The 574,230-nt window shown below is 42.8% G+C and overlaps 4 protein-coding genes across 13 annotated transcripts; 3 read left to right on the plus strand and 1 right to left on the minus strand.

The window, feature by feature from the left end:
• Window positions 1-25,983: 25,983 nt before the first annotated feature.
• On the plus strand, window positions 25,984-62,168 carry NTPCR (nucleoside-triphosphatase, cancer-related). 2 transcript variants are annotated; one of them, XM_057737514.1, is made up of 5 exons: window positions 25,987-26,189; window positions 31,842-32,004; window positions 32,497-32,593; window positions 51,592-51,801; window positions 61,535-62,168. In XM_057737514.1, exons 1-5 carry the CDS (start codon window positions 26,156-26,158, stop codon window positions 61,601-61,603), a joined length of 573 nt encoding a protein of 190 aa, XP_057593497.1. In that variant the 5' UTR covers window positions 25,987-26,155; the 3' UTR covers window positions 61,604-62,168. The 2 variants fall into 2 exon arrangements, with proteins under 2 accessions (XP_057593496.1, XP_057593497.1); XM_057737513.1 differs by lacking the exon at window positions 31,842-32,004 and having other exon boundaries at window positions 25,984-26,189.
• Window positions 62,169-66,927: 4,759 nt separating this feature from the next.
• On the minus strand, window positions 66,928-355,181 carry PCNX2 (pecanex 2). Of its 9 annotated transcripts, XM_057737502.1 has the most exons (35): window positions 354,810-355,181; window positions 324,850-325,055; window positions 321,912-322,038; window positions 321,242-321,278; window positions 318,971-320,254; window positions 311,398-311,545; window positions 311,126-311,271; window positions 308,669-308,762; window positions 296,018-296,153; window positions 287,814-287,959; window positions 279,813-279,966; window positions 279,694-279,726; window positions 271,362-271,533; window positions 263,507-263,617; window positions 262,052-262,143; window positions 228,597-228,706; window positions 225,848-225,944; window positions 213,727-213,819; window positions 212,791-212,941; window positions 191,091-191,232; window positions 189,368-189,490; window positions 186,851-187,028; window positions 160,926-161,034; window positions 155,150-155,279; window positions 135,575-135,633; window positions 131,388-131,603; window positions 108,789-109,042; window positions 100,345-100,581; window positions 97,877-97,989; window positions 82,805-82,949; window positions 82,123-82,353; window positions 81,043-81,317; window positions 80,028-80,215; window positions 69,464-69,912; window positions 66,928-67,916 (listed from the first exon to the last, which is right to left on the minus strand). In XM_057737502.1, the coding sequence occupies exons 1-35, from the start codon at window positions 354,960-354,962 to the stop codon at window positions 67,755-67,757; spliced, it is 6,501 nt and encodes a 2,166-aa protein (XP_057593485.1). In that variant the 5' UTR covers window positions 354,963-355,181; the 3' UTR covers window positions 66,928-67,754. The 9 variants fall into 9 exon arrangements, with proteins under 9 accessions (XP_057593485.1, XP_057593493.1, XP_057593486.1 ...); XM_057737510.1 differs by lacking the exon at window positions 318,971-320,254; XM_057737503.1 differs by lacking the exon at window positions 189,368-189,490.
• LOC130854561 (N6-adenosine-methyltransferase catalytic subunit-like) lies at window positions 241,934-243,899 on the plus strand. Its single transcript, XM_057737512.1, is given in 3 exon segments — window positions 241,934-242,032; window positions 242,194-243,436; window positions 243,439-243,899. Coding segments are annotated over 3 exon segments (1,743 nt in total). The 3' UTR covers window positions 243,840-243,899.
• Window positions 355,182-373,866: 18,685 nt separating the features above from the next.
• Window positions 373,867-425,088, plus strand: MAP3K21 (mitogen-activated protein kinase kinase kinase 21). Its single transcript, XM_057735883.1, has 10 exons — window positions 373,867-374,982; window positions 390,729-390,909; window positions 396,964-397,112; window positions 397,916-398,091; window positions 406,220-406,460; window positions 415,184-415,306; window positions 417,057-417,207; window positions 417,561-417,658; window positions 419,718-420,503; window positions 421,801-425,088. The coding sequence occupies exons 1-10, from the start codon at window positions 374,151-374,153 to the stop codon at window positions 422,226-422,228; spliced, it is 3,165 nt and encodes a 1,054-aa protein (XP_057591866.1). The 5' UTR covers window positions 373,867-374,150; the 3' UTR covers window positions 422,229-425,088.
• Window positions 425,089-574,230: the final 149,142 nt, after the last annotated feature.

A 574,230-nucleotide genomic window follows, 5' to 3' on the forward strand; every position in this document is an offset into this window, starting at 1 on the left:
GTCTCTGCCGGTGTCTTTCTTGCTACAGCTTCTCCTGTAAGACTACAGCAAAGTAGACTTCCCCAGCAGTCTCTCCGGGCTGGCACAGCCGTGGACACTTTTGTGTATCCTCCTCCAGAGGTAAATAAATGACTTACCTAAGTGCAATATAGTGCCTAGCTGCTTCTACCCAGCTGTTTGGTCTTTATAGGTTATAGGCTCCTGGTTTAGAAGGTCGAATAGTTCTGTTACCTAATCAGGTCTGGCTGCTCCCTGCTCAAAAATCAACACGAGAGAGAGAGAGAGAGAGAGAGAGAGAGAGAGAGAGAGAATGTTGGTAGAAAGGAAAGTTGCTTTTAATTAGAATGCGAGCAATCTGGGGAAACGGCGGACTCAGTGTCCCCTAAAAACCACCTCCGAAGACGCTGCTTGGCCCTGAAAGTTTTTAAAGGGAAACTGGGAAATACTCTCAGTGAATCATTGAGATGGGGGTCAGAGCCCGTGCCACCCCCCACTGTGTGCAGGCTTGGTGACTTGTGATTTTTCTTTAGATGCTGTCGTGTTCGCACAGTTTCTTCATGAGATTACTGAAGGGGAAGCTAGGGAAGAAATCTGGTTATCTGTTCATTACTTATTCTTCTTTTCTACTTCTTTGTTCTACGGAAAGAACCAACAGGTTAGGCAAGGTATTGTGTGGTCAAAAGATCTGAAAGATGTGCTAGGGCCGGAGAGGAGTAGAGCATGGGGGCGCCTGGTTTAAGGCTAGTGACAAGACCAAAGGGAGCCCCCCTGTAGAGGGCTCTTTCCTGGCAAAAGATGCTCACAGTTCTTTAAAAGAAAATCAGCTGTCTTCTACTGTGCTCCTCCCTGCTCCCAGTTTTCACCTCCTCCATGCAACCATTGTAACCCTTCAGCTGTTTTTTACTGCCATTTCTTGATATTTTAATAGCTTAGAAATTATTGTCATTTGCTATTTCATCATTGCTATTTCTTTGGCTGTGCCACACAGCATGTGGGATCTTAGTTCCTTGACCAGGGATCAAACCTGCACCCCTTGCATTGGAAGTGCAGAGTCTTAACCACTGGACCACCAGGGAAGTCCCCCTACTTGCCATTTTAAAAATGAGGGTTTCACTCTCTTACTTCCCACACCACTCACAGCTTTTCCCTCCAACACTCATATTTTCGTCCACTCAATTTAGGTACATAATAATTTTTAGATTTGGTATTTTCATTATGACCCTGTAAATAGCAGCTTAGCTATTTATTAAACTCAGAGTCTGTTTCCTTTCTTGAACAAATTACGTTTTCCCTGGAGTTAGTAAATGACTCTGCTGGAGGTATACACCTGCCTCCATACTGTAACAGAGGTGGTCTATCCGTTTCATTCTTTTTCATGGAGCCCTTCCTCCTGGACCCCTCGTCCCTCCTGCCACATCCGCAGATCATCTCATGGCCTCTCTTCAGCATCTCCTGGGGACTGTTTCCCTTCTCTCTTGGTGGATCCCTGGTATCTGGAGTCAATATCTTTCTCTCTCTAGATGTATTCCTTTGTTTTCAAAGAGTACATATGTACACGTAGTTTCATAAGAAAGCATGCATGAGAGGCTTTTCTGTTTTGTTTTTTGTTTTCATCTTTGTTTTTTTGAGATCTTGCATGCCTAAAAATGTCTTGACTACTGCAGCTGGACCTCGGGGTCTGCGGCATCGTGGAGACCCTCCGCCCACACTGGACCCACTCAGAGTTGTGGGAAGATGAGCTGGAGTCAGAGGAGGCTTATGAAACTGGAGGAGCCCTGAGGGGTGCAGGACTTGGGGAAGGGGGCCCACGGCACTTCCCTTCCCTCCCCTCCAAAGGTAGAGGAAATTCTGACTGCTAACACCAAGTTCAATTTTGCCTACTTTTGAACTTTATGTAAATGGAGTCATAATGTATGAAGACTTTTGTTTCCGGCTTTTTTCACTCAACATTAAGATTATGGGGCTTCCCTGGTGGTGCAGTGGTTAAGAATCTGCCTGACAATGCAGGGGACACAGGTTCGAGCCCTGGTCCAGGAAGATCCCACATGCTGCGGAGCAACTAAGCCAATGTGCCACAACTACTGAAGCCCACACGCCCAGAGCCTGTGCTGCACAACAAGAGAAGCCACCACACCGAAAAGCCTGCACGCCACAATGAAGAGTAGCCCCCACTCTCCACAACTAGAGAAAGCCTGAGCGCAGCAACAAAGACCCAACACAGACAATAAATAAATAAATTTATTAAAAAAACATTAATATTGTGGAATTCTTCCACGTAGTTGCATATAGTGGCGAATGTTTATTTAAATTGCTTTAGAGTATTTTGTTATATCTATTCTGTTGACAGATGTTTAGGTTGTTTTTAGTTTGGGGCCATTATTAATAATAGCATTGCTATGAGGATTCTTATACAAGTCTTACACACACACACACACACACACACACACACTCGCGCATGTATATAAAATTGCTATCCTAGGTCATGAGTTTATCAAACATTAGTAGACAATGCTAAACCATTTTCCAAGGGTTATGCTAACTTAGTCTCCCGCTGACAGTGGATGAGAGTTTTATTTGCTCTGTGTCTTTGCTAATACTTGGCATTATCTGTCTTTTTGATTTTAAAATGTCTAAATGGCAGTGGGTGGAGGTTTTTTACTATGGTTTTAATTTGCAGATTCCTCATTACTGATGAGGTTGGACAGCTTTTTGTGTATTTATTAGCCATTTGGAGACCTCTTATTAAATGCCTGTTCAAATCTCTTACCTATTTTTCTGCTTGGTTCTCTGTCTTTTTTCTTAATGACTCAGTATCTTCTGGAAAGGAGCCCATTGTTGTTCTATGCTTGTGGTTGCATTTCTCACTCTGTGGCTGGCCTTTTCCTGTTTTTAATGGTATCTTCGATACATAAAATTTCTCCATTTTAATGTAATCATTGCGGTTTTCTTTATGATCAGTGGGTTTTGTTTCTGTTTTTGTATCCCACTGAACAAATCTTTTTCTCTCCCAAGATCCTGATAATATTTTCCACTGTTAACTTGTTGACATTTAATTGTTCCGACTTTCACATTTAGTTCTGAAATCCTCTTGGAGTTGATTTTTGTGCGCAGGGTGAGATGGCAATCAAGTTTCACCTTTTTCCATATGGTATGCATTTGGCCTCTCACCATGTATTGAAAGACCACCCTCTCCCCAGTGCTCTGCGATGACGTCTGGGTCATAAAGCAAGTGCCCAAGCGTGAGCGGGTCTGATTTCGGATTCCCTCCCTGGTCCGTCAGTGTATTTGTCTCTTCTTGCCCAAATACCTATCTGTTAACTTACTGTAGTTCTTAAGAAACTCAAAAGCTGGCAGTGAAAATCCCTCCACTTGGCTCTTCTCCGAGATTGCCTTTGACTGTTATTGGCCATCTGATTTTCACACAAATTTTTGAATGAGCTTGTGAAATTTCACAAAATTCTATTGGGATGTTGATCCAGATTGCATCTAGATGTTGCTGTGAAGGTATTTTTTTCAGATGAGATTATCATTTAAATCAGAGGGCAAAGCCAATTCATGTGGGTGGGTCTCATCCAATCAGTTGAAGGTTTAAAGAGAAAAGACTGGGGGAAGAAGGAATTCTGCCTCCAGACTGTCTTTGGACTCAGGCTGCAACATCAACTCTTCCCTGGGTCTCCAGCCTTCTAGGCTTGCCAGTCACCACAATCTCGTGAGCCAGTTCTCATGTACAGACACATATGCACACACATATATCTTCTATTGGTTCTTTTTCCCTGGAGAGCCTTGACTGACACATAGATCATGTCCGTGGTTCTCTCTGCTGTCCATGAATAAGGCTGGGCCTATAATTGGTTATTTTCCTTTTTTGCTGTGGTTGGTAACACTAATTCTACTCTCATTTATTCTGTAAATAACTTTGAAAACCTACTAAGTGCTGGGCAATCGACTAGAAGTTGCAGGACTTTTGCCCAGACAAAAACAGCTGCCTATGTTTTTGAGCCTCAATTTCATCTATTAGTGAAAATAACATCTTAGTATAAGGGTTTAATGAAATATTTTAAAGATAAGCTATAAAATCTATTCATTTCCATTACTAGAAAGAGTTTTACATACACATATAGGGGAGGGATGGCAAAGAGACTTGAACTCATAATCCAACCCGGGTAAAGCAATGGTGCTGCCTGGAGCCCTCCTGTGTGGGAAGGGGTCTGAGAAGCACTTGGGTTCCGAGGCAAAGGGACCCGTTTGCAATGTCTTTCTTGGCATCCAGGTATAACAAGCATCCTAGGTGCCCTGTGTTTGTCATCTCCGGGATTCTGCTTGTCATCTTAAGCACTCAGTGAGCTTGATCTTGAAAGCCAGTGCCTTGGCCACATTAGTGCTTTCAGCTGGAGGTGTTGTAACTTTCTATAAATTATATACGGAGAAACCGGTCATGGCCATTTGTGCTGCTCCAACATCATCTCAGCATAAATTAAATGAAGGATTGGATATTGTGTACCGCAGTTATTCACAGTTGTTCCTATGACTTATGTTAGCAGTTGGCCTCCTTACATCTTACTGTGAATGGCTGAGACTGCAAGCAATGTTGTTCCATTAGAGGAGAAAAAAAAGAGAGAAAAATACTCATTATAAAGCATAACACGATGACTCATGTTCTTGTGCCCTAAAGGGCTGCCTGACATGAGGAAAGGGAGGGGAGGTCTGTTTCTGGTCACAATGCTTTTATTCCATTATTAAAGCTATTCATCTTTTGATAAAAAAGGATTTATAATGTTTCTAATGAAAGTGCCAATTAGACTATGAAACAATTCTGCAAATTAAAGGCATAAGTAACTAGCAAAGAGAGCTGTTATGTGCTCACAAGGTTGACAGAAAAGAGTGGTAAAAATCTGACATCATTTGCCACTTAATAAACTTGTTTACGAATGTCACTTTTCTTACAATAAAACCCAGACTATCTTTTAGTCTCTTCCTGCATATAGAATATTGCAGTAAAATCTTGGGATCAAGCATCTAACTTTTCAGGAAGTTAAAAGCATTTTAAGACAACTTAAAGCGTACCTCACACTGTCAGAAGATGTAGAGATTAAAAATTAAGCAACATAGATGGACTCTGAGTTCAAGAATTTCGAATGTTACTAGAGATATGGAGGTACGAGGTATCAAATTCTCAGAGGAATCTTGAATGTGTCTTCTCAGGAATAGTAGTTTGATTGTTTTGAATAAATACACCTGATGACTTGGCCAGGTAAATAGTTTTAACTAATTTTTTTTAATTTCCCGACTTGATTGGTTGTGGACTTACCTGCCCACGTGAATTTGTATTTTGGCATAATGGTGGCAAGTTTTGCCAACTCAGTGATGGATCTCATATTCCACTTAAGCAAGGTGGATAGTACACCAAGAGTATTGGCTTTCCTTTCTTGAAAAATTGGTGTCTTCCTCAGTATTACGTGGACTCTACTTATTTTTTAAACATATTATGTGAAAGCACTTGACAAATCTTGAGTCAGACTTCCACAGTATGGAAACCTGAGTTAGGAAGCAGAGTCAAGCAATGGCAGGTGCCCGTTGACTCTTCCATTGATTCTCTGGTCCCATCTGCTAAATTGCTATGTGGGTCCCCAGGGTCCCTTGGGGAGACCCTGACTTAGCTTTGATCATCTGTCCGCTGAGAGTGGGCAGCAGGCTTGGAGAAAGCGCAAGTGCAGACATGCCACCACTGCAGTGACAAAGGGAAACTTCCAGCCCTCTTCCCCCACCCAAGGGCTCCTAGGCGGTGCTAGGCTGGTGCCTCTTCCTCTGTTGTGGCCGTGAAGACAGGGAAGGTGACGTCTGCAGTGAGGTAAAAGTAAAGGTGGAGGAATACTCTTCCAAAAGCGGGGCGGCTCCTGACGACAGGATCAGATTTCATGACACTGATGGTGGTCGCTTAAGTCAGGCACAGACATGGTGTTAGGGACGGATGAGTCCCTAGAGACTGGCCCAAAGTTCTGTCATCTTGCTTTCTTTTCTTCTCCTTTGTGGACTGGGCTACAGCTACCATCCCAGCTTCTGGAAGCTGGTGGTGGTAACAAAAAACCATCCTTCATTCCTAAGCCATTTGCTACATCAAAACACACTTCAGAAAGGAGGGAAGAGCTGGGAGTTGTTTGGGCAGTTCCTCCTTGGCTGCCTGACTCCACTCACAGCAGCAAAGAAAACTTTGACCTTGATGTGACCTTGAGGTCCCAAAGACTTTTCACAGGTGTCTATAAATGCAGACACTGTAGTTAGATCTCCCAAAGCAACAACATTGGGCTGGACCTTGGATTTTGTTGTAACAGAGTGAAAAATGACCACAGACCACCGTCTTCCATTTCAATAGGGGATGGCATTGCTTGGGCCATTAAAGGGCCCCACTGGGATTAGGAAGAGGTTGAGATTTCAAACATTATCCCCCTTGGTTCAGGACAAGACAATGTGAATATGCATTTACCCCAGTGGCATGGCTACCAAGAGTATCCAGGGTGGGAGGTCACAGAGTCGCCTCGCTGGCTGGTCTGAATGAGCAAGGGATATAGGATGGATGGGTCTGCATTCTTCTGCTTCATCATTTCTGTGTTTCTGGGTTGCACCTCATGCACGGTTGCAAAGGCAAACTGCAATGAGTCTGAATGACCTGACATTTCTACGACATCGGTTTTTGTTGCACCTGACTTCTCCCAGAGACCGCACCACACAAGGGAAATGCACATGGAAAATATCTCACGCATGTCTCTAAGACAGACAATAGAAACGGACTACTCAGGGCTAGCAGAGATCCCCTATGGAGCCTGAAGAACCCTCTTTGCCAATTTATGATGAACTAATAAAATTTTGCAACTAATTGTTACCTGCCTACGTTACCTCTCGATGGACAGATGCCACGTCAGGGTGCTGTGAGTGAGAGTGAATTTGCTAACAATTCTCTAGCCCAGAGACGCGCTTAGGAGGGAAATGCCAGATGTTAGAGCAGGAAGGGGCCACAGAGACTGCTGGGTCCCACCGTTGATTTTTCCAGATGCAAAATCACATGCAGTTGGGGTAATGACCTACCCAGGACTACACAGCTAAATGTGGCAATGCGGGCACTGCAGCCCAGGTGTGAATAACCCGCTCTGTGCTTTATTTAAAGACTGTGCTGTCCCTCTAGGAACGGTAGGTCTGCGTACGCACAGAGGGGGCAGACACATGATACTCTACTAACCACCCGAGATAGACCAGCATGTCCTTCATCAGCCGGGAAGCCAGAAGGGCAAGGAAAGGATTTGGCCTTACAGGGTGGAGACGAAACGGCTTCTTTCAATAGATCGCCAAGTTCACCCCTTAACAGCAGCCAAAGAACAAGTCCAGAGCCCAAGCAGCTTACATACAAAATTCTTGCTTCGCCCAGACATCTGTGCTCCCTCACTGGAGGCTGTGGACCATTAGGGCCATGTCACTGTGCGGGCCATGAAGACTTCCCTGTGATGTGGTTATTGTTTCGTTCTCCTGTAAGGAGAGGTTCACTCAGATGCAACAGGACGGCTTAAATTCAAACCAGGGTGCAGCCCCCGCTGTGCATGGGTTACGGTGGCACATCAAAGCTCTGAGAAAAGGGGCTGGGGGTTTCCTTGCACCCCGCCGAGGCCCGGGAATCACTGCATGGTGGCGAGTGGGGGAGTCTGTCTCTCATCCTACGGCGCAGTTATGTTCAGGGATGCGGCCGGGTCCTCCTGCCTGGCTTGTGGTGGCTTTTGTTCAAAAGGCTTAACCTGGTTTTGACCTGAGCGGGCAAATCCAAGGAGGCAGGACCCACGGCCGGAGTCTGGGAAGAGGGTAGAAAAAGCTGAATCCTTCAGGCCTGACCCGGTTTCCCTACTTCACACAAGCAAACGGACTTATTTCAAGAAAGGGCTGTTAAGAAGCCAAGGAGGAGATGAGAAAGGAGCCATGTGGGCTGAGACTGAGGGATGGAGGGAATGCGATCAGTTATGTTTACTGAGCACCTTCCTCAGGCAGGAAGCCAAGGGCTGGGCAAGGTCTGCTCTCAGGGGTGACCTTCATTTTCCGCCCACTCCCTTATCACCTGGGTGACTCATTCAAACATGAACCTGTTAGCCAGGAAAGAATGAAGGCTGCAACGTTTTTTAGGAAGAGATCATCCAGGACAGTGATTCACTACGTGACAGAGTGTATTTGCTGTGGGTCTGGAGAGGGAGAAGAGACGTGTCGGACTGGGAGCAGCTCTCCCAGTGGAGGCATTTGGCTTGGCCTTTACTGGGTGGTATTAGTTTCTACGTAGCATCCTCTCTTGTGAACAAGTAAGGCTGGATTAGTCTTCTTAAGAAGTTAAGAGCCACGTGACTGTCGCAGAGAGCAATCCCTTTGTGAAAGCATCCGGTACAAACAAAAGAAAACACAGGATGAACAGTGGGCTGGCCTTGCTCTTGGGTGGCAGCGGGGCCAACAGCCTTTCAGGTTCACGTCTGCGATTGCTAACAATCCCTGCCACACAGCAAAGCCTGGACTGTGGATCTCAGCCCACTCCGCCCTTGGCTCAGAAGAACGCCCACGCGATTCCTGGGTTTTACTCCCAGGCACTCTGATTCAGATCCTCCCAGCTACTGCCCTGACCCTCCTCCTTGTCTCCCAGATAATTCTCCAGGTTCACAGAAATGGATGTGTACGGAGCTCTTGTCCTACATAGACATTTATGGAGCTCTCGTCTTTTTCGCTCTTGGGAGAAGTGGCAATAACCCACCTCCTCCAAACTTACCTTCATCCATTTATTCTTTCTTTCCTTCAATACTATTGACTGAGCACCAGCCATGTGTAATTAACAAACACTGGAATCTACAGTCGGGTGGACGGGTCAGGGGATGCCCACAGAGGCTGGGCAGGTGGGCGCATGGCAACGCTCCAATGTGCTTTCCAGGAGAGGGAAGGATGAGGCCCCAGGGGTGGGCAGGGGTCGGAGGCTGAAGGCTTGTGATGATGCCAAGGGTCCCTCCTCTTCATCAGGGCGACTTGCAGGTTCACACTCCTGGGGCACGTTCATTTCTCTCACCGTTTTAAAGAAATGCCCGCGTCCCAGGGATGCCTTAGCAGACGAGCAGAGGGTTTTCTCATTTTACAGGTGAGGAAACTGGAGATCCATAGAGGTGACAGGGCCGGCCAAGGTCATACAGGAGCCCAAAGTAGAAGTTGAATAGTCTGCGAGTTCCATGACAGGAGAGGAAATGTGAATCTATTGCCCAAGGAGAACTCAGCTAATACACAGTATAAATTCTTTACACGACTTTTTAAAAATCCAGACTCCCTGGTTGAAACTTAATCAGGAATGTATTGTGCAAGTTGGGACACTGAAGGTCAAGGCTGTGGAATTGCACTCCATACATCTGTCATCCTGCCTCCTAAAATACAGCCAGACCAAGAACCGTGTCACCAGGCATGGCCCCTGCCTTGGGGAAGGAATGGGCTTCACTAACTTTCTATAGAATCAGTCATGGACCAACAGTAGACTAAGTGGTTTTAGTTCAAGAGGGGAAACATAAAACAAGTGATCTTTGATATGTGGAAATGCAGAAGGAAGAGCCCAGGATCAATCATTCAAGACCACAGGTAGATAGTGACCTATTTTCTCTGTTTTAAGAGAAGCTGACGATGGCACCCAGCCCTAGGCCTTTGGTATGAGGACAGCATGTTAACAGACATCAAAGCACGTAGGGCAGTGCCGGGCATATGGTGAGCGCTTAATTTGTCAGCTGTCCTTGCCCCTAGGTTCCCTTAAAGATATGGGCACCCAGTTTGAGAAGCATGGTGGTAGAAAAGTCTTCCCAAAGCACAAGGCTCCCCCAAGATCCAGCAGTGCCATGATTGTATCTGTAGGGGAATGGGATCAAGCTAGACACCGGACGTCTTCCTATAACTCCCAGAACTTCATCGCATAAGCAACATTTAGCATGCAGCAGAAGAGGTGAGAATAATTCATGGTGTTCACAGAAAACAGCACAGTGCTTGTTGCTAGTGTGTATGGTCAAGAACAGGTGAGACCAATATAAATGGACAGAACAGGGACTTCCCTGGTGGCACAGTGGTTAAGCCTCTGTGCTCCCAATGCAGGGGGCCTGGGTTCGATCCCTGGTTAGGGAACTAGATCCCACATGCATGCTGCAACTAAAAGTTCGCATGCCACACCTAAGGAGCCCACAAGCCACAACTAAGGAGCACGCCTGCTGCAACTAAGATCTGGAACAAGCAAATAAATAAGTAAATAAGTATATAAAAATAGTCATTGTCTGGAGTAAATAAGTTAGTGCATCCAACACCTTAAAAAGTAAAATAAAATAAATGGACAGAACACATCCCATGGGAAGAGTGATGTAGCTAAAAGTGTGGTATTGTGAAATGATCTCAGGTTTTTAATTTTATTTGTAACAATGTTACATTTAATTAAGTATATAGATTATAAAAATCACTGGGAGGCCAGATCTGAGCGATGCATAAAAAAGAAGGGAAAACACACTGTTTTCTACTTAAAAGTCCACCCTTTTCAATTCCTTAAGTAAGGTCCACGCTCGCTGTCCTCCATTTTCTGGCGGATCTTTCATGCCAATCTCTGGACCAGAGATTCAACGAAGAATGAAGAAATTCCATCCTCTTGTAAAAGCCCATAACCCTTAAAGTCACAGTGTAAGGAGATAAATCTGCATAGTCAAATATTCCCTAAAAATCCCTTTAGTCTTTTGCGCAAACAAGTGAGCTACAGGCGGCCAGGGGAGGTTCAGCAACAATTTAAAGACAATTCTTTTTTTAAAAAAAGGCATCTAATCATTGGTCAATGGCTTCTAGAATAGAAGAATGGGTAGTGCCTGCGTCTTTAAATTTTTTCTCCACCACATTTAAGATTCAGTCATTTTAGTATTATTTTATAATTTTTTCTGAATGACTCGCTTGTTGGTTCCCCATTGGTTATACGTACATGCGAGGTTGCTATGTGCACACACGAGGTTGTATGTGTACACAAGGATGTTATATGCACACACAGGGTTATCCCACTGTACCTTTGTTTCATCTGAGGATCTCTCTCAGCTTAGTCTCTGAAGGGTACAGATAGAAACTACCTACTTTCTTTGTATGCTTTCCGATATAACTACCTGCTTTGACCTCCTGGAGGCAGCTTTTCCCCCTGCTCTAGAGTTAACCAGAATGTATTTGCATAATAATCTTGCTCATCTAACTTGCATATGGCCACAGCGGGAGTCAGTACCTTTCATCTGAGCAGCAGTGGGCCCTGCCTGTGACCTCTTGTCTACTGAAAGCACACAAGCAGTCTGAGTTGGTAAATCTCACTGCTGTCTTATTCTCCTCCCAGCTGCAGTGTATAATCTTTGGTCTGTAAATATTTAAGTGATGCTGATTTCAACATTTCCAATATGTCTATTTAGCGGTCTGTTTAAATTCTAGCAGAGCTAAGCGCCAGTGCCAACACTGACTAGTTATCTGACAAAGGATTTGTATCCAGAGTACATAAAGTACTAAAACCCAGTTACAGAAAGACAAGCGATCCAATAAAAAAGGGGGGAACATTAGACATTTCTCAGAAGAAGATATATGAATGGGCAATTATCATGTGAAAAATGCTGAACATCAATAGTCACCAGGGAATGCACAATAAAAACACAAGATTTCATTTAATGGATAATATTTTTTTAAAAAAGACCTGACAATACCAAGTGTTGGCAAGAATGTGGAGCAATTAGAAATTGCGCACATTTCCAGTAGCAATGCAAAATTTTACAACCGCATTGCTTATTTGGCAGTTTCTTATAAAGTTAACATACACTATCATAGGACCCAGCCATGCCACTGCTGGGTATATTTACCCAAGAGCAATGAAAATATATAGCCACATGAAGATGGGTGCGTAAATGTTTATCACAGCTTTTTTTTCTTTTTGGTGACAGCTTTAAATTGGCAACAACTCAAATGTTCACCAACAGATGAACAAACCCCAGTCTGCCCACACAATAGAACGCTACACAGCAATAAAGAGGCATGAAAAAAGAATGAATAAAAAGCTCCTGGAAATAAATTCATTGAGCCTGTGTGATGTCAGCCAGTGTTCCTTCTTCCTCTTTTTGTTTTCTCTAGCTGTGCTGCTGAGTTTATACAGATGGGCCTATATACAGTTTATATAGGTTGTAACTCGTGGAACCAACAATATGGATATTTTAAGTGAATAAAACTAAATACACACAAAAATATATACTAAATGACATTCTAAGTACGAAAAACTAAGCTGTTTGCTAAAAGTTAGTGTATGTATGTTTTTTGGGGTTTTTTTGTTTGTTTGTTTTCTGTTTTTTGTTTGTTTGTTTTTTGTCCCAAGGGGTAGTGTTATTGATATCTGAAAAGACTAGAAAAGATGAAATTCTTTATACTATGAAAACCTTTTATATGTATGTATATTATGTGAAAAGAATAGTGAAGCTCTTTGAAGGCTTTGGGACAACACAAAAGAAAGAAAACAGCCTAATGTTTTTCTCCCCTCTGTAAAAGGTTCTGTCTTTGTAGAAACACGTAGGAGTATCAAATATATTAGCACATTAAGCTTCTAATCAATACTCGGGTTTCAGGACCCCACCATTTAAGATTAGAAAATACAGGAAGAAAATACATGTAAAATAGTCAATAATGGTACCATTCAAGTTGATCTCATAGAAGAACTGATCCAATTTTCAATGAGCAGAAGAACTCTAAGTAGATCAGTGTGTGTATGTATGGCAGTGGGATTGCCTGGGATAGGGCACAAGAGAACTTTCTCAGGTGATGAAAATGCCCTCTCACGCATTTGTCAAAACTGATCAAAATGTGTGTATCCTTAATTTTTAAAAAAAAAATTTATTTATTTATTTTGGCTGCACTGGGTCTTAGTTGCGGCATGCAGACTTCTCAGCTGTGGCAGGTGAACTCTTTAGTTGCGGCATGCATGCGGGATCTACTTCCCTGACCAGTGATCAAACCAGGGCTCCCTGCATTGGGAGCGCAGAGTCCCATCCACTGGACCACCAGGGAAGTCCCTCTCCTTTATTTTTTAACGGTGGCCATCTCAGTATTGTTGTTACGTGGATTAAATGAGATGATGCCTATAGAACATTAAGCATAGAGCCCAAAGCATAATTGGTCTAATTTCTGAAGTAGTATTAGAAACTTCCGGTTTCAAAGTGAAAACTGTAATGAGCTAGAGAAAAACATGTAGTATAAGAGTTATCTGTCTATTTAAAACTTCTCCCCAAATCCCAAAGACTTGGTATATTATGAAAGCAAGTCTAAGAGCTTCAAGGGAAATGAATTAAGGGGAAGAAGAAGGAAAATAGCTTCTCTTAAAGAGATAAGAAGAAAAGAAAGATTAATTTTTTTTCCAACTTAAAAGTGTCTTTGTAGAATTACACTACCATTTATTTGTAAGACCTAGTAGACAGACAAAACGTGAAAATTCTAAGCTTGCAATTTAACAAAATATGTTTTAAATAAAGCGAGAGAAGCATTAATTAAAAGCTTGTTTGCTTAAGTTATAATAGGAAACCATGAGGTAGTTTAGTAAAATTTAGTTTTGAAAAAAGACTCCAGGCTTAAAGTTCATGAATAGCTTCAAAGTAATTTATATCCAAATAAACCTGCATAGATGCTTCGATACTCTGAAAATCAGAGACAAATGGAACAAATCAAACCAGGCCAAGAGGAGAACTAAGTGAGCCTTTATGAGGTGAAAAGGTGAATTTGCGAGTGATTATCTCGTCCAAAAAGAACCCAGAGATTTAGAGCAAAAGTGCAGATTTTTGCCACATTCCTTGGTATAATAATGGTTCTGAAAAGTTCTTTGAAATAAGTTCATAGACTTATTGATTTCTGAACCCTGAGCTCCTTCCTCCTCTTTGTTTTCTCTAGATTTTGTAGCTGGATTTATACAAATGCACCCCCCAAGATGCACCCAAGACCACTCCAAGGTCTGAGCCAACCAGACCTTGGTATTTGTTGTCTTGTCAACCAGTTCTGGGACAAAGCATGCTGGGGATGAGCCCTGGATGCCAACAAGGGCAGTTGGTGTCCCCTAATCCAGCCAAGTATTGACCTAAAACAAATACACTGCCAGTTCTTTCTCTGGCAAAGTTGGGTTTATTGGAGAATTGCAAAGATTTGCAACTGGGAGTCTACAATCATGGTGAGCCCTATGCAAACCCCCCACGAAAATGGAGGGGAAAACTCTTTTACAGAGGGGAAAAGGAAGTTGGGGGGGGTGGAGTAAACAAAGAGTCCATGACTTATCATTGGCTGAACGTTAATAGTCTCTCATTGGCTGAGTTCTTGTCATGAAAGAGGAGGTCTTTCTTCTTCCTGCTGGGCTCTGCTATCAGCGTAGGGCATGAGAGCGCCCCCTTCTGGTCTCCCACCTTTATTTAATCGAGGTTTCTATGTATTAATGTTTACATAAGCCTGGCCTACTCGGAAAAGCTGAGCTCTTGCAAAGCAGAGCAATACTTGTTGGCAATGAGACAGTGCTATTCGTGTCAAGGGTCAATATGGCAATACCGCTGAGCTGCAAACTTAATATATTGTGTGTGCCACAAAGCAAAGACTCATCTTTCCACTTACACAACATGCAATGGTTTGTAGATCAGGCATCGGTACCATTTTGGACTTTTCCTGCAGTAAGCTTATGAAATCACTATTTCTCGGTGCTTGATTGTTAGAGAGAATATAGTGGTGAAATTATCTTTAGGCCAGAAGTGGCAGTGGGAACTGTTGTTGTTGAATTGGATTCCCTGCAGTCACTGGGGATTTCAGGGTCCTGGGGTGTTGGGGTTAAGCCGAAGCTTTGAATTGCAGATGAGGGCACATGGTAACGGACAGCAGAGCCAAAGCTATTCAGTCATCAGATGTGAAAAACATAATTCAACCAAGTAAATTTCAAAGATCTAATTGGCTTTATTGAATGATTGATGAATCTGACAGCATGGCATCTAGGAAGCAGAGGGGAGCTCCAGGGGCCACAGAAAAGGAAAGGTTTTTAAAGGCAGGGCAAGGAAGTCCAAACCAGAAAAAAAGGATTAGTTCAGATTGAGTCATTTCCCTATGGGGACAAAAGGGTCTTTTAGGTGGCTTATCTCATTTTCCTCTGGGGGATAAAAAGGGCCCATGTGACAGATGACCTCATTGGTACTGACCAGAAAATTCCTGACTGTCTGGTTAAGACTATGTTTCTGGGGGAGGTTGAAACTTCAATTAGGTTCGGTATTAAGCCCTGGTTCGGAGGTGCGGCCTGGCATAAGTGGCTCTATTTGAGGCCTGTGGTTTTTGTTTTAACACAGACCATTCACTAATTAGAATAGTCTGACCTGCAGTGTCTTTGGTGTTGGTCATGGTGCCCCAGAAGTGAAAGAGTTGGAAACTTCCTAAAGTCTTAATTCGTGTAAGTGGAAAAGCTCTACATCTTCTGAACAGAAGTGTGAGCGGAGTCACCATGATAGACTGTTACAGCCTCTCATCTAGTTCCCAGACTTGAGTCCTTGAAGTCCAGCCCAGAGCTGGGCCTCGAGGGAGACAAGAAAGACCCCCAGGGTGTAAAATCAGAGGAGGCGCTCCCTTCCAGGTGATGCAAATGCAGGGTCAGCCCCACAGGACCTGAGAGCCATCCTCTCCTCTAATTCTTTGCAGGAGCCCCTGTCTTGCCTCCCCCTGGCCCCAACCAACAGAGGTCCTTGCCTGAAGGGGAGGCCAAGCCCCCCAGAGGAAGGATCATGCTACCTAGCAAACGTTTATACTGTAAATCTTCCTCTAAAAGGCCCTGTGGCCATTTACCAGAGTGACTGTATTGAGGAAAGGTAAATAATCAGACTTTTCTGGGATTACAGAACACTGGCTCTAAACTGAAACAAATTTCTGGAGCCAAAACGCCACTGTGCTCCACTTACTAGGCAGAATGGGGGCTTATGGAGGGCAGGTGAGTACATTTTGATAGAAATCCATTTCAGAGTGCTCTCAGTGGGTCCCGAACCGCCCGCCCGCCCGCCCCGTGGTGATGTCCCCCGTTTGGAATGCACACTTGAAACACGCCCTGAGGCAGGGTGGGCTCCGGGTGAGGGTGACTCACAGGCTCCTTACAAGGAATGGGTTCCTGGTGTCTCTGCTGCGGCATCTGCAAAGCAGCTTCTTCCCAGGCCCCACGAGCTTATGGGGGATCTCACGGGAGGGTGGACTCCGCAGGGATGACCCAGAGGAATCTCGCAGGAGCCCTGGCCTGAGGCTGCAGCAGGGTGCTCTGCCAGGCCCAAGGCTGCAGTCACCACGGCCTCCGACTCCATGTGTCTTTGCGTCAGTAGCACCTAATTCAGGCCAAGGACAGGAGTGTCTGATTGGTGCAACCTTGGCCACTGGCATTTTCCTTTCCTTAACTGCAAAGGAGGATGGATACGACGTATCTGGTGTGGAAAGAGGTAAACCATTCCCCAAACACAAGAAAGGATTTAGATGCTGGGCAGCTAGAATGAATGTCAAGGTGAATTATGCTGTTTCATAATATTGCTGTGAAAAACAGTGAGATAATGTGTGTAAGAGCTTAGCAAGTGCCTGGCACATAGGAAGTGAGCTGAATAAATTTTATGTTTCATGAGGAGGAGGAAGAGGAGAAGGAGAAGTTTCTACCCGTGGAAGACTGAACTCTACAAATCTGACATATTTAGACCCTTCCAGAGGCATCCCAGGGGCTGGCCATAGGATCAGGTCTCCTGATGGAATAGCGGAACAGGAGAAACACAGGCCACAGAAGGGCGGGCTGCACGATAACCACGGGAAGGGGACACCTCGGCAAATCCCAGACTGTGAACACCTGGATAGGACAAACCAGCAGTTTCTTTACCAAAGAAATCACCAAAGAGACACAGAGCGGGAGAGAGAGATAGAAGAGGTCCTTTAAATTAAAAGGATGCAAGAAGTTTCAAGTAATTACAGTGTATAAACCTTATGTAAATCCTATTCAAACAAAGTAAAAAATATCAATGAGCTGGGACTTCTGGGTGGTGCAGTGGTTGGAACTCTGTGCTTCCACTGCAGGGGGTGCGGTTTGGATCCCTCCTTGGGGAACTAAGATCCCACATGTGAGGCCAAAAAAAAAAAAAAAAAAAACCACCCAAAAAAGCAGAAAACAAACAAATAAAAAAATCAATGAGCTAATTAGGGAAATTTGAACACTGAGTTGGCATTTCATGATATCAAGAAATAGTATTTGAGGTGTGGCAATGGTTTTATGGTTACATTTTTAAAGTATCCTAATATTTCAGAAAGGCATATTAAAATAGCTATCAATGAAATGATATGATGTCTGATATTTTGCTTGAAAAAAACTCAGTGTGGGTTTAGGAGGGGGAGGGATGAGGGAGGGTAGATGAAACAAGATCCGCTGGGAGTTGGTAATTGCTGAAGCTGACTCGGGGTGCAAGGGGCTTTATTATCCTAGTCTCTCCACATTTGTACATAATAAAAATTTAGAAAAAGAAGAAAAAGGAAAAAGCAAAACCCCTGGAGTAGAAAACAAGTCTAAGAAATGCTTCTAACAGAAACGCAGGAGCTCAGAGAAGCTGCAGTTACACATCTGGTAGGTTCACCTTCCAGGCTCACAGGAGCTCCGGGAGACAGTAATACCAGCTGACGAACTTAATACCGTTTAAAAGCTTCTCCATAAATAATCTCACTTCATACTTGCAGCGCACCTGAGGGTCCCACAGGGCAAGAATTTCATTTTTATTTTTCAGCTGTGGACACTTGGGCCTAAAGAAGTTGCATGACTTGCCTAGGGTAACATCCCAAGCTGGTCTCAGCGCAGTGACTTGAAGTCCCACTTTAATGCTCCTTTCATGGTTCCACAAATTTATTTCTACCCAAAACGACCACGCTCAGCTGTCACTTGCACTCCTGTGGATGGAAGCCAGGCTGAAAGGCCCTGGTTTTGCTCATGTAGGTGTGACGTGTCACACCCTCTTGGGTAAAGATGGGCAGTGCCCCACTGCTAAGCCTCAGGTCTGCGGGATGGTAGGGGCGCTGCTTATCTGGAGTGGGCTGGTGGGCTGTGTGTGTGCTGTGTGTGTGTGTGTAATTACATGAAACAGACCTGAAATTCGCACAGCCCAATTTTTCTTCCACCAACAAGCTCAGGAACCATCACACTGTTTGGTCCTTTTCTTTCCCACGTTCCCTTCCATCTTTGCTCCCTTGCCTCTCCAAGTCTACATAATTGGGAGAGTGGGCCTCCAAGGTCACCTGTCAGCCATCTAGACAGAATCTGACTTGAGGCAGCTGCAAGAAAGGAGCACACAGGGCTCAGGACAATCCTGGGTCTCCCAGCTATCAGTGCTGAAGTTTCTAGTTGGGGCTGTTTCCTAGGGACAGAGAGGGGACAAGCATCACTTTTTCTTAACCAGGCCTATGGTGCCATGTTAGGAGCCCCAGAAGCATCCCTCTCAAGGATCTTCACCAGCCTCCAATTGCAGACATTGGTGTGCGAGGCTTACAGCTCCAATGAAAGCCCTTGCTGGATGAGATCTGCCCTGGGACATCGGAGTCATTCTGCAACAGCGAGGGTCGCCTCATCCTCACCCAGTCAAGCATCGCATCCTCCACGGCCCAGCTCAAGACGTACCTTCTCCAAAACCCCTTCTCTGACCACGCCAACCTTTTCTGATCTCTCTCCTTCAGCCTGACTTTCCATATTGTTTTTTAAGTTTTTAATTGGGGTAAAATAGGCATCACACAAAATGTACATCTTCACCATTTTTACGTGTATGGTTTGGGGGTGTTAAGCACATTCACAACGCTATGCAGCCATTCCCGCCATCCGTCTCCAGAGCTCTTTGCATCTTGCAAGACTGAAACTCTGTCCCCAGTAAATAATAACGCCCACGTCCTCCTCTCTCCAGGCCCTGCCAATCACCGTTCTGCTTTCTGTCTCTCTGAATTTGACTATTCTAGGTCCCTCATATAAGTGGAATCACAGTATTTGTCTTCTTGTGTCTGGCTTACTTCATATAGCATAACGTCCTCAAGGTCCATCCATGTTGTGGCCTATATCAGAATTCCCCTGTTTTTTTTGTTTGTTTGGTTTTTGATTTTTTTTTTTTTGGCGCACGGGCTTCGTTGCTCCGTGGCATGCAGGATCTTCCCAGAGCAGGGATCGAACCCGTGTCCTCTGCATTGGCAGGCGGATTCTTAACCACTGCGCCACCTAGAAAGCCCTCCCTTGTTTCTTAAGGCTAGATAATATTCCATCTTGTGGATATGCCACATTTTGTGTATCCATTCACTTACTGACGAACGCTTGTGTTGCTTCTACCTTTTGGCTATTGGGAATAATGCTGCTATGAACGTGAGTGTATAAATATCTCTTTGAGTCTCTGCTTTCAATTCTTTCGGGAATTACCCAGAAGTGGAATTATTGGTTTATATTGTGATTCTAATTTTTGGAGGAACCGCCATACCGTTTTCTGCAGCAACTGCGCCATTTTACATCCCCATCGAGAGCACACAAGGGTTTCAATTTCTCCGTATCCTCATCAGCAGTTGTTATTTTCTGTTTTTTTTTTTTAAATAGTAGTCATCCTGGTGGATATGGGTTATTCATAGCTTTGATTTTTGTACAGGGTTTACTTGTATCACTATCTACTTGTGTTGTGTATTGGTGGTAGTTTCCAGATTAGATTGCATGTATTTTTAGGGCAAAGATCCTGTTGGATGCATCTTTCGTTACCCCAGAATGCCTAGTAAGCCCTCTGTGAGCAGTGGAAGTGACAAACATGATTAATGACACTGAAGTTATATGTCTTTGGGAGGCTGATGTGTGCAGTACGGCACTGCTATTCCTTTGTATTTCTTTCCAAAAAATCTTTATCAAAGAGAAAGGTTTTCAAGAGTGTCCCACTTAATATAAACTATTGAGTTAGAAATTCATTTATTAAGCAAGCATAACTGAACCCCTAAATGCTGCAGTTATAGTGGTGAAACAGCCTGATCTAGTTCCTCTCTCATGAAGCTTTCATTTTAGCAGAGGAGAAAGTCATTATATAAATGTAAGTAACTAAATTATTCAATTACACCTATGTTTTGTGAAATGAACTACAAGTTTAGAAAGCTAAGGGAACATATATCAGGGATACCTGGCATGTACTGGGGCCAGGAATGATGAATAATTGTTAGCTAGGGGAATATGATAGCATAGAGAGCCTTCGAAGCAGAAGAAATAGTACGTGCAAGGGCCCTGTGGTAGAGAGCACGTGAGCCCTTTGGGCATGTGAGGACATTTTGCATCTCCTCCATATGAAGCAGGAGTGCTAAGAAACTCAAGGTTGGCCTAACCTTCCTATCCAATGCCATCATTTCTACTCTTCAAAACCAAGCAAGCATGGGGGCATTCCTAGTATCTTGCTAGGCTACTTCTGGGCAGGGCATCCCAGGGGCCAACTACCCTCTCAGCTCTTCAAATATAAGGGTCTATGGAGAAATGACCAGGACCAGGCACTGAGTCACTTCTTTTCTCAACAACTCTTTCTTTTTTTGGCTGTGGTGTGGCATGTGGGATCTTAGTTCCCTGACCAAGGATGGAACCCATGCCCCCTGCAGTGGAAGTATGGATTCTTAACCACTGGACTGCCAGGGAATTCCCTCTCAAAACGCTTGACCCTCCTTGTGACTCAGCTTAGAGCACTGTTCTGAAATAAGGGCTGACGGTGGGGTCTTCAGGTGGGATGGGTTCTGAATGTCCACATCCCTATGAAAATGTACTCTCACACTGAGGTGACTGAAATGAAAAATCCAGGATCTTTGTTTCACTGGCCAGTGTGGGCTTGTTCAGGAGAGCAGGAGGGAATAGAACCTGCCTTAAAAGGCCCCCAACTATTTATTAGCTGGCCATAGACTAACGTTTCATATATCCAGCACCGGCTTTCAGATCTCATATGGCATTAGGAGAGGATGATGTAGTTTGACCTGGGAAAGAAATTGATGCACGTTGCTCCACTGGGAAGGCTAAAGATATACAAAAGTGGAAAACGAATTGTTCCTTAAGTTTCCTCTTAGTTTTCAGCCAGCAGAACCTTTATCAACCTGTTGGCAGATGGAGCTGAAACCATGCCCTTAACTAGGAATGGACCAGAGGGTATGGGGGACAGGGAGGAGAGACCACGCTCCCATGAGGATGAAGGTGGATAATTAAAACCCACAGCCTACTTTGCCTGGGCTCATGGTGCAAACAATTCTGGGGATGATGTATTTCGACCAAATTAAAAACCAATTAGTTTTCCGTGCAGGTGATTTATAAGGAGAGACAATGAACCCTGAATAAACATTGCTGAGCTCCTACCTAAGTCAAAAGAGAGACACTGCATGATGTAGCTGTGCTGGGGGTGGGAGGGAGGTGGCATCCAACTGGGCCCATCAGGAGGACAGTGGCAGTGTCCCTCCCAGGAGCTGCCATCTCACACCCAAAGGCACTTGGGGGTGAGACAGGGGGCCTGCTTGGCTCACTCTATTACCCATTGACCCAGGGATCTCCAAGTTAGCTGGTCCACACAGACGGATGTGATACGAATTATCATCCTGGAAAGCCCTGGAGGAGAATGAGATTAGAATCAGAGAGAACCCTCCTGTTAGAGCTCTTATCACACTGTAATATGATTCTTGTTTTCCTAGAAGAGGGAGGAGCAAGTAATGAATCAGGTCTGAAGTCCTCGTGTGACCTTCTCTTTATGCTATTGTGTAGGATCTATTTTCAGGACAAAAGTTAAAAGTCTGCATCAGATTGGTGCCCATATACCCGAGTTTGAATCATATATATATATACACGTGTACATACACATACAGATATACACATACACACATACTCATTTGTATATGCATGTGTGTGTGTGCATGGTGGCCTTGGGCAGGTCCCTTCGCCCCTCCGTACCTTGGTTTATCCACAGGTAAAATGAAGTTTTTGTGAGGATTAAAGGAGTTACTAAAATTTTTAGTGCTCTCAGAGGAGAAAGCACATAGTAAACACTAAGAAAATGTTAGCTATTATCTTTTGTTAAATATGTCCAAGTGTTACAAGGTTGGTGGCCAAAAGGCAATGCCAGCTCTCTCAGTGGCAACTGTTACTCAATAAAGTAGGTAATCTAAAGGGGGGGGGAAAGGAATTCCTCCCCCAGGAGCTCCGAGAAAGCTATTTTCATTTTGAATGAAAAAAAAAAAAGTAGTAGCTCAAGGATATTTAATATTTTTTAAGATTTGGACCTTAGCTATAAGAGTCTGCTCGCCAGACTGCCTTCGTCTTTTCAGGACAGAAGCTATTTGAAATGTATCTTTGATCCTTACCATGTACCACAGTGTACAGTGTGTGCAGTAAAAGAGAGAAAGGAAGGAAGGAAGGAGGGAGGGAAGGAGGGAAGGAAGGAGGGGGCGAATATATTAAATAACCAGCTCTATTTATATCAGGTGTTGAATATTCACTAGATACAGCTTTTTTTTTTTTTTTAGTTCCTACACATCAGAGGCCGATTCAAACCAGAACAATTGCCACATTATTCTGCAAACAATAGATTCTCCACTGATGGGATCCGAGTGAAACGACTGAAAATGAACCTGAACAAAACAAAGCTGTGCAGTGCTAGCGTTCCTGAGGAAACAACAAAGCCAAACAGAAGCCCTGCCCATCCTCCCTGTGCCTCTCAGCTTGTCCTTGGCGGTTCTCTCTTACAACCTTCCTCGTTTACTCCCATCATTTGCTACGAGGTTAAACGCCCTGTTTCTGCTGGTTCACCATTCTTCCTGGAATCTTGTGGTGCCCCAACCCTCATCTGCTTGGTTTTCCGCATTTACTCTGATCATAGCCACACTTTTTAAGGGCACAGAGCACAGCCAAGGCCTGTGCCAAGAGTGCAGCCCAGAGCCTGGGACACCGACCACAGAGAGTCAGAAAGCTGTCCCCCACACCCAGCTCTCCCACGGCACCTTACTATGAGCCAGAGCTTCTGCGAAGCTCCATTTCCCCCCACTCCTGCACCAGGACATGGTGCCCACAAATGTACAGCAACTGGCCAAACGAGATGGGATGTATACAAATATTCCCCAAACCCATACACCTATACACATGTATTGTTACTCCTAAGTGTATTTGTACAGTGATTTAAACTTGGGCTAGATCCTGAGTACCAGAAAACAGAACCAAGAATATGGTTACTGGGGATGTGAAAATATGCAAGACAGGGAAAAGACAAATGCGAACGTGTTTTGCCAGCCTGGCATTCATTCCCCCCGCTGTGGAAATAGAGCCTCAATCCTTCCTTGGGGAACATCACCACCTCAGGCAGGCTCCCTGGCATTGAAAGGGGTGAATCACCCCTTTCTCTAGGGGAGCACATGACCCAAGCTTAACCAATGAGATCATTCCATCTCCCAGGCTCAGTGATTGGCTCTAGAAGGCACATGACCCAAGTCTGACCAATGAGATCATTCCATCGCCCTGGCTCAGCGCTCCAGACAGCTCAGCGCTCCAGACAGCTCAGCGCTCCAGACAGCTCAGCGCTCCAGACAGCTCAGCGCTCCAGACAGCTCAGCGCTCCAGACAGCTCAGCGCTCCAGACAGCTCAGCGCTCCAGACAGCTCAGCGCTCCAGACAGCTCAGCGCTCCAGACGAGACAGCTCAGCGCTCGTGTGCTCCACGAAGCACATGGCCCAAAGTGGGTCAGCCCTCCCCCCGCCCAGGAACCGAAGGCTTTTATTTGACCTCTATCTCCTAATCATGTCTCTCCCTGCAACTCAGGATTGAGGACAGCCACCAGCCAGCGTGGTAACTGGAGCAGAGGCACAAGGGGAGGGGTTACCTAAGAGGTGTCCCCTCTTGCTCTCTGCAGTCGCCTCTTACTCATCCTCCAAGACAGGCTCACTGTCACTGCACTGAGAAGGCCTTTCTCATTCTCTCGGCCTCTCACGAGTGCTCCCCCAGCCTTGGTTTCAGCAGCCCCACGATTGTGACAGCCTGAGGATCTTCTTCCCCCACCTAATTATAAATTCCTCAAAAGGCAAGGATCTAAAGGATCTCTTCTTATTCATCTCTTTGTCCACCACAGGTAGCACAGTCCTTATAGCACATGCATCCACCCACTGTTTGCCAGGAACTGTTTTAGGCGCTTGGGTGCAGCAATAGGGAAAACAGTCTCTGGAACTGTAGAGACTTCAGACATGTGCTTACAAACTGTTTTAATAAACAGCTGTACTGCATTCTAACAAAAAGGAGCCTGAACCCAGGTGCTGCAGGAAGAATTGGAATCACCTGTTTCCTAGGTAATTATACCCTGGTAGGATAGTAAGCAAAAGTTTGATTCAGCACGGTTCTTTAATAACCTATTTATTTTAAAATGTGTTCCTAATGATGTTTGTCTCTCTTTTGTTGTTAATCTCATATAAAGTATTTCATCTGTTATTATTGATGTATCTAACACACAAAGGAAACTGTGCAAATCAAAGACTCGGATCAATGAATTATTATAAAGTGAAGAAAACCATGTAATCACCACCCAAGGAAACAGATTTAATGGAAAAAGAACATCCAACTTTGGAAGGATTTTCTTTTTGTTCTGAAACACCAGTTCTCCACATCTGGAGTCTAGATGTTCCTTGAGCTATCTAAACTGATGCCTGCTGGTAGCTACCAGAATTCCAGGTGTAACATCAAAATAAAATAATCCAATCTCTGGTGAACCTTGCAAATGCAAACAGCTTCAGTGATGGAAAATGTTACAATATTAGCATTTTAAAATAAATGTTTTTTTTTTAAATAAAAAGAGTATGCATATGACCGTGTACATGTTTCTTTCTTTTGGAAACTACTTCTGTGGGTTTACCTAGCTATATCAGCTGTTCTTGATTCCAGTTTGCATGGAAGTGAAAGAAATCCGGGTGGAAGGCCCTACCTTACCAGTGATGCAACGTTATACATGTTGCAGAAATGATGGTAACAAGTCGACTGAACAAATCTGACTTTTAGATGATTCCTTTTCAAGCAGCAAGAAACGGAGGCCATCTGACTTGTGTATATCCAGGCTAAAGGGAGCCCTGGAGGTCCTGTGTGGGCACACACCAATTAAGCTGAGCACTCACTGAAATTGCTTTCTCAGACAGGATGGAGAATGATCGATCACGAGACCAACTGTACACATATTAGACTGAAAGAGTTCACAGGTAACTCTGGCCCAAGGCCATTGCCACTTCATTTCGCGGGCTGAAACACCTCAAGTGGTTAATTGAGGGGGGAAAGCCACTTAATGCTTTGCACAGGGAGATCTTCCAGCTGGGTCTCACGTTGCTTTACATTTATGGAATGGTGGCAGGAGGGGGAAATTGGCCTGCAGGTGCATGGTTGAAGATGGGACTTTAGAAACTGCCAGAGAGTTTAACAATAGCAATAACGACAAAAAAAGATCAAGATGCTCAGGGTTCGCCCAAGATCAATCTCTTCGAATCTCTGGAGGTTGGAGCCCAGGCATCAGGCACGTTTAACCAGCTAACTCTGCTCTGCAGCCACGGCTGACAACACTGGGTAAATAGTTCCAATCGGTAGCAAAGCCTCCTCCCTTGCGGAAGGCTTCCAGGGCCCAAATCTCCCCTTCAGGAGAGCTGTCCCCGCAGCAGCCCGGGGGGAATTTCAGCTTGCAGGTCCGGTCCCAGGGGCAGAGCTCGGGCAACGGCGCCCACCTGGGGTAGGCCTGGTTTAGTAACACGCTTTCACGCACATCTCGCAAACACCCCAAGGAAGTCCGACACAGAGGTTGAAGCACAGGGACCCACAGTGCACCTGACCGACACCCTCCCAACCTAAACAGGCGGATGCCGCTAGCGGGGCACCAGGGCTGAGAACGGACGGCGCACGCGCGGACCCAGGCTGCGCGCGCAGGGCGCATGCGCGGCCGTGAGGGCGGTGCTTCCGGCCGGCGGAGGTGGGGACTGCGGCGCTGGGGGTGGGCGGATCCTGGGTGGCGACCCCGACCCCTGCCCGGCTCGGAGACTTCGCCCCCCCGACCCGCGACCCCCACCAGGGCCGTGGCCCCCACCCCGGCCCACGCGTATGGCCCGGCACGTGTTCCTGACGGGGCCCCCAGGTAACCCCGCCAGGGTCTGCGCCTCCGCGAGGCCGAGGGGTGGGCGTGGGGGGCGCCCGGAGTGGGGGCGGGGGCGGTCGGGTGCTCTGGGCGAGGGGCTCCGGCCGGTGGCCTCTGCAATTCCCCGTGTAAGGTGCAGGCTTGGTGGTCTCAAGCCTGCGTATCGTTTCGAAACGTGCGTATCGAAAACGTGATGGTGAGTCCATCAGGTGAACGAAGTGAAGCCAGAACCCCCTTGCGATGAGGTCGCACCCGGGCTTGGATGTTAACTAAGCAGGGCTGGCGGCAGCAGGAATGACGACCGCAGTTTTGAAGCTGTGATGCACACGAACGATACTTCAGGGTCTCAGCCACCACCGCGATGGAATCGAAGGTGTTTGATGTCTGTCGCTAGTCATACGTGCTTCTGGCCTGCATGTATCATCAAAGAAAGGGCGGAGTTTCAGCTGCAGGGTAGTGAAACCAAACACGCAACCCTGTGCCTCATCCACGTTCACTGACCCCCTGAATTCCCTCCATCAGTGAGGTCGCAGGTTGAGAGTCCTGGTACCTACAGGACACCCCCATCCCCTCTCCAGATCCTGCCTCTGTGCGGGTCTCTCCTAGTGCACATCCCACAACCCTTGGGCTGTGAAGTTTTCACCTTTGAAGGGAGATAGTATGCGTTCCAGTGAGAGACTGGAGGAGGAGATAGATGCCTTTTAAGCCAAGATGCTGCACGTGGATAAGATGTTACTAAAAGAAGAGGCAGGAAGGTGGTGGCAGCATCAGATAGATTAAGGACCCCCGGCCCCCCCCCCACAAAAAAATGAGTTGGGCTTGGAGCGCAGAAAGTGATTTCTTCAGCATCCTTGCAGTTTTCAAGTTACCTGTGAGTTCAGGTATCAACCATTGTAACCCTGGGCCTGAAATTCTCTTTCACTTTATTAATTATCTTTAGCCTTAAGGAGCAAAGGCTAACTTAATATTGCAGATTCTGGAATTTTATTTTTACCAGGCAGTGGGGGAATGGTGAGGAGGAGAGTGTTTTGAGAAATTTCTAATATCCAGAGGTACTCCCTCGTATTGTAAAGGACTGTCTTCTGAAAGTTGGTTTGTCAGTCCTTTATTTGCAACTTGGAATGCAGTTTTCTCAGCAGGCTGGCCCCAGGACATCTATGTGTTTCATAGGAGAGGTGGCTGGTTATCGTGATCCGACCTGCCTGAGTCCTGGAGGTGGGTGGGGACAGAGGCTGGCCTGGCCAATACTGGTTCTTCTTTCTCTTTCCTTCTTTAGAAGTTTTATGTACATACACATAATTGGAAGACTCATTCCTACAGTATAACGCTCTTAAGCCTGTCCTCAAACCCACAGACCTTCTCTTCCTCCCAGTCTTCCTAACACAGTTATGCTGTAATTTTAATTATTTCAGTGGTCAGTGTTTACAGTATTATGACTGTAAAAGCTAATCACAGAAGAGCCTTGGAGTAATCTATAGTTTCTTTTCCCTTTATGCACAGATTTTTCCCCTTTGGAATTGTCGTCTAATGTTTATTTTTCATTGACTGAGTTTCTTTGTCACCAGCTCAATCCCAAACTCTGCCTGCTGTCTAAATCTCTACACGTTCAGACCATAGGTATCTTCTCAAAGAGGTCACTTTTTGTTGTACACACTGCCAGGGCTCCGCCCATGTGTCCTCGGCACTTAGCATTTTTTCCAGCTTCCAACTGTGTAGCCTGTGACCCATCCTGGAGAGCTTTCTCTGGTCCCTGGAGCCCACTCTGCCTGTCCACAGGGCACACAGGGCAGGCCTGAAGGGCCGGGGAATTCCTTCCCCCAGGAACAGCCTTGACACATGATAGGTGGAAGTGAGCAGGTAAACTCCTTACTTTCTCACCCATCAGACAGGAGAACTCAGAGCCTTGAGTCCAGAACTGTCTCCTGGGATTAAGTGGGATTAAGCTTCCCACTGGTAATTTATTTGATAATGCAGTTATCTTCCTACCAGCGTGTCATGTTGGGGTGTTGCTTCCCAAATTAAACTGCCTGCACTTGAGTCTTAATTTCAGGGTTAACTTTATGGGAGAACCAGAACCAAAATAATTCTGAAGCTTTCTGACCTCTTCCTGTCTGTGCATGCTGTGGGGCTTTCCTTTTGGGATCTGCTTCACACAGGTCACTTCTGGGTAGCACAGACAGCTCTAAGGTAGCAGCTTAATTAACGGAGGTGAAAAGTTAACTGGGGATTTCCCTGGCGGTCCAGTGGTGAAGACTCAGCCTTCCAGTGCAGGGGTGTTCGATCCCTGATTGGGGAGCTAAGATCCCACATGCTTCACGGCCAAAAAACTGAAGCATAAAAAAAAGAAGCAATAGTGTAACAAATTCAATAAAGACTTTAAAAATGGTCCACATCAAAAAAACCCAAAAATCTTAAAAAAAAATAACAATTAAAAAGAACTTCCCTCGTGGTCCAGTGGTTAAGACTCCGTGCTCCCAGTGCAGGGGGCGTGGGTTCGATCCCTTGTCAGGGAGCTAGATCCTGTATGCCACAACTAAAAAGATGTCACATGCCACAATTAAGACTTGGTGCAGCCAAATAAATAATTTTTTTTTTAATTAAGAGGTTTCTAGAGCTGAAGAGGAAAAAAGGAACTTGAGCCAAAGCCTCCTTTTGCTTTAAATAGTCTACCTAACAGATAGGACCCACAATGTCCCGTTTTATTACAGCTGTTCCATTTTGTCTTTTGCATAATGTAAATAGCTTTGTTTTTTCTTAAATTAAGAGTAATACCTACTCACTATAAGACCAAAAAAGACCAAAAAAAATCAAGAAAATTTTAAAGAAAAAAAGTGAAGATCACATGAGTTTCCAACATATGGAAATAAATGCTGTAAACTTTTCTGTGTCCTTCTTGACATTTTCTCCTATGGATACATACATACTTCACTTTTTTTTAAATTGAGGTGTAGTTGATTTACAATATTTTATAAGTTTCAGGTGTACAACATAGTTATTTGCAGTTTTTAAAGATTATACTCCATTTACAGTTATAAAATATTGGCTATATTCTCTGTGCTGTAAAATATATCCTTGTAGGTTATTTATTTTATGCATAGTAGTTTATACCTGTTCTCTGACTTATTTCAGTAAGCATAATACCCTCTGGGTCCATCCATGTTGTTGCAAATGGCAAAATTTCATTCTTTTTTATGACTGAGTAGTATTACATTGTATATGTGTGCCACATCTTCTTTATCCATTCCTCTGTTGATGGACATTTAGGTTGCTGCCATATCTTGGCTATTGTAAATAATTCTGTTATGAACATTGGGGTACATTTATCTTTTCAAATTAGTGTTTTCATTTTGGGGGGGTATATACCCAGGAGTGGAATTGCTGGATCATATGGTAGTTCTATTTTTAGTTTTTTGAGGAACCTCCATACTGTTTTCTTCAGTGGCCGCACCAATTTACATCCCCACCAACAGTGTACAAGGGTTCCCTTTTCTCTACATCCTCACCAACATTTTTTATTTGTGGTCTTCAAAAAATATAATGGAATACTACCATGTGTGTCTGCTGTTTCTTAACCTGTTTTTTCTCCATATTTTATTTTCATACATTGTGGTCTGTTTTCCATGCTAAACAATAAACTGTTACCATAGGTAAACAGCATTCTCTTTAATGGCTGCACGCGATTCCTGTGTGTTTATGTCATTACACATGATACCACAATTTAACATTCCCTCACAGATCAACATTAAGTTGTTTCTGTGTGTCGAACAATTGTAAAGAATGCTGAAGTGAACACCCGGTTTCATTTATCTCTGTACTGCTGTCAGATTCGTTACTGGGGATGAATTCCTAACTGTGGCATTGCTGTGTGCTATGGCAGGCATGTTGAAAAGGCCCTTCACCGAAGTCCCAGCTTACACGTCCGTCAAGGCCACTTGCCTGTGTGAAGCAGATTCTCAGTGACTGTCCTAAAGCAGCAGTTACTGAGGGACAGGGCTGGGGTTACAACCCTACATAGTTCTTTCCTAGTCACGTGAGCATGGGTTGCTGTTCATGTTCCAAAAGACCAGATGCCACTGTTTGCTGTTGAGAATTTTGGAGGAGAGATGCTTTAAATGAGAATAACAGATCATGTTTTATTTCAAGAAAACTTAAAAGGCTTCTTAGGGAACCCTGATGACTGTGTGGGCAGCCATAGGAAAAATATGACTTGCAACCCTGTCGTATCTCAAAATAGCTTAGTTGCAGACCTTTTTTTCCCCAATTTTTGGGTAATCATGATGCCATTGACTTTATAGGGGAAGGAGGCTCATATAAATGAAGTCATGGTGGCAGATGAAGGCCTCTGTTAAAATGTGTGGTCCTTCCTAGTTTTGTAATCATGGATAAGTTACCTAACCTCTGTGTGCCTCAGTTTCTTCATCTGTAAAATAGGGACAGGGATGGTAACTGCTTCAGAGGATGGTTGTGAGGATTTCAGCAACAAAATGCTGTGAGGCATGCGAGACCAGGGCCTGGCTCCACAGTGTCAGTGACTAGTATTGTTATGTTACTTGTAAACACACAAGCGTTAATCAGAGTAGTCCAGGGGCCAGGCTGGGAGGAAAGGAAGGGGTCCTGGCTGGGGAGGTTGAGGGGGTGGAGGTGCTACAAGTTATAATTTGGGAAGGGTTTGGGGGCAAGCCAAAGGAATCCTTGGGAACACTCTAGGAAGTGATGGAAGGGGTGGCCACCCTGATGGGATTGTTCTCGTGGGAAAAGTTGAAAAACTGCCATTTCTAGTGGTTTCGTGGTATTTAAGGGTCCCCTTTTCTTTTTTTTTTAATATTCATTCAATAAATATTTATTGAGCACCTATATTATACCAGGCACGATTTGGGGCACTGGAGTACATCAGTGTACCAAAAGAGAAAACCTCTGATGTCATAGTAGAGGGAGACACACAGTGAATGAATTAATACGTTTATACAGTATCAGGTGATGATACATGATTTGAGGTAAAATAAAGCAGATGAAGGTAATAGAGACCAACAGTGTAATACAATAACTATATATACACATATACCATTTTTTCCTGATGCACATAAAATCAACACATAACTGTTAGGATGAAAATGTTGGTTCAGGTACCATCTGGAAGAGTCCCATTTTCGAGAGACACACAATGTGAGTTTATGGAGGCATGAAGGTATGTTCCCACTGTTAAACGTAGGTCCAGAGTGTCTTGAAATCCTAACTTAAGGCATCCAGCCTTTGACGGAAGCTTGACCAGCTTTACTTTCTAGGTGAAAAAATTTGCTCCCTCAACAAGAGTAAACCTAGGAGGAAATAGAAGCTTGTCTCGTAGGATGTAAATTGCACTTGAGATTGTCATCAGAAAACCACTCAGCTGGTTCTCAGATCCTGTATATGACAAAACTAATAATGCTTCAAAATTTAACAATAAAGTTCAAGACACCATCCATAGTTCTATTAATGCTTGTTTCTACTTGAAATTAAAAAGTTTTAACACCTGGAGCAATCAAAATTAAGTGAAGTTAATATTCATAAAAGCCATTTGCAGCCCGTTTCTCTCCTCCTGGTGACTGCTGTGCTCCAGTAAGACAGTGGTTCCTAATGGGCTTTTTTTTTTTCTTTTCTTTTCTTTTTTTTCAGGGGTTGGAAAGACAACACTGATCCAGAAAGCCAGTGAAGTTTTAAAGTCCTCTGGTGTGCCTGTCGACGGGTTTTATACAGAAGAAGTCAGACAGGGAGGAAGAAGGATAGGGTTCGATGTTGTCACGTTGGCCGGCATCCGGGGACCTTTATCCAGGATTGGGTACTGCAGCTTCATTTCTGTGGTGTTTTATTCTCCCTTGGCCCAGGGCTGAGCCAGGTGACCTCTTCTATTTTGAAGAATCTTGAGCCTTTACAGCTTTCTTGGAAAAAGAAAACAGAGGTTGCAATCATCATATGAAAAACAAAGTTGAAAACATCGTATTCCACTTAGAACGTATTCCACTGAGTAGTAAGCTCTTCTTACTTGGTACTTTGTAGCCCTGTCTTGCCTGTCACTCTTCTAAGATAGGTGATGCGCTAGCTCCCTGGAGGTAACTGCCAGGCCATGGGTGGTGGTGTGCACACCGGTGTTAGCCCTGCTCTCAGGAGAGGACGTGGAATCAGATCAGCTTTGCTCACTGCCACTTTCTGTGTAGGTGATTTTTAAGGATGGTTTAGCACACGCAGAAGGCCAGCAGCTCAGTGGAGCAGCTAAAAATCAGAAATCAATAGAGAGATCTTTCAACAAAGGATGTTCTGTCTTTTCTTTCAGGTCAGAGCCTCCATCTGGAAAGCGTGAGTGCCGCGTTGGGCAGTATGTGGTGAATCTGACTTCCTTCGAGCAGCTGGCGCTCCCGGTCTTGAGGAATGTGAGTGTTGTGTTCCTACCTCTGGAGCCCGTATGTTCTTGGTGGGAATTGCTTGCCATGGGAACAGAGTGGCTTTCGCGCTTATAGAGAGGCCAGTTTTGCATTTACAGCTTAAAAGTCTTCAACTGATTGAGCCTCAGTAAGGATATGCCACATAGTTTACTGTCACTCTGAACTACAAGTAAATTCCTTGTTACAGAAATTCAGCACATGTAAATATTTTATATTGGGAGGGCTCTGATGCCTAGCTACCATGGTCCCCGAAGATAAGTGTTTCCTCTGCCTCCCCCTTGTTTGTATCTTAACCCTGTTTTCACAGCATAACAAATAAACATTTAGGAAGGTAAAATGTCATATGAACATAATGGTAAGCACCTAACACAGTTAATCCCTGTATTACCTGTTATTTTTTTAAACAGCTTTATTGAGATATAATTCACATACCATACAACTCCCCATTTAAAATATACAGTTCATTTTTTCCTCGTGTATTCAGAGGATTGTACAACCAATTATCACAGCCTCATTTTAGAACATTTTTGTCATCCCCAAAAGAAATCCCATACCCATTAAGCTGTCTCCATGCCTCCACTACCCTGCTTTTTTGCCTGTAGATTTGACTATTCTGAATATTTCCAAAAAAGGGAAAAGTACAATCTGTGGTCTTTTGTGACTAGCTTATTTCACTTGGCATAATATTTACAGAGTTCATCCATATCACAGTACATATGAGTACTTCATTCCTTTCCCTGGCTGTGTAATATTCCATTATATGGCTATACCGTATTTTATTTATCTAGTCTTCAGCTGAGGAACATTTGGATAAGTTTCCATGTTTTGGCTATTGGAAATTATGCTGCCCTGAACAATTGTGTACAGGTTTTTAGGTAGACATCTGATTTTAGTTCTCGACTATATACCTACAAGTGGAAATGCTGGGTCATGAGGTCATTCTATATGTAACTTTTGGGGAAATTACTAAAGTGTTTCCCAAACCAGCTGTGCCATTTTACATTCTCACCAGCACTGGATGAAGGTTTCAATTTCTCCACATCCTAGCTAATTGTTATTGTCTGTCTTTGTAATTGTATCGATTAGTCTAGTAGGTGTGAAGCAGTATCACATTGCGGTTTTGTTTTGCATTTGCCTATTGACCTGTTGATACTGAGCATCTTTTCATGTACTCACTGGCCATTTGTATATCTTCTTTGCAGAAATGTCTGTTTCTTTTGCCCATTTTTTAATTTGTTTAGTTGTCTTTTTATTACTAAGTAGTAACATTTCTTTATAAGTTTCCGATACCAGTCTGTTATCAGCTATATGATTTGCAGGTATGCAGTTGGTTCTCCGTATCCATGGTTCCACATCTGTGGATATGAAGGACCAATTACTGTGCCATTTTATGTGAGGGACTTGAGCATCCTTGGATTTGGTGTGTGGGAGAAGGTCCTGGAATAAGTCCCCCATGGATACCAAGGGACAACTGTATTCATCTACTTTGTAGTTGTCTTTACTTTCTTGATGTGATGACACAAATGTTTTTATTTATTTATTTATTTGGCCACACCGAGTGGCGTGTGGAACTTCCTCAACAAGGGATCAAACCTGTGCCCCCTGCAGTAGAAAGGCAGAGTCTTAACCACTGGACCACCAGGGAAGTCCACAAATGTTTTTAAAAGTCCAGTTTATCTATTTTCCTTTTGTCGTTTGTGCTTTTGGTGTTTTACCAAAAAAACTTTGCCTAACACAATTTCAGGAAGATTTACTCCCGTGCATTCTTCCAAGAGTTTTATAGTTTTCTCATGTATTTAGACCTGTGGTCTGCTTTGAATTGATTTTTGTCTATGACATAAGGTGTAGATTGAAAGTCATTCTTTTGTGTATAAATATCCAGTTGTTTCAGAACCATTTGTTGAAAAGACTGTTCTTTCTCCATTTCATTGTCTTGGCACTCTTAGAAATCAATTGACCATGAGTATAAGGATTTATTTTGGACTTTCAATTCTCTTCTGTTTATCCTTATGTCAGTTCTATCTATTCTTATATCAGAACCACACTGTTTGATTACTGAAACTAGAATTTTGATAGAGAATGTATTGAATCTATAAATCAATTTGGGGAGCATTGCCATCTTAACAATATTAAATCTTTCGATCTATGAACATGACATCTTTCTATTTACTTAGACTGCCTTTAATTTTGTTCAATCATGTTGTTTTGTAGTTTGCAGCATATGTCTTATGCTTCTTTTTTAAAATTTATACCTTACTATTTTATACTTTTTGATGCTATTGTAAATGGAATTAGTTTCCTAATTTTAGTTTTGGAATGTTCATGACTAATGTATACAAATACTGTTGATTTTTCTTTATAGGTCTTGTATCCTGCAGCCTTGTCACACTAATAGTTCTTTAGTAAATTCCTTAGACTTTTCTATTTACAAAATGATATCACCTGCAAATAGGGCTAATTTTACTTCTTCCTGTCCATTTCGGGATGCCTTTTATTTTGTTTTCTTTCCTAATTACCTCAGCCAGAAGCTCAGTTCACTGATGAATAGAAGTGTCAAAAGTGGACCTCCTGGTCTTATTCCTTGTCTGGGGAAGAAAGCATTCCGTCTCCCACCATCATGTATGATGTTAGGTGTAGGTCATTTGTGGGTGGCCAACACCAGGTTGAGGAAGTTCCTTTCTGTTTCTAGTTTATGGTTTAACATTTGTTTTTTAAAGTGAAGAAGTATTTGGTTTTGTCAGATCCTTTTTCTGCATCTATAGTGGTGATTATGTCATTTTTATCCTATATTTTATTAATACCGTATATTACATAATTCATATTTGGATGTTAAACCAACTTTGTTTCTTGAAATAAATCCCTCTTGGTCCTGGTGTATGTGTATTTCTTTTATATGTTGCTGGATTCTGTTTGCTAGTATTTTGTTGAGGATTTCTGCATCTATATTCATAAGGGATATTGGCTGTAGCTTTCTTTTCTTGTAATGTATTTGTCTAATTTTGATATCGGGTAAGTCTGGTCTTGTAGAATGAGTTAGGCAGTATTCCTTCTCTTCTAATTTTTGGAAGAGTTTGTAAAAGATCGGTGTTAATTTTTCTTGGAATGTTTGGTGGAATTCACCAGTGAAACCATGTGGTCCTAGGTTTTTCTTCATGGGAAGCTTTTTAATTTTGAATTCAATTTCTTTGTTATAGGTCTGCTGATTTTTTATTTCATGTTGAATCAGTTGTGCTAATATGTGTCTTTAAGTAATTTATTTGTCCATGTCATTAGATAGTAAGTTATCTAATTTGTTGACATATGGTTGTTCATATATTCCCCTATAATCCTTTTTATTTTGTAAGATCTGTAGTATTTTCCCTTCTTTCATGCATTTTAATTATTTAAGTCCTCAATTTTTGGACTTAAATAATAGCTAGAGGTTTGTCAATTTAGTTGATCTTTTCAAAGAATCAACTTTCGGTTCTGTTGATTATATATTACTTGTTTTTTGCATTCATGCATCAAATATTTGTCAAAAACTGGATATACAGTCATGAACAAAACACATTTTCTACTGTCTCAAAACTCTCATTCTAGTGGGAAATGTGGACGTTAAACAAATAAATATATAATTGTCGTAAGTGCTGCCAAGAGAAAAATCGGGTGCTATGAGAGAGGAAAGAGGAGCTGACTTTAGATCTGGCGACCAGGAAGGAGCTCTGAGGAGGTGATATTTGGGCTGAAATGGAAAGATGAGAGGGCATCGTCACTTCCGGGAAGGAATACTAGGGTGTTGTATGGGGAGTCTGGGAACGGGGCCCTGGGCAGGAGCAGGTGGAGAAGGAGGAATGGCTCGTCAGCTGGGTAGAGTCACGTGATGCAGGCTTTTTGTGGAACATGTTAAGGAATATGGGTTTTATGTCATCTATTACAGCTTCGATTAATTTTGTGAAAATTGAATAGTATGGCCCTGTCTCAAGAGGCAATTCTTTATAAACTTTCTGGCGGTCTCCATCATACCAGCAGTCAAGTCCAAGGTCCTCCCAGTGGCCTCCTGCCTCCGTCCTCCTCCCCATCCTCCCACACGCCGGCTCAGCCTGCTCCCCTCGTGCCAGGCCGCCAGCCTTCTGCCCTTGGCACTTGCCATTTCTGTGGTTGGCAGCCTCCTCATATCTTGGCCCCTCTGCTCTTTTTTGACATTCAGGACTCAGCTAAAATGGGCAGTGGGGGGCTTTGGTAGGTGCCCAGGGCTGCTAGAAAGGTTAGGTGTGCCTGCTGAGGGCAGCTTCTGACTCCGAGGGCCGGCGGGATGTTGCACTGGGTTTGGTAGCGGCTGCGGTTCCTCCGAGCCCACCTGCTCCTTGGCTTCGTCCCTGCTGCCTGCTCCCCTAAACTTTTTTCCTAATTTCTTCCTCCTGGAACTTTCTCTCGTTCCTGTGCTGGGGGCTCTCGTGCCTGTTGTACTGCATGGAGGCAGTCGAGAAACATGGTGTTTTTCTCTCTAGTTCTTTTCCCATCAAATACCTACCTCTCTACTTAAATGTTCAAGAGGCAAGTGAAATACTTCAAATGAAATTCCAGATGATGTCTCTGGCTTTGAGTACTGGATCAATATAAGGAATTGATTTTTACTTACCTTGCTTAGAGCAGAAATCCTAGGAGAGCAGTGTGCACATACGGGCTTGATGTCTATCTGCAGGGTTATATAAGAACTCATGTACTGACTGGAATAAGAACTTGAATCTCTTTTTTGTTTTTCAAATTAAAAAAGAAAGAAAAGCAGACTTTTCCAATATTTTATACTTTGATTACAAAACCCAGGCTTTCACATTCTAGGTAGGAAAAGTTCCCAGGCTGCAGGTTCTTACCCAGTCAAGGTCATGAGTTTCTTTTCTGAAGCAGAAATTTTTTCTCCCATCTCATGATTTTACTGGGGACAAAGAAAGGAAAAGGAATTCATGTTTTGCCTTTATACGAAAGGAAGGAAGGAAGGGAGGGAGGGAGGGAGGAAGGAAGGGAGAAAGGAAGGAAGGGAGAAAAGAAGGAAGGAAAGAAGGAAAGAAAAAACAGAGAAAGAAAAGAAACAAAGTTGGTTCCTTGGTGGTGCATTGGTTAAGAGTCTGCCTGCCAGTGCAGGGGACATGGGTTCACTCCCTGCTCTGGGAAGATCCCACATGCTGTGGAACAACTAAGCCCTTGTGCCACAGCTACTGAGCTCATGTGCTGCAACTACTGAAGCCCAAGTGCCTAGAGCCTGTGCTCTGCAACAAAGAGAAGCCACCGCATTGAGAAGCCCACACACTGCAACGAAGAGTAGCCCTTACTCACGGCAACTGGAGAAAGCCCGTGGGCAGCAAGGAAGACCCAACGCAGCCAAAAAAATAAAATGACCAACTAAAGTAAACCAAAAGCTGTAGAAACCATATTTAGGCAGGTGAGAGCCTTTATTTTTTTTTAATTTTTAAAATTTTTTATTGAAATATAGTTGACTTACAGTGTTGTGTTAATTTCTGCTGTACAGCAAAGGGACTCCATTATACACATATATACATTATTTTTTATATTCTTTTCCATTATGGTTTATCACAGGATATTGAATGTAGTTCCCTGTGCTGTACAGTAGGACCTTGTTGTTTATTCATTCTATGTATAATAGTTTGCATCTGCTAACCCCAAACTCCCAGTCCATCTCTCCTGCACTCTTCCTCCTCTGTGGTAACCACAAGTCTATTCTCTGTGCTGTGAGTCTGTTTTTGTTGTGTAGCTAAGTTCTTTTGTGTCATATTTTAGATTCCATATATAAGTGATATCATATGGTATTTGTCTTTCTCTTTCTGATTTACTTCACTTAGTATGATAATCTCTAGGTCCATCCATGTTTCTGCAAATGACATTATTTTGTTCTTTTTTATGGCTGAGTAGTATTCCATTGTATATATGTACCACATCTTCTTTATCCATTCCTCTCTCAATGGACACTTTGGTTGTTTCCATGTTTTGGTTATTGTGAACAGTGCTAGTATGAACATAGGGGTGCATGTATCTTTTTGAATTGTAGTTTTGTCCAGATACATGCCCAGGAGTGGGACTCCTGGATCATATGGTAATTCTATTTTTAGTTTTCTGAGGAACCTCCATACTGTTTTCCATAGTGGCGGCACCAACTTATATCCCCACCAACAGTGTAGGAGGGTTTTTTTTTCCCTCCACACCTTGAACAGCATTTATTATTTGTAGATTTTTTAATGATGGCCGTTCTGACTGGTGTGAGGTAGTACTTTATTGTAGTTTTGGTTTGCATTTCTCTAAAAATTAGCAATGTTGAACATCTTTTCCTGTGCTTTTTGGCCATCTGTATGTCTTCTTTGGAGAAATGTCTATTTAGGTCTTCTGCCCATTTTTCGATTGAGTTGTTTGTTTTTTTGTTGTTGAGTTATATGAGCTGTTTGTATATTTTGGAAATTAAGCCCTTGTTGGTCACATTGTTTGCAAATATTTTCTCCCATTCTGTAGGTTGTCTTTTTGTTTTGTTTATGGCTTCCTTTGCTGTGCAAAAGCTTTTAAGTTTCATTAGGTCCCATTTGTTTATTTTTGTTTTTATTTCTATTGCCTTGGGAAACTGACCTAAGAAAACATTGGTACCATTTATGTCAGAGAATGTTTTGCCTGTGTTCTCTTCAAAGAGTTTTATGGTGTCTTGTTTTATATTTAAGTCTTTAAGCCATTTTGAGTTTATTTTTGTGTATGGTGTGAAGGTGTGTTCTGACTTCACTGATTTACATGCAGCTGTCCAGCTTTCCCAGCACCACTTGCTGAAGAAACTGTCTTTTTCCCATTTTATATTTTTGCATCCTTTGTCAAAGATTAACTGACCATAAGTGTGTAGGGTTTTTATTTGTTTGTTTGTTTGTTTTTTGGCAGTGGCTTATGGGATCTTAGTTCCCTGACCAGAGATTGAACCTGGGCTCCTGGCAGTGGAAGCATGGAGTCCTAACCACTCACTCACTACCACTCACACTATTGAGTAAGTGTGTGGGTTTGTTTCTGGGCTCTGTTCTATTCCATTGATCCGTATGTCTGTTTTTGTGCCAACACGACGCTGTTTTGATGACTGTAGCTTTGTAGTATTGTCTGAAATCCAAGAGGGTTATGCCTCCAGGCAGGTGAGAGCCTTTAAACAGATGGACAGTGGGTTAGTTTCTAGTGCCCAGGATGTGTGAAAACACAAACTCTGACAGTAAGTTAAGGAATATCTATTAAGTGCTTCCTACGTGTGAGAAATTCCACTATGATTGAAAAATATTTTGAGTTGTTTTTTTAAAAACTGTGAAAAACGTAAGAAAAGTGATTCTTTGATTATTGCCAGCAGGGCTGTGCCTTTAGGTTGGGGAGTAAGGATGTCTGGGAGCTGAAAAGCAGCAGCTTGAGGCCAGGGAGAGGCCTGGATGGGGAGACCAGCCTGCTGTGGGGCCCTTGCTGCTTTTCCTCAGGCAGGTGTGGAGGCCAGTCCACCATCGTGGGCACATGGGAAATAAACATAGAGTAGGGACTTCCCTGGTGGCACAGTGGTTAAGAATCCACTTGCCAATGCAGGGGACACAGGTTTGAGCCCTGGTCCAGGAAAATCCCACATGCCACGGAGCAGCTAAACCCCATGCACCATAACTACTGAGCCTGTGCTCTAGAGCCCGTGAGCCACAACTACTGAAGCCCATGTGCCACAACCACTGAAGCTCACATGCCTAAAGCTCATGCTCTGCAATGAGAAGCCACTGCAATGAGAAGTTCACGCACAGCAATGAAGAGTAGTCCCCACTGCCTGCAAGTAGAGAAAGCCCACGCGCAGCAACAAAGACCCAATGCAGCCAAAAATAGATAAATAAGTAAATTTATTAAAAAAAAGAGTACTTTGTAAACATTCTAGACTCAGTAAACATTCTATACCTAGTTTCTTTATTATAGTCATCCAAAATTGGGGAAAATGCCAAATATAGTTGTATAGGTTTGGGCTTTTTCATTTAATACGATTGAGTGACATGGGAATGGTCTCACAACATGATAATCTTCAAAACTGTCGTACTTTGGGAATTCCCTGGAGGTCCAGTGGTTAGGACTCCATGCTTCCACTGCAGGGAGCACGGGTTTGATCCCTGGCTGGGGAACTAAGATCCTGCAAGCGGCGTGATACAGCCAAAAAGAAAAAAAAGAAAAGAAAACGGTGATACTTTAATAATTGCATAATATATCATGGTATGGGTTTTCACCTCTGATTTAACTATTACTCCCTCAGGGTCAGACATTGAGGTTCTTTATCACTGTTGCAGGTAGCTTTGCAGGGAACCCTCTGTGTCTCAGTCTTTATCCAGCCACGATTGTTTCCCTGTGGAGGACCTACAGGTGGAGTACTGGGTGGAAGGGTGTAACTTTCCAGGGTGTTGCTGTGTGTGTGACAGTTGTGTCACTTTGCACCCCCTGCCATGTACAGGAGTGTTTCTCTTGCTGCACTTCTGCCAACATTGAACACTGTACTGACTTTTGATACTAAAACACATTGCTTTGCTCTGATTTGCATTTTTAAGGTACTAATGAGGTTAAAAGTTTTTCAGTTTTATTGGGTATTTTTAAAAATCTAAGTTGTTTGTTCACTTCCCCATTTTTTTCTTTGAACTTAAAGAGATCTTTTATAAGGTAAATAAATGTTTTTATTTGTATTGATTCTATTTTTCTCAGTTTGTTGCTTTGGTGATTTCCTTCTTTTTTTTCCTTTTTTAATGTTGAGAAAGTCTGTCCTTATTCCAAGTTAATATAAAATTTTACCTAGATATTTCTTCTTCTGTGTGCTTTTTTTTTTTTGACATTTTCTTAATCCATCTGGATTTATCTTGAATGTAACATTCAATGAAACTCTCAATTGATTTTCTTCCAAATACTTAGCTGGTTTTCCAAAACCATCTGTTAATAACTCATTTCTCATTAGTTTATTATGCTGCATTTATTATATTAAAAAAAATACATGTGTGTGTGTAATGTCTTAGGGTTGTCTGTTCTCTTTTCATTGATCTATTTGATGCTTGCATCAGTACTCTGGTAATTACTTGTATTATTCTTCTTCAAAACAATGTCTCATCCATTCTTGTTTGCTTATTCTTACAGATTGTGGCGATATTGGTGGTAATGGTACTGGTGGTAGTAAATAGTTACTGAGTGTAAATTATGTGTCAGGCACTAGCTCATTTAATCCTCAGGACAACACTGTCGCTGTTTTCCTGTTTTACAGATGAGGAAACTGAGGCATAGAAAAGAAAGTAATTTGCCCAACGACGAACAGCTTTTAAGCAGCAGAACTGGTATGAATTGTAATCCATTGAAAAATCTTGTCTGGAGTGACTGGAATTATACAAATATATAATTATTTTGATATACAGAACATCCTAATCTTCCAGACAATCTTCATTCTCTACAGCCAAAAACAAAGTCTCTCTCTTAACGTTTCTTTTTAAAAAAATTTTTTGTAGGGTTATTCATAGCTCGTCTGTATTTTCTGCTGCTGCTGCTATAATTAGGATTGCTTTTTCAGTTTTCTGATGATCAAGGCTGTTAGAATAACGCTGGCCTTTTGCATAATGGTCTTTTTGACAGCCACCCTGAGTGCTTTATCAGGATTGGATGCAATGTAGGAGTTAACATTTTGTTGGTTCCTGGTGTATCTCCCACTCACGCGAAACAATAACGATAGATTGTAAGATTTTGAGAACAAGAGACATCTACTCAAAGTCTTATTTTTCAGGCTGCACGGTGTCATGTTTTATAAAGATCCATGGAAGGAATAATAAGCTAGAACCACAATACCCAATGAAAACCCTCATGGTTTGAACATTGCATTTTCCTGTTTTGTTCAAAATATGGCTTCCAATGTATATTTCTTTTTGAGAGCCGGATCTGCTTTTGATTCTGAAATAAAAATCTGCTTCAAATCTTTGAAACATTACTTGAAGGTGAGAGATGAACTGTCCAGGGAGAGGTTCTTGTTTTTAATCACTTAACCTGGAAAGGCCACTATTTCAGGCCAATGAGCTTTAGAAAAAAATTTAGAAAAAAATCAAGTTCTAGTCAGGATCCATTCTGGAAAGGTTGACAAGAGCCCAAGCACTGCTTTAGAATTTTCTTCACTGCTAGCAAGCATGGCATTTGTTTCTTGGTTCCCCTCACTTTCTATTTCTGGACCCCATGATCGCACATAGATATGACAAGATCAGCAAGGGGAATTAGAAGCTATCTGTTGCTGACATGAAAAGTTGACAGTTTTCCCTAAAAAACATTCCTGCAGCAAGAGGAACTGAAAACCTCGTATGAGCTTGGCGCCACAGTCCACTGTGCAGGCTTTGTCATGGCAGCCCTTCTGGTGACCTCCCTGGTTCCACGGGGCGGATGGGCTGCTCCTCACTTCCCACTACCAGCCGTGGTGTGGGTCTGCAGAGTTAGATGCCAAGCGGGCTGCTGCCTCGGGCTTCCTCGCTTTCCTGTGACTCTTCCTGCAGCCCCTCCCAAGAAGCATGGAACCTGCAGAAGGATGTGTGTAACTGGCCTTTCTCCCTCTGACCACCTGCTCTGTCCTTCCTCCTGGCCCTCCTCCGGTGCATATCAGTGTAAAGCCCTGCAATCCACCAGAAGGAAGCTCACACGCCAGGAGCTGGTTTTCTTGAATCTGATACTGAGAAAGTATGCATGTGAGTGTTTTCATTTTTCGTATTGAGTCTAACTTTTAAAAACTTTATTTGGATATAATTTTACTCTGAGAGAAAATTGTAAGACTAAGGATAGTGCAAGACCCTCTGTGGACTTGGTATCCAGGGTCACCTGCTTTTAACGTTTGCCCTGTTTATTCCCGCTCTCTCCTGGTGTGTGTGTGGCTGTGTGTTGTCTTATGTTTGTGTAAACATATAAATTGGGAGGGGGGCATTTGAGAGTAATTTGTAATCATCAGAGTACTTTAGGTCCTAAATGTGCAGTATTTTTTCCTAAGAATAGAGATGTGCTCTTACGTAATTGGCAGTTATCAACCTCAGTCAGTTTTACGCTGAAGAAATACTTTGATCCAATCTACCATTCATATGCCGGTTTTGTCAGTTGACTTAACAGTGTTCTTTGTAACATTTCTTTTCCTTCAATCTGGAGTCAGGTATTACCTTTAGTTGTCATATCTTCATAGCCTCCTTCAATCTGGAACATTTCCACAATCATTTTTCTGTCTTTTGCGATGCTGACATTTTTGAAGAATACAGTTCCATTTTAATGGGATGTTCCTCTTTTGGGGTTTTCTCTTGTTTCCTCGTGATTAAGTTCAGCTGGAATTCTATAGTATATGGTGGTGCTTCCTTCTTGGTGTCTCATCTGGAGGCATGTGATGGTTGGTGATGTTAATTTGATGACCCGATCAAGAAATTGTCCCATTTCTCCCTTGTACGTTTACTCTTTTTGCCTTTGAAACTAATAGCCGTGAGCAGGGAGCTACTTTATGACGATGCACATCCTCCTCATCAGAATTTCTCCCAGTTAATTTTCCTAATTTTCTATAAACTTTATTAGGTTATCTTAAGATAATAACTTTCCCTTGAGGCTTTAACTGGAAAGCAAATTTAGCTCCTGCCTTTTGAAATACTTTCTATAAACGTAAAATCATAAGCTTAAAATCACTGTACATTCAACAAACTGAACTAACAAACATAAAATCACTTTACATTCAAAAACTGAAGTAAACAAACCCGTAATAGTTTATTTTCCCTAATCTAAGCTGTACTCCACTCTTTGTGTCCATTTACCTTGTTAGTTAGAAAAAAAGTCTTCACTATTTCACTGTAGCAAAAATAATCAACTTTATCTCTTTCAGGCAATTTCTAAGAGAAGGTTATTAGAACCATCAAAAATACCAAACTTTTATCAAAAGCTTAAATAGTGATTAAAGTTTTTATTAAGCAGTTGAAACTAAAAAAAAAATAATGTAAATACTGTCAGCTGATAAGGAAGATGTAGGAATTAGTACAGGTAGACCTCGTCTTGTGACTGTGTTTTTTACAGATTGAAGGTTTGTGGCCTCTAAGTGTTCAAGTGGAAGGAAGAGTCGCACATCTTTTTACTTTTCAAAAGCTAGAGATGATTAAGGTCAGCAAGGAAAGCATGTTGAAAGCCAGGACAGGCAGAAAGCTAGACCTCCTTCACCAGTCAGCCAAGTTGTGAATGCAAAGGAAAAGTTCTTGAAGGAAATTAAAAGTGTTTCCCCAGTGAACACGCAAATGATAAAGTGAAAGAGCCTTATTGCTGATAGGAGGAAAGCTGTAGTGGTCTGGATAGAAGATCTGAACAGCAACAGCATTCCCTTAAGCCAGAGCCTAATCCAGAGCAAGGCCCTGACTCTCTCCAATTCTCTGAGGGTTGAGAGACGTAAGGAAGCTACAGAAGAGAAGTTCGAAGCCAGCAGAGATTGGTTCATGAGGTTTAAAGAAAGAAGCCGTCTCCATAACATGAAAATACAAGGTAAAGCAGCAGGTGCTGATATAGAAGCTGCAGCAAGTTATCTAGAAGGTCTAGCTAAGATGTTCATGAAGGAGGCTACACTGAACAACAGAACTGCAACGTAGAAGAAACAGCCTTCTATTGGAAGAAGAGGCCCTCTAGGAGTTTCATAGCTAGAGAGGAGAAGTCAACGCCTGGCTTCAAAGCTTCAAAGGACAGGCTAACTCTCTTGTTAGGGGCTCATGCAGCTGGTAACTTGAAGTTGAAGCCAGTGCTCATTTACCATTCCTCAGATCCTACGGGCCTTATGAATTATGCAAAATCTACTCTGCCTGTGCTCTCTACATGGAACAACAAAGCCCTAGGTGGCAGCACATCTGTTTACAACAGGGATTACTGAATATACGAAGCCCACTGATGAGACCTACTGCTCAGAAAGAAAGATTCCATTCAGAATTGACAGTGCACCTGGTCACCCAAGAGCTCTGATGCAGATGCAGGAGTTTCATGTTGTTTTCATGCCTGCTAAGAAAACATCCATTCCACAGCCCATGGATCAAAGAGTAATTTCAACTTTTAAGTCTTATTATTTAACGAATATATTTTGTAAGGCCATAGCTGCCAGTGAGTGTGATTCCTCCAGTGGATCTGGCAAAGTCAATTGAAAACCTTCTGGAAAGGAGTCACCATTCTAGATGCCATGAAGAACATTCATGAGTCATGGGAAGAGGTCAAAATAGCAACATCAACAGGACTTTGAAAGAAGTTGCTTCCAACCCGCATCGATGACTTTGAGGGGATCAAGACCCCAGTGGAGGAAGTAAGTGCAAATGTGGTGGAAACAGCAAAAGAACCAGAAGTAGAGCCTGAAGATGTGACGAAATTGGTGCATCTCAGGATAAGACTTTAATGGATGAGGAGTTACTTTTTATGGATGAACAAAGAAAGTGGTTTCTTGAGATGGAATCTACTCCTGGTGAAGATGCTGTGAAGACTGTTGGCATGACAACAAAGATTTAGACTATTCCATAAACTTAGTCGATAAAGTAGGAGCAGGATTTGAGAGGACTGACTCCAATTTTGAAAGAAGTTCCGTGGGTAAAATGCTGTCAAACAGCATCGCCTGCTACAAAGAGATCATTCATGAAAGTAGGAGTCAGTCGATGTGGCAAACTCCATTGTAGTCTTATTTTAAGAAATTATTGCAGCCACCCCAGCCTTCAGCAACGACTGCCCACATGAGTCAGCAGCCGTGAACATTGAGGCAAGAGTGTCCACCGGCAAAACGATTATGACTCACTAAACGTTCGGGTGATGATTAGCAATTTTTAGTGATAGAGTACTTTTTAATTAAGGTATGTACAGCATTGTTTTTAGACATAATGAGATTGCACACTTTTAAGATGCACCAAGAAACCAAAAAATTCATGTGACTCACTTTAGTGCGATACTCGCTTTATTTTGGGGGTCTGGAAACAAACTCACCATCTCGCCGAGGTAAGCCTGTGCATGTTGGGATACCTGGTCCTGTCTTCGCTGCTGTGCGCAAAGAGGTGAGCTCCTGGCAGAGGGTAGAGGCCCCTTCACCTGCAGGGCACATCTGCCTACTCAAGAGGGCCATTCTCTACATGATAAAATGAGGTCGGTGATATTATTGTTGTGGGACCCCAATTATGTAGGGTTTTTTTTTTTCTTTTTGAGGAATTGAAAATAATATGCTTAATCCAAAAAAAAAATTAGGGGTTTTTGTGGCTATGCCTCTGTAGGGCCCTAGAAACTAAAGCACTCTTCCTTCTCATTGGCAAGAAAAGTGTTTTCTCTTCTTCATGGTTAGATGACTTTGTCACGCTCAGTTCTTCCCTTATTTCACGTGGACACTGTGCAGGTGGAATTGCCCGCCGGGGTGTGACAGAGGCCGTGGAGTCGGGTGAGCCTGGGTCAGCCGCCCAGCCCCGTCCCTTGGGAGCTCAGGGACTGGATAAGGCACTTAATTGCTGGCTCCCCTTCCTTCGTTGTAGAGCAGAGATGTCAATACCTGCTGTGGGAAGTTATCAGGACGGAAGGTGATCCTGCTTGTAAAGTGTGTTAGTCCCTGGCCGCTAGGAGGTACAGAGCGTAGGGATAGTTATGGTTATTTTTCTCAAGAAGTTGAGTGAAGTCATGGGCGTGGTACCTTGGGAGGATGTCGCATCAACAGTCTGATGTGTGTTTACCAGGAACCAGGGGCCAGAGCCAGCAGTGAATCCGGCATGGGACGCATGAGTCCAAACATCTAATCTGGTCCCAAGGCGCCAGGATCACGAGGAAGGCGGGGTTCTTTAATCCCTCTGGGCTGGCAGCCAGCAGATGCCGTTTCAGCCCCAGGACCATTCTGGTAGCTTGGACAATACCAAGGGTGCCATCCTGGCGTTCTGTGGTCAGGCGCTTTGTGGGGGAGCCCAGGGAGGCCCGTGGGGACACCCAGGAAGAGCCCCAGCACCAGCCTCTGGCGTGTGGGTGGGGGTGGCTCTAGGCCAGACCTTGCTCAGTGCTGCAGGGTGTGTCGGACCGTCTAGACGTCTTGTCCTGGCCGCCAGCCTGGGATTTTACCTCCAGGGGACATGACATGCCACCAGACTGCGGAGGGAGCCAGAAACTTTAAAGCTGGGAATAGACACACATAAAAGTCTAATTAGAGCCCTGTCTTTTAGCGAATATATAACTTAAGAGGGTCGAGGAATCTTGGGCTTGCTCGGCTGTGGCTACTGTTTCCACCATTTGCCTTTCCGGCTTCCCCAGAACTTGTGGCTGTTTGAGGGGGCAGGGCTCCAGTTCTGCTGTCTACCTTCTGGCCAGCAGCCCCCTGGTTCCCTCCCATCACTTTTGAGACTTGCTGTCCCAGACAGGTGAGCTCAGAAGCCAGTCTGTGTCTGATGTTTTTAAAAAAAGAAAAAAAAAAAGGCAACCTTAATAGCACCGGAAATAGGTATTATTTACATAATTCAGAATAAGGCAGAGGCAACTTTAATTGGCTTTTTCTGGCTTCAGTATTTTAGTTGAAGGAAATTGCTTATTTTATGTTTACATTTACTTTGTATCCTTAAAAGTATGCGTAAGGATTAAACAAAGGACCAAAATAATCACACTATTTTCAGCTCTCTGGCAAAGCTGGTACAAAGATATTTCGTTGTTGCTCTAAATTGATTTAATCTTTCTGGAAAGCAAGCTAGCTGAGTGTAACCAAAGCTATGAAATTATTCATAACCTCTCTTACCCCTGGCTGGTCAATTTTAGGACTCTATCCCAGGGAAATATCTTCTCCCTCAGAACCAACAGAGGGACTAAAATATGCTTTGCACAAAGGTCTTCCCACTCTTTGTGACAGTGAGAACATATAATGAGCTGAAATGTAAGCAGAGCGTGGGGGGGACACAGAAGACCGCAGTGATGCCGCCTGAGTGGTCCTCTGGAGGGAGGGGAACAGTTGCTCCCCACGGGGTGTGCGCAGTGCTTTTAAGCACATGGCCCAAAGCCACCCAGAGTCCTCCACGGGCTCCTTATTGTGCACCCACGGCTGGAACCTGCGGGCGGAAACGGGAAGCCTGGGCCAGGCTCCTGATGGTTTTCAAACCTGGGCTCTCGTGCTGTACACTTGTGTCTTTATCAGCTCAGAAGCGCATTTGGAATGATGGAAACAGGGTGAAGGTTCACTGGCTTATTTTTTTGTTTCCTTTTAAAGTTGCTTGAATTTATATAGAAATAAAACAGTTCTGAACATAATAGTAGCTCTTTTATTAGGCTCATGAATATGTGTTCGTGTGTTATTTAGAAAAACAGACTGACTGTTTACAGGCTTCTGAGTGGCTTAGCCTCTGACATCTGTCTCTCAACTGAGTGTGAATAACTCAACTTTTCATTAATAACCCCAGATTCGGGGGGATTCCTATAATTCCTGCATAATGTAAGTCCCTAATTCTGGACAGAATGGGGATTTTATATAAGCTAAGGGTTTAAAATGAGCATTTCCAGTTGGTAGAAGATAACGTCTGCACGTCTAGATATCTTTGTGCAGAAGTTTCAGTGATGTAGGTGGGTGCTCACCGGTGAACGTTGTAGAGAGAGGCAGGAAGGGTGTCTGCGGTGCCCCTGCTCATGTGTATTCATGTATATGCCCACGTGCATTTGACCCCCACATACATGCACCCACTGAACACAGAGACACGGGTGTTCACACATCCTTTCATGTTGTTTCTCTCTGAACTGACTGCTTTCAAAACTGTCGTTCTGATTGCCGGAATGGAGTTCTGTTTGGTGTTCAGATCGTAGCCTCCGCAAGGACAGCATCCACAGGTATTCCTAGCCTCTGGGGACAGCAAAGTGCCCCAGACCCTCCTTACTCAGAGGCGGGTCGGTTGGGGTGGCTTCCTGTTGCGGGAGTGTGTGTTTTTATGCTGACACACAGGTGGCCAATAGCTGTTTTCTTTCTCCCCGGTTTGGCATTCATTTCTGAAGAAAATGTTGAAATAGCGACTTCCTCCGCGCTCTCCCTCCCTCCATCGCCCCACCAGGGCAGGGCACCATCAGCTGCCTCAGCTCAGCTTTGTATCACTCAGCTCCACGGAAAGAAAAGGATGACTACGGCCTGGTCCTTGCCCCTAGGAGGGGAGACAGGGTAGCTCTGTGTATATAAACACACGCAGATAAACTCAGCGGAGAGGTAAACATGAAGTGCACTAGCAACACAGACGTTTGAGTGATTGTTTAGATCTCGCTCACGTGGTTACAGTGGACCCTTCCTGGTCTTTCTGCCAGTAAAAGGGATGGGAAAATGTGTTATGTGTACTTGATAGCAAGCAGGAACGTTAAAAGAGTACGGCTCACAGAAGAGTTTGCAAAGCACTGCTCTAAGGCGTCCCTCCAATCTCATACCGTCTGTTCCAAAAGAAGTCCCCCGTGTCTTCCTGGCTCCACACAGCGCGACCTGTGATCCTCCCAGACTTAGAGTCTCAGCCGCTGGACAGCATCCCACCCCCTCTGTGTATCGTACAAGGCTCCACGATCTGCCCGCAGCCCCATCTGTCACGGGTCACCACTCCCCCGACCCCCCTCCGCCCCCCCACCCTCACACCCCCACCCCACCGCAGCCACACTGTGTAAGAGCTTTAGCATTTAGAATTTGAACAAAATCTGGCTTAACTAAGCCGTACGTTCTGAGAATGCATTGATATTATTTAAGAGGTTTAAGAACTTATTGTGAAAAGTACTTTGTAAATCAGCTTTACATACTGTTTTCAAAATAATGATTTACACAAAGATATAGAAATGTATTTGTCACTCAACATTCACTGTAGGTTCTGTTGTGTCCCTGCTGTGGAAAAACTACTCAAAGTCCTATCAGCTTCCTCTGGGAAGGCTTCCTTGAGAGGACATGTGTATTAGTTACCCGTTGCTGTGTAACAAATTACCCCAAGATCTAGCAGCTTAAAACAAACATTTATTATCACATACAGTTTCCTTCCATTAGGAATCCAGGAATGGCTTTGCTGGGTGATTCAGGCTCAGGGTCTCTCATGAGGTTGCAGTGCCTTGAGGCTTCCAAGCTCATGGTCATGGTTGCTGGGAGGCCTCAGATCCTCCCTGGCTGTTGGCGTGAGGCCTGTTTCTTGTCACCTGCCTGTGTGTCCTCACAACATGGCAGGCATCTTCCCTGAGAGCAGGTGATCCAGGATGGATGGATGGGTGGCTGGATGGAGATTGAGACCAAGACAGAAACAGCAGTCTTTTCTCCCTTCTGTCATTCTCTGGTGACCACACAGACCTGCCCTGGTACTGCGGGGGAGGGGTCTACACAGGGTGTGAATCCCAGGGGCTGGGAATCATTGGGAGTCTAGGAGCTGGCTGCCGCACCTGTTCCTAGAGGGGTCTTCAAGGACGTAGTGGAAGTGCATTGGTATAAAGTCATTAGAAGGGGAAGCTGAGGTTAAAGGGCACACAGCCTGCTCACTTTTTTTTTTTTAACCAGGACTCCTTTTCTTTTCATTTTCATTTCCTTCCACTGTCCCTCACAGCACAGATTATGAAATACACAGGCATCTGCCCGCAGTGGTTACCTCCTCCCAGCAGACAGGGAATCATACAACTCAAAATTGAAAAAAAGAGGCCAGTGTTATTGATAAGGGCTCCCAGGCTTGCTGTCTCATTTCTTTTAAACCTGAGGCTGGGGTCCTGCTTATTGCCTGGTTATTATCAGGACCATCTAGAAGAGTGAAAATTGCCTGGGAAACTGGGTGCTCAGGGAATTGAGTTTTCTGGGTGCTGGGGTCTCCAAGGGGGCTCTCCTGGATTCTTCTGCCAATGGGTTGTTCTAATTGGATGGAGAGACTGTCTCCTGCCTCCTGAAGCGGGGCTGCATCCCCTGCTCTGACTGTTAGTTGGTGAGTGATGGGGGAGAGGGACCCCTGGGCCCTTTGCCTAATGTGACCCTGTGTCCCAGTTAGTGTGTCTGTCATCCTCAGGCAGGTCCCAGCGGTGGCCCGGGGCCGAGCGTGTGTGTCATCGACGAGGTGGGGAAGATGGAGCTCTTCAGTCAGCCGTTCATCCAGGCCGTTCGCCAGGTGCTGTCCACCCCAGGGACTGTTGTCCTTGGCACCATCCCCATACCCAAAGGAAAACCGCTGGCTCTCGTGGAAGAAATAAGAACCCGAAACGACGTCAAGGTGTTCAGTGTGAGTATCCCTGGGCCTCTACACCCACAGATGCCCCGAAACAGCACGTAACAGCTCTAAATACACTTTTGGCTTTGAGTTACCGTTGTTTTTCCTCTTATGGTAGAATATGGGTGAGTGCGACTTCCTGCTAATTTATAGAACTGCGATTATACCTCTGCTCGGTGACAAAGCAGACGTGCCGATGGGGAGCCGCCCGAGGGTCCCGCGCCTCCTGCCGTTGTCCCTCCCCACCGCCCGCCAGGCGCCAGGCCTCACCAGCATCAGTGCCCCGCAGGCAGCCGTGCGCTGGGGCTGAGTGCGTCTCTTCCCAGCCTGATGGGGAGACAGAGGCAAATAAGTGCCATTTTATTTTAAAGATTTCCCTTTGGAACGGACCCCCTTCTGCTTGTGGGGAGAAGCTGTGGGTACAGTTTGAAGCACCGTTTCCAGATGCTGTAGCGTGGCACTGGCCAGAGAGCTTTCCACTGGGGTGGAAGTGCGCTGTCTGCACCGTGCAGTGCCGTAGCCGTCAGCCACATGTGACTGTTTACATTTAAACTAAACTAAACTAAATGAGAGAAATCTTTTCCTCCGTCACACTGGCCACATGTCAGGTACCCAGCTGGTAAGACCACCCCCCCGTCCTCCCCACCTGGAACTGATGAACCCGGCTCTGGGCGTGACCCAGGAACCTGTCTTCACAAGCTCTCCGGGTGGGAGGAGCCCTGGGGTGGAGCGTGTGGAGGGCGAGTGGGTCAGGGGCAGCTGCAGGGACTCTGGTGGTGCTGCCGGCACTTTGTCCCCGTACGTGCTTTTCTCTCCCATCGTCAGTCTGTTTCCTTCTTCGTCAGTTACTGTCCTCCCTGTGCCGCCTCAGTTTGTTTGCAGCAGTGACAGCCACCTCATCTGCCCATCCCCCCCGATGTCCCACCTCCCTGCAGGCGCCCAGTGAACCAGTGGGGCTGGCAGGCTGCTCCTGTGGGGGAGTCGGATGTGTGCTCTAGCTGCGGAGAACTGTGAGGACCTCATATCGCTGGTTCTTGTCCCCATGGCCGGCTGGCCCTATTGGGACATCCGCGTGTTATCGCCAAAGTGTCTGGGGGTACTTTCAGGGCAGTGGACGGCCGTTAGGGTTAGACCAGCCAGGCTTGGAGAAATCTGTCCGTGCGTTGCTTCATCCATTTATTCTCTCACTTAGTTGGTAAATGTGGGCTGAGCACCTCCTGTGTGCTTGGCCTCACTCTGAGTCTTGGTGATGAATGAGACGGACCAGGTCCTTGTCCTCATGGAGCTGACACTCTAATGGAGGGGCTTGCAAGCAGAAATGTAAGCAGGCAGTTAGGCAGTTTCAGGTATGGGTAAATGCACAGAAGGTAAAGGCAGCACCAGGGCGCTGTGGGCCTCGGGGCTGGCGGTGGGGGAGGGAGGTGGTGATCAGGGCAGGTCTCTGGTCTCTCCAAGGAGCTGACACGTGAGCCGTGCAGGAGAGCCACGCAGGCTCACTTCCTCAGTGGACCTGGGCCTTGTCTTCAGAGTTTTATGTCACCTTCTCTATCTCTTACTTTGCATGGCCTCTAGTTTTTGGTTGTGATTGTAGAGTTTCTGTGAAAATAGAGTCAATGAAAAGTGAAAGATCATGAAAGATAGTCTTCAGGTCAGAGAGCTTCCAGGCTGGAGGGCTGGGGAGCCGCTGATGCTGAACTCCAGGGACTGGCTGTCTCTGCAAATGGATCCGATAGCCCGACCGTGGGATTGGGGGATGACTGCTACACCCAGAAACAAGTGCTGTATCTTAAGACAATGCCACGTTTTCTCCTCTCTAAGCTAGGAATTTATTCTCTAGGCAAGGTAATCACTGATCTTAATGATGTATAATAAAGTGATTAGCTTTTGGTTAATTGTGTAAGAGACCCCATTATGCTTGTCTTTCTTGTGTTCCTTTGGGGCACGTGTGAACTTGCTGTGCATATTTTATAAATGAAGAATCTCACTTTCCTTATCTGCACATTTAGGGGTTGGATTAGATATTTCTTTGGTCCTTTCCCTTTCTAATAAGCAGCAAAGTTACCTGAATTCATTTTTGAGGCCATCCTTTGCATCTAACACTTAGTCCATGGTACAAGCACATGAGAGGCATGTGCCCTTCCCTCAGGAAAAACAGTCCAGGGCTTCCCTGGTGGCGCAGTGGTTGAGAATCCGCCTGCCAATGCAGGGGACACGGGTTCGATCCCTGATCCAGGAAGATCCCACATGCTGCGGAGCAGCTAAGCCCATGTGCCACAACTATTGAGCCTGCGCTTTAGAGCCCATGAGCCACAACTGTTGAGTGCATGTGCTGCAACTACAGAAGCCTGTGCGCCTAGAGCCCGTGCTCTGCAACAAGAGAAGCCACGGCAATGAGGAGCCCGTGCACCACAACGAAGAGTAGCCCCCACTCACCGCAACTAAAAGAAAGCCCACGTAGAGCAAAAAAGACCCAACACAGCCAATAAAATAAATAAACAAACAAACAAACAAATAACTTTATAAAAAAAAGAAAGAAAGAAAAACAGTCCAAGGGACAGTTAAAATCTGGAGGTGAGGAGAGAGATTTGTGTGAACAGAAGGAGTGGGGAGAGGTGTCCGGGAGGAAGGGCTTCTTGGGTGGGTTTTTGAAGGAGGAAGTGGAGAAACGAAGGGAGAACATTCCAGATAAAGATTAAATTATGTAAAATGTGGAGGGCAGCTTCCCCGTGCTGACAGATGATGTAGAGATGGGACTGAGGTCATGATATTGGGAAAGTATTCACAATACCTCAAAGTTATTCATATTATCTAGGCTGTTCTTTATAGGGTCAGGTAAACAGAGCCTTTCTTTTCAGAAAAACACCTGAGGACACTTCCAGTTCTAGACAAAGTGGAATAGACACACTGCTCCCTGTTCCTCCTCCTACGGCCAACAAGTTTGGACGTTGTACATAAAATAGACGTTAAGAAGACCTGAATGGTAGAGGGTGGAAGGCACGTTAGCTAGGGACCTCAGGACCCCAGGAACGGCATGAGAGACGCAATTGGAAATCACTTGTCCTGCCAAGAACCAGGAAAATCAGCCTGAGAGCAACAGCCAACACGCCAACAGCAAGACAGCATAGATATTGGAATTGTAGGGCAGAGATTTTCAAACAGCTGTCATAGAAATGCATCAGTTGATCGATTACAAACCCACTTGAAACAAATGAAAAATGGAAGTTCTTGGCCAGGAAATTGAATGTTTCAACAAAGATATGGAAGCTGTAAGGAAGAATCAAATGAACATTTTAGAATGTAAAGCACAATAACTAGATGAAAAAAGTCCGTGGGTAGACCCACCAGCAGCATGGAGATGACAGAGGACTGAATGAGCGAACGTGAGGGTGGAACAGTAGAAACTGCCCAAGAAAGAGCAGACGGAAAAAATGAAAGTCCAGGGCCGCAGGGACCTGGGGACCCCGTAATGAAGAAACTTCCGTCCTAGTGCAGGTTCAGGCATTGAAGTTTCCCTTCCCGAAAGTTGCTTCCCTCTCAGAAGTTTGGTTAAATGTTTTCTTCATTTCTTCTAGAGTGTACTGCCAAGTACAGCCACTGAAAAATGTTTTAAATTTATTTGAATATTAGGTTATTGGAGATCAAACATCAGAAAACATTTAATGATGATGTCAGTGCTGTGGAGGCAAGAGGTAAAGACCTTCACGGGTCCAGGTTACGAGCAGGAGCTCTTACACTCCTTTCATCCTTCTCGGACTCACGGCGTGAAAAAATATTTTTATCCCTGCCAGTCACTTCTAACAAAAAAATACAAGTTTGGTCATGTTGGTGGCATTTCCAAAGCATATTTCACTTGGTTTCCTGTGAAATACCTCCTTGATGGAGATGCTGGAGAGTGTTGCCTGCTGAGGGTAGGAGAGATGCTGGGGTCTGAGGAGTGGGGATTGAGATGCCAGGGCGGCCACCAGTCCTGGGGCACCTGGAGGCAGTGCCGAGGTCCATCCGTACATGGGGATGTCACGGCAGCCTGGTCACCAGTGGCAGCTGGCGTGCCTTGTCCAGGGTTGTTCGGTTAATGGGGGCACAGCCAGGATTCAGACCTCGGTCTGTCGACCCCAAAGCCTGAGCGTTAGCGTAGCCCTGCCGTGTGTCTCGCCATCCTGGGTAGGGGTGGTTCAGATGACTTTAAAATCTAAGATTCCTAGAAAGTATTTGGTTTTTCTACTTTGTGAAAATGTTACTGTCACTGAAATATGTTCTACTATTCTGAATTCAGAGCTATTTAAACTTGTGTTTGTCCGTAAAGCAGTTTTTCTTCTTTTGGTTTTTGCCCAGGGATTGCAAGATCACAAGGAAAATGGGAACTAGGTCCTAGCTTCCCTCCAATTTGGAAATTTTTAGACCTCCTCTTACTCTTCCTGGCCATGGGTTTTGTAACCAAGCAGGGTATAAACCATTTTAATCTCACCAGGAATTTGATGCTGTTTCTGGGTCACAGACTCCTGTGTGCAGCAGTGAGCGTACATCTGCAGCCTCTAGGTCAGAAGTCAGTAGGCAGGGTTTTTTGTAGAAATTAACAAGCTAATCCTAAAATTCATGTGGAAATTCAAAGGACCCAGCTCAGACAGTCATAAAAAGGAAGAACAATGTTGGAAGACTCATACCTCCTGATTTCAAAACTTTCTGCAAATCTACAGTAATCAAGACAGTGTGGTGCTGGCATAGGGACAGACACATAGATCGTCGGCATAGAGTTGACAGTCCAGAAATAAACCCTTACATCTGCGATCAACTGATTGTCAACAGGATTGCCAGGACAAGTTAATGAAGGAAGAAGAGTTTCTCAGCAAATGGTACTGGAAAACTGGACATCCACATCCGAAAGAATGAAATTGGACCCTTACCTCACGTCGGACACAAAAATTAACTCAAAGTAGATCGTAAATCTACATGTAAGAATAAAACTACACAACTCTCAGAAGAAAATATAGAGTAAATCTCTGTAAACTTGGGTTGGGCAGTCTTCTTTGATATGGCATCCAAAGCACAAGTAACAAGAAAAAAGTAGATACATTGAACTTAACCAACATTTAAAATTTTTGTGCTTCAAAGGACACTGTCAAGAAAGTCAAATGACAACACACAGGATGGGAAAAAATATTTAAGAATCATATATCTGATAAGGGACTTCCTTCGTGTGTCCCAGAATACATAGAGAACTCTAACAACTCAATAATTAAAAACAAATAAACCAATTAAAAAAGGAGCAAAGAATCTGACAAGACATTTCTCCAAAGATAGACAAATAGTCAATAAGCACATGAAAATATGTGTAACACCATTAGTTTTTAGGGCAGTACAAACCAAAATCACAGTGAGACAGCACTTCACATGACTGGCATGGCTATAATGAAATTGAAGGAAAGAAATGGAAAATAATAAGTGTTGGTGAGGATGTGAAGAAATTGGAGCCCTCATACCCTGCTGCTGGCACTATAAAAATGCAACAGTTCCTCAGAAAGGTCAACATGGGATTACCCTATAACCCAGCAATTCCACTTCTAGGCGTGTACCCAAAAGAATTGAAAACATATTCACACAAAAACTTGTTCACCGGTGTTCACAGCAGCCCTGTTCGCAATAGCCAAAAAGTGACAACCCACATGTCTATCAGCTGATGAGTGGACAGACAGGGTGTGGTGTACACACACACGATGGGGTGCGGCTGGGCAGTAAGAGGGAATGACGTGGTGACACGTGCTCCGCGTGGAGGAGTTTATATCACGTGGTGCCAAGGGAAGGGAGCCTGTCCCAAAGGATTCCATACTGTACAATTCCATCTACATGAAGTGTCCGGAGTAGGTAAATCTGTAGACAAAGGAAGGTGGATTAGTGGTTGCCAGGCCTGGGGGGATAAGTGGGTGTAGTGATTGAGAGTGAGGTTATTTGGTTGGGGTTGGGGTGATGAAAATACTCTAGACAGTGCTGTTGATTGCATGAATGTGAATGTACTAAAAGCCACCGAATTCTACCCTTTAAGAGGCTGAATATTATGCTATAGGAATTATAGCTCAGGAAATCTATTTGTATACTCCACAAAAGTCAGGACACTCAAACAAAGAACCATCGCCCCCTCCTTCCTCCTCTAGAGAGACGTGGCATAGTCCTGGGATATGGAAACGTGGTCCCATCCCTGCCACGGGCACTGGGTTCCCGGAAACCCCATTGGCAAAATAATTCTTGGTTTGTAAACTTCAAGGAAAGGTGGAGTTAGAGCGTTTGAATTCATGAATGAGCCTATTTTCAGGTTCGATAAAGTGAAATGAAGACAAAATATGAAACGGAGACTAGTAATACTTTTGATGTGTGTTAACTTATCATAATGAGCATTGTCAAATTAATTTCTTTTTTTAATCCCCTACTTGTTTAAAACTTGCCAGGTACTCCCCACACAGTTTCTAGGAAAAGTGTGCGGTTTTATTTTGCTCTCTTGCACAGAATGTACACATTGAGGCATTTTTTCCTGCCTGTTCCTCTGTCCATATGTTCACAGCCTGCTGTTATGGCACCCGAGTCATTGACTGGTAGGCCCGTCCCTGGCCCCAGGAGGCTCAGAGCAACCCAGATGCCTAATAGGTCAGAGTCTTCATCCTGCGTTTAACTGCTCAGCTCTATTTCAAAGACCCTTCTCCGCTTAGACTATAACAAACCCTGATTGAGCGCCCACCCTGTGGCAGACCCAGGATGAGTGTGGCACAGCCCCGTCCCCCTGGAACTCGCGGGCTCATCTTCGAGGGGCCAGAGGCTGGGCCCTTCCTGCAGCCCTGGGAGGGGCCCGGTGGGAGGAGAGCGTGAGGACGCCAGGGTCCTTTCTGCAGTCACCCTCACCTCCTTTTCCCTCCCAGCCCCCAGTGCCCTCTTCTCCTTAGCCTCTCAGGAAACGCTTTCTGCAACCAGAGGTCTGGTGGTGGAACAGTCGGCTGGGATTCTCCCAAAAGGGAAGGGCATGACAGACGATGCTAGGCTTGTTCTCACGTTTGAGAGTTTGTCTTCGGTGGACAAGGAGCGTGATAACTGAGCACTAGGAGCAGTTGCATGTAAAGATCTTACTGCATAATTTTCAGAAATCATCTTAGAAAAATCAAAGGGGGTGGCAGAATATTATTGTAGTTTTTGCATTCTGTTCATCAGTTTTGAATGAGAAGTCATGCTCAAAACGTGTCTTTTCTAATTTTTATTGTTTATTCTTTTTCTATCCTACCAAAGCTTGGAGAGGTTCTCTGCGTGTTAGGGGCAGGTGGGCACTGTCCCTGCTGCAGTCCCGAAGCCCCAGCAGCTCCCAGAGGAGGGTGGGCAGGGCTCTGGCAGGACACCTGGGTGACAGCGGAACTGTGGCCACGCATGTGGCTTGTTAGAGCTCTCTGGGGCTCTTTCTTTTAAAATCATCTCTGAACCTCCCACCTGTGAAGTCCTGCTTCTCTGCAGGCCTCAGCTGTTCCACCTGGTCCTGCACCGAGGACCGGGGTCTTGGGTAGTCAGGTTTCCACCTCATCACCCTTCAGTTCCCTTCGTTTGCTGCCCTCCCCCCAACTATTCTATCAAAGGGCTGAGGGATTCAAAGACTAGAAATGCAGCCTTCGTGATGACCCAGCGGAGGAAATCCTACCAGCAGTCCGCCGACCCTGTGTCCTCGCATGTCTCATTGCACCGACTTCCATTAACATTTGAACGACATGAAAACTGTCCAGTACAGACCTGCTGACGTCCGATGCCCGAGATCCACAAGTGGCAGCTCCTCTTAGAGCAGAATGGAGAAGGAAGGGGCCAGCTGAGGGAGCAGGGTGGTACCTGGCCCTCGATTCTCCCCATCTGGACACAGTGCTGTCATCCTGTCCTCATCCCTTCCCCCACCGCACCCAGTACCTCTTCCTCGTCTTCCCTCCTCATTCCCTCCCACTCCTCTCCCAGCTCAGCATCTCATGCTTTCTCTCACGTTTATAAAGGACGTGATGAAATGTTCACAACAGAGGAAGTAGCCCTGATGCCCCTCGTGTCCACATCGTCCTCAGGGACGCTGAAGGCAGAACCTCGTGAGACTCCTCTTGAGGTCGGGCGGAGGGAGGGAGCTGAGGGCCTCACGTGTCTTCCCGTCCTTTCTCCACGCCACTGCCTCCTTCCACGTCAGGGGCTCCCTTGCAGGCTAACCGCAGGAATGGGCTTGGGCTAATTTAAGCAAGAACAGCAACAAGAAGCCTCACGAGGCTGTGCATTCTGTCATCAAGCTGAAGACAAAGCGACTGGTCCTTTCGGTGGAGCCAGAGCTGTCCGGGGGCCAATGGGCGGTGTCTTGGACACCACTGTCGGGGGCCCAGCCTATGCCGCTTGGCTCACTCCTTTCGGGACACAGATTGTCAGGACGTCCTCCGGGGCCCAGCTTGCACGCCGGACCGAGGGCTGCTCTCCCACGGGAGAGGCACCACACTCTTGTAAGAAGGATGCGGGATGCGGGGGGCCAGGCAGCAAGGTCCCCTGTGCGTTTCCTCCTGACGTGTGTTCACCTCCGAGCCAGGCCCCCTGCCGCACGTGGGGGGTGGTGGGCTGCAATGGGACCAGGCCCGTCACCTCTTGGGGACCACGCACCCTGAACCCACTCAGGTTTCCCAGATGCGCGCGCTCCTTCTCACTGTGAGTCTCTGCTTGGCCCTTCTCTCTGCTGGCGTCCACCTGTCAGATGCAGCTGGGGCATAACTGCCTGCGGAAGCCTTTCCCAACCCCCCCCCCAGCTCCCCGTGCCTCCCCACCCTGTGCCAACCCTGCCCTCACTGTTGTCCAGGTCTGCCCCCCACCTCCATCTGGTGTGCGGGCTCTGTGAGGTCAAGGTCTTGGTCTGAGTCACCTCGCCATCCCCGGCACCTCGCCCCGCTGCAGCGCGTGCTGAAGATTGTGTGGGCCGCACAGGAAGGCACTGGTGATGGGAGGAGAGACAGCCTTGCCTGTGCTCGGGGAACAGCCCACCACCCAGCTCCCTGGGGGTGTCTGGATGCTCAAGCTGTACTCAGTGGGCCTGTGGTAGTGAAAGAAAGTAAACTATAACACGGATCACCAGCTAGAGCTTGAATAAACTCCGTTAGTTTTGTTTGTTTTTGTAGCAGTGTTGATTACAGAGCTAGCACAGTAAGGGGTGCGGGCCTGTGGTCTAGTCTGCACTGTGTCCTCCGCTGCCTCCGAGATCTCAGGAAAAGCCCTGCTCTTCTCTGGGCTCCTGCTTCCTCGTCGTTCAGAGGCAGAGTTGACTGGTGTCAGAAGCTTCTTGCAACACTCAGATCTTCTAAGCTTCCAGAGAGATGAGTAGATTACTGACCTTCAGAGCATCCCACAATCCTGGGTGTGACTCAGCGCCAGTGCAGCTGCTCTCGGTGGGCCCACCTGGAGGGCGGGTTCCCCTGGCTTCACTCAGGCATCCTTCTGTCCAGGTCAGGCTGCGCTCAGGGGCCACGTCCCAGCCTGCGTTCCTATCATCCCCCCCAGGGTTCACTTCATAGCTCTTTTCACGGTTAAAATCTATTGGTCATCAAAACCCACTTTTGCTGTCTGAAGACCTGGGCTTCCTCCCTGGGTCATACCTCTCCTGGGTCACACTTTATAAACACACCTCATCTTTCGGGCTCTTCTTTTAGAATATTAACTGGCAGAGTAGGTAATGGAGGAAGGGAAAGGGACTCTGAAGCCCGCTTTCTTCTTCCCACAGGTCACCAAGGAAAACAGAAACCACCTGCTGCCAGAGATTGTGACGTGTGTGCAGAGAGGCCGGAAATGAAGACGGTCTGTCCCTGCTTTTCTGCAGGTGAAGACATTTCTTCGAGGAGAGCCCAAATGCCCTGCTTGTCACGGGTTTTTGCCTTCGTGTTTATGAAACCTTGGAGGCTTTTCCAAAGAAAGCCTGACAGCTGTTTCCCATAAAATGTTTAAAAGATCAAATTAGCCTTAATGCTGGATCGACTCTACAAGATTCACCATCCTCTGTGGCTTATTTATGCTGAGAGATTTCTGTTTATTTCCTCTTGCAGTGGTGCGTATGATTTGGGTAAATTATGAAATGAGAAATGGTTTTTGGCATATTAGATGGAATTTGCCCCCATTGAAGTTTATAAATGTGTTCAGAGAAGGGGGAGAAGAGTTCACTGCCTAATCAGTTTGGCAAGTCAGGAAAAATTAACTCCTGCTCCAGGAGCAGCTGCAGTCTCCTGCAACTTAGCGTGATAACAGTTATTTGATTTAAAAAAATCGGTATTCCAAAAAAAGCCATTTTCGGTCCCCCCATCTCTTACTGTGTATCTGTTTGCTTATTGCTTAATACAATAAAGATGAATGTCATGGTTGCAGACATGTGAGTCCTTGTGTGGGAGGGATGGGCCGTCTGTAGAAATGTCGGCAGTGCGTGGTTCTCAGCGGGGGTTCAGATCCGAGCCCCCCTTTGGCCCCGTTCATTTAGACGTGTTCTTAAAGCTTTCTGGGCCCCGTTTCCCTCCCAGAAAATGGGGACGTGAGTGCCGTCAAAGGCGGTGCCGCCACAGCCTGAAGGAGACCACCCTCGGCCGTCCACGCGATCCCCTGGGCTGGGGCTGTGGGGAAGACGGTATCGAGAGGGAAGGTGCAGCCCGGGAGCCCCGTGTGACAGACCACCGAAACCCCAGAACTCACAGAGGATAAAAACTGCCCTCCCAGGCGTTGATGGGACACAATGACGGTAAACAATTTGGTGTTTTTAGGCCAGTTTTGGTGAAGATCTATGAATTACCAGGATTTTTTTAGCCTTAGCTACAAACCCAGCTGGTGCTAATGCCGAGTGTGCGCTTGAATGTGACCACTGACGGGTCCAGGTGTGTGTGGAGCAAGGTGCCTGGGGACCTGGGCCCGGGTGCAGCGGACAGTGCTGAAAGCACTGGCGTCTCTAAACTGAGACGATGGTTTGCAGCCTGTGATGGGCTCTTAGGACGGTATCTCTGCCCCAGGGTGGCTCTCTGAGGCCTGGTCTGCATTGGCCCAGCCTCTGAGGGATCACAGCTGGTAAGGGTCACCCAGATTAGATCTCAGCCCTGAGAAAGGGTTCCTGGTCTAGGAGGAGGGGCGTCTCCATCCCATTGTCTCTGCCTGGATAAGCAGTCCAGGGAGGCTGTGCTCATGACATCTGACCCCGGGGTGTGACCTGAGCCTCGCTTAGCAGGACTGGAGGGCACTGCCCGCAGGTGTGGCCTGCGAGCTCCACGTGCTGGGGTGGCCTCTGCCCCTGAAGCAGGTAGAAGGCTCAGGAGCCCCACCCCTACGATAAATCTAGTCCCCTCTGACTCCCACAGCCCTGAGTGAGCCCCACGCAGCCCTCAGCACTGAGCAAGAGGGAGATATGGGGAGGCATGGGCCCTCTGCCCCCAGCACCCTGGCCTGGGGAGCTGGGCTGCCCCCGCAGAGGTGGAACCCCATTAGGAGGGAGCTGTCGCCAGCACCCCCAGGAGGGGCTCCGCAGTCACAAGTAGAAAGGGACATTTTCCTTCCGCTGCTTGGCCTTTTGAGCTCAGAGTGTCAGTCATGAATGTGGAGTAGGCTGATGTGGTCTTAGAAGGAAAGGGGCTGTACCCCTGAAATTAACACAACGTTGTAAATCATCTATACTCCAGTAAAATATTTTTTTTTAAATATCATCCAAATTTAAAAAAAAAAGAAGGAAAAGAGCACTTAGAGCTGAGGCCAGACATGCTTGAGGAGGGTGGGTGTTAGGGTCTCCCCACTGTGCCGCATGGCCCCAGGCATTTGTAGCTGCAGGGAGCTCCTGCACGCTTCTGTCTCATGGTGAAGAAATGAGTTTGCTGGCCCGTACAGGATTTGAGCCCAAGTCTGGGTGGCTCTTCTACGACTCCCACTGCATCCCCGTTTCTGTCTTTTTCACTGTCTGATGTGCCCCGAGATCTCATAGTTGACATTTAGCTGTGATTAAACTACAGCTGCTATAAATCAAAAGAGCATTTAGTGTCAGCTATGGCAAGGTCCTTGGATAATTATTGTATTACTTTGCCAGAAAGAATGGTCAGGGAGCATGTATGAAGATGTTAGATGCTATCCCTGTATTTTAAGAACTGAAATTTAATAAAGGGTAATGAAATGGTCTGAAGGTGCCCTGAGAATTCATGTTGGTGGTGTTAGGAGGCGGGGCCTTTGGAGGTGATTAGGTCATGAGGATGGGGCCATCATGAACAGAATTAGTGCCCTTGAAAAAGAGGCCCCAGAGAGTTCCCTCGCCCAGAGACGCTTCTGTCTGCCATGTGAGGAACCGAGTCTCGCCAGACACTGAATCTGCTGACACCTTGATCTTGGACTTCCTAGTCTACAAAACTGTGAGAGATAAACATTTGTTCTTTAAGCCCCCCAGCCTGTGGTATCAGATAACATGAATTCACAAATAACTCTAACTCGGGGTTGAACATGCACAGCCTGTAGAAACAGCGTTCTGCTGAGGTTAGAGACAGAAGAGAGGCTGGGCAGAACACTGAGAGGTGAATGCATTCCCTGAGCACAAGCTGGGGCCTGAGGAGGAACTGAGGGCTGCATCCGCGGGCCCGTGTGGTACCACTGGGATGAGTGGCTCTCGGGGAGGATGGGTGCGGTGGCCAGTTGAGATTGGGAATTCTCTTGTACCTGAGTTTGAAATGCCTGCTGTTCAAACAAATCCAGATGCCTAACGTAGTTGGATGTGAGTTCAGACTCCAAGGAGCCATTCACTCTGAAAAGCACAGAGTAGACGTATGCAGAGCTTGTGTGAGGAACTCAGGCTGGAAGAACATGGTCGGGTGGGACGAGCCGGAGCTGATATGGGGGACGGGTCTGCTCAGTCGTTCTTTCCTCCTCCCCCATAGCAGCTGCTTCACACACAGTATTTAAAAAAAATGGTTTGAGTTTGTTTTGTTTTGGCTGTGCCGCACGGCTTGCGGGATCTTAGTTCCCCGACCAGGGATCGAACCTGGGCGCCAGCAGTGAGAGTGCCAAGTCCTAATCACTGGGCCACCAGGGAAGTCCCCCAAATGGTTTCTTTTTACCTCTGAATAAGCACATGTTAGGAAGATGGCCCTTTAACTTCACAGACTAGGATCTCTCTGACTATGGTGGCTGACAGGAAGAGGACTCCGTAAAGCTGTACGTTTGTTACGTGTGGGGCAGGGGGCAGTGGTAGCCCAGGAAAGTGAGATGGGCCTTGCCCCCTCTTTCTCCTCCCTCTGCCTCTGTGTTCATAGAATGCTGTGTCTGGGAAGATCGTGTGTGTGGGGGGGCGGTGAGGTGCAGCTGATGGCAGGTGCTTGCGACTTGGGACAAAACAGTAGGGAAGTGGAGCAGGTTTGAGAGGAGGGCTCAGGGAACAGGCCTTGTGATGCCCGTTTCTTGGGCCAGGAGAAGCTGTGCATCGAGCAATTTTAGAAAATGTTCATCTGCCAGGCAGATGGTTTTAACACACAGGGCAGTATTTAGAATCAATACTGCCAGATTAGCCACGTGATTTATATAAAACCAAGCACTACATTTTTTATATTATCTTTAGAGGAGAAGCAATTGTGTTCAATATCCAAATGTAGAAAATAAATAAGTCTTTAGCTGTACCCTAGCAGAACACTTGAATAACTCCAGCAAGAAACGTCACCGTTGGAAAATCTCCTCTCAATGGGGGCTAATAATAGAGTATTTTGCAAGGAATACGCTCTGATAAACAGTTGACTGGCTGAAGATCAGGTTAACAAGCTCATGAGTTGTAAATATAAAAGTGGTTTACAACACTTAAAAAAAACCATGTGACTGCACTGTTGACAGTTCATAAGAACCCTGGATGGGGTCCAGCCGTGATCTCACCCGTGGGGCCACGTGCGCACATGCTCAGCGTGTACACTCAGGCGACTTTACTGCCATAGACAGCACAGGGGGTGGCATCCCTATCTGAGGAATCTGGCCCTGATGTGGATAAACGACACCTTTCCTTCTCCCGCTGCCTCCCAAAAGGCTGCCGGAGAAACGGGATAAGCAGTAGATCCAGCAGCTGGAGAAGCAGTTCTCGAATCTCCCGTGGAATGAGATGCAGGAGCACCTGGGGTGCATTTGCCTTCTCATCTGCATTGCTCTGTCCCTGCAGACTGCCTTCCCAGTTCTTTGAGCAGCTCTCACTTTCTAGGGAAGCAATGACTCTGTTTCTTACTCCTGGAGGCCCAGGCCCCAGATGTACCCAGTCTGAATGCTGCTGGGCGTGGGTCATTTCTTACGGAATTCAAGTGGCCACCCTATATGGGGAGGCCATGCTCACAGCTCCAGGCTGCCCTTTAGTCTCAAGAGCTTGGTTGCAATGTTGCCCAAGAGAATTTCAGGAACTGCCAGCCAAGTTTTGTTGGGCCAGCTTAGAGGACTGCAGTAAGGGTACATCAGCTTCTCTTTAGACAGACTTTTGCAAATCCATCAGAAATAAGCAAGAGTGCATCTCCAGGGACTGCTGACCTGAGAATCACGCACTGTATCTCTGATTACAGAGTCTACCTATTGTTATTAATTACTCATTGTTATTTTACCAAAAAAAAAAAAAGAATATTACCATCTACTTCCAAGGGATAAGGAATTCTCTGCAATACCCTCCCCTCTCCCTACACTTCCAAATCCCAGATACCTTTAAGAAATTTGACTGTTTCCAAATTGAGTATCTCTAACTATTGTCTTTCCAAAAGCGATGGTTCACCAGGTCAGTGATTATATTCTCCATGGACTCTGTTCTGTGACCCCTTCTTCCTCCCTCACATCAGCAAGAAGCCAGGTTTCTGTTCTACCTGATGGGAATCTTAAGATGAGAAAGACTGTCTCGGAATTTGCCTACAATATTGTAAATCAACTATACTTCGAGAAAAAAAATGTGAAAAAAAAAAAGAATATACATATATGACTGAGTCACTTTGCTGTACACCTGAAACTAACACAACATTGTAAATCAACTACACTTCAATAAAAAAATAAATTTTTTGTAAAAAAAAAAATTGCCTTAATGTATTCTTATAGTGAAGAGTAGATTTTTTGTTTGTTTTTTTAGAAATGACAACAGTTTCAGCAGAACTCAAACAACTGTAAACATTTTAATTCCAAAAACAAAGGTATGTGCAAGTGTCCTGTGACACAGTAAGGATTGCTTGGCTTGGAAACAAGCGTGCATTCCTGGGAAGCACAGAAAAGCTCTGGGGGAGACGGGACCTGGCTTCTTGCAGGAAGCCACTGTGCCTGCAGCCAGCATCATTCCTAGGTGGCCCTCCATGACCTGCCTCGACTAGACTTCTGCACTCACGTGGCTGGGGATGGTCGGCTCCTCTCACAGGATGCGTTGAACGTGACTGCATGCACTATCACGTTTTCTGCAGTAAAGCTGTCACTGGTTTAGACTTACTTAACATCTGCATAAATAGTATAAAGAAGTGAGATGTTTCTCTATACGTAGATGGAACATCAGCGCACTGGACCAGCTGATGGTGTGATACGCACCGCTGTCTGCTTCTTTTTCACAGTAACAGTGACGTATAAAATGCCAATCGTTTAGCATGCAGCTGTCTTATTTTCATCAGGGCAGGAAGGAGTTATGTGCTCTACTTGAGGTGTCTTAAGATGTTACATGGCTTTTGTTTGAATTTTCGAGTTCTGGAAAGGGTGCCTCCCGCATCCCACCTCTCTGGGGCCTGCAAGCACCAGAGTGGGAGGGAGGCCTGGTGTCAAGTTTTTTTTTTTTCATCACGTGAGATATTTTTCAAGAACCTGAGATCAAGTTATTCTATTTTGTACACAGCTCTCATTTTCCATGGGACGGATGTCCTGGCTTGCATTCTTCGCTCTGTCTAGTTTGGGGATCACAGGGGAGAAGCCGTGGGGGTTCCGTCCCTCCCCAGCGGCGTGGCTCCTAGGCCCGAGCTGGGCTACGGCTCGTCAGAGGCGCTCTGCTGGGAGGCCGTGTCGTCCAGGCCCATGTCCTCCTGGCTCGCTCTTCTGCACATCACCCCCAGGTTCTCGGCCACATAGCGACCTCCGAGCGGCCCCTGCTCCCCGGCCTCCGTGGGTTCGCACGGCTCAGAGAAGTGCTTCCAAAGAGAAGAGAGAAGCAGCAAGTGACGACTCAGCAGAGCTGATTGTCTCCCCAGTGACCACCCCAGCGGGTAGGTACCGGCCGGCAGTGAGGCGGGGCCCTGGGGTCAGAGTCTAAAGTCAGGTCCAGTTACAGAGGACCAAGGCGTGGGGGGGGGGGGGCAGTGGCGCTTTGAGGACAGGACATGCAGCCCAACCGACAGGCGGGCGGGGGGCGGGGGGGAGGAGGGGCCTCTGCAAACAGGGACCTTTTCTCAGGTAACCTGGAAAAAATAGGACCTTGGGTAAAAGGTCATTTGTGAGCCTGGATTTCCTGGGTTTGGGTCAGTGTCACTTCAAATACACTTAACCCTGCACAAATGCTCAGACATGCAGGTTTGATCCCAAACAGTAATACCGAGGCCTTTTTATCCTGGCTGCATGTGGTCCCAAGGACCCGGCCATCCTTGTGGGAGACAGGGAAAGAGAATTTGCCAGAATCCCAGAACTGCATCCACAGATCGTCTTAAACACAGATTGGGGGTGGCAGAAAGGTGTATTTTGTGCTTTGTTATCGAGGAAGTGAAAAAAGGGAAGGAAGTTCGTTTATGTTTAGTTATCTAACTAAACTAAGTTAAACTCCTGAAGTAACCTGGGGCTCCAGGATGTGTACAACCCCGCCCTGAAGGCTGGCACAACATCGCTGCAACCCCAGGGCTCTTCTTCCTAGGGCGGTTCACATTGGCCCTGGTTTCCAGGTGGCTGGGGGCACCACTCTATGACTTCTCCTGGGGGAGGTGGGGGAAGATGCCGGCCTGTAGGGCTTCTGCCTATGGGAGGAGGGGAAGAGCAGAGCCCCCTCCAAATACCCACACCCAGAACCAGGAGGCCAGCATGCTGTGACTCTGCTCCACCGCGGGCAGGACAGCGTGCAAACGTTCAAACGGAGCGCGGACATCTCCAACCTGACACCGGTTTTTGTCTTAACATCTCCTGTCTTCCCCTCCCTACCACGGTGCAGAAGAGAACTGCTGGGTATATATTTACGTACTCTCTGGGGAAGGTGTTCATCTCGTGCCAGCTAGCTTGGGATTCTGGATATGTAACAGTCTATTTGGGCCAAGTCCTCAAAACTCTCTCACATTTAACTACGTGTAAGTAGAAGGGCATCTTGGCAGCTTCACAGTGAAAGCTGGGGGCTCAGAATCAGTGATGATCTACCTGCCATGCGGATGTGTGACCTTTCCTCTCCCTCAGGCCAGAGGAGTGTGGAAAGAGAAGGAAAGACGACATGCTCCTGCTGCCTGGACCCGCGGAGAACGTGCCCCCCACATCCCGGGTTCAGGGCAAAGGGGACTCTGACGTCGGGCTCCCTCCAGCACGCCGGCCTGGGTGTGATTATTATAGGACACGTGCGATGCATCCTGTCCGCTTCCAAGCCGGGCCACCCAGCTCCTGCCTCGTTACGTGTCTGTTACTCTGGGACCCCTAGGGGAGGTGACGGACGCCTGCAGGCAGGGGGACCGGGGTCGTCACCCAGGAGCACCCCCCCCCAGCTCCTCACCCGCGTGGGCTGGCTGACGGCCCTGGCCGAGGGGCCCACGGCGATGTTGACGCTGCTGGAGGACTGGGTGTCACTGGTGTTGCCCCCCTCGGCGGCAGACAGCCCGGAAATGACCAGGGCGCTCGAGAAGCTCCTCTTGCCGAAGAGGAAGCTGAGGGTGGAGCTGGTGGACGAGCCCAGGCTGGACCTGATGAGGGCCTCGGCCCGCTCGCGGACGCTCAGGTGGCCAGTGGCGGGGGCGGGCGGGGGCTGGGAGTGCAGGGATGCGGCCGAGGTGCACAGGGACAGCCGGCTGCCGGACAGCCGCTGGGCCAGCTCGTGCACCGACGTGGACGTCTGCAGGAAGGGCGGGTGGCTGTCCATGATGGGGCCGGACGAGCGCAGGACGGGCGGCGTTTGGCTTAAGGCCCTGTGGGCCTGGACGGACTGACTCCTGCCTTTCCTCCTGCCTTTAAAGGAAAGCGGAGCAAAACAGATGAACCACAAGGGCCTACTGTACAGCACAGGGAACTCTACTCAATACTCTGTAATGCCCTGTATGGGAAAAGAATCTGAAAAAGAATAGATATACGTACATATAACCGAATCGCTTTGCTGTACACCTGAAATTAACATGACATTGTAAATCAACTGTAAATTAATTTTAAAAAATCCATAAGAGCAGGAATTAAAGCGAAAGAAGGGAAACGCACGGGCATTTGAAAGGTCACTTATCTAGTCAACCAAGAGCTTTCTAAAAAGGGGGATTTGAAAAAGGAGGAAAAGAAAGAAGGAAGAGAAAGAGAGAGAGAGAAAGAGAGAGAGAGAGAAAGAAAGAAAGAAAGAAAGAAAGAAAGAAAGAAAGAAAGAAAGAAAGAAAGAAAGAAAAAGAAAAAGAAAGAAAGAAAAAGAAAGAACGAATGAGAAAGAAGGGAGGGAGGGAAAGAGGGAAGGAAGGGAGGAAGGAGGGAAGGAAGGAAGGAAGGAGGCAGGGAGGGAGGGAGGGAAGGAAGGGAGGAAGGGAGGAAGGAACAGCAGACCAGGGTGCCGTGGCAGGCGGTCGCCAACGTGAGTGTCTGCACCGTGAGGTGGGCGGCCTCTGCAGAGCCCAAGGGACCCACGTTGGCCCCCCCCACCGCCTTCTGGGCCGGAACATCGGGCTGGGAGCCCAGCTCCGGGCTCCACTGAAGCCTGAGATCTGAAGGGTGTGGTGGGAGGGTTGGTGTGGGGAGCATTGGCCAGGCGGATGGGCCGGTCCGGCTTGCCCAGGCCTGTCCTGGTTTTCGCACCGAAGTCCTGCGTCCCTGGGAGCCCCCGTCCTAGGCAACCCATAACGTGGCCTCGTCAGCCAATCCCATCTTGTCCCTGCTTCAGGACTGGATTCCCGGGCTCCTCTGAGAAGCAGTGAGGAAGGGAAAACATGCAGGTTGGAATCATCTTGAGTTGCCTTCAGAAAGGGGGAAAACGGGTTGAGCCACAGGCAGTGGCCTTTTTTTTTTTTTTAAGAAAAGGTTCCCTTAAGATCAAGAGCTTTGAGAGACGCCCTCCCCGGCCCCACGGCCCAGGTTCCCACATCTGTGGCGGCTCCCAGTGGACTGGAGGGGCTCCCGGCTCCCTTGTACCGGCCGTCCCTCCCCTCGGGGGTCCCTCCTGGCCCAGCTCTCGCTGAGACTTGCTGAATCAAGGCCGTTTTGGACACGAGGGCCTGGGCTGCCCATGGAGTTGGTCCTGGCACAGCTCTGGAGGAAGGAAGGCTTAGAGTGCCTGCCCTGTGCCTGCCCTACCTCTGCGGCTTTAGAGACTGGACAGGAAGAAGGAGACGTGTGCCTTCTGGAATGCTGAATTCCTTAACTTAAGCCTCAGGAATCACCAGCGTCTAATTTTAAAATATCATTTTAACCACAAGGTCCTACCGTGCCGCACAGAGAGCTCTATTCAGTATCCTGTGATAAACCATAAGGGAAAAAAATATGAAAAAGAATGTACGTATATGTTTAATTGAATCACTTTGCTGTAGAGAAATTAATGCAACACTATAAACCAACTATACTTCAATTAAAAAAATAAAAAAGTAAAAAAGAAAATATTATTTTGAAGGGGGCAGCTGGTGACGTCACAGTGTTCCCAGTTGCCTTGTCAGTGTGTCTCCCAAAGTGGCTACAATTACACTCAATCGGTAAAAATAGAGGGGGCTGCAGGACGGGTGCCCTCAAGGACTGTCACCTCACCCCAAGGGCCCAAATGATGAACTGGGCCTCTGGTGATTCTGAAATATTGATGTTTGTCTGTGGGAGCAGGTGAGAGCGATGCATCTTTTGCGAGGTAACACCTTAGGGAACAGGCGTTACTGTGGACAGTCCCCGGGTCCCCTCCAGCCCTGCTCCTCGCGTGGCAGCAGACTGGCTGGAAGGCCCCCGGCCTCACACGGACCTTAGTGCAGCGTGCCCGCTGTGCTGCTGGGTGCCCGCTTCCAGAGGGCCCTGGGGCTCCCACCTGGCTCCCTCCTGCCTGTCTGCTGAGAAATCAGGGTGCTCGCCCCACAGCGCTGCTCTTGGTGGGGGACTGGGATCAGGCTCCCTGGGTGAGTGCAGGCACCCCCTCTGCACTCCCCCACACGGGGCTCCCACCCCGGGATGGGGCCCATCTGAGCGGTCCCTGCTCAAGAGCTAAGTCCATTACTCTTACAGAGGAAGAAAGAGGGAGAAAGGGACGCGGACGAATCAGAATGAAGAACAGAGACGGTGATTTGTTTATTCAGGGCTTGGCAAGGCCGAGCATCTGTTTGTGATTTATACTGTCATGCTGACGGCCGCCCCCAAATACTCCACATTCATCTGCAAGACAGTGATTTTGATGCTGGTGAGACCACCCGTACTTGGTGGGGGAACTGAGCTCATTCCAGTAAGAAAGGGACAAAGAGCCATCTGTGCGGCAGAGGGGAAGGTCTGCGTTCTATGCAAGACGGGCAACCCTCTCTCCCAATTTCACTGCTTCAGATTTTCCTGGGTTTTTTTTGTCGCTTTCGATTTTTTAAAAATTAATTTAGCAAATGGAACAAGTACGAAACCAAGCCAAATGCATTTATGCGACTTATTATTTTGTAGTTTAACTTAGTTTGCCAATGACTCCATTATCAAATTATGAGTGTTTCTAGGGAAAATCTGCTTAGAACCTGGGTTGAAATTCCATATAAACTACCCTCCCGGGTTCATTATCCCGGCACTCTTCCTGTGTCTTAGATGGTCATCTGAAAGCTGGTGGTTCAAATACTTAGAATAGGATGGAAGAGAGAAATATGTATAAAATGTTAACAATTATTGAATCTAGATGAAATGTATATAGGTATTCATTGCTTATTCTTGAAGGTGTTTTTGTACTTCAAAAAATTTCAAGACTTCCCTGGTGGCGCAGTGCTTCAGAATCCTCCTGCCAATGCAAGGGACACGGGTTCGAGCCCCGGTCCAGGAAAATCCCACATGCCGCAGAGCAACTAAGTCCGTATGCCACAGCTACTGAGCCTGTGCTCTAGAGCCTGCAAGCCACAACTACTGAGCCCATGTGCCACAACTACTGAAGCCCACACACTCGCCTAGAGCCCATGCTCCACAACAAAAGAAGCCACTGCAATGAGAAGCCCCGCGCACTGCAACAAAGAGTAGCCCCTGCTCTCCACAATTAAAGTCCACATGCAGCAATGAAGACCCAATATAGCCAATAAGTAAATTAAGTTTTAAAAATTGTTTTTAAAAATTCAAAATAAAATTCTAGAGTATAAAAAAAAAAAGGATAGAAGAGACAGTCTTCCTGTCCAATTTGGGATTCAGATTAGTTACGAATTCCTAACTGCTCTCAGCAAGCAGGCCACCAGCCTCCACCAGTGGGCCGAGTCCCTTTCCAGCAAGAAGTCTGCAGGGTGTCAGGCCATACTTGGGGTTGCACAGTGAGCTCCTGGCCACTGGGCATGAGGGCCCGTGAGCCGGGCATGAGGTGCTGGGCACCCACCCAGTGTGGCCACCTGGGACCCCAGTCCTCTGAGAGTCAGGGCCAGGATGGGGACACTCAGCTGGGGACTGAGGCAGGGACCTGGGGTGGGGGACCAGTTGGGACCCCAGTTATGGGCATTGAGCCTTGGGCACTGTGAGTAAAACAAGAGCCTGTTCCTGGAATTTGGTTCACGTTCACTGTTGAGAATGGCTCATTCATTGCTGCTTAGCTAGGCTTGTGTCGTGCCCTGCCCAGGGAGTTAGGTCCTCCACCTCCGCCCCGGGGACTCCCTCCTGCAGGACGCAGCACACTGGTCATCACTGGTGGCCCACGCGGCATCATGCGGTACTCTCCACCCTCCGCCTGGCCTCTCTGACTGCATCACGTCTGCAGGCTCCGCACGCAGCACACTGACTGGCAAACGAGGGCCCAACCTGCAGAACTCACCTCGCACTGAAACCCAGAGCTTCTTCAGTACTAGATTGGGAACAGAGCTAGCCCCAGACAGTTTAGACTTCTTAACCTTGACCATGAGAACCATTTGGGAAGTTTCAAGCCCACCCACCTACCCGTGTGCCCCTGCAGACTGGGCCCGGGGCCTCCGCTGTGGCCTGGGGGGTGAGCCCTGGGGCGAGAGCTGGGAGGGTGAGTCCTGTTGTACCAGGTCAAGTACAAAGATCTGGGATCAAGAATATCCTCCCCCTGACCGGAGACCGCCTCTAACTTCCCTGCGCTGCCCCAGCAGGCTCCTGGCTTCCTTGCTGGAAGCTGTGGGCACAGTAGTTTGATTCAACAGGGGGGAGGGTGAGAAGGAGGCCAGAGAAGCCGGAGGCTGGAAGGAAACCTAGTATCTGCACAGCACAGAGTCCCCTCTGGGGATGCCTGCCTGCTGGGAATGGCCAGGGGTGGCTTCCCAGACTGCCCTCCCTCTTCCAGGGACCTTAGGGCATCTCACCACTGGCTTTGTCATCTGGGAAGAATCTGTGGTGGCAGGTACAAGGTACCCCCCATGTGCAGCTCCTTCTCAGGGCCTGTGTCCTTGGCGTTGCAGGGGCTACGGCACTCAGGGCCTCAGTAACTGAACGCTGGGTGCCTGGCCCTGTTAGAAGCCCCCTACTCTCTGCACCCGCTAAGGAGGAGGGAGCTGGTGTGCGGGGGGGCCCTGACAGGCTTCAGAGGCCTGAGCCAGGGGGCAGCTCTCCTCTCGGGTACAGCACGATACTCTGTGAGCACCTGCGTTTATCAGGGGCTAAGGGATGCAGCCTGGGAGCCCACAGGAAGGTCACCTCCTCCTGGGCTTTGTTCTCCAAGTCCCGGGGCTCTTTTGCGGTGCTTACTTTCAGGTGGGGCATGTCTCTAACTGCCAAGGGACGTGGAGAGCAGGGACAGAGGTCCTGGCCTTGAACTTCCCCCAGGGAGTGAGTGAGTGGGTGTAATGCAATGTCCCTGTATGGCCTTAACTACCGTGGTCGTAAAAAGAATGGGACATTTCAGTTTTCCAGGGGCAGGAGGAGGTGTCTGCATCCTGGGTGTGGGGAATCAGGTTGTCCCTTTCCGATATCAACTTTGGGCCTTTCTAGATGTCTCTTGGGGACTGGCTCTGCCCTGGATGTCCTGAGATCCCCCTGCAGCCTTGAGGCGAGACTGTGAGTCCCAGGGGCCAGTTTCAAGCAAACTGGCTCATGTGTTTCATCCTTTTGAAGTTTGGACTCCATCCCTGTCCAGCCCCCCAGAATGGGCGTTTGGCTTATGTCACTGGCTGTGATGTCCCCTGGTCAGTTTTAGGGAAGACGTGCCCTGGGCAGCCACTGAAGCAGAGGATGGTGGGGCTGCAGGGCAGGGTCGGGGAGGGGGGGCAGGAGGAGCCATCTCTAATCGTTCCGCCTCCTGGACTCATGCCCCACCAGCTTCTCTTAGACTCCCCTCAGGAGTCTAAGCCAGATGGTCTGAAAGGTGGCTGCTCCTGCATCCTTCAGGGGACCAGCCGGGCTGCCTATGGAACTGCCTGGATGTTCTCGGGTGGAGGAAGCCTGCGGGGGACCGTGGCATGGTTCTCCTCTGGGGCAGGGAAGACAGGCAGCTGCCGTTGGGGGTCCCCCTTCTCCCCAGGACCAGGCCCACTCAGTGTGGCTAGTGCCCTATCCTCAAGGCATCACCAGGAGAGCAATCAGTCTTAGGTCTGGAGAATCTTCTAAAGATCTAAAGTTGGGGTCCTTTGGGATTCCGGCAGGGGGCTTGGGGCACAAGGACAACCCGATGGGATCAGCAGGTCTCAGCTCCTTGCTCTTGGCTGTGATGGACAGAAGCTGGTGACAGCTGAGTCTCACTTGGGAATTCTGTGACCAGAGGGCCTGATACCCCAGCCCCAGCAAAGCCTTAGTGCGAGTGGCTAAGTGGGGAGTGGGACCCTCTATTCATTCATTCAGCCTGTGTTTGCTGAGCACAGCACCACTTGAGCCCTGAGCAGCCCCCAGCACTTTAGAGCATCCCATTCAACCGCCCTTTCTTCCGAAACATCTCTCCCCACAGGACCAGGAAGCCGTGGAGACAGTCCTCACACCCCCCCACACCGTGTGCCGGGCACCCGGCTCTCCAGATGGCCCCGCCCAAATCCAGAGCCTGCCCGGACCCCCTCCAGGCTCGCCCCGCAGGGTGGGCCTTGGGCCTTCCTGCAGGTGTGTGCACCAAGGCCCGCGGCAGGGCAAGGAGCAGCTGGAAGGTGCGGACGGAGCGTGGACGTGCCGACGAGGGGTCCACACACACACACAGGCCCTCGTCAGGCACGCTGGGGCGGCGGACGGGGCGCTGAGGTCTCCGTGTGTGCTCCTGTCCCCAGCCCTGGGACGTGAGGGCCGCCCAGCAAGCGCCCCCCCCCGCACTGCGCTGCCCCAGTGCAGAGGCAGGCAGCTGCCAGGCCCCGAGCACACCCAGGCTGACACCGGGACGGGGGCGGAGCCTGCGGACGGCTGGCTGGCCGGCGGCCTCTCTGAGGAGACGGCGTTTGGTCGGAGGCTGAGCAAGGGAGTGAGGGACGAAGCGGAGCCCTTCCAGCCTGAGGAAGCAGCAGTGGCAGAGGCCCCGGGGGGCAGGAGCGCCTGGGGTGAGTGAGGGGCAGAGGGGGCTCCCAAGGCCGGGGAATGTGAGCCAGGAGGAGCGCGGGAGGGAGGGTCCGCAGACAGCAGGTCACCGGGAGCTCCGCCCACCCTACTCCCAATTTACACATCCCGGAAGCTCCGGATGTGACCTTATTTGGAAATAGTGCTGTTGCAGGTGTGATCTGTTGAGATGGGGTCGTACTGGAGCAGGGTGGCCTAATCCAATGTGGCTGGTGTCTTTAATAAAGGAGGAATTTGAACACAGACGCACGCACGGGGAGGACGCCACGTGAAGATGAAGGCAGAGGTCAGGAAGAAGCGTCTACAGGGTAAGGAAAGCCAGAGATCACCAGCAAACCACCAGAAACCAGGAGAGTCCGGGGACCCAGTCTCCCTCACAGCCTCATAAGGAAGCAACCCTGCCGTCCCCTTGATCTTGGACTCCCTGCCTCCAGAACTATGAGACATTCTTTTGTTGAAGCCAGTGAGTTTGTGGTGCTTTGTGACAGCTGCCCCAGCAAAGGAATACAGGTTTGTTCTGAGGGATGCGAGAAGCCGTTATTCCACAGAAGAATGTCCTAAGTTAAAATGCCATCACTCTGGCTGGTATGTGGAAAAGAGATTTAAGATTTTGTGCAGTTGTCAGGGCTGCCTGAATGGCCAGAGAGAACAAGAGAGCAAGGGAGTGGTTTTTGCTTTGTTTGGGGTGGGGTGGGGCGTGGTGGGCCCCCTCCCGGCTCTCTGACCCTCTGTGGGGGTCACCCAGTCTCAGGATAACTCCCCAGGAGTGCAGGGCCTTCTTTCCACAGACTGTCAGCTTCTAGATCACAGGGAGGGAGACGTGTCTGCCCCTTTGTCCCCCACCCCTGCCCTGCCCACCGTGGGACCAAGAGGAACCTAGTCTTCCTCCCTGGGGAAGAGCTGGGTGTCAGCTTCGCCTGGGTGAGCCTGAAGGATGACCAGTCGTAAGAGGAGCCCTTCAGCCGGGAACAAAGTCAGGCGGGGCAGGGACACTGCCAGCAGCACAGATGGGGCTCTGGGAGGGAGGAACCCAGGGGAGCGGCTCCATCAGGCTCGGGGACAGAGGCTGTGCTTGATGAGGGGAGACAGTATCCCAGGGGCAGAGTGATGGGGCCGTGCCAGGGGGTTAGCACTGCAGGTGCTGGACCATCTTGCCCAGGTCCCAATCCCAGATCAACTGCTTACTAGCTGGTGACTTTGGGCAATGACTAAACTTCTCTGCTCAGTTTCTTGGAGGACAGGGAGAGTGCCCGTGTCTTAATGTCCCAGGGAGGATGAAGTGAACTTGGCTTGTAAAGCACTCAGGATGGGGTTGGCACACAGTATGCACTGGAAGACGGTTACTTATTATGTTTTATCACTGCAGCGGGAATGCACTTAGTACCACGGGGGGCATGCGAAGGGCAAGAGCGGCCCAGGGTGGGTTTGCTCCAAAGACTTGGATGCTTGGCAGAGGCTTCGAGAGTCTCCCGAGCAGGAGGACAGCTGGGCTCAGAGGCTGAGGTGACCCAGAGGCGATTCTGCTGCAGGTGGGGGCTCACGGTCACGAGGCCCATGAGCGATGTTGCCTGTAGCCCTTGTTACCTTGTAAAGCACGCAAAGCCAAGCCTTGGTAGGCGCGATTTTAAGAAGCAATAATGTAAAATGAACAGCTGGCCTGGGCTGGGAGATCCAGCTCCGACATCTGCCACAAAAGCCTGTGACTGGAGGCTCCCAGTCTCAGGCTCCGGTGGTAAATGGGGGGAACATTCATGACCTATGAGGACAGGAGGGAATGCTGGCTCTCTCCAGGCCATGCCAGTGCCGGCACAGCTTCACTTGTACGAAAGGGAAGAGGTGCCTCTCTGAGTCAGAGCCGGTCCAGCACGCCTGTCTCAGGCTCTTTAAAAGCCTGTGGCCCCTTCAGCCAGACACCCGCCACCCCAGAGTCCAGCCTCCCTCTGGTTCAGACAAGTCACCTGGACAGAAATGCCAAGCGCTCAGACATGTCTCCGTGTGGAACCTACCTTTCATTTTCCCATCTGGAAGATCACTTACGTGATTTTGAAACTTAAAATTCTCCTGCGATAACAACTGTTAACTAAGCAATGAGAAACTCCTGGCCTGAGAGCCAGCCGCAAACCGGAGGCCTCTGGCTGGGCGGCTGCTCTGTTTGGGGTTCATGCAGATGGTATGGGGCGGGGAAGGGGGCCTTCTTTCCCCTAGGCAGCTAATGTCAACTACTTTGCCCACCTACCTACCTATCTACCTCTCCCTCCTTTCCTTTCTTCCCTCCATCTCTCATCTATCTTCTATTATCTAGCTATCACCTAGCTATTTATCTCTATCTGTCTGTCTATCTACTCTATTTATCATTTATCTTATCTCTGTCTTCTACCTATTATTTGTCTCCTTATCTATCTATATATCTATCATCTGTCTTATCTATTATCTATCATCTATCATCTCTATCTCCCTATCTACCTATAATCTATCTTTCTATCTTCTATCTTATCTATTTATCCATCTATCTATCTATCTGCCATCTTGCCCATCTGTATAGAAATCCTCACTATTTATGTTAAATCCTCAGCCTTGCCCTGGACACTTCCAGGAGGTAGGGACTGTTCCTCACTTACTCATTCCGTACAGAGCTGGCAGGAGAACACCCACAAAGAGGCACTTCATGAATGCTTCTGGATGGTAAAAGCACTGAGGCCAAAAGGTGAAGCCAGTAACGGGTTCTGAAGGACAAAGCCGAGTGCCAGTGTGCCAGCAGGAACCAGGGCTGAGCATCTGCCTCTCTTGCATCCACCTGGGCGTGTCCTCTGTGAGCCTTCAGGGTCGCCTTTTCTAACCCAGCCCCTTCCTCCCCGTGGAGTGGGCTTTTGGAACCTCATCCATCTGATTGAGTCTAACTCATTGGGCCCTAGTTTAAACATGATTTTAAACTTTAAATTCAGCCCAACCTTGGACCAAGCCACCTCCTCCATCCCTGTCGGGTGGCACCCTTCTGCCCTCGAATGCTCTGAAATGTCAGGTGTAAGTGGAGGAAGGGGAGAGCTGTAGAGAGCGGGCAACGGAGAACAGGAGGCTGGCTGGCTCGCCGCTGACTTGGAGGGGGGTCAACTCACAGAAGGACAGAGGCACCTTCATGGGTCAAGAGCTACAACACAGCTGCAACACAAAGGCACATGAGCCAATGGTCGCTGAATGAGTGAGAGATGGGGTGGAAGGGAGTGACCACTGGACTGATGGACAGACAGATGGACGGCTGGCTGAGGTGATGGACAGACAGGTGGATAAAGGCTAAATGCTGAATCTGGAAAAAAATTTTTCTGAGTAGAACCTATAAGAGTCAGTATATTTGGAGCATCCTTTGGACCAATACTGATTTTTCCTGCAGGACGGGGTTCTGAGAGGTTAGAATGACAACATAACCCACGGTGTTGGCCGGTGGGACCAAAGGAGGCTTATCAGTAACACTTGGCCCCCGCTGCACCTACCTGTCCTGCGTGGCCCTTCACGGGGTGACCAGTGGCGAGCCCCCTCCTTTCTGGGCTGTTCCGAGCTGCTCTCCCGGCTCTCACCACTGGGGGCACTGCTGCCGCCTCCGGGCGGGGCGCCCCCTCCATCCGCATCTTCAATGTTGCCTGCGCCCGGCTGGCCGGCAACATCGCAGTCCTTCCGCACGCTGTGAGAGGGAGAAACGCTCCAAGGGGTCTCACCAAAATCATTTCTAATTCCCCTAAACGCCCCATCACAATCAGGATGGCAGACCGCACTCCACGGGTGAGCAGCGCACCTGGGACGCAGGTGGACAGAGGGGCTTCCCTTCCCCAAACCTCAGCGTCAGATAAATGAAAACACCGCGCCGGGGTGAAGCAGCCGCAGGCTCCACCATCCACAGGGACCCTCGGCTCTGAGGCCCGACCAGGAGCTCTGCCGGACTCAGGCAAAGCGTCTTAAGAGTTCGTCTCAACCAACCAGGGACACTGTTACAACCGGGTGAGGAGACTTATGGGATGAGAGATGAGTGCTGAGGGAGGGGGCTTCAAGCCCGGTGCTTCGTAACAGACATGCAACAGTCACTCCCAAAGACCCATAACCTCGGCAGTTCTACAGGGACTCAAGCCCAAGTCTCAGCCTGTGGATGGAAGGAGGAGGGAGACGGACTCCTCTGATGACGTTTCCCACTAAGTCTTCATCTGAAATGGCTTGTTGAAACAAAGGATGGGTTGGGGCGCGCACGGGCACGGCAGCGGGTTTTTTAAATTTAATTTTTTTTTAGCTTTGGCACCTTTTTAAAATTAGTTATCTATTTTATACATATTAGTGTGTATATGTCAATCCCAATCTCCCAATTCATCCCCCCCTCCCCGCCCCCACGGCAGTTTTAGCCACAGGAGGAAAGAGTGATGGACAGTGAAATTCCAACCAGAGGCCCTGAAGCTCGTGGCCCTGCCCCCATCCAGCATCCGGGGTAAATAAAAAAAAAAGGCCTTTGTCGTCAAGACCCACCTTAACCACTTGGTCCGGAACCACGCCCTGACGCTGTCCAGGGTGACGGGTCCGCGCCAGACGTTCTTCAGCTGCCTGTGGGTCCCTAGGTAGGATGTGGTGAGCGGGGACACATACATGGGGTAGCCCAAGGGCTGGTCACAGGAGGAATTGATCAGGTTGCGGAGGACTTGCTTGTTGTTCTGGATGCTGCCGCGCTCGGGGTTGCGGTTGCGGAGGAAGATGAGCTCTTGCTGCTGCCCCGCCCAAAGGCCGCGGACACATTCTCTGTTCACCTACGGGGCGCGGAAGACACGCGGAGGAAAGCAGATGGCGGGCGCCTCCAGCCTGTTGGCTCGGGGTCTGAGTACCTGGGACCACAATACTTGGGCTGAAAGCTTTCACAGTCAGTGGCACCCCTGCAAGGTGGATGTGATGGCATTTTCATGGGGCCGCAGAGATCAAATAAAAAGGAAGGCAGGCTTCGTTTCAGCCTGCTGGTTTGAAGCTATATGAAAAAGAGAATCTCTGGGAAGGAAGTTCTCGGGTCCAGGATCAGGGTGTTAGAATAAGGTCTGGAATTTTAGAGAATTAGAAAGACTTTAAGATATGGACACCAAGTGGGGAAGGGGTGGAAGGGGGGTTGGGGGGGGAATGAAATGGGAGACTGGGGATTGCTATATATACATTACTAATTAAAAAAATCATATGGTACACTTTAAATATATGCAGTTTATTGTATGTCAATTGTACCTCAGTAAAAGTTCTTAAAGAAAAAAAAAAAAAAGAAAAGAAAGACTTTAGGAATAAGCTAGATCCTGACCCATGTGTGTCTAGCCTACCAGGACCGGCACCTGCGCGCATCGGCTGTCTGAGTGGGAAGGGCCCTGGAGGGGATGAACCGCCTTCCCCCTCGGGCCACCCTGTGTGCTGGCCAACGCTGCCCCCCACACCCCGCCAGGGACTGTGGGTCTAGACAGAGGATGCTGGCCTGGGGCGTGGGCACTGGTGCCAATCCATACTAATTTTTCTCATACTCCCCCCACCGCCACCCCCACCGACGGCAGGCTCGTGGCAGCCGGGGAAAAACGTCTCCCGTACCTTGATCACCTTGAAGCTCAGGAAGCTTCTGTGGAGCATGATGACCTTGTATTCGTCCGTGCCCTCGTCCACCACGTGCCGCAGGGTCAGTAGCTCCTCCTTGTTGGCCAGCACGGCGCCCCTCCAGGCCGGGTCACCCTCGTGGCAAATGACCACTTTCTTTTCAAAGGACTGGATGGCCTCATAGAGGACCGCGGGGTCTTCGTACTCGTCGGGGCAAGTGAACTGGTCCTGGGGAAGGAAGTCCATTTTCAGGTCAGGAGGACTGGAGAGCTGGCCCCGGGTGGGTGCAAGGCCAAGTCCACCTCCACATCTCACGGTCATCCTGAGTGGATGGAGGACACCTCACCAACCCAGCACCCTTGGCCTTGGGGCTGTGCTAGGCAAAGAGCTTGTGTCTTAGGTGTCTAGGACTTTTTGACACAGTGTGGACACTTCTGATGTCATTTTCTTGGCTGAGTCCCCTCTTCCATCCTGGTGGGAGATCACCACCTCCTAGGGAAACTCAAGGTCACATTGTCACAGGCGCCATCAAGTATATACGATGCGTCAACACTTAGCTACTAAGTCAGAAGCCCACTTACCAGTGTCATGCCAAGGAAAGGCACTGTGTTTTTGAAAGGTCATTTTTTTTCCCCTAATGTTTCAGGCTTATACTTTTTTAAAAAAAAGGGATGTTTACCTGGTGCAGCTTCAGGGACATCCTGAGAGCTGGGGCAACAACTTTGTGTAGCAGGTCCATGTCGGCAAACACCCACTCATCTCGGGCTGTGATTCTGAAGTCACCTTTGAAGAGGGTGTGGAGGCCATACAGGAAAGAATCCAGGCTGTGAAACAAAGGAAACAAAGTCAAGTTCGTTCATTCACGTGGAGTGAAGGTGTTCAGCCTCCTGTCACCCTGAGCTGGCCTGAGTCTCCCCTATGTCACCTCCAGAAGGATTTTATTGTCTTTAGGCTGATCCGGCAGGGGTCCCACCAAACGCCTGACCCTGCAGCCAGTATTCAGACCCTTGTGACAACTGCCGTAATGGCCACCTTCAGGAATAGTCACTCACACTCTGTATCCCTGCGTGTGATGGTGGAGGTCTTACTCAGAGCTGGCTTGCCGCGTCTGTGTGCAGAGTAGGTGCTGAGACGCGGGCCTGCTCTGGTCCAGGAGCCCTGGGGCCTCCACTTCTCGGGAGGAAGGCAGGGAGGCCTGGGGAAGAGCCCAGCCCTTTCCATTTTTCATCTCTGTCTTTCTGGATAGCACTTTTGCACTCTGACACTCATAATAAAAACTGGATTCTCCCACCATATGGAGAGAGAAAATGACACCAAATGGAATCTCAAATTGGCCGTTTTAGATTCTCAAAAAATATACTTCTCCCAGTCTCACCCTTTTTTAAGTGACTAGTGGATGAGGCACAATAGATGGGGCTAAAGTGAACCACTGAAGGATGTCTCAGGTTGTCCAGGTTTTTGTTTTCCAGGCTTTTTCTGCTTTGCCTCCCTTTCCTGCATACAATTGAGCACTGCCTGGGTGGAGAGCTGAGAGCCGCCCAAGGGACATCTTTCATGGCCTGGGTCCTTTCCCATTTGGATCAATGCAGGGAGCGGGTTTGGGAAAGCGACTCACCCTGTATCATGAGGAGGGAAGAAATGTTCTTCCTTAATTCTTTCCCTCTAGTTCCATTAACACATTCGGTCACAGCCGCCTCGAACCACCCTGGCCTCTAACATCCCTGAGCGGGAGTGGGTGGCTGTACCAGAAACAGCATCCCTGATAGGGACGCTGAACTGGGACAGAATGAGCAGGGAAGTGTGTGTGGAAGAGACTCTCGGAGGATGGAGCTGAGAAGGATTTAATGAGCTGGCTCCCCGAGCAAGACTTTGGATTCAACACAGCACATTAGACCCGCATGTCAGGGAAATAGCTCTGCTGATGGTATTGGAGCGCGTCGTTGTGAAACACACCACGATCATTAACTTCCTTCCAGAACTCCCTTGAGAGGGATGCTGAGGCTTGGAGTCACAGCAGATTGTGGGAAATGGAAGCAGTCGGGGTCTAGGCAGGTCTCGAGGAGCCCTAAACCTTCCAGAAAGGGTTCCAGGTGGCAGTGTTCCTAAACAGGCTCCCCTGACACAGAACAAAGACTTCCTGGGGCTGCCTGCCATCCTGGGAGGGGAGGGGTGGATGGCAGGGCCCACCTGCAGCAGGATGGATGCAGCGAAGGAAGCTTTAAAACAGTGCTAACTGCTGTCACTGAAAACGGTCCAGAATGCCCCTGTCATCAGATAGCGTGAAGGACTGAAAAGAGAGTTAAACATGGGTGGCTTTTTCTCTGGAAAGGATTAGAAGCATGCCTTGCTGCTTGCACACAGGTGTAGAGAAATCACTCCTCTAGATGTGGGCCTGGGGACGGTGGCAGAGGGAGATAGAGACCTGCCCAGATGCCCAGAGCAACAGGGGCAGACGGAAGAGAAGAGCCAGGGAGGCAGCCACTCCTTTGCTCAGTGGTGTGTGCAAGGCAACCACAGACCTGATTCCCCAGTCGGGAAAACCCCCTTCCACCGGGCCTCACTAAGTGCTTGTGAGCCCATCCCAGGCCCCCCGCGATGGGTGCTTTACTGGTCATTTCTATTTTCAGAGGAAAATGACACATTGTGACTTTTACTGCTGGTCCATTAAAAGGCGTCTCAATGCATAAATGAACCTATCTACAAAACAGAAACAGAATCACAGACACAGAGAACAGATGGGAGCTTGCCAAGGGGGAGGGGGATGGCAATGGGAAGGACTGGGGGTTTGGGATTAGCAGATGTAAACTATTATACAGAGAGTGGATAAACAACAAGGTCCTACTGTGTAGCACAGGGAACTATATTCAACATCCTGTGATACACCATAAGGGAAAAGAATATAAAAAATGTATATAAACATATGTACATATACATATATGTATAACTGAATCATTTTGCTGTATAGCAGAAATTAACACAATATTGTAAATCAACTATAATTCAATTAAAAAAAATGTTTTTACATGAGTCTCCATGTAGAAAACAAAGCCTGAGGTAGAATTCCACCAGATTAAGGGTAGTACCCGTCGCACCTTAAAGGTACAGGCATCCTAAAAGCCAGGTGTTTCATTACCTGCCTTTTATCCTCAGGAGAACAAAGAGGAGGAAGGCAGAGATGTGATGAGATGGGAGACTTCACAGGGCAGGGAGTTGGGGGGTGCATGGGGTGGTGGGGCGGGGCGGGGGAAGGTGCAGAGGTCTCCGGGTCGCCCGCAGCACATTTCTGACTTGGAGCACCGTCAGGCTTTGTCTTCTTAAGTCGGTACTGAGAGGTGACAGGCTCCCACCCCCAGGTCGACAGCTGGAGCGGGGAAATAGGGTTACATCTGAGTCAATCAAGGCTGGCCTTCGTGGGGACTAGAACAGCCACTGCCTGGCCCCCTAGTGCTGTTTTTATTTACTAAGAGTTTAGCACGTGTGTGTGGTGCCACGTGAGCCCGGGCTCAACTCAGTGCTGCTGTCTGGTTCTCTATGTGTGGACGTGTGTCTCTAACCCAGGATTACACGTGTCAGGTGTCTTCTGGGGTCCGCCCTGCCCCATCCCTTATATAACCCCACACAAATGGACACGGTTGTCCCTGCGCTAAGGATTGCCTGGCGACAAACTCTATGACCGGCCTTCTGCACCTCTTCTGCAGCACTCAAGCCCTGCTCCGTGGAGTTAGGACTTGAATAGTATCTTGCCTTTATAACTGCGTGTGTGTGTGTGTGTGTGTGTGTGTGTGTGTGTGTGTGTGTGAACATGGGTGCAGATCTGTGTGTGTGTGTGTGTAGATGTGCATGGTGTACGTATAGGCATGGGCACACGTGGGTGCAGTGCGTGTGCATGTGTGAGTGGGTGTGGGTGCATGTACACAGGTGCACATTTGTGTGTGTGCACGTGTGTGTCGGGAGGACGACCCAGCCTCTGCCTCAGAGTGCCTCTGCACCCCCAGCAGATACCAACGACCCCCAAGCTGGGTGTGCGTGTTGCTCTGCTCGTACAGACTCCTGTTCTTGTCTTTCTGCTTCCTGAGCCCATTTCCTAGTCTGTGATGACATAACCCGCTGGTGCTGAGTACGGATGAGAGGTTGCAGCCATCCGTCCTTAAGCACAATTGTCCACAACCTTCCCGGAAATGGCCAGTTTCCGGCCTGAAGCTCGAGCTGCGGCTTGCAGTGCCGGTGGAAGCTCTAGCTCCAGGTTTGCCTAAGGCGTATGCTTTAATGAGTCCCACCCATTTCAGCATCCTCACACATCACCTTTCACAGCAATGACAATTTGAGGATGGCCAGTTGAAGCAAAGGTTGTTTTCATGCCTTGTGTCGTATCTTTATCCACAGAGGGATGCTTGGAGCTCTATTCTAGGCAGACGTTGCTTATGCCTCTCGAAGCCCTGCTTTTGTTCAAAATCACTGATCAGCTCAGCCCAGTTTTCACCTGCACCCTCTCTCACTGGTTCTCCGCCCATGGAAATTTTGGCCCCCAGGGGACACTTGGCAATATCTGGAGACACTTTAGATGTCACAGCTGAAGCGGGGGTGGGGGGGGTGCTCCTGGCACCCAGTGGGTAGAGGCCAGGCAGAAATGCCCAGGACAGTCCCCTACAACAAAGAACCACACAGCCTAAAATGGGAATAGTGCCACTGCTGAGAAACCCTCCTCTTTCAGAAAAAAAAATGTAGCATCACACACACAGATTTTAAGTTTCGGATAATGGGTCATTCTCTTGGATCCAGCGTCAATGAATCTTAGGATTCAGATGGAAAGAACTCTAATGCTGGGATAGTTTCTGCAGGACTCCCAGTGGACTCTCCAGAATGATGGATAGGTTCTTTTGAGTGAATTTCCAAGCAGGTCTGTCTACCGTGTGTTTACAGATGGGCCTCGTGAAGAGCCTTCTGCTATAGTACTTCGCCATCCGTGGAGCGCTTGTAGAACATATGCAAACGATTAAGTGCGATGTGCAGGCTGGGTTTCCCATGCTTACTGATTAGTAATGGAGATTGTTAGAGAGCGTGTGCTTGGTTATCTAAGTCAGCATCCTAGCTCAGAGAGCATCTCCTTGGGGATGGCAGCGTGCTTCACGCATGCTTCATTTCCCTGTGGGACCCTGCAACCATGTACTCGCTGCACAGTTAATCCCATCACTCGTAACCACACTTTATGGTTAAAGGAGCTGGAAGTACGAAAAGTAATGCTTGCAAGAGGCGATGGTCCCTGGTATCAGTATCCGACCATTGATGAGGCGCTTATTCATCAGTCTCCAAAGGCAACTCCTGACAACTAGTCTTTGATTTCTTTAAATACAAAGCATATTCTCCTTAGGCAAAAATAAATTATTAAATATATTCTGTATTTTTTCTGTGTTATGAATAAAAGATCCTCTTCGTTGCTCTATTTCTCAGCATTGGTTCAGATTAAGGTTTTTTTTGAGTGTGATTTCAATTGTTTTCCAGCTTTATGGAGGTTTAATTGACACAACTGTAAGATGCGTAAAGTGTACATCATGATGATTTGATATATGTATACATGGTGCAAGGCAGATTAAGGCTTTTGATTTGGAGGTTTAGGCTTCTTTTTAAAAGAACTTTTAAAATATAATTTTAAAAAAATTCGGAGAAATAGAAATTGGTGAACTCCTAAAGGTGTGGCTTTGAAAGATTAATGTTTTATTTGCCTGATAAATGGAAGCTAGAGAAGTCTAATTACGTTAACTATCAGGAAATACAGTAGTTTATATACATGGGAGTATTGTAGAGATCTGGATTATTCAAGGGCAACTCAGAATTTTAAATTACATAAATATTGAACCAAGTATACAAAACATTAACACCTTAATAAACAATTTTTCAGTGAACATATTAAAAACAAAAAACAAACAAACAAAAAAAACACTGGCTCTGAGCAACTAGAAGTGAGGCAGAAAGGACAATACCTTACATTTTTCTGATGGTTTGTGCATTACTAAGAGATTTCCATTCCATCAGCTCAGCTCATCCTCATGGATGCTTGTACAAGACATAGTATTAAAACAGACCAGAAAGAGTTGAAAAAATATTCAGCATCTCATGTGACACTGAAGGAGCATGGCAGCTTCCTGGCCACCTGCCTCTCTAGGAAACACAGAGTTTCTTTAAAAATGTGTAACTGGGGGATATGTGTATGGAAACAGATGATTGAACCTGGTGTACCCCCAAAAAAATAAAAAAAATTATAAAAAAAAAAATGTGTAACTGGAGTCATCTTCTTAAAGACCAGCTCAGAGGTGGTGCTGTAATGGACACATCTCTTCAAAGGCTCCAGTTGCCTGCACAGTAACAATACTATGAGTGTGTAGTTCTTGAACTACCCCCCACCTCACCCTTCTGAGGTCAGTCACCAACAATTTTCCAGCATTTAAGTAGATGTATATACTCAGCTCACGTCCTGAATGGATAGTGTATCAATAATTCTTCCATGCACTCTTTATCCAGGAAGTTACTCCAGTGGCTCTAAAATCAAACCAAGCCCTGGCTTGGATCCCAGCTCTCTCTTACCTGGTAAAGAACACTCAGGAAGAAACCAGTGGTGGCCCTCAAGTAGCTCCAAGGCACTTCACTTGGCTTTAGTGTCCAAGGGTCTCATGGACCAGCATGCAGCAGCAGAGCTGGAGGGATGGGAGCCAGAAGCTCCAATCCTGAATCTTGGCTCTGATACTTGTTGATATCTTGGTAAATCTCTTGTCCTCCTTAGGACTGAGTGTATCCAGGGGTACATGAAGGCTAGAGGAGGGGCTTGCTAAGAATTGTTTTCCAAGGACTTCCCTGGTGGTGCACTGGTTAAGACTCCACACTCCCAATGCACGAGGCCCAGGTTTGATGCCTTGTCAGGGAACTAGATCCCACATGCATGCTGCAACTAAGGAGCCCACCTGTCACAACTAAGGAGCCCACCTGCCACAACTAAGGAGCCCATGTGCCACAACAAAGACCTGGCATAACCAAATAAATATTTTTTTTTAAAAAAGAACCTCTTTCCGTAGGGGGAGCACTGCACAAGTCTGGTTTGAGGATAATGGACACATGTCGGTGTTTGGTGGGGGACAGATACATCCCATGGTCCAACATTCATTGTCCCCTGGGACCCATGTTTGAGTCTGAAAGGCACAGAAGATGTATCCGAGGGGGCTGGGCACTCAGAGTGCAGGATGGCGGCCTCTCCTAGAGGAAAGAGCATTGGGCCTGAAGGAGAGGGCCAGGTCCCACCCCAGACGGTGGAGTGGCCTTGAGCACAGGCCCAACTGAGCTTAGAGAGCCATGATGCCAACGTCAGCAAAACCCAGCCCAGGACAGTCACCAAAGGGAGATGAGGTCAGTGAGGAGGAAACGGCGGGCACCAGGGAGTGGCCGAGCCACGTGGATGGGGGCGACCTGAAGAATTCCCAGGGGGCCCGTGGGACTAATGGTGGCACAGTGTGGCGGCTGGGAGCAGGGCTCTGGAGCCTGGGCAGGGCTCCACCATGTCCAAACATTGCACAGATCACAGCTCTGGGCTTTGTTGACTCCAGCTATACAACAGGAGAGTAATAGCACCTACCTCATCTCCTCTCACAACTTGAGAGAGGATGAAATGCATCTTCTCGCGTCAAGCACTAAGCACTGTCCCCAGTAGCCAGGGAGCCCAGCATCAGTGTTCACTGTGATCATTATTCTTTTGTCACTGAACTGGAATGTCCAGGCAACATAGGCTTCAGATATAAACCAAAGACGTTTATCTTGCAGAATCTCAGATAATCATTAGAGAGCAATCACGTGGCGAAAGGATCTCAGCGATGTGGTTCCAAATAAATGCCAGATAAATTGGGAAACAATAATTCCCAAGCGAGAACAAGTTAAAAGGCAAGATTTGATGAAAAGCTTTTTAAAAATACATTGGGCCTCATGACATTCAAGTGCTTCTGGACTTCCATATCAATGGGATCAACTGCTATTACCTAGTGAAAGATGCTTCCGGAGGCCGGCGGGTAGACTGGGAGCAGGCTGGGCTGCGGAAGAAACCATCTCCTGGCAGCTGTTCAAAATTAAAAATAGATTTGCAGGCCCGGCTCCCAGAGATACAAAGCTGGTGGTTTGTGAGGGGGCCTGGGGTCTACATTCTGACCAAGCTGCCCGGGTGATTCTGAGGTGCAGTGAGGTTTAGGACTCAGGGGACCAGAATGTCCAGACATTTCAGAGAAGCAAGGGGGTGGAAGCTCATCATGGGACCTGTGCCCCAGGCCAGGATAGGAGAAGACTTTCCTACAGCGTGGGATTCTGAATGGTTCTTTTTTGAATTTTCTATGTCTTCACTGAAAATTCTCACTGCATTCTTCCATTCTTCTCCCAAGTTTATGACTATTACCTGAAACTCTTGATCTGGCGAATTAATTATCTCTGTTTCATTTGGTTCTTTTTCTGGGGTTTTGTCTTGTTCTTTCATTTGGAAGGTATTCCTTTGTCTCACAGTTTTGGGGTTCTTTTTAAAGATTTTTTAAATTAAAGTATAGTTAATTTACAACTTGTTAGTTTCAAGTATACAGCAAAGTGGTTCAGTTTTATACATATGTATATATTGATATATACATATATATTCTCTTTCAGATTCTTTTCTATCATATTAAACTCTCTCTGTTAGTTTCTGTGTGTTAGGTATATCAGTTACATCTCCTGGCCTTGAACGTGTGGCCTCACGTAGCAGGTGTCCTGTGGGCCCGGTGGCACAATGCTTCCTGGTCACCAGAGCCACATTCTCCGGGGGTATCCCCTGTGTGGGATCAGTGCACCTTCCATCGTGGTTGGGCCTCGATTGCTGTGGGTGGGGGGTGGGTGGTGCTGGCCCCAGGCCGGCTATCATGGGGCCTGGCTGCGACTGTTGTGGGCACGATGATGTGTGGGGTGGGCCCCCTGGGTGGGGGAGCCGCTTTGAGGGAGCCGTGGCAGCTCGGGCAAGGCTGATCCTCAGGGGACTCCAGGCCAGGGTGCACGGCGTTAGCTAGGTGATGGAGAGTGGCAAATGACACCCCCCCAGCACCCGGCCAGTGACACGGAAGGAGAGGAAAGAAAAGGCACCTTGGGACTTCCCTGGTGGCCCAGTGGGTAAGACTCCACACTCCCAATGCAGGGGGCCTGGGTTTGATCCCTGGTCGGGGAACTAGATCCCATGTGCAGCAACGAAGACCTGGCACAGCCATAATAAATAAATAAATAAATATTAAAAAAGAAAAAAAAAGGCACCTGCCAGCACTTCTGTCCCCTGAGAAAGTCCCACCAGATCCCTGCCCCTCTGGCATATGCCCTAAGATTAATCAGTGAATCTCCTTGTACGATCCAGGTGCTTTTCAAGCTGCTGCCTCTGCGCTGGGACTCAGAGCAGGCGAGTTCCTGCACAGGCCCCTCAGAGCTGAGTCCTGGTTTCCCACAGCCCTTGGGCTCTCCTGGACGGGAACCTTGCTGATTTCAAAGCCAGATTTTTTTTTTTTAATAAATTTATTTATTTATTTATTTATTGGCTGAGTTGGGTCTTTGTTGCTGCACACGGGCTTTCTCTAGTTGTGGCGAGCAGGGGCTACTCTTCGTTGCGGTGTGCGGGCTTCTCATTGCCGTGGCTTCTCTTGTTGAAGAGCACGGGCTCTAGGAGCGTGGGCTTCAGTAGTTGCGGCACATGGGCTCAATAGTTGTGTAAAAGCCAGGTTTTATGCGGTCCCCCAACTAGGGAACCTGATGCAGGGCTCGGACCCCTCACTCCTCAGGGGGGACCCCCATGGTGGTAACTTCCCTCCTGCTTGTGGGTCGTCACACTGGAGGTGCAGGTTCTGAGTGGACCGTGTCTCTGTGCCTCCTACTTGTCTCGATGTGGCCTTTTCTAATATCTTCAGTTGCAGAAAATCTGTCCTTCTAGGCTTCAGGTCATTCGCAGGGATGGTTGTTGTATATGATGTGGTAGGTTTGGTGTGTCCGTGAGGACAGGTGAGCTCAGAAGCTTCCTATTCCACCACCTTGACCTGAGCTAGATGACTTGATTTTAATCTCTGGTTCAGGATCGTGTGTCATGTTTATTTCTCTTCTAGATCCTGATTTCTGAGTTTCCAACCCCAGTCTGTCAGGCAGACCTCAGTCTTGTCTGCAAGATGATCCAGTATGACGTCTGGCCCTAGTTTGGAGCCTCATCTCCAGTAGAAGATCAGGAGAGGAAACGGAGTCTGTCTGGGATTCCTGAAGAATGCGATTTTCCTCAGTCCACTGTGGGTGAGATGGGTGGGGACATGGTAGATGGGACTGCAGACTATGACAGTGGCCTCCTGCCACAAGGTCATCTGTCAGGGCTCTCAGCCTCCAGCACAGAACATCTAGGGCTGAATGTCTGTCTATCGTTTTTCAAGCTTACATTTATCTTGACATGTTCTACTCTCTTAGAAGCCTGCTTACCCCAAGAGTCCGTAGAATGTCTTCTTCAAGCAAACGTGTTGCTGCTGTGAAGTGCAGCCCCCTTCTCACCTTGTATCTTCATAAATGGACCAGCAGCCAGGATCCACTCATCCCCTCTCATGGACTTGAAGACAGTCACCAAGCCATCTTTCAGCCCCTGGAGTCAGTGAAACTATTTTGACTTCCTCCTAAACACGCCTTTATATTTGTATGCTTTTCTTCAGTAGGAGACACAGTTCTATAAAGGAGAGAGCCTGAAACTCCAAATCCAAACCATTATCAGTGTTTACTTGTCACATCCCTATTAATTCATTCTACCTCCATAACATGGACATTTTATTTGAAGACATTTTACGTACGTGTACTCTTTTGCTCACTTGTCTTCAGCGTCTTGTTTAAGATAATTCTCCATTTTCTCATGCTCTCTAATTTTGCACGCACACATCTTTCTTCCTTGAGGATGACCTATCAAAGCTATGTCACTGTTATAAAGTCAAAGTATTTCCCCAAGAAACCCATCAAATGAAGCAGAGCTTGTGACTTACACTAGGCTGCTATATAAGACTTACCTGTGGAGTAAGTGTTCAAAATCATCTGTTAGTCTTTAATACTAAATATGTGAAAGTACACTTAAGGGCATACTCCTGTGTTAAAATTATACAAGGATGAAGTGCACGCACGTGTGTGCACGCTCACACACCCGCACACACACAGAGATCTTGAACCATTCTTACTTTGGACATAAATAAAACCATACTGAATAAAATATTAGCAAAGTGAATCCATCATTGCATAGACAGAATACATCATGACCAAGCAGAGCTGATCTCAGAATTGTAAAGATGTTTTAATGAAGAAATCTATTAATATAACATATGACCTTAATAGATTTAAGAAGAATTTCATCTGAATGTGAGCCCTCAAACGTCAGAAGAATTCAATACCCTTTCCTGATAAAAGCCTTAGCAATCTAGGAAGAGAAGGAAACTCCTAATGATAAAAATGGTCTAATAGAAATCTAAAACGAACCTTATTTTTTAAGGCTAAAACATGACACTTGTTCCCATTAATGTCTGGATTAATGTGAGGATGCCGTGCTAGACCGAATAATGGCCCTCCCCCGCAACATGTCCATGTCCTAACTTCTGGAACCCGTGGATATGTTACCTTACACGGCACAAGGAATTTTGCAGATGTGTTTAAATTGAGGATTTTGAGATTCTCAATGGGGAGATTTTCCTGGATTATCTGGGAGGGCCCAATGTAATCACAAGGATCCCCATACGTTAAAGAAGGAAGTGGGAGAGGTAGACTTTGTCAGAGAGAGATTGGAAGATGCTGCACTGCTGGCTGGGAAGATGGAGGAAGGGACCTCTGGGATGCAGGCGGCCTCTAGAACAAGGGATGGATTCTCCCCTAGAGTCTCCACAAGGAACGCAGCCCGACAGACATCTTGATTTTAGCCCAGTGAAACCCGTTTTGGACTTTTGACCTGCAGAACTGTAAGATAACTAATTTATGTTGCCGTAAGCCACCAAATTTGTGGTAAGTTGTTATAGCGGCAATTGGAAACTAACACAGATGCCCACCTCCAACTGGAGATCACAGCCAGTGGAACAGGGAAAAGAACTGAGGTATAAATACAGGAAAGAAAAAGACAGAATTGTCATCATTGGCAGATAAGTCTTTCCAGCAGAAAATCAAATAGAATTAACTAAAATAATATGTTTATAACAGAATCCAGTAGAGGTACCCAGGATGAAATCGAAATCGATATAAAAAAGCAAATACAGTAAGCCCCCTACATAAGAATGAGTTCCATTCCAAGAGCGCGTTCGTAAGTCCAATTTGTTCATAAGCCCAACAAGTTAACCTAGGTACCCAACTAACACAATCGGCTATATAGTACTCTGCTGTAATAGGTTTATAATACTTTTCACACAATACATAAAACACAAACACACATAGTACAGTTAAGTACACAAAAGCACAACCACTTGTAGAGGATGCACGCCTGTGACAATGTACGACAGACACAAGAACTAACTTACGTGACTGGACGTGCAAAATGCATGTGCACATCTTTGAAAGTTCGCAACTTGAAGATTCCTATGTAGGGGACTTACTGTTAACTTTCCTGTATACCAGCAGTAGCCAATTAGAAGATGTGACAGGAAAAAAAGGATTTTATTATCCATGATCACAATAAAACTATAAAATACCTAGAAACAAATCCATTAAGGATTACAAATCTCCAAAAAATGATAAACTATTACTGAAAGACATTAAAAAAATGGAATGATTACAGAGATACACTGTATTATTGACGGATGTCCATTTTTTCCCCAAATTAATCTGTAAATTTAATACCAACTAAATCAAAATTCCAACCTAGGTTTTTATAAAATGTGAGCCTAAATTTCACCTGAGGAACAGCAGCCCCACCATAAAGACAAGTGCACCTTGATAGAAAATCTTTTTAACACATAATATCTTAATATGAGAACAGCTTCTAAAAATCAGTAAGTACTGCACAAAAATGGATAAAGCATATAAATAGACGGGTACTTCATAGAAAAAAATACATGACCAATAAATAGGTAAAAAAGAGTCTTACCCTCACGATTAATCATGGAAATGCAAATTCAAATAAGAATGAGATGATTTTTCACCCATGAGATTAGAAAAATTAAAAAGATGGACTATCCAGCTTTAGTCAGGGTGTGGCAAAATACTCCTGGTGAGAACAGAAATGGGGACAGTTTGGAAGGCAGTTTGACCATATCTATAAAAATTATGTTTAAATTTCTTTTTGAGCTCTGGAACCATTTTTCACAAGGAGCAACATCTCTTGAACTCTAGCATAGGAAACATATAGCACAGCTGTTTGGTTGGAGCGGAGGTGGGGACCCTGCCAGGCTCCAAGCACCCCCTCACTCTGTCCCTCCCCCCCCCCCCACTACACATCCAAATAAATCAGAACTTCATGGACTTCAGACCCCGAATCTCTGGCCCAGGGCAGCGTGTAAAATAACTCACCTTTAGTAAGTCAAGAACCAAAATGAAAGTGCATTGTAGGATGTTACTACACTATGGGACTGCTCAGTGAAGTGGATCAGCCCCAGATAATCAAATCTCTCCCTGGAATACCATGAATATCACTCCCAGATTTATCTCATCACTATGTCTGCACCAAGCAGAGCTGACATGGAGCAGGAAAAGCTGTTTGCAACAAAGAAAATCCCATCAAAACAAGGCTGACAAAAGCAGCTGCTAGGCATGGTGCTTAATCAAGGAAAAACTAAATAAAGCAGACCAAGCAAGAAACACCTGGATCAGGAAGACTGGAACGCGTTACACAAAGAACAAGAGCGAAGAAGTCTGAAAATACGCTGGATGGGAATGGAAAGAAATCGTTGAAGCATTTTATTTGCAATTTGTAAAGAAAATTTGAAATGTATTAAAAAAACAAAACCTCCCATTGATCCAACAAAAGATCATCTGCTTGGATGCTGTGAATATATGAAGATTCATTTTGGGATGTAGAGTCCAGAATCTTCCAGAGCCCTTCTCAAAGAGTATTCCTTATTTACAGTATTACAGGAGACTGTTTTACAAAGCCCACGAAGGAGCCTTCTGCTAGACTTTCAGTCATCTGATTCAGTCCCAGATGACCACAAAAGCAATTGCCTGAGCCTAGTATGAGGCTGAGTCAGGTAGGAGGGAAGAGAGGGTTTAGAAGCTGATCAGCTCCTCCTTCTAGTATTTCCTTAGAACTTATTACTTTAATCAGTGAGCACTTCTCACCTATGAAGAAAATCATAAAATTCTGGGATGTAGGTGTTGAAAGACTAGCTGTCACGAAGCCTAGCTGTGAGAATTCTCGGTTCTCACCTTTTCCTCTTAGTGACTCAAGGCTACAGCCTCCAGAGAGAGATGAAGGGATTGCCAACCACACCACTTCACCCCTTACCAATGCACACACGTCACGGAGAATGCCTGTCCCCGGCTCGCCACCAGGAATGACTCAGAGCCGTCCCCTGCAGGAAGGGCATTTGGAAACACCATCCACCAGTCTCCCTGGACTTGTTTACCCAACGGCCAGGGGTTGTGAGGGTTGTTAAACAGGCATACAAGTGGGTTTTGCCCTTAAGAAGCTTGTCATCCCACCTAATAACCCCCAAACACACTCAAGTAGAGTATCAAAAGGACCCTTTTGCAAAGGACCGGATCAACAACACAACACAGAAATCTTGAAGAAAGTCCAAGGAAAGGAGAAAGCACTACATAGACAAGCTCTTTCTTTTTAAGTTCCCTTAGTCTGTATGATTCTCAGCCATAGCTACATGTCGGAGCACGTGGGGAGCCACAAAAAGTCCCGAAGCGAGGTCCACCCGCAGGGGTCGTGATGTGATCGCTCTGCCCTGGGGTAGGGCCTGGGCCTCCGAATATTTACAAGCCCCTCAGGAGATTTTCATGTGCACTGGTAAAGATGACTCTAATGGACAAGCAGAATCCAGAACATCTGGTCCACAGGGCTAGTCTGTGAAATGGCCACCGACCAGGGAGAGGAGGAGATGACTGATGAAATTCACAAGAGCTGTTTCCCTGGAGAAGGAGGCGGTGGGGCAAAGAGCCCAGCTTCATTTGTGATGCAAGTTCAAGGGCTTGTTTATGAAGGCAAGACCTCAGGGACTGAGAGTGGAGGAGGGTGAAATGGGCAGAGAGAGAGTTTAAAGGTAAACACAAAATTGTTTTGTTTTTTAAGAAGAGAAACTTGCAGAAAGAGTTTGAAAAAACAGAAGAAGCAACATCCAATCATCAAAACACCACAGAGTCAGGGCAGAGTAGGGTCTGGACTAAAGCACAGAAGTGACGGGTTTTCTTTTGCGAAGAAAAACAAGGGAAGGGAACTAACTTTTTTTGAGCATTAATTCTGTTAATCCCAGGCTAGGCACTTCGTATTTGTGATTTCATTTAATCTTCTCAGAAAATCTGCAAGGACCCTTGTAACATAGAAGGCCCTATACCCAGAATTCTGGGGTTTCGACTGTTCCAGGTTAATGCCATTTCCACATCTAATTCTCCAAAAAAGATCACCGTGGTCAAAAAAGGCTTCTCACAGGCAAAATGTGACTTATTAGGGAAAGAACACTCTAGGAGAAGTGGAAGCAGTCCACCTTTAAAATCAAGAAAATGATGGACAAAAATCTGTCCAACATATAAAATGCCAACGGGTGTCTGTGCCAACTGTGTCCCCAGGTACCTGATGGCCATGTTGTGAGCCGCGGTCCCCAGGGCTCTCCTTCCCAGGATGCAGAGCGCGAAGGACAGAGTCACCAGGGGAGAGTCCTCATCACTGTCCAGGTGCTTCAAGGGCTGGAAAAACAAGGGTGTTAACTCGGCGCTCCCGTGGGTTCAGGCAGCACCAGCACAGAAGCATAAGGGCAGAGGCTTTCCCTGTGTCAGCCACGGGGGGCACTCAGGCCCCACTAAAGCGACCCGAACGATGGGAAACTGCTTCCTGGGGCAGTTTCTCTGGAGGGTGGACGTAGAAAAAAATTTAAATGGGGAAGCTACTTTGGAAAAATAAAAGGGCTAACGTGGTGTGTTGGCCTAATTCCCTGGAATTGTGACTACTGCACTTCGGGGTCAGGAAGATGGTCACAGCTTGCAGTCAAAGGAACCCCCACCTCAACCCTGTCCAATGCCCACCTTAACCCTATTCAACGCCCACCTTAACCCTGTCCAGTGCAGAGGACAGGCACACCAGCAGGGAGAGAAGCACAGGAATCAAGTGCAAATGAGGGTTCCCTGTTCCCTCTACAACAAGAAGCCCACTGACATGAACATGACTCCGACAATTAAAGGAAGGGGTCACCCACAGCTTAAAAAGAGGGGCAGGGGAAGATGCGGAAGGAATTTAAAGTATCTTTTGCCAAAAAAAAAAGTGAAATAATTTCATTGTAATGAGCCAGCTGGGGACAGAGGAGTGCCATCATTGTGGGGATAGCCAGGGAAAATCAATAGATCCTGTGACTATTTCAGCCACCAGCAGAGGCTCAGCGTGGCTTAGGATCTCAGCACACGTTCTCCCGGCTGCATCTGGAGAGAGCAGATTCTGCCCCCTACTCTTTCTCCCACCTGTTTTCAATCACGCACGCAAAGGTCAAGGACCTGGGCTAGCGTTATAATTAGGTTTACCCTCTACAGGTCACACAACACACTTCATCAGCTGCTGAGAAGGCAGTTTTCAACTGGGATCTACCGTCTCCTTCAACAACGCATCGCGAGAAGCTTTCCAAATCCCAAGAAGCAGAGACAACCAACCACGCCGCTCCCCCCCACCTCCCCGCCACTTGCCTCCATTCCCTTTCTCCTCCTTGCCTGCTTCCGTTATCTTCCTTTTCTAACATGTCATCGTCCTTGGTTTCATTTCTAAGAGGCTGCTTTCATCTCCAGAAGTGTCCTCAGCACGGAAGCAATGGTGCAGACACACACACACACACACACACACACACACACACACACACACAAACTACAGAAGCAGCTTGGACCATCTGATTGCTAAACAGAATGTGCTTGTCCACGATTCAACACATTCGGTAAATCCTCTGCATTTCAGCACAGATATACTCCATACAGAAATCTCAAAAAGTAACTGTAAACAAAGAAGTGTCCAGAGTTTTAAAGCCATGATGTAGGCTTAACACTGCACTGACTCTGAGCCCAGTAAAGAGGAAAATGTACCTTCAAGACCCCTTCACTGGAGACGTGGTATATGAAGTCTTCTATTTCATTTTGCTTAATTGTTAAATAAATATTTATCCAAATACTAGTGTCCTTTCTTGCCTCTATTTCACAATAGTCTACCATAGAGTATAAGAAAGAGATGGTCTTTACAAGCCTCCTTGTTTTTTTTTGTTGTTTTTTTACAGTTCAGTAGCATTTAATATATTCACAAGCATTGTGCAACCATCAACATTCTCTAGTTCCAGAGCATCTTCATCACCCCAAAAGGAAACCCACACTCATTAGCAGTCACTCCCTGTTCCCCACAGCCCCTGGCAACCACTAAGCTACTTTCTGTCCCTGTGTATTTACCTATTCTGGACATTTCACATAGATGGAATCACATACAATGTGTGGTCTTTGTGTCTGTCTTCTTTCACTCAGCATAACGTTTCCAAAGTTCGTCCATGTTGTAGCAGGTATTTAGTACTTAATTCCTTTTTATGGCCAAATAATATGCTATCGTGTGGACAGATCGCATTTTATGTATCCATTCAGCTGTCTAGGAGCACTTGGGCTATTTTCACCTTTTGGTGACTGTGAACAGAAGCACATGTACCTTTATGTCTGTGTCTTGCTGTCATCTATGGGCCCCTCTGGGTGCAGCTCTCTGCGAATGTTGGGCTGTGAGCAGGTCTTCCAGCATCTACCCCCAGCTCCCCACCCACCCCAGCCCAGGGAACCTTTGTGTGGTCTGGGGGGGCTTGGACTCATCAGTCACTACCTCAGACAGGGAGGGTCAGCTGGAGTTATTTTGTTTCCTCTCAGGGACTAGGCCTTTACAACGTAGACACCAGAATCTGCTCCTTTTTCTCTGTTTTCTGCTAATACATCCGTAAGGCAGAGGACAAGACTGGTCTGGTTGCTGCCATGATGAAAGGGTGGATGAAGGCTCCTTGTTTTTTAAACTTGCACTCAACCCCTCAGCCCCATCTCCCTTACCTCCTCTTGCCTCTTCCGTGCACAGTACTGAATCCACTCTAGATAAACGTTGCAGTAGCTGGCTCGCGTGATGCCCTGGAGACACGGGACGTAGTCGTCATCGATGTTCATGTGGAACATTGCAAGGTCACGCTCAATGTAATGCCACTTGGCAAAGGGCTGCAGGGACTTCAGAAGTGATTCATTTTTGATCCAGGAGAGCAGTTTGGGGGACGTCATCATATAGTATATTATACTCTGCCAAGAGAAAGCAAGATTTTGAGCCCTTATAGCCATTCTGAAACCTGAAAGACTTTTTAAATTTTATCTCATAAAGTAAATCACCGTCAGGGACGTATGAGACAGGAGATCCCCACATGTGGCATCATTTGTATTTCCTGCTAGATGTAATGCACAGAACCCACTGGAGACATTCTAAAATGTTCTCTCTTGAGGGTCACTGGAGGGACAGGGGAAGTGAGAAGAGCAGAATGCTAGCAGAATGTACCAGAATAGAATCCCTGTGGTGAGAAAGAATGATAGCCAATGCCATCCTTTCTGAGAGACACGCACACAAAAGCACTGTGGTTACTCTGGGTTTCTTGGCTGGGCTGAAGCTGCTGGGAGAGATCGGGGCAGGTCCTCCTCCAGGGCCTCAGACAAAGAGTGTGTCATGAGCAGAAGCAACAAGGTTCTTATGGAAAGTACTTATGATGTAAAACTGTTGACACACACACACGCATACACGCACACACACATATACATAATCCTGGGTACCCAGACAGTGGACATCTGTGATGTCTTCAAAAATAACCCACATTTCCTCTTCCATCAGGCACTCCACTTACGAATCCAACTAGGGAAAATGCCACCCTCGGGCTCTATGATTCTGAGCTACAGATTTATTGAAAGCCATCTTGCAGTTTTTGAATGAGGTTGCCCTTCAAGAAGGTTAGTGTCCAGCCTGGAGAAGTAAAACATATGACAGAGAAAGAGAAAAATCCAAGTCTGCTGCAGGCACATTAGGAATGGACGGGAGTATCTGTGGACGAGTCCCTTCCAACCTCATTCCGCTTTCATTACCACAGGAAAAGGGACGGGGCTGCTGCCACTGGGGCTGAGACGGGTCCAGGAACAGAGCCTGCATCCTATATGCAAATTGAGAGCAATGAGGCGGGGCAAGGGCGATGTTTGATGTAAAGAGGCAGTGACTCACGCTCCCGTAGAATCCAACCGTTCATTGATGGGATTCCCTTGATTATAAAAGGCATTCTTGCCAAGTGAGAAGACAGAAAGTAACGCACATGGGATGAACGTGAACAGAGCTTAGGTGACAGAAGCCTACAGAGGTGAGTAGGCAGAGGGGCTCTTTGCTAGGCAGCCCGCCCGCCACCCCCCCCCCCGCCACTGCCCCCAGCTCTCCTCCTCTTCTTCCCTTTGGCCGGGATGTGAAATCCAGAGCACCAAGGGTGGAGGTTGCCAAGGTGTCTGATTTCAGGTTATGGTAGGAATTTGAATGCTGAGAGGACAAGACACAAGCGGTCTCCGGATTTGGGCAAAACCACGGCAGATGCCTGACTCAGCCTCTCTCTGCTGTTAGGACGGCGGGCAGCCTGCATGTTGGGGGAGGCTCATCTGTGGCTCACGGCACGTGGCCTTCCTTCTTTGGGGCATAATCTCTATTCGGCTCCATCGTCTACCTGATCCCCAAACGGGGGAGCAGGAAGCAACGAAGTCCACAGACCGTGAGCAGAATTCGGTAGTTCGCATGCTTCCCTGACCTCTGCAGTACTGCGTCCAGGCAGCACTGCTGGCCTGAGGAAATCCCTTCTATGGAAGGAGGCAGGGAGAGAAAGGAGGGAAGGAGAAAGGAAAAGAGGAAGGGGCCAGCCGAAGCTGAAAGCAGAGGTGCAAAAGACAGAGGCACTAATCATCGCCACCCTTCATCACTGTTTTGAGGTTTACAATGAGATAATGCATATGAAGAGCACGTAGCCCCTCGCCTGGCACATGGCACGTGTGCAAAAATCATAATAATCATCATATCTTTGGCATCTATGACTTACCTACCCCGCAAGCTTGAGGCCCAGTGTGGGCAGCAGTAGCAGAGCCCAGGAGAGGTTTGGAGCAGGGGATGAGGAAACAGGAGACAGCTGACTCTCCCATGGTCCCCAGAGTGCACATCTAATATTCAAATATGTAAATCAAGAACCTGGAGGGTGTTCTCTTGTCTACCAGGTGGCAGGGTAACTTAAAGCTTCTATGAGGTAGACGGTATAAGCGTTCGGTCCAAAGTCATCAGCCAAAGAGGAAATGTGACCATGACCAAAGGCACGGCTTCTCAGCTGACAATTACAAAAGGAAGAAGGAAATTTGGTCTGTCTAAACATCTGGCTCGAACAAACATCTGGTCTCATTTTCCTCACTATATCCTAATCATGTGTACCAGACAGAAATAACAAACAAAACTGGAAAGCTGAATGTTAACCTTTTCATTCTAAGGAGGAAAGAAAATAACCCCTCCACCAATGAAGTCAGAATAGTTAATGAGGTCTTTGAATCCCAGAGGTTCAAACTCCCTCCAGTTCTGGCAAAATCTTGCAGTGTTGGCTTCCGAGCAGAACCCCGGCCAGACGTTCAGCTTCTCCACGTGTGAGCAGAGGCAGTACCAGCTCCTCTCACTGGGAGCAAACAGAACCACTCGAACTGGCTGCAAACCATACCCATTTCCCCTTTATTCAGGCAGAAATTCTATCAATGAACGGTGTGAAATCCTTCAGAATCTGCCAGGATGAAATGGATCCCACACTAAGTAAAACGGCTAAGGCAGGACGATGACATGAATTGACAGCGTAGAACCTAATCCGCGTTGAAAGCACAGCTTCTTCTGAATTAATTCACCATATCTGGCCCCTCCAGCAGGGATCCTCTTGGCCTCTCATTTTCATTGTAGATCAGCATATTCTCAGACAGCTCAGCCTAGGAAGGGGACCTGGCAGGCAGGCAGGCCCACATGCCCAGGTGTTTCCTCCTCATCCTGCAGGGTAGGTGATAAGCACATCTCCTGCCCGAGAGCTGGGCAGAAACAATGGTGGCAGGGAAACCAGGCTGTCGCAGAAAGCTGATTTCTTGACGGCTAAGAGGGTTTTAAACGCTAATGAATGGAAGAGAGATGGAGGAGGCACCAGGGGGAAACCTCCAGTTGTCAAGAAGGAAATGATTTCAAATATACTCATAGAGGGTGGGGAGAACTGACCCAGTTTATTAGACGATAAAAAAAAAATCCTTTTGTGTAAAGGAATTATTCCAAGCTTTTCTTCTGGTCCAATAAAAATAATAAAAAGAATGAAACCGAACCCTTGAAACTTGAAGCAATTCAGAGCTACAAAGGCAATTTTGTTCACCAAGTAGCCTAGGCCAAAGAAGAGAATATTCTTTTTTTTTTTTTTTTTTTTTTGGAGTATAATTGTTTTACAATGTTGTGTTAGTTTCTGCTGTACAACAAAGTGAATCAGCTATATATATATACATACATCCCCTCCCTCTTGGACCTCCCTCCCACCCCTGCATCCCATCCACCCAGGTCTGCACAGAGCACCAAGCTGAGCCCCCTGTGCTATACAGCAGATTGACATATATTCATTTGTTTTTACCCTAAAGTGCTGTTTCTTCTGTCCTAATAGCCAATCAGCACTCCTGAAATTTCCTTTAACGAATTGTACCAGAGGAATGAGTACAGTTCCTAAGCTGCCCACCCACAAAGGGTAGGAAGGCACTGAGTGTGATGTTTGGAGAAAGTCTCCCGTGGACAGGCCTTACTGGTGCTGATGTGAATTAGCAGGAGGTACCATGAGATCCACCTGCCCCCAAATCTCAGCCTCTGCTTCTATTGAGCCCAAATGTCTGCAGTGGTCCCCAAGCCTAGTCATGCATCAAATTGCCTAGGGAACTTATTTTAAAATATAGGTGTCTGGAACACTCCCCAGGAGCACTGAATGGGAATTTCTGGGTAGGACGTAGCAATCGGTAATGACCTAGTTCCCTGGGGGATCCTGATGCCAAAGTCTGCCCCTGGCTCCTGGAAGCTGCCCTGATGGGTCACACACCGTCACCCTGTGCGCCTCTTCTGCTCGGCCTGAAGCGCGCATGTTGGCATCCCTGCTCGCTCATAGAAAACAGAGTCAAGCGACTGTCCTCCCACAAGCCCGCTATTACTTGGTGGGTTCTGGGGGCCTTCCTCAGCCCTCTGGCATTCGCACATTATCCTGGATTTGCTTATCAGATTGCAAATTGTCATTTTAGAAAACATATAGGGAATCGGGAGGCACATTTCCAGGAGTTAGGAGAGGAGGAAAGTGAAGGGAAGAAGACAGCAAAAGGCAGGTCCCAGGACTTCCCTGGTGGCCCAGTGGTTAAGACTCCATGCTCCCGATGCAGGGGGCACGGGTTCGATCCCTGTTCAGGGAAATAGATCCCACATGCCACAACTAAAGGTCCCACATACTGCAACGAAGATCCTGCGTGCTGCAACTAAGAGCCAGCAAAGCCAAATAAATAAATATTTAAAAAAAAAAAAAAAAAAGGCGGGTCCCGGCATGGTGCCCCTGTTGCAGAAATCGATCCCACGAGAAACCAAGCACCACACTCGGAGGGTCAGAGAATTCAGGTTTATTGAGCAGGCGGCCCCAGACGAGCTAACGCTCCAAAATTCTAGGCCCTGTTCCAGGTGAATTCTCTCCTTATATAGGTTAAGACACATAGCTACAGTTGGCATTAATTGATTGGCTACAGTTGGCATTAATTGATTGGCTGCTCAGTTTTCATAGGTGACAGGTGATTACAGAGCGCAGGAGTTGCTAGGGGTTACATGCAAAGGGTTTTCTAACAAAGGGGAGCAGGAGCAGGAACAGAACATTCCATACTTATCTGATCATCCTTTAGGTTCCAGTTGATTGTTAAAGTATTTTATCCTCACTCTAGTGCAGCAAGCAGGTTTTACAGAAGCAGAGCAGGCATAAAGCTATTTTCCAGCTGTGTATGAACTCCAGATTCTCCCCATCACCCCCAGGCTTCTGCAAAAGCCAAGTGGGTGGACCCAGAGGGGGCATCGCAGCCCTTTGCTCTCCCTTCTCGCCCACTCATGGCGACCTGCTGGCCCCATCACGTGGAGCCTCTCTGTCCACACGTCTGGCCCATGGAAAGGCCGTCTATGGGGAGCTCCAGATTCACAGAGACGTGGCTCAACCTTGAACTCCATCTTCACCACTAATGCCTGGAACAGACCCCTCAGACCTTTGCCTACACCTGGATCTTGTCCGTCCAGACTGGATGGCCCAGATTCCACATTACCTGGAACCTTTGTTCATCCAAAAACTACAGGCACCTCCATAGGTAAGCCATCACACTAAGGTCTGGGGACCCCTGGAGGAAGCAGGTGTGTGTCTCCTGGGCTCAGGGAGTTGCCAGAGGGGAAGGAGAAAGGGTTTCAGAGGAAGAGGAGGTGAATGCCGGCCTGGACCCCAGGGAGGACTGAGAGGAGTAGCTGCCGTGTGAGCTCAGGTTGGATGAGAATTTGTGAGCATTGGGAGAGTGCAGAGAGAGAGGGACGGGATGTAGCCATGCAAGGGTGGGAGTGGGGAGGGCACACATGCATAAGAAAAGGGTGGGGAAGGACTCCCCTGGTGGCGCATTGGTTAAGAATTCACCTGCCAATGCAGGGGACACCGGTTCGATCCCTGCTCCAGGAAGCTCTCACGTGCTGTGGAGCAACTAAGCCCATGAGCCATAATTATTGAGCCCACATGCCACAACTACTGAAGCCTGTGCACCTAGAGCCTGTGCTCTACAACAAGAGAAGCCACAACAATTGAGGAGCCCGTGCACCACAATGAAGAGTACCCCTGCTCTCCACAACTAGAGAAAGCCCGTGTGCAGCAACGAAGAGCCAGCACAGCCAATAGATAAATAAATAAATAAAAATTTAAAAAAAAGACAGAAAGCCCATTAGAAATAACAGCAGAGCGCTCTGGATGGCACACAAACAGTCTTGCCCTATTCTTCCACTCTTTTTTATCGATGGCTATTCAGCAGTTGGTTGTGTTTTTGTGCTCGTGAGAAGAGGTGGTCCTTCCACTCCACCATCCTGAATTGCCCCCTCTGCCTTGTCCTGTTCTTGAGGCACCAAGGAGATACATGACTCCAGGGCTTTTCCATCTGGCCCGTCTAGACTGCTAGCTGCCCCCTTGGAGTAAGCTCCCAGCCCTGGCATGGCTGCAGTCAGCCCCTGGATCTAGCCCCCCTGAAATGACCCTGTCCTGTTGCCCCCTAGAACTAAAGCAGACCCTCAAGGGGACCCTCTCCTTTGGGAAGGAGGCACCAGAGAGAGCTGGTTGCCATTTAACATCTAGTTTCTCCTTCCACGACATGCAATTTCTTTCTGGGTTCACGGTTCACGGTTGCCCAAAATACCCTTTCTAGACCCCCTCGAAGCTGGTATATAACAACCTTCTGGCCCATGGCATACAGCATCAGAGTACTGGAGCAACTTTCAGGAGGCTTCTTTTTTTAAAAAAATTGTTTATTCAATTCATTTATTTTGGCTGCGCTGGGTCTTAGTTGCAGCATGCAGGATCTTCATTGCGGCATGCAGGCTCTCAGTTGCGGCATGCGTGTGGGAGCTAGTTCCCTGACAAGGAATCAGACCCGGGCCCCCTGCATGGGGAGCATGGAGTCTTAACCACTGGACCACCAGGGACGTCCCTCAGGAAACTTCTTAAGGAATAGCTGGTACATGCCCTTGGCCTTCACTTTCTGTGTCCCTTCCTCCATCCATTTAAGCCTTAAGCTGAAGGAGACACTCAGAATGGTGGAGCTAAGAGCTGGAAGGAATCTGGATCCCTGAGGACCTGGAGCAGAGTTTCATTTCTGTGTGAGAGGAATACCCTTCCCGAGCCTGTGTGCCCCTGGGATTTCACTGCCCACCACCAAGTCTAATACCAACCGATAGATCGAGGTTCCCAAGAGTTGACTTTGTATGAAAAACGTCTTGGGTCTCAGATATAACGGCCAAGGGAACACATGGAGTCGTGAGGCAAAAGATCACAACTTCCTGATTCACTTCCCAAATCCTCCCCAATTTGTGTAAGGTTGGGCAAAATACTTATCGTTTTGTGTGAGGTTTGGATGTGAAGTTCTGCATCCCGCTAACTCGCACGAAGGTGGTGAGCGCGAACCACTCAAGCTGTTTTCAATTTGCTGCCACAGAACAGGGTCTCACCAACATTTCCCACTGCAATCACCTTGGGGTATAATCATTAGGAGTTCTTTAACCTTCTGACTTTCATGGTCTGATTTCTATTTCCTGAACAATTTAGCAGCTATTTTTGCCTCAGATGCTGGGGTCCCCACAGGAGTTATTCCCAATTTCTAAACGTCTTCTGTTTTAGTTGATGGAAGTTCCCGAAACTTCAGGTGCCCGGATTATCTTTTGATTTTGCATCTCCTTATTTCTGCTGGACCACTTGTCTCAGCCTCAGCTGGCAGGAAGTCTGGGGTCTCAGATGAGCTTTTTCATTTTGAACGGCATTCAAATGTGGACCTGGGACTGCCCTGGTGGTCCAGTGCTTAAGACTCCGAGGTTCCATTGCAGGGGGCACGGGTTCGATTCCTGGTTGGGGAACTAAGATCCCGCATGCCATGCGGTGTGGCCAAAAAGTTTAAAGAAAATGTGGCCCCCTCTGAGGACCGTCCACCATGCAAAGTACCCCCTCAGAATAGAAGCTATCACAGACACCCTCAGCCACAGCTGCCCTTGCCTGTCCCGCCCCCTTAGAAAACACTTTCACCCCTGTTATCACACTGCATCCTTGGTTAAGTCTCACATGTGTCCTCCAGGAGATGTATTCCAAACCAGGACATGTTCAGAGGCCAAATACAGGTTGGACAGACGCAAGTACCAAGCAAAGGAAAAAGAATGTACTAGTCCCCACACGTGTAAGAAGAAAAGGCCGTCATAGCTAATTCTGATTAGATCATTTAGCTCTATTTTTGCATTTTTATCAGGAGCTTAAAAAATTAATTCTGGTTCTCAAAAGTAGAAATTTGCAGAGCCTCTAACCTGATGCTTAGAACTCGTACAAATGGAGGTTTGGTCATATTTCCAGGACGTTTCCATTTGTCAGCGCCATCATTGCTAGCAACGCATGCTGTGTTCGAAGCGGAGGAAAAGATCTAGGTAAGAAAACAGACTGCCTACTGGTGCCCAGGTTTAGAATACGACTCAGGCCATGAACCTCAAGCCAAGCCAAAGCCCTCGCGGCTTTTTCACGAAACCAGTGTTTCCGAAACCTAGCTAAGCCTCTGCTTCAGAAGCTAAGGAGAAGCTTCTTAAGCTCTTTACAAAGCCTTCCAGCAGCCTCTGCAGCCAGCCTAGCATGGTTACTCAGACGAGGGTCTGGGACCAATACCTTGATGTAGTATCGGATGAGGATCCTCCGGAGGTCAAAAACCTGCAGCATGGTGGCCGCGTTATTGTCCATGATGCTGTAGCCCTCCAGGATGTACTGCGTCCGCGTGATCTCCCAGGTGAGCCAGCGGAGGTTAAAGGCGGCATTGCAGGACAACAGGTGGGGCAGGTGACCCGGTTTGCAGCAGCAGCAGCCCCTGTCGTCCTCATCACCCTCCGTGATGGCTTCCACCTCCCTCTGCTGGCAGTAGGTTCCTGGCAGGGTAACAAACACGATGGAGGTTGTAAAGAGGTCGCAGCATAACCTTTGTTTAGGATGGATTTTCCCCTTGTCCTTATCAAGGGGAAGATGCTGAAGAGAGTCTAGAAATCAAGAGATCTGTGTGGTTCTCAGCTCAAACAAGTACCCGATCAAGCTATAACTCTGCTTTATCTTTTGCAGTTTCTCTAGGAATTATAGAGTGCATTTTTACCCTATCACAACCTTCCATGGGTTGATTGCATACTACTCTTTCTGTAACGTTAGGACTATTACAATAGCATACTTAATCCTTCATGTCCTTTGTGTTACTGTTGTCAAGCATTTTACTTTTAACATATACTAATATTTAAACCCCACCAGAGTCTATTATTATTTTGCTTTAAACAATTAATTTTGTAAAGGCACATAGAAAGAAAAAACTCTTTGCTTACATATTTACCATTTCTGACAATCTTCACTCTTTTATGTAGAATCAAGGGTCATTTTAACAACTGGGAGTTCAACAATGAAATGAGCCGCCCCATGAGGATAAGAGGATAAGCAAAGAATTCGTGGTGGCAGGACAAAGTTAGTAGGTGCTACTAACCATAGGTACAAGCCACTTAAACCAAAGTCACGGTGAAGAGAAGAGAAGAAATGAGAGACGCTAGAAGGACAGCAGACTCAGCTGAGGTAGTTGCTGTTATTGGTGGTGGTTTGTCTGCTTTTCCAAGATAATTGAGTCCTTAGTTATGGACAGAAGGAACAAGGAAGCACAAAAAAAGTAAATTTTTCTCTACGCATTGCTTTAGTTGGACCCCACCAAGTTTTTATATTGGTGTTTAAAATTTTCATTCAAGGAAATTTTTTGTAACTAACCTAGTCAGTTTCTATTCCTCACAGCTCTGGTATTTGGTGTATGCACATTTAGGACTGCTTGTCTTCTCGATGAATTGACTCTTCAGTCATTTTGAAATATCTTTATTTTGGTAATATACCTTGTCTTGCATCTGATACTAATACAGCTATTCTAGCTTTCTCATAATTAATGTTTGTAAGGGATATAACTTTCTTTCATTTGGGGACTTCCCTGGTGGTGCAGTGGGTGCAAGAATCTGCCTGCCAATGCAGGGGACATAGATTCGATCCCTGGTCCGGGAAGATCCCACAGGCCACGGTGCAACTAAGCCTGTGCGCCGCAACTACTGAGCCCATGTGCCACCACTACTGAAGCCCACATGGCTAGAGCCTGTGCTCCACAGCAACAGAAGCCACCACAATGAGAAGCCTGTGCACCACAACAAAGAGTAAGCCCCCACTTGCTGCAACTGGAGAAAGCCCATGTGCAAAAACAAAGATCCAATGCAGCCTAAACATTTTTTTAAAAAGAGAAAAATTTTCTATCATTTTACTTTTTTTTATCAGTTTGATAATCACCACCTTTTAATTATAGTGATTAGTCCATTACATTAATGTGATTAATGACTGGATGTAAATCTACCATCTAGCCATTTGTTCTTATTTGTCCATTTTTTTTCTTTTGCATTCTTTCTGACTTTTTTGGGGGGTGGGGGCACTGAATAGCTTTTAGTAATTTACTTTGCATCAGCTTTTACCTCAGTTACCTATAACTCTGCTTTATCTTTTGCAGTTTCTCTAGGAATTATAAAGTGCATTTTTACCCTATCACAACCTTCCATGGATTGATTGCATACTACTCTTTCGGTAACGTAGGACTATTACAATAGCATATTAATCCTTCATGTCCTTTGTGTTACTGTTGTCAAGCATTTTACTTTTAACATATACTAATATTTAAACCCCGGAAGAGTCTATTACTGTTTTGCTTTAAACGATTAACTTTGTAAAGGCATTTAGAAAGATAAAACTCTTTGCTTACATATTTACCATTTTTGACAATCTTCATTCTTTTATGTAGAATCAATTGTCTGTCTGCTATCATTCTCTTTCAACCTAAAGAATTTCCTTCAATATTTCTTACCGTGCAGGTTATTTGGTGATTATGTTAACTTTTCTTTTATCTGCAAAAATTTAAATTTTACCTTCATTTTCCTAGATGTAGAATTCTGGCTTAGTTTTATTTTCCTTCCAGCACTTAAAAAATATCATGGCATTATTTTCTGGCTTGCATAATTCTTTTAATAATTTTTAAATTTACTTATTTATTTATTATTTGTTTTTGGCTGCGTCGGGTCTTCATTGCTCTGTGCAGGCTTTCTCTAGCTGCAACAAGAGGGGTGCTACTCCTCACTGGGGTATGAGGGCTTCTCTGTGTGATGGATTCTATTGTTGCAGAACACTGGCTCTAGGAGCTCGAGCTTCAGTAGTTGCACCATGTGGGCTCAGCAGCTGAGGCATATGGGCTTAGTTGCTCCGTGGCACATGGGATCTTCCCGGACCAGGGATCAAACCCTTGTCCCCTGCACTGGCAGGCAGACTCTCAACCACTGCACCACCAGGGAAGTCCCTGGCTTGCATTCTTTTTTAATGAGATGTCAGTGATAACTCACATGGTTGTTTCCCAGTATATTGTGTTTTTAAAATTTTCTCAGTCTTGACAAAATGATGATTAAAAATCTCAGATGCTCTTATAATTATTCTTTAATTTTCAGCAATTTGGTGACCATGCACGTAGGTTTGGTTTTCTTTGTGTTTATCCCGCTGGGGGTGTGCTGAGCTCTTGGGATTTATAAATTGATATTTTTAATCAAAAATTTTAAATTTTTGAATAATATTTCTTTGACTTTTTTCTGCCCCTATTTACCACTTCTCCTTTGGGGATTCCACTTATACATGTGTTAGGATGCTTGATATTGTCTCACACATCACTGAGTCTCTATTTTCTTTAATCTTTGCATTATTTGCATCAGTTTGAATGGTTTCTATTGCCTTGTCTTCAACTTCATTGACCCTTTTTTCCCTGTTAAGCCTATCCTCTAAGTTTTTCATTGCAGATGTGTTTTATTCATTTCCAGAATTTCATTTTTTTCTATCTGTTGATAGTCTCAATTAGTTCATTCATGTGATTTTTCCTTTGAATTTCTAAACATATTAATATCTGTTTGAAACTTCTTTTCTGTTAACTCCAACATCTTTAGATGTGTTTCTATTTCGTTTTGTTTTTCTGGTCATAGGTCACTTTTCTTCTGCTTATTTACATATCTAGAAACTTTTATTATATGCTGGGTATTGTTGATGTTATAGCATTGACAATCTGGACTGTTTTTTTTTTCTTCCTTTAGAAAGAGTTATGTTCCATTAATGAGTCAATTTATTTGCACGTCAGCTTGTCAGCCTGATCCTCTTGAAACTTGTTTTTAATCTTTGTTTGGAAATTTCTAGAGTAACCCTTATTGTAGGGTGAGAATATTTTTATTCATAAAGCTTGGTCTTTCTGGGGCTCAGCTGAATCCCTGGGATGTTCAGCAACGTCTCTCCGCTAGCTAATTGGAATTTCTACATCTCTCAGCACGATGTGGCCTCTGTCATCTCTATTTTGCTCAGCTGTCCAGTTACTGGTCTCTACCAGGTCTTGATTATACAGACTCCTGCTCTACAAAAGCAGGTTAATCTTCAGTCAATCACTAAAGGGGATCCCTATACTGATTTCTGCAGCTCCTTGTCTGTGAAACTCAAGCCTGTCTAGTACTCTGACCTACAAAGTCCAGCTACTTAGCAGCCCAGAATTCTGATTCTACCTCCCTAGCTCAGCAAGACCACTGTCTTCTCTTTGGGCTCCACCTCCCTGTTACTGCAGATAAGGAAGTGCCGCTGGGAAGAAAGCAGGGCAATTGCAGGAGCTCACTTTGAATGATCAGAGCCTTGCACTGTTTGTTGTCCAATATCTGAAAAGAGTTGATTAATATATTTTTTCCAGCTTTATCATTGTTTGTGGCAGGAAGGATATTCCAGTACTGGTTACTCAGTCATGGCCAAAAGAGCAAGTCTCTGAGTCCTCTGCCACGTCTTTTGAAACAATGCAAACATGAAACCTGTGCCTACACCCTTTTCCAGGCCATTCATTTCTCCTGGGATCCCATCTCATTATTCACAATGCCTGGTACTTAGTAGGTGAAAACAAAGTGGTTGGCAGAATGATCAGATGAATGGTTGGACTGATGAGGAAATTGAAACTTCCATGTTTGTAATTGCTCACTCTCCTCTATCTTGCAAAGGCCTGCTCGCCACTCTCAGTTAAACAGTAAAATGAATTACTAAGAGTGATCAGATAAGGGAAGAATGTCTCGCTCTCAGGCACCCACCCCAAGCCTTTGTTCCAGACACTTTGCACATAGACTTGTTAAGTGTTCATTAACTTCAACCTGCAACCAATATGAGAATGCCAATTGTGACCTTAGTCCTGATAAGAATGGAATGTCCTGCTCCTACAAGTTCCTGTTAGGACCCCCTACCATGTGTGTAACCCATGGCAACTCGGTGCTCTGCCCCTGACCTATAGTAATTTGTAGCCAATCAGTTTGTAACAATTACAGCTGTATGTTTTAACCTATATAAGGAGAAGACTCCCCTGAAATGGCGCCCAGAATTTTGGAGCGTTAGCTCGTCTGGGTCCACTGGCACAATAAACCCGAGTTCTCCAACTCTCTGAGTGTGGTGCTTGGTTTCTCCTGGGATGGGTTTTCTGCAACAGGATGAACAAATGAAAGAATTCTTATCCAGATCACTATGTTACAGGCAACAGATACCCCACTGAGAAAATGCATAGCAGATGCAACCAACTCTGCTACATTACAGGAGGAAGATAAAGAGAGGCAATGTCTAAACTAAGCCTCCCTATAGAACTCATGCATAAGATGATCCTAATAGATCAGAGATGAAAAACTGCAACCTTCAAATAAAAATGTATGTACAGAACTGTTAGGATAACAGCCTATGAACTAAGAGTCAAGATCAGGAAGGAGAGAGCAAGCAGGTTGTCGTAACATAAAGTGAAAGAGTGAAGGACTGATCCCAGGTCTTAGGATTCCATTCCTCTTTCTCCAAGACCTCATTGCTTTAGGTCTTAGCTGAAAGCACTCTTTTTTAAACATTTCAAGGGTCTCTTTGCTCACTCTGGAGTATAAAACTTTTATTCCCTCTGGAAAAGATGTATAGAAATACACAGGGGAACCATAAGCAGTGAGTAATTCAGACTGAAAGCTCTGGGGCACACAGAGTGAGTAACTACCCCCACGTCCTAACTGAGCCACCCACTGGGACCCCGGGACTACGGGTGCTGGACTCTAGGGGTGGGGGAGGTCTCATCCCACCCCAGTGGCACAATAAACAACACTGGTTTGCTGCTAGTTAATAATATGATTTTGGAAGAAACACTATTCCAAGGAAAGACGTAACAGACCTCACAAAGGAGAAGCATAACGGAGGAGCTTCACCTTAAATAGATTAGCAAAACTGTTTAAATGACATGTCCCGAGGGTTTTTTTTTTTTCCAGTTTTTCCCTCCTTCCTTCTTCTCCATCCAGGTCAAGCATTTTATGATGTTTGCCTAATGTCAGCGTTGTTTGTTTTACATCAAACTGGAAGGAGTGTGTGTGTGTATTTATAAGTATGTGAGACAATGCAGAGTTTGGATTTCTACCATCTGCAGGAAACAAGTCAGCGCCATCCTCTGTGAGAAGCAGGGGCTCATTTCTACAGGGATGAGAGGACGGCTGAGGAAGGGGTTTGCTGTGAAGGACTGCTAGGCTCCATAGAGGTGTCGTAACTGCTGGAGGTTTTTAATAAACACTCAGTTCAGGTAGGTCTTGGTACCTCTTCTTAGGAACAAAAGATTCATAGTCAGGTTCACATTGTAAAAGAATATGAAAATAATAAAACCCAGTCATGTCTGCAAAAGCACTAATTTTGCTGTTCACATGCAAATCGGGCCCATATCCTTCTCAGAAAGACTCGCTGGGTTTAGAGCACATTCCCTCCAAAGGGAAGACCAGAAGTCAGTTGCCCCCACACTGTGACCTTTCCTGGATGGCTGTCTCTGGAGTTTCCATAGAACAGAACTCTTTTCATCTTTTATGTTTTTGTGTGCTCATGGTCTAAGTCAGTGGGACATAGAAAGCATTCAATACATATTTTTTAAATGAATTTTGAGAGTATCTTGGAGTCTTTTCATTCTGATAGATGAGCGTGCCTCATGAAAGCTGTGAAAATTGAGTGTTTGAACTGACAGTGTGTCTAGTAGATCCCAGACATCTTGCACACATGGTATGCATCAATTTCCCAAGTGCAGCCAAAATGCAGGGCAGCACCGTGGCTGCGCCAGGCAGCCCTCTCCTGACCACCTGACCCTTTCCTCTTCCCTTTCCTTGTTTCCAAAGGAGCAAGCACTGCCCCGCTTCAAGTACCACTGGCCATCTTTACCAGTGACAGGCCAGGCCTGGCGTATCTATTCATACTTAATTCCAAAAGGAATGAAGTCAGGCTAAAAAGGCATACAAAATACAAAAGCAAATGACAAAATTTAAGTGATAATGGGGACAGGAAAAACAAAATGAAGCCAGAAGGATGTCAGGAGACCTTCACTTTGTTCTATGACATCCTATATATTTACTAAAGGTGGACCACTGTTTTCACTCAGGTTTTCCAGCAACCAGTGTAGAAAGATAACTTGAGGAGTTTCTCACGTCCTTAAGACAGAAACAAAATAATTGCTTGGAAGGATTATAGTTACTTCCAGCAAAGATCCCAGGGAGATGACATCCCCAGGACCCTCGCAGAGAGAACATTGTACAATATAGTGACTGCCATCCGTATCAGCATTGCACGACAAGGACAATCGTGAGGTTCCAGAGCTGTTCTAATATGGCCAAAGCACAATAAAAAAATTTCCATAGGTGGCCAGAATAATACAGCTTTAGATATGTGGTGCTCCGGAGATCTGGTGTCACCCAAGGGCAGATTATAGAGATGCAGGAGGACTGGGAGAACGTCACACCTTCCAGGGAATCCTAGATATGGGTCATTTCTCTCCACCTCGTTATTTATGTATGTATGTATTTTTTGGCTGTGCTGTGTGGCATGCAGGCTCTTAGTTCCAGACCAGGTATCGAACCTGTGCCCCCTGCAATGGAAGCGTGGAGTCTTAGCCACTGGACCGCCAGGGAGGTCCCCTCTCCATCTGGTTTTGACAATGACTATGTGTTGAGCGGCAGTGAATTTTTTTTTAAGATCTTTTAAAATTAAGTTGGATTAGTATTATCATCACTATTATTATTTTTGGCTGTGTTGGGTCTTCATTGCTGCGCGGGGGCTTTCTCCAGTTGCTGAGAGGGCGGGCTACTTTTCATTGCGGCGTGCAGGCTTCTAAGTGCGGTGGCTTCTCTTGTTGTGGAGCACGGGCTCTAGGTGCACGGGCTTCAGCAGTTGTGGCCCGTGGGCTCTAGAGCTCAGTAGTTGTGGTGCACAGGCGTGTGGGGTCTCCCTGGATCAGGGATCGAACCCTTGTCCCCTGCATTGCCACGCGGATTCTTAACCACTGAGCCATCAGGGAAGTCCCAGAGTGGCAGTGAATCTAATCGTATTCTCTCTGACAAGCACAGGAGTGTAGCTATTCTCTGGTTAGTGTGGGCATGCCTGCTTTAACGGTCTACCAAGCTGGTGGTAGAGGTGACATTCTCCTGGCAAAGCTGGGAAGCCAAAGGAGAAGGCCTGTGAGACGTAAGAAAGGAAGGACTGGCAAACAAAAGTGAGGGAGGTGCCTTCCTGGCCGGGATCCCCAAAGAGGGGAGGGGAGGCTCTGGGCAGCCTGGCTAAAGTGGGAAGTTGACTACTATGGAGACATTTGAACTTCATTCTGTTCGTAACGAGTAGGCGACAGGGATTTTTAAATCCCAAGGAAACAGGAAGAAAGCTGCACTTAAGAAAACTGGGACTGACGAGGAGAGATTGGCGATGGGGCAGTCAGACACCCACAGTCCCATTTCAAGCGAAAAGCGATGGGACTGAAACCAGGGTCCAGGCTGTTTACCAAGAGGTCAGAGGAAATGATGGAGCCGCGGAGCCGTCATGTGACGGGGACTTCAAAGGGACGCGTGAAAAATGGTCCCCTGCAGCAGGAAGGCTGCACTAAAGAATGGCAGCTTGTTTACAACCTTCCAGCAAAAGCAGGCACATTAAAGCCCAAATGCACAACATGTTAAAGACTGGGCCTCTCGGCCCTCCAATTTTCCTCCTTATCAGATGTGAGTTGTCCCAAAGACTCTGGCTAACTGGAGTCCACGGAAAACCCCAACTACCATCAACATTGCTATGTTTAGTATTATCCACTAATAATGGTTTAAAATAACTGTACTAGACATTTATTTGAGCTGAGTTTTGAAATGGTCATGGCCTTCATCAGCCCGATGTGTCGGGGCGGGGGGGGGGGCGGTGTCTTCTGCGGGCCAAGCAATGAGGTTACCAGGAGGGGCTGACAGAGAGAAACTGAGATTATCTTGAAAATACAATCAGTCCCTGCTCAAGGAGTGGACGAGACTTAGGCATAGATGCGGTTGAGCCAATGCTTTTCAAGGTGCAGGTGGGATTTACAGACACGCACTTTGGGATGTGTGTTGGACGAATTATATAAAATGTATTTCCTTCTGAGGTCACAGGTAAGCTAGCTCCTGAATTGCGCGGGGCCACAAAAGGAGGTGGCCATCAGATGCAGTCATGGCTAAGTTCAAAGCAGTTCGTTTCTGCGAACATTTGGACCTCACACAGCTCAGCGCGCGTTACATGTTGGAAACACAAGATGTGAGAGACAGGGCTTAGCCCAGCGAGTGCTTGTTGGAGATGCAGTCTTCTTAGTGGCTCTTCTAATACCGTAATACACATAATACGTCATAATGGGGACTTCCAGAACATTTTTCTTAAAGCTGGAACTCTAAACTATTGTTATTTCTTGCCAACTGGTTAGATCAAGGGCCATTTTGTGACCAGATGAAATAATGGCAGAGAAAGCTTTTTAAAAGTTTTTGAAGGACTGTCATTTCTAGAAGATCACAGTGGAATTTTTTTCCCCAAAATTTCTCCTACAGCTTCAATGTCATGGAGATGTCTTTCTCAGCCCCTCCTCCACCCCACACTAGTTCTCTGGGGTAGAATCTTAGAACATAAGCTTAAAGGAACAAGCAGGTCATCTATCCCCAGCTACCTACCCTGGGAGATGACCCTGTATCTGCTAGACATCACCAGATTAAACTTCTGGAAAGAAATATTTATTATAACAATAGACTGTTTCTAGGTAAAGCTGTCCCATTATACTTCCTATTTCCTAATTGCTAAACATCTATTTGATAATCACCCCCTTTAGATTAATCTAACCTTAAAGATGGAGAAATGGTCACAGAGCAGAATTAAAGCAAGGAACAGGGTTGGCCTGTTGAGACACTAAATGAGTTTAGTCCTTTATTATTATTTTACTGGACAATTTCTCCCCAGTCCCAATTTCCATTCCTTTCCATTCCTTCATTGGACTCGAGTGTCTTTATGTGTCACACTGAGAATCTAGAGTATATTGGCTCAGGGTGCAGTGCAGGAAAAATATGTTGAAATAATTTATAGCATGTTTGATTTTGGGAGATAGCAGAGGCTTTTTATTATAATAATTTTCTCTTCCAAGGAGCCTTGACTTGTTTTCAGATAAGTCCATAAGAATACAATTTTTTTATGACCTTTCGGCAGGCTAGATTCTGAACGTGGTGTAACAGTTTTTCTCAGCGAATTTTTATTTCAATACATCATCTATTCATGCGACACGTACCAACTTAAAAAGTGATTTCTCAGATAGCATCTCATTGATGGCACACATCAACCCAGTTATGCAGCTGTGGTTTTTCCACTAAAAATAAGGACACTGAGTCTTAAAAACAGTTGGTCCAGTAGAAGGGTCTGGTCTTTTGAATTTAAAAATCAGCATTTTCCCCTTATCACAGAGTGTCTCTTGAGCCTTGACCAATTACAAGCTAAAGTTCCCTGAATTTACTTTCTTCTACCAGCCCATAGGAGAAAGTGAAATAAACAAAAACATGCAGTGCCCAGGGAAATTTACATTGGGCAGGTTTGAAGCCTAAGAAAAGTTGAAATACATGTAATAATGATATCTGCAAATGATACGGTTTTCTCCCCACTCCTGCTCCACTTCCAGATGAGAAAACCAATGCACTCAACCTTACTGAGAAGAGTTGGTCACTTTCTAATTAATATTTAACTCAAAGTTGTGCTATCTTGCTTTTCTCCCACAAGCTTTTTTCGAGTGTTGAAAGTTAAGATATGCAGACTCTGTTAATGTCCGCCAGCAAAGCCCTCTCCTTTCCCAGACCTGCTATCTGGACAAGCATGGCTTTGTCTTGCTCACTCATATGCCACATCATTTGAAATGAAGAAAAACACGTGTTGAGGACGTCTGCGTGGAGAACCTATTATTTCATGGGTAAAGTTTGGAACCAAGGGACGTCACAGCTTCCTCAAGCTTCCTAGACAAAAGAGGTAAAGACTTGCTAATGACCTAAATGTCACCACAGTGAAGAGAGAATTCTAGTTCCTTCCAAGATCAGTGGGAGCTATGGCCCTACACGGGTTAGCTAGTTAGGATTAGGGTTTGGGTTGGATTAGCTTTAGATAAGATTAGGTGACACGGATGTTTTTAAAACGTCCCCACAGGCCGCCGGTGATGATGGGGTGTTAGCCAAACTCTGAGATGGCTGATAACATTTCACATAGACAGGAACATAATATCTCTTTTTTTTTATATGTATATGTTCCAGACCCTATGGTAAAATGTGTGGCTATGTCCTGATAACTAACTATGCCTTTGCTTTCCATGTTCATTGTGCAGGAGCCGTCCAGCTTGCACGCTTGTTAAGGCAGTCGGAAATTTAAGAAACCGAGCTCCTAAAAGTGGTGTTGCCACCTAGGAGCATATTCAGGTGAAAGTTTTACTTCTGAATTTCAACACCAAAGAGATTTAAAGAAAATGGCTACTTATTCTTTTTCCCCCCATATTCTCTCCTTATTTATCTTTCTTTCTTTCCTTCCTTCCTTTCTTTTTTTTTTTTTTTTTTAGAACTTTTATTGAGATACAGTTAACATACAATAAACTGCATATATTTAGAGTGTACAATTTGGTATCCCAATCTCCCAATTCATTCCTCCCCAACCCTCCCCGCTTTCCCCACTTGGTATCCATATGTTGGTTCTCTTCATCTGTGTCTCTATCTCTGCCTTGCAAACCGGTTCTTCCTTCCTTTCTTCCTTCCTTAATTCCTTCCTTCTTTCCCTCCTTCTGCCCTCCCTCCCTTCCCCCCCCCACCCCTGTTTCCTTCCCTGCCTCCCTCCCAGGCAGTGGGGTTTACTACAGAGGTCATGGACTTTGGAGTCAGTCACATCTAGGGGTTTACCGCTCCTCCACCGCTGGTGACTTTGAGGCCTTAGGCAACTTACTGAACCTCATTCACGCAATTATCTCATGTCTAAAAGAGGGATAATAATACCTACTTACTTTATAGACTTATTATGAAGACTATTTAGATAATACAAGTAAAGTGCTTATCACCGTCCCTGGCACATAATTGGTGCTCAAGAAACTTCAGACTGTTTCTCCTTCCTCCCAACCAACATTTACTGGGCATCCCACCAGGAGCTCATCAGTGCACTGGGAGAGGGGCAGGAGGCCTGACTTTTGAGGGTCTCACAGTCTGTTAGAACCTGGCTTAGTCAATTTTTCATAGCCTGTCGGAATAAAAAACTGAATATACAAACTGTGCAAGAATACTGAAAGTAAACTGGCTTTGGTTTTCAAATGATTACTTATTGTTTTGTTATCAACAAACATTTATTGACTGCCCACTATGTGTGGCCCCGTGCTCAGCGATCCACACACACAAACACCTAAAGACAAACGTCATTTTCACCGCCCCTTTGTTTTAAATGCAAGGACAGAGAAATCTGTATTGGTTACGTTTTCTTGTTTGAACTAGTATATTAGCAAAAACTGGAAATATTTGCTCACATGGGAATGTCGAAAATATATACAAATGCAGTATCATTCACTGCAAGGAAATACTGAGAAATGAATAAATCAACAGATAAAAATGCGGGTGCATAAATAATAGAAAACATAAATGTCCACTTAGCATAATGCATTTCTGATATCATTTTTCCTGAGCGTTCCAAAAACCCACTTTATCGAATGACTCATACACACACACACATATACACACATACATATATATGGGGACGAGTCAAAAATTATCCGCACGCTGGCTGTAGAATTTATTTTAATTAACTTTTAGAAAAGACAAATGCATCATTTTTCGACATAATCGCCTTGCTTTTCAATACACTTTGTCCATCTGCCAACAAGCTTTCTTAGTCCTCATTAAAAAATGTTTTAGGCTGAGCTGGGAGCCCCAAATGCACTGCTGTCTTCACTTCTTTATCAGAAGTGAATCTTCGGGGCTTCCCTGGTGGCCCAGTGGTTAAGAATCTGCCTCCCAAAGCAGGGGATGTGGGTTCAAGCCCTGGTCCGGGAAGATCCCACATGCTGCGGAGCAACTAAGCCCATGCACCACAACTATTGAGCCTGAGCTCTAGAGCCCATGAGCCACAACTATTGAGCTCATGTGCCACAGCTACTGAAGCCTGCATGCCTAGAGCCCATGCTCTGCAATAAGAGAAGCCACAGCAATGAGAAGCCCATGCACCGCAACAAAGAACAGCCCCTACTCGCTGCAACTAGAGAAAGCCCGTGCACAGCAAGGAAGATCCAACGCAGACAATAAAATTAATTTTTTTAAAAAAAGTGAATCTTTGTCCCCATAGGGCTGCTTTCAGGGGACCAAACAGGTGAAAGTCTGATGGAGCAAGATCAGGACTATAGGGAGGATGCTTTAACACCTCAAAAAGAAGGTTTTTTTTGTTTGTTTAAATTTATTTATTTTTGGCTGCATTAGGTCTTTGTTGCTGTGTGCAGGGTGTCTCTAGTTGTGGTGAGTGGGGACTACTCTTTGTTGCACTGCACGGGCTTCTCATTGCAGTGGCTTCTCTTATTGAGGAGCACAAGCTCTAGGCATGCAGGCTTCAGCAGTTGTGGCTCATGGGCTTAGTTGCTCTGCAGCATGTGGGATCTTCCTGGACCAGGGCTCGAACCTGTGTCCCCTGCATTGGCAGGCCAAATTCTTAACCACTGCGCCACCAGGGAAGTCCCCTCAAAACAAAGTTTTTGCAGAGGGTCAACAGTGTGGGCAGAAGCGTGCAGACGGGCACACCCTCAGACCACAAAAACTGAATCATTGCACACTGCTCTTCTTTCATGTAAATCACAAGTGGGGCATCCATTTTTGCTCGCACCGCAGTTACAAATGAACGGATGTAACACGTTCACATGTGCACAGCAGTGACTGGGGAGACAGTAGCCTTGAACAGAAAGCACTGATAAGACAGTGCAGCCAACAGAATATAACTGGAGTTTATATTTAATATAACTGGAGTGCGGGTAATTTGTGACTAACCCTCCTATTTATTGTATATAATATAATAAATAAGTATGTGATATATATGTATATATACATAATTTTGTAAGATCTCACCTAAGAAGATATTTTGGAAAACAGATCTTACTGTGATAAAAACATGCCAGTCTTATATTAATGCATATCTACATGCATACGTAAATTTCATTTCTGTAGCCTTGAAACTTTCCATGCATGTGACGCAGCTTCAGATGACAGAATCTGCTTCATCATCCCAGGAGAAGATATTGTTGTACTGCAGCTCAAGCCATTTGCCCTGGGGAGCCCAGGACTCCCTGCAGTCGAATTCCCATACTGTTCTAGAAGTTACATTTTCTGACCCTATCTTAACCATTACCTCATCCCTACCCAAGCCACAAACTCTTGAAATTCCTTCTCTGTGTCCCCCAAGGACGCATGATCTATTTCCCAGCTTCTCTGAACGTCCTCCTCTCTCTTCTCAGTGCTCGGCTGGAAGGCTGCCCCCCCACTCCCTCTGCAGTGCTCCCCAGTGGGGCTGGCTGCTTTTACAACTCCTGCCATGAGTACTGCCAACTGATGCTTTCAGGGGACACACTGAACCTGCCCCACTCAATCTTGCTGACATCCTCCACGGCCCCTCTAGGTTACATCCAGTCCTTCTGTGAAGGTGTCGGCTTTGGTTTGCTGTCACTCTGCAACATACCTCCTGCCATCTTGGGACTTCAGTATCCACAGAGATGCTCCTTCCAACATCCTGGCCTGAGCTCCATGCTCCCACGATCTCATCTTCCACTCAACCTCAGCCACTCATTTCCACAGCTGTAACCCTGGACCCAGATTACCCCAAAGTGCTTCCCCTCCACAAATATCCATTCCAAACCGCATCCTCTCCGGAAATCACCTTCTCTCTCTCCAGCTCATTTCCTCTACCCTTTCAACTTCAACAATCCTCGTACCCTCCCCAGATTCAGGAAGTCCTCTCCCCAGGTGATACTTCCACCTCTCTCCCACCCTCCCTCCCCTTCTTTCTCAGCTTACGTTCCATGGCCAGGCATCAAAATCACTCTCACACTCTTGTCCTTGCCTTCATGACCCCAACCCTGATTAACTCCACCTTTGTCCTCCACACCTGCATCCTGCATCCGCAGAGCTGAATGTGGCTTAGAGAAAAACACAAGCAATCTAAACAAGTTTTCTTTTAAAGTCATGATCGCTGATCTCAAGTGCATTCCTCACGCCGGGGGTGGACTCTTTCCCTATCCCATCACCCTCCTACGCTCATGCCTTTTCTTTAATGCCCCACCATGGATTCCATCCTCCCATCCCTTCGGAATCCATCACGTGCCATCAAAGCAAGCCCTCCTCTTCCTTCCACTCAGCTTCACAGTCATGCTTCTGGTAATGCTTCTGATGCCCCATCAGATCCCCCGCTGGTGGACTAACGCTTAAGCGTGTTGCCCTCCCTGTGGCGACCCTGTACCAGCAGGAAGCCAGCAGCTGTTTAACAACCCCCCTTGACACCAGCTGTGGTCCCATGCACTGGGCTATCCACCAACAGCACCTACTCCCTGGGAGGAAATTATATCAAACTCCAGCAGGGAGAAGTTCAACTTTCCCCCAGTGATGATCCGGTGGAAGCATTGTACGTCTCCTGGACTGATGGGCTGTCAGAGCTGGAAGGAACTTATAATCACATCAAGGCTTTGATAAAGAAATCAAGGCTCTGAGAAGCCAAGTCATGTGTGTGCCCTGTTGCACATCCTGACCTACAGTGGAGTTTTCTATGCCACTGGGAAAATGATATGAAACTTTTGGAAGTCTGTACAAGTGATTGAAGGCATTATACCCCAGTTACTTAGTGTTTGGTAAACCACATGAACACTCTGGTACCAATTTCAAACAAATACAGGAAAGGAAGAATGAAAAAAGAGGAAATGGTCAGGTAGAAAGAGAGGTTCTGGTTAAGAGAGTCATGTGGGTTTGCCCAGCTCTGCCACTAAGTAGCTGTGAGCCTCAGGAAAGAATTCCTCTCCGGGGGCCTGGATTTCCCCATTAGTTAAATGGGAGGAAGAGTTGGGATTATGGCCATTCGGAGGGTAGATGTCACCTTCACAGGCGAGAGAGTACTGTGTATGTTGTAAAAGATTCCCTCCAATGCCTTTTTTTTTTTTTTTTTGCTCCTTTCCTTAGTTCTTCTCCTCTTCGTTTATAAAGAGTATTTTCAAGCTGTCTGACTCCTTTTGTTGGCAGCTCTGCTCTCCTCCTTCATGTTTCCCCTCTTTTAGAGAAATAAGCCAGAGCAGCAACTGAGGTCACCTGGGTGACTACTGGAGAACAGACATGGACTGAACAGATAATCAACTCTCACCTTCCCATTCTTCTGTGTCCACTTACTTGGATGATGGTTAAATGGGTCTTGAAACCCAACAGACTCTATTTCTTTTGAAAAGGCTTGAACTTGGTGCCCCTCATGCTGTGGACCTTCTAAAGTGCCTTATCTGTGGTCCTTGACTTAGAGTTAAAGCCAATGATTAATCTGCCAGCTCTGGAATGGTTTCCTTAAAGGCTCCCTGGTTGGGTAGATGCACGGAATACTCATAAGCCCAAGAGCAGCAGTGCAATTCTGTTTCCTTACATGAGCAACAACAAAAATTGTATTTCTGTTCTGGGATGCATGGGCCAAAAGGCAGAATAGAAACACGTGGCTTCTTTATTTGTACTCTTAATTCGAATTCGTATCACTCATTCACTTGAGTACCATCCAATGGAAATAGGATGTGTTGTGAACCTTGATCAGACTTTTGGGCTCCCCAGGATCTAAACCCCTAGTCTATGTTTGGAAATTACCCACAGTGCTGGAGCCTGGCTAACTGTTCCCCAAACCTTTTCACTTTTTATCCTGGGTACTCAGCTAGACAACATTTCTCTTATATTGGGTTGGCCGAAACGTTTGTTCGGGTTTTTCCGTGAGATGTCATAGGAAAACCCAAATGAACTTTTTGGCCAACCCAACAATTATGTCAACTCTGGACAACAGAATTTAAGAGCGAATGATGCATCCCAGGTTCAAAACTGGCCCATAACAATCTTCCATGCAATCCTCCACTTTCTGCCAGCTTAACATTAAAGCCCAGGGTGACCCCCAAAACAATGCTCTGGGAATAGGCAGAGCTTCTATTTGCCAAGATCCCAGGCAGTGTGGAATGAAACTATCCCCTCCCCCACCACCTTCTCTCAATGATTGGATTCTATGTGAATGGAAAATAAACATCTATTGTGTCAGCCACTGAAATCTGGGACTTAACTATCACAGCAACTAATGTGACTTCAACCAATGTACGCATGTTATGAGTCTCGGCGAGAGAGAGGGGGTCGTCACCTCCCACTACAGGAAACACTCTCCGCCTCTCCTTTGCATCTAGAGCACATGCATGTGATCTCAGCATCTTATCCATCAGACACACCCACACCAGATGTGGGTGAATGAGCTAGACACAAAGAAGCAGGGCTTGTGTGGAAAGTATTCTGGAAGAGAGGTGGCGGCAGGGGCCATTCGTCCTGTTTTGGGGACACAAGTGACAGCAGCAGCAGTGCCCAATATCCAGGGTCACGATGTCAAGAATGTGAGGTGTGACTCCTTCACAGGCTCAGCACTGCTGTGTGATTTCAGGTTCTCATGGGATAGCCACCAAAGCCTACTTCCCCAGACATCTCAGCAAGTCTGTGCCCTGTGAAATATCAGTATCTTCCAATAAACCCTTCTCCTGCTTCAGTAAGCCAGAGTTGATTTGTCTTTTGCAGCTAAAAATTGCTATGGGTACAAATGCATCCTTTTCAGTGAGAGAAAGACAGATGGACCTTCTTGCTCCCTGGCTTTGGGGAGGTTGCCTTCCTCTAGGGAGTACTGTTCATTTCCTGAGTGAGAGTCAGCCTGTGCTATGAGCAGCGCACATGTTCCCTGATGGCTTTAGTACGCTTTAGGAGAGAAGTCTAATGCATCTGTATTTTGACTGCCCAAGGTTGTGCCGAAGGAGGTGAAAATGTGATCAAAATAAAGCCTGCTATTTGGGAAAATGGGAAAATGGGAAAATGGTAAGAAAAGTGAAATCCTAAAAATATATCTAAGAAAAGTACCCAAAGAGGATAAAGAAAATAAGATCGTCCCTAGGAATGCAGTACTAGATGTTGCAAAGAGATAGAAAACAACAGGCATTTTAGGTCAACTGGCTTCTTCTTGCAACAAAAGCATAATTTAGATTTTGTCAAGCTCTATGCTCTCTCACTTGCCCTGTGTTCCAAACTCCAGCAGAACTAGGTCAAGGAAAAGGTATTGTATAATAGTGAGGAGTATCAGGGCAGGGTAGCTGGCTTTTTTTTCTCAAGACATCATTCCTGGGCAGTCACCTTACATGACCACTGCCCCTGTCTTGTGCCTGATACATCGATGAGGACTTAAATAGGCATTTCTCCAAAGACGACATACGGATGGCCAAGAGGCACATGAAAAGCTGCTCAACATCACTAATTATTAGAGAAATGCAAATCAAAATGACAATGAGGTATCACCTCATACCAGTTAGAATGGGAATCATCAGAAAATCTGCAAACAATAAATGCTGGAGAGGATGTGGAGAAAAAGGAATGCTCTTGCACTGCTGGTGGGAATGTAAATTGATACAGCCACTATGGAGAACAGTATGGAGGGTCCTTGCAAAACTAAAAATAGAACTACCATATGACCCAGCAATCCCACTGTTGGGCATATACCCAGAGAACACCATAATTCAAAAAGACACATGCACCCCCATGTCCACTGCAGCACTATTTACAATAGACAGGACATGGAAGCAATCTAAATGTCCATCAGCAGAAGAATGGATAAAGAAGATGTGGTACATACATACAATGGAATATTACTCAGCTGTAAAAAGCAATGAAACTGGGACATTTGTAGAGACATGGATGGACCTGGAGTCTGTCATACAGAGTGAAGTGAGTCAGAAAGAGAAAAACAAATACCGTATATTAACACATATATGCGGACTATAGAAAAATGGTACAAATCAACCGGTTTCCAAGGTGGAAATAGAGACACAGATGTAGAGAACAAACATATGGACACCAAGTGGGGAAAGTGGGGAGGGTTGGGAGGGAATGAACTGGGAGATTGGGATACCAAATTGTACACTCTAAATATATGCAGTTTATTGTATGTTAACTGTATCTCAATAAAAGTTCTTAAAAAAAGAAAGCAAGGAGATTATGTCAAAAAATGATGTATTTTTCTTTTCTAAAAGTTAATTAAAATGAATTCTACAGGCAGAGTGTGGATAATTTTGGACTCACCCTCGTATGTTGGTCCCCTGCTTCCTTCCATGTTTCACTCAATGACTTTTCTAGAATCTGGTATGTGATTATAAGGTTGGCCCCCAGTGAATCACGCAATGTGACAGGGCCCCTTTTTTGCCACCTGAATCTGAGCTGTATTTGGGATGGCGGGGGCCGGTGAAGAATGCTATGGTGCCTGTCGTGGAGGCTGGGCCGTAAGAGGCCTTGCCGTGTTCGTGTTTCCCCCTTTGGAGCCCAGAGACTTCCAGCTGTGACAACACCTCATCCAGTTCATTGGAGCCAGCCCCAGACACGGATGGTTAAGCCAAAAAAAAAAAAAAAAATTGATATGAGGTGAGACCAAAACATTCATTGGGGTAGATTAAGAACCGCTCTTTGTGAATCCTCCTACACTGTTGGTGGGAATGTAAGTTGGTGCAGCCACTGTGGAAAACAGCATGGAGGTTCCTCAGAAAACTAAACATAGAGCTACCATATGATCCAGCAATCTCACTCCTGGGCATATATCCAGAGAAAACCATAATTCAAAAAGATACATGCACCCCAATGTTCATAGCAGCTCTATTCACAACAGCCAAGACATGGAAACAACCTAAATGTCCACCAACAGATGAATGGACAAAGAAGATGTGGTACATGGAATACTACTCAGCCATAAAAAAGAACGAAATAATGACATTTGTGGCAACATGGATGGACCTAGAGATTATCATACTATGTGAAGGCAGTCATACAGAGAAAGACAAATATCATACGGTATCACTTATATGTGGAATCTTAAATATAGTACAAATGAACCTATCTATGAAACAGAAACAGACTCACAGACATAGAGAACAGACTTGTGGTTGCCAAGGGGGTGGGAGGTGGGGGCAGATGGATTGGGAGTTTGGGGTTAATGGATGCACACTATTACATATAGAATGGATAAACAACAAGGTCCTATTGTATAGCAGAGGGAACTACATTCAATATCCTGGGATAAACCATAATGGAAAATATTTTAAAAATGTATGTATATGTATAACTGAATGACTTTGCTATACAGTAGAAATTAGCATAACATTGTAAATCACCTATACTTCAATAAAAAATTTTTTAAAAAAGAACCCCTGTTTGTGATGAGGAGCTGGCAGATAAAGTACTGAGAACTCCTAGAATCTAATGAACTCTGAACCCCTTAAATTCAAAGATGGGTTAAGTTTGCTAAAGAAGCTGTAAGCCACATAGAATTTGTGCTATAACCATGACTCATTCAGCTCAGCGAACCTTAAAATTTCTTCCAGGAATTCCAGGAAAAAAGGAAAGTTCTCAAAAATAGGCAATTCTATTGCATTATTGCACCAAAGACACTTAATTTCCACCACCTCCTGTGGCATTTTCTGGCATTTGTGCAAAATATCAGGCAAGCATTGCTTCTCTGTTCTGTAGAATCTGATCATTGCTACCTCAGTCTACTAACCTTTTCCAAAATAAGTTCCCTAAATTAGACTCCCAGAATTTGTAAGGATGCACAAGAATCCTTTTTAGGTAACAGTTTTTAAAATGTGAAGTAATGGCAATTTGGTTTTGGCCGGAAAGTGTCCTTTTGTCACTGTGAGGTTCTGGGTGGCCATGACCTGACTCCTGTTTACCTTTCTAGCATTGTCTGTGACCCCTTCTTCCCAAACCACCTGGACACCACATCTGGCTACTTTGTGGCTCTTTGTCATCACACCAGCTGTTCCCTCTTCTTTCTGTCCCGACGGCAGCCCCTCCTCTGTCGAGCTGACCAGACCCTAGTCTGATTCCAGTGCTCCCTCTCTGGCCCCCAAGCAGCCCAAGCATGGTGCCACCTTAACACTCACTTTGCTGGGCATTAATTGCCCATCACGTGTCTGTCTTCTAGGCAACGCGTCTCCAAACTCCTTCAGGCAGGGCCTTCACTTCTGTACTCAAAGCACCTAACCCAGTGCTTGATATACACTCAGTGCTGAATAAATGTCTCTCAGATGAATATTAGACTCATATGTCAAACTAGCCACATGATACATTCACGTGGATGAATCAAGGGCATTCGAAAACATCCCAAAAGGAGCTCTTGATTGCATCCTCAGAAGTGCTGCTTCTCATCCAGGCTTTCCAGTTTCCGTAAAGGCACCTCTGTCCACCAGGCACTCAACCTAGAAAGCGGGGAGCAGGCTGAGCACCTCATCTTCCCTCACCCCAACACGCAGGCCTGCCCGAGCCTCCCAGCACGCCTGTGCCTCCGCCATCTTCTCCTGGGGGTGACTGCAGGACACTCCTGAGTGGTCCCCCCTTTCCAGCTTTCACCTCCTCTAGTACACTCTCCACACGGCTACCAGAACAAGCTCTTCAAGTGCAAACTAGGTCAGCCACCCCCCTTTCCAGAACCCTCCACGGCTCCCCTCTGTGCACAGAGTAAAATGCAGCCCCTCCCCTGGCTCTGAGGCCCCCATGACCCGGCTCCCCGCCTCTCTAGTCACGTCGTTCCTCCCGGGTGGCTCCTGACTTTCAGCACTTCCCAGCTCCTGGCCTGGAACATTCTTCTCGCTGTTCTCCTCCCCAGGATCCTTCCCTGACGATCCCATCTCATGTACCACCTCCCCACCCTCTGCAGTGATTTCCATCACAGACCCTTATTTACTTCTTATACCCCTTCTCCAGGCTGTGATTGGTTTGCTCATTTGTTTACTTGTTTATTTTCCATGTCACGAGGGTAACACTCAAGGTCACATGCCCACTGCATCCCCAGCATTAGAACATCGCCTGACACAGAGCAGGTGTTGCATGGGAGAAAGGCGTGTGTGAATGAAGGACTAAACAAAGAACCCAGGAGGGTTTCTTTGTTTAGTCCCAAGAGTACATCCATGATGCTGATCTTTGTGTGATCACCACACAACTGTGGCATCTGATTCATGGAAAAACCGGTGCCACACTTTCAGGATTCAGGCCACCGACTTGGTAACCACAGGGCAGTAAGCATTCGTGTAGTACCTGCATATACATGAGCTCATTTAAATCACACAACGACTTTAGGAGGCAGCCGTTCTTCTTCTTCTTATCATTTTACAGATGATAAAAAGGAAAGCTCAGAGACACTAAATGACTCGTGCACGGTAGACCTTGACACTTGTAACCCAAGGAGCCAGGTTCCATTTTAGGTCTGGCTAACTCCACACAGAGCCCATGCATGGTTCACACTCTCTTATTGCTTCTGAGTTTTCCCCAGAAGGAATGAAACCAAAGTCCCGACTTGCTACTTGAAAGGTTTACACCAGACTATACGTTTCACCTTATTATTAACTCAGACGACTGGGGTTTATTTATATCCAAATAACTGGAGAAAAGTGGTTGTAGCAAGGTCCCTGATTCTCATTCTCTGCTAGGAAAGGCATTCCATTCTTCCTTTCTAAGGATGACTTCTTATTAAAGCTTTGCATGATAACTAACTCAAATGACTGACTTCCGACAACTCCCGCAATAAAGAGATTCTTACCTCGGAATTCCAGTCCTCGAAGTTGAAAGGTGACAAGACCATTGCCAATTTCAATCAGGTGAACGAAAGCATTGAGGTAATCTGAGGCCAAGATAAAGCAATCGCCAGAGCTGTAGTTGCCCCATCGGCCAAGGACAAGGTCTCCACAGAGGGACTCCTGGAGGGCCCTCGTCAAGTGCTCGTAGAAGATGGAATTCAGGTTGTTACCGTTGTTCCCTGAAGACAGGATGAGAAATAATAGGCCCAGTGAGTCCTGCTCTAACGAGCTCGACCTGGGAGGCAGGGAGCTCTCACTTGCTTAGGGGTGAATCAGACTCTTCAGACACTTTACCCGCTGTGGGGGATTTTGTGAGACTCTCCTGTTTCTTTCCTGCTGTACTCTTTCTGGTCAATGTCATCTACACAAAATGGATTGAATTCCTGTCTAAATGAGACACCTGACAAATTCCTACCTCCAGCTGAGATCTCTGGCCTGGGCTCTTGTCCCGTCTGCTTCCTTGTCTACCGAACATCTCTTGTATGTTTCAAACGCTTCTCCCGCTGACGTGTCCACGTCAGGCCCCTCTCCTTCTGTTTTCCACCTCGGCCAACGGCATCACCACCCAGTCGTTCACAACCTAGGGATCTTCCTTCCCACTCCTTCCCACCCAAGCCTCTCAATTTTACTTTCTTCAAGTATTTTTTGCATTTTCCTATTTTTCTCCATTCCCGTTACCCCACCCTATTCCAAGCTCCATGACTTCTCAAGTGGGGGACCACACTGGTCATGTGACTCACCTATGCATCTTCACTGGGACCTGTGTGCTCATCGACTCTCTACCCCACAGCCACAACAAGCTTTCCAGGCTGAAAAAGGGAAAGTGCCACCCAGGACCCCCCAGCCCATGACTCAAAGTGGTTTCTCAAGGCTCTTAAGATGGAGATGACTTCATAACATCACCTGTAACAGGGTCCCATAAGTTATCCTTCACAGGAATAAGCTAGGACAGCCCTGACCCAACCCAGCGTGTATGGTCACCCCAGAGGCGCCATGCGGTCTGCTCCCCACTTCACTCTCTGTCCTCGTCTCGCACCAGCCCCTTCCTCATCCTTCACGCTCAGCAACATAGAACTTCTCTCGGTTGAGTGACTCACAGGCCCCTTCCCACCCAGGGCCTTTGCAGAGACTGATCTTTCTGCCTGGGTTTCCCTTCCATTCCTCTCGGGCTTATGACCTTTATTCCATGGCCACGTCAGGGAAGCCTTCACTGCCCACCTCTCCAGGCCAAGGCCCCTGTTACAGGCCATCAGCACTGTGACCCTCTGCTTTGAAGCACTTCTCACAGTGGGAATTTGACTTTTGTTTTTTGTGTATGTGTATATGTGTGTATGGTTATTTGATTAACATCTGATTTCTCCAACGCACCCTACAGTGAAGGAAGAGTGGATTTGCTTATTTTTGCATCCCAATACTGGCAGAATTCCTAACATGTAGTAGGGACTAACTAAATATCTGTTGAATGATAGATAACACCATAGATGATACAGCTTCATTAAGAGAAATTTTGCTTCTGAGAACATACCCATCCAGTAACTCCAGGGTTTCACTGAGATACAATTAACAGACAATAAACTGTGTGTGTATACACACACACACACACACACACACATACATATATTCTACAATATAAATAATTATTGATAGTATTATATATTATATACAGAAAATAGAGTATATATATAAATACACACATATACATATTCTACAATATACATAATTATCCCTAGTATTATATATTATATACAAATATATATTTTATATATTATATACACAGATACAAATTATTATATATCAACATCATTTCTTGTTTTTAAATTATATATGTATATAAAACTCAGATTTATTGAAGAATAATTTCTAGAGTAAACAGTGTCCAATCCTTTGAGTCTTAAAAAATGCTTATAGTCACATAACCATCACTTAGAACGATGCATTTGTGTTTCATCCTTGCTGTGGTATACAGCAGTAGTTTGTTCTGTTTCGTCTGTAGGCAGCTACGACCGTTTGCTTATCCATTCAACGGTTGAAGGCCCTTTGGGTTGTTTCCAGTGTTGGTGATTATGAGTAAATCCACTCACAATATTCACGAACAGAATTTTATGTGAACACGTTTTCATTTCTCTGGAGTCAACCCCTAGGAGTGGCACTGCTGTTCTCCAAAGTGGCTGGACCATTTTGCAATCCTATCGCAGGGACTGAGAAGTCTACTTGTTCAGCATCCTTGCCAGGACATGGTATTGTCAGCTGTTGCCTGTTTGTTTAACCTTAGCCATTCTAATTGGGTGGACCGGGACACCAAGGAAAGAGAGGAGGAAGGATATAGCAAAGGAGATGGAGTGATGGAACACCCTGCTTCCCAGTGGAGGGCTGGTGTGTTTCAGGGCCATGAAACTGGGGGTTTGTGGTGCATTTCCTTTCACCTCCCTGCTGGGCCTAGTCTTTTTACTCCCCCCATTGGATCTCTCATGATGAAGGAGAGAACCGTTTTTGAGAAGACTGGGTAGACTGGGAAGTCCTCCTGGTCTGTGGTCTTGGGTGTGGAAGAAGTACTGGGAGGGACTAGGAGGAAAGTTTGCCATCAGTGCTTGTATTTTAAGAGTATCTTTTCTTTGGGGAGTACAGTCAGAGAAGCATAGGGTTGCCCCAAAGAGAAAAGGCCTAAAGCAAAGCTCAAGGACCCCTTCGAGACCAGCTATTGGAGTGGAGACAGAGATTCAGGGAAGTTCGAGATAAAAGACTATAGATCTGAATGGAGCTTCCCTGCTCTGTACCCTTGGGAGCTAGAACATGACAGGAGGTGCAGGAAGGTGCAGAGTGGCCCCAGTTGCACCCACATAAAGAAGAGCACTGATCTACCACTAAGAAATCTATGACACCATCAAACTATGGATATCATTGCTAAGCATTTATGACAGTTAAAAGCTGAATTAAAATTAGTGCATTTATAACCTAATTATGATTAATGGAAAGAAATGAACTGTTCTGTGGGCTGAGTCACGTGGTATTGTCTAATAAAGTATCAGTACGCTTAATTTTCTATGCAGATGAAGCCTGCCTGACCTGCCATGATATTCATTTTCTATGATGAACCAGCATGCATCCTGAGACACTAATTAGAGATGACTTTTGAGTCTCTAGCACTTTTAAAGGAAAGGCCTGAATGAGAGAATTAACTTCTGCTTAACTGTTCAAACTGTTCAATGTTCAAATAAAACAAAACTATTCAAACCCCTAAAAGTGGAGATCTTAGAACATATTGACCACACAGCTGTATAATTAGATTAAAATGAGACAAAATTATGAACAATTAAAGGCACAATACACTTACGAAACTGTCCATATGCCTAATAACAATGGCCCTGCAAAGCAGAGTCACACGGCTCCACATTAGAGATATTTATACCCCTACACACGCCCCCCTCAAGTTGGGCTGACATAAAGTTAAATAAAACATAAGCCTGTCTCTCCAGGTATTTTCAAGTTTCAAATTATGCTTTCAAATTAATCACGTTTATGCAATTCAAATATAGCTAATAAGCATGATACAGTTCTTCCCAGACAACATTTCTGGCACAAGAGAGAGAGTGAGATGGATAAAAATAGAGAATAGTTGAAATTTGCATGCTGATATGAAGAAAAAAAGAATTCGAGTGGTTAAAAATGAGATAGATTATAGGAAGAAAAAAGTAATTTTCTGCCAAGTAAATCTTTCCACAGCTTAATGTTGTGTAAAGTTTCTGAAGACTTCCAGGTCCTGGATCCTGGAGTGGCTTGCCTTTAAGGACATCACAACACCGACATTTTTCAAAAAAAAATTTTGCCAGAAGACCAATACCAAGGTTATTGTCTACATTTGATGTTTAGCATATACAAACTAAAATGTCTTAACAGAGTCATTCAATACTGACAAGATATCTAATCAGTTCTAAATAATGGAGAAACGCATTTCTAAACCAAATCAGGATAGCTGATCAGTTCTATTTGCAATTTTATTTTTATCATCAGCATATTTACCAAGACATGCGTTGTCTCCACAAAGATTTTTAAAAAGTGAGTACCTCATTCCCCTTTTTGGATTGAAGGACTCTATCTACACAACAAAATAAATAAATAACTTAAAAAAGAGAGAAGGAAGAGATCCTCTTACCTGGATCCTTTTCGATTTGGACCACCAGTCTTGTATTGGAATTATCCATGCGCCTTGTACTAAAAGGGGACCACAAAAGGGTAAGAGGTCCTGATTAGATTCCTACAAATGAGAGTTGGCTCACAGGATCAGCTGTGTGAGTGCGAAATGCAGGGGAGATGGGACTCACATATGAGGTGATTGCACCACCTTGACAAGGCTGTGGGAAGAGAGAGGAGATGGAAGGGAGGGAAAAGTACAGAAAACACATAGAGGGAAGAGATGAATAGCACTTAGGATACAGGAGATTGGCCTTCATCCTTATCAATTTTGAGTACCGGGTCCACAAAATAAAAGCGAGCATTTGAACTGCCAATGGACCATCACTCACCTTCAGAACTGGAGAGCAGTACACACATACCTATCTTTCTTTTCAAATTGATTCCAGAAACTTTGTGATTAGCAGTTTATATCTCCACTACTCGCTTTCAAGAGTTGGGCCCATTCTTATATACCTTTCTTAGGTTGAACCACAAGAATAAAAACAGCTCTCACAAACTTAGGAAAAGGTGGATTGTCTGTAGCCATGGTAACCAGTGGCCACCAGAAGCAGTTTTAAACCTTTTCAATTATGACAACTCACCTCAACGTACAGCTTTGGTAAGCCAGCCATGGTGGCCGCTTGCTTCTGAAAGTCAGCCAGTGAGGGAGAGACTCAGCCCAGGCCTCTCAGGGAAGACCAATCAATAACAGTCTCCCCAAGTGGCTGCCCTGCAGAGGGTTTAACCCCCCTATGTCTCTAAAACTCACCGGTCCTTGAATGTCACATGTCCCCAAAACACTTTATAAGTGCAACAGTCTGCTCCGCTTGGAGGGGCTGTGCCAGACCAGCTTTTTCTTTTCATTTCAGGTATTGAGTAGTGGTCTCGTCATCCTTTGAAGGATGGAATATCAAATTAACATAAACCCCATGAAGCTGATGACAGTCAATTGCATATGACCTACGAAAACAGCACTTTCACACGGCTAAACCTACTCCACTCAGAAAGGGCTTTCACTCGATCGTTGATTGGATGGAGGGTTCCATACAGGCTTGAACATAATGCAGGTCTGATCTTTACCAGGCCTGGGCCCCGCCTTTGTCGTCCCTCTGCCCCCTTGCTTTCTGTGCTCCAGCACGCTGGCTTTCTTTTTCCGCATCTTCAACACACTCTGACCTCCTTCTCCCTCCCTCCCTCCCCTGCATCCTTTACACCTGTTGTGTCCTCTGTTTGGAGGACTTCCTTTCTAGGCCCGCCCACTTTTCCTCATAGACTCCTCTCATCCTTCCCGTTAAGCACCACGTTCTCAAGGAAGCTTTCCTGGCCCCTGATCTAGGTGAGACCCATGTATCATGTGCATGTTTGCATCTCTCCTTTGGAGCATGTGTCATAGTTAATATTACTACTAAAGATGACTGCTAATACTTAGGTAGCACTTATTCGTGTAAGCACTTTACATGCATTAACTCATTATATCCTCAAAGCTACCTTCTTAGGTGCTATTAATACAGCCATTCTCACAGAGCAGGAACTTGAGGCACTGTGGATTAAATGCCCAAAGCCACAGAGCTCATGAGTGGTCTAGCCGGGATTTGGACCCAGGTGGGCTGCCTCCGGAGCCTTCACTCCACATCATACACATCTTTGCGTGTGTCAACTAAAAATATATATATATATATATATTCACAACCTAAAAGTTGAGAGTTATGTTTTATTCAGTGGGAATTTTTAGGACTTCAAGCCAGGAGGCAGCATCTCAAGTAACCCTGAGAAAACTGCTTTGAGAAGGTGAGGGAGGAGCCAGAATATAAAGTTCTGCAACAAAGGGCAGGTAGTCTGAATGTCAAAAGATTACTGTTAATTAAAGGAAAACCAAATATATCAGATTAAGGAATTTAGTGCTTTTCTATGTATGGGCAGATGCAAGAGTCTGGGCTCACTGACATCATTCCTTTGATGTATACCTCAGCTATCTGGGGCCAGGATCCTGTGTTTTCACATTCCAAGTTTCCTCAGGGCTCACCGTGGGGAGAGGCTGCAGTCTGATGGCTGCTAGATGGCAGGTATCCTTTTCCTTCCTGGGTTCCCTCAGGGCTCACCATCAATTGCTGATGACTGTGACATCCTTTGTCTACTGACATGGCAGGAAATATTTCATTTCTTTCTTTTGAAGAATATTGCATTTATTAATTTGAGAAGCAGACCCAAATACTCAGCAATATTCCATTTCTCATGTGATAATTTGATTACTGCCTCTTACATTAGACTCTAAGGTACCATTTTGTTCCCATCTGGCACGCAGCAGTCACTCCAATATTTGTTGACTGAATAAACGAATAGTCAAAGATAATACTGCTTCTGAAGTGTTTTTCTCTGATGATACCTGCTAAGAAAAAGGGAGACTGGGTGCTTCTAGATAACATTTCATTGTGATTGTTGACATACTGAGTGTGATTAACTAAATAATGAGCACTTGCTGGTGCCCAAGAAACCTCAGAATGCAGACTTCTTTCGTGAACTTGTCTCTGAATCAGAGCAGATTAAAAAGGTGCTCAGATACAGCGGTAGCGTAAATAAATAAAAAAAACTTTGTCTTCAGAAAAAAAAAAGTATTCTCATTTCCTCCTATGTCCCAGATATCTGAGAACCATCTAGGCAGGATTGTGTTAGAGTTTTGTAGAACAGCTCCACAGATGGGTTGGAAAGGAGGAATATTCTGTTACAGCTCAAAAAGGCCATTAACCCCAGCACGCTGTTCTATTACTGCTTCAGTTTCCTTGCAAAACCCCTCAGATCAGCTTTGAAAATAAAAGAGCCTAGGGTGGCAGAAAGTAAAGCAAACAACAGAATTCTTTCTAATGAAGGCCAGAATCCCATGTTGGCATAGTTAGTCCCTAAATGGAATTTTAATTTCACCTTAAGACCTAGGACAAATGGAATTTTCAGCAGCAGAATAAACAATTTTTAAAGTGGGATTGAGCCAAAAGAAAGTCATTTACCAAACTCCTTAGGGAATTAAAACACCTTCTAAAACTATGTCCACTGGAAAGCTCTCTTTGCAAAAGGCTTTGGATGCACAGTGCTAAATTCTGCTCCCCAGTAACTAAGCTACACTGCCTGTGTGCCCCAGGGCCTCTGGCTCGCCGCTAGACTCTCTAAGAAGGGCAGCTGCCAACCATACTGGGTATTATTGAGCTTTTCTCCAGTGCTTTCCTCCTGTAAATTTGGTGCTTACCACTCAAAGCTGCTAATTAGCTAAGTAATTGGATTTCTGCCTTCACTGTCCTATTGCAGGAACATCAGCTCTGTTGCTCAAAGAGAAAATGAGGGCTTCCAACTCACTCTCCAATCTCAGGGAGAGTACAAAATGCTGGTGTGGTTAGGTGGGCATCAGTGGTGTGCTCTTTGCACCTGCCTGGCACAGCCAAGGCTCATTGCTGGGACACGCTGTCCTGATAGCCACAGGCCAAGAATCTAGTAATATAATAGGTCTTCCCAGAGAAGGTGACTTACTCAAGGAATCCCTCCCTTATGCTAATATGGAATGCCTATAGCAAAGCTGGTTCCCTTCCTTCAAGCTTTGCCTCCTCTAAATCATCTAAATCAAGCACCTTCTCTCTTACGTGGCTTTATCTGAGGAGCTTAAATAATTTAACAGTAATTTACTTCATTATACTGCTTCAAGTTCTGCTTTGTCAGCACACACAGACTATTGGAGAAGTAGTCTCATTTTTGATGGGGAACTGTCACTGCCTAAAGTAAGAAGTCTGATGAGTGTGTGTTGATATGGCAAAGCCAGGATGGACGGACTGTAGTTCTGTTAGGGGAAACACTGACCAGAACCGCCCAAGCTGGCCAGGCCCCACAGTAACCACTGGCATGAGTTATCTTACAACAGGAGGTCCTGGTAAGGAACACGGAACTAACAAGCTACCACCAACCGGAAGAATTCGGGAAAAGTCAAAAGGAGCGAGGAGACGCCAGTCCACATGTCCTGCCAACCTCCCAGAATCCTCTGCACTGGAATCCATCTTGGCTGAGTGATGCACGCGCCACCAGGAAGGACCCTGGGTCAGACCAAACATGGGCCAAGGAAGATGATTGGCCAGAGACAACCCGGGGACTAAGTCCATCACCATAAACCCGAGACTGAGAGCCATGTGGCAGAACAGTCCTCCTGGGTTCCCTGACCCTCCTGCTCTCCGCCCAGGCGCCCCTTCCCATTAAAGTCTCTTGCTTTGTCAGCACGTGTGTCTCCTCGGACAATTCATTTCTGAGTGTTACACAAGCGCCCACTCTCAGGCCCTGGAAGGGATCCCTCTTCCTGCAACAATTCTTTGCACGAGGCAGGATGGCATTAGAGAAATCTGGACAATGAGAAGGCAGTCAGACACTAAACAGAAGGACACTGTCACCTTTTAAGCTGAATATATCCACAAGTTTCATCCTGGTTAGTATTTTTTGATGATTTTTGCATCATATTCGTAAGTGATATTGATCTAAGGTTTTCTTTTCTTGTGATGTCTTTGCCTGGATCCACAGAATGATTTAGGAATTATTCCTTCCTCCACTCATTTTTGGGAAATTTGAGAAGGACTGACGTTAATTCTTCTTTAAACATTTTACAGCATTCGAGAGTGAAGCCAACTGATTCTGGGCTTTTCTTTGATGGGAGTTTTTTTTTATTACCAATTCATTCCCTTTACTTGTTATAGATCTGTTCAGATTTTCTATTTCTTTTTCAGTCAGTTTTGGTAGTGCATGTGTTTCTATGAATTCCTCCAGTTCGCTAGGTTATCTACTTTGTTGGTGCACAGTAGTTTATAGAATTCTCTTTCAATTATGTAATGATGGTAGTAATGTCCTCACTTTGTGATTTTAGTAATTTGAGGCTTCTCTCTTTTTTTCTTGGACATTCTTGGTAAAGGCCTGTCAACGTTGTTGAAAGAATTGTTTCAAAGAATCAATCTTTGGTGTAATTTATTCTTTCTATTGTTTTTCTGTTCTCTATTTCATTTCGCTCCATTTTAATCTTTATTATTTCCTTCGGTCTGCTTGCTTTGGATTAGTTTGCTCTTCTTTTTCTAGTTCCTTAACATGGAAGACTAGCTTATCAATTTGAGATTTTTCTTATTTTTTAATTTAGGCATTTACAGCTATGAATTTCCCTCTGAGCACTGCTTTTGCTACATACCATATGTTTTAATATATTATGTTTTCATTTTCATTCATCACAAAATATTTTTTATTTTCTCTTGTGATTTCTTTTTTGACCCACTGGTTGTTTAGGATAGCTTTATTTTATACATCTTTGGGAATTTTCCAGATTTCCTCTTGCTGTTAATTTCCAGTTTCATTCCATTGTAGCTTGAGAACATATATGGTATGATTTAAATCCTTTTAAATTCACTGAGGTTTGTTTTATGGCCTAACACATGGTATATTCTAGAGAATTGTCCACATGCTTTTGACAAGAATGCCTTTTTTAAAACTTTTGCTTTGCAAAATACTCTGTTAAAAGGATGAAAAGACCAGACACAGACTGAGAAAATATTTGGAAACTGCATATCCAACAAAGTACTAATATCTAGGATACATAAAGAACTCTCAAAACTCAGCAGTAAAAAAATAAACAAAACAAACAAAATCCCACAAAGATTCCAATTAGAAAATTAGCAAACACATGAACAAACATTTCCCTAGCAAGGACACACTGACAGTGAATAAGCTCAGAAAAGGATGTTCAGTATCATAAGTCACTAGGGAAATGCAGATTAAAACCACATTGAGATATCACTACACACCTGTTAGAATGGCTGAAGTAAAAAATAGAGAAACACCAACATACTGCCAAGGATGTGGAGAAACTGGATCTCTTCGCTTCTCTGAGAAAAGTTTGGCAGTTTCTTTAAAAAACTACCATATGACCCAGCAATTATATTCCTGGGCAATTATGCCAGAGAAGTGAAGATTTAGGTACACCCCAAAATCCGTATATGAATGTCCCTAGCAGCTTTATTCATAAAAGCCCCAAACTGGAAGCAACCCAGATGTCCCTTAGTGGGTGAATTATTAAACACTGTGGTTTCCATACCATAGGGTACTGCTCCACAACTAAAAGGGGCAAACAATTAACATACAATGACCTGGACGAATCTTCACTGAACTACGGTGACTGAAAACAGCCAATCCCATGATATTTAAATACTGTATGATTCCATTCATCTAAAACTCTTGAAATGAAAAAACTACAGAGTTGGAGAACAGATTAATGGTTGACAGTAGTTAAGAAGGGGGGAGGGGCAGAAAGGAAGAGTGTGTCTATAAAAGGGCAGCCAGAGAGATCTCTGTGGGGATAGAGATGGTCTGTATCTTAATTGGACCAACATCGATACCCTGGTGATTGTTTTGCAAGATGTCAACACATGTAAATTGGTAAAGAGTATATGGGGAGATCACTTTTTACTCTTTCTTTCAACTCCCTGTGAATCTATACTTAGCTTAAAAAAATTTAATTAAAAAATATCCATAGCTAATAGCAGGCCTGAATTTCAAGACGATAATACATTCATGTGTGATCTTCATCTCTCACCCTGACTTGCATGTATTGCCAATTAGGATCCTTTCTCCCATTTCAGTGAGAAAAAGCCAAGACTCTCCATTATTTCAAATACAGGATATGAAGTCCAACTATTCATTCACTGGGAAGTCATAAATATTTAGGGGTTGAAAAGTGTTTCTTCTCTTTCTGCCAGTGCAACTAATAAAAACAGTAATAAAAAAAAATTCTAGTTGCATGTGGTTGGGCAAAGAGTCAGCCAAATGGGGAACTGAAAAGATGGAGATGCAGAGGATTATAATGGATTCAGAAGAATTAAATGATCAGGGTGCTGCTGGTTTTCTCCCCCAAGATTAACATGACTGATTTAAGGTTTTGACTTCTGGGTGCTGTAGCCTCCTGGTAAAAAGAGGCCCAACGTTATAGATTTGACAGTGTTTTACTTAGACTTCCAGGTGATACTTCTCCTGGGGATGAAGACACACATTTTTTCATTAGTTACCACTGATATGCACAGAATTTGGATTAAGACATGCACAGAGCAAAAAGAAATGTCAACCCTTGGCAATGGGGCTGCAGGATTTTGCAGTGACGTGCGCAGCCCTGATGAGTGACCTCCCGAGCCTTCTGTTTTCACAGCCACTTGTCTCAGGAGAGAGAGCAACTCGAGAAGACACGTTCTCCGAACACGAAGCCCATTATGACATGGTGCTGTTTTGTCCTCGAGGGATGTGGCACTTAATAAAATCACACTGGCTCTGTTCTCCACTGAGATGGACTTCACTCTTCCTTTGCTATTTTATTCACTCCTAAAGTAGAACACTGTTCCTCACCCACACTTGATCTTCAAATCTGTTACAAAATCAAGTCCAACTAAAATGATGCTCCTAATTCTACAATCACCATAAGGCACCTGGTCACATCAGGTTACACTGACTAAAATTATAAATAAAGGTATTCTATGCAGGTCTGACATCTCATGTTCGCATTTTAATGATGGGGTACCCTATGCAAAACAATTTGGCTTGGAAACATTACACAAACGATAAAGCAGGGGAACCCCAAGAATAAGACTGCAACTTTAAGTTGATAAATCTGATTTCTGTTTCTAACTTGGCTTATAATTTATTAAATTATTTGAGGGATGTAAAAGAGGAAGTCACATAATTCTTCTGATTCTCAGTTTTCTGAGTGCATAAAGTGGCAACTAAATCATAACACTTTTGGTAGAAAATTAAAACACAGAGCCCCTTCTATGACTGTCTACTGCAAAACTAACCAAAGAGTCACTTAATCTTGTAACAGGTCAAGGTCATCATGATTGACAATGGGTGAATCAGGAAATAGTTTTGATATCACCGCATCAGTACATCTGGGTATAGATATCTTTTATGGGGAAAAAGAAATAGTATTTTTTTTATCCTGACAGTGTTTTTCAAATTTGATTTTATGTATTAAAACTGTGTTGAATCTTGGCTCTTGGAGCACAGGGACCACAGTCAACAGAAAATAAGTTCATCTTCCTCCAATTGTCCACCACCTGCCCCAGCTTTTCCCCCAGACAGTGTGACAATGATGAGAAGACCTCAGAAGGCTGCCCAAGTGGCCCTTCTTTATCCATGACAACTTTAGCTAGAAACCTAGTGTTCTATCACTTTTGGACGGCTCTTAAAATTAAGCTTTTTAAACATTTCATTTTCTACGCAGTTTTCGTTAAAAAACCCACTAAGAACAGTCTCTCCTTTCTTTCTCTCATACCTCAAAGTATACCTCTCTCCAAAGCCTTCCGTGTCACTAGGAAATTAACCTCCACACACACAACCTCCAAAACAATTTTTAAAAACGTATCTTAGTAAGACATTACAGAACAGAAAAGGAATATAATACATTAAATTGCCATTTTTCTCATCAGGTAATATGTTTTCTAACTTTTGTGTATGCGATTATTTTTCCATTATTGGTCATTTTTCATTTAAATAAGCTTGATGGGGAACATCCGTCTACTTAATTGTGTTTACAGAGAGAGACAAACACAGCAACCCAGACATGAAAGAGCACTGTAAACCCCATGGAGTGGTGATGAGGGCAGAATGTTTCTAATGCGACAAGAGAAAAAGAGCTTGGCTTCCTATGTTCACATAATACATTCATTTCACTCACCAGCCAATTGCGCTGTGAACCCCGAAACAGCAACCATACGCGAAGCCTGGGTCAGGTCTTGGCTTTCAATAGACAGGGACTGAAGTCAGCCTTGGAAATATGCTCAGGGTATTGTGAATGAAAAATGTCACCTGCCTTATCAGTAAACCAAGGATGTTGCAGCCATCAAGCCATCAAGTTACAGCCACCCCCGAAGATGCATCCTGAGGGGACTCAGGATGGGAAAGAACAGGACACTGGCCCTGGATAGTTAAGGTGTATATCAAAGGAATGATGTCAGTGAGCCCAGGCTCTGGCATCTTTCCATACATAGAAAAGCGCTAAATTCCTTAATTTGAGAGGTCTGGTTTTCTTTAATTAACAGTAATCCTTTGATGTTCCGACCTCCCGGTCTTTGTTGCAAAAACTCCTATATATCCTAGCTCCTCCCTTACCTCTTGGGAGCAGTCCCTCAAGACCATCTGAGAGACTGTCTCCTGGGCTTGACGTCCTCAGAAAGTCCTCGGAATAAAACATAATTCTGAACTTTTTGGTTGTGCATTTTTTTCAGTCGACAGTAACAAGATTAAAAAGCGCCCCCATCCCATCACTGCAATGCTAAGCAGTGAGTTTTAAGCCAGAGCCTCAAATGCAGAAGTCCCCCAGGACTCAGAGTGGCCACCCCATAGCCGACTCGGTCAGCAATGGCAACAGTGTGGCCAGTAACACGCACTTTACGTGTTGGCTGATTGCAGGGAAGACCTTTGAAAGGGCTCAGGGTTCTTGGTGTTGGGGAGTGAACCCTCACTGTGCAGATACCTCCATCTGCTCAGGAAATCTCCTGCACCAGGAACATTTGAGTCCTGCAGTAAAAGGGTTTGAGGCAATGCAGATGTAAAAGATGAAGCCTTTCTGCCTTCCTTTGTTTAGAATCAATCAATCCCATCTCCAGCACATCCCAAAGCTGAAAAAGCTGCCAGGCCTGAGAAGGGCTCGCTCTCCTGCTGTGCTAGGCTGACGCTCCCTGAGACCATCCATCAGCGGGACTCAGCTACACAGCCTCGCTCCTGGGTGACCCTGACTCCTCGGGGACCTTGACACGTCGAGTCAGCAGTACGAGACAGCCGGGGAGCGGGTGGGCAGGCGGAGCCCTTTCGGCAGGTGCCCAGTCAACTTCACTGCTCTGCACTTTCTAGATTCTGTAACTGCTCAGCAGGATGGAACAGGACTCTAAGCAACATTATGTACCTCAGCATAACGAATAATAAGCTCAAACCAGTGCTATTTGAGAAATTCAGCACACTGGAGTTCCTCAAAAGTGGGCATCCTTCTGGAATACATTTGCATAACTGTTCATCACCGCACCTGAAGTGTCAAACCTTACGCCTGGGTATGTGTGTGAGAGCTTTCTCATCTGTCAGCAAAACAGCAGGATGGGGCCACGTTTATCATTTAGTGTCTCACACCATAACAGCATTCAGACACAGACCAGAGATTCCAGTTGAGAAAATCGAAGGCAGAGAAGGGACGTGGAGGGACTAAGACTCAGGGCATATCAGCCACAGAGTGGGGAAGCTCAGACTTCTGTCTGCCACTGCCCGCTTCTCTGGAATTCTAGACTATTTAGAGTCACAGAATTATGCTGCTAAAGGTCTTACCTTTGTGCTGTCATCCCTCCAAATAAAATTATGAAGGAAGACTCCCTTTGATAAAAGCCATCACTTGCTTTTATTATGAGTCTCTCGATTTCAAGTGACAGGAAACCCAACTGGAAACGGCTTAAGCAAAATCTGGAATGCATTGGCTCACACAGCTGAAAGGTCAGTGGAGCCCAGCTGAACTCAGGGGTTAAGGTGGGTGGTGTCATCAGGAATCATTCTCCACGTCCCTTGGCCCTGACTCTTTGCTGTGTTCTGAGGCCAGTTCGCACCTCGTGGGGACAAAAAGGCTGCCAGTAGCCTTAGGCTTGCATCCTACACCACCAAGTCCAGTGGGAAAGAGGATTTTCCTTCCCTGCAGGCCTGCCATATCCCAAAGTCCCCAGAGCTCGTTCAGGCCAGGCACAAACAATCCATCTCCGGGGCTCTGGGCTTCACACCTTGCCTTTCTATTGCCTTTCTGGCCACAGTCTCACCTGCTCATCTGTTTCTTGCTTACCTATGGCCCGAAGTCCAGGAAAGTGTTTACGCAGAGCTCAGTGTTACTAGAGTGGAATGAAAGGTGAGGCAGGCTGCCCGGCTGCACATCCACAGATGTAGCCCCCACGTCCCCAGCCACCTGGCTGAGATTTACTGATACTAAACTCTGAGCCCCTTGCAGCTCCTCAGTTTGTCTGGACACCTCCGTTTCATTATGTGTAACTTCTATCTTCACTTCTATCACTTTTGGAAAGTTTGAGATTCGGTCCAATTTCCCACCCTGGCTGTCCTTGTAAGTCCCAGGAGGAACTGCCCCCCAGACATGGCCTAAACCATGTTAATCCCCAAATATGCCTTATTTATCAATAGACACACATATGGAACCACAAAGTGACTCCCAAGCACTTTTAAATTGCTGAAAACTCCCAGATTTATATCTGCATCAGACTGAGTCCCTCCTGGGGGGAGGATTCCCAAAGACCTATCATTAGCTCCCAGGAAAAGTGAGGGCATTTCCTGATCCATTTCACAGGGATATAAAGTTACTTAACGCTCCAGAAAACCAAGGCCACGTGATGGCCTCAGATAGGAATTTCTCCAATCACCGATTTAAAAAGAAAATTGCATCTGAATGAATTAGTTGCACCCCCTTTCTGGACCTCAGCTTTTATTCAGGACCTCAGGTGGACCCATGAGGGTCCTCGAGGCTTCATTTCTGCTCTGATGTCACATCTACAGACCTGGCAAGATCTGCAACCCGTGCACCCCAGTGCCTCACATCATTGGTGGTCCTGGGTCTCCCAGTGGGAGACGCTCCCGGTTCCAGCTCTGGCAGTGCTGGAGGCAGCAGGCCACACCCCAGGGGAGCACCTCCACCTCCCTGCTCGGGGTCCAGGGCTGCTGAGACCTGGGCAGGGCTGCAGCTCCCAACCAGGGCCACGGGAAGGAGCATCACGAGGCCCCCGCAGGAACAGGGAAAGACAAACGCACCAGCGATGCTCTGTCCAGCCCTGGCCAGCTGGCCCCTCACCACCTCTCATGCAGGCTGCGGGGGGGGGCTCCAAGCCCCTGAGCTGCAAGGCTCCTGTGGTCTAGCCATCAGTGAGATAGCTCAGAGCGTGACCTGGAGAGCAGTCTTGGGCCAGTCGTGTTGGTCCTGACCCGGGTCAGTTCAGACCTGCCCGAGGGCAGAGAGAGGTTTGGGACCAATGTCTGTTTCTGAGGAGGTGACAGGGAACACAGTCACCTGTGCAGCACCTGCCACTGTCCCCCGCTGAGAGGGGCTGCACAGGGCTCCCTTAGGGACCCAGGGAAGGCCCTCCTGGAGTGAGGCACACAGGGATCCCGGCCCTGGGCTTCAGGCCGCCTTCCCTTCCAGACAGGCTCTTGTGACCGCACCTCTCGAGTCCAGAGCAAATGCTTTAACTGGCAGTCACTAGTTTTTTGTTTTGGGGTTTTTTTGTTGTTGTTTGGTTTTTTGTTTGTTTTTCATTTTGGGGTATGTGGGGGGTGGGCATTTCGAGAGGCTTCAGGGCATAACAGAAAGGGTTTGAAATAAGGCCAGACCTGCTTCATATCTTGGCTCAGCCCTTGACTTGTTCTGTGACCTTGGGCAAGTCATTTAACGTCCCTGAGCTTCCTTTTTCTGATGTGTGAAGTGAGAAAAATGAAATTCTTCTTCCAAAGTGGGTGTCAGGACAGGAATGAATATATTTGAGCAGGTGAGCAGGTGCTCCCTAAATACAAAAAGACGGGGATCACTCCCGTTACTGCTACTAGGGCAGCATTGTTCCTACTGCACTTATTATATTTAATAGAAACACATCCAGGACCCAGCACTCTCCTGGGTATAGATCTCAGAGCTCTAACAGCCCTAAGGCATCTGATAAGGGAGCTTCATGACTTTATCTCCACAGTAACTATGTCCAGGTGTGCTGTAAACATATTCAAATAAATTGTGGGGTAGCTTAATCGCAAGTTGAAATATGTAAATCCCTCCCCAGCAGAAGTGCAAATTTGAATTACAGTGCTGCATTGTACTGTTAACCCATAAGCCATATAAGCTTCCTGCTTTATACTTTAAAAAAATGCCTTTTGAGATGTTCAGTGCTTTGCACAAAGATCTTACAAACCACGCTTAAAACAGCTCACAAGGAAGAGAACAGCCAGCGAAACCCTCCCCATTCTGAAAAAGGTAGAAAATAAAGCGTGAAGTTGAGAGCTCCTCTTTTTTTACTGCCTTAACCAAGTCAGACATCCATGGTTCTGTCTGGCTTATTGTCATTAACAAATCGTGAATGAAGCCCCAGATGGTGACAGGCAAGCCCATGTGCGGACGGCACGAGTGAGGGGGCAGGAGAGATGGTGAATGACAGCAGTGACATCAACCTCTATGGACCGGAATGTTGAGTTACAGCCAAGAAGTTGAGAGTTGATATGAAATGTAAATTTCTGCTTTTCAGCAAAACACACACATGTAAGAGTGGGATGATGGACACCTGGCTTGGCAATACTTTAGTAAAATAATTGAGTGAGAGTGTTTTGATTTGGAGGCATAAATGAGAGCAGAACATAGGACTCAGAGGAAGTAACAGGTCCCTCTACTAGGAGCTGAGTAGGTGACACCTGAGGCAGACTAGGGGCACAGTCAGGGTCAACCCAGTAAACATCTGGATGAGGGCAGCTGGGATGCTCAAGGTCTAGACCATTTCACACAAAGAACAGTCCGGGCTGGTTAGCCTGAAGCAGAGGCCTGGGAAGGGAAGGAGAGCTGCCTTCAAACTGGTAAAGGATGGAATGTACAGGAGGCAAAAGGATGCCGGTTGCTCCAGGATCAGGAGGTGTATCCCGGTGATTGGAGTAACCGGGTGATGCCATGAGGAGCAGATTCAGAGCAGTGAGAGCCCATAGCTGTGACTGACAAAGCTCACAAGGGTTGCCCAGTGAGACACAAGTTCTGCTCCACCCGGAGTAGAAAGAGGATTCCCTTCCGTGGATGGTGCAGAGGGGATTCTGTAATTCCAAAGCCCCGCCCTAGTCTCCCTTCTATATTACAAACCCAAGAAGGGACTAGGAAATAACACAGTAAGATCCATGAGAACCCACTGACACTAGTTGAAATATTTTGATCATCTATTTTGTTGTTTCATAAACAACAAAAGAGTGGAACTTTGGAGATCTTGTTTTTTTCCACTAAGGCAGCTGTCATGCTCAAAGAACAGAACCCCAGCTCTGGGACTGGCTGAGACATCAAAAGAAAAAACACAGCACCTGGTGGTGAAGCCTAATATTTATGGGGCATCTCACAGCATGCTGGCTGTGGATGTGATGCTCTCTGGTCTACACATGTGTCCTCTCATGGATTGCTATGGTTGTGTTCTGCCATTTCAGAAACGATTTCAGGTAGGTTGCAAGGTTACATAAAATATGTCTAGATTTAACTGAATTAAAGTTGAATGGGAAACTTCCCTGGTGGCGCAGTGGTTAAGACTCTGCCTGCCAATGCAGGGGACATGAGTTCAATCCCTGGTCTGGGAAGATCTCACATGCTGTGGAGCAACTAAGCCTGTGTGCCACAACTACTGAGCCTGCACTCTAGAGCCCATGAGCCACAACTATTGAGCCCATGTGCCACAACTACTGAAGCCCACGTGCCTAGAGCCTGTGGTCCACAGCAAGAGAAGCCACCACAATGAGAAGATCGTGCACCACAACGAAGAGTAGCCCCCACTTGCCATAACCACAGAAAGCCTGTATGCAGCAACGAAGACCCAATGCAGCCAATAAATAAATAAATTTATTTTAAAAAAATTGAATGACATCAGATAAAAATACACAGAAGGAAAACAAAATGGGGGCAGGATTAATTTGATGTCTGTGATTTCTGGGAGGCACATAGAGACAGTCATCCCATTTTACACATGAGTTAACTGAGACTCACAGGCTGGATAATTTCCTAAAGTCAAACACCCAACCAAACATATGGGCTGGGATTTTAATCAAAGTCTTTCTGATGTACCAGCACCACCTCAGGAAGAGCTGAGGATGAAGTAACACTGATTATCTTCTTACTGACTAGGGCTGGACCAAGGACATGGAATGAAGAGTCGATTTTTTTGCAGACCAGTCACATAGAATGATTCCTATCTTAAAGCCCAGCACAGCAGTCTCACATACATGCTTACCACATACCTGTCAATAAGGATGACTTCCAGAATAATTTAACATTTTAAAACCAATCTGGAGGGACTTCCCTGATGGTGCAGTGGTTAAGAAACCGCCTGCCAATGCAGGGGACATGGGTTTGAACCCTGGTCCAGGAAGATCCCACAGGCCACGGAGCAACTAAGCTCATGAGCCACAACTACTGAGCCTGAATGCTGCAACTATGGAAGCCCATGAGCGTACAGCCCATGTTCCACAACAAGAGAAGCCACAGCACTGAGAAGCCCATGCATCGCAATGAAGAGTAGTTTCCACTTGCCGCAACTAGAGAAAAGCCCGCGCAGCAACAAAGACCCAACACAGCCAAAACAAACAAATAAATAAATAATTAAAAAAATAAAGAATAAATAAAATCAATGTGGAGAATATAATAGAAATGTAACAACCATGAAGCTTTATTTGCCCTTCAGGTAGCTGTTACGTGTGTCTCCTCATAGCTACGGCGTTTTAACATCTTCTAGAAGACTTCTGATGTATGAAAGCAAAATCATTGTGAATGCGACTTTTCCTTCATTAGGACTGAAGACAGTTTGACTCCTTTAGGACGGAGACATTGGCTGAGATAACCAGGGCCGTGAGTCAAATATATACTCTCCAGCCTACACATTTGTTTCACGTTAATGACAAAGTTTGGTTATTTAGTGATTGTTTATATATAAAGAGAAGGGTGATAAATCATAGTATCAAAATGTGCTTCTAAAGCTCTTTAAAAATACTCTGACGTACGGGGATTTATAAACACCAGGCTCTATTATTACAGCGCATTTGCCATCGTTGCCCATAAATTAAATGGAAGCACCAGGCAGAACTCATCAAGACCGATTGTAAAGACCTTCTTCGTTAAGAACAGTTAACTAGTGCATATTCTGATGGCAGCAGATGAAACCCAGGTGATGATTTTCCTTCCCTTTATCGTTGGACTTAATTCATTTAAGAAATCTACATCTACTGTGTGCGTGGCTCCGCAGGGACACAAAGATGAAAAAAAGTCCAGACTTGGAGGGAGAGACAGTCCACACCAATCCTCGGCACAATTTACCGATGGCCACGGAGCAAATTTATTTTCCAAAGGTGACCGCTACAGTACCTCTCATCCTAGAAGTCTTTCCTGAACCTTCCATTCATCCATCAAGAGGTGGAATATGATTCCCCTCCTTTTGAATCTGTGCAGGTGTGGGTGGAAGTGGAGGGGTGAAGGGAAGGAGGGGCATTCGAGGAGAAGAGGGAGAGCTGGGAATGAAAAATCCCCAATATGCGAAGCATGAAACAGTACTGTGGGAGATTAGGACTAAGCGGAGGTGGGTCTATTTTTGCTGTCCAATATGGTAGCCTCTAGTCACATGCGGCTACTTAAATTTAAATTAATTAAATTTCAATAGAATTAAAACTTCAGCCACACTAGCCCTGTTCCAAGTGCTGGGAGGGCCGCCATGTTGGACGAGGCAGGAACAGAGCATCTCCATCAGTGCTGGGCCCTGGGGTACTTCTCCTTTTCGCCCGGGCAGCCGTGAGCCGCTGCAGGCTTCTGGGACAGTGTGACCTGGTGCTGAGGAATCAACCAGAGAGCAGTTTCGTTAGGTGGGCAGAGGACACGTTTGTCACCGGCCCCCAGTGAGGAGCAGGCTTGGGGAACAGAAAGTTTGAGGATTTCAAGACAGCCCAGGCTGGGGAAAACAGACGGGCTAGCGTCACCAGGTAGCTGGTGATTTATTTATCGGTTCCATAGTGTATGAAACGGTTCCATTACAGTACAGGGCTCGCTGGAGACTTGCAAAAACCAAAGGCAGCTTTAGCAGGTCCGGAAGAAAAATCAGAGGACTGGAAAGTGAGGGGGCAGGGGTGGAGAGGGAGAGGAGGCCAGGAGAGGGAGAGGAGGCCAGGAGAGGGGACGGTAAGTACCCCTCACCACACCCCCAGGGTGGGGCCGGCGACCCGGGTGCCCACGGGCGGAAGGTGCTCACTGGCGCTGGGGAGGAGAATCTCTCTTAGTCGGCTTTTTTCAAGTGACGGGTCAGCTAGTAAACACTCAATTACACGAACAACTGCTCCTCTGTATCAGGCTGAAAAGAAAGTAGGAGGAGCAGCTACAGAGACACTCGCAAATAAGAATACGAAAAGTCACTAGTGTCTGAAATAAAAACCAACAGTTTCAGCTGCAGAGAACGAGCTTTCCAGAGGGCTTGCAGGGTCCGGATGAGATTTCCTGCCATGTCCTTTCCTGGTACCCACCACCCTTATGGTCCTGGATTCCATCACGGATCTTTTCAGCAGATGACCACAGGGCTCTGTATTCTGAGGCTTCACACGAGGTGACAAGAGACTTTCAGCTGGCTGCCTTCCGCATCAGCATTTCCCTCCACCCCGCACTGGGACTGAACATTTTCCCCAACTTGGCTCCTTCAGAGAGACCTGGGCAAGCAGGATGTCCTTACACATTCCCACAGATTCTGCTGTCCGCTTCTCACCCTAGGACAGCGACCAAAGCCCCTACACGTAACAGAGTGCTACACTGGGGGAAAGAATGGATCCCAACATCATCACTTCTCTGTGAGACTGAATAAGGAAACACTCTAGCAGCCCATACTTTTAAGGAACCCACATACACCGACCATTCAGACCTCAGTGTACCATGCCGGGCGGGTGGCTGAATATTGGACGTGAGGAAGCTAACTAAGAAAACATCTAACTTGCTTTGCACAGGGGTTAGGATGTCTCCCCTCAATAAAAGCATCTTACAGAGATTTCCCCATTTGCCTTTCCACTGGGGAAGCTTAACACCTCCTTCATCCCAGGGAGATGTGTTTTGCTTATCAAATTCTCTCCCTTCCCCATTCGGGCAAAAAACTGGTTTTTAACTTTTCTGAGAATAGGAGGCAAAAAGAAATCTTTTGTGTTAAAGATTACATTTAACATATCTTGCACTTTCCTGCATAGTTAAAACCACACGAGATCGCCACACCTCTTATTCACAAGCGTTTGCACTTTCCAGAAGTGGGATTTTTAGAGCTCCACAAAGGTCCTCCAAATTGTTTTCTCCTTAAAAACCATAAAGAGGTGCCAGTGCCTGTGGTTTTCTTTTCCTTCCGACTCTGTAAATATGCCAGCATCTCTTTAGACAAATGCAAAAGAGGACTCTTGTTTATGTGTAAATTTCAAGACGGCTTCACTTGTACAGCAAAAAGCCCGCCTCTCTTAAAAGATGAGGAATCTGTGGGACACACAAGGGCCCTTCCCCATCTCTTTGGTGGTCTCCCAGCATTGGGTCACCTTGGGGTGCTCCGGTTTGGTTGGATTTCCCAAAGATCCCTAAATGGGAACTCCTGGGGATGGGATACTGGTTAGCATAGTCAGGTGGGGACAGGGATTCCACGCAGGGCAGTCAGAAGAATCCCATCAGTGCAGGCCAGCTCGATGCTTACTTTGTTCTAGTGTTTTATGTCTATTAACTCACATTCTCCCCACAAGGCTGTGAAGTAGGCCTCATTCCTTTGCCCCTCTCTTACAGAAGAGGAGAGAGGCCTGATGTCACCAGCACCAAGGGTGGCGGTGAGCTGTGAGCCCAGGCAGGCTGGCGGGCCAGCCTGTGTTTTCATCACGATGGACTACCGCCTGCCCCAGAAGGACGCGCAACTGTCATTCACATAAACCATCTAACCTCACAGATCTCCTAACTTAACGCTGGCCTCTGTGAGACGCGATGGGCACAGTGTAACGTGGAAGAGCCGAGGGCAATGTCGACATGTTACAGAAGATGGATTAGGGCTTGGAAGGAACAGCCCAGGTATGGCTAGTAAATCAGGGCAAACGAGCTCTGCAATGGAAGACGTCCCCGGCTGGAGACAGACCAGCTCACCCCGCCTCCTCCTCTGGCTGTTCCCAGGCCCTCCCCCGACAAATCATTAGCAGATCTTGAAAGTTACTCAGGGAACCATGACTCCTCCCTTCCCACCGCTCCTGACAAAAGCACGGCCCTCGCTCCATCACTGTTTGCTTGAGGAAATTTATGACTGACCGGTCTAAACAGTCGAGACGAAGTGCATAAATCATCTTCTACAAGTTCGATGCTGCTCAGAAAAAAAATGGTGTGCTCTCCTATGTTGAGCCGTGATGTGTGTACACTTGTACATGACATGTATATTTCAAAGGCCCACCGAAGAGAGCCGTGCCCCCCAGGGGTGACCTCATTCAGTGACAGGACCACGGCTCCTGAGACAACCTCTCCAAGCGCGACTGCTAAGAGTGGGTAGTGATAACTCGTTTTCCTTCACAACTGGTGAAACCTAGACTAGTACCTGACTGCAAATTTGCCATCAGTCAGGCTTGGTCCAGAGCCGGGAGGCCCCCGTGTTGAGTGGATGACGTGGGGGCGGGGTCTCGCTACGGCTGCCCCATAGGAGGGCAGAGCATGAAGCTTGGACTTTCCATAGACAAAAGTCAAGGGCATCCCATATGCAAATCCTTGCAAAGCAACTCAGCAATGATTTTAGGCTCTTACTTGTAGTTTTTCTCCCAGAATTTCACTGGCCTGACATACGACGTGATAAAAATGACACTCCCGAGAAATGGGCTCAGTGGAGTAGAAAAGATGGACGTGGCAAACGTCTGAAAGAAAAGCATGGCAGAATCTGAGGATGTTGAGTTAAGGCAAAAAAAGTGTTCATGGTTACTTTTCTAAATCGTATTTGCGATTTTGACTAGTTTATACGACAGCCATTTTCTTACCAAGGAAAGAAAGAAGGGCACACCCATGATCTCTCTATGTGCATATTTTGAAATATAAAACTTTCAATAGTATCCTGCTAGGTCTCATGTCACCACCATGAAAACCAAATGAGTCTCATAAAAATCCCAGTGGTCTCAGCAGGATTCATGGCAAAGATTTAATATCTAAGATTTGAAAAGAACAGTTTCTTTTTACTGAGATACCGTTAGCTGAACCAAACATACTGTGTGCTACGTTTACTAAAATATTAAGCAGCTTTATAAATAATTAAAATTAAGTTACACTTTGAAAGTAAATAAATAGCATTATTTGGGAAGATAGCATATCTGTTCCTCAAAGAATCTTTTCCCACTATTCAAAAATATGTATTTTTTTTTATCATACATTGAAAACCAATGGCTCAATTCAACTCATGTCTGGTTTTTAAGCTAAAAAGGTATACACACAAAGTCACAGCATCCTGTAGGCTAAGTCACCTCCCCAGCACTCTGTATGGGTTTCTCACTTGCTGGCATGTCTCACTTTTACACACTCTGATCAGAAATACAACTGTTCAATGTTAAAATTAGTCCGGCTCTAACTTTTGGCTTAAGCCCAACTAATTGATCTCTGGAAATCTGGGGGAGGAGCCAGAAAGTCTGGTCCCTCCCCAGTTTCATGCCATCCTTGGAGAACTTCTCCCAGCTGTCAATCACACCCTCATCACTGCGGTTCAGGGGTGGTGGGGGGGCCTGTGATTGGAAGAGTCAGAAGGAACAGAGTGGGCAGAGGTCAGTGGGGGGCCAGAATGCCCAGGTTTCATACACGCACATGGTCCCTTGTCCTTCAGGGTGAGGGCTGGGAGGGTTCTACCGCAGGTCTGATCGGACCTCTCACAAGGCTGGTTTTCCCACCTGGAAGGGGACATGGGCCTTTTTCTCACCGCTGTACAAACGGAGGTTTTATTTCTTTAGCCCATCTTTAAAAAGTTCCAGCAGAAAGCAAGAAATGCATATATACAATGGAATACTACTCAGCCGTAAAAAGAAATGAAATTGGATCATCTGTAGAGATGTGGATGGACCTGGAGTCTGTCACACAGCGTGAAGTAAGTCAGGAAGAGAAAAACAAATATCGTATATTAACACATACCTGCGGAATCTAGAAAAGTGGTACAGATGAACTCATCTACAGGGCAGGAATAGGGATGCAAATGTAGAAAAAGGATGTGTGAACACAGCTGGGGGAGAGGGGTGGGATGAACTGGGAGATTGGGACTGACATATATACACTACCATGTGTAAAACAGAGAGCTAGTGGGAACCTGCTGTATGGCACAGGGAGTTCAGCTCGGTGCTCTGTGGTGACCTAGAGGGGTGAGGTGGGGGATGGGGTGAGATGGGGGATGGGGTGGGAGGGGGATCCAAGATGGATATATGTACACATATAGCTGATTCACTTCACTGTACAGTGGAAATGGACACAGCATTGTAAAGCAACTATACCCCAATTAGAAAAAGAAAGAAATTAAGAATTGCCTAAATGCCTGTCCCAGATCAGAAGACTCCATGCTTCATTACCTACCAGAACGTAGAAGGGCTTCCCCATATTACCAATGGCAGGGCTTAGTTATGTGGTGGGGACCCTTACAGCCCCACTTATGTGTCAATACAGAGCAGGGAGTGAGCCTTGTCTGTCTACAGGCACCTCCCCCTGCGTTTTTGTAGATTTAAGCTCAGAGCTTTCCTTCAGGAGTAACTGTGTCATTTTTTTTCAACTTGCTACTTATTTCCAAACATCTTCAGAAATGAAATAAGACATCCTCCATGAATAATCAGTGTTGAATTGTTTGGGTACCAAAAAGATCTCGATTGTGCTACAATTTCAACCCAATTCCTCTTATTTTGACCTAGGTTCACACGCAGAACTACAGAACAAAGAGCTACGGTGATGTCTGTTAGCACCCGTCAGTTTCTTGTTCATCTGATAGCTGGAAAGCTCTAAATACCTCTGCCACAAAACATGGCAACTTAACTATGCCCCTTGTCACGGGAAGAAAAAGGAACTTAACGGGAGATGTCATTGAGGAAAGGTACTGAAAAAACCTGAGAAAGCAGAGAGGGGTCACAGGGGAGATTCCTGAGGAGTGGGGTGCTGAGGGGAGGGGAAGAGGAGGCACATCCACTCTGGCAGGTGGCAGGGAGTGCTGTGGGGTTTGCAGAAGAACCAGGACGAAGCTAGGTGGAGCCGGGGCTGGGTAGGAGACTGGGGGGGCGGGCACTGCCATTCTTCTTGATTTGAACATTTCCCCAAAGATTACGATACCATTTTTCAAATGCCAGAAGCAGTTATGCAGAAATTAAGAAATGAGGACAAATTAAGAAATGAGTGCTAGCCTGTAAGTAACGTTCAAATTTGGTAGGAAAGGAAATGAAACTTAACAGATCAGAGGTAAGGCAGAAGTGAATAGAGGGCCTCAAAGGGTATTTTAGGTAGGGAAGATCAGTTAAGAAATACAGCACTCTTGGGGAAATATGCAAGATGGCGATCGTCATGGCTAAGGCAGTCCTAAGAAATATGCAGCCTTCTTTATTTTTTGAGAGTCAGGAGATAGGTCAAAGGGGTAGATGCAGACTCCTTAAAAAGCTTCAGGCTTGGGACTTCCCTGGTGGTGCAGTGGTTAAGCATCTGCCTGCCGATGCAGGGGACACAGGTTAGAGCCCTGGTCCTGGAAGATGCCACATGCCGCGGAGCAAATAAACCCGTGCGCCAAAAAAAAAAAGAAAGAAAGAAAGAAAGAAGGAAAAAAAAAAAAAAAGAAAAAAGAAAAAAACTTCAGGTTTATCTGAGTATATTTAAAATGAAACTATCAACCTTAATACTTGAAAAAATAATTGGAATCTCAAACGGATATAGCAAATAGAAAGCAGCCTTCCAGATACACACATGTAACAGAGCTAATCTGGCTAAGTCTGCCTAATTATTAGAAGCCAATGGCCTTGCATGGTCTCTACACATATTAAAAGGTTGAGCATTCTCATCTTTCCCTGGAGGTTACAAGCTCAGAAACTAACAGAGGCTCCCGAGGGAGAAAACATGCTAGGACTGGAAAAAGCAATTTACTAAACAGTGCCCCACTGGCCTGAAAGTTAATTTAATTCCAAAATGGAGCAAATTAGCCCCTTTTCAGTGCCAGGATGGAGCCCACAGCTTCTTAACAGAGTGATAAAATCATTAACATCTCAAAATTAGTCAAGATCCAGGCTGCCATTTAGGAACCTGATAGCTTTGTCTTTATGGCTTATATATATGGTTTCTTAAATGATCTCATCATATTCTGCACGGGGTGATGTTGGGCTCCAAATAGAAAACAGCGACCTTTAGAACTGGTCCAGGATGGAAAGATGTCTTTGGGTGATGGGTAGGGGCGCTGGAGGCCCTGTATAAGTCATCACACAACTGCAGTGGTCAGGCTCCACGGCCACCTCGCAGGGTCTGTACCTCAGCAGAGGCAGGAGCTGGGTGTCACTGACAGGAACAGTTTTCAGAACAAAGCATGGGTATCGACTGAGTTCTAAAACCAAACGCCCAACAAAATCTGCAACTCAGATGTGTTCAGTTTCTCAAGAGAACGAGTCCATCCATCGTGATGGACTTAGTTTAATGCCCACTGTGTTCAATCTGAGAGGGATGCCTGTGCTGCCTCTATCCTTAGAGGAGATGTTAAGTGCCAGATACCAGGTGCTTGCATGTGACCCCTCAACACACATAAAGGTCAGGTAATTGAAAGTTATGACTCCCAGAACAGTTTTAATTCAGCTATGGAACTACAAGGAGTAATTAGTATTACCGGACTCATCCAACGAGGCACAAGAAGCCACAAGGAATGCTACAGATCTACGTGAGACCAACGTTAGGATAAAACTGGGAACCATCACTTCAAGTTTTAAATTCTTAGTGCAACTCCTCAACTGCAAATTTACAACCATCTCATCATTTTCATTTAATAAACAGGCTTTAAATTCTAGACAGAATACCCAAGACACACACCAGAGATGAAAAAAGAAATCCCCTCACTCTTTCATCTCACTGTCTTTGTCTTAAAGGATTCTGTTTAGAAAAACTAAAATGACTGGCGTTATAGAAAATGACTGCCGTTATAGGAAAGGGGTTGTATGCAAGCTCACGTTTTTGTGACAATTTTTCTTGAGGTTGTTCTGCCAAATAACCGTGAAGCACTTTACAAATACCAGTGCAGGTCTAAGAATAAGAACATGGAACAATGCGCATTGTGAGGACAGCTCTGGGTATGCTTAATAATTTAAAAAATAATAATAAGTTGGAAGGACAGCACTTGAAAAAAAATCTAGACTGCGTTATCACAATGAATATCCCGAGTCTGTTTCTACCCCTGTGCCCAAAGCCGAGATCCCAAGGCTTCCTTAAGAACTGTCTTGAGGATCCTTACATGACCTTCAGGAAAGAAAGCTCAAAGTGGCCATTAAAACCAGCTCACAGTGCCCACAGTGTGCGCCAGCCGAGAGCTGTGCTTTACATGCTTCGGTGGATGAGAATCTCAGGGAGGCTTGTGAAGATGGAGATTCCAGGATCCCCCCGACATGTGATTTTAAAAGTATGTGCTGACCTCAGGAATCTACTTAAATAAACAAGCTCCTCCAGGGATTCTGAAGCAGGGACTCCCTGGACCACATCTTGGGAAACACAAATTCAGAAAGTAAAAATTCAGTGGGAGGGAAAACCTTTGAGGGCAGCTTTTAGGCCTGAGTTAAGAATATTTTTATTTACTCTCTCTCTCTTCAAGAGTATTCTCGATTTTCTCTTTCTCCCTCTCTCCAAACACACACACAGATACACACGGGCACACAATTTAGCTGTGTCAAAGTGATCTTTAGAAGGAGCGTGTCAAATTGTTTTGAAGTAAATTAAAACTAATTATCATTACGGGAACACTTAAAAATAGACAAGGAAACCAATGAAACTACAAATGATAAAACTACGCTTCTTGGCTAATGACAACTATAAAATAAAACCATAAACTTTTTTTTTTCGGTCTTCAAAAACATTTGGGTAATTCTCTTTGTGCCCAATTCTGGGCTTTTGAATATTCTTCAAGTATATGATAATCAAACTATATTATAATATAATGTTACATAATCAATAATAATAATATATCAATCCTATCCACAATGTTTAATAACAGCAAATCAGTTTCCACTATTTTGCACAAGTCAACCAAATCATTTAAGCAGTGACTCTCCATTTAAAAGACATGATATCTTAACGCAGATCTGGCCACAGAAAATGGAAAAATCAGAAAAAAAACCCAAGTCACTCCTGAATATGCATTAAGAAACAGGAAGAGTTCCAAATTAAGAAATATCCTTTAAGGCTAAGGACCTAAAGAGAATCCACAGTTCCTCCCCAGGTCCCCATTAAAATATAATCTTAAAGACTTTAAAACCTTTTTATTGCCAGGGTTCAACGAAAAGCTTGCATCCGTAAAATGTGAATCTCAGCTCGGGGGTGAACACAGAAGCAGAAAGGATACGAGGAATTGCAAAGAGCTGAGCGAACACGTGAAATGACGAACCCCAAGCCATCTGCCAGGGAGCCACATAGGTCATGACGAACTGGAGCTTGTGAAGCAGGTCCCCGAGCTGAAAGCAAAAGAAGACAGAGATGCATCAGTGATGGCAACCACAGTGACAGCTGTGTCACAGTCAAAGCGCCTGCCTTAAAGTTAGGAAGGTGCAGTGAGACTGGTGTTTGTCCTCTTCCTCCTACTTTCCTTTGTTCCCTAAGGAGGGCAGCTGTTTAAGGATCTTTTCAAACAGCAACAAGATGTTCAGAAGAAACCTTGTGTGGTTAATTTCACCAGGTTAATGATTTCAGCCTATAGATACGATGTATCTCTGAAGAAACAGAGATACACCCTACCCCATATCTCTTGGTCTTTCCTCCTTCATGTTGGGTCTTTCAGAGGGAGATTCATACAAAACCCCATCACAATGGACATCGTGCAAGTTTCTGCATATGGATTTCAGCTTACCTCTCCGGCTGCTCTTGCGGGAGAAAATCACCCCATACCACTGGATTGCAAGTTACGAAGTGCTTTTGAAAGCCAAGATAGGATATGGGGGCTGTTGCACTTGCTAGACAAGCCAGCACCGGAGAAAGCTGAGTTATGGGGAGAGGCAGGGGGTGGAGAGAAGAGACCTTATGTGGCTTAAGGATGACTATGAGGGGAAACGTGCTCAGTGGTTTGGGCTGGAGATTCAGAATGTGAACGTGCCGAGGAGGATGGACAGGACTGGACTCCCTGGCTGTAGACCCCTGCTTTGTGGAGAGAAGTGACCAATGGACCCCAGATGTGAAATTCTACTTCTAGACACAGTCAGGAAGTATCCTACCAATAAGCTTCCCAAGCTCCACATACACTCTTCATCCATAATGGAGACTTCATTATTTTTTTTATTGAAGTATAGTTGATTTACAATGTTGTGTTAGTTTCAGGTGGTCAGCAAAGTGATTCAGTTTTACATATGCATATCTATTCTTTTTTTTCAGATTCTTTCCCCTTATAGGTTATTACAAAATATTAAGTATAGTTCCCTGTGCTGTACAGTAGGTCCTTGTTGATTATCTATTTTATATAAAGTAGTATATATGTTCACTGCAGCACTATTTACAATAGCCAAGACATAGAAACAATCTAAATGTCCATCAACAGAGGAATGGATAAAGAAGACGTGATACATATATACAATGGAATATTACTCAGCTGTAAAAAAAGAATGAAATAATGCCACTTGCAGTGACATGGATGGACCTAGAGATGATCATACAAAGTGAAGTAAGCCAGACAGAGGAAGACAAATATCATATGATAGCACTTATATGTGGAATCTAAAAGAAAAATAGAAATGCACTTCTTTACAAAACAGAAACAGACTCACAGAATTAGTAAACAAACTTGGGATTACCAAAGGGGAAGGGGCAGAGGGATAAATTGGGAGTGTGGAATTGGCATGTACGCACTACTATATTTAAAGTAGACAACCGATAAGAACCCGTTGTACAGCATAGGGAACTCAGCTCAATATTCTATAATAACCTAAATGGGAAAAGAATCTGGAAAAGAATAGATACGTGTATGTGTATAACTGAATCACTTTGCTGTGCACCTGAAACTAACACAACATTGTTAATCCACTCGACTCCAAAATAAAACAAAAATTTAAAAAAAAATCAGTCCTCTCCCCACCACCTTATTTCAATAGTCAATAGGTGACTTGGACAGACAAGTCTAACACAGACTCAAACTCTTGACTCACTCCTGTTGAAAGATATGATTTCCTTTAAAGGCCAATATCATGTCCATTCATTCCCACCATTAATTCAACCAGAGCAGAGGCATGCTAATTACAAAACAGAAGACATTCAAACACATGACTCTAGATTACATCTAAAGCAAAAGTCTTGAGAAGTAGGGATGGACTCTCTTGTATTAACTTGCTCCTTTATGCCCTAACCCAACTCTATCAGGCAAAATGCCTCTGGATTTGAAATATTTTTGTCACAATACTGTTCAGAATTCTTAGACTCGTTATTAAGCATTTGTCCTGTGACTCATGCCTAGGTGAAAATTGCAAGCATGAACAAGATTACTTTATGCGATGTGTGACTCCCCAAATGCCCTGAAAAATGAGTCATGGGTTTTGGAAAGTTACTCCTGCTGGGTTTTCAGTGTATGCCTATATCCTGGGAGGCTTTTAAGCCATCTCCTGGAAAAGCTGATAAGCAGGTCAGGCATTGCAACTACAATCAGACAGGCAGCCCCAGGGAAAGCCTCATCTGCAAGTTTAAAGTGCTAACAAGTTAAACTTTATGATTAAATGAATCTATTACAATTATTTTTTGCTTAGCACAGCGACTTGTATTTACACCTAAGCAAAACCAGTAATCAGACACATGTGCTCTCACGCTCTAATTGCACGCAAGACCCCAGGTATCTTTGCTCTTTTCCTATGTCTCTCTATGCTTTTTCTCTTTTCTCTTTTTTTTTTTTAATGAACCTTGTGAAGAATAAAATACAAGCTTTGTAAAACATTTTCAATATGCAGCTCATCAAATAGACTCTGCTGTTCTTAATCATTGAAGCCAGATCTCTCGAATGCCAGTTCTTTATTTATCAACGATTCCTCCACAACTCTGTAATTAAATGATCCTCCATGAAGCCCACCAGAAAACGGATGTGCCTGGGACATGTCAGATGTCAACACAACACAGTGTGTGAGAGCACGGGCCTGAGGGCACGCTACCTGGGCTGGCACCTATCATGGAGTTGAGAATAGATCCTCCCCACACGGTCATTTGAGGATTAAATGACTTCATCTTTGTTAATGACTTAGGACAGTGCCTGGCAACTGTCACTGCAATATAGGAGTTTAATAAATACATGTTAGGACACGTGGATGTCTTATTTTGAGGATGTATTTGCTCAACACCAGGAAATTCTAGGGCCCCCCCTCTAAGCAACTGAAACTTAACAAGTCCAGTTCCTCTTATTTTTCAGAGAAGGAAACTGGACTCAGAGAGGCTAAGTGGACTGGTTAGGGCAGACAGTAGTCACTGGCCCCTGTGAATCCAGAGGTTGAAATTATTAGCTCTCTACCTGGTAATAGATATTTCTACCTCCCAACCTTACCATGTCTCCTAGAGGCCATGAGCCTTCCTGGAAGGACAGCAGCAGGAAGCAGCTGAGAAAAGATCTCCTCTGCCTACGCCTTCCTGCTGACAGCAGTGGGGCAGGTCACAAGTGTGAACATGACAAATCATGACTACAGCCACTATCGGGGACCTCTTCTCCATGTCCACAGTGATGGAGGGCTCTGATCTGTCCTCAAACACCCTTTTCAGTGCAAATGCCCAATGAACGAAACATGACACCACCCAACAAGCCCAGTGACATTCAAATGGTCTCTACAAAGCAGGCTGCTGGGTTACCTGTGCTTCTTAAGAATGTATGGCTCCAAAGGACTTCCCTGGTGGTCCAGCGGTAGAAGAATCTGCCTTGTAATGCAGGGGATGTGTGTTTGATCCCTGGTTAGGGAACTAAGATTCCACATGCTGCAGCACAACTAAGCCCATGCACCACAAGGACTGAGCTCATGTGCATCAACTAGAGAACCTGCATGCTGCAAACTACATAGCTCCTGCACTCTGGAACTCACGCACCACAACTAGAGAGCCCACACTCCCAAGAGAAAACCCACACACCACAACTAGAGAGAAGCCCACGTGTCACAACAAAAGATCCCGCGTGCCTCAACGAAGATCCCACGTGCTGCATCCGAGGCCCGACGCAGCCAAAAAAAAAAAAAAAGGAATGTATGGCTTCAAGAAGATTGACATGGCTGACATATTTTATTCCTAAAAGCGTGGGAAGGTGTGCTCCAGGTTAAAAGACTCAAGTTCATATTTTCCCTTTACACATATTTTCCCTTTACACATATTTTCCCTTTACACTTCTTCCTTCTCTTCTAGGGTTAAGTCAGATGAAAACAAAAATGAAAAATCTGTGAGTATCCAAACATTGATGTCTAAACACACAAGGAAGCTTAAATATTGATCATTGATGAGAAGCACACATGAAGAGGCACTTCCTGCACCATATTAGGCCATTGTGTATAAAATAATAACACATTTAAGATAAGTTAATGGAAACAACAACACTAACACTGCCACACGCAGCACAGCACTGCATTAAAATACTTTTTAAAAAATTTTTATTTTATATTGGAGTAGAGTTGATTAACAGTGTCGTGTTAGTTTCAGGTGTCCAGCAAAGTGATTCAGTTATATGGATCTATTCGTTTTAAGATTCTTTTCCCATGTAGGTCATTACAGAGTATTGCTTAGAGTTCCCTGTGCTCTACAGTAGCTCCTTGTGGGTTATCTATTTTATATATAGTAGTGTGTGAGTTTGGGATTGGCATGTAGGCATTGAAGTACTTTAAATAGAAACCCCATTTCCATTAGCTATGAACTTGCATCTCCTTAGACAGTTTGAGGCCTCTGTTTTTATGAAGCTTATCTCATTCCTAATGTTCTTCTGCCAAGATCTTAAATCTCAGCCCTATTAAAGCATAATAAACTTCCCTAATTACCCAAGTATGACTATACGAGAAAACAAAATCATTGGGGTCTTTTCCGCTGCAAACACTTGGAAAAGACGAAAGGAAGTCACAGTGGAATAATTCTGGCTGTTTCCCAAAGAAAGACACCATAAATACTCTCACTTCAAATAACCCTTTGTGGAAATATGATTTCAATCAGGCATAGACATGCCGTTGTATCTCTGCTCTAGGTAGGAAATGCGATCTGCATAAATTCACAAACCATCTTAAGAGAAGTGTCACCCAATAAAGAGGACCCTAATCCATTTCCTTGCTATTACATCCTGAAATAAAGCATAGGCCATCTTTCCTCTGGGGACTTCCTCCCCCAGCCCCCAATGAAATAACTCACCATTTATTGAATGCTCTTATATTGGGTGTTGTCTTAGGGAGCTGCCCATATGATATCACAAGTGGTTAAAGTGTAATTTTCCCTCCCAATCCCAGTCACTACCTTTTATCCTACTGCTCCAGCCTTACTCGTCTCCCAGATTAGCTGTATCACTTGCTACTTTTTTCTCTCTCTTTTTTTGCATTTTGTTGTCAAAGTCAGTGAGGTTTTTTTTTTCTCGGAAAAACATGCAACTTGTGATTATCAGTGTTTGAACCTGAAGAAGCAGGCGAGGCTGAAAGGCGTCCCAGACTGGCTATGGAATTACAGGTGAATTGAGTTCAAAACAAAAGAACGCTGAGGGAACAGAGATGGGAGTGCTTGCAAAGGAGGTTGACAAATGGGGAGATATTTGGAGGTTCAAGGGGGAGTGAGCTGATGAATTCAGGTGGGAGCTCAGCTGAGGGATTGAAAGCCAGGAAAACAAGAACTGGGGAAAGTTATCAGACATTCTGATGCATAAGTGGGGATGTGGGGAGTAGAAAAATGTTCAAGAAGGAATGGAAAAAGTAAATCTAGTGACATTTCAAATGTAGGATACCACGGTTTAGGTATTGATAACAGGAAATATCATCATTAATTCTGGGGATATTAAAACATAAATATTGTCAAATAAGGCTAACAACATGAGCTAAAATTGTGTAAGTTAAACAGACATATTCAGGCAGTGGTTATGACTGGTTACACGATCGAATTTCAGGAAGTGAGAAATGGATGCTATCTCAATACACGATGTGTGTTAGGAGCCTATTGTATAACCCACTGTTAAGCAAAGTGTTGATGGGCTTCAGGGAGCATGGTAATGCAGAAAGGCTACCATCCCACTGCAGAAATAACATAAATAATCTAAAAAATTATAAGACAATATAATAGCTGGATTCAAAAGAAGGAAAAATCGCTAATAGTCAAAACCAAAGAGAGAATTTTAAGTGAGAATGCTAAGTCCGAACGGACACCATGATGACCCCAAGAGGACACACGCGTGAATATAGGCTGTAGGATCTGAGGACTTGGATTTTAATGGACTTGAGGGGCAGCCATGCTCACCAAAGTCTGAATTAGAAAAGCCCACTTACCAGGGCTGGGAGAAAGCAAAAAAGTTCTCCTGCTTGGTGTATGGTGGATAAAAATCTATCACCCACAATGTGCCAAAGCCATTGTGATGTAGGGGAGTGGAGTTTAAACACAGACTATTCCAAAAGAACAGGAATGTAAAATTGAGAGACTAAAATCAAAAGCAATGAAGGATAACAAAACTTTCTTGCATAAATTGTCTTCAGGGACACTTCCACAACCAGAATATGTAGACCTCCCATTAAACACCAAAAAGATAAAATGAAATAAAATAACTGCACTAAGAAAACTTCATATGCTAATCAAATGTGCTTATTAATAATTTAAGAGTAACCATTAAGCACTGAAGTTTGCAAACTTTAATGTGCATCAGAATCACCTGGAGAGCTTGTAAATCAAAGATTCTGGTTCCCACCTGCAGAGGTTCAGATTCAATGGAATTGGGATGGAGCACAAGAATAATTTCCCAGGTGATGCTGATTCTGCTCTGCTAGGGACCACACATTGAGATTCACTGCACTAAAGGACTAGAAACATAATATTCAATTTCCAAAGCACAAGAGGGAAAGAAGAGATCAAACAAAATTTATTCACTTCAAGAGAAGGCAAAATAAAGGGGTGGGGGGTACAAAGAAAAAGCATCATAAATAGAAAGCAAAATATCACGATAGAAAAAAGTATAAACATATCAGTAATCAGAGCAATGTAAATGGATAAAGTCTGTCTATTAAAATGTAGAGATTCTCAGTCTGTATTAAAAAGAAAAATTGTGTTAGGTGTTTTTATAAGAAATATTAAAATGCCTTAGAAAGTTTTAGGTGGGAGAATGAAAAAAATACACACCAGGTAAATCTTAATCAAAAGAAAGTTGGCTTACCTATATTAATATTAGACGAAATAGAATTTTATCCCCAAAAGGATAAAAAGCAATACGTAGTGATGAAAGGAAAGAGTCACCAGAAGATAAAATAATTGGAATGCATGTACTTAACCATACAGTCTCAAAATATCTAAAATAAAAATGGACAGAATTACAAAGCAAGATTAACAAATCTACATCACAGGGAAAGATTTTAAGACAGGCATCTCAGAAAATGATGGTTTGGTTAGGCAACAAATTAATAAAGATATAAAATATTAGACCAACAAAAGTAATAAGGTTTACCTAAGAGATATGTGTTTAGAACCTTGAAGCCAACCAAAAGAGAAAGAATATGACTTTCAAGCATATGTACCTTTACAAGAATTGATGACTTACTAAACTAAAAAAAAATGTTAACTGATGCTAGGAATTGATATCATGCAAATTGCTTTGCAATTAAATTGGGAGACAATAATAAAAGACAGCAAAAAAACAATAGCAGCAGCAACCACAAACTTTGCATTCAGATATAATAACAACAAAAACAATGCTTTAAAATGATAGACAGGGACTTCCCTGGTGGTGAAGCGGTTAAGAATCTGCCTGCCAATGCAGGGGACACAGGTTCGATCCCTGATCTGGGAAGATCCCACATGCTGAGAAGCAACTAAGCCCGTGTGCCACAGCTACTGAGCCTGTGTGCTAGAGCCCACGAGCCACAACTACTGACTCCATGTGCTGCAACTACTGAAGCCCACGCACCTAGAGCCCATGCTGCACAACAAGAGAAGCCACCGCACTGAGAAGCCCGTGCACTACAATGAAGAGTAGCTCACGCTCGCTGCAACTAGAGAAAGCCAACATGCAGCAACGAAGATCCAATGCAGCCAATACATACATACAAACATACATACATATATACATACATAAAATGAAAGACAATGAAAAGCAGTAGTACCAACCACAACCTGTGGGACTCAGCTAAAGCAATGTGTAGAGGAAAAGACATAGTCTTAAAATGTACAACTTTGAAAAACTTCACAGTTTATATTGGGAATCAATTTTTTAATACAAAAAGTGAATATTATCAGAAAATACAGGCATTCTGATTTACTAGTGTAAATGCAGAACTCCTCAATAAAATATTTATAAAATGAATCTACAAATACATAAAAATACATCATGATCAAATGTGGTTCATCACATAATGGTTTAATATTAGAAAAAAGTCAATATAATTCACAAAAATAAGAAAAGAAAAAAGAAAAATCATATGATTCTCAACTAATGCAGGAATGATGCACTCACTCATAAAATTCAGCACTCACTCATAAAAATCCCTTGCAACCTAGTAATTAAAACGTTCTTAAACTGATAAAAGGTATCAGTGCTATATTGAAGTAAACATCATATTTAATAGTAAAACATAAAATTTTAGGGTTATTCAGGCAAGAGTATCAAGAAAGATGGATCTGATTAACCTACAACAGAAAAGTGAAAATAGAACCATTAAGGGAGACTAAAATCTAAGGGAAGAGAAAGGAACCTGGGATAATAAGTTATCACCTGTGAAGTGCAATTTGGAAAATTATCACTAAGAAGAGAACCAGGGATGATACAGGGATGAGTGTACCCAGCAGGGGTAGGCTACTTAGGCAAATGAATGTACAGCTAATAAAGGGAAATGCAACAAGCTCTGATTCTCTGATTAGCTAGCTTTATGCAGCAAAACAAATTCAGACCCGAAGGATAATATGATAGAAAATATTAGTTAGGTTCATATTTCATAACCACTAATTAGGGTATCCAAAAATGCAAATGAAGTCACCGTGGCACATTTAAATTTTGCAATCTACCAAGAGGTAGAAATGCACAAAACTAAAAGTCTTGTCAAGACCTCTGAGAACTAGGGATTAAATTTATCCCTGCCTCTGTGTGTGTGTTTCTGCTTGTAGTGGACAGCAGGGGTGCAGGTTCAGGTATTTGGGGAGGTGAGGTCACTGGGGAAGGAGGCAAGGGTGGGCTTCAACACCAAAGAAACAGGAGATGATGAAAGCAACTGGGGAGAGAGGGTTACCTTTGTTCTTTAAGCATCTTGCCCACATTGAACTTAGAATGAAGTGGTACAAACAATACACACAATGTATACATCTGCCTTCCTTTTCAGTTCCTTAGTCCTTTAAATTCCTTAGGTTAGCCTTCACCCAACTACTCAGTATATGACAGTCTCCTGTCTTTGTTTTGGGTTTAATTTAGCTTTGTCTTCCCTGTGGGGAAAAGGCAGCTTTCTGGATTCTGTTTTTGGAGGCTTCCTCCCTCTTAAGATTCATTATAACCCTAAGGGTGACAAAAGCAGCTGTTAAGAAGAGGGTATGAAGACCAAGTTCATAAGCCTCCTATCAGGACACAAGCTGCTGCTTTTACCCATATAGCATTTTAGTAAGAAAAACAAATAATGCTGATATACGTAACTAGGAGGCAGCTTTTTCTCCATCTTTTGGAAGGTCCTCCAGATCAGATATCCCATCCCCCACACACCTCCTGGATATCTACCTCATGTATCCTCCTGAGATTTCATACTTGTAAAAACATTCCATCCACCTAATACACATAGGAATAAGGTGATTCCTACAGTGGTGGTCCATATAACAGTAGCTTTCTGTTTTAAGCACCTACACTTTTTAAATTTATGAATTTTTATACAAATATATGAATACAACCTCACTTTAAAATCATTCAGAATTGCCTAAATTGTAAAGTGAATGTTCTTATTACCTACCTCAATCTGACCTAACTTTCAGGATTTGGAATTTTCTCCACATGCATCTGTGCATGCATGCGTGCGTGTGTGTGTCTTTTTTATTTAAATTGAATTAGCAACATATAGTGTTCTGAAACTTGATTTCTCTGTTTCATAGATCCTGGGCATTGTTCAATGTTGGTATAAACTGCTCTCCCTCACATCTAATTAACTGCGTAACAGTCCATTGTTTGGCCAGACAATCTACTGAATCATTGTACTGTCGATAGACATCTAGGTTGCAAAAATTACTTTAAAACCATAGCTGAAGAAAATATCACACATTTATCTAAGAGCTCATACAAAGCCAGTGCAGTAGCTGTTAATACAGTGCATTCCCCTGACTTTGATCCCTGGGTGGGCACATGGTCTACACTGGGACGGTCATGACATCCCCCTCTGTCCATTACAACCGATGCAGGGGTAAGCAGAGTCCCAGATACAGACAACAGGTACAGGATGTTAGTTCCACCAGCATTGCTATATGAAGGTGGGGCTCCTGAGCTACCTTGTTTCTTGTATGGAGAATGAATCCAAGCAAAATCAGGAAAAATATGCAGGAAAAAGAGAGTACAAAAAGACAGTTTGCTCTGGGTATGGCCAATTCTCAAATGAGATCTACTCTTGGGCATCCTAATTACAAAAAGCAATATAGTCCAACTTTAAGTTGAGTTTTTGTCATTTTGCCATCAAAATATTTCTAATATATCAAATTTATCAAAATTTCATGTAAAATTAAAAAGTAGTTCAAAGAGCTTCTGGTTTCTTCTCTTGGACATGGAAAGCTGAAAAGATCATTCTTCCTACCCTTACAATGAGAAAAAGCCAGACATACTTCAAATTCACGACTGTTTTTTTAACCCATTGGAGAACTGGGCTATAGAGAAGCCAGCTAGCCCACAATCTAAGGACAGACAAGCACCTTCAGGGAGAGAGGAGATTAGTACTCCCTCACCTGGGGCAGACGTCATCAGAAACTGGTAGGAAGAGTTTGTCCAAAAGAGCTGATGGATTGGTGACAGTCAAGTGTGGGCTCGTGGGACACCAGGAAGCCCCTGGGGGCTATAGAAATTGTAGGCTCTTTCTCCATGCACTCCCCTGGGTGCTCACAGAGGGAACCCTGAGGAAGTGTCTGATGTGGTACAGATCTGAAGGAAGGAAGCAGCAGACACATGGAGGGGCACAAAACTCTGCTAGACCCTTTCCCCAGACCTCTCTTCATGCATTTTAGTCTACAAAGGAAAAGTCGGCAAACACTGTTGTCTCCAGGGCATTGGTGGAGACTCACTGCAGCTGGGGGAAGGGAACAACACAACAGCAAGGAAAACCCCACTCCTCAGGAGGGGGCAGGAGTGACTGATGGACCCAACTGCAGCTGGAGGAGCGACAGGAGAACTGAGGACACAGCCCTGAGATCAAGGGACAGGGTGAATGCATAAGACTGAGGCTTAATTAGAAAACAGAGAATGTCCTCCCCTTCCACCCTTTCCTCCTGCCACCAAGCTAACAAGTTTCAAGTGAAAAGTAAAAGCAGATGCTGATAGGAGAGGGACAGAAAAGGCATAAGAGTGTGCAAAGAGACATACTGAGGAGGAGTATGGACATAGAGCTGAGGACTGAGCAGATGTTGCTCTGGAAACCAACCCTGAACCTAAATATAAGGTACACCTTCAGGAGTTTTGAAGTCTGTGGTACCCTGAGGGTAACCATGGCAACAGCAACCCCCCAAGCTGGCCCATCTCCTAACTATGTTAACTCAAACCCTGCATTGAAAATCTAGCCGAAGAAAGGCATGCCCAGTTCCAGACCTAAAAGCTATTTGCTTTATTCTCTCCACAAGAAGTCCAGCTTTCAACAAAAAATTATGAGGCATATAAAAAGGCAAGAAAAAAGAGACTCCTAGAAGACAAAGCAACAAACAGAGTAAGACTCAGATATGAAACACATGTTGGAACTATCTGACTGGGAAATTAGAATGACTTTGATTAATATGTTATGGGCGCTAATGGAAAAGGTACACAATATGAAAGATCAGATGGCAAATTTCAGCAGAGAGGCAGAAAGTATAAAAGAAAGACTCAAATGGAAATGACAGAAATGGAAAACACACAAGAGAAATATAGAATGTTTTCAGTGGGCTTGTCAAACTAACGTAGTCAAGGAAAGAATTGATGAACTTGAAGATAGATTAATAAAAATGACCTAAACTGAAATACAAAGATAAAACTGAGTGAATTCAAAACAGAAAATGATACTGAGTATCCAAGAGATATACAACCATGTCAAACTAACACGTGTATTTTGAAACTCAGAAAGAGCAGACTGAACAAAGAAGCGTTTGCAGTTATAATGGGAAAGAAATTTCCAAAATAATGACAGGCACTGAGCCACAGATTCAAGTAGATCAGATAACACCAAGAGGGATAAATACCTAAGTAACAATTGAATAAACAAACAACAACAAATCCTACCCAACACTAGCTATATCATAATCAAACTGTGAAAAACGAAAGACAAAAAAAAATCTTGAGGGCAGCCCCCCAAAAAGGGACATTACACACAGAAGAACAAAACTAAAATTACAGAAGACTTTCTGTAAGCCAGAAGATAACGGAGTGACATTTTTAAAGTGCCAGAAGGGGGTGGGGGCAGGAAATGTCAATATAGAATTCTATACCCAGTGAAAATATCTTTCAAAAATGAGCACAAAATACTTTCTCCAGCAAACAAACCTGACAGAATTCATTGACAATAGACCTACACTACAGAAACTGTTCAGGAAGTTCAGGGATAAGAAAGACAATATAGATCAGAAATTTGGATCTACACAAATAAATAGAACATCAGAAATGAAATGTGACAATAAATATTTTTTCTTATCTTCAATTGTCTTAAAAGAGCAATTTTGCTCTAAAGCAAAAATAATAACAATGTATTAAGTGTTTTTAGCATATGCTAAAGTATATGACAATAACACCAAGGATGCCAGGTAGGAAACTGTTGAAATTCCTTACACTACACAAGCAATGGTATAATATTATTTGAAGGTAGATTCTGGTAAGTTTAAATTTTATATTCTTAATGTAATAGCAATAACTTTTAAAAAGAGGCTTAAATAATATGGCAATAGAAGAAAAAAATGGAATTAAAAAGCAGTTCAAAATTTTTCCTACTACTCTTCCCTTTACCGCCCTAATTAGTTGCTCCTTCCGGAGGCCCCCATATTATTTAGCTTATAACTCCCTACCACATGGAAAGTAGTACAGCATCCTGGTGATAAGACTAAGCTTTGGAGTTAGACATACCTAGGTTCTCATCCCAGCTCTGCCTCTCACTAGTTGTGCGATCATGGACCAGTTTTACTCTTGTGAGCCTTAGTTTTCTCATCTGCAGAGTAAATATGGTCATGGTACCTAGCTCAGAAATTGATCGTGAAGAGTCGATGAAATAATCCATGTTAGGTTTTTAGCTCAGGACCAAACATATAATAAGTGATTGATAAATATGGATTATTTTACTTATTGCCCTTATGGCATTTTTCAAAAGTAGTTTTTGTGTTTTTCTCTCCCACATCTTCCATTGAAGAGTATGCTCATGTCAGAGATACTGTATTAGTTATACCTGCCCAGTTATCTTCTAACAGGTAAGTAATATAGGCACATAGTGGATGTGAGTGCAGTAAGTGGTTTTCAGAAAGTGAAACAATGAGTAGAAGAAAGCCTCAAGTGTTTGCCTAACTCATCCAGTTCACAGGCTATAGTGGACATGGGGTCAATGGAATTTTTCTTGTTACTTTCTGATTCTCATTTACATGCCAGATCTTTGTTATAAGTTTTTATTTATTTATTTATTTACTTACTTACTTATTTATTCTTATTGGCTGCATTGGGTCTTCATAGCTGTGGCCAGCAGAGGCTACTCTTTGTTGTGGTGCACGGACTTCTCATTGCAGTGGCTTCTCTTGTTGTGGAGCACGGGCTTTAGGTGTGTCAGCTTCAGTAGTTGTGGCACTCCAGCTTGGTAGTTGTGACTCACAGGCTTCGTTGCTCTGTGGCATGCGGGAGCCTCCTGGACCAGGGATTGAACCCGTGTCCCCTGCATGGGCAGGCGGATTCTCAACCACTGCACTACCAGGGAAGTCCCTCTCCATGAATATTTTAAGATAGTAACCATCTCAGTGTCACTGCAACTGAGAGAGAAGCATCACGGTTTGGTCCACTCAAAGTACTTCCAAAATTGGTAGCAAAAGGATAGAGGAATGAGAAAGTCTGCGACCTCAAAGATCTTGTCTGAAATATGAACCCTTGAGAAAGGACACTATTTGAAATCTGCAGGTTCTAGTTTGTAAATCCTGCAGAACCAGAAGCCTCCACCCAGTAAAGCAGAGACGTTGCCCTGTCTTGTAACCAAATCAAGCTCTGTCTTCAGGAAGTACTTTAAGGAGGGTATCCTCATTGCTGAGTAAGGAAGGTTTTCAAAGTTCTTTCAGTGAAGACAGTCTAGATTTGTCACCTCTCCTAAATTCCCCAAAGCCACTCATGTACTTTTTTTTTAATAAATTTATTTATTTATTTATTGGCTGTGTTGGGCCTTCATTGCTGCACATGGGCTTTCTCCAGTTGCGGCGTGCAGAGGTTACTCTTTGCTGTGGTGTGCGGGCTCCTCATTGCCATGACTTCTCTTGTTGTGGAGCACGGGCTCTAGGTGTGTGGGCTTCAGTAGTTGTGGCACATGGGCTCAATAGTTGTGGCTCACAGGCTCTAAAGCCTAGGCTCACAGGCTCTAGAGCACAGGCTCAGTAGTTGCGGCGCATGGGCTTAGCTGTTTCACAGCATGTGGGATCTTCCTGGAGCAGGACTCGAACCCCTGTCCCCTGCATGGCAGGCGGATTCTTAACGACTGTGCCACCTAGGAAGCCTGCCACTCATGTACTTTTGCGTGCCTTGAACACACACCACTTCCTTGTTCTCTGAAGAGTTATCACAGTGGCCCTTTGATTCTACAGAGAAAGCTGTAGACGTCTTAAAAAATGAGAGCCCATAAATACTTCCTTGACATATTAGCAGGGACACACATGTTGCTGTTTGAACAACATGACTAAATCTATGTATTTATTATAGTATATTTTGGCATGAGAAAAAAGGAAAAATAAAGGAAAAAAAAGATATAATTCTTGCACACCAGCCTTGATGTCCTAAATGGGAAGGAAAAACAGATCCTTCCTTTGAAGGCTGAGGTGCAGAGAAGCTGATCGCATTCACTCCAGGCCTCTGTCCCTTCCCAGGAGATGAATTACAGTAACTTGCATGGTTTGAGTTAAGGGAAACCCATGCCCCTGGTAGGTGGGTGTTGTCCTGGGGAATGGAAGACAAGGAAGTTGATGCCTTAGGCTATAAATCTTGACTAAAGGATGTTTGGGGCAGTTCAGGTACTTTCCAGCAGCCAAACGACACAGTTAAGAGAGGAGTCACAGTGGCGGCCACATGCCATGAGCTGGCCAATTGGATGACATCAGCTTGTCACCACTGGGGTAGATCTGCAGCTTGAAGTAGATTGTGTTTTACCCTCTCATTTTTGCAAGAGGGGCTCAGCTGATTACAGAGCACAAAGCAACACACTCACAGCGGAACAGTCGGCTCTGCTGGCCGTGTGTTAACCCTCCCCCCCGCCCCCAACTGTGAACAGGACAGCAGGCAGCAGTGCGGCAGCTAAACAAGATTTATTAGAATCCCAGAAAATCAAAACACACACCATGGAAAGCCCAAGGAGGGAACCCTAAGTGACGCATATGCTCAATCTAAAACCACCCCTCCTTTCATGTGCTCCCCTGACCCTCTGTTGTGAGTCATCCCCTCTCCAGAATAATAAAACATCATCCAACCACCACATCCAAGCTGACTTCATTTCTCACAAACCAGTTTTTCCATCTTTCAACTGAATTTAATTAATATGAATTGAATTATGTAACCCTAACCCTAACCAGGACCCTGCATTTTGTTTAATGTTGCAGGAGGTAGAAAATAAATAAGCACACCCGTGGTCCCACCATATGAGGAGTGTCCAATCTTTTGGGGAACACAGACACATTGGACTGTGTTCTTTGTTTCTGGCCAGAGTGCAGAGTCTGTGAAATTCTTCTCCTGCACCATCCTGGGTGACAACTCAAAGTGAACACGCATCCCTGAAAGCCTGGAATGTGTGCTACGTTCCTGCCACGGTTTTGTGAACTTTCTGCAAACCAGTTTTTACTCCTGGACTTGGGCAGACTGGGAATAGGATCAAGTTCAAGTCTGGCTCTGTGAGTGAGTGACTTTGGGTAAGGTTCTGACCTCTCCGTGCAAAAGAGCACCATCAACATGCCACAGAGCTTTACTGTTTTCCTAACGGTGTGCCTGACCCCGTTCTGGAAATTACAACATATCAGCAAATAGACAATGATCTCTGGTCTCATGGAACGCACAATCTAGTGGGAGAGACAATGAAATGAAAAACAAGTCAAGGAGAGAGTACGTTAGAAGGTGAGGAACAGCACAGCAAACAGGTAACACAGGGCAGTGTGAACAGGTCGGGAGGCTAGGTGGAGAGGGGAGTGGGGGCACGTATGGAAGTGGATGGTTAAGGTAGATCTGACTGAGAAGGTCAGATCTGAGCAAAGCCTTGAAAGAGCTGATGGAGTGAGAGGAGTGAGTCTTATCTAGTAGAGAGGAAACTGTGAGACCGCCTTACTGAACATTCCAGAACTACAAAAAAGATCAATACACTTGGTAAGTCCATTCTTCACCTCAGTGAGGGAACGGGACCTACACATAAACTGAAAATGGAGCACCTGTCAACATGACTGAAGCAGAAGGATAGCGGAGAGGTGTTCTAACCCTCACTTCATTTCAGGATAGCGGGAACTACTCCACATCACGACCCTGTGGAGAGCTGGGCGCAGGTGTCACCCTCCGAAAACTCAGAGGAGGCAGAGGGAAGCCACGCTGAGGTGAATGGCCCCAGAGCAAATACCTTTCGTTGCCCATCATTGCCCAGCTGGAGATGCCTAAGCACATGAAGTGTCAAGCCCTGCATGTTAAACCTAGAGATGGAGGCATTAAGTAAACATGTACTCTGGCCCATCACATCACATACATATGGCATGTTTATTCCTGGCAAGGGCAGTGGACTAAACCTTTTAAACATAATGAGAAAGGCATATCTAAAGCCCATTCACCTCTTCTAGGCTGATAAAGTATTAACAGCCTGAAAGTGGTTGTGACTGCAGGATCTTCTCTTAAATACAGCCCCACTGAGTGGCATACTATAAAGCTCCCCCAAATACCCACATTTAAATACACAGACCTGTGGTCAATGAACACACTTGGTCATTTACAAACAGGCATGGGGGGCCCACGCTACAAAGAGCACTTTTTGGTCCTGGCCTTTGACCTCTGTGAAGCCTCGAATACTACTGACCACTCCCTCCTTTTTTTTTTTTTTTTTTTTTTAAATCACTACATTCCCACCCTTCATTCTCAGACTACCCTTCCTACTGGTGAAGTCCTATGTTACTGTTCTAAAATATGACACTCCCTCCTTCTTGAAACCATTTCCTTTCTTGCTTCTTATTCCACTGTACTTTATCTTATTTCATGAGTCACTTCTCTTCCTCCTCTACCTGGGTCTGAAATGCTGGCCATCCTTGTTTGAAGCAATATGTCTTTTCGAAGGATTCTCTATGGAGACCCTATCATGTACATCTTGTCGACCCAGCAATTCCTATCACAGGAATCTATGCTCCTGAAACACTCATGTACACCAGTATCTTAGTTATGACTTCGAATGTAGTTGCATCTGACACTTCTGGTCTGCCCTCCCTTTCTTCCCTCTCTGACTCCCAGTCCCTATAGTTTGGTTAGAACTCGAGGGGCAGACAAGAGCCAGGCCTCACTGACTAGAGGGCTTGCATCCCTCTGGCCACTGTACCTAGTTCACGCATGAAAACATGACACAAAAGGAGTCAATGACAGCTGATTCCCTTTGTTGTACAGCAGAAACTAACACAACATTGTAAAGCAATTATACTCCAATAAAGATGAAAAAATAAAAAAATAAAATAAAATAATAAATAAATAAATAAAGTCAATGAGACTCCCCCCCAGGACTTTGGCTAAAAACATCAGGAAAGATGCTTTATCTTCTTTCTGGGATTATTAGCAGGAAGGATTCTACAAATATAGAATCAGTCTAAGAATGAAGCCAGCAGAGGGGAGAAGGAGAAATAAAAACAGAATTTCGATGCCATCATTTAAGCCTCTAGATCATCCCTTCAGTTACGTGAACCGTTAAATACTCTTTTTTCATTAAGCCAGTTTCATTTGGGTTTCTGGAGTTTGTGAACACAGAAATCCCAACTACCACGGAAAAAAAAAGGAAACAAACTAAATGTCTTATCAGTAGGGGAACGGCTAGTCGAACAGCTAGTATGTGCTATGGAATAGTAGCACATACAGCATTCAGGTGTATGTACGCAGGCGTCAAAAAGATGAGGCAATGTTATATGTACTGTCATGGAAGTGCTGTAAGGTATATTTTTAAGCAAAGAAAGGAAGTAAAAATGTATGAAGAGTGACCTGTTAATATTTAAAATTTTGTGTGTGTATGGGGGGTGTGTGTGTGTGGTGTGTGAATATACAGGAAAACAGAGTAGAAGGAATTATTCTGAAATATTTACAACGGTTATCATTAGGGAGAGGAAGGGGTTAAGGAGTGAGGGGTGTGTATAAAGATGGGCTTTCCCTGTATTTCCCATTGTGTTTCTAACTTCATTAAACTGATCGTATATTTATAGCACTTATGTAAATTAACACATTTAAATGGGAAAACATCCTGTCCCTAGGTATTTACTTCGGTCCCCGTCATATCTCATTCCACCGTTCAACGTATCTGAAACCAACATTTTTTTTTTCCCCAAAATGTCTTTTTTTGTCTGGCCCTAATTAATGAGACCAGCGAGTCCCTGGAGTACACGATGTGAGAGGTCTCCCAGACATGGCTCCTCCTCCCACACTCCACTACCCCCAGCTCCTCACGGTCACTAACTGTTATCAACTCTACCTCCTAAACACCTCCTGACTTGTCCCTTCTCATTGTCCTTGCTTCTGCCACTGCTGTTCCAGCGCTCATTTTTAGTGGCCTGTTTTATCACCATACGCTATTACCCAGTCACCAAACTCCACGCCTCCGAATCTTTCACTCACTCCCACCAGAGATGTTTCTCAAATGTAATTCGGAGCCCATGATTCCTCTGCGTGACAATATTCAGCGGACGCAGGAATAAAGGCCAAATGCTGGGGCGGGGCATGCTCGGCCCTTTCTCATCAGCCTTATGACAACACCCTCGATTTCATCTTTCACCACTCTCCTCCCCACGTCTCCACCACGTACCAAATATCTGGCAGTTTCAGAGCATGACAAACCCTCTCCTGCTTCTGGGCCTTTGCACGTGCAGCTTCTTCTGCTGCAGCTCACTTTTCCCTGCCTTCTCTTCCTGACTCACTCCCTCCTTCTTCAAAAGTCAAGGTAAGCATCATTGTTTCTGATTCTCCCGGTGGGACTGGGTACCATTTTTATGTGCACTCTTGAAATTCTCTGCCCTGGCCACCTCCCTTATCATACTTTACTATAATTATCTCTTTACCAATGTGGCTTCTTTCCAGACCCTGCAAACAGGGGAGTCATACAGGAGAGCCTCAGAGTTCAATCCTGCACTACCATTTTATAGCGGAGAGACTTTGGGGCAATTAACTTAATTTCTGTGCCTCTGTTTCCTCATCTGTACATTGAAGTGTACCCAGCCAGAAAGCTGTTGTGAGGATTAAGCAGGTCAATCTGTTGCAGAAAGTGATCCCATGAGAAACCAAGCACCACACTTGGAGGGTTGGAGAACTCAGGTTTATTGAGCCAGCAGCCCCAGACAAGCCAATGCTCCAAAATTCTGGGCATCGTTCTAGGTGAATTCTCTCCTTATATAGGTTAAAACATATAGCTACAATTGGCATTAATTGATTGGCTACAGTTGGCATTAATTGATTGGATTAATTGATTGGCTACTCAGTTTTTCACAGAGCGGGGGAGTTGCTAGGGGTTATACGCAAAGGGTTTGCAAACAAAGGAGAGCAGGCATAAAGCTATGAACTCCAAATTTTTCCTCATCAAATCTACACAAAGAGCTGGAAATAGTGCCTGGCTTACGGAAGGCATCAAACAAGGACTTTCTATCACTTGTATCGTTAGCAATCTTTGTGTGCCGTACAATATCTGGCATGTAAGGGATGCTCAATACATGAACAACTGATTTTGAACAAATACTTCCGTAAAAGCATTCACTCTCCCCAAAAGCACTTCCACTGTAACGCAAGACTTTCCACCTGGATACAAAAAATAAAGGCAAATGCCATATAGAAACTGACTTCGAATAACCTGAATGCTAATTGCAGTCATCCGTAATAGAGCCCCTCATCATGAATGTGCAATGCACACAGCTTTATGCAAAAACCGCCTCACTCATTAATTTTCATTTCATAAATGGTAAAAGTGCTGGCCCCCACGTTGAACTAATGGCCTGTAGAATTTCATTTGTAACCTATTCTGGAAAATGCTGGCCGAATGATCCTCTGCCTGGACTTTTCAAGTCCTGCTTCTCCAACTAAAAATTACTAAAAATTTCAAGCCAAGATGGTTCCTGAGAACTTTTCCAGGACCAGTGGGAGAGCATGAAATCTTTGTCCCCTTTGTTCCTGTCACAATCAAATGGAGCATGTCTTAGCTGTCCCCCCAAGACCCAGGCATATCAGAAACATTACAAATTCATTACATTGGTTGGTTCCTAAAAGAGAAGAGTGACTGATGATGAGACAGGCTGGGACCTGGGACCCTTTGCTGCAGTGCTTGCATCTGAACAAACCTCTCCTCCAGCAACAAAATACAAAGAAACTATAAGGGACTAAAAAGAACCACATGCATGCACAATTGAGGCAAATTCTGGACAACAAAAAGCCCAAAAAGCCCAACTGCCTATTGTAAAGAGTGCTGCAATAAACATTATGGTACAAGTTTCTTTTGGGATTATGGTTTTCTTTGGGTATATGCCCAGGAGTGGGATTACTGGATCATATGGTAGTTCTATTTGTAGTTTTTTAAGGAACCTCCAAATTGTTTTCCATAGTGGCTGTACCAACTTACAGTCCCACCAACAGTGCAGGAGAGTTCCCTTTTCTCCACACCCTCTCCAACATTTGTTGTTTCCAGACTTTGTGATGATGGCCATTCTGATTGGTGTGAGGTGATACCTCATTGTGGCTTTGACTTGCATTTCTCTGATGATGAGTGATGTTGAGCATCTTTTCATGTGTTTGTTGGCCATCTGTATGTCTTCTTTGGAGAAATGTCTATTTAGGTCTTCTGCCCATTTGTGGATTGGGTTATTTGCTTTTTTGGTATGAAGCTGCATGAGCTGCTTGTATATTTTGGAGGTTAATCCTTTGTCCGTTGTTTCATAGGCAATTATTTTTTCCCATTCTGAGGGTTGCCTTTTAGTCTTGTTTATGGTTTCTTTTGCTGTGCAAAAGCTTTTAAGTTTCATGAGGTCCCATTCGTTTATTCTTGATTTTATTTCCATGATTCTAGGAGGTGGGTCAAAAAGGATGTTGCTTAATAGCCAGGACATGGAAGCAACCTAAATGCCCATCAACAAATGAATGGATACAGAAGATGTGGCATATATATACAATGGAATATTACTCAGCTATAAAAAGGGATGAGATGGAGCTATATGTCATGAGGTGGATAGAACTACAATCTGTCATACATAGTGAAGTAAGTCAGAAAGAGAAGGACAAATATTGTATGCTAACTCACATATACGGAATCTAAAAATGGTACTGATGAACTCAGTGACAAGAACAAGGAAGCAGATACAGAGAATGGACTGGAGAACGCGAGGTATGGGAGGGGGCGGGGGGTGAAGGGGAAACTGAGAAGAAGCGGGAGAGTAGCACAGACATATATATAGTACCAACTGTAAAATAGTCAGTGGGAAGTTGTTGTATAACAAAGGGAGTCCAACTCAAGGATGGAAGATGCCTTAGAGGACTGGGGCAGGGAGGGTGGGGGGGACTCGAGGGGGGGGCGTCAAGGAAGGGAGGGAATATGGGGATATGTGTATAAAAACAGATGATTGAACCTGGTGTACCCCCCCAAAAAAAAAATAATAATAATAAAAAAAAAAAAAAAGAAAGAAGAAAGAAGAAAGAAAAAAAAAAAAAAAAAAGCCCAAGTGCCACTTCTGAAGAGCTGGGAGCAAAAGCAGGGCACTGTGCATGCCCCCTGCACACAGCACCACTTAAGTGGTGGGCAAAATACCTAAGCCACCCCTCCGGCCCAAGCCCTGGACACAGCCCTACCCTCACCCCATATAAGGAACCAGCAAGGCTCCCCCTCAGGGAGCGAATGGGCAAGGGAACCTGTTGTTCGTTCTTGCTCCTCCCACTATACCAGGGCCCCCAATAAAGCCTTGACTGAATTTCTTGTCTGATCAATTTCTACTGATTAAGGAGGCCAAGACTCCTGGTCGGTAACAATGGGGCAGAAGAGAGAGGAAAGGGATTGAGAGGCTGAGGGAGGGAGCACGGATGGGCCTGACTCCTCGAAGGTGCTGAGTCGCACGGGTGTGTGGCTGGAGCATCACACGTCTCAGGATGGGATCTGCAAGGACCTTTCTTTCGCTCTGTCTCTCCCTCCCCTCCCCACCCCAGCCCAGAACTCCATCCACTAGGAATGTCCCGCCCTCTGTGTCAGTGCATGGGCTGCACTAAATCCTTCCTGTTGAGCTCTGGCCCAGAACTCATGATGTCCCATTTTTCACTAGATCTGGCAGGCCGAGGAGACCAGCCAACATTCATCTTCCAGACCTCAGGGGGGATGCGGGGATTCGGGGAGGGAGAGAATAACACACAGGCAGGCCCTCTGGAAGCCATCTATTTCATCCTCTGGACCCTGGTGCTTTGATCTCACTCCACAGATCATCTCTCTGTAATCACATCCCGTCTTTCTTTGCACTCACAAAGCCTGAAGGATTAGGGGCAACTGACTTCTAATAATAATAGTTAGTCTGATATTCACGCAGCTCCTTTCTTCCAAGGAAGCTGGGGGTCCTTCTCAGGTCTCTTCATTCATCTTGCAGCCCTTCTGTGAGGTGGGCTGCCAGGCTAACAGTGGCTTTGCTACTTAGCAGAACAGGAGGCAGGCTGGGGAAAGAGCTTAGAGATTTTTGTGATGGTAAATGAGAGGACACGTCATAAGCAGGACAGGAGTCTACTGAACAAATTTTCATACTGTGCAATGAATACCCCTAAAGAGCAGTATTCCCTGCAAAAACAATACTGGAGGCTTCTAGAAAGGCTCTAGGAAATATGTTCATAGAGACAATTTTTTAAAAGATGTCTTAAAATGAGGAGAATGAACAGGAAGCAGCAGTTGGGGGTAGCAGGCAGGATCTATTTATTTATTTACTTAAATTTATTTATTTATGGCTGCATTGGGTCTTCATTGCTGTGCACAGGCTTTTCTCTAGTTGCAGAGAGCAGGCGCTACTCTTTGTTGTGGTGCACGGGCGTCTCAGTGTGGTGGCTTCTCTTGTTGTGGAGCACGGGCTCCAGGCGCGTGGGCTTCAGTAGTTGCAGCACGTGGGCTCAGTAGTTGTGGCGTACAGGCTTAGTTGCCCTACGGCATGTGGGCTCTTCCCAGGCCAGGGATCGAACTCGTGTCCCCTTCATTGGCAGGTGGATTCTTAACCACTGTGCCATCAGGGAAGTCCCAGGACCTTTACAGGAAACGTTAACTGTGACCTTCCTCATTGCCACCATTTTCTGTCACTAATTTCTACAGGCTTTTCTTTCCAGGAAGATCTCAAATGCTGTCTCTTTCTTTAACTGTATTTTTTGTCAGGGAATTGGACTTTGTTTCTCATTTCAGAAAATGCACGGCTACCAACTCTGTCAAGATGAAGAGTGAGCAGGCATGGACAGAGTCAGGGATGTGTCAGGACTGACTTGCTATACACTATGCTGATTTTTTTAGCTTTTGTCTCATTTGCTTTTTTTTTTTCTTTTAGACTCAGCTTTTATTCCCAGCCTAAAAGCAGACTACTCAAAGCACACGTGCTAACGCTCCCTCAATTAGAGGAAACAGGAACGCTGTCACTAGGGTTCTGTCTGAAATTATCGGTGTTTTCACTGGTGCTTCAAAAAGATGATGGCAAGTGAAACAAATGCCTGCAGCACTGCATTTTTAAGGATTTAGTTTCAGACTATGTCCCATCAGATCCCACCCTCCTCATTATGCTCAGAACAGCACAGAGTGCCCTCGTGGACAGGAAGAATGAACAACAGTCTGCATAAATCCTTCCTCTGCATTCAGCAAGCCTCTTGATCCAGACACCTGCATCTACTAGACGTCTCAGCAGTGGCCAACTCTCAGCTGACCGGCAGACAGTTCAGTGGGGAAGCTGCCTGACCTCCAGCAAATGAAAATCCCTGTTCCTACTGCAGATGTGGAATCACTTAGAAGACTCACAGAGAGAGGCCCTCACCCCTCTCTGCTAAGCTTTTGTTCACCTGGCATCTCTCGCTCATAGAGGATGCTACTGAAATGGTCAGTTCAGTGTGGAAAACCGGCCACACTCCTTCACATCTTAAACAGGGTGTAACTTCTCTTTTTCTACTTAAGATGGCTTTAAAAGTCCTATCTCATATTTGGAAAGCACATGCTATTTAAAAACATCTTTCCTACTTACATTAATCAATCCTCTTGACACCCAGGTGAGACTGGCATCATGATTTTCAATTTTACAAGAAACTAAGGTTCAGAAAGGAATATAAACATTGCCAAGTCAAAATATATATAATGCCAGAGTCAGGAATTCAACCCATTCCAGCCCATTTCGCATCTGATAATAAGCTCTTACCGCTGTGAGCAGTAAAATTATTTATAACTTCATCAATGCTTTCAAGATCATAGGAGACAATTTTACATTTATTATGTGAGATCACAGACATTTAGACATAATGAAGGAAAACAGATTATGGAAGCCTGTGATTTGAATCATCAGAAAAATGGGATAAATTTATCAAGACCAAACAGAACTCAGACAAACAGAAAACAAATCTTTGTGGGTAACAGACCAAAGCCAGAGCTTAGGAGTAAGATGTGGAAACTGGAGCAGGCTGCCGAAGTAATATGACAATTGTAATATCTGAGTTTTTGTCACTTAAAACAAATAAAGAGGAAGCCAGGTGAAGGACAGGTAATAAAGAGCAAAATTAACAGAAATGATCAATAGGGGGTGAAAAAATGAAGTTCAGGGAAACAAAACAAAACAAAATAAACCTTAGAATTTAAAAATTATTAAGCGAAAGGGGGGATGGTTAAGTCCATCTCAGGGCAGAAAACCCATGACTGCTGTATCAAATGGGACATGTGAGGAAGAAGTTTTCCAAATTCTTTTTTCTATTTCTGCTTACATACCCTGGCTTCCTTACGGTGCTCAGAACATGTATACTCAGACCAGTATCCCCAGGACCTTATCTCCCTCTCGTTAAACATTAGATGCCATTCTCATACATTTGCCTGAACTGTGATTAGGATTTCTTACTGCCCATGGATGAATTTACAACTGATGAAATCTTGACCTGAGACAAGCTAAGGGAAAGGAAATACTCCAAGGTAGCTGGCTTTCGGGTCCCACATCTCAAACTTTACCTCAAGAGGCAAAAATGCTAAGTTAAAAAAAAAAAAGAAAAAGAAAAAGAGTATTAGTCTGGTCACTAACCTTTAATTCAGAGCATTTTGAGATCTAGGAAGTTCCATAATGAGATTATTAACAAAGATCATAAAATTGCAAGCAACACAAATGGCTAATTCATTTTAATTAGTGATTTTTGGCAAATAACGTGGCATATTTCTATTCCGTAGGGACTGTTCCTCACATGGCAGCAGGAGTGTGACATGCATATACAATTCAACTTCACGCTATAATTTTTTTAAAAGAAAACGTTTCAAACTCTTAAAGTATTTGATGAGAAATGCACCTTTTACATACTGAAATGAAGAAAAGAGCTAATTAACTTGCCTTGCTGAATAAAATGGACACCATGAAGAAATCCAGTAAGAAACTCTCTGAGATGTCTTTGTAGTCGAAATGGAAAAAGATCACGGTGAAGCCCAAGTGAGTGAACTGGTGGACTGGGTTACAGAAGGAGGTCCGCAGCAGTTTCATGCCGGCAATGACCATCAGGAAAATGTCCCAGCTGTTGAAAAGGAAGGAAAGGAAGTGATCAATGGACAGCCTACACACTGCTAGGTGAGTTACCACGGCTCACGTTTCTTGAGCATTTACTGTGCATTACGTGCTTTACAAAAAGCCAAGATGGTGGGCCCTTGACTGTCCTCATCTTACAGGGGAGTAGACTGAGTCTTAGAGTTTGAGTCACTCATCTAAGTTCTCACGGGGTGGAGCTAGGATTGAAATTCCATCCCAAGGGACCTGCCAACACAGACTCTGCCACTAGAGGCAGCTTCACCAACATCCCCAGAACTTTGCCATCCAGGCCACAGAGCCCCCCTGGAGCTTATCTGAAGGACTACTGCCCTGCCAGCTTCCACGGCAAGCTGGGTGTTAAGGGAGAACACAGAGCAGGCTGTCCCTGTTAGCATCTGCTCGGTGTAAGCCTTTCTATTACAAAAGAATCTCCATGAAGCAATGATGTAACAATGGCTAATGTTAAACTCTGAAATAAAGAAAAATCCCACGATCTCAATAAAGCCATTTTTACTTTGCCTATTCACTTCCAGTGTTTTCCACCGTATTTGTTGTCTTTGTAAACATAAGCTTTCTGAGCTTCCTTTTTTCCCACCGAAAATTATATCATCAACATGACACAGACCCCTATGACATAGGCCTGTTGAGTTAAGGAGCAGAACAGAGGCAGCCTGGCAAAGAAATAGCAGGACTTTGCTGTGAGGATGGAACTCCTGAATGCTCCTCCCTGGGGTGTCAGGTTATTAACACGTGTCTGGAGCACGTGCTACGTGTATGATTCCAGCAGACAATGAGGGCAATAATCTACCCACCTCGAGATGGGAAGGCAATTGATTAGTGCTGAGAAGAGCTGGACAGAGCAAGCCACTACCTCCTCGAGGGGTCTGTCTTTCTGAAAGAAGGCCTTGCACATTTTAACCAGATTCCCTTCCAATTAGAACATCCTATTAGGGAACTCGAAAGAAAGACAGAAGTGGCAATGCTTTCCAGGGAACAGTGGTACTGGAAAGAGAGGTTTTTTGTTTTTGTTTTTTACATTTTATTGAAGTATAGTTGATTTACAATGTTGTGCTAGTTTCTGCTGTACAGCAAAGTGACTCAGTTATACATATGTTTTCTTTTTCATATTCTTTTCCATATGGTTTGTCACAGGATACTGAGCAGAGTTCCCTGTGCTCTACAGTAGGACCTTGTTGTTTATCAGAAAGAGGTTTTCGTTTTCTAAGTACAGAAAATGGGGGTGGGGAGGCAGGCCTGCATTTCCCTAATCCTAGAGGGGTCCTGAGCTCCTTGTCACCATTAATAATATCCTGTCTCCGGATTGGGGCATTTAAAACCTGTTTCCAAAGTTCTTGGCATCTATCAAGTACAAAACTGTCATTTTTATCACCAAAAAGATCTAATGTTAGCAATTCCATTGGCCTCGATCTGATATTTTATCTGCCTTCAGACCTAGCGCTGCAATGGAATCCCCCCTGTCACAGGATGTGTCTGATGAGGTTTGGCCAAAGCCCTGTGTGACGGGCTTAGGTTTGGCTTCTGAGAAAAACTAGTCCTTGATTATATGCAGATTTGGGGAGAGTGGTAAGATCTTTAGTAACCTCCGTTCTTATACCAAGGCTGAGCACTGCTCCATAACCCACCTTCCTTTTCCAGTGGACAACTAATGCCTGTGATGAAAATACAGTATGAAAACATGACTTCAGGTCCACTCACCTTTGACAACAGCCTAGGGTACCAGAACCCCTGTGGCACAGCCAAAGCCCTTGGGGGGATCCCAATGATAAGGTGTCCCAAGACTAGGGGTATTCTGGTTTTCAAAGGCGATCAGTGATTTTCCAGGTTATTCAGGCCAAATCTAGGTGAGGGTCAACTCTAAACTTTGTTTTCTGTGACTGTGATTAAAATGCACGGCCTTCATTTCATGTTTATTAATGATGACTGGTAAAGACTAAGAGAGATCTTAAGGAGTGATGTTTATGGCTTTTATAAACTGCAACTGTAATGGTTACAGTCAGTGGCTCATACACTGTTGCAGGCTTAGCTAAAGGTTTTTTAAAAGATTAGGTAGCAATCCATGAACAATGGCCTAAGACAGGTGCAAAGCCTTCCTTTAGATCAGGCTGGGAAATAAAATTCCTAACAAGATATCACAATGCACCCACTCACCATTTGCCAGCCCCCCACTCAATCATCCATCCATCCATCCTTCTACCATTTACTGGACCACTGGTACTGAAAGCTGAATAAGAAACAGTGCCTGCCGATGAAGAGTTTACTATCGGGTACCATGGTTCTCAATGAGGGCAGGGTGTGTGCTGGGCTTACACAGTTTGAAACAGGTCTCTAGGTGATACTGCCATACGGCCTCCTGCCGTCCTGTTTGAAAACAGCTGGTCTAGTGGGGTGCTTGAAATCTTGAGAGATGTTTTTAAGTCTTCAGATGGATGCCTTAAGAATATAAAGGAACTATCAACTTTGGGCTCCAAGAAAAAGAATTCTGTTGGTATCATCAAATTAAGATTATTTGCAGGCATATGGGTAAAGTGCTACTTTCTGACTTTAGTGTCTGGAAAAAAATGACAGGGGATAGAGATTAATCGTACTTCAAACTGGACACTCTTCGAACTATTTATCTCACTCTGTGTGATTCTCAACCTTTGCATCTATCCTCTGCCAACAGCCAGAGCTGCTTGGCCTCAGATGGTAGGCTTAGCCCAAGGTCAAGTCCTGATGTTGGGAAGCAAGGGCTTTAAATTGTTTAGCTCGTTACCCCCGGGCCGCACTGGTACAGGTGTGGCTGCTTTTGTTCTGACTGCAAGGCCTTGTTCTGGAAACTGAGGACCCGCCTTGTTTCAGAATGTCATCATGGGGTCAGCCAAGAGGGTACCACACTGGAAACACCCGCCACTAGAAAAGCACTCAGTGTTCTAGATGTAGGGTCATCTCGTGGCTGGGGCCCCACTCAAACTATACAAGAGGTCTGTCATCTCATCACCTGCCTTCTTTATCCAGTGAGACTAATTTTCATCGCTGGATCTGAAGACTAGGATGTTAAATCCCAAAAGGCATGGACTTCTTGCCCTGGTCTGACTGAAACAGGTCTGGACTGGAAGGAAGAGTCTAATAAAGACAGGGAGGTCATAGGGTCGTTTCATTTAGCGTCAGTTTTGTGTGATTACGAATCTACTCAAGGTCCGGCTGAGAATTCACATGCCTTTTATGTAGTTTGCTCAATGTTTGGCAAATATTAACTCATCTGTACTCATCACACCCTGAAAGGAAGAGTAGGCATGCTTGAGATTACGCATCAGGGTTGACTTGGGCTTGTAATGTTTAAGCAACATGACTCATGAGCAGATCCAGGAAGGAATCTCTTTCACATCCTCCTCCTCTATTAACTTATTTGACCAGAAATGTCAACCCTTTGTCGGGACAACGCATCCGCAAATTATTGACTAGATTTCCATTTGTAAATTCAGAGTTCCTTTTAAAAGATGAAACCGATAACTCAGCTGTACGTTGCTAATGCTTTGCAAAAACATGGGCATCTTGATGACATGAAGTCTCTCTGTGGTTTTAATGATGAGGCTTCTCCTGATAAATGCAGAGAGAGCAGTGACAGTCATTAATGTCCCCCTCCCTCAAGCATGTTGACAGAGTCTTTGCTAAATGAAATGACACGGGGCAGTTCACAACGCTCTAAGCACCATGGTCGATGGTCGAAACTCCAGGGGCCCTGAAATCACACTGTGCTTCGGTCATCTCAATAAGGCTCCTGACTAAGCTGTCCCTGGATGACTTTCAAATCTACCGACATCTATTCACAAGATCACCTCAGGCAGATCTAACTTCGTTTGCATCCCGGTCCCTCTACAATAACCCTCTAGCTCCAGCGAGTTTGAGTGAAAGACCACCATGGCTTACTGTCACGTGGCCCATAATTAGTAGACAGAAGTTGGCTTCCGCTGCGGCCTGTTCAAGAAAACCCACTAGATTTTGAAAACGTGGTGACCCAAATCACGATGAGAATAAACCGTTATCCACTTACTGGGTACCAAGTCTCCGGTAATTGCTTATTGAAAATGCATCAGTAGTGAGAGCATTCAAAATGATTGCTGGGTACAAGACGTATTTTTCAAAACACTGAAGCCAAACATAGAGTCTTTCAAACCACATTAAATGGGCGACATCTGAAAGAAACACAAAAACCACTTAGAGCAGCCACTGATCAAATTATTTTTCTTGAAGTACATGTAATAATAAGTAATTCCCACCCCCCTGCATTCAAAAGCTGCAGAACTCCAGATACTAGGCAGGATAGACCAATTTTCTTTCCAGGCAGGCACTTATAGCTTTGTTTCTACATGGTTCACAAATAATAATATATAGTATAAGCCAGTTTCCCAATTTTTCAAGTCATTTGATTTTTCCATATTATTACTGGGACCAGTGAAAAGAGCTGCACATTACATCAAGGCATCTCAGAGTGAGCGAGTGTAGAAAGTAAGGATGCAGAACTGGGAAACAATCTCACAGGCCCATCTCCTCTTAAGCTTGGGGATGCTTCTGAGTCTGGGGCTAGTTTCCAGGCTCTCCTCTCCCTCCTTTTAGTCTATAAATCCACAATCAAATCCCTGGCCACCTATACCCATCAGAGAAAGCTGACTCCCAACCCGCTATCATTATGAATGTATTACATTCCGGTGAGTCTTCGCAATGAAGGAAGCATCGTGGAAGTGAGGTCTATTCCTACAAGGGCTAAGGTTTTAAGTCCCACCAATCTGGGTTTGCATTCAGACTCTACCAACCATTAGTGTGTGGTCATGAATGACTGGCTTCATCTTTCTGAGCCTCAGCTTTGTGTGTTCTGCACATCCTTCCTACTATGCATGGCGGAGAAAAGCTTTCCTCCCCATGATGGGGTAATGCAGTGCCTCTCACCCACCTCTTACCACTTCTCTCTCTGGGGAGGAGTGGCTGGTCCCATTGGTCAGAGCACAAACCTCCTTAGGCCATGGTATCAGGGGATGGGGAAACACAGCATCCCTGCCCTCCTCTGCTTCCCGCCTCAGTGAGGAGAGCACGCCAGGTTCAGGTCCTCAGGTGGGTCTGTCTCATTCCCCCCAGAAACCTGTCCGCTACTAACTGAGAGGCTGAGGTGGACCCTGGGCAAAGCTCTCTGAGTCCCAGATGTGGTAAGGGGGCTCCATCAAACTTCTGGAATCACATTCTTTAACAATTTGTAATTTAAAAAAACTTACACCCAGGGACTTCCCTGGTGGCACAGTGGATAAGAATCCTCCTGCCAATGCAGGGGACGTGGGTCTGATCCCTGGTCCAGGAAGATCCCACATGATTGGGAGCAACTAAGCCCACCTGCCACAACTACTGAGCCTGTGCACCACAACTACTGAGCCGGAACACCTAGAGCCTGTGCTTTACAACCAGAGAAGCCACCACAATGAGAAGCCTGTGCACCTCAACAAAGAGCAGCCCCCACTTGCTGCAACTAGAGAAAGCCTGTGTGCAGCAACAAAGACCCAATGCAGCCAAAAATTAAATAAATAAACAAATAAATAATAAAAAAATTTACACTCCAATAATCTATAGTGAAAAACCAAGAGAGCCAGGTCAGTTTTACACTGTTTGGATGACACAAGGGCCAACTCAAGAAAGAGAAACAGTTGACACACACGGCATAGAGTGACACAGCAGTGACATAAAATGGGCCATCCCTTTCAGGTTTCTTATCCAGGATTAGGAGACAAATTACCTTTTTCCCACTTACTTCGACTGGGACTTTATGTAAAGGGTCACAGAAAGCAACACACACACACACAACCCTCACACAAGATTGGGAGCTGATATTTTACTTCCTCCTTTATATGGTTTAGATTCCTATATAAGGATGTATTATATTTATAACTCAAAAGCACAAAGGCTGTCTTCCTGTGATTGAGACTACGAGGAGAGTTTTGGCATTCAGAAATCTTGCTGGAAAAGAATTAATTTGAATGAGATAGGAATGGTGAGAATGGAGAGAGCAGAAACATTTCATCACATGGGAAACAGCAAGAACAAACACCCCAATAGTCAACTTAACAAGCAGAAGAGACACACAATGAGAAATCATCAAAATAAAAACAACTAATTTTAGTTACAAGTGAAACCAGGAGGGAGCGTTGGAGGAAAATTAAGTTTGAAAATAAGGATATTGGGTAGACATTCATCTTTGGGTATTCTTTTCTTTTTTTAAAGATTTTTTTTTTTTTGATGTGGACCATTTCAAAGTCTTGACTGAATTTATTACAATATTGCTTCTGTTTTATGTTTTGCTTTTTTGGCCTCGAGGTATGTGGGATCTTAGCTCCCCGACCAAGGATCGAACCCTCATCCTCTGCATTGGAAGGAAAAGTCTTAACCACTGGACTGCCAGGGAAGTCCTTGGGCATTCTTTTTTATTTTAATTAATTAATTTTATTTTATTTTTTATTGGAATATAATTGCTTTACACTCTTGTACCAGCTTTTGAGGTACACCAAAGTCAGTCAGCTGTATTTATACACATATCCCCATATTATTTTATTTTATTTTTATTTTCATTTATTGACGGTACTGGGTCTTCATTACTGCACACGGGCTTTCTCTAGTTGCAGCCAGTAGAGGCTGCTCTTTGTTGTGGTGTGAGAGCTTCTCAGTGCAGTGGCTCCTCTTGTTATGGAGCACAGGCTCTAGGCATGCGGGCTTCAGTAGTTGCAGCACATGCGCTCATTAGTTGTGGCTCACAGGCTCTAGAGCACAGGCTCAGTAATTGTAGTGCACAGGCTTAGTTGCTCTGCGGCATGTGGGATCTTCCCAGACCAGGGCTTGAACCCATGATCCCTGCATCAGCAGGCAGATTCTTGACCACTGTGCTACCAGGGAAGCCCCTGGCTATTCTTAATAGCAATGTTTTCTGGTCAGCGTTTGGAAATGGGTTATTTCATAAGGAATGAAGTTTATGATATATAATTTTTAAAATCTAGGTGTATTATGTATTTTATATATAGATGAAAGGGTTTTTATCTTTTGTGAAAGTACATGAAAATTAAAAAAAAAAAAATCTCCAAGATTCCTCCCCAACTCTTTCCAAGCAAATGACTTTGACCCCTACTTCCTAGAGAAAATATAAGCTATTAGGCATAAATTCCCCCACTTCCCCTCAACTACAAGGTTGGCTAAAATATCCATTGGGGTTTTTCCGTACCATCTTACGGAAAAACCCGAATGAACTTTTTGGCCAAGCCAATACACATGTGTCTGTATTCACACCCACCTTCTCGCCCCTCCTGAGGCTGACCCCATGGATGCCCTGAGTCCCATTCTTCCCAACATTTTGGTTCAGTAGTTACCCCCTTGACTAACCAATGGCTCTTTCCTAATAACCAGCGGCAAGACTCCAGTCTTGGCCAAGTTGGAAACTTGCTTTCTACCGGCATCTCCTTCTAGTGCTCATCACGCTGTCCTTTTTGGCACAGCCAAGCTTCTTGGAAAGGTCATCAGTTTCGGACAATTCCATTTCCTTGTCTCCTACTTCCTGCTGAAACTTTTGCACCAGGGGTCTGCAGCTACCCCCGCCCAGAACGGCTCATGGTAAGGCCACTTGTGATCTCCCAAATGCCAGGTAACTGATACTTCTCAGTCTTATCTTACTGGAACTTTCTGAGACATAAAACATCATTGATTCTTCCTTCTGTCTACAACATGTACCTTAGCGTCCCTGTCCTGCCAACTCCTGCTCGTGTTCAAACCTTTCACACTGTTCTTCCCATTTCCTTTGCAGGTTCCTCATTTTCTACCCTGGGTCACATGCCTTCCTTGGACCCCACTTTGCCATTTTTCTCATTTTCTTGAGCTGATGACCTCAACACCCCTAATATTAATTATTACCTCCATGCTGATGACACTCAGATCTGTAACCTGAGCTAGATTGGTCTTCCATCTCTCTCCTGGCCTCCAGATCCAAAGATTCAACTGAATACCTTCAGCTGATGTCCCAAAGGAATCTTCAAATACGTGTCAAAAGATGAACTTCGTCAACCTCCACACACCTGCTCCCTCCTCATGAATTCTTTATCTTATTTAATGACACTTCACATTTGCCTAGTCATGCAGGCAATGTACCTTGGGGTCACCCTGAGTCAGTTCTCAATCACAGCTGCATGTTGGAACCACCTGGGGACAAGGCTGAAAAACACTGTCCTGGAACAGCAATGCTCAAACTTCGACATGCAAATAAACCACTTGTTAAAAGGCAGAATCTGATCCAATAGGTCTATAGTGGAGCCAGACATTCTGCACTTATAATAAGCTTCTAGGGGATGCTGCTGCCGTTGGTCTCCACGTGGTCCTCTGAGAAACAGGTACCAGCAGCATCAGCATTCCCGATGAACTTGTTAAAAATGCAGATTCTCAGGTGCAATCCTGGACCTGCTGAATCAGAAATCCATGGGCTGAGCCCAGTTATCCATGTTTCACAAACCCTACCAGGGATTCTGCTATGTGCTCAGGTTTGAGGACCACTGTGCTAGAAGTTCTTCCTCTGTACAGAGCTAGAATATGTTGATTCTACATGCTTACTCCTCACATATCTATCTCCTTCTTTCTAGTTTCACTGTTCAGATCCTCAATCTCTCATCTTAAAAAAAAACTATAATTGTCCTTTATCCAAATAAACTCACTCTTTCCTAACCCCATCATTTGGATGCACTGGATACCATTACTTCTTACCTACGTAAGGACATTTCTCCTGTGGTTCTCCCCCAATCTCCGGCATTACCTGTTTTTTCTCTCTTTATCAGATCATCCTCGTCATAATGTAAACACACTGTAATATTTTCATCCTAAAAAAAAAAAAAAAAAGATGCCCTCTCTTGACCCTTTTCCTGCTAGATGCTGGATATTTTCTAGATATCACCCTGTTTCTTTGCACCACTTGGTAATAATTTCTCAACAAAATTTTGGCTACACTTGCTTTCTCCACAACTTAACCCCCTTTGTCTTCTGAGTTCACTCCAATCAGAGTCTCATCTCAACCGCTCCATGAAACTGTTTTGCTAAGGACCTCACATTACTATCCAATGGTCAGTCTCAGTCCTCATCTTACTCAACCTCCCAGCAGTGTCTGATCCAGTTAATTAGTCCATACTTCTTATTCCATACATGATCTTACCCAGTTTTATGGCCTTAAATATCCATTGTCAATAGGCTATTGACTACTAAAAATACATCTCCATGCACGACCTCTTTTCCAGACTCCAAACCAGTATATCCAACTAGCTATTCAACTTATTTTGAATGTCTAATAAGCATCTAGAGCAAAGGTCTTCATTCCATGCTCTCATCTAAACCTACTCCTCCCACAAATGAGCCAGACTACTCTGTGCCAGACACTTTTTTAGGCACATGGGGTAATGAATACCCAAAACATTACAAAATCTCTGCCCTGATGGAACTTACATTCTAGTATGAGCAGTAAACAATCAACATAATAAAAACGTAAATTACACAGTAAGTTAGAAAGGATGAGTGATGAGTGAAAGAACAGCATGAAGAGGATCAAGCATTCTTGGTGGTTCACGTGCACTACAGTGTAAAATAGCATGGCACGGGAGGCAGAATTAAGAAGACGGCATTGGAGAAGCAAGATGCCATTTGGGCATCGTCTCATTAAAGGGCACCACCCAGTCACCTAGTTTCTCAGCCCAAAACCCTCTCCTTAGTCTCCTTCACATCTTACATATCCAACCTATAAGCAAATCTTACTGGTCCCACCTTCAAAATCTATCCCGAATTCAACCTTATTTCTCTTCCTGTGCTGCCATCACGCTGGTCCAAGTCACCAGCATTTCTCACGTAGCCTGATGAAATTTCCTTAAAACTGGGCTCCTGGCTTCCTTAATGTCCCCACACCCACAGTTATAATCCAACCAGCAGCCAGAGGGATTTTTAAGACTTTGTTACTACCCTACTAATGCACCTCCAATGGCTTTTCATCCTAATTATGATAAAACCTGTGACAAATAAATTTTATTTAGCTGATCTCCAAAGATTCACACTCCCCCTTTTCATGGAGCTGATGTTGGGAAGTGGCTGCCCAGCTGGGGATTACATTTCCTGGTTATTCCTTGCCTACAGGAGGACCGACTGACTTGTTCTTGCCAAGAGAATGAGAGCAGAAATTAGGTGTGTCATTTCCAGGTCAACTGGTTAGGTACTGGGTGTGTGCGCTTCTGTGCTTTTTCTCCCTTCTATCTGCTGGCTCAAGAATGTTAGGATCAAGAGTGACCTTGAGACCACAAGATGATGGATTCCTAATATTGAAGAAGCCTGGTCCCCAAGTGACCACGACCCTCCACTATGCAAGGGACAGTGACTAGGAAAGACCTTTTGACCACATCCCATTGGGCTTTGCGTGAACAAAAAAAATAAGCTTTTATATATTTTGGTAAGCCACCAAGATTTGGGGGTATTTGCTAGGTTATTTAGCCTCCTCCCATCTCTTGACTAACAGGAAATCGAATGCCATTACCATGTTTTAGAAGACACTAAATGATTTGGCACCTTGCTACATTTTGGTCATTTTTTTTTTTTAATTGGAAAAAAGATAACGCTTTCTTTATTTGTAGATCGTGTGAGCACATGTAAAAATATTAAGAATCTACAAAAGCTACTGGAAATAATCTATAAGTTTAGTTACAAGATTGGTATTAAAAATTCAATTGCATTTGCTATTTTCCAGAAATGAAACTGAAATCAAGATTTTTTTAATGCCATTCACATTAGCATCTCTGGACATGAAATATTTAGGGATAAATTTTATAAAATACATAAAAGGGCTGTAGACTGAAAAACTTATAAAACTTTGCTGAGAGAAATTAAAGCAAACCTAAATAAATGGGGAGATAGACCATGTTAATAGATTGGAAGATAATCTATTAACAATAATCAATAATGTTTAGATGTCGGTTCTCAATTGATCTGTAGATTCAAATTAAAATTCCAGTAGGGTTCTTTTTTTATTTTTTATTTTTCAATCGTATTTCCAACCACTTTCTCCATCGTGCACTCTCATCCTCGGTGATGCTCCTTGAATGTTAAATACACCAAGTTTGTTCCCTTTCAGAAGCTTTGTGTCTGCTGTCCCTTCTGCCTGGGACTCTCCTCTCCAGATATTTTTATGACTCACTCCCTCATCCTGTTTAGGTCTTGGCTTAAATGCCACATCCTTAGTGGGTCCTCTCCTGACCGCTGTATCTAAAACAGCCTCCTCCTTTCACGATTTCTTTTACTGTAATGAATTTTTCTTTAGAAAACATCTCGATTTGATACCTTATTTGTGTCTTTATTTGTGTGTTATTTATTGACTGCTTCCCTCACTACAGGGTAAGCTCCATGAGGGCAAGGACTGTGTCCTGTTCACTGCCATATCCCCCACGTTGACACAGCAATCCTTCAGTAAATATGCGCTGAGTAAATGAGTGAATGATCTCCTTGGCTCCAGTGTCTTTACACACCATCTGTTTTTCTGTCCTGTTGCCACCAACGATCTGTGTCAAATGCACATCTAGCCATGGTACAGTTTATAGCCTTCGCTGTTCTCCACTCTCTCGGTCCATACACCCCAAGTATAATACCTTAATATGGCATATAGGCTTTCCATAATCTGCTGCTTTGTAACTCTATGGAATCCTCTTCTATCATTTTTGCACCTACATCCCTTACTGAGCTGGTTACCTGAATTATCGATGCTGGATTTTTAAAAACCTTTTGTTTAACTCTTCTATACACAGAAACATGCATAAAACACACACAGAGAGAGCTGTGTCCCTGGCACTTGGCTTAAGAAACAGCCTCAAAGCTCCCCATACCTGCTTACAGTCACTGTCCCACAAAGTAACCTCTGCCCAATCACTGAACACCACTGTTGACTTCTGCTTACTATTCTTACCTGTCTTTTGCTCAGCATTGTGAGATTCCTCCACATTTTTGTGTGCAGCTGTCATTTGTTCATTCTACACTGCCATACAGTCATCTACCACATGAATATATAGAGCATTTTTCCAGCCTACTGTTCATGGGCATTTGGTTAGTTTCCAGTATCTGTTGTGAAGAGTGCTGCCATGAACACTCTTTACATGTCTTTTGGTAAACATGGGGACATTTCTGTGGAGTATACACCTAGGTGTGGAATCGCCAGGTTATTAAGTGTACATATAGGAAGCTCCAGGAGGTGCTGCGAACAATTTTCTGAAGTTATTGTGCCAATTTATACGCCCACAAACAGTGCAAAGCTTTCCTTCCATTTGCTCCATGTCCTTGCCAAAACATTCCCCTCCCTCCTTTATTTTAACTGTGCTGGTGGGTGTAGAGTGGTATCATGTTATGGTTTTATTTTGCGTTTTCCTAATGACTAATGCAGCTGAGTGTCTTTTCTTGTGTTAACTGGCCATTTGGATATATGCTCTTGTGAAGTGGTTCTTCATGTCTATTGCCTGGTTCTTTTTCCTGTTGGATTACATGTCTTTCCTTCCTGATTTTAAGAGTTCTTTTTACACCCTAGGTATGAGTCTTTAGTCACATATATGCATTGAGAAAATCTTTTCCCATTTTGTGGGATGCTTTTTAACTCTCCTAATAGTATCTTTTGTAAAAAAGAAATGCTTAATTTTAATATGCTCCAAGTTCTCATTTATTTTTCCTTTTAGAGACTTTTCGTTTCTGTTTAAAAGACAAAGATTATGACCACCTCTACTTTCCTCTAAAACTTTGTTTTACCTATCACATTTAGATCTGCAAACCATCTAGAATTGATTATTGTGTAGAATACACTATCTTACAAGATAGGGGTTGAGACTGATTTTTTTTTCCATAGGGAAATCTGATGGATCATCACCATCTATTGAAAATAACTTCTATTTCCCCCTGCACTGCAGTCAAGCATGCTGTTTTATATGCCTTTATATATGTGCTGGGGGCCTTCCTCGAATGCCCTTCCACATTTCCTACTTGAGAAACTCCTCACCTTTTATTTATATATTTATTTATTTATTTACTTATTTTATTGGCTGTGTTGGGTCTTTTTTGCTGTGTGAGGGCTTTCTTTTTAGTTGTGGTGAGTGGGGGCTACTCTTTGTTGTGGTGTGCGGGCTCCTCATTGCTGTGGCTTCTCTTGTTGCAGAGCACGGGCTCTAGGCGCGTGGGATTCAGTTGTTGCAGCACATGGGCTCAACCACTGTGGCTCACGGGCTCCAAAGCGCAGGCTCAATAGTTGTGGCACACGGGCTTAGTTGCTCCGCGGCATGTGGGATCTTCCTGGAGCAGGGATTGAACCCGTGTCCCCTGCCTTGGCAGGCAGATTCTCAACCACTGCGCCACCTAGGAAGCCCAAGAAACTCATCTTTTTTTCAGAATCTGTCATCCTGCTATCTGGAGCTTTCCTTGGCCCCCTTCCCACCTCCTCACTGCTCCCAATACAGTCACCACCAGTGGTTGCCAGGGCAGGGCACTTGAAGTCCATTGCAGCGGGAGGAGGGTTTAACACTGACACTGTTTAGAACTGTCAGCATATGACGACAATGAAAAGGAGTCCAACTTTTAACTGGATTTATTATTGTTTCTAAATTATTTATAAACCAGGCACCCCACTTTCTGCCTGCATTCTGTATATATTACCTTTGGTTTTGAGGCAAAATGTGTTATTTCTTTGAGCCATTACTGTACGCTGTGAATTCTACAATTATAGTACCTGTCACACCAAAGCAAATATTCATTTAAATACTAATCTTCCCACTAGATTGTGAGTTTGTCAAGAGTAGGTGCTATGTCTTAATCAGTTGAGTATTTCAAGTACCTAGCAGAATTCCCGGCTTAGAGTTAGGGTTCAGTAAATGCTCATTTATCATCTTATCATTTTTAGTGATTGGGAAGAACTCTGAATAATTAAAATAAACAGAAGGGACTTGAAAAAAAGCAGCCTCTTGGAATTACTTTTTTTGATTACAAAACAAAAGGCTTTCTAACTATAACATATTAAACAACATTTCCTATTTTAATCTCTCATAAAATACAATCAGTTAGAGCTAGGTTTCCTTCTATACAAAATCATTTTTTCTGATTTCTCAATTTATAAGACATCAATAGTGTCAGATTTGGGCCATCACATCTAATGCAATTCAGCCTGCTTATAAAAATACATTCATAGCGTTCTATCAACATTTGTCACCAGTTCAGAGAAACATGAAAACCTTAGCTAGGTTCCTGCAAAAATATGTAAATGAAGAGAAATATAAGCCAACCTCATCCTGCAGTGCTGTTAGAAAAACATTTGAATTAAAAGAAACATTTCAGTGGCTCATCACCAAAGGATGACCTGGGTGCCACGTGGATGGCGGAGGGTGATGCAGACTTTCAAATGCTTGTCACATTTAATTTCAGCAGATGATACTTTCCAGTAAGTGGGGATAAGACTGATTGAGTGCAGGCAGACAATCCCATTGCAGTGCACAAGGATTTACCACAGATAATGATAAGAAATACGGGTTTGCTATAGGATTTCAGTTTATCCACTCTGGAAACACACAAAGCAATGAATATCAAATAATATAGAAATCACTAATAAGCTCTGAATTAATCATCCATGTCTTTCCAAATATTTGAGAATGAAAGTACTTATTCAGTGAGATGTTAACCCTCTGTGTGCATGTGTGAAATTATATCATGGACACAACTATAAGGCATGTTGCTAAGATGGTTAGGCTCTAAAAAGTCTTGGACTGTAAGCACTAGTCTGCTGAGTGCCTTTGGAACAGCAAGTTTGTAGGACTTGAATTCAGTATGGCTGAAATAACATATATGGACCGGTAAGGCCCTGGATCTTTAATAACTGGGTCTCTAGTTAGAAGCAAACAAGATGATAGCTAGAAAGGAGTCCTCTGTCGAACTTTTGAAGGATAAAAAGAACTTCGGGAGAACTAGAAATCAATTCATTCATAAGTTGCAAAAACCTTTACTATTTAATAGCACCCCTAGTCACCAAAAGGAAAAAAAAAAAGACTGGTTGCACTGCATAATTCAGCTCTAGCTTACTACCTGAGGTGCTCCCAGGGAAATGAAAGTGACAACATCTGACATCTCAATGTGACACAGAGGCTCCACATGCCTCCCACTGATTAATTCTGAATCTCTAGATGCAAGGACTGTGAATACATTTTACGCTGTCTGCATGCACCAGCAAGCACGGGTATTCATACTGTATGTTAAGGGAAAAGCATTTTAGGTAAAGATTCACCCCAAGGCATGGTTTCCCTGGTTGGTGTTCAGTACAACATCTACCCAAAGTGGGAATGGAAAAGGATGTGGAAAGGCAGTTAAAATAAATATTTAGGAAGGACACAGTAGAGAGCAAATCCCAGAGGTCACCAACTCCACACTCCTGACTTCAAGTTCTGCTACTCCTGCACACAGAAATAAAATCAATTTCATGTCCATTCTTATGTATCTCTAGAATCCTTCTACCAGCTTCAGTCATTTATTCCAAGGAAATGCTGCAATCTCTAGATTGTAGAAAACATTTAACAGGTAAATTTACTGGATGTTTACATTTGGAAGTAGATGGAAAGCAAATAGAAAGATGAAAAAAAATGTAGTAGGAAGCTAAAACAGAAGTGTAATCCAGAATCCTGAATTCTAAAAGATTAAACTTAATCCTTCCTTATGCAGGTGGCCATGAAAGGCTAATAAAACGCAAAGCTTACAAAGGCAGTAACATGATAAATACATTTCTTAAGTCCCCAAATTGTCTTAGTATTCATACAAAGTCAAGTTAAAAAGAAAATCTTGGAGGCTTCCATGGTGGCACAGTGGTTAAGAATCTGCCTGCCAATGCAGGGGACATGGGTTCGAGCCCTGGGCCAGGAAGATCCCATATGCTGTGGAGCAACTAACCCTGTGTGCCACAACTACTGAGCCCGAGTGCTGCAACTACTGAAGCCTGCTGGCCTTGTTCCCCAGTGCTTCCCCAGCATTCTGCATGCTCCCTGGCACGTGACAGGTTCTGTAAATATTTTTGAATGACAATAACTATTATCAGGTTCAACATCACAGTAAACCTCTCAGAGAAATGCAAGGTGGGAACACTCGGGAATTAAAATACTAAAGTTTATATTTTTCAAGGAGTAAAATTTTTTAGTTGTTTCTTTAGTGGTTTTTGACTTTGGGATCATGCTTGAAAAAATTATTTTTCTCTTTCCCTAACCAAGATTATGTAACTTGACCTATATTTTCTTACAGTGCTATTCTGGTTCTTTCTTTCTTCTTCTTTTAAGACAATTTAAATCTTTAATCCATCTGGATTTTCATGTGATATAAAGTCTAATTCAATTTTTTAAAATATTTAGCTCATTTCCCCAAAACCATCCCACTGATTTTTTTTCATTAATTCAGTGGGGAGTAAAAATGTATTCTTCACATCTCCTCAAAGGGATGGAGAAATTCTTAGGAGACTCAGGCAATAATGTACTCTCTCTTCTTGGTAGAAAGGTCCTCTACTAATAGCAAATGATAAATGAAATCATTTATTAATTTTTCACATGAAGACAGTTAGGTCAAAATGTTCACAAAGAAAGAGTTAAGAGGAACTTTCAGATGTTCTCAAGATAGGCACATGAAGGAAGACGCTTCTTGTGAGAACACTCATCTGCCAAGAGCAAGGATTATGCTTTTAACTCATTTTTCTACCCTCCACACCCAGCACAGCACCCAGTACATAGCAGGTTGCTCGATGAGTGACAAATTTACAAAATCAGAATTCCTCCCCCAAGTAAAGTGTGATTTGTATGTTATTTAAATGACAAGATTACTTAAAAACATTTCTATTTTCCCCTGGCGTCTATATATACTACCCTATCATAAAGGACCCTGAGGGTTAAGCTATTTCAGATACAATCCCAACAGATGCATGTCAGGGAGGCTGAGTCAGGCTTCATCACAGGGGCCTTACCTACTGCACCTGGGAATTGGCATCCTTGCTCCAAACAGCCTCCTTCGTTCAGCCCTTCCCATGTGCCCACGGAGCCCAAAGCTGCTGCGGTGCTGTCCTGCATACATCGTCTTGCGTATTAAGACTTCTGATTTTCAGTGTTAGTTTTTTATCCTTCTGCAATTATTTTATTTCTGCACTGTTTTAGATTTATCAGCAGTCTGGGAGAACCCCAGTAAAAAACCCCATGGCTTGTTGGAGAGAGAGCTAGAGTCTGAGGTTGGCACCTGACCTTTTAGCCCTGTCCCCAAACTCTTTCCCTCTTAATGCTGCCCGGGGTTGGCCCGTGCTTCTCCAGGCCTCCCTCAGCCCTGCTCCCACTCGAGGAGAGGACATTAGATTCCACTTCTCTGCTGTCCTGCTGCCATGTAAGCCTGGCTCCACTGCCAGTCCCCTGCAGCCCCCTCCAGCCTTGTGGAGACTGACACAGAAAGATAAGCTCCCCAGCAGACTAGGAGGAGATAGGCCAGAGGCTGAGAGCAGGAGGGGCAGAGCCTGGCAGGAAGGGAAAGAAAAGGAGAGGAAGAGAAGGTGTGTGAAAATAACAACAGCATTGGGAATAAATAAGGCAGGCTGCCAACCAACTGGCAGGCTCTTTTCCGACACACCAGCTCAAAGCCACTTCTTTGGCATTTGGAACATTCTCTCCTACAGAAGCATCGCAGCAAATGAGACGCTCCTCAGCTAGCACTGATTCAGTTCACGCTTCGAACTATTTGAGTCACTTCGAATTAAAGAGCCTTTGGAGGGTTTTCTAGGTCTCTCACTATCTCTTGATGCTGGCATCTTTTTATGTGGGGAGACAAAAGGAATAAGGAATACGCCCTTCTTCCCAGAACAATGACATCTTCTCAACACACACACAAAGATGAGACCTTCCCAAAGACTCCGACACAGACTTTAGGTTCTGATATCAGACAATGCCTGGGATGCCGCATTCTCTTCCCCAGCACTAGATACATTTTGAAGGATTTTTACATGTCTTATCCGGTTGGAGTTAATCTCCATGGAAATTCTGCAAACTAGGTCATTCACGTAGTACTCTCACCTGCCCACAAAAATTTCAAAACACATCCATCCAGATTATAAAGGGCCACCAACTGCCTAGCACAATGGGTGGGACGAGGCACAAAGCGAGGGGCAAAATGACTGCATCTCAGCATCCTGGGGAGGAGGAGGAGCAGGATGTGCTTACTGAGTACATGCTGTCTGTGGAGGACTCTGCCAAATGCTCTACGTGTATTGTCTTGATTAATTTCATTCCACAACAAATCTGTGTTGTAGGAACCTCTGATTACAGATGAATCACAATCATTAAGCACAACTAGCATGCGACAGAGACAAGATTTGAGCCCTGCCTTGTTGCAGAGCCTGTTCTCTGGGCCATGACACTTGAATTTCCTCCTAAACTTTCCATAAGCTTCCTGCAGGGGAACATCAGGTCCCATATAAAGGACCAGGAGCTGGGAAGACATCAGACTTCTCAGTAGCAGCAGTGGGAGCAAGAAAACAATGGGACATCTGCTTAGAATTTGGAAAGAAGTGTTTACACCCTAACAAGCCACACACTGCAAGCTCTGCGTTAAGTGCAGAGTAGAATGAAAACACTTTGAGACAGATGAAGTCTCAAAACATCTCCTTCTCATGCACCCTTTCCCTGGAGTGACTGGAGGATCTGCTTCATTCAGAAAGAGAGAATAAGCAAAGAACAACTGGAGCAGTGTCCACAGGGAGTCTGGGAGGAGATGGAACTAACAGAGTATCTGACAAGTTTGCCTGTGTGGAAAACTGAACCGAGAGATATTTTACATAGCTATTGGAAAGGCTAGCAGATGCAAAAACAGAACTCTGAACAAGAAAGGAAATGCAGTCATGGTACACTACTAGACTAGACGTGAACAATGATTAGACTTTCTATATGACATTCTTTCTATATGACACATATATACATGAACAGATAAAAACAACTCAGTTATGTGTTCAACAAAAATTATATTGAGAGGAAGCAGAAGGGGAAAATGTAATGTATGAGGGAAGATAAGAGACATAAATCTTTACTACTCATAACAGGAAGTCAGTAGACAGACAAATCTGAAATATCAAGAAATAGTAGAACATGCACCTTATTTAGAAGAATTACAGTAAATATCAGCAGAAATATCTAGAGTAGAAAGTAATTTTTCCTGGAGAGGGGGAAATCATACAGGAAAAAGTTGACCAGGGTCTGCCGCGTTTCATTACAACTTGTTCTATTTGGTTTTTAACTCTATGTATTATATAGGGTTATGAAAAACACATTAGAAAAAGCAATATTTGTCAGAACCACGTCTCTCACATGCAGAAACCAGTCTATCTGCAAATAACAGGCAAGATTTGCTAAAATGCAAAGTAAATCTCATTTAAGAACTACAAACTCAGGATTCATTTGTGAATTAGTTTTATAATAGTGAATTTGGTTACATTACAATTTAAATGAGATTTTTCAATTGATATGTTTAATAATGTCCATAATCTTTTATCCATTTATTCTAATGTATCCAAAATTTATAGCTTAAGCTTTTTAAGCAACCACTTCTTGCAGAGGGATGAGCTTCTCTGTGTATATCTTATACACAAAGACTTGAGTCCTTTAAACAAGCCTCTACCTCCAGGCTCTTCCTGTCTACCGGGAACTCTTCCTTCAGTGAGTTTACAAGGCACTAGTCATTCATTCATTCAACCAACCAATATTATTAAACACCAACTACGCACCAGACACTAATTCAACATTTAGTTATAAAATCTATTTACTTTCATTTTATATGTACAACCAACCAGTTGAAAAACCTTGACCAACGAACATGAAGTGAATGGTAACCTCTTCACTGGGGGTCTGTGCCTTCTACTTCTTTGTATTTCCTGCATGGCTGAGCACACTGCCGACCCCAGGTCACCAAGTGTGCAGCAATCACGGCTCTTCTTTTCAAACACATCCGTAGCTTTGCTCTCTAGGTCAGAAACTCTTTGATGATAGAAACCACATCTTAGGCAACCTATCTCATCAGTTCACAAGTGTGGCATCATGTAGGAACTCAATAATTATTTTCTTAACGAGCCATATCTTCACAAGCATTTTCTGAGTGAATAAACAAGTAAACAAGTGAATGCCAATAATAAACTTATTCTCAATCTTTTAATCCCATTAAAACCCACTTTTATGGTAAGAGTATGGTCATCAAATCAGATCATTTCAACTTTTCTTAAATTCTCAAGAGCCAAGAATGATAATATGATAGAAATTACTTCTTGAGGGACTATGTGAAAATGGAACCCAACTCCATTATTCCCTTTCAAAATAATATAATTCCTTTGGAAAGTTCTTAGAAACAACAAATTTTCAAACAGACCCAACTTCTTATGCTTTTACAACAGGGGCCAATCAATGAAGTCATTCTTCTAGACCCATCATCATAATTCAGGATAAGAGATTGGCTTTATTTTCTAAAATCCCAGTGCTCCTTAAACATTGACTCTCAAAAGCTGTTTACTTGACTAATTTGGTGCCATCTGTAGCAGTGTCTACTCCATTATTTTCAGCATGATTTGCTTAGGTGTGTGGGGAATAGAACAATAAAAAAAAGCAACTTCACGCATACCCATTAGTATAACTCAGCTACGCCCACACCACCACCATGGTTCATTTGACTGCTGAACTGTCATATGATTGCTACAATTTTACTCTTTTAGCTTAAATATTGGTAAAATGCTTTGTTGGGGGTAAGATGGGATAAGGTTTACTTAAATTAGCCTCAAAAAAAAAAACTGCACTGGCTCAAAAAGGTGTTTCCATTTACAGTCTTTTGAGTTGCAACATAGTTCCATTTTATCATAGTCTGAATTTTATATCAAAATTAATTTTATATCTCCAAGTAATTTTACATATCAAGTAAAACTGTATATTGGAGACATGCAGACAGGAAAGTAAACTGAAAAGAAAGTATATGGGGGGCTTCCTAGGTGGCGCAGTGGTTAAGAATCTGTCTGCCAAGGCAGGGGACACGGGTTCAATCCCTGCTCCAGGAAGATCCCACATGCCGCAGAGCAACTAAGCCCGTGCGCCACAGTTATTCAGCCTGTGCTCTAGAGCCCATGCACCACAAGTATTGAGCCCATGTGCTGCAACAACTGAAGCCCACGTGCCTAGAACCCGAGCTCCACAACAAGAGAAGCCACGGCAATGAGGAGCCAGCGCACCACAGCAAAGAGTAGCCTGCTCTCACCACAACTAAAGAAAGCCCGTGCACAGCAAAAAAGACCCAACACAGCCAATAAAATAAATAAATTTATTAAAAAAAAAAAAGTATATGGGGCTTCCCTGGTGGCGCAGTGGTTAAGAATCTGCCTGCCAATGCAGGGGACATGGGTTCCATCCCTGGGCCGGGAAGATCCCATATGCCTCGGAGCAACTAAGCCCATACACCACAAGTACTGAGCCTGCACTCTAGAGCCTGTGAGCCACAACTAATGAGCCCACACACTGCAACTACTGAAGCCTGCGCGCTTAGAGCCCATGCTCCGCAACAAGAGAAGCTACCGCAATGAGAAGCCCGTGCACTGCAACAAAGAGCAGACCCCACTCACCACAACTAGAGAAAGCCCGTGCACAGCAAGGAAGACAATAAATAAAATAAATAAATAAATAATAAAATAAATCTTTAAAAGAAAGAAAGAAAGAAAGAAAGAAAGAAAGAAAGAAAGAAAGAAAGAAAGAAAGAAAGAAAGAAAAGAAAAGAGAGTATATGCCCCAAGTCTAAAGTTTGTTCTGGTAAATGTAGGGCTGATGAGATTTAAAATAAGTGCAAGCACTGGGGGTCCAGCATGAGTAAGCAGCTGTATTGCTCAGAGTCACTGTAGAGAATGTGGTGGAAAGGGAGGTTCAGGGCAGCAGCTGGGAAGTTGCTCTGGCCTAGGTGGTCAGGGACGGACCTCCAGAGGGATTGAATTTTGAACAGAGACCTGAAAGCTGAGTTGCCTGGCCTGAGTCTAGGGAAGCTTGAGAAGAGCATCCAAGGCACAGGGAACTGTAAGGAGAAGGCAGTGAGGGAACGTGGTGTGTTTGAGAAACCACAGGAACACCCAAAATTAAGGGTGGTCAGTCTGCTTCAAACCAGGGATTAAAGCTTGTAGCGTTAGCACTAGACTATGGCGTGTTTGACTCTACAGGACCCAGTGTAGTGATGTGGCTCTCTGGGGTATCGATGGCAAAAGCAGTCTGAGGGCCACGTGCAAATTGCACACGATCTCCCACTGCACTGAGAGCAGCGTGGGTAGCAGAAAGAGCACTGATCGGGGGAGTGAGATCACCTCGGTTCTGGCCACTCATTGGCCACAAACTTAGTGGGACCCGAGTTATAGTCCCTTGACGTCTCTGGGTGTCAGTTTCCTCTTACGTAAAGCAATCAGGTAAGATTATATAAACTCTAAGACAGACACAGCACACATGCCTCGTCTTACATGCCAGTTCCAATTGATTAGCAATGTCTGCCACTGGCCCAATTTTAGGATTGTCCTCCCTTAGCAATGTCAGCCTCGGGACCAGGGAGCACAGTGGTACCCACAGACCTGCCAGCCCTTCTCTGCTCTTTCTTCTTTTCCAAAATATTCTGTGAGCATATGAGAAAGAAGATTTGACATATTTTCACATTAAAGGTGTATGGTCAGCTTGAATTTCCTATGCATGTTTTCTGGCTAGCAGAAGAAAGAAAGAGGGAAATACCTAAAAGGCAGAAAGGTGGCCAGGAAGAGGATGCAAGGAAACCTGGGCTGTGGATGATGCCAAAATGGGTAGGGAGTCTTCAACAAGTTCATACTAACACATTTTCAGTATTTGGATTTTCCTTCCAACACACATAATTTTGAAATGCAATCTGTTTTTCATTATGGGCCTAATTTGTCAAATCTATTACTCTTGGCTAGATTTCAGGTGGTTTATAAACAGTCCATATAGGAAAGTGAAAAACATCCACCGAGCCTCTGCTGGAGCCCATGGTACCAGGGGTGAGCTTCTTCCGTCCATCCTACAGGACAGAGGCCCAGAGCTGCCCTCTGGCTCACTCCTCCAAGAGCGGGTGTCAACATACAAACACACACTCCTTTCTTGTTTTGAATATTGTACTGAAAAGATCATTCAGATTTCAAATATCTCCATGATTCTAATTTAGACTGGGTTCTGTTCGATTCAGGGAAAAAAACGACACTCACACACATCCCAAGTTTTCAACTGTCCACTCTTACCCTTCTGTGTTGAATTCCACACTCCGAACTGCCACTGTAAGGGTAGCCCACGCCTGATCTGTCTTATTTTCCTTTCTCTTAACTTGACAAGTTCTCTGTGCTCACCTCAAGGCACTTAAATACCTAGGCACAGATACAGATCATACAGATACAGCTACGCAGTCTCCAGAGTCAAAGCATCTTATCTCGAATCCCCATCAACTACTTACCAATAATGCCAAAACAATACTGCACTAACTTCACCGAAACTCAGTCTTTCTAAAGGTGAAGAGAAGGAAAGGCACATGTGACCCTAACACTTCAGAAGTTTTATAGAAACCGGTCTTTTCTTCATCTTGCTCTCCTGACCCACCAGCAGGCACCTGTGTGGATCGACCTTTCCCTCTAAGCGGACTGAAGAATGAACTGACCATTATCAACTGCACATGCTCTGAGTCTATCTTCTTTCAGTTTTTATACTTCTGATAATAAGTTGCCTTTAGGTGGCACCCAAAATTGAACACAGCATTTAAAAACCATACTATGCAGCTTGATATGTGGTGAACCCCTGGTGTTGTAGGTGAGAAGAGCAAGCCTCCAAGGGCAGGGCAGCGTGAGTTGCCCTCCACTGCCTTCTTAAAGCCTATGCTGGCAGCAGGACCATCAGGCCATTGTCACTCCTCTAAGCAAAACCTCGTTTTACTGATTTGGCTGTTTCAAATTAAGGCAGCTCCTGGTAGCCACCCAGACATGTTCCTTGAAGAAACCCTCTCTATTCATGACAGCTTTATAAGTGATTCTTTTGCTTCTTTTTTTTTTCTTTCATTAATTCCCCTCTGCCCTTTTACTTTGGTCACACTAGTCCGCTGAAGTTACTGATGACAAGCCCGGTAGGGTCTGCTACGTACCTGTAAACCTTAGCGCTACTCACATACCCTCGGGCCTGGCGGTGGAGATGACTAAATAACTCATTTAACAATGCAGAAATTACCATGGGCTAGACAGTTCTATGCGGAATTAGCAGCTTGAGCTAGTTACAAACTATAGCTATCAACTGTGACCCATATGTCTGAAAATGGGGATAAATCAGTCCTTCGGCCATCTGTTCAATCCCAGAGCCTGGGGAGACCTAGCAGAGAAATTCCTCAGATTTTTTTTTTTTTTTTTTTTTAGAAGCTCAAATACTGTCAGGGTTACCAGGCTATTACTTGATGGTGGCCCGAGTCTGCCCCGCGAATTGCTAAGTCAATCAAGCGCAGGCCTGGGTGTGGGTCTAGTTCTAGGTGAGCAAAGCAAGTTCAACAAAATTCAAAGGTCAGCCTCTGCTGCATCCCTCCCCTGGTTTTGTGGAGGGTGAAAGGGCAGTCAAGTGATGCTATTCCTGGTCCCCGGGCAGCTGAAGCTGGAACTGCATCACCTTCAGGTCTTGAAACAGAGCAGGACCCTATGGTCCTTGCCCCCATGTCCTCTGCCTGTCTTTTGTCTGTGGAAAAACTTTTTTTTTTTTTTTTTGTGGAAAAACTTGAACCAAAGAATACGTTTAATCAGAGAAGTGAGAAAATGCGGAAACAAAGGAAAACAGTCAAAGGAGACCAAATTATAATAGTTTAGTCATGAAGCAAAGTCAAGGACCTTTAGTTCCCCCTCAAGGGCTACAGATAATATTCTGAGCCATGTCCTGTCTTCTAGAGACTGAAACTCCACCAGGTGGAAGAAGTGAACTACATGATGACCAGGCTGTAGCCATGACATAAGCGGCCACAATTCCAAGAACTGGCCTCAAAGAGATGGGAACAAACCGACCCTGGAACTGAAGACTAAGTGTACCTAAAACAACCAAGATGACGCTGGTCAGACCACCGATGACCTATTTCAAGACGACTGTCAGAGCGGACTGTGCTGTTTCTGCATGTCGCCCCCTCCCTCTGTCTATAGAAAAGCTCTTGCCCACTGGTTGTCAGTGGTGGGGGGCAAGGTCAGCCTCTGGACAGGCGTCCACCCTTCACCCCCCACCCCCGCCCCTGGTTGCCGGCATCCAAAATAAAGCAAACTTTCCTTCCCACCAACCTGGTCTCTTTATTGGCTTTTGAGCGGCAAGCAGCCAGACCCCACTTTTGGTTACAGTCTGAGGGACACAAATTGCTTTTTCCTCAATAATAACCAGTCACTTTTAGAAAACATACTTCTAACTCACCCCACTTTACCCTTCTTGTTCTGGGAACAATACCATACACTTCAAGGTACACATACTCTCCCTTTTTTTATTGTGGTGAAACGTACATAATGTAACATGTACCACTGTCATCATGTTCAAGGGTACATTTCCGTGGCACTAAGTGCATTCACACTGCTGTGCACACCCTCGGTGTAAAGTATGCCTCCTGCTACATCACATTTTTGTGAGGGATATTTTACTAACCTCTCACTTCTCGTTGCTGATATTCTTTGTTTTTAAGGACGGGGTGTGAAATCCACATCCACGGGTGATGCTTGCGGAGCTGGGGGAGCAGGTAGTGGGTTACAAACCCCACAGCGCCAGCCAGGGAGAACAGCACGATGCTGAGAAACGGCTGCGACAGAAGAGGGTGAGAGTCAGCGCGTAACCTGAAGGATGAGGAGGGCCACCCACGAATAACACCAAACACTAAGCTCCCACCCCGCTCCTCCTGACACACACACAGACAAACTCGGCTCTTGTTTCAGCCCTCTGAACATTTCTCCTCTATCATGTAAAACTGATCTCCGTGTTGAGAACCACTGAGATGGGGTGGAGAAAAGGCTGAGACATTCTGCCCATTAGAATACTTTTTCTTGTTTTTTGTTATTTTTTTTAAAGAGATGGAGAATAACAAATTTAGCTAATAGACTTTTCCTCATTGAAAGGAAAATTGAGACGGCAACTGTCTGCAAGAACCTTCAGCCAGAAATCCCATCTGGAGCGCTCCAGTTTCGCTTTTCTAAAGGAAAATTGTGTTCCAATAATCTTTTTGGCTCTGCGACCTCCGTCTCACTCCTGATTTGGTGAGTCCTCCCTTCTCCGCTTGTAGTAGTGAGTCGTGAACTTGTCTTATGACTGTTGACGGTCCTCATGGTGGATTCCATGAGATGTGTAAACAAAACCACTCCCCAGATGGGGAAACAGAAAGGGTATGAACCAACTCTGTGATGTGGACCAAATCTTCTCTTGGACATAACTTGTAACACACCTGGATATATTCCTTCAACCCCTCAACTGGCCTATTCTGTTCTTCCACTGGCTCCACTATCCTGTCAGTATCCTGAAGCTGCACCGTGGGCTTTGTTTATTACAGAGAATGAGGAGGCGGGAAGAGTGCAGAGCCAAATGGATACATACTCGCAAGGACAGAAACACAGTGCTGGCACTGACCGCGAAGGACAGAACAGCAGCCACCGAGCAGATGATGAGGTCCGATTTTAAGACATCCTTCTGTAAACAGAAAACAACTGCATAGTTTGCTCTCAGCAACTCTGCGTCACCAGGTAAATTAGGTGACAGGATCCTGACCCTGGATAAAACTACACCTGCAGCCCATCACTTACCTGGTCTATTCCCAATGGCACACGTTGGATGGACCGTTCACCACCTCCTGTTTGGGGAATATCAGGGAAACTAAGGCAGAGGGTGGGAAGAGGAAATGTGGACAGCATTACCTCCGACTGCTAGCCGGGGAGAGAAGAAAGGTTTTCTACACGTGTAAAAGGCATAAGGTTCTTCTCTACAAACAGATCAGATGCAAGATGCCCAGGTCTGACAAAGGAGGGAAAAGTGCTAATAATCTCTACTTAACTTTGGCATAGCTTGGATTTTAACATGCACACAGCTTGGGTATGCCGAACAGAGACCTCTTACACATTTATTTCTTCAGCCCAGAATAGATTTTACATTTTAATTCCCCAGTCAAACTGGGTAAAGGCCATGTTCAAATAATTAACTGTATATGTATTAGTACACATACACAGAAAATGAAATGCCCATAATCACTAATAATTTTCCACATGGAAAATTGTGATGTGAGCAGGCAAAATTGTGGTGTGACCAAAGTTAGACCAAAGAATGTTATTAACACTGCAGATATATGGAGAAAGGCCTATTGGCTCAAACAGGGTACAATACTGCTGACTGATAGAGCTAAAAGGAGCATTAAGGGGTCATCAAACTTTTTCTTTCTACAGAGGCCAATTAGCTGCAGTACACAATTATTGAACATTTTAAGGCATCACACTGGTACCTGAAAACTCTGAAATCATCAGTTTTAAATATATCAATATATCATATCAAAAAGGAATTATGCCTCTTAAATAATTGTTTTGACTGTTACCTGATAGAAAATCATACAGAATATACATCTCTGTTTCTACATCCTCCCTTTTTTTCTTTTTGTACATATCATGTATTTGTTTACCTACATTTCCTCCCCACCTTTTTCTTTTCTTGTTTTTTTCAATTAAAATGTGGAGTTTCTTGCAAGTCATGCTGCTGGCTTTATGACTGAACTGACATTCAAAGTGACAGGAAGAAATCAGGAGGGCATCTTAAATAGAGTAAAAAATGACCTGAACCACGTGATGAAAAATCAACATGGCTTGGTTGGGATAATCAATAACACAGGCAAGAGATACATTCTCAACATCAATTTACAAATTAGCTGCTAAAGTTGTTTTGAATTTCCTATCTCTGAAGTTTACAATTCATATACAAGTATTGAATATATGAGGAATTGTATAGTGATAAACTAAATTCTAGATTTACTCTTAATAATGGTCATCTGATTTTTGAGCAGGGAAAATCATTAGTTTTTAATTCTGAATCTATAAAATTTTTGTGACCATAAGTTTTCTCAAAAATTTACTACTCGTAAATGGCAAAAATTCAGTTATTTCCTTTCATTCCAAAGGCTTACAAAAAGCTAAACCTTCCCAGAGGAAAGTTCTATAATTCACTGCATCTTTAGGCTATGAGGATACGTTAATTCTTATTTCTAATTTTTCACTGACATGTTCTATGTCATTTTAAAATTGCTGAATAAACATTCAGCAATAAACATCCAAAAGGGAGAAACGCATTTTCCCAAATATTCTAATTTAAAGTTGTGTCTTTTTTAATTTTTATTTTATATCAGAACATAGTTGATTAACAATGTTGTTGTGTGGTAAAACTGTGTCATTTTTCATTGACCAATCACCCCTATTTAAAGGCAAAACAGTGGACCACCAGGGCAAGTGGTGGGGGGAAGAGAGTTGCTTCTGTAGTTTTCTTAAAGCAAGAGGGAGAATGAGCTCAGGTTATGGCTAATTTTTTTCCATGGTTAGATGACATACAGGAATTTCGTTGATATTTGCCAGTGTCATCAGTGTCCCTTGTAAATACAAACTTTATACAGCCTCTATTTATTATCTTCCTGCCCATTTCTTTTCTGGAGGGTTCCAATTACTTCATACCTTGCCAACACTTAGTGCAGTCATTTTTTAAAATTTTAGCCATTCTGGTGATCGTACAGTGCATTAGTTCTCAACTGGGGACAATGTGACCTCCCAAGGGACATTTGACAATGTCTGGAGACATTTTTGATAGTTACACTTCAGGGAGAGGGAGGAGGGATAGTGGCATCTAGTGAGTAGAGGCCCGGGATGCAGATAAACAACCTACAACACACAGGAAAATCCCTGACAACACAGAATTATCAGGCTCACTGTTAACAGTGTGAGGTCAAGAAACGTTGATGTACTGGCATCTAATTATGGTTTTAATTTGCATTTCCCAATGGCTAATGATGTCATGCATTTTTCATGTATTTAATTTTTTAAATGCCATTTATAATAGCATAAAAATATGAAATATTTAGGGATAAATTTGACAAAAAATATGCAAGACCTATACACTGAAAGCTACAAAATACTGCCGAGAGAAACTAGAGAAATAAATGGAGAGATACACCATGTTCATGGATTGAAGATTCAATATTGTTAAGGAGTCAATTCTTACCAAATTGATTTACAGATTCTGTGCAATCTCAATCAAAATCTTAAGAGGAATTTTTAAAAATTGGGAAGCTAATTCAAAAATTTATTTGGGGGAATCCCCCAACAGTCCAGTGGTTAGGACTCTGCACTTCTACTGCAGGGGGCACGGGTTCGATCCCTGGTCAGGGAACTAAGATCCTGCATGCAGTGCAACCAAAAAAAAAAAATTATTTAGCAATGCAATGGACCTAGACTAGGCAAAACAATTTTGAAAAAGAATAAAGTTGGAGGACTTTCAATATCAGGCTTCAGAAACTGTAAGTGCAAAGCTGTGGTAATCAGGTATTGATGGTATCGGCACAAAACATACACTGAGGTTAACTGAGCAGAATAAAAGGTCCAGAAATAGACCAACGCATAAACAGTCAATTGATTTTAAACAAAGGGGTCAAGATAAAATGACACCTTTCCCCAAAATAAGGTAAAGGATAATTTTTTTCAGCATATGGTTCTGGAACAGTTAGACAGCAATCTACAAAAACAAAACAACAAAAAACTCGACACTTACTTCTCATCATGTACAAAAATTAACTCAACCTGCCATATGATTTTAACTATCAAATTTAGACTATCAATTTTAAACTATCAAATTTCTCAAAGAAAACATAAGAGGAAATCTCAGTGACCTTCAGTTTGGCAAAGCTTTCTTAAATAGGACACTAAAAGCTGGAACTATAAAAGAAAAAAGTCGTAAATTGAATTTCATGAAAATTTAAAACATTTGTTCTTCAAAAGACATTGCTATAGAATGAAAAGGCAAAGCAAAGACTGGGAAAAAACATTTGTAAAACATACATCCAACAAAGGACTTTTATCTATAACATATAAAGAACTTTACAACTCAATAAGAAGTCCAACAACTCTTCCCTACCCCTATTACTAGCTGCACATGGACAAAAGTTTTGAATAGACTCACCAAAGGAGATGGTAGATGGTAATCATTGAGCTTTTTACTATTGGTGCTAATTAATAAAACTGTAGACCACTGTCTTAATATTGGTGAAAGTAACATCAGCAAAATAAAAAGGAAATGATTTCCTCTTTTCCTATTGCCACCAAAAAGCAGATATTATTTTGCACCAAAAATTTTATTCTTGGAAATATTTTTAGCCAGGACATGGAAACAACCTAAATGTCCATCAACAGAAGAATGGATAAATTAGATGTGGTACAATGGAATACTACTCAGCCATAGAAAGGAATGAAAGTGGGTCATTTGTAAAGGCATGGATGGACCTAGATAGAGACTCTCATACAGAGTGAAGTCATTCAGAAAGAGAAAAACAAGTATCATATATTAACGCATATATATGGAATCGGAAAAAATTGGTATAGATGATCTTATTTACAAAGCAGAAATACAGCCACAGATGTAGAGAACAGAAGTATGGATACCAAGGGGGAAAGAGGGGTGGGATGAATTGAGAGACTGGGATTGACATAATATAAACTATTGATACTATGTATAAAATAGATAACTAATGAGAACCTACTGTACACATAGCACAGGGAACTCTACGCAGTGCTCTGTGGTGACCTAAATGGGAAGGAAGGCCAAAAAAGATGGGATATATGTATACGCATAGCTGATTTACTTTGCTGTACATTGTAAAGCAACTATATCCCAATAAAAAATTAAAAAAAAAAAAAGGAATCTTAAAAGACATCTGGACCTCAGAAATTGTTGCTGTGTTTTCTGGGCCAGTATTTTTGCCTGTAAATGCTGAACTATGGTTCTAGCTGTAATCATGATGTACTGGGGTTAGCCAAAAAGTTCATTCGAGTTTTTCCGTAACATCTTACAGAAAAACCAGAAGGAACTTTTTGGCTAACCCAATATATGTTTTTTTTTCTATGAATGTTTCTTAAAGGTCTAATCTTAATGCATATATAATTTTCTACCTTTTTCAACAGTAGTTTATTTTATAAGCATGATAGATATGACTGTATAGACTTACTAACTGCCATTTAATGGCTAAATAATTTTCCACCCCTGAAGCCATACATATACACAGATATACATACACCAACTGTGTCATAATGGACCCTTGAAACATTAATTAAGTGAATGAAACCTAATGCAAACATTTCCTAACTGCTAAATATTAGGCTGTCTTCCATTTTTCACCATAATGAATTATGTTGCAGTTATTATCTATATGCACCTAAATCTTTTTTCATATTTTGAATTAATTCTCTAGAAAAACTATGACAAATGGATTTATCATATTGTAGGTTAAAAATGTTTCACAATTCCTGATAAATTATCTTACCAGCTGATTGTAATCATTTACACAAATACAGTGTCTAAGAGATCTCATCTTATCACAATTGGCAATATCATTAATTTATCCTACCCTAATCGAGCAGACCAAAAAATATCATCTTATTTTAACTTGCATTTCTTTATTTATAAGAAGGGTAAATATATTTCATACATTTACCTACTAAATATTTTGTCCCTAAATGAAACACATATATTAATACCATTTGCTTATAGAGTTAAAAAAAATTAAATTTTAAGTCATTGGTATAATAAAGATATTTAACTTTTATTAAATTTGTAACAAACATTTTTACCAAATTATCCAAATTATTTGCATTTTATTGCCTTTGTTAACATATGGAAGTTTAAAATTTTTATGCACTCAAATCTAACTGTGTGTGTGTGTGTGTGTGTGTGTGTGTGTGTGTGTGTGTGGTGTGCAGGTGTGTTATTTGTTTTAATCTTATAGACTCCATAGTCTGGGAAAGCATTTGCTCTCCAGAATTTCAATAAATGTTTGATTTTATTTCATGATCTTTTTCAAAATTTCTTTTACATTTTTAAAAATGTGAGCCATGCATACAGAAAACTGCATAAAATACATATATACAATTTAAGGAACAATTGTAAAGTGAATGATTCAGTGACCACCGCCTGACTGAAGGAAATCTAGTATTCCCAGCACCTAAGAAACCCCTTGTATGTTGTTCCCTGATCATAAATCCTTCTTTCCCCTCTTGGGGGTCCCTATCAATTATTCTGATTGATGAAAATAATTTTCTTGCTTAAAAAAAAAGTTTGCTACTTACGTATGCAATTGTAATCAGCTTAGTTTGCCTACTTTTACTCAATAGATGGCACTATACTGTATTTATGTCTTGCTTCCTTTGTTCAGCATTGTGTGGTTAAAATTCACCATATAGAGCTCTAGTAAGGTCTTTTCCTTCGCTGTAGAGGACATTCTACTGTGGGTGGAATTTCCAGAGACTTCAGTTTGGGGCTCTTATGAACAAATGCTATGATATGCAAACTTATATGTGTATTCTGGTATAAATGTGCAAGATTTGCTCCAGGGTAAATATGTATCTAGAAGTAGAATTGCTGCCTGTAGTATATATGTAGCTTCAATTTTATAATACCAGACTGCTTCCAAACCAGATATACTAATTTACACCACCACCAGCAGTGCACGGAGAGTTCCCTTGTGCCACACTTTTGTCAACATTTAGTATTGTGAGAATTTTAATTTTTTATCAGTCTGGTTGGTGTGAAATGGTAACTCAGTGTGGCTTTAGTTTGGAGTTTCCTGATTATTAATCAGATTGCATATATAGTCATGTTTTGGCCATTTATATTTAACCATTTTTAATTGAGATTATCTGGCTTTCTTACTGATTTATAGGAATTTTACATTCATCATGACACTCGTGCCTTATCAACTACACATATTTTAAAAACTGTTTCCCATTCTGTGGCTTTTTAAGTTTTTTTTTCTGTATTATTTGATACCTCAAAGGTCATAATTTTAACGAATTTGAATTTTCGTGCTACTTAAAAAAAATTTCCTACCCTGATATCATAAAGATAATTTCCTTTATTATGATTCTAAGTGCTTTCAGGATTTTTCATCTCACATTTAGGTGTGTAATCCATCTGGAATTGACTTTTAAGTATAGTGTAACACAGGAGTCCTATTATATTTTGTTACTTATGAAGAACTATTTTTTTTTCATTCCATTTTTCCTTCTGTATGGGGTTGGAACTTATGTGTTGTTTCTATTCCTTTAGTAGTTACACTAAACAATCCAACACACAGACTTAACTTATCACAGTCTAAATTTAATCAACATTTTAATTCATCTCCTGGACATTACTAAGAACTTTCAAGTCTTTGAGTCCATTTCTCCTCCCATCCAAATCTGTCTGTTATCGTAGTCACATATTTTGATTCAACTTTTCATTTTTTAAGCCAACCATACACTCTTATTATGGTTTTATACAGTTAAAATTTATTTAGATTTACTAGTGTATCTGCCACTTTCTTTTCTCTTTGTACTTTCTTGCAAATTAGACCTTCCATCTGAGATTACTTCAGAATTACATTCAGTGCGAGTCTCAGCTTTTTTCTAAAATATTTATATTTTGTCTTCATTCTTGAAAGATATTTTCATTGGACACAGAATTACAGCTTGGCAGTTACTTGCTTTACAGAACTTCAAACATAGCAAACTGCTTTCTACTGGTTTCTACTATTGCTTTGATAAAGGAGCATTCAGCTCTCATTCATTTGAACGTCATCTGTTCATTTTGCTTAACTGATCTAAGATGGTCTGCGCCTTTGGTGTACTGCAGTTTCACTGTGGCTTGTCCAGTGTGGATTCTTCTTTAATTTATCCTGTTTGTGATTCACCAGAATTCTTAAATCTCTGATCAGTGTCTTTCATTAATTATGGTAAATAGTCAGAAATTATCATCAAATATTCATTATGCTTCAGTCTCGCTCCCTTTTTTCTGGAATTCTCATTAGATATATATCAGATCTTCTTACTCCATCCTTCACATCTCTGCATCTCTATTTCATATTTCCTAAATTTTGTCTATCAGTGTTGCATTCTGTATACTTCCTTCTGTCTTTATCTTTCAGTTCGCTAATTCTCTCATCAGAGGTATCTAATCTCATGTGTGTGTGTGTGTGTGTGTGTGTGTGTGTGTGTGTGTGTGTTTAATTGCTTCATTTTGTTGTTTAGGAAGGTCTCTGGTTCTCTTTCAAACATACTGGATCATTTTAAATATTTTCTATTGTCTATAACTTTTAAGCCTTTTACTTCTTTAAACATAGTAAGTAGTGTTGTTTCAAAATCTGTTTCTGATTGTTCCAATATCTGAAATGTGTTTGTAAACCTATTTCTGCTGGTTCTTTGTTTTTCTGTGTAGTTTTAAATTTTTCATTGAAAGCTGCTCATATCCCTTAGAAAACTGGTTTTGGGAATGTTTGAAGACCTAGGAGGAAAGAATCCTTTAGAGAAGATTCATGTTTTTTTGGTTTTGCTTTTGTTTTTCTGTCATGAGGTATTTCCAGTTCAGGGCCACTTTAAACTATATTCATAAATTGAGGGGGTCTGTACCATCCAGATGTTAGAATTTGTACTGCAAATCCATGGAAATGATTCTTTTGTTCAACCTTGGAGTGAGTTTGCTTGCATTCCCCTGGCACTGTGGAGGGTGGAACAGATTCCTTCTGGTTCATTCTTCCACTGAGAGTGGGCCCTTAGTGTCCCAGCGTGATGAGCAGATGGTCTCCCCTCTTGGACACCCACTTGGCAGGCTTGGGCTTTCATTTCTCTTCCCCACAGCTGGAGGGCTGAAAACCAAGGCTCAAGGTCCCGTGGTTAGGCAGATGTGCAGCTTCCCTTATTCACTCAAATTCTGCTTGATAATTCCTTTATTATTTTATGTTTTCTTGTCACATTTAGGAATGATTTTTTTCATTTTATTTTATTTTATTGAACTATAGTTGATTTACAATGTCATTAATTTCAGGTGTACAGCAAACTGATTCATTTATATATATAAATTTTTTTTGGTTTTCAGATTTTTTTCCCTTATAGATTATTACAAAGTATTGAGTATTGTTCCCTGTGCTATAGAGTACGTCCTTGTTTATCATCTATTTTATATATAGTAGTGTATATATGTTAATCCCATCCTCCTAAGAAAGACTTTTTGTATTTTATTCAGAATTTTCAGTATTAATCAGCAGAGTTTGGTTATAATAATTTAGTCTGCCATAATATCAGGGATGGAAAAGTCTCATTTGATCTCTCTTTCCCTCTCTCTAACTTACATTGGTGTCTGGGGAGGGATTAGCACACAAAATTCTTTTTTACCTCCCACTGCTAAACAACTACTTCAGCACCATACACTGAATAATCAATTCTTGATTGTGACATTTAATTTTCACTTAATACATTCATATAAGTAATTCGTCTCCTTTCTGTGTTTTACTGACTCACTAATCCATTCTCTAATCTTGGATGGGTCTCATATTTTTTCCTGATTATTCAATCTTTGTAATGTACTTTTCAACCTCAAAGTGCTAAGTTCCTCTTTCTTATTCTTCTCTTTCAGATTTTTTTAAGCTGTTATTAACTGCTATATTTCCAAATGGAGCTTAGAATTATTTCCCCAAGTTGTGAATATAATTCTTTTGGAACTGTTTTGAACTATATTAAACCTTTAAATTTATTAGAAAGAATTGGCATTTAATAAATTGCAGCCTCACCATCCAAAATCAGGTTATGTCTGTTTATCACCACTTATTCAGAACTTCATTTACATTTTAATAGATTGAGGTAGCTTTCCTTATTTCTGACACTACTTGTTAAAATCATTCTATTATCAATTCATATATTTTGTTGCTATTATGAGTTCAGTCATGTTTTTATTACATCTCCTACAGTTATTTCTAATATGTTAGAATGCTCTTGTTTTTCTGATTTTTTTTTTGTCTCTGGTGGTATTTCTGAATTCTCTGATTAATCACAGTTGACTTTAATAAACTTTTCTATGCATTCTATATGCATGTAATAATGTAATCTACATTTTTTTCTCTTCCAAGACTTACATTAGCCAGAACTTCTAAAACAATATTCAGTAAGATGAATGTTTCGTTGCCTATTTTAATGATAAAACCATGCATGTTTAGCTAATAACTCTATTAGCTCTTAGTACACTGAACGTTTTAAATCCACGGTGGCATCTCATGTAACACTTCATGCTCCAGCCCTAAAAAGAAGCTTAAGAAGCGCTGGTCCAACACTACACACCCAGCAGATTTAGACAGCATGAGGCTGGAAAAATCCATATGACACCACCAATTGTTTAAAAGAAGCTGCCTGAATAACACAGATAAAAATTAGATTGTTGTCTCTCGATACAATGTAAGTCACAAATATGAATGCGATAAAAAAAAACATTGAAAGTGACAGAAATGAGTGAGGGCAAAAACGCAAAGACCATGCTCATGAGGTACACGGGGAAAGACGGACCTGGCAAAACCACTGGTGGGAAGTTTATGTTTTTATTCACTATTGAACGGTGGTGATAAACTTTGTGTGCATAACGTGTGTTGCGCGTGTGGAATAAACCCACTGACAGAGCTCTGGGTATCTATGTTTCTAGATCAATGTCCCTTAAAGCACAGGCTGCGGGTCCCCTAAACAGAATCACCTGGGTGGACAGTCTCGTGAACTGCAGGTCCCCAGGCCCTGCCCCAGGCCAAGTGAATCAGAATAGGAGGAGGTGCTGGAAAACTGATGAATGAAGCTCCCTATGGGCTTCTCATACAAACTAAAATGTAAAGAGAGAGGGAGAGAGAGAGAGAGAGAGAGAGAGAGAAATAAGAGAGCCGGAGAGAGACATAAAGAAACAAAAATCAGAGACAAGGAGGGAAATTTTACCCCTGCACTATGACATGATAGGTATGCATCAAGTGTAAAAGCTGAACCTGAGAGCCCCATGAAAATATTATAATTAGAGAAGACTTTTCAGAGAGATGAACTCACACGTCATATTAAATCACCTACAGGTTATGTGCTCTACACTGCACAAAGCATTTCAAAGTATATTAAAACCAAGGAAAGCAACACCTAACCCATCATGGCTAATCACCCTAAGGAAACGCTATCAGTGTCTGCTAGGCAAATTTCTTGTCAGACTTCATTGTAATTCATACATTATTTTTACTGCACTAAATCAGAAAGCATCTTCATCATTCATGCAATCAAGGAATATTTGCGGGGGATAGGTTTTTCAGATATCCATAAGAAACTCTTGGGCAGACTTCAGGCCACCCTGTGGCTTTTATAGAAATTGACCTGGGAATGTGAGCTTGATCTCGTCCCTCTAAGTCTCCTGGTATAAATGTTAGAGGTCAGGTTGTTGATGCTTCATTTGAATGTCAAATGTCTTCTCCCTTTGTTATCTGCCCCAGAAGCTTCACCTCACACCCTGCTTGCAAGTGCATATCAGCCTTTAAAATTAATGACACAATTACACAGTGCTGAGTGTCAATTATATCTCAATAAAACTAGAAGGAAAAAATTAAATTCAATAATTAATGAACCCTTATTCATAGTAAGTGATTTGTGTTTTCATTCCCTGTGGTGACGAACAAGCCTCAATGATTTAGCTCGAATTGTAACCACACTGAAAGGCACAGTGGTCTGAGTATATTTCTTTTAACTACTATCATGTTGGCTGTGAGTCTTGTACATTATCTTGAAATGGCGGATTGCAGTTTACCTCATCTAAATTCAGTGGAATGTACTGAGCACCCACCAGGCGAGAGGCACTGGTGCTGTGGAGACCAGGACAAATGAGACACAGCTCCTGGCTGGAAGGGCGTGCAATCGATAGCCCATTAACTGCTTTTCCTTTGATCTGTCATTCCTACACAAACACAGGAAAAGCATGACTGGCAGACTGCTCCAAGCTCAGTATTCGAATGGGAGATTATGTAATCAATGAGCACTGCTTTTCAAACTATTAAGGTTTGGAAGTTGATACCAAAGAGACACACTTGCTCAAAGGGTGTTTGAAACTGCCCCAAGCCATTTTCCTGGTGAATAGAGCAATGGCATCATTCTTTTACAGCCTTTTATTTTCTTTCTTTCTTCCTTCTTTTCCTCCATCCTTTTCTGCTCCTGTGCTCCAACCAATATAGTGGCTCCTTCTGCAACATGCCAGACATAAGTCTAAAGCCCAGGGGCCCCTCCCAAAGGATATGCAGATGTCAACTTTGAACCAAAACCCGCGCGAGAGTGCCCTGAGCTCAGCACGAGGCTGAAGCGAGGCTGTGAAGAGGACTGGGGTGGGGAGGGACACATCAGGGATGCAGTTTGGCTGAATGTTTAATTGACAAGCTTTTGCTCGTGCCATCCCACCTGCTGCTTGGGGCTAGCAGTGAGCATAACTGTCTGAACGTGCTTCATCTGAATATCTAGGCAAACTGCATCCGTTGAGGACCAAGTGAGCACCTGTGGCAGGTGTGCACAGCGTTCACCTTTGAGAGGCTCACAGCGTCCCCACCCGGCAGGCAGCGCAACGGTCTATTCCACACCAAGTCAAGTACTGCCCCTGCGTGCATTATACAACACAAATGTCTCACCACGGAATCTTTCATCTTCCTGGGGAGAGGGTCTGCCTCCAACTCTTCCAGATTTTGATGTAAAAATTTATGAAACAATCTGCACTGAATAAATGACCTGAAAATGGAAAAACACAGGTTTTACTTTTAAAATATGCTCCTATTCCAGGGTTGAGGGAAACAACCTTAGACCTCACACTCACAAACGACAAAAGCCAGTGCTCTCTCCTTTAAATAATTCATAATAATGAAAAAGAGGTGCATGTTCACAAAGACAATGGCTGAATTTCAAATTCCATCCTGATTACAGGAAGTCCCCTACATACGAACGTGTTCCTTTCCGAGAGCGCGTTTGTAAGTCCACTTTGTTCCTAAGTCCAACAAAGTTAGCCTAGGTACCCAACTAACACAATCGGCTATACAGTACTGTACTGTAGTAGGTTCATAATGCTTTTCACATAAATAATACATAACAAATACATAAAATAAACACTTTTAATCTTACAGTCAGTACCTTGAAAAGGACAGGAGTACAGTCCAACACCTGGCATACAGGGGCTGGCATCAAGTGAACAGGCAAGAAGAGTTACTGACTGGAGGAGGGAGAGGAGGTGGGAGATGGTAGAGCTGAAGGATCGTCAGCAATAGGAGACGGAGGGCAAGATGCAATTTCACTCACACCTGATGTGATTGGACCTTCGCAACGTGAAGGTTTGTATGTAGGGGACTTACTGTAAAGCTGGAGGATCACAGGAGGTATTGGTACCCCCGACTGTCAACAGCTAGCTAAGCTCATGGAGAGTCTCTAGTTCAGCCAGACCGAAATACAGTAAAATACTTGATAAGAAAATTTGTGCAAATGACATTGAACCTTTCCACATTTTCCATGCCTTTCATCTTGCTGCACCTGACACCCTAAAATTATAATTTTTCTGCCCCAAACAGTTATGCTTCTCTTAAGTCAATATCTCCCGTAAGTGTGGACAAATTACATGAGATGACTGACACCTGATCAGATTGATGGACTGATATCTGAAACTATGGCATCACATAAAGGGTTTTCAGTTCCAAAGTGCATGTTTATCAAAGACTTCAGAGATATAAATAAAGGGAAGATTGGAAAGTACGAGGGTGAGTCAAAAATTATCCGCACTCTGGCTATAGAATTTATTTTAATTAACTTTTAGAAAAGACGGATACATCATTTTTCAACATAATCTCCTTGCTTTTCAATACACTTTGTCAATCTGTCAACAAGCTTTCATATTCCCCCATTAAAAAATGTTTTAGGCTGAGCTGCCAGCCATGAATGCACGGCTGTCTTCACTTCATCAGAAGTGAATCTTCGTCCTTGTAGGGCTGCTTTCAGGGGACCAAACAGGTGAAAGTCTGATGGAGCAAGATCAGGACTATAGGGAGGATGCTTTAGCACCTCAAAACGAAGTAATCCACGACAGACTTAGGTTCGAAAAGTTTGTGGGTACCAAAACAATTCACAGAAGAGCATAAACAGAAGCGTTTGGATATCTGCAAACAAAATTTGGACTGATACTCTAAGGAAGGTGAAAGTTTCTTAAAGAGAATCATTACTGGTGACGAGACATGGATTCATCACTACGAGCCTGAGAGTAAATGGCAGAGTATGGAATGGAAACATCCTCAATCGCCGACCAAGAAAAGGTTCAAAAGTCAACCGTTAGCTGGAAAATTGATACAGTTTTCTGGGATTCTCAAGGGCCAGTATTGGAACATTATCAGGAAAAAGGTTCAACAATCAACAGTGTTCGTTACAATGAGATGCTCATTGAAGAGCTGAAGGCTAAACTTCGGAATAAATGCTATCCAAAGGCGTTGTGATCTTGCATGACATTGCAATCCGCACACTTCTGCCCACACTGTCGACACTCTGCCAAAACTTCATTGTGAGCTGTTAAAGCATCCTCCCTATAGTCCTGACCTTGCTCCATCGGACTTTCACCTGTTTGGTCCCCTGAAAGCCCTACGAGGATGAAGATTCACTTCTGATGAAGTGAAGACAGTGGTGCCTTTGTGGCTCGCAGCTCAGCCTAAAACATTTTTTAATGAGGGAATACGAAAGCTTGTTGACAGGTAGACAAAGAGTATTGAAAAGCAAAGAGATTATGCTGAAAAATGATGTATCTGTCTTTTCTAAAAGTTAATTAAATTCTACAGCCAGAGGGTGGATGATTTTTGACTCACCCTCATATATTTTCAAGTGACTAAGGGTTAGGGTTATTATTAAATGCATTTTAAAACTTTGGCAGACTTCCCTTTAAACCCAGAGGGCACTGACCATACTGAGAACAAAAAACAACAGAAAAAAACAAAAATTTTTCTTTAAGAGATGCCAGTCTAGTCTCCCCAGGATAGCTGCCTTGTCTAAAGCAGCGATGCCACTTTGTGGACCCAGAGAGGGTACTTGCTGAGGTTGGTGCTTCTCATACAACTCACCAAGCGAAAGTCAAAGACAGTGCTTGGTTACCAGAGGCCATTTACTCCTGGCCTTGTGAGTTATACTCCAAAAGCCCCAGAGCAAAGGTTAAATGTGACCTAGAACTTGAGACCTGATTTTCATTCTTTTCTGGTCAGCCCTGCGTTTCTCCCACCGTCGCCCAGGGACCAGCTGGTTTAACAGGGAAAGATTCCAAGCACCATAAGCACTGAATGAGAAAGCAAGGCTGCAGGACCAAGGACAGCTGTGTGTGTGTGTGTATGTGTGTGTGTGTGTGTGTGTGTGTGTGTTACTCACAGGAGCACAGAGGGGTCGCTGCTCTGTCTGCTCAGATGGTAGGAGAGTGCAACCAAGAGGCCACAGAAGGCTGAAAACAGCGCTGGGATGTGCTGTGTACTCCAGGGTTCCTGAGCAAAAGATCAGAGAGCCAAGTCACTCCACGGCTGGGTACGGAAGAGCAGGATCACGTTCTAGAAGATGCTTAGCAGGTGCCCCCAAGGTCCAGCTGGATGGACGTGGTGCCCTGTGATCACTTCCGCCAATGGACATGCAAGCCCCAAACCCTGCCTGTGAATGGACAAGCACTGATTTTGACAAGGGATTGGCGGGGCGGGGGGGCTGCATTTGAAACACATTGTGCATATTTATGAAACTACATTACCTTTACCTTTTCTGAAATTCAGTTTAGGATTTTTATAAGATGTAACATTAAACATGTGCTGCCTCAAATTAAATTTAATGCTTAACAGTGATTATAAAAATTGTATTTCTTAATGTTTTTTTAACATTTATTTATTTCAAAGGTAGTGGACGTGTCAGTGTGGCATAAGAGACCCAATCAACTAGCGGACTGAGAGTTGGTGAAGAAAGAGAAAAATGGTTTGAAAGGAAAACAGCAAGATACATCATGACTAATAAGATAGACGCTTAGATGCCAGTAACCAAGGCGGATCCAGAGCAAAGAACAGATGCAGGGAATATGAGTTCCCACCATGAGCATCGTGGTGACCTGGGACCCGGCTCTCCTTCCATATACAAGCATCAGGTCTTTGTACACAAAGAAAGAAATTTCTATACATCTAGCCTTTCCAACCTCCATCAACAGAATCTGCCAATAGCTTCCGAAAGCTGGATCTAGGAAAGGACTCCAAGACTTCTCTCTTAAGATTTTGATCCCTTAACTCGCCAAGTGACTTATTTGAGGACAAATTGTTCATTATGTTCAAAATAAAAAATACAAGTGAATGAGTAGAGTGTGCTCAGATTATACTTGTAACTGTTCGGAAATGCTGGAGAAGTTAATATTACACTGGGTAGAGTGAGGGATTTTATTTTCGCATGCTTCCCTTTCCTAGACATTAAAATGCATTTCTTCTCTCTCTGCCCCAGTGAAGGTCCAGGACCTGGGAGAGCAGCACCTGGTAAAGAACTGAAGGGACCCAGCCTCATGGAGAACACGGAGCCTGTAGCTGGGCATTCAGGAGGCAAGGCTGGCTCCTAACATATCTTCAGGCGCCTAGCTTCCACCACGGGCATCCTCCAAGCTCTCAGATCAGCATTCCGAGTGCTGGCGCAGGGAATCTCCCAGGTCCTCAAGGTACCAGGACTGCACCCAGTATTTTCCTGATTCTTCCCCATCAATTTTGCCCACAAGTTCCAGTGGTAAAAGAGTTCTCCGCTTTCCTCTTCTCTCCCGTTCAGAGTTTCCTTCAGCAAAGCACCCCCTTCCTGTGTCCAGGGAGAGAGGCCCCTCATCCTTCCTCAGGCAAACCCACCCCTCTCACCCACGAAGTCCTCCTCTTAGTTCACAGACATCCCCTGGTTGGAGGACAGACATCCTCTCTTTTCATTGGTTCCTGCTGCCCTGCCTATAAAGATGCTGAAGTTGCTGACATCTTTATGAAACTAACACAACACTGTAAATCAGCTATACTTCAACGAAATAAAATAAAATAAAATTTAAAAAGAAAACCAAAAAATAAAAATCTAAAAATTTAAAAAGAAATGCAAAGGCCCCCTCCCCCCAGTTACCCTGGAAAGCCATGGTGCTCTCTCCTCTCCTTCAGTGCCCTCCAGGCCTTGCAGGAGGCTCCTCACTAGCCAGTGCTTCTATCACATGGGGCTCCTCCTTCACCTCCTCACAGCACAGACTTCAAGCTGGGCAAACCTGAATTTGAATCCTGGTCCTGCCAGGGATGAGCTGTGTGGCTAAGAAATTTAAAGTCTCTGAGTATCATGTTAGTTTCCTCTTCTTTAGAAAGGGAAAATGATATATATGCAAGGGTTGCTGCAAGGGTACTTTTCTGTACCGCAGGCCAACTTTTTGAGTTTTTGGTAAGAGAAGGTTCAGTGTAGCCCCACTTGGTGACTGGGACCCAGTACTCTGAGTCAGACTGTCCTGGGCTGCTTCCTCTCTGTCACCCTCACAGTCAGCTGGTCCTGATGTGTTATTGATGCATCTTGCAATGCATCTCCAATCTGTCCCTTTCTTTCATTGCATCCTACTGGATAAGGCATCCACTGTTCTGTTCCAGGGTTACTCTTAATAGCTTCATAGTGGGAACATCTACGCAGTCTCCACATCCCTGCCAACTCCACAGACCCCACGATTCATCCTTCACATAACAAGTGGTCATCCTCCCATAAAAGGTAAATCAGTCACATGATTGCCTTCACTCAGTATTTTTCAGTGATTTCTCATTGCCTACTGAAAAAATCTACTCCACAGGAAGTACATAAGCCAATTAGGATCCAGTTCTAGGTCAAGTTTTCAGCTGCCTTCTACACATTTAGGAGATACAGAGCAGCAAAACCATAACTATGTGTTGCTTCCTCGCCCCCCTGCCTTTGCACACAAAGTTCCATCTGCCCAGAGAGCTCTTCCACTCTGAACCCAGTCCATGCTCCTCTGCCTGGTGAGCTCCTATGCATGCTCAGTGCCCAGTATAAGAAGTCCCACCTACTTGGTGCTGTCTCCCTGAATTCCCAGACAGACAGAAGCTCTCTCCTTGCATCAGAACCATCTTTAAACACATATACTTCAGCATTTAAAATTTCTCACTCCTGTTACTCATGAGCATGGGCAGGACTTGCCCCTCTGGACTCCTTGGGGAGGGGCAGTTTGTATCTCTCCCCTGTACTTCACACCAGTGTTAGCACATCAACCTGTCCTTGAAAGAATGAGGTTTCAGTTTTCATGATTACACCAGTCCCTCTTCTAGGTGGAAAAAATGTTTCAGCAAGAAAAAACGGTGAAGAAATTAAGTAGCTTAGATCAAATGTGGACCAGGCAGTGAAATGTCACGGAAATGATTAGATTACCAGAGGGAAGGTATCTCATGATCTTAAAACTATTTTTTTTCATTCAAACAGCACCTCCAATAACAGACAATTTATTCTGGAATTTGGGAGTTTTATTCTTTCTTGAAAGTTCATTCTTCAAACATGTATTGGCCACCTCCTATGTGCCAGGTACCAAGGAGTACATCTCTGCACAGAACAGCACCAGCATCTGGGGAGGGAAGACAACGAGTAACGGTAATAAGGTGTGACAGGTGATGGATGGTGAGGTGCCTGGTGCTGGGTGCTCACCACGCAGGAAGCGGAGCCTCCAGTGAGTCCAGGGAGTGGCATTTAAGTGGAGCCCTGCACAGAAGAAATACGGAGAACACGGTCCTTCCCCGGCAGGGGCTTCTGGGAGGACCAAGCTGGGCTCTGGGGGCGCTGTGGGTGGGTGGAGCTGACGCCCCACCCCCACCCCCCCATCCTCACGTTTGCTCCTCCTCTCCCTGCCCTTGATACCCACCTGAGCTTCCCCTCTTTCATCTCATACTTGGCTGTTACACAAACATAGACAAGTTTTCCAAAAGAGAAAATCCTGCTAAATGCTATTTCCTTCCACTGATTCTTCTGCGCTTGCCTCTGCTGTCTGTTTAATTCACAATTTCGTGAAGGCAGAGGGCTTCCTTTTATATGCAGCCCATAAAAAAAATGCAAACGATAGAAAAAAAAAATCACGATGAGAAGGATTTGGTAACCATGACCATGATAATAATGGACCCTGCAGGGAACAAAGAGAAAGTCAGGGGAATACGCATCGGCAGAAGTGGATTCCAGACGCATCACTTCCAGGAATGAATGATTCTGTGGAAGGGACTTAACTTCTCAGTGGCCCAGCTTCTGCTTCTGTAAAAAGGTGACAGTGACGCCCTTCTTGAAACATTGCTGCCATGCCTTAATGAGATCTGAAACGGCCTTGCACACGGCAAAGCAGTATGTCGATGTTAGCTTTTTATTAATTGGAAAAGAAAGAGGACCCACAGTGGGTGGTCATGGCAGACAGTAAATTAAAGCCAAACTAATATACTTAAATAATTGTTTACCTACTTTTATTCATCCAATACCCCTTATCTAATTCTGCTCTCATTTACTCTCTACTTAATTAAACCTCTGCAATGCAAACGTGAAAGGACAGCTACCCCTCCTAGTAAGGAGGGACGCTCCCTCTTTACCTACGAAAATAGCAGTTGGTAGAAAGGGGAAAAGGAGGTAAAAATATCTAATGGGGAAACAGTGGGATTAGAGGGGAGGGACGTTGTTCCCCTGCCTTCTGCGTCTCAGCATTTATCTCAGCTTGTGACTACAGATCTGTATAAAGACTATTTGATTAACTCATGATCCCTCCATTGGGTGGAGCCCGTTGACAGCAGGGATTCGTCTGTTTCACCCCAATGTATTCTGAACACCCTGTGCAAGGTCCCAGACCCTGAAAGGCCTTACTAAATATGTAAGGAATCGGTACCCTGGATTCGAGCAATCTTTACTTCCTTGCTCTATGATGCAGACCTAAGAAGGGAACCTCACAGATCATTTTATTTAGGTATCTTCAAGGATACAGAAGGTTGGTCTTTCCCAGTGCAGAGCGATGGTTAAAAGCATGGGCTCTGGCATAGGACTGCCAGCTTCAGTCCTAACTCTGCTGAGTATTAGCACAAAGATACTGGGCAAGCTTTTAAGCCTCAGTTTCCTTATCTTAGAAAATACCCCATAGGGTTGTTGTAAATATTATATGAAATGTTGTGTGTAAAATACTTAGTAGCCCGTCTAAAATGCTCAATAAATGCTATTACTGTATGTTTTATGAAGATATGGTCTCAGTTAATTCAAGCTGCTATAACAAAATATCATAGACATATGACATCACAAACAGTGGGAATGCACTGCTCACAGTTCTGGAGGCTGGGAAGGCCAAGATAAGGTACCAGTAGATCTGGTGTCTGGTAAGAACTCGCTTTCTGGTTCATTGCTGGTGAGTCTTCATATGGTGGAAGGGGCAAGGGAGTTTTTCCAGACTATTTCAGAAAAGCACTAATACCAATCATGCAGGTGCCATCCTCATGACCCAATCACCTTCCAAAGGCCCCACCTCCTAATACCTTTGGGGTTAGGATTTCAACACAGAAATTTAGGGGGACAAAAACAGTCACACCATAGCAGATACCTAAGAGGATTGAGGACTGCAATAAAATCACATTTCCTGAAAAAAATTAGAATTGACTTAACTATGGTCCTACAGTAAGAATCCAAGGGAAAAAAAAAACCAATGATTTTTGTAGATTCCTTATATCCTTCTGTTTCTATACTACAGACAGAAAATAAGAAAATAAGAACTCTTCTACCAAATGTGAATCTGACCTTGCCAGGATGTGATATTATTATATTAAGCTGCACAATCTGAACTGAGAGATCTTATTCAAGGTAGTTCCCAATTATGATTTTAATCTGCCGCATTCCCATATTAGTAAAAGTCTACATTCGTCCTTCCATGCATGTGATTTCTTTTAAGCATAACCAGTAGCTTCAGGATGAGTTGCTAGATGAATGCACGGCACTGTGGCCGCAGGGACAGGACAGAAGGCACGGATATTCCTTCAACAACATGAAAGGGAGGCAGTGCCAGAATAGCGTACTTATTCTTCCAAGGGTGGGATGAAGGATGTTCCAGGTGTGGCTTTGTGTGTTTTCTACCCTAACCTCAGATCTTCACACTACTCTTTCTTAGAAAGAACCTGGGTTCGCCTGAGCTTGGGCAGACTGTAAAAAGGCAGACCACCTGGAAGGAACTTCCTAGGCTTTCTACTGGAAACACCCTCAAGCTCCAAGTTCTTAACCTTGTTCGTTTTCTCAACAGATACAGTTATATAATATATAAAATAGGAGGCAAATTTCTCAGGGAAGCAAGGATAGGAAAGCCTATTCGGATATACACATGAGTTATTTTTTCATATTCAGAATTCCCAAATTTGTAAAACCATGCCATCTTCAGGAAAGATTATTTTAGATTTGGAAGAGATCTCATAACCAAGCTAAATTCACCCTTCAAATGCTCGATCAAGTAAGCAGACAGGGAGAATGGGAAAGATTTACCCAAGGTGGCAAAACTAGGACCAAGCCCTGGTTCAGTGCACTGTATCCTACACCACCCTAAATACTTACACAGCTCACTATGCACAGTATATGGACATCTCATGACTCTCCACTTAAAAAGGCCTGGTATCACTATAAATTAGAAGTTTCCAGCTTTACAGCCCCCACCCCCAGCCCCACCATTCAATAGTGTTGGACATCCTTTCAGGTGACTGCCTCTTTTCAAGGTTTGTTGTAAAATGTGGTAGCCCAGAGGAAGAAGTGATCTGAGAGGGGCTCAGAGGCAGCTTCCTGGAGGACTGAGAAAGGAGCTGGGTTGTCAACGTGACTAGGGATGAACTTGGGAAGAGCATGTTCCAAGTCATGCAAGGGTACAGTGCTTGTAGGTTTCATGAACCCGCATTCAAGCGTGTCCTAGGTGTGCTGCAGGATGGGTACGGCTGGGTGTAATTCTAAAGGTACCGCTCTTAAACACAGAGGTATATAAATAAAAGAATGGGGAGTAGTTAAGCATGGAGAAAACACACTGAAGGGAAATGACTGTTATGGTTTTTATCAAGCCATAATTTCCTGCATGGGAAGAGAGGCAGCTGGGTACCATAAGCTTCGATATCAGCAAGGGAATCTGGATGTAATTTCAGGAAGAACTCCTCACCATTGATGACTCAATAAAGTACAGCGAGAGAAACATTAGCATTTCCTTTTCCCAAATTATTTTAAAACACAGATATCCTCAATGGAGAGTTAAGACAAGCTTGCCTGAGAAAGAAGGAAGGAGGAGAAATGTGCTGTGAGCTTTTCTCCCTATGCTTTCATGGCACAGGATAAACATATTAGTGCTTTAACAGCTCTGCAATTTAACATGAACACACAGCTAAATAAACAAACTGAGAACAAGAAGGAACTCTTCAGAATCATTTTTCAGAATTAAGATTTCGGGACGGGGGAAACATAACAAGATAAGACGGCCTCGTCCTTTTTTTTTCATTCCTTTCTCCTTAATCTCCTGATCCCTCTCCAGACTGTCCAGCCCGAGTCATCCCACCTGCATCCCCCTCCAGGACCTAAGCCTGTCTCCCTGCCCAGGCTCCTCAGGCAGGTCTGCCCTGCACAGGAGGGAATCCTTTGAAAGACCAACAGGGAGCGTAATGGGACTTTCCACGGCCTCAGGAGCACCTAAGAACCAAACTTCTAGCAGGAGTTGAGCTTGTCGAGTCAGAAATCTAGTTAAAAAAAAAAAAAGTGCACTTGAGGATGTTTTATTTTAACTTTTATTTGGGGATAGAGAATGAAAATATTGACACTTGAGGAAGACGAGAACCAGTGACCTGAAGAGAGATTTTGAAAGAAAATGATCAAATGCACTGAGTATTTTGCCTGAAGGGTTTAGTCCAGCGCTCAAAAAGTCTCATTTACCCAAAGAGAAGCAGAAAGGAAGAGAGGAAGTACAGACTGACATTTCCAGTGAATTTTTTAAAAGAACATTCATATTTTCAACATACATGTATTGATATTAGTCTTGAATTTTATTATACACATATAATTTATGTTACTCAGACACACATACACACAAATGCTCACACACGAATACACACGCACACATTTTTTTTTGGAGGGAGATGAGGTTTTAAACAACCTATCATCCACTGATAATGAAGCGTGTACCATGTGACAGTTTGCTTCAAAATGAACATCCTAATTGCTTTGAGCGGCGTCTCGTGGGTCCCTGAATTGAGAAAGATACGATTGATGAGTAATGGCCTCATAAAACCCCCACAGGTTTTGAAATATTTTTATGAGGTAGAAATAAAACTGTCTAATAGTCCTACAATTCTGTGGTAGATTTCATATGCATCTAGGAATTCTTTTGATGAAAATACACAGGGAAGTTCAGCTTTGTATAAAAGTATGCTCTGAAGAGAATCTTAGTTTCAGCATCTTTTTTTCTGCAAAATTTTAGACATCTCTATGATGGAATTTATGGGGCACACTAACTGAGAGTTTGGTTATAAAGTGAGTACAAACAGACCAAATTCTCACTCTGCTATGCCCTTCACATCAGATGCACACACTTTATTTTCGAGGGAAAGGAATGGATTTTTCTTAGCCCATTAAATAGCGAGGCATTTCTGAATCCAGTTTTTCATACATCCTAAAATAAGATCTAGATCAGATCACTTTCTCTCTGACATAAATCCTATTTCTAGGTCTATTTTGACTTGAATCTTGTGTGTAAGTAAAAGAAGCTCTGTGTCCCTGAAGTTCCAGAAATTCAGGAAGATCAGATGCGTCTCCCAGTCTTTACTCTGTATAGTTCGTGGCCACGGGTCACCACGGGGCCAGCCGGCACTTGCGCGGGTGCACTGGGCACCCTCGCGGCCCCCCAGCACCCAGTGCTCATCCGTAGCAGCCCCAGCTGACATCCCTGGTATCCCTAGACATCCAGGGGGGCAGCCCCATGGCCTATCACTGAGCCTACTTCACAGCAGCCAGTTAAGATGACTGCTGTAAATAAATGAACGATCAGGATAACGAATACATAGAATAAGACTTCACTGTCTGCTAAAAGCAGCTTTTCCTTTTTATCTCGTACTCTTTTTTCATTTTGGTGAACAAGCAGCATATGCTTATGATTCAAGACTATTTTACTGGGACTTCCCTGGCGGTCCAGTGGTTAGGACTCCACGCTTCCACTGCAGGGGGCGTGGGTTCCATCCCTGTTCGGGGAACTAAGATTCCCCGTGCGGAGGCACAGCCAATAAAAGAAAATAACTAGAGTAACTAAAATGCTAGATTAAAAAAAAGCCTATTTTACTCTTAGGAACAGGTACTGGGGGGAGATGAGTTCGTTCACTAGCAAGAAAGACTGATAGGTACCATCCAAACCTATCTGATAGGCGCCATCCAACACAGATAAATACAGGTAAGTAAGCACATATGCACGCACGCACATGAACTTTTTGGAAAATACTGAGATTTACTTTCCTTCTCACAGCCTTCCTCTCAGTTACCTGCATTTACTCAATCCCAAAGTTTACAGAGCATCTTTTATGTTACACTGGATTATTTACAGAATATGAAAAGAAGCATATATAAACCATCATCAGGACCTTTAGGAACTCATGGTCCAACTGGGGGGTGAAGAAAAGTACACACAAACAACAACAGCAATAATAATAGTACCGGATGCATCGAGCAACGGCTTGACTGGCCACTTTACTTGTACTGTCACATTCAGATTGTAGCAAACCTTAAAGGTGGGGATCGCTCATTTTAAACATGAGGAAACAGAGGCTTTTACTGTACTAGTTACCATGGGAGTATCTGATTGTATTCAGAATAAATAAGCATTGACGTGAACACCAAAGGGATAATATTGCCCAGAGGATTTTGGAGAGAAAAAGATAAACTCCTGCTGGCATGGCTAGGACAAGCATAGTCTTCCATCTCTACTAGGACCAACCACTACACATACTGCAGGCCTGGGATTCTCTTTTCCACCCACCTGGCCTGCTCCCTGTCCACCACTCCAAACTGGACAGCCACTGACTCCTACCAATCTTGATTTCACTACATTCCTTGGATTTGACCCTTTCAAACTCTGTGCTTCCTACCCAAACCTGACTCCAGATCGTACTTTACTCAGCAACTGCAATTCCATTTTGAGCAACTGAGTTATCATTCTTCTTCATGTTTTTTCCCCAAATCAGCATCCACTGCCCACTGTCAAAGGCATCCAACCCTAGCTTGAGGATTCTGACAATGCAGTGTTAAATGGGCTTGGAGATCAACGACACCTGTTTCACTTTCTAGGAAGGGAATGTGACAGAAAGTTCTCACTGCCCATCTAACATCCATCTGCCCTTCTTCCCTACCAGCAATCACTTCCTTACTAGCTGTTCAGGCAGCTAAAAGACTTGTAATTCCCACTCCTTTGCAGCTGGACGTGACATGGTTCTAGCCATAAAATATAATCTGAAGTGTAGTGTAATAAAAGTGAATTAAAACTTGGATTTGGTTTTCAGACGTGTTACTATCAACATCATCACCATCAACTAAGAATGCTGATAATAGTTTCCATCTGTGTTGGTTTTCTACTGCAGTGTAACAAACCCCCACAAATAGTGGCTTAAATAACACAATGTATAATCTGGGCGTGGCATGATCAGCTCCTCTGCTCGGGGTGTCACTAGGCTGGATTCACAGTGCTGCCCAGGGCTGCAGTCTTAACCTGAGACTTGGGTCCTCTTGTAAGCTCACTTCTGGCTGGTGGAATTCAGTTTCCTGCAGCTGTAGGAGTGAGCTCTCCTGCTGGCTTTTGCTGGGATCTGCTCCAGATCTGAGAGGCCATCCTTATGACTGTGGTCCTCTCCATAGGCCATTTGCAACACTGCTGTTTACTTCTTCAGGGCCACGGGGAGGGTGTCTGCTGTTTCCTCTGTCTCTGACCTCTGCCTCTAGGTCTTCTTTTAAAGGGCTTATCTGATTAGGTCAGACCCATCTAGATAATCTCTCTTTTGACTGACTTAAAGTTAACTGATTAGGGACCTTAATTACATCTCAAAATCCCTTCACCTTTGCCAGATGATGTAACCTAATTACAAGAGGGACACCCCATCAGACTCACGGGCTCTGCCCACACTCAAGGAGCAGAAATTAGACAGGGTGGGCACACCAAGGGGCAGGAGTCTTGGGGCAATCTCAGAATCCTGCCCACCACACCATTTAATGAAAACCCTTGAGCTAGGCACTTTATATACATTATCAATTTAATTCCATTCACTTCTGACAACATTCAAATGAAGTAGGTATTACTAATCCATTTTACAATTGGAAAAAAAATGTGAATTAGCCATGTGCCCTTAGGCAAATGACTTCAGCGCTTGTACTCACATTCACCACTGCACTAAGAAATGCTATTATCTTCCTTATGTATTACATGGGGCTATAATAAAGGGCAAATGAGAAAACACTTGGGAAATTATTCCAAGAATTACAGTGCCATCGACCCTGCAAGGTATCTTATATGCCTGCGAATGCTGCTTTTGACTAGAAAAACATATTTATACTTCAAATGTGCCAGGGAGGATGGCACAGGAGTGAGGTTTTTGAAAAGACACAAGATCTGGGATGTGCGATGTGCGATAAGTCACTCAATCACTCTCTGGGCCTCCATTTCCTCATTTTAAATAAGAAAATGAAGCGGTTGGGATAGGGGATGTGTAAGGTCTATTTCAGAATTAAAACTATTTTATGTAACTAGAGCTTTTGATCTACTATGCGTTTATACAAAGTTTTAAATTTTAATAATAAAACATTTTGTTCTAAAATAAATAAATAAAAATAAAGCTATTCTAGAGCTATGAGTTTGTTTTATATTTACATTAGGTTTTAAGACCTGAATGCAGGGGAAATGCTATTGTTTTAGCTGCAACCCTGTAGTACCTGGAAGAATATGGGGAAAACTCTCCCACAGCAGTTGCCAATAATGCTTCGGAAGCATTAAATTATAATAATGTACCTCAACCTCTAGATGCCCTTGCCATCAATAAAACAGAATCTCTTTGTAAGGGATAATAAAAAGTAGAAACCGTGGTTTATCCAGATATATCGAAAGCCCAGCTAATTAACTACTGAGCCATTTCTCCAGGGAGCAAATATTCTGGTTGTTTCTGTACATCACTGTCAAATAGTTGAGTCAATGAGGGAGTCCATTTACATGTTACTTGCTACCATCTTGGATGAGTCAGAAAGAACACGAAATTAAAAGAGAAATAAAATGTCTTCCCTTAATTAATATTCCAGAGAGCAAAATTAACTCCCGGTCCCCCATTCTGCTTCTATCAAGTGAGAATAATAAAAATTAAGGATGTAAATACACATCAAGATCTATATAGAGAAGCACACCTCCAGGAAGGCAGCTGACATGCTGAAAATGTCCACAAGGGCTCATCAATCCACCACAGCTCAGCAGAGATAAAAGGGGGAAAAAAATCAATTCCAGTAGCGCAAAGTGTAAGCAAAAAAGTCATAAACAAAAGCATCATTAAACAAGAAATGGAATCACAGCTCTGGGGAAGTGTGTTAGGTTGAAGGTGGGTGAGCTTTTCTTTTTTGCCAATTTGTTAAACACATTCATTCAATTCACAGCAGTTAATAGGCACCGTTTTTTAAAGTGGAGAGTCTATCTGAGACCATTAGAAAACTCAGGACTCACAAATGAGAAGGGAGAAGTGCAAAACTGCTCTATTTTTAACTAAAAGATGTTTCAAAATATACATAGAACATTTTCTCTAACAACAGATACTATCTACCACAAGTGATGCTTGTTCTATGCTGAGCAAGGAAGTCAATACCTCTTTGAGATTAAATAAATCTTTCAAAGTACTCCAGTTTCACCTGTTAAAAAACCTGTTTCAACACATAAATAAACCCCAGAGCCTCTGAAGTGTTCAGTCCCATCACAGAGCTGGCAGTGTGCTTTCAAAGTGGAATCTATTTACTCTGATTCAACAGTGACTTACGCCGATGGCATGCCATAAACAGAAAGGAAAACAGAAATAAAAGTCTCAGTCCAGGATAGTAAATAGATTTTATCTCTTGGACCCGCTCTGATCAATTGGTACTGGCTGCCTGTAATACTCTCTGGGCATCTTGGAGCCCTACTGACCTCAGTGAGAAAAAATGCTGTGACCAATTAGCAAGGTCTGATATGAGGAGGGAGTCGGAACTGGGGAGGTGAGGGAATGACAGAATCTGTCCCACAGTGAGGTAAAAACCCAAAAAAGGTTCTGCCATTTTGAATACCAGATTCTTCAACAGTTTCCAAAACCCTCTAAGAATTTTGCAAGAGAAAAGGCATTTAACAATACCAGGATGGTTACAAAAGTACAATCCCAGGGATGTATCAAAAGTACATTACTTTTGATAATATCTGAACTGGTAATATTGGAGCCTTCAACACTTGTCAAGGGAATTCCCTGGCAGTCCAGTGGTTAGGACTTGGTGCTTTCACTGCGGGGCCCCGGGTTTGATCCCCGGTCGGGTACTAAGATCCCACAAGCTTCGAGGCACAACAACAACAACAAGAAAAAAAAGAGATCTCTTTCCGGGTGTCCGCGCGAGCAGTGTATGTTTCGTGGAAGTAGGGCTGAGAGGTGCTAGTCTGCTGCGCCTGGTAGGAGGCGTGTCTGGGCTGCGAGACTGAAATGTCGGACATGTGGAGCTCTATCCAGGCCCACAAAAAGCAGCTGGATTCGCTGCGGGAGAGGCTGCAGCGGAAGCGGAAGCAGGACTCCGGGCACTTGGCTTAGATCATTTGCTCTCAGGCTTTCTCATCCAGACCTTCAAAGTGCTTCCATGACCCTTCCATGTGTACAATACCTCTCTGGCAAAACAAAACAAGGAACTTCATCTGGCAAAAGTTCTAGTCTGAGATTCAGCAGAACATAATAGAATCATAAGTAAGCAAGATCTTCGGAATCCAGAGGCAGCACTGTCTCCAACCTTCCGTAGTGACAGCCTGGTGCCTACTGCACCCACTTCTGGTGGCCCTAAGCCCAGCACAGCTTCAGCAGTTCCTGAACTAGCTACAGACCCTGAATTAGAGAAGAAGTTGCTACACCACCTCTCTGATCTGGCGCTAACATTGCCCACTGATGCTGTGTCCATCCGTCTTGCCATCTCCACGCCAGATGCCCCTGCCACTCAAGATGGGGTGGAAAGCCTCCTACAGAAGTTTGCAGCTCAGGAGTTGATTGAAGTAAAGCGAGGTCTCCTACAAGATGATGCACATCCCACTCTTGTGACCTACGCTGATCATTCCAAGCTCTCTGCCATGATGGGTGCTGTGGCAGAAAAGAAGAGCCCTGGGGAGGTAGCAGGGACTATCATAGGGCAGAAGCGGCTTGCAGAACAGGACTTGACCACAGTAGCTGCCTTTGCTAGCTCTTTGGCCTCTGGTCTGGCCTCTTCAGCATCAGAAGTAGCCAAGGAGCCAACCAAGAAATCAAGGAAACATGCTGCCTCAGATGTTGATCTGGAGATAGAGAGCCTTCTTAACCAACAATCTACTAAGGAACAACAGAGCAAGAAGGTTAGTCAGGAGATCCTAGAACTATTAAATACTACAACAGCCAAGGAACAATCCATTGTTGAAAAGCTTCGCTCACGAGGTTGGGCTCAAGTGCAAGAGTTCTGTGACTATGGAACCAAGGAGGAGTGCATGAAAGCCAGTGATGCTGACTGGCCCTGTCACAAGCTACACTTCAGACGGATCATCAATAAACACACTGATGAGTCATTAGGTGACTGCTCTTTCCTTAACACATGTTTCCACATGGATACCTGCAAATATGTTCACTATGAAATTGATGCTTGCATGGATTCTGAGGCTCCTGGAAGCAAAGACCATACACCAAGCCAGGAGCTTGCCCTTACACAGAGCGTTGGAGGTGACTCCAATGCAGATCGACTCTTTCCACCTCAGTGGATCTGTTGTGATATCCGCTACCTGGACGTCAGTATCTTGGGCAAGTTTGCAGTTGTGATGGCTGACCCACCCTGGGATATTCACATGGAGCTGCCCTATAGGACCCTGACAGATGATGAGATGCGCAGGCTCAACATACCAGTTCTGCAGGATGATGGCTTTCTCTTTCTCTGGGTCACAGGCAGGGCCATGGAGTTGGGCAGAGAATGTCTGAACCTCTGGGTTATGAACAGGTAGATGAAATTATCTGGGTGAAGACAAATCAACTGCAGCGCATCATTCGGACAGGCTGTACAGGTCACTGGTTGAACCATGGGAAGGAACACTGCTTGGCTGGTGTCAAAGGAAATCCCTAAGGCTTCAACCAGGGTCTGGATTGTGACGTGATCATAGCTGAGGTTCGTTCCACTAGTCATAAGCCAGATGAAATCTATGGCATGATTGAAAGACTGTCCTCTGGCACTCGCAAGATTGAGTTATTTGGATGACCACACAATGTGCAACCCAACTGGATCACCCTTGGAAACCAACTGGATGGGATCCACCTACTAGACCCAGATGTGGTTGCCCGGTTCAAGCAGAGGTATCCAGATGGTATCATCTCTAAACCGAAGAATCTATAGAAGTACTTCTAAACCTAAGCATCCACAGCCATGGCTCTGCAGGCTGCACCTGAAGAGTAATATTTGTACAATAGCTTTTCTTCCTTATTTAAATAAAAGTTTGTATTGTGGTTGGGATTTCAAGGTCAAAAAAGAAAAAAAAGAAAAAAGAAAAAAAGAACAAGAAACACTTGTCAAATGAAATGGGTTTTTCAGAGCCTACACCTTCTCCTTTAGGAATTAATCTAAGAAGTCCCATGAGTTGCTCCTTTGTGGAAAGCCTCCTGAGGATGGAAGAATATTCTGTCTTTCATAGGTTCAACCATGATTCTATTATCAATGAAATTTTCACTATCAAATGACGCTTACTTGCTCGAAAGCATGAAGCATGAGACAAAGGTTCATCGTATAAGTCAAAGATATAGAGTAAGTAGTTGTGATTTCACAGGGAGACAGCTGGCAGAGAATCCAGAAGCAAGGTTTTGGGTCTGACCACTCATGGAGTAACTTGGAAAGTCAATTGGGGACACCTTGTTTCCATCACAGCTGGGGCCATCAGCTCAGCTATGGCACTCAACATCTTAGAGCTGATGACCTCTTTTCGTTATAAGTTCCTTTCAGGTAACCGGTGTTCTTCAGATGCACATCATACCCACTGGACCAAAACCACAGATTTTTAGCCTTTCATAAAACATGGTCCATAACTGATGCATCCTGCTCAGATATCCATCATCCCTCTCCTTCATCATTAGTAGGTTAATACCCTTACCACCTCCTCCATCTGCTGTGATCATTCACTCCTAACTCTGATGAAACCATTTCCCATGCTTGACTGCACAGTCTCTGGCAAGGTTCTCAGCCCAATGGCAAAAGGTTTGAAGGCTGCACTGAACCACCACCTCCTCTGATGGTTTTCTCTTTCCTGATCATCCACAGCATGTCATCAGCTTGGATGAATGTTAAATTCCTGAGGAGAAAGAACTGGCTTTTTCTCCTTTCATATCCCTATAGTACCTGGCAAAGTCATTTCTAAACAAAGAAATAAATGTTGACTACCAGTGAATCTGATCTTTTCCGCTCCTGCCTCAGTTACAGAGAGCTTGCATGTTCCCATTTCCATCAACCAAAGAAAAGAATATTTCCATCAGATACCATCTGTTGCTCAGGGTTGCAAAGAAGAGTGAAGTATTGGGTCCTGGTCAAAATGGCATGAAGAACACAGGGAACACTACTATGTATAAAACAGGTAACTAATAAGGACCTACTGTATAGCACAGGGAATTCTACTCAGTACTCTGTAATGGCCTATATGGGAAAAGAATCTTAAAAAGAGTGGATAGGAGAGAAAAAGATGGCGGCGAAGTAGAGAGACGTGGAGTGCATCCCTCTCCACAGATGCATTGGGAATGCACGGAAGGACACAGTCATTCCCACAGAGAACCAGCTGAACACCAGCAGACGGCCTCGGACACCGGAAAGGGCTCCGGAGAACCTGACATAGCCAGTAGGGAGGCATCTACGAGGGCTCAAAGAGGGTGAAGCGGCGGAGCTGTGGCAGACGGGAGGGAGTGAGAAACATACGGAGGGTCCGCAGCGCAGCTCAGCGTTCCCGGACCGAGACATCGATCCGCGGCTGAACGGAGGGTCCAGGAGCGGGAGCGTGGGAACCGGAGAGCTGGTTCAGGGGGAGAAACATTGTTGCCGGTAGGGTGATGGACCGAGAGGACAGGAGGGAGGAGGTCCGCGGAGAGGAGTGCCGATCCCTGAGAGCTGCCCGGCCATGATGGCGGCTGGAGGCTGCAGGCTCCCGGGCGCGGGGGAGGAGCCGCGCGCATAGCCTCTCTCTCTCTTTCTGCGCCTCTGCAACAGGCAGCGGAGAGACGCCCTGCGGGGCCACATAAGGCGCTCAGGGATAACAAGCACCCTCAGGCGCTCGGGCGGGGCTAGATTAAAACTCCTTGCAACGCCAGCAGCAGGGAGGCTGCCGAGAGAAAAAAAAAAAAACCAGCATCAAAAAGAAAAAACCCCGAGAGAGGCCCAACTCTAAGACTTTCTGTGTACGCCTGAGCCACCAGCGCCCTCTGCAACAGGCACCTCCAAGCCTGACTGAAGCAACAGTGCGCCACTGCTCACTCCCTCCCAGGAGAAGGAGCCACTATTGCACCCTCTCCCTCCCCACACACCGAGGCTTACAGACGAACAATAAAGGAACCTCTGCTGGTCACAGAATAACGCAAAAAAAAAAAAAACCCAAGGCAAGGAAAAGGACACTTACAGCTGAGACGCTAAGGAAACAGAAATAGTAGTATCAATACCTATTGAACTGGTCCATTCGGGGATCAGTTTTGGATTTTTTTTTTTTTCCTTTCTCTTTTTTTTTTTTTTTTTGATTTATTAAATACGATCTTAGCCCTAAGGGATCTACAAGTTTTACAACATAATTTTATAAGGATATTTTTTACTCTTTTTTTTTTTTTTTTTTTTTTTGCCTTTTAAAATACTTCTATATCTAGCTAAGTTTTTGGTAGTACGGACAAAATATCTTTCATACTTTCCTTTCATCCCTTTCTTTTATACACTTCTATTCCTTTCTTTTTCTTTGCATATTTCCAACCACATTACGCTCTTCTGTTCCCCTTTCTTCCAGCCATTTTAAGTGTATTTTATCTTAACATACTTATAAGCAACACTATCGGTCTGCTCAGACTCCTTGCTCTATTCTCCAGATGATGCACTGCCTTGGTATTAATATTAGGCTTTTGTCTTTATCTTAGTTCTTAGTACAGTTGTCTAATTACATTCTGAGAATCTCCATTCTCTCTGGTGGTACTCCAGCTCATTTCTATATTTGATCCTAGCTTACAAAATCTACCTGGATTGATGTTTGTATGTGTAGGGTGTTATTTGTTGTTTGTTTGCTTTTGCTTTTGTCTCTGATTTGTTCTGTTTCAGTTGTCAATTTCTGCTGGGTTTCTCTCTGAATATCTGATAGCACACTGGGGTTCTGTCAGGTCTTTCTAGAGCCTTATGTCCTAACGGATTCAATAATTGTGTGTCTTATACATGTATGTGTTTCCTAGACTGAATATTCGTCTAATCCAATACTTGGACATTAGTCTGAGGCTTGGACAGTCTTCTATAAACACCTCTATCACCAGGACAAGCAACCCCAAAAGCTTGGACAACCATGAGGAAACAAAGAAACACCATGCAGGCAAAGGAGCAGGAAAAAAACCCACAAGACCAAATAAATGAGGAGGAAATAGGAAAAATGCCTGAAAAAGAATTTAGAGTAATGATAGTAAAAATGATACAAAATCTCGATAACAAATTAGAGAAAGTACAAGAAACAGTTCATAAGAACTCAGAAAAACAAACAGCAATGGATAACAAAATAACGGAAATTAAAAATACTCTAGATGCTCTAACCAGCAGAATGACTGAGGCAGAAGAACAAATAAGTGAGTTGGAAGATAGAATGGAAGAAATAAACGCCACAGAGCAGGAAAAAGATAAAAAAATAAAAAGACTAGAAGACAGCCTCAGAGACCTCAGTGATAACCTTAAACGTACCAACATTCGAATTATAGGCATCCCAGAAGAAGAAGAAAACAAGAAAGGGTCTGTGAAAATATTTGAAGAGGTTCTAGTGGAAAACTTCCCCAACATGGGAAAGGAAATAATGAACCAAGTCCAAGAAGCACAGAGAGTCCCATACAGAATAAACCCAAGGAGAAATACACCAAGACACATATTAATCAAACTAACGACAATTCAACACAAAGAAAAAATATTAAAAGCAGCAAGAGAAAAGCAACAAACAACATATAAGGGAAAACCCATCAGGATAACAGCTGACCTTTCTACAGAAACTCTGCAGGCCAGAAGGGAATGGCAGGATATACTGAAAGTCCTGAAAGAGAGAAACCTACAGCCAAGAATACTTTACCCAGCAAGAATCTCATTCAGATTTGAGGGAGAAATCAAAAGCTTTCCAGACAAGCAAAAGTTAAGAGAATTCAGCACCACCAAACCAGCCTTACAACAAGTGCTAAAGGAACTTCTCTAAGTAGGAAACACAAGAAAAGGAAAACACCTACAAATACAAACCCAAAACAATGAAGAAAATGGGAATTGGAACACACATGTCAATAATCACTTTAAATGTAAATGGATTAAATGCTCCAACCAAAAGACACAGACTGGCTGAATGGATACAAACACAAGACCCTTCTATATGCTGCCTACAAGAAACCCACTTCAGACCAAGGGATACATATAGACTGAAAGTGAAGGGATGGAAAAAGATATTCCATGCAAATGGAAGTCAAAAGAAAGCTGGAGTAGCAATACTCATATCAGACAAATTAGACTTGAAAGTAAAGACTATTACAAGAGACAAGGAAGGACACTACATAATGATCAAGGGATCCATCCAAGAAGAACATATCACAATGGTAAATATGTATGCCCCCAATATAGGAGCACCTCAATACATAAGGCAAATGCTAACAGCTATAAAAGGGGACATCGACAGTAACACAATTATAGTGGGAGACTTGAACACCCCACTTACATCAATGGACAGATCATCCAAACAGAAAATAAATAAAGACACACAAGCTTTAAATGACACATTAGACCATCTCGACTTAATTGATATTTATAGGACATTCCATCCAAAAAACGACAGACTACACTTTCTTCTCAAGTGCACACGGAACATTTTCCAGGATAGATCACATCTTGGGTCACAAATCAAACCTCAGCAAATTCAAGAAAATTGAAATCATATCAAGCATCTTCTCAGACCACAACGCCATGAGACTAGATATCAATTACAGGAAAAAAACTGCAAAAAATACAAACACATGGAGGCTAAACAATTCACTATTAAACAACCAAGGAATCACTACAGAAATCAAAGAGGAAATCAAAAAGTATCTAGAAACAAATGACAACGAAAACACAACAACCCAAAACCTATGGGACGCAGCAAAAGCAGTTCTAAGAGGGAAGTTTATAGCAATACAGTCCTACCTTAAGAAACAAGAAAATGATCGAATAAACAACCTAACCTTACACCTCAAACAACTAGAGAAAGAAGAACAAAGAAACCCCAAAGTGAGCAGAAGGAAAGAAATCGTAAAGATCAGAGCAGAAATAAATGAAAAAGAAAGGAAAGAAACCATAAGAAAAATAAATAAAACTAAAAGCTGGTTCTTTGAGAAGATTAACAAAATTGATAAACCATTAGCCAGACTCATCAAGAAAAAAAAGGGAGAAGATGCAAATCAACAGAATTAGAAATGAAAAAGGAGAAGTCACAACGGACACCTCAGAAATACAAAACATCATGAGAGACTACTACAAGCAACTATATGCCAATCAATTGGATAACCTGGAAGAAATGGATACATTCTTAGAAAAATACAATCTTCCAAGACTGAACCAGGAAGAAATAGAAACCATGAACAGACCAATCACAAGTACAGAAATTGAGGCAGTGATTAAAAATCTCCCAACACACAAAAGCCCAGGACCAGATGGATTCACAGGCGAATTCTATCAAACATTTCGAGAAGAGTTAACACCTATCCTTCTCAAACTCTTCCAAAATATTGCAGAAGGCGGAGCACTCCCAAACTCATTCTATGAGGCTACCATCACCCTGATACCAAAACCAGGCAAAGATGTCACAAAAAAAGAAAACTACAGACCAATATCACTGATGAATATAGATGCAAAAATCCTCAACAAAATACTAGCTAACAGACTGCAACAGCACATTAAAAAAATCATACACCACGATCAAGTGGGGTTTATCCCTGGGATGCAAGGATTCTTCAATATACGCAAATCAATCAACGTGATACATCATATCAACAAATTGAAGGATAAAAACCATATGATCATTTCAATAGATGCAGAAAAAGCTTTTGACAAAGTTCAACATCCATTTATGATAAAAGCTCTCCAGAAAATGGGCATAGGAGGAAATTACCTCAACATCATAAAAGCCATATATGACAAACCAAAAGCCAACATTGTTCTCAATGGAGAAAAACTGGAAGAATTCCCTCTAAGAACAGGAACAAGACAAGGGTGTCCACTCTCACCACTGTTATTCAACATAGTTTTGGAAGTGTTAGCCACAGCAATCAGAGAAGAAAAAGAAATTAAAGGAATCCAAATTGGAAAAGAAGAAGTAAAATTATCACTCTTTGCAGATGACATGATACTATATATAGAAAACCCTAAAGACTCTACCAGAAAACTGCTAGCACTCATTGATGAGTTTAGTAAAGTAGCAGGATACAAAATTAATGCACAGAAATCTCTTGCATTCCTATACACGAACAACGGAAGAGCAGAAAGAGAAATTAAGGAAACTCTCCCATTCACCATTGCAACCAAAAGAATAAAATACCTAGGAATAAACCTGCCTAAGGAGGCAAAAGATCTGTATGCAGAAAACTTTAAGACATTGATGAAAGAAATCAAAGATGACATAAACAGATGGAGGGATATACCATGTTCCTGGATTGGAAGAATCAACATCGTGAAAATGACTGTACTACCCAAAGCAATTTACAGATTTAATGCAATCCCGATCAGATTACCAATGGCATTTTTCACAGAACTAGAGCAAGAAATCTTACGATTTGTATGGAAACGCAAAAGACCCCGAAGAGCCAAAGCAATCTTGAGAAGGAAAAATGGAGTTGGTGGAATCAGGCTTCCTGACTTCAAACTATACTACAAGGCCATAGTGATCAAGACAGTATGGTACTGGCACAAAAATAGAAAGGAAGATCAATGGAACAGAATAGAGAACTCAGAAGTAAGCCCAAACACATATGGGCACCTTATCTTTGACAAAGGAGGCACGAGTATACAATGGAAAAAAGACAGCCTCTTCAATAAGTGGTGCTGGGAAAATTGGACAGCAACATGTAAAAGAATGAAATTAGAACACTTCCTAACACCATACACAAAAATAAACTCCAAATGGATTAAAGACCTACATATAAGGCCAGACACTATCAAACTCCTAGAGGAAAACATAGGCAGAACACTCTTTGACATACATCAAAGCAACATCCTTTTTGACCCACCTCCTAGAATCATGGAAATAAAATCAAGAATAAACGAATGGGACCTCATGAAACTTAAAAGCTTTTGCACAGCAAAAGAAACCATAAACAAGACTAAAAGGCAACCCTCAGAATGGGAAAAAATAATTGCCTATGAAACAACGGACAAAGGATTAACCTCCAAAATATACAAGCAGCTCATGCAGCTTCATACCAAAAAAGCAAATAACCCAATCCACAAATGGGCAGAAGACCTAAATAGACATTTCTCCAAAGAAGACATACAGATGGCCAACAAACACATGAAAAGATGCTCCACATCACTCATCATCAGAGAAATGCAAGTCAAAGCCACAATGAGGTATCACCTCACACCAATCAGAATGGCCATCATCACAAAGTCTGGAAACAACAAATGTTGGAGAGGGTGTGGAGAAAAGGGAACTCTCCTGCACTGTTGGTGGGACTGTAAGTTGGTACAGCCACTATGGAAAACAATTTGGAGGTTCCTTAAAAAACTACAAATAGAACTACCATATGATCCAGTAATCCCACTCCTGGGCATATACCCAAAGAAAACCATAATCCCAAAAGAAACTTGTACCATAATGTTTATTGCAGCACTCTTTACAATAGCCAGGACATGGAAGCAACCTAAATGCCCATCAACAGATGAATGGATACAGAAGATGTGGCATATATATACAATGGAATATTACTCAGCTATAAAAAGGGATGAGATGGAGCTATATGTAATGAGGTGGATAGAACTACAATCTGTCATACAGAGTGAAGTAAGTCAGAAAGGGAAAGACAAATATTGTATGCTAACTCACATATACGGAATCTAAAAATGGTACTGATGAACTCAGTGACAAGAACAGGGAAGCAGATACAGGGAATGGACTGGAGAACTCGAGGTATGGGAGGGGGCGGGGGGTGAAGGGGAAACTGAGAAGAAGCGGGAGAGTAGTACAGACATATATATACTACCAACTGTAAAATAGTCAGTGGGAAGTTGTTGTATAACAAAGGGAGTCCAACTCGAGGATGGAAGATGCCTTAGAGGACTGGGGCAGGGAGGGTGGGGGGGAATCGAGGGGGGGGCGTCAAGGAAGGGAGGGAATATGGGGATATGTGTGTAAAAACAGTTGATTGAATCTGGTGTACCCCCCAAAAAAAAAAAATAAAATAATAATAATAAAAAATAAAAAAAAAAAAAAAAAAAAAAAAAGAGTGGATATATGTACAAGGGCGTGTCAAAAATTATCCGCACTAGTTATATTTAATCTTCTGTAAATTCTATGCCAGAGCGTGGATAATTTTTGACTCACCCTCATATATGTATAACTGATTTACTTTGCTGTGCACCTGAAACTAACACAACATTGTAAATCAACTATACTTCAATAAAAATTTTTTTTAAAGAAAAAGAACCCACGGAACTAGCTTTCCTCCTCCCATTAAATGTCCGATAAATATTCAAAAAGAAAAAAGCATAAATCTATACTGGGAACTAGAGAAAGTACTTGTGCATAAGCCATAGACTTTGAGAAATTTATGCTGGATCTTACTTTACAGATGAGACTAGACTGAAAGAAGATTTTGACATCTGACACACGACCCAAATTCCCACTCTCTATTTCAGAGAGAGAGGGAAATATATTGAGGAAGTAAGCAGGAAAGGATTTCACTAAATTCCTTCCTCATCAACTAAATCAGAGGTGAAAGGGCTGGAGTGGAGGCAGGCCATGGGGTTGGCAGATAACATAACACTTGGACTCATATGTCTGTGGACTGGTAGCATCTGGACCCCTCTGCTATACTGTAGGCAGCAGGTTTTATTCGGTCAGTTCAATGGTGGGATATTGGAGCAAAGAGGATGAAGTAAAGCCAACCAATTCATATCTACCCCCTGGGATGAAGTTTTCTGCTAGAACCACCTAAAATTCCATCAATAACATATTTTCCAGGGAAAAGATACATCTGAACTGGGAGTATGTTACTGAAACATTCTTCGCTTCACTCTCTTCTCTTCCTGTATTTTAAACCTGAGGTACCTCTGGCAAGATTTAGTCAGGGAGTCTTAAGTTTTTCTTACAGAAGCCAGCTCAATTCCTACTTGACTACAAGACCAGGGTCACAAACCAAATGTCCACCTGAGCAGACAGGGGATATAAACACATGTAATCATGTGTGGGGTATAAAAGGTGATAGGGCATGACAAGACCTGAGTTTGGGGTAGCTGGGACTCACTATTCCGTTTCAGCAGGTTGTTACCAAATGGAAAGTTCCCAGCACATCATAATTTCCCAACAAATATTTGCTGTTGTTGCTTGTTGTTGAAATGAGAAACTCTAGAAACCACACCAGAACACAAATAAGAATATAAAGACAAGCAGATCATGAAAAAAGGAATGAGAGACATGAAAGGCAAACATACACAACAAAAAAAGTTTGTAAAAAAAAATTTAAAACAGATCATGTAAACAAAAATCAATAATATCAAACAATAAGAGGGAGAAACTTTATTTGTAACAACCTTCAGTATGAAAAGTGTTCCAGAAAACTTAAAGAAAGAGATCTAAGTCTAGTCATAGTCTATTGCTTTGTTTTAAGTTTAGAAGATAAGAAAGATTTACACAAGAATTCTGGAAAAGTTCAAGTTGGTCTCACTCTTGTTCTCCTCAAAACTAAATATTGATGACTGATACTTCCACGTCAAATATAAAAATCCACAAGAGGATGGCTCACACTCTGACAAGAAAAAGCCAGGTATCTTACAAAATCTTAACTTCAAAATAACTATAATTAATGTTAAAATATCAAGGAATTGGTGGACAATATTTATAAATAGATGGATAATTTCAAGAGAGAGATCAAAACTATATAGGAGTCAAAATGAAATGCTAGGAGTAAATTAAAAAACATAAGAGATTTTTAAAAATTCCTTTGCTGACCTTACCATCAGACTAGGCACAGCAGAGGAAAGAATAAGTGAACTTAAAGATAGGTTGATAAAAATTATTCAAAAGAAAATCCAAAGGACATGGAGTACTATTAAACGGTCTAACATATGTATAATTGAACACTCAAGAAGAAAAGAAAAACAGAACAAGGCAGAACACATATCTGAAGAGATAATGGTTGAGGATTTGGAAATATCAATTTAAAAAGATCAAAAACAGCTCAGAGAACCTTAAGCAAAATAAAAATAAACACCATACACTAAGTCGCATCACTTTCACATTGCTGAAAACAAAAGATGAAGAGAAAATCTGGAAGGTAGCCAGAGAAAACAAATACTGAAAACATTACTGACAGAGGAACAAATACTAGAGTAACAGTCCTGATCAGAAATTGTACAATCCAAGAAATTGTGCCAACATATTTAAAGTATCAAAAGGGAAAAAATCAAAGCTGCCAAGCCAGAATTCTATACCAGTGAACATATCTTCAAAAATGAAGGCAAAAATGAAGAACGGTTCAGACAAAAGCTGCAAGAATTCACTACCAGTAGAGCCGCACTACAAGTTCTGTTAAAGAAAGTTCTTCAGACAGGATTATGATACCCAGTGGAAAGATGGATCTACACAAAGCAATGTATATTAAAGGAAATTGTAAAAAGCAAGGTAAGTAAAACAGATATTTTCTCCTTATCTTTTTCATGCTTTTATAAGATAACTGTTTAATGAGATTATAAAATAACATATGTTCCTTCCTGAATAAAAATCAGGACAAAAAGAACAAATTATAACCAGAGTGAGCAAGAAGACAGAAATAATAAAGATAAGAGCAGAAATCAATGAAAATAAAAAATAAAAACAATAAACTCAAATACTATTATATAAAAAGTTCAAAAGTATTAATAAACCTCTATTCAAACTGATCAGGGAAAAAAAAAAAAGAGGGCACAAATTACCAGTGTTAGCAGTAAAAGAAGAGACATCATTACAAACACTATGGACATTAAAAGTATAATATATATGCCAATAATTAGAAATTGTAGAGAAAATGGACAAATTCCTTAAAGGAAATAACTATTTCAATAATAGATAATCTGAATAACTTGATATTTATTGAATTCATAGTTTAAAACCTTACCATGAAGAAAATTCCAGGCCTAGATGGCTTTACTTATGAATTCTATCAAACACGAAATACATAATACCAATTCTATACAAACTCTCTTAGAACTTTAGAAGGAAATGCTTTCCAACACATTTTATGAGTCTATTACCTCAAGACAAAGCATTACTAGAAAAACAAACTAGAGAACTAGGAACCTCATGATCATAGACACAATATTTCTCAACAAAATACTAGTAAATAAAATTGAGCAATCTATAAAAAGCGTAATACATCATGACCAACTGGGGTTCATCTTTCAACATTTAACATATTGATTCAACATTTTAAAGTCAACATTTAAAAGTCAACATTTAAAAGTCAACCAATGTAATTCGCCCTGTCAACAGAACTAAGAAAGATCAGTATGATCTTCTCGGTAGATGCAGAAAGTTTTGTCTTTCCTAGAATGTCATATAATTGGAATCTTACAATATGTAGCCTTTTTACATTAGCTTCTTTAACTTAGCAATATGCATTTAAGATTCCTCCGAGTCTTTTCATGGCACGATACCTTATTTGGGGATGTGTGTCTGAGGGGGCCATGCTGAATAGTATTCCATTGTCTGACTGCCCCACAGTCTATTTATCCATTCACCTACTGTAGGACATCTTGATTTAATAATTACCAAATTTTTGGTAATTATTAAATAAAGCTGCTATAAACATTTGTGTGCAGGTTTTTGTGTGAACCTAAGTTTTCAAAGAGGGTAAATGTCAAGGAGCACAACTGCTAGATTGTACGGTAAGAGTATGTTTACTTTGTAAGAAATCGCCAAACTGTCTTCCAAAATGGCTATGTTATTTTGCATCCCCACCACCAATAAGTGAGAGTTCCTGTGGCTCCACATGCTTGTCAGCATTTGGTGTTGTCAGTGTCCTGAATTTTGGCCATTCTAATAGGTGTGTATTGGGATCTTATTGTCATTTTAATTTGCAATTCCCTAATGGCATATGATGTTGAGCATATCTTCACATGCCTATTTGCCATCTGCATATCTTCATTGGTGAGGTGTCTATTCAGGCTTCTGTCCACTTTTAGTTAAGTTGTTCTTCTTATTGTTGAGTTTTTAAGCTTTTTTGTATACTTTTTGGATTACAGTACTTTATCAGATATGCCTTTTGCAAATATTTTCTCCCCAGGCAAGTCTATTCACAACAAGATTCCTCAGTTTTTATTTGTCCAAGAAAGTCTGTATTTATCTTTCATTTTTGAAAGATAATTTTGCAAGGCACAGAATCTAAATGTGTGTGTGTGTGTATGTTACTTTCAACACTTTATTTTAGTCCACTTTTGTCTTGCTTGCATTGTTTCTGTCCTACTCAGCTCAGGTTACCAAAAAAAAAAAAAAAAAAAAAAAAAAAAAACAATAAATAGACTGGGTGGCTTAAGCAACAGACATTCATTTCTCACAGTTCTGAAGGCTGGAAGTCAGAGATTATGTTGCCAGCATGGCCAGGTGCTAGTGAAGGTTCTCTGGCTTGCAGACAGCTGCATTTCTTCTCTGTCTTCACATGGCAGAGAGAGAGAGACCTCTGGTGTCCTGTCTCTTCTTATAAGGGCACTAATCCCATCATGAGGACCCCACCCTCAGGAACTCATCTAAACCTATTTTCCAAAGGCCCTATCTCCAAATATCATCACATTGGGGATTAGGGTTTTGGACATATGAATCTGGGGGAGACAGTTCAGTCTATAACAGTTCCTAAGAAGTCAGGTGTAATTCTTATTTCTTCCTCTATAGGTAAAGTGTTATTATCCTCTGGTATCTTTCAAGATTTTTTCTTTATCTTTGATTTTCAGCAACTTGAATATAATATGCATAGGTGTAGGTTTTTTGGCATGTATCATGCTCGGTGTTCTCTGAGCTTCCCAGATATGTGATTTGGCATCTGATATTAATTTGGGGAAATTCTCAGTCATATTCTGTTCTACTCTTTCTTCTCCTCTGGTATTCCCATTACACATAAGTTATACCTCTTGTAATTGTCCCAAAGTTCTTGGATATTCTGGTTTTTTCAGTCCTTTTTCTCTCTGCTTTTCCATTTTCGAAGTTTCTATTGACGTATCCTTAAGCTCAGAAATTCTTCCCTCAGCAGTGTCCAGTCTACTCATAAGCCCTTCAGGGGCATTCTTCATTTCTGTTACAGTGTTTCTGATCACCAGCATTTCTTCTTGGCTCTTTCTTAGAATTTCCACCTCTCTACTTGCACGGCCCTTCTGTTCTTGCCTGCTGTGCACCTTATCCATTAGACCCCTTAGCATGCTAATCATAGCTGCTTTAAATTCCCAGTCTGATAATTCCAACATTCTGCCATATCTAAGTACGGTTCTGATGCTTGCTATTTCTCTTCAAACTGTGTTTTTTTGCCTTTTAGTATGCCTTGTAATTTTTTCTTGGTAGCCAGACATGATGTAAGAGGTAAAAGGACCTATGATAAACAGACCTTTAGTAATGCGGTATTAATGCATGAGGCGAGAGGTATTCTATAGTTCTGGGACTAGTTCTCTGTCTTTTGGAGACCCTGTGGCTCTGGACTGTGAACTTCACAAGTGCTTCTGAGTCCCACCCCCACCTCACGTGGAACAGAATGGCTAGAAAGGACTGGGCTGGAGTTAGGTATTTCCCTTTGCCCACATAGAAGGCTGGAGCCAAACTGGAGTTTAGTGTTTCCCTTCCTCCACATCAGTTAGGCTCTGAAAAAGTCCCAATAGCTTAGGCTCCAGTAAAATCTTGAGGCAGGCTTGGTTAACAAGCACAGAATGCTCTGGTATATTTCAAAATGGTTACTCTTCCCCTCTACCTGCTGAAGGCAGGAGGGGGTTTTTCTCCAATATTCACTGTAAGAACCTGGTTGAGCTTGTGAGAGTGAAATTCATAAAAATGTGGGGTCTTCCTGATGACTGGATTCACCTGGAGTTATTAACTCTCAAGACTGGTCCACACTGAGCCTTCAGCAATTTGTCAATCACAGTTCAGGTTTTCCCACTCTTGGTACTGCTTCCCATAGAGGTTTCTGCTCCTGGTTTCCTGTTCCACTAAGTTATGGTTCTCGGTATTTACCTGTCTCTCCAATTTTGGAGGCAGGAATTTGCCCTGCTGCCTCCCTTCTCTAATAGATCTAAGAAGAGATTTTTTTAAAAAATATTTAATTTATTTATTTTTGGCTGGGTTGGGTCTTCGTTGCTCACATGGGCTTTGTCTAGCTGTGGCGAGTGGGGGCTACTCTTTGTTGAGGTGCGCAGGCTTCTCATTGCGGTGGCTTCTCTGGTTGTGGAGAATGGGCTCTAGGCACTCGGGCTTCAGTAGTTGTGGCACATGGGCTCAGCAGTTGTGGCTCATGGGCTCTAGAGCACAGCTTCAGTAGTTGTGGTGCATGGGCTTAGCTGCTCTGTGGCATATGAGATCTTCCTGGACCAGGGATTGAACCCGTGTCCTCTGCATTGGCAGGCAGATTCCTAACCACTGCACCACCAGGGAAGTCCCTAAGAAGAACTTTCTGTTTTTTCAGTTAGTCATCTTTTCACTTACTCTTAGGATGTAGTAATAACTCCCAAACTGCTTGCATGCTGGACCAGAAACCAGAAACCAGTAACTAATCTTTTACAATGTTTCCAAGGTAGTTCAATAGGGAAAAGGTTAGTCTTTTCAACAATTGTGCTAGTGAATCTCAATCTTTACCTCATATCATACACAAAAATCAACACAAAATAGATCATAGATCTAAATGTAAGAGTTACAACTATAAAACTTTTAGGAAAAAAATATTTGTAACCTTGTGTTAGGTAAATATTTTTAGATAGAACATAAAAAGTACAAAACATAAAATAACTTATAAATTGAACTTCATTATAATTTAAAGCTTCTGTTCTTTGAAAATAATGTTAATGAAATGGAAATGCAAGCCACAAGCTGGAAAAAAATATATGTGCAATATATATTTGATCAAGAACTTATATCCGGAATTTGTAAAAAAAAAAAAAAAAAAGCTCATATCTTAATAATAAGAGCATACAATGCAATTTTTAAATGGGCAAAAGATTTTAACAGATTTTTCACCAATCGTTTTTCACAAAGCAAGCATATGAAAACATACTCGATAATAATTGTTATTAGAGAAATAAAAATTAAAACCACAGTTAGATACTAGCACGCACTAGAATGTCTGCTACTTTTAAAACCTGACAACATAAAGTGCTAGAAAGAATTTGGAGCGCTTGGAAATCTCAAAGATTGTAGAGGGAATGGAAACCAGTACTGACACTGTGAACAACAGTTTGGCAGTTTATTATAAAGTTATGTATACACACACACACACACACACACACACATATATACACATACATATGTATATATTATTCATAAATTTCAATAACTGGAAATAACCACAGAAACGCTACACAGCAATGAAAAAGAAAGAAACAACTGACACATGGTTGGATCTCAAAAGTACTGCACTGACTGAAACAAGTGCTCCAAAAGCTACATATTACATCATTCCATTTATGTGAAGTTCTAGAAAAAGCGAATCATAATGACAGAGAGCACATCAGTGGTTGCAGGCACCTGGGCCTGGGGAGGCGAATGAAGAAGAACATGGTGGTGGTGGAATTGCTCTACATCATGACTGTGACGGTGACAGTCATCAAAACTCATCTAATTGTACATTCAAAACTAGTGAATTTTATTGTACAAAGTTGATTTTTAAACGTTATAAGCGTAATATGGTGATATATATACACACATAGCTGATTCTCTTTGTTGTACAGTAAAAACTGGCACAACAGTGTAAAGCAATTATATTCCAATAAAGAGCTTAAACAAAAGTAATAAGCATTAAAAATCAGATCACTGGTGGTCAAAGCTTAGGGTAAGGAGAGGAGACAGACTACAAAAGGATACAAGGGGAATTTTGAGTTGGTGGAAATGTTCTATAACTTGATTGTGGCCTTGGTTCCAAGACGATATATATTTATCAAAACTTACCAAATTATATATATTAAAAACTTGAATTTTGCGGCACACATATGATATCTCAATGAACCAGACTTTCAAACAATTAATAAAAATAAATAAATATATACACAAACAAAGACTGGAACACAACAGAGCAAAATACAAAGGGTCCTGCAGGGAAAAGTTTGTGACCCCAAAATTTTACAGGTAGTCATTCTAACAAAGGGCAGTAGAAAGAGGTTTTTGCAAAATACCTAAATAGTTTCCCTGAATGAAATACCTGGGGTCCTGTGACTGAATAAAGGAATGTATTTCAAAAGAAAGAACCCAGAAACTCTGATTAATTATATAATTGTTCTACATGATGGTATAAATGTGGTAACAAACAGCCACCACAAGCATGTACATTACCACTGTGCATTAGAAAAAGGAGCCTTCTCCTCTCTCTTTTTTTAATGTAAAAAAGTATACATATATCCACAGGAAAAGGATGGAAGGAGTGAGGGAAGGAATTATGCCACTGATTACCCCAGAGAAATTCAACTGTGGCACACTGGAAGATAATATTACTGAATTCCTCTCTTCTACAAAGGGGAATAAACAATTATCTTTCTGCCACCAACACTGAGTTTAATACGATTTTAAGATAATCTTTTAAAAAGTTAGTTAATGGGACGTCCCTGGTGGCACAGCAGTTAAGAATCCACCTGCCAGCGCAGGGGACACGGATTCCGTCCCTGGTCTGGGAAGATCCCACATGTCACGGAGAAACTAAGCCCGTGTGCCACAACTACTGAGTCTGCATGCCACAATTGCTGAAGCCCACGCACCTAGAGCCCACTCACCACCACTAGAGAAAGCCCGTGCGTAGCAACAAAGACCCAATGCAGCCAATAAATACATTAATTAATTTAAAAAATAATAAAAAATTAATCAATGTCATAGGATATATATTTGAAACCATTTGAAGCATATTTTATTTACTCTTTTACATTTAATTTTTATGCTATCAAAGAGGTACTTGCGGTATAACACATTAAAGGCAGGGTGTCCATAAAGTCAAGAAATATGTATACTACCAATTAATTCCTTTTTTCTGATTGAAGATACCCTTGCACACATTATGTGTGTTGTTTTCAGACTTCATGGACCCTCTGCAGTTCTGCACGAGGAGATGAACAGCAGTGGTCCCCTGACCACACCGTCCATCTCCTTGCTTCAATTCCTGCTTCCCAAACGCAGGGACTTTCAGCTGTTTCTTCTTCACCTATTTACCTCCATATTTCCAAGTAACATGGCTGTTTTGTTATGTTTTGATTTTTTTTCAACTTCAGATATTATTTGCTGACTTTTTAACGTGCAAGACAGGATTAAGACCTCTCCAATGGGTGCATGCACACACACACACACTTCACCTCCCTCATTCTACCATTTCAGTTACAGCTCTTATTCAGATCATCAAAAATACAAAGTATTATTCACAGCTGAGCCATGCACGTACCACAGTTACATTGCTCTTCTGATACCACTTGCTGTCTTCCTAAAGTTAATGCTTATCTTGTTTTTTCATCATCTTAGGCTTCCCTTGCTGCCAGCCTGGGTTTTCACTTTCTCCATCTGGATAAATCTACGGTCCATCTGTTTTCTGCATTCTAAAATTTTTTGCTGTCACAGCCGTTCCTGTTCTCTGTCCGTAAGGCTTGATGCAATTGCATCTCGTCACCATCTTCTGAGTGGTATTTCAGAAGGACGCGTCAGCACGCGGGGGCCTGCCGACCCCGGTGTTGAGCAGAAGCCCCGCCCAGTGTTCCTAACTGACCGAGAATCGCAGACACCCGGCGTGGGGGCGTCAGCCCAGGTGGGCTTTGTGCCTCAGGGCAAACCGGGTATCTTAATGCATTTTCTAAACCACTGAGGCCTCACCTGCCAGGCCCTGTTACCCCTAATGTGCCTAGATCCCATTTCTCTTGTAACTGGAGGAGGTGTTTGTTTACTTAAAATACACTTAATTCAACGGATGTGGGAAGAAGGCGCCTGGCCTCGCACCTACCTTCACGGCGCTGAAGCAGAACACGTGCAGCACGGCCGCGGCGGACGCACTCCGGGCCACACTGTAAACAGCCGACAGCATCCCCGAAACGGCTAGAACACAAACGTCAAGAGTTCCCTTCTAGACTGGCGAGTCTCACGGTCAGTAAATGTTGTAAGACATGAAGTTTGTATGTAAATCAACCATACTCCAATAAAAATGCCTGTTGAAGGGGCAAAGAATCAATCCTCGGGGCAGTCAAAAAGCCCTGGGCGACTCCTGGTACAGGAAAGACACGGACCGTTAACTAAAAACGCAGGAGGACCGCAGGTAGAAAGAACTTTCGATGACATTCTGGGAAGACTGTGTGAACCAGTCGGTGTGGAGGTGGGAGACCTTGTTGCTTACAGTTGGAAGCTGCTGGCCCAGGGAAGATGAGGGATGGTGATTTCAATGGAAGAAAGGAGAGAGATGGAGATGAGGATGGAAATGAGGAGAGGAAGAGCGAGGGAGAAGAGAGGGGGAGGGGGAAGGGAGGGGAAGGAAGGGAGGGGAGACAGATGGGGATGGGGATGGAGATGGAGACAGAGACTGGGACAAAGGGAAATGGAAGATAGATAGATAGATAGATTAGATAGATAGATGATAGATAGACAGATAGGTAGATGATAGATTGACAGATAGATTAGATAGAGATAGATGATAGATATAGATAGATAGATAGATAGATAGATAGAGATAGATAGATAGACAGATAGATGATAGATAAAAAGAACAAGAAAGCACTGCTCATGTGTGTGTGTCTGTGTGTGTACAAGGAGGTGGTAACAGTAATTACCCTCTATGCTCAGGTGCTTTATGTACAGATTTCATGGACTCCTTACAGTGACCCTATGAGATCAGCATGTTAGTTTCCATTTAGAGAAGAGTAAACTTTAAAGGTAAGCCATCTGGGTAAAGTCTCCAAGTAAGCATTAGATGAAGCTCTATCCACCTTGGTTGGAATCTAAAGTACACACCAAATGAAAGGACACAGGTCACCTGTCTGTACAGGCCCACACACAACACACACTCACAGTGTCACACCCACATGCTCCCAGACTAACTCAGACATATATGTGCTCAAATACGCACAGTGCTCACCCTCACCTCCACTCACTCACGTTCACACACATTCACACATACTGATTTTCCAAAGAACAGTTAGAAGAGCCTTAAACCTAGTTCAAAGCTCATGGAATTCTATGCTTCCCTGTTTTCTGCTTGTGACAAGCTGGGTGGACCACGTTCAATTTGGGTGAATGAATAAATCTAGAAGGGCCGACCAGCAACCTGACCAACCCAAGCTGAAGTCTTTTAAGGCTCAGGAGGAAGAACACCTAACTGTCCAGACCTCATTCCATGCCTGAGGCTATTTAGCCCTTATCTGAACTTGAGACTCTTTTTTACAGGACAAATAGAAAGGAAACGACTTACCAGAACCTCCAAAAAACAGCATGTCAATTTGCTCCAAAAGATAAATGCAGAAAGTGTTGATCTGGGGGAAGAGCCCAAGGAGGGAAATTGCAGGGAAGCAATACAGAAACACTGAAAGTGAACACACAAAATTGACGGTAAGTTGTGCGGGAACTGGGGCCCAGGCTCCCGCAGCAATTGCAGCTCCCTCCCCACTTTCAGCCCAGCCCACCCCACCTCACCCAGGTCCTGGAGGCAATGTGGCCTCCTCTCCCCACCCACTGGAGGAGGCTGGAGGCTAAGCCGAACACAGGCCAGTGAAATTAACGGGAGGGGCCATGGAGGGAAAGGCTTGAGCAGGCACCTAGGGATGGTGGGTAGAGAGTAGGTTGGGCTTCAGTCTGCAAGACAGACTTGAACTTGGGGAAGATGAGATGGGAGAAAGAGGACCAGGAAAACTACAGGAGCATGCAAAACCCAAGGAGAGCCGTTTGGGGATCCCTTCCTGCAAGGCTCCTTGCTTTGTGCTACTGTCACCTCCAGAGCTTGAGTTGCTGTGTCTGTTCTGCTCTAAATACCCAGTGGAGGCTCAGAGTTCAGTCAGAACCCCAGACCCACAGAGGAGCAAGGGACAGTGGTGATGGACTAAGAAAGCCCACAACCGTGATGGTGCGACACTAAAGGGCCTGCTTCTCAGGTAGAGCAGGTGACCTGGGAGGTGAAGGGGGCCCTGCCTGAGGAGAGGAAGACTGCCAACTTCCCAAACCATAACAATGCAATTGGATGAAACATCCACACGTTATAATTCAGTTTTTCATAGAGATCATTTGTTCAGGGAAATAATGCGTAGTTGAGCTGCATTTTACAGCTATTTCCCCATCAATCTCTCTTTCTCAATTCTATTTAAGTTGGGTTTCATAGAAACACACAAACTCCCATTAGTGATGCCACAGGACATCTGTCTACCTTTCTGTCTCAGTTTATTGGGTGGAAAGTCAATGAAGTTTGATACTGGTAAACCTTAATAAAATCAAGGAAATTTGATTTGAAATCTAAGATGCCTAAACATGGAATTATGTCCAAACCTCATACATAAACTGCAGTGAACAGTGTGAGTAGGAAGGATGGGGACCATGTTTCAGGTGTTTATAAAAAAAATGGAAATACAAACGTTCCACGGTGAAATTGTAGGGATGAGAGTATCTGTCTGTCCCATTCTCTGGCTAATCGTGGGTTAACCCCACGACAGCAACATGGGACAAAACCCCACTATTACAATACCAAGAAACTGTTTCGGCAACAAGTAAAACTTTATGTAATGAACATGCCTAGGATGAACGAGCCTTTGCTTGGGATTGGAACCGTATTTGGACACACGTGGTGATTTTGTTATAATGTTGTCTGTGGCAAGATTTTAACTATATTGTGAAAACCTGAAGCATCTGTGAGTACTACCTTTCTCCATCACAGTCAGCAAGAACGGGTTGGGGGAGGAAAGGATTGGGAGTTTGGGATTAGCAGGGGCAAACTATTATATACAGGATGGATAAACAACAAGGTCCTACTGCAGAGCATAGGGAACTATATTCAATATCCTGTGACAAACCATATTGAAAAAGAATATGAAAAAGAATATATTGAGAGATTATGTACAACTGAGTCACTTTGCTGTACAGAAGAAATTAACATTGTAAATCAACTGTACTTCAATAAAATTTAAAAAAAAACAAAGTCTGCAATAAGACAAATGCAGATTTGCTAGTCATAACTATATAAGACAATTTTTTCTTTCAGTTTTTATAGGAAAGGAAAGATACAAAAAATAAATAGAAGCTTAATAGCAGGACATAAAGTTTTGAGCATTAATATTTTAATTCATATAATTTTAAGCAAACTGACTAGGTCTTCTTTTCTTAAGTTTGGGACTCAGCACCCAGCAATGAAGATTAGATGGTACACTGTAATCTTCACGGTCATTAGTCTACCTTCTCAAGTGCTGTGTGTGGCAAAAACTACAGAGAATAAAGAACTACAGGGAAAAGTATGGGTGTGAAATAATATAATAATGGCAGACAAATACTGGAAACTGTGCAGCAAAACATGGGTAAAGAAGTGTTGTCTATAAGAAGTACATTAGGCAATAAAACTCAAACTAATAAAGTGGAAAGAACTGAAACACGATGAATGATGGCAGGGGAAAAACAGAATGGTACGGAAGTCCTAACTGAAGATGCTCTGGCCAAGGCTGGCAGAGTAGAGCTGAATGACACAGCGGAGGAAGGACAGCAGTCAACGGGGAGCCCAGGATCTAGGTCTTCCCCAGGATAAAGTAGAGGAGAAAGCCTCTTGTCTTAAAAATCAGAGCCATGCAGGTGGAACAAGAGGAAGGTGGAGGCCACGTGAATGTCAGGGTGCAGTTCACGTGAACAAAAAGGCGTTAGTAGGATGACTAGAAAATCCCACTTGAAGTTGCCGAAGTGATTCTGTCCTTTTTTCCATAAGGAAAAAAATTCAAAAAGTCCCTGTGGTTGTTGGCAATTTTCCCTGTGAACAAAGACTTTTTTCTTAGCTTCCTGCTGAGAGGGTCTGTAATTTTCTCTCAGGTCTTCCCTACGTCTCATGTTCTCTAATAATTACCAGAAATGCAGAAACTTCTGGTACAGTTCCATTTCTTTTCAAGCACAATGTATAAATAAAAATATTGGAACTTGCTTCTTTCTCCTGTTAAACGTGAATAGTGGTACACGTTACTGTATTTGCAGGTTTGGGGGGATGTATGCAGAATCAAAGCAACATGGAAATAAAACCATGACTCTGAACTTGGTATGACTGTATACACCATGTGTCTCCTACATGCCGTATCTGTGTAGTAACATATTGTCCTGATGTGGATGAGTGGGGCCAAGAGACAAGTCTTTACACAAGACATGGAAATGTGAGTCTTGATGTGTAGATGAGGGTGGATCTATACCAGTCACTGGTTACAATATCTCCACTACCTCCAAGGGTTACATCCTTCAAGTGTAGGTAGGGGGTTACAGTCCTAAAGACTAAAATAAAACATCAAACTCTCACATCTAAAAAAGGACCACAGAGGCCATATGATAAGGAGCCCATCCAGTGCATAAAACCCCTCTACAAGTGACGGCTGTCTTATCTTGCCTGAGTTCTTCCCACATCAGGGAACTTCTCGCATCACTAGGCAACCCATGCCCCTACTGGATAGCTCTACACCAAACCATTTCACCAGTCTTCCAGTGACCTGTAATCCACATACTGTCCACTGGGACTAGTTATTACAGCTACACCAACAGAAAATAAAATCCCTCCCTCTTCGACCTGGCAGCCTTTTAACCACCTGCAGCCATCACGTGTGCCTCTAGGACCCGAGTACTTCTTCTCTAGGCTGGACACCTCCATTCCCTTGCCCCATCTGCAGACCCAGTGTAGCCCAAGTGGCCACATTCCTCAGGACACACTCCAGCTTTGTTACTGCTCCTCTTGAAATATGGTACTAGGAATGGAAGACCTCTTGGCTTTCTCATCCAGAGGATGATTACAAAGCCAGTTTCACTCATAGGCTTCTGCTGAAGTTATCCAAATGGAAAGTAATAAAAATTTCAGCCCAGAGGTCAGCAAAGGAAATGAGCACTAAGAAGGCCTTTCACCTTACTCCTGGAGAAAAAAAAAAAAAAAGGCTTTTTCCCTATAATGAAAGAGAAGTGATATTCTGAACCTATGTGAAAAATCATAAAAGGAAAATAAATTATGTAAGAATATCACCCTGTTTCTATTTCCTTAACTCACCCCTCAGCCTAAAAAAGTAACTAGTCCCACCAATGACTTTGTCTTCTCTCCTGTGCCAATTTTATCCCCTGGGTTCCTGTCTCTTGTCACTGTGCTTTCTCCTTCCTCTGTTGTTCTGTTATCTGATGTTCTCTTCTTGCATCACATGTGGCGAAGAGTTTCTCCATCCTTCCCACTGCCCAGTGGCCACCGGACTCATCTCCTACCCCTGTCTCGCATTCAACCCCCTCCTCCCTGGGAGGCAGAATAAGCAGCGGACACCAGATCTTTCTCCCTTCCTCCTCCTCTTCCTCTGCCACCTCTCTCCACTCTGACTGGTTGGTGGTCTGAGCAGAAACCAAGAGAGGCGGTGGGGAACAGAGATATCACCCATAAGGCACAACTCTAGGCACTATTTCACACACCCCAGCCTCAGACAGAGGGGGACCACTTCCTCAGCATGACAGGCACAAGAGCATCTTCGGACACATGATGGTAAACAACATCCCGTGTACTCAGTTCCTGTTTCTCCCTTGTCATTTCTCTTAAATGAATGGGTTGAAGTGTGTCCCTCCAAAAGATGCTAGAGTCCTAACCCCCAGTACCTGGGAATGGGACCCTATTTGGAGATGGGGTCTTTGCAGATAATCAAGTTAAGATGAGATCATTAGAGTGGGCTTTAATCTAATATGACTGATAACCTTATAAAAAGGGGAAATTTGAATACAGAGATGCACAAAGGGATGACCATGTAAAGAGACACAGGGAGAAGAAGGCCATCAACAGGCCAAGGAGAGAGGCCTGGAGCAGATCCTTCTCTTGTGCCTTCAGGGATGTTAGACCTCTGGCCCCCAGAACTAGGAGACATGCAATTCTGTTCTTCTGAGCAACCCGTTTGTGATACTTTGTTAGGAAACTAATACACTCCTTTTTTCTTCCTAATAACCTCTTATTTTCCCCTAAGTTTTTTCTTCTCTCCTTGCTAGTCTCTGAACCTACCAATGGCAGTGCTGTAAACCACTTAGATCCCTTGGTAGCTGAGGGACGGCGGCGAAGGGCTTCCACAAACAAGAATAAATGGCTTTGAACTGCCCTTCTTTTTCCTCATAAAGTCGGGAAAATTGTATAAGCCTCTCTTTCCTCAACTAAAGTCGTCGCATAATCTTTTCCTGTTTGGTACAAATTGGTATGTTTAACACCTTCATTTCGCAGGGGCTGCTATTGTTCTATTTTCCCACTTTTTTTTGACTCAATCATTTAGTCGGCTTGGTGGATTATCACTATTTTTACTTATCGCTGTTGACAAGTAGACAAAAATATGTATGAAGAAGGAGTTTTAATGAGAAAAAGGGAATTCCAGTGAAAAAGATAAGAAATGCCATATTCCCTACCCCATCTCCACTGCCTAATGAAACTGATTTGAAGAAAAGTAAAAAGCAAAGGTACATAGCCTAGCTTATTCTAGAACCCGGGTTACTGCTAAAAGTAAAGACTTAAGCTTTTACTAAGTACATTAAGATCTTACTTTGTGAGCTTTAATAACATTTAATTTCACATTCTAATGCCATGGGAATTTAATTTCACATTTGCTATGCCGAGACAACTACGTTTTTCCAAATGTACTGGCTTTTTCATAGCAGCAAATTAAAGAAAAACAGGAATGAGGGAGACATTCGTGTACAGAAAAATTATTTCTAAATGGAATATATGTCATGTTTTCCTTCTCCTGAATCTCTTTATACAAATCATCTGCAAAAGGTATTACTAAATCCCTACTTATGCTAAGGGCTGAGTTGAACAGTCCAAACACGACTATAAGCTTTTCCTGATGTATGAATGGGAAGTTTTCCAAGGTCCATCTGTCCAGTAATTTCTTTTGTACTTAAAGCAAACTTTGTGTTCATCCCTCCAACAAGTGTCTCCTTAGTGCCTGTACATCCCAGACACTACGCCAGGGGCTGGGGATTCCATGGTGAAGAGTATGAGCAGCGTGCAAGCTTGCGAGGGAGACAGATGTTAGTCACATGTCACGAAGGAAGCAGATGACTACAGGTTAAATGTTATGAAAAGGAGGGGTTGTGAGAGGATACAAGATGGGACCCATTTAAAGGAAATGAGCCATTACTGCCTATCACGGTATGTGTGCTGAGGGTGGGTGGGCAGCAGAGAAGGGCACAAGGACGAGGTGAGAAGGAGACAAGGGAGCGGGGGCTCCCGGCCAGGCTGCAAACCCTTGTGATCTCTAAGACATGGAAGCCTGTCAGCCCTAACCTGCACTCGAGATTCTCAGGCAAGGTGGCCAAGAGGTACCCAGGACTGAGTGTGGGGCAAGGATGGGGAATGGCAACGTTACGGCACAGAGAGATGTTTCTTGGGCACCTTCCAAAATTCTTTTATGCCCTCTCCCCCTCCACTCCCCAGATCCTCCCTTGACTGTAGACTCCAGACTCCAGCACTGCTGTTTGTAAAAAGAAGATGGCAGGACAGGACGGTCCTCCCAAGTGTGTGCAGTGGTGATGGGGCATCTCTGCCTACCCAGACTCTGACGCCTTCACTGCAGCTGACCTCAGGAGGAAGAAGGCTGAGCTAATGTACGGGAAGGTAAAAGTGACTGAAAGTCCTTCTCGGTGTGTGTGTGTGTGTGTGTGTGTGTGTGTTTCAGTAAACTTTCAAATAACTTAAAAAAGTAAAGTGAAAAATATTATACAGGGTAGAAGCAAATATCCCTGGGCATGAGGACATTGACTGTGACTCTAATCATTTTTTTCCCCACATGTTTCTGTTTCCTGTTAGAACTCAAAGAGTCTCTGAAATATGGTCCCAACCCTTTGGTATGCAAGAAACCCCTCAGCTCTTCACATGGTGTTGCAGGAAGTGACGTGCCGAGGATGCAGACAAAGGTGGGTTTGTGTGGTGGGCTGAGTGTAAGGGGAGTGAATGGTTTGTTACCAAAACAGTAGGAAGAGGGATGGAGAGGTGGCAGCCGGGAAAGAGAGTCAGAGGGTGGGAGGTCTACTCCAGCCTTCACCTATAAGAAGCACAAAGGTTTGTCACATCTGGGGGTCCTCCCGAGTCCCACTGGAGAGATTCAGAGAGTTGTCATGGGATCGGAGAATGATGATACAGGATCTATGGCTTTGACAATCTCCTCTTGAGTAAAATTTCTAGCTGGTAAGTAACAACAGATCCAGGGGGTGGTGTCTTTGGGAACTGTCCTTTACCAACTCATCTGGTCAATGTGGTCAGATAATCACAAGTTAGCAGGTGTGTAAACCTCTGGATGTCATCACAAGAATTCTCCGACTCCCTAGTGGGCAGTCAAGTCTTCAGAGCTGAGGGCCCACAAGGGGGCAGGCTCTTTGCATAATAAAGATAATAACAGCTAATATCCGGTTCAAGGCACTCTTCTATGTGTTGAAATATACTAACTCATCTAAAACTTGCAACAACCTCTGAGGTGTGTGCTATTTTGTCCCCATATTACAGCTGAATTTTGCTCAAGGTCGCACAACTAGTAAAGGAGCAGAGCTGGAATTCAAACAGCCAGCCACCTGGCTCCAAATCTGGGGCTCTACACCATTGTAATATGAAGGTCACTTGTTCAAATGGAGCATTTTACATCAAACACTGCCTAGACCTTAAGGCAAGCAAAGCACGCCAGTGGAAGGCTGGGTGACCGGCAAATCCAGGACTCCATCTGGACTGAGAACCATGTCCACTCACGCGTTACCAGAGCATCTGTGCTGTGCGGATGAGGCTGTGGCTGCCACCCTGATGGCAAAATCGTCCCCACCCTGGGGAGCCCACTGACACCCCACACCAGGCACCCCAGCCACTAGTCTTCAGATATTATGGTGCTGCAGCTTCCTGGTCGTGGATATCAGCATCCTTTAGAATAAGTCCATTGTTGGATGCTTGGGGCTCTGGCTCCCAGACAGTCTTCTGAAAGCATGCAAGCCAAGAGGAAAATGCACATCTTTTGATCCGATAATCAAGTAAGAAAATTTCTCAAATGAGGGATTCAGAAAATATCAGGGAGAAATACCCTCCCACCTCTACATTCTTTCCCGTAACCCCCAAATGAACTCACCTATTAAGAGGTCCCTAGCCGCTTGGAGGGACCCTGGAGAGAAGAGCTTCAGGCCATACACAGTGTAATTGGGAGGGTGCCTGGCTTTGGCCCCTATATCAAGAAGCAAAATAAGGCCACACAGCACACAAAAATAGATTGGTCTGCTATATGTTATGATTTGGTTGTGTCCCTAGAAAACAAACATAATTTCTGAATGGTACCTTTAATTTTGATTAAATGACAAAAGCCTCGTAGTCAATCATTTATACCATATTATACAACTTACACCACATAACACATTTGCCCCTCCACCACTATACTTCATACACACAAAACACCAAGAAAAGAAAACAACAACAAAATCCCTGATGCTTACTCTGTCAAAGAAGAATGAGAATACCAAAAAAAAAGTGTTATGCCTCTCAGACTCAACAAGATTTACCTGAAAATGTAATTACCAGCCCCGGATAAAATCTAGATTTAATCCAATGCTTCCCCCACAGTGAAACGTCCATTTGTGTTGTTCATTTCAAGTGCAAAACTAATTTAAACCACTATTTGCTCTACATGGTCTAACTTGAGCTCCATTATTAACAAGAAACAGAATTATAAGTTGTAGGCTTCAATTTCCTTATGTCTTACAAAGCAAGACAATACAGGTGCAAAGTTATACCTGCAAAGACTGCACAAAATGTTTTAGTCTAGCACAGTGGAATAATCCAGTGTTTAAACATTTGCTATTTATATGCATTTTCCTCTGAGGAAGACCAAAAACTTAACAGATTTCATCTTAGCCCTCAAAATCCTGTTATGAGGAGAGCGGACACATTTTTGATTCTTCTCCTGGAATGGAGAGAAAAATTAAGGGAAAGCTATAACATCAACTTTCCAGGGCAAAAGCCAATGAAGAATTTACATCTCACAAATCAATGTACAATTCATAAGGTTCCAAAAACCAACAAAAATGAATCAGGGAGAGAATATTCTTTGCAATTCATGAACTACTTTGAGCATAAGAAGTCAAGATGAAAGTGATACGAGTTTGGATATGAATTTTTAAAGTCTCTGCCTTGAACATATTACATTTAGAAATCCAATTTAAATTGCCACTGTTTCTATAATAGAAATAGTCCTATTCTGAGACCATCTTTTAATAGGAAGGAAAACACAGGCTGTCCATGGGGGCTGGCTATGTTTGGCCCTGAGTCCAGACTCAGTCTTAAAGGAATATTTGCACGCCTATGAAATTTCCTTTTGAATCCAACTAGGTCATGGATTAACGCGTAAGGGAATACTTCCTCTGCACTTAAAAAAAAAAATGAAACTAAAGCGTAAGCAAAATCTTAATGCATTTCTTATCAAGTGAATAGCAAAATAAATTGCTTGGTATAGACAGCCACTTAGTATACAAATACACAAGCATATGAGATCTTTCCTCAAACTGATACCATTTCAGAGATATAATTAAATAGCTACTTCCCACTTGCCCTGATTCTTTCTGGTACTAAAAGATTAAAAATACTTTTTCCAGGAATTGAAAGTCTGTGGCTTTACAATGAAACTGGGACATCTGCAGAGACATGGATGGACCTAGAGACTGTCATACAGAGTGAAGTGAGTCAGAAGGAGAAAAACAAATATCGTATATTAACACATATATGAGGACTATAGAAAAATGGTACAAATCAACCTGTTTGCAAGGCAGAAATAGAGACACAGATGTAGAGAACAAACATATGGACACCAAGTGGGGAAAGCCGGGAGGGTTGGGGGGGAATGAACTGGGAGATTGGGATACCAAATTGTACACTCTAAATATATGCAGTTTATTGTCTGTTAACTGTATCTCAATAAAAGTTCTTAAAAAACAAAAGAAAGTCTATGGCTTTGAACAAATTTAAGATAACATTGTGGATCGTCCAAGTCAAACTTTATTTATTGGGCATGGGAATGCTTTCTTTTTATCTGTACTGCCCTCACTGTCATGCTATCTTTTGGGTCCCCAAACCATTCTAAGCATGTCACTAATACACGGCATGGAAGTCACTTTTATTTGCCTTGATTCCTAAGAACACCTACTAATAAAGTGTCCCTGCTCTCCAGTTCCTTCTTTCACATAGGATTCAGTCATAAAAACTCCCAAGGATTGATTTTTTTTTTTCAATTGAAAAATTCCACTCACTCCCCCAGGTGAAGTCTGATCACAATCTTTTAAAACTTATCCAAGTATTTCCCACCTGTTTTTTAACCTAAAAATACCCTGGAGGAGCACTGCTGATTTCCACTGTGGGGCACCTTGTAGGCTGTTTCACAAAAGCTGGTCTCCAGGTACATCTGGGTCTTCCAGCAGCCCAAGTATACAATTTCACGGCCCGTGCTCTGGTTGTGGGGTAGGGAAAGGGTAAAGTAAGAGAATCTATCTAAACCTGCAGGTCCCCACTTGGGGAGCAGTGGTGATTGTGGCTAGGGGACCAGGCCATTCTAATTGTTCTCTTACCAAGAGAGTGGGCTAATCAGATGCTTTAAACTTGCTGTTGATAGATAGGTAGATAATAGGTAGGTAGCTAGCTAGGTAGGTAGATAAAGATAGATGGATAGGTAGATGATAGATAGATAGATAGATAGATAGATAGATAGATAGATAGATAGATAGATGATAGATAGATAGAGATGGATAGATAGAGAGACAGACAGGGAGACAGAGAGATAGGGTTTTTTACAAGGAAGATGGGCTGTCTGAACCCAGGGGTACTGGACCAAGGCTGTCAGCAACCAGGCCATGCCAGCCCCATCCCAACTCCGCCGTTACCCCTGCCAGCTCCAGGCTTCCTGCAGATGCGAATTCTCTGCTGTCTCAGCCCAGAGGGCAGAAAAGAGCTGCCTCACACCTACTGAGTCTGCACACACTCCTGTCTGGCTGCACTCAAAGGTCAGCTGTTTCTGACAAGCTGATGTAAAACAGCAACAGCTAACAATGATCCTGCTTTCCCATGCCCCAGGCACTGTTCTACCTACTTGAAATGCATCCACTTGAAGAAGTCCTACTATTATTCTCATTTTGTCAGGAGTAAACTGAGGCACAAAGAGGAAGACGTTTGCTCCAGGCTTCACAGACAGAAAACAGTGAGGCCGAGCCAAGACTTGGACCCAGCCGCCGGCTGCCTGGCCACTACCCGCTGGCTCCCAGAACCGACCCAGACGGTGCTTGCATCTGGCACTGGAGCCTTCCAGGCCCCACACTCAACCTCACTTGGCTCAAGTTCACTTGTAATCAACATTCTTTAAACACATAATGTGAATGTTACTCGCGTGAAGTAAATATAGAGTGTGGGGAAAAGCACGCGTGGTATCAATAGCTTTTCCTGGAAGGTGTTGACTCTTTCTGCAAGAATTCAGGAGGGCGAAAAGGGCTCCTACCGGGAGAGGGGGTAGGAAAATAACCGCCTGCTGCTCTGTCCAGCCCCTCTGAGACATCATGTCTACCTACGGGGAACTCTCTTCACTATAATAAGGATCTGCTGTTTTTGTAGCTTCTTAAGCTGGTGCGGGTGAATTTACTTACGCATCACTTTTTGGTGGCTGTTGATCAGTTCTGTTTCACTTAAGCTTTAGCAATTCACCTGTTTATTTAGAGTCATCCTCAACGCTTTTTTTAATTTAAGTATAGTTGATTTACAATATTGTGTTAGCTTCAGATGTACAGCAGAGTGATTTGTTTTGGGTTTGTTTGGTTTTTTTTCGCAGATTATATTCCATTATAGGTTATTATAAGTTATTCAGTATAGTTCTCTGTGCTATACAGTAAATCATTGTTTCTTATCTATTTTATGTATAGTAGTGTGTATATGTTAATCCCATCCTCCTAATTTATCCCTCTCTCTCTCTCTCTCTCTCTCCCCTTTGTAACCAGAAGTTTGCTTTCTATGGCTGTGAGTCTGTTTCTGATTTGTATATAGATTCATTTGTATGATTTTTTAGATTCCACATGTAAGTGATATCATCTAGCAATTTGTCTTTCTCTGTCTGACTTATTTACTAAGCATGTTATTCCCTAGGCCTATTCACATTGCTGCAAATGCCAACACTTCATTCTTTCTTATGCTGAGTAATATTCCATTGTTTATACACACCACATCTTTTTTTGTTTTAGCTCTTTATTGAAATATAATTGCTTTACACTCTTGTACCAGTTTTTGAGGTACACCAAAGTCAATCAGCTGTATTTACACCACATCTTCTTAATCCAATCATCTATTGATGGGCACTTGGGCTGCTTCCATGTCTTGGCTATTATAACAGTGCTACTATGAACACTGGGGTGCATGTATCTTTTCTAATTACAGTTTTTATTTTTTCCAGATGTATACCGAAAAATGTTTAACTATATACTTCAGTTCCCCTTGTGTGTGGAGCAACAGAAAGAGCCCTGGGGATGGGAACCCACTGCCCTAAGGAAGCTGAACACTGGTAAAACTCTAGCCAGCAAGAATTCCATGACTCGCACTTAGTGGCATACATATACAATGGAACATTGCTCAACCACACACCATGGATGGACCCAGAGATTATCATAAGAAGTGAACTAAGTCAGACAAATATATGATATCACTTTTATGTGGAATCTTAAAAAACATGATGCAAATGAACTTATTTACAAAACAGAAACAGACTCACAGACATAGAAAACAAAGGGGAAAGGCAGGGAGGGATAAATTAGGAGTTTGGGATTAACAGATACACACTACCATATGAAATAGATAACCTACAAGGACCTACTGTATAGCACGGGAAACAATACTCAATATCTTGTAATAACCTATGATGGAAAAGAATCTGAAAAGAGAATAGATATGTGTATGTATAACTGAATCACTGTTCTGTACGCCAGAAACTAACACAATATTGTAAATCAACTATACTTCAATTAAAAAATTTTTAAATAAATTAAAAAAATCATCCCTCTGATAAACAGTACCTTAACCAGGTGATCAAGGTCAACATCAAAAGTGGTAAGTCACGTTGATAGTACAGTAGAAAATGGCATTTTATCTCTGTGGTTTTCCTCCCCAAAATCCACAATCCTAGTCAAATCAACAGATGATCGCCAGATAAATCCCAACTGAGGGACAGTCTACAAAATCCCTGACCAACGCTCCTCAAAGCTGTCCAGGTCACCCAAAACAAGGAAAACCTAAGAAACTGTCAGAGCCCAGAGGAGTCTTAGGAGAGAGTATGACTAAATGTCATGTGGTACCCTGGACGGGATCCTCAAACAAACACACAAAAAGTACATTAGGTAAAAGCTAAGGAAATCGGAGTGCAATGTGGACTTCAGTTAATGATGTATCCATATTGGTTCAGTAGTTATGACAAATGCAACACACTGATGGAAGGGGTGAATAATCTGGGAGCTAGGTGTGGGCTTTGTAGAAACTGTACACTCAGCCCTCTGGATCCACAGAGCAGACGGAGAACGGAAAGAAACGTTTACAGAGGACTTAATATTCCAGGTCCTGCACTGGACACATTAGATAAAGTATCCAGCTCACTCATGACCACATCCAACTCAGGTTACAGTTATCCCTACTTCACTCACACAGAAACTGCCAGCATGTGTCAAGGGCTCCTGCACTGCCCGAGTCCATGCTGAGCCCTGGATGTTAACTGCTGAGCAATTATCTTGTTTAATCCCCTTACAATCCTACTTATTATTTCCTCTCTTACAGATGAAAAACCTGAGATTCAGAGAAGTCACTGGACCAAGATGCCATAGCTTGCACGTGGCGAGGCTGGATTCAAATCCCAAAACTTGCACGTTTCCAGTCACCTTGGGGCTTCTCAGGTGTGATCTGAGATCACCTCTGCCATCAGCACGGGGTGGGGGGGGGGGGGGGGGTATTTAAAATGCACGTTCCCAGGTGCTGCCCCAGCTGCCCCAACTCCGAATCCCAGTAGGTGCTGGGAGAGGCCCCGACTCTGGCTAAGTGCCAGCGATCCTCCTGGATTTTGCTTCCTGGGTTATCTATCATTAGCGGATTCTGTTGGTTAAACCAGTGTATAAATCTGTGTAAGCCAAGGAACAGCCTCACCACCTGTCACTAAACTGCCAGTCTCGGATCCTCAGATCCGTTCCAGGAGCCTCCCCCACCCTCAATTTTTAAGCTCTCCTGGAACTGCTTTCTTTTACAATCAGACACATTTCTTTCAGACCCCGGGGCCAATGGCACCATGTCGATTAGCAAGGCTGTATCAATTCCGCAACACTATCCGAAACACACAGAATGTTATGCAAAAAATTTTTTTTTTCACTTTGCTATCTTCTGGTTTTAACAACTTGCTCAACATTTGCCACCTCTGTGCTCCTGGAAGGAAACAGAGAAGAAATGTCAGTCAATCACTCCAAGAATTGACTGTATTAACAGCCACTGCCTGGGAATGAACAAAGTAACGTAGTTTGAAAAAGCACTTTGGTTCCTCCACAGCCCCTGATGAGTGATCCTGAACCAGGGCTGGTGGTAGGCTTGAGAGAACCCATCTCTCTACCAGACTGGGTTCATCTCTTGACCATCTCCTTTCTGAGGTTTTCTCATCTCTAAACAGTCAATCAGCCTCTAAACGCCTACAGGGCTCAGCCACATTGCAAGAGGAAATACTTTATAACGACCACATTTTCTTTCCTCACCAGAACAATCAGAGAAACGCCAACTCAAATCAGGGACTAATCTGCTTAGAAATCTGTGTAAGCAAATTAATTACTGCAATAAACAGTTTGATGTCTGACTGTGGCTTCCGTTGACAGTAAGAGAAGTCATTTCTTCCTATCTCACTATGACATGTTTGCTCAGATAAAGGAAGAGCAGCTGGATGTAGTCCTCCAGGAACTGGATCAATGTAGACAATACGACTCCAACTCAGAGCCGTGACCCGGGGGGCCTGCAAACAGTCATTACGAATCCACAGGGATTATGCAGCTGTACTTGCCGTCCTCCTCTCCTAGCACTATTCTTGAAAGTACACGCAGGAAATGAATGTTTAATAGCATAGAACACCCCTCCCCCAGGTCACCCAGAAAGACAGTGACCCAAGCGCCATCACTAGGAAGAGGGGCTTAGTCACTGCAGCAGGAGGACGGCAGTGTCGCCTCCAGGATGGGCTCGCACAAAACCTCCCAGGGCTGCACATCTCTACTCCCAACCACCTAACCCGGATCCCTGACAATAATCACAACAGTGCATCCGTGATACCCTAATTATGCTGCTTCTCCTCATCTTGACATTCAGACTCTGGGATAAAAGAAGATGTAGTATATGTAAACCAATTATCGGGAACAGAGGAATTTAACAAGACAGCCATGTATGCCAGGTGAGCGTCCAATTATAAGCTTTTCTTAATTACTGTGAGCTAAGCCTGAGCAATCACAGATTTAAAAGCAGTCCTAAATCCTGGGTATGAATCTTTTTTTAAAGCACAATAGAGGGAAGGTCAAGTTTTCTTTCTTTGACAGGGTTTTGGGGGGGGGGGCCACAGGAGCTCACCATAACAGAAGAAAGACGGTTGCTCAAGGAGCTGGGACATCCACCAGGCAGCGGTCTTGGTGCAAAGGCATGTGGCCGGGGTCCCGGCAGGGACAGCACCAGACCTGGACCCACAGCGCTGCAGGGGAAGGTGCAGTGGGGTCAGCGGGTGCTACATGTGCTTCCGAGCTCACGGGAGAATGCCCGAGCACCAAGAGATCGGTACTGGGGCGCCCAGAGTCTCGGTTATAAATGAGCCCCGGATAACGAGAGGAAAGGTAACAATATACTTGAAAATGTGAAAGAGGAAGAGATCAGCTTCAGGTAAAGAGAATAATGACTCATGCTAACAGAACTGACATTTCTAATAACAGCTACCATCTATTAAGCAGTTTCTGTATAGCAGGCACTGTTACTTGGATTACTGAATCTCCAAAGATATTTTTATTATCCTTATTTACACACAGGGAAGCTGAGGCCTGGAGAGTACACATCTTGTTCAGGGTCCAACGCTGAGACACAGGAACCAGAAAACGAGCACAGGCACCCTGACTGCAGAGTCCATCCCACTCACCATCTTTCTCGACACGAGTCCAGTGGGATAGACCAGGCCCTCCACACACTCGTGCTCCCCATTCGGTACCCTCCCCACGCCCATCCCCACTACGCTCTCAGATCTAGCCTGAACTTGGCCACCATGCATTAATATTTCTATTTATATATTCAGTATATATGCATACTGATATGTACATTGCCTTTTGGATCGATTTTGGCCAGTCGCCTATCTTCAAGGCAAGCAGACCAGACGAGCTACTCGCCTGTGATCGGACACTTACGTGGACTGGCGAGGCGGGGTCGGGCTGAACGCTCTAGAACAAAAATCAGAAGTGTCTGTGTCATCATCTCATGATTTCAAGGCTACACTAGTGATGGTAAGAATGAGATGTGCTCTTGCCTTTAACAGGGAGTACTGACAGCTGGCCATGACCAGGCAGAAGAGGAGCGCCCACGTGTCTTTGCAAAAGCCTTGGTTCAACGTCAGAAATCCGAGCAGCGAAACCAGTACAATGAGTAACACTGCCAGCACGTTTTCCTTGACATCTTCGGTTCTGAGCAAAATAAACAAATCAAAACGGAGGGAACACAAGGTAAGGCTGGCTGTTTTTAAACAGAGAATACCCGCACGCTTCTTAAAAGACTGACCACGAGAGTACTTATCCCAAGCACGACTTTATATTTGGTGACAAGATTTTCAGGTTCCTTTCTTTCCTTATTCCTGCATTTTATATTAAAAAATCCATATTTAACCCCCGCTTTCTGTTATTGAAACAAATGAAATGTAATCCCATTGGGTGTCCTCGGCCCCTACACTGGGTTTGCTGGGAGAAGACTGTTAATTGTTCCATTCACAACAGTGACATGGGTTTCAGAGAAGCCTTGCTGACCCCGTTAAATGGGAGAAGGGGTGCATTGCACGTGGCTAAAGCAGGCAGTCCCTTCAAGATACAGTCTCCGTGGCCAGAATTTGCTGCTCAGTTTCAGAAACCAGGAGAGCTCCAGCCAGGCAGCTGACAGTGCAGAGGGTCCGACTGGAAGTATGTCATGATCACAGTCTCACTGAGCGGTTTTCTCTTGGGGGGGCCCCACTTGAGAGGTGTAGGGTAGAGAGGTGAGCTCATCAGAGGGTGTTATCAGTGGGTGTGCAAAGGGACAAGAAAGGGAGTTCTAAGATGCTGACACCAAGGAGCTGAAGGCTGGATCATGGGGGAGGCAACAAGGGCTGCTAGGGGGAGGAGGTAGATGCATCAAAGAGCAAGAGAGGATGTGGGGGCCCTGGAGGGAGGCAGTGGGGATGTGAAGGAGGCTGGGATTATGACGTCAGAGGTGGAAGGCTTCTGTGGGAGGACGAGATGCAGGGTGGAGTTATGGGAGCGAGCAGCTGAAATGAAGTTAGGGGAGGATGGCGGGGACCACAGGGTCGAGTGTTTAGATGGGTCAGTCACAAGAGGTCTGAGTAGATTTCTTACCTCACCAATTTTTGCACATGTACATATAGGTTTTGGGGGTTTTTTCTGCTGTGCCGCGCAGCACGTGGGATCTTAGCTCCCCAACCAGGGACTGAACCCCTGCCCGCTGCAGTGGAAGCACGGAGTCCTAACCACCGGACCGCCGGGGAAGTCCCCATATTGGTCTTTCCCATTAAATTATGAGCATTTTTACAGGGACAATTGACTGCTGCATCCCTGGCATGTTCAGGCACTCCTGAACATTTGATTTTTAATTAATAGACTATTTTTCGAACAATTTTAGAATTATAACAACATTGAGGGGAAAGTACAAAGAGTGTCCATGTAGCGCCTCCCCCCAAACACACCCCCACCCTCCCCCCCCCCCACTAGGGTGCTACACGTGTTATAACTGATGAACCAACACTGACACACCATTATCAACTAAAGCCCATAGTCGACATTATGGTTCATTCTCGGGGGTGAACAGTTTATGGGTTCAGACAATGGTATAAAGATACGTATCTGCCACTGCAGTATCACACAGAGCATTTTCACTGCCCTGAAGATCCTCTGTGCTCTGCCTGTTCATCCATCCCTCCTCTCTAACCCCTGGTAACCACCCATCTTTTTACTGTCTCCATCGTTCTGCCTTGCCCAGATTTCACAGTGGACTCATACAGAATGTAGCCTTTTCAAATTAGCTTCTTTCACGTAGTAATGCACATGAAGTAATACTCCATGTCTTTTCATGGTGTGATAGCTCCTTTCTTTTCACTGCTGAATAGTATTGCACTGTGTGGACATACCACCGTTTGTTTATCCATTCACCTATCAAAAGACATCTTGGTTGCCTCCAAGTTTGGGCAATCATGAATAAAGCATCTATAAACATTTGTGTGCAGGTTTTTGTGTGGACACAGGAGCATGATGGCTAGGTCAAATGGTACGAGTATGTTTAGTCTGGAAGAAACTGCCAATCTGTCTTCCAAAGTGGCTGTACCATTTTGTGATCCCACCAGCAGTGAAATGCAAGTTCCTGTTGCTCCACACCCTTTGGTGTTGTCAGTGTTTTGGATCTGGCCATTCTAGTAGGTGTGTAGTGGCATTTCGTTGTTGGTTTAATTCATAATTCCCTAACGATATATGATGTGGAGCATCTTTTCACATGTTTACTTGCCATCTGTATGTCTTCTTGGGTGAAGTATCTGTTCATATCTTTTGCCACTTTTTAAATCAGGCAATCAAGATGTGTAGAATCAAGAAGTATAGAAATTGTGATGAACTCAGCTATTAAGATGCTCATGTTGAAAATTCAAAAAGATACTTGGGGTGGCAATACACATTTCGTGAAAACATAAGTTTATGTGCTTTTTTTTTAGTTTCTACTATGCACTTTTTATAGAGCTAAATGTATTTGTTAGTTCAGGTCCATAAAATACATTACGTATTCTTGAGTGTGCTCATAAAATCTTGAAGTACCTATCTAAAACTGTCTAAAGGCTTAGGAAATAAAAGAAAAATTTCAATTAAAAAATAAACTTCTTTGCTATTTAGAGAGAAAGAATAAGGTTCCTAAGAAGTTTTTTTTTCCCAGATTCTCCTCCACCAGGAGGACTCCATTCCTCTATCCCCAGCCTCCCCACCATCACTCCCCTCCCACAGGTCCTCATCTACTGATATTTAAATACTGGGTTAAGAAGTTTGCTCAGTGGGCAAGGAGTGTCCTGATTAAGGCTGTACTTTAGAAAGATTTATCTTGCAGAGGTTCACAAGATGCACTGAAAGGGAAAGGATAAACAATACTCCCAGAGAGAAGTAAGGAGGCCCTGGGAAAGTGACATGGCTAGAGAATTAGCAAGGACATGTGACTTTCAGACACAATACAGAACAAGGCAGAAAGGACCCTGTGATTGAATGGATTCTGTACGGTGAAAGACCGATTGAAAGAATAAAGATGATTCCAAGATTTCAGTCTGGGGGAAAAGGATCATAATGGCAGACATTGGGAAGGGGTTCGTTAAGGGAACTCATTTATTCATGTAACAAAAGAGCTCGGCACTGCTCTAGGTGCTGGGGATATATTATTGAACGAAACTCATGAAGCTTCCTTTCCAGTGGGCAGTGACATAAAATAATACACACACAAAATGAGTACATGATATAGTATTTGAAGATGATTAGTGTGATAGAAAAATGAATAGAACAAGGTGAGAGGAGTTATGAGTGTGTGGACAGGGAGCTGGTGTAATTTCAAACCGGAAGATCAGACTAAGCCTCTCTAAGAAGTGACACTTGGAGACCAAGGGACTGGTCATGCAGGTATCTGAGGGGAGAGCGCTCCAGGGGGAGGGAACAGCCAGTGCAAAGGTGGTCAGGCTGGAAGAGGGCCTGGCGTGGTGAAGAACAGGAAGCCAGCCTCGCTCTGTTGTGTTAAGAACAGTATACAGGGAGACACTGGTGACAGTGTAAACTGGTGCAGCCACTAGGGAGAGAAGTATGGAGCTTCCTCAAAAAACTAAAAATAGAATTACCATTTGATCCAGCAGTCCCACTCCTAGGCATATATCCAGACAAAACTATAATTTAAAAAGATACACGCACCCCAGTGTTCATAGCAGCACTATACACAATAGCCAAAACGTGGAAGCAGCCTAAATGTCCATCAACAGGCAAATGGATAAAGAAGATGTGGTACAAATATACAATGGAATATTATTCAGCCATAAAAAAGAACAAAATAATGCCATTTGCAGCACCATGGATGGACCTAGAGAATATCATACCAGGTGAAGTAAGTCAGACAGAGAAAGACAAATACAGTACAATATCACTTACACATGGAATCTAAAATATGACACAAATGAACTTATCTACGAAATAGAAACAGACTCACAGACATAGAGAACAGACTTGTGGTTGCCAAGGGGGAGGGGGAGGGGGGAGGAAAGAACTGGGAGTTTGGAGTTAGCAGATGCAAACTATTATATACAGGATGGATAAACAACAAGGTCCTCCTGTAGAGCACAGGAAACTATATTCTGTGATAAGACATAATGGAAAAGAATATGAAAAAGAATATATATTTGTATAACTGAGTCACTTTGCTGTACAGCAGAAATTAACACAACATTGTTAATCAACTCTACTTCAATAAAATTAAAAAAAAAAAAAAGAACAGTGTCCAGGGAGAATGGGTGTGAGCAGAAGATGCTCTTGCAGTAACCCAGATGGGAGATGAAAGCAGCTCAGACAAGGGCGGTAACACTGAAGGTGGAAGCTGCAGTGGGAGAGGTAAACGTAATTTCCTCTGAGAAACCGAATGTGGATGTGAAAGAAAAGATGCCTCAAGGATGACATCAAGATTGTTAACCTGAGCAGCTGGGAGGATAGGGTGGTTACCAGCTGAGGTGGGGAGACTGCAGGTGGAGGAGACTCGGGATGAGGTAGAGATGTAGAGCTGCTTCAACTCCGATCATGAGATGTCAATCCCATAGTTAGGCACACATGTTGTGAATTCGGGCAACAGGTCCAGGTTGGAGTTAGAAATCTGAGAGTCACTGGTGGATCGGTGGGATTTAAAAGCCACAAGACTAAATGCAATCACCAGAGAAAAGAGGGTAGAAGGAGAAAGAAAGAGCGAGAGCCGTGCAGCTCCTAAGGACACCAACGTGAAGAGGTTACCTGCAAAAGTGACCTGGAAGGAGCGACCAACAAGACAGAAGGAAAACCAAGAGAGGGCTGAGCCCTGGGAGCCCAGAGAAGAAAGTGAACCAAGACGGGGGTCTAGCGACATGAATGACAGGGTCAGTGGTGACATGGACCAGGGCAGGCTCTATGGAGTCCTGGGGTCAGAGAACTGAATGCAATGGGTTTATGAGAAAACGGGAGAAGAGAAACTGGAAAAAGCACAGGCAACAATTCAAGGAGGTCTGCTGCAAGGCAGCCCAGACAGCAGCTGGGGGGAAGGTAGTGGAGAGGATCTGTAGGGGTGGGAGACAGGAGAGCACGTCCTCCCGATGACAATGAGGACGGCAAGTTTCCCCACTTGTCACGTGGCGAGCTTCCTGTCGTATTTCGTATCTGTGTGTTTCCTCCTCAGATAAGCCTTCTGCAGCCACCTGTCCTGACATCTGTGTCCCTCCTCCCCCAAGTTCCCTCTATCTCAGGCCTTCATGTGTGTCTTCCACGGTACCCAGTACCATTTGCTGTCTCAGCCCATCTGCCCCTGTGGAGTCAGGCTCCCTGAGCACTGGGACCATGTCTGCTTCATTCACTGCTCTATACCCAGGGCTCCATGTAGAGCCTAGCATGGAGTAGGTGCTTCAATTTTTGTTTTTTTAAAATGTGTTCAATGAATGAAATGATTCTCAGACGGGCAGATGTTTTGTTTTAGATGCCAACCTGATAAACTAGTTAAATGAAAAGGAAACCTAGGTGTTTTGCAAGATGGGGTGATGGCAGAAGAGAAAATGATAAAGGAAAACAAAGACAAGTCTGAAAATATCTGAGCAGAATGGATGGCATACAGAAGAGGCTGTGATCATAGGAACCTGGGATGCCACTATGATCATAGGATAAGGAAACTCGTTCAAGGAAGATCAGTCTGAATTCCAGAGGAAAGTTGAAAAACACCAGGCAGAAGGCCTTACACTATGGGAGTTCAGAGCAGTGATTAGTCCAATTTCAGTGCCTGTGATTCACCGATTTCTTCCACTTCCTGCCAACCCTTACCGTTTGTTTTTTATTATGTATACGTTTTCTTTCTAAGCTTTGATTTGGCAAATCCAACTTCTCTCATCCACCCGTGACTTTAAATAGCACATCACCCAATGAATATCTAAGGTAATTTATTTATACCTTTTCAAATAAAAATATAGCTCTCATTGTCAAAAATGTAACATTTATTGTGTGAATCCCTGTTTTCTTAAACAGACCTTTCAGATCATCACTGAAACTAAGAAGGTGAGCTAAGGAGGTGTGCTGTGACACAGGCCACACTGTCCTCAAGGCCATGCTGGGGTGGTGACTTCTCACACCTGGGTGTCTGTGTTTTTACAAAGCTTCCAGGTGGTTCTGATCCACAGTCCTTTTTGGCGGGGGCCAGGTACACTCTCCGTGTAAAAGTCCCAAGCTGCTCAGCTTTTCTAGGTCAGTGTTCTGGGTTTTTCTTCCTCCTTCCTTGCTGTCAGCTGGGGATCATGGAGTCCCTGTCTCCCCTCTTAATTGACTGCGAACTGGAAAACCAGATCACCAAGCTTGCTGACAGAGGACTGAAAGTAGGCTTAGATGGGCTCTGAAGAAAGGGTGCTCTCTCCTGCCTACTAAGGGGCTGAGTTTTAGTGTCTGATTTGACAACATCTACTTTGGCTAACCTCTTTTTATTTCATTTTTAAAACTGTTTTTTTTTTCTGGGTTCTGGGCCACTTTCCAGATAATAATAATAGTAAGAGCAACTAATACTTAAAGAACTTTTCTATGGCTAAATTGGTTTAATCTTCACAACCTCCCTGTGATATAGAATATAGATTATCTCCATTTAACAGGGCGGAGATTGAGGCACAGAGAGTTTCCTTGGCCATCCCAAGGTCACAGCACTAGTAACTGGTGAGGACTGGATTTGATCCCCATAGGGATCTCCAGAGCCCAGGGGCTCCCTGGATAAGGGAGGGGGCTGTCTCTACCCAGGTCACCCCTGAACACAAAATTTAAAGCCCATCGTAACTTGCAAGAGAGGTGATTAAAACTATAACACTATAACCTTTTCAAAACTATAATAATCTTCATCCATTTTTAGACCTTCATTGGATTTTCCGTTAATTTTTCATCACTGAGTAGATTTTAAAATAACAAACCTAGGAATCTACAAAAATATCTGTATTTAGTACGAAGGGTTAATGCAAGCTAGTCCAACTTTCAATAATCTTTTTAAATGAGTATTTCCAAAAAATTGCCTCGTCTAACAGACTGTATTATCTTGAATTATTTTAGTTAAGTATGAAGTCTTCCTCTTAAGTGTGTGCCCCTTGGGTAACATAGTGTTGTTAGAAAACCCATTATAACTCCATTCCCTGACTTGTGGGTCCTGAAATTTACTGTTGTAATTTTGCACGACTATAGTTTTTCAGTATGTGATCACACCATTTAAGACATTACTAGAACAAGTAGTCCCTGGGGGACCAACTACAGCAAGGCAGGAAACCAGCCTTCCCACGGACCCACAAGCTGACATTTAACTGTGAAACGCAGCCTTTGCTGATGACACCGTTAGCAACAGCATCATGCGCTTCCAAACCCACAGCCCTTGAAGATCACCACCCAGTCCTTTTTATACCTTGAGGTGAGGGATGGAAATGGGAAGCCCCTTCCTGGCCCTAACCTCATCAAGCCTTAGCCAACCTGACCCTCCCGCCTCCCCCGCCTCCACCTCCCCACCCAGTAGTCACAGCGCCAACCCCACGACATCGCCTCTTAAGGAAGAGTGGGGAAAAAGAGTAAGAGGGCTTAAAGGAAAGATCAGCATTCAGGTTATAGGATGGAGAAGTATTTAGAACCCAAGTCCTGAAAGGAAAGGGCTCGACCTCACTCCCCACGTCCCCTCCCTCTCCCTCGACCCTCCTCACACCACAGCCAGTCACCCAGGCACTGCAGGCCCGCCACATGGGAGCCACAGGCGCTCCTACAAAAACTGGCAAGTCACAAGCAGACCAAGGCATAATATTGTCCCCAAAGCTAATCTTAAGGCTAAACCATTTACCCAGGTCTCCTAGTTCCCATTTTAATTGCTCAATAACAACTTCAGTTATCAGGCTCTCACTGCTTGGACTCTGGGTTTGCAGCACAAAAGGCAACACCTTGAAAATACCCCCAGAGACGCTCAGCATGTGAGCACACACCGCTACAACCCCCTTGTGTCTTTCACCCGCACGTGTGCGTGCCCGGCAGCTTACCGATCAAGTAACGCCAACAAGGTAAGGCGATCATACCAGACCTTAATCCACTTGCCAGGGAAGATGATAAACTTGTAAAACTGCTCTCGGTTAAATTTGCCTTGTGTGGAAGAACAGGATGAGTCTTCCAGATCCTGACTCAGATGCTTTTAGATACCAAAAGAAAAAACACAGAGAGGGTTTCACATTGACATGTTATTGTCATAAATACATCTCCTGATTTAAAAGTACCAAAAGCAGATGTTCAAATGCTGAAATGGAAACCAACATAGTTCATTAAAAAACAGGTATCCTAAGAAAAGGATAATAATGATCAAGAGGAAAGGTCATTTTTTTCAGCTTTTTTTTTTATATTGAAGTATAGTTGATTTACAATGTTGCATTACTTTCAGGTATACAGCAAAGTGATTCAGTTTTGTATATATATATATAAATTTATATATATAGTTCCCTGTGCTATACAGTAGATCCTTGTTGGAGAAAAGGTCTTTTTTAACCCAACACACTTCCATTTCATTATAACGTAACATCAAAATTACCTACTCATATCAAAATATTACTGTTAGGCCAAGAAACTGCCATGAAAATAGTGCTTATGAAAGATCAGAATTTGGGACTTCCCTGGTCTCGCAGTGGTTAAGAACCCACCTGCCAATGCAAGGGACACGAGTTTGATCCCTGGTGCAGGAAGATCCCACATGCTGCGGAGCAACTAAGCCCGTGCGCCACAACTACTGAGCCTGCGCTCTAGGGCCCTCATGCCACAACTACTGAGCCGGCATGCTGCAGCTACTGAAACCTGCACACCTAGGGCCCATGCTCCGCAACAAGAGAAGCCCTCGCACCGCAACACAGAGTGGCCTCCGCTCACTGAAACTAGAGAAAGCCCTCATGCAGCAACGAAGACCCAATGCAGCCAAATAATTAATTCAAAAAAAGAAAGATCAGAATTCAGCCAAAGACCTTAAATGACTTAATTTTTGAAAGGTATGTTAATGTAATGCTGAGATAAATATTTAAATTTTATTCTAAGGAAAAATATTTTCATCAACAATATATAGGTCCCTGGTGAAGCCCAATATAAGAAAAAATGAAATATTTATAGAAAAAATATAAGCCAATAAAACAGAAACATGTGGGGGAATTTAACCCCAGATTGAAAACATTTTCACCCCAACTTCATCTCTGATTGGCTCTAATCCAATGGAGAGGAATTCGGAGTTTTGAAAAAAATTAGTCTTCATTCGTCACACAAATACTTAATGAGCCCCAGCCCCCTGCAGATCTTCTATTTCTAATCTGTCTTCTTTTTTTTTTTTTCTGGTAATTGTGGTTAAAAAAAATACATAATGTAAAATTTACCACCTTAAGCATTCCGTAAGTATACACTTCAGTCGTAGCAGTCATCATATTGTTATGCAATAGATCTCTGGAACTTTTTCATCTTACAAAACTGAAACTGTCCACATTGAACACTGACTCCCCATCCTCCCCTCCCCCAGCCCCTGACAACCACCCTTCTACGTTCTGTCTCCAGGAATCTGACTCCTCTAGGTACCACCTATAAGTGGAATCATATAGTCTCTGTCCCTTTGTGACTGGCTTATTTCCTTCAGCATAACGACCTCAAGATTCATCCGTGCAGGGGGTGTCAGAATTTCCTTCCTTTTTAAGGCTGAATAAAATTCCATTGTATGGACAGACTACACAGTGCTTATTCATTCATCTGCAGATAGACACTGAGACGGCTTCCCCCCACCCTCTTGGTGGAATATTCACTATTCACAACCGTGAATACTGCTGCTGGGAACATGCACGTGCAAGGATCTATTTGAGTCCCTGCTTTAGGCTCTTCTGCATACACATCTAACAGTGGAATTGGTGGATTATTCTAGTTTGCTTTTGCCTGTATTTTTCCAAAAAGGATTTTCAGTAGGCTCTAATTTCCTACAGGCTGCCTAACACAAAACACAGGAGACTGAGAAGAAGGACCAAGGTAAGAAAAGGGAGGAGGACAGCACAGAAGAGTAGCCACGGAGGTGAGGCTGCCTTGTAAAGGTCTCACCCACTTCTCTCTGACTTACAAAGCAGAAGGTTATACTTGGGCAGACTACATAATTTTTCCTTATTTCAGTGAAAGCCGCTGATGTCGAAATGCCTGGCATGCATAAGGGCAGCACACCTGCTTCACTGGGGACCACGTGGGACCCTCCAAGGAGGCCAGCTTTACCATCTCTCTGTTCCCAGATGCTAATTCCCTGACTCAGCTTTGGAGAACGGAGTTACTCAGACTATAAAACAGTAACGAAAAAGGCATTTCAAGGGAGAGTTGATCCATCGCGAAGGCAACATACAGGTTAGCAATATACAGGATGGACTGGGCTGTATTATTACAGGAAAGTTAAGATTATAAACGCTGCTTGTGTCTGGAATTCGACTCCAACAGGAAAGAGAGCTTCGTGGAAACTGCCTGCTGTCATGTCAGCAAGAACAGCATCTTTTTTTTTTTTCAAGCTCTTTATTGGAGAATAAATGCTTCACACTGTTGTGCCAGTTTCTGCTGTACAACAAAGTGAATCAGCTGTATTTATACATATATCCCCATATCCCCTCCCTCCCACGACTCCCTCCCACGACTCCCTCCCACCCTTCCTATCCCACCCCTCTAAGTCATCACCAATCAGCATCTTCTTTTAATGACAATAAATCTGTGATTTAGAACAAACCTTCCCCCCAAAGGAGATCCTTTTCCTTTATGCTCCATAGACAAAGAGGGCAAGTAAGAAATATACACACAAGCTGAGCCTGGTTTACTGTTCTGTGATGTAGGAATTCAGGGATGGTGTGTAAACAGGTCAAGGATAAGCGATTCTCTCCCTTTAGAGAGAGGATTTTTAGGGAAGGTCAGTATAAAAAAAAAATCACATGAAGACTGTCTACAACTTTTGCAAAACAAAGATTCTGGCATATTGCTCTATTTATTGCTGCTTAAATGAAAATCCTTGTTTAAAAAACACCTCAGAATTTAATGCAAAGGAAAAATGATTTGACTTCTGTGTTAGTTTGCTAGGGCTGCCATAACAAAGTACCACATATGGCATGGCTTAGACAATAAAACTGCATTTTCCCCCAAGGTACCTATTCAAGTGTTTCATATAACTAATAAAAATTTTGATGGTATTAGTTATTGACACTGATTATTAAAGGCATAATTTTGCCATATATTATCTTTAATCCTCAAAACCTCACAATAACTCTCCCACCTAGGTGTTACTATTAGTCTGGAAGCCAAAAGCCCAAGATCAAGGTGTTGGCAGAGTTGGTTTCTCCTGAGGCCTCTCTCCTTGGCTGGCAGACAGCCGTCTTCTCCTTGTGTCTTCATATGGTTTCCTTCTGTGTGTGTCTGTGTCCTGATCTCCTCTTCTTAAAAGGACACCAGCCATACCAGATTAAGTTCTACCCTAATGACCTCTTTTTAACTTAATGATCTCTTTAAAAGTCCTCTTCCAAATACAGTCATATTCTGAAGTCCTAGGGGTTATGACTGCAGCATCTGAATTTTGAGGGAGACCAAATCAGCCCATAACAACTTCTTTTATCAGAAAATGAGGTTCATCGAATTTCATTTTTTTGCTTTAAAAAGCAAGGAAGCACAGAGCTCAATGTTTCAGTGAATCACAGCAATTATTCTTAGCCTGTTTTCTGGTATAAATTTCAAATTAAAAAATTTTTTTTCCGGGCCACATGCAAGATCGTAGTTCCCCGACCAGGGATCAAACCCTCGCCCCCTGCAGTGGAAGTGCTGCGTCTTAACCACTGGACCACCAGGGAAGTCCCTCACATTCACATTTTCTCATCATTTTAATCATTCATTTATTCACTCATCCAACAAATATTTATTATACAGATTATATAAGCCAGATATGATACGTAATATAAGCTGAGAATTCAAAGGATAACAAGACAACGTTTCTACCTTAAAGGAGTTTAGGAATTCCTGGAGAGTAGACAAGCCGACAGGCCTGGACGACATGGTGACATACACAAATATACAAGTGCAAACGTGTCTATGTCTGCATCTAGATATTCAGAAAGAGGGAGAAGAGAGCCGTGGGAGCGTGTCAGGTGGATATCCCCAGCAAGGGCATGGAATAAAGGGGTTTAAAGCAGAGCTCCTGGTTAGAGCATCCATAATGAAGGGGCTGGCGGGGGTAGGGACCCACAGCGGCGACTATGACTTAGGTAAATGCAGAGCCACACTAACCAAGAGGCCGGTTCTGTCTCTGATTCATTAATTAAGCCTCACCCAAGAACAATCACGTCATGCTTGCCTACAGGTCAGGCCTGCAAGTTTTATTCAACAATTAGAAGAAAGAGATTAGTAAAAGTAGGGGGACGGGGTGTCAACGGAACACAAGTCCTCTGTAACAAACAAGGTAATTGCATTTGCTCACCCCCCACATGGATCTCTTGACAACACAATCCCAAAGCCAAGTTGTTTGGTTCTGTGAGCCTGAATTATCAAGAACAGCTTAAATGATGATTCAGTTTAAGAAGGTGTGGAAGTATATAGTACATTTCAGCAATAATTTTTGGTAGAATTTAAACAGTTAAGAATGTAAGGGGGACTTCCCTGGTGGTCCAGTGGTTAAGACTTCGCCTTCTAATGCAGGGGGTGCAGGTTCGATCCCTGGTCGGGGAGCTAAGATCCCACATGCCTTGTGGCCAAAAAACCAAGACGTAAAACAGAAGCGATATAGTAACAAATTCAATAGAGACTTTAAAAAAATGGTCCACATTAAAGAAATCTTTAAAAAATTTTTTAAAAAATGTTTTAAAAAGAATATAAAGGTCCACGCCCCTCCCCCAAGCTACCTGAAGAGATCTACTATTCAAAATAATGGTACCCTTGCAGCAACATGGATGGACCTAGAGATGATCACACTAAGTGAAGTAAGTCAGAAAGAGAAAGACAAATACCACATGATGTCACTTACATGTGACATCCAAAATGCGACACAAATGGACTTATCTACAAAACAGAAATAGCGCTGGGGGGTGTCCCAAGTCACACAGGCTGCACGCAAGCAGCCGTGAAGAACAGAGGGATGGAGGATGGGGGAAGGGAAATCCTTAAGCTGTCTTGTCTGCTGAGCCCTATTCTCTGCTGATTTTTTAAAATATTTATTTATTTGTGTTTATTTTTATTTTTTTAATTTTTGGCTGCATTGGGTCTGCGTTGCTGCACAGGGGCTTTCTCTAGCTGCAGCGAGCAGGGGCTACTCTTAGTTGTGATGCATGGTGGATTCTCTTGTTGCAGGCTCACGTGCTCTAGGCGCACAGACTTCAGTAGTTGTGGCACATGGGCTCAACAGTTGTGGCTCATAGGCTCTAGAGTGCAGGCTCAATAGCTGTGGTGCACGGGCTTAGTTGGTCCGAGGCATGTGAGATCTTCCCAGACCAAGGATTGAACCTGTGTCCTCTGCCTTGGCAGGTGGATTCTTAACCACTGCGCCACCAGGGAAGTCCCATCCCAGCTGATGTTTGCTCAACTGTCTAAGAAACAGCTCCTCCTGTTATGGTCACCCCTCTGCCTCCATGCTCCAGGCAATGAGCTCACCTGCTTTCTGTCTCACCTGCAAGCCACACCCAGGTTATTTCTCTGCCAATTTCAACTCATCCTCCACACTTCAGCTGAGATCTCTCCTCACTGGGGAAGTCTTCCTGATCCCCTGCCTCCTGCCTGGGCCTTCCTCTGCATCCCACAGCCCCTGAGCCTATCCTGATCACAGGCTCCACCCTACAGAGCTGAATTGGTTGACCAGTTGTCAGACTGCCTGAAGGCAGGGACTGAGGCTCTCTGCTACTATTTATTTCACCCCAGCACAGGGCTAAAGGTACAGTAAATCATTACTAAATATGTGTGGGATAATGAGCAGGAAACCAATTTAATTTTTATTTTGTGGCCAAAACATAATTGAATTCCCTGATGATAGCAATTAAACTTGGAAAACTAAATGGTAGAACTAAAGAATTTTTTTCGATATGAGACCTTTGCAAATATTTAGGGTCCATATAGGAGCCTGGATAGTAATCTTCATTTTCCCTCCTCTATACCTACAGAGAGTAAAAAAAATTTTTTTTAATTTTACTTAAAATTAAGAAAGTTAAAAAAAGTTGAAGTTCATCAGTGAGTTTGGTCAAGTATTAAAGATGAAACTATATATATATATAAATAAATGTAGTTTTTTGTATACTCATTTACATAATCATGCCACTTATAAAATTTTAAATGTAAAATAAGGAGCAGCGAAACTTTTTTTGGTTTATCCATGCAATATTTACTTATCTTTGAGTTTTTACATATCTTTGTTCTACCTGGTATGTTTTTGAGCTAGTTAAGTCAATGGATTTGCATCTCTAATATTTCAAAATTCCTAGTTTCCTTACAATTCTGCTACCCATGGAATCTATAATGTTTGCATCTTCCCAAACCGTCTGAATATTTTTATATAACCTTCCCCTCCTTGTAGGTTCAGTGCTGATGTTCTGGAGGTGGGGAAGGGTGGTAGGGAGCTGAAGCTTCCCCAGGCCTGTCTCAGGAAAAGGCAAGTTTCTCAGAGAAAACCCACATTCTGCAGCACTCCCCCCACCCTGCACAAAGGCTTGTGGTGGGAACTAGTACTGGCCACCGTGGTGGGGCTGTGCACAGGGAACGGAGTGTGGAGGGCGCGGCTGGGGTCTGAGCCCAGGGAAGCACATGGAGATACAGAAAAGAGTGGTGAACCCAAGGATGCTGATGGAGAAGCGGAGGCCTCAGAATGCAGGGTCCTCAGAGTTGGGAGCTAAAGGCAGGGTCAGAGACCCCAGCGCAGTACCCTAACTCGGTGGGTCCTCTGCAGGGACCACCCAGCATGCCCAGGCATCTGAGCCATGCCCGGCCACCAGAGGCACCCTCTCACCCCCACTTGCCTCCTGGAGTGCTGGAAAGCTTCTTCCTGCCCCCAGATGTTCTGGGAGGGAGGAGGGGGAGGGGAGACCGAGTACTGGAAGGGGAAGACATAGCCCTGAAGACCGACTCTTTGAATTAACTGAATGCTTGTTCTCACTGAAACTTCTTCAAGCCTGAGAGGGCTGTTACCCTTCACTGGCTTTTTCAAGCCCTCCCTATGCACCTCCCCAGGCTGACTTGCACCCAGTCAGCAGTAATGAGAATGCCAGAACAACATGTGGTCAGTTAGAAGACAGCCCAGCCTTTTTTCTGCACATCTGAACAATAGTGTGTAAATTCCTATCAAGCATCTTTCGGAAAAACTTGCTTAAGTAATCATGAAAACAAATACAAAACTATTATTTCTTTTTGTAGGTGAGATTCCTAGAAGAAATCAAAACATTGTCAAGAGGAAGGTAAGCTCAGCAGTAAAGAAACTTTACATGAACTTGACAGCATTCCATCTATAACCCTCTCCCTTCAATCTGTACTTACTGAGATCCACCTTCCTTCAAGGTCTAGCCCAATGGCCCTGCTTCTAAGAAGCCTTCTCCATCTTCATTCTCTGAAATGCCCTGATGGAATCTGTAGTTCTAAGTTCATGACTGGTTGTATGTCTTTCTTCCCATGTTATCTTTTCTTTGAATTCTCTCCTCTGTGTCTCACGGAGTCTCATTAAAGGTGTGGTGAATAAGTGAATGAACATTAGTAAGTCATCTCCTAGTAAAACAATGCAAGGCTTCATCTTTTAAGCCCCTTGGTGATCATGTCATTTGCTGCACAAATAAAGCCTCTCTTCAAGCCAAGATTCTCTTTAAAAATCTCTGCGTGGTTAATATATAAGGCTACAATAAATTAATAAAAATCCAGATTTCCGCCAAACCGTTGGGGAAAAAAGCCATCCTAACCAAGTGAGTTCTTGTGCAATTTGTGCATCCCAGCAACCAAACATCAATGTAAATGAATTTCTAATGTGTTTGGAAGTGCAATTAAGGCAGTAATAATCCCATGAGCATGAACGGAAGAGTACCTGTTATCTACATGGTTTCTTCCCACGTTCGTTCAGTAGACTGCCACAAAGTGATATAGCCACAACCCAGTGACATAAAATTCAGGACAAGACTGGACTAATTCTGTTAGGGAATCCAACCTGGAAATGGGTTTCAGGATCCCTGCTTCTGGAACATTCACCAACAGTGATGCTGGGACGTACCCGTGCGGTTTCCGGCTGGGTCCTCCGAGCCACCATGAGCAACAGCTGTTGTTGCAGGGCACTGACCACAGGGTCCCCAGAAGAAGGGTCTTGACTCTCGGAAGTCGTGGTACTGGAGGAGCTGATCTGTATGTCTCTGAGGATGGGCAAAACAAATGCCTTGGTTACCTGGAAGTACCGGAAGTCATCTATTTATTATACACAAACACAAGGAGAGCAGGGATCTTTAATGCAGGTCAAGGGCACACTGTTGCCACCTTGCATGAATAGTTCAAAGTCGAAAACTGTGTGTGTCGTGCCACCTTCAGGCAGAAGGGCCATCATCTTGTACACATTCAAACTACTCAGGCTGTCCAGAGTTGCAGGGTGCCACGAGAAAGGCAAGTAGACGCCTGCTGTTTCGGAGATGATGACCTTAATTTTCTATAATGGATGGGGAGGTGGTAGCAACAGCCTCTAGCCTCATGTTTTGTAGAAACAATAAATAGTGAGCTGGACCACTCCCAAGGCACCAATCAGGAAGAAACAGCGATGATCTATCTAATACCTCTGCTACCTCTTCCAACCCCCAGCACTGTCTGCACCTCCTCTTCACCTCCACCCAAGGCAAAGAGAGTGCACATTAGATCAAAGAAATGCCTCGGGTAGCTGTAAAAGAGCACGTTGCTAAGCTAGTTGTGATCTGTATCTAACTAGCTTTATTGTCGTGAATTGCCTATAGACTGACAGGACTTAAATGAATAGAACTCCTGAAGTAATCTCAAGCCTGGCCTTTTTCCTTTGGCTCAGAAAGCAACAACTAGGACACACCTCTCCATCTGCTTTTCTAGCAGGGCGCCCATAACTTCGAGGAGACAACATGGGCTGCCTCTGCCACAGCCATTTCTAATAGAATTCCTGCTCACGGAACTCCAATTTTATTCAATCATCCAAGACCCTGTGCTTCAGAAGAGACGAGGTCTCTCCCTGGCTGCTGGGGTAAATCCTGGTCATCCCACAGCCGTCGTGGGATGTGCAATGCGATTCTAAGAGGCTACCGTGGAGCAAAGGGAAGGCAACTCGGATAAGGAGGCTCACTGGCAAGTTTTTCTACTTCTTTTTTTTCCATTTTTTTACTTTTTAAAATTTTTTTTAAATTTATTTTTTATTGAAGTAGAGTCGATTTACAATGTTGTGTTAGTTTCAGGTGTACAGCAAAGTGATTCTTTTTCAGATTCTTTTCCCATATAGATTACTGCAAAATATTGAGCAGAGTTCCTTGTGCTATACAGCAGGTCCTTGTTCATCTATTTTATATATAGTAGTTTGCATCTGCTAATCCCAAACTCCCAATCCATCCCTCCCCCACCTCCCTCCTTGTGGCAACCACAAGTCTGGTCTCTATATCTGTGAGTCTATTTCTGTTTCATAGATAAGTTCAAGTGTGTCATATTTTGGATTCCACATGTAAGTGGTAGCATATGACATCTGTCTTTCTCTGTCTGACTCGCTTCACTTAGCATGATCCTCTCTAGGTCCATTCATGTTGCTGCAAATGGTGTTATTTCATTCTTTTTTATGGCTGAGTAGTAACGCCTCCTGATTTCTAATCTCACATTTCGGTACAAAGTCTCTGACAAGTTTTTAGAGCTTTCTTTTTTCCCAACTCTCTACTACTGTATTCATGAACATACAAATACTTATTCTACAGGAGCAGTGTTTAAAATACACCCACAATTCTCACGTGTGTGCACACAAACACACGGATTTCTCTACATTTTTGAGACACCATTTATGACTATTTGACGATACATTCAATAAAGACCTCCTTGTAAAGAACCACTTAGGAAACATCATACATTAACTCCAGGATTTAAGAAATGAGTCAGGTGGGATAAATACATGGATTTTGAAAAATCCTATCCTTCCCTTACTTGGATGCTAGTTCCATAAAGAGTGCTCTTGCTTCCTGTCTATACCTGTGCTGTAATGTCTGTCACTAACAGAGAAAAAAAGTTCGATTTATAAAGACAGGGTTCATTCGAACTTTTGTACTTTGTACAGAAACCTCTGAGGACTGTCATTCTGTCATTGCTCAGCTTAATACGATCGGATCGAAAACATCTTGTTAATACAAGTTCAGAGAAACCTAGAACTCAGCAAATGCCAGAACGTCACTAAAACAAAAGGTTACTCTGACTTCACTGTAGGTAACTAGTGATGACTGTAAGTAGACAGAGGCAGGATGGAAACGTGAGAAAATCGAGACAGTGTACAGCGCCCTCTATTGCCAGCTGAAGTAAAACAAGAAGGGACTATTGTGGAAGGTGTTAACAGTTATTTCTGTTAACCCTCCTCCTGCCACAGCCTCCTGCCAGGAAACATGGTCCAAAAGGATGTGTCAATACAGCTGAGTTTTTCCCATGTTTTTGATGGCAAAATAAAAATAACAATAGTTAACATTATTTTCTTGTGCAAGCCTTTTAAAAATCCTGTGTAAAAATCTAGTGTTTGGTTTTCTTTTCAAAATCCTTTGGATGAGTTCTAGAATTCAACAGAACTAGGCTTGAATTATTGGTCTGCTATTTACTATCTGTGGCTATAAGTATGTTGTTTTCCTACCTCAAATCCTCACCTACAAACAATAAGGTCCTACGTAGAGCACAGGGAACTATATTCAATATCCTGGGATAAACCATAAGGGAAAAGAATATAAATAAAGAATGTATATTTATGTATAACCGAACCACTTTGCTGGATAGCAGAAATTAACACATCACTGTAAATCAACTATACTTCAACCAAATAAAATTTTTTAAAAATCCTCACCTACAAAATAGGGATGATGTCGTTCTTGTAGAGACTGTTGTAAGAATTAAATCAGACTGGATGTGGTGGCTCTCATATATTAGACACTTAATAACTATACCTAATCTTCCTATTTCCTTCTATTGGTATACAACCTGACTTTGCCCATTCCCATATTAAACAGTAACCTGATCCCTATGCTTTTCACACAAATAATATATTAATTCTAGTTGTCTCTATTAGCAGGAACAGGATACAAGTGTCTTGCCCTCAACTCACACCCAGTCCTTTTTTTTTTAATAAAGACGGACACAAATAACATATAAATCCCCTCTTAATTAACCTCTTTTATACGAGCTGAATATCCTAGACAAGGCATGCTGATACTAAGAAAGATTCTTTTCTGAGCTTTGTGACTGGTATGACCTCACCAGAAAGCCCGTCCTGTCATGTGTATACGGGCTTCCTATTTGACCAGCAAGAGAGGTGTAATGCTGCTTCCAGAGGATAAAGAGATTTACTCTCTTCGTTTGGCATAGTTTTCTGGGGTCCTGATGTTAAAGCTGTAATCTGTGGGCACCAGCTTGTCCACTCAAGAACCAAAGAGGCTACAACATCACAAAAATCACTCAGTGAATAAGACTCTTCCTACCAAACCTCCAAGAATTCCTGTCCATCTTCCTTTTCTTGCATCTCTTCTCACACTATCTGCTACTTATCCCCTGTTCTTAGCTATGGGCTGTGAGCTGCAGAATCATTTAAAAAGTCTCGGTTGAGGGGAGGGATAAATTAGGAGTTTGGGAGTAACAGATAGACACTGCCATATATAAAACAGACAAACAACAAGGACCTCCTGTAGAGCACAGGGAACTACAGTCAATACTTTATAATAACCTATATGGGAAAAGAATTTGGAAAAGAATGTATAACTGAATCACTTTGCTGCCCACCTGAAACTGAACACTGTAAATCAACTATACTCCAAAAAAAAAAAATCTCAAAAAAAGTCTCTGTTTCACTAACTTAAGGCTAGAGATTTCCCCCCATATTAATAAACATAATGTGAAAGTGCCAAGTTTCAGGAGATATTTCCTCCTCTAAAATAGCAATGGAAATAGAAATATTCCAACGCTGTAGTAATTACACTCTGAACTACAATAGAGCAGTAGCTGCACATCTGGTCTTGATTTTCCGGCTCTCTGGTTTATCTCTGGTCCACTTGTTTGGTTCAGAGCTAGAGCAGAGATACATTTATTTAAACGAGATCGAACTCAGAGCAATAGCAGAAACAGTGATTAATGGTGGAAATTACAAAAAAAAAGCAGCCATTAGAAGGCAATAAAGACGGACCAGAGAACAGAATGGTGCACTTTCTAACGAATAGAGGCAGGTCTCAAACTCACAGTGACCACATTGCGCTATATTGTAACCCCCAGGTTTTCACTCATCTAAGCTTCTGTAAGTAACAAATAACTGAAATACAGGTGCTGCTACCTTTTCCCACTGATGTGGAAAGAAATCCTTGAAACTCTTCATCTTCCCCAGATCTCAAAACTCACAACCCACCCTCCTAAGGGAAACCGCCTCTCTTTTTCTGTCTGTCCTTCCTTGTTTTCCAGGCTTCCTTGGGGCCCATGGGAACAAACCACCCAGAGGAGCAGCCTAGAAATGAAAGCCACAGCCACGTGTTCAACGTGTGCGATATTTAAATAAAGAAGCTCTGTTTTGGAAACTATAACCTGTTATTTAGAATTTGAACAGAGATTCTTGTTTTAAAGTCTGCAAACAATTCTTCTTTTATATGACAGCAAAATTCGTCTGTGCATTTGAGAAAAAGAGAGAGCACCGGCTCGAGAGCTTGTCGGGGCCTCCAGCACGGGATCTGACTGCCACCGTGTGGCAGCCGGGGCTGTGACCATCGGGACAGAATCCCACTGTGTGGCAGGGCCTCTTCCCAGGCATTCAGAGAAAGTGCCTCGGAGAACAGAAGTTTTTCTAGAGTCAACCTCATAAATGCTCCATCCTTATGACTGTGCCTGGATGACAATTTAATCTCTCCAATCTGTCGAAGGAAACCAAATAAGGACTACAGTGAAACGATCTCATAGTAACAACCGGAAAACAAGAAAGAGAGAACACAGGGATGTGGAGAGATAATCCTTTGCATGGTCACCTGCTTCTTCTAGATCACTTCCACCTCTATGTGATCAAAGGCACCAAGAACCCCCAGAAGTTTTTAAATTAACTCAGTAACACATAACTCCATCACGCAGATCAACTGAGTGAGGCAGGTACGTGCATATTCTTGAATATCTATCATTGGAGTTGACGTTTTCAACTCACGTTTGAATGGAATACAGAACCGGGCATATCTAATATTGGGAGAATTCACGACATTTTATATTTTGCGCACCTGACTACCCTAAGTGCCCCACATTCTGGCTCAGCTAATGCAATCCAGGGATCGCTATTTCTTCTGACTAATAGAAAGAAGAAAATCCAAATGAGGTGATAAGGTTTTTACAATTTTCTGCCTGCTTACCTTCTGTGGGACCCAGGTACACACTTAAGCACAGTGGCTTTAAAGGGCTTTCCTGAGAGTTGATCCCAGTAAGTAAGGGAGGCTTTATTGAGACCAGGCTCAGAGAGGCTGCTAATAATAACATCAACAAAAGAGGAGGAATTCTGAGAAGGCAATAAAGATGAAGTGCACCTCAATCCACCTTTGGAATATAGTACCTACTGGGTTTAGAGGTTCAGAGCAGCTTCCAGAAACAAGCCTAATTTATAACCACAACACTATCTGTTTCCGTATGTCCTATAATGATTCATAAATAAATAGAAACCCAAAATAAGAGAATCCAGATAAATAAATAGATGATTACTCATGTAATCTACTCTACTTTTTTAATAGAAACAAGTTGAGGTACAAAAATCCCCAATAAAAATCCTGTAAGCTAATTTGCTTCAGAATGAGTCTTTCATTCAGTAGAATACCTAACCTACTTTATGAGTAACAGATACTCAAAATGAACGTAAATACTAGCTTTCCATAGGATTTCTCTGGAGAGCAGGCAATACGCATTTTGCATGCATTTAAAAAAATTCTGTATGCATTTTCATAAGATTGCTTATGACAGTAGAAAAGGTGGATTCATACTGAAGCAGGGTTATATATTTTTTACAAAAGAAAGCACTCCTGTGTTACTTGGAAGAATTTATAGGCAAGAGAAATGTAAATCTTTGCTGAACAAAGAAGAGAAACTATCAAGTTTTCACTGCAAGACCTACATGGGAAATAGCAAAAGTCCACTCTACAGTGAACCCTTTGGACACAAAACACACTTCAACTTTTAGGCAGCTTCACCTTCAACTTCCTAGGCAGACAGCCTACTGCAACTTTGATTTTCTGCAAGGGTGAGTCAAAAATTATCCACACTCTATGAGCTCATATTAGGCTCTGAGCTGCTAAATCAATCCTGTGTCCTGAGTAATGAATTTATGCTCTGAAATTTCTTTTAAGTAGCAATTCTAAATTCTGCAATTCAAACCATAGTTCCCTTATTCTAGTTTCTGGAGAAAGCAGAACTGCATAAGATAATGTTACCTGCTTTCTGGCTTTCTGGACAGTTATTGTACGACCGGAAAATACTGCTTATATTTCTACGTTAGTTAATGAGAAATGTGTTGGTTCCCACAATGACAGTGGGGCCAAGGAGGGAAATTTGTTTCCTCTCCTGGTTTCCTCCAGGAATTCCCAAAGAGACATGGAAGTTACACTGCAAACAATTCCCTATTCATACTTGGGAGCTGGGGATATAAAACTGTCACATGGCAACTAGGCTTAACAATGGCCAAGAGGAATGGCTTTCTTGCCAGTTATAAGAATCGGTGGGTTGATGGCCTAGTTGGAGTCAATCCCAGCCACTGAAGTCGCCTTACAGGGAAAAGGCTGCTTTTCTAATATCTTCCATGGCTGAAGGGCTTAGAAACAGCCCCAACTGGGAATAATCCTTCCAAGTTCAAAATCCAAGTTTATGTTTACTCTAGTAGGAGAACTTGAAACGTAATGGCATTAAAAGCCAGGGATGAAATAGTAAAGTATCTTCTCTAAAACTGCCAGAGGCCAAAATGTTGGAACACAGCAGGTTGATAGGGAGTATACAAAGTACTTAACCACCTTAAAATCTCGTAAAGTGACTCATAAAAGTGCTAGAGGAAAGGCTTCCCTTGGCCTAAAGTCCGGCTCTTTTGCTCTATAAAGTCGTAGTGAATTCAGCCACTGTCCTCCTGCTTCTGTTTGGAGACAGTAACAACAGCTAACATTTTCTCAGTATCTCCTATGAGAGATACTATCCTAGGCACTGTGTATACAATTACATCCAGACTTTAAAGCCACTACTGAATTTATTACTGGTATTATTTCCACTAATATATTAGAAACCTGATGCTTTAGATGGTTAAGTAAAGCTGCTCAATGTCAAACCAAAAGTTACTCTTCGTGCAGGAATGGGAACGTGGGTCAGTCTGAGGTGAAAGCTCAAGTTCATGCTACAGCACAGGACCCCTCTGATGCGCCGGGGACGTGTGGACCCCAGTGTCAGCTTTTCCATCACAGTCCCCTCCCATACGGACAGAGAGAATCATTTCCTCCTCATTGAATGGAACACAGGACGGGAGAATCTAATTTGAGACTCAACCTCGATTTCTATGGAGAGTTAAGTTATTTTGCTGGCGGTTCGGGGGGGGGGGTCCCTCTATTTTTTCCACTTTTAGAAGGAGAAGATAACACTCTGTATTCAAACATGTTGACCAGGCAAACTGCTAGTGCTTCTGGTTCTTCCCCTCCAACAATCACAAGGTGAGGGAGTGATCTGTGGCTGTTGTTTTGATAAACCCGCATTCGCTGGGTTGTTTCTCTCTGCAGAGAGGTCAAATTCGTCCTGCTGCAAAGAGAACAAAGCGTGAGTTCCTCCACCAGGCTTCACGGCCCCCACTGCCCGCCTCTGCCCCTCCTGCCCGGCCTCTCACCTTTTATCCCTACATGCCCAGCTGGTGTTTGCTGTCCAGAACTCTAATTGGACGCTCTCTGTCATTTCCAATGATTAACTTGATTCAATTCACTATTTACTGAACATCTACCTACAGAGGGCTAAGTGAGGGCTATCAAGGCACCCTAGCCATGGTCACTTTTCTTTAGACAAGAACGGTCTGGAGGAAGAGCTGAGAGTCTCCTGCACCAGGGAGAATGGGATAACCATTCCTCTGATGGCAGCGTGGAGGGACAGATTTATTGCCACGGTAGGGACAAGGGAAAAACAGACAGAAGAGACAAATGGTAATTTGCGCCTTAAAGGAAGAGACTTCCAGAAGGTAGAAGTGAGTGGAGAAGGGCATTCTAGGCAAAGAAGATCAGGGGCCTGGAAGAGGAAGGGCGAAGGCCCCTCCGTGGGCCTCAGGGGGAGGAGAGGTGAGACATAGGACTATGAAGATGGCCTGGAGGAGTGTGGGCCACGTAAAGGCACCCCGATATCAGGTGTGTTAGCAAGAGGGCAGCTCCATCCAGATCTCAGAGCACCAGGTGAGGGCCCAGGCTTCTACAGTAGCCCACAGGCCACAGCCAACCACAGACATGTCATCTGTGGCCTGTGGCATTTCAAAAAAAATTTAAATCGACGACATTAAGCAAAATAGATTTTTACAGATACATGGGCATTTCTAGCTCCTTGGGGACAGAACTGGAAAATCTGCTCACCCATGCCTCCAGAGCTGGCATAAGCACCCTGAAGGTAAGAAGTGGCAGCACTCTGAGGGCAGAAGAAACACCCTCCAAAGGACTCAGCACCCAGCACTCCTAGCATTCGACTCTGGCCCCGCCTCACCCATTTATCCCTCCTCCTGGGCGCCAAGGAACTGGGGCTGCGGCCCCTGCCGGGGGGAGGGTCCAGGGTATGGGATTTACGTGTCCTCTGGCCACTTACTAGCTACTGAGGTTGGGCCTGTTTCTTCATCAGTCTTAGTTTCCTTTTCTGTCAAATGGAGCAAATATCACCTACCTCTGTTTTGTTGGGCAGACGAAGTGGGACGATTTAATAGTTAGCGTAGTGCTTAGTGCATGCTACATCTTCAATAAGTGATGCTGCCACCACGACTATGACAGGAAAACACTTCCTTCAGGACCACGAACCACAGAAAGACTCGAGGCGCACTGGACCACTGGTGTAAGGCGTGAATGCCTTGGCCCTTGTAAGTTACAAATCCTGACCCGCTGTCATTGCGCTTGATCAGCTGTGTGCTGCTCTGATGTGTTTACATCTAGCATTAAAGAGACAGGTGACACTCTCTCTATACACACACACAGGTATGTTAATGCAGGGATTAACATATTCAAATCACACCAACTTGTTTGTTTTCATCCTATTTTACCACAATTTTTCTTTCTTACAACCAATCTGAGAATACTCAAACCATCACTACACCACACGCTCCCACAAAAACCAAGGCTTACTACCAATCCAAAGAAATCAGCCTCCTGTGCATGGGTGGCATGGCTTTCAACATCTCTGAGTCTGGGGAGGAGTGTGAGACTGTTGGAATACCCACCATAAGCCTGTCAGACAGCAGTTGAAATCCAGAAGATCATCTGACTCTACAGAGGAGGGAGCCGTTTTTTCTGAGCTTGAATTAAACAGATGGCAGCCCCGTAAGTGCTCTTCCAGAACCGCCCCGGGAATGGCTTCAATGCTATAATTTTGCTAAGTGAAGTAACTAGAGTTTTGTGCCCGAGCTTCAGGCAGAAAGCACTGTACATCTCTTATGACCAAATAGGCCACTGAATGGCCACAGCACTCCAGAACAAAGTCCCCTCTAAGGGACTAACTTATTTCAAAGAGTAGACAGTGTAGAGGATAGGTATATAATGGTGCACACAAGTATATAAAAACAGACATGTACATTATTCTTTCATCTTTAGGCACAAGAAAGAGAAGATATGCGTGACAATGGGCCAATTCTTTCCTAGAACTTTTTTTTTTTTAAAGCGCACAGGCTCAGTTGCTCCACAGCATGTGGGATCTTCCTGGAGCAGGGATCGAACCCGTGTCCCCCACATTGGCAGGCGGATTCTTAACCACTGCACCACCTAGGAAGTCCCTTTCCTAAAACTCTTAATACCAAGGCCCTGTCAAACAACCTTGAGCCAAGAGCAGGGAGTCAAAGACTTAGAACTCAGCGTGTGGGGCTGGTGGACCAAGACCTCGTCTATTGGAATGGTCACATACAAGAAATGTAAGAGACAATGAGGGACATTTATAAAAGAAAGCTGCGTTTACAAAACTTGATCATTGTTCTCTTTAAAGAAGCATAGTCAGTAATTCAACTGCCATTTTGCCAGAAGGAAAGTCCTCAGGGGTCATCTGCCAGTTCTCGCTGCCTGGCATCCACCCACCCTACTCCAAATTTCCCTCTGGAGAGCCGTCCCCATACCTTCTCAAAGGGAACCTACAATTCCAGCTCTGTGTATGCACATAGACCCAAGCCAAGTAGCTGCCTCGGTGATTGGGCTCCGGGTTCCAAATGGCCCCGTCAGAATGAGAGGTACACAGTGAGACTTATTTGGGGGGTTATGGGGAAGAAGTATGTTATCCCCAATGGACTTGAATGAGAGAAGACATAAGATGTGGCATCCTTTGACTGTCAGGGTGAAGTGCTTGGAAGTGATGTCAAAACAGAGCAATGGGAGGGCGATGGAGAAAGAGAAATCACACCCTTGAAGACATCTACCCAAGACGTTTCCATTATACGGTTCCCAAATTCCCATTGTGGTGAAGCCTGCTGGATTTCTCTCATGTGTAACAGGAAGGGTGTAACTGTTATACGTACATGAAAGGCAGGGCTTTCTAAACCACAGGGTTTCACAAGAAACCTCAGCACAAACACATGCAGTGTCCTCCAGCAGTGCCCAAACCTACCCTCGCCTAAAGCTCTTTCTCCAGGAGCAAATGCACTGTGGCAAAGCTAAGCCCAGGCAGGTCTCGAAATGGAGGGCAGGTTAGACAAAAAACAGCTCTAATATGGAAAAGAAATGCAGAGGAAATGAAAGAAAACAAGAGGTGGAGGAAAATTAACAAAGAGAAAGAAATTAAGAGGAGAAAGTGAATTAATGGAGTCTCTCAGGGAGGCATGGTCTAAGAAAGTGGGGCTTATTGAAAACCCTACAGGCACTCTCTTTCATTCTTATCTGCACACTGTGTATTTTTTAGTATTTTTAAGGCTCTGGATACGTGGTCTTATTCTAACTGGCGTTAGCGGCAAAAGCAGTTCAACTATTTTCCTCGGGGAAAAGCGAAGTCCATTTATCCAGGAAAATAAAAATTAAAAAGCCTTGTAAATGTATTTGGGGATAAAATGAGAGGTGTGTATTTGTTCCAAATTTAGTTTAAAAACATTACAGCTTTCAACTGAGGATTGTAGAATAACAGGACAGCTTTTCTAGCCATGTTCTCGTGTAATTAAATATTTTGTCTGAAGAAAGCTGCCACCTTTGATGACTGAGCTCATCAAACCACTGGAACAAAATGTCCTGGAGGCGGGACCTAAGATGGGGAGGGCACACCTTTCTCTCCTCTTGGGTCTCTTTTGGCATGAGCACTTTGCATGCTTTTAGGCTGGAGAAGGAGAATTCTTTCTGTGGTCTCTGTTTTGATTGGAATGTGGGTAACCGAGGGAGACAAAGGAAGGGCGGAAGGCAGGTGGTTGATGAAGACAATGCCTGTCTGCCCCCAGGACTGACTCTGGACTCGAGCAGGCTGCTTCAGGGTAGGGGCCCAGGTGGGGTTGTGAGGTCAGCAGAGCTATCACCTACATCACCCATCCGATCTACCATGACGGCTGTACCAGCATTCCTGAGCAGACGGAAAGCAGCAGGGGTGACAAGAGGACATCCTAAAAGACCTGGCACACGCCAGAATCCCACGTGGAGGCCACACTGCAGGGACAAGGACAGACTTTGTTCTAGGCACACTGGATGCTCCCCTTGAACTTCCCATGCACACCTGGTAAGTAAACTTCGACCTTAGGAAGGAACACTGCACCCCAGAATCTGGAAGTAGGGTTCCTGTAACTCCCTGGACACTCTCCAGGAGTGAAGCCTAAGAATTCCAGTGATAGCACACAAGTCTACATAAATTCTCAAATAGGCATACAACTCTAGAGAAATCTACATGACAAATTGACTCCCTCTCTCAGAGCAAGCCACTGAGGCACAGCTCTATTAATTATCCTCAAAGAATCTTGCAGTCCAGGATGAAGGATGAATTCGATCCACCACAGATAAGATTTACAGCTTGGTCAGTGCCACCAGTAATCCACGTATATTCTGGATACGCAAGCAAATTCAATATCAACTTAACGTGATCGAGAAAGTTACTCGACACACTCTGAAGGAGAATAGAAAAGATGTTTAGATCATCTCTCTACAAAAGAGCTTGCCTTACCAGTGCAGATGAGAAATAACCACATCTCTAGTCCATTCCTTGGGACAGAGTTAATAATGAGTTCTCAAGCTGCGTCATCACCTTGACCATAACTGTTTACACAGGGTTCGCCTCTATTTACACCTACATGTTATATTTATTTTTGGAAGCGGCTACTATGAAAATGGTTCTGCTTATTTCTGATTATTCTGCAATATCCGATTTTCTTTTTCTTTCACATGAAATCCACATGCTTTGACACCTACAGACAGATTAACACATTCATTCTACCCCAGGATCTTCACTTCATTTACACTCAGAGTCAGTTGCATGTAAGTTGCTGGGGGCAGCAACGCGATACCTCCCCAACCTGAAAACAAGCCCCACTTACCCAGCTTGAGAGAAGCCGTCATAATTTGATGGTTGATACTGGAAAGGGTCTTCTTTCTGATTTCCAGACTTTAAATAACAGGATTTAATTTCCCCTGCAAAATTTCAGCAAAGAATGTTACACAATTATTTGTATATGATCATTTCTGACTTTTTCCAAGTCAAAGGGAGCTCATTTTAGACTATTTAAATGATAACTGTTGATGATCTAGGTCCATTCTTTGTATTTCTCCATCGAATATATAACTTAACTAAGAAAATCGTGATGTACCTCTCTGACAATATGCTTAGACAAGTTTGACTCACTTTTTTTTTTGCATTGCAGTATAGTTGATTTACAATGTTGTGTTAGTTTCAGGTGTACAGCAAAGTTAAAGAGTTCTACATATACTACATTCTTTTTCAGATTCTTTTCCATTATAGGTTATTACTATATTGCATATAGTTCCCTGTGCTATACAGTAGGACCTTGTTGTTTATCTATGTTATATATAATAGTGTGTGTCTGTTAATCTCAACCTCCTAATTTATCCCTCCTTCCCCCTTTGGTAACCACACGTTTGTTTTCTATGTCTGTGAGTCTGTTTCTGTTTTGTAAATATGTTCATTTGTATCATTTTTTTTAGATTCCACATACAAGTGATATGACAGTTACTTATTACTTAATTTCTTTTCATCAATTAATCTGTACCATCTCTAATCCCCTTCTATATATTCTTTTCAATGCATATTTTTTATATTCTCTTCCTGTGTCAGGCTTTTCTGTGTATGCCGTAACTGGGTGGGGGTTGTATCATGTGCAAAGAGGCTTATTAAGCATGTGGTTTTGATCGGTGGACCATGTGGGGCCATCCCTACCCTTGAATTTGCAGATGAGCATTGGCATAGCTGCTGACTGGTATGTCAGCCTGGTAATGAGCAAAAGCAAGAGATGGAATTAATTTGCAGAGTTAAATTAGCCTGCTAAAGTGGTTCAGGGTATTGAGGTGTGAAAATCAGTTCACTTTGTAAATGTGAACGGTCTCTCCCCAGAAGAGGTTTTAAGCGTACTTTCTTCAGGTGACAGGGGAGCGTAATTAACCTTGTCTGTTATGAGCAGCTGCAAGGGAGTCTGCAGTGCTGGACCTCAACTTCAAGGTTGTCCCCCCAAGAGAAACATTCGCAATGGCAACCATGGCCCCTCCTCTGGAGGCTTTGCTAGAAGTGCTAGTGTTGTTCTTTATAATGTAAAAGTCTCTATGTATTTCTGCAGACGCAAAAGCACTTCCAACTATAAACTACTGATCTATATAGAGAGGGTAATATATCATTTATTGTCCAAACCAGGATCCTTGTGAGAGTAGAATAACAAGTATACATTGATCTATAAGGGACTTAACCCAACACCCATCCTAGAAAAACTAAGACCTATATGCCTTATCTATGGAACCTTGAATTTGCCACTTAATGGTTTTCTTTCTTCCTTTTTTCTTGCTTTCTTGCTTTCTTTCTTTCTTTCTCTCTCTCTCTCTCTTCCTTCCTTCCTTCTCTTTCTTTCTCTTTCTTTCCTTCCTTCCTATTACTTTTTAAAATCTTTTTTATAACAAGGCATTAAAAATACATCAACGTCAGATTTTCAACATATATCCAGTGAGTATTTCTTAGGTGTTAGACATTATCTTCCCAAAGTTTACAACTGTGTGTGTTGGGGGGGAGGGGATCTCATTAATCAAATTATTATAAGTCAATAAACAATTAGAAGTTGCAACAGTCTCAAAGAAGGAAAAGGATAGGGTGTTAAGATTGCAAAAATGCAGAGGAATCTGATTAAACCTGGGAAATCCAGGAAAGGTTTTCCTGAAGAACCTTCTTTAGAATTGAGATCTAAAGGATAAATGGCACAATGTGGGCACAGGGACACAGTATGTGCAAAGGCCCTGAGGCAGGAGGGCGCACACCCTGTTCTAAGAACATTATATGTGAGCAATCAGAACTAAGCCTTCTTGTTCCAAAGTCTAGTACAGGTATCCCCTTGCTTTTCGGAAGTTCACTTTACGCCACTTCACTTTTTAGGAAAGACCTACCTTAGTTTTTGCTAACCAAAAGAAATGCGAAATGTTTTTTGTTTCTAAAAAGCTAAAAGTGAAAATAGCATTCAGCAGTGTTTTGCAGTGAGTTACACAGCCAGTGCACACCCCAAGCAGTAAGAGTAGCATCATCCAGCTCCCTCCCTGGAAACTACACCCAACATCTCAGCATCAAGCCACCTTAGCTTTGAATTAGGAGCATCTGTGTCTTATACTGATGTATTTTGTGCATCCTTAGGCAATTGCTTCTTCACTTTACACCACTTCTGTTTAGGAAAGGTCTCATAGGACCACTCTACTTTTGGATAGAGGGGAAACCTGTCCTCAGGCTAAGAGACCACCTTGAGAAAGCTGCCAGCTTTCCCCCTTCTAGGTCATGAGCAAAGACTTACCATGTTCATCAATGAAAACATGCATCGCGTCCACAGACATCTCATCTTGCACAGATGTTTCAGGCCCACTGATGACTTGCAACACAGAACTATCTTGTTGGGAAGTTACCCGGTAGATTATTTGTCTTTGTCTATTGCCCTGGAAACTTAACATATATAAAAGCATCAAAAAACAATGTGGAATGCCTCTTTATCCTTAACAAAGCATTAAAAGAAGAAGTGAGTAAATAAGGCTGCACCAGCATGGAGCTATATACGTAAGTTATCCTTACAGGGTCGTGATCTTGGCAGGCTCAGTGAGCCCGGGGCTGGTGCTGGTGTGTTCTTGACTTGGCATGTCTGGTTTTCCTTGCTTGGCATGGGGTCCACTGGGTTTCTCACTTTCCAGGATTTCCTCCTTTTTCTCCTGGGAACCGTTGTCTGAAAAACATTGCTTTATGTGTTAACATAATAACAAATAAGAAATTAAGGTGAAAATACTTGGAAATAAGTTACCAAAACTGAAGCAAGAATAGATAGAAAATCTAAATAGCTCCTATGAATTCTGAATAAATATATTTTAAATAATTAGATACATTTTATTTAAATAAATTTTTATTTTATAATTATGGAAGTACCTAAATATTTTTGAACAACGGAAGTGTGTGTATGTTGGAGACGTTATGTAGACATCTACAAACACCATCACTTTACGGACTCAAGGACTCGCTTGAAATAACTCCAGTGACCACTGGCTTGCTCAGTTGAAAATCACCCACTTAGATTACTTAGGCTTGAAAGGCTCATAACTCATAAATGGACAGCACCTGATGATAAAAATTACATAAACACCCTGGCGATTTCGGAGTAAGGTCCCATTTATCATTTTAATAGCTTATCAATCTTTCCTTCTCACTTATTCTCAAAATCTAAATTTTCAAGCTAAAGGTAGAATTGGTCTCTTCATAAAGTAGATGCTTGCTAAGTATAGCTGACTTTGAAGCACACCTTGGCACTACGGAGGTTTCAGTGAGATACTACACCTACTCCTTACCCTGAGAATTTTTTTTTTTCTTTTTTTTTTTTTTTTTAGGCGCACGGGCTTAGTTGCTCCATGGCATGTGGAATCTTCCCAGGGCAGGGCTCGAACCCGTGTCCCCTGCATTGGCAGGCAGATTCTTTACCACTGCGCCACCTAGGAAGTCCACCCTGAGAATATTTTAAGATGAATTAGAATTCCAAGATCGATAGGTACATACCATTTTGTTTTGTTTTTTTTAATTTTTAGAATCCTCTTTAAATAATGAACCAAAACAAGGGTCTTAGTTTACACCATCATGCAAAGTGGACTCCACCCCTAAAAGTCAGCGGTCCCTCTAAAGACACACCCCAAAGGCCACTTTTAAGGTCGCAGTGTCCTCTGTATTCCCATGACCAAAGATACCAATAGCTATCTTCTTCTGCATAAATTTTGGCCTGAGAGAAGAACATGATTGAGTGGTTTAAACCTACAGGCTCTTTCAAGACATGCCATTCAGAAAGCCCACCAAGATCTGCCTCAAAATGTGCAGTGATGCTAGCTTCCCTGGGGTCTAAATCACATGATCATGCATACAAGAAAGTTTTTCATCCTTAGACTTGAAGTACTTAGAGAAACACTGCTGGCTTCCATGTGAGTCCTGAAGATAAATATTCCCAGAGCATCTGTGAAACGATTAGAATTTCTTTGGTACAAAAATGTTTTCATTTCATTTGACAGCTTGTCAAGATAGAAGTTTTCACAGTTTTCAAGAAACACATTTGTGAGAAAGTGCTATCATAACAAATAGCTTTAGCCAGTGATCACGTCACATAAAAACTGCAGGGAGGCATGTTTAGACAGCTCCACCTCCTGACACTGCAAGTATGTGGACTCATCTGCTCACACAGCTTTTAATACCTTAGTCTCTCCTTCTTTCAAATGGGCACACTACATATGTCAACATATGGGCTATTTTTTTTCTTTTTCCTTTTAAAAATACACATACATAGGAATTTTCTGTTTCTAAAAATAGTACACATGAATGGCATATAATTTAAAACTAGAGAAAAAGAAAAAAAATCTTAAATTACTCAACTCCACCATGCTGATACAAGAGCAAATAGGATACATATCACACCAGAATTTTTTTCTAGGCATCTTTTTTTTTTCCAAAATTAAGTCATAATTCAGATGTTGCTTTATAACTGTTCTATTTCTCTTAAAGTATTATAAATATCTAATGACATGAGATATTCTTCTACATCATCCAAAAATGGAAGTTATATAATATTACATTAATATAGTATAATTTACTAAATATTATAAATATTTAAAGACATTAAATATTCTTCTGCATCATCCAAAAACAGAAGTTATATAATATTACATTAATATAGTATAATTCATTAAACTAGACTCCGATTGTTATAAGTTTAGGGTGTTTCAATTTTCCTGTTCTACAGATAATTCTTCAATAATCATCTCCACATGCATCAGGATTATTTTCTCAGGAAGTCTAGAAGAAACTGAATATATGAATGGACAATAGCCAGACAATACACACAAAAATAGAACTCTGACCTACAATCTACAGTAATCAGCCCAGGAAACCAGCACACTATGTACAAGTCAGACTTGTAGGAAGTCAAACTACTATTTCTAGCAAACGGTTCAGGAAGCCAAACCACAACCCCTGCAACAATTAGCCCCAAATGGCCAGGACTTGATTAACAACTGAGAGCTTCCCTAATGTTTGTCCCTGCTTCCAACTACAGAAATCCAACCAATCAGAGGAAGCCAAATAACGTTCTCCTAACCAATCACATCAAATGCTCGAATTAGCCCGCCTCCAGCCTCCCCAGGCCAGCAGCCTCCAATCACACCTGGAACCTTCCTTTTTCCCACTACAAAGCTTTCCCACTCCTGTGCCTTGCCTTGCGGTCCCTGCCAAAATGCCGTGGATGACTCTCTTGCTTAGCAAGCTCTGAATAATAGCCCTACTTCTCATTTGAGCAACCTCTGTTTATTTCCACAAAGTAAAATAAAGCTGTATCAAAACAAAACAAAAACATGGTTTTAAAAGCTGTTGGTAAGTGTATGGTTTTCCATAACCTCAAATTCTAGAATATCCCCAAGACCTAAAGATAATTCTAGAGGCCTTTGGGGAGACGACCTGAGTTGGAAATAAAAGTACCATAAAGAGAACTGGACAATTACATGTAAAAGAATGATTAGAACATTTCCTCACACTATATGCAAAAATAAACTCAAAATGGATTAAAGACCTAAATGTAAGATCAGAAGCCAAAAAAACTCCTAGAAGAAAACATAGGCAGAACACTCTTTGACATAAATTGCAGCTTTATTGTTTGCATCCGTTTCCTGAGGCAAAGGAAACAAAAGCAAAAACAAAGAAATGGGACTAATTAAACTTAAAAGCTTTTGTACAGCAAAGGAAACCACTGTCAAAACAGACAACCTAATGATTGGGAGAAAATATTTACAAATGAGATGACTGATAAAGAGTTAATATCCAAAATATATAAACAGTTCGTGCAAATAAATATCAAAAAAAAATCAACTCAAAAAGCGGGCAGAAGACTTGAATAGGCATTTTTCCAAAGAAGACATAAAGATGTACAGAGTGTAAAGTGATTATATTCCAATAAAAAGCTTAAAAACAAACAAAACAACAACAACAACAAGAAGCAGACATAAAGATGGCCAACGGGCACATGAAAAGATGCTCAACATTGCCAATCATCAGAGAAATGCAAATCAAAATCACAATGAGATGTCACCTCACACCTGCCAGAATGGCTGTCATCAAAAAGGCTATCATCAGGGCTTCCTAGGTGGCGCAGTGGTTAAGAATCCTCCTGCCAATGCAGGGGACACGGGTTCGATCCCTGCTCCGGGAAGATCCCACATGCTGTGCAGCAACTAAGCCCGTGCGCCACAACTATTGAGCCTGTGCTTTAGAGCCCGTGAGCCACAACTGTTGAGCCCATGTGCTGCAATTACTGAAGCCCACGCACTTAGAGCCCGTGCTCTGCAATGAGAAGCCACAGCAATGAGGACCTCATGCACCACAATGAAGAGTAGCCCCCACTCACTGCAACTAGAGAAAGCCCGTGTGCGGCAACAAAGACCCAACACAGCCAATAAATATACTTTTTTTAATTAAAAGAAAAGGCTATCATCAAAAAGTAATACATGTTGGTGAGGATGTGGAGAAAAAGGAATCCTAGTAATTGTTAGTGGGAATATAAACTGGTGCAGCCACTATGGAGAACAGTATGGAGGTTCCTCAAAAAACTGAAACTAGAACCACCATATGACCCAGCAATCCCCACTCCTGGGTATATATCTGAAGAAAACAAAAACACTAATTCAAAAAGATATTCACAGCAGCATTGTCTACAATAGCAAGATATGTAAGCAACCTAAGTGTCCATCAACAGATGAATGGATAAAGAAGATGTGGTATAGATATTTGCAATGGAGTACTACTCAACCATAAAAAAGAATGAAATTTTGCCCTTTGCAACAACATGGATGGACATGGAGTTATTATGCTTAGTGAAATAAGTCAGACAGAGAAAGACAAATACTGTATGTTATCACATATACATGGAATCTAAAAAATAAAACAAACTAGTGAATATAACAAAACAGAAACAGACTCACAGATACAGAGAACAAACTAGTGCTTATCAGTAGGGAGGAGGAAGTGGGGAGGGGTAAGATGGGGTACACAATTAAGAGGTACAAACTACTATGTTTAAAGTAAATAAGCCACAAGGATACACTGTACAGCATAAGAAAGAGAGCCAATACTTTATAACTTTAAATCAAGTATAATCTTTAAAAACTGTGAATCACTATGTTAGATACCTGAAATAAATATAATATTGTAAATCAACTATATTTCAATAAAAAAATAGGAGGGAAGAGAGTAATTCACAGGATAATAAGAACAGCAAATGTTTGATACTTTTTAAAAATTAAATCAAAGAAACAAAAAAACCTCTGTCCCTTCCTGGAATAGGTATATGACCCATTACAACTTCTCCCTCCCTGTTGTACCTGCAAGTCCCTGACAACCAGACTGCTCGTTTCCTTAGAAAACCTTAGCGCATCCACATCTCTTTGCACGCTCCCTAGATTTCCAGCTGAATCCTGTTCTGATTGAACGTGGCTGGCTGAAAAGTTTAAGAGCAGAAACTTAAGTAGACAGACCAAATAAACCTCACATATAGCCCAAGGGGAAAATCAGAATAGAAGGTTGAACTAGATCAAGTAGCAAGACTTTTCACATATTTTCCTAATTGAATCATCACAGTAAATCTGTGACATATTATCATTCCTGCTTTACTGGAGATGCTGTGACTCAGATGGATGTGGTCAGTGCAAGCTCACCCAGCTGGCACTGCAAAGCCAAAATTTGGCCCAAGGCTGTCAAGTTCCAAAGCCAGGGCTCTGCCTGCCCCGCACACCACATCCTAGGAAAACACACATTGTCCGGATCAACACTATCCAGTACAGTAGCCAGTAGCCACATGTGGCTATTTAAATGAAGTAAAATTCAATAAAATTAAAAATTCAACTTCTCAGCCACACAATCTCCATTTCAAGTATTTAATAGCTAGGTGTGGCCAGTGGCTACTGTCCTGGACAGCAGATACAGGATAATTCCGTCACTGCAGAAAGTTCCATTAGACAGTACTGGTCTAGATGCATGAATCTTTTTTTTAAGAACTTTTATTGAGATACAGTTAACATACAATAAACTGCATATATTTAGAGTGTACAATTTGGTATCCCAATCTCCCAATTCATTCCCCCCAGCCCTCCCCGCTTTCCCCACTTGGTGTCCATATGTTTGTTCTCTACATCTGTGTCTCTATTTCCGCCTTGCAAACCGGTTGATTTGTACCATTTTTCTATAGTCCGCATATATGTGTTAATATACGATATTTGTTTTTCTCTTTCTGACTCACTTCACTCTGTATGACAGTCTCCAGGTCCATCCATAGATACATGAATCTTTATATTCATTAGATGATGAGCATCTTATATCAGAAAGATGTGTATCTCAAAGGATCCAATGCTTTTTTGTACTGCATGTGTTTGTTAAAAAGTTTAGCTGAATCTTTCCCGTCCTTGTTACTCTATATGCCAAATCTTGGATATACGGACACAGTAAAATGGAGAATACATTCACTTTACATAATTTAAATTATTAAAACTTAATGAATTTTTAGGCAAGAGTGGACCAACCTGCAAGCAGGGCAAGCCTTTTGATGCAGCACCAGAAAGATAAGAGAAGCAAAAGCAAATTGCTGAGAACTGCCAGCATGGAACCAAAGGGGCTCCTTGACTGGCCCAGAGAGCAGAGGACAGCCAGCAGCAAAGGGATAATTCCAGCACGAAGAAATGCTACCGCCCTGTGAACCACAACTTCCTGCAAGCAATCTTACCATATAGATACGCTCTCAGAGATCTATGCAGAAATGATGTACTCAAAAATCACAGAAATGTGGACAAAAAAGACTTTGTAAAAATTCTAGTGCATGGGACTTCGCTGGTGGTCCAGTGGTTAGGACTCAGTGCTTCCACTGCCGTGGCCCCAGGTTCAACCCCTTGTTGGGGAACTAAGATCCCTTGAGCCATGTAGAGTGCCCAAAAACAAACAAACAAACAAACAACACCCTAGTCCAGTAACATCCTTTGCCAGGAAGGAAACTGAGCCCAGAGATATTGAGAATGAATCTCTTATTCATACAGGAAATATAGTTTATTATTTATGAGTGTTGACTCTGTAGTGAGACTGCCTGGAATCAAAGCTCAGCTCTAGACGTACTAGACTAACTTGGGAAAGTCAGTGAAAACCATCTGCAAAAAGGAAGGATAACAGGAGCTGTAATACAAGGGTACATGAAGAATAAATGAGTGAATATGAGAGTAACTGTATAACTTATTGCTCAAACTGGGAACATTTTTGAGAGTGAAAGGTGGCGTTATTAATAATTATGTTGGCAAAGAGAGACACAGATGTAGAGAACAAACATATGGGCACCAAGTGGGAAAAGCGGTGGGGGGGGGGGTGCTGGCGGAGGATGAACTGGGAGATTGGGATTGCCATATATACATTACTAATAAGAAAAAAATGTCAAATTGTACTTTTTAAATATATGCAGTTTATTGCATGTCAATTGTATCTCAATAAAAGTTCTTAAAGAAAAAAATAATAATAATTATGTTGGCAAAACACGCGTTAATGATGGCCTTTTCAGACAAACCACCATGGAGGGTCAGCCGTGTCAATGTCCGTAAAGTGCTCAGGACAGCGCCTGACCTAAATTAAGAACTGTGTGTTTGTTATAATTATGCTAACAACTTGGGATAATTAGGAAATTTGGTATACAGGACTGTATAATGGCTTTCAACAGAAAAGTGGATTCCATTCACAGAGATTTGTTTTATGATCTGCTTTCCCAGAATGCATCTATTCTATAAAGGAAGCGGCATCTCTTGAGGGGTCTTGCCACCGTGGTAAAATATAATTGCTTATTTCCTTGGAAATAAACATTCTTGCCTTCTAGGGAAGCCAAATCTTCGTTACTATGCCTTAAATTTCCCGGTGGAGTAAGCCAGGTTTAACCTATGTGGATCACACAGCTAAGTTTGGGCACACTCAGCAAATATCAGTGACAGCAGAAGTAGCCAACAATTACGCGATAGTTGTCCTGCTGTTGCAAAATCAAATCACAGAAGGCCAATGACAAAGAGAGGCACTGCCTTCTTTGTATCATCAGGACAGAACTGATGTGGAATCGTACCTCCAGGAAGCCCGCTGTCTTTGTTCTGCTCTGCCAGCTCATCCCTTTGGTTGGATACCACCACCTTGGAAGTATTAATTGATTCTAACAGGGAGACAAATTCCAGGAAGTTGGATTCATTTGGTATTTGTCCTTCCTTGGCCTCTAGGTCAGATTTGGAAGTTGGCATCGTTTGCTCTTTATCGTTAGTCATTTCTGCGGAACTTTTGCTCAAGAAGACATCTGTCCCACTGTCTACACTGAGGACCCGGGCGTGTCTCTTTTCCTGGCTGGTTCTACAAGATGATGGGTCAAGGTTAGCCTGACCTTCCACGCCCCCGTGAGATTCAGAGACCACGTTCAGTGTGGGTGGGGGAGATGCACAGCGGTCTCTTGGGGAAGGACTGTGGTCCTGTGTGGCATTGCCCCCCTCCCCAGATTCATAGCCAGAACACGGATTGGAGGACGCCTCCACCATCAGTCTCTCTGGCGTCCTGTCACTTCCATCGCCTTCCGGACTCAGCACGCCTCCTCCTCCATCCTCAGACAGCTCGAGGGTGATGACGGGAATTCTCATCTGCTCCGCGCTGGGAGGACCGGCCGTCCCTGGGGGAGCTGCCTCAGCATCAGACTTGAAACTGGTTCCCTCGGTACCCACCCCCTTCAGGTGGAGAGAACTTTCCAAGTCTGTCATGGAGTTGGGGGTACTGCTCATCGTGATGACAATCTTGATGGGTTCGTGCAGACTCAGTGGGTCCCCAGGCTGAGAAGTGTCTATGAGAGTGACGGCGACCTCACTATCTGAGTCGTCCATTTCCTGGTTCAAGGGCGGGTCCACCTGCTGGGAAACCTGGTCCCACCCAGGTTTGGCGATGACGGTGTTACACTGAGGGCAGCTACTGCTCAGGCTGTCCTGGGGCGACTGGCTTTGCAATTGGTCCCTGATGAAGGCATAATTCCCAGGTTCTGGAATCAGGATGGAATGCTCGCTCCCCCAAGGTGGGAAAGAAACGTCTGTCTCCAGTAAGTTGTACTGAGACAAAGACAGGTAGGGCACCTTCCTCAAGGCTTCTTTGTCCACCAAGCCACCCTCAGATCGGTGGCGGGAGGGGGGCTGCCCCTGGCCCCCTCTTTCCTTCCCTTCATCACTGATGCAAGTTTCTGCCACGACTGGTTTCACTGGTATTGCTGACGTGGTCGTGGTTTCCGGCATGAGCGCTTTAGACGCAGGTAAGCTTTCCGTTTTCATCCCAGGTGAGGTAGATGACACTGGTGCTATGGGTTGGTCATCTGAGAGGATGACACCTGAAATCAACAATAGCAGCCACGTGATTCGCATCCAGAATGGATGAATAGTGCCCGGAGCAAGACCGAATAATCACAGAACTAAAAATAACACCGGCAGCGAATGTGATTAGATGCTTATTTTAAAAATATCACCTCTGCTGTGAAATTGTTCTTGAAATCTCTGTATTTAAAAATTAATTCAGACTTTTAGCTTTCTCTCTTTTGTGGCCTTGGGAGGCTGACTGGTATGGTTTAAACAATATATGTTGAGACTTGCAGTCAGAAAGGTCCTGGCTCTGCGATTTACTAGCTACACGACGATACGACGATGGGCAAGTTACTTAATGCTTCTAAACCAAGGCAGGGAGGGTCCAACATACATAAGGCTTCACAAGCCAAAGCAGCTTAGAGTTTATGCTAATCACGTGACCTCAGCAGAAGTTTTTCACTGCAGAGAAAGAAAGGGGTTCATTCAGACCTCCAAAAGTTCTTTTCTAAGTCTTCTGAAGGCAACTGAAAGACAATAAAATGCAATCTTCGTAAAAGGGTAAAACAAATATTTGGGGTGGGAGGATTAAAGGAAAAATCCCAGAAACAAAATTTGTAACTATAGAGAAATGCAGATACACAGAACGCAATGTCATTTCCTCTGTCAATTTTCGGTGTAAGTACTGCAATAAAAAGTATATTGCATCAATGATGAATTTATTCTACTTTATATCTGCTATTATGAGCCACGTGACATGAGGCACAGACTGGAGAAAGGACAATGAAATATGATCAATACAATACCACAGTCTGCACGTAGACATGATATACAAATTCTGACAAGAAATAATTAAAATGAAGAGTTAAAGAAATGAAGGTAAAGTATAACTGTGCAATCTTAGGTACAGTTCTAATTCTGAATGAATTCACTGGCATTCTGCTTTATAAAAATTATTTTTCACTTCACTGAGGGTAATGCAGTGATAAAATATTAAACCATGAGAATAAGCACTCTACCTTTAAGATCTTCCACTGTTTCCTGTGCTGGCAGCTCCTAAATAAATCAAAGAACAAAAATCCATCAATATAACTCAGCTCCCTGCCCACTTCCAGGCAGTCAGAGGACACCAAGCTGCAGCCACTGTTTTTCTAAATGGCACTTGGGGAAGAGACAATATAGTGTCTACTAAGAAAATGGGTAGCCAAGATAGACACAAAAATACCTAGAAGCGTAGACATCCAACCAAGCCCATGGTGCTGTGATAAAAGGGAGATTGGTAATTCAGAAAGTAAGGAGAAAAAAGAATGTGTTACTTTATACTATAGTGAATAGAGCCCAAGAAACTGAACCTAGAACAAGGTGATTTGAGTATAATTTCATGTGGAGTGGTGGAGAGGATTACATGGGAAGACACTGCAGATACGATGACTGAGGTGAAGGACAGGACCAGGAAAGGGCAGTGAAGGTGGGCTTAGGGGTTCTTCTGGCCACAGTGCAGCCCCAGCAGGCTGGACAGACTGCAGAGACTGGCTGTTTATCTCATGGTCCAAGTGCTCCCCTCAGGTCATTTCCACCCAAAGGCCAGTATTTACAACCAGTGCATGTAAATTGCAGTCACTGCCATTGCACATTTCCGTGATCAACACTCCAGCACGAAGACAGTGAAACAGAAAACAGACCACTAACCAGGAGCCCAGAAGAGTGATGAGAGTTTATGCTCTGTCCTCTGGAGCTGGAGCTGCCATGGAGGGGAGGTGTGGAGAGGGTTCGATTGGCCTCTTCCTTTTTGCTGTTGTCAATCTGCCCATTATTGCTAAGCCAACGAGAGAAACACAGAGGGAGGGATATTATCAAATAGAACTAAGGCTCTTTTGGCATTACTCCTCAAACAATTTTTTTTCCTTGATTCCACTTTTTCCAATTCATGTATAAAAAAATAATGCCATTTGCAGCAACATGGATGGACCTAGAGATTATCATCCTAAGTGAAGTAAGTCAGACAGAAAACACAAATACCATAAGATATCACTTATATGTGGAATCTATAATATGACACAAATGAACTTACATAAAAACAGGAACAGACTCACAGGCTTAGAAAACAAACTTAGGGGCTTCCCTGGTGGCACACTGGTTAAGAATCCACCTCCCAATGCAGGGGACATGGGTTCGAGCCCTGGTCTGGGAAGATCCCACATGCCGAGGAGCAACTAAGCCTGTGTGCCACAACTACTGAAGCCTGTGCACCTAGAGCCCATGCTCCGCAACAAGAGAAGCCACTGCAATGAGAAGCCCTCGTGTCACAATAAACAGTATCTCCCACTCTCCACAACTAGAGAAAGCCTGCGCACAGCAATGAAGACCCAGCACAGCCAATAAATAAAAATTTTTAAAAAAAAGAAAACAAAACAAACTTATGGTTGCCAAAGGGGAAAAGGAGGGGCAGGGATAAATTAGGAATTTGGGAATCGCAAATACACACTACTATATATAAAAGAGATAAACAACAGGGACCTACGGTGTAGCACAGAGAATTACACTCAGTTTTTTTTACTCTTTTTTATTTTATATTGGAGGATAGCTGATTAACAATGTTGTGATAGTTTCAGGTGAACAGCAAAGCGACTCAGCCATACACATACACGTATCCATTCCCCTCCAGACTCCCCTCACGTCCAGGCTGCCACATTAATATTTTGTAATAACCTATAAGGGAAAAGAATCTGAAAAAGAACAGATATGTATGTGTATAACTGAATCACTTTGCTGTACACCTGAAACTAACACAACTTTGTAAATCAACTATTCAACAAAAAAATACACATACATAAAAAGGAAAAAAAATCATGGTATACAAATTTTGTTTTTAAAAGCTAATAAACGCTCCTTTATTTTTTTTCTAATTACTATCACTTCATGTCATTTTATTTTATTTTATTTTTTTTAAACTCTTTATTGGAATATATTTGCTTTACACTCTTGTACCCGTCTCTGAGGTACACCAAAGTGAATCAGCTGCATCTACACACAGATCCCCATATCCCCTCCCTCCACTGACTCCCCCCCACCCTCCCCATCCTGGCCCTCCAAGGCATCTCCCATGAAGTTGATCTCCTTTCGTTATACAGCAACTTCCCACTAGCTATCTTTTTACAGCTGGTAGTGTAAATATGTCTATGCTACTCTCTCACTTCGTCCCAGCTTCCCCTTTTCCCCTCACCCCAGCCCCGTGTCCTCAAATCCATTCTCTACTTCTGTATCTCCACTCTTGCCTGTCACTGGTTTCATCAGTACCATTTCTTCAGATTCCATATATATGTGTTAGCATGCAGTATTTGTTTTTCTCTTTCTGGCTTACTTCACTCTGTATGACAGACTCTAGGTCTATCCACCTCATGACATATAGTTCAATTTCATTTCTTTTTATGGCTGAGTAATATTCCATTGTATATATGTGCCACATCTTTATCCATTCATCTGCTGATGGGCATTTAGGTTGTTTCCATGTCCTGGCTATTGTAAATAGTGCTGCAATGAACATTATGCTACTTGTTTCTTTTTGGATCATGGTTTTCTCTGGGTATATGCCCAGTAGTGGGATTACTGGGTCATATGGTAGTTCTATTTTTAGTTTTTTAAGGAACCTCCAAACTGTTTTCCATAGTGGCTGTACCAGCTTACAATCCCACCAACAGTGCAGGAGAGTTCCCTTTTTTCCACACCCTCTCCAACATTTATTGTGTCTAGATTTTTTGATGATGGCCATTCTGACCGGTGTGAGGTGATACCTCATTTAAACACTACTTTAAAATAAGACATGCTCTCTTAAGGAACTATCAGAAATAAGACCAAGAATAGTGACGAATACTCACTTGAGAATTACTCTTAATATTTTAGTTTGGGACTTTCCTGGTGGTGCAGTGGTTAAGAATCCACCTGCCAATACAGGGGACACAGGCTCGATCCCTGGTCTGGGAAGATCCCACATGCCTCAGAGCAACTAAGCCTGTGCACCACAACTACTGAGCCTGCACTCTACAGCCCACGAGCCACAACTACTGAGCCCATGTGCCACAACTACTGAAACCCACGAGCCTAGAGCCCATGCTCCACAAGAGAAGCCACCACAGTGAGAAGCCCATGCACCACAACGAAGAGTAGCCCCCAGCCTCCGCAACTAGAGAAAGCCTGTGTGCAGCAACAAAGACCCAACGAGCCAAAAAAAATAATAATAACAATAATGAATAAAAAATAATAAAAAATATTTTAGTTCCTTGCGATGTATTACTTTTATATTACATTCAGAAAGAACACAAGTGTTGTTTCTGAAAATACTCTGGCGTGCGCTAAGCATTGAAGTGATTAGATAAAAATATTTTGCTATGCTAAGCATCACGCAAATGAATTTCAGAGCATGGTATAAGGTCACATTAATAGTCAGTTAAAACATCTGGGTTATCAACATTTTTCTGCCTAAGTGTATGCTTAAATATAAGAAAAATGTACATATTTGCGTCTGCCTCTCCTGGCATATTTTCATAAACAACTAATACATGAGAAAAATTATCTTAATCAAAATTAAAACCTTTAACTTATGAACTGATGCATTAATGAGAAACATTACCTTGGATTTTTGTGATCAGTTATGTGGTCACTGTTGGCCTCTTTGTTTTTATTTGGCTTTTCTTTCTTTCCCGAGGGTCTTTGCTGAATCAATTCTCCTTCATCAAACATGAGGTGCAGGCGGTAACTGACCAATTTGATTATTGTAAAGAATATCGTCACTGAACTGCAGTAAAAAAATACAGTGATGGCATTTGGAGGAAAAGCCTAAAGAGGAGGAAAGGAAGAAAAAAAAATTATTTGCTTGTAGGATTATCTTTTGTCTTAAATCTGAAAGCATTTTTAAAGTATTTATTGAACAAAAACTGGGCAAGATTTCAAATGTTATTACCTTCATAACTTCTCCTATTTGTAGTACCTGAAGAGAAAGAGCTACTAACTTTTTCTCTTTTTAAAAAGTCTTTCTTGGGACTTCCCCGGTGGTCCAGTGGTAAAGAAACTCCCTTGTAATGCAGGGGACACTGGTTCAATCCCTGATAGGGGAACTAAGATCCCACATGCCTCGGGGCAACTAAGCCCATGTACTACAACCACTGAGCCCGCGTGCAGCAAACTACAGAGCCCACGTGCCCTGCAGCCTGCACACCATAACTAGAGAGAAGGCCGTGCACTGCAACAAAGAGCCCATGTGCTGCAACAAAAGATCCCGCATGCCACAATGAAGATCCCACGTGTCACAACTAAGACCCAACACAGCCAAAAATAAATAAATAAATAAATAAATAAATAAATAAATAAATAAATAAATAAAATATTTTAAAAGTCTTTCTTATTTCTCAGGTTCTGGTACTAGCTGCAATGACCAACACATGATTTGCAGACAGGAACTTCATAGAACAAAAGATACATTAGAGTGAGCCTCTCCATTTTCTACTAGCTCTTTTCTGTAGGCTAATCTGGTCGTCCTGTGCATCTGGTCTTCAAGGCCAGAGGAAAGGCTTTGAGATGCTGTTGTCTTCAACAAAGCACAAATAGCCTTCCAGAGAACAGAGGGAAGGCAAAAGGTTAGTGTAGTGTCCCCTTCCTTTCCTCCCTGATTTCCCATTGGGTTAACAACAAGCCAATGGATTTCTCTAATGGCGTGGTGTAGGCAAGGGCCCTAAGAGGGTGTACTGCTTCTAAAAGGCAGAAGGACATTTCCATCAGTGGCAAACGATCTTCGCATGGAAATCACGGTGAGGTCAGCTCAATTCTGTCCAATCTCCTCAAGAAACAAAAAGAAGCACTGGCATCCTTGTAATTATCCCACTGTGTAGGATCCCACATCCCTTCCTATTTCTCTCACACACCATGGGCCATGGCAGGTTCTCTGGTCCTTCCCAAACTAAATTCTTATCTTCCGGGATAGAAATGAATCCCCGAGTTATCCCAAGATGCTACTAAGGACAGCCTCAATAAAGAGCGAGACCCTTCTAGCAATGCACCTCCCAGAAGGATCTCAGAAATCCAGTGATGAGTCCATCAGTGCTGCATCCTGGAACACAGCGAGGCTTGTAGACAACACAGCCCGGTCCCCTTCTGCTCCCACGCAGCCCCTGCACAACCTGCCCTGGTCCTATCTGATAGTCTACCATCTAGGTAAGACTGTTCCTAAAACAGAATAGCCAAACCCAAAGACCACCGGGAAAGAGGAAACCATCACTGATGGTAAAAGGTGAAGGGAAGAATTTTCACCATCACTGATTTGTTTTTATTTCATGGGGAAAAAAGTCCAAATAAATATGAATTTATAAATAAATGAATGAATGAATGATTAAATAAGATAAATATTACATGGATAGATAATATATAAAGTCAGTTCCCCTCCCTGGAAGCAGATATTTCACATTTACACAGGTACCTCCTCATGAGAAGTTGTGAAGAACCTCAAGGAATACATAGACAAGTTGAAGGTGGGGGGCATTGATAGCTCCCATCACTTTTCTTAACATGTCTGTATATTTCAGGTCTAAAAAATACAGGCTAATAAAAAATAATGAAATAATGCCATTTGCAGCAACATGGATGGACCTAGAGATTATCATACTAACTGAAGTCAGCCAGAAAGACAAATATCATATGATATCACTTATATGCGGAATCTAAAATATGACACAAATGAACTTATCTATGAAACAGAAACTGACTCACAGACATGGAGAACAGATTTGTAGCTGCCGGGCGAGGGTGGGGGGGAAAGATTGGGAGTTTGGGATTAGCAGATGCAAACTATTATACATAAGATGGATAAACAACAAGGTCCTACCCTATAGTACTGGCAACTATATTCAATATCCTATGATAAACCATAATGGAAAAGAATATGGAAAAGTATACATAACTGAATCACTTTGCTGTACAGCAGAAATTAACACAACATTGTAAGTCAACTATATTTCAATAAAATACAAATAAATAAAATAATAATAAATGTAGGCTAAAGCTAGAGAGTAAGTTTGAAGACACTGATAAAGAAGAAATAAAACCCAGCAAAAGCTAAAACCCAAAATGATGCTAAGTGACATGTCAGAGAAAGACAAGACAAACACTGTATGATCTCACTTAAATGAAATTTATTTTAATATAACTGATGTATAAAGTTGTATTAATTTAAAACAAAAAGGAAAACACCAAACATAGAAAAAGAGATCAGACTTGTGGCTACCAGAGGTTGGAGGTGGGGAGAGAGGAAACTGAAGGAAGGTGGTCAAAAGATATAATCTTACAACATTAATAAGTACTAAGGATATAATGTACGTGATGACTGTAATTAACATCGCTGTGCGATATATAGGAAAGTTGTTAAGAGCGTAGATCCTAAGAGTTCTCTTCTTCTCTTTGTATTGTATCTGCATGAGATGAGGGATGTTAACTAAGCCTATGTTTAGCTGCGATAATCATTTCACAATATACATAAATCAAACCATCCGGATGTACACCTTAAACTCATACAGGGTTGTGTGTCAATTATTTCTCAATAAAATTGGGGGAAAAAAGAAGGGGGATTAAAAAAAAGTTTTTAATAAAAAATAAACCCCAGAAAATATTTATGAGAAAAGATTAGCAAACTGTCATATACAAATTATTTTTTAAAGGAGAATTATTTTATCTTATTTTATTTTATTTATTTTTTAATTTTTTGGCAGTGCCACACAGCTTGCGGGATCTTAGTTCCCTGACTAGGGATCAAACCTGTGCCCCCTGCACTGTAAGCACGGAGTCCTAACTACTGGACCTCCAAGGAATTCCCTGTCCTATGCAAATTATATTCAAAAGTTGTTTGAATTATAATGTAGCTTGGGTTTCACAGCATTCCAGTTAGTAGGGGTAGCAGAGAAAGTGCTCACTAATTATGCCACGTGCTCCCCTACATTTCCCAGCCCTGCTTGCAGGAAGGCAGGGGCCATGTGCCCACTTTTGGCCAATGGACCATGAGCAGAAGTGGCCAGTGTTACTTCTAAGCCTGAACAATTATGAGCTAGCTGCCTCCTCCACATCCCCCTCCTCCTCTTTAGTTGATAATCTCAGAAGCCCTGTTTTCCAGATCCAACTATAAGATGATAGAGCTTCCTTCAGCCTGGCCTCCTGGGTGACTCTGTGGAGCAAGGCCCTTCCAGACCCCAAATGGACATGTAACAGAAGCGAGAAATAAACCTTTGATTCATTGAACCACAGAGATTTGGGGTGTGGCAGCTAGCATGACTTCACCTAATTAATATTGATGGTTCCATTTTATGGGGAAGCTTCCACTCAAGATTAGAGATAAAAACCCTAAGGCACTGGGAAAAGAAGGCTAGGGAAGAATGGGGAGAGAGAAAAGATAATATATGGATACGGGGGAAATTCATTTGGAAAGAAACTGACTTGCCACAATAAGAAAAGAGATTACTTTTCTTTTTTCTTTCAATCTTTATTAGAGTATAATAGCTTTACACTGTTGTGCCAGTTCCGCTATTACTTTTCAGTTTATTCTCATAAATATGGGCTACAGCATAAGCTTGGTAGTGTTGAAATTAAGAGAAGGCAAGAAGTTTGAAGTTGAAGTTAACATGAACATTAGTAACTAGTTTGCAACCCAGGTAAGAACAGGTCCTGTCTCATCTTCAGTGAAGGACCACTTAGCATTTTGTCACATCACTGAAAAACCCCCGTACCACACCAGAACATAGTAAGAGACTGACATTTTACTGAAAACTTCCTTGCAGAGAGGAACATGACACGCAGCACATTATTCTTCCCCAAATTCTCTGCTCTCATTGTTCCTTTAAAAACCTCTCCCTTTAGTAGACCCTCCAAATGGAATCGCACATCCTCCAAAAGTCACTTCTTTTTTTATGCCATATAATTAAGGTCTGCTCAGATTCCCCCAATTCTACACTCCCAGAAACATCACTGAAAATCACTTTCAAGGCCATTTTATTGCCTGGAAGTTACTTACCATGTCACTTCAATGACCTGAAAGAGAAACGAGGACCCTGGAGAAATTTTTTTCAAAAAAGTCTTCTGGGGCCGTCAAAAGACATCACCACATCACTGCTAGGGGGAAATAACTCCTCCCCACCCCTCTGGTTTCCAGGGGAGGGGATTATTCCCTCTATACAGCTGGCTGTCTGTGCCTCTGACTCACTCCTTCCTCAGTGATTTCTGACCGGTGTTTTGGGAGCAGGAGATGGGCATGCCTTCCTCCTGCCCTCCCCTCCATCTCAGAGTCAGGCTGGACCCAGGAGATGTGTGTCTGGCAGCATCTCCATGTGGCTAGGTCACCAAAGTCAGGCCCCAAGTCAGAGAGGATCAAAGCCTTCCACGCTGCCCTGACCAAGTGGATGAACCTATAACCCTGGAGTTCACAAATAGAAAGTCCATTTGCAAATAGCTTCATTTGCTGTAAAGGTGATATCTGAACGCCATCCACTTGACTCCATGTCTCCCTGAAGTGGCTCAGAAAAGGGTATGCATTTGGCCACCAAGTCTATACGTAACATTTACACACTTGACTGCAAGGGGAGCCGCTCAAGGGTGCACATGGAAGCTTCGGGATCTTAATCTTGGTGTAATTCATTTGTGTGGCACATAATTGGCCCAATAAGCTTGGCTTCCCAGCCTAGAGCAGCAATGAGAAGGGGGAACAAGGAATGAATAGGTGTAAGCACAATAATGTAACGAGACATGAGAAGCAACCGCTTAAATGGTGTTGGAAAAGTAAAAGTACAAAAAAAACTTACAAAAAAGCAAGCCACCCATGTGGTCATTTTCTGAGACACACACACACCTCAGCCATCTCTGAAGCTATCACTACAAAAACATAATAAGCTAGTAAATCAACGATACTTCAATAAAAAATAATAAGAAATAAAATTAAAAAGGGGTTATAGGGAAATTTAGTCATATAATGTAAAACTATTTCTTTTTGAAAATCAGTGAAATCTTTCAACATTTATTCTCAAATGCACATAGCTGTACTGCACATGAAAATACTGATTTAAAAAAAAATAATTAGATATCTAGAAGTACAGAGAAAACATTCATGATAACATACTGTCCAGAGGAATTTAAAACTATTCCATCAATGTGGTTAAAATAAAGTGGGTTTTCCTGCTTAAAGGTTAAGCTTTGAGTAATTTGGAAAATGTTTTTACTCAGAAAATGTGGGCTAATAAATAAGGCATTAGTCTGCCAAAGATAAGACTCACACTGGATTTTGACATCTATACACCCATCAAGCAGTGCTGAGATGCTGCTGCCGTGTGCAAACTATTCCCTCTTGCCCTGGGGAACTGCCTAGTGTGGGTATTCATGCCATCTGGGGCAGACACAGGCTTTGCAACTTCTTGGCTCACATTTCTGGAAGCCTGACCAGATCTATGACTGTTAGAATGTTTTAGGTTATTCCAAAAACACAGGATGCAGATGGAGCAATTTGAGGTGTCTTACCTGCTTCAGAGATGCGAGAGATCCCATTTTGTTCATCTACTTTGTCGAATTAGGAGAGAAGAGTTGTGTCCACCCAGTCACCCATTCTCCATTCATTCACACAACAGAGAGTGTCAAGTATTTCATCTGTGTCAAGGCATTAGTTCCAGTGATCTCACTCAGTAGGACCCTTGATTCCTAAGTAAATTGTAATTCCTTGGGGGTTTGGGAACAGGTCTGTACATCAAAAATCAGGCCATTAAGATAGAGAATTACAGTCATTTCTCTGCATTTATATGTATGAAGGGATTTATTGGTTTTTAGATCCTGGATTAACAGTTCATTCAATATTTTATGAATTTCCTTTATTAAAAAAATTAAGCAAAGTTAATATTTTCTCGAAAGTCTAGAATTTCTGGCTATATATTGAGAACTGTAATAAACTTAGCAGAAGTTTGGGTTCCAAGAATATGGGTCAAGAACTCCCAGAGCCAGATGTGTGAGAATGCATGCTAACATATATGAAAGTGCTGGACAGAATATGAAAGGGAGCCCTCAATGTAGTGCCACTTAGAAGTAGGCCAGTCTTGCAAATACATCATGTTTAAAAATGATGAGGTAGAAGGAATCTAGAAGTTTGACTCATCTTCAGAAAATAGCTTTACCTGCACTTCTATCTTGCAAAGTAAGATGGACCAAAAGGAGAATACAATGCTTTCTCTCAGGCCTGATATTTGGCTTCCTTTGAGTCTGCTGTCTTTCTTATCACACCTGTTCTCATTTCTTTGAGCTCCTGGACCTCTTGTTTTGTGTGTAACTTTCATAAGGGAAATAGTGGATAGAAAAGTGGCAGGCAAATGTTTGGATCATCAAGGTAGTGCTACAGGGAATGGTAAGATGGAAAAATAGTCAAAGGTTGCATAAGTAGATTTAAGGTAGTGTCATTAAAATGAGAATCTTCGTGGGCTTAAATGCTTTGGAAACAACTTCAGTAGCTGGCACCTGCAATTGTCTAATTCTTTCTCCTCTCCTCTCCTCTCCTCTCCTCTCCTCTCCTCTCCTCTCCTCTCCTCTCCTCTCCTCCCTTCTCCTCCCCTCTCCTCCCTTCTCCTCTCCTCTCCTCTTCTCCCCTCCCCTCCCCTCTTCTCTCCTCTCCTCTTCCCTTCTCTTCTCATGAAGAATACTGAGTGCACAGCTTAGTCAATGAATGCTTAGCGCAGTCAAGAAATCTGGATTCATGTTGTCTTTTTGATTTCAGATGGCCCTGGTAAGAGTTAGCATTTTAGTTACATCTTTAATGTACACTGAGATAAAAAGGATGAATCAATCAGTAAACTTAAAGGCAAAGTGATGTCAATGGAATGATAAGCTCAACCATAAATCTGTACTGATACTGAGCTTGAATATCATTGAATATAATGTCATGTGTTTCCTAGCAGAAGGAAATGTTATTTAGATTTTAAAATCAGGTTCCAATAATGTGAATATAGTTTATATATAATATAAAATATACGTGATAATTGCTATACTTGATATATAATAAACTTACATATTCACTTTTCATAAGGAATTTGAGAAATATTTGTCTTCACAAAGCCATTAACTTATTACTGGAAGGTCGAATCCATAATCAACAAGTCCGATTCCTTGTGTTTTTAGGTACCTTCAGAACCCAAATGACAGGGACTTCCCTGGCGGTCCAATGGTTAGGACTCCGCACTTTCCCTGCCAACGGTGCAGGTTCGATCCCTGATCAGGGAACTTAGGTCCCCCAAGCTGTGCAGCACGACCAAAAACAAAAAAAAAAGGTATTGATATAGAAAATGTTTAGTGTTATGAAATTTAAAATGAATTTCAATTAATATTTAAATTTAATGAATTATAATGTTACAAGTTTTAATTTTTAAGCAATAGTCTTCAAAATCTAAAAACTTTTTGAGCAAAAGATTAAAATCAGTCAGTGATGCTTTTTAAAAAGAACAGTGAGGCAAAAATGAGTTGAACTACTAAACTTTTTCCTTACACATTCTGCTTCCCAAACCAGCAGAAACTGCAGAGGCACTGCTAAAAGAGATGTCTGAGACCAACAGGATCAATGGCAGGATTGCCGGAATAAATGAGTAATCTTACAAGGTGACTGCTTGGAAAGGCTACCATATGGTGAGCTGCTATTTTTTTTTTATTTTAAAGTTATTATTTATGGAAAATTATATGGCACTTCCTTAAAAAATCAAAAATAGAATAATTATATGACCCAAAAGAATGGAGAGCAGGGTCCTAAAGAGGTATTTGTACACTCATTTTAACAGCAGTATTACTCACAATAGCCAAGAGATGGAAGCAATCTAAGTGTCTATCAAATGGATGAATAGATAAACAAAATGTGATATATATATACATATATATAAAAAATATTATTCAATCTTAAAAGGGAAGAGAATTTCGACACATGCTACAGCACAGATGAATATTGAGAACATAATGCTAAGTGAAACAAGCCAGTCACAAAAAGACAAATCCGCGTTAATTACACTCTCATGGCATTTCTAGAGCAGCCAAATTCATAGAAAGAGAAAGGAGAATGATGACTACCAGAAACTCAGGGGAGGGGGAAATGGGGAGCTGTTGTTTAATGAATACAGTGTTTCAGTTTCGCAAGAGGAAAACATCCTGAGATTGGTTGCACAATAATGTGAATATACTTAACTCTATTTGAACTGTACACTCAAAAATGATTACGATGGTAAATTTTAGGAACTTCCCTGGTGGCGCAATGGTTAAGAATCCACCTACCAATGCAGGGAACATGGGTTTGATCCCTGGTCCAGGAATATCCCACATGCTGTGGAGCAACTAAGCCCGTGTGCCACAACTACTGAGCCTGTGCTCTAGAGCCCGTGAGCCACAACTACTGAGCCCATGTGCCGCAACTACTGAAGCTCACCTGCCTAGAGACCGTGCTCCATAACAAGAGAAGCCACCACAACGAGAAGCCTGCACACTGCAAAAAAGAGTAGCCCCCACTCACCGCAACTGAAGAAAGCCCATGCATAGCAGTGAAGACCCAACAAGGCCAATAAATAAATAAATAATTTTTTTTAAAAAAAAAGATGGTAAATTTTGTTATGTGTATCTTACCACAATAGTTAAAAGTATTATTTTATGACAATTTTGATGACATATGACATTTTCCTACTGAGAAACATGAACAACCAAATTACCTTGGGTTCCTCTGTTTGAACACGGAGGTTAAGCAGAACCAGTTCCTCAGGAGCTCACTGATTCTCCTAGACTGTCTCTCAAGATCAAGGTGCATCCACTCTACAACTGTCCACTGCCCAGAGAAGTTACAAGTCAAAGCCCCAGATCACTAGCAGGATCATAGAAATGGTCATGCTCCCTACTCAGTTAGCCTTTCACAAGGACTTGCTGGACATAATCTGTGCCAGGCACTATGCTTGGCACTGGGGAGACAGTTGTGAACAAAAAGGCAAACAAATGTCTGTCTTCGAGAGGCTTCCATGATAGCACAGATTAATTACAACTAATTACAAAATTAATCTATTTTTGTCCAACGAGGAGACCTAACCTACTTTGGAGTGTCAAGGAATAATTCTGGAAGAAAGTGGCATTTAACTTTAGCACTGAAAGGTGAAACAGAGTCACCTTGGAAGAGTGGGGTGACTTCAGGCAGTGGGAACAGTGTGCAAAAGCTATGAAGTAGCCTCAGAGAGTGCAGCTGCCTGCACCACTGAAAGGAAGGAGGGATGGAGGGAGATGAGGCTGAAGAGATGGGAGGAATGGATGACAGGATGCTGCTGGGTCCTTTCAGTCCCCCCTCCATCCCTGCTGGGAGGCCCTGGGTGGTTTGCTTATTAATCTCCCCAACCCTGCTCTACAGTTTTCAAGACAGTCCCTCTCAAGCACCATTTTAACCACATCACTGACCTATGCAAATACCTACACTTAACTCTCTCCAGCACTTCTTATACTAGTTTTAAACCTTTTCTGCTAAAGCTCTGCTGAGCCCCCAGGTTCTTGATAATTGATTAACAAGAGTGTGCTCTGAGAAACCCCAAACCGAAGTGGCATCAAGGAGTAAAGTACCTAGGTGTCGACATGAGATTAAGGTGGTGTACAAGCAATGGAGAGTGACACACAACCAGAGGGCTCTCTCAGTAGACAGTCCCACCGAGCGTGATGCCCACCAGTGAGAGAAGGTGGAGGACATCACAGGGGACGGGAGCTGTTGTGGGGAAGCTGGACAGGAAACTATGGTGCAGGAAATGGACAATGCAAGACACGGAGCAGGAATCTGGGTGATGGCAGGTGCAAGGCATATATCATTAGCACAGATGGGACAGGCAAAGCCACCAGAGTAGTTTGACTCAAGGGAAAGAGAAGATAATAAAATACAAAGATACACTTGAAGAGAAGGCCCATGTTGAAGGAAAAAGGAGAAATGGAGCCAAGTAAAGAACACAAAGAAGCAATGAATGACAAGGGCATGATACACCTTTCTGCAGCATCACAGGTATGTTCACCAGTCTTCATTGATCAGTTGGTTGGTAAATGGTTTGGTGAATACTATGTTAGACATATTCTGTGCCAGCACTGTGCACTCTGATTTCCAAATCAGCTATGACTTGTGCTACTCATAGAAGGTTCTCTCACTTCTATGGACTCTCCTTTCTGGTAATTATAAACTTCTTTTTTAATTGAAGTATAGCTGATTTATAATGTTGTGTTAGTTTCAGATGTACAGCAAAGTGATTCGGTTATATGTATGTATGTACATATCTATATTCTTTTTCCTTATTCCTTTCCATTATAGCTTATTAAAAGATATTGAGTAGAGTTCCCTGTGCTATACAGTAGGTCCTTGTTGTTTATCTATTTTACATATAGTAGTGTTTATATGCTTCCCATACTCCTAATTTATCCCTCCCCCCTCCCCATTTCCCCTTTGGTAACCATAAGTTTGTTTTCTATGTCTGTGAGTCTGTTTCTGTTTTGTAAATAAGTTCATTGTACTATTTTTTAGAAAAACTTCTTGAATTCAGGGCTGAGTCTCTCGTTGTACATCCCACAGTCCCCGATCCACAGTCAACATCATGGCCTTTCCTGACTTCAGCAATTTTGTTGAGCCCTGACCTCCCTCACACATTTCCAAGGCTCTCAAACAGCAGCAAGGATGAACTGTGCTTTCCTCAGGAGCTGACAAAGCCAAGTGCAGGGAGAAGTCGAGAGAAGTTGCTGACTCATAGTGAGGAGTCAGGACTCCCACACTGGCTGCTTGGTAAGTGCTCCTGAGATGACAGATATGGGGCGTGTGAGGGAGAGAGGATCCTGCAGCAGTGACATCACATCAGGAGACCAGCACCATGAGAGTCACTGGATGAGAGGAAGGGGGGCCACGGGCCCCAATCTCATGAGTCAGAGCAAGAAAAGGGCTTAGGGAATTGGTGGGAATAGGGGGTACACTTCTGTGCAAGGGGAGTGCAGATTTCTAAGAAGGGAAGGTTTTCTGATAACCAAGGGATGTGTGTAGGATTCTATCTCTCTTCCTTAGTGTCAACCCTGCTTCTCCAGTTCCTCACAGATGGAGACACCGAGGCTCTCTCATCCACCACATTCTGGGGCTAACCACAGACTGGTTGCAGGCCTGGGGGCAAGTCTTGATGCTGACATACCGGCTACTCCAGGCGGGAGAGCTGAGCCCTTTCGCATCCAGTACAACTTCAGTATGACAGCATTAATGCCTTGTCTTCCTATAGGACATGCCCCACTCCTAAATGCACATCATCATGCCATGACCTCATGGGTGCTCATACTGACCCATCTTCGGCCAGCATCTACAAGTTTACACCCACAGCCTTTGAACTTGACCCTAGTATTCTTCAACAGCTTCTTTGTCCCCAGGCTCCTCTTGTACATTTTCTGGCCCAGACCTGGAATGGGCCGTTTCTCCAAAGAGCCCTACTTTCTTTTAGAAGGAAATGGTATTTAGAGATCAGAATCTGAGTATGACATTTGTACATTCTTATTGGGTTATCATTGATTGTAGGTGTTTAAATAGAGCTAAACAATATGCATATTTTTTAGAAAAAAAATCATGATTTCAGATGGGTATTTCCAATTCAAATGGAAAGATTACAAGGTTCTAAGTAACTTCTGTGATTTGATTTGTACCTGTTTTCTCTTACTGCTGAAATCTTGATTCCTAAAAATATTAACATAATTTCTTATTGTCTTTATCTATATGTAATCATTTCAAAATAACAATATAAAATCTTATTGAGGACAATAAGATAACCGAACATAATTTAAGATTTTTTTGTGGTGTTTTCATCTTTCGTTTATATCCCCATAGGCATAGAAACTCTGTGTTTAAAGTCTCTTTTGCTTGAGTATGTCACCAGACTATTAAACAAGAGTCATTCCTTCTTTCCAGCTCTGCTGCTATCCCCCAGTCTTTCTATTTCCTTTACTTTTCTATTAGTTTTTTTTAACTTATGCTTTTATTATGTCTTCTTGAAAACAAAAGCAACTGAATATATGCTTCCTATTTCCTTCCTCATTTTTAGTCTCATGTTAGCACCTGCTTTCTCTCTACTTAACAGTGGATCCTGCAGATCACTCTCTAGCAGTCTGCTTTCCCATTCCCTTTTTTCACAACTGCATAGTACCTGATGTGGATGTATCATACATAATTCATTAACCCGTTCTCTATCAATTGCTACCTATTTCTAGTCTTTTGCTGTAACAAATAGTGACCCATCTGGTACACGTATCCTTATGAGTTTTTGAGAATGGTTTTTCCTTTAAAGCACATTAGGTATTATTGATACCTTTTACGTCTTTGCAACCTAGATATGCCAAAATCACATTATTTTAATATGTATTTCTTAGACTACTAGTAAAATAATCATTCATGTATTTATTCTATATATATGTATGTGTGTATATTTCTCTGTGTCAATTGTCTACTTATGTCACTTTTCAAGGTGTTTATATTTTTCTTATTGATTCTTACTGATTCCCAAGCGCCATTTAAAGATGGTCGGTTCCGTGAGGAAAGGACTGGGTCTGTCTTGTTCTCCACCCTACTCTCAACACCTAGCCTTGTACCCAGCAAATAGCTGCTCAAAAATCTTGGTGAATAAATAAACATTTATGATAGTGATGCATGTCTATATGCTGTAAGTTTTTCTCAGTTTAACAATTTTGCAACCTTGGGGAAGTTATTCAGCCTTCACAAGTCTACATTTCTTCTGTGAAATGGGAATAATAATAACAATTCCTAATAGGATTGTTAATTATTTTACTAATACAACTTCTGGTACCTAATAAGCACCCAAATGCTAGTGTCACTTATCACCATCACCATCATCATCTACGTATCAGTCATCAACACCATGGAATAATCAATGCAGATACAGTGTTTTGAGGTGGGTAAAGCGCTACAGAGCAAATGTTTTTATTGCCTGTCTGGACAGTCAGAAATATCAATACATAATAAGAAAAAAATAATTATGAAATAAGGCAGACAATTGTTTTCCTGGTAAAATATTTGTTTCAGGGACTGCTCAAGGATGTTTCTTATTTTCTGCGATTTTTATTCTTCCCTGATTATTAAGTATCGAGTTGTAGTCTTGAAAGGAAGAGTAAGTTATCAAAAGATTAGGAACACCAACAGGAAATCAGTATTACCTCTCTTGATGTTCTTTTGAGATGGTAAAGATTTGGAGAAAGGAAATGAAACATACATATAATCCAATACAGAAAATTCCTAAGGTCCTTCACAGTCCAAGAACTTCCATTTTTGTTTTCTATATTTAAGATCAGCCAATATCAATAAATGAGTTAAATCATTTTTATTTGAGACAATGGTCTTCTCATATTAAATCCAAGTTTCCCGCGATAGGGAAAAAAGTTGTATTTATTAAATAAATACCACAAAGAAAAAGATAATTGCCATCTATGTAATAAAGCAAAGCGTGTCTGGGAAACAACAGCAAAGTTTGAACTTTAAGGCGATTCAATACTATGAGTAACACCTTGGTTTTCAAGCTTCACGTTTAGTGATCTAGATCCAGGCCACCACAACACGGTGAATGTATTGAAATGGGCCTGATTACAGACTGTTCTATCCTCTACCGAAATGGTGAATTTCCGGATGCGTTAGATTTCATTAATGTGAAGAGTGATTTCATCACCCACTGTGTAGAAAGCACCACACCAGGGACCAAAGGGGGAATTTAACTCACATCCCCATCCTCAAGATTCCTCCAAACCTGGCAGAAGGGTAAGCTTCCCTTGATTCTGCATATCTCTCCAGATATTGGATTGTACTATTTCTCACTCTCTGCATGAAAGAACTGTCTTTACCACCTGTCTTCATTTTTTCACCTCCCATTGTCTCTTAAACCCGCAGCCATCTGACTGCTACTCCCCAACGCTCCACTGAAAATGTTCTTGTCAACGTTTCTAAAGACAACAATTTAATTCAATTCTCTCAGCATCACTCAGCACAGCTGCTCACTTCTTGAGATGCTCTCCTCTGCCTGCTTCTAAGAGGCCATACTTTCCTAGCTCTGCCCTTGCCTCACTCACACCTCCTCTCTGCCTTACATCTGAGTCTAAAGCTCCTGGGGTCTCAGCCCTCTTCTCTCTTCCTACACGTTCTCACTCAGTCCCTTGGCAGTCAATGGAATCTCTAGATTGATGATTTTCTAATCCATATCTCTGGCTTAGACTGCTTTTCTAAGCTCCCTACACCTACATCCAACTATCTAATCAACACCTCCACTTTGATATCTAAAAGGAAACTCCAAGCTAACGTGTCTAAAATTAGGTGTTTGGCTTCACATCCTTTCTCACCAACCTCCTCTCTTACTTACCCTTTCCCATCTCAGTCAATGATACCCCTTGATTTCTACCTCATCCTTACTTCTCCACCCCAAAAACAAACGTACCACTAAATCTTATCAAACTAGATCTACATTTCTCCATCTTTACTGCCAACATCATCTCTGGGCTGGACCAATAAAATAGGCTCTGAACCTCCCACTTCTATCCTGCTCTTTCTTAAATCTACTTTCCACCCAGCAGTCAGACACAAAATGGCATATCTTTTTAATGTAGTTTTAACCACTTTTATACCTCCCAAAACTATTGTATAAACAAGGATGGAGGGAAAAAAACCTAGAATTAAACACCTACAGATGAACCCAACCACATATCAAATTGATAGCATAACAACAAAGACAAATCAAAAAATAAATATAAAGAAGTAATCCTAGGGACTTCCCTGGCAGTCCAGTGGGTAAGACTCTGCACTCCCAATGCAGGGGGCCTGGATTCGATCCCTGGTCAGGGAACTGGATCCCACATGCATGCCACAACTAAGAGTTTGTATGCCGCAACTGGGAGTCCACATGCCACAATGAAGAAGTCCACATGCTACAAGGAAGATCCCACATGCCACAACTAAGACTCACCACAGCCAAGATAAATAAATTAAATAAATAATAAATAAACAAATAAATATTTTTTAAAAAAGAATTAATCCTATACAAATATTGAATCATTATGTTGTAAACCTTAAACTAATGTGATGCTATATGTCAATTATATCTCAATAAAAATTTTTTAAATAATTAATCCAAGGAACTTTAGAAAATAATACTCACACAGCACATTATTGGTGTATTCTTAAAATAATAATAATAATAACAAAAAACACAAAACAATCTTGAACTTAATCAAAAGAGTTTCTTTTGGTTGAGGTATAGGAGTAGTAATTCCTGTGTGTGTTTTAGGATTTAAAAAAATGATATTGTTGGGAACCATAATTCTCACTGTGGAAAAAAGGAGATATAAATGTGGAGTGGGTGAAGGAAAAGAAGAATCCTTTGATTTGGATCAGATTATAAAGGTTTCAGAACAAACTCTCAGTAGACGATTGCTAGATAGATACATGGATATGTTCCCCCAGCTCTGTCTACTGAAAGGGCCTAGAAGCAAAGACAATTCCAAAGCAATAAATGTAACTACAGCTGCCCCAAATCTTGGATTCCAAATGCTATTCCTCACCAAAAGGATCAAGGCTCCTTAGAGTAAGGACTGCTTTTTCCAGGGCTGGGGTAGAAAATGAATAAGCTAAGTGTGGACTAACTTGTTGGGGTAGAAAACAAAGAAGTGCTCAAAAGCTGATGAGGACATATCCAAAGGACTCAGAAACTGCTGGAAAAAGGTACCATTTGCCAAATTTTGGGTAAACTGAATTTCAAAAAGACTGGAGAGAGTTGCAGGATACAAGATTAATGTACAGAAATATGTTGCTTTTCTATACACTAATAATGAACTGCCACAAAGAAATTAAGGAAACATTCCCCTTTACAATCACATCAAAAAGAATAAAATACCTAAGAATAAACTTAACCAAGAAGGTGAAAGACCCAGACTCTGAAAACTATAAGATATTGATGAAGGAATTTGAAAATGATAAAAAGAAATGGAAAGATATTCTGTGTTCTTGGATTGGAAGAATTCATATTATTAAAATGTCCAATCCCAAAGCAATTGACAGATTTCATGCAATCCCTATCAAAATACCCATGATATTTTTCACAGAACTAGAACAGATAGTCCTAAAATTCATATGGAACCATGAAAACCCCAAACTGCCAAAGCAATCTTGAGAGAAAAGAACAAATACCATAACTTTAGACTATAGTACAAAGCTACAGTAATCAAAACAGCAGGGTGCTGGCAGAAAAGCAGACACATAGATCAATGGAACAGAATAGACAGCCCAGAAATAAACCTATACACTTAAACTATGACTAAAGAGGAAAGAATACAAAATGGAAAAAAGACAGTCTCTTTTGCTGAGAAAACTAGACAGCCACACGTAAAAGAATGAGATTAAAACATTTCCTCACATCATATGCAAAAAAATAAAACCAAAATGGGGAGTCCCCTGGTTGCCTAGTGGTTAGGATTCTGGGCTTTCATTGACATGGCCCAGTTCAATCCCTGGCTGGGGAACTGAGATCCCACAAGCCATATGGTGCAGCCAAAAAGGAAAAAAACAAAACAAAACTCAAAATGGATTAAAAACCTAAGTGTAAGACCTGAAACCATAAAATTCCTGGAAGAAAACATAAGCAGAATACTCTTTGACAAAAATAGTGGCAATATTTTTTGGATCTGTCTCCTACTGCAAAAGAAATAAAAGCAAAAATAAACAAATGAGACCTAATTAAACTTAAAGGTTTTTGCAGAGCAAAAGAAACCATTGTTAAAATAAAAAGACAACCTATAGGATGGGAGAAAACATTTGCAAACAATGTGACCAACAAGGGGTTAATATTCAAAATATACAAACAGCTCATACAACTCAATTTCAAAAACCAAGCAAACAATCCAATCAAAAAATGGGGAGAAGACCTAAATAGACATTTTTCTAAAGAAGATACACAGCTGGCTAATAAGCACATGAAAAGATACTCATCATCACTACTTATCAAACACACACAAATTAAAACCATAAAGAGATATCACCTCACACCTGTCAGAATGGCCATCATCAAAAAGTCCACAAACAAATGCTGGAGAGGATGTGAAGAAAAGGGAACCACTGCACACTGCTGGTGAAAATGTAAGTTCATGCATCCACTATGGAAAACAGTATGCAGATTCCTCAAAAAACTAAAAATAGAACTACCGGGACTTCCCTGGTGGCACAGTGGTTAAGAATCCGCCTGCCAACACAGGGGACATGGGTTTGATCCCTGGTCCGGGAAGATCCCACATGCCGTGGAGCAACTAAACCCATGTGCCACAAATAAGGAGCCTGTGCTCTAGAGCCCATGAGCCACAACTACTGAGGCCCGCGTGCCTAGAGCCCATGCTCTGCAGCAAGCGAAGCCACCTCAATGAGAAGCCCATGCACCACAACAAAGAGTAGCCCCTGCTCACCACAACTAGAGGAGGCCTGTGTGCAGCAACCAAGACCCAACACACCCAACAAATAAACAAATAAATAAATTTATTTTTTTAAAAAAGGTGAATGAACAAATACATATTAAAAAAAAAACTACCATATGATCTAACAATTCAACTCCTGGGTATATATCTGAAAAAAACAATTTGAAAAGATACATACAGCCCAACATTCATAGCAGCACTGTTTACAACAGCCAAGATATGGAAGCAACAGATGAATGGATAAAGAAAATGTGGTGTATATATATATGTGTGTGTGTGTGTGTGTGTATATATGGAATATTAGTCATAAAAAAATGAAATTCTGCCATTTGCAATAACGTAGATGGACATAGAGTATATTATGCTTTGTGAATTAAGTCAGACAGAAAAAGACAAATACTGTATGATATCATTTTATGTGGAATCTAAAAAAGAAAAATGAATGTATATAGCAAAGCAGAAACAAACTCGCAGACATAGAGAACAAACTAGTGGTTACCAGTGGGGAGAGGGAAGGGGGAGGGGCAAGGTAGGGGTAGGGAATTAAGAGACACAAGCTACTATCTGTAAAACAGATGAGCAACAAGGCTATATTGTACAGCACAGGGAATCACAGCCATTATTTTGTAGTAACTTTTAATGGAATATAATCAGTAAAAATACTGAATCACTATGCTGTACACCTGAAGCTAAAATAAAATTCTAAATCAACTATACTTCAATTTTTAAAAAATCTGGCTTGGAGATACATAAAATATTTAAATTTAATAAAAAATGATGATAGGAATGAATAATATCCATTTGGAAAAAAAAGAATCTATGAGACCACACTAACAAGCACAACAAAACTACAGGGCGGGGGAAAGGAAAGTTTTTCTTCACAGAAGAATAGAAAATTACCATTTTGCAGCCATCTTTATGGTAATTATTTTAGGCAAGCATCATTAATTTATGGTATAACCATGAATGAAGATTTTGAGAGGGATACAATAACATGTACAGTCTCTAGGTTTCCCCTTCCAGATTATTTGTTAAATACAAAGGGAAATTGGGTACCTTCACAACAGAGAAATCTGGCCAACACCGTCTTGACCAATGACCAAACTTATTGGCACCAACAATGGGGGAAATGACACTGGATGCCTCTGCTGTGATGCAGGACAAGGGCACATCACTTAGGTAGTATTCATGCCAAAAAATGCATACTAAGAGATCTAATCTCAAGAATAAAATTTAAAAATCCAAATTGTGAGACATTTTGCAAAACAGCTTTCATTGCCACAAAAAAAAAAAAAAAGAAAAAAGAAAGAAAGACTTGAAGAACGTGTCCTAGAATGCAGGACAGTTCAGAGACACAACTAAAAGCAATGTGTGATCCTTGACGGAATCTTGGACCCAGAAAAACAAAACAAAAAGCCCAGCTACGCAGCACACTACTGGCATAACTGGGGAAATTTGCATGAGAATGATATATTAGACAACAGCATTACATCAATGTTCATTTTTTGAGTGAGATAATTATGTGGGAGAATGTCCTTTCCCTTAAAAGACACCTGATGAAGTTTCTAAGGGGAAAGTGTCTTGATGTCTGCAGTTTATCCTCAAAGGATTCAGCAAAATTTTTAATGTATAATTATATAAAGAGAGTGAGGAAACAAATGTGGCAGGACATTGAGAACCGGTGAACTGGGGAATTCCCTGGCAGTCCAGTGGTTAGGAGTCCAAACTTTCACTGCTGAGGGCCTGGGTTCAGTTCCTGGTGAGGGAACTAAGATTCCACAAGCCAGTCACATAATGCAGCCAAAAATAAATAAATAAATATTAAGACTGAAAGGAAAAAAAAAACCTGCCAAACAGAAGTGAAGTGTATATAGCACTCATTGTGCTCTATTTGCAACTTTTCTGTAGCCTAGAAATTTTTCAAAAATAATATCCTACTTCTCACTTGACCAAAAAAAGAACTCATCAGTGTGTCTTACCATACTGAGAATGAAAGCCACACTCTTTCTCCTGCTCTACCATCTCTGCTTGACTAGCTCTTAATCATTCATCGGGTTCCAGATTAGAAGTTACTTCCTCTAGAAAGCCTTCCTAAACACTAAAGCCAGGATGAGGTCTTCCATCTTTACTGTAGAGCACCTTGTACTTGCCTTGTAATAACAGTTATCATTATGTTCATGTCTGTTTATCTTTACCTGTTAACTTAATAAGAAGAGATGCCAATCTATCTCTTGCCTGTTGTTTCCCCAATCTAGCCAAACACCTGGCATTTAGTCTTTTACAGACATAAAGATTGTCCAACAAATAGGTCCAGTTCTTCCCTGGACACAGTAGGACTGTACTTTCCCCTCCCCTTTGAGTAGGTATGACCATGTGACTTGCCCTGACAAAGAAGTCTGATTGCAAGAGTTATCTGCCATTTCTAGGTGGGAGCTTCAAGAGCTAATCCAGGGACTTCCTTGGTGGTGCAGTGGTTAAGAATCTGCCTGCCAATGCAGAGGACACGGGTTCAATCACTGGTCTGGAAAGATCCCACATGCCACAGAGTAATGAAGCCTGTGTCCCACAACTATTGAGCCCATGCTCTAGAGCCCATGAACCACAACTACTGAGCCCAAGTGCCACAACTATTGAAACCCGTGAGCCTAGAGCCCATGCTCCACAATAGGAGAAGCCACCACAATGAGAAGCCCACGCACCGCAACAAAGAGTAGCCCCTGCTTGCCGCAGCTAGAGAAAGTCTGTGCATAGCAACAAAGACACAACACAGCCAATAAATAAATAAATTATAAATAAATAAAGAGCTAATCCATGCCCCTCACCTTCCCTCTCCATCCGCCATGGTGACTGGCAATGATCAGGGTCATGGTGGGAAGCAGAGCCCCACACCACCCTAAATGGGGGTTCTATCCATCTAGATACCTACATGGCTGTGATGAGCAGGACCTCCTGCTAACCACACCATCCCCCACTAACCATGTAGGACATATACTACGAATAAAAAAAGTAACTTGTTAAAACCAAGGAGATTTTTGAGGTTATCTGTTACATCAGCATTACCTAGCATATCCTGACTGATACATGTGTATTCCAATGCTGAATGAAAGTTAATTCAAATAGCCAAATATTAGCAGTAGGTTAAAAATCATCTGAAAAAACTAAATAGTCTTCATATGGGACAGGACAAATAAACCACCTTTTACTCACACAGTAGAATACAACGTTGACATTAAAAATAATGAAGTAGCTCTTTATGTAATACTGTCCAAGGTAAAGTAGAAAAGGTAAAGTGGAAAAAACAAGGATCTGTGTAGATATATGGTTGCATATGTATATAACAAAATAGTCAACTGGAAGCATTGACCAAAAAGCCAATAGAATAGATACTAGATTTCAGCGCAATTTCTGGGACAAACCACAGCCAGAAACTTCAAAATGGGTTATGACAATGAGCTGGTTGACCCTAAAATCCCTCACCCAAAGTGAGGCTATAATAGAGTCCAGGATGAGAGGACTTGTGATGATTGTCAGAGGGCACCATTGGTGTTCAGTGAGCCCTGTGTCTCTCTCCCCCACAACAGAGAGGAAGGCTTCAGTGGGACCTTTCAGAGACTTGCTATGGGTCCTGACAATTTGGGCAGAGAGCCTGAGGTCTGACTCTTCCCAGAAGAGCTAAAAGATGAGAAACTGGCCGGTTAGCTGCTCTGATAGAGGGATGAAGGAGACGTTGCTATCTTGGGGCCGGCCTGCCCTCTCAGAGTCTGTTCAGGGAGAGAATACATGAGCGTTTGCATGGACTCTCTGCACAAATGTCTTAGAAATTTGCTTTAGAAGTCCGAAAGGGTGCTGGAGCAGAGGGAAGCTGGGGTGGACCGTCATATGCCAAGGAACTGTGGAAGGAGTAAACAGCCAGGCGGGATAGAGAGGCAGCAGCCCTCCTCAAGGAAACTGCAGGTGGGAGAGCCCTGGCAAGGAGAACGGGATCTCTGCAGGACACGTGGAAGGACCTCGCAGGAGAGAGTCAGCTGGGAACGTGAGTCATGTTTCAAGAGCCCAGAGCCAGCTTATTACTGCACTGGTCAACAAAGAACTTTCCTACTCTTCGATGCCAAAGGCATCAGAACATCAGCCAATGTGTGAAGGAGGAGAGTGAAAAAAGACCATGCCATCCTCATGCCCCTTCCTGCTTGTGTCACCATATGAAATAACATTCTGAAATCCCAATGAGTCTGTGCTTTGTTACTTAGAGCAACTATAAGACTTTGTATTACCTGTGACCTGACGTCCTGGGGCTTGCACATTTTTATCTAAGAATAGAGAAAGAACTCCTCTGTGGAGCAAATTGAAAGGGACAAAAGGTGGATGACAAAGTAGGCTGCTTTGGGATTAAACCTAGGAGCCCTCACATCACACTTCCACTCACATGTGTATAAAATGTCCCTGGAAGAACACACAAGAGACTGTGTGTGGCAGCTGTCTCTCGAATGAGGTACTAGAGACAAGTGCAGGAGGGAAGTTAACTTTTCCTAAATACTCCGTTGCACATGTTCAGTTACTGGATCTCTTCATGCCAATGTGCAGAAAATAGGTGGCCCTGTTGTGAAATTACCTGTATTCGAGGTGATATGGCTGAGGAGGTACCAACTGCAACTGCTTGGGCTCTAATTCTGGTTGGGTCACAACCAGCCATAGATCCTGAAGCTTCTTAACCAACCTCTCTGTGCCAGTTCCATCAACTGTAAAATGGAAATAATGACAGTGCCCCTCTGGGTTACTGTGAGGAGGAGATGCTTTAGTTCATGCTAAACTCTTCCAACAGTGCCTGCCTGTCTGTGCTCAGTGAGTGTTGGCTGTTACTATTACCTATAATAATAATAATAATAATAATAATAATAAATGTTAAAGGGTAAAATCCACCAGAAGAAAAGGAAAAAATCTGAATACCAACAAGGACTAGTCCATTTTTTTCTTCCATAGGATGTAGAAAAGAGATTTAGAGTAGATAAAATGAGAATAAAGTTGGGCAACATGTAAAAGGAATCAACTGAGAGACCAATTGGTTAAAATCAGAAAAAAATAATCTTCTGATAAGTATCACCTTCCACCCAAAAGAAATCGCACCAAGGGTATTAAATAAAGCATTAGACATCACAGTTGGAAAAATAACAGTATATCTAAGGAAAGCAGAACCCAAATAGAACTAGTCACTAACTGGGCAAAATTAAGGGAAGTGGGGATGGGGTCAGAGACATAATAAATTTAACCCCCAGAAAATTAGTCATGAACTTGCAATACTAGAACGGAAAGAAAAGGGGGAAAGAGCACTCTTTCTGGAGAGTGTTATGGAGGCCAACTAGAACAAGGCAGGTGCTGGTTCCTTTGCCACAGACACAAAAACACAACTGGCTGGCAGACGTCCATGTGTCTAAATGGCAGAAGATGAGAAGAAGCAGAAGGGATTTTGCAGGAGGGTGGCAACGTCACTCAAGGAAGGCCATATTAACTTGAAAAGATTGAAGATGACTGCCCTAGGATGCCCTAGGGAGGGGGACATCCCTGGTAAAAGTGCTTGCACCAGGAAAGCAAAGTCCCCATGGAGCCAAGCCCTTCGTACACACAATCCAAACAACCATCTGGAGCAGCAAAATTTTTAAGACAACCACATGGAATGGCATTCAGCCTGACTCTAGAAGGCTCAGGTCTGCACTTCTTTGGAAGCCTAGGGCCCAGGGGAAAATACCTCAAGCATCCCTAAACTGCAGCTCTTGCACCTCAAACCCACTCTGTTTCAGGCAGGTGAGGGCAGGAGGAAGGAAGTTCAGACATTCAAGTGGATTATGGGAAAGTGCAAAGCATCATGCATCCCAAGGTAAGAATAAATAAGGTCCCCATAAGTAGAAGGACCAGACAACAAGCTTCTAGGAATCAAAGGAGACAAGGTATGAACCTTGTGATTCAATAGTAGGAAAAGCTTTTCTTATGAAGAAGTTGAATAGGAGCGCTAGGATTAACCAGGGCAAGAGGTACCCTTTTGGCACCAGCAATGTACCAAGCAGTCCACCAAAGTAACAACAATCAAGTGGACCAGCCAGGCCTGCTGTGTCAGATTGTGCAGGTTGCATCCTACACAAAGGCCTCCAGGGTCAAATGGTGGCTGAAGTCCAGTCCCCAGGTCCTGAGCCAGGAAAGGGTGTCTTTTTGGACAGACCACCTTTCCATAATTCACATAAAGGCATATTCCATGTTAGAAGTAGGAGTGGAAAAAGGGGTGGCCAAAGAAATACAAAACCTAAAGAAAAACAGTTATGTACCCAAATGGTGAGTGGCCACAGACCATAATAAAGAGTCACCAAATTAGGTGTGACAATGACAGCTAGTGCATGTAGAGAACCCACTGTATATCTGTGGCCCCATGACAGGTAATCCCACTTTATTATAATTACAGCAATGAGAAGTGATGTGGTTCTCATCAAAAATGTCTCCAAGGCTAAATTAAAAAGCAGAACTGGAAACAGAGCAAGTCTGGCTAAAGGACAAGAAAATCACAGGAAACATAAAGCTACAGCCATAAAATAAAGGACAGGTTTTTTGTGTGAAAATCATATATAACGTTGCCCTGCATGGGGTCTTGAAGAATGTGAATGTTCCACCCCCTTTTTTCCACTATTCAGGTTGACCTTACCCCACCAGGATGATCAGAACTCCTCTTGATGAGGGGTCACTATTTCATGGAGCTCAAATGCTCTCCCATACAGGAGGTCAGGCAGCACAGTGCTGTGACAAGGCTGAAGACTTGGAGACAACAGGACCCCAGATAAAATTCTGAATTTCACTATGGTTATCTAGATGGCCTTAAGCAAGTAACCTACTCCCTCTGAATCTCAGTTGCTAAATCTATAAAACAAAACCAGTTAACCCCATTTTACAGATGAGAAAACTGAGGCCTGGAGAAGTGAAGACTTGCCCAAGATCACACAATTGATAAGTGGTAGAGCAGGAACATTTTTTGACACTAGCCTGGTGCTGTCAAAACTTATTCAGGACCTAGGAATAAACCTGCCTAAGGAGGCAAAAGATCTGTATGCAGAAAACTTTAAGACATTGATGAAAGAAATCAAAGACAACACAAACAGATGGAGGGACATACCATGTTCCTGTATTGGAAGAATCAACATAGTGAAAATGACTGTACTACCCAAAGCAATTTACAGATTCAATGCAATCCCGATCCAATTACCAATGGCATTTTTCACAGAACTAGAGCAAGAAATCTTACGATTTGTATGGAAACGCAAAAGACCCCGAATAGCCAAAGCCATCTTGAGAAGGAAAAATGGAGTTGGTGGAATCAGGCTTCCTGACTTCAAACTATACTACAAGGCCATAGTGATCAAGACAGTATGGTACTGGCACAAAAATAGAAAGGAAGATCAATGGAATAGAATAGAGAACTCAGAAGTAAGCCCAAACACATATGGGCACCTTATCTTTGACAAAGGAGGCACGAATATACAATGGAAAAAAGACAGCCTCTTCAATAAGTGGTGCTGGGAATATTGGACAGCAACATGTAAAAGAATGGAATTAGAACACTTTCTAACACCATACACAAAAATTAACTCCAAATGGATTAAAGACCTACATGTAAGGCCAGACACTATCAAACTCCTAGAGAAAAACATAGGAAGAACACTCTATGACATACATCAAAGCAAGATTCTTTTGGACCCACCTCCTAGAATCGTGGAAATAAAATCAAGAATAAACAAATGGGACCTCATGAAACTTAAAAGCTTTTGCACAGCAAAAGAAACCATAAACAAGACTAGAAGGCAGCCCTCAGAATGGGAAAAAATAGTTGCCTATGAAACAACGGACAAAGGATTAACCTCCAAAATATACAAGCAGCTCATGCAGCTTCATACCAAAAAAGCAAATAACCCAATCCACAAATGGGTGGAAGACCTAAGTAGGCATTTCTCCAAAGAAGACATACAGATGGCCAACAAACACATGAAAAGATGCTCAACATCACTAATCATCAGAGAAATGCAAGTCAAAGCCACAATGAGGTATCACCTCACACCGATCAGAATGGCCATCATCACAAAATCTGGAAACAACAAATGTTGGAGAGGGTGTGGAGAAAAGGGAACTCTCCTGCACTGTTGGTGGGAACGTAAGTTGATACAGCCACTACGGAAAACAATTTGAAGGTTCCTTAAAAAACTACAAATAGAACTACCATATGATCCAGTAATCCCACTCCTGGGCGTATACCCAAAGAAAACCATAATCCCAAAAGAAACATGTACCATAATGTTTATTGCAGCACTATTTACAATAGCCAGGACATGGAAGCAACCGAAATACCCATCAACAAATGAATGGATAAAGAAGATGTGGCATATATATACAATGGAATATTACTCAGCTATCAAAAGGGATGAGATGGAGCTACATGTAATGAGGTGGATAGACCTATAGTCTGTCATACAGAGTGAAGTAAGTCAGAAAGAGAAAGACAAATATTGTATGCTAACTCACATATACAGAATCTAAAAATGGTACTGATGAACTCAGTGACAAGAACAAGGACGCAGATGCAGAGAAAGGACTGGAGAACTCGAGGTTTGGGAGGGGGCGGGGGGTGAAGGGGAAGCTGAGACGAAGCAAGAGAGTAGCACAGACATATATATACTACCAACTGTAAAATAGATAGCCAGCGGGAAGTTGTATAACAAAGGGAATTCAACTCGAGGATGGAAGATGCCTTAGAGGACTGGGACGGGGAGGGTGGGGGGGACTCGAGGGAGGGTGGGGAGGGAGTCGAGGGAGGGCGGGAATATGGGGATATGTGTATAAAAACAGATGATTGAACTTGGTGTATCCCCAAAAAATAATAAATAAATAAATAAAATTTTAAAAAAAAAACTTATTCAGGGTCAGAACCATGCCGGGGTCCTCCTGTTCTAAAGCTCTATGTGAATCTCGAAAGAATAAGCACAAGGACACATGTAATAAATGAAAAGTGAAACGTCTCTGATGACAAATGCATCTTTCAGTTGGTCCAAATTAAAAGCAGCCTGATAATAAATCAAAGTACAACTCTTTCCAGATTATCTAAATTGACCTGATGTTTTTAGGTATGTACTTTAGCATTTCTGGAAAATATATAGCTTATAAATGCTAATAAATAACCAAATTTCCATTATCAAGCAGACCTAAGTAAATGCTGGGGCTTAGAGATCAGTTTGTCTCAATAATTAATAACAAAGTTTTAATTTACACATTCAAGGTCCACATTAAATTAAATGGTGGATTCTCCCTACAGTGGAACTGTCTTGATGAAACATATTTAATCAAATTGTGCAAAGCCTAGGAAAGTTCAGGGCCCCTTAAATAACAGAACTGCATACAAGCCCCTGCTGTCAGCGAGCAGGCAAGGATCTTTTTGGACCAAGTTTTCATAAGTGGAAGAAACTGAGAAAGATGTGAACAATCACAGGCAGCACTGAAGTGCAGAAAAATATACTTAGGCATGAAAACCCAGAGAACAGAGCCCTTCACAGGGGAAGAAGGATCTTTTATTTCTAAGATCATTTTCAGAGACTGGAAGACAAGAGCAAGAAAAGGACTACATTTTTTTCAATAAGATAGGCTATATATTAAAAAGCAGCAATATACCAAACGCACTCACATAAAATTATTCTATAATAGTTAAAAGCACACTGACATAAAGATATACAAATTTTAGTATAACTGGTTTGATTACAGAATCCAATTTAAGAGCAAAATTATTTAAGGTATCAGTTTTTTGCTTTCTAAATTCTGGAGATTTAGCCCAAAATTATTTTGAAATATCATTAGAGAGGAACTTCTTTCCTATTTACAACTATAAAGTAGAAATCACGCTACTCAATGAAGCACAATTACGTAGAAATTATGGGTTCTGATCATATGCAGACATCAAATCTTAAAAGGAGTTATGTAAAAATGAGCCTGTATTCATAAAAAAAATCTGCAGGAATATACATTAAATGTTAATCTGGTTGTTGCTGAGGAGTGGGATTAGGTCATTTTCAGGAAGTACTCAAAATAAGTTGTGAGAGAGACAACCTAATGCTGGTTGGAGCAGAAAGAGAGGCAGATTGATTTCAGTTCTCCCAGTTTATTGTGTATGAGATCACTGTTAACCAAATGCAGGGCACTCTGCCAGGTACAACAAGGAAAACCAAGATGAATCAACAAAATCAAAATCCAAGTCCTCGAAAAGCTCACGACCCAGGAGTAGAGGCAAAATACACGTTCCAACAACTAAGTACAGAATTCAAAATGCACCACAGTACTGACATTGAATACAGAATGGTATTAGGGCAAGAGAGAAGAGAAATTAATTCTAGATAAGTGAATCAGGGAAGCCCAGACAGAGATGGCCATTCCACTGGGCTCTGAAGGATGGAGAGATTTTGGCACGTGAATGATGGGAAAAAAACAAAAGTCAGTACTGAGAAGTACTCGGAGTCATTCATTCATTCAATGGCTCATTAATTCATTCAGTCCCCTACTAATTCATTCAATCAATCCTCCTATGCACCTTATAAGGTAGGTACCATTAGCCCTGCTTTACAAACCAGGGAGCTCAAGCTTGCTCAAACTCACACAACCAGTAAGCAGAAGAACCAGGACTGAACCCAAGCTTGCGTTCCTCATCTCTCTGCTACGCTGCCCCTCTAGGCAAAGAGAAAACATTGGACCCTATAGGCTAAGGAAAGAGGATGAACAAGGTCACAGAAGAAGAGGAAACTGACATTTATTGAAGACTCTCCAAGGATCAGCGGCTGTATGAAGCGCTTTTTACATGAAATTGTATTTTTCCCAGGAAATGGTCATTATGACATCTATTTTAAGGATGACAAAACTAAGATTTAGATAGGTCAGCTATCAGGTCAAACAGCTAATAAGTAACAAAACGGAAATTTACACCCACTCTGAGTCCAATCCCAGGTCAAGCGGGAAAGATGGATAGCTTTACGTGCTCATTTAATCCCCAAAACAACACTGTACATCTGGTCTTAGTGTTTTTTCTCATTTTACAGATAAGGAAATTTTAAAAATCAGATAAGGTAAAAGTAACTTGCCCAAGGTCACAGAACTGGTAAGAGGTGAACCCAAAATTTAACGCAGGCAGCCTGACTTCAGAGTCAGAATTCTGATCCTGTGGATAAATTACCAGAAAACCAGTAAATGGGAGCCAAATCACAGACAACTCCTAATGCCAGACTGGGACCCTGTCAGCCGTGCAAACTCATTGAAGATTTTTGCTGTGGAGGATATGATCAAATTATGTTTCAGGAATAAAGTCCTTCAATAGACATATCAAAATTAGATTCTTAAGGCATTTATTATGACATGGAGCACCCTACTTGTACAGCTTTTCAAATAAGTTAAACATTGAATTACGTTTGTTTACCTAAGAAGGTCATCTATGTAATTATTCAGCAAGCACTCAACTGTGTAACCTCACTAAAGGGTCAAATAAATAACATTAGATTTGCCCATCATTACATTTTTCTACAGATTTCTTTATATTTCTTTACATAGTGGTGCGGAAATTGCAAATTGAGTTACTGATCATTGAACCTGCCTTCCCAAAGCAAAACAAGAATGGAGGAAAGGCGGGGAAAAGATCAACAACGCAAATGGGTTTGCTTTTAACATCTCATTTTGCCTCTTGGCTATCATCCACAGCATATTATACCAGACATCATCCCAAGCTACCCAGCCGAGGGGCCTGGGACCGCTCACATACAAAACAGCTTCAACATTCCACAGCGACACGCAGAGTCTGACTCATCGGAACAGCCAGCGTCAATTCTTAATGAGTCTCAGAGCCCCCAAAGTCCTTCCTACTTCTTTTCCTGCCGGAGAAGCCCTCCTCCTTTCCCTGGACTTTGTCCCCAATTCCCGAAGACCTCCCCCATGCCACCTCCTACGAGTCACGGCCAATCCCTTCCCCCCGAGGCAGACACGGGTGGAGGGCTTGAACCCCACTCCCCCCACCCCGCCACTCACCAGGTGCAGGGCCAGGGGCAGCAGCAGCAGGAACAGCCACAGGTAGAGGTGGCAGCTGTTGGTGAACTTGCTCTGATCGGGGTCGTGGTACCAGCCCCCGGTGAGCGCGGCCCACACGCCCTGCCGGAGCAGCTGCAGCACTTGGGACCCCATGCCGGCGTCCTGGGGCCGGCGCGCGCAGCGTTGCCCGCTGCCCGCCTCCCGCCGCCCGGACGCCCTCAGCTTTAACACGCGGGCCCTCGGGCGGCGTCACCACCGCCGCCGCCGCCGCCCCCTCCAGCTCCTTCCGCCCCACGACCGAAGCTCCAACTGCCTTTCTGCCCGGACCCGCGAATCGCGGCGCCGGAGCCGGCTGCTGCCGCCGGGCAGGTGGGCGCCATGTCCGAGGGAGGAAGGATTTTCCCATGGTGCTCAGAGGCGGCTGCTCGGGGGATGCTCCAGGGGCTCCTCCCAGCGCCCGCCCAGGCCTTCCTTGGTAGGGGGCGGGGGGTGCGGAGAAGAATTTCGGAGTCCTTCCAGCCTCTTCTTTTACCTCTGACCGCTCACCCCTCCTTTTCACCTCATTCTCCTTTTAGGGAGCGTGAAAGGCTTAAAAATCAAAGATGTTCCCAAGCAGAAGAGACAAACCAGGACATGTTCCTTTGCCTTTGCCTTTTTTGCAGCCTTCGCCAAAAGAGTTATGTAACTCCAGCTCCTGTCATACATCACTCAGTGTAATTTCTTCCCCTGAGCACTGCCTGCACAGTTTCATTCTCCTTAACTGACTGCGGACCCCAGACGTTCTACTAGCTAAGCTCTACCTGCGCCCTTGACCCTGATCTTTTTTTCTTCCCTGAGCATTTCTTCTCCTCCCTGCTGTTGTCCAACTTGGCAGATAAAGAAGATAACCACCTTTCGGGAATAATTTCAGGAGCCTCAGTTAGGCTACTTGTCTTTTTTATACGTTTCCTAGAATAGAATCTCAGGCATCGATTGGGTATACTGTTTAGATAGGAAGACCCACTAAGAAGGTATCATTGAACTAATAATCTTTAAGCTTTTATAGTATAGAAATTTCAGATTCTCTTCTAAAAGCAGGTTTTCGACAGGGAAGAAATAAAGAGGAACTTGCTTTCCTAGAATGAGGAAAGGAAGCTCTCATTATCAGTAATTGATAACCTAAAGTAAATGAGCTTCATACTGTTGAAGAGAGCAGGCTTTGGGATGCATGGAGATAAAAGGGAACTCATCTTCCTTAGGTATGAGCAGAGGAAGCCTTGTGTGAGTTAGGGCCTTTGGAAAAGAACAAGGATTGGAAGGCGGGCGCCATGATCCCCAAACATGCCTTTTCTCCATCATGCTTACCTCACCTGATATGTGTACCTGTATATGCCCTGGCCATGCTCTCTGCTGCAGCAGCTTTTGCTCATGGCCGCCTTAGGCAGTCCCAGTAAAGGCATACAGCCTCCTTGTGCAGAAACAAAACAAGGGGAGGGCTACCCCGAGGAGCAGGTCTGGGACGTGAAAGTCCAATCTCACACTGGTGTGTAAGCCTTCAGCCTTAACCACTCTTTAATCTACTCAGCATTCCTCTGCAGGAATGACTAACCAAAATGTACTAATGCTGCTTTCGTTATTGGAAGAGTCATTTTCTCAAAGATACAGAGAATGCTTGAAACCTACCAGGCACTCTATAAATGTTTAATGAATGAATCAATCAATCAACCAACTCCACAGGAAAGGCCCACTTTAAAGGAGCACTCTCATGTGCTTGGGACCAGGAGGAATAGCCATGCAATAGGTTCATTCCTGCACTGAAGGAGTGCCTGTATTCATTCATGCCTGATTCATCAAAATATTTATTGAGTACCTTCTGCCAGGCATTTGGCTGAAGACAAGAAAGCAAATATAAAAAAATGTAGGAACTTCCCTGGTGGGCCAGTGGTAAAGAATCCACCTTACGATGCAGGGGACATGGGTTCAATCCCTGGTCAGGGAACTAAAACCCCACATGCCAGGAGGCAACTAAGCCCACATGCCACAACTACAGAGCCCATGCACCCTGGAGCCTGCGCACCACAGCTAGAGAAGAGAAAACCCGCACATCACAGCTAGAGAGAAGCCCACGTGACACAACTGAAGAACCCACAATGGAGAGCCCACATGGGCCACAAAGGAAGATTCCCATGGCTCAACAAAGATCCTGCATGATGCAACTAAGACCCAATGCAACCAAAAATAAATAAATAAATAAATAAATAAATAAATAAATAAATAAATAATCTTTAAATAAAAATAAAAAATGTGTAATCACTACCATGAAGGAGTTCACAGACTACAAGAGGAGACAGGCAAATTAACAAAGACTTGCAATTAAAAGTGCTGTGTGCTTTCACAGGATTGAATACATGTCTCCTGTTGGAGGTGCACATTTTGCAAGGCATAATGTTGGAATGTATGTTCTGTGCGCCATTCCTTTGCTAGGAGCCGCTTCAAAGATGCAGCCTTGAGAGAGGAAATGTGTGGTTGAGACCATCTGGACTGTGTGAACCCCATTAAGGCATCTAATATAAACTCAAGTTTCTGGCAGGCAGATGTGGAGATCTACCTGTCTTGTGGCCACCCAAGACAAGCCTGATACATAAGTTCCCTTGCTTATTAAACCTGCCACCTACCAATCAGGAGTGGCTGCCTCTTTCTTCATCTCTTTCTTGGCTTCTTTTGCATGGATTATGTCTTATTATTGAAAGTTTTTATAGTACCTTGAAAACCATAAACCTGTAAGCCTTTTTTTTTTTTAAAGAGGTCAGAAATATAAAGTAAGTTATTTCTAATGGAGGTAGAGTTATACAGTAGACAGGATAATGTCAGGACATAGAGGGCACGTGTGGAGAAGGAGCACAGTAGAGTGCAGGCATGGCATAGGTACTTCGTGTAGGAGGTGGAGGTAAAGCGGAGATTGTTTATATGATGCAGGGATTTCATAGAGCATTCATAGAGAATTTGGACAGAGCAGAGAAAAGAGAGGCTGATCCCCAGTCAGGAGGCACGAAGAAGTATGGAAACAAGGACAACAAGGTTGCATTTAGGAGAAATTCCTAATGAATAGAACACTAACCCTTCACTCCAAGATCATTTGACATTTTGCCAAATATGCCTTGCTCTGCCTAAGAGTAAACATATAATATATAACACAACTTTGGTCCTTTTAACTGCATATTATAACTCAAACCGTCAAGTTTGAAGTAGAAAATATAAATAATAATAATTATTATTATCTAAAGAAGAGAGAAAAAAAGAGTGCCTTTTACTCATTCATAGCACTAGGTGGCACCAGAGCGCTGCATCAAATGCAATAAAATACAGCCCATTGCTGATACTACAGAGCAAGACTAAACAAGGGTGAATTCAATACTCTGGAAAGCTTGCCTCCAAAATGACACTTCTACATTCACCTGATTAGTTTGTTCATGTCTTCTGAAGGCCACTGTGGGTGACCATTATTTATCTAAAACAATTTTTAACCTTATATACAAATTAGTGTCCCTGAAGAACAGAATAGAAATAATTGCACCCAAAGTATATTCCAAATTCTACTTTTAAAACTTTTCAGAAGTAAAAGGGGACTTTATGTAAACTTTAAAGGGTGCATCATGCCTCTACCCCCCAAAATGACCAAAAAAATTAACATAAAGATAGATCCACGGGCAATTGACATCTCTAATCAGAGCAGGAGCTTGGTGAACTCACTCTCCCACAAAAACAATGAACATACAGGCAAGGCAACTAAAAACAACCATTTCAGAGCCCTGAAAATTAACCAAAGCCGTAGACTGAACTGCAAATCATCTATCCAAGAGGAACTACTGAACTTAGGTAAGACAGTAGGGTCTGTGATATTTTAACCACCCCTCCTCCACCCCAAGCTCAGTGGCCCAACCTACAGAACCCTACAGAAAGATAAAAGGGCATCTTTAGGCTGAAATTAAAGGATGCTAGACAATAACTCCAACCCACACAAAGCAATAACAAGCACCAGTAAAGATAACTACACAAGTAAATGTTTAAAAATATACAAATATTCGCTATATTTTTGTTTATAACCCCTCTATTCTCATATTTGCTTTCAAAGACAACTGCATAAAGCAAGAATTCCTGTCCAGTTATTCCTTTAATAAGCAAAATATGCATTTTTATTCTGTTAAGTGACTAAATTTTAGGAGTTTCTTACTGCAGCACAACCTACACAGAAGTTGTTACCCTGAAATAGCGTATAAATGTAATAAAACCTAAAAGAGTAGGCACTGGCTTAGCGGTTGTTGAGCAAGTGAGAAGCAAGGAAACATCTGTCAGGCTGGAAAGGTGGAGACCCAAGTAATGCAGCATTAAATTATTTGGAAAAAGTGTCCTCCTCAGGGACTCAGATGACCTACCAACAGCTACTGAGCCTGTGGCTCTGGAGAAAAAAAATTGGGAAGTGGAAAAAGAATGTTTGTGTGTATTGACTGTTCCTGGTTTCATTCAGCAAAAAATAACTGAATGATTTCAAAGCAGAACACCAGGGCCCTGAATGGCCTCAGCATGGACTAGCTGATTTACCAGCACAAAGACCTGCTTCTTACTTGGAAATACATTACCATGAAATAAAGTAATTCTATTGTGGTAAGTCACCAAAATTGGGGGGTCCATTTGCTACTGCAGCTTAGCCTACCCTAACTAATACAAAAAACAATGAAAATAAAGGAAGCTTTGAAATCAAGAAAAAGAACAATAATAACAAGCCCTAGGAAAGCAGATGGAAGCCATTAATGGGTATAAGAGCAGAAATTAATCATTAGAAAAGAGAGAAACAATAGAAGTAATAAATAAATACAAAAACAAAAGTTTTGTCGGGGAAGGAACAATAAAATAGATAAATAAATAGCTCACCGAAACAGAAACAAAAGTAGAAAGCATATATATGCAAAAAGAAATTTAAAAGAAGAAAACAATAGAAAAGAAAGAAATTATAGGGCTTCCCTGGTGGTGCAGTGGTTAAGAATCCTCCTGCCAATGCAGGGGACACGGGTTCAAGCCCTGGTCCAGGAAGATCCCACATGCAGTGGAGCAACTGAGCCCATGTGCACAACTACTAAGCCTGAGCTCTAGAGCCCATGAGCCACAACTACTGAGCCCATGACCTGCAACTACTGAAGCCTGGGAGCCTGAGCCTGAGCTCTAGAGCCCGTGCGCCACAACAAGAGAAGCCACCTCAATAGAAGACTGTGCACTGCAATGAAGAGTTAGCCCCCGCTCTCCACAACTAGAGAAAGCCCATGCTCAGCAACGAAGACCCAACGCAGCCAATACATTTAAAAAAGTAAATAAATAAATAAAATTGTTTTTAAAAAAGAAAATAAAATAATCATAAGAGAATACTTTGCTGCAGAGTATGTAAATGAATGTGAGAACCTAGGTGAAATGGGTTATCTAGGAAAATATAAATTACCAAATAGCATCCCAGGAGAGGGAAAATCTAAAGCAAACAATGACTTTGTGGAAGAAATTGAGAATATTATAAAAAAGGTACATGTTTAAGAAGCACTAGGCCTAAACTGTTGCACAGCAGATTTCTACATAAACTTTTATGAGACAGGTAACTCCAGTGTTTTTTATTTACTTATTTTAAATTTTTATTGGAGTATAGTTGATTTACAAGATTGTGTTAGTTTCAGGTGTACAGCAAAGTGAATCAGTTATACATATATGTACATCCACTCTTTTTTAGATTCTTTTCCATATAGGCGATTACAGAGTAATGAGTAGAGTTCCCTGTGCTATAATTCCAGTGTAATTTTAACTGTTTCAGAACACTGAAAAAGAAGAAAAACATTTCCAAATCTTTTATATGAAGGTAACATAACATCCATTCCAAAAATCAAATACAATATCATAACTGTATCCAATCACAATTATGAATGTTGATGAAAAATCCAAATTATATATTAGCAAACTGAATGCAGCAACACATAAAACCAAAGGGAGGTTCATTCCAGGAATACAAAGATGATTCACCACCTAAATGGTGCCCATTAAAGGAGGTAATTTTAGGATGTCCATTATCAAAACCATTATTTGATATGGTCCAGGAACACTGGTCCAAGTATTAGAGAAGATATCCACGTGATGAAAATGCTAAAGAGTTATCAAAGGACACAAGCAAACAAAAAAACTAAACAAATGGAAGGGCATAGAAAGGGTGAGCCTGGAAGATTTAATGTTACAAATTCTTGGTGAATTAGTTTGCAACCCTAACATCATCCCAATTTAGGAAACCCAAAGGAACAAACTAAAAATACACACCAAAACATGGATGAATCTTACCAATATAAGCTTTCTGAACACAGTAGGCTCAAAAAGGTACACACCATATGATTGCATTTGTATAAAATTTGAAGAGAGGTAAATCTAATTTATGATGTCAGGATATTGACCAGAAGGAAACACAAAGAAATTCCTGGGTTTCTACTGATGTTCTGCTTCTTGACCTGGGTGCTGCTTACACATATGAGGTTAGATTGTGTTCCATGTAGATAAATAGGTAAAGAAGAATTGCCAGGAAATATTAGTGAGGAGGATTAGTCCTAGCCAATACTATAATACTGTGGTCCTAGGGTACGAGTACAGAGAAATGTCAGTGATATAGAGGATGGAGTGGGGACTGGGCGGGGAGGAGGAGACACTAAAAGAAAACTTATGGAAAATCATTTTCAAGAATTAAGGAAGTCTTCAACCCTCAGAATGGGAGAAAATATTTGCAAACGAATCAACAAAGGATTAATCTCCAAAATATATAAACAGTTTATCCAGCCCAATCTCAAAAAAGCAAACAACCCAATCAAAAAATAGGCAGAAGACCTAAAGAGGCATTTCTCCAAAGAAGACATACGCGTGGCCAAGAGGCACATGAAAAGCTGCTCAACATCACTCATTATTAGAGAAATGCAAATGAGAACTACAATGAGGTATCGCCTCACACCGGTTAGAATGCGCATCATCAGAAAACCTACAAACAGTAAATGCTGGAGAGGGTGTGGAGAAAAGGGAACGCTCTTGCATTGCTGGTAGGAATGTAAATTGATACAGCCACTATGGAGAACAGTATGGAGGTTCTTTGAAAAACTAAAAATAGAACTACCATATGACCCAGCAATCCCACTGCTGGGCATATACCCAGAGAACACCATAATTCAAAGACACATGCACTCCAATGTTCATTGCAGCACTATTTATAATAGCCAGGACATGGAAGCAACCTAAGTGTCCATCAACAGATGAATGGATAAAGAAGATGTGGAACATACATACAATGGAATATTACTCAGCTGTAAAAAGCAATGAAACTGGGACATTTGTAGAGACATGGATGGACCTAGAGACTGTCATACAGAGTGAAGTGAGTCAGAAAGAGAAAAACAAATACCGTATATTAACACATATATGCGGAATATAGAAAAATGGTACAAATCAACCGGTTTGCAAGGCAGAAATAGAGACACAGATGTAGAGAACAAACATATGGACTCCAAGTGGGAAAAGCGGGGAGGGTTGGGGGGGGAATGAACTGGGAGATTGGGATACCAAATTGTACACTCTAAATATATGCAGTTTATTGTATGTTAACTGTATCTCAATAGATTCTTTAAAAAAAAAAAAAAAGAATTAAGGAAGTCTTGGACTTCCCTGGTGGCGCAGTGGTTAAGAATCTGCCTGCCAATGCAGGAGACATGGGTTCGAGCCCTGGCCCAGGAAGATCCCACATGTCACAGAGCAACTGAGCCCAAGTGCCACAACTACTGAGCCCACATACCAAAACTACTGAAGCCCAAGAGCCCATGCTTAGCAACAAGAGAAGCCACTGCAATGAGAAGGCCGTGCACTGCAAGGAAGACTAGCCCCTGCTCACTACAACTAGAGAAAGCCCCTGCGCAGCAATGAAGACCCAACGCAGCCAAATAAATATATTGAAGGAAAAAAAAAAAGAATTAAGGAAGTCTTTTCTACTATGACCTGGAATCCATAACGGAAAAGATTCAACTACACAGAAGTTAAAAGAAAAAGAAAAGAAAAAATCTTCATAAAAAAAAATCACACAGATAAACCATAATGGAAAAGAATACAAAAAAGAATGTATATATATGTATAACTGAATCACTTTTCTGTACAACAGAAATTGACACAACATTGTAAATCAACTATACTTCAAATAAATAAAGTGTTCAACAACAAAAAAATCACACAGAGAGAAAAAAATCTAGACACACCAGTAAAAATATGTGCACCTCAAACTTGTCATATAGATGTCATTTAATACACACAGACCTCCTAAAAATCAACAAGAAATAAGAAAAGACCAACCAAAAATGGACAAAGGGAAAGAACAGACAGTTCACAGAAAGGGTAATTCAAATGACTCAAATGTCTGAAAAGATGTTCGGTCTCAGTCACAGTAAGAAAATATTTTTTTAAATATGTCTGCAAAAATAACTAGAACACACATAGCTTCTTTCTAGATGCATTCTAAGCATGGAAAATATTGAAAGATGGAGGCCACTAGTCAAGGGAGTAATAAATTGCTAAAAGAATATTAGTTTCACTTGAAAAAGCAGACTTAGAATCCATTGAAGTAGGAAAAATAAGATTTCTAGTACCAAACTTAATATTAAGGAAAATCAATATCCATTGTAAGTGGAAGCTGGGGCTCAGATTTACCCATTGAATACACCATAATTTGTTAATATTTTTTTATGATGTTAAATTTCAAATCTTTGAGAGGCTGGGGTGTTTTGGGTTTTTTTTTTTTTTTAGTGGTTTTCCTACTGTTATTATAGAAAACCAGTTTACCCAAGAGCATTACTGGATCAGAAAATCCTCCCTGAAATAGATACTCCCTGGAAGATTTCCCTCATTGAATCCTCAACTTTATCAAGTCACTTGAGGAAAGATTAGGAAGACTTCAAATAATTCTGTAAGTAGCAACCACAAAACAATACTTGACGTTTACAGGACACATTTCAGTTTTCAAAGTACTTCACATTCATCAGCTCCTTCAGGATAATAAAACCAACCCTCGAAGGTAACAGTAACACCCAGAAAACCAAGAAGTCCTCATGATGACGTAGATGCTGTGGCTTTGGGCCCTGAAAAAATCTTACAGAAATTGAAACTGACATTGAGGCAGCAGAAATGGTGGCAGCAGGAATGGATGGAAGTGCGGTAGTTGTAAGTGGTATGTTCCACATTTGTGTTTAAAGGAAGAAAAAGTCAGCTGCGTTGATTTAAGAGTTCTGAAGAAGTTTCAGCAGATCAGTGCTGAATTAGCATATGCTGAAAGCAGTAATTAGGGAAAAAAATGCTCGGATTTATGTAGTGTTTTTCCTCTAAGAATTTCAGAAGAGCTGTTTAATTTTATTATCATTAATTCTCACGGTATTCGTCATATTCTTAAGTGAGTCTGTTAATATTCCTGTAATTTTATATGTAGATTAAAAAATTGGGCAATTGAAACAAAAGCTCAAAGCCTCTAAAAAGGTGTAAATTTGTTGTGTGTCTCAGTCTATTTTAGGAAGGTTTTACCCCCAAGAGAGATGTGATGCGTAGGAAATCATCATTTCCATAAAATGAAAACCATAAAAGAGTACAACAGATTACATTTGCTCAGAGCAGAAAAGTCAACTCACAAAAACAGACTCGTGAGTCTGTGAGCCGTGAGTCCAGGAATTAGACAGTCTGATCAAGAACGTGAACTTACTGTATGCTTTGTAATGTAACTAGCAAGCTGTTGGCACTTAATAAAAACTAAACATAGCAAGTACAAATTCATTACTCTATGGTTTACTCACTACAATCTTAGGAGGATGAGTTGCTCTTTTTTTTTTTGTAACCATCCTTGTCCTCTGTGTCCTCTGTTTAATATTTCTAGCAGTTTATGAAGAATTAGTCATTATATTTGAAGAGTCCAGTAAATTGCAAATCAAAGAAAACTAATTCTGGTTGGACATCATGTACCAAAATGGCAACTCAGAGTGGAATGGTGACCTTCCTATCTCAAGTCCAAGGTCATGAGCTTTGTAACTTTCCTTTAGAAGGGATATCGTCAAGAGTTTATCAAAGACCTTCGCCTTCTGAAACCACTCGGGTTTTTACATTGTTGTATTATTCAATGAAGCAGTTCATTGTACATCTGAGTAGCCCTGACTAGAATCTGTAACTTTAAGCGTGGACAGACAAGGCGCCAGTCCTGTCCAGTGATTAAAGTTACAGAAATTCTAAAACTCACAATGACTGTCTAAAGCTGAAAGCCAACTAAAACTTTGCAAATAAACAGCAACCTGACACACAGACTGAATTCAAAACTTCAACACTTAGAAAACATGCCAATAACTTTTAACTTATTATTGATGAATCATCATCACAGTCATCATTGCTATTAGTTTTCATTTAACCCCACATATTTAAACTCATGAAAAGGAAGTCAGAGAACCGGATTCAAGAGAGAAAGGCTGATTTACAATCTCGACCTATAGGATGGGTAAACAGCAAGGTCCTGCTGTGTAGCACAGGGAACTATATTCAGTATCCTGGGATAAACCACAATGGAAAAGAACATGAAAAAGAATGTATGTATGTGTATAACTGAATCACTTTGCTGTACAGCAGAAATGAACACATAGGCAATCAACTACACTTCAATTTTAAAAAGGAGTCTAAGTAAAAAACAAACAAAGAACAACAAAAAAAAGTCCTCCATGCTGCCTTTTACTCACCACACTCATTTATAGCTCCTCAACTGCAACACCGAGGTTGTGAGTTGGGCCTTCCCCCGCAACAGGAAAGTCAGAGTACATGGTGAACTCCTTTGTGTATTTGCTCACTTAATCTTTCTCCAGATAACTGCTTGCCCAGTTCCTTTCCTTCCTTGAAGTCTTTGCTCAAATCACCCCTTCTCGACGAGGCCACCCTGTTGATCACCACAAACCGCCCCAGCTTACTCCACCTTCAGCCCCACTCCTCATCCATCTTTTCTTTCCTTTTTATTTTTATACAGTATTTATCAAGTTCTAATATACAATGTAATTTCTTATTTATTCTATTTCCCATCTACAGCTTTTGAAATGTAAGCTCCATGATAAAAGAGAACTTTGTTTTGTTCACCTTAATATCCCAAGTACCTGGATTACTGCCTGACGCTCAAAATTAAGTAAATAAATAGACGTTGAATGATGAACCTAGTTTTTCTGTATATTCTGTCCTATCACTGTTACAAACTATATTATTACTTGCCTTTCTTGTGGCATGGTTCATGATGAATGGACAAGAACACTGGTAACAACACAAGAAAAGTTAATAAATAATAATAAGAATTAGTTTCAAGTATGTATAATTTGGTTTACTAAAAAAGCATTATGTTTTGTGATGTTATATGCCTAAGAACCTTGGAAATTACCATCCCAACTTTTAATTCTGACCACCCTATGAAATTTTTTGAATTTGTCTTGGCAGTTGAAATTGATCTTTAGTATAGGAAAATATACGAAATGGAAGCCAAAAAAAGGATACACGTGCTTTCTGTTAAATTTTCTATTCTAATGGCTCCTCTGTAAATAGTAACGAATATTAAAATAATTAGAGCTAACATTTTTAGCACTAAGTGCTATGCTTTAATATACTAGCTCAATGAATCTTCAAAACACCACCACGGGGCAGATTCTACTGTTCTACCATTTTGCGGAGACAATAGAAGAACATTGAGTCATATGACAAGTAATGACAAAGTTAAGATTGGAACCCAGGACTGTCTGCAGACTCTCGCTGTTATACCAAATTATACCACATTGGTAAAACACCACACACACACACACACACACACACACACACACTCCATTTCCCAAATGTAATCCAAGATAATTCATGCCAGCTGGCATTTCCAAGGTTTCAGGACATCAATCAAAATGTTTTTTGTCTTAGAAAGTTTGAGCAACTCCATTGAACTCTTAATCTTCCTAATATTCTTTTTTTTAAAATAAATTTATTTATTTATTGGCTGTGTTGGGTCTTTGTTGCTGTGCACGGGCTTTCTTCAGTTGCAGTAAGCAGGGGCTACTCATTGCGTGGCTTCTCTTGTTGTGGAGCACAGGCTCTAGGCACGTGGGCTTCAGTAGTTGCGGCACATGGGCTCAATAGTTGTGGTTCATGGGCTCTAAAGCTCAGGCTCAATAGTTGTGGTGCACAGGCTCAGTTGCTCCGCTGCACGTGGGATCTTTCTGGAGCGGGGCTCAAACCTGTGTCCCCTGCATTGGCAGGTGGATTCTTAACCACTGCACCACCTAGGAAGCCCTCTTCCTAATATTCTGTTTTACATCTAGAAGTACAAAGGTCTGATAAAAGTAACTAAAAATTCTAGGAAACATTTTTTTATCCTGAAGATTGTTCCATGTCTTAAAGAATTCACATATAGTTTGTTTTTTTTTTAGGTTTTTTTTTTTTTAATTTTTTTGGGGGTACACCAAGTTCAATCATCTGTTTTTATACACATATCCCCGTATTCCCTCCCTTCCTTGACTCCCCCCCAAGGGGTTACTCATGTGGATGCCTGTGTGGACCCTGGGCCTCTGAGAAATGTCCTGACCACCCCCAGGGCATTTGCCTCCATCCTTACCCCAGGTTCTGGGTTCCCCCATCCTCCTGACTCCACCCCTTGAAGCCTGGGGTTGTCTATACCAGCAGCCCTTAGGGACTTAAAATTATGGGGGTTGGTTGAATGCCCCTCCCCCAAGCCCTCCCCTTAGGTGGCTGGTAGTAGAGGGCTGAAGCTCTGGCTCCTCCCTTCTGTCACCTATGCCAGCTCCAAGTTTTTTAAAAATAATATTATTAAAAATGTAAAAAAAAAAAAAAATGTCACATATAGTTTTTGAGGGAATATTTTTCCTCATCCCTTTCTCACCTCTCCAGTGTTTCTCATCTCTCCTCACATCCAGACACCCCGGCTCATTTTTCAAGTCTTTTCTAATCTGATTTCCTTTCTCAGCTTTTCTGCAGAAAATATTCTTTCCTATCCTTGAGGCATCTCAATGGCCATAAACACCAACATCCTTGCTCTTTCTTGCTCATGCTTGCTTCTTCCCCCTCTGACGAGCCTGTTTACCACCCACTTGTTTACCCCACCAATCCTGAAAGTTCTCTCTCCTCTGTTATACTCTCTCACTGTAAGGGTGACCAGCCATCCTGGGATTTTAGCCCTGAGTGGCCTGTGTCAGGAACCTGGGACAGTTGGTCACCTTATATGTCACCCTCTTTCTCACCGATCCCCACTGCCCTGCAACTGCTCGACTGTTCCATATACTCCAAGGAGCATGCCCCTCTCATACTGCTGTTTCCTCCTATTTGTTAATCTTGACTCTATAAGATCCTGGACAGTAAAGGCAGCTCTAGATTCATTTTCCCCATCTCCACTTTCTCACTCCTTATTTTTTTCACTCTAAATTGTCTCCCTCTGCACAACTAAAGCTGAAATTTTAAACATCAGAGATCTTCTCTTCGACAATTCCGGTGACAACTTTTTACTCTTCTTCTGCTCCAGGGTCATGGCGATCCCTATGGGTAGGTTAGATCTACCCATGAAAGGGATAAGTTTTTCTGCTATTAGCTACTAACATTTCTTCAGTTAGGAAACCAGAAATCAAAGCAGGTGGGAGAGTGGTTTTCTCAGCTTATCGTCCTCAAGTCTAAGTGGAAGTGCATGATAGAAAGCCAGATTTTCTAGTTTACTGTGGGCATTTAATTCCATTTTGTAAACTCATTGCTTTTATTCACATCTTGCTTAAATGTCCCAGCTTTGTCTGTGCTGGATAGCAGTTTCACACGGTATTGGGCAAAGGGTCTTATGTCCCCATTTGAATAAAAGTCTTATCAGTAGGGTGATTTTTCTTTTTTTAATCCTCCCTTTAACCTAGGACAATCTTTTTTTTTTTTTAATCTCAGGACCCCTTTATACACTTAAAAATTATTGAAGACCTCAAAGGTCTTTCTAACTATCAATAACTTCTGAATTGGAAATTAAAACTAAGAATATTGTGAAATATGTATTTATAGCTTTTTCTTAAAGTAACAATAACAGGGACCTCCTAGGTAGTGCAGTAGTTAAGAATCCACCTGCCAGTGCAGGGGACACGGGTTCGATCCCTGCTCCAGGAAGATCCCACATGCCGTGGAGCAACTAAGCCCATATGCCACAACGATTGAGCCTGCGCGTTAGAGCCCGTGAGCCACTACTATTGAGCCTGTGTGCCACAAGAACTGAAGCCCACTTGCCTAGAGCCCGTGCTTCGCAACAAGAGAAGCCATGGAAATGTGGAGCCTGTGCACCACAACAAAGAGTATCTCCCACTCGCTGCAACCAGACAAAGCCCTCGTGCAGCAACAAAGACCCAATGCAGCCAATAAAAAATAAATAAATAACAATAATAAACTCAATACATGGTAACATTTAACACTTTTTTTTTCCAAAATTAAAACATATGGATAAGTTGACTGGCTTTTTTTTTTTTTTAACAGCTCTTTTTTTCTGTGTGGCTAAGCAGAAGACAAGGCAGAAGTATTTTTCATAGCTATTTTTAGGTAATGGTGGACATTCTTTCATACTATTCCAAAACTCAACAAGTGGTAGTCTTTTAAGGACTAGTTGTAATGTAGAATCTGAAACCATTATCAATGAACTTTCCATAATGCACTTTGGATAGTTTTTTATCCATTGATTATTTCTGTGATAGCAAAAAGATATTGGTTTTTGGAAAATATTGATTCACTGAGCTATACAGATCTTCCAAATGTTGGCTTATTTCATTATATAATATAGAGAAACCGCATTTCTTAATATCACTACCAATCCTATCAGAAAAGTCTTTAAATGTTTGGGAAGTTGAAATGTTTTGAGCTCACACAAACAGCTACAAGTTTTCTGAGATCCTGATTTTTGCCTCAAAGCTCAAATTTTATCATTGACAAAAAATGCTATCAGTGGTTTTCCATGAAATAATAGTCTCATTTGTTAATTTTCAAGAAAATATTTTCTAAATATCCAAATCTGGACTTCCCTGGTGGTGCAGTGGTTAAGCATCCTTCTGCCAATACAGGGGACACAGGTTCAATACCTGGTCCAGGAAGATTCCCACATGCCATGGAGCAACTAAGCCCTTGTGCCACAACTACTGAAGCCTGTGCACCTAGAGCCCATGCTCTGCAACAAGAGAAGCCACCACAATGAGAAGCCTGCGCACTGCAATGAAGAGTAGCCCTGGCTCACCGCAACTAGAGAAAGCCCATGTGCAGCAATGAAGACCCAATGCCAACAGATAAATAAACAAACAAATAAATTTACAAAAAATAAAAATAAAAAATTAAGAAAGCTAGACTTTAAAATAAAAAAATAAACATCCAAATCTGAATAACTATAATTTGGCAGTCATTCTTTCTAGTAAAAATGATGTTCCATGAAAAAAAAAAGTGACTAGGTCAGCATACAGCATATACTCAAAGAATCACTCAAGTGCTTTTTTTCTTTTTTTTTTCTTTTATTTTTTTTTTATAAATTTATTTATTTATTTTATTTATTGGCTGTGTTGGGTCTTCATTGTTGCACACGAGCTTTTTGCTGAGAGTGGGGGCTACTCTTCATTGTGGTGCGTGGTCTCCTCGTGGTAGTGGCTTCTCTTGTTGTGGAGCACAGGCTCCAGGCGCGTGCGCTTCAATAGTTGCGGTACACAGCTCAACAGTTGTGGCGCACTGGCTTAGTTGCTCCGTGGCATGTGGAATCTTCCCAGAGCAGGGCTCAAACCCATGTCTTCTGCATTGGCAGGCAGATTCTTAATCACTGCGCCACCTAGGAAGTCCACAAGTGCTTTTTTCTTAACATAGCCATTATACTTGGGTGTGCAGCATAATTATTTTATATGCATTTCCAATCTGTCACATAGAATATTATTAACCTGTACACAAGGGTCAAGATTTAATAAAATTAATAATTTTTACTGCTTTGTCAAGGACATTTCAAAGTGAACCTGGCTTTTTTTTTTCTTTTACTGCAAGTGTGTGACACTAAAGAATACAATCACTACTTGTGCAATTCAGTGCCACTGCCTTGATTTGCTCTAGCTGTTGCTTTCACACCATCAGTGCAAATGTTAAAGTGAAAGAAGCAAATAATATGTTAGTGTAATTAGGAAAATAATTCTGATTTTGTGGACCTCCTGAAATGGTCTCAGGGATCTCTTGGGGCCCACAGACCACACTTTGAGAAGTGGTGAGCTGAGATAACAGAGGCAGTGGTAATTAATTAGAGTAAGATTCCCAAAGAGAAAGTGACTCTTTTTTAAAATTTATTTTTATTGAAGTACAGTTGATTTACAATGTTTCATGTATACAGCAAAGTGATTCAGTTACATATATATAAATACATATATATTTATTCTTTTTCGGGTTCTTTTCCATTGTAGGTTATTACAAGATATCAAATATAGTTTCCTGTGCTATACAGTAGATCCTTGTGGTTAAACTATTTTATATATAGTAGTATGTATCTGTTAATCCCATACTCCTAATTTATCCCCCCAGCCTTCCTCTTTGGTAACCATAAGTTTACTTTCTATGTTTGTGAGTCTATTTCTGTCTTGTAAATAAGTTCATTTGTATCATTTCTTTTAGATCCACATATAAGTGATATCAATATGATAAATGTCTTTCTTTGTCTGACTTACTTAGTATGATAATCTCTAGGTATGATAATCTCTAGGTCTATCCATGTTGCTGCAAGTGGCATTATTTCATTCTTTTTTATGGCTGAGTAATATTCCATTATATATATATTACATACATACCCCCTACAATAAGAGCTAATATTTATTGAGAACTTACTATGTGCTAAGCACCTTCCCAAGCCTTCACATCTATTAATTTATTTAGTCTTCCCAACCAGCCTATGAAATAGTAGGTACTATTTCTTATCATTCCCATTTTGCAGATGAGAAAACTGAGCCACAGAGAAGTAAAGTAACTTGTTCAAGGTCACACAGCCAATAAATGACATAATTTGAAAGACTGAAAGAAAACTGGAAAGGCAATATGATTGCCTTTTATCATGTGATTCAATGTTATTATATGTGCTGTCTTTATAAAACCAGAACAGTCTCTCTGTTAGCTGGTAGTAAAGGACCCATACTTCAGGAAACCCTGGCTTCCTGCAGGACACTCTCATTTCTTTAGGATTTTTATAATTAGGCTCTCTTCTACCTTTCCAGTCTCACCTGCCACAGGAAACTCTTAATCTCTAGCAGTTCAACTATTTACTTGTACTCACATGCCTTTGCTCACACTGCCTGGAATGCTCTCTTCCTTTTTTCTTTTAATCCTAGTCATACTCAGCTCAAATGACACTCAGCAAAGCAGCCCCCAGCGACCACAGGCATAATGGATAGCTCCTTCGCCTTGAGCCCAGGACACTTGGCTTATTCTTCTTCTGTCCTGGCACTTATTTATTCTCTCTTATTCTCTAGATCCGGGGCTTTGTAACCTCCACTCCTTAGCCTAGTCTCTTACACTGAGTAAGCGCTCAATAAATGTTAATTAAGTGAGATGTATTCACACCTGGAGGGTTTTGTCCAGCATCCCCATCAACATAGATAAGAGATTCTCGGGTGTGCGGATGATCGTGGCCTGTCGCGATTGTGGCAGGAACTGTAAATAGGGGTAGCATGGAGAATAACGCGGTGGAGAGGCAAAGGCCCTGTGACACAGGGCTGGGCTGCTGCCCTTTCGGTCTCAGAGGAAGAGAGGCTAGCTACATCCCACAGTGGCGGTCCGTTTCAGAATTAACAACGGTACTCCCACAGCCCTCATCATCAGGAAACCCTCAAAGACGAAGGTTTTTATAAATCAATGAATGAAAAAATTACAGACAAGAAATCATATTCATACAAGAAAATCCCAAAGTTCCTTCCTATCTCTAGACCTGAAACTGTCCTAGCCTCCAAACACGATAGCTTCACTTTCTGATGCTGTTAAAAGGCGACCGTTCGCTACACAGAGCAACGGGAGGAGCAAGGAGGCTCTGCTCGCCAGGATGTTGATGTACACCCGGTAAACGAACAGTCAGCACATCGGCGAGGACTCAACTTTCTGTGCACAGACTCTCTTGCTTTATTCGCTTTCCCTGGGAATATGTAAGGCCAGGGGCTCGAGCACCCAGCGGTTGCCAATGCCTCCTACATCCGAGCTCATGGGCTCACAGGTCCTTTCGCGTTTGAGCAGACAGTAAAGACAAACCCGGGATCACGCGTCACCAAGGACGAGCTGCCGGGTCCTGCAGATCCGCGGCTCGCTGCCCGTGCCCCGCCACAGGGCCGCCCAGGGGGTCTGCAGCCGCGCTGCACCTGCTCTGGACCTGGCCTGGGGCACACCGCCTCGCTCAGCCGCCCTCCGCCCCGCCTAAGGCACCAGACCCTCTTCATCCGCTGCCACCGGCTTCCAGAGAGCAATGGAGAACAGTCGAGTCTCCGAACGTGACCTTGGGCTGAAATTTCCCGAAACCTCTCCCAGCCCTGGGCTGGCTCCGCCCCGCAGGACGCAGGGCGCGGCGCATCCAAAACCGCCGAGCGCTAGCCTCGAGGGTGGGCGAGGGCCCAGAGGGGTGGGGGCTGGCGCGGAGCGGTGGGCGGGCCCTGGGGGCGAGCGGGGCCCAGGTGCGGTGGGCGGGCCCTGGGGGCGGGCTGGGCCCAGGTGCGGTGGGCGGGCCCTGGAGGTAGGGCGGTCCCTGAGGGCGGGGCGGGCCCCGGGAGGTGGGCTGCCCCTGGAGGCGGGGCGAGCGCGGAGGGGGCGGGCCCAGGCGGTGTCCGGGCAGGGGGGTGACGCAGGCCCTGGGGGCGGGGCGGACCCTGGGGGGCGGGGCGGGCCCTGGGGGCGGGCCCAGGCGGTGTCCAGGCTGGGCGGTGGCGCGGGCCCTGGGGGCGGGGCGGACCGCGGGGGCGGGGCCAGTAGGCGGCTAGGCCGAGCGTGCTGCGGGTCGACCGCGGGCCCAGCGCGCCACCATGGAGGGACAGCGTCGGCTGCCGCTGGGACCGCTGCAGCAGCAGAGGCGTCCGAGGAGGAACGGGGGCTGAAGCCGTGGCCTCCGGGTCGTGGGCCCGTGAACACCCGCCGTCCCCGAGCCTCGGCTGCCCCTCCCTGCCTTCCCGGGGGCAGGCGGTGACCCTGCCAGACGATGCGCGCCCCGGGCCGCCCGGGAGGCTGAGCTCGCCGTCCCGCGCTCGGCCCTCGCCCCCGCCGCCGCCCCTCATGGCCTGGCCGGGCGCCGAGGGCGCGGCTGACAGGCCGGGATCCCCGGCCCGGGGCGCCCCCGCCGGCTCCGCGTCGTCGTCGTCCGCCTCCTCCGGCGGCTCGGCCTCCGCCTCGGCCTCGGCGGGCGCGGGGCTGTGGGCCGCGCTGTACGACTACGAGGCGCGCGGCGAGGACGAGCTGAGCCTGCGGCGCGGCCAGCTGGTGGAGGTGCTGTCCCAGGACGCCGCCGTGTCGGGCGACGAGGGCTGGTGGGCCGGCCAGGTGCAGCGGCGCCTCGGCATCTTCCCCGCCAACTACGTGGCGCCGTGCCGCCCGGGCGCCCGCCCCGCGCCGCCGCCCGCCCGGCCGCCGCCGCCGCGGCCCGGCTCGCCCGTGCACGTCGACTTCGAGCGGCTGGAGCTCAAGGAGCTCATCGGCGCCGGCGGCTTCGGGCAGGTGTACCGCGCCACCTGGCAGGGCCTGGAGGTGGCGGTGAAGGCGGCGCGCCGGGACCCGGAGCAGGACGCGGCGGCGGCGGCCGAGAGCGTCCGGCGGGAGGCCCGGCTCTTCGCCATGCTGCGGCACCCCAACATCATCGAGCTCCGCGGCGTGTGCCTGCGGCAGCCGCACCTCTGCCTGGTGCTCGAGTTCGCCCGCGGCGGAGCGCTCAACCGCGCGCTGGCCGCCGCCAACGCCGCCCCGGACCCCCGCGCGCCCGGGCCGCGCCGCGCGCGCCGCATCCCCCCGCACGTGCTGGTCAACTGGGCGGTGCAGATCGCGCGGGGCATGCTCTACCTGCACGAGGAGGCCGTCGTGCCCATCCTGCACCGGGACCTCAAGTCCAGCAACAGTGAGTGAGGGCGGGGTGGGGGGGGAGGGGAGGAAGCCGCGACTACGCCCGGCGCAGCCCATCCTGGGTGCCGGCGCTGGGAGGGCTCCGCCGGGCGAGGTGCCGGGGTTGGGGGAGGCGGTGGGGGGAGGCGGCGGGGGTCGGCCTCCGGACTCCTGCAGCCCCAGCTCCACCTGCACAGGCCTTCCAAGGGCTGGAGAGGTTCATCTGGACCCTGGTTACTTGCTTTGGGGCAGGTGACACACTTACCTTACCGTGTTGCTTTTAGGTGCCTTTTTTAAAAACGCAGATCAGACTTGGTTGCAGAATACACGGTTGTAAAATGTCTGGGCTTTGGTGCTGTTTGGCCTTGGGGTGCAATAAGTGGTTTATTTGGATAAAACTTGTCAAACTGAGGCCTTTCTCGGGAACCCATGGCCTCCCATCTTGCCTAGTGGCCTTCATCAAAGTGCCCTTTCCTTCAGCTTTACAAGCGCTGTATTGAGGTCTCTTCTTTCCCACTTTGAATATGGCTTCGTGTCCTTTGACGTTTCCAAAGAGTCTTCATCCAGAGGTCTCTGCCCATGAAGTATGATTTCATTACTGGTCCGGTGGCTTGAGTGTTGGTGAATAGTCTGCAGACCAGAAACACCGTTTTGTGGCATCGCACACATTCGGGTTGATTTAAAAGCAAGTTCGTTGTTCTTGTGTAGGTCCTTGAAATCCTGAAGACCTGGCCTATATCATTTACTTTGTTTATAAATCAGGGTGCATTTTCCAGATGTCGATAAAGAACTGACAGATGAACTAAGCCCAAATCCTGTTAAATTTCATTGTGTAAAAGAGCTAATAGAATTAGCTGTTTAAAGTTTGTTCTTCGGTATTAAAGATCACTTCATATTCTTAGAATGAGATGAAATCTCATGAAAGATTAAAGGATGCAGCCAGAACTGGCATTGGCCTACCACAGCTGCATGTCTTTCAACCTTGTAAAACCTGCTAGGACAGGAGCTAATGCAAATGGAAACATTGGGCTTCTCCAAGTCTGCAGACAGAACGGTGACAGGAAGAAGTGATATATCTGTTGTATGTTTGCGTAGATTTTTTTTCCTATGCAAAATCCTACAGCGGCTGAAATGCACCTGAAAGTGACTAATGGAGCATTTCCATTACGTGAATTATAAATAATTTGAGTGTTGGTAACTACATATAAGCATTGGCTACTTTTTTTATTTTGTGACTTCCATTGATCTCCCAGGTCTTATGATTTAGATTGCAACTGCTGGAGTGACAGGAGCAAATTCTAACAAGATATGGCCTAGGAAAGTGTCAGTGGTGGTGTGTGTCCTTAGAGTCCTGACAGAGGCCACATGCAGGACTCTACAGTTATTCACTTTCGGACGGTGTTACAGTAAAGACACAGCACAATTTCAAATGTATTTATTTATGTAAATGCTTCACATTTGACACCGTCTTTGTTACCAATTTGTGCTTATTTCCTAAAATACGCTTTTATTGAAAGAAATGTTTAACCTGCTGCCATAGAACAAGGCCTGTGTGTCCTGTCCATGTGTCCCGTAAGCCCTCTCCCCAGTGAAGTCCTGCGGGCCTTTCTGCCAGAAGTTTCCTGCAGAACCAGGTATTTTAAGGACGGCAGCAGCATCCTGCTTGCTCTGGTTCTTGGCGGTTGCAGTGGTTCTGTGATAGACATGGAACCTGGCCTTCTACAGACTCTGTTGCAGGACATCAAATCACCAACACAGGGACTTCCCTGACAGTCCAGGGGTTAAGACTCCAAGCTTCCACTGCAGGGAGCACAGGGATCCCTGGTCCTGGTCACAAACTATTTGGGTTGGACTGGTCCTTAGATGGAAAAATTAAAGGGCCTGTAACTGTTACTTTTGCATTATGCTTAGGCTGTTTTGTAATAATGCTTGAGGTCCATATGACCTGCTCACAAAGTAGAGCATGCTTGCTAGTGTTTGTAAAAGCATGGAAGGGAAGATTAACCCATGTTCCAATGTATAAGTGAAAAACTTTAAAAGAACAAATGCTATTAAATAGTGAAAGGAAATAATATGACCCTTGAATAATAACGTTTTTATTGACACCAGAAAAACTTGTACGGTGGAACAAGCAGCCTACTGTGTCTCTGGGAGATATTATGTGATCTGAAGGTGATTATATGCGGCAACTTAGTTTTTGAAAGACTTTTCACCCTCAGAATAAGTTGCCAAACTTCCTGGAGCATTTTAATTTCTGTAATTGTCAGGCAGTGTTGCCTTTGCACTGGAATTATCACACTTTTAAAAAGACTTAATTGGCTGTCACTCACCTAGCCACATATTTGTTACCATGTGACCACCTTTATAGTATTTTTAATTTCTATGGCATTAGCGTTTTGAATAGGGCCTAAAAGATGCAGATCACAGCGTCTAGCACATTGCCTTATCCTGGCTCTGGTTTTATTTATTCACTGAATAAATGCAGATACTTTGGGACCCTCTTATGATAGGTGAAGCCATAACTTCTTGTTCAGACACTCTGAGTGCAGCAGAGACTCTATTACAGTATGTTTTGTTTGACTTTATTGGTTATTTGCTAATGGTGGTAGTGAGTTAATGATAATGTAAACAAGGTTTTAAAAATCAATATTGAATTTTAGTTTTATTCTTTAGTCTACTCACGTAACAAAGAGCCAGTATACCACTACTTGGACCCAAGCTAGTAGAAATCATTGTTTAAAACAAATGTTTAAATTGATCAAAGTAAGATATGGCTCTTGATATATTTTCTTTCCTCTTTTCTCATTGGTCTTTTTTTTTTTTTTAAGTCTTATCATATCTCTCTGAGACAATGTTTATGTTGAAATAAAAGGGGATTTTGTGATGATACAGACAACCTTGACCCCTTTCTAACAGATAGCAAAAGATTGAAAGTTGAGCCAAATTAGCAAGTTTTAAGCATCATTTATGTTGTTAAAATAGGCTAGACCCTGTCACTCTCAGATGCAAAGTAAGTAGAAAACACTTTGCTAAATCTGTATGCCACCACTAGAGAGCAAGACAAGGCAACCTTGGGTTACTGTGAAGAGGGCCAGTTTTCTATGCACTCAGAGAAGAGAAGAACCATCGGGAGCTAGAACTCATTTATTCCACAGGGTTTGAGGGCCCACCCTGTACTAGGCACTTCTGGGTCCCGGACACAGTGGCAAAGCAGATGGCAAACAGCGGTCCCCACCGGCACAGGGCTTAGGCTGATAGGGAAGGTGGATGGCAGTCATGCAGATATCAGCAAGCGCTGTTGAAATTAGAAAGCGTGGTGAGGGTGGAGAGTGAAGGATTGGAGGGTGAGGGTGCTGGTTAGAGGGGGTGGTCAAGGGAAGCCACTCGGAGCAAGGGACCCAGAGACCTGGAGGAGGAGGAAAGAGTCGAGCGAAGCTCCAGGCAAAGAGCAGATGACACAGAAATGAACCTTGCTTGTTTGAGGACTCTCCAGAAGGTGGGAAGCCTGGGGCAGACAGTAGGGGCGGGGAGGCGGTTGCAGGCCATGGTCCATGTGGGGGCTCCACTCTGAGCGGCGTCCATCAGTTCAAAGCATTGGAGCATCTTGTGCAGTGGAGGGATGTGATCAGATGTCTGTGCTTACAAGATTACTCTGGCCGCTCTGGAGAATGGACTAGTAATTGGCCTGCGTGAAGGGTGGGGAGGTTGTCCAGGCCAGAAAAGGCACTGACTTGGCTCAGGGCGGCGCATGAGAAGTGGTTTTCCAGGAAGTTACCAGGAAGGAGTGAAAAGAAAACAGTACAATATGCGAATTGCTGAGGAGTGTTTGAATTATTAGAATTTAGTTTAAATGTGTTATTTATTCTGGTGTAGTTCAGGATGGAAAGAAAATTGTATGGCATAATGTATGGTTCCTTTTTCACTAATGTTGTTCACTGTGTTCAACATTTTTTTTTTGTCTAAAGCAGAAAATAAACGTTCCATGAGAAACTGAGCCAGAGACTTTGGTAGCTGCTTATTTGTGTACTTTTTATTTCAATGATTAAGCATCTTTTTATCCCCATTTTTTTTTAGCCTTCTGGGAATAATTGTTATCTATATAATTATCTACAAGGACATCTGCAGTCTATACTTAGACATAGTTATATTTATTATGAAATGCAATTCAGAGCTGTTACTAAAAAACCTACAAAAGGAATCTAAATTTTTTAGCTTTTCTCATTAGTGTGGTGTTAATAAAGAAACTATGTGAGAGAATTACAGCCAATGTGATCTCCAAATAAGGTGCTTAAAAAGCTCATAAGAGTGATTTAGAGGAGCTATTAATTACACTATTGTCAGTTAAGAGACGTGCATCTTCTCCCTTCTCCCATCTGTGCTTTCACTCCAGATGTGCAGCTTCACGCCACAGCCTCTTCCTGTTCCAAGGGTCCAGGGAGATCAGCTCAGAGAGCCCAGTGGTGACAGAGAGCTAATATGCTTCCGAAACCAAATCAGCTAAAGATCTATTTTTGGAAGAAGAGCAATCACAACAGGTCACCACGTCGTCCCCTACCATTTTTATGCTCGCATATTAAAAAACAAATAGTCCACTTTTAAAAAAAATTTTATTTATTTATTTTATTGGCTGTGTTGGGTCTTCGTTGCTGCACACGAGCTTTCTCTAGTTGCGTTGAGTGGGGGCTACTCTTCATTGTGGTGCTCAGGCTTCTCATTGCGGTGGCCTCTCATTGCAGAGCACGGGCTCTAGGCGTGTGGGATTCAGTAGTTACGGCACATGGGCTCAATACTTGTGGCGCACGGGCTTAGTTGATCCATGGCATGTGGTATCTTCCTGGGGCAGGGATCGAACCTGTGTCCCCTGCGTTGGCAGGCGGATTCTTACCCATTGCGCCACCTAGGAAGTCCCCACTTTTCATTTTTTATGGTTGTGAGGAGGGGCAGTAATTTAGTGCTGGCTTATGCTCACTTTTCACTGTCCATCTCTGATCATTTTGTAGTCACTGTCAAGTGTATGAAAGTATGGGAAGGGAAAGAGGAGAAGGGAATTCCCCCTCGTTTCAGAAGGCCGTCTCTAAGTCCTGCTTTCCTGCAGTAGCCTGTGAGGGTTGAACTTTTCCAGAATAGTGCAACACCAAAAGGCCCCTTGGCTTTGAACAAATTCAGACCTGGGCTTGAATATTGGTGTTGTCACCTACCAGCTGTGTGACCTTGGGCAAGTGATAGAACTTCACTGAGTCTGAAGGTCTTGTGTTCTGATACTGTCTACTGGATTCCTCTCTTGGAGGTGGACAGGAGTCCTGTAGGGAAAATCTGTTTATTTTTTTAACCCTTCCTAGGCAATTGGGTAAATTCTGCATGAAAGCAGATGGCGTTTTTAGGGAACAGTTAGGAGTCAGGTGTGGCTAGAAAGAAAGGTAGACAGGGGCTTTTGTTGGGAAGGAGACAGGTGTTTAGTATGTGGCCAGGCAGCATGGCCTTGAATGCCATGCTAAGAGATGTGGACTGTCTAATGGCAAAAGCAAGGCATTGATGGTTTTGAGGAGGAAAGTGCTCTGATCTACAAACGTCTACAAAGAAAAATATATAAGCTTGGGATAATTTGCTTTATGACTGTAATATCATAGACTGTCAGAGGGAAGAAATAAAAATAAAATACTTAGACATCAGTTGAGCATAAATCATTTATCATCTCTGACCACAGCCTAGTTTTTATAATCACTCTTTGTTTAATGAGCTAATTTAGGGCACTTTCTCCCTCTGATTCATGGGAGTTAGAAAATAATGACCAGATTTACTATGTCAGGCTGATGGTTTTTATTACAAACTTCATTGTGACTGTCCCCGAACCCTCGGTGGAACTTGAGGGGGCTCCCAAAAGGTGGAAGCACCTTAATGAAGGAATTTTAGGGGGTAGGAGAAGGGTTCCTGGGGAGGCTGGGAGAACTGTGCTGGTTTTATTTTGGACCTTGAAACAAATTTGTACAACTGACCCCTAATCCATATGAATTTGGGTTTTTTAAAAATTAATTAAGAAGTTAACTAATTTTTATTTTTGGCTGAGCTGGGTCTTCTTTGCTGCACGAGGGCTTTTTTCTAGTTGCTGGCAGCAGGGGCTGTTCTTCGTCGCAGTGCGGTGGCTTCTCTTGTTGTGGAGCATGGGCTCTAGGCGTGCGGGCTTTAGGCTCACCGGCTTCAGTAGTTGCAGCATGTGGGCTCTAGAGCACAGGCTCAGTAGTCGTGGTGCATGGGTTTCGTTGCTCTGCAGCATGTGGGATCTTCCGGGACCAGGGATTGAACCCGTGTCCCCTGCATTCACAGGCAGATTCTTAACCACTGTGGCACCAAGGAAGTTGCAGATTTAGGTTATTTTTTAAAATTCATCTTCTTCAAATATGGCTTCATCTTTAAATAACAGTAGTAACCGAAACAGTAGCTAACGTTTATTTAATGCTTGCTAGATGCTGGGTATTGTCCCACCTTTTTCCTCATTTATTCCCCAGAGCGATCTTTGAGGTAGGTACTTTAATTCTCCCCATTTTACTGATGAAGAAACTGAAGCCAGGGATTAATTGACTTGATCAAGATCACTCCGCTTGTCAGAGAATTGAATCCAGGGCCTCTAATCCCAGAACCTGAGCTTTTGTCTTCTTCATAAAGTGCCTAGACTACCAGTTCTCAAATGCTTCTTATCAGAACCCCAAAGAGCTTTTGTTTATGTGGGTTCTAGCTATTGATATTTACCATATTATAAATTTAAAATGATAAATCTAAAGGTATTTAATATAGAAATAACAATAGACCCATTACATGTTAACATAGCATTTTTAATGTGGGGAGAAAACCCTCATTTTCCAAAACAAATTTAGCGAGGAGAGTGGCATTACTTTACTCTTTTGAAGCTCACTTTGATGACATAACAGAAGACAGATGAACGTTCATATCTGCTTCTGCATTTAATCTGTCACCACCTTAGGGCTGCTCAGGGTCCCTGGACCGTACTTTGAGAACACCTAGGCTAGATGGCCAGTCGTGTTGATGGAGAATGGCACTCCAGAGTAGTTGCTCCCATACCTAATGTAGCGTCAAAAGCTCCCCATAAACGTCTAAAAATAAAATTCTCTGTCTCACTTTTAGATATTCTGATTTGGTTGCCTTATTTGGGAACAAGCAACGAATTTTTTCCTAACTGGTTTTTTTTTTTTTTTTCCCCCAAATCTTGGACTACACCACATTGAAGGAACTTTAAGTGAACACTTGTATATCCACCACATAGATTCTACCATTAATATTTTACTAAGTTGCTTTAATACAGACCTCACCCTATCCATGCATCAAGCCATCCAAGCTTGGGATGCAGCAAGGTATTTTTTAAAAAGCTTTCAGATGATTCCAACCGGTTTGCAAGGCAGAAATAGAGATACAGATGTAGAGAACAAACAGATGGACACCAAGTGGGGAAAGGTGTGGGGGAGGCTGGGGGGGGGGGATGAATTGGGAGACTGGTATTGCCAGATATACATTACTAATAAGAAAAAATACTAAATTGTACACTTTAAATATATTCAGTTTATTGTATGTCAATTGTATCAATAAAAGTTAAAAAAAAAAAAAGCTTTCAGATGATTCAGGTGCAGAGCCAAGTTTGGAAGCTGCCGTCCAAGGGACCAGATGGGTGGGTTCCTTCTTATGGTTATCTGGGCTGGTATAGAAATTCTTCCGTGGCCACAGACTATATCCCAAATCCAGTTAACTGTCTGCTGACAGCTGGATGGTTGGTCATAGAAGGCATAGGTGAGGGTATGGGTGGCTTATTCTGGGCTTGTGTCTCTGGGGAAAGGATTACCTAATAAGCATTTGTCCCAGTGACGTTGGGGACTAGTGGTGCTCTTGGGGTGTCTAGGATTTGGGCTCTGACTCCCACTACTCACCAGCCATGGGCCCCAACATTCTAAGCAGGGTGATGTGAGGATCAGTGAGAGAGTGTACGCCTGGCACAAGTACACTTGCCCCTGTAGGTCCAAATAGTAAATGTTTGGTTTTGTGGGCCATCTAGTCTCTGTTGCAACTATTCAGGTCTCCAAATTGGCCCATAGGATGTAGTTTGCTAACTCCTGGTGTATGTCAACGTATTTAGTAAACTATGAAATCCAATCTAAATGTAAGCTGGTGACTAGACTCATTTTTATATATGGTTTGGAAACACTCCGAGTGCTTTAAATATTTCCTAATTCATGCGCGTGTCAACTCATTGATGCCTAAAAGTGTTCTACAATTCTTTACATCCCAAGGACATTCTTATTATTCATTTTGCAAAATATAGTGCCATGTTATCATATATTTATTCAGCTTGGTTGGGGGTGAGGGTCTTCTTAGTTCAGCTGACTCACTCAATCCAGGCCAGCCAGCGGTACAAGGAAGCAGTCCTGAGCTTTGGTCCTGCAGGAGTGCTGCCACCTGCACCCTTTGGCAGGTCTGCTTGAACTTGGGTTGGGAAGTTGAGGGTCAGGGAGTAGGCAGGAAGTACTAAGTTGCTGTTGCAGCTGTTTCACTACCAGAGTTCATTACTAAGACATATCTTATATTCTTTGAAAAGGAGCAAATCACGTGCCATTTGGGGGAAGTATCTTGATTGCATATGGGATGTTTGAGTGATTATTGGCTGAATTGACTTTGAGGAGTTTGTTTCAGGTTTTCTGCAAATATTGACTCATAGTATCAACTATTACTTTCTGTTTACTAATATATTAATGTAGCATATTGTGGAAGATTCTTCCCCCATCAGTTTACTATGTTCCATACCTTGACAAAACACTGAAAATACTCAGCAGATAGAAATGGAAGGTTTTTTCTCATTAAAACTAAGTATTGTGTGTGTCTGTGGAAAGGTTTGTACTGCAGCATTTGCTTTCGGTGTTAAGAGCAATGTGAAGTTGTGTTTTGGCCGACCACGTCTCTCTGGAGTTTGCAGAAGTCTCTTCTTGTATTTAGTGAGCTGACTCATTTATTCACACCGCAGTTGTTTGATGACTGTACTATGTGCCAGGGATGCTCCAGGCTCTGGGACGTCAGTGGTGAGCAAAGCAGAAGCAAATTCCGCCCCTCATGGAATTTACATGCCAGTGGGCAGCATGGACATTAAAGGGTAAAAGATGAAAGACGTATAAGGTGGAGTGGTTGAGGGCTTAGAGTCTGTGGCTAAGGAAGGCCTTCCAGAAAAGGGAGCAAAACCTGAAGCAGTGGGAAAGTGGGTTATCTGGGGGAACTCTTACAGAGGGAACGGAAGTTGCTTCCCAGAGCAGGAGGCCAGTGTGACAGGAGACTCAGGAAGGGGAGTCATGGGGTACCAGGGAGAAGGGGTGGGACCACGCAGGGACTCATCAGCCACTGGAGAGTCTGGACTGAGTCCCGGGCTCTGAGTGACGTTGTCGCAGATCACACGACTGCAGTTTTGAGACCAGACGGAGAACCAGGGTGGAGGTGATCACTTGGGAGTCTGTGGCATGTAAAGCTCTAGGATTGGCTGAGATTATCTGGGGACCCAGTGCTGATAGGAAAGACCAGAGGTCCAAGGACTGAGTCCTGGAGGTCACCAGTGATTAGAGGCCCCGGGGACAGGGAGGGACCAGAAAAAGGAGCAGCTAGAAAAGGAATGAAAGCAAGGGAGTGTTGTGATGCTTGGGAGCCAGAGAAAAACGTGATTCAGGGAAGAACGATCGACTGTATCAGTTGCCGCTCATGGTTCAATATCCAAATAACTACTCTGTTATAATTATTTCGAAAACAGTCTGTACTGTTTCAGGAGGGCAGAGGCAAGTTGGTTTTCTGTAATCAGCAGCTGACTTGATATGAAAAGGCTTATACTAATTCATCTTCTTCCTGCTCATTCTTCCCCTTACAGTAATCACTCGCTCATTTAAACAGCTACTTATTGAATATATACAAATGGTAGTTGCTCTGAAGTAGAAATAAGTAAATAAAATTAATTCAGTGCATATTCTACCTTCCAGTTGCTTCTGATTTAATTTGAGAGATGAGACCCACCACTGAGATAAAGCAGTGTTTAAGTGTAGTAATGGGAGTGGCACAGCTTAAGGGTGTTAGAAATGCAGAGAACTTAGTGAGATTACGAGGGAGGCACCCAGGGGGACATGGTACTAATATTTACAGGCTCAGATAATATTGGAGCAGGGAGAGAGTGACAAAGCTGCTTGTTTTTGTTTTTTTGGTCTTTTGTTTTTGTTTTTACTAGAAGGAGAACTTGCAATTCCAAAGGCTGGTGGACTTTTGAAGGCGGTCTCCCAGTTAGTGCTGCGCTGAGAATCCAGGGCTGATGCCTGGGTGCTCCCGGGGAAGCGGAGGCCAGGTGGGGTGTTGTGGAGGGTGCAAAGAGGAGGCGGTCCATGCAGCAGGCACCAGGAGCATGGGGACACTGATGCAGTGTCGATTTTTTCAGAAGTGGCTTTTAATACACAGAATTGTTAGCGTGTAGGGTTCTTTTTGGAGAGTCCAAGAAGAGCTGAAAAGATCATAGAGAATGAGATTGAGAAGGGACTTGAAGACGGGGATGAAGGCCTCCAGAGACTGGTGATCAAATGCGTGGTATAGGTGTGGGAATAGGGGAAGAAATGTGAGAAAATGCGCTTCTATTTGGTACCCATAGAAAGTTATCATTTTTTCCCTGTAAATGAGTGGTTGATTGTTTTCAGAGCTGAAATTCACAGAGTAACCTTCCTGTCTTAGACTGAAAAATGGTGTTTTGTTCATGTATTCTTTCACATTGTTGCTCTTCTCAACTGACTTCCTTCTTATGATCTTTTTTTTTGGGGGGGTAACATATTCCTAGTTAAAGGTTAATTGAAATGAACCTATCTGACTCACATGGAATTTGGACCAGCACTCCTATAAATGCTGAGGAAATAGAATGGATACATTGTAATTGCTTTTAAAAATATACCTTGTATACTGTAATTCAGAAAATACCAAAGTGAAACTTCAAAGGAGCCGGAAAAATGGAGTGTCTCACGGTTGAATAAGTAGACAAAACACAGGTTGTAAAGGCCGATTGTTAAAGAAGGTGGCTACCAGGGGTCAGAAATCTTTACCGAAGTCGCACAAGTAGGGGCTCAAACACTGGTCGCTGGGTTAATAGAAATTGACTTAGAAATTGACTATTTCTGTGGCCCAGAAAGTTGATGTGCGGGCTTTGTGCGTGGTGGTTCCTGGGGGTCCACTTCCTGGTGGGGGGAAGGAAGCGGAAGCACCGCCAGCCTGTCCTCGGCTGAAACCTGGCCAGGTGCCTGGTCACGTTACCTGTCGGGACACTGGCTATTTTTGGTTTCGGTCACTTTGCCCAAAAGATAAGGAATTTGAGGAATTCTGCTGAACACCTCTGAAATAGAATCCGGAACAATGGGCCTTTCACGGAACTCTAAACGTTTGACATTCAGAGTGTTATTTTAACTTGTTTTTTGTTAGTTCAAAGCGCCCATGGAAACTTTGGACTCTGGGTGGGGGCAGGTGATATAAAGCCGTCGATGCAAAAGCTGCTCATAGTGCCTTCTGCCCTGGCATTGCTTTAGAAATGCAATCAATTTTAAACATTCAGCGTTTAGTTCTCACTTTGAGCCCTGTTTTTATATATTTTAGAGTTGTCTTTCTGAGGTTTTTGCTTCTCGAGGGCTGCCAGGCCTTATTTGGGGTCTGGGGACCGTGGAATGGTTTAATGCCCCTTTTAATCTGTGCTTCCTCATGACTTCCTATTTGGGTGTTTTTCAGAAGAAGGAGATAGTGTATGTGAAAGTGTCTTGGAAAACAAAGTTTTATAGAAGTGCAAGCCATCTTCATCATTAATTTTGAGTCTTTTTTTGATAGTAAGGATATCATTGTTTAAAAGGGAAATTGGTGTGTATTGTAAGGGGAAAAAACATACAGCTGATGAAGTAGCTGATTAATCTGTATTTTTTGTTTCTGTGGTTTAAGTATGCAGGGTTTTAAAGGATTAGATATTGATTTTTCTTGATTTCCATGAGGAATCAGGACTGAGAAATAAATATACCTTAAGCTGACATGGAAGGAAAGAAAATTTAAAAATTGATAAAATGAAATTTCTGGTTGTTCTGTCCCCCTTTAAAACTGGTTGCTTTATCGGTAGCACAGAAGACTGGAAAGATAGTGGTGCAGCTGGGATCTGAAGCCAGGCCCTCTGTTGTTGCCATGTGATCTGGGATAACATTTCTAAACTGTGAACTAGAGACTGTAATTTCCACTTCATAGAATGGCATGAGGATCCAATAAGATATTAAATGAGTGGAAACAACTCTACGTTGAAGAGGATTAGTAAATGGTAGGCAGTCATCTCATTAGAACTGGTGATAATTACCATTCATAAAAACTATCCCATTGGCCATTTGAGGTACAAGGTGCTGTGTTAGGTGATGTTGGGGTGTAGAAGGGGATCTGTGCTCTCCAAATCTTACAGTTAGAAGCTCGCTTGGGAAAGGAATATTACAACACAACAGTATTTGTTCAGTATTGGTGACATATAATAAGTCCCCACTCAGCTATCTCATGTTGGTCCTCTGTGACTGTCTAAATTGTTGATACGAATGTGAATCCATTGCAAGGTGAAATTTCAAGCTTTGCAGAGTAATAAGATTTCCTGACATCCATGAAAGTGATTTTGAAGATTTGCTAAAACCACTTTCAAACCCATTGATAAAGGGTGTGTGGGGGTATGTTATGTGTAATCCTTACGAAATGCTTACTATGTTTCAGACCTTGTTCTGAGCACTTGACATGTATTCATTTCCTCCTCGCTACAACCTCATGGTGTCTATACTGCCGTAATTCCCACCACAGCAGAAGCGCAGGGTCCCCACCAAGCAGTCTGGCCCTGGAGTGCGTGCCTCACTGTGCCACAGCACCTCTGCTTAGATCAGGGGATAATCACCAATGGCAGGAAATCAGAAAGGAGGAGAATGGGCACCTAAATACAGAGACATTTCTGAAAGACGAAGAAAGCACTTGTGAAAAATGGATGACAGCTGTCAGCTGAGCAATGCAGGCAGTAGCTAGGACCATGGACCCAGGGGTCAGACTGCTTGGGCGGCACTGCTCCTTAGCTGCCTGACCTTGGACGGATTACTCATCATCTCTGTGTCTGTTTCCTTATCTATCAAGGAATGATGATTAATAATATCCACTTACAGCACTGTGGTGGAGGCTATCTGATTAAAATACCAATAAGTGTACCTAACAATGTGCTCAGTCAACGCTAATTATTCCTATAACATTCGGGAAAGTGGTCCCCCTTAAGATCACGTTCCACAGATCAAACATGAAGAGTGTCTATGCTAGACTCCAATTCTGTTTGGATAGTTTATCCTAAGGAACCTCCCACACTTGTTCATTTTTGTCCTTCTGAGAGTTAGTGCATAGTTGCAACAATGACAAAAGTTTTGTTAAGTAAAGAATAAAATAGACATGTTATTTTTCAAGGTGAAACCTGAATAACAACCCTCCCACACACATATACACATACACAGATAAACCCTGCTAACTCTGAAATTTGGATTTCTGTTTAATTGGATTCACTGTGTTGCTGTTGTTTTTTCAATACTAATTATCCTCTGATAAGGAAGACCTGTCTCTTGGGATTTTTGTGAGGCCTCAGTGAAATAACACTAGTAAAGTACAAGGACTGTAGTGAATATTGCCTACTTATTAGTGACTCATGAATGGGTTGTTATTTCTATTAGATGGGAATTGGCATGGGGCAAAGGACAAACATAAAAATGGGCGTGTTTTGTTAATTTCACTGTAAACACTAAGCACCTGGGCTGAATCAGGCTCCACACAGAGTAGGGTGCCTGCGGGTGGGCGTGAATTGCACAAGTTTCTCACCATGGTCCTCCTCTCCCTGCCCTCTCCTCCCACCCCACACAGACACACTCTCACTCGCTCACTCTCTCACAATGACATACTCACTGTCTCAGAGCTGACAGTAGTAGAGGAATCAGGTAAAGCAAACGGTGTGGTACCTGGTGCCTCGCAGAGCTGCAGTGGAAGCACAGAGTTCAAGGGAGTGTGGAGGAGGTGATGGTTCCTGGCTTGGGGGTATTTGGAAGGTGTCACTGGGCAGATCTCTCGTGGGCTGGATGAGCAGAGCCAGCCCACCCATAGGGGAACGAGGTGTAGTGTGAAGTGCAGGTTGCCATGCAAATCCAGGGGCTGTGATTGCTCACATTTAGGGGTGTGGACATTATCCCTGAGTTATGGGGAACCGTGGAATTTTTTTTAATGCAAGTTTATTGAGGTATAATTTATATACAGTGAAATTCACCCTGAGGGTGTTCAGTTTGATGAGTTTTGACAGATGTGTGTCATCCTGTAACCACCACTACCATCAAAAGAGAGAATTTGCATCACCCAGAAAAGCTCTCCCATGGAGCGCTTCCATCAGACTTTTCCCCTTAGCTTCTGGAAACCACTGATCTGATTTCCATCCCTCTTCCAGGATGTCATATGGGATCATAGCACGTAATCTTTCATATGTGGCTTCTTTCTCCTGACGTGATGGTTTTGAGACGTGTCCCTATCATGACAAGTATCCGTAGTTTGTTCATGAGAGGTTTAAAAAAATGAAAGGATGCCACGACCCTCGAGGAAGATGAATCTGCTCGGGGTGGTATGTGGGTGAAAGAGGAGAGCGGGGCAGCGCACACTCCAGCGAGAGCATTTGTCATTCGGAAGCAGTGAAGCCAGGAGTCACGTGGTGGCAGGGAGGTGAAGAAGGAGCACCTGTGAGGCATTCGGTTGAACAACTGAGCTGCAGGTTGGAAGGCTGGGTTTTAAGGAAGGAGTGAGGAAATAAGTTAGAAAAAACAGTTAGGTGTAAACCATTTCTTTTGTAGCAAATGAGGAGTCACGTGGATACAGAGCTGCATTAGAGCCTCATGGAAAACCAGGGGGAGATTTCTGCTTGGGTATTGGCAGAGAACTCAACCAGAGGGGAGAGGAACCCCAGGCACAGGGAAGGGCGGGGTGGGCGAGTCCAGGTGGGCAGTGATGGTTGTTTTAGCTCCTGCTGCACAGAGAGCTTAGGGCAGTCCTGGTATCAGCTCAGCTCCTAAAAGCTACTCATATGTATTCTGTATCTTGTCAGGGGGCCGGGGGCTGGGGAAGTCAGCATCTGGATAATATTTCTCTGAAGTGTTTACTTTTTGCTGTTATTTCGAGCTTTGGTAAAGCAATTGTATCATAAAATATCTTCATGAATTAACATCTCTATAAACATTTTGCAAATTTAATATAAGATAACCTTCAATAATAATGATTTTTGGTAATATGCTATTTGCAATATTCTCCAAAACATTCAGTAGAAGAGACTCTGCATTTAGATCAGGACCTAACTTCTTGGAAGAAAACAGTGTAAGTGTTTTTTTCCTGTCAGGTAAACTTTCACAGACTTCTGATTCTACCCGTGATACCTCAGTAAATGTTTCTTGCCCCTAGAAATCATTTACTTTCTCGTAAAGAGTGCTAAGCTGTATTGTGTCTGTGGATTTTCTTTAAACTTGTGACTTTAGGCACAAATGACCCAGTAAAGATTGTGAAAAAGAAGATGTAAGATAAAATGGTAAAATGCGGGTTCGTTCTCAGTACTCTGCCAGCCGTTGTGAAGATTGTATTTTAAATGCCAAAGAAAAATTGTAACTGAAAAATTATAAAAATATTCCACCTTTGATTTTTTTCCTTTAGTATTGCTACTCGAGAAGATAGAGCATGATGACGTCTACAATAAAACATTGAAGATTACAGACTTTGGGTTAGCGAGAGAGTGGCACAGGACCACCAGGATGAGCGCAGCAGGCACCTATGCCTGGATGGCCCCAGAAGTTATCAAGTCATCTTTGTTTTCCAAGGGAAGCGACATCTGGAGGTAAGGAAGCACCTTGCATTTTGCTTTCGCAGGTGTCTGCAGAAACTGGTTGCTACACTTCCTTTAAAGGAGTCCCAAAGTAATTCTAAGCAAAAGCAATAGTACAGATGGTCCCCAGTTTGCAGTGCTTCAACTTAACCAATTTTTTTGACTTTACGATGGTGCAAAGCAATGTGCATCCTCTAGAAACCATACTTGGGAATTGGCGTTTTGATCTTCCCCAAGTCCAGTCCTCTCTGGTGAGATCGGGCAGAGGCAGCGAAGCGAGCTGCAGCTCCTGGTCAGCCCTGCCATCACCAGGGGAAACAGCTGATACACTTACAACCCCTCTGGACCCCGGCAGCCATTCTGATCTTCACTTTTGGTATTGCATGCAGTCAATTACATGAGATGTTCAGTGCTTTATTATAAAATAGGCTTTGTGTGAGATGATCTTGCCCACCTGTTGGCTGATGTAAGTCTTCTGAGCATGTTTAAGAAAGACCAAGCTAAGCTTTGGTAAGTTAGGTGTATTAAATGCATTTTCAACTTCTGATATTTTCAGTTTATAGTGGATTTATCCAGACGTTAACGCCGTTGTAAATTGAGGAAGACCTGTAGGGGCCTTTTTGAAGAACGTTTTGTTGTTTTGATCAAGATAGTGGTAATCACAACGGAATGGGTAACTTGAGATTTTGATTGTCCTGGGACTTCCATTTGATAGGGGAGAACCTTTTTAAATCTGAGGTTTGATTAAACCTGGTTAGAACTTGAGTTAACAGTGGTGCCATTTTGTAAGGCCTGTCGGTAAATAAATGTAAATTTCACTTTAAGAAAAATTTTGATTCCTCATGACTCACGGACAGAATATTAACATGGAAGGAGTGTGAGAAAAAAATTTAGGTCAGCTCCTTCATTTTATAGATTGCATTAGCTAAAGATGAAAGCTTCCAGTTTGAGGATGGAGAGCTGGACCGGAACGGATCCTATGTTATCTGGATTTCCCGTTCAGCTGTGTCTCATTAGGGGGAGAGGATACCATCCATTGTAGAACGACAGAGGAAAGCCACTCTGTTTATAGTTAAAACGCACCAGGAGCTTGCCTGCCTTCAGTTAATGCTCATAAAATGCGGTGTGACTGGTATTAAAATTCAAGGGTTTTTTCTGTTGTTATTTTTTAACAGCTGTATTGAGATACAATTCACACATCATGCAGTTCACCCATTTAAACTGTACAGTTCCATGGTACCTTAGTATCTTTATAGAGTTGCTTGCATACCTTCATCACCACAATCATTTTAGAACGTTTTCACAATCCAGAAAAGAAACCCTGCACCCCTTAGCCATCACCCCAGCACCCATCCCTCCCAGCCCAAGACAGTCACTCACCTACCTTTTCTATCTTTACACTTGCTTATTCTGGATATTTCATGTAAATGGAATCATATAATATGCGGTCCTCTGTGACTGGCTTTTCAATTAGCATATTTTCAAGGTTCATGTCACAGAACGTATCAGAATTTCACTCTTATTTATTGTTGAACAGTATTCCATTGGATGGATAACACCACATTTTTGCTTACCTGTTTATCAGTTGATGGCATTTGGGTTGTTTCCACTTTTTGACTATTTCTGAATAACACTGCTGTGAACATTTATGGAAAAGGGTTTGTGAGGACGTGAGTTTTCACTTCTCTTGGGCGTATACCTCGGAGTGAAGTTGCTGGGTCACGTGGTGATTATGTGGTTAATCATTTGAGGAACTGCCAAACTGTTTTCCACCAGTTCTCATTCCCACTAGCAGTATATAAATACAGGCTTCTAACTTAATTGTTCTACTTATGACTTTTAAGAAATTTATCACCTGTGCCAGGAGTTCTGTAGTGTCTCAGGGCCATTTTGAAAAACACAAAAGCTTGTACCTCACCCCTTACTTAATGATGTGTACACTGCTCGTAGAGACCGAGCACATGTGCCTTTATAAAATATTAGATGTGTTTTCCTTGACTTAATCACAATAATTTTCTGATCATATAATGCCAAAATACTTAAGTGAAATAGGTGGTTATTTTAAGAAATTATACTTCAAGACTCTGAAAAATAATAAAATATATCATAAATCAATTTTACATTCAGAATAATTACTTAAGACTATAACCATTTTACTATGTGTGTCCTTTTAAATTAACTGTGTGATTATAAGCTGAACAAATGTTCTACAATCTATATAAATGCTTTATAGCAACCTCATCGACCGTAAACATAGAATCAAGAAGTAAGAAAAAAGATTTCTAAAAGCAGCCAAAATACGGGTCTTGAAGTCCAAGCATTCATGGAGAGGTCTTCCCTCAAAATCTGTTCATTTCTATTTCTCGATTGTATAAGCTCGTTTGTCTGATTTGCAATAGAAGCATCTAATCAGAAGAGGGGAGAGGAGGCCTAAACTGGTAAAAAAAAAAAGAAAAAGAAAAAGAAAAATGGCAGCTGAGAACAGAGTGGGCGACGGGAGTAAAAGCAAGCATGAGATGCAATGGAAAGGACTAGCATCTACTGACCTCCAGAGCCCCCTGGTTGTGGAGCCAGACATCTACACACAGCTCCAGAATGCATGAATATATTAAAGCACCGCAGAGCCCTAGATATCAGGACGTGGCAGGCAGGGGAGGCCAGCCCTTGAATGGCACATACCTTTGCTTTAGAATCTCCTTTGTAATATTCCCATACAAATAATTGCATTCAGGAGCCTTGCTGTGGTCTGTGTGCTGTCGGCTGGTGTATATATGCTAGTGTGTTTAGCGAGCATCCTCTCACCCCCTCCTTCCTCCTTACCAGTTACCACACTACAAGGTAACGTGGACAGATGTTATCATTGAACTTTCACTGTGTCTCCTGTGATTATACCCCAGTTGCACAGAGTAGGTACCCAAGGCACTGAGAGGCTTAGAATTTCCTCAGCTCTGTAAAACTAGTGAGTGGCAGAGTCTGGTCCCTGGCCTAAGAGTGATGTTGCTGCTACTGCAGCCTATTTGTGTTCTCAGGAGAGGGGTTTTATACTATATTCCACCCAGTTTCAGAGAGCAGAAAAATATCCATTGTACTTTGGAAATTGTCCCATCGAAATAGTTCTTTTTTTTTATTTTCCACGTTGGTTTTTACCAGAATACATCTCTCTGGAAAAAAAATGACCTATCCAGAATTATTCACTCCCTGAAACTCCAAGAGGCAAAGTTATGTTGTTACTGTTTGCTTTAATTTTGTTATTTGCTAATGAGAATAGCAAGGAAGCTTCTTTGAATTTACATAGTTTTCAGTTATTCTAAGAATTTTTTGGTCCCCCGCACTGAGGTGATTTTTGTTGATTGATCTGTAAGTTCAGTTTACTTCCCCTTGAAATTAAGAATGTGTCTCTGCTAATGTATCATAAAATAGATAATTTTCAAAAAACGAAGCAGATTGCCTTTGAAAAATCCTGGTTACAACTTAATTGCTAATAGTTATAGCATTATATAATTTACAAGTACTGCATTATGTATTCCTTTTCTAAAAAAATGTAAAACAGGACTTCCTAGGTAACGCAGTGGTTAAGAATCCGCTTGCCAATGCAGGGGACACGGGTTCAAGCTCTGGTCCAGGAAGATCCCACATGCCACGGAGCAGCTAACCCTGTGAGCCACAACTATTGAGCCCGTGTGCTGCAGCTACAGAAGCCCACGTGCCTGGAGCCCATGCTCTGCAACAGGAGAAGCCACTGCAATGAGGAGCCCGTGCTCTGCAGTGAAGAATAGCCCCCCCACGGCAACTAGAGAAAGCCTGTGTGCAGCAACAAAGACCCAGTGCAGCCAATACATACATACATAAATTTATATAAAAAATAAAAAATGTAAAACGGTGCTTTGAGATGGCAGCGCACAGATCACTAATATTTTACCGATGATTCAGGATCAGCTGAAAGGCCATGTGAGTGGAGACGAAGCCAACAAGTAGCAATAGCCCCACAGCTCAGCCTCGGGTCCGCAGCGTCCGGGTCCAGGTGTCTTTCAGCGGTGCCCTGCTACTCCTCCTGCTGGTGAAGGAGCCCCGGACTCAGGGGTTTCAGGACGGACACGCCTCAGCTTTTAGGGCCAGTGGAATGTCAGCTGGAGGAACCCTGAGACCACTTTAAATGGGCGCGTTCTGTGGTTTCTGCATTCCTTCTCTGAATGCTTTCAGTGTATGGTCTGGAGTCCAGTAGGCACTGGTGGAGAGGTCTGTGCATGAAGTGATCATGGCAGGATGAGCTGTGCCTGACCTGGGCTCCAGGCTTAGGTCTTCTTCATGGAAGGCTTATTGTATCTGTGATGCTGTGAATGCCCACATCTCTTAAGATCAGGAGATAATCCAATGAGACTCAGAAATCCATTCTAAAGCAAAGTTAAATGATGTGGTTTGCTTTTTTGTTTTGTTTTGTTTTGGTGTTATTCTGAGCTGTTTTGTCTTTCCTTAGGCACATTTTACTGCCTTCTGTCTGCTATCTTTAAAACTATGCTCAAATATTATGTATAAGCAGCAAACAGAAGAAATGAGAATTCAGTTACTTTAAATTTCAAACTTTTTTTTAACTTAAAGTTAATGAGGTTTTGGGACTTCCTAGGTGGCTCAGTGGTTAAGAGTCCGCCTGCCAATTCAGGAGACACGAGTTCAAGCCCTGACCTGGGAAGATTCCACATGCCACGGAGTAACTAAGCCCGTGTGCCACAACTATTGAGCCTGTGCTGTAGAGCTCATGAGCCACAACTATTGAGCTCGTGTGCTGCAGCTATTGAAGCCCACATGCCTAGAGCCCATGCTCCACAAGAGAAGCCACTGCAATGAAGAGCCCGCGCACCAGAGTGAAGAATAGCCCCCGCTCACAGCAACTAGAGAAAGCCCATGTGCAGCAACGAAGACCCAACACAGCCAGTAAATAAATTAATTTAAAAAAGTAAAATAAAGTTAATGAAGTTTTAAAAGATTAGGAAAGTAAGTAGGACCATACTAGTTATGTTAATAGAACTTAAAAATAAAGCAAATATGACTGTTCCTTATATGCTTATGTGTTTTAGTTTAAAGTGAAGTACTTGAGTGTCAGGAGTAACTAATGTTTTACGTTAAAGGATAATTTGAATGCACTCTGTGTTTTGAAGAACATAAAGGGAAACTAAGATTCTGACTGGTTTTGTAGAAGAGAATAAATATCTATACTGCACGAGCCTTATTTCTGTGTTCCCCTGTACTGCCTTGAACCAGGGTACCTGAGAGTCTCTAGTATGGTGTGTAATGAAATTTGGTCCTTCTGCTTCATTGAAAAAATTCATTTAGAAATCCTTTTACTCTGTGTTTTCTGGTTCTTGTATATAATTGCATTTGCCCTTGAATTGAAGCAGCAATGAACCTGCATCACGTCTGCTGATGCTTCGGAGAGCATGGCTGCTGCAGTTGTTCTTTGTTTTTCATTCTCCTTTCACTTCACCTTCCTCCATCACAAAGAAGACACAGGGAGGCCCACAGGATTTCTTTGTCCATTGCTATTAGGCATTAGGTGGAAACACGAGTACAACACCTCCTAAACATAAAGGGAGAGGCAGAAAGAAACAATTCCAAAGACGTAGTTTAAGACAGCACGATTCGACTTCAGTCCTGTGATGTGTAGCGTGAGATTCTGCGGGGCTGGAATCTTCAGTGTCCTGAAGATCCTCAATAAGTGTGGAAACAATGAGACAGAAGGACAAACGTCAAAACAACCACGTTGCTCTCCACGTGTGGCCCGCTTCTGGACCCTGTTTAATTCAATCATGTGCTGCCCCTAAGCTTTCCTATCCCTTACGTAGTTTCAGTTCTGGAATGATGGCATAACTGGTTTCGGGAAGGGGTGTATCTGCACGCGTTTGGAATGTCACCTGGAAGAGCCAAGCCCCGACGCTGGGATAAGGCCCCCTATGGGCTTTGTTGGAAGAGAAGATTCTTGTTAGGAGCTGGATGAAGCACTGATAGGTTTCTCCCACCAGTTGTGTCATGAGGAAAAGACCCCAGTAACTTTATGAAAACTCTGCTTTCCAGCTACGGAGTGGTGCTGTGGGAACTGCTCACGGGAGAGGTCCCCTATCGTGGCATTGACGGTCTTGCTGTGGCCTACGGGGTGGCGGTCAATAAGCTCACTCTGCCCGTTCCTTCCACCTGCCCTGAGCCATTTGCCAGGCTCATGAAAGGTATTTGGGCATCTCTGTTTTCTGTGTGTCTGTGGGGGTGAGGGGAATCGCTCATGAGAACATCTGTATATTGTTTTAACCGAAAGGGTAATTTCTGTGGTTCTAATTTTTAAACGACCTTAAATAATGATACTGTTTTAAGAACTGGAAACCGTGTCTTTGATCTGAGATGTCAGGTAAAGTTTTGATGAACTAAGTAACTTAAAAACAGTGCGGTGTAAGAGTGACTCATTTACACAAAATTCAGCTGAATGGTAATAAACTCTTCATTAAATACCCTAGCAGAGTTCAAACCATATGTGCTGTTTTTAATTCTACCTAACGATCAGAAATGTTTTACAGTCTTAACGGGCATGGTATTGCTGTGACCTTATCTGTTTCGATCTTATCTTTTAAAAATTAAGTAACTTTTTGTAAGCAGCAAGGTTGCCTTACTTATTAGACTGTTTCTTAGAGCCTCTCTTGTGACTCGAACATCTGAGAGACTTTGGTTTCCTTGATTTGAGTTGTAGAACTCTGTATCGGTAAGTCATGTGGCCAGGGCAGCTTAGGCGAGACAGAGTTCATGGTACACGGCGAGGCCGAGAAGGCACACATCCCCATGTGCTAATGTCAAGTAATACAGACAAGAGCCTTGTCTAACAGTAATTATCACACCGGCTCCTGACACGGACACTGTGTGAAATAAAATTTTCAAAATCGTTATCAATTGATGTTTGAAGTCTTCAGTAGACACTGTCAGCATGGGCTGAGACTCTGAACGTGCTGAGACATGGGCTTACTGTGATTCTTGTTTATTTTAGAATGCTGGCAACAGGACCCTCATATTCGTCCCTCGTTTGCCTTAATTCTTGAACAGCTGACTGCAATCGAAAAGGCAGTGATGACTGAAATGCCTCAAGAATCCTTTCATTCCATGCAAGATGACTGGAAGTTGGAAATCCAACAAATGTTTGATGAGTTGAGAACAAAGGAAAAGGTGAGTGATGTATATTAATTGCATAATGTGCTTACATGGGGATTATGGAAAAACGTGAGTCAAGAACCACTGTCAGCATTATGTTAAAATATTTTCAGACTTCAGGACTTACCAATTCTTTCCTTCCAGTTAAAACGAAACAGAACCGTACTCAAAATGTATAATTGGAAAAGAAATAACTTTTTCTTAGAGAAATTTTCAAAAGTAAAAGAAAAAAAAATTCTTAAAGAGGAGAGTGGCACACAAAACCCTTAGTATGCATTAACCAGCTTCAGTAGTTGTCAGTATGTTGTCATTTTGTTCATTTCTTTTTCCCATTATCTTTTTTTTTTTTAACTGGGGTATTTTAAACCTAGACTCTTGTCATTTTTCCTTTAAATGCTTCAGTATGCATCTCTGGTAAGAATTTTAAAAATATCTTTCTTGCCATTATTATCTTAAAAAATAACAGAAATTCCTTGATACCATGTAAGACTCCATATACAAATGTCACAGTTTATCTGAAAGATGTCTTCTTCCAGTTGGTTGGTGCAAATCAGAATTTAAACAAGGGTTACATGTTTTCTGTTCTTTTAAAGCCTCTTTTATGCCCGTCCTTCCTCCTCTCCCCTCCTTTTATCTCCAAAGCATTGCTTTGTTGGAGAAACTGGGAAATTGTATAATTTTTGAGCTTTTTAATGTAAGTGAAGCTCTGGTTGGTTTATATATTTTAAGAAGGAGAAAAACAATAAACCTGAATGTTAGACATGCTGAAGCTGCGTATGTGTTAACCACACACAAAGTGTAAAGTAGGAGAAACAGAAACACACCGAATTGGAGGGCAGACGAGTTGGGAAGTGAGTTCCGCTAGCTTGGTCTCCTGTGACTGGTGACAAGTGACCGTCACAGTCTCTGAAGATCCCCAAATTCAGGGCATGGCGCTGCGCTTCAGTGGCAATACTTCCTTACTTTTTAAAAGACTTTTTTGTAATACTTGAGCATGAATACATGAATCAAAGTTTATCCCGGTTGTCTGAGGTTATGTTATTGTTCAGTAGGTTAAATTCTTCTCTTGTACGTGCAGTAAATGTCTGGGCTAATATACAACATTGCAAGTTATTGATCACCCTTATAAAGCCATGGCATTGTCCAGGAAGGAATTTTTATACCTCATATATTTGTGATTCTAAAATGGTAGAATTCTTTTTTAAATAGGCAATAATGCTTTATGAAATAAAGAGTCTGTTTGCTTATTCCCCAGCGTGACACGGAAACATGGGATTATGGTGTAGCTGAGTCCTTCTCCCATGCTCAGTTACCTTGATGTATGTACGGTGTTTCTGCATTACATCCCTAGACTTTCACACTGACCGGAATACTGAAGGCCTATAGCCAACCTAAGTGCAGAGGAGAGGGCAAAAGAGGGAATGAAAAGTTGTGGTTTAAATACATAGGCATAAATATTTCCTGAGCTAGTATATATAATACTGTGCATGGAGCTGAGATATCATATGCCCAGATTCTATGCTTGAGTAGCTTACTTCTGTTATCAGGTTAAATTGGGAATGAATACAAGATATGTCATAGATATTCCCCAAAAGGTAAATTGTTCTCTAAAAAAAAATATAGTTCAAAACTGTGTCTTGGCTTCCATGGTGGTCCGGTGGTTAAGATTCCATGCTTCCACTGCAGGAGACGCAGGTTCAATCCCTGGTCAGGGAAGTTCTGCGTCCCATGTGGTACAGCCAAAAAACAAAACAAACAAACCAAAAAAAAAAAAAAAAAAAAAACCGTGTCTGGGGAAATTGTTCTGAGTTTCACTGTTATAATTTCCTTCCAGCAAACACAGTGAATGCCTGCGGTGTGCTGGGAAGAGTGTTAGAGCCCTGGGACACATCACAGACGGATGTGCCAGTCTGTACCCTTGAGTGGTCCTTGACTGCCAGGCTAGGGATTTGGATTCCGTTGACAAGTTAAAAAGGGCTTGAGGTACTATCTTGGCAACACTTTCCAGCCAACCACTGAAGTCAGAACCTCCTCCTCACTCCCCCTCTGCCTTCCCTCCTTCTGCTTCCTTTGTGTGGTAGTGAGATTACTGTTCTCTTAGGTACCCAGTCTCAAGGGTCTTGAAGATGTGGTCTCCTCTGTGACAGAGACCATCTTTGGTAAATCACTCCCCCGACCCATTGTCCCCACTCATCACCTGCATTGCTGCAGTAGCATCCTACCTGGGTGCCCTGCATCCAGCCTCCCTCCCCTAACCGCCCCTCAGCACCACCAGTGACCCTCCTGAAACGCAAATCAGACCCGCCTCGCTTCAGCGGCCAGTTCCTCTTCCTTATTCACGTCCTTGTCCTTCCATGTTTAGCCTCACTTTGTCCCCAGCCACACGGAATTCCTTCACGTTCCCCTAACGCCACGCGCCTGATTTTAGCCCTTGTGTGTATTCTTCCCTCCATCCCCGCCCTGGCTTTTATCCCCTCCTCACAGTTGCTGCTTCTTCATTCTCAGGCCCCCAGAGCCCCTTCCCTTACTCTGTTGTACCACGTAAAGTGTGCATCACAGTGTGCTGCACGTCCCTTATCACGGTCACACTGAGTCATACGTTATTATTATCTGCTTCTTTGTGTGTCCTTGGTCTGCCTTTTCTGCTGGGTACATTCATGAGCTATGCTGTTTCCTTCTTTTTCTTTTTCCTTTTTATTTGTTTGCGCCAGGTTTTAGTTGCGGCAGGCAGGCTTCTTAGTTGTGGCTCACGGGCTCCTTAGTTGTGGCATGTGAACTCTTAGCTGTGGCACGCATGTGGGATCTAGTTCCCCCACCAGGGATGGACCCCAGGCCCCCTGCATTGGGAGCGTGGAGTCTTACCCACTGCGCCACCAGGGAAGCCCCACGCTGTTTCATTCTTGATCGTGTCCATCCACAGCATTGAACAGAGTACTTGGCATGCGGTAGACATTCAACAAATACATTAAATAAACCTGAGTCAAGTTTCTTGGCATGTTCTAATATGTATTTTAATAGGTGAGAGATATTAGCAATTCTTGTTTTTGTCATATTTTTAAGTGAACATTTTTAAGTGAAAAGGGAATTTAAAAGTGTGTAAATGCCACGACTCCTATTTTGAATCTCATACTATAAAAGAGGCAGACAACTCAGCTGTTTAACTTCTGATTATAAAATCCTGAGAAACTCCCACAGATAGGCGCAAAGGAAATTAAGGTTAGTCACTCTCAGGTGTTGTCTGTCAGAGTGAAAAACTGGAAACAACCCCACTATCCATTAATAGGGGAATAGGTGCCTAAACTACTGTATATTCATAGAGTGGCAATCTGTACAGTACTTAAGATGAATGAACTCCAGCTGTATGTTTCAACATAAGTCTCAGGCATAATACTGAACAGAAAAAGCAGTTGCAGAAGGGTAGTTACATTGTGTAAATGTATAAAGCCACATAAAACAGTCCTATTCAGATGTACAAGAAGATTGAAAGTATGCGCAGTGGGAAGATACAAACCAGCTTAAGGACAGCAGATCTGGAGAGGGAGGGGAATGGGATTAGATATGCACATAGGACTTTAACAGACCCGAAACAGATATGGTAAAATTTTAGTAGCCATTAAATATTGATAGTAAGTGCATAGCTATTTGCTGTTCTCTCTAATCGTGGCATATTTTAAATATTTCATAATTTTAACTAATTAAATACAAAGGTTAGAGAGAAGTCTGTGAGCTGCTAAAATCCTTTTTTTTTCTTTTTTTTTTGTAGCCATTTTTTTTTTTCAAATAATAGACTTATAGGTAATCCACTCTCTTCCTGAGATTTTTTTCAGTATTTTGTGAGTTTAAAAATTCAAAACTGGCAAATGCAACCTCAGACCCTGACCTCATTAATAAGCACGTGGAGCTCATATAATAAGAAATAGTCATCCCTCTTGAGTCTGTGCAAATCATACCCTAAGCATGACATTGGATTCTGGGCATCTTGTTTTAAAGAGCTTCCCCTGGTGGATGGCCAGGAAGGCAGGAGAGGAGCCTGCACATCTGAGCAGACAGAGAAGAGAAATGAACACGAAAGGGGGTGAGGAGTGCAGGGCTGTCCTCGGTGCTGGAAGGACGTTCCAGCAGCTGAGGGAGAAAATGTGTTTCAAGTGTTTTCGGAGTTCAGAAGTGGGAGGACCTCTCGGGTGAGTGCTCCAGGGATGAAGATCTGCTCTCTGAATCAGCAGCTTGCCAGCACTTGGAGCTGGGCAGGAGTGCAGTGGACTCTGCTTCAGCTGTTCTGCTCTCTGCCCTTGAGGAATTCAGGCAGACTGCAGGGGGGTCTATACGGGAGTCTACAAAATTATGACCGGCCCCCTTTTTATATTGTCTTTAGCGGAATACCAGCATGTCTAACAGTCTAGAGAAGTGGTTCAGACCGAGGACTCCAGCCAGACTGTCTGGTTGGGGTCGGGGCTCTGCCCCTTGCTGACCAAGATGGTTCTGCCAGAGCCTCCCCACTGTGAAGTGTCACAGTGATGCTGTCTCCCTCTCTCGGGGTGCATGGGCTTACACAGTGATGCCCCCACAGTAGTCAGAGCCTGCTGGCTGCTTCCTAAGTGCTAACGTGTTACCTGACAACAAAGAAAGCAGTGGCTTTGGTTTGAAGCTGGGGCGGGGCAGGTTCCTGGCAGCTCCGCCCTCCCCATCCCTGGCCCAGGCATTTGGGAAATGGGGCTCTGAGCCGTCATATTGGAAAAGCACATTCCTTTTAAATCCTGCAGTTCTTTGAAGGATTACTAGCAGTGATATTATTAATACGTTTTTTAGATATTTTAATACATTTTGTTGACTTGAGAGGAAAGAGTCTGGTTTTTCTTTTTTTCCCACCTCCCCAAATGGTTTTCAGGAATTCTAAAATTAGATGTTTAATGGGGAAAGTAAAAAACATGTGGGGGAATGGGAGAGGATTTGGAGGAAAGATAAAACTTGAAATTACAGGATTTAAAATTTGGAAGCAATGTCATTATTATTATTTTAAACTCTTACTTATAATTCTTGATTATTTATGGAACTGTAGGGTAGAGGCCTAGCATGAGCTAATTCTTATCATATGTAGAGTAAAAATCATAAAGACATGCTTCAAGAATGGATGTCTGCTCTTTCTCCATTTTGAGGTCTTATAAGTAGTTTCTTTGTTATTCTTTGGATTCATTTTCTCGATATCCTGCAGCAGTATCTTTACTTTTTCTTTTTATATGATTTCTGTGCAGTGCTCCTTGAAATATAGCATTTGTGATATCATGTGAGCCTTTGATTTACAATTAAAGAACATATAGTCCTTTTTTTTTTTCTTTTGCTCAAAGGTTTCTAATTGCATCTTTTTTGATGGAGTCAAAAGCACAGTAGACGTGCTCTATCTCCCTTTCTTGTTCACTGATTGCTTAAGGTAGGAGGCGTCAGACTTGGAATTAATGGTCAGTGACTTGGCCGTGCTCTGCGTTATTCAGTAAACTGTAGCCTCTCCTAGATACCGGTTCCTCCCCGCATGCCTGGCTTCTTATCTCTGTGTGTCTGTCTCCGCATTGGGTGCGTGCACCTGTCTTTGAACCACTATACGAAGGCCTGTCACTGTTAACGATTAACACCTGTTGCCAGGAATCTGGATTTTCCATTACTAGAGTGGCCTGTGCCAAGCAATTAAACACATACTACTACTTAGTAATCTCAGCAACCAAAAGAATGTTTTTGTGTGCTTCATAATTTCAGAGTATCCAAAGAACTTCTAATACCCCAGACTTTTTTTTTTCCCCTTTTACTTTTGAATGTTTTAAAATTCATTCAGAGAGAAGAGTACTTTGGCTGCTTTCTCTTTGATCTTATTTTTTTCTCTTATGAGTCTTAGGCAAATGATTTTTTTTTTTTTTAATTTATAAAGTCATCGCAAGGGGATTCACATTTTGGTTTGGGACCTGGGATTAAAAATGGTTTCTTAAGCAATTACTGTAGCAGTAACACAAAAAGCCTAAGTGAATTTACTGCCTTTATCTCTTCCTCATGCCATTTCTTTTCAAAATAGCTAAATGGATTGTTATCTACACCACTGAAAAGTAATAGCTTAACAAAAGGGCAGACAGTAATGAGTTAGAAATGAGAAGTTGACTGGAAATGAGCCTCTGTCCCCAAATACACTACAGTAAAATCTCCAATTTGGATAAACTGGTTGAACAAAGCCACCAGTTAAATAATGGATTCCAGAATTTTTTGTTTAACAGGTAACATTTTCTTCTTCTTCTTCTCCTCCCCTCCCCCTCCCCCTCCTCCCCCTGCTCCTCCTCAGTTGGTCTTAAGAAAATCATTTCTCCTGCCATTTTGTTTATAAAGTCTGTTTAGAAAAAATACATTTAAATTCAAAGGTAAATTTCCGTCCACTTTGGTAGAATTACCATAAGTTCAGAGTTGGTTTGATTTGAATAAAGAACCTGTATTTTTAGGGCTCTCCTTTTCTTCTTGATATTATCATATTTGTTTGCGGGAGGATGGTCCTCCGTGTTTATTTTCTTTTATGATCATTGTACTGACAGATCACCTCCAGTGGCTCCAGTCCCACGGCTCAGCTCTCGTTCCTTCCGTGAGCCTCTGTCTTGCAGTGTCTCTTTATGCATCAGTACTTTTGAGGTGGCCTCTGGAAAGTGGCCTGCTTGTGTGAAGTGTGACTCACAGCCCAAAGTTCCACCTGAGAAAGCAGAGTTTCTCACAGAGTTTTTGGCATTAGGATATGCTGAGATGAACGTTGTCTAGAGCAGTGTAGATAAAAGTTTGCAGATGCCCTGCTTTCTTTGTGAGTGCTTGATTTATGGCGGGATAATCGGGAAGAGAAAGTAGTTCAGTGAGGAGAGGAATATTTATGTCTCTGGTAAAGAACAGAACACTTCACAGAAATGAAGAGTTCCAGAAATGAAATAAAAATGAGGATGTAGATTAAAAACTATGGAGTCCTCGGTTTTACTATTGAATATTTTTTCTCTAAGAGGAATAAAAGTATTCTTTGTAGATTTTCTGTTTCTCACAAGTTCAGTAATTCTAAAACCCAAACCGAGGGGAAGGTACACTTTAATCAGTAAGTATCACAACAGAGAGATTTTGTTGGCTAATTCATGACATCTGTGTATAAAGTGACAGTTTCCATCCATCCATGGGGTCCCGGAAAGTTCTCTGGGTACTGACTGTACTTTCTGGTGGCTTACCATTTTAGAGATGTTGAGTGTTCATTTCTAATGGGCCTTTACCTGACTCCTGCCACATTCGCTTTGTTTTTTCCTGTTGACCTCTCCACCACGATATGTTAATTCCCTAAGCAAATTCTTAAATACCCTGAGGAAGTCCCTAAGAAAAGAAATCGGAACTGTTGCAGTCTTCAGTGACCAGAAGAATTATCCTTTAATTAGTCAAGCTTTCCCTTTGGCTTTCGCTTTAAATGGGTCCTTCGCGTTGGTACTTGGTCGCTGTGTGTTGATGTACGTTTTAGGTGTCAGGTGATTAATGTACATCTTATGTGTCAGGTGATTATAAAGGCCAGAGACGAAGAGAGAGATGTTCCAGTTGGGGGTAAAAAAGTGTGATGCCTCGTTTTGAGCCATAAAACTAGAAGGGCCTCAAACAGATGGGACCTGTGGCCCCCGCATCTCAACGCTCTTCACACATGAGGTTGTGGCCAGGTGCCCTGCGTGCGTCCCTGTAGAGGAGGTGCAGCCTGCCTGTGTCACAGGACAAGTCTGCCGTGTCTCAGCCTCAGCGGGTGTTTATCTGCTTTCTTTTGAGTTGGGCTTGGAAAGAGGTGGGTAAAGATTTCAGAAAGACCCTTCAGTGAAGCAGGGCAAATCTGAGAAACCACCTGCTGAGGCTCAAAACCTGCCACTGAGTGATGCTAATGGCCCTAATAAAACAGGAGCCATCAGTTAAATAAGCCCCCCCCCCCCCCCCAAAAAAAAGCACCTAGAAGGGCCAGATGGAGCCTTGTGTGAGTGTGAGTGCCTGATGTGCTGAGGTCCAGCCCCGTCTGTCTTGGCTGCAGGGGGGAGTGGGGGGCGTCCAGGAGGGCAGTGGAGCTTCGCAGGGACGCGGCAACCCTCAGTGACCGTGACGGTGACACTGTCCCCTGTGGCAGGAGCTGCGGTCCCGGGAGGAGGAGCTGACGCGGGCCGCCCTGCAGCAGAAGTCGCAGGAGGAGCTGCTGCGGCGGCGGGAACGGCAGCTGGCTGCGCGGGAGATTGACGTGCTGGAGCGCGAGCTCAACATCCTCATCTTCCAGCTCAACCAGGAGAAGCCCAACGTCAAGAAGAGGAAGGGGAAGTTTAAGAGGAGCCGCCTGAAGCTCAAAGACGGGCATCGGATCAGTTTACCTTCAGGTAGGATCCTGTCCCCACGTTCCCTAAGACTTGTGTGGTCATCTCCCCCGTCCACTTCTTTGTTTTCATCAGAACTGGGGGAGTGAGATTGTAAAGCATGGAATGAATGAGCATCTTCATCTCTTGCTTCTGTTGGTGGTCATGACAAAATGACGTAATGAGTCTTCACGCATGAAACAGCCTAGGGAGGGAGTGAGTGGCAGGGCACTGGATGTTGCATATCTGCCCCCAAGCATCCTCTCGTATTAATGGCGTCATTGACTTACTCCTTTGGAAATCAAAGCAGGATTCCTCTTTAGCTGACTGCACTGAGCCAGCACTACTCGGCATGGTGAAAATCCAGAACGGAACTATCTTACTCAAAATGTGTAAACAATTAAGAAACATGAAAACAATGAAGAAGTGATTTCTTTCACCCTACCCACTGCAAACTTTTCTCTAATCATAACAGGAAGAAAGGTGGAGTAAATTAAAAGATGCAAATTCAAGGTAAATGAGCAGCAAAGAGCTGATTATTTATTTGTGTATTTAACATTATGCAACAGTTAGGACTTCATTTCATTTGGGGAAAGAAAGTCAAATTGAACATTTAACTTAAAACAAACTTAGTACTTAGTACTTAATTTTTCAACCAAATCAAAGTTTTAAACCTGAGGAACCAGAGATATATTTTAATATTGTAATTTAAGCCAACTTTTCATTAGTCATCACACTGTTCGGCTACAATTACCTCTTTAAAATCTGAACATATTTAAGTTTTGTCACTGAGTTTATTGCTTCCACAAGGAGCTGGACTGTGACCTGGGGCACTGAGGTTGCCGTTCACACCCTCAGCAAAGTGTATCTAGTGCCTCGGTTACACGCCCACTTTCATCTGCAGGTTCAAAATCACGGAGGTATGAAAACGAACCAGTAATTCTAGGGAAGCTTTCAAAAATATTTTTAAACCATTTTGTTGATAACATAAGACGATCACATGTTAGGAGAAACGAAACGGAATAGAAAATAGCAAACGTTAATTTACGAAATTAAGTTCTTTAATGTTATGTGTTATACTTTGCTTAAGGGAACCCCAAATACTCTCCTGCCTGTGTTTTGCAATTTTTTTTTTCTGGCCATGCCACCACGTGGCTTGCAGGATGTTAGCTCCCTGACCAGCAATTGAACCTGGGCCACGGCAGTGAAAGAGCTGAGTCCTAACTGCTGGACCACCAGAGAACTCCCTGCAGTTCTTTCTAACAGGGAAGGATGGAGACAGAACAAAAGCTAGCTGCACCTGCATAGGATATGCAGTAATGTCTGTTTCTACCTATCTCTCTGTCTCTCTCTATATGCATGCCATCTTAGAGTGCTCTTTATGGATTCTAGCATTTTTCTGAGATGTTTGGTAACAGTGTGGAAATTTTATTTAAATAACAGTAACAACAGTTATGTTTTATATAAAGTATGTATAAATTGTCTTATAAAAATACTCCCTATAAAATCCGGGAAGCCTGGTAATGTACTGTGACTTTTTAGGTTCTGGCAGAAGTCCTCAATTGATCAGAAAAGTGCTGGAACGGGGTGGTCAGGAGCATACAGTATATACATTCTCGATTCTGTGGTTTGCTGAGGTGAGAACAGGCAGTGGGTCCATATTCATTTTACCTTCGACCTCTTTGGGAACAAAAAAAGGTACTTTTCCAGGTTCTCTTCTTTTTTCCTTTCGTTTTTTTTTTAAATTATTAATTAATTAATTAATTATTTTTGGCTATGCTGGGTCTTCAGTGCTGTGCCCGAACTTTCTCTAGTTGTGGCAAGCGGGGGCTACTCTTCATTGCGGTATGTGGGCTTCTCATTGTGGTGGCTTCTGTTGTTGCAGAGCACGGGCTCTAGGCACACGGGCTTTAGTAGTTGTGGCACGTGGGCTTAGTAGTTGTGGCGCAGGGGCTTAGTTGCTCCACAGCATGAGGGATCCTACCGGACCAGGGATCTAACCCATGTCGCCTGCGTTGGCAGGCAGATTCTTAACCACTGTGCCGCCAGGGAAGTCCCCAGGTTCTCTTCTGATGTTTGCTTTTAGCCATAGTATAACTTGAAGGACCACCCACTGGGCTGTCTGATATGTCAGACATAATATTTTCTTTATGACGAGGCTTCTGCTTTTAATATAAACAATAGGACAATTCAGAGAGGCACTCAGTGTGAGTTTTCCTCTCCAGTCCTGAGCTATGTCGGTGTTCTCCTATCTAATTGATATTCATTGACTCCCTTGTGAAACTTTGGTTGGGAGAGCTAATTGGAAACTGATGGAAAATAAAACTTGGGAAAAACAATGAAATCATTCCAGTGATTCTCTGATCTTCATGGGAGAGTGCTTAAATAAAATATCTCAGGATTCCTGAGGTGGTTCTTCTCAAATGTTGCTTGGCTAATACCTTGCATTTATTCAACACAAATTGAATATATTTGATTATTTTTGCTAGATTTGTATTATTCCTGGATTGTGCTATTTGCCTTTTCTCTTTCTGAGAATAAAGGGGACATTTTAGTTGCACATTTCTTCACCTTGTGCCACTTAATAAAAGATTCTAGTTAAAACGTAACCCAAAAATCTATTGCTAGAATCCTAATCCATTTTGAAGGAGTGAAATGCAGCTTCTGTAATTGCAGGTGGCAGTTACCTCTTCTGCCCACCAGATGGCGATACGTTGTTGTGACTGGTTCCATTAGGGAAACTATTTTTCTCATGAGAATCCCCTAGCTCTACATCCCACCCCACCACACACACACACACACACACACACACACACACACACACACACAGTTTACTTGCACAACATCCCAAAGTAGGGCACACATCCAAAGATCCAAGGAAAAGAATGATAACTATAAAAGTAATTATTTTTCTCCTTCAGGAATTTTGCTCAATAGAGAAAGCAGTGATTTGTACCTTAAGTTCAAGGGAGTTCGTGGATTCCGATATTATCATCTGTTAGAAAATCCTTTGGGTTAACAGATTTTAGTGCTATTTAACAGTACGTTATTAAAGAAGAAATAGCTGATAGGGTAATAGCTGATTGAAGGGTGGGGATACTTTCCTTCCAGCATCCCAAATTACCCGAACCCCTTTTGTAGGACTTTTCCCATGTGCAACTAGCTTAAAGAATTTCTCAGAAACATATTTGAGACGCCTGCAAACTGGCTCTTCATATTTATGCCCGTGGATCTTTCAAAACTTTGTTATTAAATGTGAATAATTATCTAATTCTTGTAATTTTGTTGGTGGTAGCTTTTAATCTTAGGGCTGTTCATAGCTGTGGTGACTTATTGCTGGAACACTCAAGTGTGTTATTCCTGCTGGCAGTCCTGCATAGCTACCAAATAAGGAAGATGCATGCTTGTAAAATGAGAGCATAATTTGAGTTTGTGAATTATATTTTGTGCATTATTGGAATTTCTAGAAAGAAAAAGAACAATCACGGCAGACATTTTTATATTGTTACCACTGTATATCACTGCCTATTATGTTTACATCGAACTACAGTTGTGTTTTTAGAACATATGAAACAGGGCAAAGAGGTTTCGAAGCTCTCAGAAGTCGGCATGTCTCTAAAGCCATGTTATTCTAACTTCAGCCACTGCAGAAGTACCAGAGACCTGCCACACTCACCTACTTTGCGCGCGTACGTGTGAGCGAGTGTGTACGTGCGTAGGGAGAGAAGGCAAAAGCCTCACCGGGACTCTTCAAAGAAGACTGCAACTTTCAGTGTAAAAATGATGATTCCCACTGAGCTGTGTCAGTGTCCTCAATGAAACATAAATATTGTCAGGGAAAATACAAGTACATGTTTACTCAAAAGCCTGTGGCCCACGTGATAACCTTCCATGAGCAGATACCTTGAGTACAGGTCTAGCAAGCAGTCCAGAGAAAAACTGGACATTGGCCAGGGCCCCTTAACAGTTCAGCCTAGGTGTTCCTAAATGTGTAGCTGGGACAGAGTCAACCTTTCTCTGTTTCACAAGGACAAGGATGTTTATCATAAAGAAGATTTTATTTATGTTTAAAGCACAAAGTGCCTTTTTTCCCCCTGAGTGAAAGTATTTACATTTTTTCAAAAGACCAAAAACACTCTGGATTGTAGGTATTGTTAAAATCCAGTCTTATGCCTTTGCAACTTGCTCTTGGCCTTAAAACCTCCTGTGCTGATTCCCTGCTCTGTGCCTGGCGTCTCTTCTCCCATCATTGATTCCCGTGGCTTGCTGTTCAGATGCCGTGACCTGGTTCTGGGTTCTAGTACTGAGGTCTGCAAGAGCACGCCCGCCTTCTGCTCTGGGCTGGCGGCTCCTTCTGTTGTAAAAATTTCCATTGTGTGCCGACAAATCACAGGGCTAGTGTATAAAGCACTTCAGTCTACACTGCTTCATATCTTTGGGTAAGAATGCTTCTTTCTTTTCCTACCTACTCCTCCTTCCCCCAGTTCAGTTAGTCATCTGTCCTGATGAACTGTTTTCTTGCATCCATTCTTTCCTTTCCTTAAACCACTCTGCCTGGTCAAATCTTTCCTACTTATGTAGATGGTAGGTGGATGAAGCCTCCCATCTGGTATGTCATTTCATTTGCTTTGTCTTCAAAACATGATCTCTGCCCCTATGTTACTTGTAATCTTTTTTATTATTATTATTATTACTGGAGTGTAGTTGCTTTGCAATGTTGTGTTAGTTTCTACTGTACAGCAAAGTGAATCAGCTATACGTATACATATATCCCCTCTTTTTTGGATTTCCTTCCCATTTAGGTCACTGCAAAACATTGAGTAGACCTCCCTGTGCTGTACAGTAGGTTCTCATTAGTTATCTATTTTATACATAGTATCACTATTCTATATATACCAATCCCCATCTCCCAATTCATCCCACCCCCTTCCCTTTTGGTATCCATACTTTGTTCTCTACGTCGGTGTCTCTATTTCTGCTTTGCAAAGAAGATCATCTATATCATTTTTTAGATTCCACACATATGGGCATATACCCAGAGAAAACCACAATTCAAAAAGTTCATGCAGCACTATTTACAATAGCCAGGTCATGGAAGTAACCTAAATGTCCATCGACAGATGAATGGATAAAGAAGATGTGGTACACATATACAATGGAATATTACTCAGCCACTGAAAGGAATGAAATTGGGTCATTCGTAGAGACGTGAATGGACCTAGAGACTGTCATAAAGAGTGAAGTAAGTCAGAAGGAGAAAAACAAGTATCATATAATATCGCTTGTAAGTTTGGAATCTTAAACAGAAAACATTCATTCAGCAAAGATTTGCTAAGCACCTCTCCTGTGCGAGGCCCTGTGCACATTTGGGGTGGATGTGGCAGTGATGGCAACTGACCCCCTCCTCCCCACCCAAAGAGCTGACATTGTATTTGGGGGGGGGGGGGAGTTAGGCTAATAATTAAACAAATGCTTCTTTTTTTGCTATAATTCTTAACTACTGTGAAGGAAAAGTCATATGACTGTGATTGGTGGAGAGGTGTCTCCTGGTCTAAGGAGACCACAGACGGCTTCCTCAAAAAGAAACACTTAAATTCAATTTTCAAAGTAGGAATTTACCAAATACGAGGGGAACAGGCAGGGAACACATGCAAAGAAACTTGTTTTCTTCCAGGAATTGAAAAAAGACCAGTGTGACTTGACTCTGCCCCCCCCGGTCCAAATCCAGCCTCCTGCCTGTTCTGTGTAGCTCACAAGCTGAGACTGGTTTATACACATTTAAATACTAGGGAAGATTTTCTGACATGTGAACAGGCAGGAAAGGTAAACTGCAGCGTCCGTAATAGAGTTGCGTTGGAACACGCGTTTATGTTTGTAGGAATGCTTTCTCGCCCCATCAGCAGACCATTTGGCCCATAGAAACTAAAGTATTTAATGTGTGGCACTTCTTAGGAAAAGTTTGCTGACCCCTGGTCTAGACCACGGTGAGTGATGGGAGAACAGGGCACAACGAGGCTGGGTGGCACAAGGAACCCAGACTCAGATTTGCAGGGGACTAAAGGGGATGTTATGATTTTGACCTGTAACTTTAAGAATGATGAGAAGCCTTTGACAAATTTTAAGCAGGGGGATGAAGTCAGACATACATTTTTAAAAATGCATCTGGCTTCTGTGAGGGAGACCAGAGGGGACAAACAGACATGTTGGAAGGTCGATTAAGGGATTGTGTCAAAACAAAAAACAAACAAACAAACAAAACAAAAACAAAGTTTCAAAGGGAGTTCCCTGGTGGTGCAGTGGTTAAGAATCCGCCTGCCAATGCAGGGGACACGGGATCGATCCCTGGCCTGGGATGGTCCCACATGCCTCAGAGTAACTAAGCCCGTGTGCCACAACTACTGAGCCCTCGAACCACAACTACTGAAGCCCGAGAGCCTAGAGCCAGTGCTCCGCAACAAGAGGAACCACTGCAACGAGAAGCCCGTGCACCACAACGAAGCGTAGGTCCCACCTGCCGAAACTAGAGAAAGCCTGTGCACAGTAACAGATGACCCAACACAGCCAAAAAAAAAAGTTAAAAAAAGAAAAAGGGATTGTAGCGGCCTCGGCGTGAAATGATGGTGGCAGCGGAAATGTAGAGAACAAAAAGTATCCCTGACGGGTATTGAGCATTTATGATGTCCTGAGCCCTGTACTAAGTATTTTCTGTACTTCTCTGTATTTAATTTTTCCTGACTGTCCTATGAAGTAGGAATAATTATTTTTTCCATTTTTGTCAGTGAAGGTGCTGTGACTTAGAGAGATTGCTTTCTCAAAATTCACATGGCTAGTAAGTGGTAAACAGGGATTCACATCTGGAGTTTGCTGATTCCAGAACCTCAAATATAAATTTCTCAACTATAACTCTAAGAAGAATATGTAACAGAATTTACAAGATATTTTGTGTTTGATTGGATATGGAGGGTCAGGGAGAACACAATATCAAGAAAAGTTTCAAATTTCTAGCATGAGCAATTGGATAGATGTCTTGCCTACCAAATTCAAACTCATTTCAAATAGATGGTTCTTTAAAGTCCTTTAATTTTCAAAAAGGCAAATTATAGCTCTCTTGTCAGTGTGAAATGAACATGTGTCAAAGATTTTATTCAACTTATTAATTGACAAGGAACCAATTAAAATTGGTTCACATCAGAATTTGAGGAGCTAGGTATTTATGGTCAATTTAATAAAGAAATGTTAGGATTAGATAGATAGACTAAGTACAGACCTAGTTAAAGCCCAGTATGGCCATAAATCATAGCCTTTGGGGTTTTCTTTTACACTAGACAGAAATCATTTGTATCATCACCAGACAAAATCTACTAGTTAACCTCTGCTCCTACTGAGTTACGAAAATAGCCAGTCAATAGAAAATCTGTTAGAGGTTAAGCTCAGCACTGCACTGAAAGAACATCCAGTAATTTCTTTTACCTGCTTCTAAGTTTCTGATAATTCTTCTGGCAGTTTACAGCGTTCCCAGACACCCTCCTCTTTCCTCTGGTAGTATTACTTTTCTTCCATATATTCCCATAGTTCTTGGCATATCTCTGACATGACAGCTACCCTATATTACAGTTAGGTAACAGTAACCATCGTTTGTAGGTACCTTGACCACAAAATGCTTTTAACTGTAGGCAGTGGGAGTTTCCCTTGACCCTGGCTGGGTCTGAAATTAAACTGAGAAAAAAAAAAGCCAGATCAACAGGGAGAAAGCATAAAAATGTACTTGATATAAGTTTCTGTGACTCGGGAGTCTGCATAAGAAAAGGAAGACCCAAAGAAACAGACCTGAATGCTGATGAAGGTTGATGAAGAGTGGACAGTCATGTAGAAATGTGACAGGTTAAGGAGTAAATGTTGGGGTAGCGTGTCCTGAACCCCACATAACGTATGTTTTCTGTTTTAATCACCAAGGCAATCCTGAGAGATGTCTGCTGTTCTATCCAACAACTGCAGAGATCGGCTCAGAGAGGCACCTTACTAGTTTGGGGTCCATAATTTGTTAGCAACAGAACCAGGACTCATTCAAACCCAGGGTGTCTCCTATTTCAGTTTTGTTTCCACTGTGTCAGACTGAATGAAGGTAACTCTCTTCCCAGAAGACTGTGAGTTGTACAAATACGCAGTAATAGTTCATTTCCTTGTGAGTGTGTGTCTCTCACTGTGCCTCTAACACATCATGACTCTGAGTCATTATTTATGGACTTGAACCCTGAATGGAAGATAAGTAAGAAACTAGGAACAGACTCTGAGATATACCATATTCTTACTGTCTGGCAATTTCTTTTTTTTTTTTTTTAATTTATTTTTATTTATTGGCTGTGTTGAGTGTTCATTGCTGCACACAGGCTTTCTCTAGTTGTGGCGAGGGGGGCTACTCTCCATTGCAGTGTGCGGGCTTCTCAGAGCAGTGGCTTCTCTTGTTGCAGAGCACAGGCTCTAGGCACGTGGGCTTCAATAGTTGTGGCACTTGGGCTCAGTAGTTGTGGCTTTCGGGCTTAGTTGCTCCACAGTATGTGGGATCTTCCCAGACCAGGGTTCAGACCCGTGTCCCCTGCATTGACAGGCAGATTCTTCACCACTGTGCCACCAGGGAAGCTGCTGTCTGGCAATTTCTGCTTTTATTGCCACATGCGAAAGATGGACTACAAAAATGACCTAAAACCATGGAATCTCAGTTCTCACTTTTTTCCCCCCATATCTGACAGATTTCCAGCACAAAATAACCGTGCAGGCCTCCCCCAACTTGGACAAACGGAGGAGTTTGAACAGCAGCAGCTCCAGCCCACCCAGCAGCCCTACCGTGATTCCCCGACTCCGGGCCATACAGCGTAAGTTTTCTCCCCATGGGGGGCTTTGAGCTGGATTTCTGTCACTAAATGACTTGGATTCAACTTAAGCAGACACGTTTTCATAGCTGGTTCTAACCATGTCCTATTTAGGAGTATCATAACTATTTGGAAAGCAAAATTTGGCCTTATCTTCCTTAGTCTAATTTTCTTGTCTTCACAATAAATGATTTTTAGATTCTCTGCCATTGGTGATGTGACCAGGCCACAGAGTAGAAAGTGAAATCATATCTTGAGACATTCTGTTAAACGCTTGCCTGCAGCATTTGCATAACCTAATTATATCAGTAGCATATTTATAGATATTTTGAAAACTGAAATCAGGAACTCAAGCTTTCTTCCATTTATTTCATTGTTTTGTAAGGAAAAAAATTTTGCTTTTTGAAACTTAGCTTTAATTTGGTCTGTATTGACCAGCCTAATGCAGATGGCCCCCTCTTACAGTGGTTCGACTTCGGGTTTTTTGACTTCATGATGGTGCAAAAGGGATACACATTCGGTGGAAACCGTACTTCGAGTTATGAATTTTAATCTTTTCCTGGGAAGTGATATGCGGCAGCTTCTTCTGTGGCGATGCTGGGCAGTGAGCCACAGCTCCTGTCAGCCCCGCCATCACGAGGACACACAGCTCCTCGAGTCACAACCACCCTGGACCCAGACAGCCACTCTGTTTTCCACTTTCAGTACAGCACTCAATAAATTACATGAGATGTTTGACTTTATTGTAAAATAGGCTTTGCATTAGGTGATTTTGCCCACCTGCAGGTGAATGTAAGCGTTCGGAGCACATGTGAGGTGGGCGGGGCTAAGCCATGGTGTTTGGTAGATCAGGTGTGTCAAATACATTTTCAACTTACGATGGTTTATTGGGATGTAACCCCGTCATCAGTCAGGGAAGATCTGTTCTTCAAAATGCCACTTAGGATTTTGGTTTCAGAGTGTTCAGCCTAGTGGAAGAAACACATTTACTAATTTATCTGACGTCCTCACAGAGTCTCAGACCCAAAGTGGACGTTTTTATCCCCTGTGTAGGTATGCCATGATGTTTTCAGTTGTGTCTTTAGAACTTCTGATATGTGGCTGGGTTGTTTTCTAAGGGTGTAGTACTAACAGCCAGTCTCCCCGGTGCCTCCCAAGCCAGTCATCAGTGCACAGCGGGGCCGGGGGGGGCGGCATATACCTGTGTCAGCAACGTGTGGGTGTTGGATGTGAGTGTAAACCTCCCTGCCAGGGAATGAAATAAGGCAAGACGTGGGGAAACTCACAGATGTTCAGATTTTAAAAGGTAGTTGTAGCCAGACAGTTGTGATGACAAAGAAAAGTTGGCTGAAATTCCAATTTTAAAATATACCTTTGTTCCTTAGGTTCAAAACTTTGATTTGGTTAAAAAATTAAGTACTAAGTTTGTTTTAGGTTAAATGTTCAATATGCCTTTTTTCCCCCAAATAAAATGAAACCCTAATTGTCACATCATGTTAAATACATGGATAAATAAATAATCAGCTCTTTATGGCTAATTTACCTCAAATTTATATCTTTTAATTTACTCCACTTTTCTCGCTATTATGATTAGAGACAGAGGTTTGCCAACAGTAGGGTGAAAGAAATCATTTCTTCACTGTTCTCAGGTTTCTCAATTGCTTACACATTTTGAGTAAGTTTTACAACGGATTTGATTCATTTTAACTTAAAAAAACTTTTAATTGGTTCATGAGTGATGCTGTCTGTTTAGTGACCTCAGATGAAAGCAATAAAACTTGGGCCAGGAACACGGTCTGTCGACAAGAAGAATTTGAAGACGTAAAAAGGAATTTCAAGAAAAAGGGTTGTACCTGGGGTCCAAATTCGATTCAAATGAAAGAAAGAACTGATTGCAAAGAAAGGTACGTGTGTGACGTCTGGTGGCATTCCAGTGTGTCCTGTGACCAACAGCAGTGCCTTTTACATATTGCACTGGCCAAACTTAACGTTTAAATTAGATTCAAATTAAGCCAAAGATAATTACGCAAAAGATACCTGAATATTAATGTAATTTCTAGGATGAGTTTATCACACTAAACTAATTATTATTTGGTTAAGCAGTTTAAAAAATTTCTCTGTCTCCCGTGAAGGTTTTATTTGTACTTGGTTAGCACTATAAAACACAGAGGGCAAATATGTTCTCTTTACTGCCTAAAAATATGGTTGGTGCATATCCACCCAAACCTGATTTGTGTGTCATGTCATTCTCTTGTAGAATAAGACCTCTCTCAGATGGCAACAGTCCTTGGTCAACCATCTTAATAAAAAATCAGAAGACCATGCCGCTGGCTTCATTATTTGTGGACCAGCCAGGTAAATGTGCTTCAGGAAACGGGATTTGTTTGAGTTAGACATAGCATCTGAGTGTTCTAGAAGTGATGTCGGGAAGGTTAGCAGCACTGCCTGTGCTGAGTTGTGGCCTTGCTACAGTAAGCTTACAAGTCATCTTCTGTCCTATCCATCTTCGTGGCGGAAAGTCATTAGTCTCCACATTGTGTATCAGGAATTTCTAACTCCGATTCTTTACCAAAAAAATGGGTATAAGTTATTCTACAGGACCAAATTAATTTAGTATAGGGAATAGTAGATGTGAAAATGTAGGCACCCTGAAATTCTGCTGAGACTATATTCCCACCCCCTGACATGATGAGATATCATCAAGCAAGTTAGCTGTGGAAAACCGCTGTTGGAGAGTGTTACATTGGAATCTCTAATTTAAATGAATCATCATTGTTTTCAGTGTTCCGTATTCCTATTCAATATTCAGATATTAAAAGATGGAAGAGAGATGAAAGTTGTTGAAAATTTTCAATGGTGGTTACCACCAAAGAAAAGGAAACTGGTCTTTATCCTTGACAATATAAGGTACTGTGGTCAAATTAGAGACGTTTTAGCAAAACATGCTATAAACTTCTTGAATTTATCTTCAGTGCTATGCTGTTTTGCAAGCACCTATCACTTACTGTCCATGTTTAGTTTTCTTCTTCTGTGGTATCACGAGCATGGGGTTTCAGCATAAATATCTCCATACATACATTCAGGTAATACCCAAGTGAGTCCTAAAAGGACCATTTGATCTTTTGTAGACATTGGTTATATCCACCTTGGTTTGTGGGCTGCAGATGCATGCCATCAGCCATACGACGTCTAGGAAAGATTGTGATGGACCAGTTCATGACAGCTCAGGGGAAAAGTGAGGCAAAGGAAGTGCTCCGTGTGCTTTGAAACCTATGACTTTAGCTTGTCAACAGCGTTTACCCTGTTGTTGCTTTTTAAGAAAATGATGGATTAATAATTTATTTGTTACATATACCAAACATTCAACCCATCAAAGTGCAGTTCATGCCTAGTCGATGAAGGCGCTATTTGGGGAAGACCCCTCACAAGGTGAAACCCGCAGGGATGCTCACAGCCAGCTGTGACCTGAAAGGAGAAAAAGGAGGAAACCAAACGACACCAGAGAGGCTTCAGCGGAAGCTGAGATCACATGTGGGAAGATGGGCAGTGTCAGGCCGTCTTAGTGCCAGGCAGGATTTTGAGAAAGAGTTGTCTGAGGGAAATGGGAAAGTGGAAGGAGGACGCGGGGAGAAAGAGGGCAGAGGAAAGACACTGATGGGAAGAGCACGGGCTTGTTGGGAGAAAAGCTGGTGTCTGGCTGGTCTAGAGAACTGAGCACATTTTAGGTGCAGTGGACATGAGGCTGCAGAAATCACTGGTGGCTCTGTCAGTGATGCTGTGAACACCAGATGAGAGAGTTCATCGTTTCAGTTGTTCACGGTTGAGCCCTGAGAGATGAGATTTATAGCTTCCTCTCCAGTAGTAAAGTAAGTTACCTTTTGGGGCTCTAACCTCTGGAGAACCTTCCTCTGATGCGGGACTCCCACACTTCAGTGACGGCTTGTTGAAACAGGCTGCTGGGCGCTCCCGTAGTCCGGAGTCCGCCAAGAACTCACTGACCTGTGCAGGACGGCTCCTGTGGCAATGGGGCACGGCCCGCTTATCTAGGTCAGGCCAGCACACCTTCTGTCTGACGTGTCCTCCTGCCTCTGTGGGTGCGTGTGCATTTCTGTATCTTGATGACTTTGTTTCTAGAGAGGTTTCTATTTTCCATGCCAACGAAGAAACGCTTCCTGAAGGACAGGAAACAGCAGAGGACTTGCCTGTTCCCCTGCAGGGAGCCTCCGTCACTGCACCCTGGACGCCCCTTCCTTAGGGTCCTCCTGGACAAACTGTCTGCTGAACTGAAAAGGACTCCATGTGTTTTGATTTAGAATACGTATTTATTAGATTTCAGCCTTGTTTTTACAGTATAGTTTGCGTGGTTTTTACTATACAGTGGTCCTAGCGTGTGTGTATTTATACTTCTACGTAGGTGCTTGTGAAGAGCCAAGAGTTGCCCCTGATGGATTGGAACACAGAAAACCAAAGCAGATAAAATCGCCAAGTCAAGCCTACGTTGATCTACCTCTTTGGAAAGATGGCCAGAGAGAGACCCCGGTGGAACCCGAAAGCTGGGAGGAGGGAACCCCCGTGAGCCCTGCGGCCGGCACTCCTCATGGGACCCCTCCCAACAGCCTGAGCAGATGCCCCCAGAGGAGGAAGACGGAGTCTGCTCTGTACGGCTGCACTGTGCTGCTGGCGTCGGTGGCTCTGGGCCTGGACATCAGAGAGTTCACGAAAGCACAGGCTGCTGAAGACCCGTTGCCCAAGGAAGAAAGGAAGAAACGCGAGGGCCTCTTCCAGCGGGCACCTAAGTCCCGCAGCAGTGCCAGCCCCGCCACGAGGCTGCCCGCCACGGGCGAGGGGGCCGGCAGCCCACTCCCGCCCCCTCCATGCAGTGCCGCGAACCTCTTGTCCATGCCTTCTCTCTCCACCAAGTGCCTGCTGCAGCCCGACGGCGAGGATTCCTTCGAGAGCAGCACACACGTCCCTTGTGACCTCCAGGTGCCCACTCTAGATCCTTGCCCTGCCTTTGGAGCGCGGGGTCGGGAGCCAACCCCCATGCCAGGACTGGAGGCCGGTCGTGGTGTGTGGGGACACCTGCCTCCCTCCTTTGTGGAGCCGACACGTGGGGACGTGCCTTACGCTGCTTCTTCAAAAGAAAGAGCAGCCTGTCACCGACGGACCATGTCTGATGGAAGTGCTTCTCAGCCCCCAGGTAGGCTGCATTCGTGGGAGAAAGTACCAGACACCCCTGTAGAGATGAGAATGTAAAATTGTGTGGCTCTCTGATTTTATCTTTTCAAGGCAATTACTTTTACAAACTTGTTTTCACTGTTCACACAAATCTTTGAATTTTACCCTACTCTTTTAGTGGGCTTTAACTATCATTTGGATTCTTAGAAAAGTATAATTAAATTTCAGTAACTTAGATACATAATAGTGTATTAAAACAGAAAGAGCCTGTGGAGAATAACTGCCCCCAGGTCCTCATGGTAGGAAGACCGTCATTTGCCCAAATCTGAGCCAATAATTAGTGGGAGAGCTGGGGCCAAAACTGGTCGTCTGACCTCCCCGTGGTACCATGTCTTCCGCATCACCTGGCTTTGCCGTCCAATTTACGTTGAGATTGAGTTTAGGGGGAATAAAAATCACATGGACAGTAAATGCTGTGCAGGGATCGACTCTTATTCCTTTTGTATATAAAGAGAATTACAGCCACCTCAGCTGTAGAGCATGAGGGTTAAGTGAGATAATGTCTGTGAAAAATGCTTTTTAGATTATAAAGTGTTACACAAGTGTTGGTTATAATGTATATTAAAGCTGAAACCGCTTTCATGTGCTTTATCCTTTCCTTTATCTCTTTAAGTGCTACACCTAGATAAGATTTTTTTTTCATATTACTGTTTATTGTCTTTCGATAAATTGGTTTATTGCTCTTTTATAATGCAGTAGAGTATTAGTAATTTACAGTTGCACATGGTGAAATCCCAGCACAGTAATCACAGAAGAAGCCATTCTTTTTTCTTAATTTGAAGCCAGTAATTATTTGCTAGAGTGGTAATAAGTCAGTTCTTCAGAACAAAAAAAAGGGAAGGTGTAACATGTAAAAACATAGCTGCTGTCTCATTTTCGTTAATTTTTTCAAACCATCATCTGGGAGTGAATTGAGTCACATTCACCATTATTTTTAAGTCTTACCTTTAGTCCAGTCTAAGCCATTGTGAAATCTGTCCTATTGGTAAGACAGTTCCAATGCGCGTTATCCAAAGCATATGATGATTTAGCTCTTTACAGGCGCAGTTTCCATAGGCTCAAGCAATCTTTCCAACCTTGTAGTACTTTTCCATAAAAACATCCTATCGTAACAGATGAGATTTGTGTTCCGGTTCTTTCGTCGAAGCTCACTTTAAGATGCTCACCTAAGTGAAGTCATCTGGTTATTTTCCTTGATACTCATGGATTTCGAAGTCACTGTCTCTCTAATCACACACTGTCTTTGCCTTCTCAACCAGCTGGAGCAGCTCTCATCTCAGCCCCCGGAGCCTCGGAACTGCACCCTGAGTGGGTTTGGGGGATGTCCCCCTCCCCATCTGGACCTTGTAGTGACCTGCCAAGTGAGGCCCCGCCCGAAAAACAGAGAGCTGTCCACATGGTGCCTCTGCCTCGCCCTCCCCCGCTAAGAAGCCGGCTAGGTGCCCCGAAGGCCTTCCCGCCGAGAACAGAGTCTCAGCCTGCACAGGCAGGCCCTGTGGTGGGTGGTCCAGAATCAGCCCCTGACTGTCCCCTCGGCGCCCAGGAGAGAACTAAGCCCCACGTGCCTTCCTTACTGGATGCCGACGTGGAAGGTCAGAGCACGGACTGCACGGTGCCTCTGTGCCGGATGAGGAGCAGAACGAGCCGGCCGTCCCTGTACGAACTGGAGAAAGAATTTCTGTCTTAAGTGCCTTATGTTGTTCAAGCATTTCTTTTTGTTTGTTTGTTTGTTTTAAGGTGAACAAATGAAAACAATGTGTCTACCTTTGAATTGTTTCATGCTGCTGTGTTTTCAAAGCTGCGGCCATGTTACTCCAGTAATGGAGGTCTAACTTCTCCAAAAATATGTGATTGCTGTTGGCTGACTGTATTGTTATTCCACTGGATTCTTACCTAGTAACTTGAAATACTACGTACTTGTAAAAGAAATGTGCGACAGTGTAAATCTGTGTTTAAGCACAATTTTAAATGCTTTGTTTGTCCCCGTATATATCACTATCTGTTAGTACACACAGAAATTGTAATGATTGCACCATTTTTGTTTCCTCCCTTCCTGTTTCCTTCCTTTTGTTTTCTATTTTCCTTTCCCTTTTTCTCTCTTCTCTTTATTCAATTTCTTTCCTTTTTTTTTTTTTTTTTTTGTTATTTGTGCAACAGAAAGCCAAGAGTAACATGATATTAGTAAGTAAAGGTGTCTATTTAAAAAAAAATTTGATGACTAGAGTAGATGCAGAGTCCGATTTCAACTACCTAAACCAGCAGTAGGCTTATAATGCATCAGTATGTCCAAATCTTATCTAAAATATGCAATATTTCTCTCTTTGAGGAAATTTTACTGAATGTAACTTGTAAAAGTTTTAATGAATGTAACTTCTAAAAATTTTATCCATTAGAACTCCAAAAGAGATTTTTTAAAAAGTCAGTCATTGACACTTGACTCAGACCATACTGTGTGCAGCTGAGAGGCACTAACCTGTGTGTTCTCCCTGTAGAAGGGGTCTTCTTCATCAGTAGCCATTGACTGGGTATTCAGACGTGTAAAGCTTTTCCTTTTGTCATAGAGTTTTCAAAATTTAACCTATACAACACACGTGTCGTGTGCCGAAGAAAATTCACGTTATTTAATTTTATTTTCCTGTATGTAAGTGTATCATCACCCTAATACTCTCAAATACAGTCAGAAACACTGTCAGGTTAAGAAACAGCAGTACTGTTAGAATTTAAATGTTTTAAAATGTTTATTTCACATTTCACTTAATTGTGGATAAATGTTAGGTATCTGTTGGGTAAGATAAGCTGATATGGTAGAAAGGAGAAATATAAGTTTTCAGATGTGGATTTATAAAGTGAATCTTTGGATAGCAGATCAGGTTTTTAAGTGATTTTAAATTATTTTATGAGCCACTTTTATAAATTATACAGATATACAAATAAACTACTGAGTTATTAAGCTACTGAAATGGCCATCCAAGAGCTTGGTAAACTTGCCTGGGTTCTGTCATTAAATCTGTTATGCTTCTCTCACTAGAATATGGTTATTCAAATGACACGCAATAACTGTTTTCCCTCCAGTGAAAAACTTTAATGGCAAACATTACTTGATATTTCATTTAAAATTTTACCTTGGGGGCTTCCTAGGTGGCGCAGTGGTTGAGAATCCACCTGCCAATGCAGGGGACACGGGTTCGATCCCTGCTCCAGGAAGATTCCACATGCCTTAAAGCAACTAAGCCTGTGCGCCACAACTATTGAACCTGTGCTTTAGAGCCTGTGAGCCACAACTATTGAGCCCATGTGCTGCAACTACTGAAGCCCACGCGCCTAGAGCCCGTGCTCTGCAACAAGAGAAGCCACAGCAATGAGGAGCCTGTGCACCACAACGAAGAGTAGCCCCCACTCACCGCAACTAAAAGAAAGCCCATGCACAGGAAAAAAGACCCAACACAGCGAATAAAATAATTAATTAAAAAAAAACAATTTTACCATGGTTAAGTTTTCTGAATAACTGAAAGGTCAGTGATTTAAATTAAACCAGGTGTGATAAAACATCTACTGATAGTAGAAAAAAAAGGGAAATGATATTATTTGGCCATTTTGGGACCTCTTAGTCATCTCACGAGTATGTTCCTGCAAATGATGAACAGGGCATGAAAAGATGATATTAACTAAGTGCATTTTGCCTTAAGGAAATTCTTGCAGCAAAATCTCAGGTACATTTTGTGGTGTTATGGTCCATTCTGTGATTTGGCTTCACTTTTGGGTGGTTGAATTATGTAACAGAGATTTGGTTTCCTCAAAATCATATCATATTTAAAACTGGTTGGTGTCTTCATCCTCAGTCACTTGGAGGCATGTAGCTTCCAGCTAAAAGTAAGTGAAATACATGCCTACAGTAATACATGAAACACAAAATATAGAAACTATGTTTTCAGTTTTGCTTCTACCAAAACATCGTGTGTGTGTGTGTGTGTGTGTGTGTGTGTGTGTGTGTGTGTGTGTGTGGCACTTTTTGTGAGGGTGGGGGAGTGATGGGTGTCTGTCTGGTCCCTCTACTCTGTTCCTGTTCCTGTTTAGCTTTATTTTAGTCAACTCTACATTGTGATGAATTTAGAAATGAAGCTGTATTAAGAAGATAATTTTGATATAAGGACTGAATCTCACATGTTACTGCAGATAGTTATTTTTTGCTGAGATCTGTTGTATATTTGCGATTTTCTATGTGTATAGGTACACTTAGTGGAATCTGGTTATTTATTTTCATGTAGACTTACTAGCTCACTGAAAGATAAATGAAGCTGATTACTATTAGTCAACAATTAAGGTGCTCCCACTGCAGAGATTTGAGGCCTGGGCCTGATACGCTGTATTATGAAGCTTTGTGACTGAAAAAGATGTTTACATACGTTGTCTATTTTTTTAATAAACTTTTTTTAATAGCTTGTCTATTTGCTCAGTGGCTTTGATCTACTCCTAATGATTGTGACTGTAGTTTGTAATGGTTTATTTTGTATTTGAAAAGGAAAATATGTTAATAAAGGTTATTAATAAGCCAGGTATTAACCTGCTAAATTCATTAAACTGAAAGGATCATGAAATGAATCATGGGGTTAAATATCTTTTGTAAAGTATAATGAAATACTTTATTTAAAATGTTTGGTTTATATGTGCATTGAAATGTTGCATCTCATTGTGACAATTTTGTAACTGCAGCTTTTCAGAAGGCACATTTTGGCAGCGTGAATTACTGTAGGAAGCAAATCTCAGTTGATGCTAGGGCATGGTGATTAATGAGACGTTAATTATTAGCATGTTTAAATCAGAAGAATTTCAGAAACCACCTAACGTCTGGCGATTCTTGGTAAGCAATAAAAACTTGGGTGAATTAGAAAAGTAGATGATAGCATTTCATGCGGATACATGCAGATCCTGTCCTATAAGAGGGAGAAAAACTTAACATCTGTTGTATATCTGCTAAGTGTCAGGGACTCTCCTAGGTGCCCAGATAAGACACTTTCTGTAATTCTCTTTACTATAGTTTGTGAGGTAGATAGTAGTATCCCTATTTCATTAGCTATGAAACAGGCACAGAGAATTTTGATAAATTCCCAAAGACTCACCACCTATTCACACCTGTTGTAACCATACATACAGTATAAAAGATGGAGACTTCTGAAGGGTAACTTTGTAAGTGGAATCCAAAGCTAAGGTAGTTTTTCATTCATCAGAAAGTTCAAAATTCTAGAAATGGATGAGTACTTACTGAAAAACAAAGCTAACAGTGGTTAATATGGTGGGATACTTCCTAAGTGATTGTAAAATGAAATAGAAGGTACTAAAACCTGCATATCTAACAGGTCAACTCAGAAAAAAGGAGTGTTCTGTTTGATGGGTTTATAAATATGGTGAAATTATTTAAGAACTGCAATATAAATATGAAATAATTGGGCTTAAGCTGTCTGTACTCTTCTGAAAAGCTCAACGTGCTAAAACAGTGACAGCTGAGGCTTTTATGAATAAAACAAAGTACCATACAGTGGAGCAAAAATTAGTTGTTTTTTAGCAAAAAATAAGTGAATTAAGGACTTTCCATATACTGACAGACTCATTAAGTGGCTACCGTGATAGCCACTGGGAAAGACTAAAGGGATTCAGTGAGAACAAGAGAGATACCACCTGTGTACTTTGCTGCATGGTTCTTAAGCTCTAGTAAGAAAGACATTGAATGAGAAGCTAAGCAGGGCCAGCTTCATGGGTTTGGCTTGGGCTTGACACTCAGAATGTCCCTGAACTTGGTTTTACTGCTTTGCTAATTGACAGTCTTGAAATCCTTAAGAAATTTTGAACAGGGGTCCCTCATTTTTATTCTGCAGTGGGTCCCACAAATTATGTGGCCAAGCCTGACTACAAGTGACATGAGTGTTATAGAAGGTGAAGTAGTTGCTTCTCAGGTAGCACTAGCAGAGCAGATCTAACCTGGGGGGTTCAGAGAAGGCAGCTGAAGAAGCCAGGACCTCTGCTGGGTGAGAGGTGCTCCCTCCAGAGTCACTAGCTTGTGACTCGAGTCATGTTTCTCTTGATAGTCTCCAGATGTTCTCTTTACCTTGCAGCATTTTTACCACGGTCTGTCTTGGTGTGGATCTCTTTGTATATAGTGCACTTGGAGTTTGTTTATTTTCTTGGGTGTGTGGTTTTTTCCAGCAAATTTGGTGTCTTCAGTCATCATTTCTTCAAATATTTTTTCTGCTCCTTTTCCTCACCTGGGACTCTCCTTACCCATGTATTGGTGTGCTTAATGGTGTCCCACATTTCTCGGAGGCTCTGTTCATTTTTTATTCTTTTCTCTCTTTTTTTCAGATTACATAATCTACATTGATTTCTCTTCAAATTCTCTTACCTTTCTTCAGTTCCAATCTACTGTCAAGCCCCTCTAGTGACTTTTTTCATTTTAGTTATTGAATTTTCAACTCCATCATTTCCATTTGACTCTTTTTTAAAATGTTATCTCTTTGTTGATACTCTCTTTTTGATGAAACACTGTCATCGTGCCTTCCTTCTTCAAGCATCTTTTTCTCTAGTTCATTGAACAAACTTACAATGGCAGCTTTGAAGTCTATTAAATCTGAGATCTGGACCCTTTCATAGCCCGTCTCTGTTGCCTCTGTTTTTCCCAGTGTATGGGCCATGCTTTCCTGTTTCTTTGTATGTCTCATTTTTTTGTTGAAAATTGAACATTTTAGGTAACACATTGTCTCTCCAGGTCTTGATTTTGTTGTTTGCCTGTTTGTTTAGTGATTTGGCTAGGCTATTTTAGTGAACTCTCTTCCCCTACAGTAATGAAGCCTTTGGTGTCACTCCTCAGCAGGTTCAGCCTTGAGGTGCACACAGCTACCTTGGAATGACACCGTCTGAGCACAGCTCTCGTGAACTATCTCTTCCTGCGATCTCTCTGTTGAGCTGTCTGCTTCACTTGGTATTACAGCCAGCTGTTAGGCTTCAATAATTGCTAGCTGATTACTCTGTTTTTATTATGCCCTGGGGCACAAATTCCTCTGCAGCCTATTCCAATTAATTTCGAGCAGGAATGATTTGAGGGCCAGTCTTTAAGGCTTGTTCTGACCCCAGGTGGGCTCTTTTCAGCTGCCTCTTTGCCTGATTCTCTCTGGTGAGCTGGCTGGACTATGGTTTAGCTTCTTGCTCTTAATTAAGAGGCATGGGGGTTTCTGAGAGTGCCCTTAGGCTTGAACTTGCCCACACTCTGTTTCAAATGAAGTCAGTTCCTTTGGTGAGAGCTTTGTAGCTCTCTTCTTGTGTAACGCCTCTCGCCCTGGGCAGTGTATCCGAGCACTGGGCACTGGGTGCAGTGGTAACTTGTGGTCTTCTTGGCTTGCTTCTCTCAAAGTAGATAGAACCTCTGCCCTCCAAGTGCACTGGTGTGAGGGCATTTAAGAAGCCAGCATTCTGGGACTTCCCTGGTGGCGCAGTGGATAAGAATCCACCATCCCAATGCAGGGGGCCCAGGCTTGATCCCTGGTTAGGGAACTAGATCCCACATGCATGCTGCAACTAAGTTCGCATGCCACGACTAAGGAGACTGCCTGCCGCAACTAAGACCCACACAACCAATTAATTAATTAATTAATTAATTAATTAATTAATAATAAAAGAAGGCGAAGAAGAAAAAGAAGCCAGCATTCTCACTGGGATAGAGCCTCCATCCTGTGTGTGGGGTCTGGATGGAGAAAGGGAGCCCTTGACCTCTCAGTCACATTCCCAGGAATTTAGCCTCTTAAACATAGAGTTGGAGGAGATAAGAAAGGCTGGTGTCTTGTGCCTCCCAGTGAAATACCTTCTCCCTTGACTGGGAGCTGATGGGGGGTGGGGGTGATCCTATGTTTTTGGCCAAACCTGACTGGAATGGAGCTTCTGTCAGGCTGGGCTGGGTCAGGGTGAAAGGGCAGGTGGGAGGGAGCAGGTCATAGCTCAAATGTCAGGCTCACTGTTCTTACCAATATTTAGTATATTCTTTTTGAATAAATATTTTGTTATTTGCTGTATGCCCTTAAGACAATTTCCAGAGACTTAAAAAAACGAAAAAAACAAAACACTTAAGATAGCTTTCAGCAGTTGTGCTTGTTTCCTTGTGGAGTGGAAACGAGCTCTTCCTTCCAGAGCTCCTCATGCAGCCATCCCGTAATGTATCCTCTTTAATATTTTGCCCAGGTGCTCACTAACTCCTGAAGCATTTTCTCCCACTGGCTTATGTGACACCACACATCTAAATTCATGTTGTCTATCTCATGGCTCTAAATGCATTTCAAGGCAAGTCACTTTCAATTTTCTACCTCTAGCCCCATTCTAATCTTAGAGCCCCATCCGTACATTTCCTGCTGCTTATTTATCATCTCTTGGATGTCAAAGAGGCATTTCATCCTGAACCGTGGCCCAAATAAAACTCATGATTCACCCCCTTCCCTCAATTCGCTTTTCTCTAGTCCTCTGAGTAAACAGCACGGGCACCTAGCAGTTGGAGGCCTCCACTGACTAGTCTTTAAAGTAGCAACATCATGAATGCATTTATGTCACCTGTAGTTGTTCAGTAATTACTTATAGTATAATTGGATGAATCATTCCCATTTTACAGATGGAGAAACTGAAACTCAGAAAAATCAAGTACATTGCTGGATTGGAATCCAGTCTGAGTCCAGTCTATGCTTTTAGACCACAAGAAAATATTTCTTGAATGTTAAATAGTTGGTTTTCAATAAATGCTATTGTCTTTTTTTTCCTTCAGATCTTCACTGGAGTATAATTTCTTTACAATGTTCCAGTTTCTGCTGTACAACAGAGTGAATCAGCTGTATTTACACATATATGCCTTTATCCCCTCCCTCTTGAGCCTCCCTCCCAACCTCTGTATCCCACCCCTCTAGGTCATCACCAAGCATCAAGTTGATCTCATTGTGCTATGCAGCAGCTTCCCACTAGCCATCTATTTTACAATAAATGCTATTGTTAACATGCTGATGAAAGGATAAGTGAAAGAAAGTAATATAAACTATAGTTGGAATGGGACTTTGGGGATATTGTGAAGGACTTTTATTACTAGTCTAAAGATTTGGCACTGTATTTGACATTAAAAAAAACAATTACAGGTTTTAATTTGTAGTATATGTTAGGGTTCTCCAGAGGACCAAAATAAATAGGATGTACATGTATGTGTGTTAGAAGGAGGTTTATCTTCAGGAATCGTTTCACACGACCACAGGGGCTGGCAAGTTCGAGTTCTGCAGCCTAGGCTGTCAGGCTGGAGACCCAGGGGAGAGCGGATGCTGCAGCTTGATTCTGAAGGCTGTTTGGAGACAGAATCGTGAGACCCAGGTGTTGGCAGGGTTGGTCTCTCCTGAGGCCTCTCCTCCACTTGTACATCTTCTTCATGTTTCTTCCTATAGCCTTGCTTCTGTACATGCCTGTTTTCCGAATTTCCTCTTCCATCGAGGACACGATCAGATTACAGCCCACTCCAAACACAGTGACACTCTGAGGTACTGGGTGTTAGACCTCTGCACCCTTTGGCCTGCACGCCTGTACTTGCCTAGCCTCAAGACTGAAGAAGGAGCTTGGAGTCAGCAACAGAGACATCCATGGCTTAATAGGTGGGGGGGATCTTACACGTCTGAAGCGAGGTCCTGGAGCGACACCACGCCACGTGCAGCAGTCTTGGGGAGGGGGAGATGGCCAGTTACAGAGGGGAAGGACGTCAGGTTGGCTTATCGGTTACCAGGGCAACCAGCAGAGGGCATGTCCCTCGCCACCCCTCCGGCTAGCGACCTTCATGGGGCAGATTCTTCCCTTTGATAGACTATCACAGTGGAGCCGTTCTGATCCAAAGATTAGAACAATCGCTAGCTGGGGCAGGGGGCAAGTGTGGAGGCATTTGCCGGTTAGGCTCTACGAGGAAGGGGGACGGTCGGTCATGTGAGAAGGCTGTGGGAGAGGCAGGGACTGGCCGAGCGGGAGATGGACGGACAGCAAGAGAGCAGCCGTCTTGGGGGCTGATCATACAGCCTCCAGCGTATGCATCTGGGGGGATGCAATTTGTTCGATAACAGACTGGAAGATGCTTCCAAATATTGAATATGACAGTGATGCGTGAAATCGGGGGCTAGAGGCATCGATGTTATCAGATCTTACAGCAAGAATAATGAGGAAAGGAAGCACAAGACAGGACGTTTACAACCTCCAAATCAGGGACAGCTGGCAAAAAAGCACTAGAAGTCAGTAGGGGGAGAACAGTTAGACGATTGGGAAGCTGTGAGTCAACCAGAAATAAAACACTGAGAGGAGAATTGGTGCTTAGATAAAACGAGCATCTGTAGTGGGGGAGGCAAAATTCACAGTTCTGAATGATGGAAAATCTAGAGACATCCAGCTGTCAGGTGGCGGTGGAATTGGAGACAGAGGTTGGAGTTGCAGAGATATTCTGCGGTCATTCGAATGTTGGTGAGAAAGATGATGCGTGAGTCAGATGAGGAATGCAGAGAGAAGAAACCTGAAGAAAGTTCTCTGGGAGAGATCGAGAAGATAGAAAGAGGACGGAAGGCTCATGTAAGTAAAAAAGACCCAGAAGAGTGAGTACAAGGCAGTGGAAAATCACGTCACAACTCCCCAGATATCTTCCATTAATCCATAACAACTTTTAAAGAAATAAACACTAGAAACCTTTTTAAAAACATAAAGCCAAACTTTTTAGGCTCACATTGTCTCGAAATTACCCCATTCCCTAGAGCTATCAGCACTTATTTTTCTCATAACTGGAAGTAGATGCTCACCAATTTTATTCAAAGGAGCAGCCCTATTGAGTTTGCCTCCCTAGGAAATCCCCAGGGGGCTAAAGGAGTCAAAGGAATGACCATGACCGTGACCTAGAGCGCGCCCCTTCTCATACTCTTCCCCTTTTCTGTGCTTTGGTAGAGTGTGAAGGAAGATACAGCATAAAGACACAAATCAGACATAGTTCTGCATGCCTAAAACTAAAACTAGAGGGCCAGGAACTAAGATTATATTTTACCATTATCTGATCTTAGACATACTGGCTAATTTTCCAGCCTCGGTGACCATCTTGCCTCTTGCCACTCCCTACCAGTGGCATGTGGATCTGTGTCCCCCATGTCATTTTCTTCCCGGTGTCAGTGTAGCCTGGAGCTGTTCATTTACTAGCAGGAGAAACCCCCAGAGCACATCTGTAGAGATAGCCAGAAATGGACTGCTGACCAGGGCTTGTGCCTAGGATGTGGTTTTCTCCCTCTGGAACACAATCTCTCTAAAAAGTTTTAACTTAGTTTATTAAGGCATGTTTTCCACAGCAAATGCATACCCAATTTTATAAGCCTGTAGAAAATATATTATTTGAAGAAGAGATTCCCCTACAAAAATAATTTTTTTAAGTTTGATCATGTGACTTGGTTGCATGAAAGCTCTAAAGCTAGAAAAATCTCTACGTCTTATGGCTAAGTATTGAATTTTTCAATAAGCCAGGTCTTTTTCTCTGGAACAGGTAGTTATTTCTAAAGGTGTAAACGTGATTCAAATCAGTGGAGTTGGTAATAATTGTTCCTCCAATATATTTATTGCCCAAACTCAGCGTACCTGTTTCAAAAATTGAAGCATCTTGTTTGCATCGTTTGTGTTGGAGTTTCTGCCTTCTGGACACTAGATGGCACTATATACACATTATTTCACAGACAAGGAACACCAACCTCGCTTGATTATTTGAAGAATTGCAGCCAAATTTATGCCCTTAGGAGAGAAAGGGAAAATAATGGGTGTGATTTGAGAAGGTATTAGAAAGATGAGGGGAGAGAAAGAAAATGATTTTCCATCGACAATTACAGAGGAACAAGATGTCTTTTTTGTTTCTTTTATTGAAGTCCAGTTGATTTACAATGTTGTATTAATTTCTCCTGTGTAGCAAAGTGTCTCAGTTATACATACATATTATTATATGCATTAAAATATATATTTTTTCACATTCTTTTCCATTATGGTTTGTCACAGGACATTGGCTATAGCTCCCTGTACTATATGCAAAGATGATCTTTATAAGGTGATCTCTTTTTATACATCTGTTCCAAAGAGGGAGACCAGGAAGGAGTTTAATAGCTGTACGCTAGGTCAAATCTCTAAATGTCCGTCTCCAATGTAGGCAGAATTGAATGAAATGTCTCAAGTACTAGGTGTCCCACGATCGTTAGACACTGGCAGAGAACAGAATTCTGCACTCAGCGTGGGCAGAGCCAAGGTAGGAACATAATACGTCCTGACTCTGTCATTGGAGAGCTGAATCTAGCCATGTCCAAAGTTAGCCTTACATCAAGAATTTTCAGTTTGTGTGATCCAATATATTCCGTTTTCACTCAAGCCAGCTCAAGTGTGTTTTATTCTGACCACAAGCACATTTGCAAGGCTATTATCTGATGAACTGGGCTGAGCAGAGGACAAACTGGGCAGAGTGAAGAGTCAACATACACATGCAGGAGTGTGTTATGCTTACGTTTATAACTTGTGTGAAGTGTTCAAATGTGACAGAATCATTCTCTTCAGAAAAATAGATGCTCAGAATTTCCCATCAGCTGCAGCAGGAGTCTTAAAGTGATTCTAGATATTTTTTTAAAATCTTTATTGGAGTATAATTGCTTTACAGTACTGTGTCAGTTTCTGCTGTACAACAAAATGAAAGAGCCACATGTATACATTTATCCCCATATCCCCTCCCTCTTGAGCCTCCCTCCCAACCTCCCTATCCCACCCCTTTAGGTCTTCACAAAGCATCAAGCTGATCTCTCTGTGCTGTGTAGTAGCTTCCCACTAGCCATCTATTTTACATTTGGTAGAGTGTACATGTCGATGCTACTCTCTCATTATGTCCCAGCTTCCCCTCCCCACAGTGTCCTCAGGTCCATTCTCTACGTCTGCATTTCTATTCCTACCCTGCCACTAGGTTCATCAGTACCTTTTCTCTAGATTCCATATATATGTGTTAGCATACGGTATTTGTTTTTCTCTTTCTGGCTACTTCACTCTGTATGACAGACTCTAGGTGCATCCACCTCAATATGAATAGCTCAATTTCATTCCTTCTTATGGCTGAGTAATATTCCATTGTATATATGTGCCACATCTTCTTTATCCATTCATCTGTCGATGGGCATTTAGGTTGCTTCCATGTCCTGGCTATTGTAAATAATGCTGCAGTGAACATTGTGGTACATGTGATTCTGGATATTTAAAGGAGAGTAGTTAGTAAGATAAATTGCTAAAGAGATTCTGCAGGTTTAGAGCTAAATGCTCAGCTATATTCCTTGTGGATAATTTGATAGGATTCTATAAAATCATCTTGCTTATGGATTTTCTCTCTTGTATGGGAATGCTACAGAGTTGCTCCCTCCAAATACAGATTTTCACATCTTTGCAGATTCTTGGTACATATTAACTTTTCCCCATGGTAGTCATAGTCACAAAAGCTGGAGTCAGAATTGGTGAAATCTGCGTCTGCTCTAGGGATGAATTTCAACAGAACACTCAGGCTTCTGCTTTAAATGATATTTAATTAAATAAATACATTTAATTTAAATAAAATTGAAAAAAATGACAATCTAAGACAGCATCAAAGAGACAGATAATTCATTTCTTCTTCTTTAGTATTTTCAGAGACCGAATACAATCAAGAAATGTAACAGTTCATTGGCGGTTGTGGTAGCCAATTTGCAAATGAATTATTAAAAAAGTCATTTCTTTTATACTTAATAGACATGAATTAGTGAGTTCACATCCCTGAAAATAAGGACATTTTTCATTGTGAAACTTGAAAAGCTCCTTATTTTCCTTGAAGGTGCCCCAGGTTGCCTCTTTGTGCCCTGCTTATCTCTGAAGACCTCTGCACAGTCTCACCCCTCACTTCTCACCCTGTGGTGCTTCTTTCTCAGTACTTTGCTCCTTCAGCCAGGTTCTTCCTTTTCACATTCAGTTTCTTTCTCTCCATTGAGTCTGTGATGGTTAATTTCATGCATCAGCTTCATTGGGTCACAGAGTGCCCAGATATTTGGTCAAATGTTATCCTGGGTGTTTCTCTTGAGATACATTGATAGATGATAGATAGATAGATAGATAGATAGATAGATAGATGATAGATAGACTAGATATATATATTCTATTGGTTCTGTTTCTATGAAGAATCTTGACTAATACAGGATCCTTCTCTATCTTAAAAAAACAAAAACAAAAAAGAAAAAGAAAAGAAAAATGTTTGAGTGAAACTTGTTGCCTCTTAGAAAAATAAAATAAAATAAAATAAATAAAATAAAATAAAATAATGAAATAAAATTTATCATCTTATTGGACCCCCACACCATCTCTGGCAATCATCTTCCTTTTCCCATTTCACCTTCTCTCTTAGGTATCTATGATCTGTGGTCACTCTCCCACTTTTTAATTGCTGGCTTTTGGCTTTCTTACAAATCTGGCTTCTCCCCTCTCCATGGAAACTCTAGCCTTGAAGGAAATCAGTGCCCTCTTGAATGCAAAGGTCTGTATCCCTTTTCAGTCCTTATTCTTTTGGCGTCTTCTGTGCTACCATGGCCTGTAAAAGGTTCCTTTAAAATGACAAAGGTTTCCTTTCAGGAAATTTGAAAAGTTCTGAAAAGTGCAGAGAAGGAAAAACCTCACCTGTAATCACAATACTCAGAGGTAACTTACCTATTGGTATTTTGGTTCATATTCTTCCCATATTTTTAAATCAAAATTGGGATCACACTTTGAGTATCTGTTTTCTTTTCACATTTAACATATTATAGATATTTTCCCATGCCAATAAATATTTGTCTCCAATAGCTTCTTTTCATGCTAGCAAATCTGATCATCTTATTGGTATTAGTATACCAACATGATATATTTTTTTTAATTAATTTATTTATTTTATTGGCTGTGTTGGTTGCCGCACACGGGCTTTCTTCAGTTGCAGCAGAGTGAGGGCTACTCTTCATTGTGGTACGCGGGCTCCTCATTATGGTGGCCTCTTGTTGCAGACCATAGGCTCCAGGCGCATGGGCCTCAGTAGTTGTGGCTCACAGGCTCTAGAACGCAGGCTCAGTAGTTGTGGCGCACGGGCTTAGTTGTTCTGCGAGATGTGGTATCCTCCTGGGGCAGGCATCGAACCCATGTGCCCTGCATGGGCAGGCAGATTTCCAACCACTGCGCCACCTAGGCAGTTCCAACATGATATACTTTTAACTTACTTTTTATCTCTTTCCCATTCTTAGGAATTTAAGTTGTTTCCATTCAAAAATGTTATCAACAAGATGGAAACTCAAGCAAGAGTAATGTTAACTCATAGGTTCTTATGGAGTCCTTGGAGAAGGCACCAGTGAGGTCTGAACTGGGCATGGTGAGCCTTCGGAGCTAACACATATTCTCTGTCATTCTGTCCTGAAGGGAGAGGTGCATTTAACCCAAAGAGTATGGAAAACTTCCTTTTCAAAGCTGGATTAATCTCAGTTAAGATACGTTGGAAGCATAAATGATCTTGGGAAGTGCCAAGTGGGCTTGGCTCGGGTGGAATATTTTTTCCATCTCTGGTTGAGTCTTCTTCTGTCTTGGAAAAAGGTGAGTGCTTTTATAAATCCTGTGAATGCTATCAGATAAAATTAGCAATCTAGAAACAGATAGGGCTGGGGGAGTACATTTACCTCTTTGGGCTTCAGTTTCCTCATAGCTAAGAGGAATGTATGTTTAGACATTCTCTAAGATTCCCTCTTGTAATTCCATGATCCTGTACCCAGAAATGAATGAAGAAGTTCTCCTTCTGTGTCGTCCACGTAGATTACCCTGACAGCTGCCCATGTCCAGTTAGCACGTCTCAAGGAAACATGTAGTCAGGGACCATGGAACACCTCGTGGGAACTGGGTCTCCACAAGATGCAAGGCTACATGCATAAGGAACAGACTTTGTGGGAATCAGGGGGAGCCAAAGTGCAGAGTTTTATCATCTGATGTAAAGCTAGAAGGAAATGAATCATTTGGAGGGTGTAGTAAAAATCAGTGGAAGAGTCCTAGCTTAGAATCCATAGGTGTATAATTGCAGGAAGATATCCTTTGTTTAAACTAGGATTTTTCAGCCTCAGTATAATTGACATTCTGGGTCTGATAATTCTTTGCTGGGGAGTCATCCTGTGCATTGCAGGATGTTTAGCAGCACCATTAGACATCAATAGCACACTTTCCCACAATTTGACAACAAAAAACATCTCTAGGTGTCTCCTGCCAGGGGAGGAGGGGGAATCTTCCTTCCCCTTAGGGGAATTACTGCTTTAAACCTAATCATCCTTAGCAAATAGGGATCCAATCAGTCAGGGAGGAATTCTTGGAGAATTTAACTCTGTAATGAACCACCAAGTTAAAGTAAACAAAATAGAAAAGGGCTTAATTTTTGTAAGTGAAATGTTTGGTTTCTAAGAGCAAACAGCATGAAATTATTTCCAAACAATTTAGATCGTCTTTTAATAATGTATGACAAGGGAGGGTGGGAGGGAGGCTCAAGAGGGAGGGGATATGGAGATATATGTATAAATACAGCTGATTTACTTTGTTGTACAGCAGAAACTGGCACAACAGTGTAAAGCAATTATACTCCAATAAAGATCTGGGGAAAAAATGTATGATAAATAATCTTAAAAAGAGGTGCTAACATTTGACCCTTGAAAATAATTTAAATAAAGCTCTCTGTCAGGATGAGGGAGGAACATAAACTACTGCAAGTGTTTCAAGTAGGAAGGGATTAAATACAGGGAATTAGGTGCTTACAAAACTGTTGGAAGGGCAGGAGAAGTAAAGGTTTAGGATCTACACAATCTTTCAGGTCCACCACTGCAGGCTTCGTTACAGTGTAGTTTCTGTCATCTTTTGGTCAGAAATCTGCAAAAAGCCTCTGCCAATGTCCTGAGTAGATGACCAGCAGGAGAAAGAGTTGGTCAAGTGTCTCAAAGACCCTGATCTATTCAGAACCCATATATCCACAGCTTCTGATGGACAAAGTGAAATGGGTTTTAACTCCCTTGTAATTACTGAAGCTAGTGTGAGTCAGTCTCATTGGTAAAATCATATTTAAAACCCTGCTGTCAAGAAGTCTAGAGAATACAATTCCCTGGCATCCCACTGCTGTCAGACAGGAGAGACTACAGGAAGGAGTGGGAGTGTTGCTGGCTGCCAACAGATAATATCCAACACAATTCCTCTCAACTGTTTTGTTTACTCAATTGCACAAACAGTATATTTCCCAGTCTTTCCTGTTCCTTGTCTCTTGGGCCAAAAATTTTCCCAAGCTTCTATCAATTCACGACACTATTCGAGCATATGAACTCAAGTAATTCAGACCAATTACCTGGAGAAAAGAATAGTAATGGATAAATTCTCTAGTGATGACTAACTGTGCACAACTGCAATTAGATCTTTAAGTGAAGGCATTTTGAAATTGCTTTAAGCATGTAGGTAAAGCATGGACAAAAGTGGTTATTTTTCTTTAAATTTCAAAATCTAATTCGTCATCTGCAAATTACCATGACATATGAAAGCTTTCTGTTGATTTTCTTCTTACTAGTAAGTTACCACAGGAGGCATTTTCCTAGCATTTCCTAAAAATAGCATCACCAAAAATATCTCTTGCCATAGCCTCATTAGCTGCTGTCATTTGTGGAAAAACTATCTCTGGGTGTTTATCAGGCTATTACCCATACTGTTAGAGAATCTGGCTGTGTCTTCGTTGGCTATGAAGGAGCTGTTGAGGAGATTGGGGAAGATAATCACATGCAAGGTTGAGAGATACAAGAAGAGCAGGCACACAAAGAAATGTCAAATTGGGATTTATCATTCCCTAGGGTTTTTCCAGTTGGCTCAACTATGGGATAAAATTCACAAAATAGTTTCAGAACAAAGATTTATTCCGATTTAGATACAGGAAGAAAGAGAGAGAGAGAGAACATAATGTTTTTAAAAGGGAAAAAGACTTATTTTCCTCAAAGAAGATGTAAGAACTCCTGAAAGCCTTCAAGTGTGCAGAGTCCTTGATTAGTGTTAACCCCTGTCTGTATACCCCATCTGCATTGCCTATGGTCTTTAGCATACATGATTTAAAGAGTTAGCAGAGGCTAACAAGAGCAATAATCCACAAAACTGTTGCTACCAAAACAAATTTCTATATTGCCAGGTACCTCTAGGTACTTAGAAAAATTCTATTTATACTGGGCAGATCATTCAGACAGAAAACCCAAAAGGAAACTTTTGTCTTAAGTAACACATTAGACCAAATGGTCTAATCCATTGGTCCAAAAGCAGCAGCAGAATACCCATTTTTTTCCCAAGTGCACTTGGAATATTCTCCAGGGTAGATCAAACACTAGGCCACAAAATAACTCTTGACAATTTTAAGAGGATAGAAAATATATGAAGCATTTTTTTCCCCAACCACAATGGTATGAAACTAGAAATCAATTACAGAAAGAAAAATGGGAAACAAACACATGGACACTAAACAACATGCTACTGAAAAAACAACAGGTCAATGAAGAAATCAGAGAGGAAATCAGAAAATACCTCAAAACAAATGAAAATGGAAACACAGCTTTCCAAAATCTATAAGATGCAGCAAAAGCAGTTCTGAAACGGAAGTTTATAGCAATGGAGACCTACCACAAGAAATAAGAAAAGTCTCAAAAAACAACCTAACCTATCATCCAAAGGAATTAGAAAAAGAACAAATAAAGTCCAACAGCAACAGAAGAAAGGAAATAACAAAGATCAGAGAGGAAATAAATAAAATAGAGACCAAAAAATGTACTAGAAAAGATCAATGAAACCAAGAGCTGACTTTTTTGAATAGGTAAACAAAACTGATACATATCTAGCCAGGCTCATCAAGAAAAAAAAAAAGAGAGGACCCAAATAAAGTAAGAAATAAAAGAGGAGAGGGACTTCCCTGGTGGTGCAGTGGTTAAGAATTTGCTTGCCAATGCAGGGGTTTGATCCTGGGCCGGGAAGATCCCACATGCCTCAGAGCAACTAAGCCTGTGTGCCACAGTTACTGAAGCCTGCATGCCTAGAGGCTGTGCTCTGCAACCAGAGAAGCCACTGCAATGAGAAGTCTGTGCACCACAACAAAAAGTAGCCCCCACTCACCACAACTAGAGAAAGCCCACACACAGCAAAGAAGACCCAATGCAGATAATAAATAGATAAATAAATAAATGAATAAATGAATAAATAAAATTTAAAGAAAGAATATAAAAAATAGGAATGCAAAATAAGAATATAAAAAAATTAAAGAGGAGGAATAACAACTGATATCCCATAAAAGCAAAAAGTCATAAGAGCCTACTGCAAACGGTTATATGCCAACAAATTGGACAAACTAGAAGAAATGGACACATTTCTAGAAACATTACAACCTTCCAAGACTGAATCAGGAAGAAATAGACAATCTGAACAGACCTATCATGAGTAGTGAAATTGAATTTGTAAACTAAAAAAAAAAAAAAAAAAATCCCAGACAACAAAATTCCAGGACCAGATGGCTTCACATGGGGAATTCTACCAAACATATAAAGAAAAACTAGTAGCTATCCTTCTCAAACTATTCCCCAAAATTGAAGAGCTGGGAACACTCTCAAATTCATTCTGTGAGGCCACCTGATATCAAAGCCAGACAAGGACAATACAAAAAAGGAAAATTACAAGTCAATATCTCTGATTTTTTTTTTTTTTTTTTTTTTTTTTTTTTTTTTTTTGGCACACGGACTTAGTTGCTCCGTGGCATGTGGGATCTTCCTGGAGCTGGGATCGAACCCGTGACCTCTGCATTGGCAGGCGGATTCTTAACCACTGCGCCACCTAGGAAGCCCTCAATATCTCTGATGAGTATAGATGCAAAAATTCTCAACAAAAGTTTAGCAAACTGAATTTAACAAAATATAAAAGGATCATACACCATGAACAAGTGGGATTTATTCCAGGGATGCAAGGATAGTTCAATATTCACAAATCACTCAATGTGACACACCATATTAATAAAGGAAAGAATAAAAATCACATGATCATCTCAGTAGATGCAGAAAAAAGTATTTGACAAAATTCAAAATCCATTCATGATAAAAACTCTCATCAAAGTTGGTAGAGGGAACTTATCTCAACATAATAAAGGCCATTTTTGGTAAATCCACTGCTAACATCATACTCAATGGTGAAAAGCTGAAAGTCTTTCCTCTAAAATCATGAACAAGACAAGGATACCCACTCTTGCCACTTTTATTCAACATAGTTTTGGAAGTCCTAGCCACAGAAATCAGACAAAAAAGGGAAATAAATGTCATCCAAATTGGAAGGGAAGAAGTAAAAGTATCACTCTTTGCAGATGGCATGACAATATATGTGCATAAAACTTTAAATTTCCCACCAAAAAACTATTACAACTAATAAATGAATTCAGCAAAGTTTCAGGATACAAGATTAATATACAGAAATCTGTTGCTTTTCTATATACTAATAATAAACTATCTCAAAGAGAAAACATAGAAAACAATCCTGTTTAAAACCTCATAAAAAAAAGAAAAGAAAAACCATATGAATAAACTTACCAAGGAAGTCAAAGACCTTATATTCTGAAAACTATAAAACATTGATGAAGGAAATTTAAGATGACACAAAGAGATGGAATGATACCCTGTGTTCATGAATTAGAAGAATTAATGTTGTTAAAATGTTCATACAGCCCAATGTAATCTACAGATTAAATGCAATCCCTATCAAAATATCCATGACATTTTTCAGAGAACTAGAACAGATAATCCTACAATTTATGTGGACTCACAAGAGATCCCAAATTTCCAAAGCAATCTTGAGAAAAAAGAACAGAGCTGGAGGTATTATACTCCCTGACTTCAGACTATGCTACAAAGCTACGGTAATCAAAACAGCATAGTGCTTGCACAAAAACATAGATCAACGGAACAGACTAGAGACCCCAGAAATAAACCCACACACTTACTGTCAATTAATCTATGACAAAGGAAGTAAGAATATATAATATAGAAAAGACAGTCTTTTCAATAAGTGGTGCAAGGAAAACTGAATGGCTACATGAAAAAATGGATTTGTGGCATAACTTTCCTTCTTTAAAAAAATCCTCTTATATTAGAAAAAACTCAGTTATTGAGGTACTACTTTTATTCCAATAATTTAAATTTAATTTTTATCACTGTGATATTAAAGGTACTACCTCAGTCACTCTAGGAGTTGAGTATAGAAGTTGGCATCATGTTGGCTTCTCAATTGCTTGCTTTGTACAGAATATTTATCAAAGTAAAATACCAAAAAGCCTGTCTTTGTCTCAAACTTGATTTTTCTTACACCAGAAGCACTATTTAATGAGACACTTAGAATTCCATAACACCCACAATGGTGCTGTCACAAATGATGCCACTGTAAGAGAAGATGAAAGAGATGGAGAATAAAGTCAAGTGAGAAACACTCTCTTCAAAATAATGTGGAGGAAGAACTTGAAAGAAGGATGGTCTTGACCAAGAAAGAACACAAGGAGAGAAAGGGGACGAGCAATCAGTTCTCTTGTTAATCTGTTGGTAAATTCCAAATGTTGAGAGTGTGCTTTGTATACCAGGGCTCTCTATGGAATTTCATTGCCTAGGAATACTTTGGGGTAGAAGTTTCCTCATGCTCAATAGTATATCAAGACTCAAATTTTATGGATTAAAGACCTAAATGTAAGGCCAGACACTATAAACTCCTAGAGGAAAACATAAGAAGAACACTCTTTGACATAAATCACAGCAAGATCTTTTTTGACCCACCTCCTAGAGTAATGAAAATAAAACAAAAATAAGTGGGACCTAATGAAACTTCGAAGCTTCTGCACAGCAAAGGACACTATAAGCAAGACGAAAAGACAACCCTCAGAATGAGAGAAAATATTTGCAAATGAATCAACAGACAAAGGATTAATCTCCAAAATATATAAACAGTTCATCCAGCTCAATATCAAAAAAAAAAAAAAAAAAACCCAATCAAAAAATGGGCAGAAGATCTAAATAGGCATTTCTCCAAAGAAGACACACGGATGGCCAAGAGGCACATGAAAAGCTGTTCTACATCACTAATTATTAGAGAAATGCAAATCAAAACTACAGTGAGGTATCACCTCTCACTGGTTAGAATGGGCATCATCAGAAAATTTACAAACAAGAAATCCTGGAGAGGGTGTGGAGAAAAGGGAACCCTCTTGCATTGTTGGTAGGAATGTAAATTGATACAGCCACTATGGAGAATAGTATGGAGGTTCCTTGAAAAACTAAAAATAGAGTTACCACATGACCCAGCAATCCCACTCCTGGGCATATACCTAGAGAACACCATAATTCAAAAAGACACATGCACCCCAATGTCCATTGCAACACTATTTACAATAGCCAGGACATGGAAGCAACCTAAACATCCATCGACAGATGAATGGATAAAGAAGATGTGGTACATATATACAATGGATTATTACTCAGCCGCAAAAAGGAACGAAATTGGGACATTTGTAGAGACATGGATGGATCTAGAGACTGTCATACAGTGTGAAGTGAGTCAGAAAGACAAAAACAAATATTGTATACTAACACATATATGCGGAATATAGAAAAATGGCACAAATCAACCGGTTTGCAAGGCAGAAATAGAGACACAGATGTAGAGAACAAACGTATGGACACAAAGCGGGGAAAGTGGGAAGTGGGGGGCGGTAAATTGAGGTGGGGTGAATTGGGAGATTGGGATTGCCATATATACATTACTAATAAGAAAAAAATATCAAATTGTACATTTCAAATATATGCAGTTTATTGTATGTCAAAATAAATAAAAGGAAAAAAATTTCTTAAAAAAAAGACACAAATTTTAGCTGAGAACCAAGGTAGTATGGTATTCCTTGTCTTGATTCACAGTATTTCCTTTCCTTAATTACCTAATTATAATATATTCCTTCACCATTAGCAAAAGACTGTCAGGACCCAAATACTGATTCCTGAGAATCTGTGCTCACTGGACAAGCATCAGTGAGCATCCAGACTGTGGCCAGACTCCTGCAGCCTCCTTCTGAAATGAGAATGGCCCTTTTTCTCAATGCTCAGCACTATCTCCCCAGACATCTGCAAGACCTTTTATCAGATTATTTAAAATTGACTGATCCACTTATCTGGGATCCACTCTTTGGGAATCACTGGGGCATCTGAAAGAAAAACAAATGCAATAAATAGGCATGACCCAGCCTAAGTTTCAGTATCTTAGAAACTAAACCCACCAGAGTGAGACAAACTGAACAATTTCATTTATCAGTCTGGACTAATACCTTTATCCAAAAGAGATCCTTCTGGTTCAAATTATATCACTTAAGATAAAGATCAGGTTTATTCACTAAAAGCATGCAGTCCAGTAAGTCTGCTCAGTGGTTTAGGGTAGAGGCACTGATATTACATGTATAATCGCCTTTTGAAACCAGAAAACACGCCTTCACTGTTTTTTAATTCACATCCAAAAAAAATCAAAATTCATATGATGGATAAAAATCAAGTGGGTGGCTCTTTGCCTTACAAAAACATTAAGCTTCAGAGTTATTTGCAGTAGTGAAATTCACACTTTTGTTCTGGCTTCCCGTGAAGATGTTTACCACTTGAGAGGAAAACACAAGGCCGCTGCAGCTTTGGGGGGTTGGGAGTCAGAGAAGTTATTGCCAAAGGAAAATTAATCAACTAAACAATGTGAAGACAGAGCAGGTCTGAACCGCTAGAACAATGAACTGCTATATACATGCACAATGAAATGTTAATACTGTTATAGTAATACAATGAACCTTCCTGAAACATAATGTTATCCTGTATCCCTTTGGTTTAAAATCTAAGTGGCTCCCCTCGGGTACAGAATTTGGTAGAAGTTCCCTTAGGAACAGGGGCTCCTTTGGTACCAGCAGCAGCTGATGTTTTGAGCCTGTCTCCCATGACTGTCTCACTCCCAGAATTCAGGGACGTGTGTCTCCCTCAACCTGCCATGTGGTTAAGTGGCTCCGGCTATCATGCAGCCTCTTACCTCTGCCTGGACTGTCTTTCCTACTTTCCTTCCTGGACTCAGTCTCCTTCCTCTCCTGCTGCCAAAATACACCTTGTCCTCCTGATAAACTCCTATACATCCCTCAAGAGCCAGCTTAAGGATTCACTTTTCTTCAAAGCTTTCTCTCACTTCCCAGATCTGGTCCATCATTGTAGCCAGGGACTGAGGGTCCCTGGACAGAATATAAAGTAGGATGACTTCCCAATAGTTTCAAATTGAGCTGAATCAAGAAGGATGTTGCTCTGTTCGTGACCTTGCTGCCTGAGGGGAATTCATGGCAAGCTGTGCTGGTGAGGCCCCAAGGCTATTCGGAATCCAGTATCTTGAAGAATGGGGCTTGAACAATGAGTGTATCAAGGTTCTCTCACAAAAGGAGATGAGTAGTATTGAGTACAAAAATGATTTCATTTATAACAGAAGAGGGAGAAAAATTAAGATATACAGGTGGAGATGCTGTAGATATTACTATTTACCTAAGTTTATGTTCTAAAAGTAGCCAGATCAATGGCAGAATCCTGCACTTGACTAAATAAGCAAAGAGATCATTCCATATTTGTAACTTCAAAGCATATTCATTAACTCATGTTTTGACCAGATGATGGTAGAGGTACCTTTCTCTCTATTATCTGTTTGGTGTTTCCAGAGCACTCTTACATTTTCAATGCTGTTCCTTCATTGTTTTTGTCTGCGGAGCTGTTAACATGATGAGGTCAGAGTTTTGCTCACTCAGGTGCCTCCAACGACTAGCAGAGTATTTGGCATACGGTAGGTATCTGACAAGTATTTGTGGAATAAATTGATGTGTATTTTGTGTCGTACTTTTGTTCCTCTCATTTACTGTTGTGTCTCTAGAACCTAAACCAACATCAGCATGTTGGATGCTCTCCGGAAATATTTCTTAACAAGTGAATATAGTAAAAATTGGTCATCTCCACCCCTCACCTTTGAAGTGAGGACATATCACGTGCTATGAGCCTAACACCGTGCCTGGTATGCATTAGCTACTCACTGTGTGTGCTTTTCCTTCTTGTCAGCTTTGAGAAGCAAAATGAGGTGTTCTGGGAGAGGGAAAAACCCTCCTCATTAGCATACAACAGATCCTCAGAGGGAATATGGCTACCATCAAGCCAAAAGGACGTTTATCGCCTGATATACATGCGCTTATCAGACTCTTAAAATGCTGATGGATAACTGATGTTTACAATGGTAGCGTGGTCCAGCTGAAAAGATGCTGAGAAATCACCTGATCCATCCCTCAGACTATACAGATGACGAAACAGGGCCTCATGAGCATCTAACCAACTGGCCAGGAGTCCAAAGATGTGTTAGTGGCCGAGCAGGGGACAAAACTCAGGCCTCTCGTCTCCTAATCTGGAGCTCTTTCCATTCTACCAGGTGGTTGTAACAATAATTTGTATTAATTAGAAGGAAGATATTAGGCCTTTTCAGAGAGAAAGAGAGAGAAGAGAGAGAGAGAAAAAAAAAAAGAGAGAGAGAAAGGGAGAGAGAGGGAGGGAGAGAGAAAAAGCCATTATTTCTAAATTTTTAAAAGGAGGTCCTTTGGTTTGGGGAAGGTTGGGGAAGAACATAGCTGTGTGATCAACAACATACACTGAATTTTATAATTCCTCATGTGTTTACAGATTATAGCATGAGCTAAAAGTGGGGCGTTCACCAGTTAAAGATAATGAAGCCCTAAGGCCAGGAGATGCTGAGGTGCTGGGCATCTGATGGGATTCCAGAATCGATACCTTTCCTTGACGATGCACAGGAGGACCTGAGGTGTGAGAACTATTTGAGAGCAGAGGGCCTCCTTTGGGGCAGGAAGGGAAAGATCCACAAAGGATCTCCCCATCCCCTGGCAGTGGAGGGCTGGCCCCAAAGGCAGACCAAGGATGTCTGTAGTTCTGCTTGTTGGGAGGCAGAGCAGAGAGGTTAAATAGGTGATTTCTGGAACAGAAGCCTGGAGTCCTAATTCCAGCTCTACCATTCACTAATTTATCGTGGGCAACTTTAAAATTTCCAAAGCTTTGATTTCTTAATGTCAGGGAGGGGGACATTGCCCCTTCTGCCCCTCTTGAGTTCTTGTGGCTGGACTAATAATAAAATTGACACATGACAGGAGAACAGGAGAAAAAGAAATGAATTTTAATTCATGCACATGGAGGTCAGAGAGAAGTGGGACTTACGAAGTGGCCAAAGAGGGCAGCTTTTATACTTTTTAGACAAAGAAACAATAAATATGTGAGGAATTGATGGGACAAAGAAACAGAGGTTTTGGGTGCCCAGTGAGTGAAGAATCGAAGCAGAGTCTGGGCTTGGAGGAGTCCATTAAAGAAGTCACAAGGTTTGTTTACACAGGCTTCTCGGCCTCAATTTCCACCTCTGATGATAAGGGTGTCCTTCTATCTCCAGATGCAGGGAGTACACCTTGTGCCTGAGACATTCATTTCCTGCTTTCAGGGAGACAGAAAGGAGGATCAGAGTGTCCCTCTGATGTTGGCTATTTCTTTCTTTTTTGTTTTAATTAATCAATATATAGTTTTGGCTGCGTTGGGTCTTCGTTGCAGCACACAGGCTTTCTCTAGTTGTGGTGAGCAGCGGCTACTCTTCATTGAGGTACGTGGTCTTCTCATTGCAGTGGCTTCTCTTGTTGCAGGGCACGGACTCTAGGTGTGCGGGTTCAGTAGTTGTGGCATGCGGGCTCAGTGGCTGTGGCTCTCGGGCTCTAGAGCTCAGGCTCAGTAGATGTGGTGCACGGGCTTAGTTGCTCCGCGGCATGTGGGATCTTCCAGGACAGGGGTCGAACTCGTGTCCCCTGCATTGGCAGGTGGATCTTAACCACTGCGCTACCAGGGAAATCCCCTATGCTGGCTGTTTCTTAAGTCACTTTAACTCAACATAATCAATGTGCCGTGAGGCACATTTTGGGGTAGCCTAGCCAGGGCCCCAACATGAACTTGTAACGTGGGTATGATAATGATAATAATAATGTCTGGGAAGTATTTATCACAGCGCCTGGCTCTTAGTGAGGATAAATCATTGAAAACTTTTAGATGCAAAATACTTCACCTGCATAGACATTTCTGGAGAAAGATCTATTCAGCCAAGCCAAGCTCCGCTCAGCAGGAGCTAATTTGTCAGAGTTGCACCTGACCCACCGGAGAGGAAAGGGCCTTGGAAACTCTGACTTCCTGTGTTTGGATGGCTTGGCAGGTAACAGCTGTTGATGCCACACTTTCATCTTTGAAGCACAGTCCATCTTATGATAGATCACATCTCTTTTTTAAATGTCTGTATTCTCTCTCTTGCCTGCCAGGCCTGGTGGGAAGCACACAGCCCCCAAGACAGACAAGCCCATTCACCAGCTCACGTACCCCCAGAATATCTCAGAGCCCTGCCTGTCCCTCCTGAGCACGGGTTCCCCAGAGACACAGGAGTAAAAAGGTAAGTCATTTGGTGTTCTATTTCTTAGACATCTGAACAATAGAAAGATTTCCCACTGAAAGCTCCATATTCTTGGAAAAGGCCTACATGAGTCAGATTTGCAGCATACGGAGAAGAACTCTTCCGTGGAGCCCAAGAAGGTGGAGGTGCTTCAGAGGGCGAGAGGAAACAAATATCAAAGTCGTCCTGCAGTGTGGCACAGGGACATGTTTGACATTGGCTCTGGGCACAGCGTCAAGTATGTGAAGTTTGGTGTGTGTGTGTTTTACTTACTGACTTTTCCATCTCTGTCTCAGGGAGCCCATGAACCCACCCAGCAAATCTCTTTGTTCCCCAAGGAAAGCAGTTAATAAATGTCTTAACCCAGTCTGTGGATTTAAAACGAAATCAGGCTTAGCTTTGTCATTTTCCAAGGAGATTTGGATTTTAAAAAGTAATTATTAGCAGGAACATACATAATTCAAAGGAAAGGATTCATAAAGATGGCACTTCCAGCCACAGTGAGGAAGGTGTGTGGCAACCCTGCCCCACCCCCTTCCCCCAGGAACCGCATCCTTTCCATGTGTACCGCTGCTGGATGTCCAATCTCAGAGATCAGGGCTGTGGACAAAGGCAGCTCTTCCCCTCTCTCCTCCTCCCTTCTCCTCCTCCCTTTCTTTGTAAAGTAGCTAAACTTTCTCAGCACTCTGATCACTCAATAGACAAAGCAGCTAGGAATTGCATTTTTTGAAGATGAAAACCTGGGGGTACTGGCCCATAGGTGTCGCTGTGGGGTTTGATCTTTTTTTTTATACATCTTTATTGGAGTATAATTGCTTTACAATGTTGTGTTAGTTCCTGCTGTACAGCAAAGTGAATCAGCTGTACTTATACATATATCCGCATATCCCATCCCTCTTGAGCCTCCCTCCCATCCTCCCCATCCCACCCCTCTAGGTTGTCACAAAGCACCGAGCTGATCTCCCTATGCTATGCCGCAGCTTCCCACCAGCCATCTATTTTACAATGTAGTATGTATATGTCAATGTTATCCTCTTACTACGTCCTAGCCTCCCCTTCCCCCCCACCCCAAGTCCTCAAGTCCATTCTCTATATCTGCATCTCTATTCCTGCCCTGTCCCTGTGGTCATGGGGAACGTTTTTCTAGATTCCATATATATATGGTATTTGTTTTTCTTTCTGGCTTACTTCACTCTGTATGACAGACTCTAGGTCCATCTACCTCACTACAAATAACTCAATTTTGTTTCTCTTCTTAAATGCAAGATTTCCCTTGAAGGAAGGGGGCCTTTGGCCTCCGAGGCTAAGGAAGAAATCTTCCGTGGATGAAAAATGTCGCCTGCCAATCAGCAAACACAGGATGCTGCCATCAAGCCCTCAGTCCCTGCAGCCCCCACCAACGGCACACCCTGACGGGACTCAGGGTGGGAAGGAACAGGATACTGGCCCCAGATAGCGAGGGGCACGTCAAAGAAATGATTTCAGTGAGCCCACACTCTTGCATCTGCCCATATATAGAAAAGCACTACATTCATTCACTTGAGATGTCTAGTTTTCTTTAATTAGCTGTAATTAACAGATGTTCGACACCTGGCCTTTGTTACAAAAACCCCTATGTATCCCAGCTCCTCCCTTACTTCTTTGGAGCAGTCCCTTGGAGCTATCCGGGAGGCTGCCTCCCAGGCTTATCTCCTCAGAAAGTCCACCAAATAAAACATAATTCTCAACTTTTAGGTTGTGCTTTCTTTCTCCCCCCAGTGGACACTTCCTTTTTCTCAGCGTTTCTGCAGAATGTTTGCTCGGAAGACTTCACAGGAGTCTGGTATGAGCCGGCGTTGAAGGTAGGAATGAGATTTCTTTCTGTCTGTGCTCCCTTCATTTACAATAAGCTTGGCCGGGACTTCCTTGGTGGTCCAGTGGCTAAGACTGTGCACTCCCAACGCAGGCGGCCTGGGTTTGATCCCTGGTCAGGAAACTAGATCCCATGTGCCTCAACTAAGTGTTTGCATACTGCAACTAAAATATCCCACATGCCGTAACTAAAGATCCTGCATATTGCAACTAAGACCCCATGCAGCCAAACAAGTAAATATTTTTAAAAAATAATAAAATAAAATAAAATAAAATAAGCTTGGCACCTGAACGGCTGGACTTTCTAGGCTCTCACCCTGTATGTCCCCCGAATCGTGTGCAGTTGTTCTACTGTGGAGGTCCTTCCGACTCTGCCCAGACTTCTCTCTGTGGGATGCCCTCCCCCCCTCCCCTGAGTAACTCCTGATTGTCCTTTAGGACAGACAGTGCTCAAGGTATGTGCCACATGCCAGCTGCTGCTCTAGGACAATCTGTTACTGGTTTGTGATGAGATAAGAACGTAAAATGACAGACTCACTAAGCCTACTATTTAGTTCAGTTCTTTCTCTTTCTTAGTAAGCCTTCCTCAGTGAAGGAAGCAGTGTGTGGGTTTACCTTCTGACACAAGCTCCTTTTCTGGTCTCAGACTGGCTCTTTGTGTAGGTCTGCCTGAGTCCAGGATTGATCTGTCCTCCCCTGGGAATCCCCCAACAACACCTCCAGGCCCATGTCACCTCTCCTTGTAGGGGAGCAGAATTTGCCACCCCAAAATGTGTCTCTTTGGCACAAGGATTAATTTAGGCTGATTATTTTTAAGAGACAGAAGACTCAGGAAGTCTTTCTTTTCACCGCCCTCTTAGCGGCCTAAAGAATTTAGATCAAGGGCCAGTCCCCAGAGCAGAGGTATCACCAGAGGTGCCTACAAGGAAAGTGGCCTGGGTGTGGTGGGGAAACTCAGCAGGGCTCGGAGCTCAGAGTCCACTCTGTGTCCCTGTGTCGCTACCCGGCCCTGCAAACATTTGTTTACCAAACGTTTGCTTTTCCACCTCCCTGTCAATTGCCCTCCCCCCTTTCCAAGTCCCAGACCCCTGCTGCTTTGTCTTTGGCTGACGGTGGTGTTTCAGGTGAGGGCTTGGGCCATTTCGGTGAGTTACTCAGTTCTCCTGGGTCTCTCCCAGGCATACATGTTACTAAACTTTTGCTTGATTTTCTCCTGCTAATCTGTCTCATGCTAGTTATTCTTAGAGCAGCCAGAAGAACCTGGAAGGGTAGAGGGTAGAGGAAAATGTCTTCCTTTCTGACACCCCGAAACCCTACCAGTGTCAAAACACCTAGTGAACTCTTTTGTAATCATCCATCTTCCCTAAGTTGTTTATAAGCAAATATCTGAGGCTTGACACCTAAAGGGTGCTTAGGAAATATCTGTTGAATGAGTCAGTAAATGACTTTTCAGTATTTTCAACACTTTTGTACAGTTAACAACTTGGGTGAGAATTTTTTTCTTTCTTTCTTTTTTTTAACTGAGTGGTGTGGCTTGTGGGATCTTAGTTCCCCGACCAGCAACCTAACCCGGGCCTCCTACAGTGGAATCGCAGAGTCCTAACAACTGGACCCCCAGGGAATTCCCTGCCGAGGATTTTTAACTAACTTTTTATGCAGTTTTGGGTATCGTACTTTCTGTCTTCCTAATACGTTAAGCCTTAACGAGGATTTCAAAGACGGAGTAGATTTAGCCCTTCAAATAAATTACTCTTTCTACGAATATCACACAGGAACCAGAAATAGGTTAAATCATGTTCACTTGAACCCCATTTAATTAGCATCAGCTTAAGTTGTAAATGTGCTAGAGCATGAGGGGAGGGGCAGGAAGTTTATCTCTCACACCCAGGTTCCTGGCCCTGTCTCTGCCTGTCTCCACTCTGGAATCTTCCTGGGGTCTTTGTTGTGCTTTCCCTCCACTCTGTGACTCCTCACTCAGGCCTTAGAGGAGGCACATGATGTAGAGAGGTATCCTCTCTTTGTGTTCCCAGGACACTCCTCGTTTCCTGCTGAAGCCTGGGTTTCCTTCAACAAATATCTGGAGTTTGGGAGATGGGAGACACAGGAATGTAGCTGCAACATGCCCAAAGCTGCCATTTAAAGAGTGTTTGTTTTGTTTCATGCTTTACTTCTTTTGCTCATAAAACGCCTTCCCTCTGATACACAATAGGTCACGCAGAGGATAATAACACATGGATATGTTATCCACAGCGTCTCTCCACCAAAAATGCAGCCGGTGACAGAAACAGAAAAGTCCTCAAGAGAAAAAAACAATGCATATGAGGGTGAGCTGGTTAACCAAATTCCTGAGCCTCTGCCTTTCGACACAAATCTATTTGCTCATCTGTTTCTCAACTCTGTGTAAATTTGTCCCCGATGTATGGTGTGGGGGGGTGTGCGTGCAGGTACAAGTGCTTTCAGTAAATACTCCAGGGGCAGTTATAACCTTTTTTTTAAACTTAACTCTCCCCGACCCCTAACCCTGAATGACATCTACACATTTGAGACTAAAACACCCAGAAGAAATCTTGAGCTGGGTACCCTAGCGACGCAGGGGCGGCCTGGGTGGTATTTGACCCCGTATTACAGGACTAATTCAATAAACTTAATTTTCCACTCTCTGTTTTAGGGAGGAAACTGGCTTTCTTTTGGAATCAGCCTTCTAGCCAGAAGGATATTACTTGGTTGTTGGCAGCCTTTGAATTGTTGGCCGTGGAGGCTTTCATTAGTGATAATTATACAAATCGGATGCATACAAAGTGTTTCAAAAAGTATTTAAAGTACTTTCTTTTCATTATCTCTTTGGATCCTTTACAACTATATACACTTTAGTTGTTTTAAGGAGGAAGCATTTGGGGCTTCCCTGGTAGCACAGTGGTTAAGAATCCACCTGCCAATGAAGGGGACACAGATTCGATCTCTGGTCCAGGAAGATCCCACATGCTGTGGAGCAGCTAACCCCGTGCACCACAACTACTGAGCCCATGTGCCACAACTACTGAGCCTGCACTCTATAGAGCCCTTGAGCCACAACTACTGAATCCCGCGTGCCTAGAGCCCATGCAACAAGAGAAGCCACTGCAATGAGAAACCCGTGCACTGCAATGAAGAGTAGCCCCCGCTCACCACAACTAGAGGAAGCTCGTGCACATTAAGGAATAACCAATGCGGCCAAAAATAAAAAATTAATTAATTAAATAAATAATAAAATATATCTTAAAAAAAAAAAGGATGAAGCATTTGAAACTTAGAGATTTTAGATATTTTGCCCCAGATCACACAGACAGTACATGGCAGACCTGGACTCCATGCCCCATATTCTGTACCCTGTTCTAGCATCTTCCTGCCATGCCTTCCACGGGCGGGAGGAGTCGCAGATACATATTCATGACATTATCACCACGCTCTTTCTTTGTCCCCAGTCAGTCAGGTTGGATTGAGAGAAAGTGCAAGCGCAGCAGCTGCTCCATCACACTGGCGGAGCGGGTGGGGCAGAGGGGGAGATCCCGACTGGCCTTCAACATGCCCGCTCCTCCCCGGGCCTAATCAGCACTCTGGCTGTAGGTCTTGAAACCGAGCAGGACCCTGTGGGCTTGTGGCCATGGAAGCCTTTCCAAGCCTCCCATTTCTTGTTTGCAGGGAACAGACTCCAGCCTCCATGACCTTCCCTGAGTTCCAAAGGGCGGATGAGAGCTGTTGCTAATCAGGGAAGGGAGGGGATGCAGAGACAAGGGAGGAGCCATCAAGAAACAACAGTAAAGGGACTGGGACTTCCCTGGTGGCGCAGTAGTTAAGCAACCACCTGCCAATGCAGGGGACACGGGTTCGATCCCTGGGCTGGGAAGATCCCACATGCCTCGGAGCAAATAAGTCCACGTGCCACAACTACTGAGCCCATGCACTGCAGCTATGGAAGCCCACATGACTAAAGCCCATGCTCCACAACAAGAGCAGTCACTGCACTGAGAAGCCTGAGCACTGCAATGAAGAGTAGCCCCTACCAGCCACAACTAGAGAAAGCCCGTTGCACAGCAATGAAGACCCAATGCAGCCAATAAATAAATAACTAAATAACTAACTAACTAACTAAATAAATAAATAAATAAAACAGATTCTTAAAAACAAAAAAAGAAAGAAACAATAGTGGAACCTTGGGGCAGGGTCCTGGCTCTGCCTCAAGGGATACACATAGCAGTACTTTTGAGCTCTTCTGCAGAACTAAAACCCCTAACAAGTAGAAGATGTTAACCACTTGATGAAACATACTTTATTCCTTAAGAACCAAAGAAACTCATCAGGAGACCACCTGAGGCCACATTAAAAAAATGCAGGCCCTGCACACACCCTGATCCTTATTAGCAACTCTGCCCTTGAACCATTGCTATAAAACTCCTCACCAAATCCCCCCAGGTTGGGACACACAGTTTTTCAGGGCACGAGCCCACTGTATCTGCCTTTGCCTGGCAAAGCAATAAAGCTATTCTTTTCAACTTCATCCAAAACTCTGTCTCCAAGATCGATTCGGCCCTGGTGCACAGAGGCCAAGTCTTTGGCATCAGTCTGAGCACATGCACTAGGTAAGGCCAAGTCCATGGCAGCTCTATCCGTAGAGCCTTCCTTTCTCTCTAACATGCAAGGTAATGAAATGTGACAATCTGTTTCTTCCAACTGTCCTTTGCTTCCAAAGTACAAGATGAGATGAAGGGTTTGGGTAAGGATGAGGGTGGTGGCCACGGAGACTTCATCATACAGAAAGAAACCTGTACTTTCATTTACAAACGACATCCCTTTATTATCATTTCCTTCGGAGCTCAGTATTAGCAGTTGAAGTCGTCTTAGAATTCAGTGAACAGATCCTGAGCTGTCCCTTGACCTTGTCAGTGAGAGAGCATTATCTCGTTGGAACTTTAACACAAGCTGGAAAACATTATGCTATTCCACATGAAAAAAGTGGCTGGAAAAGTCTACTGAAAATTCCATTCGATCTCAGAGAATTTGCTTGTGAAGTTTGCAGTGAAAAGAGAACATAATTATAATTAACATCCGAAAACTGCTTTACCATTGTGCTTGCCTGGCTTTCACCAGTTTGTGTCTGAAAAGCTGAATATTTAATAATGTGCTTACTGAAAATGGATTAAGGCCCTCTGTCTCGCTTTGTGTTTCGATTACTCAGATCCAATCCTCGGAAGATTTCAAAATTAGTTTTAGGCGGAGGCTAGATCAGCCTCCCACTCAAAAAAAATGAGACAATAGAAGCAAAAAATAAAACTCTCCTGCATTGGCCTTTGGGCCTTAGGATTTGGGAAGGAATTCACAGGGCCTGCAGGGAGCAGGGGCCAAACTAAGAAAGACAAAAACAACTGGAAGTAGAAAAGAAGTAAAAAGAGAGTATAAGAGGAAAAACAAAGTTCCCGAACCGTGAGTTCAGCAGTCACTGAGGGCAGATGGCTGCCCCCGTCAGCTGGAAGCAGCACACCATGACTCAGGCTCCTGGGCAGGCAGCTCACCCTTGAACCCATAACTGTGAGCAGATGGAGTAGGGGGTCCCCGGAGAAAGGCAACCCGGCATGCCTTTCTTGACATAAGAGAAGCCATCTTGGCCTAAGCTATTTTGTGATCTAAGCCTAGCTGCAATGCTTGCCCTTGAACAGGTATCAGTAATTAATGATCTTAAGGGAACAAAAGAATGCAGGAACAAAAGACTATTACCAGGCAGGAGAAGAAACAATAGCAAAGATAATATATGAGGTGTAAAGACACCCAGTCCTGTTTCAATGGTAAAGATTAGCCTGAAGCTCAACAACCAGATGAACTGGAACCTAAGGGGGGATGATGTAGACCTTTTCTGACCCTCGTGACTTCAGTCAACTCAAGCCTGGATTCCATCTATGCCTAAGCCCCTTCGTGAACATGCGTGTACCCTTAGCTTACAACTTCCCCAGTTTTGCTGTTCGGGGAGATATCGCCTCGGAAAAGATCCCTGGTGTTCTCCTTGCTTGCTACAAGTAATCAATCCTTCTTTCTCCTGATCTTTGGCTTGGTTGTATGTTTTGGCTCGACACCCACCAAGAGGCAAACCCAATTTTAGGGGCAACATAAGCTCCAGCCAAAGCCTCGGATGCCTATCAGCACATTTGGGCCTCTAACCCTGTGATATTCCTACACGGGGCAGCAAGATCAATGATGAAGGGGAACCAGGGCTCCGGACAGGAGGGTCCACTGTGCCAACCCTGTGCACCCCTGAACGCCACACTGCCGTTACAAGATGACCAGGTCTCTCTGTCCTAATGAGGAAGGATATTCACGAGAGACTGGTGAGCACAGCAATTATGGTCACACGGTTAGACGTTCCCTATTATTTAATGTGTGCATGGTAATCACATGTTATTCAACTTAAAAAAAATTTTTTTTTAATATTTATATTTATTTATTTATTTGGTGGCACCGGGTCTTAGCTGCTGCAGGCAGGCTCCCCAGTTGCAGCCCGTGGGTTCCTCAGTTGGGGCACGTCAGCTCCCTAGTTGTGGCAGGTGGGCTCCCCAGTTGCAGCTCACAGGCTCCCTGGCCTCAGCACATGAGCTCCTTAGTAGTGACATGCAAACTCTTAGTTGCGGCATACATGCAGGATCTAGTTTCCGGACCAAGGATCAAACCCAGCCCCCCCGCACTGGGAGAGCAGAGTCTTATCCACTTTGCCACCAGGGAGGTCCCTGAACTTTTTAAAAATACACACATGGGTGGAGTTCCCAAACTGAAAGAAAAAAAAAAAGCTGTGGGTCTCTTTCTTCCTGCATTACACTTGATCGTGTGGTGCTTCTGTCTGGATGCTACAGAAATGGGCAGTGGTTACCGCCTTCTAAACTCAACTCCTCTTATCAGCCCATCAGCAGCATCCCGTCTGCCTCCTCTAGTTTCTGCCACTTATCAGCGCCTGACTCTGCCAAGTACACAGGAAGTGCTCCGTAACGGCTGGTGTTTCTGGAGAAACAAAACCACCACAGCCACAGACAGAAGCGCCTCTCTGTTGTTGTCTGCATCTACCAGGCCATATGAACGTTCACGTATTGGGTCAGAACAACTAGAAACACAAAATTTGGTCCCTGGTGCACACTAACTCCCCCTCAGTGAGAATTTAAGCTCATATTTTACACTCAGCATTGTGCAAAGATCTACAAGATCCATTAGGGATGATTACCGCCTTTGCAGAATTTGCACTGCAGATGAACTGCCCTCCTGCATCTGTCCTCGAAGCGTTTTCACCAAGACTGCCTGGTGTTTCCCCAGAGACCCCACACAGTGGCCCTCCACACCTCGGCAGCTTTGCCGGGCCCTGCCTTCTGCCCGCCGGCTGGGAAATTTAATTTCGCCACTTGTCTCTTAGAAGCAGATACATATTAACTAAGCTCAAAAGCGGAAAGCCAGTTTATTAATTCATTCAAGAAGTGATTATGAAGGAACCAGAACACTCACATGTGTATGACCAGTGGATTTCCCGACTCTCGAGGGACTGTCGAGGGAAGCCTGCTGGGGATGAGAAGGCTGATGAAGTGGGTGAAATCAGAACAGTGGCAGCTGAAGAAGCCGAGATTCCGAGAATCCCAGTGAGATGGGCTCCCACCTCCTGCTGGGGAGGCAGGGTCTGGCCAAGAGGACAAGGGACTCACACTGAGTGGACCTAGTGAATTGGGTCCTGCTTCTGCTGGTGTCCTGAAGGAATACAGACCCGGGGATAGAGCTCTTGGTTTGGAAAAAGAGAAATTGTTTTTATTTTTATTTATTCATTTATTCCATAGACTATTACCATACTAAGTATTTCCATTTATAAGATAATGAAATATCTGATTACATTCAGACCAAGTCATCTAAATACAGATGGCCAACATAATTTTAAAAATTCATTTCCACAAAATACATCAAGAGATTGTTTTTATAACCTCTTTTGGCAAATGTTCTTTCAAATATCCAACTGAATTCTGTTCCTAATTTTGCCACTTGATACCATGTTCATTGAAAACCCTTCAGGCAATGATGCCTTACTTCCTCCATCTCAGGATGAGACCCACACACTATTTGGTCCCTTCTCGCGGCTCAAGAGAGCAGAATAGAAAGTGGAGTGGCTTATACTGTAATTTGCCTTCATTTCAGAGAGAAGATGGAGGAGCACCACGTAGCGTCTAGGCCTTAGTCTTCAGGCGGCCTGTTCTCTCTGAAGCCCAAAAGAAAAACATGAAATAAATAAACAGAAGAGACTGCCATATTTTGATTGAAATGAGTCCCTATTTGCCCATTTACCTAATACACAAGTTTCATTCAATTTCATTAGCTAGTTTGCTGGCACATAGGCTATTTCACCATTATATTATTTGACTCCAAATGAAGATGGTACTTAGTTTGTGGTATTGTGGTTTCTACAAGACCACATAAGAAAAGGTAGATAAAACTGTACAATGAAGCGCATATACCGAAGTGGTAAAGCACTGCCTGCTATTTGCTGGTCCCGGGGCATCCCAGTGTCACGGCTGCAAGGACTAGCTGATTACCACCCGCAGGGTCCTGACTCAGGAGTAATAATTAATTAATAGTATAAATTATTATAATTAATCAATTAATAATTGATTCATTATGATTACTATAACTCATCTCACTATTCAAAGGCTGGGTTTTTTAAAAATATTTTGCCTTAAGTGATTAGAAATGTTTTAATAAGTACTTGAAGGGTTATATTTCCATTAACTGCAAATTTCACTTATCCAGCTTATTTCCTATGTAGCTGAATAAGCGCAGGGGAGAATTCCTTTATTCCTTGACTCTAATCTACATGCCTTTGCTTTGCACCCATCATACTTTGGATTTTTTGGTCTTCTCTTTTAAGTGTACAAAACTTTCAAAATCTCCCTATGTCCCTTTAAATTTCATCCTCAGAGAAGAAAGGGTTGAGTCATTTTTTAAAAAATTGTAACAACAAAAAATCTTGAAGGATATAAAGGCTCTTGATCTATGGAATGGCTCATTATTTAGTGGGTGTTTTAAAACAGCCTCTCTTTTTTCTTTTCTTTTTTTCCTGAAGTATGCTTGATTTACAACGTTGTGTTCGTTTCTGGTGTACAACAATGTGACTCCGTTATACGTATATGTACATGTTCTCTTTCATATTCTTTTCCATTATGGTTTATTGCAGGATATTGAATATAGTTCCCTGTGCTACACAGTAGGACCTTGTTGTTTATTTTATATATAGTGGTTTGTATCTGCTAATCTCAAACTCCTAATTTATCCTTCCCCCCCTTTGGTAACCATAAGTTTATTTTCTCTGCCTGTGAGTCTGTTTCTGTAAAGCAGTCTTTCTTTATAGCAACTGTATCAAGTCAGCAAGTCCCTTCATCTTCAAATTGTTCTCTGTGGCTTCTTACCCAGCAACAGATATCTGAGAGGCTAAACATTTGAACAGCTGTCTCAATTTGTGACCTGGGTACCATCACAAGCTCTGCTAGCTTTTCGCCCTTCATGTGTTTTAAATCTCCACAGAGCCACTGCCGCGGCTGAGGCTCTCCTGGTCTCCCAACTGCATCACTGCGACAGCCTCACAACAGACCTTCCAGCTCCAAACTGCAGGGCAGAGACCCCTGTGCCTTGGAACCTCCCCTCTAACCCCCACCGGGCCCACAGTGATAAGAGGGATCTGGACAGCCACACGCACACGTTTTCCAGAGGGTCCTTTGCCAGTTGCCGGTCTATCCGTAAAATGCAAGGAGATGGAAATGTGATCCTGCTGCCGTCACTGGCGCTCCTTGAGCATCCTTTTAACAGCGGGAGGTGCTATGCGTTAAGCTGAGCAAGAAGACGCCTTTGGGAGAAAGTCCTGGCTTTCCTGGGGCAGCAGCGAGCTGCTGGGTTGTTCACTTTCCTGGTTGTTCAGTTTCATGGCCGAACACGCCAGGGTCAGCCGCTGCCCCGCCTCCACCGACCGCCCGGGGCTTGCACCGTTCGAGAACAGTTCGTGCTCAGGATCTTCGTGGCATCTGCCAGCCGGCCGGACAGCTGTTTGCGTTAAATGCCAGGTGAAAAATGGAAAGAAAAATCCATCTGTAACCCCATGAGACCTGACTTCTATTATCAAATAAGTTTGTGTGTGCATGTTGGTATGTGTGTGGAATTTCTCATAAATTTTGCTTCACTTTCCAAATGGCGTACATCTTTCTTCTGCTTTTTGTGTTTCTTCTTCTGTCTCTTCACCCCTCCTCCCCCATCTCTGTCCCTTTCTCAAACGCTTCACTCTGCTTCTATTTCCTCCCTTTCTCCTCAATATGTAATGGACAGAGAATTTACGTAAAGAAAAAAAAAAAAACACAATAAAACCCCAAATGGTTAATTGGTAAAAAGAAATCTTTTCAGTCATTCATTTTTTACTCCTTGATAACTTTATGCTGTTTTTCTCAAATAATTGATGTTTTAGTAGCTTTGTTCAAATTTTGGAATTTTCTAGGGGCTTTTTGCTAGTTTAGAGGACATTCATCATGGAGTGTTTGCTTCGTTTTGGCATCGTCTTGTTTCAGATGTCTTGGTGTGCCTCTGGTAATGTTTTTATGAATTTTAATTTTATCTTTGGAGCAAGGTAAATAGGCCAAAAATAAATTGGTTGAAAATGCAGGTCTCCAATCAGTAGTTCAAGCATTGGTAACTCGTGTGGCCTCGGACTGATTTTGTGACAACCCATGAATTTGTCTGCTTTCGAACTAATTTTGTTGTTTAAAAATTGTTATCCTGAAAAATAAAACAATTCTAACTACAGAAAAAAATCTAATTCACTTTAGATCTCAACTTTATCTTTTAAACAATGACGTATCAAACAAAGGGAAGACACTTTATAAACTAATTACTGCCCTTGTCCTGGTGTTGGAAGCTGCCCCTCCCCCCTGGAAGCTTTCCTGCCCACCTCAGAGACACCTGGGCTCACCCTGCCATCACCACTCTGACCTGGGGACGACACTTCATTGCATTTTCTTGTTTCAGTATCCGTCTCCATCTACTGAAGGTCTTTATTTAATTTAGAAAGCCTTTCTTTGTCCCTCACATGTAGTTGATGTTCAGTACATATTTGCTGAATGAATGGGATGCACATCTGTGAAATTATGCCCCCTTTTGGTGTCTCATAACAATATTCATTGATATTCTTCCTGTGAGCTCATTTTGTGCCAAACACTTTTGGAGATGTGCAGCTTCAGAAAATGCCGCTAGGAAAATGACATTATTAGCATTCTCATTTTTTAGATGAGGAAACTGAGGCTCAGAAGAAGCATCTTATTCAAAGTCACCCATTTAGCAGGTGGCAGAGTTGGGATTGGAACCCATGTCTCTCTTGCTTCAAAACCCGTGTTCCAAATGTTATGCTGTTTTCTCCTTAGATATAAGCAAGAGCTAATTAGAACCATGTTCTCCAGCAACAGCTGTTTTTGCTCTATTAGGGTTGTCTGAGCAGTGGTTAATGAAAAGAGGACTGGGTTCACGAAATCTTGGATTTGTGCCCTGGTTGTTACACTAACCGGGTACAGGGGTGATCTTTGGACATCACTTTACCACTCGAAGTGCAGCTTCCTCTTCTGAAAAGTCTGGATAATGATACTGTTTATTTCACTGAGTTTTCTGAAGATAGAGACAATTAGACAACGTGTACAACGATGCTTTCTGAAGTGTAAGTAAAATTAAGCTTTGTCTAAATATCGTCTATTAGTATTTATCAGAGTTTCTTCCAAAGGTTGGTCTGGCTTAGCTGTACAAAAGGAACAAAAGAGTTTAGATCAGTGTCTAGTCTAGTATTTTAGAGAGAAAAAAAAAATGCTGGTGCAGTGCTTGGTAGGAGCTCCAAAAAGTGGAAGCTCAACGAATGATTTCCTTTCTTGATTTGGACTGCAGTAAAGGTATATAGAGGACTTTAACTTTCTTGAGTGCATTAGCAAAAGCTAGTTCATCCTTGGGATGACAGCTGGTCCTTGAAGAAATTAAGGAATCCAGGTCCTTCATGAGTGGCAACGAACTCAAGCCTGATTTTTGAGTTTCAAAGTCAGGGAGATAGTGGACAGAGGACTCCTGAACTGTGTCCAATGACAGGGAAGTAAAATAAGGTGCCAAATATAAAACAATCACGAGGAAAGAGAAAGTGAAGATGCCTAAACCTATCTCTTATTTTCTGTTTTCTGATACTTTGACACATGGGGCCCTGCTGAGCCTGGAGGGGCTGCCTCCCCAAGGTCAGTCAGTTTCTACATATAGTAAATATTGATAATGCACCTGAGAGTATGCCTTTTGAATACAAACTAACCAGCCCACACCCCCAACCACCTCCCTTATTGGGCTCTCCCTCTCCTGGTCACTCTCCCACTGCCTTAATATTACCCAAGGCCAAGTGCCAGACAGCTAGGGACAGCCCCTGTGCTCCAGAGTCCTGAAATGACTCCCATTCTCCAATCCTAAACCCACTTAGCCTGCCTCGCCTGTTCCTTCCTTCAGAGACCACAAGGAAGGCTCTGGTCCATGGTTCCCTCCTCCCTCTGCCTCCTGACCGGCCCTGGTGCTTCCCCCTGAGCCCCTCCCCTGTATGGTGTGAAGTCCTCCGTCTTCTTAGGAACTGCAAGTAGCAAACTATCTTCCCAATGGCAATGGTCTCCTGATCTGTTGGCCTTACTGTACATCAACTCTTCTATTAATACACTCTGTTTTAAAACACACTGATGACTCAGGCTTAAGACAAGGGCCTCAGTAGTCACTGAAAGGGTTGGCTTGTGTACAGGGTAGCATATGGGGGCAGGGCAGCGTGGTGGTGGAAAGTCTTCCAGACCCTGCCCCTGGGCTCAGCGGTTATGCTTCAGAGAACAATGTGTAAGTGTGAACACACCCGTGTGTGTAGGTGTGAACTAAGAAGGTAATGTGGCTTCCTGTTGTGCTGGTCCACTGCCCCCAAGTCACATGGACCAGCAAGGCTCTGCTCAGAGCAGAGAAGTGGGGTCCCCCCTTCCAGGGCCAGCATTCGTCAGCAATGCTATGTGACAAAGAGGGGATATGGCCAGTGGGAATAGTCCCACGGATGTCACTTCTCCTCCCCCTTAGAACTGTCAGAAGACCAACCCTACAGTATTTGGACCCAACCCCCCACAGGGAGCTTGGGCAATCTGGGGAGGAGGGGAGGGAGTCTCAAGAGAGGAGGATTAGGCTTCCTTCTAACAAGACATTTGCCCTTAAGCAGGGAACCAGTAAGAGGACGCCTCACGACCACGTTAACACAAGCCCACAGACGACATGTTCTCAGCCACATGGAGGGTGGCGATTGCAGCCACGATCAGAGGCCAAGCTGAGCAGTAGGCAGGACATGGAAGGCGAGTGACAGGAGCCAGGACACCATCACACCTCCCTACCCTGAACCTCCCCTCTGCTGAGATTTCATAAACGTGCAACCCCTCTCTCTCAATAATTGCAGGCCTCCTGCTATAATTTTCAAAGGAGCATCCATCTTGCTCACAGCTCTTTTCTCATCGTGAGAGAAACCTGTTCCCTGCTTCCTTTTCGACTGTTTTATTCATCCGTCTGACGCGAGGGTGGACAATGCGAGATGTCTGCAGAAGAATAATGGGTTCAGAGACACCATCATCAGCGCAGGCCCAGGACAGAGCTCTCCTCTTCCTGTGGGTGTGCTTAGACTCACTATAAAGAGGCAGGGTCATCTTATCACAAATCAGGCAAGCAGGAACCACAGCCCCGGCCCCCGTGGCTTATTCCACTAATTAAGAGAGGGATTAGTTAGATTTGGGGGTGAAGGACAATACACAAGGAAAATGCTCATTACTCTTTTGCTTTTGTGTTTTCCTTGTTGTTTCCTTTGTGTAAAGAGCTCGAGGAGAGTTCATCAAAGCCACGGAATCTCTCCCCCGCAATATTAGGTGCCATAGAAAGTGCTGGTATTGGGTGTCATAGTGCAGACTGAATACAGAGCTCTGTGAGCACAGATCTGCAGTGCACCGCTGGCAGCCCCTTCCAAGTTGTGCCAGGCAAGCTGGCGTACCGGCTGGCATAGGGAGGAGTGTGGACAGAGGGAAGAGACCAGTGATCTGGACCTCCACGTGGTCTGTGAGATGGGGAGTTCAGGGCACCGGCTGACCCCAAACTTAACAGGCCTCATGGTTTTGCTGTCATCATAGCTCTTCACACCAACACAAATCCCTGGACCTCCTTTCTTCCAATCACCCTTCCCCTTGGCAGAGGCTGGGAGGATGGATTAAAGGAGAAAGGGCCCTAAAGTTTGGTAACTACTCAGGCCTTCCTAGAGCTTCCAAAGGGCTGGGTCTCAGTATCTTCACTGACAAAATGAGACAGTTGCACCAGGCAGGCTCTTCCAGCAAACATTATTCTGCAAACATTATTTCCTTTACCTATGTATTTTTTTTTTGCGTTACAAAACACAGATTTATTCTTTTTTCTTTTCTTTTTAATTTTTATTTTATATTGAAGCATAGTTGATTTACAATGTTGTGTTAGTTTCAGGTGTACTGCAGGGTGATTCAGTTATACATATACATGTACTTATTCTTTTTCAAAATCTTTTCCTATTTAGGTTATTACAGAATATTAAGCAGAGTTCCCTGTGCTACATAGTAGGTCCTTGTTGGTTATCCATTTTAAATATGTATTTTTTTTTTTAAATTTTTGGCTGCATTGGGTCTTTTTTCCTGCGCACGGGCTTTCTCTAGTTGCGGCCAGCGGGGGCTACTCTTCGTTGTGGTGCACAGGCTTTTCATTGCAGTGGCTTGTCTTGTTGCAGAGCATGGGCTCTAGGCACGTGGGCTTCAGTAGTTGTGGCATGAGGACTCAGTAGTTGTGGCTCACGGACTCTAGAGCACAGGCTCAGTAGCTGTGGCACATGGGCTTAGATGCTCCAAGGCATGTGGGATCTTCCTGGAGCAGGGATTGAACCCGTGTCCCCAGCATTGGCAGGCAGATTCTTAACCAATGTACCACCTAGGAAATCCCTGTATTTTAAAAGTAATGTGTGCTCCTTAAAAAAAAGGCTTAAGAGATGCAACAACGTACATGAAATCCTTTCATGTGTTTTAAGCTGTGACAATACAAATATGAAGCATGAGTAGGGTGACCACGTGTCCCGATTTGGGGCAATCCCAGTTTGAAACCATTGTCTGCATGTTGTTATTAATAGCACTTCTTTCCCTCTCAAAACTCCCTGGTTGAGTGGGAAATTATACGGGTCACACAAGCTCAGCCAGTACCGCATCTGGGGCTATGCCATGGCTGGTTGGCCTGGCAAGAGTTGTTATCTGTAACTGTGGAGGACACGGGAAGAGCTTTCATTAAACTGGGAGAAAGAATGGATAAGCGGATTGTTATGTATGTGCCAAACCTTCCAAGGGCTAGTATCCTATGTACCATCCCCACATGTCTATGGGAACAAAAGGATTCTGGAGAAGAGTAAATGCCAGTTATGACCCCAAAGTAAAGGAAAAGGAGAGCGTGGCAACTGAGAAATCGATAACCCTTCTAAGCCTTGTAGAGAGCAAAGCCATGGTGACTTTCTTTGGCACACACACACACACAAAGACCGAAATTCAAATGGGAGCTTCTAGAAAATGAGGAGAGCTGCTTTTGGCTCTAAAATTTCTGTTAATAATTTCTGGGGCCTTTGCTGGTGGCACAGTGGTTAAGAATCCACCTGCCAATGGATCCCTGGTCTGGGAAGATCCCACATGCTGCGAAGCAACTCAGCCTGCGTGCCACAACTACTGAAGCCCCCATGCCTAGAGCCCGTGCTCCGCAACAAGAGAAGCCACTGCAGTGAGAAGCCTGCACATCACAACAAAGAGTAGCCCTGCTCTCTGCAGCTGGAGAAAGCCCACACACAGCAATGAAGACCCAACACAGCCAATAAATAAATAAATAAATAAATAAATAAAATAATTCTTGAAAAAAAATAATTTCTGAAGGTCCTTTACTGAAAACAGAGTTAGGCCATGAAATCATAGATGGTGTCTGTGTCGTTCCTCTGCCTTTCACACTTAGGGAAGAGCCTCCCGCTCCTGGCTATCTGTTCCCTGGGTCCCAGCCCCCACTTTCTCTTCAGTGGCTCTGCTTACCCAACATCTGTCCTCTTCCCCTATTTTCAGCTTCTCTCCCCCTGCCTCTTTTGCATCAGCATGTTCAAGTCTCCCTTTTCTTAACCAACAACACACACACACGCCCCTTTTCCCTGACCCTCTCCACCTCTCCAGCTATCACTGTATTCTATTCCTCCCCTGACCACTTGGCTTCATTGGAAGAGGAGCCTGGCCTTCTCGTTGTCCCCTCTGCTCCTGCTTTGGTCAAGCTTCAGCCCCCTCTCCCGGCTCTCACCAGGGCTGTTAACAAACCCACTTCAGTTCTGTGTTAGTTGACTTTCTGCCCTCCGGAAGTGTGGGATGCTGACGCCAGTCTTGTCAAGGTCCTCCCCTCCCCACCTCTCCAGCTACTCCTTCTCAGACTGTTCTGCCAAACCCTTAAGAATCAGGGTCCCCATTGTTCTGTCCCTAACTTCCCCCTTATCTCACTGATCTCTGCTTCCCGCAGCTCTGGCTCACATTGATTCAACTATGACCTACTAATTAGTGAGTTCAAATCCCTGTTACGTTACTGATGAATCTCAGGTGCACACATCTGAGTGCCTCACAGAGCATCTTCATGATCTCCTCGTGTACCCCACACTTAACATTTCTAAAACTGAAGTAATGAATTTCCCCCACCCTTCCCCAAACCTGTCCCGACTCCTGTATTCTTAGGCTTGGTAAATGGCATCCCGTCTAATGCATCCCCAAGCCAGAGCCCTAGAAATATCATCAATTTCATGTTCCTTTTACTCCTCATCAAAGGTCAACAGAAGCGATGTCAACGTCATGCTCTTGACCTGTGTCATGCTTGTGTCCTCTCCATCCCCACTTCCCTCTCTCAGTTCAGGCGAACACCATCTCCCACCTGGATTACTGCGTGGGCAGCTCCACGAATCTCCCTGCTTCTAGCTGTGCTCTCCTCCTGTCCAACCCTATATACTCTGATATCAGAGCTACCTTTTAATTCCTCAGACCGGATAACTGCTGCCGCTCTATTGGGGTCCCTTCCTTTGCAGGTATGTTTTCCCTGGGGTCCTGGAATGACTTTGGAAAAGGCATGGATCAGCGCAGTAGTTATAGGAGAATCAGCAGATAAAAGCTGAGGATTTATCCACAGCTGGAGCACATTTTTAAGATTTTTTTTTTTTACCTGCTGTCTGGACTCACTCCTTTGGGTTGAGTAAATACCAAGATTGTTTCACAATTTGGGGAGGGTCCTAAGAAGTAGATGTCGAGGTTCAAAACTGAAGTGGGGCTTCCTTGGCGGTTCAGTGGGTAAGACTCTGAGCTCCCAATGCAGGGGGCCTGGGTTCCATCCCTGGTTGGGGAACTAGATCCCGTATGCATGCTGCAACTAAAGATCCCACGTGCCACAACTAAAGACCCCGCATGCTGCAAGGAAGATCCTGAGTGCTGCAACTAACACCTGGCACAGCCAAAATTTTAAAAAAACAAAAAATAAAAAAACTGGTGACGTGAGCATATCGGTTATATGTGAATAAGGAAGTGTAGGATGCCAGAAAGCTGTAAGAGTGACTGATCTGGAGAGCAGAAAGAAGACACAGTCTGGCACTTACAGGTTTGACTCTGGTCCTCTAGGCCAGGATGATCCACCCAGATTGCTTTCTTGTAGTTCCTTTTATTCCATTTTATTTTATTTATTTTTTGGCCGTGCCAGTCAGCTTGCGGGATCTTAATTCCCCAACCAAGGATTGAAACTGGACAGTGAAAGTCCCATGTCCTAACCCACTGGACCGTCAGGGGATTCCCTCTAGCATTTCCTTCTAATCTTCCAGACACCATCACTTTCCTGCTCCGTATGCCTCAATGCTCCCTTCACGGTGAAAGCAAAGTTCCTGAGTCTAGCACAGGAAGTTGTATCTGTTCTGCCCCTGCATTCCTTGCTCGTCGGCCAGTTGAACCTCTTCCTCAGGTCATAACAAATCCTTTCTAAAAGTACCACCCCTCCCTTTTGCTCCTGGTTTTCTCTGCCAGGAACCTCTTGCCCTCCCACGGCTCCTTTGCCTCCTGTTCATTCCTCAAAGCTCAGGTTGGGTCTCTTCTCCCAGCTGATAACTGATCTGACCTGGGGGTGTCTTCTCATGAACTCCCACATTATTTCCTGTGTACTCAAGCTTATGAGGCATTTATTCTACTCTCTTGTAACTGCTATCTTGCTTGTACATTGTAAGCTCATAAGGGAAGGGGGTTTACCTTGAATCTCCATATCCCCATAACCTAAAGCCATGATGCATGTGCAGTGAGTACTTGGTAAAACTTTTTTGAATGAACAAATGAATCCGAACTGTAAAATTAGGCAGAAAATAAAGCCATAGTGTACAGAAAAGAACCATAGACACGGCTTGAGTTCCATTTTTCCATGTTCTCTGCTGTTTGAGGAAAAGAACAGGAACAAGTGGTGGTCTGGGAAAAAAAAAACAAAACACCACTTTATATAGATGTTAACTGTTCAAGGTCTTGGATGGATTTGGGGCAACATCAGTGTAGCAAAAACTACATTTGTCCCCTAAAACGCATTCTGCCCTCCAATAGTAATAACATCATAGCCCAGCTTATGGCTAGACTGTGTTTCCCAGTCTCCTTTGCTATTAGGTGTTTTTATTGATGTCCACCATTAGAATCTGAGCAGAAGTGACATGTGATATTTCTGGACCAAGAATTTAAGAAGTAGATGCACCTCGTCCTTAATTACTCTTCCTCTTTGCCCCAGCTAACTGCCGATTGTCAGGTCCCTAGGAAACGGTGGAGTCACCAGGTGGTGGGAGCTGTCTGCCAACTAGAACACTGGCCTTGAGCTGTCATTTGAGCAGGAAATAAGCTTCTGTTGTATGAGCAGCGTGCTACAGCTCTGCCCCACATCATCCAATCAGCTATTTACAGTAGTGCATGATGATGAAATGGCAGTGAGGAGAACCGATCGGCAGGCATGGTGGTGATAGTCTGAGATGGTAGAATACACAAGATCAATGAGTAATTGGATGTGAGGGGAGCTGAAGGAGAAGGAAAAGGGGATGATGACTCTGAGGTTTTGAACGTGGATGACCAAGTGGTATCATTCACTAAGGAAGGGAGCCGATGAAGGGAGGAGGCAGGGAAGGAGCAGCTGGGAGAAGGGCAGCAAGGTGTCCAGTTTGAACACACGGAGGTTGAGGTGCTGTGGGAAATGCACATGGTGAACTCCAGCATGCAGTTAGGTGTTTACATGTGGAGGTCAGGACATGGATCTGGGCTACGACCTGGGTGATGATGAGATAACATCATGACAATGGATGACAGTGGAAGCAATGAGAACATGCGGGGAGACTGTGGGGCAAGAAGGAGACCAAGGGTTGGCTATGAGGGAAAATCAACACTGAAAGAGGGAGCGCTGTGAAATACCTAGAAATAAACCCGAAACGGATCAGGTAAAAACAACAGCGGCAACAACAGAACTCAGGACAGGAGGAAAAAGGATGACTCGAATCACTCTCAGCATTGGCAACCATGGGTTCCCTGGTGACTTCAGCAAGAGTTATGTCCATGGAAGTCTGGATCATAGGTCACATTGCGGTGAGTCGAGGAATAAAAGGTAGGCTGAGCAAGCAGAGACAGCAAATACAGATGGTACTTTCTCACAGTTTCCCCTGTGGGAAGGAGTGACACAAGGCAGTGGCCAGGACGGATGTACCTTTTGCAAACGTCAGAAGTTGAGCATCCTGAGGAGCAGACAGTGGAGAAGTAGATGCAGGAAAGGGGGGGGGGGGTGTCAACTGCTGCATGAAAAATACTGGAAGAAAAATATCAGATCCAATATGGAGTCAGATGTGTACTTCCCTATCACATTTTCTAGGGGTACAGAGTGAAAGGTGGGTAGTAACCATTTTTTGTGATGTAAATCAAGGCAAGATTTTCTACCAAGAGGCTGTACAGAGGTGGGGATAGTGTTTGAATATTTATATAAAGGCTCACTCTTAAGACTCATTACTTTACAAGAATACACTCACTTGTGAATTAGAGGTGATTCAAATTCATCAACTGATTATTGAATGCCTGCTATGTTTTAGGCAGTATGCTAAGTACTAAGAATACAGAGATGTATAAGATGTTTTCTGTCTATAGAATTAGTACATGACCATTGAAGAGCATTTTATAGCAGTAGTAAGCTACCAGAGGGAAAAACAGAAATCATTTCAAATCTCGGTGCTCAAAAATACCCTGATATTTTTCTTCTAGTATTTTTCATGCACATACATTTTTTACGCTAAGGTAAGATAACATTATACTTAGAAATTTCTGTCTTAATTCCCCCTTCATGTCATTAACTATTTTTGTCAATGCCATTTTAATGTCTAGATAATTATGCATCCTATAGATGCACCAATTTATTTAGTAAGTATGATCTTAATGAAAGCAATAATACCTACTTAAATTCAGATACAGAGACTGATGCCCTAACATTCCACAGAAAGTAGGAGTTAGGAAATTGAGGTAGAGAATGAATCAGCTTGTAAGCCAATAAATATCAGCCCTACATTACATGCTAATGTGTCTTCATATTTTTCTTACTATCTTTGATCTAAAGTAAAAGACAATTTCTTCCAATCCATTGCCTGATCATATTCTTTTTGTTGTCTTGATTACTGTGAGCAAAGCATTTGAAAAGGAAAAATGCAGATTCTTACTCACAGGTCCTTATATGAACAGTAACCGTCCATGTTAAGCAGAGTTGGCTGCAAAATTTATAGGTTCCAGGGCAAAATAAAAACGCGGGAGCATTTGTTCAAAAAATAAAAAAGTACCACTAGAGCTAGTAAAATAGAAAGCTTTTTCCTTCCTTCCACAGTCTCTCTCAAGGTGCCATGGTATTTTTTTAATTTGTTATTTAATATCATTCTAAGAATTAAAAATTAAGTTTATTAGCATGAATTTTGCTGCTCATCTTTATATTGTGCTGCTCATCTTTATATTGTGCATTGCCAGTTTTAAATGTAAAAGCAATGAACTCATATGCAGAATCACCAAAATTACACGATTTATATTTTATAGCTCATATATCCATATTATTTTGTGCTTACCAGAACAGTGGAAATAATAAACAAAACTTAACTCAACTGTTTTTATTATGCTTCTTGGTAAGCATACATTCTACTTTTGTCTTACAATAAATGAGTTAGGACAGAAAGATAAAGGGACTACATTTGCCCTGTCTTTCCATTTCCTTCTATGTCATTTTCAGCCTAAGCAGTTGGCTAATACAGGGAAGCTTTGACGCGAATCAGAAAGATTATGAGAGCATTTCTTGGATATTTATTTGTTTCTTAAAGCGCCTTTGCATTCTTTCTATATGGGAAGCAAGTTCTGATTTGAACAGAAAGCATGACCTCATGGCTGTCAGAACTCTTACTTACTCAGGGATACACATCACATACTCACCTTATACTCACTTTGAGCTTAACTGAACCTCCCATACATCACGGGTCCCCTGGAACTCTGCACTCATGGAACGTCATGAATGCTATACGTGAATGAGGTGGACATGCACATTTCCAGCTCACCTGTGTGCTCCGTACCCCATTGACGTCACTTACAAACACCACCTGGAAGACAAAATCAAGAGTTTCTAGTTGGTGACAGATAGCAGAGCATTAAGCTAAGCGTGGGTCCTTCTGAACACCAGCCCTGGGCAACTATACAGTCTGCATACCAACGAAGCCAGCCCTGATGTTAAGGTGTGGACCCTGGCCAGGTCTATCTTGGTCATGTTTGTGCTCTGAATTAAAAGCAGATTTACTGTGAAGCTAATAAATCTTAAGCCTCAGAGACTCTGCTGTCCAGACTAGAGACTCTTAGCAGCTGAAAGGAACCATAAAATGTCCTGGATGGGAAGGAAAAGCCAGGTTGCAATGGAGAAGTATTTCACTGTAAGAGTCTAAAGAAATCTCAGAAGAAAAAGGCCTGAATTTTCTAACTCCCATAGTTTGTTACAAATTCTTTATGCGTTCTAAACAAATTCACATTTATTCCTAATCTGGTAAGCACTTGCTTAAAGAGATGTCCCAAATGATATAAACTTCAGGCCCCACACTATCTAGATTCATTGTTCTGCTGAACTCAGTAGGGAAAATATAATTGGCTAATGTTTTTTGTTTTAATCCCACCCATCAAAGAATGGAAACCACAGAAGCTCTGAGCTTTATTAACATTCTACCTGCTGCGCTTGCCCTCTGGACGCAAAACAACATTTGAATCCCATCCAAGGAACACCCTGCTTTTCTCCACGTTTGTCACCATTCCCCTCCCACGGTGGGGTCCACATTTGCCACTGCGCCTGACTTCATTCCCACAGTGATATTAGTACTACTTATCCCAATAACACAGGCTACATGTATAAGATCATTCCTGAGTGCTCTAGGGCCACGATGAGCTATTTTCCAGGGAGAAGGGACTTCAAACCCCTTATGTTTAGAAAATCCACCATCCTTCACTAGAACAACCTAAGACATTCAATACATCTCTGAAAACTGACAGGAAGTGCTGAAAGCAGAACTATGGCCTTCACCGTGGTTAAGCAATGAGTCAACCATTTGGGACTTATTGGATTTGAAAAACAAGATCTAGGTGGGGCTGTTAAAGAGAAACTGGCAGGGCTGGAAGGCTGGCCACCCAGGGCGCAGGGGTGAAGTGCATGTGGGGAATTTCAAGAACAGTCAGGACATCTGTTGGGTCCAATATTAGATATCAGTTTTGATCCTTTTAGATCTGTCTACTTCTGGCAAAATATCCCTGGCAGCTGGACAGAGAACCTGGGCTCTGGTGAAGAAAAGTGGTGGCAAATGGGCCTGGTCCACAGGGCTCCTGTCAAAAAATTCATGTATCACAGTGAGGTACTAACCCAGCGGAGGAGGAATAGGATGCCTAGAAGGGCACCTGCATAGAACCAAGTAGAATGTAAGCAGGTGGGGAAGGGATCCTCCAAGTCCAGGCCATTTTGTTCTGTTTTGTCTTTTCTTATTTATTTGTTTATTTGATTTTAGACATTATCTACTGACTTCCGACTACAAAATATTAGGAGTCAGCTCTCTCTGCTCACCCCTCACCCCTCACCCCTCTGCTACACACAAACACTGCCCTTCTGCCCATGCTCCCAATACAGATTTCTGGTTGAATCCATACATAGTGTGTTTATCCATTATTACAACTGTGTAATGACTGCTCACAGCCAAGCTAGGTCCATATTACAGGAAGTGTCCTATACTTACATTTTCTTTTTTAATATAAGTTTTTACTTTTCATGGAATTAATAATGCAGTTTTTTTGGTTTGTTTCATTTTCTTTCTTTTTTTTTCTTTTTTCTTTTTTTTTTTTTTTTTGGCATTTCCCTGATAATTAGTAATGTTCAGCATCTTTTCATGTACCTGTTGGCCATTTGGATGTCTTTTTTTTTTTTAAGAACTTTTATTGAGATACAGTTAACAGTCAATAAACAGCATATATTTAGAGTGTACAATTTGGTATCCCAATCTCCCAATTCATCCCCCCCCAACCTTCTCCGCTTTCCCCACTTGGTGTCCACATGTTTGTTCTCTACATCTATGTCTCTATTTCTGCCTTGCATTTCCTCTTTCATAGTTGTTAGTATTTGCCTTGTGTATTGAGGTGCTCCTATATTGGGTGCATATATATTTATAATTATCTCCTCTTCTTGGATGGATCCCTTGATCTTTACGTAATGTTCATGCTTGTCTCTTGTAACATTTTTTTATTTTAAAGTCTATTTTATCTGATGTGACTATTGCTACTCCAACTTTCTTTTGATTTTCATTTGCATGGAATATCTTTTTCCATCCCCTCACTTTCCGTCTGAATGTGTCCCTAGGTCTGAAGTGGGTCTCTTGTAGACAGCGTACATATGGGTCTTGTTTTTGTATTCAGTCAGCCAGTCTGTGTCTTTTGGTTGGTGCATTTAGTCCATTTACATTCAAGGTAATTATTGATATGTATATTCCTATTACCATTTTCTTAATTGTTTTGTTTTTGTTTTTGTAGGTCCTTTTCTTCTCTTATGTTTTCTGCTTAGAGAAGTTCCTTTAGCATTTGTTGTAGGGCTGGTTTGGTGGTGCTGAATTCTCTTAGCTGTTGCTTGTCTGGAAAGCTTTTGGTTTCTCTGTCTAATCTGAATGAGATCCTTGCTGGGTAGAGTATTCTTGGTTGTAGGTTCTTCCCTTTCATCACTTGAAATATATCATGCCACTCCATTCTGGCTTGCAGAGTTTCTGCTGAGAAATCAGCTGTTAACCTTATGGGAGTTCCCTTGTATGTTATTTGTTGTTTTTCCCTTGTTGCTTTTAATAACATTTCTCTGTCTTTAATTTTTGTTAGTTTGACTACTATATGTTTTGGCATCTTTCTCCTTGGGTTTATCCTGCCTGGGACTCTCTCTGCTTCCTGGACTTGGGTAGCTATTTCCTTTCCCATGTTAGGGAAGTTTTCAACTAGAATCTCTTCCAATATTTTTTTGGGTCCTTTCTCTCTCTCGTCTCCTTCTGGGACCCCTATAATGTGAATGTTGGTGCGTTTAACATTGTCCCAGATGTATCTTAGGCTGTCTTCAGTTCTTTTCATTCTTTTCTCCTTATTCTTTTCCGCATCAGTGATTATCACCATTCTGTCTTCCAGGTCACTTATTCGCCCTTCTGCCTCAGTTAATCTGCTGTTGGTTCCTTCTAGTGTATTTTTCATTTCAGTTATTGTGTTGCCTATCTCTATTTGTTTGCTCTTTAATTCTTCTAGGTCTTTGGTAAACTTTTCGATCTTTGCATCCAGTCTTTTTTCAAAGTCCTGGATCATCTTCACCATCATTATTCTGAATTCTTTTTCTGGAAGGGTGCCTATCTCCTCTTCATTTAGCCATTTTTCAGGGGTTTTATCCTGTCCCTTCATCTGGTACAAAGTCCTCTGCTTTTTCATTTTCTCTGTCTTTCTGTGGCTGTGGTTTTCAGTTCCACAAGATGAAATACTGCTGATACTGCTTGATCCTGCTGTGTCTCTTTTTTTTTTAACTTTTAATTTTATATTGGGGTATAGCCAATTCACAATGCTGTGATAGTTTCAGGTGCACAGCAAAGGGACTCAGCCTTACATATACATGTACCCATTCTCCCCCAGACTCCCCTCCCATCCAGGCTGCCACATAACATTGAGCAGAGTTCCCTGTGCTATACAGTAGGTCCTTGTTTGTTATCCATTTTAAATATGGCAGTGTGTACATGTCAATCCCAAACCCCCTGACTATCCCTTCCCCCCAGTAACCATATGTTTGTTCTCTAAGTCTGTGAGTCTGCATCTGTTTTGTAAACAGTTTCATTTGTATCATTTCTTCTTAGATTTCTCATATAAGGGATATCATATGATATCTGTCTTTATCTGACTTACTTCACTCAGTATGACAATCGCTAGGTCTATCCACGTTGCTGCAAATAGCATTATTTCATTCTTTTTACCGGCTGAGTAATATTCCATTGTATATATATAGCACATCTTCTTTATCCATTCCTCTGTCAATGGACATTTAGGCTGTTTCTGTATCTTGGCTATTGTAAAGAGTGCTGCAATGAATATTAGGGTGCATGTACCTTTTCAAACTATAGTTTTCTCCTGATATATGCTCAGGAGTAGGATTGATGGATCATATGACCACACTGTTCTCCACAGTGGCTGCACCAATTTACATTCCCACCAACAGTGCAGGAGGTTTCCCTTCTCTCCACACCCTCTCCAGCATGTAAGTTTATGGATTTTTTGATGACAGCCATTTTGACTGGTGTGAGGTGATATTTCATTATAGTTTTAATTTGCATTTCTCTAATAATTAGCAGTGTTGAACATCTTTTCATGTGCCTCTTAGCCATCTGTATGTGTTCTTTGGAGAAATGTCTATTTAGGTCTTCTGCCCATTTTTTGATTGGGTTGTTTGTTTTGATGATATTAAGCCTCGTGAGCTATTTGTAAATTCTGGAGACTAATCCCCTGTCGGTCACATCATTTGCAAATATTTTCTCCCAATCTGTGGGTTGTCTTTTTGTTTTGTTTACAGTTTCCTCTGCTGTGCAAAAGCTTTTGAGTTTAATTACGTGTTTTTGCTTTGTTTCATTTTCTTTTTTTTTCCCCAGTATTTTATTAAGGAATAAATTACATGTAATAAATCATACCTTAAGTGCCCAGCATAATGACTTTTACATATGATATGCCTGTGACACCAGGATGCATCTGTCACCCTTGAAGTCTCCCTTGGGTCCCTTTCAGTTAATACCTGTCTGTCCCAGTCCCCCAGTCCAGGCCATCTTGGATTGAGAGAAGCAGAGGCAGGCACAGCTGTGACTAAGAGGAATCAATTCCTGAGGACACAGGAGCCTGGTTCTCAGGAACCTAGCTAGTGGGATGCAGCCATAGTGTTCCCGGTCTGTGACAGTGACGTCATTCCAAATCCCACGGGATGGACCCAGACAACTCAGAAGTTACGATGGTCTGAGGCTCTGGGAGAGAAACTTGTGGGTCCATCCAGGAGACGCTGTGGAACACGATGGCTGGGGAATGAACACAAGTGCTGGCAGAGCCACGTGGAAATAATCAATAGGGAGAAGAAGGCGACTTACAAGCTGTTTAGAATTTTGGCTGCTGAAATAGGCACATGAAAAGATGCTCAATATTGCTAATTATTAGAGAAATGCAAATCAAAACTACAATGACGTATCACCTTACACCAGTCAGAATGGCCATCATCAAAAAGTCTATATACAATAAATGCTGGAAGGGGTGCAGAGAAAAGGGAACCCTCCTGCACTGTTGGTGGGAATGTAAATTGGTACAGCCACTATAGAGAACAGTATGGAGGTTCCTTAAAAAACTAAAAATAGAACCATCATATGAGCCAGCAACCGCACTCCTGAACGTATATCAGGAGAAAACTATAATTTGAAAAGGTACGTGCACCCTAATATTCATTGCAGCACTATTTACAATAGCCAAGACATGGAAACGACCTAAATGTCCATCAATAGATGAATGGATAAAGAAGATGTGCTATATATATTCAATGGGCTATTACTCAGCCATTAAAAAGAATGAAATTATGCCATCTGCAGCAACATGGATGGACCTAGAGATTGTCATACTAAGTGAAGTCAGTCAGAAAAAGAAAGACAAATATCATATGATATCACTTAGATGTAGAATCTAAATATGGTACAAATGAACTTATTTACAAGTTAGAAATAGACTCACAAACATAGAAAACAAGCTTATGGTTATCAAAGGGGGAAGGGAGGGAGGGATAAATTAGGAGTTTGGGATTAGCAGAAACAAATTACTGTATATAAAATAGATAAGCAACAAGGTCCTACTGTATAGCACAGGAAACTATGTTCAATATTCTGTAATAAACCATAATGGAAAAGAATATAAAGACTATATATACTTTATATGTATATATATATCTGAATCACTCTGCTGTACACCAGAAATTAACACAATGTTATAAATCAACTATACCTCAATAAAAATAAAAATAAATAATAATTTTTTAAAAAAGAATTTTGGCTGCTGAAGGAAAATTATGTGCTACCACATTCATATTATCAGCTAGAAAAGTTATTTTCTAATGTCAAAACCCCTTGGCTTTGGTTCACATGCCCAGAAGGTCTATATACAGCAGGAGAGAAACCATGGGTGATACACTGATGAAAGTTAAGTTGGTCTAGAATAATCATACTTTAAACAAAGTAAAATGACAGGGATGTATCAGGAACCCCGGAAGCTGAAATTCAGTAGTCTAGGACCTGTAAGTTCATACTTCCAAAGACAGAGAGAGCCAGAGAAAGACAGAGACAGAAACACAGAGAGATTCACACACAGAGAGAAAATCTCTTTGGTACTGAGGTAGACTGAACTATTAGCCGCAACTTTCCAGGCACCTGTAGTAATATTTATCCATTGACAAACTCACTCTGGCTTTGAGGTTGGCAGAAGGTACTTCTCTGCTTCGTAACTTTGGGTTTTGCCATATGATTTGCTTTGGTCAATGAGATGTTAGTGAACATGGCTCAAACAGAGGGTTAAAATATGCTTGTGTCTTCAGGCCAGCATTCCTGCACTCTGGTAACCCACCAAGAGCAGAATATACCCCAAGTACCACCTCCCCTCAGCCTGAGTCTGCAAATGAGACAATAAAACAGACCCCACACCCTGAACCCTTGGATCCTGGAGCCTAGAGTCCTGCCAAGCCCAGCTGACCTGCAGCCGACTCTCAGACCTGGAACTATGGAAAAAAATTATTGCCTTTTCAGCCAGGGAGTTTTGAGATTTTTTTAATGCATCCCTATTTTGGTAATTGCCAACTCATTCCAAAATTGGGGTGTTGCCATAACATGAACCTAAAATTTATGGAATGAGTTTTGGTAGTGAGTGGCAGAAACCAAGGAAACTGTCCCGTTATGTGGTGGGAAAGCATTTGATAAAATTGTACTTGGTGGAAATTTGGAGAAAAGAAAATGTACCTATGGAACTTTTAGTCTTGGGTGAGGAAGTTTGTACGAAGAATAGCACAACAGGAATTGGTTGCTCCTAGGTACAAATGGTAAGGTACTAGAGGTAAGAAGAAATACGTTTAGAGAAGAACTGGTTAGTTGCAGATAGAACAGAGGATGATTTTAGGGAGTCCAGAAATTGTGGGGCAGAGTAACAAAACGAGAAGTTTCTCACAAAGTCAAGGCTTGGAGTCATTATAACAGAGCCTCAGGGCAAAGACAAAAATCTACTAGTTCTTCCTACTAATGTGGCACGGCCTTGGAGCAAAAAGACAGCAAGGGTCTGCTTGCAACACTCTTGGCTGAGACATATGAAAGGATTAAGATGGCATCTACAGGACCCTTCAGCTGGACAGAGGGCTCTTAGAAAGATTATGGACATGGTTTCACAGAAGCCTGATTTCTTAAAAGTACCCGTCATCAAGGCTAGGAAGAGGCATATCTTGAAAGGTATATGGCTGGTGCCTTTTACCACATGCAGGTTTACTGAAATTACTTTCATAGAGAACCAACATTTTGAGAGATCTGTATTCGCCAAAGCCCTGCCAGCTTGGACAAAAAGAGACTGGCACTGTTAGAGATATAAATACTCTTTGTATTTCTATATAATTTCTATTTAATAAATATGAAAGATGCTCCTGACCCCCAAATTGCTATAGGCAGTGTGATGGTTAATTTTATGTGTCAACTTGACTGGGCCACGAGGTATTGAGACATTTGACCAAACATTATTCTGGGTGTGGCTGTGATCCTGTTTTTGATAAGGTTAACATTTGAATGGGTGGATGCAGTAAAGCAGATGGCCCTCCCTAATGTGGGTGGGCCTCACCCAATCAGTTGAAGGCCTGAGTAGAGCAAAAAGGCTGACCCTCCAGGAGTAAGAGTGAAGTTCTCCTGCTTGACTGCCTTCAATCTGGGACATGTGAACACTGGGGGGGTTTTCCTGCCTTCCGACTAGAACTGAAACACTGGCCCTTCCTGGGCCTCCAGCCTGCCAGCTGCAAATCTTAGGACTTAGCCTCCAAAATTCTGTGCGCCAATTCCTTATACAAAATCAATCCTCTCCCTCTCTCTCTCTCTCTCTTTACTCACCACAGCCTCTCTGCATGCTTTCAATTAAAAGAGGCCAAAAACACGATCTCACGATGCCTGCCAAATGGCCAGCTCTTTTGGGTTCTATGTCGGGAGAAATGCGCTCTTCCCATCTCCACGCCATTCTTTATGTTACATAACCCTCCAAGCATCTCCGTGTGTGCCCACAGACTTCAATAAACTATCTAAAAAACCAGGTCCCTCAATCTCTGTTTTCCTGCAATTTCCCCAAATCTCCCATGAAAACCTTGGCTCACATGAGCCTTTGTGACTCATCCTTTCTCATTATAATTGCTAAAGCTCAGGGCAAAGGGAGCGGCCAGCAGATGCCTCGGATCTCGGTTCCTTCATCGTGTCCGGCCCCCCCAAGAATTGCTCCCCCCATCGTGAGATTTGCTCTTTACTAAACTCTTCCCTCTTCCCAGTTACAAACAAAGCCTTTTTTGCAAATGGATACCACGGAGATGGCGTCCCAGTACTGGAGTTTCTTATACCAGCAGAGCTAAGCCTCCAATCAGCCAGCCACAGCTACTTGAAGCACGTGTGTGCACGCAGGCGCGCTGGCTCATGTGCGTTATGATTTTGCGCATGTGTGCATAAGCACAAAGGTTTCTTTTCAAATCACGTATGCTTAGAACTGAAGGGTTAAAGAGAAAAAGACTTACTTTTGTTCCGCCTTTTGAGCAATCCCCTTAGAGTATTGTATAGTATGGTAGGTATCCTAGATAAAGCTTTCATCGCATAACTAAAACTTTCCCAGAAGGGTCAAGAAGATGACGTTGTAACCAAAGCAAGTACATATGACATCATCAGAGACTAAGGACTTGACACGCAGTTTGGATTGCTTCAGCTGTGGTCCTGCTGTGTGCCCGTGGTTCGGTTTCTCTTTAGTGATGACTTGTAGAAACTGCAAGAAAGCTAGCTATTCTAATTGTTCCAAAAGCTTATGTCAAATTGAAGGGGAAGTCAGAAAACGGGATAAATAGGTATAATTTTCAGCAGACTGAAAGACTCTATCAAGCAAATATTGATTTCACTGCCCGGCACACAAATGAGTATATTGATCGTGTCCTTTTATTTTGAGGGTGCCAAGTTTCATTTTCCACTCAATTGAAGACTACAGTCTAGGAGCAGGCAGTCTGATTAAGTGACCCGGTGCAAGGCAAATGAGTTACTTTTAAGATCGCACAGTGTGTTCTGACTTGAAAAATCTCAATATTCTTTAGACTCCAGAAGGAAAAGGAAACTTCATCGATTCTGTCAACAATGACATATTATAACATTACCAGCAATCAAAATGGACTTTACTAGGAGAAAATTTAAATGAGGCATTTTGCACTCGAAATTGCTCAGCTTCTTTCTGTTGCTCTCCACCGCCAGGACTTTGATATTCCAGAGAGGGAAATGAGAAAATGTGTTCCAGTCATCTCAGGTTGGCCTTTCTTGATATATTGCATCAGCTGTGGGGATAAGGTGTCCCTGGAAACAACTATGTAGCAGGAAACTAGTCTATGCTAGGCATTCAATAAACAAGATTTCAATATTTAGGGTGAGAAGAGCATAGGAAATGAATAAGCAATCATTTGTGTATTTCATCGCTCTATTTCATGGTTGCAAAAGCATCACTTACAGATCAGTAGCGATTATATTTCAGAAATCAGGGTCATGCATGAACTTGTGGCCTCATTTCATAGTGGGAGGTGACACTGCATAAAGAGTACTGATCAGTTTCATTTACAAGTGAGAATTTCAGATGACCTTCACTCTGAGGACAGCTCCCACCAAGCAGTTACCAGGATACTCCCCTGAACTCTTTATGGAGGCAGAGCTTTTCCTGAGCCTAGCAGGTGGCCTTCTCTTGGCTACTGCCTGGTGCCAGGATCCCAGCCCCCAAGGGTGGCAGCTCACTCCCCCTTCCTGTGAGCAGATGAACAGCAGATGACCCTTTGTTTCTCAAGGACAGAGCGTGTGGTTTTCCCCAGCCAGTTAGGAGAATGAATCTGCATGAAAAAGAGAAGTTTTCAGGATAAAACCAAAAAGATTAAGTTCTTGTACCCAGGTAACATGCCTTCCTGGAAATAAAAACGATGGTGATGGTCATGGCAAGAAAATCAAAGCAGCCTTTAATTCCCAAAGTGCCCAGAAGTAAGGGAGCAAAAAAGAGAGGTTTATTTTCCCAGATAAAAGTTTCTTATTCTTTACGTACACCACAAAAACAATAAAACTTTTATTTATTTTTTAAAAAATGTTTATTTATTTATTTGTTTATTTATTTAGGCTGTGCCAGGTCTTTGCTGCAGCACGCGGACTCAGTTCCAGCACACAGGCTTCTTAGTTGTGGCATGCATGCAGGATCTAGTTCCCAGACCAGGGATCAAACCCGGGCCCCCTGCATGGGGAGTGCAGAGTCTTACCCACTGGACCACCAGAGAAGTCCCCAGTAAAACTTTTAAATGCAGTAGCTCTTCAGCTTTTTAAAATAAAATTTCCAAGAAGATCCCCAAATTAAAATGAATTGTTAAGACTAAAAATAATGGTAAAGAGGATAAATGCCCTTTGGGGAGAGAATGTACGGCGGAAAAGGGACATGTATCCAGAACTCAGCACTGCTAAATGTAGAGAGCTGCTTTGTGCTAATAAAGTGGCCCAAGCTGATTATAGAGAGTGACAGTTCATTTCAAAGAGACGTTGTCATTTGTAAAAATCCTACTATTTGGGACAACATGGATAGACCTTGAGGGCATTGTACCAAGTGAAACAGGTTAAACAGACAAATACTGTATGATCTCACTTTTATGTGGAATCCAAGAAAAAAAAAAACAATGAACTCATAGATACAAAGAACAGATTGGTGGTTGCCAGAGGTGGGGGTGGTGGGTGGGCTGAAATGGGTGAAGGGAGTCAAAATGTACAAACTTCCAACTACAAAGTAAATAAGTCCTGGGGATGTAATGTGCAGCAAGGTAGCCTTAGTTCATGATACCGTTTGTGTATTTGAAAGTTGCGAGGAGAGTAGACGTTAAAAGTTCTCATTCTAAGAAAAATAGTTTGTGACTATGTGTGGTGATAGCATTTAACTAAACTTATTATAGTGATCATTTCTCAAAACATACAAATATGGAATCATTATGTTGTACATCTGAAACTAACATATATATATATATGTATATGTGAATAAAAAAAACACATGGTCCATTATAGTGTTTAAAACTTTTGAATAAAATTAATGCAATTTATTCCTCTTTTGAGTTCAGTGACAAAAATTAAAAGGTCTATCTATCCTGAAAAATAAATATGATCATTCAGAAGATAATAGCACCTATATAATCAATTAATTTTCCTTTTGCCATGGTTGTTAGGAAACCCAGAGAAAATGAATAGAGCAAAATATGCTTAATCTTGGTTTCTGATACAAATTATCCTTTTCTACCCCCCTTACATAATTCTAGAATTTTTAAATTATATTTATAATATATTTTTATGTATTACATTTATATTATATAACAATCAAACGTTAAGTGCATTTTATTGTGAATTTACCAAAACATATTGACGAAGACTAGAGTAGACATTATAAATAATATTCAGTAAGCTACATTAGAGTATTTCATTGTGAAATTCTGGGAATTACAAAGACAAAATGATAGTAAAAATGAAAAAAATAAATAAAGAGACCTTGCAATTGAGTTCTTAAGAGAATCACTGATAAAGTCCTACTTGGTCAAGGTGAGTTGAATTTGAAAACAACCCAATAAGAAGCACAGCTGTATTTAGGACAAGGGATTCTACCCCATACTCACCCCTGTTGAACTGCAAGCTCCCTGAGCACTGGCAGGGAACCTACAGTATATATTGTGCTTAAGATTATACTGATCTTACTTTCTGCCCCTTGGACACAGACCAAAATAATGTTACCTTTTTGAGGGGAGGGAGAGGGAATAATTGCCTCATAAACTGACTCATTTTGAAACTGTGGTCAACAAAAGTGTCAGATTTCTTTTAAAATGTATTACTGCCAGGACAAATCTCCTTCACTGTGTATTTGTATCCTTGATTTTTTTATGTTAAATGCAGGGCTATATCTTTATTCCTATTGAATATCCTTTGATTAGTTTTGATCTTGCTAAGATGATTTCGACTTGAATATAGCACTGACCCCAGGAGATATCCATTAAGAGTTGCATGTGCAAATGTATTGACTTTGCTTTGTCTTCAATCTAAAATAAAAATGGTAAAAGGCATAGGACCAAGACATGTCTGGAGAAGCTTTGCTAGAGACTTCTTACAGGTTGATAAGGAACCATTAAACCACATCTCTGCTGGTAGGTTTCTGTAACTCTGGGTGTATCCTTCTTCCCACTTACCTATCAACTTCTTACCAACAGGGAAAATACAGGACTTTTTGCAAATGGTTTATTGATATCAAGTCACACAGTAGCCTTGGTACATCTCTAATCTACCATAACTCTAATGGAAAAAAAAATACAGTTATTTTAAAGCACCTTGTTTAGTGGATTCATATGGGTCCAGGAAACAACATTTCTTTTTCTAGTGGTCACAATCTGTTAATTTAATTATTTGTTCTGAAATTTCCCCAGAGATTGTCAACCTTAAAGGTCTTGTGTGAAATCTTTTCCAAATTCTCCACATTTGGAAAGCCAGAATTACATTTGTCTGTTGGGTTCTCTGACTGTCTCTCAAATTTATCTTTCCTCTTTATTTGCACTATCTTCATTTGAGTGCTTTTTTTTCATTACCTTATATGTGATTTGTTACAACCTTTGTTTGTATAAACAAAATTATGCATTATGTTTTGGTTCTAACTATGTCAGAAAAATACTTTATTTAAGCTTGCTTTTAATTTTTGCTATAGGGAGACAACATCAAGCTACTGTATTGAATATTAAAAATCACACTGAGGTTTTTATTGTGCTGGGGAAAATGAAGCAAGATATGGATGGGAAGTAATTTTTTTAATCCCAATAAGTTTATTTAAAGTTCAGTTACACTGAAGATAATTAACAATAAGCACTATCATTATCTTCTATCTTGCCATATTTTATTACATCTCATAATAATCTAAGCCTTTTCACATTTGGGATGAATAATAAAACAATTTGACAGTAACAGTGATCTGATTCTTGTTTTGCATTGAAGGCAAGAAATCAGAACACAGGAAAATTTCCTCTTAGATCAAACAGAGTCAAATTTTATCCTTATTGAAAATCTGATTCAAGTCAATTACTTGGCAGCCTTATTGTTTGTTGAGTTTCCTGAGTGGTAAATACGACGTATCCTTGGCTTTTCTTCTTGGCAAAGAAATTGATTTACAAGATGGAGCCGAAAATGAATAAAAGTGCTTTTCAGTCCAAGAGACATGCTTCCCATCTTTCTTTCTTTTTCTTTTTCTTTTTTTGTTTGTTTGTTTTTGTTTTTGGCTGCACTGGGTATTCATTGCTGCATGCGGGCTTTCTCTAGTTGCAGCAAGGAAGGCTACTCTTCCTTGCAGTGTGTGGGCTTCTCACTGTGGTGGCTTCTCTTGTTGCGGAGCACGGGCTCTCAGGGCAGAGACCCTCGCAGGCATTGCAGCACACAGGCTCAGTAGCTGTGGCACATGCACTTAGTTGCTCTGCAGCATGTGGGATCTTCCCAGACCAGGGGTCAAACCTGTGTCCCCTGCACTGGCAGGTGGATTCTTAACCACTGTGCCACCAGGGAAGTCCCCTCATCTTTCTTTAATTAAAGCTTCTTCCTGCTTAAATTAAGGCACATTTCTTAATTTTATTTTTCTCCCCTTTTTCAAAAAGGGTGCCCAAATAATTCTGTTACCATACCATCCATCCACATTTTTCCTGTTCTCTAAATATCTTAAATCTGATCTTTTTCATATCCTTCCTTGAACAAAAATACTTACATTGGCTTCCTATTTCTTATTTTATCTTATACCTTTGTTTAATGTGTAGCAAACTCAGGGAGAAATGCACATCATTCATCCATTTTTCTCCAAAGTGGACTGTTTACTGGTTCCTGATTTTATTCATTCTTCACACTGTAATATTGACTATAAAACCTAGACAAAGCCTACAGTTCAGTAACTATATATGAGTTGTTAGTCCTAAGTGAACCCGTAGTCCGTAAATAAAACTAATACTATGCTTTAAAAAAACAAAACCAAACAAACAAAAACCACCACATAGAAGACAGTGTCATCTGTGTGCCTTATGGCAAAGAGACACAGAAGACACTGAAAGAGCCCCCAAAGCTGGAACAACCTGAGTGACAAAAATAAGTAAAGCAGTATTGGATTACAACCCAAAGAATGAAATATGGATCTGTGAGTCCATACTGATATCAATAAATGATTGAATAAATTAATAAATGGGGGAAAAAAGGGCAAATCTCCTGTACAGAGAAAATTCAAATAATTTATGGAGATACTCAGCCCTCTAGGAGGGGCTGTGTATAGTGCTGTCCTTCCAAAGAGGACAGTCTGGAAAGGGGGGAAAAGGGTGACTTTACAGTGGGGAAACCTGGCAAATGCTACCTCAGCCTCCAAGTGTTTAAGGCAACATCACAGGGGTGTCAGCTTGAGAGTGTGTACCCTTGATGTGATGTGATGAAAATGGCACTCTGTGGTCCCTGGGTTGAGGAGACAGTGGAGCCAGTGGGACATGGTCCAAAGCCTGCTTTCCCCCTCGAGGCTACATGCCAGCATCCCAGGATCCTGGGATTCCCTGGGTCTGGGATTCCACCCCTGGGACAGCACAAGAATTCTAGGTCCATCTGCCCATGTGCTAGAGGGGTGGCTGAGAGGCATCTTGTGGGGTCAGAGCTTGGACAAATGAGCTGGGCAGTGACACAAGCATGAAAGGTCCCTCTGGTTCTGGATAGAACTGGTGATGGAAGAGAAGGCAGGTGGGCAGGGCCAGGGGCCAGCTCTCCCATGCCATCACATTCTAGAGCGAATCTCCATGAGTCCAAGAATTCTAAATTTGGGCCTGGCCTGCTGGGTCTTACGAAGGTATATAGGTCAAGGTAGCACTTCTAACCTTCAAATATTTAGGCATATCATATGCACGTCTTCATTGCTACTCCCAGTCTCAGCCACACTCCTGTCCTAAGGAAATCACCAGCATTAACATACATATTTTGAAAACTTAGATTGTTATGTGAGATCGTTCTGGAAGCAGCATTTAGCACCATGTAAGGAGTACACACAGATTCTCATCTGAAACATTTCTCTGAACAGCACTTCATCTCCATGACTGGAGTGGGATGTGCACGGGAACTGTTTTCCCTGCCTGTGACAAACGTAATTTGAAGGTGAGGAAACATGCATAGCACATTAAACACCTTTCTTCAAAGAAACCTGCAACGTGTGGTGTAAAATCCTGCGGTCCTCTGTCACAACACAATCTCCCATCTTTTAAATCCTGTTTGTAAATTATTCCTTTTTAATTTCTTGAGAGAATGTCCATGAATAAATTCTTTTGCCCATTTCCTAGGTAAATTGAGCCCCAAAGGAAGCACAAAGCATTTCTCTGCCCCTGACAGTATTGCATCCTGGGCCATGGAACCAGTGCCAGGAGATGAAGTATAGAGTAGAGAAGTATCCCTGGCTTTCTGTGTGCAGTTGGGGCTTCCCAGAGCTCTGGCTTGCGTGGCTGCTGCATTCTGGAGTAACCTACACTCAGTGCCACTTCAGGTCAAGGCCCATTTCAACAACCAAGATTCCAAGTGGGGCGTGTCCGGCTTGGAAGCAGTCTCTGCTGAAATGCATCAATTCTCTCTAATAACATTTTGACCAAGGTCGTATAAATGAATTTCATCCCCTTGGCATCCACATCACTTTTGCCTGTCAGTAGCATATTTTCAAAACCGGCATAGCTGCCCTGTGACCAAGTGCGACTCTCAGGCTTTGTAGACTTTAGAACACGCTGGTGGCCGTTATATGAATTTTATTTTGGGGAATATTCATAACATCCCCATTGTCATTGGCATAACACCATTGTTTATCTGGTGCTTTGGCAGCTCACTGCAGAGAAGGTGCCTGTGTGTGAACATGGCAGGTGCTTTATATATGTGAGTGTGTGTGTGTGTGTGTGTGTGTGTATTTTAACTGCTCTCCAAAGCATGTTAGATTATCTACTATTTTTTCAAAAAAAAATTTATTTATTTATTTATCGGCTGCACTGGGTCTTCATTGCTGTGCTCAGGCTTTCTCTAGTTGCAGAGAGCAGGGGCTACTCTTCATCGTGGTGTGCAGGCTTCTCATTGTGGTGGCTTCTCTTGCTGTGGAGCACAGGCTCTAGGCATGTGGGCTTCAGTACATGTGTAATGGAGGCTCAGTAGTTGTGGCACAGGGGCTTAGTTGCTCTGTGGCATGTGGGATCTTCCTGGACCAGGGATTGAACCCCTGTCCCCTGCATTGGCAGGCGGATTCCTAACCACTGTGCCACCAGGGAAGTCCCAGTTATCTACTATTTTGAATTAGTTACACCATCTCCCTCCCATTAACTGGAAATGTAAGAAGCTCAGTGAATTAATAATTAAAGTCTTAGATCCTTATTTCTGTTATCCACACTGATTTTCAATTATGTACATTGTATCAATATGGAAGCTATGTTTTTCCTAAGAGTTGTAATGAAATCGGCTTTGAGAATCTGCACTTATATTTGTGGGGCTTAACCCTTCTGATCACTCTGCACCCCTTCAGGAGGGCTTTCCTGACCATCCACTTTAAGTTACCCTTTCCTGCAGTCAGTCCCATCACTCAGTTCTGTTATCTCAATGGCATTTATCACTAACAGAAATTACAAGGTACATTTAGTTGTTTGCTTGTTATTTTCTGTTGGAATTTTGGTAGGGATTAAGTTGAAAGGGCAGATTGCTTTGGGTAGTATTGGCATCGTAACAATATTAAGTCCTCCTATCCATGAAGATGGGATGTCTTTCCATTTATTTAAATTTTCTTTAATCACATCATCAATGTTTCAGAGTTTTCAGTGTATAACTCTTTCACCTCTTCAGTTTAATTCATTCCTGAGTATATTATTCTTTTAGATGCTATTATAAATGGAATTTTTTATTTTATTTTTATTTGTTTTTAATATTTATTTATTTATTTATTTAGGCTGCACCAGGTCTTAATTGGGACCTGCAGGATCTTTAGTTGTGGCATGTGGACTCTTAGTTGTGGCATGCATGTTGGATCTAGTTCCCTGACCAGGGATCGAACCCATGCCCCTTACATTGGCAGCACAGAGTCTTAACCCACTGGACCACCAGGGAAGACCCTTTTCAGGTTGTTAATTGCAGGTGTATAGAAACAAAACTGATTTTGTGTGTTAATTTTGTAACTTGCACTTGTGCTAAATGTGTTTCTTGTTATTGTTCTAGTAGCTTTCTTGCGGATTATTTGGGATCTTTTAATATAGGATCTTATCATATGTGAAGTTTCCTTCTTTCTTTCCTACTGTTTCTTTTTCTTGTCTAATTACTCTAGCTAGAACTTCCACTACAGTGTTGAATAGCAGAAATGAGTGCAGGCATCCTTGTCTTCTTCCTATTATTAGGGGAAAGCTTTCAGTTTTTCAGTATGATGTTAGGTGTGAATTTTTCTTTACCATGTTGAGGAAGTCTCCTTCTATTTCTAGTTTTCTGAGTGTGTATATGAAACACCTTTATGAAAAGGTGTTGGATTTTGTCAAATGGTTTTCCTGTGTTAATTGAGATGATCACATGTTTTATTACTTTGTTCTATTAATGTGGCCTATGACATTGATTGGTTTTCTGTTTTGAATCATCATTGTATTCATGGTGCAACGAATCCAACGTGGTCCCTGTATATAATCCTCTTAATATGATATTGGATTCCATTTGCTAGTATTTTCTTGAGAAATTTTCACCTGTATTCTTAAAAGATATTGATCTCTAATTTTCTTTTCTTGTGATGTCTCTCTCTGGTTTTGGTATTAGGATAATACTGGCCTCATAGAATGAGTTAGGAAATGAACCCTCCTCTTCTATTTTTTATAAGAGTTTGGAGGGATTTCTATTAATTCTTTTTTAAATATTTGTCAGAATGCACCAATGAAGCCATCTCACCCTAGTCTATTCTTATGTGAGGGTTTTTGATTCTATCTCTTGTTTTAGGTCTTGAGTTTTTTCTTGAGTCAGTTGATGTAATTTGTGTGATTGGCTCCTCTTCCTTCTTTCAGGCTGACAGACTGTAATAACATATTATATCTTTCCTTCTATTGCTATCATTTTCTCAGAGCCAACACATAATCAGAATTAACTCAGTTTCTCTAAGTAAAATCAAGTTCCCTACATTTTTGTTAAAAAGTTAACATCTTCCCTGTGAGTAACTGAAACCCAATTCATTTACAACGAGAATTCCTACAATGACAAGAATCTCTCTTTCATTGGATCATCAGTTACTCATTCATATTTCAGAGTAACAAGGTTTCAGAAGGAAAATAACAACTGGTAGTTATTTAAAGAACACTTCCTTAACTAATTGGATATTTGGAGCCATTATCTTCTTCATGACAATGCAGGGACACTTGGTCTTATCACCAGGATCTATTTTATTGTACTGACTATGGCGGTAATTGTAAACTGAAACGTTTCACAGGTTTGCTCTAATTAAAAGCATCATAAAAGGATGTTAAATTCCCTGGTCCAAAATACTTGACTCACTAAGAGTTTTCTCACATCTGTTGATGATTTAATTAACTAAACTCCTTAAATCGAATCCTTTATCAGCATTATATGTTGGAAAAGACACAACATTCTCATCCTTACCTCCTACAGAAGTTCGTATTCTAATACAAAGAGAACACATCTCTCTAAGTATTCAATGATACATCTCTAAAGAAATTTCAGCTTCCACTTAAAGATCAGGGCAGCCAGGGAGGAGAGGTTGCCCACCCATCACTAGGTTCTCCTGTCAATGACCTAAATGCCTGTCAACAATTAGTAAATTGTAAAAGAGTATGAGTGATATTTATCCTATTTGCTGTTCCAATATTTATTTTATTTTATTTTATTTGTTTTGGGGGGGTACATCAGGTTCAATCATCTGTTTTTATACACATATCCCCATATTCCCTCCCTTCCTTGACTCCCCCCCCTCGAGTCCCCCCCACCCTCCCTGCCCCAGTCCTCTAAGGCATCTTCCATCCTCGAGTTGGGCTCCCTTTGTTATACAACAACTTCCCACTGACTATTTTACAGTTGGTAGTATATATATGCCTGTGCTACTCTCTCGCTTCGTCTCAGTTTCCCCTTCACCCCCCGCCCCCTCCCATACCTCGAGTTCTCCAGTCCATTCTCTGTATCTGCATCCTTGTTCTTGTCACTGAGTTCATCAGTACCATTTTTAGATTCCGTATATTTTGAGTTAGCATACAATATTTGTCCTTCTCTTTCTGACTTACTTCACTATGTATGACAGATTGTAGTTCTATCCACCTCATTACATATAGCTCCATCTCATCCCTTTTTATAGCTGAATAATATTCCATTGTATATATATGCCACATCTTCTGTATCCATTCATTTGTTGATGGGCATTTAGGTTGCTTCCATGTCCTGGCTATTGTAAATAGTGCTGCAATAAACATTATGGTACAAGTTTCTTTTGGGATTATGGTTTTCTTTGGATATATGCCCAGGAGTGGGATTACTGGATCATATGGTAGTTCTATTTGTAGTTTTTGAAGGAACCTCCAATTTGTTTTCCATAGTGGCTGTACCAACTTACATTCCCACCAACAGTGCAGGAGAGTTCCCTTTTTTCCACACCCTCTCCAACATTTGTGGTTTCCAGATATTGTGATGATGGCCATTCTGATTGGTGTGAGGTGATACCTCATTGTGGCTCTGACTTGCATTTCTCTGATGATTAGTGATGTTGAGCATCTTTTCATGTGTTTATTGGCCATCTGTATGTCTTCTTTGGAGAAATGTCTATTTAGGTCTTCTGCCCATTTGTGGATTGGGTTATTTGCTTTTTTGGTGTTAAGCTTCATGAGCTGCTTGTATATTTTGGAGGTTAATCCTTTGTCTGTTGTTTCATAGGCAATTATTTTTTCCCATTCTGAGGGTTGCCTTTTAGTCTTGTTTATGGTTTCTTTTGCCACTACTTATTTTAATACTTCTTCTGTTTAGGATGCCCTAGAATAAATTGAGCAGTAAACTGTTCCTCAACTAGAAACCAAAAGGTCTCAGGTTAAGGGTGGAGCATATATTGAGATAGTAGTAAGTTTAATAATAACAGTCCATCTCTTTTCCAATTAACAAAACCCATATATCTATACCTATCTATATCTATATATCACAATACATAAAACAACTCTCTGAAATTTAGAAAATGGGAATGTATGAGATCGTATATAACCAGAAAATCTACAACATGGTTTTAGAGTCTTCAGAGGCTTTGCAATATAAAAATCAATCTCTCCGGGGCTTCCTAGGTGGCGCAGTGGTTGAGAATTCACCTGCCATTGCAGGGGACATGGGTTCGATCCCTGCTCCAGGAAGATCCCACATGCCGCGGAGCAGCTAAGCCCGTGCACCACAACTACTGAGCCTGCGCTTTAGAGCCTGTGAGCCACAACTATTGAGCCCATGTGCTGCAACTACTGAAGCCCATATGCCTAGAGCCCATGCTCCGCAACAAGAGAAGCCATGGCAATGAGGAGCCCGCACACCACAAGGAAGAGTAGCCCCCACTCACTGCAACTAAAAAGAAAGCCTGAGCACAGCAAAGAAGACCCAACACAACCAATAAAATAAATAAATTAAAAAAAAATCAATCTCTCCCTCCCCACCTCTTTCCCTCCTCCTCTCCCTCTCACTTTTACTCTCTCCCTTTTTCCTTGGTGTCCATCTCTCACCATTTCAAAGCCCTCCATTTCTATCAGCCTCATTCCCTCCTACCATGAAGAGATTTCCTCTATGGGTAAGTGTGATGAGTTTGATGAGAAATAGTCTTCAACTGACCCCAGGTTACATTATTCCAGCTTAGCAGGAGAGACACTGCTTCTCTCTTTCAACAGCCATATATAAAAACTCACTAAAGACACAATATAATTCAGTTTGGGTCAGATACTCTTCCTCAGGTTGATCACTGTAGATGAGGGGTAAGATATTGGGGCTGGGAGCATCATTCAGCTCTCACAAAAGATAGGCAATTCCACAAAGAAGGGGAAGCATTACTATCAGAATTAGGGGAATAAAGAACGCTGGGCAGAAAAAAAATGCAATAAATGTTCAGCTAATAAGGCAAATGCCGCACAGAGTTTGGGGTGAGGAAGCCTTAGGTTTTATTTACCACAAATCTCTCTCTAGAACTCAGTGATGAATTCATGGAGAACAGCCTAGTGGCAGCCTATACTTTTCAGTCTCCCATCCGCTACTATGACCAAGGCTGTAACCCTGGGCATAGCTGTACCAACTCTCTTTTTGCAGAAGAGTTCTTCCTAGGACACTCTTTAATCTTCCATGCTATAAACTCATGGCGGGCCACCCCAACACCAGACCAATATGATCACTTCGTCTAAATCCTGAAATGGGTAACCCTTGGGCCTCTGCAAGCTGTATAATGTCTTGCTCTTTCCATAATTATCATGGGGAATGATAATATCTGCTTCTGTCAGTGTCTAGGCTTCCTGTAATGATTCATTACCTGGAGCTTTTGGAAAGTGTTTTGAGGTCCTTTCAAATGATGATAATTAAATAGAAAATATCTCATTAATATATCCCATATCATTTTGGTTCAGTTCAATAAATTTATGAATGTTTCAATTTTTGTGTAATGCTACATTTTACCAAAAAAGTGCCATGGAAGGAAACTCATCCTCTAAATCAAGGCAAATGGAGTGGACAGCTATATTTCTGGAATCATTTATATATAATCCTCACCAAAAGAAGAATCTTAGAATAAAGGACATTTCCACCATTGCACCAAGCCCTAAACTTATTTCGCCAGATGGAAACATTTTATCCAGGGTGTTCTATTTTTTATAAATCCCACATTATCAAATTTTTAAGCAAAAAGAAAAATTATCTGAACTGACATATGGCAATATAATAATAGTGTGCTTTTGTACAGCTCACTACGGAAAGCATTAGATGTTGAGGAACTAGTTCCTAATGCATTACTTTGGTTTCCTTTCTTTATGGAAACAGATCAAGCATAAGGGCTGTTGACCCTCAAGTTTCTATCTCAGCTTCTACCTCTCCTCGACCTCCTGATTATACAACCATTGTCTCCTTAACACCTCCATTTGGCATCGTAATGAAGCCATCAGATAGAATTCTTGATTTTTCCTACCTAAACGGACCCCCAATCAGGTATGTGTGTCAGTTGTTCAATTATCTCTCGGCTTGAACCCCACCCTTCTATCTCCTATTCTGTGATGCTTGGCTGGAACTCCGCAAAGCCCATTTCGGCTTTGCTAGCTGTGCCCTGTGCGGCTCTGCCAGTAGCGGGCGCTAGAGGGAGACGTCAAGCCCGGAGGAGAAAGGTGGCAGGGGCGGGTGATTCAACATCTGCAGTGATTCCCCTTTGAAGTTTCTCCAGATCTCATTAGAGAAACCAACAGCATCAACCACCTGGCACCCCATTTCCAGGGGCCTGGATCCTAGCTCTTTAGGCTCTTCCTCTAAGCTGAGAGACAACAGCCAAAAGCAGCACCGCCCTTACTTACATCTTACTTTCAGCTGCGTGGGACCCCTTTTCCAGGCTTCTCAATTCCAACCTCTTCTCTTGTTCTCCCAGCCTGGGAGTGGCAGCTGCTTCCTGAAGGCATAATTCAGTGACACCTTAGTGCGCATTTTGCCTTTTTATTTCTTTGATACCTAGGGGTTGGGTTTGTTTTTGGTTTGGTTTTGTTTGTTTGTTGCAGGGTGACTGCCTGTGGGATCTTAGTTCCCCAACCAGGGATTGAACCCACGACCCCTGGAAGGGAAGCAGCGTCTTAACCACTAGATCGCCATGGAAGTCCCTTAGGGCTTTTTTCTTTTTTTTAATTTTAAATTTTTATATTGAATTACCTCTGTTAAAACAGCTGATATGATTTCTTTCTCATAACTGGATCATGACTGAAACAGCCCCCATCTGGGTTAAGGGAATCATCATCCGGCCATTGGCTCAGGCCAAACCCTTGGGCGTCATCCTTGATTTCTCCTTCTCCCCTACACCACGTAGTCAGTCCATGAGCAAATCCTCCAGGACCTGCCTTCAAAACACACCCCGAATGTGACCACATCTCATCACCTCCATTTCCACCACTTTCGTCTAAGATGCTCTCATTTTTTGCTTGGATTACCACTGCAGCCCCCTAACTGAAGTCCCAAATCTGCCCTCGTTGCCTATATACCAGCCTCTATATGTCACACCTCAGCCAGACACATCCTTCTTTTTGTTTTTCTCTCTCTAGTTGTAGTGAGCAGGGGCTACTCTTCAGTGAAGTGCACAGGCTTCTCAGTGGGGTAGCTTCTCTTCTTGTGGAGAATGGGCTCTAGGCACATAGGCTTCAGTAGTTGCAGCTGATGGGTTCAGTAGTTGTGGAGCATAGGCTTAGTTGCTCTGAGGCATGTGGGATTTTCCCAGACCAGGGATGGAACCCATGACCCCTGCATTGGCAGGCAGATTCTTAACCACTGTGCAATGAGGGAAGTCCCTCATCTTTTTTTTCTTAATTTATTTTATTGAAGTATAGTTGATGTACAATGTTGTATTAATCTCTGCTGCACACCAAAGCCATTCAGTTATACACATATATACATTCTTTTTTTATATTCTTTTCCATTATGGTTTATCACAGGATAGTGAATGTAGTTCCCTGTGCTGTACAGTAGGACCTTGTTGTGTATCCACCCCATATAAAATTATTTGCATCTGCTAACTCCAAACTCCCAGTCCATCCCTCTCCCACACCCCTTCCCCTTAGCAACCACAGTCTGTTCTCTATGAGCCAGACTGATCTTCAGAAAACTTAAACCAGATGGTGTCACTCTTCTGTTCTCAACTCTCGGATGGCTTCCTTTATACTTTAAAAAGATTCAAACCCACCTTACATAACTGGCCCCAGCACCCTCCATGACATCATGTCCTGACACCCCCCACCTTGCCCCGCTCCTCTGCTGAAGACACTCTGGCCTTTTGTCATCCCCTGGACCTGATGCCACTTTTTCCACCTCAAAACATGCTCCTGCCGCCCCCCCACCTCCACCCCGAGCTTTCACCTTCAGGATTTTTGGACGTCTCATTTCTATACAAGTATCAGGACCTTGTGCAATGTCATCTTTAGATAGATAGCCCCTTAACCACCTTCACGCCCCCCCCCCCCGCCCTGCCCTGCCCTGCCCTGCCCAGCACATAGAGCTAAGACTTTTCCAGACTTCTTCACTAATCATATCACAGCAATGGCTAACAATGGTGTGCCTGGCACTGCCCAGAGCACTTTACATGATCACGGAGTCATTCTCACAGTAACTCAATTAAGTTGTTGTGTTATTATTCCTACTTTAAGATGAGGAAACTAAGGCACAGAGAGGTGAGTAACTTTCACAAGGTCACACAGCTTGTAATCAGAAGAGCCAGATTCAAATGCAGAAACTCTGGCCCAAGAGCCTAAGCTATCAATGTCTACATTATTCTTCCTCTCTTTGCACTAGAAATTCAATAGGTATTTATTGAATGAATAAATTAATAGCTAAAAAGGTGGTTTTAGAATCAGAAAGTCCTGGATTGGATCCTTTGCTTCTTATGTGAATTTCAGAGTTTTCATCCCATTTCTACCACTTAGCGAGCTGTGTGATCTTAGGTAAATTAGTTAACTTCTCTGAGCTATGGTTGTCTTATCTGTAAAATAGGGATACCAGTAATACTCCCTTAAAAGGCTGCTGTGAAAAAAATGACTTACGGCAGGGAAAGTGCCCAGCACAGAGCTTGAGACGGAAGGAAAGATCAGTATTATTATCTACCCGTAAACTCTTCCAGATAACTTCCCTCAAAGCTTTAAAATCCTTTATAAACCAATATCACTTTAATCTTTGTTATTGTTCTTAAACTTTAAGTTGTCCGATGGACCTACATGTAAGTTTTCTGGGGAAAAATTTTCAAATATTTATAAATCACAACTTGTGCACTTTCTGTTCGCCCAACTTTTGTGCCATGTTGCTCACAGCGTGCTGGCAAGAAAGGCGGGAGACAGCTGTTATTAGCCTGCTTTTTATTGGCAGGAAATTGCAGCTCCGAGAGCTGAAGAGACTTAGGTCAGTAACTGAGCTGAGGGGCTCGTGCTGGTCTGACAGACTTTCTGGAACTCGAGTCTGATGTTCTTTTTGAGGGTGGCATATTTCACACATTCGCTTCCCTCGGTGAGTCTGTTATCTGAAAATGTCATATGTCAACCTAAATTCATTCACCCCATCACCTGCCAACCCAACACTTGGGAGATTCTTTCCAGTGATGAAGGTGGAGCTTCACGCATCCACCTGCAGGGGGCGCGCTTTGTGCTGCAGCGGGCGGATCGCCATCTGAGATGTCTCTGCAAAACAAAGGGGTCTAGAAAAGACTGAACATACAGTTCCAGTCTAATAAGCATAAAGTTTTATTACAGGGTGGCATTGTAGGATGATCTGATTCTCTCAGATCACAAGTGGGGAAGTGAAGCTCAGCCGTTACAGTGATTTGGCAGCAGTCCTTAGGCTGAGACAGTGACTCCCAAATCCCCTTTCCCGACAGCGCCCGCCCTTTATCAGCAAATTCGACTCCACAATTACTGTCTCTATCAATTCTTTAATAGAGACATTTGGAAGCAATGCCTTTATTTATTTTTTTTAAAGCGTACAATTTGATATATTTTTTCTTATTGGTAGTGTACATGTGACAATCCCAATCTCCCAATTCATCCCACCCCAATTTCCCCCCCTTTCCTGACTTGGTGTCCATATGTTTGTTCTCTACATCTGTGTCTCTGCTTCTGCCTTGCAAACCGGTTGATTTGTACCATTTATCTAGATTCCACAATAAACGATATTTGTTTTCTCTTTCTGACTCACTTCACTCTGTATGACAGTCTCTAGGTCCATTCATGTCTCAACAAATGTCCCAATTTTGTTCCTTTTTACGGCTGAGTAATATTCCATTGTATATATGTGCCACATCTTTTTTATCCATTCATCTGTCGATGGACGTTTAGGTTGCTTCCATGTCCTGGCTATTGTAAATAGTGCTGCAGTGAACATTGTGGTGTATGTGTCTTTTTGCATTATGGTTTTCTCTGGGTGTATGCCCAGGAGTGGGATTGCTGGGTCATATGGTAACTCTATTTTCAGTTTTTCAAGGCACCTCCATACTGCTCTCCATAGTGGCTGTATCAATTTACATTCCCACCAACAGTGCAAGAGCATTCCCTTTTCTCCACACCCTCTTTAGCATTTCTTGTTTGTAAATTTTCTGATGATGCCAATTCTAACTGGTGTGAGGTGATACCTCATTGTAGTTTTGATCTGCATTTCTCTAATAATGAGTGATGTTGAGCAGCTTTTCATGTGCCTCTTGGCCATCCATATGTCTTCTTTGGGGAAGTGCCTGTTTAGGTCTTCTGTCCATTTTTTGATTAGGTTGTTTTTTTTTTTTGATATTGAACTGCATGAATGGTTTGTATATTTTGGAGGTTAATCCTTTGTCTATTGATTCATTTGCAAATATTATCTCCCATTCTGAGGGTTGTCTTTTCATTTTCTTATAGTTTCCTTTGCTGTGCAGAAGCTTTGAAGTTTCATTAGGTCCCACTTATTTATTTTTGTTTTTATTTCCATTACTCTAGGAGGTGGGTCAAAAAAGATCTTGCTGTGATTTATGTCAAAGAGTGTTCTTCCTATGCTTTCCTCTAGGAGTTTTATAGTGTCTGGCCTTGCATGTAGGTCTTTAATCCATTTTTAATTTATTTTTATGTATGGTGTTAAGGAGTGTTCTAATTTCATTCTTTTCCATGTAGCTTTCCAGTTTTCCCAGCACCACTTATTGAAGAGGCTGTCTTTTCTCCATTGTATATCCTTGCCTCCTTTGTCATAGATGAGTTGACCATAGTTTATCTCTGGGCTTTCTATCCTGTTCCATTGATCTATATTTCTGTGTTTGTGCCAGTACCATATTGTCTTTATTACTGTAGCTTTGTAGTATAGTCTAAAGTCAGGGAATCTTATTCCTCCAGCTCTATTTTTTTCCCTGAAGATTGCTTTGGCTATTCAGGGTCTTTTGTGTCTCCATACAAATTTTAGGATTTTTTGTTCTAGTTCTGTAAAAAAATGCCATTGGTAATTTGATAAGGATTGCATTGAATCTGTAGATTACTTTGGGTAGTATAGTCATTTTCACAATGTTGATTCTTCCAATCCAAGAACATGATATATCTCTTCATCTGTTTGTGTCATCTTTGATTTCTTTCATTAATGTTTTACAGTTTTCTGAGTACAGGTCTTTTACCTCCTTAGTTAGGTTTATTCCTAGATATTTTATTCTTTTTTGTTGCAATGGTGAATGGCATTGTTTCCTTAATTTCTCTTTCTGATTTTTCATTGTTAGTGTATAGAAATGCAAGAGATTTCTGTGTGTTACTTTTGTATCCTGCAAATTTACCAAATTTATTGATTAGTTCAAGTGGTTTTCTGGTGGCATCTTTAGGATGTTCTATGTATAGTATTGTCATCTGCAAACAGTGACAGGGAAATAATGCCTTTAATCCCAAAAGTTATTCTAATGGTGGAAATAAAAGGCAGCCAGCAGTGCAAAAACATATTCATTTAGGGCCATTCCTCCCTAGTTCTGTTCTCTAAATAATAAGGGTGTGGCTCATCTGGTTACAAGTGATTGCAACTGACCCTTGGTAGTTCAAGGGGCAAAAATCAATATGCTTTGAAAGGATGCTAGCCTTTCTCACCAAATCCAGGGAAGAAGTGTACAGCTGAGACTTCATGGGAAGGACAGAAGCCAGACACATTTCAGGGAACTCAATCAGTCTACAGACTTCTTCCAGAACACATAGTGTTAGCATGACTCAGCTCCAGAGACCACAGTCTTTTTGTGCCTCCCATAAATTTCCAAATTTCCAGGAGAAAGAATCTGATTGTTCAACTGGGGCCAGAGATGCAAAGCGACATAGGAAGGCATAACTACTGCAGGTCCAGTCTGGGGGTCAGGGGCAATTTCCAATAGGGAGAATTGTTGCAATCAGAGAGTCACCCCAAGATCTTTCTCTCAAATTATACCTGTTGGCTGTCCAGCTCACATATATCTTTATTCTCATATTTCCAAAGATGTCTCTACCTAACATAATCTAATTATTGCATATAAAGTCACAGGTTTGCACATCCCCTCTTCAACCTGGGACAAAGTCACATCCAGCTGTTGCCTTGAGATGCATTAACGTCGTCAGGAGTTTCTGCTCCCAGGTCAAGATGTTAGTTTGCTATTAATTTCTCTGCTAGTTCTACTGCGATTCTGTCTCAGATCACTATAACCTTGGAAGCAATGGGTACATTTAACCACTGCTACATAACAATGGAGAAGAGGAAGAGAGATGAAAATGGAAAAGAAAAAAAAGCATAATTTTTGCTTAATAAAATGGAGGTGGTGGAAGCAACCTAAATGTCTGTTGACAGATGAATGGATAAAGAAGATGTGCTATACATGTACATTGGATATTATTCAACTGTAAAAAAAAAAAAGAATGAAATAATACCATTTGCAGCAACATGGATGAACCTAGAGATTATCATACTAAGTGAAGTAAGTCAGAAAGAAAAAGGCAAATATCATATAATATCACTTATATGTGGAATCTAAGATATGATACAAATGAACTCATCTATGAAACAGAAACAGACTCAGTATAGAAAAGAAACTTATGGTTACCAAAGGAAAGGGGAGAGCAGGGATAAATTAGGAGTTGGGATTAACAGATACACACTACTATATATAAAACAGATAAGCAACAGGACTTACTGTACAGCACAGGGAACTATTCTCAATATCTTCTAATAACCTATAATGGAAAAATATCTGAAAAAGAATATGTGTGTATGAATAAAGAATAAATAAATAAATAATAAAGGTAAATAAATAAATAAAAGAATAATAAAGAATAAAGAATATATATGTGAATTACTTTGCTGTACACTTGAAATTAACACAACATTGTAAATTAAATATACCTCAATAAAAAAAATACAGGTGGTAATCTGTCATTCCTCCAAGACTTTCCCAGCAAGCAAAGGGATAGTGGTGGAGGTTGCCAGTATCCATTTCTTGAGTTGGCCAAGAGGTCATAGCAGATGTTAATGATTTCCCTCCTCCGCCATTCAGTCCATGTTGCCAATACCTCTGACCCAGCGTCCAGGAATGATGGCCTGGACTAGATTCACAGTTGCTTCCCCCGTGACTTACTCCCAATGCACTGCAAGAATATACATGAAATAAAAAATCAGGTAGAAAGCCGCGGTCCTGCATTGCCTCTTTAATTTTCTCGTACCTGGAATTTGACAATCTAGACATTGAATGTAGAGGGAGAGTGAGCCATATCAGATGATAAACTTGCTGCTTTTATAGTCACCAGCAGCCAGAAGTGATTTTTAGTTGAATATTAGATAATATATCATGGGATATAGAGGTGTGACACTGGGACAAGATTCCCTTACCTGCTCCAGAGCAAGGGCCTGGGCTTTTTCCACTTATGTCCATGGAAGGGCTTTGCATGGGCAATTCTAGCCTTAGTCTACCTCGGACTTAGTCAATACCTTATTAGACAGCTTTCTTTGCTAGTTGGGTTAACTCATACCTTCCTCCCTAAGAGATCTGAGACCTTAAAGATCCTGCCTGTGAGTATAGAGTGGTTTTCCATTATCTGCTAGGGAAATGTAAGCATTTCTTCCAGTTTCAGCCATACTGCTTCTGTGTATCTGCATCTCCAGTGGTGACTATAATAACTGAGTCAGGGACTTCTCTGGCAGCCCAGTGGTTAAGATTTCACCTTCCAATGCAGGGGTTGCGGGTTTGATCCCTGGTCGGGGAGCTAAAATCCCACATGCCTCTGGGCCAAAAAACCAAAACATTAAACAGAAGCAATATTGTCACAAATTCAATGAAAGACTTTAAAAATGGTCCACATCAAAAAAAAAAATCTTAAAATTTTCTTTTTTTTTTGAATAACGACTGAGTCAAAGACCATCATCCCTGACATGATATTGTACATAGAAAACCCAAAAGATTCTACCAGAAAACTGCTAGCACTAATTGATGAATTTAGTCAAGTAGCAGGATACAAAATTAATGCACAGAAATCTCTTGCATTCCTATACACGAACAACAAAAGAGCAGAAAGAGAAATTAAGGAAACACTCCCATTTACCATTGCAACAAAAAGAATAAAATACCTAGGAATAAACCTGCCTAAGGAGGCAAAAGACCTGTATGCAGAAAACTTTAAGACACCGATGAAAGAAATCAAAGACGACACAAACAGATGGAGGGACATACCATGTTCCTGGATTGGAAGACTCAACATCGTGAAAATGGCTGTACTACCCAAAGCAATTTACAGATTCAATGCAATCCCGATCCAATTACCAATGGCATTTTTCACAGAACTAGAGCAAGAAATCTTACGATTTGTATGGAAATGCAAAAGACCCCGAATAGCCAAAGCAATCTTGAGAAGGAAAAATGGAGTTGGTGGAATCAGGCTTCCTGACTTCAAACTATACTACAAGGCCATAGTGATCAAGACAGTATGGTACTGGCACAAAAATAGAAAGGAAGATCGATGGAACAGAATAGAGAACGCAGAGTTAAGCCCAAGCACATATGGGCACCTTATCTTTGACAAAGGAGGCAAGAATATGCAATGGAAAAAAGACAGCCTCTTCAATAAGTGGTACTGGGAAAACTGGACAGCAACATGTAAAAGAATGAAATTAGAACACTTCCTAACACCATACACAAAAACAAACTCCAGATGGATTAAAAAGACCTGAATGTAAGGCCAGACACTATAAAACTCCTAGAGGAAAACATAGGAAGAACACTCTATGACATACATCAAAGCAAGATCCTTTTTTGACCCACCTCCTAGAATCATGGAAATAAAATCAAGAATAAACAAATGGGACCTCATGAAACTTAAAAGCTTTTGCACAGCGAAAGAAACCATAAACAAGACAAAAAGGCAACCCTCAGAATGGGAAAGAATAGTTGCCAACAAAACAACTGACAAAGGATTAATCTCCAAAATATACAAGTAGCTCATGCAGCTTAATACCAAAAAAGCAAATAACCCAATCCACAAATGGGCGGAAGACCTAAATAGACATTTCTCCAAAGAAGACATACAGATGGCTAACAAACACATGAAAAGATGCTCAACATCACTAATCATCAGAGAAATGCAAGTCAAAGCCACAATGAGGGGCTTCCTAGGTGGCGCAGTGGTTAAGAATCTGCCTGCCAATGCAGAGGTCACGGGTTCAATCCCAGCTCCAGGAAGATCCCACATGCCGCGGAGCAACTAAGCCCGTGTGCCAAAAAAAAAAAAAAAAGCCACAATGAGTTATCACCTCACACCTGTCAGAATGGCCATCATCAAAACATCCAGAAACAACAACTGTTGGAGAGGGTGTAGAGAAAAGGGAAATCTCCTGCACTGCTGGTGGGAATGTAAGTTGGTACAGCCACTATGGAAAACAGTTTGGAGGCTCCTTAAAAAACCAAAAATACAACTACCATATGATCCAGTAACCCCACTACTGGGCATACACCCAGAGAAAATCATAATCCAAAAAGAAACATATACCATAATGTTTATTGCAGAACTATTTACAATAGCCAGGACATGGAAGTAACATATAGCCCATGAACAAATGAATGGATAAAGAAGATGTGGCATAAATATACAATGGAATATTACTCAGCTATAAAAAGGAATAAAATGGAGCTATATGTATTGAGGTGGTTAGACCCAGAGTCTGTCATACAGAGTGAAGTAAGTCAGAAAGAGAAAAACAAATACTGTATGTTAACCCATATATACGGAGTCTAAAAAAAAAAAAAAGGTACTGATGAACCCAGTGACAAGACAAGAATAAGGATGCAGATGCAGAGAATGGATTGGAGGACATGAGGTGGGGGGGGGGTGGGGGGTGAAGGGGAAGCTAGGACAAAGTGAGAGAGTAGCATAGACATATATACACTACCAACTGTAAAATAGATAGCCAGTAAGAAGTTGCTGTATAACAAAGGGAGATCAACACGAGGATGGATGATGCCTTAGAGGGCCGGGACGGGGAGGGTGGGGGGGAGTCGAGGGAGGGAGGGAATATGGGGATATGAGTATAAATACAGCTGATTGACTTTGGTGTACCTCAAAAGCTGGTACAAAAGTGTAAAGCAATTATAGCCCAATAAAAAAAAAGATCAAAAAAACACAAAGACCATCATCCCATCCACCCAGTAGTTTTTTTTTTTCTATTTTCCTTAGTCATGTTAAGAAGTTTTAATGATGAGAGAGCAGTCTCAGCTTCCAGTTGTGATCTGTGGTAGCAGTACTCCTTCTTAAGTACTAATATCTCCGTACGAAGAGAGCCCGGTCAAGTGGGAAACTAGGACAAAAATTTCTAGGGTGATCAAGCAACGTGGTGATAGACACCACTTCCATTTCTACCCTTTTGTTCTGAGATCTGCATTTTCTGGCAGCTGGTGACGCAACAGCCTGTATTTCTGGTTGACCCAGAGCACATCTTGCAAGAAGCACCAAAACATACCGTGGCCTGGTTTCTTAGTTTGCGTTGTAGTCGTGGTGTTGCTAGGTCTTGTCATCACATGCAAGACCAACTGCTTCTGGAAGGCAGGGTTGGTGATAAGACTACTGTGCTATGTCTCAGCCGCCTTAGTGCCAAAAGGTAATTCATGACCAGAGGCCGTGTTATGTGGGCACCGTAATGGTGTTTATTACCTTACATAAGTACATGTTTGATGATGCTGGCTGAGATATAGAGAGCAGGAAAAACAAAATACTAACTAAGTATCTATTCTGATGAAGATAAATCCTTGGCTCCTCAATGATGGAAGTTGTCCAGTTGATTATCTTACCACTAGACAACTGGCTGGTCCCAGGAACTCAAAGAAGGTTATTGATGGCAAACTGGACATTCAGGAATAGGAGAGTTATTGACCCTTGTTAATGGTAGATACTATTTTAAAAATTTATTTATTTATTGGCTGTGTTGGGTCTTCGTTGCTGCACGCGGGCTTTCTCTAGTTGCGGAGAGCAGGGCTACTCTTCATTTTGGTGCACGGACTTCTCACTGAGGTGGTTTCTCTTCTTGCGGGGTACGGGCTCTAGGTGCACGGGCTTCAGTAGTTGTGGCAGTAGTTGTTGGCTTACTAGTTGTGGCACGCGGGCTCAGTCATTGTGGCTCATGGGCTTAGTTGCTCCTCTGCGTGTAGGATCTTCCCAGCCCAGGGATTGAACCCGTGTCCCCTGCATTGGCAGGCAGATTCTTAACCACTGAGCAACCAGGGAAGTCCTGGATCCTATTTTTGAGGCCAAGCAGGCCCTCGGTTTCTACTACCATAGCCTTTTTAACCATGAAGCCCTCACACAAGCTCGGGGCAGGCTGGGGAAGTGATACTGAGCATCGTGAAATGGGTCACAAGTTCTCTATATTATCAATAGCGGTGTCTTTTGTTGAAGGCCTTTTGCTGAACATTTAAATGGAACACAAATAGGTAAATAGTAGAATAACAAGAAGAGATATTATTGCACAAAGTCTTCAGGAAGCTCTTGATGTTGGACTAGATTAACATTTATTCCATAGGAGCAGAGTCAATGTTCCTCCTTAAGCAGCTGACCTACGCACCAGCCTAGTACCGAAACAGGCAAAATAAGAATGGAAATTGGAGGACTGTAAAAATACCAGCTATTGAGTAAAACTTCTCGTCCTGTGAACCAGGTTCCACGTCTTTATCTTGTGTGCAGGTAGATAACTTTGCAAGATCTTGTATTTGTGCAGGAGTATATCCCAATTTTGAGTTAAGCTTCTTGAGGCCCATTTCTTGAACATGGGACACGTTTTCTTGATTCCCAGGATGCAGAGGACTTTTGAATTGTGACCTTGAAGCTATGAATATGATGCCGTGGAGGCATGTAATATGTTCTACTCCTCTATTGATGCTGTTGTGTGAACAGGCAATTAACTTAGTCAGACTCAAGTCATAATAAAATGACAGCCCAACTCTCATTTCAGTTCTTTCGATCTTAGTGGAGGGACTTAGCCTGACCCTTGCATGTGAATTCAGCGGTCAACCAGAGACTTAGAAAAATCGTATATATTTTTTGCTTCCCCTCCGATGCTTTCCAGGATTTTCTCCTAACTTTCTAGTACACGATTGTCCTGAAGTCTGTCTCCTAGTTTTTCAAGCCAGAAAGACTAGGGTCTTTTTTGTTGTTGTTGTTCTGATGGACCTATATAAAATTTGGCATCCAACAATTAGAAAACATGTTTTTTTCAAGGGTACATGGAACATTCATAAAAATTAATCACAAAATCTCTTTACATATTTTAAAGTGTGAGCATTGTAATATACTCACTGTTCACAAAACAATTGTAGGAGTTTATAGCAAAAAGAAAATTTAAAACATTTTCTATGTATTTGGGAAAAAGAAAAACCCTTCTAAATGTTTCATGAACCAAGAAGAAAGCATAGCATTAAATTTAAAAATACTTGAAACTGAATGATAATGGAAACACTAAACGGTATAAAAAATTTGTAGAATGCAGCAAAAATGTTTCAAGAGAAATTTATGGTCTTCTATTCTTTTCCTTTTAATAAATTGATTGATTGATTGATTGATTGACTGTGTTGGGCCTTTGTTGCTGCACACGGGCTTTCTCTAGTTTTGGCGAGTAGGGACTACTTTTCATTGTGGTGCGTGGGCTCCTCATTGCCATGGCTTCTCTTGTTGCAGAGCACTGGCTCTAGGCATGTGGGCTTCAGTAGTTGTGGCACATAGGCTCATTAGTTGTGGCTCACGGGCTCTAGAGTGCAGGCTTAATCGCTGTGGCGCATGGACTTAGTTGCTCTGTGGCATGTGGAATCTTCCTGGAGCAGGGATTGAACCCATGTCCCATGCATGGGCAGGCAGATTCTTAACCACTGTGCCACCTAGGAACTCCCTGGTCTTATACTCTTTTTTATAAATTTTATTGGAGTATAGTTGATTTACAATGTTGTTAGTTTCAGGTGTACACTAAAGTGACTCAGTTATACATATACGTATACTTATTCTTTTCCAGATTCTTTTCTCATATAGGTTATCACAGAATACTGAGTAGACAGAAGACTGGAGTTTTATCTGGGTTTTAGCTGTCCTGTGTAGCACTGCCTGTAGCCTGCCATCGGGCTAAAAGCCATAAATAATGGGAAACTAAGTCCATACCATTGCCTTCTTCCAAGCGTTGGCTTAACTCCAAAAGCTACCTGTTCTGTTTACTCTCCAGAGCATTCAGGTGGCTGTTTTATGTTATATCCAATGTTGGCAGTTGTCATCTCCAGGAGTAGGGGTGACTCGGCCATATCATCAGTGGACCTGATTACCTTAGTTTGGTTTTAATCTCACTTTGTCACTTACTACCTATGTGAACTTGGGCAAGTTACTTAATTCATCTGTGTCTTTGTTTCCTTGTCTGTAAGACAGGGAAAATAATATTATTCCATGTTTAGAATTGTTGAAAGATTATGTGACAAAATACACCTGAAGTGCTTAGGAATGTAATAATAATAATAACTATTATTATTGTTATATATCCGAGAGTGTTACTTTTCTGTCATTTTGAGATTTCTACCAATGCATGTAGCCATTTCCTCAGTGAGTAATTATTGTGATTCATTTCAAATTTTCAGGCAATTTATCATTTGGGATAGCACTAGATGAAGCTCACTGATCAATTTTTCATAAATGTGTTAAATCCTCAATTACAAACTACCATTCTCATTTCAGCTGATGTTTCTCTAGTTATTCAAAAATTATATTTCATTGTATTTTATTTCCAGTGTCTCACATATCGTGATTTATAACTACTTCATGAATAGTTAGAATTGAAGTTATCTTTTCACAAATCACCCTTAAACATGCATTAAAATTCCCTTTTATTAAGCAAAAAAATAATGTTAGAGTTGGCCTTTTTACTCTTGACAGTCTTCTGTTGGAGAAATATTTACTGACCTCCTACTATTTCAAGGAACAAAAGTTACAAAGATGTGGTGCCTATAAAACCACGCGATGTTTTGATTGGTATTCAAAACATTTACTTTATAAATTTACCTTATTTTGATCGGAAAAACTAACACCTCTAATAATGTGTAAATATGATTGTATTAGCATTCACTACTGCAATTCCCTAAAGCAAAATCTTTGAGGCCAGGAAATTAAATCATGTATTCCCCAAGATATGGGTAAGAGAAGAATCCTTTATTTCAGTTAAGATTTGGGGCCAAGAAATAAAAAGCCTGACCATAAAGGCTTAGACAAGTAGCGTTTACTGGCTTCATGCAGTGAAATCTAGATGTAGGCAGTGCAGGTTTGGGCAGCTTCCAAGGTGGTCAACCCAGACCCAGGCTCCTTCCATTAAAATCTGTTCCTCTTTATGAATACGGGCTTCCTTCTGCTGGTTTTAAGGTGGCTGCAACACCTCCAGAGGATGTGTCCACTTTCCAAAAAAGATAAAGGACGGGAAAGTGAAAGACCGGGGGGTATGCCAGCTGAATTGGTGCCATTTTATCGGAAAAACAATATCTCCAAAGACAATCCTCCGCCCCCAGCCACCCGAGCTTAGATTTCATCAGCAAAAATGGGTCATAGTGGAAGGCCCTTCGGCAAGGAGAATATTTTAGCTGTGTACAGTGCCACCCCAAGGGAAATTGGGATTCTGTTATTAACAATGAGGAGAAGAATGGGTATTAAGAGGGTCAATACTTTCCAACCATGGGAAGATATGATGGCGGGGACACATGGAGACTTTCCAAAGGAGTCTTGGAAATCAGTTTCCAGTTTGACTTCCATTTATATAATCTATCTGAAAGTGATCTGCTTTAAAAAGCATAGTACCAGTCTTCTTTAACCACCCCTGCTTTTAAAACTGCCCTCTTCCCACTTTGCAATATAGAGCCACACGCCCATAACCAACCTTGAAATTTACTATGGTACATTGCCCAGGGTATCTAAAAGCCTCTAAGATAGGGACTTCCCTGGTGGTCCAGTGGTTAAGTCTCTGCACTTCCAGTTCAGGGGATGCAGGTTCAATCCCTCATCAGGGAACTAGGATCGCACATGCCCCATGGTGAGGCCAAAAAATAAAATAACAAAATAGAAATAAAAACCCTCTATGGATCCTTGTGAATAAAGAGTGGTAATTTAAAAAAAATAAGAAAAAAACCCTCTAGGAATTTCCCTGGTGGTGCCGTGGTTAAGAATCCTCCTGCCAATGCAGAGGACGTGGGTCCGATCCCTGGCCCAGGAAGATCCCACATGCTGCAGAGCAACTAAGCCCATGCGCCACAACTACTGAGCCTGCGCTGTAGAGCCGGTGAGCCACAACTACTGAAGGCTGCATGCCTAGAGCCCATGCTCCGCAACAAGAGAAGCCACCGCAATGAGAAGCCTGCACATTGCAACAAAGAATAGCCCCCTCTCCACAACTAGAGAAAGTGTGTGCACAACAACAAAGACCCAGCACAGCCAAATATAAATAAATTAATTTGTAAAAAAAGAAAGAAAGGAAATGATACCAAAGACTAGAAATAAATGTTTTTGCACATCAGATGGTTTCTAATGCTTTGTTTTCAAGAATATTAAAGGTGCAACAAATCACTTTGTCAGCTAATCATCAGAAACGAAAGAGATTGGGACTTTCCTGGTGGTGCAGTGGTTAAGAATCTGCCTGCCAATGCAGGGGACACTGTTCTATCCCTGGTCAGGGAAGATCTCACATGCCATGGAGCAACTAAGCCCATGTGCCACAACTGCTGAGCCTGTGCTCTAGAGCCCTCGGGCCACAACTACTGAAGCCCGCATGCCTAGAACCTGAGCTGTGCAGCAAGAGAAGCCACCACAATGAGAAGCCTGCACACTGCAACGAAGAATAGCCCTCGCTCACCACAACCAGAGAAAGCCCATGCACAGCAATGAACACCCAACACAGCCAATAAATAAATAAATAAATTTATTTAAAAAAAAAGGAAGAGATTGATCATTGTCACTTTTGGTATTCAAATCAGAGCACTTCAAAAAGTGATATTGTTATAACAAAACTTCTATTACCATCTACTTGCATATGTGTTTCTTAGTGTTTGTCTATAAAACATGAAAATAGGAATAAAACTGATGGTGATCACTGTCTCACACTAGCAATTTATAATGTTCACTCACGGAAATATATAAAATAATCTAAAAAAACTTTACCCAACTTATCAAAAAGGCTTTTCTAATAAAAAAATATATTTTCCACTTAGTAATTACCAAAACACATAATAGTTTTATTTTGCCTATTATCCTATTAATATTTAAAAATATAATTGAATTCAGAAGAAATTATTTTTATCAGATCTTGGGGTCACCAATTAAAAAAAAATACACATATACATACTTATGTATGTTGGAGGATATCAGATTGCTCTGGTACTTGTTAGAATTCAATGGATGTATGGTACTTATACTCCAGAAATAATTAAAAGAATTATTTTTTACTATTTCAAATTTATATAAATCCAACATAATACTAACATAATAATTTATCATTTATATAAATATTTTTAAATTATGTTTAAAACTCTAAACTAATATACTTTGCAACCATTTCAATTTAAAGTTAAAAAAAAATTTATGTCAACTTAAAAGTACATTGTTTTTCCAAAAAATTTTAGGAGACACATGGGCAAAAATGTTTAAAGATTATAGGTAAGGACAACTACCATTGTCATCGACACCTTTCCTCTCAAATCTATTCTTACAAAGCTGTCACTGTGTGGCTGGTTTTCAAGTGTATCTCATAAATCAAGCTTTGGAACTCTTGAAAGAAGCTCCTGAACTTCAAGCCTAAGGCCACCAGGTGGAGTGGTGGGAGCAACTAGTTAAATCATTAAGTAACAAATGCCTCTTAAGCACCTATGTGAGCACCCTATAGATTTCAATATAAATAAGAGACGGTGCCTGCTCTGGAAGAGCTCATAGGTTGACATGTAAATAAGACGTTATAATACAAAATTGTAATGCAATATTTTTTTCCTCTAAAAAGGGAACTTCTGCAACTTGTGCAAATCAGTTTAAATACAAGGGTGAATCAAAAATTATCCACACCCTGGCTGTAGAATTTATTTTCATTAACTTTTAGAAAAGACAAATCCGTCATTTTTCAACATACTCTCCTTGCTTTTCAATACACTTTGTCCATCTGTCGACAAGCTTTCATATTCCCTCATTAAAAAATGTTTTGGGCTGAGCTGTGAGCCATGAATGCACCGCTGTCTTCACTTCATCAGAAGTGAATCTGGCTCCTTCTTGATGGCTAACACTTGTACGAACTTCCTTGAACTTCTGTATCCATTCATACACGCTTCTTCACGACAAAACACTTTCTCCATACTGCGCACAAAGTCTTCAATAAATAACGGCCACCAGGTACACCCTCAGACCACAAAAAATGATTCACTACACGTTGCTCTTCTTTCGTGCAAATCACAAGTGGGGCATCCATTTTTGCTTGCACCACAGTTACAAATGAACTGATGTAACACCGTCACACTTGCACAGCAGTGATTGGGGAGACAGCAGCCTTGAACAGAAAGTGCTGATAAGACAGTGAGACCAACAGAAGTTTTATTTAGTGTAACTGGAGTGTGGATAATTTTTGACTCACCCTCGTAGGATACAATGTTTCTACAGTCGTGTATATAAGGAGTTGAGGGAACACAGAGGGCTGGATTTGAGAGGAGTGATCCTCCGAGAAAACTGTTACAGAGTATTTAGATACCTGCGCATTCCTACAGATTTATAATCACTGTTTTTTGGCTATTTTATGCATCTCATAGTAGTAAGCATTTTCCATTTCTCCATGTTCTTTAATAGAATTTATCTATGCGGTTACATTGTTTTCACGTTATCATTATAGGTAAGTACAATTTCATATTCTGTTTTTTTCCCCTCTGAGCATCCACATTTTCACACATAGACATCGTTAAGTACTAGGGAACAAGCATTGCTAGTAACCCTAGCCAAGTGTCTTCCTAGCTGTGTTCGATTCCTAGTAACAGTGGCTGCCAACGGGAGTCTTAGGTAGAGCTGCGATTGAAATACTCCTTTGGGACTCAGCCTGAATCTTAAATTGAATTAGCTGCACAACAGGAGCCTCTGAAGAAGGCATTTCTTTTAAGGTAGAAGAGTAACAGCGTCGAAGGAAAATGGCTGTAGAGGTAACGCTCACACCACCTCCTGATCCCTTCACAAAGATGAAATGTGGGAGACGTGTTTGGAAATCCTGTACCTCTGCAGACTTTGGCAGGTTAACATCTTTGTTTACATATTCTATTCCATCTTATTCACCCCTGTAGACAGTGATTTGTCAGATACTGTGGGAAGAGAGCAGGAAACACAGAGATCAGTAAAATCCTATCATGGTAGATAATATCTTCCTCACTTTTGCCATGATGGACCAAGATGAGGTGGTCTAATCATCTTCAGACAATGCCTACCTTAATACCCTGTGTAATATGATACTTAATAAAGGATCCATCATAGATATGATAATGAGAAAGTTGGTGGCTTGACCACAGCAGAGGAAAGGTACACTCCATCCTGTGGGAGGGATGATGGCTCCTGGGAAGTGGTACCCATGGGGGCAACCACAATGGCAGAAGGAGAGCAGGTGAGGTATCTGCTCTCTTGTGTGTCTCTGTCTACCAGGCATGATAGGGTGTCTGGGAAAACAAGGCGTGTACATCCCAGACAATATGGATAGATATAGAGCATTAGCTTTACTGTGCCATATCTGTACCCAAAACTTAAACTTTAAGAAAGAGAAAAAAAGCAGGTCTGGTAGTTGGTAGCTGGTCTGGCACTCAGAACCAGACCAGGGTGTTCTCCTGCTGATCATAAATGAGTTTGTGGAGCAGTAACATCGGGTGAGATCACTGTGTCCATGATGCAGAGAGACAGAATGATATTTCTCCATAAAAACAAGAAGAAAATGCAAATCACAAAAACAAACGTTCCTGTCTCCCAGCTAACAGAAGTCGCTGCTGCTTCTTTACCAATTACATTGGAAGGTAGATTCTTAACCACTGGACCACTGGGGAAGTCCCCTGATACAGTTCTATTCAGTGTTCCTGGAACTATTGCAGTACCCCATGGCATGTCAGAATGAATCTCCTAAGAAGAGGATGTGATTTATTTCCTTCTCCATTCTCCTCCTTCAAATCCCAAACTGAGTTTAACAATTTGTCTGTTCCTCTGGAACCAGGGCCTGGCTGCAGGATCCAGGGTACCACCATAGCTGCCAGCCTTAGAGTTCTTTTTGGAATCTGGTCAACCCCACTGCATGGCAGGGATTCAGAGAGTGTGCCCGAAAAGAGAAATGGAGATCTGGGTCCATGCAGGTTTCAGTCCAGACTTGAGGTACCTCTCTAAGATAGCACAACTGGCCCCAGCCAGTCACAAGCACTGGAGGAGGAGTAGAACATTTTGAGGAATGTGTTTTAAAGTGCATGGTCTCCTGAAGCCTGGGACCCAAGACAGAGGTCCTGCTTGGGTTGGCCTCAATGCAATACTTCGAGGAGCCCAGGGGAAAAACAACAGCCAGGAGCCTGAGTTTAGCAGAGACTTCAGCTGATTCTTATCACGGGGGAGCTACAGCTTGGAGAACCAGGAGAGCAGGACTTGGTATCATCCTGGGCTTTCTATGGAACCTGAAAGGACATGTCTTAGGAATGAGGACTATGTTCCAGAACCAGGGGATGAGCCCTAGGACTAGGGGAAGAGTAAAATCAATTTCTCCCAACAAAGCCTAAAACAGAGCCTTTACAACATTAAGGTGAACCATCAGTGATTTAACTGTCTGCTAAAGCATAACTGAACACTTCTCATAAGAAAGTAACAGAATATCGAGTCTCTACAACACATATTCCACAGTTACTATTATGCAATGCAAAATTATTACAAACATAAATAGGAAAATGTGTCCAATAGGCCACAGAAAAAATTATCAACATAAGCAGATCCACAAATGCTTCAAATTTTTTAAATTAGCAGATAAAGTATTTAAATGGTGCTAAATATATTTAAAAGTCTACAGGAAAATGCAGATAAAGTATTCGGTTGGCCTAAAAGTTCATTCGGGCCAATGAACTGTAAGATGTTATGGGAGGGCTTCCCTGGTGGCACAGTGGTTGGGAGTCCGTCTGCCAATGCAGGGGACACAGGTTCGGGCCCTGGTCTGGGAGAATCCCACATGTCGTGGAGAGACAGGGCCCATGCACCTCAGCTGCTGAGGCTGTGCTCTGGAACCCATGAGCCACAACTATTGAGCCCACATGCCACAACTACTGAAGCCTGTGCACCTAGAGCCTGTGCTCTGCAACAAGAGGAGCCACGGCAATGAGAAGCCCACGCACTGCAACCAAGAGTAGCCCCCTTCACTGTGACTAAAGAAAGACTGTGTGCAGCAACAAAGACCCAACACAGCCAGTAAATAAATAAATAAATAAATAAATATTAAAAAAAAAAAGATGTTATGGGAAAACCCAAATGAACATTTTGGCCAACCCAATAATAGATGAAGAGATGGAAATGTCAGGAAATGTTTGGAAACTGATAACAAATCATGGAAATCCTAATTGAAAAACAGTACCTGAAATCAGTAATTCATTGGTATATTGGACAAAACAGAGGAAAGGATTAGTGAACTTGAAGGCAAGTCAATTGCATGATCAGAACTGAAACACAGAGAGGAAAAGACTGGGAAAAATGAACAGAGCATTAATGAGAGTGGAACAGGATCAAGCAGTCTAGTTTACGAGTATCTGGAGTGCCAAAAGGAAAAGAGAGAGTGAACAGAACACAAAAAGTATTTCAAGAGATATTGATTGGCTGATGTTTTCCCCAAATTTGATGGAAACAGCAATGCACAGATTCAAAAATCCTAGGGAAATCCAAGTAGAATAAAGACAAAAGGCACCATAACTGTCTTCACAGTTATACTGCTGAAAACCAAAGGTAAAGAAATGAATTTTAAAAGCAACAGGACAGGGACTTCCCTGGTGGTGCAGTGGTTGAGAATCTGCCTGACAATGTGGGGGACACAGGCTCGATCCCTGGTCCAGGAAGATCCCACATGCCGGGGAGCAACTAAACCTGAACACTACAACTGCTGAGCCTGTGCTCTGGAGCCCATGAGCCACAACTATTGAGCCCACGTGCCACAACTACCAAAACCCATGTGCCTAGAGCCTATGCTCTGTAACACGAGAAGCCACCACAATGAGAAACTCACACAAGGCAATAAAGAGTAGCCCCCACTCACCACAACTACAGAAAGCCCCCCCCACACACACAGCAATGAAGACCCAAGGCAGCCATAAGTAACTAAGTAAAGTAAGTAAGTAAGTAAGTAAGTAAATAAATAAATAAATAAAGCAACAGGACAAAAAAAAGACACATTATGTAAAGGGGAAACAACAAGAATATAACAGACATCTTATCAGAAATAGTGGAAACTGAGTATTAATGGAATGGTCATTTGAAGTTCTGGGGGGAAAAAATCAACCTAGTATTCTACATGTCTGGCAAATGAAATATTTTCAGATCAACAAAAGCTAAGGAAATCTGTCACAAGGAGATATGCTCTACAAGAAATGCTAAAGGAAGCTTTTAAAGCTGATAGAAAATGATACCAGAGGAAAAATGGAATGTCCTGGAAGTCGTGAACATGTGGTTAAAGATAAGAGGCTATAGTTTTCTTTCTTAAATTCTTTAAAAGTTAATTGACTGTGTAAAGCAAAAGGATAAAAGTATATTATGGGATTTATAACATATGTAGAAGAAAATATGCCATATTTCATGAACTGGAAGACTCAATAATGTTAATATATAAATTTTTCATGAATTAATTTATGGATTTGATACTATCCCAGTCAAAATCTCAGCAAACTTTTTTGCATGAATTGACAAGCTGATTCTAAAATTTACATGGAAATGCAAAAATCTAGAGGAGGCAAAATAATCTTAAAAACAAAGAATAGCATTGGAAGATATATGACTTGATTATCATAAAGCCACAGACATTAAGATATTATGATATAGATAGAAATAGATGATTAGGTCACTGGAAAAGATTACAGAGTCCAGAAATGTAAATATATATGGCATAATTATTATGTCCAATCAAAGTTCCAAGTCAATTCAATGGTGATATATCAGTTGGATATCCATATGGCAAAATATTTCGTCTCTATCCCTACTTCATTCCATATGCGAAAACGTACTCGAGATGAATCACGGCCCTCAACATGAAAGCTATAATCATAAAGATTCTAAAAATATATAGGAAAATATGCTTCTGAGGTTAAGGTAGACAAAAGTTTCTTAGGACACGAAAAACGCTCACCACAAAGGAAAATTTCTAAATTGTACTTTATCAAAAACAAAAATTTCTACTCTTTAAAAACTACCAGTAAGACAGTGGAAAGGCAAATCAGAGACCAGGAGAAAATAGCCTTAATATATATATTTTAAAAGGATTCATGTCTAGAGTATATAAAGAACTTATACAACTCAGTAATAAAAAGACAAACAATAAAAGTTTTTTTAAATCAGTTAAAAACTTGAATAGGTACCTTACAAAAGAAGATATAAAAATCTCTAAAAAGCACAAGAAAAGATATCCAATATCATTAGTTCTCAGAAAAATGCAAATTAAGACTACCAACAAGATACCACGTTGTACACACTAGAACGACAAAAATTTAAAAGATTGACAAAACCAAACGTTAGCAAATGAGGAACAAGTAGAACACTGATAGGTTGCTGGCAGGACTATAAAATGTTACAACCAGTTTTTAAAATTTCTTGGCAATTTCTTGTAAAGTTAACATACACCTACACTATGTCACGTCAATTTAACTCCTTCCCAAGAGCAATGAATATGTATGTCCACCAAAAAAAAAAAAAAAAAAAACTCGTATATGAAAGCTCATAGCATCTCTATAGCCAAAAAGAGAAAGTACACACTTGTACTTCTCCAGGATAATGGGTAAATAATTATGGTATATCCACACAATAAAATACTACTCAGCGATGAAAGGGAATGAATCACTGATAGATGCAATAACATGAATCAATCTAAAGAATTTTAATGAAAGCAGTCTTACACAAAAGGGTACATACTATTTCATTTAATTTATATGAAGTTCTAGAACAAGTGAAATGAAACTATGGTGACACAAATCAGACCAGTAGTTGCCTCTGTGAGAAGGGTGGGGGAAGGGTGATTGTAAGGCATGATGGAAATATTCTACACCGTGTTTTACATAGTGGTTGCATATGTCAAAATTAATCAAAATGGACACTTAAAGGTATATTTTATGGTGTGTAAATCTGTCTCAAAAATTGGGTTAATTTATGGCTTTATGATAAACAAAATGTAGTATATGAACTGGTGAACCACAATCTCCCCTTTCTCCCACCTCTTGTCTTTTTCATCTGAATTGAGAACTCTACCATCTCATGGTGACTCTGGCATGTCAGGGAATGCCAGACTGAGTTCAATTTCAGAAGATGCAGTAGGCTGCCTGGGAGGAGTAATGAAGACGGCTTCAGGATTTATGGTTGGTCGTAGGATTATGATTCTGGGAGCAAGATGAAGGACTCAGGGAATTGTTGATCAATCTTAGACTGTCTTGGGTCAGAAACCCACCCTAATGTGTGTTCACCCTAATGGAGAAGACAGTTGAATTCTGTCCTGAACCGACTAGTGACGAAAAGGGTCCTTTCGGATGCAGTGTGTCCCCAAGGAAATATATCACATGTTCATAAAGAAAAGGCACTACAACAAGACCTTAGTAGACGAAGTTAAATGACAGCCCAGATTCTTTGAGCCATTCAGTTTTCTTTGCCAGGTAGAAAGGGTATTTGGGGTCTCAGTCATTTCACTGAGCGGTATTCAGGATCAAAATCTATTCCCATATTATTGCAGTTGTTACCTTTACAAGTTCCTGGAACAATAATAAACACATCTATTCCTCACCAGGGTACTGAACAATGGAGAAATGGGACCAAATATCAGATGGGTTTTACTGAGTAAGTTGGCGTTGGTGAATGCAGCTTGGGTATGCAGCCAAGTGGACTTCCTGATACTCAACTACAGATCTGGACATTATTTCCCCGTCCAGTTAGAGGCAGTGCTGGGCCACGCCGCCCTCCACGGCTAGGACAAAGTTTCTGTGGCTGAGCTTCCCGCAGGACTGATGGAAAGAAAGATGGGGTTTCTGAAGTCAGCATCCCATCCGAGAGGGAAAAGATGAAAACGATGCCCAGTGTTCTTCCAAATTCCCAACAGACAAGTTGTTTACTTTCCCGGGATGAGGTCAGGAATATCACGCCATGGAGATGATGATGAATCACGCCTTTTATTTCTGTGCTTCTGATGTTTTGACATCTGGGGCCATGCTGACCCTGGAGGGACTGCCCCTCTCAGGGTTAGCTAATTCCTAGAGATGGTAAACAACTAGCCCCGCCTCCCCACAATCACATCTTTCAAATACAAACCAACCAATCCAGAGCCCACATCCCAACCACCTCCTGTGTTGGGCTCTCTCTCTGGGTCACTTTCCCGCTGCCCCAATCCCCCCAGGGCCAGGTGCCAGACAACCAGGGACAGCCTGCCTGCCATAGAGCCCTGAAATGATTCAAAGCAGCCCGTCCTGAGCCTGCTCTCCCTGTCTCACCTGTTCCTTCTTCTTCTTCTTCTTTTTAATAAATTTATTCATTTATTTATTTATTGGCTGTGTTGGGTCTTCATTGCTGCACATGGGCTTTCTCTAGTTGCGGTGAGCAGGGGCTCATCTTCGTTGTGGCGAGTGAGCTCCTCATTGCCTTGACTTCTCTTGTTTCGGAGCACGGGCTCTAGGCACACAGGCTTCAGTAGTTGTGGCACACGTGGTTAGTTGCTCCGCAGCATGTGGGATCTTCCTGGGACAGGGATCAAACCGGTGTCCCCTGTATTGGCAGGAGGATTCTTAACCACTGCACCACCTAGGAAGTCCCTCGCCTGTTCTTTCTTAAAGAGACCACAATAAAGCCTCCTGCCTCAATTCCCTCCCTCCCTCTGCCTTGTGACTGATGCTTGTGCTTCTCCCAAGTGTCCCCCACCCCACGTGGCATGGTGTGCCCCTCCCCTTGGGAACTGTGAGTAACAAACTACCTTTTCAATGTCAGTTGTCTCCTACCCCACTGGATTTATCATACCCAAATAATAATAAACCTGTATTTTAGTTATTTTTTAAAAGATTTTTTATACTTTATTTATTTATTTGGTTCCACTGGGTCTTGTTTGTGGCAGGCAGGCTCCTTAGTTGCAGCATGAAGGCTCCTTAGTTGTGGCATGTGAACTCTTAGTTGCTGCACGCATGTGAGATCTAGTTGCCTGACCAGGGATCAGGGACCAAACCTGGGCCCCCTGCATTGGGAGAGCAGAGTCTTAACCACTCACTGCGCCACCAGAGAAACCTATATTTTAAATCAAAGTCTGTCCACTTGGGAGTAGGGAGGAGGCATCCCTCAAAGGAAGCATCCCTCATCCAGTGTTCACGCTGGGGCTGTTGAGCCTCTGGTAGCTGAGATTGTATACATGTTATTCTAGTCACCCCTGTTCCTTCCTGTTGCAAATCCTGTTTAATGGAATAAACCTGGTTCCATCACCTTGATAGGACCAGGAGGCAAGGCCATGTGACATTGGAGGCTCAGGCTTGGGTCTCAACCCCAACAACTGCCTATCACTGTGAGCTGGAGCGAGGAGTGTGCCTAAGTGTCCTCATTGATAAACACGGGTAGTTCTGGAATATAAATGCTCAGTAAATGTGGTCCTCCCCAAACAAACTCTAGTCCCACATAAGGAAAGCACAGTTCAGCAGAAGTCATTGGATCCTTGTAGCAACTGTCTCCTTGTTGCTGTTTCCATCTCCCCAGCCCTTGATAGCTTTGGCTTCTCTATATGTATGTCCTTCTGGGGACTGCGGCTTTCAACATCTCACCCTTTCAGCTCTTGGCATCACCTAGCAGCTCCCAGTGTCCTCCCAACACCCTGCGACTGACTCCTAGACCACAGACTCGGACCTGGCTGCTGATTATTTATTTTCAGTACTGACCTTGTGTGCCCTCAGGTTTTATTTCTGTTCTAGTTTGCTCAGCAAGAGATTTGCCCCTCTGTTTCTAAGCAAGAGGTGCTGGCGTTTGACCTTGGCTGCAAGCTGCCACCCACCCCCCACTCTGACCCCACATCCTCCAATGTTCTGGGCAGCCAGCTTCCTTTTCTCAGTGCTGCTGCTCCTGGGTCTTCAATTCCTCCCTCTGTCACCTTCCTCCCTCAGCCATTAAGGAGCCCAGCACTTCCCAACCGTTAAAGATGATGGCACCTCCTGCATGCCCCATCCCCATCACTCTGCTCATCCCCTCCTCTGACAAGATGCTGAAAATACTTGTCCACACTTGTGTCTCTCCTGCCACCTCCCACTCATTCTCAGCTCACATCAGCATGGTGACTCATCCACCTCTGGTTCTGGTTCTGCTAAAAATGATTATTGTGACCTTGAACCAGGTCCTCCTCTCCGGATATCAGATAGTCTAAGACATGAGGGAAGATGGGACCAAGAAGTCTTCAAGGCCTTTTTCACCACTCCGTGTCCAAGACAGTGGTAAGGATTTGTTGTTAATCTTATGTGGCTGCATTGATAGTAATTTCCACTTAGATTAAAATATGAAAGTAAAGGATCATTCTAAAGAAAATTACTACAAGGAAAACGGATAACAAGGACACTATTTCTTGCAATGAAACATAATATTGTCACATCCGGCTGTGATAGTATTGGGGGCTTTGTGCTATGAAATTCAGGGCATTCTTGTGCCTGGAGGCTGAAGTCTGTACTCATTTTGTGACTTTAGCCAAATGAGAAAATGACACTGATTGAACTATGGACCTGTTCTATCTGAATGTGAAATAATAAAAACTGAAATGGAAAAGATTGTCCTATAGAGAAATACAAGAGGGTGATGGGCTATCTTATTATTCTCACAAGTCTAAAATGATACCATATTTTTCTAATCCAGCTCAGAGGTATGTAAATATTGCTGACAATGAATCACCAGAAAATAATAGTTCTTAGTGATAATAACACATTACACTTGGGTTTGGGAACTACAGACTGAAAAAAATGCATATTTTCTATGTGATATAGAACAGTGAGGATATTGGTTCTACAAAAACAAGTCTAATAGTATTTGTTTCCTCTTCTCCCTATCTCATCCCACTGCCTCAATAGCTCTGTCTTCTAGTCAGGCCACCAGGATGCTCTTCTTTGCATCCCCTCCCTCCCATCCTTGGACAGAAGAGCCTTTGCGTTGAGAACATTCTCCTAACTCTTACATATATTACCCTAGTTTGTGAACAAGAAGAGGACTCCCAGAGACCTGGGACCTGGAGTGGGCACAGTGGACCTTTCCTGTACATGATTCTGTTTCAGAGCTGGGCCAGTGCAGGACTCCTCTCTATAAAAGACTTCAGGACCAGCCATATGTGGGCACAGAGGAAGGATAATGGAAATGTTTGCAGTTGACATCACACCTTGTCATTGTATATATCACATTCACTGCAGTTTTTTATTTGATCAGTACAGGCAGTTACCCACACAAGGTGAAGTTTTGTTATTCTGTGTGGATGGTTGATTTAAGCCTTTTTAAAAATAAAATTAAAACTGAATACAGTAGCATTGTTTTAAAAAAAAAATGCCTAGTAGTTGGGAGAACACAGAGAAGGTAAAGGTCTGTCTGCTTTTGTTTGGCCAGCTCCTGCCCCTGTCCAGTCTGAAGTGCTCCGGAATGTGATTTGAGAACACAACAAATTGTCCTCATCCCCCAGTATCTTCCTCCAGCCTTGTCACTATACAGGACCCCTTTCTGAGGTGGAGGTAGCATACAGGAGATGATCATTTAGTAACAACGTGGCTTAAATTGTTCGGTCCATGGACGTTGTTCACTTCCTGTTTTTGCTCAGTCTGGTCCTTTGGTCTAGAATGACTTCCCCGTCTTATTTATCCATCCTTCAAATTTTAACTCAAACCCTCTCCCCACTGTTGTGATGAATCTCATCTTCCTCCTGGAAAGATGTTTGATATACTTGCGGGAATGAATCGTGTCTCAATCATCTCCTCTACCCCCATTATAGCAGTCTTTCAGATGCATGCAGCTCAACATATGGTAGTTTGGGGGGTTTTTGTTGTTGTTTTTTGTTTTTGTTTTTTTCTTTTTAAAATGTTCCTTTTCATAAACTTGCTTTAAGTTTAATTGACAGACAGTTTCTATCATAAATATTCACTCTTTTTTTTTTTTTTGGCCTTGTTATCTACTTTCTTACTTATTAACTCACTTTTAACAGCTTTATTGAGATATAATTTACCTCCTGTACTATTCATGCTTTTAAAAGGTACAGGTCATTGGTTTCTCACACAGTTGTACAACCATCACCACAATCTAATTTTAGAATATTTTCATCACCCCAAAAGAAACTCCATACCTATGAGCAGTCATACACATTCCCCTCCCCCCACCCCTACCCCCAGTCCTAAACAACCACTTATCCACTTTCTGACTCTATGTATTTGCCTATCCTGTATATTTCACGTAAATGGAATCATGCAATATCATTTTTCATGTCAACATACGGTTTTGAACCTGATATATTCAAGACAAGAAAATTAGCCACCCCTCCAAGGTGCTGGCTACCAGGATGAAGTACTCCCACAACTCAGTGATTAGCAAAGTCAACTATAAATTGTCTACAGGGAAAAACAGTGAGAAATATTGCTTATATTATGCAGAATACATATGGATGCCAACAAAAACAAAATACAATCTATCGAGGAGAGTGCATTGTTTTCTATTGAAAGTGGCAACGTTAGATTGTTTTTGAGATTGCATTTTCTGTACCACAGCCGCCCAAATGGCTTCCACCTCCTCTGTGTAGTTTGGCCTTTAAGGAGAAAATAATGACAGGATTTTAACTTCCAGCCTCCCCACTTTCTGCACCCACACAGAAGCATGTGCAATAATCACCTCCTACACCCACAATCCTCTTTTCCAGACAAATGTGGAACCAGCAAAACAAGATCCTTCTTTAAAGAAACCACATTGTGGTTGGTGATTAAGTTGTATTATATCTTTTTCCTCTGTTGACAACAATCAAATAGCTAATTCACTGTCGATCCATTACTTCTGAGTTTTTCTAATAATCCACTTCCTGAAAATTGTAAAAGGGGGAAATGTTTTTGCAAATAGCAGTTTTAAGACCCGGAATCACTTTCTAACTCTGCTGTTTCTTCTTGGTCCATGACATCCACTCCCATGGTATCAACACAGAGGGAAACTAAACCCCTTGTCTACTCAACCAAAAAAGATCACAAGAGGACGTCTTGCCACAGCGTAGGGAATTGTTTAATCATTTCATTTACTTCCTTACTTTCCCGATAATGAACCATGGGTTCAAACTAGGCATTTGTTGGTTGCTCCCATATCTGTTGGGATGTGCAAGTCATCACAGCAACTCTGCAGGGTGGGCATTGTTCACCCCTAGGTTCAGGGAAATTGAATGACTCTTCAGAATCTATGTGGAAGGACTAGGAGTTCAACTGTGGACAAAGAATGTCGCCTGCCGTATCAGTAAGCAAAGAATGTTGTGGCCATCAAGCCCTCAGCCACTGCAGAACCCACCTCCACCCCCACCCTGACGACGCAACCTGAGGGCATTCTGCATGGAGAAAACAAGATTCCGGTCCTAGATAGTTAAGGTGCCTATCAGAGGAATGATTTTGACGAGCCCAGACTCTTGCATCTTCCCACACAAAGAAAAGCACGGACGGCCTTAACTTTGATATATCTGGTTTTCTTTCATTAACAGTAACCTTCTGATGTCCTGAGTACCTGGTCTTCGTTGCAAAAACTCCTGTGTATCCTGGCTCCTCCTTTACCTTTTCGGAGCAGTCCCTCAGCGTGATCTGAGGGGCTCCCTACCAGGCTTAAGTCCTCAATAAGTCTGATGAATAAAATATAATTCTCAGCTTTTAGGTTGTGCCCCCCTTTTCTCTTTCCAGTCGACACGACCTAGATCTGACCTCAGATGAAATAGTTGTACCGCCTTGAATGCTGACCTTTTACACTAGAGAAAGGTAAGCCCTCAATTCCCTCTGCCACACAGACCGTTGACTGCATCCTACTGCATCCCTTACCTACTTTCCCTCCTCTACCCCCCACCCCTCTTCCTGGGAACCTCCATTTTCTTCCTCTTTTGCTGTCTATATGAAACAGGAGGGAAGGGGGCAGGGCACCACCTTTAAAAGAATGACATAGCCCAAGGACATGACAAAGACTGGTTAGAACCAACTTGTTTCAAGATGGCACAAGATTTGACTTCCAGTAAACCCTGAGCCTCATTATATGCTCATGGTAATACTAAATAACACACCCACCAGCACCATGACAGTTCTGAGGCCAGCCATAGAAGGTCAAAACATGGGCGGTGGCCCAATTCCTGGGAATCCCCACCCCTTCCCCCAAATAGTTGGAATACTCCTCCCACTCATTAGCCTATGAAATTACTCAGCCCATAAAAACTGACAACCCCATGCCCTGGTGCCACTCTCACCTTCCGAGATGGCCCACGCTCTGTGGAGTGTGTTTCTCTCTAAATAAATCCACTTCTTACCTGTCACTTTGTTTCTCACTGACTTCTTTCTGTGATGAGACATCAAGAACCTGAGTCCTGAGGCCATGTGTGTGATCTCAATTAAAAGACCATGGGCTCAAGTCCCAGTCTGGGTTTTGTCCAGGTTTGAGTCTCAGCGCGTGGGTTCAAGTACCAATCTGAGTTGCATGGTTTCAAGTACATGTCCCAAATTAGCCCTGGGAGGATGGCCAGGTGGAAGAGAAAGAGTCGGATGAGAAGGAGGATGTGAGCAGTTCCACCAACGCCCTCCTTACAAATAGACAAAATGTCCCTCAGCTTGCTCACCATCCTACAGCTTTTTCTTTTTTGGTCCATGTTCATGACTAATTCTCCACACAAGCTCTCTAATAATTCACGTGTTAAGCCATGGGCCAGACAGCAAAATACTGTAGAACTGATGATGTTTTTGTTGAGTCTGATTGGCATAAGCTGTCATTACTAGGAAGAAAAAAATCTCAATAGTATTGTTTTCCCATTCATCCTTGGTCTGATGTTGGTAAATTGATTCAAGCACAGTCTGTTAGCAAAATGAGAAAAATCTACCCAGACATGTAAGTTATACATGAATCAAGTTAGAACCTGACAGTTTCTCTGGATACATAAAGGTTTACTAAGAGTTTTAATACAAAAGTTTTCTAATTCCCTCTAAATTTTATGTAGAGTCCACATATGTGAGATTTTATTCTTGATGAACAGATATGAAAAGACGAGGTGAGGAAGGAGACAATTTAAGTGACTGTTTCAGTAGAAAAGGCCATTCATTCAAGTGAAAATGAAGCCTCTTTTAAAATGAGACAGGATGACACTGAGTCTTCTGCTTGCAAATACCTTTCTCCTTACCTTTTCCCTTTGGTCATCACGACTGTCTGCTGTGGAAATGGCTTTTGGAGAGGCTCCACCCCGGTGCAGCTGGCAGTGGTCACAGGTTGTTGACATACACAGAGAGAGGACTTTACCATGTGCTATAGGTCAAATCGTCTTCCCCCCCAAATTCGTATGTTGAAGTCCTAACTGCCAGGACTTCAGAATATGACCTTATTGGGAGATAGGGTCTTTACAGAGGTAATCAAGTTAAAGTAAGGTCATTAGGGGGGACCCTGATCCAACACTACTGAGGGAAATTTGGACACAGACAGCCGTACGGGAGAATGCCTTGTGAACATGAAGCGCTACATGCCAAGGAGACAGGTCTGAAACAGACCTGCCCTTCACAGACCCCCTCAAAAGGGATCAGCCCTGCCAATGCCTTGGTTTCAGACTTCGGACCTCCAGGACTGTGAAACAACAAATTTTTGCGGTCTAAGCCACCCACTTGGTGGTACTTTGCTGTGGCAGCCCTAGTAAATTAATTAATCCACCATGTGCTTTAATGTTGTCAGGGAGGAAAACATGTTCCTCTACCCATCCCAGTTCTTCTGGCTGGTCTAAGAATTAAACTGACACGAGACAGGTTAAGAGGAGAAAATCAAAGTTTAATAACATGTATACATGAGAGAGACCCAAGCAAACTGAGTAACTTGCCAAAATGGCCCAAGCGCTCACCTTACGTATCATCTGCAGCTAAAGACAAAAGAGGTTTGGTACCTCAGAGGGGAGGAAGGCAATTCATGTGGTGATGAAAAAGCAAACACAGAACTACTGCCCATCAGTTAACATAAGAAACAGAGAGATAAACAAAATGCAAAACCAGTTTGGAACATATAACTGTTGGGAAAAAATTAAGAATAAAATCTTCAGTCCATTCTGGGAAATCTCCACAAATGTACAAAATAAAAATAATTTAGTTACTGAATTCACATTAGAACAGACCAGCATGCACATCATAGGTAATATGCTAATGAGATTACAAAGGCAGAAAGAAACCCCACCTTTGTGTATAGCCTAGCACAGGGGTCCCCAGTCTCCGGAATCTAATGCCTGTTGATCTGAGGTGGAGCTGATGTAATAATAATAGAAATAAAGTGCGCAATAAATGTAATGTGCTTGAATCATCCCAAAACCATTCCCCCACCCGCCATGGGCGGAAAGACCGTCTTCCACGAAACTGGTCCCTGGTACCGAAAAGGTTGGGGATTGCTGACCCAGTAGATGCAACCCACCACACACAGGTTCTCATCATTTATGGTAATTTGCCCTCTTGTGAGAGGACTTGACAACACCATTTGTTCAGTATTCCCAAGGTAATTAAGGTAGCCATCTCTGCTAGCTAACTGCCTTTATTTGAAGGAAAAATAGAACATCTCCTTGTATCCCTATGACAAGCAAGAGATTTAGAGCAGGGAGTCTGCGTTAAGCTCTCACAGTGACTAGGAGTTAGAGGCGCTCTCTTCCTTAATGTTTGCATTTCAAAAAGAGAGCCGCAGGCTCGTAAGAGAAACATTCCTGAGGTGTAAGGCTGGCAAGAGGCTTATTTAGCTTCTAAAAAGATTTCCATAGATATCAAAGGCATAGAAGAAGGTTTTAGTTATTTCCAATGAAGTGTTCTAAAAAAAGAAGTGGGGGGAGTCTTTTTCCCTTTTAGCAACAGGGAAAATTCAGGGGGGTTGGTTTGTTTGTTTGTTTTTACCTTATGCAGACCAGTGATAACATCCTTTATATATAAAGAGCTCTTAAAATCAATTAGAAAAAAGATAAGCACACCAAAAGAAAAAATAGGCAAATGATTTGAAGAAATGATTCACAAAAGGGGAAATGTAAATGATCATTCAATATACCAAGAGAGGGTCATTTCACTAATTATCAAAGAAGTGCAAATTCAGATAAGATTCACACGCACATGTCAATTTGACAAAAGCACAGAGAAAAAAAGACAATACTCAGTGTTGACTTGGGTGTAAGGAAATGGGGTGCCCTTACAGTCTCTTCTGGTAGGACCATAAACTGGCACAACTTTTTTTTTTTGGGAGGGGGGCAAGTTTAGCAGTGGGTGTCAAACCCATAAATGTTCAAAATTCTGCTTTCAGTGGCTTATACCAAAAAAGTATCAGAGATGTACGTAAAGATTTGGTAAACTAACACATCCTGTACACTTTGTATTAAAACTCACAAAAAGGCTGTCTTCTGAAAGTGACTTTTAGAAATAAAATTGTAAAACCACACACACACGAGAGAATCTACTATAGAAAAAATTTTGAAGAGGCTCACAATTGCTTATATTACCTTTCCATTTTATTATACTTTATTGTGTAATATTTAGCACACTAAAGAATTACCACTCTTTAAAATAGATATTTTTCTTTAAAAAAGAGATTTATGTGTAAGTATATTCTTTGGGGCGTTAAATTATTGAGAAATGAGGCAACTTCAATAAGAGAATTCGTTCCATTTTGGTATATCCACATGATATAATACTGTGTAGCTATGAACATCTAATTTCCATAAAACATTTCATGGCAAAAGTGTTCATGATGAAAAGCGCACGAAGAGGAGAGAGATACTTGAATTCATTAATTGCGGTCCCTAGATAGCGGGAGTGATTACGCTGTTATTTTTCTCAATTTATGTTTCCTTGCAACAAGTATGTATTTATCATTGAAAAACACCCACATTTTTAGAAAAAGTTGTTTATGCAGAGACAGTAACACAAAAGAAATGAACTAGCTGACACCCACGGTACGCTCCAGCTGAGCTTCTGTCAAATATAGGATCAGGGAGAGGTCCGGGCAGTCAGGAAGGATAACTGCAGACTGGTGACCTGTGCTTCTTTCGTGTTCTTAGAGCACTGCTGTGTCAAGCATCCACTTTGTCCCAATGCTATCTCGTGTCAAAATGAAAGTTACAGCTGAAGAGACCTTTGACGTTGATCTGCAGGATCCCAAATGCTGCAGCTGAGATAAGTGAGCCCAGAGAGATTGTCAGCGTTTATTTCTGAATTTGCCCTTTTTAGGATGCAAGGGGGTGGCGAGGTACTTAGGTTACTTCAAGGTGGGAGTCCGTGGGTCACCTCAGGGTAAGGACACATGGGAAGTAAAAGTGCAGTGGACACAGGGTAGTTAGCTCATTTAGGAGGCAAGCTGGTGAGCAGGTTAGGTGCAGTCTTTCCAACCTCAGAGAGTCTCTACTCACAACGTAATGCTTCATTATTGCAGTGGCTCAATTACTCCACTGTTTAGTCATTTCCCCTCCATCCTCGTCCTTCCCTGCTGATTCTCCTTATCCTAGCTTCTACTGCTCTTGGCCTTCCACTGTCTTTCTAGGTATCACTCAGCATCTGTCCACACTGTGGTTATGTTCTTTCTCTACATCACATTCACTCTCCTCCTCACCCACCCAACAGAGACCTGATTGATTCAGGAAGTTAACGCAATGGATGGCTGCCCCATCTTTGCCTATCCAAGGATGCCAGCTCAGGCAAATCTGTTTTTCCAGGGTAGCAGGGCATTCGGTATACAGAATCTTGACCAAAGTGTAATACATTCTTCAGAAAGGCGCAGAAGCCCACGAGGATTTCCACAGAAGGCAATACAAGGCACAAATCCCTTGTTTGACCATTTTAACACTAGAGCCAACTTTTTCCAGCATACGCTCAAGGGTATTCCAAACAAGCTGTTGTCCCGTTCAGTTGTATGGGAAATGCAAAACTGAGAGAGATGGACAGCTCCTCTTTTTTTACCGATGAAAGCAATATGCTTGCACACTCTGACAATTCAACTATTACTGGTGCAGTGGTGAATTATTTTGTGTCAACTTGGCTAGACCAAGGTACCCAATATCTTAGATTAGATGCCTGTGTAGGTACTTTTTTAATATGAGATTAACACTTTTTTTTCTGATTCTTTTTAAAATTTTATTGAAGTATAGTTGATTTTACAATGTTGTGTAAGTTTCAGATGTACAGCAAAGTGATTCAGTTATATATATATATATAATTTTTTCAGATTCTTTTCCCTTATAGGTTATTACAAAATATTGAACATAGTTCCCTGTGCTACACGGTAGGTCCTTGTTGTTTATGTAGTTTATATATAGTAGTGTATATCTGTTCATTCCAAACTCTTAATTTATCCCTTTGGTAACCATAAATTTGTTTTCTATGTCTGTGAATCTATTTCTGTTCTGTAAATAAGTTAATTTGTATCATTTTTTTAGATTCTACATATAAACAATATCATATGATATTTGTGTTTCTCTGTCTGACTTACTTCACTTAGTATGATCATCTCTAGGTCCATCCACGTTGCTGCAAATGGCATTATTGCATTCTTTTTTTGTGGCCGGGTAATATTCCATTGTGTGTGTGTGTGTGTGTGTGACCTTAACATTTAAGTCAGTAGACTTTTGCTAAAGCAGATTTCCTCCATAATGTGCATGGGCCATATTCAATCAGTTGCAGGACTTAAGAGAAAACAGACCGAGGTCCCCGAAAGAAGAGGATATGCTACCAGAAGACTCCCTCTGGACTCGAGTCACAACATCAGCTCTTCCCTGGGTCTCCAGCCTGCCTGCCTCCCCTGAAGATTTTGGACTTGCAAGCTGGCACGTGAGCAAATTCCTTAAAATAAGTCTCTCTCTCTCTTTCCCTCTCATTATATATATTATTGTACACACTCATTATTATATTATGTTACTATATATAACATATCATATATATGCTTACTATACAACTACATACGCTCTAATTATTTTATATAATATTATGTATTGTATATTTCTCTGGAGAACCACTGACTAATACAATCAGTAACAAATTATTTGGAACCCTGTTAAAAATATTTTTTTGTCCATGATTATAAATCAATGAATTAATCACTTTTCCCAAAGTCCCCTTAATTTTTGAGTGGCAGAACCAGAAGTCTTTTCTTGTGATGCATCTCAGGGCACATCTTCCATAATACAGCAGAGGATTCCCAAAATAACACAAATGTCCTCATGTTCTTCACCTACTTAAAACCTATCAAAGGCACTCTTCACAATAAAGTTTCATTTTCTATGATGTCCAAGGCCATGTTCTCTACATTGCTTCCTCTTGTACTGTCCTGACCTTACATCCATTCTTTAGTCCTGCTCTGTCCCTAGGTCCATCCTCAGCTTCAGCTCCATGGAACTATTTGCAATCCCTCAAAATCACCCCGTGTTTGCACCCCTGGGCCTTGGCATATGCTGGTGTCTCTGCCCTGTACCTATCCAGTCCTCTGGATGAATAACTCACCTCCCTGCAGACCTTTGGGTTTTTTTGTTTGTTTGTTTGTTTTTCTTTTTGTGGGATCTTCCTGGAGCAGGGCTCGAACCCGTGTCCGCTGCATTGGCAGGCGGATTCTTAACCACTGCGCCACCTAGGAAGCCCCAGACCTTTGGTTTCTTAATACATTGGAATGCTTGAGAAAACCATACAACTGATTTTTACGGGAGAGAAAGGGATTGTCCCCCCCACCCCCACTACTGACCCATAAGAACTGAACCCCACATGAGGGCTTCCTGTGTACAGCAAAGGGGTAATGAGTACTGAGACCCCTTCATCATTTCCGGTAAATTCCCTGGCACAGCAGGCATAAGACCAAAGACTGTGCTCTAGAATATTCTGAACCTTGTACCCCAGCAGCGGTGGGGTGGGGTAAGGTGGCGTAGAGCAGAGGGCTGGGGTCATGTGGGAGGTGGGGAGGGGCTGAGTGCTTTCCGATCCCTTACTTGCAATTCCAAAGCCCCAAATTATTTGAAAACTCAAAGTTTTTCACAATTCATCTGGCGACAAAAATCTGGCCTGAAATAACAAGAATCTGAAATAACTTGCAATCTTTATCCCACTCAGTGCAAACGTTCATGCATTTCAGGGAAGAAGTATTAATGTGTTTGTCTTCTGGGTTCTGCTCCAGGTCCTGTTGGAGATGTTATATAAAACCCAAAATAGGATGGGCTGAATTGTAGCCCCAAGGGCTTTAGCTAAGGGATTGTGGAACTGTTTCATTTCTCAACAATTAAGTTAAAACAAAATGTCATGTCTGTGAGAGGTGTATATGGACTTCTTTCAAAGGAGCCCAGTGGGAGTATAAAATAAGAAATTAACAGGAGGATTCATAGCCACTCTTGGACTGTGTGATCTGCAGTCAGTATCCTCCAGGAGGTACCTTTGTCTTTCTCCCTTCAGAGCAGGTTTGCCAAACAGAGCAATGCAAACATGTTGAGAGGTGAAACTTACTTCCTTAGATCCTGGGTGTCTTAGTCCCTGGGGGCCAACTGTCAGCTCCAACTCATTCCATCTTTCCCAAGTCCCCACACTCTGCCTGCTTCTGGCGAAAGATGCTCAGGCATTAGCAGGCAGACATGGGGGTTTGCAACTCACACGAAGCTTTGCTTGTCTTCTGAGACATGCCCCACATGCACAAAGAGGAAAAACAGCAACTACACACCTTCCTACACACTCCTTTGGCTCATCTTGCAGGTTCCATTAAATTCACGGAATAACGTGCTAACTGTGTTCAAGGTAACAGTTCTACATTTTAAAAATCCATATGAGTGCGGTACAGGCTGTGGAAGCAGAAAATCTTTTTATAGATTTACCCATGTTCAGAAGCTTGGCATATATTTTCCTGAACCTGGCAGAATGTGACCAGAGCAAAACGGATTAGCATACTATTAAGCGATCAGAGGACAGTTATGAGATGAAACTAGAATTGTTATGATGTTGCTTCTAGTTTCTATAATTTCCAGACCTCAAAATGGTTCCTAAGAAAATGAGGCCTTTTGGGTAATAAATAATGGTGACCACAGTCAGAGATTTGCTAACATTTGGTAATAGGTATTCTAATTTATTATTAAGAATAGCTACTTCAAAAGCTGGAGAAAACTTTTAATTGGCATACTGCCCGGGAAAGGAGATGTTTCCTAGATGTAGCCTCGGCCTTTTGAAAACATTTGTTCCTTCTTTCGACATACCTTTACTGAATCATTACCATGTGTCAGACGCGGGATTAGGAACTGATAAAATAAAGTGAATGAGACACTGTCTCTTCCCTTGAGGTGGGATGGATTTGAGGACCTTGAATAGAAAGCAAAAAAACCTCTAGGACCTAACGATATAATATTTCAAGCTAGACTTGCATTTTCTCTCACAGGTAGAAACTGAGCCCTACTTCTGTTCTTTTAATTCCTAGAACAGCTGTGGGCTTACAGAATATAGTTGGGCTAATTAATTGAAATGGAAAACGGAAATTAACAAACTCATCATTAAGTGAATTACAGGGCAAGTCCCTGAGGGCAGGGAGGTTTTCTCTTTTTATTTTATTTTTTCTAATTCATCATCTCGATGCAAGCTTGCCCTTACCACAAAGAACTCTCAAAAAAAGTATTGAGTGAGTGAATAAGCCTGGGTTTTTCTGGTATTCTTCCTAGCCCTGGATGGCTAAACCTATCTTAAAGGATACTGTGATGGTGCTACATAACTGTTTTCCCCATATGCACTCTGCTGGGTTACCATGGTGATTATAACATATCCCTGCCTTCCAGTTATTTTTTTTTCTAGTTGCAACACAGCTACTTCTGTGTTCCGTATGTGGGAAAAGAACTGGGAATATAACAATAACATTCAAATCTCAGAGCCATTTAAAAACCAAGAAATAACATTTTAAATCACAATTTCATGTCCTTGTAATGGAATCTTAAACTGTCTTTTTCGTCCCCAGTGCTAGTTTCCATCTATAGTTTCAAGTACATAGAAATATATTTGAAATCCAGAAAATAATTCAAGTTATACCATTAGCAGAAGAAGAAAAACTCTTCTATTGCACCTCCAATCATTAGGTTGATTTTAAAGCCCTAAAATAGAAACACGTTGGGATCACAGTACGTGAAGAGGAGGATTTTCTCATAAAAGAGAGCAAATACATTGTGTGTTCTCTTTGAATTGTAACCGGTAGGAAACTAAGATGAAATGACATGTCTTAATATAAATACATCCAGATTTGCAAACCTCAGAAAGAAAAGCCATTTCCTCTGTAGTCAAATGTGGTCATGTTTCAAGTAGCCTCTCATTCTTCCACAATTACGAATAAGGAAAATAATTTGAAGGCAAAATAACAACTTCAAAGTTTAATTTCCTGGTTATAACATCAGACTAACTAAATGTGCTTTCAATATTACCTTTGTAGAGGTTCCTAATTTCCCAGCTTCAATATAGAAAAGAATTTAGTACAGATGTAAGAGATTATAATCAAAGAAATGCAAGAGGGTAAGATGAGACAGGGAAGGGAAATGAGGCACAGAGATGGGGGGAGAAGAAATAAAAGAATGAGGAGTGAAGGAATTTGTAGGTCAAATCACTCAGCTTAATGACTTCCATGAATAGTGGACTTTTTGATTCATATTTGTTGTTCTGTGGCTTCAAAACAACCAGAAATCAAATGTAAGTATTTGATACAAATATACTGCCAAAACGCCCTGCAAGTCCTCTTGCCTAGCCTAGGAACATAGAATATTCCAATTCCTTAGAGCAGCATTTTTCAAATTGTTCCATTAGATGCTACAGTTTCCAGAAATAGTAATAATAGCTATTTAAGTGTAAGTCCTTCCCTTAAGTACTTTACATATATTGTGTCAGTTAATCCTCAAAGGAATGCTCAAAGTAATCTTCAAAGCAACCCTAATGGTGTTCCATTTTTGTTTCCATTTTACAGATAAAGCAAACAAGGCACAGAGACATGAAGGTCAAGTAAGTAAGGGGCAAAATTGGGGTCTTGCTCCAATATCCTGGCTCTGAATCTTTATGTAATACTGTCTCTCAAGAAGCACAGATACCACTACCCCCACGTTCTGGCTTCAATATTCAATACTGAACTCCAGAACAGAAATGATAATGAAGAAACAAAATTTGAAAAGATTGGAAAACTAAAATTGATGGTGGGAAATTTGGTTTCCATTCATTTAAAATTTTCCAGAATGATTTGGCTTTGCATAGCATGGTGCTCTGGTAATGGGTGGAGATGTGGAATACACCAGAATATAAACATTAAGCAGCAAGGCTGTGGAGGGTCCTCAGAGAATTCAGAGTCAGAAGAGTGTTCTCTGATTTTCTCCTATTTCCCTAGAATCTCCAGAGAATTTGTATCTTTTTTTTAAACTATTTTTTATTGGCGTAAAGTTGATTTACAACGTTGTGTTACTTTCCGCTGTATAGCAAAGTGAATCAGTTATATATACATATATCTACTCTTTTTTAAATTCTGTTCCCATGTAGGTCATTACAGAGTATTGAGTAAAGTTCCCTGTGCTATACAGTAGGAAGAATTTATATCTTGAACATTCTAAGTAAATTCATCTAAATATGTGATATTTGCAGGACATAACAGGTTTCCAACCAGAGAAAGACTATTTTAAGCAATTAAATGGAAGAACTAATTGGAATGCTAAACACCTGGAAAGGGTCTATAGAGGGTAAATAAAGCCCAGAAGGACTTGGGCTTCAGTATTTAATAACTGACATATCAACTACTTACTATGTGTAAGGCACGGCTGGAATTGGAGGGCATAAAAATCAGAAGCTTCAAGGAGTTCATCTCCAAATATATGGGAGAACTAATATATTTCCTAAAATTTTGTGTAGCTTGTAAATATATATTACTTTTTGAAAAAATTAAATCCAGACTTTGATGATATTTTAGTATAATATTGGCAACTTAATTAGAGCTTAGAGGGGGTGGGTGACACAGCTGTTATGTACACAGCCAAGATCGCTGCTTGTCCCTCAGATTCCTGGAAAAACTAAAACTCATTCCACTAACAAGGAATCAGGTGAATTTATTCAGATTGCCCTCTTTGAGCTTTCTCACTAAAGTCCTACAGATTTATAGTTTGTATCCTACAATTTAGCATTCGATTATATATCACATCACATTACCTATTTGTTAATCCTTTTTCCCCACCCCCCCCAAATAAATGTCCTGATTGCAGAGATTGCTTCTTTTACTTCTGCAGTATTTACAGAACCATGACCCCTGTGCTTCAGTCTCAGAAGCTGTTAAAATCCACAAATCCACACACACACAAAAGCATTTTCAAATTGCTTGAGGGTTTTTTTTTTTTTAATGTTTCAAGAGTTAACAACTTTATTTCAAAACACCTTAGTGGCTACTGAAAACGTAAAAATTGCGCTTCTACTGATACTTTTATCATACAATATATTTTACAAAGTAGTTATTGTATTTCTCCCTTTATCATTAAAAACAGCACCAGTCACAACATTGTTAATCAACTCTACTCCAATATAAAATAAAAAGTTAAAGAAAAAACCAAACCTAGAAAAGACAAAAATTGTTAGCTTGAGGGGTTTATTCGTTTTTCATTTTTTTTTAACTTCTGTTGTTGAGATGTCATGAAGGAAACACATAGAGATATAATTCACAAACCATAAAATTTACCCTTTTAAAAAAATGTTCAATTCAGTGGCTTTTAATATATTCACAAAGGTGTACAACCATCACTGCTATCTAATTCTAGAATGTTTGCATCACCCCAAAAGACACCCTATACCTATTAGCAGTCACACCCCCGTTCCCTGTCCCCAGCCCTTGGCAACACTAACGTACTTTCCCCATGGATTTGCCTGCTCTGGACATTTAACATAAACAAAATTATATAATACATAGTCTTTTTCATCTGCCTTATTTCATTCAGCATGATGTTTTCAAGGTCGATCTATGTTGCAGCATCCCTTTTTATGACAGAATAATATTTCACTCTATGGCTATACCACATTGTGTTTTTTCACTCATCAATTAACAGGTATTTGGGTTGTACCTGCGTAACATTTTAAGTAAAATTATTAAAATAAAACTAATGAAATAAAAATAAAATATTTAAAATTTTAAAATAAAATAATCTTCTGTGATTCACCGCAGAATTGTTTCCGTATTTATGCCAAAGGCAGAACATGTGAGTGATGAACTTAAATATATGGCTCAGGAAATTTCAGAGAAAGGTTTTGTAGATGTTGCCCGGTTTCTTTTTGCCGGTTGTAATAAAATGCAATAGAAGGGCGATAAATTGAGGAAAGAACTGTTCAACAAAAAGAAAGCAAGAATGGGAAAATTTTAAAAATTCTCAGCCTCCCCAGATGGCAATAGATGCCACCCATCAGAGATGGTGGCCAACAGTGTGGCATAGAGTAACGTTTATCCAATAAAGTCTTCCCTGGTGGTCCAGTAGTTGAGAATCTGCCTTTTGATGAAGGGGGCATGGGTTTGATCCCTGGTCGGGGAGCTAAGATCCCACATGCCGTGGGGCAACTAAGCCTGAGCACTGCAACTACAGAGACCGTGTGCCACAACTACAGAGCCCACATGCTAGAGAGAAGCCTGTGCTGCAACTAAGACCCGAAGCAGCCAAACATAAATAAGTAAATACATATTTAAATAAAATTTTTAAATAAATAAAAAACAAGAACAAAAAACCAAAAGTGTGGCATAGAGAAAAAGCTGAGTGTGTGACAGATGGGACAATTTTTTCAAAAACTGCTGAAAGATTAAGAGATCAAACCGAAGGCCTTTTCAAGAGCTCAAGGATGTGCCTCACAGGTCCTCTTAATCAAAGCAGAGGTCCTCTAGGAAGGTTAAGGGGCTGCCCCTCAGCCATTCAGCAGGAGCCAAAAATGGAGAAGGGCTTATCCCCCAAACACTTGTGTATGCAGAATGAATTCCCATGAAATCAATGCAAGATCCACAGAGTTCTCAAGAAAATTATTTCAACAGAAATACTGCCAGTTTGGACCAAAAGGAAGAGGGAAAATATAAAATGAAAGAAGGGCGTGGGACCCCTGAAACTGTCCTGGTAGGAAGCAAGCTGGTAAAATGACTCAGCTGTAAACACAGCTCATGGATAAGGAAGGATGACTCAGTGGGTGGAGAAGCATTGCTCTGGGGGTGGTGGAGAAACGAGATGAAAGGTCCCTGGTAGAGTTTGTGGAGCACAACTGGACCACCCTACGAGGGAGAAATGAAACTGTGTATGTTCAAGTCACTATGTAAGCTGCACTACATGGAACTACAGGGGCATCCTTGTCACAGCAGAGCAGCTTTTTTTTTTTTTTAACTTTTTATTTTATATTGGAGTATAGCTGATTCACAATGTTGTGATGGTTTCAGGCGCACAGCAAAGCGACTCAGTCATACGTATACACGTATCCATTCTCCCCCAGACTCCCCTCCTGTCCAGGCTGCCATATACCATTGAGCAGAGTTCCCTGTTGCTATACAGTAGGTCCTTGTTGGTTATCCATTTTATTTTATTTTTTGAAAATATTCATTTACTTATTTATATGGCTGCATGGGTCTTCGTTGCAGCACGTGGGATTTTTAGCTGTGGGCACTCGGGGTCTTTTAGTTGTGGCATGTGGGATCTAGTCCCCTGACCAAGGATAGAACCCCAGGCCCCCTGCATATGGAGGGAGGAGTCTTAGGCACTGGACCAACCGGGGAAGTCCCTGGTTATCCATTTTAAATACAGCAGTGTGTACATGTCTGTCCCAAACTCCCTAACTATCCCTTCCCCTCAGTCTTCCCCCTTGGTAACCATAAGTTTGTTCTCTAAGTCATAGCAGATTAGCTTTTACTCTTATGAATGCAATGGTAGGCGGAGCACAAGTGGTTTCCCTGCCATGCTGTCCCCCTTAGCAAGTCTTAGGGAAAGATGGAACAAAATAAGGAGTGAAAGCTGAGGCTTCCAATGTAGACGATTTGGGTTCTCAAAGCAAATTCCTCCTGGTTTGGGGCATTTTCAGGGACTGTAACTCGATAGCTGACTCCCTGTCTTCTTGCCCTCAAAAGGAACCAACCAGCCTTCATGACCAGGTATCATTCCTAATCAATATTTCCCAGCAAGGGAGAGACGGAGCGGGGAAGCCTGCCTACACAACTCACACAAGCTCTCCCAGGCTTGTCTTCTTTCACTTAAGTAGATAAGCAAGGGTCATCGGGCATCTAAGAAGAGAACACAGTGTGAAAGGGAGAGGCCAAAACAGAGATGAAAATCGACCCTGGGGAAAACAGATACTACAGGGAACACAACGTAACTGCATAGAGCTCTTGTTCTGATACTCGGCAAGAATCAAAAGGATATTTCAGCCATTAGCAAATAGCAGTTCTATGATAACAGAGCAATCAGAGAATGTAAAGGGTTTTTAGACATTAACCTGTGATTTTTTTTTTTTTTTTTTTTGGCGGGGGTGGGGGGTTGTTGTTGCACGTCACGTGCGATCTTAGTTCCCTGACCAGGGATCCAACTCGAGCTCCCTGCTTTGGAAGTGCAGAGTCTTAACCATTGGACTGCCAGGAAAGTCCCAACCTATGATTTTGAAGTTAAAAATTCAGTAGAATGGAAAATAAAGTCAAGTAACTCTTCCAGAATACAGAGCTAGGGGACTTCCCTGATGGTCCAATGGTTAGGACTCCGTGCTTCCACTGCAGGGGGCGCAGGTTCAATCCCTAGTCAGGGAACTAAGATTCTGCATGCTGCGCAGCATGGCCAAAAAAACCTAAAACAAAATACAAACAAACAAACAAAAAAACAGAGCCAGAAGGAAAGCAATGGAAAATATTGAGTAAAAAGATTAGAGGCCTAGATGACCAGTCCAGAAACCCTGCATTTGACTAATAGGATTTCCAGGATGAGTTTAGAGAATGAAGAGGGAAGTGATGATAATAATCAAGGAGATTTTTTTTAATATTTATTTATTTATTTGGTTGCATAGGGTCTTAGCTGCAGCAGGCTGGCTCCTTAGTTGTGGCATGCGAGCTCTTAGTTGCGGCATGCATGTGGGACCTAGGTCCCTGGCCAGGGATCGAACCCGAACCCTGTGCAATGGGATCTCGGAGTCTTATCCACTGCGCCACCAGGGAAGTCCCAGAAATTAAAGTCTTTCCAGAACTGAGAAAAGACCTCCTTCAAATAGAAAGATCCTATTAAGTGCCATCAAGATGGATTTTTTAAAAGGTATAGGTAGTGAGGATAAAGAAAGAAACTTAAAACTTCTCCAAGAGGAAAATAAGTCACTAAAAAGGAATAGGAATGAGCCCTGACTTCACATTTCTGATCAATTTCCCTGAGTGCTGGAGAAGTGGAGCAAGCCTTCCAAGTTGGGAGAAAATTGTTCTACCCAGTCTTGTATGTTTTAGCCAAACTATCAACTATGAGATCAAATTGAGGTATTTTTACACATAGGAGTTTACCTCCCATTCACTCCCGTTTCTCTGGAAGCTACTTGAAGTTGTACTCCAGGGCACTAGGAAATACATCAAAAACTGGAACATCTGGAGAACCAGAAGCAGAGGTTTCTGCCCAGAAGAGCAGTGACATCTCCTAATGAGTGCTGTGCTGCAGCGCTGAAGACTAACCAGCCCAGTGTGGAGGTGGAGAACCAGAGCTCATGAAATATGTTAATCTCCAAAACAGCATATAATATAATTGAAAGAATGGGAAAACTTTTATCATAAAGGCATAGAATAAAAGAGAGAACAGCAATTTAAGACTCTGAGATAAACAAAACCATAGGGAAAAAAAAATACTTGGTCCAAATATTGGGTTGGTCAAAAAGTTTGTTCGGTTTTAAGTAAAAATAAAAGACACGTTTTTCATTTTCACCAAGAACTGTATTGAACAATGTAGTCATTAGCCGAATGAACTTTTTGGCCAACCCAAGAGAAAGCCAACTAAAATGTGGCATAATTTTAAGCCGTTGATGGAGTACAAAAAAAGAAAACCCACTGTACAGAGGGCTGGCATCTTTAACCCCCCCCCCTTTTTTTTTTAGGATCTTCCCGGCTCAGGGATCAAACCTGTGTCCCCTGCATTGGCAGGTGGATTCTTAACTAATGGTGTTCCAGCATTAGGAAACCTATTAATGTGACTCACACTTTTAACAGATTAAAACTCTAGCTCTCACCTTAAAAGTTAGGAAGAAAAGATGGCATTCTAACTTGATAAACATTACCTGGCCAAAAAAAAAGTCATACTCGACACATGAGAAAAACACTCTCATTTATGTCAGGAGCAGGTCAAGGATTTCCTGCTCTTCAACATTGTATTAAGAGTTACCAACTGCAACAACAAAAATATAAGAAATAAAAGGGATGACTGTGAAAAAGAATTGACATTTGCTGTTTATAGATGGAATAATTATCTGCCTAAAAACAAAATCCATAAGAACAAAACGAGAAAATGCGAGAACTAAAGAATAATCTCAGGGACTTCCCTGGTGGTCCAGTGGTTTGGACTCTGAGCTTCCACTGCAGGGGGCATGGGTTCAGTCCCTGGTAGGGAAACTAGGATCCCCTCAAGCCAAGGGGTGTGGCAAAAAAAAAAAAAAAGAATTTCAGTAAGGAGGTTGGATACAAGATCAACATACAAAATGTATAGATTCCTATACGTCAACAAAAACCTAGTTGAAAATACCATTGAAACAAGATTCAATTAGTAGCATCAATGAAAATTATTATATACTGTCAACTACAAATTGCCACTTGCCATGGGCACTTGCCATCTGCATCTACAAAGATTAAATCAGTTGCCAAGACACCTGCTGACCTTCGACACCCCCTGAAAGGAATTCAGGGTGAAGATCAGGAATGAGGCTCTCTGTGCTCTGAGAAAAAACTGGCAGAACAGGTCTTCAGACACATATCTTTAGGAGCTGATTTTATGAGCCCAGTTCTTGCATCTCCTCGCATCTAGAAAAGCATTAAATTCCTTCATGGTGACATCTGCTCCCATGACTAGCAGTAAGCCTCCTGAGATCTTTTGCAAAAAGATGTGCTCAATTGGGCTTCCTAGGTAGCACAGTGGTTGAGAATCCGCCTGTCAATGCAGGGGACATGGGTTCGAGCCCTGCTCCAGGAAGATCCCATTAAAATAAATAAATAAATAAAAAGATGTGCTCAATTGCATGCACTCCCCCTTCACCAAAAATCATGTGTATACTGACCTTCCCCCTTTCCCCTTTGGAGCGGTATCTCAGAGCTCTCTGCAATGCTGTCTCCCAGGCTGCAGTCCTCATTTTGCCCCCAATAAAACTTAACTCGCAACTCTCACATTGCGCATTTTTTTAAGTCGACAATACCTAAGGCAAAAGGAATATCTGTATGAAGAAAATTATAAAGTTTTACTGAGGAATATTCTTTTAAAAATAGCCAAATAAATGAGAATATATTTCATGTTTCCAAATGGGAAGACTAAGTAGTATAAAGATACTGCTGATTTGACAGCAGTGACTTGAATGAACCCAACTGAAATGTTCCTCAATAGACGGATGGTTTGGACAGAAAGGTTAAATTTAGGCTTTCAGGTTGGAATTAAGAAGATAGCAAAATTATAAATGAAATGCAGAGAACGATAAACACTAAATTCAGATCAGTGGTCGATTCTGAGGAAAGGCAAGGAAGGGAATAAATCTGATGGGGGACATTGCCGGGGAATCAACACTATTGTGTTTTCGTTTTTAAGGTGGGTGGTCGGGACTGTTCTTCTGTGTCTAAAATAGAATACGCAGGGAGGATTCAAGACAGCGATGTAGAGAGATCCTGCATCCATCTCCTTCCACAGACACGACAAACCTACAGCTACATATAGAATAATTTCCTTGGAAAGGGACCTGAAAACTGGATGGACAGAGCCTCCACAACAAAGAGTAAAAGCGCAGCATTGATATGGTAGGAGAGACAGAGATACAGTCTTGCCAAGCAAAAAATCCACCAGCCATGGTGACCTACAATTGGGAGGGATTACAAACAAATGGATCTTTTCTCTGAGAAGAGGAGTATTCTAGCTCCATCTCAGCCCCTAGACCTGCACAGGAGAAAAAGGCCTCCAGAACACCTAACTTTGAAAACCAGTGAGGAATATGACCAGGCAATCTATAGAACAGAAGGGAGTAGAAAAACCCACTGATAAAAGGCCCAGGCACAGACTCACTCAACCCAAAAACCAGTGCAAAAACACCATTATTAGAGAATGAATTAAAATCATTGTTAGGCTAGATGTGCTTTCATGAAGTATGTTGTGTTTGGTTGGAATAAAATATTTAGAAAAAGTAATCTGTGCTCTATCAGTGTAATATAAAGAGACACTATCCCTTTATACATATATATTTTTAATTTATTATTTATATATAGTATGCTTATTTAAAATTATCTTATGTAAAAAAACTATAAATTCTATTAATAATATTTCTGTTCATTGTTAATAATTCTAAAGCATGTGGGGAAAATATTCTTATGATGCATTCTATTTAAGTGTCTCATGACAGAAGTATAATCTCTGTCAATAGGTTGGTTTTAAAGCATGGCCAGGACTTCCCTGGTGGTTCAGTGGTTAAGAATCCGCCTGCCAATGCAAGGGACAGGGGTTCGATCTCTAGTCTGGGAAGATCCCACATGCCATGGAGCAACTAAGCCTGTGCACCACAGCTACTGAAGCCCACACGCCTAGGGCCTGTGCTCCACAATAAGAGAAGCCACCACAATGAGGAACCTGGGCACTGCAACGAAGAGCAGCCCCCACTTGCCAGAACTAGAGAAAGCCCATGCACAGCAATGAAGACCAAATGAAGCCCAAAATGGAATAAATAAATAAATAAATAATAAAAAAAATCTTAAAAAAAAATAAGCATGGCCCATGTGAGAGTCTATAATGGTCAGGTGTGTTGATCAGAACATAGGGCGGATAAGATTTTTGCTTCAGATCGCCTCTCGTCATTTCCCCACATCACCAGTTAACTTAGGGAAAATCCCTAATCCATTGCTAAGATCTAAATGCCAAAACCTAATAGAAATCTTGAATATGCATTATTCAGAAGTGAAAGAGATGGATAAATACAGCAGCTACTAAAAGCACTATAAACACACATTGAGGTGACAGTGATTGGCCAAAAATTCATGTTTTTATATAAATTCACTCCGTTAATTTTGTAGAGAAATATAGACATGAGGTTGATTGCTATTGTCTCTTTATAGGCAATTAAAAATAGTGTGCCAGTTCTTAATTTATTAGATTGAATTAATGCAAAACATATTCCAGGGTCCACTACTTTTAACTTATTCCCTTAGAAAATCTCTTGTAAGTGAAGCCAATGCATGTAGCAACATGAATTTTAAGTATCTTCAATGATGCTTTGTTGAAATGTGCCTAGTTTGGTTGAGCTGGCATAGAAAAAGAAGGCAAGTCTCACTGACAGTTGAGACTCACATTCAATGCAGTTGACTCCTAAAATGGGAAGATAATTCCTTGTTTTCAATGAAGGTGTCCAACTTTATGTACAAAATGTTTTGCAACTATAATTTCACAAATGAAAAATTTCCCCTGATAAACTCAGTGTCAAGTTTCTATGGCAATATTTCCTTGGTCTCCTGGTGCCAGCACACGTATAATCATTTTTTTTTTTTGGGGGGGGTACACCAGGTTCAATCATCTGTTTTTATACACATATCCCTGTATTCCCTCCCTTCCTTGACTCCCCCCGCCTCGAGTCCCCCCCACCCTCCCCGCCCCAGTCCTCTAAGGCATCTTCCATCCTCGAGTTGGACTCCCTTTGTTATACAACAACTTCCCACTGACTATTTTACAGTTGGTAGTATATATATGTCTGTGCTACTCTCTCGCTTCGTCTCAGTTTCCCCTTCACCCCCCGCCCCCTCCCATACCTCGAGTTCTCCAGTCCATTCTCTGTATCTGCATCCTTATTCTTGTCACTGAGTTCATCAGTACCATTTTTAGATTCCGTATATGTGAGTTAGCATACAATATTTGTCCTTCTCTTTCTGACTTACTTCACTCTGTATGACAGATTGTAGTTCTATCCACCTCATTACATATAGCTCCATCTCATCCCTTTTTATAGCTGAGTAATATTCCATTGTGTATATATGCCACATCTTCTGTATCCATTCATTTGTTGATGGGCATTTGGGTTGCTTCCATGTCCTGGCTATTGTGAATAGTGCTGCAATAAACATTATGGTACAAGTTTCTTTTGGGATTATGGTTTTCTTTGGGTATATGCCCAGGAGTGGGATTACTGGATCATATGGTAGTTCTGTTTGTAGTTTTTGAAGGAATCTCCAAATTGTTTTCCATAGTGGCTGTACCAACTTACAGTCCCACCAACAGTGGGACTTTTCTCCACACCCTCTCCAACATTTGTTGTTTCCAGATTTTGTGATGATGGCCATTCTGACTGGTGTGAGGTGATACCTCATTGTGGCTTTGACTTGTGTTTCTCTGATGATAGTGATGTTGAGCATCTTTTCATGTATTTGTTGGCCATCTGTATGTCTTCTTTGGAGAAATGTCTATTTAGGTCTTCTGCCCATTTGTGGATTGGGTTATTTGCTTTTTTGGTATTAAGCTGCATGAGCTGTTTGTATATTTTTGAGGTTAATCCTTTGTCCATTGTTTCATAGGCAATTATTTTTTCCCATTCTGAGGGTTGCCTTTTAGTCTTATTTATGGTTTCTTTTGCTGTGCAAAAGCTTTTAAGTTTCATGAGGTCCCATTTGTTTATTCTTGATTTTATTTCCATGATTCTAGGAGGTGGGTCAAAAAGCATGTTGCTTTGATGTATGTCATAGAGTGTTCTGCCTATATTTTCCTCTAGGAGTTTGATAGTGTCTGGCCTTACATGTAGGTCTTTAATCCATTTGGAGTTGATTTTTGTGTATGGTGTTAGGAAGTGTTCTAATTTCATTCTTTTACATGTTGCTGTCCAGTTTTCCCAGCACCACTTATTGAAGAGGTTGTCTTTTTTCCATTGTATACTCATGCCTCCTTTGTCAAAGATAAGGTGCCCATATGTGTTTGGGCTTACTTCTGAGTTCTCTATTCTATTCCATTGATCGTCCTTTCTATTTTTGTGCCAGTACCATACTGTCTTGATCACTATGGCCTTGTAGTATAGTTTGAAGTCAGGAAGCCTGATTCCACCAGCTCCATTTTTCCTTCTCAAGATTGCTTTGGCTATTCGGGGTCTTTTGCGTTTCCATACAAATCGTAAGATTTCTTGCTCTAGTTCTGTGAAAAATGCCATTGGGAATTTGATCGGGATTGCATTGAATCTGTAAATTGCTTTGGGTAGTACAGTCATTTTCACGATGTTGATTCTTCCAATCCAGGAACATGGTATGTCTCTCCATCTGTTTGTGTCGTCTCTGATTTCTTTCATCAATGTCTTAAAGTTTTCTGCATACAGATCTTTTGCCTCCTTAGGCAGGTTTATTCCTAGGTATTTTATTCTTTTTGTTGCAATGGTGAATGGGAGAGTTTCCTTAATTTCTCTTTCTGCTCTTTTGTTGTTCGTGTATAGGAATGCAAGAGATTTCTGTGCATTAATTTTGTATCCTGCTACTTGACTAAATTCATCAATTAGTGCTAGCAGTCTTCTGGTAGAGTCTTTAGGGTTTTCTATATATAATATCATGTCATCTGCAAAGAGTGACAATTTGACTTCTTCTTTTCCAATTTGGATTCCTTTGATTTCTTTTTCTTCTCTGATTGCTGTGGCTAAAACTTCCAAAACTATGTTGAATAATAGTGGTGAGAGTGGACACCCTTATCTTGTTCCTGTTCTCAGAGGGAATGCTTCCAGTTTTTCCCCATTGAGAACGATGTTGGCTTTTGGTTTTTCATATATGGCTTTATGTTGAGGTAATTTCCTTCTATGCCCATTTTCTGGAGAGCTTTTATCATAAATGGATGTTGAACTTTGTCAAAAGCTTTTTCTGCATCTATTGAAATGATCATATAGTTTTTATCCTTCAAGTTGTTGATATGATGTATCACGTTGATTGATTTGCGTATATTGAAGAATCCTTGCATCCCAGGGATAAACCCCACTTGATCATGGTGTATGATTTTTTTAATGTGCTGTTGGAGTCTGTTAGCTAGTATTTTGTTGAGGATTTTTGCATCTATATTCATCAGTGATATTGGTCTGTAGTTTTCTTTTTTTGTGACATCTTTGCCTGGTTTTGGTATCAGGGTGATGGTAGCCTTGTAGAATGAGTTTGGGAGTGCTCCGCCTTCTGCAATATTTTGGAAGAGTTTGAGAAGGATAGGTGTTAACTCTTCTCGAAATGTTTGATAGAATTCGCCCGTGAACCCATCTGGTCCTGGGCTTTTGTGTGTTGGGAGATTTTTAATCACTGCCTCAATTTCCGTACTTGTGATTGGTCTGTTCACGGTTTCTATTTCTTCCTTACGTATAATCATTTTTCATTACGTGGTCTAGCTGGCCACGGGATAGATCCATAGCATTTCAAATTGTGTAAAAGAAATTTGCATTCTGAGTATAATATAAAGCAGGGTGGGGGTGGGGGGAATGCTATCTTCTTGTTTACCTAACTCTAGAAAAAGCAATGAAAGGAAAGGACATGATTTTTTTTTATTGAAGTACAGTTGATTTACAATGTTGTGTTAATTACTGCTGTACAGCAAGGTGATTCAGTTATACACACACACACACACACACACACATATACGCACATATATATTCTTCTTATATATATATTCCTTTCCATTATGGTTTATCATAGGGTATTGAATATAGTTCTCTGTGCTGTACAGTAGGACATGTTGTTTATCCATTCTATGTATAAAAGCTGACATCTGCTAACCCCAACCTCCCACTGCATGCCTCCCCCAACCCCCTCCCCCTTGGCAACCATAAGTCTGTTCTCTACAGAGAGGACATAATTTTTCATGTTTATTACCAGTAAATCACTATGGGTGATTCATTAATATAGAGCAATAAGGTATGAATTAATTACAGCTGGATTAAGAATTTCTTAGGGAGGGCCTTTGGGGTTTTTAGGTCTTTGGTCGTCTTTTCAGTTCTCTCTGTCCTAGTCTCTTTCCTCTTGGAAACGACTCTAAGAGCCTGACCTGTGTGGAGATAAGAGTATCAGCATGAAAAGTCAAGAGTTGAAATGCAGAGAGTTCTTGGGCCTTATGGTTACCTGTTTCAAAGAAAGAAGAAAAGACTGACCAAGGAGGAAAACCAAAGCTTTTATTTTTTTAAGGCTCCCTCAGAGGAGGGTGTCTCACAATGTAGGTTCTAGCCATCTTATATTTTAGATAAATATTACTTGGAACCACATAAAATTGCTGCATGCAACCATCATTTTATGTATAAAAATAGCAATTTCATACGATTCAACTGAATATTATAAAATGTGAAATGCTTACTGTGAAGCCCAAGTAAAGATTTGGGGTATTATATGTTTATAATGATTTATATGCCAAACCCCTCATTTTAACCTGTTTTGCTTAGAGGCATAGACATTTGGGGCATTTTTCCTTCTTATCACTCTGGTCAAGTGTGTTTGGATAAGACTGAAAAATCAGTACAGAAGCCGCTGCTTCCCTGATCTCCAAACACTTACGTGCCAAATTCATTCTAAGAGCTATTCATTCAGGAAGCTTTCTGCCACTTTGAAATCTGGATTGAAAGGCAGTTTGTTAGAATGGGAAAAATCTTAGAAGCACTGAGGTCTATCAATGCTAATTTTTTTCAGTGACTGTTCTAGTGTTGTCCTAACCAGACACCAACATGCTCATTGTTTCCAATGCAGCCACCCCTATTAATCACTCTTATTATTATCTGTCACTTTCTTCTGAATTTTTGTGGTTTTCAGCAAAGAACAAATATATTTCTCAGTGATTTGAAAGTCCTTGAAAGATGAAAAAGTATAGTGACAGGAAGCTATTATTACCAAGCCCTCAGGTTTCATTTTTAAATATATCACCTAGTGCATCATGATTATTTTATAGGCATGTTTCGGAGCAGCCTTCTAAGTACAGTCTGTGACTTTGCAATTCGAAGGACAGGGCTCCTCTGAGACATTGAAAGAGCACTGACCTAAGATGCCCTTGGAAAAACAGTTCCCTTCTTCTTAATACACTCATCTGTAAAAATTGTATAATAATACCTTACCTAATTCCACAGATATTGTGATGAAATTCTAATGAACTTACTCTAATGAATGTATCTAGTGAATGATTCATACGGAAATGATCTACCAACTTTAAAGCAGCAAAAAAAAAAATAAGTTATTTAGGGAGAGAAAAAAGTAAAAACAAAAGGTATTTAAAAGAAAAAGAAGTGCTCTGAAATAAAGTTAATGGCCATTCTAGAATGAAAACACGTACCCTATATTCAGGGAATAGTAACAAAACAGGGCAAGGCTGGTGTTGGTTTACTGTGACAATATTTTTCAAGTTGAAAGTGACTGTGTTCTTGCATCAGTGAGCAGTGGGGGAGGGTAGAAGGCAATGGAGTAGGGAGGGGTGTGAGCAGAAGCAGAAGGCATTGCCTACTGGCCAGGCTGACCACAGGCACGACCAGCCAGCCTTGAGATTCAGTTGCACGTGCACCCAAGCTGCTTTGTACCACAGTTTGCTTTGAAACCTTGAGACCCGTTAATTCTCCTCTACAGCATTTCTCCATCTTCTCGGTCACCTTGCAAAATGGAGACCCTTCTGTACATCCTTCCTCTCCCCCGCTCTTACCTGCAGTTTCTTCTGGGCTTCCTCTCCTGTAACTACAATGTGCACTGCTCTTCTCCTGTGTAAAGTTTCCCACCTGCCCTTTGGGACCTCTACCAAAGCCACTTCACCCACTTCCTTATTCCAATCACAGAACGCCCTCTGCCTCTTTGCCTTCCTGAAGCCCAGTTCTCTTGGCGTGTGCCTGACAGCCCTGGGCAGCGGCTGCTCCTTTTACCACCTCTCAGGGCATCATTCTTAAGTTCCTCAATCAATTTCTAATCAATTTCTCTCTTCAGTAAAAGGAGCTGGCAGTTGGGGGTCAGTCTTGACAGTAGTGCTTCTTCCTGCAATCATCACCTCTGTTACCCACTAACCCCCTCACTCCTGAAACCCTGAAGATTTCTGCCACTGGCACGTACTCTCTTTTTCGACCTCAGTCCTGGCATCGTCTTGTGTGTCTTCAATGTCAGCATATACAATCATAGACTCACAGCTCATCCATTGACTCTCTTCCCTCCACTTTAGCAAGGGCTAAAATCTACAAATGGTCGTCACCCAGAGCTCAGTACACCCTTCTGAAATAAATCTCCTCCTCTGTTATTACATCATCCTCTTCTTTCATTCCTCACTGCCATGTTTCAACTAGTTCCAGTCTCCCATCTCATAGAGACCACTAGTTGCTCAATTCTTCCATTTCCTTCTGATTTTTGGCCCTCTGCTACCTTCATTTCCTTCCTTAGGCAGCATAGATACCATGGTCCATCAGTCAAACTGATCTCCTTATAAGGAAACCTTTCAATTCGCTTGTTCCTTTACCCTTCCTACACTTAGCAAAAACTTTACTTCAACATCACTCAGGAAACTGACGACTGCCGTAGAAATGGCAAAACAATGGATTATTACCATTGGAAATATACAGGCTCTAACCTCAATAGTATTCGAAAAATGTCTCAACATTCTCCTTGGCTGCTGCTTATTCTTCTTCTTTTTTTGTTTGTTTTGGATTTGAAACTTGCTTTATTATTATTTTTAGGGAGTTTCAGAATTTATTTGCATGTCTTTATTTTTTTTTAATTTTTACTTTATGGTGGAGTATAGTTGATTAACAATGTGTTAATTTCAGGTGTACAGCAAAGTGATTCAGTTATACATATACGTGTATCTATTCTTTTTCAAATTCTTTTCTCCTTGGCATCTTTAGCCCATTTTCTTTCCCATTTATCTTTCCTCAAACCCACTGCTCATCACCTCCGAAATCACACATAACAGACTATCTCACCTCCTACCTGGTAGATAAAATAGAAGTCTCCCTCCACTTCCCACTAGCTCTATATGGTAGACATCACTTCTCTTTGCTGTCTGACATCCCTTTTCTATTCTTCTCATGAGAGCATCTTGCAAGAGATCCGCAGCCAAGGGGAAGGAACCAAGAGACAAAAACATATTTCACAAGGTGAGAATCACAGTGCTAAATGAATGACCGCCCAGAGCATTACAGGAGTTCAGGTCAGAGAGTTCAGACACATAGGGAAGCCCTCCTGGAGGAGCTGGTCCTTAGACTGGGGATAAGAGATGGGAAGAACAGGCATTTCAGGCAGAGGGCTGGACCCGAGCAAAAAGAGAAAGAGTGGAAACGTGCGTGATGCTCCTAAAGGTAAGGAGACCATTGTGAGGAAGTGCTTGGCCAAGGGAAGAAGGATGCCACAGCCAGAGGGGAAGAAAGCAAAGCCAGCACTCCTGTTGAGCTACCCCCACCGCAGCCCCAATTCTCCCTTCCCTACCCATGGCCTCCTCCTGGGTCCTCCATTGACTCATCCTGCAAATGTTTATCTCACACCTACTCCATGACAGGCACCATATAAGGTATGACTTTCAGGCCTTTTGCAGTGAAACCACAGAGTCCTAACCACTGGACCCCCAGGGAACTCCCTCTTACTCATTTCTAAATACCTAGAATATTGCCTTCTACCTGGAACAGAGTAGATATTTAATACATCTTTTCCTGTCACTTTTGAAAAGCATTATTGTGGCATAATTTACATACAATACCATTCATATCTTTTAAGTGTACGGATTATAACTTTTGCACATTGCACACCTGTGTAACCACCAATGCAATCAGGATGTCAAACATTTCCCTCTCCCCAGAAAGCTCCTCACCACCTTGTGTAGTCAATCTCCCACTGCAGGCCACTACCAAGCTGATTACCACTTTACACTACTTCCAGCTGCTAGAGTTTCATATTTACGAAATCATGCAATACATGTTATTTTGTGTCTGACTTCTTCACAGAGCACATTGCTTTTAGATTTATCCATGTTGATGTGTATACCAGGAATTCATTTCCTTTTTATTACTGGAGAATACGCCACTGTATGAATTTATAAAATTTATTTTTTTTAATTTATACAATTTAAACAAATTGAATTATGAATAAAGCTACTATAAATATTTTGGTAACTGTTTTTTGTTTGTTTTTCTTTTTTTTTGGAGCTCTTCCTCATTTTTCAGCTTTATTGAGGTATAATTGACAAATTATAAAATTGTAAGATTTAATTATACAATGTGATGATTTGATAAATATATACATTTTGAACAGCTTTCCCCATCCAGTTAATTAATACATTCATCAATCACCTCACATATTGACCCTTTTTTCTGGTGGAAACATTTAAGTTCTGCTGTCTTAGCAAATTTCAGTGATACAATACAGTGTTATCTACTACACAGATGACTGTTTTCACCTCTCTTGGATATACTTAGGACCAGAATTGTTGGGTCACGTGATAATTTGCACGATTAACTCACGAGAAAATACTGTATTTTTGCCCAGTTTTACAGTGGTTTATGTTAGGAAGGCTAATCTGGTAGCAGTTACTACATTAGTGCTGGAAGTAGAATAGACCTACTACATATTTGTGAATAAATTAATGAGTAAGTAAAAGAGAAGGAGGGTGTAATAAAAGATAAATCTCTCTTTCTTTTCACAAGTTTCCATGTAGAAACACAACTAAGGTGAGGGTTGAAGAGTTTTGGAGGAAGGTTGTAGATATTTGGAGCACATGGGTAACAAAATATGAAGGAAACTTGATTTCTTCATTTCGTATGTGAGAAAAATCAAGACCCAGAAGTTAAGTGACTTTTTCAGGTATTCAGTGACTTGAGTCAATAGGAGAATTAGGACCAATGCCTAGGATGATGGAGTCTCAGGCTACCTTTACTTCCACACTAGGCTGCACTCAGCTGTGAATGAGTCCTTTGACAAGTGGGACCTTCTGAAACACTGGGAGTCACTTTTATTTCAATCTTAGCCCACTGGTTTGAAATGTTAGAACATTACCAGTCACAAGATGACTGAAAAAAATTTTTAGCTCTCAATGACACAAGCACCCTCAACGCCCGCACATCATGAGCTGTTCAGAACATTTCCTGGGCTGTCTCTCCTTCCTGCATAGCTGTTCCAAACTGGAACTATCTCAGTCAAACTGAGATATCCAGTCATTTAGCTGATTCAAACTTAGTAGCTGTGCACTGAGTGTAATATATAGAACAGTAATATATTATATCAGGAAGCTAAAGAGTTTCATAATTATTTTATTTTGTGAGAAGCTTTGTGCTAGGTCCTGTGAAAGATACAAAGACAGGAAAGTTACTTTCTCTGCCCACCAAAGACTTGACAATCAAAAAGAAGACATAGCATAAAACCAGGCCGAAGCCTGCAAAACCACAAAATATCAAAGTAATGCAATTCAGTGTCATTCAAAAACCATTTAAAAACTAAGATCAGAAAGCAAAAACTCCTTTAGATGAACACAGTCAATAAGAATACACATTAGGTTCATATTATAGCCTGTAAAAGAGAAAGATCAGACAGGAAAGAAAGAGGAAAGGAAAAAATATGTTGAAGAATTAAATAGGAACCGTTAATGAAAAAGACACTAAGGTAAAAAAATTTGTGAGTGGCTACACATAGTTTTTAAATAAACATAACTGTATATATAGTTATATGCATATGTATATATGAATTAGAAGTAGCAGGAAATAGAAACATAGTCACAAACTCATAGAAAGAGAAATATTTTGTTATCAAATGTCTGCTAAAGACTTAAATCTGATACATTTTGTAAGAATAGCATATTTACAGATTTCTGCAATTATAGACATAAAGGTATATATATATATATATATATATACCACAATAAGAGCTAATATTTATTAAGAACTTACTATGTGCTAAGCACCTTCCCAAGCTTTTACATCTACTAATTTGTTTAGTCTTCCCAACCAGCCTATGAGGTAGGTACTATTTCTTATCATTTCCATTTTACAGATTAGAAAACTGAGCCACAGAGAAGTAAAGTAACTTGTTCAAGGTCACGCAGGCAATAAATGACATAATTTGAAAGACTGAAAGAAAACTGAAAAGGCAGTGACTTTCTTATCATGTGATTCCCTGCTGTATAATCCCAGTTAATCTCCCTATTTTAAGGTCAGCTGATTAGTAATTCCATCCGCAAAGTCCCTTTACAGCAGTACCTAGGTTAGTGTTTGATTGAATGGCCAGGGGACAGAACTTTCTGGGGATCATCTTTAGAACCCCACCTACCACTCTGCTCTAGGGTGCTGATGCAACACTGCATGTGTCCACAGGTCAGTGGGGAGTGACCACTAATGCAGTAGGTTTGCTTTAAAAGCAACTACAGGCCAAGCATAGAAAATACTAGAGCAAAACACTGGATTCTTGTGGGGACTAAAATGTACCATGGCTACCCTACTAATTTTGCATCTTGTGAAAACAACTCAGATACCACAAGGAAGAAATGAAAAGCCTTTTCTGTTTGTTTGGTTGGTTGGTTGGTTGTTTTTTGTTGTTTTGGCCACCCCATGTGGCTTGCAGGATCTTAGTTCCCCACCCACGGATCCCTGTGCCTCCTGCAGTGGAAGCACAGAGTCCTAACCACTGGACTGCCAGGGAATTCCCTGAGAAGCCTTTTAAGATATTTGGGGTGTTTTAGTGAATTTGGGCCTCCAAAGCTAGCCAGTTATAGAATATCATTTTACCAAATCCAAAGAGTCTTAAGAGGAGGAGAGCTTCAGAAAAAGTGTGACTGAGTCCAAGCTTGCTCTGCTCACCGCAAGAATTGGAGACGAGGTGTTGAGGCAAGGAAGATGACTTTATTCGGAAAGCCGCAGACAGAGATGATGGCAGACTAGTGTCTCCAAAAAACCATCTTATTGGGGTCTGGATGCCAGTTTCTTTTATAGTATCAGATAGGGAGGGATGGGGAAGTAAAGTAAAAAGGGTTATCAGTCTTGTAAAACATCTCCTGGAATGACTAGTGTCAGGGAAGTGATGTGTTAATTTCTTCTTTTCTGCAGCCATTCACAGGTGGGTAGGGTTCCCTGAGGCAGGCCATTATGTATGGTTATAATATAATAAAAGCAACAAAAAGCAAAGGATAAAGTCAAAGAAACAGATCCAACATGGAGTCCAATTTAGCTCTTTCCTGTTACAAAAGGTTTGGGTGGGGTGCTGCACAGTGTTTTAGTCCTGATACTGTTTGCTTAGTCTGTGGTGTACACACCTGTGCTACAAATTCCCTTCCTATTACCTCGACATGTTGATAATTACAGGGTTATCCTCCTTTCCTGAATAAAATCGATTTACCATCTGTTTTAGATTGAAAAGAATAGCGAACGATTTTCTTTACTTTGGAGAATATAACCATGTTTGATCATCTATTTAAAAAGAAAAAAAGCAGTAGCTGATCTACAGCTTTTATTTTGACTTTATTAACTCATACTCTGCCTTCAATTAATTTTTTTATTTTAGGGTCAATCTGTGACTTACTATTTCTCGCCTCAAATATTTTCTTAATTTTTTTTTAAACACAGGTCCTTATGGGCCACCTGCTATTTCAAATCCTAGCTCAAGGATGACTTCTCTCAGGAAGACCATTTGGAAAACTTAACCCAGCTCACAATGTGTGTTTTATCTTTTGAATACTTGGGGCTTTTATTAGAGCTCATCTGTGAAACCTCATGGCAGCCCTGCTTCACTCTTCAGTACTGCTCAATTACATATGCATGTAAAAATTATTTTCCTCAATATGTAACAGAGAAGAGCTAAATCAGACTCCTTGTTGGATCTGTTTCTTTGACTTTAACATTTGCTTTTGTTGCTTTTGTTATTATAATCGTACATGATGGCCTGCCTCAGGGAACACTGCCCCTCTGCCTGAATGTTGAACTAAAGTGCCTCTATTCAGCTCACAGGCAGACACTCCACCCTGCCCACCTGTGTAAATGGCTGAAATTAACATATCCCCTCACAGAGGCTGGTCATTCCTGGATATGTTTTGCAAGACTGATGGCCCTTTTACTTTACTTCCACACAGCCTCTCCCTCTCTGATTCTATAAAACAGACTGGCATCCAGACCCTGATAAGACGCTTTTTTGGAGACATTAGTCTGCCCTCTTCTTGGTCTGCCGGCTTTCCGAATAAAGTAGTATTCCTTGCCTCAACACCTCGTCTCTGATTCATTGGCCTGTCGTGTGGCAAGCAGAGTGAGCTTGGACTTAGTAACAAATTTTCTCTATTAGATAGAGGCAGATGATGCATTAATATCACTCCTCTTTGTTCTCTTTTTGTTAAGCACATGAAGAAAAAGAGGCTTCAGGATATTAAGTTGAAACTGTGCACCTCAGATTGGAACTCAAACACAGGCTAAACCCAGCTTGGAACTTGAACCCACGCTTCTAGGACTCAAACCCAGCCAAAACTCTGACTGGGACTTGAACTCACGTGGCAGGGACTCAAAAGAATTCAGTGAGAGACAAAGTGATAGGCAAAAAGTGGATTTATTTAGAGAGAAACACTCCACAGAGAGAGCATGGGTCCATCCCAGAAGGTGAGAAAGGCACCAGAGTATGGGGTTGTCGGTTTTTATAGGGGTGGGTAATTTCATAGGAGTATTCCAGCTATTTTGGGAAAAGGCTGGGGATTTCCAGGAATTGGGACCACTGCCCACGTTTTGATCCTTCTGGTCTGGTCTTGGCACTGTCATGGCACCTGTGAGTGTCTGTATTAATCAAACCAACAAGTTTAAGCCACCTTCAGTACCAGATATCAGTTTAGTACTGAATATTTTCCATGAACCTGAAATTCAAGAAACCTGAGATTCATTCTGACCAGATTACTTTCTATTTCTGAGTGTTTATATAAGCACTTAATTTCCTTTAAGTCAATTAAATAGAGCTCTTTTATGAATTAATTTTTGGCAATACCACACATCTACAACACAGACATAGATACATATGAACACACAAACCCAAACAAACACAGAGGCCTCATAATTTCCATTTCAAAATTTCAGTCCTGAGTCAAGTACAACATAAAACCCATCAGTTATAAGAGGTTGGATTGAAATTGAGCTTCTGGCAGGTGGAACTAATCAAGGTCACCTATCTAGATGGCTAAAATCTTTTTACTAGTGTTTCACAGAAAAGACACTTAGAATTTCTATTTATCCTCGACAAAAGTTCTAAATTACTTTATCCTCTCTTTTAAAATTTGCATTTAAAAAGATGGCAGAGATAAGGGTTCCAGAGTAGACCACATAGGACATTTTCATCTCAAATGTACAGGCAAGTTCCTCCTAGGTTGACTTTTTTTCCCCCTTGTTTAATACTTAAAAGCTTCTTAAGATAGATAGGGAAGGTTCGGGGAATGGTAAAAGGATTGGTGAACTTTGGATGACTTTTGGAGCCATACCTCTGGTCCTGTAAAGACTACATTTGTAAAACAAGGACAGTTTTGTTTTCTTTTTCAAAGAATTGGGTGGTCACTTCAAGGAGGTTGAAAGACTGACATACCCATTCACCTATGTTGGAAAGTTTTACTTTTTCTCATTTAGCTTAGGGAAGAAGGCCTCTTCCAAAACTCCTGTCAGGCTCTGAATATCAGCTATGGTCAGTTTAGTCAGACCAGTGGCCTCCTATTTTGATAATCTATTTACAAATATTTTTAAGGATCTTCCCTAGGTTTAAGAAATGTGTACCTTATAATTAGACGCTATATAGCCCTTTTTACTTAATAATCACTGGCTGGATATCTTTGGCCAAGCCATTCCAGGGTCTACTAAGGTTTCTATTTTAGCTTCAGATTTTATCTGCTCCTTTTTGCTTTTTTTTAGAACCATTTGGTGATGAGGGTGGTTCCCTTGCCCCTCAAGAAACAGAGTGGCCCCTACCTTAATTAATAAATCTCTTCCCATTAAAGGGATGTGACAGGCACAAACAGAAAGGTATGTAAAAACAGCTGGCCACTGACCTTGTACAAAAGAGGTTCCAGGAAAGTGTGGCCCTATCTCTTCCCTGACAACCCCATTACATATTCGTTATGATTGCTAAGGTTTCCAATCCTTTGGGTTAAGACCGAGAAGTTACACCAGTGTCTATAATAAATTCTATCAAGTGGCCTGCCACATCAATGACCACCCAAGGCTCAACATTAGCTATGTAGATGGTTTCTCTAGGCAGAACCACTTTCGGCCTTGGGCCCCTACAATCTTCTGATTACAAAACCATCAATGACCTAGGGGTGCCTATCTCTCTCTGGCATCTGGGGCATTCCCTCTTCCAATGTCCTGACTGTTTGCAAAGGGCACATAGATCACAATGTTCCCTCAGTGTCCCTTTTGTCCACACAGGGTACACTGGCCTTGTGTGGGTACCCATGGGCCTGGTGGCCTGCCAGGGCCAGATTGGCGCAGAAAAGCCAGCTTCCCCTTTGGTGGTCTCTGAGCAGACAAAGCCATTGCCATCATTTGGGCCTTTGGTTTATCTCTCTGAGTACGTTCAGCCTTTTCGACATTATCCCTCTTACTGAAAACCAAATAAGCCAATTAGAGCAAATCATTCATCAGAGTCTATGGACCAGCAGTTGTTTCCTGAATTTTGCGCCTGATGTCTGGGGCAGACTGGGCTATGAAATGCCTAGCCGAAAGGGCCTGTCCCTCGGGGGAGGAGGGATCCACGTTGTTCGGGATCCATGGCCCTGTACGGTGGGTCAGTTAAAATGTCCTCTGTGTCCTTTCTAGAGTTAACCCTCCAAACTACACACACCTTAAATTCCTTGTGGGTTCCATTGGTTGGATACAAGGCCATGAAAATTTGAACATAAGGTATGTCACTCCATTTTAAATTTCTTAACTTATATTGTGGCCAAACCTGATTACATAACCTACCAAGTTTTTTCCTTCCTGTTGTCAAAATCTTTCCCAATACCAGAGCATATGGCCCAGATGGGTATTGGTTGGAATGGATGCAGCCTGACCCATTTCAGACAAGCCTGAGGTGACATCTCTAACTCCAAAGCTATCCCAAACTCCACTTTGAAGTCGAAATCCATCGCACAATTTGGTCAAGATTTGCACTTACAATTTCAGATGCTATCCCTTCCAAGGTAGTCTTCCAACCAGGTGTTAGTGCCCAAAAAGCAGTCACCAAGAAACGGTACAGAAGACATGCCCAATGGTGTTGACAATGAGTGGGAGTTGGTCTAGCTATAAGCTGGGAATAAAGGGTCAGCACTTATAAGGGTCTGAGGGAGGGGAGTAAAAGCAATAAAAAGTACACCTTGGTCACACAGGTCTTCTGGGGTTAACGGGAGGAAGGAAGGAAGGAAGGAAGGAAGGAAGGCAGGCAGGCAGGCAGACAAAGAAAGAAGGAGAGGGAGGGAGGAAGGAAGGAAGAGAAAGAAAGAAAAAAGAAAGAAAGAAAGAAAGAAAGAAAGAAAGAAAGAAAGAAAGAAAGAAAGAAAGAAAGAAAGAAAGAAAGAAAGAAAAAGAAAGAAAGAAAGGGGGAAAGACAGACAAAGAAAGAAGGAGAGGGAGGGAGGAAGGAAGGAAGGAAGAGAAAGAAAGAAAAAGAAAGGAAGGAAGGAAGGAAGGAAGAAAGAAAGAAAGAAAGAAAGAAAGAAAGAAAGAAAGAAAGAAAGAAAGAAAGAAAGAGAAAGAAAGGAAGGAAGGGAGAGAGAAAGGAAGGAAGGAAGGGAGGGAGGGAGGGAGGGAAGGAGAGAGGGAGGAAGCAGGAATGAATAAGAATGTAAGAATGTAGAGAGAAACCTCAGAGTCAAGGAGAAGACTATAGAGATTAACAATTTTGTCCTGGACCTGCTGTTGGATGCATATAAGCATACAGGGTTGATCTGCTGGTCAAAAATGAGCAGACATCAGCATAGCATCCTCCCCAGTATGATGAGGAAAAATTTGGAGTTCATAGCTTTATGCCTGCTCGCCTTTGTTTGAAAACCCTTTGCATGTAACCCCTAGCAACTCCTGCACTCTGTAATTACCTGTAAGCTATGGAAATTGAGTAGCCAATCAATTAATCCAATCAATTAATGCCAACTGTAGCCAATCAATTAATGCCAATTATAACTATGTGTTTTAACCTACATATGGAGAGATTCACCTAGAATGGGGCCCAGAATTTTGGAGCATTAGCTCATCTGGGTCTGCCGGTTCAATAAACCTGAGTTCTCCAACCCTCCGATTGTGGTGCTTGATTTCTCATGGGATCGATTTCTGCAACATTTTTGGAGGCCACAGTGAGATTCCAACCATGCCAGCACCTTGAGCTGCCGGACCGGTGGCTCAGCCGAGTCAGAGAGAAGGAGCTCCGAAACGAAAGAGGAGGCGCACCACCTGACGGTATTCCAGGTTCTCTTCTGGACCGGTGCTCTGACTCTCCAGATGGCCGAGCCCAGACCGGACTCATTGGAGGGACAGACCAACTCATCAGGAATGGCCACAGGATCAGGTAAGTCCCCAGGGCACTGAACCCAGTCAGGTCCCATCTCCGGACAGAAGAGGAGCTTGATCAACTCCTAAGGTCTTCGGTAAGAAGACCACCAGGTAGGGACCTTCCCAGAGCAGGGAGGCACCCATCAGTTCGGGACCTTCCCAGAGGGGGGAGGCACTGTGATAAACTCTGGTCTGAATGTGTGTGTGAGTGTGTGTGAGTGAGCGCCCTGGTTTGTCCTTGTTCCAGGACGATTGCATGGCTCCACGGCCTTCGTGGCCACAGAGTTCAAGTGGCCCAAACCTGCGGTTCTGTTGTGACCTCAAACAGCTCAGGGCAGTATCTGCCTCTGGGGGACCCAGTTCCTCCCTGCAAGTCAGATTCAAGTTGGGATTCTATACCACCCGCCAAAGCTAAGAGGCACCTAAGTTCCCCATGGGGACGCGGCCAGGTGGGCACCTGAGTGGTCTTCTCTTTGGAGGGGGTACCCATCCTTGTTTGTCTCTGTGCCATCAACAGAGGGTGGGATACATGGAGAGGAAAAGAATAATTGCCCTTTGCTTTAGAGCCCCTACATCTTTGGATTATCCTCCCCTTTCCTCAGCTAACCTTCTGAACCAGTATATTGGGTTTTCCCTTCTCCCTCCTGTTTAAGGAAGCAGGTTGCACTTGTTAAGATGGGAGGAAATTCCTCAAAGCCAACTGTTTTGGATTGTATGATGAAAAACTTTGAGAAAGGTTTTTCCAGAGACTATGGAGTTAAGATGACTATGGGAAAGCTCCTCATGCTGTGTGAGCTGGAGAGGCCCACCTTCGGGGTAGGATGGCCTACGGAGGGTACCCTGGATCTCCCTACGGTTAAAGCAGTGTACCAAGTGGTGACAGGGACCCCCGGGCACCCAGACCAGTTTCCATACATAGATTCCTGGTTACAAATTACTGCTCAGCTGACTCCTTGGGTTCAGTTCTGTGTGAATAAGCAGGGACAGTGTAGGATCTTTGTAGCCCAACCAGCTTCGACAAAATGTAAAGAAAAACCAGCCAAGGTTATCCACCAAGAGGACCCTGAAGAAGAGCCCCTTCTGCCTCTGCCATATATACCAACAGCTCCACCAGCTCCTATTCAGCCTTCTCATCCTCTACCAGACAGCCCTCCACCCTCTGTGTCTCCACCTTCTCCAAATCCAGAGCCCCCTCCAAGCCTGTGGCGGCTTTGCTCTGCCAGCCAACCAGCACAGCAACCCACAGCCCTGCAGATGCCCTTGCAAGAGGCCCAAGGCCCTCCTCAGGTCAATGAGGATGGCTCCAGCCAGCCAGGATGCCAGTTCTTTATTATCAGCCCTTCAGTACTACCGATCTCCTCAACTGGAAACACCATACTCCATCCTATTTGGAGAAGCCACAAGGAATGATTGACCTCCTTGAGTCCATTTTGCACACCCACCAACCTACCTGGGATGACTGTCACCATCTCCTCCTGACTCTCTTCAACACCGAGGAATGCTGCCGGATTCTATCAGAGGCTCAGAGATGGCTCCAAGAGCAGGCACCAGCTGGTACAATAGATCCAGCAGCCTGGGCTCCCGGGAGTCAACGGTTGTGATGAAAATCGGGGGCCAATTAATGACTTCCATGGTGGACACTGGAGCTGAACACTCTGGTGACCACACCTGTGGCTCCCCTTACAGGTCGGACAGCAACTATCATCGGGGCCACAGGAGACAAGGACTGCTCTGTGAAAACCCACGGGTCCACCTTGAGACTGTGCAGACGCTGAATCCTGCCACCTTCTTACCTGTGGAGGCGGGGACCCCCGATCACAACTGTGATGAGATTTTAGATGAAATCTACTCGAGCAGGCCAGACCTAATGGACACTCCCCTTCAGAACCCAGAATTGGAACTGTTTACTGATGGAAGCAGTTTCGTCCAAGAAGGACAACGCAAAGTAGGCTATGCCATAACAACAACAGATGAAATAATAAAAGCTGAGCCCTTGCCCCAGGGGTGGTCAGTACAACGGGCTGAGCTATGGGCACTCATCCAGGCATTAAGGCACGCCAAAGGGAAGCGAGTCAACGTCTACACAGACTCAATATATGCCTTTGCTACTTTACATGTACATGGAGCCATCTACAAAGAAAGGGGACTACTGACAGCAGGAAGAAAACAGATCAAAAACAAAGAAGATATCCTTCAGCTGTTAGAGGCAATTTGGAAGCCCTCCCAGGTGGCAGTCATTCATTGCAAAGGCCACCAAAAAGGAACTGACCCAGTCAGCAGAGGGAATCGGTTGGTTGACCAGGCAGCCAAGCAGGCAGCAACCCAACTGAATCCTACAGTGAGCCTTGAACCAAACTCCGAAATCCTCTTAGCACCAGAATTGCCCCCGTCCCTGATATACCAAAGAGGAAGATCAATGAGCTTTAAATTAGGGAGGAACTAAGGGGAAGGAAGGCTGGTGGAAGCTTCCGGACCAAAGGCTCTTTGTTCCCAACCCTGTGTGCCCAGATCAGTGCTAGGTGTGTGACTTGTGCACGAAACAATGCCAGCCAAAGACCAAGACCCAGCCCTGGAGTACAGACATTTGGAACGTTACCCTTTGAAGATTTAGAGGTGGATTTTACTGAAATTAAGCCTTGCCAGAGCTATAGGTATTTGCTCGTGATAGTCTGCACCTACTCGGGGTGGGCTGAGGCCAACCCCACACACACTGAACGGGCACGAGAGGTGGCCAAGGCCCTACTAAGAGACCTAATCCCCAGATATGGGCTACCTCTCTCCATAGGGTCTGACAACGGGCCAGGCTTTGTGTCTGAGATAGTTCAGATTTTGTCCAAGACACTGGGAGTCAAATGGAAGCTCCAGACCGCTTACAGACCACAAAGCTCAGGGAAAGTTGAGTGCATGAACTGGACCCTCAAGACTACGTTAGCTAAGCTCTGTCAGGAGACCCAGTTACCTTGGGTCGACATGCTACCCCGAGCCTTACTTCGAGCCCGATGCACCACGAGGTCCTCAGGGTATTCTCCCTCTGAGATCTTATACGGGAGACCTCCTCCAGTGATAGGGAAGCTCAAGGGAGATTCCCAACAACTAGCAGACCTGGAGATGTCTCAACATCTCCAGGCCCTGGGAAAGGTCTTCTGCCGTATTACTCGAGAAACCTTAGAAAGGACTCCCATTCTCTTGGGCAATTGGGTTCATCCCTATCAGCCAGGAGATGAGGTGTGGGTAAAAGATTGGAGGAAGGAACCACTTCAGCCAGTTTGGACTGGCCCTCATATGGTCGTCCTGGTAACCCCTACTACTGTTAAAGTTACAGGAGTCACCCCGTGGATCCACCACACCGGGTGAAGAGAGCAGCACCTCTAGAAGGGCGAGAGCTGGACTGCCAAAGCCCATTCAAACCAGCCGCTTTGGCTCTTCCTACGGAGACAACCGAGTCCAGTCTAAGAGCTTCAGCCCTGCTCCAGTCACTCCAGGGCTGACTGGTCTATGCATGGTGGAAGCTTGAGGAATTCAATGAGGGACATCTGAAAATCAGGGTTACGATGACACCCTGCCTTGTAGAGACTAGTTACACCTTCTGGCCCTGAGAGGTTATCAACCCATGGGTCTAGATGATCAGAAGTTGACACCTTATAAAGATTTTCAGGGGCATCAAGAGGGGGGAATGATGTGGAGAAATTTGGAGTTCACAGTTTTATGCCTGCTTGCCTTTGTTTGAAAACCCTTTGCATGTAACCCCTAGCAACTCCTGCACTCTGTAATCACCTATAACCTATGGAAATTGAGTAGCCAATCAATTAATCCAATCAATTAATGCCAACTGAAGCCAATCAATTAATGCCAACTGTAGCCAATCAATGCCAATTGTAGCTATGTGTTTTAACCTATATAAGAAGAGAATTCACCTAGAACAGTGCCCAGAATTTTGGAGAATTAGCTCATCTGGGTCCGCCAGCTCAATAAACCTGAGTTCTCCAACCCTCCGAGTGTGGTACTTGGTGTCTCACGGGATCGATTTCTGCAACACCAGGTCCAGTAGTTGAGGCTACAGCTATGGACAGAGCAGATGTGATCCTTGCCCTCAGTGCATAGGCATACATGGAGTAAGCTGCCATCCATCTCCTCCTGGACACTCCCTCCCAAGCCAGTGGTTCTGTCAATATCCACTGCTTGCTCTGCTCAGACCCATTCTTCACACTGCAAAGCGGCCGTTTTGAAATGTCAATTCTTGTGCTGAAAATTCTTCCCTGGATTCCTAGGAAATTCCTAGGACCTTACAACTTCCTGTATGATCTGGCCCCACCAGCTTTTCTAACCTCTTTTTCCACCAGTTCCAACCTCACCCTGGGTCCCACCTCTTTCTTTAGTAGTTAATTCCTATCATCTTTCAGCTCGACTCAGTATGTACTCGGGGAAGCCTTTCTGATCTCCACATGCAAACAGACTTCCCTGGTACCTGCCTTACAGTTCCCTACACTTTACTCTTCATATTTAGTTCGTGTTTGACTCTCACTTGAATGTGTTCTCTGAAGACAAGAAACATACTCATTTAGGTCACTATTCTCTGAGCCTACGCGACTCTTGTCACATGACAAATATCAATCTCTATTTGTTAAATGAAGCAATAGATCAATGAATTGATGCCCAAAGCTCAGCTTCTCTGTACACCGGTGCCGAATCAAATCTCAGAGACAGAGTTTTGGGTGAAGTAGAAAAGGACAGCTTTAATACTTTTCCAAGCAAAGGGGAAAACACAGCAGGCTAGCACCTCAAGAACTGTGCCCCCCTCCATGGGGAATAGGGAGAGGTCTTAGAGTCGGGGCTTGTGGTCAGGGGTAGGCGATAAGGATCAAAGCAGTAACAGTCTTGCATTCTTCTGATAGGTTGGTGGTAAGTAGGCGTCAGCATCATCAACCTTCAGGTCCAACTGATGTGAGGTCTACATTCTTGTGGACAGCATACCATCGTTAGTCATTAACTTCTCCCACCCGGAAGGGGTTTCAACACCTGCAAAATAGCTCAAAGATATAGTTGTGTATATTGCTGACAGGGAAACAGGACCTTGTCCTGAGGCTGCTCTTGCCTGTTTCTCCCTGGTCTCATATCCTCTCCTCTCCCTCATCAATAACTGCTTGAATCGGCCCATTGGAACTCAGGGAAAGTCATGGAGGCTAAATGAAGGCTGTTTCCTATAATCAAAGAAATGGGGGGCAGAGAAAGGCTCTGTGCCCAGGAGTCCCACAGGGCCCTGCGCGGTATCAGAGTGAACAGTCTGGCCCCACTTTTCTCCTTTCCTTTGTCTATTGCTTCTATACCATTGATTGAAGTCATGTCTGCTTCCTCTGGGATCATTCTTTATCAATTGTCTCTCCTCTTCTCTTGCTTCTAACCCAATTTCTCCACCAGCTCCTTCCCCGGAATACACAATCACGCTCAAGTTGCTCCTGTCTTAAACACATATGTCCACAAGCACAACCACACACACACCTTCTATCCTATATTCCCATCAGTGGGCTTCCTTTCCTTGCACGGAGTAACTTGAACTAAGGTTCTAGGCTTATCGTTTCATTTCTCCGCCTCTTTCTCCTTAACTACAACTCTTGTACCCCCTAAAACTATAATAGGTAATGTTCTCAACAGCTTCTTTGTTAAATTTTTTTATTTTTAATTATTATTTTTACTGAAATATAGTTAATGTTTCAGGTATACAGCAAACTGATTCAGTTCTCATATATATATACATGCATATATATAATCTTTTTCAGATTCTTTTCCATTAGCAGGGTCCTACTTTTTCTAGAATCCGTAAGAGGGTGTTTGGTTTTGTTTTTAAAGGTGATGGGCACAGGGAACTCTACTCAACATTCTGTAATAACCTATATGGGAAAACAATCTGAAAAAGAATGTATACATGTATATACATAACTGAATCACTTTGCTGTACAACTGAAACCAACACAACATTGTAAATCAACTATAACCCAATATAAATTTTAAAAATTAAATTCAACTTAAAAAGAATTAAAGTGATGCGTGGGGCAGACATTCAAAATTAAAAGTGTAATAGAGGATCTTTGCCTTCCAATGTAAAAAAGCAACTGAAAGGTCTTCTTTACATATGGAAAATCCTAGAATCCAATAAAACAAAATTATCCCCAAATAAATCATTTCCTGTCTAGGGCCCCTTGGGCAGTCTTTGAACTAAGAACCAGTTTCCTCACATTGAAAGCAATAAGAGATATTTATTGCATAAACACAGGGTGGTTGACCATCATTCTAAAAATATTTCCCTCTAAACAATACACTGCCGCCTGTGGAAAGTGTAATCATTGTGATTATTTATTAAACAATCAAAGATATTTACTGTACATATATCATGTGAAAACTGTGCTGAGTGCTATCAAAGGTACAAAGAACTAAGAGACACAGGAATTCCTCCTAAGACTGTACAGCCCTGTGGGGAGACAGAACATGTAGTCATAAAATGAATGATAAAAGGAGGTGTGTGATAGGAACTCAATGACTTCCCACGGATAATGTCTACAGCATGAATTCAGAGACAGAGAGAGAGAGAGATGGGTTTTCGTGGGTTTCAATAGTTAAAGAAGGAGACCTGAAAGGAGGATTTGAATGTGATGCTGAAATATAGGAAAGTTTACGTGGAAGTGGCCTGTGATACGGAGGGAACTAAGGAGTCTAGGCTCTAGGGTAGGTACTGACACAACAAACACAGCCGTGTACGGGGTGAGCGTTTACAGACTTCACTTAGGGTCCTGGCCCTAGACTTCAGGAGGAGAAGGTAGGGAGTCTGAGTGTGCCCAGATCTGATATTTTTCTGAGTAGATGGGTTCTTGAAAAGGTAAAACACTGACCTTCAGCATGAAGGTGCTCTGTGTTGGAAAGCTTCCTGGATGCCAGTTGGCACCCATGTCCATGCTGCTGACGTGTGTCCCATGCAGACACAATAGTTTATGAAGGGCATTGTCCTGCGCTATCAAGGAGCTTGCAGCTTGCGTGTGTCACCTTAGTAGGAGTGGGACACAGCAGCCCCGACGATCACCAGCAGCCCGGGCTGGACACTCCAGGTGGCAAAAAAAGATATGGTCCTGCTTTTTTTTTTCTTCTCCCTCTCTTTTCCAACCTTAGGGCCATAACCTCCACAAGGTGTAATGGTCTGAAATCACTGAATAACCAAGCCTGGCAGAGCCCATTCCAAGCTGTTGAGACATGTGACTCGGTTTTGAAAAGAGTGATGAGGTAGCCATAGGCTGTCTACTCCCAGCTCACCAGTGCCTGTGCACTCTGGCGCCGGAGGGCAGCATGGGGAGGGAGGGGTGCTGCTGGGGGTGGAGCTCCCTTCCAAAGGCACGTGGCAGCCAGAGCCCTGGATGTCATTAGAATCTTTCCACTCCTCAGTTCTTTTTTTAAAAAATATTTTTATTTATTTATTCAATTCTTTATTTATTGGCTGCATTGGGTCTTCGTTGCTGCACAAGGGCTTTCTCTAGTTGCAGTGAGTGGGTGTTACTCTTCATTGTGGTGTGTGGGCTTCTCATTGTGGTGGCTTCTGTTGTTGCAGAGCACAGGCTCTAGGTGTGCAGGCTTCAGTAGTTGCAGCACACGGGCTCAATAGTTGTGGCTCACGGGCTTAGCTGCTCTGAGGCATGTGGGATCTTCCTGGAGCAGGAATCGAACCCATGTCCCCTGCATTGGCAGGCAGATTCTTAACTACTGTGCCACCTAGTAAGCTCCCCCCCCCTTTTTTTTTAACTTTGCCTTTGCCCGTTTTCTCTTACTACTAGGAGAGTCCTTTCTTCTGGTCCTTTCCCTCCTTTATCTCCTGGAGAGTGTGTTGAATAAGAGGTGATCGGGGATGGTTATGTTTTAACACTCACAGGTTAAGTGAGACTGGGAGGCACGGTTCAGAGACTGAGACAAGGGCAGGGAAATTACCAGCATCCTTCCAGCCTAGGGTGGACCGTCTCTCACAGGGTTGTGTGGCCAGAAGTACCCTAAAGGGAGTCATCTGTCACTTGCTGCCCTCCCAGTGGATGCTGAGACTGTCTAGAGGCTCAGTCTGATCTGCCCTCCTCACAGGATGGACACCTCCCATAAGGGGGTGGGGGGGCAGGGGATGACAACACCCATCCCCAAAGATGACAGAGAAGCTGGGGGTCTGTTGTGTCGGGGTTCCCTGACACCTGGGCACGGCCATACCTGGGAGTTATGGGCTCCAGGGCTAGAGCATCCTGGACATGCCTGGTTAGGAATCCAGCAGTTTTCTGAAGCACCTCAGGGCAACGTTGTGCTCCCTTTGCTTCACTCTTTTCTCCCCATACCCTTGACCTTGTTAATGTCATATCCATAAAATCTTACACTCGGAAAGCGCCTTAAATGACACAGGGATCTCCATTTACCTTTCCAGTCTGGGATTGTCTGCCTTCTGCTGCAACAGTCATGGCAGGGAGCTTTCTAGAGGCAGCTCATTCCATTGATAGGCACGTCACATGATTAGAATGTTCTCTCTTGCTGTGATTTTTACTTTTTTATTTTTTAATTTATTATTATTATTATTTAAACTATTTATTTATTTATTTATTTATTTGGCTGTGCTGGGTCTTAGTTGCAGCACGCGGGATCTAGTTCCCTGACCAGGGATCAAACCAGGGACCCCTGCGTTGGGAGCGCAGAGTCTTAACCACTGGAATGGGGGCTTCCCTGGTGGCACAGTGGTTAAGAATCCACCTGCAAATGCAGGGGACAAGGGTTCGAACCCTGGTCCAGGAAGATCCCACACATGGCTCTGAGCAACTAAGTCTGTGTGCCACAAATACTGAGCCTGTGCTTTAGAGCCCGTGAGCCAGAACTATTGAGCCCACATGCCACAACTACTGAAGCCAGTGCTCTGCAACAAGAGAAGCCACCACAATGAAAAGCCTGCACACTGCAACTAGAGAAAGCCTGTGTGCAGCAATGAAGACCCAATGCAGTCAATAAATAAATAAATAATTTAAAAAATTATTTAAAAAAGAACAACAACAACAACAAAAAAACCACTGGACCTCCAGGGAAGTCCCACTAGCTGTGATTTTTAAATCTTACACCCTTTATCTTCCACCCCTTAGTTCTAGCTCTGCCCTGTGAATATGTACAAGATAAATTCACACACTTTCTTTTCCCATGCATGCAGCTATCAGATCATCCTAAGTTTTCTTTCCTCAGGGCAAATGCCTGGAATACTCCTGCCATTTCTCCAAGCTGAGTTTCCAGAGCCATCCCTAGCCAGGTGTACCTCATCTGGATGTGTGCCAGGTCATTGAGGTCCCTTGTCGGTGTCCCACCTGGACTGTCCAACACCCTCTGGAAGTGAAGGATGTCTGCTTCTTCAAGGGCCCTCATCATGGATACAGCCTGAGCTAGTTGGAGGATGGGGAAGCTGCAGCCCACTTTTAATGCCTGTATCCTACTGTCAACTCAAAACATTGACTTTTAAAAAAATTGTGGTAAAATATACATAACACAAAATTGACCATCTTAGCCATTTTTAAGTGTTCAGTTCAGTGGCATTAAATACAGTTGTATTGTTGTGCAACTGTCACCACCATCCATCTCCAGTACTTTTTCATCTTGTAAAACTGAAACTCTGAACCCGTTAAACCATAACTCTCCTTTCTCTCCCCACCCCTCCAGCCCTTGGCAACCACAATTCATTCTATTTTGTCTCTGTGAGTCTGAGGTACCCCATGTAAGTGGAATTTTTCAATGTTTGTCCTTGAGTGATTGGTTTATTTCACTCAGTACAGTGTCTCAAAAGTTCTTTCGGGTGGTAGCACGTGTCAGAATTTCACCCCTTTTTAAGGCCAGAAAAAATTCTGTTGTCAGGGTGTACTACATTTGGTTTATTCATTCATCGTTTGACAGACACTTGGGTTGCTTCCACCTCTTAGCTATTGTGAATAATGCTGTTATGAACGTGGGTGTACAAATATCTCTTTGAATTCCTGCTTTCAATTCTTTGGGGTTTAAATTCCCCAAAAGAATTACAAACATGAGCACTTTGTTTCTGCTGCTGATTGACTGGATTTTCGCAACCCTGTGTTTGTGAGTTTCATTTTGCCATCCTGCCTGAAAGACTTTCCTATGGAACGCCCACCTCTACCAATTGTTCTCATCAGTTCAACCTGTGGGGATAATTAAACCCATTTACATGAACTGTTTGCCATCTATGCCTAATTATCAGACAGCACAATAGCCATGATCACTTCCGTCACTCGCTCCATGTCAGATTAACCTGCCAACTCTGTGCCAAGTTTCTCACAAAATTGGTCACCAAATTATGGCAGTTAACGAGACCACTGACGCAGAAAGCAGTCCCAGCCTGGTGACGTACGGTCTCTCCCACCCACTTCAAACCTCTCCCTTCCCATCTTTGCCTCCTTCTTGGGAATATCTCTGCACTCTTCTCTGAGCTTTCCTCCACATTCTCTCTCTCTCTCTCTTTTTTTTTTTCTGAGATATGCTTGGGATGGCCTCTGACACACTGGGGTGGGGTAGCTCCAGCGTGTATGGTCCCCGGGAGGAGGCCGGAAGGGAAGTAGCTTCTCAGCAGTGTGGTACATAGATACCTTACAGGGTAAAGGTTTTAACAGAAGGAAAAAATCCTACTGTCGCTAAGATTGCTAACTGTCCAGCATAGGGGGCCAGGAAGAGGAAGGAGACAGCCAACTTCTGTCACGGTGATACCCATCAACTCCAAGAGCCAGAAATACAGGAGTCTTTGCATCCTTCAGCCCATCCCACCTCCAGGCTCTACTCAACAGATCTCACCCTGTAGGGAAGGAGCTGTCAGACCACACGTACGATAATTTCTTTCCTATCTGTAGTCTGAAGTAACAGATGATTTTTTGTCTGTTTTGTTTTAATTTAATTTTTATTTTATTTTAGAGTACAGTTGATTTACGTTGTGTTAGTTTCAGGTGTACAGCAAAGTGACTCAGTTTTACACATACATATATCCATTCTTTTTCAGATTCTTATCCCATATAGGTTATTAATATTGAGTAGAGTCTCCTGTGCTATACAGCAGGTTCTTGTTGTTTATTTTATATAGAGTAGTGTGTATCCATTAATCCCAAACTCTGGAGAAAACCATAATTCAAAAAGATAAATATACCCCAATGTTCATTGCAGCATTATTTACAATAGCCAAGACATGGAAGCAACCTAAATGTCCATCGACAGAAGAATGGGTAAAGAAGGTGTGGTATATATATACAATGGACTATTACTCAGCAGAAAACAGGGGATTTTAAAGTATTTGGCATCCCTGGCCTAGTTGCTATATGGAACTGGGCAAGAGTCCAAGCCAGAGAAGTGAAACATGGGAAAGAACAGCAAACACATTGGAAGAAAACATCTGATGATGAGTTTTAAAGTTAGGCATTGTCCAGATGCATGTTGTCCTGGGTTCTCTATCACTGAATGAAAAGCTCCCCCAAGATTTCATGGCTGAAAACCACATCCACTTTATTTTGATTGATTGATTGATTGATTGATTGCTTTTTGGCTGCATGGGGTCTTTGCTGCACATGGGCTTTCCCTAGCGGCAGCAAGCGAGAGCTACTCTTTCGTTGTGGTGTGCAGGCCTCTCACTGCGGTGGCTTCTCCTGTTGTGGAGCACAGGCTCTTGGTGCTTCAGTAGTTGTGGCAATCAGTAGTTATGGCTTGCAGGCTCTAGAGCGCAGGCTCAGCAGTTGTGGTGCATGGGCTTAGTTGCTCTGAGGCATGTGGGATCTTCCCAGCCAAGGAATCAAACCTGATTGGCAGGTGGATTCTTAACCACTGTGCCACCAGGGAAGTCCAACAACCACTTTATTACTGATTCAAGCTAAGTTCAGCTAGGAGATTCTTCTGCTGTAGGAGACATTGACAGAGGTCCCTGGGTGGTGTTCAGCAGGTGGATGGCCAGATCTGGGGGGTTGAACCTGGCTGCACCCATGTCCTGTGCCTCACTGGGGATTGTAGAAAGGCTGGTTCAACTGAAACTGTCACCTGGAACACCTACCCGTGGCCTCTGCAGCATGGCAGGTTACCTTGGGTAATCTCAAGGTAATCAGAGATCTTAAGTGGTGGCTCAGGGATCTAAGAGAGAATGATGTTCAAAGCTGCTGGCCTTCTATGACCTGACCTTAAAATCACCTAGTGTCACCTCTGTTGGTTGAAAGAGTCACAAGCCAACAGTTTTGAGAGTAGGAAACACAAAACCCTACCTTTTGATGAGAAAAAGGTCAAAGAATTTGCAACCACGTGTTAAAGCTGCCATATAGGTGTATGTATATTTGAATGCATGATGATAAAACCACACTTGTGTATGCAGTTAACTACCTGTACTCCACAAAATGCAGTGTTCAAAGGGTTCTATGGGTTGGGAGGAGGAAGAAATCACATCTCCTTGGGGCATCGGAGGTGTGAACGAGGCTTAAATGCCAGGCCCTGAAGGACAGGTGCGTGCAATACATCACAGATGGAGACTGGAGCAGGGACTGTCTGAAACACGTGAGCAGAGACACTGAAGCCAAGCAAACAAAAACCAAAAAAACAATGACACTGGGAGAAAAGGCACTACGAAAGGCAGAAGGACCATGAAAGCATGCTGCAGGAGGAGGTGACCTCTGGAGCAGGGAGGTCCCCCGACGTGACATGTCACATTGGCAAAGATCAAGAAGGATGGGGTAGGAGGGGCAAGGGTTACAAAGCACAGTGCAGAGAACATATTACAGGACAGTGTAGACGCGAGGTGATTTTTTGAGGCAGAGAGTAGAGAGTATATCAGGAGGGATTCAAGTTTTAAAAGATTAGGGGATTGGCTGGGCAGGTCAAGATTCCTGGAGACTGAAGGGCTAGGGGTGGTGGGTTAAAGATTTCACCTTGAAAATAAGCAGGAGCTGTTTTCCTCACGGGTAAGAGGAAAGGAAAGAAGTGGATTACTGATTAAGCAATTTTGAAGGGAAGAGAAGTAAAGGAGAGGGATGACTTCAATCCTCTGAGTAAGCTCATTTACTGAAAGTAAAAAAAAAACAAAAAACAAACCACTGATGAGGACGTTAAAGATTTCCATGAAAATTTCTAATTAAATGAACACAAAATGGTTTTCATTGGTTTTTTAAAAATTTCTTAGAGTAGGCAGATAGGAATTGTACTAAATAATTCAGTTTCATTTGTTTTTAATATTTCTCTGGATTGTAAAAATAGGTCCACTGTAGGGAATTCCCAGGCTGCCCAGTGGTTAGGACTCTGCACTTTCAATGCTGAGGGCATGAGTTCAATCCCTGGTCAGGGAACTAAGATCCCACAAGCTGAGCAGCACTGCCAAAAAAAAAAAAAAGGAAAAAAAAAAAAAAAGAAAGGTCCATTGTAGAAAACTTGAAAAATATAAAAATGTCAAAGAAATGTGTCACCTATATACTCCACTATCATCCAAAGACAGAGACAACTGTTAGGAGTTGGTTTGATTTGCCATAGATCTGTTATGCAGTTTGTTCTGTTTTACAATACAAAAAGCAAATATTTTACATAGCTGAGATTCTATACATAAGACTGTATATACTCTATACATGAGATTGCTTGGCTTCAATAATCTTTAAACACATCTTTACTATGGTATCCATGCTGTGGAGACACCATAATTCATTTAATTTACAGGATTTTATTGAAGTATAGTTGATTTACAGTGCTGTGTTAGTTTCTGGTGTACATTAAAGTGATTCAGTTGTACATATATACATTCTTTTTCATATTCTTTTCCATTATGTTTTATCACAGGATACTGAATATATAGTTCTCTGTACTATAGTATAGGACCTTGTTGTTTATCCATCCTATATGTAATAGTTTGCATCTGCTAATCCCAAACTCCCAGTCCTTCCCTCCCTCACGCCCCCATCCCCTTAGCAACCACAGTCT

Source organism: Hippopotamus amphibius, chromosome 5 (assembly GCF_030028045.1).
Source record: "Hippopotamus amphibius kiboko isolate mHipAmp2 chromosome 5, mHipAmp2.hap2, whole genome shotgun sequence".
Classification (NCBI taxonomy): domain Eukaryota; kingdom Metazoa; phylum Chordata; class Mammalia; order Artiodactyla; family Hippopotamidae; genus Hippopotamus; species Hippopotamus amphibius.

Excerpts from the sequence above, each read along its gene's own strand:
- NTPCR (XM_057737513.1), top strand. The coding sequence starts at position 25,990 with ATGCGCGGCCGTGAGGGCGGTGCTTCCGGCCGGCGGAGGTGGGGACTG. Across the intron at positions 26,190-32,496 it reads GTTCCTGACGGGGCCCCCAG|GTCAGAGCCTCCATCTGGAA; the intron begins GTAACCCCGCCA and ends CTTTTCTTTCAG. Across the intron at positions 51,802-61,534 it reads ACGACGTCAAGGTGTTCAGT|GTCACCAAGGAAAACAGAAA; the intron begins GTGAGTATCCCT and ends TTCTTCCCACAG.
- PCNX2 (XM_057737502.1), bottom strand. The coding sequence starts at position 354,962 with ATGGGGTCCCAAGTGCTGCAGCTGCTCCGGCAGGGCGTGTGGGCCGCG. Across the intron at positions 187,029-189,367 it reads AGAGACCTGTTTCAAACTGT|CTGGGACATTTTCCTGATGG; the intron begins GTAAGCCCAGCA and ends CCTTTTCAACAG. Across the intron at positions 155,280-160,925 it reads TCAGCTCTTTGCAATTCCTC|ATTCTGCCATGCTTTTCTTT; the intron begins GTATCCTTTCTG and ends CAACATCCTCAG.
- MAP3K21 (XM_057735883.1), top strand. The coding sequence starts at position 374,151 with ATGGCCTGGCCGGGCGCCGAGGGCGCGGCTGACAGGCCGGGATCCCCG. Across the intron at positions 415,307-417,056 it reads CCGACTCCGGGCCATACAGC|TGACCTCAGATGAAAGCAAT; the intron begins GTAAGTTTTCTC and ends CTGTCTGTTTAG. Across the intron at positions 420,504-421,800 it reads AAGTGCTTCTCAGCCCCCAG|CTGGAGCAGCTCTCATCTCA; the intron begins GTAGGCTGCATT and ends CTTCTCAACCAG.